General features: G+C 50.1%; 4 protein-coding genes and 1 long non-coding RNA gene across 14 annotated transcripts; 3 read left to right on the forward strand and 2 right to left on the reverse strand.

The window, feature by feature from the left end:
* The first annotated feature begins 11,726 nt into the window (after positions 1-11,726).
* LOC113905801 (FXYD domain-containing ion transport regulator 6) lies at positions 11,727-48,708 on the forward strand. Of its 2 annotated transcripts, none has more exons than XM_027563618.1 (8): positions 11,727-12,121; positions 42,748-42,810; positions 43,419-43,457; positions 43,563-43,637; positions 44,214-44,250; positions 44,976-45,025; positions 45,575-45,625; positions 47,512-48,708. In XM_027563618.1, exons 2-7 carry the CDS (start codon positions 42,753-42,755, stop codon positions 45,601-45,603), a joined length of 288 nt encoding a protein of 95 aa, XP_027419419.1. In that variant the 5' UTR covers positions 11,727-12,121; positions 42,748-42,752; the 3' UTR covers positions 45,604-45,625; positions 47,512-48,708. The 2 variants fall into 2 exon arrangements, with proteins under 2 accessions (XP_027419419.1, XP_027419420.1); XM_027563619.1 differs by lacking the exon at positions 11,727-12,121 and adding an exon at positions 23,887-24,074.
* Positions 48,709-58,551: 9,843 nt separating this feature from the next.
* FXYD2 (FXYD domain containing ion transport regulator 2) lies at positions 58,552-66,176 on the forward strand. 2 transcript variants are annotated; one of them, XM_027563617.1, is made up of 6 exons: positions 58,552-58,699; positions 63,214-63,252; positions 63,447-63,521; positions 65,169-65,205; positions 65,381-65,411; positions 65,988-66,176. In XM_027563617.1, exons 1-5 carry the CDS (start codon positions 58,681-58,683, stop codon positions 65,403-65,405), a joined length of 195 nt encoding a protein of 64 aa, XP_027419418.1. In that variant the 5' UTR covers positions 58,552-58,680; the 3' UTR covers positions 65,406-65,411; positions 65,988-66,176. The 2 variants fall into 2 exon arrangements, with proteins under 2 accessions (XP_027419418.1, XP_027419417.1); XM_027563616.1 differs by lacking the exon at positions 58,552-58,699 and adding an exon at positions 60,909-61,327.
* Positions 66,177-84,902: 18,726 nt separating this feature from the next.
* On the forward strand, positions 84,903-450,620 carry DSCAML1 (DS cell adhesion molecule like 1). Its single transcript, XM_027563620.1, has 33 exons — positions 84,903-85,125; positions 102,075-102,392; positions 106,758-106,904; positions 351,735-351,881; positions 358,502-358,780; positions 362,306-362,581; positions 364,075-364,371; positions 366,053-366,325; positions 375,220-375,498; positions 375,909-376,028; positions 376,948-377,124; positions 399,367-399,566; positions 400,121-400,217; positions 400,834-400,962; positions 407,978-408,145; positions 409,334-409,404; positions 413,798-414,038; positions 417,544-417,690; positions 420,462-420,617; positions 428,154-428,293; positions 434,581-434,734; positions 436,925-437,042; positions 437,418-437,581; positions 438,079-438,177; positions 438,876-439,064; positions 439,448-439,735; positions 441,846-442,001; positions 444,064-444,094; positions 444,243-444,361; positions 444,664-444,816; positions 445,438-445,632; positions 447,437-447,748; positions 449,579-450,620. The coding sequence occupies exons 1-33, from the start codon at positions 84,903-84,905 to the stop codon at positions 450,052-450,054; spliced, it is 6,339 nt and encodes a 2,112-aa protein (XP_027419421.1). The 3' UTR covers positions 450,055-450,620.
* A 10,952-nt stretch (positions 450,621-461,572) lies between these two features.
* Positions 461,573-470,821, reverse strand: LOC113905803. The gene is made up of 3 exons (XR_003514732.1): positions 470,439-470,821; positions 470,100-470,346; positions 461,573-462,507 (listed from the first exon to the last, which is right to left on the reverse strand). It is a non-coding gene; the product is annotated as an uncharacterized LOC113905803 (long non-coding RNA).
* A 239-nt stretch (positions 470,822-471,060) lies between these two features.
* CEP164 (centrosomal protein 164) lies at positions 471,061-542,507 on the reverse strand. 8 transcript variants are annotated; one of them, XM_027563623.1, is made up of 34 exons: positions 542,384-542,507; positions 538,479-538,546; positions 533,802-533,904; positions 529,958-530,069; positions 520,454-520,664; positions 512,188-512,343; positions 511,674-511,808; positions 510,938-511,015; positions 501,146-501,514; positions 500,154-500,234; positions 497,947-498,030; positions 493,545-493,630; positions 492,422-492,589; positions 491,576-491,713; positions 489,717-489,854; positions 486,132-486,341; positions 482,804-482,935; positions 482,470-482,686; positions 481,466-481,543; positions 481,104-481,235; positions 480,679-480,801; positions 479,415-479,558; positions 478,891-478,974; positions 478,711-478,779; positions 478,261-478,436; positions 477,780-477,906; positions 477,367-477,395; positions 476,687-476,894; positions 475,599-475,706; positions 474,889-475,003; positions 474,188-474,532; positions 473,406-473,472; positions 472,606-472,728; positions 472,245-472,439 (listed from the first exon to the last, which is right to left on the reverse strand). In XM_027563623.1, the coding sequence occupies exons 3-34, from the start codon at positions 533,881-533,883 to the stop codon at positions 472,343-472,345; spliced, it is 4,422 nt and encodes a 1,473-aa protein (XP_027419424.1). In that variant the 5' UTR covers positions 533,884-533,904; positions 538,479-538,546; positions 542,384-542,507; the 3' UTR covers positions 472,245-472,342. The 8 variants fall into 8 exon arrangements, 7 of the variants coding, with proteins under 7 accessions (XP_027419423.1, XP_027419427.1, XP_027419424.1 ...); XR_003514733.1 differs by lacking the exon at positions 538,479-538,546 and having other exon boundaries at positions 471,061-472,439; positions 474,188-474,368; XM_027563622.1 differs by lacking the exon at positions 538,479-538,546 and having other exon boundaries at positions 471,061-472,439.
* Positions 542,508-546,552: the final 4,045 nt, after the last annotated feature.

Here is a 546,552-nt window from a genome sequence, read left to right on the forward strand (position 1 = left end):
AGGGGGAGACCCAGCTCTCTTTCTCAGTGCCAGGGAGGGTCTGTAAAGATGTTCAGGTTGCAGCCCTGGAGAATCTGATCCATGGGTTTGGGGTGGGGCCCAGTCATCTTGTTTTAGTCATCTATGGCTGCAAAACAAAATGCTCCCACATTTTCTTGCTTATTTATTATCATTTTAATACCTGGAAGACCCACATTTCCTGGACCGAGAACCAGCATGTTGGGCGTCCGTATTTTCTGCAACGGTTGTGACCTGAAACTTTTTAAAGAACCATCCACCTTTCAGGGAGCATTTCTGAATTGTCCATCACCAACCACTTCTCCTTGGATACCATCATGAAACACCTGTTTGCCAGTTGGAGCTGCCCTTTAATTTGATGCACCTTTGGATCCAGATGAAATATTAAATTGCCTTCCTTTTCCATCAAGGTTATGGTTTTTACACTATCATCGGCATTGCAAGTCTTCTATAAACAACATGGCAGTATGTGCACCAAATTTTCTGTTTAAGACAACAACGATTTCATTGACTCATGATCTGAGGAGCAGGAATTCTGGCAGGGCCCCACTCAGAGGTCTGTGGTCAATGTCACTCAAGGGGCTGCCTTCAGCTGGGAGCTCAGCTAGGCTAGGCATGTCCACGGGGTGTCTCTCTCTCCCTCCTGGGTTGTCTGACTTCTTCCAAGACAGTAGGCTTCCAAGAGGTGGCATTCTAAATATTTAAGGCAGAAGTTGCAGATCTCTTAAGGCCCCGTCTATAAAGTTACACGATGTAGTTCTGCCTCTTCCTGTTGCTCAAACCAAACCACAGAGCCAGCCCAGATTGAAAGCGGGAGAAAAGAGACCCCACTTCTCAGTAGGAGGAGTGAAAAAGTTTACTGCAGATGAGCCTGTGGGAAGGGAGAGGCCATCTTTGGAAACACAATTTACTATAATTTAAAAAATAGTCTCCAGATGAATTTGCTGGGCCAAACATTTGTGAACCATGTCTCAGGGAGCCTGCTTTTGTCTCTCCCTTTCTCCTTGTTGTCAGACAAGAAACAACTTCAGACTGCCGCACAGTGCCTACATGGGGAAAGATATAAGCATCTGAATGCAGAGTTCCAAAGAATAGCAAGAAGAGATAAGAAAGCCTTCTTCAGCGATCAATGCAAAGAAATAGAGGAAAACAACAGAATGGGAAAGACTAGAGATCTCTTCAAGAAAATTAGAGATTCCAAGTGAACATTTCATGCAAAGATGGGCTCAATAAAGGACAGAAATGGTATGGACCTGACAGAAGCAGAAGATATTAACAAGAGGTGGCAAGAATACACAGAAGCACTGTACAAAAAAGATCTTCACGACCCAGATAATCATGATGGTGAGATCACTCACCTAGAGCCAGACATCCTGGAATGTGAAGTCAAGTGGGCCTTAGAAAGCATCACTACAAACAAAGCTAGTGGAGGTGATGGAATTCCAGTGGAGCTATTTCAAATCCTGAAAGGTGATGCTGTGAAAGTGCTGCACTCAATATGCCAGCAAATTTGGGAAACTCAGCAGTGGCCACAGGACTGGAAAAGGTCAGTTTTCATTCCAATCCCAAAGAAAGGCAATGCCAAAGAATGCTCAAACTACCGCACAATTGCACTCATCTCACACGCTAGGAAAGTCATGCTCAAAATTCTCCAAGCCAGGCTTCAGCAATATGTGAACCGTGAACTTCCAGATGTTCAAGCTGGTTTTAGAAAAGGCAGAGGAACCAGAGATCAAATTGCCAACATCCGCTGGATCATGGAAAAAGCAAGAGAGTTCCAGAAAAACATCTATTTCTGCTTTATTGACTATGCCAAAGCCTTTGACTGTGTGGATCACAATAAACTGTGGAAAATTCTGAAAGAGACAGGAATACCAGACCACCTGACCTGCCTCTTGAGAAATCTGTATGCAGGTCAGGAAGCAACAGTTAGAACTGGACATGGAACAACAGACTGGTCCCAAATAGGAAAAGGAGTATGTCAAGGCTGAATATTGTCACCCTGCTTATTTAACTTCTATGCAGAGTACATCATGAGAAATGCTGGACTGGAAGAAACACAAGCTGGAATCAAGATTGCCAGGAGAAATCTCAATAACCTCAGATATGCAGATGACACCACCCTTATGGCAGAAAGTGAAGAGGAACTAAAAAGCCTCTTGATGAAAGTGAAAGAGGAGAATGAAAAAGTTGGCTTAAAGCTCAACATTCAGAAAACGAAGATCAGGGCATCTGGTTCCATCACTTCATGGCAAATAGATGGGGAAACAGTGGAAACAGTGTCAGACTTTATTTTTTGGGCTCCAAAATCACTGCAGATGGTGACTGCAGCCATGAAATTAAAAGACGCTTACTCCTTGGAAGAAAAGTTATGACCAACCTAGATAGCATATTGAAAAGCAGAGACATTACTTTGCCAACAAAGGTCCATCTAGTCAAGGCTATGGTTTTTCCTTTGGTCATGTATGGATGTGAGAGTTGGACTGTGAAGAAGGCTGAGCGCCGAAGAATTGATGCTTTTGAACTGTGGTGTTGGAGAAGACTCTTGAGAGTCCCTTGGACTGCAAGGAGATCCAACCAGTCCATTCTGAAGGAGATCAGCCCTGGGATTTCTTTGGAAGGAATGATGCTAAAGTTGAAACTCCAGTACTTTGGCCACCTCATGCAAAGAGCTGATTCATTGGAAAAGACTCTCATGCTGGGATGGACTGGTGGCAGGAGGAGAAGGGGATGACAGAGGATGAGATGGCTGGATGGCATCACTGACTCGATGGACGTGAGTCTGGGTGAACTCCGGGAGTTGGTGATGGACAGGGAGGCCTGGCGTGTTGCGATTCATGGGGTCGCAAAGAGTCGGACACAACTGAGTGACTGAACTGAACTGAACTGAGTGGTTTTCTCTGTCAATTTCATTCCCGTTTTTTGCATTCAACAAATACCAATTATACAGCAATTATAGGGCTTCTCGGGTGGCAGAGTGGTAAAGAATCCACCTGCCAATGCAGGTGATGCAAGAGATGTGAGTTCAATCCCTGGGTCAGAAAGATCCCCTGGAAAAGGTAATGGCAACAGCCTCCAGTACTCTTGTCTAGGAAATCATATGGACAGAGAAGCCGGGTGGGCTACAGTCCATGGGGCTGCAAAGAGTTGGACACGATTGAACATACACACGCACACACATCCCAGTTATACTGGCTAGTGGGGGAGAAGGTTAGAAACGTAGGCACCACGTAAGAGGAAAGAACTTAGTTTATTCCCTGGGTGAAATCATTGCAGCCCTTCTTCTGATTCTGAAAAAGAAAGTTCCGAGTTAAACTTAGGAAGACAGTTGTGGATTCTCTTTTTAACAAGGAGTTGTGTGCCAAGGGCTATATAAATGTTTACTGTTAGAATAAACGGTCAGAATGGGGAGCATTTTATACCCGTCACCTCCCACTAAGCTTCCATACCAGGCCTGAGAAATGAAAATCAATAGAGATAATGCTTTAAAAGGTAGACATCAAACACACCTCTGGTCTGAGAGGCAATTACATGAACAGCATCATCAAAGAGACGAGTGAATTACAGGAGGGTTCAGAGGGATGGAGCTTTCGATGGATGCAGGAGTCCATCATAAACAAAAAGGCAGCGACTCCATGACCACAAGTGGCCAGGATGCCAGGCCTCTGGCTACTACTGGGTCCACTTTGGGAGAATGTAGGTTGTTGATAGGTACCCGAGTTTGCCCTGTATGGAAGCTCCTCTCCCCGCAAGGCAGTCAATCTGCAGGTTTCACATGAGACTTCCTTATACAGAAGTTCAACAATCTGCCAGCCCTAAATCATTTTTATTTTTTTTCCCCCTAAACTCCAGCTCAGGCTTTGGGGTGGAGGTGATGTTGGGGCTGCACAAAATAATAAGTGGATTCAGAACAGTCTTACTTGCCTGGCAAACGTGTCTGGGCTAGTGGGTAATAGCCTATTTTCAAAGCTGGTTTATAGACTGAGTGGAGATGCCTTCTGGGTCCCTAGAGTTCTTCCTGGCCCCCAAACTCAGCTGCAGCCTCTGTTCCGAGCCCGGATCCAGTGGGTTGGAAGACAGTATATGATGATAAACAGGTGTCTCTCGCCTGAAAGCTGGCTCCAGGCACTCAGGGAGGGGCAGGGAGTTCAGATGCCTGCTTATGCTAACAGGCTGTCAGTTCCTCTGTGCATAGGGAAAACAGAAGCGCGGAGCTATTCTGATCTCGTCTAGGGAGCCATTATGTACTGAATTTCTGACATCATTATATCCAAAGGGCAGCACCACTCAGTTTTCTCCCATTTGTATTCACTAGGAAAAGACAAATGGGTGCATATTTGCAGAGTGGAAAGGCTGGGGGGTGGGAAGGAGTGATCGTGTGCTCCAATCTGAATAACCAGCAGCTCTGGAAGAAGTGTGCTCATAATTAGAGATCAGCACCTTAAGGTGACGTTACATGCTTACAAGACAAGTTTAAGTTAATCAGGCAGCAGTTTAAGTTTTCCAGACTAATGGGATTGGGATGAATTTTTCACTTAGAAACAAATCGCATCCATCCTTTGGCATGCCTTGTTTCCTGACATATGTCATAGTTTTCCTGTGGGAAGATAGGGAGAGATTTTATTTTAGACTTCCCCCGCCCTGACTGCCTTTGCTTTTCTTCCTTTTCCAAAAATCAAGATCTGGATAAAGATACCGAAGAAAGGGACCATGCAGGATCCACTCCAAGAAGAGAGATGCTGAGATGTGTGTTTCTGATATGCTGGCACGTTCATCAGGGTGTGCCCGTGGGGTTGTGAGTGGCAGGGAGAGGTCTTCTAGGGGAGGAAGGCTTGTGCTGAATTTCTGCTCTCATGATTAAAGGCTGCTCTCCCCACTTGTTCCCTTAGGATTGTGTTGGCTGCACGGAACAGAAAACCAGCTACAGTCAATGTGCTGGGGGCAGGGCGAGGGCTGTCAGCCGGTGCCACCTCTAACGGAAGTGAGGAGAGCCGCTGACAGCCTCCAGCAGCCCCACCCTTTGAAGGTTCCAGCCTAGGGCCAGGGAGGGCCAGAGCTTACAGAGGGAGGTGAGGCCTGGCCTGTACAAACATCCCCCCACCCCCATCCTCCTGTCTTCATCTTTTAAAAAAACTCAGTCTGGAAAAAAAAATTTATGTACTAGAAGCTGAATTTTCTCATGTAACAGGAACTTTGGAATTAGGTTATTCAGATGTTGCTGATGGCTCCTTCTAGCTTCCTTTCTTTCTGGTCTGCTATCCTGAGTTTAAGACTTTTTTTCTTCATGGTTGAAAGAGGGCTGCTTCACCTCCAGGCATCACACTCTTGTTTCCGACCAAAAAAGGACAAGATATAGAAAACAAACTTATGGTTACCAAAGGTGAAATTGGGAGAGGGATAAATTAGGAGTTTGAGATTAACAGATACGAATTTTGTTGTTCAGTTGCTCAGTCGTGTCCAACTCTTTGCGACCCCATGGACTGCAGCACGTCAGTCCCTGTCCTTCACCATCTCCTGGAGTTTGCTCAAACTCGTGTCCATTGAGTCGGTGATACCATCCAACCTTCTTGTCTTCTGTTGTCCCCTTCTCCTCCTGCATTCAGTCTTTCCCAGCATCAGGGTCTTTTCTAATGAGTTGGGTCTTCCCATCAGGTGGCCAAAGCATTGGAGCTTCAGTTTCAGCATCAATCCTCTACTATATGTAAAACAGATAAAGAACAAGGTGCTACTGATAGCACAGAGAACTATATTCAATATCTTGTAATAAATTATAATGGACAAGAATCTGAAAAAGAACATGTGTATATACATATATACACACACACACACACTTGCATGCTCAGTTGCTTCAGTCGTGTCCGACTCTTTTTGACCTATGGACTATAGCTCAGCAGGCTCCTCTGTCCACGGGATTCTCCAGGCAAGAAAACTGGAGTGGGTTGCTGTGCCCTCCTCCAGGGGATCTTCCTGACCCAGGAATCGAACCCATATCTCCTGTGGTTCCTGCATTGCAGGCCAGGTTCTTTACCCACTGAGCCACCTGGGAAGCCATATATATATATATATATACACATACATATATATGTATAACTAAATCACTTTGCTGTACGCCAGAAAGTAACACAATATTATGAATCAACTATAGTCTACTTTAGAAAAAAGAAAGACGAGGGGAAGGAGCAGGAAGATGAGGAAGAAGAAAGGGAACAGAAGAAGGAACAAATGGAAAAGAGCAAAGGGCAAATGGGACATATTACTGTGTCTTTCTTAGAATTCTTCCTCAGTATAATTCTGTTCCCATCTCCTTGGCCAAAACTGGATCATATGAATGCCCCTAGTTATTGAAAAATTAGCAGTTTAAACTGAACAAGGACTTTCCTGGTGGTGTAGCCGATTAAGAGTCTGCCTGCCAATGCAGGGGACATGGGTTTGATCCCTGGTCCAGGAGGATTCCATATGCTGTGGAGCAACTAGAGCCGTGTACCACAACTCTACTGAGCCCGTGCTCTAGGGCTGTGAGCCCCAGCTACTGAGCCTGCGTGCTGCAACTGCTGAAGCCCGCCCACCCAGAGCCTGTGCTCTGCAACAAGAGAAGCCACCACAATAGGCTCACACAACACAACAGAGTGGCCCTCACTAGCTACAACTAAAGAAAGCCTGTGTAAAGCAGCAAAGATCCAATACAGCCAAAAATAATAAATAAAGAACAAACCAAACATGTGGCAACTGATTTAGAAAAAAGTTCTGATAGAAGGGAAAAAGAAGACATGGACAGAGGAGCCCGGCAGGCTATAGTCCACAGGGTCACAAGGAGTCGGACACGACGGAAGTGACTCAGCAGCAGCAGCAGCAGACCTGGAAAACCAGCGGTGTCTGCCATCCTCTGCAGTTTCTCCTGCTCCATCCACAGTCACTGAAGTCCTGCTTTTCAACCCCAATGTCATGTCAGGGTTACCTGTTCCTCCTCTCCTGACAGTCTGGCCTCCTCTCCTCTGCCTGGGACCTCACCAGCACTAGCTTCCTTACCCGCTTCATCTTGGGACGAGAGAACAAAGGAAATGCATCTCACAGGTGTGGTCTGGGCCCAGGGGACCAGTGCTCAGGGAACCAGTTCTGAAGACCCTTTGATTAAGCTGAAAGGTTGTTGCCTGGGAGAGAGATCACAGAAGAAAGTGTTCAAAATGCATCTGGAGAGGTGGGCTAGGGTAGGATCTTGTAGGATCTTGTGAGCTGTAATTCACTTAAATTTATTGTAAGTGGGTCACCATGCAAGACAGTGGGGTGTATAAATGGAGTAAGATGGCTGGCTGATCTCAAGGAGTTCCCATTCTACTAGGGCCTCATGTGTGTGTGTTCAGTCGTGTCTGACTCTTTGCGACCCCATGGACTATAGCCTGCCAGGCTCCTCTGTCCATGAGATTTTCCAGCAAGAATACTGGAGTAGGTTGCCACGTCCTCCTCCAGGGGATCTTCCTGACCCAGGGATCAAACTGGAGTCTCCTTATTGGCAGGTGGCACACCTGAAATTAAACACAGAAAAATTCAGATTATGGTATGTACACGCACAGATGCAGAGACAATGCAGTTCATGGCAGCATAGACAAGACAGCTTTAATTTCAGTAAGATGATTTTTGAATTTCACTCTGCATGGTAGATGCGATTCATGTAAGTAGAGAAGGGAGGGACAGGATGTCTTAAGCAGAGAAGATGATATGAACAAAAGTTTAGGGGCTGGCAAGCAGGCAGGGTATTTGAATAATTGTGAATGGCCCTGTTGGTCTGGGGAACAGCATTTGCCAGGATTGAGGTGACCAGAGTGATAAAATGGGGAAGGCAGGGCAGAGAATGGGTCAGGAGATGAAGCTGAAAAGGTAGGTGGGTGTCGGGTGGTAAAGACTGAATGCTGGATTTTAAGCAGCTGGATTTTAACTTGTAGAGAATTGGAGTCTAGGAAGGTTTGAATCACATCAGTGTTGTAGAAACTAATTTCCAAACAAGAGTTAGCATAAGGGTGGGGAGACTGAGGCAGAGGCACCAATGGGAGGCTGGCATCATGGAGCCTGATCTAGAACAGAAGCAGTGGGGGAGAGGCATTAGGATGGAGCACACTTTTCCAGATGAATAACAGTGTTGGAGCAGTGCCATTTCCAAAGTCAAGGAAAAGCAGGGAAGGAGAGTCAGCTCTGGGGCAGGGGGTGGGGGGGAAGTAGGGTCAGATGATGGATCCAGTGTGAGAACCGCTGAGCCCCTGGAGATGATAACTCCTCTGGGTTTCTGGAATAAGGACCAGGCTGAGAGAGTGGGTCATCAGCCCCAGGTGGGCGGCAAAATCATGATCGTGGATTGGACTGTCCAGGAACAATGCAGAGCAGAGGACAAACAGCCCAACACAGCTGCTTGAGGGAAAAGCTGAAGAGTTGGGGGAAGATCAGGAAAGGAGGAAGGGTGCATGACCAAGGAGTGCTTTTGAAGTGAGCAGAACTCTTTCAGCAAGGAGTTAGGAAATAGTTCTGTCTTAGGGTCTGGGGGCTTAGCATTTGGCTGAAGTCTGGGATAGCACGCCTTCGAATTCCTTCAAAGCAGAATGAGTACAAACGGACACAGAGTAAACAACTTGTGGGCGGGGTCTGCTTGGGTCCTGTAGTCTGCACCCCAGGATGAAGCAGCACCCAAAGAGGCCTGCTAGGATGGCTTTTGGTATTGCTCTTTTAATTTTCCCGCAGGCCCTCTCTGCCTCCTGTCCATGGCCGTGTGACCTGGGTTGCTGACATGCTGAAGGTCTGTGTCTGCCGCAGTACAAGGCAACTGGGGGCAAGTGCTATCCACATGGGGTCTTAGCTGCACTATTGCAAGGTATTTTGCTCAGCTTTAAAGCACAGATGAGTCCGTAAGCTTGAAACAGTTACACCAGCCTTCCAAACCTTAGGTCTTGGCGTGGCTCTTATTCTGGAGGGGTGGGGGTGGGGAGGATTTAGAAACAGTTTCTGTCCTTCCTCGTCCTACTGTCGCTGTGGCCAGGACCCCCCCGCTCCCTGGCCTCTGGAGATGCAGGCTCCCTTCATTGGGGTGTAGGCCCATTTCCCAGCTTCACATGAGCCCTGCTCTCCTGACAGTTCCTCACCTTTGACTGTGGGATCCCCCACGCTGCAGAGTCTGCCACTCCCCAACTCTTGCTTGCAACAGCTCTCTTAAGGCCCTTCAGAGGCTTCCCATTCTCCTGAGAATAAGAGTTGAATTCACCCAGGAACCACCAGGCCTGCCTGGACTGGCGTCTGCATCCTTCTCCAACCTGTCTCTTCTGTTCCAGAGCCACAGTGGCTCCTTTCATGCATGCGCCTTCTGCCTCAGGGCCTTTGCACATGTGGCTTCTGTTCCCATGTCAGAATCATCATTTCCCAACCCTTCCTGTCACTCCAATTCTTGGCTCCTTCACCTCCTCTCCATAACACCTCCTGACCCTTCAGCTTGCTTCTCAAATGCTACCTCCTCAGGGCTCAAAACCATTTTAATGACACATTTATCCATGGGATTATTTGATAAATCTCTACCTCACCCATTGATTCTAGTGTGTATTAGTCTCTCAGTTGTGTCTGACTTTTTGTGACCCCATGGATTGTAGCCTGCCAGGCTCTTCTGTCCATGGAATTCTCCAGGCGAGAAGACTGGAGTGGGTAGCCATTGCCTTCTCCAGGGGGATCTCCCTGACCCAAGAATCGAACCCAGGGCTCCTACATTGCAGGCAGATTCTTTACTGGCTGAGCCACCAGAGAAGCCCCATTGGCTCCAAGGGGCCATGACTTTTCTTTCACTGTGCAGCCTGGAGCTTGGCCCGGGGCTCAGTGCCCAGTAGCTCCTCATACCATAAATGTGTGGAAAGAATGAGGCAGCTGGTGACCTTTTTCACTGGCGTCCGCATGTGTCCTAGGGGCTAGATGCATTTCTTCCTCCCCTAAAAGGGAGCCAGGACTCCTGCCAGAACAAGCTTGTGTGTGACTGCATAGCTGTGTCACCCCAAACTCCCTCAGCTGTGGCCCTGGATGGACCGGGGAGAAGCCCATTTTCAGCCCTTCCACACGTGATGCAGCTTTTACTGTTCCCCTGTGGCTCTTTGCTGCCCTGAGGTATCTGAGTAATTTGGCCAAACACCATGGCATTCTCTGGTAAGAAAAGGGCAGGTACTAACAGGTGGCATGGCTTTGGAGTTCTGCTCCCCCGGCCCGTGCTTTCCCAAACAGACTTGCAGAGCCGGGATCTGAAGTGTTCTCACCAGGAGAAACTCTGAAAAATAACACAGCGAGGTGGCAGGTGGTAGCACTCAAGCGCGTGTGTGAAGGACACGGGCCTTGTGAGTGATGTGGCTTCGTCTCTCAGAGCAGAGCAAAAAGAACAGGGAGGAGGGCAGTTGGAACCAAGTGCTCATGTGCAGAGGAAAAGGTTTGCCCCTGCAAATCCATGTAAAGTCACACGGATCTAAGAGATCTGAGCCAGGTTTTGATGAAAGAGCTTTGATTTTCATGGGCACCCAAGGAACTCTGGGGACTGGGCCAGAGTGACAGCATCCACTCTGTCCAAGGTCCGGTGCTCATGGAGGTGTCTTGTCCTCTCAAGCGTTCCCCACTCTTTCTCAGCAGCCACTCATGGTTTCCACATCTGGGCAAAGCCTTCTGGAACCCATGTTTATTTCCTGCCTTGGGGCTTTGAGATTGGACCATTTCTCAAGATAATTTAGTCAGAGGGTCCATCTGGAAGGCGGTTCTGGATTATCGAGTCTCTCTCTTTCACGTCACAAATGAGAAAACTGAGGGCCAGGGCTGGGAGTGTTGAGGTAAGGCTGGCAGTACCCATGGTTCCAGGGTACAGGGTCTGTGAGGAAGTCCCTGTGGCCCCTCTCAGGCTTGGACAGCTTCTCCCAGGAATTCCCGGCTCCATCCTGCCCAGTCCCCCTCCAGGCTCTTCTGGGCAGCTTCATGGCCTGCAGCGTGGCTTCCTGGCTACCAACCGAGTGGCCAGCCCTTGCAGTATCCGTGGTTTCTGCCAGCGCCTGGCCTGGAGCCCTTCCTACAGGCCCTGCTCCTCAGAGCAGCTGCCTGCTCGCTGAGCGCCCACTCTGCTCCCGGGCTCAGCTCCGGGGGTCAGTGTTCTCACCGCCATTTCACGAGGAAAGAAACTGAGGCTCCAGAGCGCCCTTCAGTGCTGGGCTCTAGGGGGCATCACGGGCGGAGTTGCTGAGCTAGGAGTTAAATCTCATTAAGGTTTGTCGTTCTCGAATTTGGACCTGAGAAGTGGACTGGGAGGGGGGCAGTACTGTGACCCTGCGGGGGCAGGACGAGGGCCCCCCATGAGGAGGATTTGGGAGGCAAAGCTGTGGTTCCGGCGAGCCCCCGCCTCCAGCAGCCCACCGGGCTCTCGCTGAAAATGACAACTCCAGCCAGAACGGGCGCGCGCGCCTACGACACAGCCATTCATGCTTTAGGTGCGCATTCCCCTTAATTGCCAAGCCTCCCAGTTAACGTGGGTTGCAGTGTCTGGTGCTGGGTTATTTTCTCGTATTTTTCCGACCCCTCCCCGCCCTCCTCCCCGCTCCCCCCCCACCCCCCCGCGCCGAGTTTACTATTTCGGAGAGACACTAGCTCTGTCATCGTGTTTGTCTTGCTCCCTCCCCACCCTCAGCCGAGGAAAACCAAAAAGCAACAGCTGGCGGCGGATGCGAGCGCCCTGGCCGGTCTCCGCGGCGGCGGTCTCCTGTTGCTTCTCCAAGCGGCCTGCCCCTTGAATCCCGCCCGCACCCAGGAGCAGCGGCGGCGCGCTCGAGGGGCGGGCAGCGCCGGGCGAGGAGAAGGGGGTCCGCGCGACGACGCTACCCGGAGGCCGGCAGACGGTGACACCGCGGTCCCCGGAGCCCAGCCCCGGCCGAGCCCCCGCCCACCACTCCCCACCCCTGCGGGACGCGGCGCTCCAGCCCGCCCCCACCCTTCCCAGCAGGGGAGGCGGGAAAAACAGCGAAAGCCTCGCCCACTGCCCTCCCCCAGCCTCGCCACTCCCAGGCTCCTCCGGACTCCACTCATCCTCCTGGGATTGTCTCGGAGGGGACACGCCGCGCAGGTAAGCGGCTGCAGAGGTGGCGAAGTTGGGTTCCTCTAACGAGGAGGGAGAGGGGCTGGGGTGGGGACCGATCGCGCGGCGCCAGGATGCTGCCAGGGTAGGTTTGTTTCGGTGGGTGTGAGCGGTTCTCGCCAGGCACGCAGCTAGGGCAGCGGAGACCCGGTAGGAGATGGAAACCCAAAGAGGATGTGGGCGTCGGAAGAGAAGAGGGGCCGCCGACGGGGGAGACAGGCCGTGGCGGTGGGGTGAAGCTGTTCGGACAAGGCGTTTGCTGCTACCTGGAGCTTGGGGCTGTGGTTTTGCGAGAGGGGGAAAGGGCTGCTCTCCTCTTACCAGGGCGGTGTAGTTTTCCCTTTGTTACTTGGAAGCTGTGGACACTTGAGTGTGCGGTTGTGAAGACGAGGGGAGGTGGCTGGCTATGAGTGTGCACACATGAGCCATGCAAAATGGGACTTGCTGATTTGGCGCTTGGAGGACGGGGGAGCTGGGGCTGGGCAGTGGGCACCGGGAGGAGGGGCAGGTAAAAAAAAGGGCTGGCGTTCCAGGGCATGGTTCATGAGAGTGCATTAGTGTTCCTCTCCTCTTGTCTAACCCGTCCTGGCTTCTTCCAGCGGGGTGGGGGTTGGGGTGGGCCTGGTCCCCCGGCCCCATCCCCTCCTTTCCTGGTACCCTGCCCTCTTTCCCCAACAGGGCTGGCCTTGGCACAGCCTTCCCCATTGTGTCTCTTGGGCTTCCTTGCCTAGTTGGAAGGGGCTCCTGGCACTTGCTTCTGGGCTCTTACAAGTGGTGGCTGGTAGAGGAAGCACCCGAGGGTGGGAGCAGGGAGCAGGCATGCTGGAGAATGGGCCTGGCCAGGCCCCCGCTGCCCACATCCAGCCTCAGGGGTTGTGGCTTCCAGGGCTTCTCCCCGCCAATGTGGCCTCTTTCTCCACTTCCTTTGTCTTCTTGGCATCGTGCGCTCTGCCTAGGCCCAGATTTCCAGGTTTGGAGATGGATCAGTGGGCAGCCCATGTCTTCCGTGGAAGGGCCCCCACTCTGGGGTCCCAGGGCCCTCATCGTGTGTATGTGCTGATGTCTATATCTGTTTCTGCTTTGGCCTTTTCCACGTGACCTGCCCAGTAGTTGCCATGGAAACCCCTTTTCAATTCTCAGCCTCCCTCCTTTTCTGCCCATTCCTCACCTCCATATCCCCTCCCCTCCCCCCAACATGGTTGCCTAGATACTGATTACCCCTGACTTCTCTGGGTAGGAGACCCTGAAATGCTAGCTCCCACCTCACACTGATGTCGCCCCTAGCCACTCCAGCTCCCCCAACACACAGTACACATCACAAACACACCCCAAACATGCACGCTCACCACACCACCCACATACTCAGACACACACCTGCTTGCCACACACACTGCATAAACACACAGCACACACATATATTATATCACATGTACACCATGTACACACTAAATACACCATGCATGTACCAAACCACCACACACAACCCACAAGGCTACACATACACCCGTCATTGAACTGTGTGCGCTTTCACACAGACCAGCAATAACATATACCATTGCTTCCCTTCTCTCTCTCTCTCTCTCTCTCTCTCTCTCTCTCTCTCTCTCTCACACACACACACACACACACACACACACACACACACGAATACTTCTGAACAGGTCTCCAGCTGGAAGAGAGCGCGATTTCTGCCTCATCCAGCTCCTTGGAGGAGCGTGTAGGGGAAGGCTGAGAAAGGCTAGGAGGAAGCATCTCCCTGAGAACTCTGCAGAAGATGGGGGGAGATGCCCTTCCAGACTCCCTCAGAGGGGAGCCCCTCTCCTGGGTGCTAGATGCAAGAGGCTGGGCATGGACCAGAATGTAAATCTCTCCCCACTGCTTCCTACCTGCCTTTACCCTAAGAAAGCCTGAGGCTCCTGGCCCCTCTTAGGAATCTCAGTTCTGCCCCTGAGCCTTCCTGCCTAACACAGGATCAGGCAGCTCCAAGACCTGCTGAGGCTCTGAACCTCCGCAAAGGAAGGAGGAAAGGTGTGACTGTGTTAGGAGAGCAGGGGAGGGCAGGGAGAGAAGACAAAGCCTTGAGGATTGGGAGGAGGAGGAGCCAGCAAGAGAGAAGCCAGGTGTATTTAGAAAGTATTTAGGGTGTATTTAGGGTGTATTTAGGGTGATGATGGGCGGGGAAGGAGTGTCCAGGCTGCCCTCTATCCCCCAGGGACACTTTCCTGCTTTCTTCTTGGCTCCTCCAAGCACATCTGTGTGTCTTGGGACAGGAAGGCAGTTTGCCAAGGGCTCCTGGATGGCTAGAGCTTGCCCAAGACCTGTAGCTTCTCTCTGGGTCTGGTGATAGGCTCTGGAGGCCAGGGTCTCCTTTCTGGCCACCTCGTGAACTTTGGACTGACTTGGGCCCCACTTCATTCAACTATTCAGTGAATTGCTTTAAGTACCTACTGTGTGTTCATTGCCAGGATCACGAGGAAGACAGAGTCCCTGACCTCAGAATCCTAGATTTCTCAGAGCCAGAAGGGGGACATCCAGTCGGGACATCATGCAAATGGGAAAACTGAGGCTTGGAGGTCACACACTCCACTGTGGCTGAGGCCTCTGACTCTTCAGCCAGGATTTGTGACCCCCCCCCACCGCCCCCCACACACATACACTTCCTGTCGCACATCACTTGCTTCACTTGCCTTTTTTTCTTTGTTGCCACCAATCCTCTGGGGACTACCATGTCCCTTCAAAGTGTGGGTGCCCTAGTGGATGGGGAGCCTGCTTCATTCTGTTTTCTTGGAGAATGTGGCCAGGAGAGGAGGGAGCAGAGGCAGTTCCCTAGACCCTGGAAACTCCCCGCAGCCATAGGGAAGCCAGAGCATTGGATCCTGTAAGTCAGAGCCTGGCCCCTGGCCCCGTTGGGCCTCGCTGGCAGCCATCTGGATGGCAGACTGTGTCAGGCAGCCCCCAGGACTCATTGTCTAACAAATCACTCACCAGCTTCTGCCTGAGCACCTGAGGAGGCAGACCAGTCACGAGAGGCCCTGGCCCTGCCTGCATCATAAAGGAGGAGAGCCTGGGGGTGCAGACCGAGGTGTAGTCCTGGCTGTGCTCCAGGGGGCATTGCATTCATATCCCAGATAGCCCTTCAAACTGGGTTTCTGGTGGTAGTCAGGAATGGCTTAGACTGATCTCCAGCAACTGAAAGCCTCCACGATTTTATCTTTTTTAGTTTTTGGCCACACCACGCAGCATGCTAGATCTCAGTTCCCTGATCACAGATCGAACCCAAAAGCCTCCATGATTTTAGGCCTCTGTTTCCTCATCTGCCTGTAGATGGGTCAGATTTCATGATTTCTAAGGCATTTGTTTTCCTCCCAGTTTTTGTAGCCTGTACAGTCTTGAAAAAGATCCCTTTTCTCTCCAGGTGCCAAACTGTGCTTATAATTTTATAACACAGGGTTGTAGCTGAGTGGAGCAGGGAGGGGGGTGGTCTTTAGTCACCCCTGAGAAGGCTCCCTTTTCAACCTGTGAAGACAGGAGATGCTCAAGAATCCGAGACCAAGTTCTTATCTCCCAGGCTGCAGCCCCTGACCCTCCTGGACACCATGTCCACTTGGTCTGTTTTGCTAGGATAACACCCGGGGCCTGGTGGAGTCTTGGGAGATGTGGTCTCTGGAGGGATGAGCCAGATTGATTTTGAGTCTATGAATCCTCGGACAGAGAGCCTTGGGGCAACTGGAGAGCGTGACAGGAGGCGCTGGTCAGGGCTGTCTGTCTCTGATGAGAAGCAGAATATCTCTGGCCGAAACAAAACCTTGGATCCAATTTGGCAGCATCTTCTCTGCCCTGGAATGGGAAGTGGGAGGGGAGACTCTGACCTGGGAAAGTATGAAGTCAGCCTGGAGCCCACACAGGAACACACTTGTTACAAAGACGCACGGGGGAGCGGGAGGCTCAGGAGGGGCGCTGGGGCCCAGGGGACCAGGCTGGGGCCGTGGGAATGTGGCTGCTCAGCTCAGAAGCTCTGGTTTGGGGCCAGGGATGAGGGAGGATCTATTTAGAATGACAGTGACCCTCACATGGCTGGAGGGCAAAGCCAGTCCTCGGGAGGGGGCCAGAAGCAAGGTCTTAACGTCATACGTACATCCCTTTACCAGTTGTTAAGTGAGTCCCTTCCCTATGCCAGGCTCTGTGGGCTTTCCAGGACCTAGAGCCCTCTGAGATGATGGTTTCATTTCTCTGAGCGCTCCTGCCCGGTTCCTCCGTTTCTCCCCGGCTGACCTTACCCCACCTCCCACCCAGAAGGACCCCCCCAACCTCCATCTTCAACAAGCAGGGCCCCCGCACTCGCTCATGTGTGGCTCACACTTGCACTCTCTCTCCCCTTCTCACTCATACATAATATCCATACCTGACACACAGGCGTGAGCTCACAGGTTCCCTGCACCCTCTCACCTCGCCCAGCTGCAGTCTCTCACCCAGACCATGGTGATGGGCTCTCTCTCCTTCCACTTTCTCAGCCCTCTTGCTTTTATTACCACTGATCTGTGGGCCAGTATTCCAACCTCTCCGTGCCTGTTACTGGGGACAGGTGCCTGGCTCTGGCCCTCGAAGCTCTCTGGGTCCTGGCCGCAGCTATCGCACCAGGCACCTTCTCCATGTGATCATCCCGAGCCTTGGACTTCCTACCCTCTGCCTCTGCTCAGGCCCTAGCAGGAATGAACCCTTACTTCGGCCTGCAGAGCAGGGGATGGTCGCCTTTGGAGATGCACAGACTTGGGGTCTAATCTGGCTGCTGACGCTTCCTAGCTTGCTTAACTCTTCTAAGCCTTAGTTTCCTTATCTGTCAAATGGGCATGAGAATTGAGCAGGGCTAAGTTACGTCAAGTGCTTCTTTGTGCCTAGCATATAGAACACACTTGCTGGATATTAATTGCTATAATAATAATAGTACTAACACATTGTTATTGTTATTAGAATTTCTTTCAATTTTTTAGGACTTCTCAGGTGGCGCTAGTGGTAAAGAACCCATCTGCCAGTGTAGGAGACATAAGAGACGAGGGTTCGATGCCTGGGTCAGGAAGATCCCCTGGAGAAGGGAATGGCTACCCACTCCAGTATTCTTGCCTGGAGAACCCAATGGACAGAGGAGCCTGGTGGGGCTACAGTAGTCCATAGGGTCTCAGAGGGTTGGACACAACTGAAGCGACTTAGCACTCATTATCGTTACAGTGTTCTTTGAGGCCCCTCTCCAGTGCTCATTCTTTAAGATAGCTTTTCCTATTTCTTATCAGAGAAGGCAATGGCACCCCACTCCAGTACTCTTGCCTGGAAAATCCCATGGATGGAGGAGCCTGGTGGGCTGCAGTCCATGGGGTCGCTAAGAGTCGGACACGACTGAGCGACTTCACTTTCACTTTTCACTTGCATGCATTGGAGAAGGAAATGGCAACCCACTCCAGTGTTCTTGCCTGGAGAATCCCAGGGACGGCGGAGCCTGGTGGGCTGCCGTCTGTGGGGTCTGGAAGAGTCGGACGAGACTGAAGCGACTTAGCAGCAGCAGCAGCAGCAGCAGAGAAGGAAATGGCAACCCACTCCTACTCTTGCCTGGAAAATTCCATGGACGGAGGAGCCTGGTAAGCTACAGTCCATGCAATTGCAGAGTCTGCACATTTCTTAGTAAACAGACAAACTTTCCTCTTCCTGGTACCCCTGAAATGCTCTGTTGCTTCTTCCCTTAAAGGCTACTCCCACTGGGCCAGCACTTAGCTACTTATGTCCATGCCTGCTCCCCACACCCTCTCCTGCTTCTTCAAAGGCAAAGTCCGTTTTTTCCCCAGATGGGGGTAGGGGGGGTGGCGGGAGCATGGTGTCAGACATGGAGCAAGCCCAGTGAGCATCTGTGAATTGAACATATGTGGGAAAAAGTCCTCATGCACCAGGGCATGTTGAAATCCCACTTGCCCCTCCAGGCTGTCTCCTGCCTATCACTCGCCCCCCCAGGTGCACACCACACACACCTAAAGTGTACATTCCTTTTTGCCCATGGGTCATCTCAGTTTGTCCTGTTCCTTTGGTAGAGTTTGAAAACTAGGAGTTTGACCTCATTGGAGGTCTGGGGGGGCTTCCCAGGTGGCGCTAGTGGTGAAGAATCCTCTTACCAATTCAAGAGATGTGGGTTCGATCCCTGGGTTGGGAAGATCTCCTGGAGGAGGCTATGGCAACCCACTCCAGTATTCTTGCCTGGAAAATTCCATGTGCAGAGGAGCCTGGCTGGCTACTGTCCATGGGCCCGTAAAGAGCTGGACACAACTGAGTGACTGAGCACAGCTCAGGAGGTCTGGGAAGTGCTTAAGGACTGAAGGCAGTGGAGGGAAGCTGATTCATCATAGTGTTTTGGTGACTGGGATTTGATGGAGACCTGGAGAGTGGGCGGGAGGAAATGAGGGGAAAGGAGCACTGAAAAATTTTAAAAATTCCTTTAAAATTCCACACAGATCCTTGAGTTGTTTTGAGCTTAGGTTGGATTTGACTTAAAAGGATAATGGTGCTGAACGTCTGATCCTTCAGTCATTGGCATTAACTGAGCAGCCACTCTGCAAAGTGTTGGAGATTCAGAGAATGCCTAGAAGGTGCCTCCCTTCTACAGAGCTACAGTGCTCATAGTCTGATGGACGGGACCTGGACAGAAGCGTGGGCCTTGGCTCTGTGGGGATTGGGGCAATGAGGCATGTAACAGGAAGGAGGAGACAGTACTTTCCTGAAGCTGAGACAAACAAGGTCAGGTAAACCTCCATGCAGGCAAGTGACCAGGTTCGGCAGGTTTCCAAGTATACGGGCCCATAGGTCAGGGATCATCCCATGTCATTTCCACCACCAGGCAAGTCAGTGTGAGCACAGACAAAGTGCCCTGTGGGCTCAACTGCCCACCCAGAGCTGTGCTCTCAAGGCAGTGGGCTGTTGGGCAGAGAGAGTGGAAGGAGCCAGTCAAGCGGCCTCATCCTGCGGTCTGCCTGTGAGCAGGTCTCATGGGCCTGGCTCCTGGGCCTCTTGGCCTGGCAGCTGCTCTGAGTTTCTGTTTCTGCTGCTGGGACTGTTTGTCTGGCCTTTCTTGAATGGTCCTTTGTCAGCAGGCGTGGGGATGTGATTCCATGGCTGGCCTGACTCACTCGCTCATGCCCGCCCGGCTTGTCAGGGCCCTGGCCTGGGGCTTCTGTGCACCTCGGCCCACCATCCTGACTCCCTGGAACTGGACTGAGGTCCCCTCAGGGGCAGGGGCGTGGGCCCCTGGGCTGGCAGGCAGCAGTGAGTCCTGCTCCCTGACTCACTCCACACAGCTTGTGTCCTGGGCCTGTGGCAGGGTCAGCCGCACAATGCTGCCCCGTGTTCCTGCCTCTGGGGGCTGTCAGAGGAAGCCACGGGGTGACGGCTGGCCTGGCGCTGCCAAGACTGTCATATCTGGTGGTGACGGGGGGCTGGGGGTAGCAGCAAGGCCTCACGACCCTGCTGGTGGGCCAGCTTGGGGTCTTTCCAAGGGAGTCTTTTTAGAAACCAGGCCTGAGGCTGTGGTTTGTGAGTCCAGTGTGTCGCTTCTAAGAGAGGGCTTTATTTCTTTTCGTGGTTGGCTCTTTTCCTTTTCCTCAGAAGTAATTCCACATTAAAGATAAAGGTGCCTCCTTGTTCAAACAGCTCTCTGTGCTTGATAAAGGGATTCTGTCCCTCCCACTCCCCCTGCGCAACTGGGCTGGATTGGGCCTGGGCTTGAGGACTGGGAAGAGCTCTGCACCATGGGGGCCAGTAGGCCCAACCTGCAGCCTCCCAGCTGTTGGGGGGTGCCCTCCTCCATGACGGAAGGATGGTGGGGCAGACCTAGAGTTGGGGCTTCTCAAGGAGACCCTGTCAGGCCTGAGGGGCTGGGAGGAAGGGGCCACACTGGTGGGTGTCAGCTGCGGCGATTTGGGCCAGAGACCCCTGCCCTGCTTGTCAGCTGTCCATCTGCCTCAGGGTAGTGCAGGAATTCAGTAAAGTGACTACAGCCACCGTGGGCCCCTCAGCCTATTAGAATATTACCACTCTCTGCTCTCTCCTCAGTCCCAGGCTTTGACTTCTCTATGCTCTTCAGCCCTTCTCTGGAATTTTGTAGTTAGGCTATTAAACGGAATACTTGATGTTTAATGCTTGTTTGATGAGCATTTAACATGCAAATCAAGGGAAGATGTTGCATTTTCCTCTGGAGCCCACAGATCCATCCGTGACCTCTAGTTGGACCCAAAGCAGTTGTTTTAAAAGGCAGCTTTAAAAGCCGTTGCTGGGCTTTTGGCTTTGTGGTTCTGAACCATAGAAGCCCAGCCCCTATTACAGAAGCATCGGGCACCACCAGCAGGGCATAGGGCTCCACGCTGCTTGCCAGGAAGGTGACCAGACCTGGGCTTGATGGGGGTTGGGGAGCTGTTTGTTTTTTTTTAACGGAATTAAAAATTTATTAAATTGTTTTTAATAGACTTTTTAAAGAAAAAATTTAGATTTATAGAAAAACTGAACAGCTAGTACAGAGAGTTCCAACACAAGCCGCCTGCACATTTTTCTGATTACTGTCTTACCTTAGTGTGGTATATTTGTTACAATTGATGAAATAATGTTGATATATTGTTATTAGCTAAAGACCATCTTTATTCAGGTTTCTTTAGTTTTCCCCTAATGTCCTTTTTCTATTCCACAATCTCTTCCAGATAGCCACATTCCATTTAGTTGTTATGTCTGCTCAGGCTCTTCTTGGCTGTAACATTTTCTTAGACTTGTCTTGTTTTTGATGACCTTGAGAGTTTTGAGGAGGACTGGTCAGATGTAGATATACCCTTCAATGGGAATTTATCTGATGCTTTTTTTGGCTTACGGGTTTGGTGGAGGGAGATCACAGAGGTAAAGTGTAAGTTTCATCACACCAAATCAAGGGTGTATACCATCAGCATGATTTATCCCTGCTGATACTGACAGGGAGGGCTAGGCTTCCAGTCCCTTTCAGCACCTCCACTTCTGCACAGTTCCAAAGCCTGGTGATGGGAGCTGTGCTCTTTCCCCTCCTCAAGACAAACATCAGTCTGTCAACCAGCACTCGGTGGCTGTCTGCACCACCCCAGCTCTTACAAGTCATGGGGTAACAGAGAGCTTCCAGCCAGGAGAACCTTGTTAAAAAGAGAGCGTAAACCAGAATGTGTTGTGTGGTAAGTCAGTGCTAATGACAGATCACAGGTGCTCTTTGAGTCTGGAGGAAGAAGCCTACAATTCAGTCCATGGGCTGGAGTGGCAGTTGGACAAAGACAGCGTTTCTCAGCCTTGGCTGCATGTTAGAATGAGTGTGTGTGTTGTGTGCTCAGTCGCTTCAGTCATGTCCGACTCCTTGTGACCCTATGGACTGTTGCCTACCAGGCTCCTCAGTCCATGGGATTCTCCAGGCAAGAATACTGGAGTGGGGAGACATGCCCTCCTATGGGGGATCGTCCCGATGCAGGGACCAAACCCAAGTCTCCTGCATTGCAGGTGGATTCTTTACCACTGAGCCACTGGGGAAGCCCTAGAATGAGTGAGGGATTCTAAAAATGACTGATGCCTTGGTCACACCCCCAGAGTTTAGAATTTGGTGGGACTTAGTTGATTCCCTGGAGAAGGCAATGGCAACCCACTCCAGTACTCTTGCCTGGTAAATCCCATGGATGGAGGAGCCTGGTAGGCTGCAGTCCATGGGGTCGCTAGGAGTTGGACATGACTGAGTGACTTCACTTTCACTTTCATGCATTGGAGAAGGAAATGGCAACGCACTCCAGTGTTCTTGCCTGGAGAATCCCAGGGACGGGGGAGCCTGGTGGGCTGCCGTCTCTGGGGTCGCACAGAGTTGGACACCACTGAAGTGACTTAGCAGCAGCAGCAGTTGATCCCCATTATGATTATTATTATTATGCAAAAGCTCTACATGTGATCCTAAGATGCAGGATTGAGAACTGGACTACACAGGGAAAGGAAGGCCGTGCTCAGTGGAGGGAAGAGATACTCAGTGGCTTGGAGCTCGATACAATGTGGTGGGGGATGGGAGTAGATCATCTTAGCTGAAAGTACTGGGAGGAAATACTAGAAGGGTAGAAAAGAGATAGAGGTATTTATATGCCAGGCTAAAAAGTTTTGATTTTTTTAAAAAGTAATTAGGGTATGGAAACACCATGAATATACTGGAGTTTGGTAGAGAAGTGATCAGCATACACATTCGGTGTATTAAATCATACAGTCCAATTAATGTCCAAGACAGATTATAGGGAGAGGGTGAAAGATAGGTGCAGCTACTACAGTGTTAGGCTTCCCAGGTGGCGCTAGTGGTAAAGAATCCTCCTGCCAGCGGAGACCTAAGAGACGTGTGTTCGAAACCTGGGTCAGGAAGATCCCTTGGAGGAGGGCATGGCAACCCACTCCAGTATTCTTGCCTGGAGAATCCCATGGACAGAGGATCCTGGCGGGCTATAGTCCATGGGGTCGCAGAGTCGGACATGACTGAAGCGACTGATCACGCGGGCACTACTGTATTATGCAGGGTACCACAACAGCCCAGGGGAGCAGTGGTGAGGGTCTAAACTACAGCGAGCAGTGGAAGAGAAACTTACAGAGGTCCTGCAGGAGTGAGCATGGCTAGGACTTTGCCACAGATAGGACGTGGTGTTCTGGAGGCGGGGAGCAAACCCTGTGACCTCAGTGAGACTGTAAGCTCGACGAGGCAGGGACTCTGTTGCTGCAGCTCCCCCAGTGATGACTGAGGTCCTTGGCAACAGGAGGCCATCAGTACCTGTTGTTAATTTGGTTTCTGGAAGAATAACGTTACCATTCTTTCCAAAATTACTCCTCATTCCAAAATTAATCTTCTTTTCTCCACCAATTTCTCCACCTAAATGCAGGCAGATCTCAGCTGTTTGGAAATCAACCTAATTCAATAACTTGGGCTGAGATGTAAATAACTGTTAGGATTGAAGTATTTACCTTTCAAACAAAACGTTTGGTGGAATTAAGAACTCTCTTCTTGGGAGAACGTTGCGGGTGTGGATATATTTTTGAGTAGGGACTGTCTTTATTTCAGTTCTACACCTTAATCTAATTTTGAGCCAGACCAGAAAAAAATGGGAGGGGGGTCTGCAGCTTGGCAACCTGCTCTGAAAGGCTGTCAGTTGCTGGGCTGGTAGTTCTGTTGGCATGCCCTGTGAGCCTGGCTCCAATGGCCAGGACCTCCTACAACCCGTCTGGGATCCTGTCTTGCTTCCTGCATAGATGCAGATGTTCTGCTGGGCAGAGAGCAGCAGGGTGCCCAGCAGGTACTGTGGGGAGGCTTGGGAGGGAGAGAAGGCAGCCCGTTCTGGTGTGAAGCTCAGCTGAGAGTGAGTGACAGGAAGACCTGTGAACAGCTGGGGATCCAGTGATGGCTGATGGATGAGCCAGCCCTCCTGCCTCCTAAGGGGCTCTGGGGTCCCAGCCTTCACATCAGTCATAGTGGACAGAACAGAGCCGGGCAGGAAACTGTGAAAGGGGAAGAAAATGACATCATCGGTGTCAACGTTAAAGCTGTTGAATTTTATCTGGGTTATTCTCTTGTCCTCTTTTTTCTCCCCTGGGCTGGGTCAGACCACTTCCATCCAATGAGCCCTGCTTGGTCTCAAGTCAAGGTCAGCATTTTTATTTCCCTTAGCGTCCATGCATTGCTGCACCTGCCAGGGAGGCAGCGAGGAAGAGTGGAAAAAGCCTAGGACGCGGCATCCACAGAATTAGGGGCCGATGCCAGCTGTGCCATTGTTAGCTGCAGGGCCTTGGACAAGTAACGTAACTCTGAGCCTCACCTTCTCGAATCTGTAAAAGGGCCCTGATATCCAACATCTCCTGCAGCTGTGATGTTCCTTTGAGCTGAAGCTTGTGAAGTTGTCTGGTAAGTCAGGCGTCTTACAGATGTTTGATGTTAGGGGCATCACCACCATCACTGTGATCATCCCCTTCAGCCATCATGGGCAGGGAGGAGGGTGGGTGGATCACACACAACACAGTTGGTCCCCCTTTGTCTTACAACTGCCACAGGTACACTCGAGGGTCTGAGGCTGAAGGACAGGAGTCTCTGGTCCGATAGACCTTACTCCAATCTCCCTTAAACCCAGAAGGCAGGAGGACCAGGGTGTCCTGGGCACAGCATCCCAGTCTTGCAGAGGTCTGCCTGGCACCCACCCAACCCCGGGAGTCTCAGGCCCCAGGCCTCCTAGGGAGACACCCTGAAGGGGCCCCTTGTGGGAGGCAGTGGCTTCTGGGAGGCCTCTGGGTTAGGAAGAAGACTAGGCGTGCTGACCGTGGGCTGTGGCACCTGAGGTCCACCAGGGCTAAGCCTCAGGCCCCTGGCCTCGGCCCAGCAGGCTGCTGGGACAGCAGAGGCCCTGTGTCTCCTGTTGGGCAGCCGCCCTGCAGCCAGAGCGGGATGTGAACTGGCTTCTCCCAGGAGCTGCAGCTGCCTGCTGACCCTTCTCTCCACACCCCACCTGGGCACATTTTCCTTCCCCTGCTCTTTGGAGCACTGGTGTGACTGGGACAGGCAGGGCGTGGTGAAGGCTCCGGGGGAGCCAAGGATGGAGGCCCAGCTGGGGGCTCATGGGGAGGAAGACAGTGCGGAGCCTTGTGTGATGTTTCTCCAAAGTAGATTTCTCAGCAGTCTCCAACCTCTCCTTGCTTTGCCACCTTGTCCATCCCTTGTTCAGTCTCTATAAGGAGCGCTGTTTCTTTGTTGTTCAGTCGCTAAGTCGTGTCTGACTCCGTGACCCCATGGACTGTAGCACGCCAGGCTTCCCTGTCCTTCACTATCTCCCGGAGTTTGCTCAAGTTCGTGTCCATTGAGCTGGGGATGCCATCCCACCGTCTTACCTTCTGTTGCTCCTCTCCTTGGGCAGCCTCCATTCTGTCCTGGAGCCTCTTCCTTTTCGCTTTGCCTGCCTCTCTTGCACTTCTCTTTGGGCCCCCTCCCCTGGTCAGCTTCTCTTCTCTGGGATTTCTTTCCTTTTCTGTCTCATGTCCTCTGTCTCGTTTCTGGGTCTCTGGGTGGGGGAGGCTCCCGCACTTGGGACTGGGAGGCTACGTCACCCGCCTCAGCTGCCCCAGGCAGATCTGTGCTCCTCACGCCACCTGTCGGCGGCCCTGGGTAATGCAGCCTGTTTTTCTGGAGGAAGAAGAGGGCAGTGGCCCCCGGAGGCCTTTTGATTCTGTTAAGCGGGGGTCTGCCTGCTTCTGCTGTGGACCGAGGCCTGTCCCCGCCCCTGTTGTGGGGACGCTGGAGACTTCCAGGGGTGGAGGGAAGTGAAAGGAGGCCACTGGGGCCTTTTCCCCAGCTCTGTTCTCTGTTTCTCTTCCCCATTTCCCAAGAGAAGCTAGAAAATCAAGGCGGAAGCTGAGGAAGGAGGTGGGGGAATGATGATATTAATAGTATCAGCAGTTGATACTTTAAAAACACTTGCTATTCACCAGGCAGAGACTTCCTGCTGTGACATGGTATCCCTTCATTGCAAATGATCCAAACCATTGCATCTGGTTGAGACAAGGCAGGGAGCCTGTGGGACCGGCCAGAGCACACCTGGCCGGGACCTCTCCCCATCTCTTCTCCCTGCTTCTCTCTCCTGCCAGCTCTTCCCTGGTGAGTTGCTGCCTGACTTCTCTGCACCGGATTCCCCCACCCCCACATCTCACACCTTGGCTGCTATGAACCCTCCTCTATTGTTTCCAGACTATGTGACAACCCCTGAGGGACACTGAAGTTTCAAACCCAGTCCTTATAGCAACAAGGGAGTGGGTGCGATTGGCAGCCTCCAGTAGACCTTCAAGGTTGGAGTTGGGGAGGAGCTGCTTACTCTCCAAAAGGAGATGCCAAAGGGACGGATGTAGGCGAATGATAACTGCTTATGCACAGAGGCTAGTTCATCTAATCCTCACAGCTCCTGAGATTTCCTGTTTTACAGTTTCAGAAGCAAAGACTCCAAGAGGTAGAGTGACTTGTTCGAGACCCCAAAGCCACTGAGTAGCAGAGAGGCAGGATGGTGGAGAGATTCAGAGCAGGAGCCAGATTGATTGGGTTTAAATCCAGGCTCTGCTACCTTCTGGCTCTAGGACTTTAGACAAGTTGCTTATTCTTTCTGGTCTTAGTTTCTCCTTCGTATAATGAGGATAATCATAAATGGAGCCATTTCCTAGAACTACCATAAGGATTGAATGAGTTAGTACATATAAACCACTTAGAACAGCACTTGGCATGCCATGAATGCCTAATAGCTGTTAGGTATTGTTATCACAGAGCTTTACAGTTTACAAAGGACCTTCACGTATATTACCTCACTTGACTTTTATAATAGCCTTGGAAAGTGGGCAGCGGGGTTGGCTGATCCTCCAGATCCCTCCATGCTATGCTGTCAACTCTGACCTAAACAGCTGCACAAATTCCATACTCTATTACCAAAAAAAACACCCTCTCCAGTGAACAACTCTATCCACAAGGGAATAGAAATTCTCTCTTGGGTGTGAGCTGGCAGACACTGAATTCCACTGTGTCTTTCTGTCAGGGGTGTGTATGAGGCCAGCGATGTTAGGACTTGGTTGGTAAATGTTTACCCAGAGGCGGGAGCCCCCTCTTTGCAGAGTTCATCTGATTCTCTCTGGGCCTGAGCCTTGCAGCCTAAGCCCACTGGATTGGGACAGCAGCAAGGACTAGAGTGGCAGCTGCCAGGGGCGTGAGCCCTCTGGGAGCAGCAGTCCAGGTGACCCGTTGTGGCCTTTGTCCCTGAGTGGGCGTGAACCCTCCCCTGGGGTGTGGGGCTGGGGGCGCTGGAGTCCAGGGCTCACAGCAGGAAGTTTACCCTTCTTCCCTCAGCAGGGAGGCAGACTGAGCTGGGCGGAAGTATGGAATCCAGCTCTCATCCACCAACGGACCATTCTTTCTCTGCCTCAGTTTCTTTCCCTTTAAAATGGGTCTGATGGAAACATAAATTTTCCAGGCTATTTTTAAGATTCAGTGAGAATGAATATTTAAAGTAGTAAGAATAGTACCTGACCAATATTCTGTTTATCACGATTATTATTATCATTTCTTATATCCAATCCTGACCCCAAACTGGGCTGTAACTATGGGCTTCCCATCCCAGCATTCTCCTTTTCTTCTATAGAGTCCATAGAATGATTCCAGTGCTCCCCATAGGGCTCTGTCCCATTGACTCCCAAACTGCCAGTCACCAGCGCCTTACTTATTCCTACAGCCAGGCTCACAGCTGGATGACTCACCCAGAAGACTCACCTGTCTTGGTTCCACATCTGCTTTCACACTGCGGTCCAGGCTTCTGCTCCCAGAAGTGTGCAGTGTGAGTGGGGCGGGCTTGTGTACCTGTGGGAGCTCCAGCCATCAGCGTCCCTGAGGTTCATGCCAGTGGCTCCAGGGTTTTGCCTCACGCGGATTGGCCTGGGGGAAGCATTGTATGGAGGCTTCTCCAGTCAAGGAAGCTGCAGCTGTATCTTGCAGCTATATGAGGAACGGGAGTTTTGAGCCTTCTGTTGCTGTTTAGTTGCTAAGTCACGTCTGGACTCTTTTGTGACCCCATGGAGGTCCTCTGTCCATGGGATTTCCCAGGCAAGAATACTGGAGTAGGTTGCCCCTTCCTTCTCCAGGGGATCTTCTTTTACCACTGAGCCACTAGAGAAGCCCCCTTGAACCTTCCAAAAGGGGCCAAAGATAGAGAAGAATCACCTTGCATTTTACAAAAACAGATGATGAAACTTGGTGATAACTGATCTCTGGGAGCTTCAAGGTCCAAGAGTATAGGGCACACTGTAGGCGTTTGAGGCCACGGTGTGGTCCCTGCTTCCGTTCCAGGCCACTTGTCACATGGACATGAAGTGAGGGACAGACCCTCCCCATCCTGAAAGCAGCTTGGTACAGAGAAGGTGGAGCGGAGTGCTGGGCTCAGTCAGGAAGGACCCCAAAATACCCGCGGGAACAATTCCAGACAGAGCAGCCGTGTAGGTGATGACTGGCCCTTTGTTTGCTTTCTTTTTCTCCTGTACATAAAATCCCAAGAGAGCTTTGAATCAAAGCATCTAAGTTGGGAAGCAAAAGGTGATGAGCAGTTTAGAGAGAAGGGCAGCTGCATGTGACTGGAAGTGGTTTGCTTGAGTGCAGAGGACGCCTGGCTGCCCCTGCGGGGATGGAGAGTGGGAAGACCAGGGGAGCAGAAGGGGTGCCAGAGAAGATCAAAGACAACATTCCAGCCTGTGTGCCCTAGAGGCATTATGTCGCCCACATTCTCGTAAAAGCACAGCGCACCTCAAAGCTGGACCGGGAGTTGGGCCTCACCCACCAGATTATACTGACCATACACCCAAGCCTCATTCCTGAGCACGTATGATTGAGGGCCAAAGCTGCCATTCATGGAGGGCATGCATGACCCTTTCATAGAAACATGCTAAGGAGGCTTGAAAGGACTGCTGGAGCCAGGCCCCTGACTCCAAAGACATCAGACTTCTTGCCTTCTGTAATATTTTCCTCCCAAACAGTAAGACTTTCTAATGTCTTGGGAATGTAAAGCATCCACCTCTTTCCCCATAAATCAGACCAATTTGTCTGTGATAATTTTTAGTCTCTGGTTTTAGCCCTTAGCCCGGCCTTGGACCATTCAGATCTATGCTACAGTGATAAGCGTGTGTGTGTTGCTCAGTCACGTCCAAGTCTTTGTGTCCCCATCCACCATAGCCCGCCAGGCTCCTCTGTCCATGGGATTTTCCCAGGCAAGAATACTGGAGTGGGTTCATCAGGGGATCTTCCTGACTCAGGGATTGAACCCGGGTCTCCTGCATTGCAGGCAGATTCTTTACCAACTCACCCACACAGTACAGCCAGAATAATCAGAAAGGACTCTTCTGATCATCTCTTTGCCTCCTGTTGAGAGAGTGAGGTGTTGGCCTCCAAGCCTTCTGAAGACCCTTTGCGGACATGGTTCTATCAGTCACCTTCCCAGAAGCCAGCACAGCCCCCTTGACATCTGACCAACCAAAGGCAGTCTTTATCTTTTTGGACAAGCCACACAGCATGTGGGATCATAGTTCCCCAAGCAGGAATTGAACCCGTGCCCTCTGCAGTGGAAGTGCAGAGTCCTAACCACTGGACCGCCAAAGAAATCCCTAAAGATAATCTGGATCACCAGGGTCTGTCAGTGCTTCTCTCCCCGCTCCTCACTGCCTTGGTCACTGCATTCCTGTAGGTGCCTTGGCTTCTTTCCTGGCTCCAGCCAGGCTACCGGAGCACCCTCAGGCATTGCCCAGCCTGCTTGTTTCCCTCATGGTACTCCCCTCCTCCAGTCCTGGCCTGCCCAGCGTCCAGTCCCAGCATATCAGAGCCCCAGGCAGGAGCTGGCGGTGTGAGTTCTGGGTAGATGCATTGGCTACATCACTTCTCTGTTGGCACTTCAGACTCCTCAAATAAAGAACTTTCATCTCAATCATTTTAACTCACTGGCATTCAGTGCTTCTAAGTCCATCTGGTATACCTCACATCATGCTTATGTCCTATTTATACACAGCAAAATCTTTTAACAGGCTTCTTTGTTCCAAAGATTTGGATACATCATAGGCTAAATCTTGTTCCTTGGCATGCAATAACAGTCTAGGGTAACCAGTTAGCCTAAACAATAAGGCCCAGGTATTAGGGGTTCCCTGGTGGCTCAGATGGTTAAGAATCCGCCTGCAATGCAGGAGACCCAGGTTCGATCCCTGGGTCAGGAAGCTTCCCTGGAGAAGAAAATGGCAACCCACTCCAGTATTCTGGAAAATCCGAGGGACAGAGGAGCCTGGTGGGCTACAGTCCATAGGGTCACAAAGAGTCGGACTCGACTGAACGACCAACACTTTCACTTTTCCAGGCATTCTGTGACCCCATAAAGGTCCCCTTCTGGTATGTCCTTTCTAGGGAGGGGGCCTTATCTTTCTTTGGGGATCCTGCCAGGACCCAGGCCTTGGTGATCCCTCTGGGCACATTTTTGATGGGCTGAACCCTAAGGAAGGCAAGCAGGTGGGATGCCAGGGAAGGGAAGCGAGGCCTTGGGGGCTGAATGAGACAGAGATGAGGATGAGATGAGGATGTTTCCCTGTAATTTGGAGCTTGTGCCTTTTAAAGGGAGGTTGTTTCTGAGTTATTTTCACAATAGAACTGGGTATTCTGATCTACCTCACTGCTTCGTGGAATCAAAAATAATATAGCGTGATGCTATATCATCAGCTCGTGGCTTCTCTTTCTGAGCAGCTTTTACCCGGCAATTATGTGAAATTATGTGACTCAGTATGGAAAGATAATCACCAGAGAAACTCTTCTGATTGCTGTCTCCTGCACATGCAGAAAAGCAACTGTGCAGACGGCAGAGAGATCAGGGAGGGAAATTAACATGGACAGGCTGTTGCCACCCAAAGTGTCAGCTGTTTATCAGTGTCGAGATAAATGAGAGCATGGAACAGAGCAGGAAAATGAGTGGATTCTGAATTGTTTCTCTGAAGATGCTTCAGAGGAAGCACAAGGTGGCTGGTTCTGTTTTCCAGATGGGAAGGACCGTACCCCATCCCTGTCCAAAAGTTAGGACTTTGCCGGAGCCCCATCCCAGGGGGCCAGGTTCACAGGCTCTCCCAGGCAGGGGGGTCCATGATCTCACATGTGCAGGTGGCTAATGTGATGTTCCTGAACCCCCTCTCCCAGCTCCACCCAACTCTGCCTTGCTTTTCCGTCTTCCAAAAATTCCCGCCCACCCTTCAATCTACTACTTAGCCTCTGTGGCCTGGAAATGGGGTTTACCACGCCTACCACCTCTCAACCTCCCCCACTCCTCGGCCAGCCTCGCCTCCTTTCTGGGAGAAAGGAATGTGAGGGGCAGTTGTGTGGGAGGGAGAGGAGAAAGAGATAGAGGTCCTCAGTGCAGCCATGAGAGAAAGACATTCTGTTTCCCTTCAGAGGCTCTGTCTGCGTCCTTGGCCACTCGACTCAGGGACAGTGCCAGAGGAACCAGCGAGATTTTTTAAAATGGGTGTGGGGGCCAAGAGGCCCCCCAAGGAAGCTTATGTTGAGGTGTGGCTGGCGTAGTCCTGGCCTGGGCAGCAGCTTGAAGGAGGAGAGTTGGTCTCTTTCCAGATCTGTAACAGTATTTCTTTCAGCTCACTGTAACTTGATCAGAAATGTTTTCTTTAGAATACAAAGACAGGTCTTTACTCTTTAGCCTGGCGTGCGAGATCCTCTAGAGGCTGACTCCAGCTCTCTTATCAGAATTCTCACCACCCACACTCTCATGCTTTACACAACTCGATTATTCACTGTTTTGGAAGGTATCTTATTCTCAAAATGGCAAATACTTGGCAGATGGCTGTCACGGCCCCTCCTGCGCTATGCAGACATCACAGATGGATGAAGGCCCTCACATCTACCTGCCCTCATTCAGAAGCCTTCTGAGGAAGCCACTTCAGGTGGCCACTATTGAATGAAGTGCCTTGAGGTGCAACTTGAACTGAACTTGAAATTGAATACTGTTTGTGATCCCCGTTTTCCCTTCTCACAGCCTTTGCTCATGCTGTTTCCTCTGCCAGAATGCCTTTCCTTTTCTCCTTTCTTACCGCTGTCCCTCAGAATCCCATCCTGCTTTTAGGGTTCAGCTGGAATGTCAGCTTCTCCATGGAGGCAGCCCAGGTGCCCTGCTGTATTCCCTGCTCCCTCTTCTCTGCCCTGCCATGCGGGCTACTCCTTGAGTGTAGTCTCTGCCTCTCGTGAAGCTCTCTTCACATTTGCTGAAATATCTTGAGTGCTCTGCTTTCACACACTGCCCCCATCTTGCTTGCCTGTTTATCCCTTGCAGAACCTGGAATTGTATACCTCTGTTTAGGAATTCAGTGCGTATGTGTGTGTCGGGGGTGGGGATTTACTTGAACCTAAGCATCTGTAGAGGTAATTAGGTGGAGCTGTGGAGACGTGTAGTGGTGACTAGTGGCCTGGGACCCTTGACCTGTGTCCTTCCTCCTCCCTGGAGGGGCCTTGCTTGCCTCATAACCCCTCTGCTGGCTAGAAGCAGTCCCAGCTGCTTCCCCTGTTTAGGGGAGGGAATTAGACAAAGGCTTGAATACTAGAAGGTTGGAATTACTGGGGAATGTGAGATCTGCCCCCAGAAGGGTGAACGATAAAGAAAAACTGAGTTTACAGCTAATAGATCTTCATTAAAGAAAATCCTAAGATGTTCTCCAGAAATCAAGAAAAATGGCTTGCTGGATGCCTGAGATTCAAAAGGAATCATAAACAAATGGGTTAGTAGATACACAGCATGAGTTTTCTGTTGCAACATAACAGTAGCTTAAAACAACAAATGTTTATTATCTTGCACAGTTTCTGAGGGTCAGCAGTCAGGGAGGAGAGGAGCTGAGTGGTTATGCTCTGGGCCTTTGATGAGCTTGCAGTCAAACTGGCAGCCAGGGTGACAGTCGGTGAAGGTTGGATGATCAAGCCCGCTTAATGGTTCATGGCAGCCTTACTTCCTAGTGGGCTTTTGAACCGAGCTCCTCGGTTCTTTGCCATGTGGGCCTCTCCATAAGGAAGCCTGAGCATCCTTTAACATGGCAGGTAACTTTCCCTAGAGCAAGCAATCCTTGAGAGAGAAAGCAAGAAAAGAAAGCTGTGGTGCTTATAATCTGATACTGGAAGTAACATATCAATTCTGCCATGTTTTTACTGGTCACCCATACTAGCCCTTGGAAAAGGCAATGGCACCCCACTCCAGACTCTTGCCTGAAAAATCCCATGGACAGAGGAGCCTGGTAGGCTGCAGTCCATGGGGTCACGAAGAGTCGGACACAACTGAGTGACTTCACTTTCACTTTTCACTTGCATGCATTGGAGCAGGAAATGGCAACCCACTCCAGTGTTCTTGCCTGGAGAATCCCAGGGATGGGGGAGCCTGGTGGGCTGCCGTCTATGGGGTCACACAGAGTCAGACATGACTGAAGCGACTTAGCCACGGCAGCAGCAGCATACTAGCCCTGGTGCACTGTGAAAGGAGACTGCACAGAGGTGTGGATGCCAGGAGGTACTGGGGGCTCTCTTAAAGGCTGGCCACTGTACACACAGGTGAATCTATAAAGTGTTTCTTTCCAAGAAATACAAACGCTAATACCTATTTCATAGAACTAAGAACAGAACTGAAATTTTGTACAATAATAGCATATGTATCAGGTAGAGGGTGATTTGTATTTTTCAAGAAGAATATTTTACCTTATAACTATTATACATTTTGGCTTCCCTGATAGCTCAGTTGGTCAAGAATGTGCCTGCAATGCAGGAGACCCCAGTTTGATTCCTGGGTCGGGAAGATCCCCTGGAGAAGGGATAGGCTACCCACTCCAGTATTCTTGGGCTTCCCTTGTGGCTCAGCTGATAAAGAATCTGCCTGCAATGCCGGAGACCAGGGTTTGATCCCTGGGTTAGCCGTAGACATTTAAACTCATTGTTAAGGGAATTCCCTGGATGTCTAGTGGTTAGTGGGGCTTCCCAGATGGCTCGATAGGTAAAGAATCCGCCTGCAGTGCAGGAGACAAGGGGTTGATCCCTGGGTTGGGAAGATCCCCTGGCGGAGGGCATGACAACCCACTCCACTATTCTTGTCTGGAGAATGCCATGGACAGAGGAGCCTGGTGGGCTGCAGTCCATAGGGTCACAAGAAGTCGGACACGACCGAAGCAGCTGCGCGTGCATGCTAGTGGTTGGTCCTCAGTGCTTTCATTGCCAGGAGCCTACATTCGATCCCTGGTTGGGGAACTCAGATCCCACAAGCCATGTGGCACAACCAAAAATATAAATTAAATCTTTGTGAAATTGAATATTGTTTTGGTCTGTTCTGAGGCTGCTATAATAGAATACCATAGGCTAGGTGGCTCATAAACAATAGATGTTTATTTCTCATATATCTGGAGGCTGGGAAGTCCAAGATCCAGGTGCCAGCAGATTCAGTGTCTGATGAGGACTTGCTTCCTGGCTGATAGACAGCCGTCTCCTCACTGAGCCCTCACATGGCAGAGGGGCAAGGGGGTTCTCTGGGGTCTCTTATAAAAGAGCACTAATCTCATCATAAGGGTTCCCCCAACTCATGACCTAATTACCTCCCAAAGGCCTACCTCCAAATATCATCTCATTGAGGATTAGGTTTCAACACATGAATTTTGGGGACACAAACATTCAGTCTATAGAAAATACAAATGATCAAATTCCAAAGGTAACTACTAAAAGACTAGAAATAGCTTGGATAATTTCTTAAGCAGTAGAGGGAGAAAATAAATTAGAAAAAAAAAATTGAAAGAGAAATACACATAAGAAAAGTAGGAGGGAAACAGGTGGTAGAAATCAGACCAAATATGTCAATAGTCACAATAAAGTTAAATGGAGTAAACTTGACCGTTAATAATCAGGTCGAATTTTTAAAATCTAGCTGTTTACTGTAAGATGATAAGATATACACAATGCATAAAGAAAAGTAGAAAGTAAAGTAGAATTTAAGATAGGATTCATATGTAATCGTAAAAGAGTCAGCTCACAGGACAAGGTAACAATTTTAAACTTACTGTTATAATATTGTAAGAAATTTGGGGATAAATTTATAAATTCTTCCTCACAGTGGTAGATTATAAAGCAACTTTTTCAAATTGGTCACACAGTCAAAACATGAGAAAACATATAGAAATTTCAACAATATGGTTAATTTTCTTAATCTAATGGCATACACGGAGAAGGCAATGGCACCCCACTCCAGTACTCTTGCCTGGAAAATCCCATGGGCGGAGGAGCCTGGTGGGCTGCAGTCCATGGGGTCGCTAAGAGTCGGACACGACTGAGCGACTTCACTTTCACTTTTCACTTTCATGCACTGGAGAAGGAAATGGCAACCCACTCCAGTGTTCTTGCTTGGAGAATCCCAGGGACGGGGGAGCCTGGTGGGCTGCCGTCTCTGGGGTCGCACAGAGTCGGACACGACTGAAGCGACTTAGCAGCAGCAATGGCATACAGGGACTTCCCTGGGAGCTCAGACAGTAGAATCTGCCTATAATGCAGGAGACCTGGGTTCAGTTCCTGGGTTGGGAAGATCCCCTGGAGAAGGGAATGGCAACCCACTCCAGTATTCTTGTCTGGATAATCCCATGGACAGAGAAGCTAAGTGGGCTACAGTCCATGGGGTCACAAAGAGTAGGACATGACTGAATCGACTTAGCACACACACACAATGGCATATAGAACTTTTTTCCCAACAATAAAAGAATTTGTAATTTAATACATGGAGTATAGTTTTTGAAGTGAATAACCATATACTAGATCACAAAGCAAGTCTCAATAAATTTCAAGATATCCAAATACTACAGAGCACATTCTCTGACCACAGTGCACTTAAGTTAGAGTGAAGTGAAAGTGAAGTCACTCAGTCGTGTCCGACTCTTAGCGACCCCATGGACTACAGCCCACCAGGCCCTCCGTCCATGGGATTTTCCAGGCAAGAGTTGGAGTGGGGTGCCATTGCCTTCTCCGTTAACAGTGGCTAGGCATATTATATTTACTTGGAGCTGGTACACTTGGTGACAGCCTTAGTGCCCTCGGACACGGCGTGCTTGGCCAGCTCCCCAGGTAGCAGCAAGCGCACGGCGGTCTGGATCTCCTTGAATGTGATAGTCGAGCGCTTGTTGTAATGCGCCAGGCTCGATGCCTCGCCAGCGATGCGCGCTAAGATGTCATTAATGAAGGAGTTCATGATTCCCATGGCCTTGGACGAGATGCCGGTGTCCGGATGGACTTGCTTCAGCACCTGGTACACGTACACGGAGTAGCTCTCCTTGCGGCTGCGCTTGCACTTCTTGCCGTCCTTCTTCTGGGCCTTGGTCACAGCTTTTTTAGAGCCCTTTTTAGGGGCAGGAGCAGACTTCAAGTTAGTAACAAAAGTAAATTTAAAATCACTATATATTTGAACATTTAAAAAGCGTGCTTCTTGATGCACAGGTCAAATAAATTATAGCACAAGTCTAAAATACTAAGAACTAAATAATAATCAAAAAGTCACATTTCAAAGCTTATATTTGGAATGAAAGTGGCACTTAGATGATTATAGTCTTAAGTGCTAAGATTAGAAAACAAGAAATGCTAAATATTAATGAGCTAGATATACAATAAAAGAAGACAAATCTAAAGAGAAAACAATGGAATAAACCCAAAGAATGTTTAAGGGCAGAATTAAGAATAATTTAAAAAACCATAAAGAGGATCAACAAAATTAAGAGTTGGTTCTTTGAGAAGACTATTAAAACAGTTAAATCTCTAGTGAGTCCAATCAAGACAGAAGAGAGTTGTCGCAAATAAACAAAAGTAACAATGTAAAAAAGAACATAATTCAGATCCAACAAAGATTTCTAATGATAGCTAGAAAATACTACAAACAACCTTATGGCAGTAAATTTGAATAGAAAAGGAAACATTTCTGTAAAAATTATAACTCACTAACTATATTCAGGGAAGATCTCGTGGAGGAGGAAATGGCAACCCACTCCGGTATCCTTGCCTGGGAAATTCCATGGACAGAGGAGCCTGGCGGGCTGCAGTCCATCAAGAAAAAGGTAGAAATCTGAAGAATGTCGTGTGTGTGTGTGTGTGTGTGTGTGTGTGTGCGCGCGCGCGCGCGCTCTCAGTCTCTTCAGTTGTGTCTGATTCTTTTGCAATCCCCTGGACTGTAGTCCGCTATCCCCCTCTGTCCATGGAATTCTCCAGGCAAGAATACTGGAGTGGGTTGCCATTTCCTACTCCAGGGGATCTTCCAGACCCACGGACTGAACCTGCTTCTTCTGTGTCCCCGGCATTGGTAGGTAGATTCTTTTACCAGTGCACCATCTGGGAAGCCAGAGTGTCGTAACCATTAACTCATTGAAAAGACAAGTTAAAATTATCCCACAAAGAAAATACTAAGTCAGGTGATTTTATAGTTTAGTTATACCAAATGTTCAAAGAACATACTATTTATTTATACTATATTTATTTCAATCTTCTGCAGTCTCTTCCAGGGAGTAGCAAGAGAGGAAATACTTGTTCTGTGAGGCCAGTACTACCATGATACCAAAAGCAGGCAAGGTTGATACAATAAAATAAAAATTGCAGCCCCATATCACTCATGCACATAAATGCAAAAATCTTAAACAACATATCAGCAAGCCAAATCCATCAGTTTATTTAAAATAATACATTGCTTTCATCCCACAAATGCAAGGATGATTTAACATTAGATAATTTTATATTCACTTTACTTCATTGATATAGGTTAAAAAATATAGATGTAGAGTACTCATTCATAATTAATATAAAAGAGAAACATGTTGGAAAACCAGGATTAGAGGGGAACTTCTAAAATGTTAGAAGAAATCTATTTAAAATCAGTTATCTCCTTTTTTATAACTAAATAATATCCCAACGCAGGAGATGCCTGCCAGTGCAGGAGACGCAGGTTCAAGCCCTGGGTCAGGAAGATGCCCTGGAGAAGGAAATGGCAACCCATTCCAGTATTTGTGCCTGGGAAATTCCATGCACAGAGGAGCCTGGAGGGCTACAGTCCATGGGGTTGCAAAGAGAGGGACATGACCGAGTGTGTAAGTGTGCGCACGTGTGCACACACACACATATAAACACATATACTACATTTTCATTATCCAGTCTCAACACACACAGACAAAAGGTAATTATGTGAGGTGATGGAAGTATTAACAAACTTTATTGTGGTAATTATACACTGTAAACTTACACAATGTTATATCACAGTAAAGCTGGGGGAAAATTAAACATACACACAAATTTAAAAATTAGTAAGACTATATGTGTGTATGTCTTTTATCACTGATTCTATTCTGCATTTTACTATAAGTCCTAGCAGTACAGTGTGACAAGAAATAGAAATAAACACTATATTCTTCTATTAGAATAGAAGAAACAGTCTTGTATCATTTACAGATATGTCCACAGAGAAACCAAAAGAATCTATAGGTAAATTATTATAAATAGTAAGAGAGTTTAGTAAGATGATTGGATTTAAGATCAATGTATACAAATCAATTGCCTTTCTCCATACCAGCAAAAATTAGAAAACACAAGAGACAGTATTTTAAGTAACAATAAAATAATAAGGTACCTAGCAATATATCTAACAGAAGATGTGGAAGACCTATATGAAAGCATTTATAAAACTTTATTGAAATACATTGAGGGACTTCCCTGCCAGTCCAGTGGGCAGTGGTTAAGACTCTGCACTTCCACTGCAGGGGGCACAGGTTCGATCCCTGGTCAGGGAACTAAAATTCCACATGCCCCGTGACAGAGCCAAAAAAAAAACCAAACATTGAAAAGAATATAAGCAAATGAAAAGATTTATTTACAGATAGGAGACTCAATATCACAAAAATGTTAATTGTCCCCATGTTCTATGAAGTGAAGTGAAAGTCACTCTGTTGTGCATCTGACTCTTTGTGACCCCATGGACCATACAGTCCATGGAATTCTCCAGGCCAGAATACTGGAGTGAGTAGCCTTTCCCTTCTCCAGGGGATCTTCCCAACCCAGGGATTGAACCCAGGTCTCCCATATTGGGTGGATTCTTTACCAGTTGAGCCACAAGGGAATAGGTGAATTGTGATTCCAATGAAAATCCCAATCATTTTAGATGAATTTAACAGACTGATTCTAAAATATATATATATAAGAGCAGAAGACCAAGAATAGCTAAGACATTGCTGAAGGAAGAGGTAAGAGAGGCAGAGAAGAGAGGAGAAAAAGAAGAGGAAGCTTCTCCCACCACTTGGGAAGATTACCATAAAGCTGTAGTAACTGAAACAGTGATCTTGATGCAGGAACAGACAAATGGGCGAATAGATCCAAAGAGAAAGGCCAGAAACAGACCCACACCTGAACAGAAACCAGATACATGACATGAGTGGCCCTGCGTGTCGTGAGGGAAGATACCGACAGATGGTGCTGTCCAGGACATCTGACTGTCAGGTGGAAAGAGCAAGAATTGGATCCCAACCTCATGCCTTCCATAGACATTCATTCTGGATGGAATACAGACTTAAATGTAAAAGACAGAACTTTGACATATTTAGAAGAAAAAAAAAATTTTTTTTTAAGTATTTATTTGGCTGTACTGAGGCTTAGTTACGGCATGAAGGGTCTTCAGTTTCAGCATGTGGGGTGGGACCTTTTAGTTGCAGCGTGAAATCTTTAGTTTCAGCCTGCAGGATCTGGTTCTTTGACCAGGATGGAACCTGGCTCTCTGCATTGAGAGTGCAGAGTCTTAACTGCTGGACCACCAGGGAAGTCCTGCAAATTCTTTCTGACTCAGGGTGACACGGAATATCTTTAAACAAGACAGAAAGATCATTGCATTCAGTAACATTAGAAGTAAGAAATTGTACTCATTGAGAAACAGTAAAAATGTAAAAAGGCAAGTATCCTTAATGACAAAACTTTAGTATCCAGAATAATAAGTGAATAATAGTGATGTCAACCCATTGGAAAACTGAGCAGAAGACATGAAAGGGCCATCACTGATGAAGAAACAGGCATGGCAAATAAACAATCAAAAGCTAAACTGCATTTCTAAGGAATCCAATTGAGACCATAGTTTACACTTCTAGATTGGCAGAAATTAAGCAGTCTAGTAATAGCAAGTGATAAGGATGTGGAGTAGTAGGGACAGTCATATGCAATGGTGGGACTTTAAAGTGGGGATGGTCACTTGGGAAATAGTTTGAACATTTTCTATAAAGTTGATAATTTGTACAACCCAATGACTTAACTCCTAAACTTATCTCTTGAATATAATTTTTCAAACTGAAGAGTGACCCACTAATTAATTTATGGGTCTAGCCATTAATTGGCCTAGCTATTTTTTTCTTTTAAAGAAACCGAATGGAAAATATCAGAGGGCATCATCCTTTTAAAGGCTAAGTATTGTTTAGCAATATTGTTATTTCTGGTTTACATGTATGTATGTTTGTACTGGGTTCCAACATAAAAAATATTTCCTGTGAAAGTGGTAGTTAAAAGATTTGAAAAACAGTGCCCTTGTGTGCTAGGCAACAAACTCAAAATATGTTCAAAAACTACACTATAATAGCACATAATTGGGGGGAAAATCTGTTGATAGAACAGACCAATACATGATAATATTTACCTGCACAGTGAAGTATTACATAACACTGAAAAATGAATGAACTGTGTTTATGAATGAGTCTTAGAAGTGTTGAACAACAAAAAAGCCAGTGTCAGATGATGAAACAAAGCGATACATTATAAAGCTCAAAGAAGCTCCACTGATGTATTTTTTAGATACATGTAAGTGATAAATATTCTTTAAAAAGAGCAATATATATATATATATATATATCTCCATACAATGGAATGGAGAAGGCAATGGCACCCCACTCCAGTACTCTTGCCTGGAAAATCCCATGGACAGAGGAGCCTGGTAGGCTGCAGTCCATGGGGTCACGAAGAGTCAGACACGACTGAGCAACTTCACTTTCACTTTTCACTTTCATGCACTGGAGAAGGAAATGGCAACCCGCTCCAGTGTTCTTGCCTGGAGAATCCCAGGGACGGGGGAGCCTGGTGGCTGCTGTCTGTGGGGTCGCACGGAGTCGGACACGACTGAAGCGACTTAGTAGTATACAATGGAATATTATTCAGCCATAAAAAGTACTGATACATGCTACAGTATAGATGAACCTTGAAAGCTTTATGCTAAGTGAAGAAACCAGATGCAAAAGGCTATGTATTTTATGATATGTTTATATAAAGACCCAGAATAGGCAAATCCATAGAGACAGAAAGTAGATAGTAATTGTCAGGGACTGTGAGAAAGGGATAATGAGAAATGACTGCCCGTGGGTACCAGCTTTCTTTTGGGATGATGAATGTTTCTTAAAGATGATAGTGCACAATTTTGTGAATATACTAAACATCATTGAATTGTACGCTTTAAAATGAATTTTGTGGTATATGAATTGTATCTTAATTTTTAAACTTTTTTTTAAAGAAAAGCAAGGAACTTGTTAAACGTCTATATTCAGGGTGCTGTTTACCTCTGGGAGTAGGGCAAGGGGATGGGTTGGAGGAAATAGATAAATGCAGCAGCGTGTACAAAGTGCCAGTTCTTAAGCTGCTTTATGGATGTTTCCTTTTACTGTTTCATTATGTGTGTTACATATGTTTTTATACTTATGAAATATAATGTGAAGTTTAAAAGAAATACAAATATTAAGTGAAGTAGCATTAAAAGCAAATAACTGCCTTACGAGAAATGCTTCTTGAATTCCAAGTGGAGTCCAGGGTCACTGCCGTGGTTTGATTGCGGATGGAGCTATTCTGACCTCTGCTGGCCGGGAGGTGAAGGGCAGCTGGGGGCTGCGGGCTGCTGGGCCAGGAGAGGAATGAACCCTCCCAGCACGTGTGGTCCTGGCTGCTAGAGAATGTGCAGGAGGTCTGACCGCAGCCGGTTTCACCCCACCAAGAAAGAGCAAGCAGCTTTGGTCTTTTCTGGCCTGGGTTTCTTTCCCTTTACCTCTCTGGCTCTCTAGTGCCCTCCTTTAAGCCCATGAGTGAGGCACGTGTAACTGCACCGAAATCCATCCCTGGGAGGGACCAGCTGCCCTGCCCTCGGCCTCCATCCAGATGGCCCATCCAGGGACCACTGACCCGAGACCAGGGGCTTGAGCAGAAGTCTCAGGCACCTGCTGGGGAAGGGGAGGCTGGGCATTGATGCTCTGAGAACCTGTCTCCATGCTCCCTTTGTTTAATCAAACCACCTTTCAGAGGTTTATGAACTAGAGTCTATGAGAGGAGTTGACTTGGGCACTTTGGAGGTGAGAGGGTGCGGGGGCACCTTGAGGGAGAGCTGTCAGCCCTTCAGGGATTATTATACAGAGTCCAGGAAACAGCAAGCCTCCCACCCTCACCCCTGGCTGGACACGAGGGGCATTGGTCTCCCTGCCCCCGTTTAATCTGATAGAAATAACTTCCGCCAGTGGGTCTCAGTTGTAGAGGATGAGGGCACAAGTCCCAGTCATCTTAATGAGCTAGAGATGGCCATGTCTCTGGGTAGTCTGGGGAGGAGGACTCAGGTGAGATGTTCTCCCCAAACCCTTGGGGTTTTGTGACTTTGGCACCGGAGAGGCGGCCTGGTGGAGGCATTCCTGAGCTGGGTTAGGATCCAGGCTCTGCTGCTTGCTTCATAAGTGTTATTCACCTCCTTTAAGCTCAGGCTCTTCACCTGCAAAACGGGTTATTAGTCACAGCGCCTGCTGGTTGAACTGATTCCATTGTAATTGCATTCATGCTTGCAGAGCCCTCTGTAAGGAGTCTGTCAGTGGCTGCTGCTTCGGCTTTCAAACCATCTGAGGGGAGAGCTTGGAGTCAGGGTGGAAGTCCGACTGGGGCCCAGGCCGGGCTGAGGGTTAGAGTGAGGAGTCTCCTACCCAGAAAATCATTTCCCTCCCTCTGTCCCCAGACGCCATGGAAGTGGTGCTGCTCTTCCTGTGTGGCCTCCTGGCCCCAGCGGTCCTGGCCAGTGGTGAGTATCCCTCAGGACCTGGCTCGACAGGGTGGCAGCCACAGCCCTTTCTCATGGAAGGTCCTGGCCCTGTGGGACACTCAGGGTGGGGGGCTCTGAGATTCTACCTGTCTGATCAGCTTCTCTGCCTTTAGTCTGCAAAGAAAATCCTGGAAGGCAGCAGCTAACTCAGCCCCCAATCCAGCCTGCCCACCTCTCCCCACTGGCTCCTGCCATCAAGCCCAGCAGGTCCCTGTAGACTCAGCCTGAATACTGGGAGCCAGACTTGCACATCAGTCTAGACTGCGAGTCACGTGTCCTCCCTTGGTTTCAGCCTCCGCACCTGTAACAAGAAGAAAATCCCCCTGCCTTTTGGGGATGATTTAAGATTCAGAAGGGGCAATATGTGTGTCTCCTGTGAACACAGACTCTGACTCGGGCTCTGAGCTGCACCTGCCTTTGGCCCCCACAGTGACCCTGGCAGGCTGCCCACCCTTCCATGCTTCTGTGAGCGTCTCTGCTTCCTGGGCCCTGCTTTCCAGGGATCCCTGTGTGGGGAGTGGGGCCTGTGAGACAAGGTGGGAGATGTGAGCTGTCTTCTTCTTGACCACATCTGTTTGTTTTTCCAGCCACTGAGCAGGAGAAAGAAAAGGACCCTTTTCATTATGGTGAGTGGTGATGGTGGGGGAGGCACAGCCCCACCCAGGGGCGGGACTGACGTGCTCTCCCTGGCCCTCCCCCTCTTCTGACTCTCACCCTTGTTCCTTTCGCAGACTACCAGACCCTGAGAATTGGGGGATTGGTGTTTGCCGTGGTCCTCTTCTCGGTGGGGATCCTGCTTATCCTCAGTAAGTATATTTGTTCCTCTGCTCACTCTCGAAGGGCAATGTCTGTGGCTGTGAAGCAGGTGGCATGCGGTGTAAAAGCCTGGCAGTTCTCTTTCCTGGAGAGCGAAGGAGCCCGTCTATCTTCCTAGTTATCTCCAGAACCTAATACGCTGCTGGGCACATAATAGGTGCTCAGTGAAACAGTGAAGCATGAACAGAATAAGTTCTCGATGAAAACAAGCACAGATACGAAGGGGCGGGGTGGCTGTATCCATCAGGGCGTGAGTGGGGAAGTCACAGGGGAGAGGAGACGGGGGCTGTCCTTAGAGGGCTCCGAGGCGTATCCCTCTGCATTTGTTTCTCCTCATGAGCCTGGGCTGCTCGCAGCTGTCAGCGCTTACGTGGTCAAGAAGACAGTCGTGTTGAACCTTGACATCAGAAGAGCCCTCCTCCAACCAAGGATCGCCACATACAGCCGTGCAAGTCGTTCACTGCGCAGAATCCCAGGCCACTAGTCACACCGTCCCACAGACTCACAGCGCAGCCCTGCTCTGGCCAAGCCGGACACTAACCCTGGATGGTTTCTTTGTCTTTCAGGCCGCCGATGCAAGTGCAGTTTCAATCAGAAGCCGCGGTAAGGATGCCATTGCTGTGGGCACCTGGGGTGATGCTGGGGGGGCACAGGGAGGGGCCCGTGGTGTGTGACCCCCAAATGAATGTATTTCTGGATTCTTGTCTCGGAGACAGGCCATGTGCCTTGGGGTAGGGGTAGAAGTTTTGAGAGTTGCCAGGCAGCCTTGGGGGCAAAGGAGAGGTCAAAAAGTCAAGGGTCAGCCTGCCCTTCTTTCTTCTGATGTATGTGTGGGGTGGGGGAGGGGGAGGAAGAAGATGCTGGATCCTTGTCTGGAGGCCCTTGAGACAGTTGGGCTTGGCCTCAGGGTCTCTCTTGAGGTCTGTCTCCTCTCTCCAGGACCTGTGATGCTGCTCTGCGGGTCACCTGTTCATGAGGCTCTTTGATTTTTGTGGAAATTTGGGCTTCCTCTCACTCACCCTTCTGCCCCTACATAAGGGCACACTCATTAGTCCCCATGGTAACTCAGGGCAGCCCTGGACCTCAGAAGTCCCAAGTCAGTGACAGAACACACCCCTTCCCAGCACTTATCCCTCTCGGGTGCCAACATCGAAGGGTGCCCGTAAATTCCTCTGACCGCCCCGCATGCCGTGAGCCCCATAATGGAGAATGATCCACCATGACCTGGAGGAGATGAATCCCTGGGCCCTGCCCCAGCAAGGGGAGTGGCGGTGCTCTCTGGGTTTGCCCTGGAGACCTCTGACGGCTTGCATCTTGTCTGCCTGCAGGGCTCCTGGGGATGAGGAAGCTCAGGTGGAGAACCTCGTCACTGCAAATGGTAAGTGTCAAGACCACCTGCCCAGGTGGGACGGAGGAAATGGGCAAGGGTCCTTGTACAGCTTGGGGTGGAGGATGGATGTCAGGTGCGGTGGCTTCTTGAGAGCTGGCCGGCCAGGCATGTTTCCAGGTGCCAGAGAGGGGTCCCGGGTCCTCTTCTGTGTCATCCCCTCACCTCCACTAGACAGGCTGACGACTGCTACTTACAGGGACTCTGCTCAGTGCTGGGCTTGGGACAGAGTGCTTCACTTCTCAGTAGTGGGCACACGGCCCCAGGAGGTAGGCATCACTCTCCACATTTTACAACAGAGGGGCTCAGAAAAGTTCAGGAACATGCCAAGTCCTCTAACAGGTGAATAGCAGATGGGGATCTGCCCGGGTCTGTCTGACTCACAGTCTGCATGAATCACCTCTGCTCTGCGGGTCAGGCTCCCCCCAACCCCCGAGACAGGCATAGCTGCTGTGGGGGGCGGGGGTGGCCCACTGGGGTGAGGAGTTCATTCCCCACCCTCCATACATTCACTGGGCTCCATTCTGGTTCTTTTTCCAGCCACGGAGCCCCAGAAAGCAGAGAACTGAAGTGCAGCCCCCAGGCGCAAAGGTAAGATGCTGTCTGCCCATATCTTCTGTCACCATCACTGTTCTGACCAGAGTCTGGCCGAGGAGTCATCAGGGAAGAATTGGGCTAGCTTTTGCAATGTGCATGGCTTTTATTATGAGCTGTGCTCTGCAGAAACTCAGTCTGAAGTCCATGAGACAGATGGACTAAAACCTCCCAGTACCACACGCACACACACACAAAACATGCAGTTGGGAAATAGAGCTTCCTTACAACCCAGCAGTCAAGTTGCTGGGGCTTCATCCTAGCTGCCATGTGGGCATGGCTTGGGAGGGAATTAGCGTTCGTGAAATGCTCCTGATATCAAAGTCGTATAAAGACAATGGCTTCCAGTGATGATTCAGAAAGTTCCTCAGGCCATCCTTTGAAGTTAACATTTTATTTTGAAACTTTCCAACCTACACAGAAGTAGGAAGAATAGTATATGGCCCCGAACCCCCACCCCCAACACCATACCAGCATTATCAGTTCTTGACATTTAGGGGCACCAGGTTACTGTTCAGTATTCATTTCTGTTGTTCGTTATAGTAATGCAGGAAAGCAATAATCTAAATGCTTTATGGTTTTCAAATTGCTGCCACCTACACAAAGTCACTCAAGCCTGCCAGAAAAAGTGAGTAGGACAGGTGGGGTTTAGCCCCATTTTATAGATGAATAAATTGAGGTCAGAGAGAAGAGCCATACAGATAGTAAGTAACAGACTGGAACTTGAGCTCAGGGACTTTGTATTGATAATTGAGGGCTGCATTTCACCACACCCCTCTGCTCCTGCCTGTCTCCCTTTATGACATACCCTGCGATACACTGGGACACAGCAGCGATCAGTCTTCTATTGCTCACTCTGCCTTTTTTCCATACAAATAAGGGATATGTTGTGGTTTAGTTGCTAAGTAGTGCCAACTCTTCGCGACCCCATGGACTGTAGCCCGCCAGGCTCCTTCTGTCCATGGAGGTTCTTATCCATGGGATACTAGAATTCTTTCCGGTATTCCCAGGCAAGAATACTGGAGCGGGTTGCCATTTCCTTCTTCAGGAGATTGTCCCAACCCTGGGATTGAACCCGCGTCTCCTCATTAACAGGAAGGTTGTTTACCACAGAGCCAGCAGGGAAGCCCCAGATAAGGGATATACTTTATCCTAAATTGTGAGTTGAAAGAAATTTCTGGATGTAGAATGCCAGTACACCAGCTCTTACCGTGATGGTAATAACACGGGGTACCTGTGGAGCACTTGAATTCACTCCTAAGTGCTTTTCTGTTCTCATGACAGCCCCGTGGGTGGGCAGAGTGGGGCTCATTACCTCCATCTTCTAGCTGTGCCCTGGGGAGGTCAGGGATGCCTCAGCTTGACGTGGCTATAGATCCAATCCAGGTGGCAGGTGTCCCAGCTGTGGCTCAGTGATCTGTCCACATCACGGCAGCTCGTGGTTCCGAATCTGGGGAGCTGTGTGGGGAGGCGCCAGGCAGGAGCCTTGAGCCAACAATTGTCTTTTTTTTTTAAACTAGAACTTTCTTGGAAACCGTATTCTCCTGAGTCTCAGGACTGTGAGCAATTCTTGAGAGTGTCCTGAGAAAGAAACCCGGGTTTAACAATCCTTTGCATGTCTTCATCTGCCAGCTTCCATTCCCCTGAGAGAGCCCCGCCCCCCTGAGCTCCATGCCCTCCTCCACCTTCATCTCCTGGTCCTGGTTCTCAGACTCATCCTCTGGTGTACTGAAAACAAGGCTCTTGGAGTGGGTCTCATCTTAGGCGTTCCCATGGGCAGAGGGGCTGCCCTAAGGAATGGCTGGGAGACACATGGATGGAGAGGTTTGAAAGGAAGCCAGAGGTTTGTTTTAATTTGAATTCTCTTCTGCTTCCACCTCCAGAACCTGAAGGCAGCTGCTTGAACCTTTAGATGCAAATGCTGATGCTTAAGAAAACCGGCCACTTCAGCAACAGGTCTTTCCCCAGGAGAAGCCAAGAGCTTATGTGTCCCCAGCCCCTTGACACCTGTCCTCAACTTAATAATGCAACCCCGCCTCCCCCACCTGGAGCCTATGGTCTCGTCCACCTCCTGTGATGTGTATGTCTGTGTGTGTGTGTCTGATGACTGTGATCTTTGTGGTTGCTTGTTCGTGGATGATGTTGTGTTTTAGTGAACCCGAACCCACCTTCCTGGGCCGGAGCTGAGCCATGTGGCTGGCAGCGCCTCTCTGTCTCCGTGGCCCCATCACCTCCCACTCTTGGGAGTCTGCTTTTTCTCTGAGAGACCAGTCCCTTCTCTCGATTTCAGGGTGGCTATGGGGGTCTGGTGGGAATCTCCAGTTGGCTTGGGGCTTGGGAAGGTTTACGTCACCTTCATGACCCTTGTGCATGGCTGCTTTTCACTCCTTTTGTAAGAACCTTGCTTCCATACTTGTCCCTGGACCAAATCTGTGCTGAGGTCTCTTGGCAGTGGGAGGTTCCAGCAAGGAGCTGATGAGCCCACCTTGCCCTCGGGTGGCTGAACCCCTTCCCTGGTGCCCATATGCCCCGCCTTACCCTGCCCCCGGGGAAATGTGCCCCTTGCATATCTTCTCAGCAATAACCCCCTGGGCTCTGGAACCATTCGCCCTTCTCCACCCTTCCCTGCTCCAGAGATTCCCATCTATAGCCAGCTCGCCTGGACCCAGACTCTCATCCCTGAACTGGGGCTCTGGCAGGTCATGGCTGAGTGGCTGCATTTGGCTGGGGCCCGTGCTCTGGGGAGGGGCAGCATGGAGAAAGAGCAGGGGTCCTCTGCTTGGCTGTCTGCGCCCTGCTGGCCAGGCAGCAGTGCCGGCCCCCGCCCCCTCTGCTAGCCTGGCCCCAGGTTAGGGAGCAGGCAGGGCTCCGGGCAGCCCTGCTGCAGGGGGAGCAGCAGGAGGTCCCAGGTGGTGAAGAGAGTGGAAAGTCAGAGCCCGCCCCTCCCGCCCCTCCCGCCCCTCGTGTTCTCGTGGAAACTGACCAGCCGTGCCGCTGTGACCAGGACTGCCATTCTCTGTGTCGTGATCTCTCCTCTCAACAAGGACAAAAAGGAATAAAATACCACTTGTTTCCTAGTGGCTCTGAGGTGCTTTCCTTTTTGTGCAAGAATGTACGTATTTGTAGGACCTGTGTTGCTCGAAGGGCTGAAGGGAGGGTGTCCTTGGTCAGAGGGAGCAAGTGACGGCCGCAGGGCAGCCGGGTGCTCTTTATTTTGGCTGCTTGACCACTTAGCTCCTCCCCGCTTCTCCAGCCACCCTTCCTCTGCCCTCCTTTGCCCACACCCCCACCTCCTCCTGCTTCCACCCCAGGTCACGGGGTTCAGGCTGCACCCCACAGCCTTACCCATGCCTCCTACGTGTCCTGGAGCGAGGGGAGTCCTGAGGGCTTGCTGGCCTGAAATAAAAGGGTCTAACCTGTCCCTCTGGTCAGTTTTGGAGCCAATACCTAAGAATTTGACAAAGAGGGGTATGGGTGAGTTACTTGGGTTATGATCAAAGCCCTTACCCTTTCATCTTTCTCTAAACCCTCATACCCCCTCCTCTGTGAAGCCTTCTCAGACTTAAGGTAGATAAGTCCCTTCTTTTCTGTGCACGTAGTCACACTGGCTCCTGCCTTTATATCTTCGTGTTTAGTACTCTATGCCTTGGACCCATACTGTAGAGACCAGGTGGATAATGTCCATTTTGGCAGTGACACAAGAGATGGGGCACAGGGCCGTGGGGTCACCTAGAGTGTCCTCCCAAAGGCATTCCAATTCAGTTTTGAAAGAAGGACTGTTGGCCAAACAAACACACCTGATGGGGCTGTCTTCCTTGGAGGTCATCCAGGTATGGCCCCCACCTCCAACTGTTTTGTGTGTCTTTTTTGTATGACCTGTTTCCTAGGGGGCAAGGACTATGTCTCCTTCAGACATAAGAATGCCTGAAACACTTTACAGTCTCAGAAAATCTTCACAGAGTCTGTCTAGATTCTATGAGTTGTTTGGAGCTGCAGAATCCCAAGGCACGGGTCCTGAGGGACCGTGGGGTTCAGCCACGCCCTGGTCACCCCTGGGACATGCGTGATGCCTCTTCTGCGCTGCTTGTACCCTCGGTCCCCCAGGTCCTTGAAAAGACCGAGGCTTATAGTTGAGATCACACTCAACGCTGTCAACCCAGAGATCGTGGTGGCTGAAACAGCTCTGGTCACGCTTTGTATATATAAGCTCACAACCACCAATCGTGGAACTCTGACTATGGGTCAGGGAGTTTGTAGGCTTTGCAGCAGTTGCAGAGAAAGGCCGAATGAAGATCCTTAGAGGCCCCAGATGCACAAAAGTTGGTGAGGGACTTCCCAGGTGGTCCAGTGGTTAAGAAGCCATCTGTCAATGCAGGGGACATGGGTTTGATCCCTAGTCCAGGAAGATTCCACATGCTGTGGGGGAACTAAGTCTGTGCGCCAGAACTACTAAAGCCTGCATGCTCTAGAGCCCAAGCTCCGCAACAAGAGAAACCACCGCAGCAAGAGAGGCCACCGCAACGAGAAGCCTGCCCACCGCTGCTGGAGAGGAGCCCCTGCTCACCGCCACTAGAGACAGCCCGTGCGCAGCAACAGAGACCCAGCACCGCCATAAACAAAAATAAATAAGATTAATTTTTTTATAAGTTGGTGGTTTTCTCCACACATTCATTATTGAAAAGAAAACATGAAACAATAAAAACAAGTGTAAGCAAGTCCAATGGGGAGGTTCTGATTTTGCTCATGATAATTACGTTAACAATAGAAAATAGTAGTTCTCATCTCTAGCATAAACCATAACGTGGTTCTCTCTTCTCTGCCAGACTCTGAGCACCGACCTATTTCTCCTCCTGGCGATCTGGCCTGATCTCTGAGCTAGATACTCACATTTTACGGCCTCTCTGATAAATCTTTGACAGGTCTAGGGCCACATGACTGGCAGATGGAGGAGCTAGGCGTTGGGTGCAGGCTGGCTGTCTCCAAAGTTCTTCACAGCACACACATGGCTTGGCTTCTTCAGGAGGCTGGCATCCAGACAGAGGAAGAGGATCGTCTGGGCTGGTGAGACTGCAGCTGGAGCCTGACGATCCCTTTGGGGCATCAACTAGCTGAACTGTCTTCTGAGGAGGGTCCTGTGGGAAGTGAGTGGTCTGGAAGCAAGACACATAAAGAACAAAGAAACTGATGATCAAAATAATAATAATGGATGAATGCATGAAGACAGCTAACATTTACCATGCACTTACTATGTGCCAAACCCTGGGCTGAGGTCTTCATGGGTTCCAACTTGTCTAGAACTCACAGCTATATATGATGGCATCCCTATTTTACAGATGAGGAAACTGAGGCTTGGTGGGACCTGCCTGAGTTTGCACTGCTGCTGGCAAAGCCAAGGTCCGTGCAGGTCTAAGGCAGTGTGACCCTGTGCTTCAGAGGAAGGGACCCAGGGCCATCAGGTGGACATGAGCAGGAAGCAAAACTTGGCCTCATGTGAGTGAGTCCTTAGCTCCCAGGCTATGATGACCCAAGACTGGAGTGAGCTCCCTGTCACTGGAAGTGTTCAAGGTGAAGGAAAAGGACCAGCAGGTAGAATCCTCTAGGCGAGATGGGCTCCAACCTACCCAGTATGACCTAAGTGTCCAGGCCTGAACTGAGGACCCCCTCATGCCCCAACCAATGGATGGATGAGCCAGTCTAGCTGGAGGGCGCGGGCCAGGGGAGAGGAGTCCAGAGTCCAGGCATGTCTTCCTTCTGGACCCGTACTCCATGCAGGGAGGACCTCTTCTGTCCACTCAGCCTCTAGGGCACGTGGCTTATATTTGTGACTTGATTGAATATAACAAGAAATGAACGGGAAAGCTGGACTGAACAGGAAAGCTGCCATGATGTGCAATTTCCCAGAAGGGTCTCAGGCAGAAATCTCAGTTGTCTATACCTTCCACCTCCCAGCCACTCCCCCTGCTCCCCACCTCCCCCTGAATTCCACTCCAACAATTTTCAGGTCTATTTGCATGAGCTGTTTATGCTACTTAGCACCACATAAAAATAGGTCAACCTGCCTGCTTCTTACCCCAACCCTGGGCTGTGGCCCTCCCCTATCACTTTTTTTTTTGCAGGTTGTGGATTGGAAGTTGCCAAATTGTTCTTGGAAGAGAGTGAGAGGCAGAAAGCAAGCAGCAGGGAGAGAGGGGTGGGTGAGGGGGTCTCCAGGCTGAAGCACAACCCAAGGTCACTGGGCACCTTCTCTTCCTGTGGGGCAGAGAGCTCTGCCCTCCCTGGGATCCTAGGTTGGCAGGGGTGGCTGGCGGGACTGAGGGTGAGAGAGCTGTCCAGCTCTGTCTGGTTCACCCCACCTTGTCCCTGGCTATTCTGCCTCACCCTGGGCCTGGAGAGAGCATGAGAGAGACTGGGGGCGGGGGGGGGGGCGGGTGGCACAGGTAGGTCAGGTGTGTTTGCCTGAGCCAGGGGAGGAGCCTTGGAAATACCTGTCTCCAGGCCACAGAGAGGAAGAACGGCCACCTCTCACCATTAGCCTGATTCATTGCTGTCACGGTTGAACTCCAGGGGGGCAGAATCAGCCAGATCAAGCCAACTGGCTGTTGATTTTATGGAGCCAGCCCCAGCCCCGTGCCTGGTTGCACAATAGCGGGGCACCGGCCAAGGCAGTGATGGCAGAGCAGGTGATGCTGCGATCAGGTGTCCTGAAGGACTCACGGTGGTAGGGGCTGCCGGGCAGTTGGCCCTCTGCGCCGTCCAGAGGTGCAGAGGGGGTTCCTGCCTCCCAGCCAGTGCCTGCTGGAACTGAAAAAGGCTCAGGACACCCCTTGTGTTCCTTCCAGCTGTGTGATCTGGGCCAGACCCTAGCATCTTTGTCAGTTTCTGTCTCTGTAAAATGAAGTCTTTCCTAGCCATGGGGTAAGCTGGGCTCCTGTGTAGTCTCGGGAGCTTTGGTTTCCTCAACTGCATAATGGGTCCATCAGTATCTTTCCTGTTCCCTCACAGGGTCAAAGTGAGACTATGGACATAAAAATACTGAAAAATTTACATGTATATATTATGTTATTGTCAACTGAAAAAAAACATACAACCTAAAAGTTGAGGATTATGTTTTATTTGGGGGTATTATTGAGGACTATTAAAAACCCATCATTTTGCCAACAAAGGTCCATATAGTCAAAGCTATGGTTTTTCTAGTAATGTACAGATGTGAGAGTTGGACCGTAAAGAAGGTTGAACACCAAAGAATTGATGCTTTTGAACTGTGGTGCTTCAGAAGACTCTTGAGAGTCCCTTGGACAGCAAGATCAAACCAGTCAATCCTAAAGGAAATCAACTGTGAATATTCATTGGAAGGACTGATGCTAAAGTTGAACCTCCAATCCTTGGACCACCTGATCCGAAGAGCTGACTCATTGGAAAAGACCCTGATGCTGGGAAAGATTGAGGGTAGGAGGAGAAGGGGGAGACAGAGGATGAGATTGTTGGATGGCATCACTGACTCAATGGATATGAATTTGAGCAAGCTCCAGGAGATAGTGAAGGACAGGGAAGCCTGGCATGCTGCAATCCATGGGGTCACGAAGAGTCAGACACAACTTGGCAACTGAACAACAATGAAAAATTACTGAGGACTGTAGTCTGGGAGATGGCCTCTCAAGTAGCTCTGAGAACTGTTGCAAAGAGGTAAGAGAGAAACCAGGATATATAGGAGTTTCTACTGGAAAAAAAAAAAGTAGCTAAACATGGAAAGATCACTGCTTAATCATAAAAACCAGCCATCCCAAGTTAAGGATCTTAGTGCCTTTCTATGTATGGGAAGATGCAAGATTCTGGGCTTATTGAAATCATTCCTTCGATATGCATCTTAGCTATCTAGGGCCAATACGCTGTTTTTCTCTACCCTGAATTCCCTCAGGGTGCACTGTCGTGAGCAGTGGCTGCTGGTTTGATGGAGGGCAGCATTCTTTACTGAAACGGCAGGCAACATTTTTTTTTGGTCCACATTATTAATATTTTATTACCATTCAGGTCCTCTGTGCCCTTTTTTGTGATAGCAGGGTTCCCCTTCTGTCCTGTAGACTGGGGTTCAAGTTCTAACATATCTACATACTGTGAGGGTCTGCTTCTCCATGAGTATCACAAAACCTGCTTGGATGAGTGGGATGAATGAAACAGAGAGACGAGAGTTCTTCAGAACTGTTGAGAATGATAACATGGACGGAACTGCTACCAAGTGAGCAGAGATGGGGGCCAGACTCCAGACCTGGTAATCTGTGCGCTCGAAGAAGCCAGGACAGACTTGGTAGTCTCTGAAGTCAAAGACAAAGATGATTACAAAGCCAGATGTGAGCTATTTGGGCCATGGCAGTGGAATCCAGAAGGTCATGGAGGAAGGGTAGGAACAGCAGAGGGTGGGTCTGCTCCTGGTGGTCTTCCTGGAGGTGGTGAGCTTGGAGCTACTTTTCAGAGATAAGGAGGAATGTGGTTACTGGAAGGAGAATGTCTGCCACTGGAGAGAAACAGCCTCTGTTCTCGTTCAAGCCCAGACGCAAGTTCTTAGAAAAGTCAAGAATGCATTTCTCTCCAGGGTATTCACTGCGGGAGAGGTGGGTCAAACGGGTTTGCCCTTGTCACCAGCTGTAGAACCAGAAGAGGACGTCCCCAGGTCCCACTGCTCAGGGAGCAGGAAGGCCTGGGTGACCTTGACTTTGAGTACATTGCCCCTTGGCAGCTCCCAGGACCTGTGTGCCCCACAGCTCAGGCCATCTTGATGCCAACTGTTAAGGAATGGACCCTCCAGGGCCCACCTCCTCCCAGCCCTGACTTATAAGACCCCAGTCACCCTGGCATCCACAGCCACAGCCAGAGACAGTGTTCCCTGGGGTTTGGGGCCTCTGGCAGCACAGCTGTGGCCTGAGAGTCACCACGTTCCCTGCTAGGTGACCACGCGTGCCACGCAGCTGAGGACGGACCTGAGCCAGGAACCGGACTTTCTAGGGGCTCCTGGCTTCTCTCCAACTGCGAGCCACCACCGGGAGGACTGGTGAGCCAGCCTGGAGTCCAAGGCTGTGGCCGCTGCCATGCAGCTCCCAGGTCCAGGGCTGGTGGATCTGGAGGATCCTATCCCAGGGAGGCTGGCGATGAGGGCCTTTGCCTCGATGCTGGAGACAAGGCTCAGGCGATGTCCCAGCCTCTCAACTCTTCACCCACCAGCCCAACCATGAGCACCCCAGACGGCTGCCCAAGGCTGAGGAGTCGGGGGACGAAGGAGGCCTGCTAGGGAAGATGGGAGGCTGAGGCACGCCAGCTGAGGACACTGTGCCTTTGGACAGGCTAGTGCTGAAGGTGGGGTCTGGGAGTTGGGACCACCTCTCCATGTCGCCCAAAGAGCTCCTTGATTTCTGGGTCTTGGGGAAAACAGCAGAGCGTGCCCCTCTTTGGCTCCAGCCTGGAACAACAGACAAGAGAAGAGCGGTTGGTGGCGTGGGGGTGGGGCGGGGATCTTTGCATTGTAGTCTCTGGATGAAAGAATTGTGTTCCCACCTCGGTTGCCCCCATATCCCAGAAGAGACTGGAAGAATAATAAAAAGGGCCAGACGCCAGCAGGTAACAGCCATGTTGTACAGGGTGTCGGGGGAGGAAGGGAAGTTTCGGGGTGCCGGGTGGGTGGTTGGCTGGCAGAGATCATGCTGAGGGTCATGGGCAGAAATGTGCCCCAAGAGCCCACTTTAAAGATCACCCTGCTGGGGACAGCCTGGGCAAGAGATTAACTTTGAGTGTTCTTGTCTCCTGGAGGCCTGCCTAGGGTGAGGGTCGTGAAGGTGGCACCTATTAGGACCCTCTTGGCCAGGCCTTATCCTACATCACCTCTATTCCTGTGACAGCCCTACAGGGTAGGTGCTATCACCCCATTTTACAGATGGGAGAAGGATGCATAGGATGAAGTGTGGGTGCATGTGCCTGCAGGGACCCCTGACCTTCCTGAAGAGACATATAGGGGGAGAAGCTCCCCTGGGCTTCTCTGGGGGATGGTGGGCCATGGTCCAGGTTGAAGGAGCCAACACTTCCCTGGAAGAATGTAGGATGTCTCAGTGTCAGCTAGGCTGATGAGCTCAGTCAGGACAAGGAAGGGCTGGGTGTGAGTGAGGGGAGAGGGGCAGGACCCCCTTAACTTGTAACATCTGGCTTCCCCTGAATGCACAAGGCAAACACTTTTATGAAAATTTCTGCAGGGCTCCAAGTGAAGCGCTGGAGGGGAGTTGAGGGGCAGGGATGGGGAACTCCCAGGAAGGACTCTAGGGGAGCTGCTGACAGGGGATGGGGGTGGTGCTGGCCACCCACTGCCTCTCTGTAGGGACAAACTAGTTCCTGCTACTTATTAGAGAGCAGGGGAGTCATAAGAAGAGGTTGCATTAGGCACACTGTTAGTCTGCCTGTGCCACTGGCAAAATTATTTCACTTCTGGAACCAACTCATTCATTTAATAAAACCGGGGGTCCACCCAGAGCCAGGCCCTGTTCTGGCACTGGGGATCTAGGAACGAGCACGGCAAACAAAAATCCTTGTTCTCCTGGAATTTAGTTTCAGTTGAGAGAGAAGTGAGAAGCAACTTAAGGAAAATATAGAATTTATCTGCTGTAATAAGTGCTATGAAAATATAATAAGGCTAAGAAGGGATTTGAAATATTACAGAGTAGGTGTGTAAATTATAGGCTAGGATGCAAGGAAGGGACATTGCCTGAGCAAGTTCAGCCAAGGAGTCTTCTGGAAGAAGTGTCTTCAGGAAGAGAATAGCAGGTGCAAAAGTCCTGAGGCAGGAGTGTGTCTGGAGGGTCAGAGGATCATCAAGGAGACCAGCATGGCTGGAATAGAAGGGGCAGGGAAGTCATTAGAGACAAGGTTGGAGGGGTCACTGGGGCCAGATGCAGAAGGGCTTCTAGAATACAAGAACGGTTTTGGCTTTTACTTAAGGCTTCCCCAGTGGCTCAGTGGTAAAGAATCACCTGCAAAGCAGGAGACACAGAAGACGGGTTCAGCCTCTGGGTCAGGAAGATCCCCTGGAGGAGGAAATGGTAACCCACTCCAGTATTCTTGCCTGGAAAATCCCATGGACAGAGAAGCCTGGCAGGCTACAGTCCAGGGGGTCGCAAAGAGTTGGACACGACTGAGTAACTGAGCATGCACGAATGCACAGTCCTCAGAGGGTGTGAGCAGGAGAGTGAATCCTTAGTAAAGTGAGGGAGTTGGGTGGGATGACCTTGGAAGCTCGTTCTAGTTATCAGTGACACAGGGCTCAGGGTCTCCATTTGGGATGGAGATGCCTTTCTTCACAGCGTTCGTGTCTGGGAGTGTGTATATGTGTGTGTGTGTGTGAGAGAGAGTGTGTGTGGGGGGGGTGGGGGTGGGGGTGGTGGGAGTGGTCCTGGCTGACGTCTCTATTTTCTTTCAGGGCCACTGATAAGTCAGCACCAGGCAACCTCTAAAGGCCTATCTGGTCCTGAGATTCAGGAGTTTCTCCAAGTTCCCAGCCTGGGGGATGTCTGTGCTGTGGCTCTGGGCTGTGAGCATGCAGGTTTCCACTGGCAGCATGTGACCGGGGGTGGCGGCGGGGGTGGGGGGCGGCTGTGTGGAGGCGGCGTCTGGTGAGCAGCTGGGCCCCTGGGCAGCCTTCTGGGTGGCGGGAAAAAGAGGAAGGAGCCCAGAGGTAGGGCTGCCTGCTGGGGCGGGTATGGCTCCCCAGGACAGATCTCATACCAGCCAGACAACTCCCCCCAGGTCTGCCTGTCTCCGTTTCCAGTATTTTCCAGCCCGGGTGGCTCTCTGGGGGTACATTAGTCATCCCCTAGGGGCAGGAAGTGTTGATAAGGAGGGACAGAGCGGTGGGTGTCATCTGACCAGAGCCCAGGCCAGACCCGCACCTTGCAGACCCTGCTGTTCACTGTCTGTGTTGGGGCGACCCACGAGGGACCGAGGAGGAGCCTGTAGGAGCCTGTGGTCCCCAGTGAGCCTCACAGACTGCTTGCTGCAGCCTCCCTCCAGGCCCTGACAGGGGCCCCAGTGGCCAGAGAACAGGCCTCGCTGAGCTGGGGGCGGGGGACACTGCTTGCCCTCCGGTTCCCCCGGGTGGCTCCTGGCTCCAGCTGGGAGACGGGCCCTCCCACTAAAAGTGCTGTCTTCCGGCCGCCCCACCCTGCGGCACCAACCAGCATCCCTTGGGGCCTCGTGAAACTGCTGGTGTCTCCAGACAGACAGGCAGGTCTGACCTCACAGCCTGAGCTCAGACCCTGGGGGCCAAGCGAGGAGTCCCAGCTGAGGAAGCCCAGGTTCCGCACCCGCCTCTCCTCGTAGCCCCAGCTGCTCCCCATCTCCGCCCAGCTCCCGGGGGAGACACGGGAGGCTGCAGACGGTGCCCTGGGCCCAGTGCCAGGGCCAGAAAGCACTCCCTCCCCGCCGGGGCAGCTTCCAAGGGGCTGCCCACCATCCTGTCCAGTCTCAGGGATCTCTGGGCTCCAGAACAGGCCCTTGAGGCCGCATACATCGGGGCCAAGGCCAACTGAGCTGGGGGAAGAAGGTGTCACTGGGGAGAGGTTTGGGGGAACCCCTGCGTGCCCCTGAGTGTCTCTCTCAGACGACCCAACTCCAGGGACAGGGGAAGATCGGGGACTCTGATTCCACGGGCTGAGGCCCCGGCCAGGGACTTCTTGGCTGCTGGTGACCTTTGCAGGTGCCCCGGGCTACATGGAGGCATTTCACCCCTGTGTGGGGGCTGTGGTTTGTTTGTGGACACTCACAGCTCCCCTCCTTTCTCAGGTGCTCTTGGAGGTCAGAGAATCTGCCCCCTTCTCACGTGGAGCCCAGCCCAGCCCGCCCCGGCAGGCAGGCACGAGGTGAGGGCTCCGTTGCCAGCCCCTCCTCCCTGCCTTTGTCTCTTCCTGCCCGTGGGCTCAGCTGGTTTGTGGAGAGAGGGAGGGCAGCTCTTCGCATTCAGGCCCTGGGTCACTAGCACCTCACGACTCTCTCTTCTTCTGAAGACACAGCCAGCAGCTCCTGCTATGGACAGGTGGTACCTGGGTGAGTGCCCTGAACCCCGTCCCCCCACCTCACCATCCTGGATTCTGACACAAGTGTCCACCCCATCACTTTCAAGAGCACCCCCCAGCTCCCCAGGAATATAGGGAAAGCAGCAATGGGGAGAGGCACGATTTCTAAATGAGGGCATCTCCTTCTGGGGGCCTGGGCGTGCTGTCATCTCTGCTCCCAGCATCTCTGAGCTGTCAAGAGCTGGGAAGGCAACTTGTCCACAGCCCTCATTCTCTGTCGGTCATCTGTAGGAACTCTGAAGCCAGACTGCTAGGCTCAGAGCTTGGTTCTCCTACTTCCCACCTGCCTGACTTCTGGGAAGTTATTTAACTTCTCTGTGCCTTCATCTACAAAATGGGGATGATAATGATGCCTTCCCTGCCTCATCAAGTTGCTGTGATGATTAAATGAGTTGGTTTTTATAGAGTCTTTAGGACAGTATCATGCACACACAGTTAAAAATGTAACAATTGTAGATGTAGCTATTGATTTGCTGTTGTAGCTATTGATTTGCTCCCTATTTCTCTTTTATCTCCTGCCCATCTCTCTACCTATCATCTAGCATAACCATTGATCTATCTATGTATCTATGAACTTTCCACCTATTTTTATACTCCAGAAAGAATCCACGGTAGCTTACAAAGATAGACAACATGTACTAAGGGAGCAAGATAATGTATAATAAGGGGGGATCAGTGTCTGTGTGGAGAGCCCCAGGAGTTTGGGGAGCACAGTCATGGGGGTCTGGCTTTCTGGCCCTGGATTTGTCTGACTGGGTGTTTCAGGCAAGTCGCCCAGTCTCCCTGCCCTCAGTCTTCCTGGGCTGTCCACTGGGGATCACGGCACTGGCTGGGCCAGCTCCAGGGGTCCTTGTGGGGGCAATGAGCAGCTCAGTTTCTTTACCCGTGGAATGGAGCAAACGTGGAATTAGCAGGACAGTGTGTGCAAGAGCCTGACACATGCTCAGTGCCTGCCAAGTGTCAGCTCGGTTGCGTTTTCATGAATTTCCATCACTTGGCCTTGGAAGCCGAAGAGGTGAATGGGTGCCTCAGCTTCTGGTCTGCAGGCCATGACAGTCTGTCTTTCTATCTCGCCCCCATGTTCATTTTGCTGGAAAGTGGGTGGCTTTCTTGGTGTATAACAGTTAACAATAATGACACCTACTGTGTACCAGGCCCCCCACCATGCCCTTCACTGCATTATCCCACTTTCTCTTCACAGCAACCCATTTTACAGATGAGGAAACTGAGGCACACAGAGATTAAATAACTTGAGAGGGGCCGCATGCTTAGCAAGTGGAGGAGCCAGGAAGTGAACTCAAACCTTGATCCCCTGTCACTACTCCAAGAGGATTAATAGATGGAGTCCTTTTGAAGGGCTAACCTGCCCTTGGTGGACAATGACCTCTGACCTTGGCCTTTTAGCTACAATTGAGCATCAGCCTCTTCTGGAAGCCAATCTGATTGATTAGAACTCAGCCAGGAATATGAGCATCCACGGAGGACCTAGCACCGGGGTCCCCAATGTGAATGGGGCCACAGTAGAGGGAGAAGGAGTCCCTGCCTCCCAAAGCAAGGGCCTGGCTGTCAGTTTTCACCTTGCCTCTCACCAGCTGTGTGCCCTTGAACCACGGCCATACCCTCTCTGTGCCTCAGATGCCTCATATATAAAATGGGGAAATAACACAAAGTACCAGGAAATAACAGTTAGAAACATGTTTTTCATATCATAAAAGCAAGGTGTTCTCTCCATGGTCTGGCTCAGCCCCTTCCCAAAGAAGCCTGTGGTGTAGCCTGGGGACTGGCATGGAAGCTGGGCTTCATGGCTGGAGAAGGACGTGCCAGAGGCTGCGGGGACAGAGGGCTTAGTGAGGGATGATTGGAGCCCTTCTGACCGAGGTGAGAGCTGTTAGATGTGGCCTGGATGGAGGAAAAAGGTACAAAGGAAAGGGCGTTCCCAGGCATGAAGGCCTGGAAACCTGCACAGTGCACCGGGGGAGTGGGGCGGGGGCTCGGGTGGGTTGTGCACTGGGGGGCGGGGCGGGGGCTCGGGTGGGTTGTGCACCGGGGGGCGGGGCGGGGGCTCGGGTGGGTTGAGGGGCCAGGCACCCTGGGATCACCTCAAGAAAGCCCCGAATGCCAGGCGCCAGCCGCACCAGCAGCCTGCACAGTGCTGGGAGATGTGGGCAGCTGCTAGGGTCGAGGGCCTCTGTGGGACCCCCGACCTTGTCCCCCGCAAGCTGTAGTACGTGCTGAATGCATTTCAAACCCCCCGCTTCCCTACTGTCAGGGCCCCAGCTGTGGCTTCTCCACCTGGCGGGTGGACCCCATGGCTCTTCTCTCTGGAAATTTCCTTTGGGAGGGTTTGGAAAGACGGCTAGCTCCTCCCTGCTCCCGCTGCCCCTGCACCTCCTCAGGCCTCAGCGGGAGCCCCACTGTCCACACCCAGGCTTTTCTTGTGACCAGGGTAAATATTACCTGGCACTGTTAATGTTTAATGCCCCCACCCCATCTCTGGCCACCCCACAGCCGGGCAGTCTCCCCAAAGCAGAGGCAGCGGGAAGAGGGCAGCGGGGACGGGCCTGGTCTGTGGGGGAAATGGCAGAGTTGACAGATGACGGTGAGTGCGTGTGTGTGCGTGTGTGTGCGTGCGTGTGCATGCGTGTATGTGAAGCAGGAGGTGCTTGGACCATCTTTGAGGGGTGAATAGGACCCCCTCTTCCATCTCCTGGCACCCCTGCCTTCCAGAGCACCCAGCACCCCTCTCTCGTACCATGCGTGCCAGCCTCCTCTCTAAGAAAATCTGCTTTTAAAAGAGGATCCCACCTTAACACCAAAGCAATCTAGCTTGAATGGTGGAAACATGGGTGCCAAGTAGGAGCTGCTGGGGCATGGGGGGTGGTGAGCATGCATCTTCTGGACTAAACCGAGCGCAGGAGGCAGATGGGGGTGAGGCGGGGCAGCAGTGGGGCCCCGGTCAGCCTTCTCAGCCTGGCTTTAGGATGAGAGCCCCCAGGTTCAGGACACAGGCCTAGAAGGCATCCTGCAAACAAGGGCAGTTGGGTCTGGAATTTAGTGGGCCTTCTGTGGACTGTGGTGGTCTTTGAGCCAGATCTAGAAAAGCTGAGGTCTTTGGGTGGGGTGGGCTCTCCCAGTGGCTCAAGACGAGGTGGTCAGGGAGGATGCAGTTTCCTGGAGCGGCAAGAGGAGTGGTGAGTCCTGTCATGGCTCTGACACTAATGTCCGTGTGACCTTGAACAAGACTTGAACTGAAACTGGGGAGACAACCTCAGAGGCCTTCTGCATGGGGACAGGTGCCTGGGGCCCCCTCAGGCCCTTCAGTGGACCCCTCCTAACCCAAACTCTCCTGGCCCAGGGGGTGAGCTGGGCTCACCGGACCCCACCGCCCAGGGCCCAGTCCAGCACAGCCTGGGAGGTGAGGACTGGCGCATTCCTTTGACCTTGGGCACTGCTTCCCTAGCACCAAGAAGGGGCTCAAGTAGGGCAGAGAAGAGAGGCCACCACAAGACATGACAGAAAAGCTCTGGCCGGGTGCCCTCCAGCTGCCCAATAACAAGTGCGCTCAGTTTACAGGTGGGAGGGCAGAGCCATGACCTCTGCTGGGGGCTGCAGACTGGATGGGACCACCCGTATTGAAACGTCTCCTTCCTCCTGACCATGTGAGAGGCAGCACAGCAAAGGGGTGAAGCACCTCGATTTTTAACAACAAATGGCCTGGGTTCATTCCCAACTCTGCCCTTTTCTAGCTGTGTGACTCTGAGTGAGTTGCTTAACCCTGCTACGCCTCCATTGTCTCATGGATGATATTGGAATAATATTAATGCCTCACAGGATTGTTACGATGGTTAAATGAGCTATTGCTTTGTTAGCCTCCGTCTGCCACATGCCAATATACTGTTTCTGAAATAAATTTGCTTTCCCCTAAGGATAGCAATGTAGGATAGAAGGATCTAGAAACAGAGGTCCAAGACTCATTTCTGCCTCCAACTTTTACTGGAACTTTAGAGAAGTCTTCAGACTGGGCCTTGGTTTCTTCCTGTTCGGTGAACATTAAGGTTCTACTTAATTATTCATTGGTTCTCTTCACAAATATTCGCCAAGTATTGGTTGCCCCAAAAGTTGGTTTGGAATTTTCCATAAGATGTTATGGAAAAACCCAATATGTTGTGGCTGATTAGTCATATGGAGAGAGGTTGCTGCTGAGGCTTATGGAAGATGCTTCTGTGGCCTCCCAGAAGTGCCAGCCCCACCCCACCCCCAGGCACGGTGGGTCCCTGCTTTGGAGGCTCAGTGGTGGGTCCCAAGCCGACCGTCAGGAGCCACGGAGAGCAGATGGTGTCACCCACAGTGGCATGACCACCCCTGCTCCTGGGATGTCCCTCCAGCAGCTTCCCCTGGCCCCCCTGAACCTCTGGGGGTGCTGGGACTGGAAGCACGGGAGTCCCCCTGTTTCTGTGGCTCACCCCACCCCCCACTGGCTCTCAGGTGGCAGCCCCAAGGAGAACGAGGACCCATTCTACTATGGTGAGTCTGGCGGGCCCCCTCCCACCCTTCCTGAGTGATCCGCCCCCCCCACCCCAAATCCACCACCACGCATCCACAGTTCCTGGCCTCTCCCAGCCCTGGGTCATGTGCCCCATCTTCCTGAGTTATTACTGTGGGGCTAGGGGAAGGGTCTGGGGTCACCCATCCCATCTCCCCGCCCTCTCCTTCCCCAGACTATGAGACCGTCCGCAATGGGGGCCTGATCTTCGCCGCCCTGGCCTTCATCGTGGGGCTCGTCATCATCCTCAGTAAGTGGGGCCGTCCTGTATAAGGGGCTGCTGAGGGGGGCACAGCTCCTCAAAGCCGCTGAGCACACTGGCTTCCCGGGTGGGGAGGGGAGAGCCTCTCTCTTACCCCCTTCCCGGGCGCCCTTGCCTCTCCCACAGAGGATGTGAGAACCTGATGCAGAGGGGGCTGTTGGTCCCCAGACCACCCAGGAGATGCCCTTTCTCCCGAGTGCGCCCTCTAGTGGACCAGAGGGGTGCCGCCGAGATGGGGAACTGGCTCCTGCTGGCCCCGGGAGGCTCCAGTGCCCTTGCGGCAGGGGAAGGGAGGGAACCAGCCTCCACTGGACGCTCCCTCCCCCAGAACTGAGCGCTTTCTTGACCCATTAATCCTCTTGGCAAACTGAGGGATGGCCGCCACTGTCGCCACTTTCCAAATGAAAAAACCAGACCCGCAGTGGTAGGTGCAGCAGCCTGCCTGAGGTGCCGCCGCCAGATCGGAAGCAGAGTGGGTTCCGAAGCACCTCACCCCGACCCCGGCCTGCTGCGGGAAGGCAAGCACCCCTGGCAGCCCAAGGTCTTAGGCTCCCTGCTGGTTTACTGTGGATCCCTTACTCCCTGGGCCTTAGTTTGCTCATCTGTTAAATGGGGATGATCCCTCTTGTCTCACAAGGTTAGGGCTGGCAGTCAAAGACGCGACAGCCAAGGGAGTAGTGTAGGTATGGGGTGTTCTAGCGGAGAGAAAGCTCTTTGCCTTACCCGGCCCCAAAAGGCACACAGCAGGGGCTTAATAAATGCTTGCGGACTGGTGCAACCAGAAGAAAAATACTCAGAAACACGCCGGTGAAAAGAAGATGCAGAATGTAGCACATCTCCTTCCAAGTCCTGGGATTCTAATGGGCATGTTAGATGCTGCACCCCCCCCCCCCCCGACCCCGACCCCCGCTGCCTCCACTGATGGCTCCAGTCTACCGACAGGGCCAGCCTGCTCGATTCCCTGGCGGTTCCCTGAGGGCCTGCCTCCCGGATTCCCCTGGCGGTTCCCTGAGGGCCCCGCTGTGTTGTGGCTGAGCTCGCAGTGGCGGAGGCGGACGGGCGTGAGCAAGGGTTTTTGCCCTGGACTTTCTGCGGTTCTTCTCGAGCAGCTTCTACATGCCCAGTGGGGCGTGGGGTGGGGCACGCTGTGATGGCTCAGTCTCAGCACCATTCCTATCCCGCTCATAATCCACCACGGACTTCCCTGTAGCTCAAACGGCAAAGAATCTGCCTGCAATGCAGGAGACTAAGGTTCGATCCCCGGGTTGGGAAGATCCTCTAGAGAAGGAAATGGCAACCCTCTTCAGTACTCTTGCCTGGAGAATTCCACGGACAGAGAAGGCGGCCCACAGTCTGTGGGGTCGCAAAGAGTTGGACACGCCTGAGTGACCAACACAGACACACACACAGTCCACCATGGCGCCGCCGCCACAATGTTTGCGGACTGCCCAGCTGGCTGACTTGGACTTCTGAACGCTTGTGGTCCAGCCATATATAAAGAGAGACAGTCAGCTGTGGTCTCCGAGGCGGACACGAAGCAGCGCTGGCAGGAGGAGGGGAGGAGGGGCTACGGAGCTGAGGCCTCCAAGGTAGAGAGGGTCTCCTTGGCAAACTAACCTCGTTTCTCTCTTTAAGGCAAAAGATTCCGCTGCGGGGCCAAGAGGCAGCACCGGTGAGTGCCGGCCGGCCGGGTGACTGATGGAGGTGGGCGGGGAGGGGTGGGAGGGGTCGGCGGAGGTTTGGCTCTCTCAGGCTGGTGAGGAGGGTCCCCAACCTCAGGGAGCCCTGAATCCCTGCCCCCTCCACCCCACTACCTTTTCTTACCTGTCTGCTTTCCTCCATCCCAGGCAAATTCCTGAAGATGGGCTCTAAGGAGAGGTAGGTTTGCGAGGAGCGGGCAATGGCTCTGGATAATAAGGAAAAGGGTCTTTCATCCATCAGTCAGGTGTCTGTCACCCTCATATGGGTCTTTTCCTTGTTGGTTTTTAAAATTTTTTTATTAGAGTATAATTGCTTTACAATATGTTAGTTTCTGTACACCAACGTGAATCAGCCATAAGTATACATATATCCCGCCCACCTCTTGAGACTCCCTCCCACCCCTCTAGGTCATCGCGGAGCACCGAGCTGAGCTCCCGGTGCTCCCAGCAGCTTCCTGCTATCTATCTGCTTTGCACATGGTCGTGTGTATAGGTCAGTCCTATTCTCTCAGCTCGTCGCCCCCGCTCCGTCCCACTTGTGTCCACACATCTGTTCTCTATGTCTGCGTCTCTATTCCCACCTTTTTAAAATGATGGCCCAAAAAACAGAAAAAAAAAAAAAATGCCATAGTATGTGTGACCAAGGGAGGCTGCAGAGATGCGCCAGAGGAAGGTAAGGTGAAAAAGGGATGAAACGGAAGTCCCAGCCTCTGCAGCCCTGCTCACAGCCCCCATCCTGCCTTTCTGTTTGCAGAGCCAGTCGTGCCCACCTTTGCACCAGGGCTGCTTAGAAGTCTTTCCTGAGCTGTAGACCTCTATCCCAGCACTGCCAAGCCCTCTGCTGAAGGAAGCTTCAGGCTCCACGTGACCCCTGGGTGGGCTTCACCTCCTTCCACCCCGTGTTAATAATAAAGCCGGCCTCAGAGACGGCTCCTTCCCTGGCCTCCTCCCTCGCTCCTTCTCTCCTGTAACTGCCGCCGTCAGCTCCTTCAAGCTGGAGTCAGTACTCCTGGTCTCTGGCTTTTCGCGTATTCGCTCACGTGCCCGCGCCTGTGAAAGTAAGAAGTCCAATGTCATCATCTCCGGGCCTCTCCTCACCCCCCAAATTGCCGAGAGCCCCTGGGACAGAGGACTCAGCCTGCCTTCCGAATGCCAGGCAAAGAGAAAGCCAGACGGCCGAAGGTCACAGGTTCAAAGCCCTTGGGTCGTCCGGGGCCTGGGTGTGGCTCCAGTGGGAGTCGCTGCGGCCCTGCCCTGGGCTGCCCGTGTTTTAGTTGTTTGTGGGCACATTATGTGCTCTGCCCCCATTTCCCCAAGTGCACCGGCGTGCCAGGATGGGTGGGTCTAGGGATCTTGGGCAGGGGGGTCCTCAGCACATGCTGTCTCCTCATCCCTCACCCCCAACTGTGATGCCAAGCTCCAGCCATGCCCTTTCCACTCTTGGGGCCAGGGAGGCCTCAAGTTTGACCTAATCTCATCCACCTCTCAGTACTGGCTTGGTTAATTTCAGGGTCCATTCAGAGAATGGACAGTGAGGGTGGGGCCTCTGTTAACCTTTCCCCCAGCCCCCTGTCCATGCCCTTAGGCCTCCACCCTACTTCAACCAGAGATGGTGTCAGGCTGCCCCTCCCACCAGCCCCTGACTTCCTGATGCCCATGGCCCCCAGACAGCACAGCACGATGCCCGTTTCGGGCACTTTCTGCCCTCTGGTAGGAGCCCATCTCCCCTTTCCCTCCCTTCCCTCTGAGAGGGGAGAGGCGGCTCTGAGGCTGGATGGGGTGGTGGGATCATGGCACCACCCAGTGTCCATTTCCTCATCTGAGTTTTTGAGCATCCAAGGGAAGGCGGAGGGATTGGCCCGAAAAACCAAGACAACAGCAAGTCAGCAGAGTTTGAAATGAACAAGCAGGGCACTGGAGGCGGTGTAGGCCGCACTCAGCTTGAGAATTGAGTTCTTTGTCTTAATCCACTGTCCCCAGGACCACCAACCCTCACAGATTCACAGAAGGCTTGGGCACCGAAGGCCTGTAGGGAGCAAAGTAGACAATCCTTAATTTTCAGGAAGAGAAACTGAGGTCCTGAGAAAGGCAGCGACTTGTCCAGGTGACACAGCCAGCCGGTGTCAGAGCCAGAGCGACACCCCAGGTCTCTGGCTCCATTTCAGAGTCCTTCTCACTGACCCCGTGGGTTGGGAGGAGACACTCCAGTGAGACACAGAGTGGAAACCTTGGCTCTTGCAACTCAGGGCCAAGGTCTTTGTGACATCCTGCTCTGAATGTGGGCTCACGGATGACAAATAAAACCTGACAGGCCAACCCCCTAAATAGAATTCAGGATTTCCAAGACACTGGAGCTGTCCACGATAGTGGGATAAATGAATGGGATGGGGCAGGTCCAGCCATGGGGGATTTCAGGGAGGGGAGCTCCTGAAATTTCTTGGATGTAGCAGCAAGGCAACCAGGAAGAAGGGTATTCCAGGCCTGCGGCTCACCTGAGGAGGAAAGCCGTGGAGAGGAGTCATGTTTCTAGAAGGTTCCGTACACAGGCCCCGAGCCTGCCAACCCAGCTGCCTTGGAGGGGGCTGGTTCTGGGTGAGTCACTTCGGCCTCTGCCCCTGCTGTAAAGCCCTCCATCCTCGTGAACCATGAGGTTTCCCTGGATCCCAGGCTGTTACCCTGGAGCACCCGGGGTGCTGTGCAAACTACCCAGTGTCCCCTCCAGAACTGTCAAATATTAACCTTAGGGTAGGCCCATGCCAGCTGTTTCTTAAGCAGCTCCCAGGAGAGCAGCCGCTGCTGAAAGCCACAGATCCGGGTAACCTTCAGTGTCCTCATGAACACTCTCCCCCTCCCTCTCCATGAAGGTCACAAGGACTGGGAGCTACTGAACTTTCACTTCACTCTGGGATTTTCCACAATTCATACACAAATTAAGTCACGAATAAACACCAAGACTGGGACGTGATTGAATGAATTACTTTTAATCATACAACAGTGACAAAAACAGCTAGTCTGAGGGCATGCAATTCCGTTTGTCACCACCAGAGGGAGGATGTGTCTTACTCCAAATCCTTTTCAAAGGGCGTTTTCAACTCAGTCTAGGGGCTGGGAGAAGAGGGAGACAGAGGATGAGGTGGCTGGATGGCATCACTGACTTGACGGTCGTGAGTTTGAGCAAACTCTGGGAGATGGTGAAGGACAGAGAAGCCTGGCATGCTGCAGTCTATGGGGTCGCAAAGTATAGAACACAACGGAGCGACTGAACAACAAAGGGCTGGGAGTCCTTTGCTGGAAGAAGAGGCCTCCGGGTCTACCCGGTGCCCTGGTTTCCCAGGAACGCCCTGGGCCCTTTCCATTCTGTCTGCACACCCCTCCGGTGTAATTTGCCATGCTCTGGGGTCTTGAGCCTCCATGGAATGTAGAGACCCTCTGTGATCTACATAGATTCCTCGACTTGGGGTAGTTATGTAGCCTCCAACCACATAGTTTGATTTAATCAGTGTCATGAACAGGACCTGGAGAGAGGTGAGCAAGAAAGGAGAGTCCCCAAGAGCCCACCCTGAGCATCCTCCTGGCCCCAACCTGTCCTAGGGAGTGGGTTCCCTGGGCTGATAGGGATAGGGTGGGGTTGGGGTGCTGAGCTGAAGAGAGGTCCAGGGCAGAAGGGACTGTTGAGGCTCCCCCCCACCCAGGCCCTCCTCCCACTCACCCCTGCTGGAGAGATTAATGGCCTCCCTGTTGATCCTCGGCTCCCGGCAGCTGAGGTCTGAACGGCAATTCAGCAGGGCTCTGCCCGGTGGTGACCTGCTCCTTGCCAGGCGCTCATTCTTCATCGTCCGCCTGACAAACACCCGGGGGGGAGAGGGGGGAGGTGGAGATCAGAGGCCAATGCTACAGCCGCCTGGCCTTGTCCTGTCATCACAGTGAGTCTCTGGCTGGGAAGATGGATCGGGCCCAGGCCTTGGAGCCAGGGCCACAGCAGCCACAGGGCCTTGGGAGGGGAATCACGGAGCCAGGGACTGGACTGAAACAGCCAGGGAGGTGGCCAAGTGACCCAGCCTTAGAAGAAACCCTCAACTCGGCCTCGGTGTTCCCCGCCCCCACTGGGGACACTCAATATCCTCTGCAGTTGAGCGGCTGAGGGCGTGGGACGAAAACCTATTTAGAACTTGGGACCTTGGGGTCCATGACCTCAGCTTGACACTGGGGGCCCCGGGGGTGGGGGGCACCTGGGGAGGTCGCCACAGGAAACCAGGTAGGGGCTTTTCTCCAGGGGTGGACGGGCCTCGTGCCTGGACAGCACTGGAACCTGCTGCACCCAGGGTGGTGGCTCCCCAGGGTCTGATTCGGTAACTTATTTAGGGGGGAATTTCAGGCTGCCTGCTCTGACCCTACATGACCTCCCCACTCCCCCGGAGGGCCCGGGGCACTCCTGGCTGCTGTTGGCCTCTGGAGCTCTTAAACTTGGTTCCTGTTTCAAGAAATTCTTGCTGTTGCTTCCCCGAAGGGCTTCCTTGGTATCACCAGGAGGAATTCCCCAGGTGAGGTGGCCGAGGGGAGGTTAGAGGAGGGAAAGTTTCAGGCTGGGGCAGCAGTCTGAGGCCCGGAACTTCATTGGCAGTGCTGTCCATGCTGGGGACGCTGGTCTCCCTGCCAGCTTTGGCCTCTGCCTCCTGTGTGACCCTGAAACACTTTCATCTGTCTCTGGACTTGGCTTTGGAAAAAGCAAACACAAGACCAAAATTGCAGGTGTTGGCTTCAGAGTCAAGGGGCTCTAGGAAGGGGTAAATGGGACCTGTAGCTGGTCCCCTTGTTACCCCCAGCCCCTAGATGAACAGTGCCCAGGGAGGCTGGGGGTATACACACACACACACACACACACACACACACATGTTCACTCCCTCCTAGCAGTTAAAACAGATTTACCCAGCAAGTGATGAAGGCAGACAAAAAAGACACACTTGACAAAGCAAAGGAGATGAGGCTGGCTTGGCCCACAGCCAGGAGCGTGTTGTATTCTCTGTGGTCTTTGTTTCCTGAAAGGCCTATCAATCAGTAACAGAGTCGTGCCAAACCCAGCTGCCTGGAGCCGAGTGGACCCCGCCCTGAAGTAAATAACATTTCAGGTCTCCTGTCCATGGACCATCTGCTCCTGAAGCAGTGAGTCACATCACTGGGGAGTGGCCTCGGCCCTCAGACGCCCGCCCCGAGCAGGACGCGATGGGTCCCGCGGGGTCTCAGCGACTCCTGGACCCTTTCTGAACCCTGCTCCCAGGGGACCTGTTGGAGATGCTGCGTCTCTCGAAACTCTGACCATTTCTTCACATCTGTCTGCCTCACGGTCTGCGAACCACATGAGGGTGGGGGTGGCATCTAATGGTTTACCCACCCGTCCCCAGCGCTGCGCCCATCAGAGGCGTGTAGTATACGCTCAGTAAATGTTTGTTGACTGAGCTCGTGACTGGCTGACCAGAGGAACGAATGAGTGATCACCCGCAGCTGCACCTGCTGTTTCCCAGCTTCTCAGGGGGCAGGGAGAGCTGCTGGGCATTGCAGTCCGGTCAGGTGGCTGGTGGTGTGTCTGTGTGCACCCCTGGAACCTGAGCCAGGAAGGGGCTACTAAGGGCCTGTCCTAGTGACAGCCAGCATTTTGTCCCTGATGAGACAGTTAAGATCACAGGCTCTGGAATCAACCCGCCTGGATGTGAGCCGGGCCTGACCAATTGTGATCTATGGGATGGTGGCTATGTCCCCGCCCACCCCCAATCTCAGTTTCCCCCAGATAGAGAAACAACGTCTGACTTGAGGAGTTCGGGCTCCAGACTGGTCCTCGCTGACCGGCGGCTGCTTTGTTTATACACTCGAAGATTCTCCCAATGTGGACATCTGGTGCTCCTGAACTCTGCAGGCACCCTAGCCCTTGTCCTTAATGCCTGACCGGCCAGTGCAGTCTTCTAGAACACTATTCAGGGCCAGGAGGCAGAGGCCTTGAGTCCACGCTCAGCCCGACACCCATGAGCACGATTTGGGCCACAGTGTGGACGTGGCCTGACCCGTCCTGGGAGGCCCCACCACCTGGACCCTCTGCCAGCTTGGCTGGGCTCACCAGCTCCCCTGAGATCAGTGGAGGGCGGTCTATGGCTGCTGTATGGGGACCAGGGAGGGTTTGTGGAAAAAATTTGTGTGTGTGTTGGGAGTGTGAGTGTGTGTGAGTGTATGTGTACATACATGTGTGCTGTATGTTAGAACTGGGGAGAAGCCAGACAGGCCAGGCGATGGGGGGCCTGCGTGGACCCAAGAGGCTGCGCCCACCATCTGGGGCATGGGGAACAGGCAGCTCCACCTTGCCAGCCACTCTCTGGATCACGACCCCTCAGCTGAGCATGAGGGCTGGGTTCTTAGAGGACACGCACACAGCTAGGCAGGGGGTGAGCGTGGATCCCGGATTCACTGTGAGGCAGGGCTTGGGGTGAGGGGCAGCCGTGTGGTGGAGAACCCGAGCCTGCCCCGTCCCTTCTTACGGCGCTAGGGGGAGGCAGATAACCAGATTCCCCATGCAGTGGCTGGGAATGGAGATGTCCACAGGGAACTGGAGACTGACTGCAGTGCCAAGACAGCGGGATGTGCCCTCCAGAGCCACACAGCCGCCAGGGCCCAGGCAGAGGGACGGGGAGGCGGCTCCTGGGCTTCACACTGCCCTGCCCTCCTCTTGATCTGATGTTTTTCCTCCTCTCAAACCACACAGTGAAAACGATCAGAGCAGGAATACTACAGCAGAAGAGGCGTGGAGGGCGATGGAGCACAGACTTGGGTCTGGAGCCTGGCTCTGCCACTGACTAGCTGGGCAGCACGGGGCCCGCCCCTTAGTGTCTCTGACCCTCAGTTTTCTCATCTGCAAAATGGGGATCACAATGCCCAATGCATTAAAGAGATTGAGCAAGATCTTTTGTGTAAATAAGATTGGGGACTTCACTGGTGGCTCAGTGGTAAAGAATCCACCCGTCAATGCAGGAAACATGAATTCGATCCCTGATCCGGGACGATCCCATGTGCCACAGAGCAACTGAGCCCCTGCACCACAACTATTGAGTCTGTGCTCTAGAGCCTGGGAGGCAGAGCTACTGAAGCCCGTGCACCCTAGAGCCTGCGCTCTGCAACAAGAGAAGCCGCAGCAGTGAGAAGCCCTGGCACCACAACTAGAGAAAGCCTACCTGCAGCAACAAAGTCCCAGGGCAGCCAAAAATAAATACATAAAAATTATATTAAAAAACCAAGATTGGTAAGCCATAAAGCACTACAGAAGTGCAATGTGGGTTTTAATTGCAGTGTGAAGCAATATCAATCAAGGTTTTCACTGGGTTGGGTGATTACATGCATTTCAATATAATTCAGCAAAATATGTATTAGACATTTGAATATCAAGTATGTGCCAGGCACCATGTTAGGTATTTTAATAAGCTTAAGTGGAACTTGTTTATGAAACTGCAGAACACAAACCCATAGATCTGCCTGTCTGGTGTTTCCTAAATGCCAGTCCTAATACCTGTGCTGAGCAGCTGGGATTCAAACCCCTGGGAAATGTAGAATACAGATCCCTGCTTCTGTAGTCTTGGATCTCTCTTTCTCTGTCTCCATGGTCGTGTGTGTGTGTGTGTGTGTGTGTGTGTGTGTGGTTGATTAGTTGAATTTAGGAACCACTAATCTAGTTCAGTCCTTGCTGAGCAGTGAAATCTGAGCCTCAAAGAGGAAGACACTCTCAGAGGACAGCAATCAGAGGCCAGGCCAGTCCCAGGTCCCCTCAAAGGCTTGTCCTCTGAGGAAGTGCCTCAGCAGAACGTCTAGAATAGGGAAGCAGAAGACTTGAGCTGGAGTCTCAGCTCTGTATTTAGTGACTGCTTAACCTTTAGCAGGTCACTTGCTTCTTGCAACCTCAATTTCCTCATCTGTAAAATGTGAGTATTGATACCTGTCTCACTAGTGTCTTCGAGGGAGCATGCTTTAAAGCCTGCAAAGCTCTACTTTTTAATTCTGGATAGAGCCAGACCTGACTTTTCCAAGGAGAAATCCCACAGACCGAACTGTCATCCTCTTCCCGGAAGTTCAACCAGATCTAATATGGAAAAACAATCCCCTCAATGGAGCAGCCCCCACCCCACCTCACCCTGCCCCAGTCCAAGGTTTCGGGTGCTAGTCTTTGGGTGACACCTGCTGGTCATGTCAGGTACTGCACAATCATGTCACCTAACAACCCTGGGGAATGATCGTCTCCTTGGACACTCACTGCCACCCCACGTGATAGGTGTTATGCTCCCATTTTACAGGTGAGGAAAGTGAGTTCCTGCTAGGCATAGTGAATCTCTGATTCCAGGTCCTTTGTTCAGCTCCATCTCTTCCTTACCTCTTGCTCTTGGACTGAGCAGGGTGGGCAGGAGAGCACCTTAAAAACCACCTTGAATAGGAACCGGGATTAGGGGCGTGGCCTGAGTTGGGGGGCCAGGTCCAGGCTGGTCTAGACTGTTGTCTTAGTGGCAACAGCCCCGCCAGGCAGAAGACCTGGTGTTCCCCGTCTCCAGAGAAGCTAGACGGCTGGCAGGGGCTGCAGCTGCAGCGAGACCCTCTGAAGAGGCTCAGGGAGGCTGTTTGCCCAGGCTGTGAGCTGAGGGCTTTGAAACAGACCACTGTGAGCTCAGCTGTTCTGGGCAGTGGCTGGCCTGAAGTCCAGTGCACGTGTGTGTGTGTGTGGTCTAAGCTATTTCTCAGTCAGGACAGCATCAGGTGTAGTGACTGAGAATGAGGATTCAGCCTTATCTCTAAAAGATGCACACTGAAGGATCTGCGGATGAACTTATATAATGCATGAGATTTGCTTAAAAATATCCTTGGTGATGGGAAGTGAGGGTGGAGGGGGAATACAGATAAGGCAAGATTGGCCACGAGTCAACAATTGTTGGCCCTAGAAGATGGGCGCATGGCAGTTCATTATACTCTTCTCTCTACTTGTGATACGTTTGACATTTTCCACATTAAAACCTTTCTGAAAACTTGACAACAGAGATACTACCAACCTCCACGAATGGCAATAAAGAGAACGGAGACTCTGGCCAGTCCTGCTCAAGGCTTGGGCCTCTGACACTAGCTGTGTGAATTTCCCTATGTCTCAGTTTCGCTGTCCGTAAAACGGGGATGATCATAATTATATCAGTCTTATAGGTTGTCTGGAGGGTTAACTGAGATTAAGCACCTAAAGTACTTAGCATAGTGCTGGACCTTAATAGGGTTTAAAGATAATAATCGTTATTAGGAGTCCATCGCTCTGGTTATAATTTGCCAAAAGAAAAAGCTACTTTGGCTGATTCAGACAAACAACTGGCCAATTCAGTTCAGGTTCTGATCAGTGAGTCTTGGAAGGCTCAGCCTTAAACCACCTCGTGCCAGGTGTGTGGGTATCTCACGCACCCGTATCTCAGATGGGCAAACACACCCCACAGAGCCAGGTTCATGAAACCCCCACAGGGAGTTTGCCATGTCCCAACTCCTGGTACATCTATTTCTATCCACCTTTTACTCTCCAGGCTCTTCCCATAACAAAGCCCACTCACATCCTGCCTTGATTTTTCCTAACCACTTCTTTCTCTGAGCTGAAGCATCTGTCTTCACAGTCTCATTGAATCTCAGCCCTAGGTAGAATCTTAAATGTCTTCTAACTGAACACTATGGCTGCGGAGGATAGAGTGGCAGGCAGGGCTACCCAGCTGATGAGTGGGAGACAGAAGACAATACAACCTGGGTCGTGAATACTTCGGTAGATGGAGAGCAGGCCTGGGGGTCAGGAGTCCTGCCTCCAAGCACTGCCACTGACCCTCAGGCCACATGGCCTGGATTTTCTTCACTTGCACGGCCACAGTTTCCTCCTCTGTGACACAAGGTGCTCCCAATAGATGGCCTCCAGACCCCTTCCCACTCTGACCTTTAGGGTCAGTGTGCAGACCTCCACATGCTGACCTCTCTCTGTCTCCTTCCCCACCAAGTGCAAGCTCACCAGGCTACCCTTGGGGTTTTCAGGCCCTTCCTTGCACAAGGGCCAGGCAAAAACTTGCTGAAAGTGCAAATAACCTGACATGTGCTTCCTCTGGGTTGAGTGTGAGCAGTGGCCAGTGAAAGGACAGAGATTTCAGACTAGGAGAAATGGGAAACCTCCCCAAATACATCACACTGTATCCACAACTTGGAGGCTCCCAATAACTCCTACAGTGTTTGAACGGTTCTGGGAAGTCCTTGCAGTAAAAGAAACCTATTTGCCTTGGTTATGCCAATGTTTTCCAAGCCTGTTTGACCAGAACTCAGTTTTTGCATATCACCTGTTCATGAAACTCTTGGGAAATGCAGTATAGGATCATTCTGCCTTGTCAGCTTGGTTTGTTTAAGTACAATCACATGTAGTAGAGATGCTACACTTTCAATGCTATGTGGTCTGAGATTGGGCCTCCCACTCCTCACACCTACATTCTCAGCTGAGCCTGCGACCCACACTAGACTGGGCTGGGCCTTCAGAGGTTGTTCAGAGTCTTACCGGGGCTTCCCAGGTGGCGCTAATGGTAAAGTACCTGCCTACCAATGCAGGAAACTTAAGAGATACTGGTTTGATCCCTGTGTTGGGAAGATCCCCTGGAGGAAGGTATGGCAACCCGCTCCACTATTCTTGCCTGGAGAATCCCATGGACAGAGGAGCCTGGAGGGCTACAGTCTACAGGGTCGCACAGAGTCAGACACGACTGAAGCGACTTGGCACGCACACACGTGAGTCTTACCCGGTGTGTGCAAATGATGCCATTTGACCCAGGCAGTATCTCCTCTCTGAACATTCTGCAAAAAACGTGTCTAGTCATGCCCCCCAACCCCTGATCATCCACACCAGGGTCGCAGGGAAGCAGCAGTTCATGGGAAAGAGGTCCAGCATCATTGGTGTGTCAGCCGCAAGGAGCCAATCAAATCTTGGGCAGCAGAGAAGGTCCGATACCTATCTAGGGAGTGTCAACTTCTGTCCTCAGAACTGCTCAGACCTCATCTGGAGTACTGGGGCCACTCTGCTTTTAAGGGAGATGCAGGGATAGTTAGGGGCTTCCCAGGTGGTGCTAGTGGTAAAGAATCTGCCTACAGTGCAGGAGGCCCAGGAACTCTGGGTTCCATCCCTAGGTCAGAAAGATCCCCTGGAGGAGGGCATGGCAACCATTCCAATATTCTGGCCTGGAGAATCCCATGGGCACAGGAGCCTGGAGGGCTACAGTCCATGGGGTCACAGAGAGTCGGACATGACTGAAATGACTTAGCTCGCATGGAAGGATAGTTAGGGAGTTGGGGATGGACATGCACACACTGCTAATTTGAAGTAGATAACCAGTAAGGACCTATTATAGAGCACAGGGAACTCTGCTAAATGTTACGTGGCAGCCTGGAGGGGAGGGGAGCTTGGGGGAGATGGACACATGCATAAGCAAGGCAGAGGCCCTCTGCTGTCCACCTGGAACTATCACAACACAGTTTGTTAATCGGCTAGACCCCAATACAAAACAAAAAGTTTTTTTTTTTTTTAATGGAGATGTTTTGAAAGTTGAATATGTGCAAAGGGGAAGACCAGGAGAGGGAAAGATCTGGAAATTATGCTGGAACAGGAGAGATGGACAGAACTGCGATATTTAGTCTGGCAAAAGAAAGGCTTGGGGCAAGGAGGGCGCTATGGACGCTCTTCTCAAATATTTGCAAAACTGTCATCTGGCCGATCCTTTGAACTCCAGAGGGCTAAGGCAGAGCGGGCCCCATAAAGAAAAGAGTGAGTGTGTGATCACAGAGGGTAAGGTTAGGATGAACTTCTGTGTGGGTAGGGAGCCCCTTGTCCTGGAAAATTTAATCAGACTGTCAGCACCTGTCTGGTGGTGTAGAGAGAGCATGTGGGTGTGAAGTGGGGCTGCTCAGGGGGGTTCTCAGGCACCACTGGGCCCCTCGCCGAGTCTATGGCTATTGGGCTGGTACCCTCCACCCTTCTCACCGTTCCCACAATGTTGCCGTTTCCCCTGGCAACCCCAAACAGCATTTTACCCACTACTACAGCACTCCAGCTCTGTGACTTTGCCCGCCAGCACGTGGACTTTCTGTGCTCAGCGAGGCTGGAGGGGCTTCCTGGTGTCTTCCATGACCCTTGGGCTTTGAGGGGCACCTCAGTCCTCTATGCTGATGGCCCTACCCCAGGGATGGGAGGGGCATTGTCCCCCAGAGAGGGTGCAGAGGGGACTCTAAGTGGCCTTCTTCCCCTGAGATCCTCCGGTCTGAGAATGAAGTGGCCAGATTTCCTAGGAAGAGGGCTTTGAGCATCTAAGTCAGGGCTAGTTCCACGGCTGGGACCTTGACCTTCCCTGCAGAGTGGAGAATCTCTTCAGGGGCTGTGGCCTTTCAAAGTATCCTCTGTGTGTGTAGCACTGGACAAACATATAAATTACATGGTGTGTGACATCTCTGAGGCAAGGGACTGTGATGGGAATCCAGTCTTGGATTCCTGCGCCAGAATCCAGAAAACCTGTTTCTTGGCTCATCTCAGCCTCCATGGTGTGACCCACCCCCTAGGATGGACTCAGGCTCTGTAGGACCTGAAGCTTAGACCATTCGGAGGACCCTCCTTCGGGAAAACAATACACAGCTATGAATACAAAATGAGAGACAAACATGATTATTTAGGATGCTAAAAAGAAAATTGCTGCAAATTACAAATTCTGAAACAACTGACAAATACCACAGACATCACACAATCTGGGCAAATCACAGTATTTGTGTGAACTCACTACCTGACACACCTCTATAATGCCTTAAAAACATTTTTCTTACACAATTTTTCTGCTCACAATTTCACCAACCAGCTCCTGGCTCCATACATTTCTGACCTGGTTTCTCTTCCATGACACACATCTCTAGTACAGACGTCTTAGGCCATATCATGCTGTGATTCGACTCGGGCCCTGCAACTTTGTGTCACAAAGCCAAGTAAGTTGGTACAATGGGTGGTCGTATTCCTGCTGGGATGGTTGCAAAAAAACATACCTCACCAATCCCAAATCTAATGAGTGAGCTATAGATTCATCTCTCACTTGCTTTGGGGGATCCTGAGTCAGAGCCCCAAATGCACACCAGAACCCCAAATGCACCACAGAAAGAGCAGAAGCGATAATTGATTGCAGATCAACTGTAGTATTCTACCAAATTACCAATACCATCTGACTATGTGAACTCATTGCTGAGACCCTGTGGAACTCTGGGACATCAGTTGTATTAGATTCATGGTAGTTCTGCCTCTGGGCACATCACAAGCCTCTGGAGTTCCCGTTTCTTTATCTGTAAAGTGAACAAGACCTTTCTGGCCTCATCTGGTCTGTTATGGACAAGGATCTGAAATAAAAGAAAATGTGAAGCCTTTGTGATCCCCAAAGTCCCACGCGATGATGAACATGAGAAAGACCACGGTGAGGCTGGCTACACAGGGATCTGCTGAGACCTGGCTTTAGGGTCAGAGTTCCTGAATCTCTGGTGCTCACCTGTCCAGGCCAGAAACTTTCATCTGATAAGGGGAAAGCTTTAAGGCTTTGATTCCAGTTAAAGGACACACTGCTGGAAGGCATGACCCATGAAGTTGTAATTGGGTATTTGCAGCCCTGTAAGAATGAGCTTGTCTGGTCATGAAATTAGCATCGAGTGCCTCCTAATGCAAGGAAGCATCAGGCTCTGCAGGTACAAACCAAACAGGTTTGGAGCCTAGTACTTGGAAGAGGAGACAAGTCAAATGTGTACATAAGTAGTAGCCACAATGAGGGAGGAAGGGGTAAGAGCCACAGGCCAAAGAGATGTCTGGGGCAAGCAGAGTCCAGAGAAGGTCCCTGCAGAGGTGAAAAAACTGGTCTGTGCTGGCTGGGGAAAGCTGGGGGTGCCTGACCAGGCCTTGCTGCTAAGGGAGGCTCACACAGGTGGAGAAGGGGCACTGGGTACCTGAGGAAGAAGGAGTGGAAAATGTCGCACTCAGGCTTTCCAGAGAGAAGATGTTCACGTACAGTTTGATGAGCACATTTGTGAGTGCCTTGTGGGTCAGCAGAACTGTAGAATGACCTGGGAAGCTAGCAAAGTAAGCTCCCACTCGTGGAATTTTCCTGTTTTTCTTTCTCACTTCGTTTGGATTCCTCCCACCTTCCCCTGCCCCCACCCCTCGAGAGAGAGCTTCAGCTGCACAGAATTTGGGCTTCATGGAACCTCTCTGGGTTCACTTCTTAGCCAGTTTCAGAGTGGGGAGCAGAGATAGGACTATGGTGAAGAGGCTGCAGTTATTGAGGGGGTTTCTGCACCCCCTGACCAACCCTCCTGAGACAGTGGCCTGTACAAGGTCTGTGGGCCCCCAGAGGTGCCATCTGTGGGGGAGGTGCCATCTGTGGGGGAGGAGCCTCAAAGATTGGGGCCCTTTGTTCAGAGAGCTTAGGATCATGATACTAGAATCCAAGATGTGGAGAGGGTAAGTGACAAAATGTACCTAGACATCCTCAGCGTTAAGCATACAGAACTTCGGTTTAAGAAACGCCCAGGTAATTTAATGACAGTACAATGGCACCCCACTCCAGTACTCTTGCCTGGAAAATCTCATGGACGGAGAAGCCTGGTGGGCTGCAGTCCATGGGGTCGCTAAGAGTCGGGCACAACTGAGCGACTTCACTTTCACTTTTCACTTTCATGCATTGGAGAAGGAAATGGCAACCCACTCCAGTGTTCTTGCCTGGAGAATCCCAGGGATGGGGGAGCCTGGCGGGCTGCCGTCTATGGGGTCGCACAGAGTCAGACACGACTGAAGCGACTTAGCAGCAGCAGCAGCAGCACTGCCTTTTTGTATAGGCATCATAGCGACTTCACTTTCAATTTTCACTTTCATGCATTACAGAAAGAAATGGCAACCCACTCCAGTGTTTTTGCCTGGAGAATCCCAGGGACGGGGGAGCCTGTTAGGAGGCTGTCTATGGGGTCGCACAGAGAAGTGACTTAGCAGCTGCAGCAGCAGCATAGTCTATGAATTGCAATGATTCACCTTTTTCAAGACCCTGATGCTGGGAAAGATTGAGGGCAAAAAGAGAAGGGGGAGACAGAGGATGAGATGGTTGGATGGCATCATCGAGTCAATGACATGAGTTCGAGCAAACTCTGGGAGATGGTGAAGGACAGGGAAGCCTGGCGTTCATGGAGTTGAAAGGAGTTGGACAGACTTAGCAACTGCACTATAATAACAAGCTTGTCTCAAGAAGACAGAAGTATTCTAGATACACGTGCATGCATTTGCAGCAAAAATGGTTTCCTTTGTGCAGTTTACTTCTGAGTATCTGTGTGAAAATACATATTTCTGTCTCTGCCTACATTAGAGAACGTGCAGAGGTGAAGAAACTGAAGCCCCAGAAAAATAATGACTTGTCCAAGATCACAGCTGACTATAGTGGCAAAAATAAGACTAGAACCCAGAACTCTTCATATAACATTAAAATCAATTACAGATTGGAGAAAAAAGAAAAAAAAAAAGCCAAGGAAATCCTTATTTTTTTCTCCTCCAACCAATGAATAAGTCCTAAGAAGGTCAATCCTGAATTAGCTATATAACCCCAAATGTCAAGTTTGTACCACTGACCTGGTTCAGTATTGATTCCTTTTATGAAAACCATGATCATACTGAGTTGTTAAAGAATTTCAGAGCACATAGGAAGGCTCTACTAAAATAATTATATGTCTTTGTTTTTGAAGAAAAGTATCCAAAGTATATAAGCTGTTGTTTGAGTTAAACAATAAAAACATCTGTGGTTTCTCATGATGGCTCTAGTCCTAATATAACATGGCAAAATAATACCCCCCAAAATATCCATGATTAACCTGAATTGGAAAGGGTTCACCTCCCAGCGTCTTCATATAGCTGCTTCAACTGGCATTGGTAAAACACACACACACACCAGCTACTTCATCACCCACCATTCTAATGCAATAAAACATTGAAAATTAATCACTGGTTTTAAATGAACGGTGTGTCTCTACTGGCAATGAATCCCACAAATTAGGGCATATGCATAGGTGTCAATGCAGGATTTTTGGACTGTATTCAAATTGCATCTGAGCACAGGTGTGCCTGTCATTAAGTGTTTGTTTACCTGTACACATGGATGTTTGCCTGGGCAACTGTGTTTTTTCTCACGTCGGTGAGCATACATTTCTGTGGGGGTGTGAGGGCTCCTTTCCAAGTTGGGACTCTAAAGGAATTGTCCCTCCTATCAAAATTAAAAAAGAGTCCCTCCAAAATGTCAGCTGTGGGAGGAAAGCATCGGGGTTTGGCGTGGGCGGAGGTGAAGCACGCATCCCACTTTCTTTCCTGTCGCTTTTCCCTGGGGGTTCCCTTGCTGGGATTCTTGCTGACTCTGCCAGGCTACTCCCTACCTCCATCTCCTGTTAAGAGGGGACTTCGGAACATCGCGGAGCCAGACTGTCACTTTCAAGGATGTTTTCCTAAATACTAAGGAGGGACAAAACCTAGGAAATGGAAAATACGAAAAGCAGGAGGACTGTCTGTTTTCAGGTCCTTTCCTTGAGGACAATCACACCTTGCTTTTTCAGCCTCAAGTGCACCTTCCTTCCGTGTTTCTGTGGCCGCTTCCTGGATTCCCAATGCCTGAACTCTGGCCTCGCTGCCATATGGACCAAAGAATGTCATCCCAATATCCTCTTCCATCCAGCTCTTTCCTCCCCTCCCCCGCACAGGTCAAGGTCCTCTGAGCAAAGCCAATAACATTAGCGATAGACGTATTTACTGTGCTTGCTACATGCCAGCCACCGGGCTTGTCTTATTTAATCCTCACAATAGCTCTCCGAGGCGGATGCTGTGGCTGTCCCCATGTTACAGGTGAGGGAACAGGGGCTTAGTGCCCATGAATTCCCCAAAGGTGTACAGCTAGTGAGGGCAGAGTTGGGCTGAGATCTTAGCTCTGGCTTCAAAACCACTCTCTTAACCATCACATTATATATAGAGAGAGCTTCCTGTGCTAGAGGGAGTCTGCCCTCCTCACCTGCCCACCCCCGCTCCCCATAGCCTTACAGCTTCTTCAGGAGACAGTCAGCAAATGACTTCACCCTTCAGGTCACACCTGACTCTCTCCACAGGGTGCTGTGGTCCCTGAAAGGCCCTCAGGTGTAACCTGCATAAAAGGGACACTCAGGTTAGAGGAGGTACTTCAGGTAAATGGAGAGAAGGGGGTCCCCCTCTCTCTTTCCAGCATGTGGGGCCTGAGCAGCTGTGCTGACACCCCCAGGCCCCACTCAGAGTCCGCCCCTCCTGACAGACAGCAGCCCCTTTCATCCTATCTGACTTAGCAGTTTATTTTAGGCACGGCCTGACCAGGTGCTCTGGGTCAATAGGCTTAGTTTTAAATAACTGGATTCCTGTCGGCAACGGTCTCCTTCAGAAGGGGAGGAACAGGGCAGACGAACAAGCCCAGCAGGCTGGCAGTGCTGAGGGACACTCTCTGCCAGCAGACTGGAGATGGCTGGGCTCTGTGGCTGCCTGCTTGACCCCTGGCAGGTCCCCCGCTTCCTCCCAGCAGACTGGAGATGGCTGGGCCCTGTGGCTGCCTGCTTGACCCCTGCAGGTCCCCCGCTTCCTCGCTCCAGGCCTCAGCTTCCTCACCTGTCAAGCGGAGGGTGGGCTGTGTCACCTCAAACACCTGTTGCAGTCTGCCCCTCATCTCTGATCTATACCTGTGTGTGTGTTCAGTCACTCAGTTGTGTCCGACTCTTTGTGACCTCATGGACTGTAGCCTGCCATCCTCCTCTGTCCATGGGATTCTCCAGACAAGACTGCTGGAGTGGGTTGCCATTTCCTCCTCTAGGGGATCTTCCCAACCCAGGAATGGAACCTGTGTCTCTTGGGTCTCCTGCATTGGCAGGCAGATTCTTTACCATTAGCATCACCTGGGAAGCCCATACTTGTGTTTCCAGAGGGCAAAACACCTAGAGAAAAAGCATCTTCTGTGGAGTGGTGACTTGGTGTCACGGAGTAGGGCCACCAGAGGAGGCAGCCCCGCGCAGAGCAAGCACTTCTGCCCCAGAATCAGGAGACCTGGGTTCCGGTCTTGCTTTCGATACAAACTGGGTGACCTTGAACAAGCCAAGCCTCATTTTTCTCACCTGTTTTAAAAGGGAGTGATAAAGCTTCAAAGAATATTGTGAGGATGGCACGGAGCAATTGCAGGTGAGAGCCCTTTAAACTCTGAAAGCGCTATAGGACAAAAGTAAATGCACCTGGCAGTTCCTCAAAAAGTTAAAAATAGAATCACCATAGGATCCAGCAATTACCACTCCCCAAAGAGTTGAAAGCAGACTCTCAAAGAGATACTTGTACACCTATGTTCAAGGCAGCATTGTCCATAGCCGCCAAAGGGTGGGGGCAACACAAGCATCCACTGACAAATGAATAGACAAAGTGCGGTCTATATATACTATGGAATATTATTCAGCTATGAAAAGGAACACAATTCTGACGTGTTACAACATGGATGAAACTTAAAGACATTATGCTAAGTGAAAGAAGATACAAAGTTGTACGATTCCACTCATGTGCAAATTCATAGAGACGGAAAAGTAGATTCGTGCTTACCAGGAGCTGGGGAATACAGAGCTATCGTTCAATGGGTACCTTTCCGTCTGGATGGTGAAAAGTTCTGGAAATGAATAGTGTGACAGTGGTACAACACTGCAAATGTACTCAATGCCACGTAGAAAGAAAATGGTAACTTTTATATCATGTAGATGTTAACGTATTTTTAAAAGTAAATGCCTTGGGCCCCAGTGCCTAACCCACTGCCTGGCACACAGCGTGTACTCAACATTCATTTTGTAACTGAGCGGATACCCTCACTCAAGCCCTAGTCAATTCCATGCCAACTTTAGGCAGATTGCTGTAAGGAATAAACCAGTTTCTGCTTAGTGACAAAGCTGTGGGGCAGCGGAGATAGAGGAAGATAAAGGAGGAAGATACAGGAGATGCAGCTGACATGAAAACTATTCATTGCAAATAATGTCTGAGTAATCACAATGTGCGTGGTGGGAGGAAAATTCCCAGAGTGTCTGGGCTCACCTGGGGCTTCCCACGAGGCAGGCTTGCAGAGGGAACTAGGGGTTGGGAGGGCATGCAGGTTTCAGCTCTGAGATGGACAGTCACCCGGGGCGGCACCAAAGGGTCTTCGTCTGGCTTTTACTCCGAGAATCAGGCTCCCCCACCCAGGTGGTAAACTGAGTCGGAAGGAAGCACGAAGCCGTGGCCCCAGGTGACCGAGCTGGGGAGACCCGGGGCGCCCTTGGTCCGGGCAGGGCGGGCTCTTAGCACACGTATGGCACACGCCTGTGCGCGACCGCAGGCTGGGAGCCGGTGGGTGGCAGGGACCCCTCGCCTCTCAGACGGCGAACCCTGGTACGGGTCGTGGGGTCCGGGCCCTCGCCCCTGTGCCTGGGCTTGTGGGGCTGGGTGAGGGGGCGTCTGGGCTCGGGGCTCGCGAGGCGCTCCCCAGCCCGGGTGCCGCGGGGGGGGGGGGGGGGGCGGGGAGAGCGGCCGCCTAGCCCAGCCCCGCGGATGACAGGAGCGAGGGAGCCGAGGAGGGAGGAGCCGCCGCCGCCGAGCGCTGGGCTGAGGAGCGGAGAGAGCGGGGCGCGGAGTGCGGGCGGCTGGGAGCGCGCTGAGCGGGGGAGAGGCGCTGCCGCACGGCCGGCCACAGGACCACCTCCCCGGAGAATAGGGCCTCTTTATGGCATGTGGCTGGTAACTTTCCTCCTGCTCCTGGACTCTTTACACAAAGGTGAGACCCGCGCGGGCTTCAGGGCGGCGGAGGCGGCGGGGCCGGGGTGCGCGAGGCTGGCGGCGAGGCGGGGTGCCCGGCGGTGGGTGGCTGGGTGGGAGGCCTCCAGATACTCGGGGCTGGGGGACGCACCCCGGCCCCGGGTGGGTGGCACCGGGGGCGGGGCAGGCATCCGGAGAGCGGCCAGGTGAGAGTCCGCCCTGGACCGCTCGGCCAGCCACCCGCGCCTGCCGTTTTGGGGGCGCGCCCGGCGGGGTGATGGTGAGAGAGCCCCTCAGCTCCCCGCTTCTTGCTGGGCCGCTGTTCTGCCCGGACCCCTCCCCCAGCCCCCTGCCCGCCGCCTGCGGCTGGGTGGCGCTGGGACCCCGGGGTGCCCTCCGAGTCGAGGGGTCCTCCGGCCGTGACGGTTCACCTGGAAGTCCTGGTGGAACGGGGCCGCGGCTTACTTCCCCTCTGCTGCCGGGTGCCCCTCCGCCGCTCCAGACCCCCTGCATCGCACCGCATGGCGCTTATCCTTGCCCTGGCTGGATGCAGGGCGAGGAGAGCTAGGGGTCCCGAGACTTGAGGTCCCTCGGATACCAAGTTTCTTCTCCAAACCTAGAGGTCGCCTTCTCCCAGCCCCATCTCACCCCCCACCCCTGCCCCAGGGCACTAGCCTCGGCTTCTTCGCTAAGCCACCTGACCACCTCGGGCAGCGCGCCCCAAGGTGCGAGATTCTACGCTTCGGCGCCTGGTCAGCCGACCTGGGACAAGTCTTGGGTTGGGGGGGGGGGGGGGCGTGTCGCTTTCCCTGGAGAGAAGGCGTTGCTAGGGGTGGGTCCAGGTGTCCGGCATGTCCAGACCTGCTGCTGGGGCTCTGCGCACCTGATCCTCGAGGCGGCCGGGGTTGGGGGTTGGAAGTGGTCACACATCTTCGACCAGAGTCACCTGGGCACCAAGTCGGCATCAGGCCGTCCCCGGCGCTCGGACTTCCCAGGCGTTCGCAGAGGACGTGCCCCCAGGCGCGCGGATGGCGGGAGAGGAGGCGGCCGAACTCCGCGCCCTTGCGCGGCGGAGCACACACGCTCGCTCTTCCGAGCTCAGCTTTACCTGTTCAGCCCTCCAACTTTTCTCCTTCGCGCCCTGGGGGACAGCCTCTCCCCTACTTTGCCCAGGCGGCTGCGATGGCCCAGTTGCAACTCTTGACCCCTAGGCGATGGGGGAAGGGCAATCCAGTCCAGGGTTGGCGCTCCCGGAGGGGTCTCTAGTCCTTCGTTGCCCGCGCCCCAGGGGTCTGGAGTCTGCAACCTGCGGGAACTGAGTGCAATATCTTGTGGCTTTGGGGGAGAAAGGTGACCCTTATCTTATTTGTAAATACCGCCGGTCAAAGCCAGATTGAAGGCCGAGATGGTGCTGAGGTTTGCCTGGAGACCGGGGTGCGGGGCGAGGGGCGGCCTCTGAACCGTGGACAAAGTAGTTGAGTTTCTCTGACCCAGTGGGGTCCATGGGGTAACACACCAAGGCTGGTCTAGATTGATTAACCCCTTGACCCCTGCACAGCACCCTCTCACATCACCTCAATGGAGCCAGAAGCCTGCCTGTGGTTCAACCGCGCCCCCCCACTCCCCAGTCTCCCTCTCCCCAGGCTTTTCCTGCCTCCCTCCGCCCCCGCAGGCTGGCTCGGCTCGCAGCTTTAATTACATTAATATTAAAAATACATAAGGTGAAGAGCAGCAGCTTTCTCTCTCTCGGTCTCTCTCCATCCGCCACCCCTTGCGTTTTGTCAGACGAGAAAGCATAGGCCGGAGCCGCTACCACACTGTTGCCCAGCTCGGTCCACACACGCCCCCAGGCCCCCGCCGCTCCTGGAGACCTCTTCCCGCGTAGCCGATCCCCAAAGACGAGGCCCCTTAGCGAATACCTGACGGGCTCTCCCCTCCCCCCTTCAGAAGGCGGGCATTAATAAATGAAGCCCAAGCTATTTGATAGGGAAGGGGAAGATGGGGGTGGGGGCGGAGAAAGGCCCAGGAGGCGGCAGGACAGCCCGAGGGGCAAAATCTTTTCCCAGCAGAGAAGGAAGTCGCTCTGGCCTTGGGCCTGTGGGAGGCTGGAGGTGCCAGGTGAGGCGACACCTACGTGGCCTTTGGATCTGCAGAGCCCCGGGTGCCCCTGCCATTCAGAGGCTCCAGCGTCTGTGTTGGGCGCCAGGGCGACTTGCCAGACAGGCCTTTCTCTTCCTTCGTGCCTTAATTGGATCTTAGGTGCCAGGCTGGTCCCGGGGGCCTGTTCTGCTTGGGGTGGCAAGGTGGTGGGGGTGGCGGAGGCGGCTGGGGGAGATGTTGAGGAGGCGAGAGCAGCGAAGATGGGGTTTGGTGTATTTTTCTCTCCCGTTGCCAGTCACCCCCGCGGCACCAAGGAAAATGTAAATGTGAATGTTCGAGCCTGTTACAGAAAACAATATCCTCTTGCAATAATTTGTACGTCCATCTGTGAGGAGCGGGAGGAGGCAGGGAGAGAGAGGAGAAAACAAGATGAGCTGAAGCGTCCTCTGGATGGAATTAAGCAGTTATTGAATGTGTTTTAAGCTTCTGTTATTTCCATTCCTCTTGAAATACCTTTTTTTTTTTTTTGATGAAGCCTGAGCTTCAGACTGATTCCCCAGAACTAAAGTGGGAAGGTGTTTTAATAATCGGTTATCAAGTCTCCAATAACTACCTTATTATTGCCAAATGCATCCAGGTTTGGGCAGCCAGATGAACCCCAGTGAGACGCTCTCTGTTGTTCCATCCAGCGTGCCAGCATCTGTGTTGCCTGCATTTGCATTTTTACTGTGCAAAAGAACAAGCTTCCCCGGCACTAAAATTCCTGTTTTCTAAAAGCCAAAATAATGGGTTGCATTGATTTTTTTCATTTCCCACCCCAACCTCTTGGATGGGGACTCATGGTTCCTCTCTCTTGAGAAGACCAAATTAAAAGGCTTCGTCAAACCATTAAGAAAAATCTCTAACACTCTGTTCAGAGTCTAATTAAAGGCAGGAGGGGGGGCGCTCAGCGAGTGTGTTTTTAAAATCTCGACCTGGCAGACACAACTTCGGGGAAGCAGGTGAAGGACCCATGGGCATTGGGGAGAGGGTAGGTAGGCAGAGAAGCCCTGGGTGCCTGCATAACATAGGGAGAGAATGGGGTTGTCATGATGCCTGACAAACCTTTCAGATGTTTCGTATTTCTGGGCATCAAAGTCAGCTGCCTTGAATGTATTTCTGCAGCAGACTGGGGAGCTCAATTAGAAACAAAAAGCAAGTAAGCAGTTGACCCAAAGGCAGCGCTTAAGTTGAGCAGATCCCAGGAGACTGGCTGAAGAGGCTTATTTTTCTTAGATTGAGGAATGAAGAGGAGGTGGGCAAGCAAATGGCGGCAGGGGTGGGGGTTGGCCCAGCGATGCTTTGCTAAAGAAGCAAGCCCATCCCCACCAACAGGCTGACTAGGAGTATCCGGACACAGGGTAACTCTGTGGGCTTTTAACAGAGGGGTGCAGACTTCGTGGCCCCCTTACCTGCTCCTGGTCTTCGGAGATTCCATTCTTGTAACTTGCTTGGTCCCCTGCTCAGCCTGATGAAGGATGATTTTATTTATGGATGAGTTGAAGGGAGGGTGGATGTTCAGAGAGCTTTCTTTTCTTTTCTTTTTTTCAGGGGAATGGGTACCAGGCTGGGAGAGACTCTCCCCTCCCACGTGATCCTGGAGGAGGTGTTTCTTGGGGGCACTGGAAGCAGTCAAGAAGAAAAGCCCCCTGCTTCCAAAGTGCTTTCTCAGCCCCTAGCTCAGTAGATTCTAGACAGCACCCAGGTGCCTGAATGGGGTGAGCCACAGGCAGCAGACATGGCAGGGTGCCAGGGACCCAAGGGCAAGCCCTGGATTTGCATGTAATTTGCATACAGATTTGCATGCTCACCTAGCCAGGCCAGGAGCCTCGGGTAGCATCTTGATAGCATCTTGATCTTGGCCTCAGTAAAAGCCAGGCAGTGACTTCTTTCCTTGGGTGGAGTGGGAGTGGGGCAAGAGTGGGAGAAGGAGGATGTTTTCAGGGGTGCTTCTTTCTTCCAAGTTTTAGCCCCCCAGGGGTTTAGCACTGAGTCCTCCTCCTGGCAAGGCAGGCCCTCGAGCTTGCAACGGGGATGGAATGTGTGACAGTGGCAGAGATGCCTAAAGGCGGACCAGACTTGGGGTGTGGGTTGTCCCACCTGTGCTGCAGAAAGGAGAGAGGGGCACACCAGCCATGGGAATCCAGCACCAACATTCACCTTCTGGTGTGTGCACCCTCAGGATGGAGGCAGTTTAGGGCTGTGGTCAGTAGGTGGAGAAGCCGCAGCTGATGGGAAGGGAGTATCAAGTGAGACAAAATGCCCTTACACCCTCTTGGTTCGTCAGTGTCCAGTGTGGGAGGAGGTTGTGGCCTCTGAGAGGAAGAGGCCCCAGCCTCCTCTTCTCCCTTTGTTAAGGTGCCTTCTGTCACATGCAGTGGTTGGAGTGGGGGGCAGTAGGAAGGCAGGCGCTGTGGTCAGAGGACTGATGAATAAAGAGCTGGGAGTAATGCTTGAAGAGCCAACAGTTTGTGGCAGCTACTGTGCTCCTTCCCACAGAGTCAGCTGGGATGTCCGAGGTAGGGAGGCGGCCTCGAGAATGATTCTGTCTGCACTTCCAGGGCCCTGGGCAAATCCCACCCTGGCAAGTGCAGCTCCAAGGCCTCCCAGAGTGCTTTTCTGCACATCTAATAATCTGGGAGGGGCTTCCCCGGTGGCTCAGTGGTAAAGAATGTGCCTGCCATTGCAGGAGATGAGGGTTCAATTCCTGGGTTGGGAAATCGGGAAGATCCCCTGGAGGAGGAAATGGCAACCCACTCCAGTATTCTTGCCTGGAGAATCCCATGGACAGAGGAGCCTGGCAGGCTGCAGTCATGGGATTGCAAAGAGTCAGACGCTGGCAGTGATCTGGGAGGGCTCTGGTCCCACAGACATTTCTGAAGAAGGTGGGGGTGGAGCCCTAAGATGTGGGGTGGAGCCTCAGGGGACAGCTAGAGGGAGAGAAGGCCAGTGGGCAGAGCTTCAAGCTCCCATCCCTCAATTCTTCCAACCAGAGCATTTTGTATATTAAAATTGTAAAGAAAAATGAGATTTCAACTCGATGGTGTAGTGGATATTCTGAGTCAAGGCAAACCCTTCATTCACATCCTTGTTCTGCCCTTAATAGGGGACATTGGGCCTCTGAGCCTCACTTTCTCCGGCTCTGAAATGGGATTAAAGGAGATGATGTATACAGCATAGCTAGAATATAACTGATTCTCAGTAAAGCTTAGACCTCTTCTATTTTTCTGCACTACTTTCACCCCCAGCCCACCATTGCTGCTATTTAGCCACTAAGTCGAGTCTGACTGTTCTGTAGCCCACCAGGCTCCTCTGTCCATGAAATTTCCCAGCTAAGAATACTGGAGTGGGTTGCCATTTCCTTCTCCAGGGGATCTGGGGATCTTTCCCACCCAGGGATTCAAACCCACATCTCCTGCTTGATTATTAGGTTCTGTCAGTTGTACTAATGAGCCACAGTTTTGGCCAAGCCAACTGACTTAGACTTTGTAGCAGTAAGAAGACTGAGTGGTGGCCAGGGCAGGGAACATCACAGCTTCCTTCTACCATCTATCAGTTGGGTAGCCGGCAGGATCCATCCTCAGCCAGGTAGCTGGGGCCATGCAGACACCTGGGTTTCCCTGGGAGCAGGGTGTCCAGCACACTCCCATTCCCCAGCCGCAACTGGTGGCAGCTGTGGAAAGGGTGAGGGCGCAGATGGGCTCCAGATCTGGACTTGAGGGTGAGGCAAAGGCCAGTCTCATACTTGTCTGAGGAAGGTTGGGGTTGGCTGGTAAATCTTGACTGTGATTGGATGGAGTAAGAACTAGCCTGGATTTAATGCCATAAACCTGTGTAAATGTGCTGCTCAGGGTGAGCCGCCCCCCACACCTTGTAGCTGGATGGATTTCACTGTTTTTCAGGTAGTTTCATGTATAGAGGACACACCTGACAGCCCTAGATGTTGGGGATCCCCAGACCACTCCTCTCTCCATCACCCAGACAGTCGCAGGGAAGCAGCCAATGGCCCAGAGGTCACGTGCTGCTCATGGCAGGTTGTGGCCTGCGGTTCCGTGAGTGGGGGGTGGGGCTGTGGCACAGCCGGTTGTGCCCTGTTTAACAGATGTTTGTCCCGCGCTACTTTAGCGTGAATAGCATTGGCCTTGGGCACCACCGCTGCCATTCAGCTGCTCTCCCCTCATCCGTTCAGCCACCTCCCGCCCCACTTCCCCATGCCCTTGCTCTCCTTGATGCTTGTGTTGACGGTTTCCAAGGTCACCATCTTCATTAAGAACAGTTATTCAAAGGCTGGTTGCATCTCCGTTAAACTCTGTGTGTGTCTGTGAAGAAGCGTTATTCATAAACCTAGAAAACTAAGCTCAGCCTAATTTAGGCACGTCACCTAATAGTTCATGTCCCTCTACTTCCTAATCTGTAAAATGGGCAAAATAATCCCGGTCCTGATCATCCCCCCGGGGTTGGTTATTGCCTGGGCACAAGAAGGATGAAAGCCATACAACTGTAGAGCATGCGACAATCCCCTGTAAGCTGACGAGGGCCACATATAAACACACACGTGTGAAAAACCACAGCAGACCAGTTTCAGCCTTATAAATGCTCTGCCGAAACGTGAGGTATAATTACTGTCATCTCATCATACAGGAACAGCAAAGATCTCACAGCTGTGTGTGGCTGTCTCCCCCTTCCTGGGCGCCCCACATATGGAGAATTTTCTAGCCTTTTCATCAGTGTGGGGGACAGCCAATGAGACCCAGCAGGGCTGGCAACTATCTTCATGGAGCAGTCTTGGCAGATTCCCTGTGGCCCCAGTGCCCGGGGGTGTGGAAGGAGCTTACCTCTCCTCCATCCCTAGGTGCTTAGACGTCTGTTTACTCCGTAGTCCTCTGGACGTTCCCTTGAGGGTATTTTCCCTGCTGGGAATCCACACTTTTGTGTGTGTGTGTGTGTGGGAAGGAGAGTAGGCACAGGGTCCCATCTTGTGTGACCTTGTTTGAGGTCACGGCAATTACTGGAATCCAGGCCCTGAGCTGACTCATTGGAAAAGACTCCGGTGCTGGGAAAGATTGAGGGCAGGAGGAGAAAGGGGTGACAGAGGATGAGATGCTTGGATGGCATCACTGACTCAATGGACATGAGTGTGAGCAGACTCTGGGAGACGGACTGGGCCTGGTGTGCTGCAGTCCATGGGGCCTCGAAGCATCGGATACGCCTGAGCAACTGAACAGCAACAGACCCTGAGAACCCAGCTGAGTCAGGGCCATGGTCACCTTGTATCTGGTATCTGGAGTGGCCTCCCAGAGCCATGGGTGAGGAGAAGGACGGGGGACCTGCCTTGAAGGTGTGACTGCCATGGGTCCAAGTCTTCCAGGTTGGAAGTCACGTTCAGGGACACTGAATTCATCCCCTCATCAGCTGCCTGATCCCCTCTGCGCTTTCCCCCCAGCGGTGTTCCTCCTCTGCTCCAGCACTTCCAGTCACAGGAAACTCCTTCCTTTCAAGGCACCCCATTCCCCGCCAGACATCTCTGAGTATACAGAGCTCACCCTTGTGATCAGCCAGTTCTGTCTTGGCCCTGACCTCCTACTCGCTGACTCTTGCTCCTACCTTTTAGGCCACATGGAGGCGGGATCTATGGATCCTCTTCTACATGGGCACACTGACCACTAGTATGCAGATGTCCTGCCCACCTGAGCCCTCTCCTCTAGGCAGCCGACCAGCAGCCCTGGCCCCTCTAACGCTCGCTCCTGTGCTGTGGCTTCCTTTCTCCATGATGCCCTCCATGCCTGGGTTGCTGGAGCAGCCAGAACTGCAAGATCGGTGGAGACAGGGCTTGGGTCCCAGCCAGGACTCTGGCCAGCTGTGTATCTGGGAGTGTATGACTCTCTAGGCCTCACTCTCCCCATCTGTAAATGGAGGAGATTGGACAAAATAATCTCTTAAATCCCTCCAGCGTGAACAGTCTAAATCTAGGAATCTCTGGGGACAACTGTGCTGTCTGAGCTGACTCCTGGGAAAGACCTTTCTGGCCACAAGGGGTCTTCTTTTGACAGGCCCTGTCTAGGAGGGGCTGGAAGATTAGAGTCTGTTTGACTGTCAGCTGTTGCTCATAACTCCTCCTGGAGTTCCATATGGAGCTGATGGTGAGGGGCCTTGTAGGTTGAAGGATCTTTACTGGATCTCAGAGCTTTCTGATTGCTGGTTATAGGACCTATGTTTGTGCTAAGAATCCTAAGGGGGAAAGAAAAAAACCCCATGTTTCTGATGACAGAGGTGGCCACTTGGGCCTTGGGGCATTGCTTCTCATTGGGGTGATACTGCTTTCTTAGGGCTGTTTGGAAGTTGGGGGAGATACTTTGGGGTTGTTATAGTGACGAGGGTAGGGAGTATATAGTGGGGAGTGGGGAGGGATGATTAGGGATGAAATGTCTGATGCCTGGGGCAGCCCCAAATAATTCAGAATTGTCATCCCCCAAATGGCTCTCATTCATCAGAAAACCCCCATGTAAGGATGATCACATCTTGGAGACATTCTGAGAGTAGAATGCAGTGCTCCCATTGAGAAATGCAGCTGGTGTAAGGTAGTTTGAAATGCCGCTCTGCCAGCCCTGGCTGTGCTACTGAGGAAATTACTTGATCTCTCAAAGACCCTGTTGTCTGAGCTGTAAAATGGGGTCTTGGGCAGTAGCCCCATTAGAGGGTGCTTGTAGCGCCATAATGCAAGGAAGGGCCTTCTCACAGCACCTGGCACACAATAAATGCTAAAAAAAAAAAAAAGGCAATGGTGACCATGATGATGGTGAGGATAGAGATGAAGCGGGAATGCCAGGTTTGGGGACAGAGGGTATGGGACTTGGTCCCAGCTGCACCATCCTGTCCCAGAAAAGTATCAGTGCTCAGATGCTGTCTGAGGAGACTGGCCCTTCTCTGCCTCAGGGTCTAAGCTCAGGTTGTCTCCAAGGTGTGAATACAGTATGGGGGGTTTTCTGACGGTGGGCTGGACCTTGTCTCTCTGGTCCTTACCTGAGCTTTGGATAGACATGGTGGTTGAGCTGAAGCCCCACTGGTTGGTCCTCTCTGAGATCTGTTTTTCCAACTATGGAACAAGAACAGAGTGAAGACAAATGATACATCTCTTTTATGAAAACCTTTGTGTGGAGCTGCAGCAGAGTAATCAACCTTGCAAATTAATCCAAGAAACCTCACGGGGCCACATCTGCATTAAAACAACAGCTCTGTGTGAGGGCGGGGGTGGGGGGGTGGGGGGGGCGGGTGTGTGTGCTGTGGTAGATGTGGGTATGGCAGTGGCCTGTCTATCGATCACACCATTATTATTTTATTAACTTGATCGCCAAATTAAGGAAATTAATGCAGGGCTAAGATCCTGTCAGCCAAGCCCAGGAGAACAGCTTGTTGTTGGGAGAGTGGGTAGAAATCCAGTATGGCAGGTCTATGGAGCATTATTGTGAGTGTAGACAGAGGACCACCTGCCTCAGAAATGGAGTTCCCTGGCCCTTTAACAGACATGGTGGATCTGGTATCTAAGGATGCGCATGTGTAACAAGCTCTCCAGGTGGTTCTGACACATAATAATGTTGGAGATACTGTCTGAAGTTGTCATCATCATTGTTGGTGAGAGGTAAGTATTTGCTGAGGGATATTTATTCCACAAATACTTCCTGTCTGCTCACTCTCATGATAATACAACAGCAGTGAACACTTAGGTGGTTACCTATACCACTTACATATTAACTCATCTAATTCTAACAACCCCTGAAGTAGATATGGTCACCCCCATTTTATAGATGAGAAAACCAAGGTGCAGAGAGAGGTGAGGTCATCTTGCCTGAGGTTACAGTGCTTGTCAGGGGGAAGAGCAAAGGGCATCAGAGTCTGGGTGTTTAACCTCTGTGCTACGTGCCTAGTGCTGCGCTCGGCCCAGGGGACAGAGTGGTGAGCAAGGCAGCTCACAGTCCTGCGGAGAAGCCCTGCCCACTCCTCTCCTCCCTACTCCTGTCCAGCCCCACTGCCTGTGCCCAGGTCTGGATACCCCTTGGGGGTTCTTGTCCGTCTCTTGGGGTGGGGGGTGGCAGGTGGCAGGGGCCCCAGAATCAGCAGATGCTCCTGGATGAAATATGCAGTGAAAGAGAAGGGTAAATATTGTAAAGGAAGAGAAAAAAAATAATGACTCACTTCTCCCAGTGGAGGTGGTAGGGCGTTAATATGTCAGTCTCCTCGGGTTGTCATTTACGATGATTGGAGATGATGACATGGGGACCATTCAGTGTGCACCTGGAGGAAGCCTCAGCTGGCCAGACACCTCCATCCCAAGTCAGGCAGGTGGGGTGGGGGCCCCTGGGTGTTGACTGCGCGCGTGTTGAGTTTCCTTCGCCAAACTAATCCCAATGGCCAGACAGCACAGGGCAGGCGGACGAGTTGATACGATGGATATTTAGGTTTCAGGGGTGACCCTGGGGCAGCCCAAATGCCTGGGGGCGATTTCTGGTTTAAAAATATTGCTGTGCTATTTCTACACTTCTAATCTCCCAGCCATTTGGAGCCTGTTTTATGAAACGCGGCATCGGGGTGGTGCTCAATGTTAACCGGCAGAGAAGATTAAATGGGTTTAAGTCTGGGCGTCTGTCACATCACAACCAAGCCCATAACTTCCATTTTCTATTAAAAATCCATTTCCCCCTTTGACCAGAAGAAGCTTTGCTGTTGATCTGATCTCTCTCTCTTTATTTATGAAGTGTTTCCCCCTCCTCTCATTCTCTCTGTAAATCTGCCTGGTTCTGTCTGCAGAGGAAAGAAAGAGCCGGGGGAGATGGCTGAGATTTAAGGGGAAAGTCGGAGTTTCCTGTCCAAGGATTTGCTTTCCAAATTAGGACCGGCTTCCAGAGGAGAAATGAAAGAGAGAATTCTCATAAGGCCTCAAACCTTGAACTCTTCAGCGTCATGTTGGAAAAAGTCTCAGGATTGGGAGCCATGCAGACCTTGACTGAGGGTTGGCTTGGTGGCCTCCTGGCTCTACCATCTTTTTCCTCACTTGTAGGATGAGACTTGGGTTTCCCAGGGGGCTCAGTGGTAAAGAACCCGCCTGCCAGTGCAGGTGATGGGGATTCGATCTCTGGGTCAGGAAGAGCCCCTGGAGGAGGAAATGGCAGCCTGCGCTGGGATTCTTGCCTGGGAAATCCCATGGACAGAGCAGCCTGGCGGGCTCCAGTCTGGGGTTGCAGAGGGTTGGGCACGACCAAGTGACGGTGTGCACATGGGATGAGATCCCCAGGGCCCACCTTGTACCTCTGCGTGGGGATTCCATGAGAGAATGCCCCTGAAGCAAACAGTAGGCACTCAGTCAATGTTAGTCTCCTTTCTTTTGAGAGCTCTGTCCCATCAGCCAGAGGGAGCCTTCGGGGAGTAGGTGTACAGCCAAAATGAAATTAGAGAAAGGCTCTGAGCCCTTCGGCAGACTCTGCCCTGGGCAGTGGGTTAACCCTTTTCCTGCTCCTGTCTCCTCTGCAGGCTTTTGAATGGTGGTGGTGGGGGGGAGGGGGCGGGAACGTTCTCTGGAGTTTGATGCTTTTCACCACACCTAGGGTCCTGTTGAACACATGGCTGGTGCTGGGTAAAGAACTCCTGAAGGAGTAAGTGTCTCCTGGCCCCGAGTCAGGAAGGACCTGGGAGAGGAGATTGTTGGAGGGTGATGGAGTCACCCACAAATGCAGAGCTGCAGAAGGGAGCTGGGCCCCAGCCACCCTTTGCTGTATTTTTCATCTCCCTGGTCTTCTCGGAGAATCTCTGGAACTCAAAGCTAATAACAATCCCATCCCTCCTAGTCCTGCATCCTCATTATGTGGAACCATTACTTTCACGTTCTGTCTCACCTGGAGGACAGGTAAGATAGTACAGTCCTCCCCCTTTTGTGAATGAGGACATTGGAGGGTCAGAAAGGCTAAGTGGTTTACCTGAGGTCACACAGCACTTCAGCAATGAGCCCCAGGAGTGAAGACTTGTCTCAGGTCTCAGACTATTGTCCCACACTTCTGTGCTCCCCAGAGCTGGCTGGGGCTCTTTCACTGCTCTGAAGATTCAAACAGGAGCCTGAGAAGGAGGGAAAGCCACCACCATCAAATCCTCTCCAGATTCTGTGAGGTGGGGTCAAGGCCCCCAGGCCCTCGCTACTGCCCTTCCTATGGATGGTGACTGAGTGTGCTCATTGCTCCTGTGGCTGCTCACTGTCCCATGTGCCCGCCACCATCTGGGTATGTGGTGGAGACTTGAGGGAGTTAGTGCCTCAGTTTCCCCTTTATAGATTTGCTTACTCCTTTCTCTTGGCAGATGGGGTGAGGCTGAATTAATGTTTATTTAAGGGCTTCTGCATTCTGGGCTGACAGGTGCCTTGTGATGGTAAAATATGAACCCGACGTAAGTGCAAAATGCTATTGTTTTACACCTGAGGGTGATGCTTCATAATGGCAATGCACTGTCAGAGCCGTAAGCAGAAATGAATGGTTTGTCTAATCCTCCCCAGCTCCCCCAGACTTGGAAGACAGCGGCTCACATCCCAGGGTGGGAGAAATATGAGGCTACTCACCTTTTGCTATCAATCTGCTGTTTCTTCAGCCCTGACAGGTGGCTGGACAATCCCAGTCCATTCATCAATTACATCCACCCATTTGTAGTCCTGAGAACCCCACGTCCTTGGCTCTGGCAGGATCCAAGGCCCAGAGGGCAGGAAGGCTGTTGCTATTGTGGCTGATGGTCCTTCCAGAAGCCTGGAGCCAAGGGAAGCCTGGGCCAGGGGCTGTCTCTGCAGGCAGGGATGAGGAGACTAGGAATGTGTATTTAGGGTAGGTTTGGGAGGGAAGAAAGGATGGGGAGGGATACCCAGCCTGGAAAACCAGATGCTGTGGCTTGATTCCTCTTGTCTTCAGCATGTTTCCTACAATACAGCAGTTTCCTTCCCAGGCTCTGAAGTCAGGCAAAGTTGGGTCCCAGCCCACCTCCAACACTTACACTCTGGGTTACATTGTGTGAGTTACTTAACTTCTTGGAGTCTTAATTTCCTTATCGGTGCAATGGGAATATTTCTCAGGTGTCACAGTGGTAAAGAATCCACCTGCCAATGTAGGAGATGCAGGTTTGACCCCTGGGTGGGGAGGATCCCCTGGAGAAGGGAATGGGAACCCCCTCCAGTATTCTTGCCTGGGAAATCCCATGGACAGAGGAGACTGGCAGACTACAGTCCATGTGGTCACAAAGAGTCGGACACGACTTAGCAGCTAAACAACAGCAATGGGAATTACAACATCACCTAAGAGAGTCATGAGGTTAAGTGAGAGCACCCAGCCTGGCCCGCAGTTAGTGAAATCCATGGTTGCTAGTATTATTGCAGTTGGTCTTATCACTGAGGGCTGCATCATACAGATCCTTAAATATTTTCTTACCCGGCCCCTTAAATCAGACAGTTCCTGAGTTCCTCTCTGTCAGAGATCTTTCTCAGCTTCCTAAGTCCATTTGTCAGGCATAATGTAGAGTCTTTCTGTTTCTTGATGGATTTTGGCTTCCAAAATCCATAAAGCTGCCATGGTGAGTGTGTCTGATTAACTAGGTTGTCTCAGGAAGTACCCAGAACTCGAGAGTGATGTTCCTGTTCCCACAGGCTGAGCGTTGTCTGAAGTGTTGAGTCTGACAGGGGCCCCTCTCCCAGGATGTGTGTGCGTGTGTGCACATAGGTGTGCAGATGTATAAATCTTGCTCGTGGTCAGCTGAATAGGGAAGTTGGTGGCCGGGTGTTTTTTTTTTTTTCCAGAATGGTATAAGCCCCCTCTTTATTGTTGCACTGGTTACCACCATCTGAGGGTTAAGAAATCAGACTCTGGACTCAGTTGCTTCATCTGCACCCGGAGCCCTTGGTTACCAGTCGTGTGGTCTTGGGAAAGTTGCTTTGATCTCTCAGTGCCTTAGTTTCCTCATCTGTGAACTGGAATAATAACAGTATCTCCCTCATAGGGTTGTTGGGAGGATGAAAAGAGGTCATACAAGTAAAGGGCTTACAACAGGGCCTGGCAGGAAGAAGGTGCTTAGTGAATAATTGTTGATCGAATGTCAGTAAAGAAACCTTTGGAAGGTGAGCAGGCTTCCGGGAATCTGGGGAGAGTGGATCGGAGAAGAAACTTCCCAAGCCTTAGCCTGCTTACTTGCGAATGGAATGATTTCATGGCCTTGGAGAACACCCAAGCCCCTGTGAATTGGACAGGCTTCTGAGAGTCCCTTTCCTCTTGCACAGAGCAGACTTGCTTGGCCACCACCCCCAGGACTGATACAGTGGAGGCAGTGAGAGGACGTGGGTAGGGAAGCTGTGCTTCCCAGTTCCCCCCTCATCCCGTTGCTCCCCTGTAGCCAATAAGGGTGCAGTGCTGGGTGGGGATAGCAAATGCATTTGCTGCTGAGAGGATGCCCCTGACACCACAGCAAGGAGCCCAGGGATGTGTTTTCCAGCTCTGCTGCTAATGGCTTCATCACGGCTTTTTATGAGCTGATGTGAATTGCTCTGACCAATGAGCCTTAATGGCCTTCCTCAATGAGCTGCCCGGTATATTCTCCCTGGAGGCTCGGCTCAGAGTTAAGCTGAGAATATTAATATGGTCTGGATGCAGGCCCTCCCCCTCCTGATAAAGTTGTGGAAATTGAGGTCAAGTTGGGTCCCCTGCAACGTTCTTTAAACAAGCAGCGGAATCGTTTGGTTGCTCCTTGATCTTGCTGGTAGAGAAGGAGTGGCTTCCAGCTGGAGACCTGGGACTGGGCCCCTCTTGCTCTGGGTTTGCCTCCACCTGCTGAGAGGTGGCCCTTCCTAAGGAGGCAGGCTCCTTGGTAGGGAGGGAAGGTCCTGATTCCATCATGCAGGGCTGTTTCCCACAATGGCAGGCAAGACCGAGTCCTGTGCTGGGCTGAGTGTTGCAGACAGCTGTGCTTGCCGGGTGGCCTTGACATTGTCAGGTAGCTGCTGTCGTGAGCATGTTCACCTGTGTGATCGAGTGTTGCAATGGCGATATGTCAGAGACTCATGGGATCTTTGCAGTCTCATGGATCCCCCCTCCATTTTATGAGTGAAGGAATGGATGACCAGAGAGGGGAAGGGAATTCCATAGTCGGTCAGTGTCAGGGATGGTTTTAGAACCTGAGGGAGGCGGTGATATCTCTTATTCCTAAGCTTGGATTGATCTACTCATGGTGACACCAGTCCTCATCCCATCCCTTGGGACAACACATTTTCCAAATTGATCTCCGGAGGGGAAGATGGCTCCCAGGGTCTTCTGCAGCTTCTCTCGTCCAGGCAGCATCCCACTTTGGGAGCCTTTCCTCTTAGAACATGGTCTCAGACCTTTTACCTTTTGGCTCTGGTGTGTTAGAAAGTGTGCTAAGATCCTGTTGAGAGCACTGGGTTCAGATTCCAGTTCTGTAGCTTATTAGCTCTGTCATCTCAGGCAAATCACATAACTGTGCTTAGCCTCCAAAAGGGAATGATAAAAAAGAGGCCATATGTTTTGCCAAAAGTTTTACTTCATTTTAGGTTTGAAGGATTTGTTAACAAAAGAAACTACTCATTACATACAAATACATGACTTCAATATTTAATAGAGAATTATTTAACTTAATTTCAATATACAATCATTAAAAGAAAAGAGAAAGAGAAACAATAGAGAAGAGGAACAGCATGTACAGGCTTCCCTGGTGGCTCAGTGTTAAAGAACCCACCTGCAATCCAGGAGACAGAGGTTCCATCCCTGGGTCAGGAAGACTCCCCTGGAGAAGGAAATGGCCACCCACTCCAGTATTCTTGCCTGGGAAATCCCATGGACAGAGGAGCCTGGTGGGCTGTAGTCCATGAGGTCACAAAGAGTCGACATGATTTAGCAGCTAAACAGTAATAACAGCAGCACACACACCACCATATTGGGCCAACCAACATTCAGACTTAAAACGGCATGCTGGGAAGTCCCAAGTAACAGCAATCTGGAGTCCCAATTAGGAAAAGGTCCTGGGCAATGTGTCCACTCCATAGGTGAGACTGCAAATTGCAGTTTGGGGGTTCCTGCTTATAATCCTGGGCCACAAAGTGATATCATCATCAGTTTGCATAAAAATGCAGCTCTGGGTTTCCTTTAACGTTTTTATAATACCATTTGTTTCACATTGTGAGTCATAAGATTTTGTTAGACCCCAGGGGGTTGGCCTGCCCTCCAAGTGCTCAAGAATTCCAAGACCCACACCCTTTCTTATCTAAAATGTTGCCTGACTAGTTGTGTTTCCAGGCAGGCACAGAATCTGGGCAGTGTCCAGGGAGGTCAGAGGCCTGCTCTCCTGCTTCTCAAGCCTGAACAAGACTTCCTCCATTTTAATTTCTGTAACACCATGGCATCCCCTCTCAGGATTATAAAGATGGACTGGGGGACTGGGTGTGAACATCTTTGCATCTAATAGGTGCTCAATAAACATCCCTTATCTAAGCAATGTCAGTGTCTCTCTTATACTATGGATGCCTGGGAGTGGACCACGGCTTTGGACTTGGCTTGGTGTGGAGAATGAGCCGTTTCAACATTTTGCCGTCCCTGTGCTAGGCTGGAAGCATCTGCAGGGTGGGAACTGTCTCTTACTCATCCTTGCCAGTACCTGGTGTATAGTCAGTGCTCAGCAGTACTTATTGAATGGCTGGTGCTCCAACATCTTATGAATGAGCGCCGGCTTGCAGCCTTTGTGGACCCTGAGGGTATCCTTAGCTTCACTAACTAGCCTCTCTGCTCTCCTCCTCTCTCTCCTCCCCTGCAGCCCGCCTTGAAGATGTCGGCACCAGCCTCTACTTTGTAAATGACTCCTTGCAGCAGGTGACCTTCTCCAGCTCCGTGGGGGTGGTGGTGCCCTGCCCGGCCGCGGGCTCCCCCAGCGCGGCCCTTCGATGGTACCTGGCCACGGGGGACGACATCTATGACGTGCCGCACATCCGGCACGTCCACGCTAACGGGACGCTGCAGCTCTACCCCTTCTCCCCCTCCGCCTTCAATAGCTTTATCCACGACAATGACTACTTCTGCACAGCGGAGAACGCTGCCGGCAAGATCCGGAGCCCCAACATCCGCGTCAAAGCAGGTAGAGGACCAGACACGGGCTCCCCTACAGGGCAGGAATGGGGAGCGGGCAGTACCCATTCTGAGGACGAGTGTAACAGGGAAGAAGGCAGCCCTTCAAGGAAGGTTGTGTTGTTTAGCTCTGCCACTGCTTGTGTGTTCTTAAGGCTTCCCAGGTGGCTCAGGGATAAAGAATCTGCTTGCAGTGCGGGAGCCACAGGAGCCACGGGTTTGATCCCTGAGTCTGGAATATCCCCTGGAGGAGGAAATGACAACCCACTCCAGTTATTCTTGCCTGGAGAATCCCATGGACACAGGAGTCTGGCAGGCTATAGACCGTGGTGTTGCAAACAGTCAGACATGACTGAGCAACTGGGCACTGTGTGTCCTTAGGCAGAGAACACCTTTCTGAGCCTCAGCTTCCTCCCCTGCAAAGCTGATGCAAGCATCCACCCATTCATCACCATGTGTGTTGGTTCAATGAGATAACACCCGTTTAAATTAAGTAATATGTTCATTTTAGTACTTGGTTCATGAAAAACATTCAGTGACTTTCTATTTTTTTTAAAAACTACCCTTTATTGAAATAGAATATATAAAAAGAAATGTGCACCCATGGACGGAGGAGCCTGGTAGGCTGCAGTCCATGGGGTAGTGAAGAGTCGGACACAACTGAGCGACTTCACTTTCACTTTTCACTTTCATGCATTGGAGAAGGAAATGGTAACCCACTCCAGTGTTCTTGCCTGGAGAATCCCAGGGACCGTTGGGCCTGGTGGGTTGCCGTCTACGGGGTCGCACAGAGTCGGACACGAATGAAGTGGCTTAGCAGCAGCAGCAGCATATAGATTGATGAATTTTCACAAAGTTTAATATCCAGATGAAGGTATCAGCATTTCAGAAGCCTGTTCGTGCTTTTTTTCAGTCACTCCACCCTTTGGGGAAACCACGGTCCTGACTTCTAACGAGATGGATGTTTGCTATTGCTGTACTTCATCTAAGTGGAGTCCTACAGCACATATTCTCTTGAGTCTTTTGCTCACTGTTGTTTGTAGGGTTTAGCTCTACTGCTGTGCAAAGATATTGCTTGTTCATTCTCATTGCCATGGAGTCTCGTCTGACCATCCTGCGCTTTATTTATCCATTCCACTGCTGATGGACATCTGAGTATAAGGTATCTCGTGAGGACAGACATTTAGGTAAAACCCATGATGGAAAATTCTTAGCAGTGAAGGATTTTGGTCTTGGGAAGAGTTGACGGAGGCAAGGAAGTGAGGGCTTTTCAACTGGTCTCTTTATAGAAACTAGAAAGTCTCATTTCTCTTTGTTGGGTCTGGAGGCAAGACAGTGGCCTAGATCAGCCAGTCTTTACTAGGATGTCATGATATGCTGCTGCTAAGTCACTTCAGTCGTGTCTGACTCTGTGCGACCCCAGAGTCGGCAGCCCACCAGGCTCCCCCGCCCCTGGGATTCTCCAGGCAAGAACACTGGAGTGGGTTGCCATTTCCTCCTCCAATGCATGAAAGTGAAAAGTGAAAGTGAAGTCGCTCAGTCGTGTCCAATTCCTAGCAACCCCATGGACTGCAGCCTACCGGGCTCCTCAGTCCATGGGATTTGCCAGGCAAGAGTACTGGAGTGGGCTGCCATTGCCTTCTCCGCATGATATGCTGGTGTGTTCTAATCCATTGTGCAGTGTGCCTGAAATAGTAATAAAACACCGAGGTTTGGTGAATGATTCTTAAGCATTTTGGGTGGGAGAGGACAGGTAGTGTTCTAGCTAGCCCACTACGATGGCACCCAACCTTGGGTGCACCATCTTTCCTGGTGATTGTTTTGGGCAGAGGAGAGAGGTTTTCAGGGAAGTCTCCCAGACCTGCCTGCCTAGTGATGGATCCTGCTCTGACTTCCTGGCCTAGCAAAGAGTCAGCCCCTCAAGGAAAGTTGTTTTGTTCTTGGGAATCTTAGTAACTTACCTTAGGTGCAAAACACACCTTTCTGAGCCTTAGCTTTGCCTCTGCAAAGCTGATTGCCGGCACCTACCCCATTCATCACTGTGTGATGGTCCAGTGAGATAATGCTCAGTTGCATTAAGATCCTTCTGCCTTACAGCAGCCTCTCACACGTATGAAGTTCCAAGTAGTAGGGAATGGGTGTATATAGGGGGTGAGCTGGGTTGGCAGTTTTTAAAGAGCTGATTTTTAGCCCATTGGTCTTTCCAAGTGGCTCAATGGTAAAGAATCTGCTTGGCTATACAGGAGATATAAGAGATGTAGGTTCGATTCCTGGATTGGGAAGATGATCCCCTGGAGGAGGAAATGGCAGCCCACACCAGTATTCTTGCCTGGAAAATTCCATGGACAGAGGAGCCTGGAGGGCTACAGTCCATGAGGCCACAAAGAGTCAGATACGACTAAGCAACTGAGCACGGACTTCATCCTGCTGGTTTGTTTAGAGGGCGAGTCTGAGCTCTCAGCATGCCAGGGCCATGCTTAGCTATCTCCTCTGGGGCTCCCCGTGGACCCTCTCTTTGGGAGCAGCACCCTTCCCCTGAGAGGACCCAGGTGCTGGACTGGGAGCCCTGAGCCCATGGTCTGGAGGCCACTTCTGGCCTCCACAGCCTGGAGGATTGAGCTAAGAGCAAGCGAAGCCCTATTTCCTGTTAGCTGCATGTTACTGGGTCAGGTGTCAGTTTTCACAATAATCCTGTCTGGTGTTTCTTACAGTGAAGTGACTAAGACAAAGGTTAAGCCACTTGCCCAAGGTCACCTTGCCAGTTGATCCCAGAGGCGTAGCTGTAATGACAAGCAGCACTGCTGTAGTATTTTCCATGTGCCAGGCCTGCTCCATGCTGCTGGTATTGTTTCCTTTTATGAATGAGGAAACTGAGGCTTCAGTTTCTATTGTCCAGGGTTACAGCGCTGCTCAGAGGAGGTGGCAGGGACAGCTTGTTTGATGCTGCTAGCCGTGGGCCTCTGCTGGCCCTGGGGGACTGCCGCAGCCCTTTTCCCCCTCCTCTCTGCTCCCTCTCTTTAGTCTCCTCTGTGCTCTCCTCGCATCCGCAGGCAGTGCCACGTCCAGCGCACAGAAGGGCGGGGGGACCATAGCCCCACGGAGCTGGGGTTGCCTCCCTCCACGCCTCTCTCCTCCATCTCAACTGTGCGTCTTCCCGTCACAGCCATGGGGAGGGAAAGAATAAAGGCCAGGAGAGGACTGGACGGGGCTGGCCTGATGGGAAAAGCAGCCAATTAAGAAGCTCTTGATGAAGCCACGGGGGCTGCAGGTGCACAGCCGGAGGGGTTGCCGGGCCCTGAGTATCACCCTGGCAACCATGGCAGGGAGAGCAGGAGGGCACGCTGCCCAGGTGCCTGCTGAGGGACAAGGTCGGGAGGCAGTGGGGCTCTGGCTGCACCAGCTCTGCTTGGCAGAGAAGACATGGAAGGATGGAGAATGGCCCTGGGGAGAGGCCAAGCAGGGGAGGATCAGAGAGAGACAGAGGCGGGCCCCTCAGCTCTACCCCAAGGCTGGTCCAGCCTACCCAGGGGCCCGGACAGGCAGAGCATCTGCAGATGGCAGTGCCCCAGAAACCAGCCCTGGGACCGAGGCAGGAGGCCTCCACTGCACACAGTGAAGCAGGGGTCATCTGAAGGCAGGACCAGGATTGGAGGTCAGGCTGTAGGTGGTGTCAGGTCAGGGGAGAGAGCAGCAAGGATGCTTTGGGAGAATCTTGGAGATTGCCCATGTCACTGCCGTTTCGCATTTTCAGAGATCTTCACTGTTTCAAATATTCTCTCTCATTGTTCTTATAAACCCCTGAGCCCTACAGAAAGTTGTGCATGTGAACTATATTTTCCCAGGCTGCCTTTCACTTTGAAGTGGCATACAAAAACGTCTATTGTTAGATTGTGTCCCATGGTTCTTGTTTTGGCATGTGATGGTCACCGGGCCTCAAACCGTTACCACCCTGGGCCCAGGAATAATGTAGGAAGGTGAGGTTTCCTTAGAGGCGTTCTGGTACTTTTCCTTATAAAGCACCCATCCCCTTATTGAAATGATCCCATTGCAGGGTGGAGGTGCTGCCCTCCAGGCCTGTACAACCTAATGCACTTTGTTAAAACTCACCAGAACTGGAAGGGCTAGAAGGTGGAGTTACGGTCTTGTAGAGGGAGGCTGGGTGTTTCTGAGGGAGGGTGGGGAGTGGAGGAGGTTGCTGGACAAGGCAGGAATGAGTTCCCTGGCAGGAGCTTTTGGGTGGGCCAGGTGGGATGTGGGAGAAGAAGTGGTGGTGGGTGAGGCCTGGGGTGCTGAGAAGTGGCTTTCTCAGGCCCCCCACCCTGTCCCAGCCCAGCCTGTGACCCCCTCTTCTTTCCGCCCTGCAACCTGTCTGCAGTTTTCAGGGAACCCTACACCGTCCGGGTGGAGGATCAAAGGTCGATGCGTGGTAGCGTGGCCGTCTTCAAGTGCCTCATCCCCTCTTCAGTGCAGGAATACGTTAGCGTTGTGTCCTGGGAGAAAGACACAGTCGCCATCGTCCCAGGTAAGAAAGGACCGTGGCGCTGCCCAGGCAAGGGCGTGGGGGTGGGGTGCAAAATCGGAGGAGCCGAGTTGGTGGTTGAGCTCACCCAGCTCTCGAGGTTGGTTCTGGCGAGCAGTTTTTATTGTTCTGGTAATGCTTCGGCAAAAAAGTGTCTTCAGTCTTGGCTTGATGCGTCTCCGTGTGAGGTATTGAAAACCCATGTGCCAGCGGCCTGTATGCGCGAAGATCCCATCAGATACAGGTCAGTCCTGCTCCCAGGAAGGAGTGGGCTCACCTTCTTTCCTGACACTTTGATGGGTCCATGATGGCCCATGGCCTTAGGGATGGGAGGCAAGGCTGAAAGACCTTACCTATGAAAGACTGTGGGGAGAGGAGGGATGAGAGGCTGGTACATGGTCCATGTTCCCGGGATTCTCAGGGGACCAGACTTGAGTGAGCATGCGTGTGGGACTCTTATTTCATGAGCTGCCTAGACGTCCCTTCAGAATCCTAGCTGGCCTCATGCTGTGCCAAGAGTTGGAGAAAGAGGTTAATACCATGTTGTAGGCTCTCTTTGTTAGAGGCACTGTGATTGCAGTCCCTTCATTGCTGGTTCCTTTTCCCTATGCAGAGTTGTCCCTTTCACAGGAAAACAGGTCTGGAAACCCCAAGAGAGGACCTCAGATCCTCAGAATACCTCCAGGCCTCCGGTTACAAAACCATGGGGTTTTTCCATCGCTCCAGCATTTCTCCCTGCATTGCTGTACTTTGCAGAGGCCCTGCCACATTTCTTCCTTTCTCCACCAAGGGCCTTGGTTTTCCTTTCCTTTCCTTTCCACTTGACCAGATTGCTCGCTGAGTGCCCCTCCAGCACGATGACCCATCGCTGGGATATAGGAAATGGTTCTAGTTGGCTTGAGTTCTGCAGGTTAGTTGAAGAAGACAGACTTCTGTTCATGACACCTGTAAAGCCGGAGTTCCAAATCTTGCTATACAGCTGAAGTCCAGGGGAGCTCTTTGAAGAAACACCAGTGCCTGGGCCCCATCCCAGATCAGAATCTCTAGGGGCAGAACCTGGACATGAACAGTTTTAAACCTCCTCCTTATAGGGTGGCTCCAAGATGGAGCTGGGAGACCAGTGCTTCAGCATCTTGACAGCCAAGGTGGTGTGATACTTTTTTGAGACATTAATTTTTGTTTTGCCTTTGGAACTTTTTCCTGCTCTCGGTCCCACGCCGATGGCCAGGCCATTATATCTCCTGGTCTCAGATCTTGTACAGGAATGAGAAACTACTTGATACCTGCTCTTCCTGCCTTTTGTAAAACCATAAGCAAACAGCAAAGATGAGGATGGGTGTTCTGGCTGGGGAGGAGAGCCTCCTAGGAGGGCAGTGAACAAGCAGGAGACAAACAGATGCCAGAGGCAGGGTGGTGCTGCGGGCTGCTCAGTGGGTATGGCTGGAGGAAGTGGTCGGACTTCACAGGGTCTGCTGTGGGTAGCTCCATGGGGTCTGGGACTGAGGATAGGGTTCTTATATTCAAATGAAGCATAAAGTACACAGCCTTTGATCCAGAGTGATGATGCAGGTAGGGACAACAGACTGGTGAGCACCAGAAAGACCCTGGACCTTGGTGCCTCCTGGGGGAAGCCCCAGTAAGGATGGAGATTGAATGTCCTGTCTCTCCAGCAGTCACATGGAAAGATGATTTAAAGGATGTAAAGAAATGTGGTATTTTCTCATAGACCTGAATTTATAGACCAATAATTATATTCATTAAAATAATAATAATAATTTTTGAGTGTTTACTATATGCCCAGCACTGGGCTAAGAAACTTTTACATATGACCTCATTTTATCCTCACAAAAAATCTGTAAGTGTATTTTTTTCCCTTCACTTTTCTGAAGAGGAAACTGAGGCTCCAAGAAGTAAAGAGACTTTGGGTCACACATCTTATGCAGAGGGCAGGGCTGAACCCAGGGCTGTTTTTTTTAGCCTGTGCCCTGAACCCCACATGGAACTGCCTCCTGGCACCCATACAAATGTATCCAAGAAGAGTTACTCTGAGTACAACAGAGGCTTGTGTGCCTTAGACAAGGGGGATCCTGGCCTCAGGAAGGTGAAAAAGTCAGTGCTGGTGTTTGGGAAAGGTTCATAGAACTGAGTCAAGTGTAATGACTAAGATCCCAGAATCTAGGATCAGACTGCCAGGGCTTGAAACTCAACCCTCTGGGTAACTTTTACCTCCATGGTGGCTCATTTTCCCCAACAATAATAAAACAGGGTGATGATTGACCTACTTCACAAGGATCAAGTAAGAGTGAAGCTAGTTCATGTGTCAGATGTTTCAAACCCTGCCTGCCACACACTGAGGAAGGGCTGGGACTGTGATGGTAATTATAAGGGGCGAGAGCATTCTGCTCTCTGTCCTGTTGTCTCCTGTTGTGGGGTGTGTGTTTCTGTGTATCAGGGTCTGTGTGCCCCACCGGACTGAGTTTCCTAAGGGTGGAAGCTGGGTTGTTTTCATGTACACACCCCTCTGGCTCCTAATACACCACCTTTTATCACAGGATGAATGCTCACCAAATGTCCCGTGGATATGTGAATGGATGATTGGGAGAGTTAAAGAATGTGGGAACTGCATGCACAGAGGCATTGGGATAGGCTGAGCGTGGGGGGCGTGAAGTGGTTAGAAGCTCATCTCAGACAGGACAGATGAAGGTTAACCTGGTTCCTGTGTAGAGGAGCTGGAGGCAGTGAGCTTCCCCCAGGCTCACTGTTGTTGGTGCTTCAGGGCTGTCTTTGATGTCAAGCCTGGGCTGGTGGCCCCAAAGGGCATAATTATCAGGGAAGTGGGCTAGATGCCAGTCTGCTGGGCTCTGTACACATCGATTCTATAGACCTCTTCCTTGCCTTGAGCCTCAGAGAATTTTCCTCCACTACCCAGTTCTCCAACTCCATCCAGCGTCATTCTAGATCCTCTGTAGCTACGCTTTAGATCCAGGGATGGACTTCCCAAAGCACATGCAGCCAATTATAACAGCCTCGCAGAGGAATTCATGAGAACCAGAAGGAGTAGAGTTTTGCATGCTCCAGGCTCTGTAGATAAAGGGCCAGAACTTGGGTCTAAACACCCCAGGCTTTAATTTTGGAAAATGCAAATTGCTTATTGATTTTTTTCATAAAAACAGGATACTTTGCTATCCATACCACACTGGTGTTTGTGTGTGTGTGTGTGTGTGTGTGTGCATGCACTTCAGCTGGGATGTTGGACAGCGGCTTTTCATGGTGATGCTGCTACTGCTGCTAAGTCGCTTCAGTCGTGTCCGACTCTGTGCAACCCCAGAGACGGCAGCCCACCAGGATCCCCCGTCCCTAGGATTCTCCAGGCAAGAACATTGGAGTGGGTTGCCATTTCCTTCTCCAATGCATGAAAGTGAAAAGTGAAAGTGAAGTAGCTCAGTCGTGTCCGACCCTCAGTGACCCCATGGACTGTAGCCTACCAGGCCCCTCCATCCATGGGATTTTCCAGGCAAGAGTACTGGAGTGGGGTGCCATTGCCTTCTCCATTTCACGGTGATAGGGGGAGATATAATGATGGGGTTGCCTTGAGGTTAAGGAAGTACTTCCTTAGGAGCTCGAGTGACTTTCTTCTGACACTTTGGGGCAGCTTCTGGAGCAGGGAGAATGGTGTTGACTTTGATCTCTGGGTCTGCAGGGCTGGGCTCAGATCCTTCAACCACAGGGCCAGCAGGTACAGGTGAGAGAGCAGGAGGAGGAACAAGAGGCTTGTGTGGGCCATTCAGGGCCCAGGAGACATCTCCCTTAGGAGGATGGGTGCTCTGGGAAGAAGGGGCGGTTGCAGACCCCTATAAATGAGGAGGGGGCCCTCCAATGCCTCTCTGAGGGCAGTTGAAGGAATCAGAGGCCGAGGCCCTAAGCAAGCTCCGTGGGTTGGTATTGGCTCACGGGTTGGCCTTTCCAGTTGTACCCATTGGGAGGGGCAGGTAAGCCTCCTGGAGCTGCTGCTGAAACTCTGAGCCACTTTGGGGCTGTGCTTTGCGCAAATAGGTAGAGGCTAGAGAGACAGCCCAAAGTGCTACCTTCCCCAGCGACCTACCACCCCTGCCCCTCTCTTCCTCCTCCTTCCTGCCCCCCAAGCTAGTCAACTTCCTCCCATTGGGCTCTTCAGTGATGTATGTAAAATAGCACAGAGCCTCTCACCTAGGAGCTGGCAGAGTGCTACCTCTTACTTCTCTCCCGGGAAACTTGGTCTGAAGTAAACTGGCTCTACAGAGTGTGTGGAGTGGGGGGGTAATAGGGCAAAAGGCTGTGTGTAAACATAAATTAAAATTAAGACCTCCAGTGAAGCTGAGATGTGGTTTAATTTCCCATCTGCATGATCACCATTACAATGCATGTTACTGGATATAAAGATAAATCCGGCCCTGTTCCTAATAGCTTTTAATTTCCACCAGACCTGATTATATTGATGCGGGCTCCTTGTGGGAGTTTCCCAGCATGCTCTTCCCCAGCATCCTGACTGGTTGTCTGGGCCCCAGTGGGGAGTTTTGGCCACTGCTCAGATGTGTGGACCAGATGTATCTGCCTGGGTGTGGAAGACAAGCCTGGAGCAGTTCCCTGGTCCAAATGGGCAGGGCTCTTGGCTGCTGGGTCGTCATCGGGGCTTGGCAGAGGTGGGAGTGCACGATGGACCCTGTGTGTTTGGGGAAGGGAGAAGCAGGAGCAAGGAGAAACAGCTAGAGGGTTCTTTTGGAAAATGGGCAGTGTTCCCAGACCACAGGTGGGAGTCAGTGAGCCCACCACCCATTGCCCCCCTTCCTAATTGTCCCCAGTGTTCCAAGTTGCTCATAGGTTTTCATACCTATTTGTGTTTGGTCCCGCACCTCCTCTGCCTGTCTACACCGATCCCCTCTTCTTTATTATTGACCCCGCACTCTTCTTTTGTCCTTTAAACTCGTTCACATGTGTCCCCTTCCACGAACCTTAACATCAGCCTGTAGCAGACCTATGGCTCCTCTAGTTCCATTCCTTGAACACTTAATTCACTGTGTCTCACAGTAGAAGAAATTGTTTCTGTCTGCTGCAGGAGAGTGGACAACTCCATCTTTCCCATCTCTTTATCCCCAGGGCCCTCACAGCACCTGTTACAGTGTAATAATAATAAGATTAATGATCATATTCGTTATGTATTGAGACTTCCTTTGTGTTAGGCATTCTACATATAATACCTCTAATCCACACAATAACCCTTTAAGAAAGATAGTTTTTTGCTTTTCTATTTTTTCCCCCAATTTTGTATAAATGAGGACGATGGAGGCCCAGGGAAGTTAAGCAACTTCCCCAAGACCACACAGCTAATAAGTGGCCTGGGTCTGAGCTGGGCTCCTCCAATTGCTCTCTTTCCTGCTGCCTCTCGGGAGCAGGCTCCTCATTAGGAATGGCCTGTCCTCAGATTCTAGCATAGGAGGAGGGCTCATCCCTGTTTCCTGCACTTGCTTGAGGGCCAAAACATGTCCCCAGCACTTGCCCTGGCTTCTGGCTTTGTGTGCAGTGAGCAGAGGCTTTAGTTTTTCTGAACGGCAACAGCTCTCCAGCTGTAAGATCAGTGAACAACCATTCTAACAAGGAGGCTTTATCAGGCCCTGGCTCTGTTTGGGGCCCAGTGGGAGACACAAAGTTGGTCCTGATCCGGGAACTTAGGATTCTGTTCATGTCATCAGCTCTGATGGACAAGAATGGATAATCCCAGCACAATAACAATCAGATATGATCTTGCTTGGCTTTGGAATGCAGGGTTAGTGTATTAATTGCATTTTGCTCCAGCTGATGCTAAAGCTACTTGGATCCCATGAGTCTCCACCAACTTGGACAGGGGATGGCACAGATGAGAGAGCCCAGGTGGTGCTTGGAAAACTGTTGGGCACATGTAGACTATAAATGAACAGTCACTTACTGTAGGGCCTTTAAGGTCATATGGCCCAGCCTCTTCATTTAGTGATAAAGAAATGGAGGCCCAGACCAATGCCCTCTTCTGTCCCTTCCCTCTTCTTTCTTACTCATTCTCAGAGCATAACATCTTAACTATTCATGGGATGCTTTTCTTTTACTATCAGACTTCTTTCCTTCTTTGTCTGTCTAACCTACCCATCTTTCTAAGTCTGGTTCAAATACCCCTTTTTCCCCCATGATGTCTTTCCCAATTTCTGCTAAGAATGGATTTAAAAATCATCCAGATTAACCTCCTTCCAGGGGATCCTTTTCTGAACTCCATCCGAAATTTATCAGTTCCTTGCTCAAGACGCTAATCGTATTTTGTCCTATAATATTTTAAAATCTGTGTTATCCCCACTATGAGAATGTCTAATCAGCAAGAGCAGGAACTGTGTTTCGTTCAGACCCCTATCCCCTCCAGTATTCAGAGAAGATGATTAAGGATGGTGATGAAATGACAGATTCTCTCTCTCCCCTGCTGGACCACCCTGTGGCAGGCAGGAAGGAAGGAGACCTGCCTAAGGTCACATGGAAAAATGATACTTTACAAAATCTAGGCTTGACAGCATTTGAGCTCTATTACACTGAGCGGCTTCAGAGCTACATTGAGAGAGACCACTTCTGTGGGTTCCTCCTGTGATACTCTGTTGTTTAGTTGCAAAATTGGGGATCTCAGCTCTTGACTACTTAAGGGCTTGGAGAAAATGGGCTGGGATTGTCAGCCTGTACTAATATGAAATAGATGGTGTGCTCAAGGTAATTTAACAAATGGGTGCTAGGCAGAGTCTCATGCCTTACGAAGGAATTAAGCTTAACCATGACCTGTTTCTTGCCTTCAGCAGCTCCTATCTAGGGGTTTTAGTGTCTTCCCAAGAGGAGATGATATATCAGACACTGGGATTCTTTCTGATGATGTCTGCTCAGAAAGGCTCTTGAAGGAGAAGGAGGCCTTGGAGCAGAAATAGCATGTTGGGTGAGGTCACAGTGTGGGGAAAGACAAGGAGAGGATGGGGTTACCTGAGAATGTGGCTGGAGGGTAAATAGAAGCGGTGAGAGAGAAGTCTGGGAAGGACATCTAACACATAAAGGTTCTATCTAGCTCTAGAAAAAAATGGCAACCTGATAATAATGACTAATGTTTATGGAGCACCTACTAAGTTTCCAGGCTCTGTTCTAAACATTTTATATGCTTAGCTCATTTAACCTTCACAGAAATCTGAAGCTGAGTAAATAAGCATTCTCCATATTATAGATGAACACACTAAGGCACAAGGAGGCTAATTGAATTGCCAAGTTAGTCAGCAGTAGAGCCACAATTTAAATTTTTGCATCCAGACTCCATTATTTGTGCTTCTGAACTCCTTACTGTGTTGTCTCATAAAAAATTAATATACAGAATATATATTTTAAAAAATCTGCTGTTGATTTTTAAAAATCAACAAGAAAAAGACAACACACAATAAAAAATAGAGTGACAGATACGAGCAGACAATTTACCGAAGAGGAAGAGCTAGGGGAATGTGGCAGAAAGAAGTCAGGCTGTGGAGTCTGCTAGTTCTAATCTGTGACCTGGAGCAACTTACTTACAAAGCTTCAGTTATTTCACCTACGAAGTGGGGACCATGAAACCTGTATATGGAATCCTTTAGATGAACATTAGGCCTCTGACAAGACTTGGATTCTCAGATGGAAAAAGAGTGGACTAAGTGCAGAAGAGAAATTGCCTACCCAGCTTCATGATGTGATCCAACCATGGGCCATGCTACCTTCTCTGGGTACCGGGCTGGAGACAAGACACAGGTCAGCCAAGGATGCAGCCTCCCAAAGGATCTGTGATACTGGGATCACTGGAGAATGGTTTCCCCTAAGCATGATCTTGAGAAAGCTGTAAATAGCTGGGGCCAGGTGGATGACCACTGCAGTGCTTTTAACTCAAATAGACCATCATGATATCTGGGCAGAATGAGAGAAATAAAACGGCTGTTGTTTTATTAATCTCTGTATTCGCTTATGCCTTGCATGGTGCCGGATCAGAATGATGTTGAAGAAAGAAGGAAGGTGTGTGGTTTGGTATCAGCACAGCAAAGATCAGCTCCACAAACTACCTGGGTCTTATCCACTCAGTCTCAAACCCTGGCTCAGTAATAACACTAAGCAGTTTATGAGGTGCTTTTATACCATCTCATTGACTCCTTAAAGGAACCCCCATTCCTTTCTCCTTTTTACAAATGAGGAAAGAGATGCAGTGAGGTTCTGGAACTTGTATAATTAGAAGAAAAGTCAGAAGGAGGAGATAAACATGTATTAAGATATAGTTTTCTGCAGGGCCCTGTGGCACGCAGAAAGTTGCCTCATTTAATTTTCCTTTTAACCCTTCGAGGGAGGCGTGCTACCCCCATTCTTAAGTACAAAGACATGAGATTCAGAGAGGCCAAGCAGTTTGCTCCAGGGTACACAGCTTCTCAGTGGCAGAGTCTATGCTTGGACCCAGAGCTTTTGTCCCCAAAGCCCAAGCTCCATTTGAGTAACATACTTTAATGACTTCACCCTGAAGGCTGACCCAGGGACTCACGACAATTACTCTTTCTCTCATCAAAGCAGTTGTAGAGGGGAAAAGGCAACTGATCCTTAATTTTGTTGTTGCTTATTGTTTGCATTTATGGGGAAGGGAACATCTGATTCAGACTCCCTCATCTTCCTCTTCTGAGGGCAGACAGAAAAATCCACCTTCAGTGCCTACTGCCGTCCCCAACCTTTTTGGCAACAGGGACCGTTTTTACAGAAGACAGTTTTTCCACAGGCTGGCGGTATAGGGGGCATGGTTTTGGGATGATTCAAGCGTACTGCATTTATTGTGCACTTTATTCCTATTATTATTATGTCAGCTCCACCTTAGATCATCAGGCATTAGATCTCAGAGGTTGGGGGACCCTGCCTTAACAGACCCTTTGAAGGTTAGAGATTACAGGGAACCATTTTGAAGCAGCCAAGGAATTCTCTCTTAAGTCAGATGGCCTAAGGTGAAATGATAATCATAGTGATAATAGCAGTAAGAAAATGAGTGATCAGTGATGGAGATCTTGTGTGATAAGTGCTTTTCATGAGTCATTCATTTCATCTTCGTAAGTCATTCATTTCATCTTCATAAGTGTCCTATGTAGTCGGTGGCATGATTAGCTCCATTTTGCAGATGAGCAGCCGGAGGCAGAGAAGCCAGTCCCCTGCCCAAGGCCATAGAGGGCACGTAGTAGGGCAGGATCTGAGCCCAGATGGTTCAGTTTCAGCTCTTAGAGGTGACCTGGGCCACCTTGCACTGACCCTGACGTCTGTGTCATCTTTCACTTATAAACCTGCTCTCAGGTTTATAAAGCCAGTTCACAGGCAGCATCTTACGGAATCCTTCCAACCCATCTGTGGGAGACACGTTCTTAGCCTCACTTAAGAAATCAGGCTTGGGGAGAGTGGAGGGGCCCCTCCCAAGGTTACACAGCCAGGGATGGGTGTGCCAGATCTCTGGTTTGATGCTCGCATCCCAGGAGCTCTTGAGGCCCCCACCTGGAGCGCATGCCCACAGCTCCCCAGCACCCCTTCCTGTCTCCCTGCAGGCGGGCTGCTCTGCGTTTGCATGCCAGTTGGTTGGTTCCAGAACCATCAGCCGCAGCTCCTCAGTCAAGCAGAAATGTCTGTGTTCACAGGTGCCTCTGGCGGCGTGTGCATGTGTCGTATTTTGCTTTTCCATTTAGTTCATGGCAGGTGCTGCATTTCCTGAGCACCCACTGGGTGAATTTCAGGAGATGTAAGACAATTGCAGATGAATGCTCTGCCCTGGGATCACGCCGTGGCACTGGACACAGAACAAGCGGCATTGTTTGCTTAAGTTGGCACCTCTGTAAGTTACCCTGAAATCAGAGCAGAATTCTTTATAGAAGGTTATCCTACACATAAATCATCATTAGACTACCTCATTTTTGTTTAATGCCTACCTAACTGTGCTGGAGTCTAAAAATGTGTGTTTAGTGAAGTCAAGGGTTGCAGGGAAATTATAGGGTTTTCAAAAACCCATTTGCTTTGCTGGTGCTCACATCAGAATCAATCTTGCCTTTAGTTCTCAATCTCATTGCAAACATGCAGTATGGCTCGCCGAATTCTGGCATTTAATGTAGGGTAGCATTTATTCAGAAGAAGCCAACGGTGCTTACAGAATGGTAGAGCTATGTATAGATGGCACTTCCTGCCAAGCCTGTGATTTTGAACTCTGTTGCGTATCAATGAGACTTCGCCGCCAGAGCTGGAGCCACATGGGATGGGCCAGAGCAGAGGCCGGCAGTGGGAGGGGAGCTGGCATTCATCATCCCACAAGCCTCACTGCACAAGCACATAGTAGGTGCTCAGACAATGACTGTTGAGGGAGAATGTTTAACCAGGAAGGTGACTGACCTTTAGATTAGGTTGTAAATGAAATGGGTTTTTTGGTTTTTTTTTTTGGTCACACTGCATACCATGTGGGATCTCAGTTCCCCAACCCAGAATTGAACCTGTGCCCTCCTGCAGTGGAAGTACAGAGTCTTAACCACTGGACCACCAGGGAAGTCCCTGAAATAGATTTAAATGATGGGAAAGATGTGGTGCTCCTGGGATGCCTGACCTCTGCCAGACTTTGGCAGCCCCTTTGTGTGCAGTGATGCTGTGGAGCAAAGCTGAAAGGGTGTGGGCTCTGGCCTTCGAGGTACTTGGGCTCAGATACCGTCTTGCTCCTTGCTTGCCATGTGACCTTAGTTAAATCCTTTAACCTCTCTGAGCTTCAATGTCCTCACATGAGAGCAACAGAAATTGTGTACTTTTTCTATATAGGGAAAACATATTTTCCATGTATAGTTTATATTTTTCTATTTAGACCTACTTCCTATATATAGATCCTTTCTCTATCTGTAAGTTTTCCATTTTTCCTGGTTCTGAGCAGGCACGTGATTAACTGTACCAGGATTAGTCATCTTCTTGAGACCCGGAAGATCTCTGTGAGGAATGAGATTCCAGGAGTGAGCATCTGGGTGTGAGCATCGTCTCGTGTGTATACAAAAGCGAGCATCCAGGGATGAGCAGCCCGGGGTGAGCAGACAAGGTTGAACAGCCAGGAATAAGTATGCAGAAGGATGGTCTTGGCTCTCATTGCCCTGGAGGTCACTTGGCCTTCAGGGTGAAGGGCACAAGATTAGAAAGGTCAGGAGACAACTCTCATATGGGGGCAGAGGCAGGGTAAGTCCTTCGTGTTACCCCCGCATGGCTGACGCCTGCTCCCTAACATTTAACCTTGGCTTTTGTAGTCTGGGCTTCCCTTGTGGCTCAGCTGGTAAAGAATCTGCCTTCAATGCAGGAGACCTGGGTTGAGAAGATCCCCTGGAGAAGGGAAATGCTACCCACTCCAGTATTCTGGCCTGGAGAATTCCATGGACTGTACAGTCCATGAGGTTGCAAAGAGTCGGTCATGACTACGTGACTTTCACTTTCATTTTGTAGTCTACCTGGCATCTTGCTGTGCGCAGAATCCTCAGGAGTCTAGGCATGTGTCTTTTGGGGCTGCCGAGCCTGCCTTTTGTAATGAAATGCAAAGCCAGTCAGAAGTAGGAACAACCCTCTGCCTTCCAGTACACGGGGCAGGGGGTACTCAGAGGCTTCCTGTAAATTGGGAATGTTTTCCTCTCATACATGGAGATTCCCCTCTTCCATTTCAAGGCCAGGGCTTATCTTTAGGGACCTGGGATCCCCAAGAATCTGGACAGTCAGCCGGGAAACAGATGAGAGTGAGAGACAGAAGCCTGTGATGGCGAGTGGCAGTGTGCAGCCAGGCGTCGGATAACCTCTGTCCTCCGTGCGGTGTTCCATTGGGCCCTAGGACTTTGTGAAGCAAAGGAATCCCTTCTGAGAGCATGTGGCAGGCGTCCCTCTTCGCTGCCTTTCAGAATGGGACACAGAAAAGGAAAGGGCTTCTATCTGGAATATTCCAGAGCCTTCTGTCCTGACACCGGCTGAGGGATGCAGTTGTGAGAAGTTCGAGGGACTAGTTGTCCCCGTCAGGTCTATGCGCAGGAGAGGCACAGACTCCTTTGGACTGCTCCTGGCGGTGTCAGGTCCTACGCTGACTTCATTCCCTGCATCTCTCTAGGTGGCTGTGTTGGCATCAGCAACAGTCAGGTGGTTGAATTTTCAGTTCATTATTTAATCTAGCAAATGTTTTTTGAGCACTTCCTGTGCGCAAGATGCCGTGTTATATAGACAGTGATTCCTGAGGGTCTTTGCTTGAGGATCTCAGGGGATGTGAAGAAATTCCTCTTCCTGCACACCAAAGAAACTCATATTAATTAAAATAAATATTTGTGTGTGTATACAAACAATATGCGTGGTGTAACTTGTACATGTCGACTGTGCACACACATGTGCTCACACACTCATACTCACTTTTCCTTGCCTATGTAAAGGGGTGAGAGATTCACCTATATAGACCAGAAGCACCCCAGAGCAGGGGCCAGGGCAGACATCTTGGCCCACTGTCTATAGGAAAGCGCAGCACCACGGGAGCATAAAGGTCAGAAGTGTGTCTGGGTGAGTGTTTAGGCCTGGGCCTTTTCTCTTGAACAAAGAGAACAAATCCTTAGTCCCTCCTCAACTCCTCATTCAGCGCATAGTCTTCTGGGTTGGGCTGGGGGTGGCCCATGTGTTCTGAATTTCATGGACAATTTTGGATGGATCATGATTTAATGAGGTCTGTTTGGTCCAGGAAGGGTGAACGGAAGCCAGGATGATGTGGGGCATGATCTGCTTATCTGCAGAGGGCTTGCTGTCTAACAGGTGGGATGAACTGGGGACACAGGTGAGCCCACCACGAAACAGAGTGTGATGCGCAGATGCACGGCCTCTGGGGGCTCAGAGGCGGGCGCCCTGCCTTCTGTGATTAGCACAGGCGCCGTGCAGGGCGGCAGTTCCCGTGGGTCGTGGAGGATGGATGTTTTGGCAGGCGGAGCCCCTGCGGGGGAGACTGTTCTAGACCTGTCAGCTCTCAACTTTAGAGTCGCCTGGGGAGATTTAAAAAAAACAAACAAACACCAATGGCCAGCCCAACCCCTAACAATTAAGTCAGGATCCTTGGGGGAAGCCCCTGGCACCTGTATTCATGAAACCCTCTGGGTGAGCAGCTGGGTTGCAAACCCCTGTTTAGGAGACCATAGTTTGGGGGAGCAGATGTAAAATCCAGGAGCACCAAGAACAAGGCTGCACTCTCTCGGGGGGAGAAGCCTAGTTTGGCCAGAGCTTAGGGTCCACGTAAGTGTAGGGTGTGGTTGATGCTGCACTGAGTTGTGTATAATTGAAGGGCAGTGGGGAGCCACTGAAGATTTTGATAAGGAATATTCTGGAAGGACTTTTGGGAGTTAGTCTTCTATGATTAAGGATGTTCCTAGAGACACGGCGGTCATCCTTGCTCCGCCTCCTGGAACCGAGGTCAGCCCTTGAATTTCCTAGGAACAATCATTGGGCCTCCTTCAGGCTGATGGCTGTCCCTCACCCCACACTCTCCCTCTTTTTCCTGCCACTCCCCAGGCGGCTGTCCCATAACCCAGGGCACTGGCAAGGTGGATGTGGGAGCTTGCCAGCGAGGCCTGTGGGAGGAAAGGCCCCGTGATGTCACACCCAGAGTTTAAGCAGGATGGGGATCTGAGGCAAGCTCGACATTCTCTTTATAATATGTGTGAATAAATTTATATTGTGCTTTTAGAGTTTACAGCATACTTTGTGTATGTTCCACTTTGACTCAGCACAGTTCTGTGTAAAACAGATACCCTGACTTACAGATGAGTAAACAGAGGCTCCGAGGCTTTCAGGAACCTTTCTCCGTGGCCTCTCTGATTTCTCCTGTCCTTGGGAGAAGAAAACCTTTGGAACAGAGTAGGGAGCACTTCGGGCCAGCATTTATTCAGCCACTGGCCTGCGGGCCAGACACTGTGCTAGGCACTGTCACAGCAGTGACCTCATGTTTTAAAGACAGAATATCTTTTCTGCTTCCTCATGGTCTGTGGCCCAGGAAGAAGGGGAAGATACTTAGCTTCACCAGCAGTGATACAACTGGATAAATAAAACCACAGGACCACTACTCCAGGTCTGTTTGGGGAGTGTACCTCATCAAGATCCTTTTGTGTTATCTCATTTTATTCTTGGGAGAGATGGTATCACCCCCACTTTCAAACGAGGAAACTGAGGCTCAGAGAGACACCTTTCTCTGGCCAGGTAGCAGAGTCAGATGGCAAGGACGGCCATGCTGTGCGGAGTGCATTGACGCTGCCCTGACTCCTCGAATGGAGTTGTGGGGATAGTAAAACACACAGCATCTGCCCCGCCACTATGAGAGCAGGATGGAGGGTCCTTAAAAAACTAAAAATAGAGTGATCCTGTGATCCAACAATCCACTCCTGGGCATATATCCCGAGAAGATTTAGAGTTCTAATTTGAAAAGATACATGTACCTCAATGGTCATAGCACCACCATCACAATAGTCAAGACAGGGAGACAACCTAGATGCCCATCAAGAGATGATTGTGGATGTATTGCACACACACACAGACACACGCAGACACACACAGACACACACAGACAGACACGCAGACACACACAGACACACACACACACACACACACAGGAATGTTACTCGGCCATAAAAGAGAGTGAAATAATGCTATTTGCAACAACATGGATGGACTAGAGATTATCCTACTAAATGAAGTCAGACAGAGGAAGGCAAGTATTATATGACATCATTTATATGTGGAATCTAAAAAATAATACAAATGAACTTGTATACAAAACATAAATATACTCACAGACATAGAAGACAAACTTAAGGTTACTGAAGGGAGGATAAATTAGTAGTACGGGATTAATAGACACAAACTACCAAATATCAAATAGATAAGCCACAAGGATTTACTGGAAATCATAGGGAACAATATTCAAGATCTTGTAATAACCTACAATGGAAAATAATCTGAAAAATGTATATAACTGAATCACTTTATTGTACACCTGAAACTATTACAATATTAAAAAACAACTATACTTCAATTAAAAAATATCCATATCGCATCTGCTGTGTGCTAGGCACTATTCCAGTTGTGCCTATCCAATTCAAATTATTCCGTTTGTGTAAACTAACTTGTTTAGTCCTCCCAACATCATGTTACAGTAGGTAGAATGATCATTTTAAAGGTGAAGGAGATGAGGCATGTGGAGTTGAAGTAACAGGAGGTAGAATGACAGGAAAGCTACGACAAAGCTAGACAGCGTGCTAAAAAGCAAAGATCACTTTGCCGACAAAGGTCCGTGTAGGCTTTATGTATAGTTGTGTGTGGTTGTGAGAGCTAGACCATAAAGAAGGCAGAGCCCTAAAGGATGGATGCTTTCAAACTGTGGTGCTGGAGAAGGCTCTTGAGAGTCCGTTGGACTGCAAGGAGATCAAACCAGTCCATCCTAAAGGAAATCAACCCTGAATATTCATGGGAAGGACTAATGCTGAAGCTGAAGCTCCAATACTTTGGCTACCTGCTCCAAGCAGCCAACTCATTGGAAAAGACCTTAATGCTGGGAAAGATTGAGGGAAACAGGAGAAGAGGGTGACAGAGGATAAGATGGCATCACCGATACAATGGACATGAACTTGGGCAAACTCTGGGAGATGGTGAGGGACATAGAAGCCTGGCATGCTGCAGTCCTTGGGGTCGCAATGAGTCGGACACGACTAGGCAACTGAACAGCAGCGACTCACCTAAGGCCGCACAACTGGTAAGAAGTGGAGTGGAAACTCCACCCCAAGCCACCTGGCCCCAGAGCCCACTCTTCACTTTTCAACCATGAGATCCAGGTCTCCTGTTTTTCTGTTCCAGGCTGTTCCCCTGGACTGGGTTAGGAGTCGGGAGGGAAAGCACAAAAGGCAAGCTCCAGTCTGGGGCCTGGGTGTGCAGATCCGAGGCAACCTCATCTGGAGGGAGCATGTCCAGGTGTGAGGACCACATCTGGAGGCCAGGTGTCCAGGTGTGACCCCTTTGAGGGCCATTCTGCTCTCTGACTCTTCCCTCTTTCTTTCGGATCATGTGTGTAATGGTCACCAGCTCCCCCAGAGTCTGGTAAGGATCAGGCTGGAAAGATGGGGAGGGGCCTACGGTTTCAGTTCCAGCTCTCTCACAAAATGATTTTATGCCCCCTTCCTGGATGTCAGTTTCCTCACCTATAAGTGAAGGAGCTAAAACGGATGATCCCATAGACCCCTTCCAGGTTGGTTCAATTTAACAAATTCTACTGAGCTCCACGTGCCTTCCATCAAACCGTGACAGGTCTGTGTCCTCCTGGGGAGACAGGCATGTTAAGAAATGAGCTCCAACACATATTCCTTAAAGAAATTCTTACACAGGTGCAAGACAGGAATTGTCACGGCAGCCGTGTTTGTGATAGCAAAACATCGGAAAGCAATATGGATAAATTAAATCTGTTATATTCCAACAATGAAATACTATACTGCAGGGAAACGCATGAACCAGAGCTTTACAAATCAACCTGGACATGTCATTGAAACATGCTGAATGGAAAAAGCACAGTGCAGAAGGATGCGTACATTATGGTACCATTTGCATAAAGTTTGAAAACATGCAGAACAGTATCCTGTGTTGTTTCTGGCTACATGCATATGTAGCAAAAGTACCAAAACACTCAGGAGAATGATAAACACCATATTTAGGGCAGCGCTTACCTCTGACGAAGGAGGCAATGGGCTCACGGAGAGAAACATAACTGCTTTCAGAATGTCTTCGTTCTTAAAATGTTTCTTCTAAAACAGAAACACAAGAAAATATAGTCAAAGTAAGCTTGGATATTTTCATATTATTTTTTTCCTTTTTCTATAGGCATGATATATTTCATTAGAGAAGTACCCATTTCAACATCATAGGCAAAATGCCAGGAGAGGGATGAGGTTACATACAGGCTGGGTGCCTCTGTGATAGTCTAGGTCTGGGGGATTGGGAGCAGAGAGCAGAGGTTGGTGGTGAAAGTGAGGTTTGGGGGCTGATCCTGGGCGGGCCTGAGTTGGTGGGATTGGGGAGGGGCGAGTACACAGCCCGCACCTCAGCTATGCCCTCTGCGACCTAGTTCCTGCCACCTCTGCCTGGGCCACCTTGGCCAGGCTTGGTGCTCAGCAGCTATTAAATAACAACAATGAAACGGTGTAAATATAAGAGGAGGAGAGATGTGTCTGCCTCGGGATCCCACTGTAATCCGTTTCCCGATTTAATGAGAGTCTGGAGACCCAGCATGAGGCCACTAAAAGTTAAGAATGCCAGGAGTATTCATAGGGCTGTGAGACCCCCTTGCTCTCTGAAGCTGGGAACCAAGGAGCATCCTGGCAGTCTTCCCTCTGTCCTTCTGTCCTGAGGGGCAGTTGATCAATGTCAGAGGCCAGCTGGGTAGGGACAAGTGAGTTGCGGGTGGAGGAGGGAAGTGCTCAGATAATTACCCATTTTGAGAAGTTTACTCCCAATTCCAGCTCAAATTACAGAGAAGGCTGGGAGCCCAGGTCATGTCAACAGGGAAACCCGAGAAAGAAAAGTGATCTCCCGGTGCTCCTGAGGCCTGGAGAACACAGGGTGTGCTGGGGAGAGAGCAGGCAGGGATCACCAGATGCTGCCTTCTAGAACACTTAGTTCTATTCCAGTTTGCCTGAAAACAATGATTTCCCCTGTCCTGCCTTTCCTCTGCTTCCCCGACCCTCTTACGTACCCAGGTTCCCAGGTGGCACATGCGGATGGTAGAACTGACATGTCAGGGCTGGAAGGGGCCTTGGAAGCCCCGGAGCCCAGCCCCTGCTCATTATATAGATGCCCTTGGTAGCCTTGAAGGAGCTGGGGCCCAGTACTCAAGAAGCATCCCACTGCAGGATGAGGGCAGATGTCATCCTCAACAAGGTGGCTCTGGGGTGAGATTCCCCAAGGTCTGGAAGGGTTGCGAGACGGTCTAGCGTGTGTGTGTATCAGGGTGTGTGCGCAGGACAGCGTCTGTACCTTGTTTATCATAAGCAGGCAGATAACAGACGTGTTCCTGAAAAGTGAGGTCTCAATTCTCATCTGAATACGGAGGAGTGCTCTTTTTAGGAAAAACCTTGAGGTGATGTTGGCAAGCAAGGGAAGAGTTGGGCAGGCTCTGCTGATAGGAGGAGACACCGGGACAGCCTTTCTGGGAAGCAATTTGGCAGTAGGTAGCTGAAGCCGTAAATGTCCATATCCTTTGGGCTCTATCCTTGAAAAGTAACCAAAGATGGCCATGAAGATTTCTGTTAACTGCTGTGTTATTTACAAAAGTGAAAAAAAAAATCCTACATATCCAGTGATAGGAGAATGATTAAATAATCATACAATAATAGAATTGAAATATTCTAATACATTTTCAATTACATGAAAAAAGATCATAATATGATCTTAAGTTGCAAACACATTATATATGTATGGCAGGATCCCAATTGGTTAAAAAATACACACACACACACACACACACACACATATTCATACTTATATCTTAGACGGATATCTTGACCTACTTCAAAGCTGTTAGTGATTGCTATGGTTCTTTCTGGGTGGTGAGATTAGGAGTGATTTCTGTTTTTTATAGTTTTCTGCACTCTGCAAGTACATTTTGAGAAGATTAAATGTGAAGTGGTTTTGAAAAGCCATATTTAAGTTTTGGTACCTTGCAAAGTAGCTGATGCTCTTGCTACTTTAGGAAGTTCCTTCTTAGGTTGGGCTAAAATCTTCTTTCATGAAATTCATCCCTTAGGTCCTCACCCAGTCCCTTGCCCACCCCCAAACTTCCACAGAATTTCATAGTTTCCTTCTCTCTCTGTAGTACCCTCTGTAACAGGACAGCTGCCATCCTCTCCTGTCCATCCCCCGTTCCCCAATGTCCCATCCCCCTGGCTCATGCAGCCTATTTCTGCAGCAGGCCCTTGTATATTTGATCTGATCTCATCGCATCCCGGGTACCACCTCTGGTCAAACTCCAGTTTTTCAATGTCTTTCTCAAAACCCAGACGCAGAGTGAGTGCCCTGCACCACAGATGGTAGAAACAGAGGGTTCAATGGCACCCTCGCCCCCTCCTTGGTTGGAACATGCTGTCTCCACTAGTACAGCCTGGGATCTGCTTTTTTATTATCCACTCATGATGTTGGCTGCTTCTGAGCCTCCTGGCCCTCAATAGCCCTGGGCCCTTTAACCTGAATTTCTCAACTTCCTCATTTCTAACATTGGAATAATAATATTACTCCATAACCCAGATATCATTCCGATGGTCCCTCCTCCTAAAAGCTCTGAAAGTTGTCTCTAATTTTAATTCCACATCCTTGGGAATGTCCCGTATCCTTCCCAAGATGTCTATAAATTCTGGGAAGGTTTATGGTCTCATAGCATCACTGACTCCTGCTTCCCAACTATTCTGAATCTCCTTTCTTTGCCCTTTGTTTCAGGGCTACGCTGTCCTGCTGCTGACCAGATGTGGCCTCAACTTCCTTCCTAATTTTCACAAAAGTCCCACCCTCACATAGGTCCACATGTATCTTGTAGACCTTTCTGTGAGCTTTCGGGTGACATGGACTGCAGAAATGTGCTGCAGTCCCTAAGGTTCATCGGGAACTGCCATGTTAAGGGGCCTTCCTCCTGTCCCCAGCTCTGAACCTCCAGTTCCATCTCTGAGAGGAGCTCAGCATCACTTTTCCCTTTTAACTTCCTAAGTTAACCTTCTAACAGGGAGGATTCAGAGGGTCACTAGGATCTTTCACACAGGGAGTATGTTGATAGTGATGTATATTAATACCTTTTTATTGTTTTAGTCGCTAATTCATGTCCAACTCTTTGCGACCCCAGAGGAACTCTTTGCATCGGGTTCCTCTGTCCATAGAATTCTCCAGGCAAGAATATTGAAGTGGGTTGGCATTTCCTTCTCCAGGGGATCTTCCTGACCCAGGAATTGAATCCATATCTCCTGCATTTCAGGTGGATTCTTTACCACTGAGCCACCAGGGAAGCCTGTATTAACACCTTTAAAAGTGAGAAAACCCAGGAGAGCTGATTTGCTTCCCCTTCCCTCCTCTGATGCTTTACCGAAGAGCAGGGCACTCCTGCTCCCAGGACAAAGGGCCTTTCCCCCAGGTGGTAGTGGGTGTAACAGAGACTCCAGACATATTGGTGGCTGTGGTTTTGGTGAGAAGCATACAGGTGTGATGTTTCATCTTAATGATGGGTGGCCAACAGGCTGTCAGTCCGTGACCAGATGCTCCTTTGTTACCATGGTTTCAGCCCAACACTCAGAGTCTTCCTACCCTACCTTGGGCAGGGAAAAATTTACAATCTGATTTTGTGACTTAATGAAAAGGGAATGTCAGAATTCCTCAAGAATGTTAAAAAAACAAAATCAAGAACTGTTTAAAATGGCTCATTTTGCGTTTCTGACTTGACTCTACAGTTTGATTGTAGTCAAGAGGAGACTTTGTCTAGTTGGCATTCCTGAGCGAGTGGGACTCTTCCAAAGGCAAGAAGCTCTGATGTAGGGGAGAGAGGATACGTGGGAGGAAGCGGGAGACTGGGCCTGGGTCTCAGATGGGTTTCACTTGGGGTGCTTATTTACCTCTTGGAACTTCCTTGTCTGTTGGGTTGGCCAAAAAGTTCATTCATGTTTTTGTGTAATATTGAATGGAAAAATCCAAATGGACGTTTTGATCAACCCATATTAAATGCTAATGGGAGTTATTACTTTACTGGTGTTATTTCCTTGGCTATACCTACCTGATGCTGGAAAGATTGAAGGCAAAAGGAGAAGGGGACAGCAGAGGATGAGATGGTTAGATAGCCTCACTGGCTCAATGCACATGAATCTGAGCAAATTCTGGGAGATGGTGGAGGACAGAGGAGCCTGGTGTGCTACAGTCTAGGAGGTCACAAAGAGACACATGTGACTTAGTGACTGAATAATACCTGCCTTAGCCAGGAGCCCTAGTCAGCTACTAATACTTCCCTGGGGAATCTGCCTCCTTCCTTTAGGGCAGTTCTTCCTTAAATCTCTCTTCTGTCATTAAATTAGCATTCACATAATCCATGCTCCCTCTCCCTGGTCTTATTTGTGTTATAGTTTTCCTTACCAGCCCTGGACAAATCTTTTGGGACTGCACAGAGAAAGAGGAATTAAACTCAAGTCCTGTCTAGTGACTTACAATAGAAGTTACTGAAGGCTTTTGAGGCTTTGTTTCCTTGGACGGACAGATCACAGAGTTTGGAGCCCTAGGGCAGTGCTTCCCAACTGTTTTCACTTTTCATTGTGAGTAGAACAAAGATAATATCGACCTGGCATATGGGGGGAAAGAATAAGGTTGCCTATAAGGGAAGTGACTGGTTCTCATGGCTAGTGGTGAGACTCTACCTGCCTGGGACCCGCCCTGACTCATCTTGAGCTGAAGGAGCTCTGCACACAGGTTAGCCACCTGTGAAGTCACTTGGGGGAACATAGTGGGTAGGTAGGAAGGTGCCTGTAGGTGGAGGTGGGGGGTCAGTTTGGAAGCTGTGATTTTCAGTGGGCAAGAAAGTGCCATGACAGTGCAGAGCAGCCCTGGTAGCTTCCCCGCCGGCCCCTTCTCTTTTTCTTCCTCCTCTGTCTATACACGACTCCTCCCAAAGGGACTTTAATTATAAAGTCAATGTTTTCAAGAATAGCTAAAAGGAGGTGAGCCAGCAAGCTGTCACTGGCAGCTTTCAAATCCTTGTTTCTTCTGCCAGTGGTGGAAAGGAACCATCCTGGCCCACGGTCCTTCCTTCAGCTACCTTCTAGGAAGGTGTGTGTGTGTTGATCCATCCACCCACCCACCCACCCGTCTCCACTGCACCCTCTGGATCTGGGTCCTGGCCCTCAATATAGTCATAGCTCAGGTGACAGTCAGGGGAAGCTTCCCTTCTCAAGGGGAACTTTCGACATGAAGGTGGGGAAGATCAAGGAGCAGCGGCTGCTGAGGGGAAAGGGTGACGGAGGCAGAGTGACGGCAGCGAGCTGCATTAATTCCCTGGTGTCAGATTTAATGAAGGGCTGCCTTCTGTGCTGCCTCAGAAAGGCACATCATGGAGTGATCGGTGCTGGATGCACGCACAGCTCCAATTAAGACTTTCTGCATCTCTCAGGGCCCGGGGTGCCTTTGAATCTCTAGACTAGGGGGCTTTGGCCCCCTCCCCCTTCCAGGCATGCACAGCCCTCATCCAAAAGTCAGGGATCTTTGCTTCTCTTAAAGGGAAAGGACTCCAGGATCTTTTTAGCTGTGCACGTGTGTCTGTGGTGACCCTTTGCTTCTCTCATCTCTCTTAGTTGTCCTTAGGCAAGGCCCCAGCCTCTCCTTTGCAAACAGTGCCTATTCACTTGGCCTCCAATGATTGAATCCTACAATCACAGAGGCTTGGCACTGGGAGGGGACCTGGCAGAGTCCCATAATCAGTGATAGTTGGGACTTAGAACCAGGCTCTCTGAGGCCGTCTCCCTGGCTTCCATCTCTTCTGGCAGCATGCAGATGAGCCACAGCTGCATCTAAGCCCCACTAAGTCACAGGTCCCAGCTGCCAATTCCAAGCAATGCCCACAACCATGGTAACTTAGCCACATATCACACTTGACAATCAACAAAAGTGTGCGCTCCCCATCTTACGTTGTAAGTGCTGCACTGAAAGCCAGGGAGAGACTCTTACACTTGGGTTTGAGTCCCAACTCAGCCACTAACTAATATGTGACCTTGGGCAACTTCCGGTGCTCATCTTCGCGAAGCCTCCTTGTCTCGTTTGAAAATCAAGAATAACAACACTTATTGCACAAGTTCACAACAGAGTAGACTCTCATTTTGTGGATAAAGAATAAGGATCTGGGATGAAGTGACATGCCCCCAACAGAGTGGCGGTGAGTGGCAAAGTGGGAGCCAGAGCACAGGGCTCCTCTGCACTGTGTGTGCTCCGCCTTTTGCTGCAGTGATGCTGCCATCCTCCCCCTCCTCCCCCTCCTCCCCCTCCTCCCCCTCCTCCCCCTCCTCCTCCCCCTCCTCCCCCTCCTCCTCCCCCTCCTCCTCCTCCTCCTCCCCCTCCTCCTCCTCCTCCTCCTCCTCCTCCTCCTCCTCCTCCTCCTCCTCCTCCTCCTCCTCCTCCTCCTCCTCCTCCTCCTCCTCCTCCTCCTCCTCCTCCTCCTCCAGCACCCTCATCATCATCTCAGCTACCATGTGTTGAGACTTTGCTTTGGTCCAGACCCTCTGCTGAGTGCTTTGTAGATTTCATACCATTCAAATCTGAGAGGGAGATAGGTTTTAAATGTATTCCCATTTCACAGTTGAGGAAACAGAGGCTGGGAGTGGCTGCATGGGGTGAAGAGCTATTGAGTGCTCTCTGCAGTATTTGCAACCAGGCCCCACTGGACTCCCCACCCATGCCATCACTCCTTGTGTCCCCACCCCTCCTGCCACCGTCCTGGGGTCACAGCGCTCCTGGGACAGCTGTGGGCTGAGTGACAGGACAGGCTGAGGGACTGGCTCTCGCTGGCTCATGTATCAGGCTCTGAGCTCGCCCAGGGTGAAGAGGCTGGGAGGGGGCCTGCCCGGTCCTCCCGGTGTCCTTGCTTCTCCACTGGCCCCACATGACAATACCATTCCTGACTTCAGAGCTTGCAGCATTTCCCAATAGGGACAGAAATAGGCATCATCTCCCCTGTTGTCAGAGTAGAAATCTGAGGCCCAGAGAGAAACAGCAGGCTCACACAGAGCCTCTAGCAAACCCCAACCTGTGGGCGGCCAGACCCCGCCATCTCCCCAGGCCTCTCTGCTGGAAAGTCCTGGTCCTGGTGAGCAGCCCCAAAAGACACATTCTCTGCCTAATACTCAAAGAAATCTTTGTTCTAGTGACCTGCCTGTGGTGTACTTCTTCGATGTGTCCTGGCCCCGAGGGGTTGGGATGAAGCCCCCTGAAAGAGCTGGCACCTACCCGCCCCCCACTGCACAACCAGGGTTCACTCTCCTAACACTTCATCAGGTAAAATGCTGCTGTGAGATAACACTCAAAATTATATGTGTCCCAATGCCTTCCTCTTTATCGATGGGACTGCTAATGAGACCCTAACGTGAGCCACTGGAGTAGACGAACACAAATTATTGTCCCGCCCTGTAGGTTTGGACTGATGAAGCTTTCCCCTTCTTGTTCAGCTGCGGTTTTGATGATGAACTTCTCTTAGCTTTTATGGGTGTCAGTTCAGGCCCCTGAGGATTCAGTGAAAGAAGTCTCCAGGAATCAGAGTGCCTATCTCCTCTACCCCAGAACTCAGACTTTTGATCAAAATGAGAAAGCTTATGCTAGAAAGGGAGACTCTGCCTTCAGTAATACATGCTGGATCCTTTAAGTCACACATGCGCGCACACACACACACACACACAGAAGAGGTTCGTGAACTGGTGGTGTTAAATAACAATTAGGTCAATAATGCCCTTTGCAAAAACCTTTTAATAAACTACATCCATTGACAATTAGCCCCTGTGAGAATCTTAGTCTGGGAAAGCCATGATGGAAATTGGATCCAGACGCAGACCCAGTGCTGGGAGTTGAGACTCTGCTTTCCCAGGAAAACCTTTCCCTGTTCAGCTCTACTTGGGAAGGACAGAGTCACAGCCCTGGGTCAATTTCTGCAATTCCTTTTGCCTTGACCTTGAACATGGATGCTATCTTTTCCCTGTCTGGGTCTCCATTTTTCTCCCCAGGTGGCTTCAGGGAGGGTCAGGAAAGCTGTGAATTGAGGACCTGTTTCTGGCTCTGTGGCTAAGGGCAGAGTTTGGCACCAAGAGAATCTCTGAAAGAGGAGTGCTTTCTGCTGCTTGTCCAGGGCTTCCCAGAGAAGTGGTGCCTTCTCTACTTGCTGCTCTTCTGCCCAAGCCCAGAGATGGTGCCCAGGCATGTTACAGAGAGAAGTAGCTTGAGAGGGGTGAGAAACTGTCTGAAATAATTCCATCCTTCCCTGGAGACTTGGCGTGAATTTTATCTAATCACCATGGCAACAGATAAAAAAAAAAAAGAAAAAAGGTGTGAGCATATCGCCTTTGCTGTGATAATTCAGATTTATATATTCAGATCAGATTGGAGTTGGAGATTTTTTTTTTAAGGGAGCAGATGCAGCAGAAGGTGTGACTGCAAATAATGTAGCACAAATGTTTGATGATCCTGCCCTTTAAGAAGTGGAACGCAGTTTCCTGCAGTTTTTCCAGAATATAATTATTCCATCAAACCCATTGCAATGAGGACTCATTACGGGCCTGGATAATGCAGAGTCACGTCCGTGCCAACAACACGCCTGCGCACACACAAACACACACAAACACGCATGCATGGGTAGCCCCAGCCCCCGCCCCCAGCTGCTGGCCTCCCCCAAACAGAAACCTCGGAAGGTGCCCAAAAAAGGCATGAGGTCTCAGTAAGGGAAGGCTGTAACCGAAGGGCCAGGGAGGATGGGTCAGATTCTACCCCGGAAGGGAAGAGTCCCAGCTGATGTGGGGTGAAGGGCCCCCCTTCTCCCATCATCCCACCCATGTGAGCCTCCTGCCATTTTACAGCATGTAAACCCTCGGGGGGCAGGCACTGGAGCTGGATGATCTTGCTGAACAATGTCTGGCCAACCTGGGGGGTTGATTTGGGTATTTTCATAAAGGACATGGTTCTGCACATTTGTTCAGGGTCCCATCTGGTCTGAACGGGTCTGCTGACTCCCGGGCCAGGCACTTTTCTGGCAAAGGCTTCATCTGGGGATTAGAATCATCTCTTGCCTGGGAAATCCCATGGCCAGAGGAGCCTGGCGGGCTGCAGTCCATGGACATGACTGAGTGATTAAACCGCCATCACCACCAAGACCTGCGCCGTTTTCTTTCATCCTCGTCTTGCTCACTCTGGGGAAGACTGGCATGCATGCAGTGGCCCATGTGCTTGGCAGCATAGCCACGCCCAGGAGACGTGTCATCAGTGTTTACTGGGCGTTATCTACCCCTTCTCTGCCTGATGCATGTGCCCGCAGGTACCACCTTTACGCGGCTGACAGTTTCTCTAGGTCTCATGGTCTTGAGCCATTGGAAGTTCCACTAATGGGATCACCTTCATAATCCACTGCCCTGGTGGAGACTCAGTCTTCCTCCCATTCTGCCAAAGGAGTAGAGATACCCTGCTCCCAGCCGTGCCCACCCCAGGCCCCACAAAGACACAGGCATCTACCTGCCCAGGCCGGCCCTTACCAGCTCCCCCCAGGAAAGAATCAGTGCAGTGCCAGGGCAGGCAGCAGGATGGGGGGAGTGGGAGGAGGGAGACGGAGCCCCTTAGAGCTTAGTGGGGGTCCCCCAGCTCTGCTCGCACTTCTTGCTGAGGGATGCATCCTCCATCATTCTCTCCCCTCCCCTGAACTGACATGTCCCAGATGAGAAACCCAGGCTCCAAAGGGTCACGGGCTCTTTGGGTGCAAAGCAAGAATACAAACACAGGTGTTCCAGCCTCTGGGCTGTCACTGCTCAGTGCCTCTTGTCAACCACATCAAGCCCTGATGTGTTAGACAGTGGCCAGACACAGGCTTGCTGCCCTGTGTGCCACGTGCCCCTCAGGGTCCCTACTGGCCTGGTGTCCGCTATTGTGAAACCCACCAGAACTCAAGTTTGCACAGCCCCTTGGGGCTGTCTTTTCTAACACCTCCTGTTCAGCCATCCTTCTCAGGGTGTAGCCTCAAGTCTCTCGGCTGGAAGGTGGGTTCTTTCCATCATCTGCTGCAGGTCACATACCCTTCTTGCCCAGGGAGAGCTCCTGGCAGACCTACCTTTCCTGTGATGCAGCTTAGCCTGAGTTCCGGCCGTTCAGAAGCCCCAGGAGTAGGCTGGGTTCATCTGTGTCTGGGCCTCAGCATCTTGCCAGGAAGGGTCCAGGTCGCCCGCTGCCGCCTCCCCAGCAGATGGGCTGGTTCTTCAGGCTACAGTCTGCTGCCCACCCAGTGCTGTTCTCTGCTGCCCTCTCAGGAGACTACTCAGAAAGTTCCTTTTCCCATAATTTACCTGAGATGTTCAGGTGACAGGGTGCAGAGCGCTCTAGACATGGGGCCAGTCCCTGCCCCCACCCCTCACAAGGAAATAAAGCTGCTTCTCAGGGATGGCTCACTCCCCCCGTGCATGCCACCCTCTGAATAGGAAGAGGCAGGCGGCAGATTGTTTGTGTTCGGTATGTAATTTATTTACCTGGGAAGGCACAGTTCCACGGTAGCATCTGGTTTCCAGCATGTTTCTAGGCTCTCATCCTGGCTCACGCCCCATCTGGCTCAGAGGAGACCAGGGAAATGGGGTGGGGGGTCTGGAGAAGGAACCCTTAGTTCTAGGCTTAATCTTTCCCCCTCCTGCATCCTTGGGCTATGGGTCCCCTCTGGGAATATGCCTGTTCCACCTACCTAGGGCAAGGCTGAGGAAGACCACAGAGCCCTCCCTCGGAGCCCGGCAGAACCCCCCAGGGTGTATGTGAGGGTTGGTCCTGGGCTATGGGAACACAGAGCCAACTGGAGCCAGATCTGATCTGCTCCACCCTGCCAGCGGCTGGGCGTATGCAGTGGCGCCCTGAGAAGTTACCACGCATAGCACCCCTGACTCTCCTGCTGCCCCCCACAGTGGTGGGTGATGGTGATTGAGATGGACTGAAAAGGGGTAGTTGATGCAGGCCTTTCTCAGCCTCCCTATGTGGCTGAGTCTCCCTCAGCGGGGGTTCAGAGGGGAATCCAAGTCTCAGATCCTGGACATAGTTGGGGTGGACTCCAAGCAACACCACCAGCCTGGATGGGGTCCCAGCCCTCCTCTCCTCCAACCCCCATCCATCGACAAAGTGGACTGCAGACCAGAGAGGCCCCGGCCCTGTGTTCTACACCAGCTGGATCCTGTCCTCTGCTCTGAGCTACTCCAGGAGTGTGTTGGTGGCTGGTGACCAGGAAGAGTCAGGTCTTGTGAAAAAGCTGGTGGAATCAGACTGTGTGGGTGGAGACAAGACTTTGAAGGACATGCTTCCAGCCTTCCCTCTAATGGGAGGGGTGATCAGAAGGGTAGGGGACCAGACCTACCTCCCTTGTGTACCAGGCTTCAGGGGGCAGAACCAGTGGGCAGGAATCACGGGGAGGACAGAGGTGCTTCAATACCGACATGGTTTTTCCAACAAAGTGCTCAAGCAGTGGCTCGGATTCCCTGGTAAGTAGTGAGCTCTCCACTGCTGAGTGAGTCTAAAGCAGAGCCAGGTGGTGATGTTAGTTACCATTTACCGAGCGCCTGCTGTGTGCAGGGGTTCTGGTTCTGTATTCACTGTCTCCAGATAACACGCTAGAGGTACCATTGTCCCCATAAGGCACTGGTGGCAGTAAGCTCAGAGAGGTTAGGTAATCTGCCCAAGATCACACAGCTTATAAATAAGCAGAGCAGACTTGTCCTGCTGAGCCTGTGCTCTTCCTGGCACTTTATGGGGCTTGTGGAAGGGAAGCCTCTGGTGTGGGGGGAGGGGTCACCAGATGACCTCTAAGAACCTTCTCACTAAAGATGTGGTGGCTGACTTCACAGGGAAGTCATCTTTGCTTAGCCCTTTGCCTCTGGTCACCTGGCGTTTCAGTCTGACCCCAACACTGAGGCTCTCCTGGACTTTCAGGGCATGGCTACCGCAGCTTATAAGACTCTCTCCCACAGGGCACTGTGTTCCAGACACACAGCAGTGGCGTGAGTCGGGCCTCATCCCTCCCCACGTTACCCGAGGGACCCAAGGTCCGAGGATCTGGGTGGTCTGTCCTAGACCCTGAGGCCCCAGGTTCCATGACTAGGAAGACCCCTGCTTCCTTGAGAGTTCAGCCTGCCCTAGGGTGCCCGGCTCTCCTTCCTCGGGGCAGCTCAGTAGGGAGGGCTGTTTTTATTTGTTCAGGTATTTCTTTCTGATGGGATGGGTTTTTGTGGAGCCATCTGGAACTCCAGCCCTGCCCTTGGTGTTTGTGCCGATGGTGGGCTGAGGAGCGGGGAGAGGGTGGTGAGTGCTTATTGATCGACTGACCCTTGGGCACCCAGGTCACTGAAGTCCCCAGGCTGCTTAGCAGGGGTCTGTAAGTACACCCTGGCCAGGATTACATCAAGAAGTACCTAAAATCTGGAGAAACCCACTCCTGGGGCTGAGGGTTTGAGACTGATGAAAAGAGAAAAACTTTATTGCATCAGTGTTGTTACGGGGAGAAGGACTCTAGGTCGGGAAGGTCGGGGTCTAGAGGCAGGGGCCTCAGGAGGGAATAAGAGCCAACATAGACTGCGGGTGTGGGATGGAGTGGGGTGGGGGAGGAAGGCAGATAGGCAGAGAAGGCAACAGGGCGGCAGGGGCCCTGGCGTTGGTGCCCCGGGTGTGCAATGTCCTGGTGGCCCTCGGATTCGGTTCGTTTGTTCACTCGTCTGTGACTCCCTGTGTGCTCTCGGGAGTCACCACGCAGAGGTGAGATGCACCTAGCAGACCCACGGACTCTAAGCCAGTGTCATGCGTCGAGTTGGAGGCATGTCTGGGGTGCTTAGGGAGCCCCAGTGAGAGAGGATGAGGGGACCAGGCCTGCCCAGGGAGGGGGGTTCCAGGAAAGGCCTGACATTTCTGCTGAGTCCTGAGACAGAAGTAGGAGCTTGTCCGGTGAGGAGGGGACACGACGGGTCCAGGTTGTGGGAACAGCAGTGTGCGAGGGGCTGGAGGCAGAAGAGAGCGCCCTGTGGCCCCAGGCTGCCAACAGCACGCTCAGAGCTGCCCGGGGATCTGAGGAGGAGGCAGCATGATCGGGCGTCTGTTTCAGAAAGACGCCCTGACGGCAGCAGGAGGGTGGCTTGGATCTGAGGAAAATGACCCCACTCTTGCGGGCTCCTGCACCTCCCTGGGTACCACTATGCTTCCCCCAACCTTCCGGCTCCCTGTGACAGGGCCAGGGGCACAGACAGGGAGCCCCAGAGCCCTCTGCCAGGGCACTCCTTCGCAGCCACACCACCAGCATGGGACCCAGGTCCCCCTGGCTGCCTGACCTCTGGCCTGCTCCCCAAGGCCCACATCTGTGGTGCCTAACACGTCTGCAAAATGCTGCAGTATAATAGCACAGATCCACCTCCGTAGTCCTTACTGTGGACCTGGCACTGTTCTAAGCACTTCACATACATTAATTAAATCGTCAGAGTAACGGTATGAGGATGGTGCTCTTTTTTTGGGGGGCTGTGCCATTAAGCTTGCAGGATCTTCCCCAACCAGGGATTGAACTTGTACCCTCTGCGTTAGGCGTGTGGAGTTTTAACCACCAGACCACTAGGAAAGTCTGAAGAAGGTGCTCTTATTATCCTCACCTTACAAATGAAGACCCCTGAGGCACAGAGAAGTTAAAGGGCTGCCTGGGCCGCACACCACTAAGCGGCACAGTGGGGACCTGCCTCTAGGCCGTGGAGCTCAGAGTCTGCTTGCTTGGTTGACTTCGGATCATGAAACAGAAGATAAGCTCTTTAAGAACTAGCCTGTTGAAAGGGGAGGAAGATGCTGGGCGCCTGTCTTGCACTGGTGACGTGAGTCTCTCTGGGGGCGATGTCCGCAGTCACCAGTCCTGGTGAAAGGGATGCCCTCTGGCTCATGGGCGTGAAAAGGATACAGGCTTAGGGCACCCAGGACAGCTCCACCTGGTCGGTGCTGGTCCAAATCCATGTGAAGGACAGAGCGTGGCAGGGTTCCTGCTGCCCCGTCCCTGTTCCCGCATCCCACCCCGCCTTTTCCTCCAGGGAAGGAAGCCTCCCTGGGGTGGAGCAGCCCAGACTCCCTTGGTAGCCTGCCCTGGTTCTGTTTTCTTTTGTTTTTATTTTGCAGCTAGGTTGGGTTTGTTGCTTTTTTAAAAATTGCTTCTTAAATGAAGTATGACATACATACAGAAAAGCACACAGACCTTAAGTGTGCGGTTCAATGAATCCTTACAAAACGAACACACCTGTGTAGCCACCCTCTAGAAGCACCTCCCCAGCACCCCAGAAGCCTCTCGTGTGTCCCTGCAGCTGGTCCCTCCACCCCCAAGGTGACCACCCTCCTGACGCCTGTCACCGTGGACCAGCGTCGCGTGATCTTGAACTTCTACAAAGCGAAGCACGTGTGTTCTCAGCCTAGGCTCCTGGACTCAGCATGCCTTCTGGGAGGGTCACCTGCAAATTGCATTGTCATCCTGGTCTATAATCACTCCGGCTGGCAGGCAGCCCCTGGTCTTGCCCACCTATATCCACTCTGGTTTCTCCACCCTCCGTGGGGTGGGGAGGTGACCTGTTTGTCTCAGAGATGACCCACCTCGATTCTGTGATGTCCTTTATTCTCATCTGTAGTTCTGAGATCTTGGTCTTACTTTTCTAACAGGAAATCACTGTCTAGAATCAAAACCAGGCCTTGGGGGCTGAGGCTCCGTCTCTCAGCTTCGGGCTGAGGCCTGAATGGGAAGCACAGACCAGGCATCAGGTGAGGTCAGTGTGAACTTTGTCCCCCTGGGGCCCTGGTTACCAGGGTGACTCGTGGCTGGATCTTGTTGGAGAGTGGAGGGAATACCCACCAGCCAGAGCCTGGTGGGGTGCTAAGGGGAACTGAGGGATTGCAAAGGTCCCTTCCAGCTCAGAAATCCTAGGGATCCAGGTTTCTTGTAAAGACTGTCTTTCTATGAAAGGAAAGATGGTAGTATGTATCCTGAGGCCTCACCTGGCATCCCTGGGGCTTGTCAAAATGCAGAATCTCAGGCCCCACATGCCCTGCAGCATCTGCATCTGCATCTAACATGACTGGTTGCTTTAGCACATTGCAGTGTGATGAGTCTTGCTTTAAGCAGCGCATTGAGGTGGTCAAGAACTTGGACTCTGGAGCCAGGCTGTCTGGGTTTGCATCCTGGCTCAGCCACTTACTGTGTGACCTTAGAGAAGTTGCTTAACCTCTCTGAGCTTTATAAAATGAGGATAATGATAGTACATACCTCAAGAGGTTGTTGTGAGATTTCATTGAGATAACCCACCTGCAAAACTAAGCCGTATGTAACACATAATTAGCCACACATTATCTAGAGAAGCCAGGGTGCTGTTCACAAATCATTTATTCTAACTCACACAACAGCCTTAGAGTAAGCGGTGTGATTACATTCGTTTTCCAGATGAGGAAACTGAGGCTGAGAAGCTGCCCTGTCCAGGAGGCAGAAGGACCCAAAGTTTGAAAGAGGAGTTCTCTTCTCAGGTAGGGTAGAGTGGAGGGGTGGCCAGTAGACACTTTCTGCTCACATAGGTTAGGGATGGGATTGATACATGGCAGGCCAGGAATGGGCTGCTGGTGTGCTGGTGGGTAGTAAATTCTGCCTGTGAATTGCGAAGGATTAATTGTTAAGAATAAGCACAAGTTTTTTCTCTCCCAACAAGCTCTAACTTATATGAGAAAGAGGGAGGCAGAGGCCTCTTGGAAAAGAAGAGAGAATACTTAGAGGATCTGGGTTTCAGAAAGGACCTGCTCTCCCACGGAACCGGGCCAGGGGTCAAGTGTGTGGTTATGCTGAAGAACAGGAGATGAGGCGGCCCAGGGGTACTGGGCTCCACTCAGCATCATGCATCTCAGGGGACTGGTGGGCCAATGGGCCTGTGAGAAGCTGGCTTCCTGGGGAGCCTGAGATGACTGAGGGCCCTGGTTGCACACAGGTGTGGTTGGAGATGTCCAGGGCTGAGGGATCTCTGTGGGACGTGGGTGCAGACAGGTTACCACCAGGCTCTGTGTCTGTTCCCACAGACACATGTGTGCATATCTATGGTCCTCCTGCCCAGCACCCGGTCTCCTGCCCAGCACCCCTCCTCCTAGCCCCCATCTCTGGGCCTGGCTGTCTCCTGCCGCTCCCTCCCAGCCTCCATCTGCCTTCTGTTCTTTCTCACCACCTTCTCCCAGATCTGCTCCTCGTCTGCAGTACCTGAGGCTGTGTTGTGTTGCCTGTTTGCTTGTCTGTCTCTTCTGCTGACTGTGAGTGCCTTAGGGGCAAGAGCCTGTGTCTTATTTTCCTCTATATTCCCTCATCCTGGCACAAGGCTTGGCACAAGGCAGGCTTTTTGATGCTGGCTGGCTGGATAGAAGGAAGAGTAGAGAGAGCCTTTCCATAGATGCCCTCCCAGAAGGGACCCTCAGAGACTGGGAGAGGCCACCTGCGGCCACAGCTCCCTGGTGTTCATCACTGTCGTCTGAATTGGGTCCCTTGGTGTGCCAAGGGCAGATTCTAGACAGCAGTTCTCAGAGATAAGACCAGACCCTGCCCTCTCCCCAGTGGCCTTCTTCTCTGGATGTACTTCTCTGATCCAAATATATTAACTCTAAAGATAGATTAGTAGCTGAGGGGTAAAACCAGCCCAAATACCATATGCATTTGTTGGTAAATGGAGTCACTGGGAACTCTGTTTACTGGGAGAATACTGGACAGAACTGGATGTGTGCACAGTGCAGGGCCCCGGGGGCTTCCAGCTGCAGGGCCTCCCCTTGGTTCTCAGCATGGAATGGCTCACCCTGGGCACACTCCACCCGGACACCTCTGCTCCCTATAAGCCCAGGGAGTCACCAGGTGGATGGGATCCCATTGCTTTTCAGAGCATTTGAGATTCCGTGTTTGTGAGCAGGAGTGTGCCACAGCCAGACTTGAGGTGGGACCCCCGCCATCCTCAGATGAGCCTCCGCCATGGCCTGGATCCTCAGCTCTATTAGTGAATCAGCTCCTTGTTTATTCCGTCTTCCTCAGATTTGGGGTCAGGAGTTCAGGTTCGAATCTAGGCTTTCCATTGAATGTAGTGTATGACCTTGGGTTAGGGCATTCTGTTACCCACGTGTCTCTGAGACCCGCTTAGATCCCCGGGAACGCAGTATGAGAGGATGCCCTGTTACCTCACAGAGGGCTAGAGGGCCAGAGGACCCTCCAAAGGCCCATTGTCAGGGAGCCAGAGCCCAGGAGAGATGATGCCTTGTTTTGCTTCCTCCAGAGTACCCCTTTGCAGTGTGGAAGCAGATGGTGACCATCTAGTAGGGATAAAACCCAGTGGGTGCCAGCGTGAACCCTGCTTCACCTTTCCACTCTTGTCCCCCTGTCCCTCCATGAAGGTGATACAGGTCAGCCAACTTTGCCTGAGATGTGGAGGCAGGTATCAGCACGCAGCTGGACAGAGGTTTTCAGCATCAGCAATGCGGTCCATTGACTGTGGCTGGAGCTAGAGAACTCTCGGTGTTAGGCAAGGTGACCACTCATCCTGGTTTACCCAATTTCCTGGTTTAGCACTGAAAGCTCTGTGTCCCAGGAGCCATCCCTGAGACAGACCCTAGTGTTGAACAGCCTAAGTCTAAATTCTGACCAGGTATTTAGTGGTTGTACAACCTAGGGCAAGTGCTGTATGCTATCTATACCTCAGTTTCTTTGTGGATTGCACAGATCCATTTCCATGACTGGACTTTTCCTGGTGGCTCAGATGGTAAAGAATCCCCCTAAGATTTAGGAGACTGTGTTTGATTCCCGGGTAGGGAAGATCCCCTGGAGAAAGGAATGGCAACTCACTCCAGGGTTCTTGCCTGGATATCCCATGGACAGAGGAGCCTGGGGGGCGGGGCACAGTCCATGGGGTCACAAAGAGTAGGACATGACTGAGCAACTAACACTTTCACTTTCATTTCCATCATTAGATAAAATAGTCTATGAAAGGAGCCTGATCCTCCCTTGCTATGGGTATTAGTAATTGTCTAGCTTCTTTCTGAATCTTCCCTGTGGCCAGGCAGCCCCTGTCTCCCCAGGTAGCCTGTTTTCTCCTCACTTAGCTCTTTGTTAAAAAAAAAAAAAATCCCTTTCAGGAATCTCTACTCACTGATTCTTCTGAACTGGTCCACATCACATGATCATGTGCCCTATTGTGGGAAAAGACGAATCAGTGTAGGGGTTGAGATGTACCATCTCTCAGGGGACTGGCACTGGGTCTATGGTGAGGGGCCCAGGGGCTCTAGAATTAGAAACAAATGACTGCATATGTGATGACATGGAGTCCCACCTTCTTATCCTGTTTTGGGGCTTCCCTGGTGGCTCAGCTGGTAAAGAATCCACCTGCAACGTGGGAGACCTGGGTTGGGAAGATCCCCTGGAGAATGGAACGGCAACCCACTCCAGTATTCTAGCCTGGAGAATTCCATGGACTATACAGTCCGTGGGGTCGCAAAGAGTCGGACACAACTGAGCGCCTTTCACTTTTCCTCCTGTTTCTGGTCAATCTCTCTTGCTCATTGCCACCACCACGTGAGACCAGCAGTGTGGCCACTGCGCATGGCTGGGCAGTGCATCTCCAAGGGCGCTGTTCCTTTGAGTTGTGCAGTGCACAAGCTGAATAGCCACACACACGGTCCAATACATGCTGGAGGCACAGGGGGAGCTAAGGTTGACTTCAGCGAGAGAACCTTCACTGTGTACAGTTGAACCAATTCCTCCCAGGCATGTCCTATTGACACACAGGCTTTGTGGGCTTAAAATTCTTATGTCTGTGTTATCATGTTATCCATCTCCAGGTCCCAGGAGAGTGTTCTCAAACTTGTGTGTGCATCCCCATTGGCTGGAGAGCTTGTTAAAACAGACTGGTGGATCCCAGCCCCAGAATATCTGATTCAGTGGCTCTGGGGTTACAATTCTATCACTAGCTCAGGGGATGCTGGTGCTGCTGGTTGAGGACCGCCTTTGAGGACCACTGTCCTGGGCTGACATTTCATAATAACCTATGTGATGGGAGACAGGATTCTAGGGTTCATATCTCTTTACTGCCTCTTCTTAGTGGCAGCAGTTTAAGCCTGTCACCTCACCTTGCTGTGCGTTAGTTCTTTGATCAGTTAGGAGTAGAAATGCCTGCCTTCGGTACCCTGTGGTGGCGGTTGGAGGATCAGATGGGACAACATGTGTTCAAGAGCTGCGAGCTGTTTGCTAGCTGTGTAGTGTGGTTTTCAGCTGGGCTGCAGGTGTTTCCCCTCTGTCTTCTGGTGGAATCTTCTTCTAGTTACCTCCTTTTAGGATGTAACTGCGTACCTCTTCATCTCTTATCATAGAAGTTACCAACATGTGGAATAAAGGGCTGGTGGCAAAGGGTGACTGCTGGCTGCATCCCTGGTAGCCATCCAAGTTGCTTTCCCTAAACAGAGATATGATTATGTTGGTGGAAACCCTCAGACGGCACCTGTGTGGGGCTGCTGCAGGTCATGAAGCTTAGTCTGCAGGAGACGTGTCCTAAACTTCTCCTTTGGGGACCTTGAAAATCCTTGTAGAACCAGGGAGAAACGCCCAGGAAACCGAAGCCTTTGGAGCTGGAATCTCAATGGGGAAACCGATAGACCATATTTTTATGAATACGCGTAAAGGTACATTTTGTAGAGAGATTCTGAGGGACTAAATGTGCACAGACACGGGATAGCTGGTGAGGATGAAGTGTGATTGACACTGGCGTGGTAAGACTAATACTGACGTCAGCCAGAGGGCTCTGGCTGCTGCCGGCGTCCAGGGGAAGACTTGAAAAGTAGCGAGGTAGTTACTGCTAGACTCACAAAATTCTTCCTAGGGAGGAAATGACCTGAAATGCAAAATAGGTTTCATCCTGTTTGGAAAACTGGGAAGATTTTAGCGAGAAAAGTACTGACGGGGCAGGAATTGCTGGGCTGCCGGCAGAAGGTGAGGAAGGAGCTCAGAGTGTGTGGGTGGTGAAGAAATGAACAGAAGCTATTTGAAATCATCCTGTTCTAGAACAATGCATAGCACGTCCCTGTATATAGATGTATACTCACACGCAATCATTCACCGTCAACAGCTGTTGAGTAACCTACACTCGGCAGGTTGCAGGCAGCCACCATCTTTCACCCATGCAACCTGCAATCGCTTCCTAACTGATTTCGGTGCCTCCGATTTCGTTCCACCTCTATCTGAAATAGAGATCTGATCATATCGCTGCCTGACTTTAAACCTTTCGTGACTCCTGGCTGTCTAGGTAATATCTCCACCCACCGGACTTCCCCCACTTCCTGGAACTGACCATATCATCTCATGCCTCTCTGGATGCCCTCTAGTTGTTCCTGTTGCCTGGACAGCTTCTTGATGTGAGAAGCCCAAGACATCTTTCATAAATCCTTCTTTGCATGCATCTCTCAATGAAGCCTTCCCAGGGGCCAGCAAATGAATCTGTTGCAGTTACTGGATTGTAAAATGTCATTGATTCTGAGCTGGGCTACCATCCTTTTCATCATAATAAGCAGCACCTTATATGTATCCACCATAGTACCATGTATCCCAGATTCTAGAATTTCCTCATGTGGACTAGCAAGCCTCCTAGAATGGTAGTTTTCTGTGCTGTCGAAGTTGCCTATTCTAGTCCCAGAAAGCATCATCCTGTGATCTGCTTTGGGACTGGCTGACTTGCCTAGTGCCTGGCACATAGTGGGCGCTCAGTGTATCATTGCTGACCCACCTCTATGGGGACATAAAATGAAGCAGACACAGAACTTGGCCATTGTTCCCTACACTCCACCTAGAAATCCTGAAAGGCTTTTTACACCTGTTCTTTCTTTTTTATCATAGCATCACTGGAAAGGAAAAAATAACAGAAAATAATTTTTTTTTTCTAATTTATGACTGGGGGACTTGAGGGCCAGGAAAGTTTAAAGCAACTCATCCAAAACCAAGAGCAGAGGTTGAACTTCCTGATTCAGAAGAGAGTGTTCTTTCTCGGCTCGCCAGGGTCATCCCCTTAAAGCAGTGGATATTGAAGAAACAGCACATCTCTGGCAGGAGTCCAGCAGCTGTGCCATGTGCCGTGGTTTACGGGTTCCTTCTGTGTGCCAGGGGCTCAACGCACAGGATCTCATTCATCCCGCACGACAGCTCTGCAAGCTAGGTCTTTTGCCTCCGTTTCCCAGATCAGGAACCTCAAGGGGAAGGAGACAAATAACTTGCCCACGTTTTCAAAAGCCCAGGGAAGTGGGCTGTGCTCCTGAGGGACCGTGGTTGTGGTTCTGCCCTCTCGTGTTATAGATGTCCTCTGCATTACTGCCAGAGCCAGTCACTCACTGGTAAAATAAAGGGATGAAGCCAGTGGTCCTGTGATGCTTTGGAAGCATGGGAGTTGGGAGAAGTGGGGGAGTAGGGAAGGGAAAAGGGAGATGTTTTAGCTGCAGTATGACTGGCACTGGAGGAAGTTACTGGCATTCTGAGGGCGGGGCCAAGGATGCCCAACCCAGTATAGAATTGACTCAGCCCAAATACTGCAGCCTTCCTATGGTAGCCAGCCTCTGGGATGGCCCCCAAGTTCTTCCCTCCCCATATCCCACGTGGTGAAGAACTGAAGCCTCTAGCCCACAGCCAGAAGGCCTGACCAACCACATGAATAAGCTGGAGATAAAAGGAGCTGAACGTAGAGATGTGGCCATGGCCAGCAACAGCACAACCCTATGAGCCAGAATCACCCAGCCTGGCCACTCCCAATTCCTGGCCTCACAAACTGTGTGTAGTTACAGATGGTTGTTGTCTTAAGCGGCTCAGTCTGGGGGTGGTTTGTTATGCAGCATGCGTGAATGTTCAGTCACTTCAGTTGTGTCCAACTCTTTGTGACCCCATGGATTGTATGTAGCCCGCCAGACTCCTCTGTCCATGGGATTCTTCAGGCAAGAGTACTGGGAGTGGGTTGCCATCCCCTCCTTCAGGGAATCTTCCCAACCCAGGAATCGAACCTGCGTCTCCTGCATCTCCTGCATTGCGAGCAAATTCTTCACCCACTGAGCCACCTAGGAAGCCCTTGTCATGCAGCAGTGGGTACTTAATACAGCCCTGTTAAGAGACACTGCCAGTTTGTGATTTCTGGGAGGGCTCTAAGGAGCCCTACGGTTGGGGTTGGATTCTGAGTAACAATAGCGATATTACTGCAGGAGTGTGGGTCCCTGATTGCTCACAGTAGGAGCTGTGTTTGCTCCTGCATAGCTGGTCTCTGGGCCTCCTGGCTCCTCCCTCGGTCTTGCCCGAGTGTGTCCTTCTGTGTGCCCCTCCCTGGGAGCTCCGGAGTTGGAGAGAAGCCTGGGCGCGGGAACAACCCGGCTGCTGTCTCCTCGGTGGTGACAGTGACAGGGCACGCTGGGCACAGCTCCGTTGCCAACACAGTCTGTGCTTTATTACAGCCCCTCTTGTTTTTCAGAACCTCTTTCATTTTGCATGAGGGGACAGATGTGAGGGCCTTGCAGGCTCACACAGGCTGCCGTTCTGGGAAAAGGAAAAAGAGAGTTTGTGTTCGCCTCTCTTCCTGTGGAGGTCCAGGCTGCTTCTTGCTTTATTTTTTCATGTGTTTTTTAAAGGGGTGATTGTGCCCCTCTTGGACACAGACGTACACACACAGCCACTGCTCTCTCCAGGGACAGGTGTCTTGGATCTGCCCCTTTCACTTGTGTGACCTTGAGTAAATGTTGCATCTTCTTTGAGCTTTAGTTTTTTCATTTATAAAATGAGGATCGTCCTACATGCCCTGTGCACTTCAGAATAAGGTAATGAATGTGAAGGTCTTCTAGAAACTACCATAGTGGCTCTTGGGGCTTCCCCAGTGGCTCAGACAGTAAAGCATCTGCCTGCAATGCAGGAGACCCAGGTTTGACTCCTGGGTTGGGCAGATCCCCTGGAGAAGGAAAAGACAAGCCACTCCAGTACTCTTGCCTGGAAAATCCCATGGACGGAGGAGCCTGGTAGGCTACAGTCTATGGGATTGCAAAGAGTCAGACACAACTGAGTGACTTCCCTTTCTTTCTTTCGTAGTGGTTCTGCTTCTGGTGTTCTCACAACCTGGACACAGTGCTTGGCCCATCCAGGCAGAGTTCTCTTGGATGGCCTCCTTCCTCCTTGGCCTCCGGGTGGGGGCAGTGGGTGGGAGCTCCCAGGAAGGACATGCTGTGGGACCCAGACAGTCCATCTCCCCCACCCTCTGCCTCCCCAGATATAGGGCTCCTCCCTGGACCCTTGGGAGGAGCCCCCTGTGTGGAGTGAGGAGGGGCAGTGAGTGTTTTGGCCACATGACCTGATTCCCATTAAACAGCCAAGGCCCCTGGCTTTCTTACGCAAAGGTGACCAGCCACCCAGAGAGGCCACAGCAGCAGGTCTACCAGGCTTTGAGGATTGTCATGTCTGAGTCCCTGCCCTCCAAAACTCAGTCCCAGCCTTGCCCTCCTCAGACATGTTCTCTCACACACAGATCATTTACTCACAAAAGTTATGGAACAAAACAGTCATTTGCCTGCCCTCACGGAGCTTACAGAAGAGAACAGGAAATGGATGTTAACCAAAGGTGGCTCAAGTGGTAAAGAATCCCCCTGCAATGCTGGAGACCCGGGTCCCAACCCTGGATCTGGAAGATCTCCTGCAGACAGGAATGGCAACCCACTCTAGTATTCTTGCCTGGAGAATTTCACGCACAGAGGAGCCTGGAAGGCTAGAGTCCATAGGGTTGCAGAGTTGGACACATCTTAGCAACTAACTTTTAACTTTCACTTTTTCAAACACAAGTCCTGAGTAGAAAGAGCTCATGGGGAGAGGAGTGGAGGGGTGGGAGTCCCAGGAGACTTTTCTGTAGACCTGCTCTTGAGGCAGAGGTTTCAAAGATGAGTAGGAGTCGGCCAGACAGAATGAGAGGAAGAGTCCAAGGTTGGCCCAGGTCCACTGAGAGCTTGGTGCTGGCTAGGAATGGGCGAGCCAGGGCTGGGGAGGTAAGTTCAGGAGGTGAGAACAACCAGGGTGAGGGGGAGAGGCAAGTAAGACTTTCTGGAGATCTCAGGTATTTCAGAGATTTAGGGGGACCCCACCTGGCCTTTCCTCTCTCCATACTTTTCCCGGCTGTGTTCCCCATGCCTCACATGGTGTTGCTTCTATCGGCTGAAAAAAGATGTACAACTTGGGAGTTGCGAGTTAAGTTTTATTTGGGGCAAAACGAGGACTGCAGCCCAGGAGGCAGCATCTCAGATAGCTCTGAGAGACTGCTCCAAAGCGGCAGTGGGGGAAAGTCCATATATAAGGTTTTGGTGAAGGGGGAGTTCAATACCATGAAGCATTCATTTAACAAAAGGTTTTTTTTTGTTAGTCATGAGGATCTGATGTCACCATGAAGGGATTTAGGGCTTCTCTAGATATGAGGAGATGCAAGGATTGAGATCATAAAATCTGTTCTTAAAAGCATCCAACTATCTAAAGACCCGTCCCACCAATTTCCCTGGAGCACAGAGCGCCTCACTCCACCCTGCATCCCCTCAGGGGTTGTTGAAAGTCAACAGCTATAGCAGCATGGGGTTCAGTCTCCATAAAGGCAGATGGCAAACACCTGTGTTGTTCACTCGTTGGCAATGCTCTTGGTAAGTGCCAATTTTTAGTTGACGCGACCCCCTTGTGGTCATAAATCCGACCATACTTTGGGGGGCATTTCATGACCATTTTGTCCCATGTTGCTGGGAAGGCTCATTCCCAGTTCTGAAGAAGGATTTTGTTGATAGGCCACTCAATGTGCTGTACTGGACTAGGTCTTAATAGTCAAAGATCTCTGGACACCTGTCGTCTAGTTATGGTCCGGGAAAGTATTCCCTTTTGTTGCATCTTCCCATATCTAGAGTTACACTATTGCAATCATTGATTGTATATTGAGCTATACATTTGATCAACTGCTTCAAGTCTATTTTCACTGGAGGCTCAGTCATGCATTTGGTAATACAAGAAGAAATAATCTTGTGAAACAAGCAAAATGCAAATCGTATAGTTAATAACATTAGTGGAATTAAAAGTAAATATTTTAGCCATGAGCCTCCCACACCAAACCAGTTTTTAAAAGATCAGCAAGACTAGGGAATGGGTCACTTAAAGCAGAAGTCTGGTTTTTTATATGGTTCATCAAATGTGTTACATTACAGGATTTATCAGGTATGAAAACATAGCATTCACTTTGAATTATAGCACAGATATTTCCCTGAGATGCTGTAAGGTGTCAAGGGCCTTGCAGTTGTGTAGCACTGCCTTTCTCATCACAGAGATCTCAGAATTCAATAGGCTAAATAGCCCAGTTAATATCATTTAAAGCTTATGAAAGTTGTTAAGGCTTTAATATGGTCAATTATATCCTCTAACCCCATTGAAGGCATGCACACACACACACAAGCTGCTAAATGGTCATACCAGTAGAATACAGATCCTTGACCCACCTCTAATTTGTTAACATGTATGCCCTTAAATTCATGGGAATCACAGGCTACGCCTTTGTATCCATCACTGTAGATGTGAAGGCTATAAATTAGTACCACAAATCCACTGGGTTCCATACCAATCACTCTCTCTAAGGTAATAATAGGCATAGTTCATAAAACATCCAGCCTTGTCTCAGAATGACCAGCTTGATCATTTTTAGTATGATTTAACCCTTCCCAACATAGAGAAGCTTTTAAACTTAAATGACCATAGCCTAGGATGTAGATCCACTCCATAATTGTGGGAGTTTTCCTTTTAATAGATGAGCCATTAATTTCTTTTATTGAGACTTAGGTTGTCACTCTGATTGAGTTTGAGTGACCCTAAGAGAAAACTTAAATCTATGGCCAGCATCAGAGCAGGTATTATTAATTGGCTAGGTGAGAGGATCCCACCTAGTAATATCATGAATAGGTAGAACAGGACTGAACATTCATCTAAAATAAATTTCCTAGGGGGTATCCAATCAGAGCCCTAGAAAACAGAAATCCACCAAGGTAACCCAGAACTACTAGACACAGGTAATTGGCCACAACCCAACGATTGGATTGAAGTTTAAACTAGCATAGAATCATGTCCATGATAGAAAACATTTGATTGGTAGGCATAGGACCAAGGAATCAAGAAAACGTTATGAATGATCATACAGGTCAGATCAGCATCTTGGGCAAGCTGTCTGCTTCTGATGCCTCCTCCTTGTCCTGGTGTAGTTTCCTCTGTTTGAGCATTGTTTTAAGGTGAGTTTGAGGTCAGCAGGCCTCTCTACAGACCAGTCCAGCTTAGGGGTCTTTGGAAGTAGGAGTTAACCCGAGTCAATTTCCCTTCAATTTCACTGGGCATGAGCTAGTGAAGAGTATCTGATAGAAAGGTCTTTCCATCCAGGTTGGAGACAGTTCCTTAAATTACGTCTTCTTCTAGTCTTGGTTACAGGTCATGAGTGAGGCATCTGATCTTCATCCAAAGACAGATTCCTGAGATAAGCTTCAGAAAAAATCCTAGACTGCCCTTTAATAATTCAATTAAATTTTACATTAATATACCCTAACAGCAAAGAACTATCCAGGAAATGAGTCTTAGTAGGTACAGATTTCCATTAACAAACTGGATTTAACATTCATTGAAACATCTTTTTCTCCCTAAAATCACTGTCATTTTTACCAAATATAACCAAATTAAGACTTGTTTGTAATATAGGTTTGGTCTCAATAAACTTGGCCTGATGATTTATATAACCATAGCTGATCATAGACTTTTTTGCTTTGATGAGACTTTTATAGTCTCAGACTGAACTTTTAAAATAAAACCTTTCAGGGCTAGGAAAGTCATCCCAAAGGCTTATCACAGATTTTGCCTAACAGATCTAAGTAAATTTCTCCCTTCTCAGTTCAGTTCAGTTCAGTCGCTCAGTCGTGTCCGACTCTTTGTGACCCCATGAATCACAGCATGCCAGGCCTCCCTGTCCATCACCAACTCCTGGAGTTCACTCAAACTCATGTCCATCAGGTCAGTGATGCCATCCAGCCATCTCATCCACTGTCGTCCCCTTCTCCTCCTGCCCCCAATCCCTCCCAGCATCAGGGTCTTTTCCAATGAGTCAGCTCTTCACATGAGGTGGCCAAAGTATTGGAGTTTCAGCTTTAGCATCAGTCCTTCCAATGAACACCCAAGACTGATCTTCTTTAGGATGGACTGGTTGGATCTCCCTGCAGTCCAAGGGACTCTCAAGAGTCTTCTCCAACACCACAGTTCAAAAGCATCAATTCTTCGGCGCTCAGCTTTCTTCACAGTCCAACTCTCATGTCCCTACATGATCGCTGGAAAAACCATAGCCTTGACTAGATGGACCTTTGTTGGCCAAGTAATGTCTCTGCTTTTGAATATGCTATCTAGTTTGGTCAAAACTTTCCTTCCAAGGAGTAAGCATCTTTTAATTTCATGGCTGCAATCACCATCTGCAGTGATTTTAAGCCCCCCAAAATGAAGTCTGACACTGTTTCCACTGTTTCCCCATCTATTTGCCATGAAGTGATGGGACCAGATGCCATGATCTTCGTTTTCTGAATGTTGAGCTTTAAGCCAACTTTTTCACTCTCCTCTTTCACTTTCATCAAGAGGCTTTTGAGTTCCTCTTCACTTTCTGCCATATGGGTGGTGTTATCTGCATATCTGCGGTTATTGATATTTTTCTCTGCAATCTTGATTCCAGCTTGTGCTTCTTCCAGCCCAGTGTTTCTCATGATGTACTCTGCATAGAAGTTAAATAAGCAGGGTGACAATATACAGCCTTGACAGACTCCTTTTCCTATTTGGAACCAGTCTGTTGTTCCATGTCCAGTTCGAACTGTTGCTTCCTGACATGCATATAGGTTTCTCAAGAGGCAGGTCAGGTGGTCTGGTATTCCCATCTCTTTCAAAATTTTCCAGAGTTTATTGTGATCCAGACAGTCAAAGGCTTTGGCATAGTCAATAAAGCAGAAATAGATGTTTTTCTGGAACTCTCTTGCTTTTTCCATGATCCAGCAGATGTTGGCAATTTGATCTCTGGTTCCTCTGCCTTTTCTAAAACCAGCTTGAACATCTGGAAGTTCACAGTTCACGTATTGCTGAAGCCTGGCTTGGAGAATTTTGAGCATTACTTTGCTAGCATGTGAGATGAGTGCGATTGTGCGGTAGTTTGAACATTCTTTGGCATTGCCTTTCTTTGGGATTGGAATGAAAACGGACCTTTTCCAGTCCCGTGGCCACTGCTAGTTTCCAAATTTGCTGGCATATTGAGTGCAGCACTTTCACAGCATCATCTTTCAGGATTTGATATAGCTCCACTGGAATTCCATCACCTCCACTAGCTTTGTTTGTAGTGATGCTTTCTAAGGCCCACTTGACTTCACATTCCAGGATGTTTGGCTCTAGGTGAGTGATCACACCATCGTGATTATCTTGGTTGTGAAGATCTTTTTTTGTACAGTTCTTCTGTGTATTCTTGCCACCTTTTCTTAATATCTTCTGCTTCTGTTAGGTCCATACCATTTCTGTCCTTTATCGAGCCCATCTTTGCATGAAATGTTCCTAGGTATCTCTAATTTTCTTGAAGAGATCTCTAGTCTTTCCCATTCTATTGTTTTCCTCTATTTCTTTGCATTGATCGCTGAGGAAGGCTTTCTTATCTCTACTTGATATTCTTTGGAACTCAGCATTCAGATGCTTATATCTTTCCTTTTCTCCTTTGCTTTTTCACTTCTCCTTTTCACAGCTATTTGTAAGCCTTCTGCAGACAGCCATTTTGCTTTTTTGCATTTCTTTTCCATGGGCATGGTCTTGATCCCTGTCTCCTGTACAATGTCACGAACCTCATTCCATAGTTCATCAGGCACTCTATCAGATCTAGGCCCTTAAATCTATTTCTCACTTCCACTGTATAATCATAAAGGATTTGATTTAGGTCATACCTGAATGGTCTAGTGGTTTTCCCTACTTTCTTCAATTTAAGTCTGAATCTGGCAATAAGGAGTTCATGATCTGAGCCACAGTCAGCTCCCGGTCTTGTTTTTGCTGGTCATAGCAAACACCCTCTTCCAACAACACAAAAGAAGACTCTACACATGGACATCACCAGATGGTCAACACCGAAATCAGATTGATTATATTCTTTGCAGCCAAAGATGGAGAAGCTCTATACAGTCTCCCTTCTCAGGGTCTCCAAAATTCCTTGAGATTTCTGTACCTGTTAGTGAGATAACCTTTCTAACTTATCTGATAAAGTTACTGGAAACTAAGAGCTTCCAATCTCTGGAGGGTTCAGATAGAAAAGATAAATGTTTCAATTTGTTTATAAAATTTTACTGTCATAATTAGTTTGAGGGAAAGGTTTTTTTTTCTTTCTTACGCCTGGAAAACACAGGTTCAAATCAGTAATTTTTTCAGATAGAAACCATAAACGTTATGAGCATATTCACCTGTTCATTCAGTCCTTTCGTTAACCTTTGTGAAGTCATCAGGTTTTCCATTAGATTGCTTACCCAGCTCAGAAACTGGTGTTTATCCAAAAGTCCTTTTTATAAATCTTCTTGAAGAGGAAGCATTTTTGCAAAACTTGGTTAGTGCTATGACAATATTTTGAGATAGTAACTAGAATTATGCCTGATAACAGTTTACCTGAAAAAGCAACCCACTCCAGTACTCTTGCCTGGAAAATCCCATGGACAGAGGAGCCTGGTAGGCTGCAGTCCACGGGGTCACAAACAGTCGGACACAACTGAGCGACTTCACTACACTACTATCAGAATTTTAGGTACTCCATACAGTTTCTAGGATATCTATATCCTAGGGTAACATTTACCATACAATATAACCCGAGACTTATTACTCACTTGACAATACGCCCCATTTAATTCTGTATACAGAATGAACCTAATTAGTAATATCCCTTTTAGGGATGTTTCAGGGGCCCTCTGAAGCATCCCAAAGTTAGCTAGAAATCGTCTTCATTAGAATGATCTAGGAAGTTTTGTCAACAAATATCAAAAAGGTTTAGGACACTAAATCAGATAGGATTATAGGTTATTGGAAAACAATATTATTCAATATTAGCCAAAGTAACAATAAAGGATTTCAGAACAGATCATTTAAGAAATCAACTTAAATCTATCATCAAAGGCAGTTCAATATCTGAAGAAAAGATGTCCTCTTAACAGAGAGAAAAGGTAAATTCAAGTTTTTGCACCAGCTTACTTTATTCACAAGGTAAACTTAATTAACTTTATTTTAAACTTTTAGTCCTAAGTTTAAACTTTAAACCATGTACAAAACTCTCCCCTTCACTGTTTGGTTCACTTTTCACAAGCCTTTTCACTTTCTGCTCCCATCACTGTGTTCTTCCACCTAAAAACCCACCTGTAAGTCAGGCTTACTTCCTTTTCCCTTCACAAAATGCAATTCCATTCCTCATACCATCTTTACTGAAAACACACTTCCTACTTTCCTTAAGCAACCAAGAACTGACTTTTATTATTAGCATTTTATGGATTGGTGAGCATATGTACCAGTGATAATTTCTAAAACCTTTGCTTTCTTAGAACATTTTAGGATGGCACCAAACATCATTCATTTTTAATCTCAAACCTCTTTAGTTTCTCTGTAAGAGGAAATTAGTGTTCAGTAGTAAATGTTGCAACATGTTATTTTATTTGGCAATGACTTAGCTACTCAGTAGACTTCCAGCACTTAGATTAGTACAACCCTTAGAAATTCAAGTTACCCCAATCTGGAGAGACTATTTTAGACAGACATTCCTAAAGCATAATTATTCTTAATAGTTTATCTAAAAGCTCATATCTCATTTACATTTTTTTAGAAGTTTCTTTACTCGAGGTGATTTCCTTACTGACAAACTTGTAACAGATATAATAATATTTAACTTATATGAAACCTAGGTACAATGAAAATATTCTGCTTAATGTTAATTACTGTTAGACATGTCTACATTAGTTAGATCAACAAACAAACATTAATATCAGGTATTTAATACTGAATATTTCCCAGTTCACGTGAACCTGGAATTCATTTAGGTTAATTTCTTTTGTATTTAGAATTATTTGATTTGTAAGTGCTTAAAATTTTTTTTTTTTTTTTTGAAGACCCACTAGATTAGAGCTCATTTACAAACTGATCTCAGCAATCGGCAATATTATCCAAAAAAAAAAAACAAAGACACACACTGAGACATACATATATCCAAATAGACAGAGATCCTTTAGCTTTGTTTTTCAAACTTAGTTATGAATACTAGTTAAAAATGGTTGGAATAAGATTTTAAAAGGCTTTTTTTCCCCTTTTGGTTTCAGGAATTAGAGAAGGTTTAGATAAGTGATCCAGAGAGCTATGGTCTAAAGTATAGGAGGAGGTATTTCCTCAGGGCAGGAATTCTTAAAGAGATAATTTTTTCCTTCAAGCTTTCTCTGGAGTCTAAAGAATATTGTGACCACATTGTCAAAAAATATTTTTCTGTGACCATAGTTTTATAGCCAAAATTTAGACCAGATAGTGCTCAACTTGGCCCTGATAACAAGGGCAGATTGGTCCCAGCAGGGATTGTTCTTCTGGGGAAGTGGGGGTCATAGTTTGATCAGACCCAGGCTGTTGATTACAGGAGGAAGTGCTGGATGTAAGAGAACTTCAGTACATTCTCCTATCCTGTGTCAGTAAAGACCTAATATTTTTAGGCCATTTTTCTTGTCATTGGGTCATAGCTATAGACTGACCATTAAAAAAAAATTTTTTTTTTCCCTAGGGGTTCCCAAGTGGAGTGTGGAATTAGAGTGAGCAATTCCCATATTACTCGAGCGGTTTGTACCAGATGTCTGTCCACTCAAACCAAACCAACAAACCAAACGGAACCAGAACTTCACCAGCCAGGAGGCACACTCCAAATGAAACAAAAGGCAAAGAGATGCCCAGAAATCAAAAGCCTAGTGCCAAGAATTCCCCCAAAAGATGGTGAAGTGATGCCCAGAAATCAAAAGCCAAATGGCATAAATGCCAAACGTGACTTCCCAGTTCCACTAGGCCTGTGACCTGGCAAAGTCAGTGCTAGCAGCCTTTTTTAGTTCTAATATAGTTTCAAGCAATTTCTTGGTTTCCTGCAAAGAAGTTACTCTATCATTTTGTTTTAGAAGCTTCTAGATGCCAGTCCAAGTAAGCATGGCAGGGCTTTTCTAATTGTGCATGCAAAAATATCAATTTTGGAATATCAAAAGAACCCCAATTTGGCCATTTTAGGTTGAGATCTCTTTTAGTATAATGTCTGTAATTAACTAGGTACTTGCAAGTATGAGCTCCGTACATATTGTACATGAATCTGGCTGGAGTGTTAGTCAGAGGCTGGCTTTCTGACACCCCTTTGTTTCTGTTTTTGAGAGATTCTGCTTCCCATTTTAAGCTGAATTTGTTGGGGATAAAAATCACTAGTGAACTTGTGAAGTGGGCCCATGTGCTGCTTGTGAGCTTAACTCCTCCAGGAGTCACCCCAGAGTCGTTTCAGCTCATCTTATGTGTCTCGGATTCTGCCTCCGGCAATTTAAGACCACTGTGACTGCTCAGGTTGCTGAATGGCCAGTTCTTATGTGCGACCCCCAGATGAGCAAGTATTTAAATTAATAGTGGGTTTCCCTATGGGACCGCTGCATGGTATGAGGACTAGGTCTCCACCACTCCTGTAAATTTCTCAGTCATCTGAGAAAACTGAAATCGGCCAGGAGGAGTCTTATCCCTTTTCTTCAGAACAAAGCTCTCATATATTTTCCTCTCTTTTATCCTGACAAATTCTATAATGGCAGTCAAATTGAGGAAAAGTGTCAGATCAGCCTCTTAACCACTCAGCCAAGACCATTCAGGCCCCTACAATGAAGCAACCACAGCACCGTTCAGCCGAGCCTGGGGTGTTCCTCGATTTTTTTCCCAGTTGAGCCCCCCTACCCAGTTCCTTTCCACAGAGTGGGTAATTCTCCTGGCATCACCTCAGGACCAAGCAAACCTGGGTGACAGCCTGTGCCTTTTGGGGATGTCCCAGCAGCTGCAAGGACTGTCTGGGTAGCAGCTCGAGGAGGCAGGAGAAGAGGTGACTTTTCCAGTTGGTCCCCTGAAAGGGAAGCCTCATAGTCCAGAATCCCGAGACCCAGGGGGGCTCTCTGCCTACCCCCTCCCCAATTCCACATTTCCTTCCGTGACTTGTTGAGGGACCCTGTACCAGACTGCTTTACCCTGAGGATCATTTGACTATAGAATTAGGGCAACAGTCACTGGCAGTTTATCTATAATCCTTTGGTATTGGGATGGCCAAAAAGTTCATTCAGGTTTTTCCACAGGTGCCGTATGGAAAAACCTGAACAAAATTTTGGGCCAACCCTATAGTCAGCCAAACAGCCTGCTGCCACCTGAGTCCACTGCCTGGGTGCTCAGAGGGAGAAGCTGCCAGTGACTGTTGTCCTAATTCTATAGTCAAATGATCCAGCCCCACCCGGGACCTCTAAGCCAGGGCGTGGGGTCCAGACCTCTGCTTCCCTTACCATTCAGCAGTGATTTGTAGGAAGCGTACCGCATGCCGGCACTGCATGGGTCTAGACGGGGAGTATTTTTAAGCATGTTCAACCAGAGTTTCACAACATAGAGCTGGATAAGACTCGATCTGATTGCCTGGACTTTGCAGGGCCAAGGAATTACTCCCGATGCCCCATCCACTCCTTTTGAATTTCCCAGGGGCGTGGCCTTTGAGCCTCCCGGCAAGTCAGCTGCTCCCTCCCCTCCCCAGCCACCTCAGCCTGGCTGTCTCTGGGTCCCTACTCCTCCTTCCTGCCCCCACCTCTGCCACAGCCCTTCCTGACCTCCTCTCTTGCCAGTTCACCCCCAACGATGAGATTCCTACTTAAAAATAAATCTCTGTGATCTTTAATTGCAGACTAAATAATTGCTTCATTTTATTTAAATGTGGCTCTTGGAGGCTCTGGGAACAATTAGAAGAAAACAGAGGGCAGTGCTGGGTGCAGGTTTTCAAGCATATAATTATTTTTTTTATGATTATCATACCAATGTTTGCAGGATCTGGAAAAAGAAAGTGTGCCCCTCCTTCTGAGTTAGTCATGCACAATTTACACGCAATAATAACAACAATAATGATAATAATAATAATTCCTGGCTCTTCCCGGATTTCGTACTTGGCTCCCAAGGAAGCGGAGAAGTCACTGTGCACTTTTCAGAAGGAGAGAGATGAGAGCAGCTCCAGCCGCCTCCCACAGACCCCGAGAAGGAACCCAGGTCCTGGCCCTTTCTGTTGGGGTACTGGGTTTGATGTGGACTGGGCTGACCTAACACATAATGCTCTGAGAAGTTCTGGGCAAGTTCAGTACTCTATCCTCAGGGACCTTCATTGTGTCCAAAATTCTCCCATTCATTCTACATTCAGCGTTAAGAACTGGATGGGGCCCTAGAAGTCGTGTACAGTCCTCTTTTTATAATGGAGGAAACTGGGGCCCTCAGATCACAAAGCTTATTAATAACAGAACCAAAAAGAGGCCTTTGTGTGTGAAATAGGAGAACAGGGTCCTTAGGACCAGGCAGACCTAGAATTGAATTCCTGTCCTGCTTATCACGATATGTACGATCCTGGGCACATTTCTTTTTTTAAGTTAGTTAAGAATGTTGGGTTGGTGTCAAAATGGCTAAAGTTAAAAGAATTTTAATTTATGTTAAAATTCAAATTGGTTCAAGCAGTTTGAGGATTTTTTTTTAAATTTTTTAAATTTATTTTTAAAGTTTTATATAATTTTTAAAGGTTACACTCCATAATATGGAGTGTATAACTCACAAAATGTTGGCTGTATTCCTCATATTGTATAATACATCCTTATGCTGTGCTGTGCTTAGTTGCTCAGTCGTGTCCGACTCTGTAATCCCATGGACTGTAGCCCGTCAGGCTCCTCTATGGGGATTCTCCAGGCAAGAACACTGGAGTGGTTTGCCATGCCCTCCTCCAATAGCCTGTCTTTTACCCAGTAGTCTGTATCTCACACTCCCCCACCCCTAGATTGCCACCCCCACCCCCACTGGCAACTGTGCAGATTTCTTAATCTGGAAAAAATGAGAAATAATAATGCTTGCTTATTTTGAGGAATGAAGAATATAGTCTACATGAAGGTTTCCAGCACAAGCCCTGCACATAGGAAATGCTTGATTGATATTTGCCTTCTTTTCTCTTCTTTGCAGTATTCTTCAGTCTTTGAGTCAGCTGGACCAAGTATGTAGCGATCCCTGGGAGGGTTAGCGGCTTTGACATTGGGGCTAGATGCCAATGAGGAGGAGAAAGAGGCCACTGAGCATGGAGGGTGCCTACTGAGAGGAAGAAGAGGATGGCTCTCCATCCGGGCCTTGTGTGGGCTGTGTGGAGACCCTCCGTGTTCCTCCCCAAGTCCTGATGCTTTACCTTCCTCGCTGCTGTGTGTCCCGGCTGGGTCCTCCCACCTCTAGGCTGGAAAAATGGCCTGTCAGGCTGTTTAATCCACACTACTGAGCACCTACTGTGTGCCAGACACTATAGATACTAATCCTACAAAAGCAAGTAAGAGGTAGCTTTTACTTTCAAGGAGCTTGGAGGCTGCATTGACAGAGACATGGACCGGTTGTCTTTACTGTGATGTTAAATGATCTGAAGAGGATCTCCAAGGAGCTGGGAGCCTGGGCAAACTGCCCAGACTCTGGGGTTCAGAAAAGCCATTTAGGGAAGCCTCACCTGAGTGGGGTCTTGAAGGATGTGCAAGAGTTGGGTAAAGCAGGTTTACAGGGAGAAAGGGCAGGCTGGATGTATAGATGATCTCGATGGTTCAGAATTATGCTTGTGTTCTGTGAGGCTCTTGGTGGCTGGTTTTCCAGTGTCCATGCTGGGGACATTGAGCCATGGGAAGGCAACACCTACCCTTCTCTGGAATCACAACTCAGGTAAAACAGAGGGCTGCATATTGTTCTACTGGATTTGGTTTGCTAACGTGGATATAAGAGGCCTTTAGATAATTAACTACCTCCCTAGGGTAGGACAAGGTAGGCAGTCTTTTTTTTGTTTTTGTTTTTTTTAATGAGAGCTTTATTGAGATGAGGGGTTTCCCTGGTGGGTCAGACAGTAAAGAGTCTGCCTGCAATGCAGGAGTCTCGGGTTCGATCCCTGGGTCGGGAAGGTCCCCTGGAGGAGGAAATGGCAACCCGCTCCACTATTCTTGACTGGAGAATTCCACGGACAGAGAAGCCTGATGGGCTACAGTCCATGGGGTCACAAAGAGTTGGCCACAACTGAGAGGCTAATACTATCACACTTATTGAGATGTAACTCACATATCATGCAATTTACAATTTATGGTTATAAAGTATACAGTTAAATGGTGTTAATATATTCACAGATTTGTACAGTGTCACCATCATCAATTTTAGAACATTTTCATCACCCTAAAAAGAAACACCATCCCTGTTATTAATTATTCCCTATTCTTCCTCCCACCCACACCCTGACTTCAGCACATCCCATTCTGTGCCTGTATAGATTTGCCTCTTCTGGACATTTCGCACCAGTGGAATCATACAGTATGTGGCCTTTTGCGTCTGACTCATTCACTGAGCACTTTTTCGAGGTTCATCTATGATGTAGGTGTTTTCTTGACCCACTCATCCGTAGATGGACGTTTGATCTGTTTCTGCCTTCTGGCTGTCATGAAGAATACTGCTGTGAACGTTTATGTACAAGTTTTTATGTGGGTGTGGTTTTCATTCCTCTTGATAGATACCTGGGAGTGGAATTGCTGGGTCAAACAGTGATTCTTTATTTACCTCTTGAGAAACTACCTTGCCATTCTCCAAAGTAGCCGCACCATTTTACGCTCCCACCGGCAGTGTCTGAAGGTTCCAATTTCTCCATATCCTTGCCAACTCTTGTTATTATCTGACTTTTTTTTTTATTATAGCTGTCTTGGTATCCTGTTGCTGCTGTAGCAAATTACCAGCAACCTAGTGACTTAACACACATTTATTATCTTACAGTTTTGGAGGTCAGAGGTCTGAAATGGATCTCACGGGTCTAAAATCAAGGTGTTGGCAGGGCTGTATTTCTCTCTGGAGACTTTAGGGGAGAATCTGCCTCCTAACCCTTTCCAGCTTCTGGAGACCGACCTATATTTCTGAGTTCACGGCCCTGTCTGACTTCAAAGCCAGCAGTGGTATCACTTTGACCTCTGCTGTTGTTATCACATCTTGTTTTCTGACTCCAGCCCTCTTGCCTCTCTCTCACACTTAAAGGAATTCTTGTGATGGCATTGAGCTCATGTGGATAATCCAAGCTTCTCTCCCATCACAAGATCCTTGAGTTAATTGCATCTGCAATACTCCTATGCCATCTAAGGTGACATATTTACAGGTTGCAGGGATTAAGATGACGGACATCTTTGGAGGACCACTATTCTGTCTAACCCCGATAATGGGTGTGAAGTGGTATCTCATGGTTTTAATTTCTATTTCCTTCCTGGTAAATGATGTTGGGCACCTTTTCACGTGCTTATTGGTCATTTGTATATTTTCTTTGAAGAAATTAGGCACTGGTTTCTTAGATATGACACCCAAAGCACAAACAACAAAAGGAGAAACAGATAAATCAGATTTCATCAGATTAAAATGTTTTATGCTTCAAAGGACACTATCGAAAAGGGATAAGACAACAAATAGAATGGGAGAAAATATTTGCAAATCATGCACTGAAAAGTGACTTATATCTAGCATATATAAAGAATTCTTGCAACTGAATAATAAAAAGATAAATAACCCAATTAAAATAAGGGCAAAGTGTCACGAAGATTTGCTGCTATGTTTCCCTCTAGGAGTTTAATATTTTTAGGTCTTACATTTAGGTCTTTGATCTGAGTCAGTTTTTTTTGCATACGCTGTAAGGTAGGGGTCCAACTCCATTCTTTCACATGTGGATATCCAGTTGGCCTAGTACCATTTGTTGACAAGATTATTCTTTCCCCAAATGGACTGATCTTGACTCCCTTACCAAAAATCAATTGACCCTAATTGTGAGAGATTATAGAGATTATTTTAGAGTCCTGTTTGTTTTCCTCTCATTTAAATATCTATACTTATGCCAGCAATACACTGTCTTGCTTCCTGTAGCTTTTTGTAAATTTTGAAATCAGGAATCATGAATCCTCCAGCCTTGTTCTTTTTCAAGATTGTTTTGGGTAATCTGTGTTCCTCCCAATTCCTTATTAATTCGAAGATCAACTTGTGAATTTCTAAAAAAAAAAAAAGCCAACTGGAATTCTGATATGGACTGTGTTGAGTATATAGAGCAATTTGGGGAATATTGCCATCTTAACAGTATTAAGTATTTCAGTCTATAAACAGGGGTATCTTTCAATTTAGTTAGGTCTTCTGTAATTTCTTTCACTAATGTTTTGTACTTTTCAGAGTATACATTAGGTACATCTTTTGTTAAATTTATTCCTAAGTATTTTATTCTTTCTGATGCTGTTGTTTATAGCTAGTTTGTGGAAATACAATGGGCTTTTGTGTATTGGTCTTTTACCCTGCACCCTTGTTGAATTCATTTATTAGTTCTGATAATATTCAGTAGAAACCTTAGGATTTTCTCTGTATAGAATTATGTCATCTACACATAGAAGGTGTGTTGTGTATTCAGTTGCTCAGTTGTGTCTGACTCTTTATAGCCCCATGAACTGTAGCCCACCAGGCTCCTCTGTCCATGGAATTTTCCAGGCAAGAATACTGGAGCAGGTAGCCATTTCCTACTCCAGGGGATCTTCCCAACCCAGGGATTGAATCTGCATCTCTTATGTCTCATGCATTGGCAGATGGATTCTCTACCACTAGTCCCTGGGAAGCCCTAGAAGCAAATAGAAGGAAGAGAGTTTTATTTCTTCCTTCCCAATATGGACGCTCTTTATCTTTTATCTTGCTTAATTGCCCTGGCTAGAACCTCTAGTACAATGTTGATAGAAGTGAGAGATGACATCCTTGTCTTGTTCCTGATCTTAGGGGGAAACATGTACTCTTTCACCATTAATTATGAGGTTAACTAGATATTTTGTAGATGCTCTTTATCAGACTGAGGAAATTTCCCTTTATTTTTAGTTGGTCGAGTGTTTTAAATTTTGTCAAATGCTTTTTCTGTCAGTTGAGATGATCATGTGAGTTTTGTCCTTTATTTGATTGATGTGGTATACTACATTAGTTGATTTTCTAATGTTAAACCAGCATTGCATTCGTGGGATAAATCCCACCTGGTCATGGTATAGAATCATCTTTTATGTCTTTCTGGACTCAGTTTGCTAGTATTAAGTAACTATTCTGATGTCAAGGTTCTCTGGGAAAGCCCACTGTCTACTCCCTCTTCCAAATCATCATACAAAACCATCCTCAAGAACCCTCTTCCCTTGGCTTCACTGTTGCTGTGTTGGCCCATGGACTGTTAACTGATGACAATGGGAATGATAATCCGCTGAGTCCACCATCTTTAAGTGTTGGCTCAGATGTTACCTTGGGTAGGAAGTCTTCGCAGCAGCTCCCCACCTCCCATCCCAGTGGGACTGCTAGCCCCCCCACCTCACCTGGGCTCTCACCGTTCTTCATTCTTTACACATAACTTGCTGCAGGACAAGCCAGGACCAACTTCTCCAAGTGGACCGGGCTCTGCTTCTGATATGGACCGCGTCTAGACACGCTTGACGGGACTTTTGATCCCTGCCAATGTTTGCCTGGCTGTAATCCCTTACCTCACTGGGTTCTGATGTTCTACCGTTAGAGACAGAATTCCTTTGACTTAAGAATTTATCCCAAGTTAAAATGCAAATGCATCAGGAGAGGTACACTAAGTCCCCCACGTATGAATGAGTTCTGTTCTGAAAGCACATTCCAAAGTCCAATTTGTTTATAAGTCCTACAAAGTTAAGCTGAGTACCCAACTGACACAATCGGCTATATAGTACTGTACTATATAGTACTGTAGGTTTATAATACTTTTTACACAAATAATACATAAAAAACACAAAAATGAACACTTTTAATCTTACAGTACCTTGAAAAGTGGAGCTTCCCTGGTGCCTCGGATGGTAAAGAATCTGCCTGTAATTGCAGGAGACCCGAGTTCAATCCTTGGCTCAGGAAGATCCCCTAGAGAAGGGCACGGCAACCCACTCCAGTATTCTTGCCTGGAGAATTCCATGGACAGAGGAGCCTGGTGGGCTACAGTTCATGGGGTCACAAAGAGTGGGACATGACTGAGCGACTAGCACTTTCACTTTTCACCTCGAAAAGTACAGCAGTACAATACAACAGCTGGCGTACAGGGGTTGGCATCAAGTGAACAGGCAAGAAGAGTTACCAGCTGGAGGAAGAGGAAGAGCTGAGAGATGGTGGAGCTGAAGGACTGTCAGCAACAGGCGGTGCTGACACTGGTGGTTGAATAGGTTACTTTCTCTCCTGCCCTTTTCCCTCCCCGAGTCCTGTGCTGTGGCTAGCGGGGTCCTATCCTCAGCTTTTGCAGTGCTGCCTAGGTTACTTAATAGATGGCTTTCACTTTGGACCTTACAGAGAAAAAGAGCTGAAGTCTGGTCTCCTCCCTCCCAGAAGGCCCCTGAGTTCCTCCTGTGTGTGGCCCACCTTCCCACAGTCTGTACATCTGGAGAGGGCCAGCCATTCTCATACTCAGAGCAAACTTCCCGATGTACCCTTTGCTTGGATCAGGAGCATCCCATGGCCTTATACTTATATCAGTAAATACAAAATATAATATGAAATAAATATAAATAAGCCACCTAAGGGATTTTTCTATCCTAACAACAACAAATTGCCCCCAAGGTAATGCACCTCCTCTCCCTTCCCCAACACAGAAGAACTGGCTTATTGGTTTAAATACCACCTCCTAAAGCACCCAGGGATGCCCGAGTTCATTTAATCCTCCCAACAGTGGTTATTGTTACCCTTCTAACAGATAAGGAGGCCGAGGCCCAAAGAAGCTGAGTAGTTTGCTAGGCTTTTGGCCCCAGAGCCAGAAACTCCACGCTGTCCTACCCTCACGGAGGGCAGTTTGTGGGCTGCAGTTCCTTCCAGGGATGATGCATCCAGGGAGGGTGGCCAGCCTGGCTGCAGGGGCCCAGGCTGAGGATGGGAGCCCTGGCTGGGTTTCTTCTGTTTCCTCTGTGGACCCAGGGGCAGGGCAGCGGAGGTGTGGGATGGTGGGTCAGGCCCAGCAGAGCAGGTCTGGGGATTCAAGGCCCCCTGGGGCAGAGAGAAGCCTGGATGGTGTGAAGCCTGGGAGCTGGGACTGCTTCAAGGTGAGGTCTACTGTCTCCTGCCAGCTACCACCTACCGCCTTGTGTTAACTTTTAGCCTAACTGTGGCCTGTTCCCTCTGCAGAGGCTCCAAAAGCCTTGACATTCCACCTCCCACCCTCTGAAGCTGGGGTCTGGCACCAGCCCACTCTCAGGGAGGGTCTCCCCAACGTCTACGGACCTCTCTGCCCCACGGCAGCAGGAGGGGTACGCTTTTCGACTCTGCTGCCGCTGATTGGAACGCATGATCTGTTTTCCCTCTGGTGTGTGCAACAGTGCGGATCGGACAGAGAGTGGAAACAGGAAAGATAAGTGGGAAATAAATCACCCAACTTGATTTAGTCATAATAGTAAGGAGAGGGTGATTGCCGAGCCGCGATCAGGGCTGCAATCAGCGCTCCAGGGGCCGGAGATGGAGCTCTCTCTTCTCCACACCGACCTTCTGAAGTGCCCCACAGAAGGAGGGGCTGCGGGCTCAGAGGTGGGGCAGGGGGCTGTCCTGGGCCCACTCTGAGCTTGCTGGGAGCCCTGTGGCACAGACAGAGGCCTGCTCTGCCCAATAAGCCTCTGCCCTCCAAGGGGGGAGACAAAGGGAACACAGCCATGTGAGGGCCCAGCCCCAGTCTGCCTCCTGTCCGTGAAGACCCCTGCCCAGTTCTGCTGGGGAAGCACTCTGCGTATTGAACTTCCTGGTGGGAGGCAGTCAGAGTTGGTGGGAGGGCAGGGAAGTGCTGGTGTGGTCTGATTCCTCCTATGTTTAATGCTGTCCAGAACACAGCTAAGCTTCCTATTTTTCCAGGCAGGACTGGGCCAACTCTTCCAGCCTGGTCTTTGAGGCTGTCCAGGAAGGAGAAGTCACCCTATCTCTCTGCCTCTCCACGCCCTCCCACCACCACATCCCCATCCTGGAGTCTCGCCCCTTGGGATGAGCCCAGATCTAACCTGGAGGCCTCCCACTGCATTTCCAGGCCTTGTCCCCTCTGTCTGCATGGCTGCCACATTCCAGGGAGACAAGCCCTGTGTTCTCCCACATTCCCTGCATGGCCCTGGAGGAAACCTGGTATCAAGGGCCTGGGGAGGAGGGCAGTGATTCTAGAGGCCTGGGTGTTAGGAGACAGCCTAGGCGACGCAGGAATATCTATTCCAATTCGCTAAGGGATATCTGCTCTGGCAAGTTATAAAATACCATTTCCACCGAGGCTGTGGAATTACTTACAGGAGCCACAATGAAACCAGACAACCTTTCAATCAAGCTGCCTGTTGTTCCTGCTTCAAGGCTGGCAAAATAAATACTGAGCAAATAAAGTTAGTCGGCATCTGAGCATTTTAATGAATAAAGAGTAGCAGGTGGACCTGGGGAGCAGGGAGCTGCCGCACATTCCCGGGCTGCAGACGGATGAGGCCCAGGTGACAGTGTGGGGCTGCATCCCTCCCACTTCCCGCCCTCAGTGGTGATGCCTGTGGACAGGCCAGTGGGACCAGGGTTCAGATAACCAGCCCCATGACCTCAGCACTGTATATCCAGCCTCTGAGAGATTCATACTCTCAACAGACTGGAAGGAGTCTTTGGAGTCTGCCTGTTGCACTCCATAAGGCAAGGGTCAAGCAGGCTGAACTGTAGGTGAGGTGCAGTGGGAGGGAAAAATAACGGTAGGGCCTTAAGAAGGGACTTTCAAAGTGGCTTTTGTAGCAAGGACGAGGTGCAGGTGTGCAGATGGGGGCAGATGGTGTGGCATTCATGGGGGTCGGAGGGCAGGTAGCCCTGTCTGAGCAGAATGGCTGGGCTGGGAAAGAAGGACCTGGCCTGAGAGAACCCAAGGTGGCACAGAGCCCTGAGCAGGTCACCCAGTGGGCACTGAGGGGAGATGCTCAGGTGAGCTTGCTGAATCACTGCAGGCCTTCCAGGGACCTGCAGAGACCTGGAGAGGACCGTAAGGGGAGAAAGAATAAGGTTTTGCTTTTCAAGGGAGAAGGCAGGAGAGGGTGGCAGATGGTCCACAGAGGGGCTCAACAGCAGCCCCGGGCAAGCTTCTTGCACAGATTGGGTGCGGATGACTGTGGACTCGAAGCAAATGAGGAGTGGTCTGACTGAAGACTGGCTGCGCCAGACAGACAGACCTCTTTCTTTTGAGAAGTATGGGTAGGTCAAAAGAATGTCCTGGACCTAAGATGAGGATTTCAGAGTGGCACTTGTCATATCCTTTCATGGCACCCCCTGTGGACAAGCTGGATGGTATCCAGTGAGGGGCATTCGAACCAGGACCAAGACCGTTGCGGATGGATCCCTAATGGTTGAGATCAATCTGGAGGGAAAGCTCTGAAGATGTGGGGACCAGGGTGTTTTCCACGTCCCCTCTGTCTTTGTGGCTGCCACATTCAGGGAGATAAGCCCTGTGTCCTCCCACATTCCCCGCATGGCTCTGGAGGAGCCCGGTGTTGAAGGGCTGGGGAGGAGGGTAGTGGTTCTAGAGGCCTGGATGTTAGAAGACAGCTGAGGTGATGCAGGAATATCTCTTCCACTTCACTAAGGGATATCAGCTCTGGCAAGTTATAAGATGACATTTCCACTGAGGCTGTGGAATTATTTACAGGAGCCACAGTGAAACCAGACAACCTTTCACGTGCTCCAAAGTGTGTTTTCTGTTATTTTGGTGAAGTTGTGGAGGACATGCTAACTAAGGTTTGTGGGGACATCCTTGGTGGTCAGTGGTTAAGAATCCGCCTTGCAATGCAGGGGACATGGGTTTGATCCCTGGTCAGGGAACGAAGATTCCATATGCTGAGGAACAGCTACAGAGGCACTTTAACCACACACCACAACAAAAGATCCCGCGTGCCGCAATTAAGACCCGAGGCAGCCAAATAAATAAATATTTTTAAGAAATGTTTGTGAATGATATAAAGCTACAAGAGGGTAACAAATACCTTCTATAATAGTAAAAAAATAATAGCTCATACTGTGTAGCACTTCCTATGTGCCAGGCTTTGTTCTAAACAGATTCCATGTGTGAACATTTAATTTTTGCAGCATCCCAGTGAGGTAGGTCATAGCATTATTACCATTTTATAGATAAGCAAACTGAGGATGAAAATTAAGGTAACCGGTTGCAGAACCAGGGTTTATTCCAGGCTGTCTGACCTCAGACCCTATGCTCTTAACTCCTCGCTAAGATAGAAACATGATACAAAGCAATTTCAGTGGACTAAAATTATTGGCAGAACATGAGATGAAATCTAATAGGAAAATATGGGAAGTACTGTTTCTAGAAGCAAAGGGTATTAAGACAGAATAGGGTGTGAGGTTTGTCACCAGCATGTCTCAAAAACTCTTGGGAAGAGCTTTTCTTGGCTGCATCTCAACCTAAATCAACAAGGTGACAAGGCTCCCAAGAGATCCCTGGGCAGTGACAGGCCGGTCAGTCCATAGCTGTGCACTCCAGGCTCGTGTTTGTAAAAGGGCATTGAGAAAATGAAGCAGGTCATGGCACAGACAGGCCCTGGCAGAAAGGTAGGGGGTCAGGAGAGTACAGACAGCTCTGACTATAAGTAACTGAATAAATAATGTCAGACATTGAGGGATGGTTAGAGTAACTGGAGATAGGTTACTCCAGTAACAGGGCTGGACTGGCTGCCCGTCTCCAAAGGGAAGCCCCAGGACCTACAGCAGACAGTAAGGGAGGAGCATTTCAGCTCAGGGCAGAGAAGCACTTGCTAGCTCTTGCATTGTCTGGGGGAATAGCACCCACCTTGCTTGGCACAGTGCTTGATGCACTATACATGTGCAAAAAGTGGTGGTGGTGATTGTGGTTATGATGTTTAACTTCAGCATGAGAATCTAGAACCTACCGCTGGTTGGGTATACGGTTCCAGGCATACCCTTTCACCTCTGAGCCTCAGTCTCCTCATCTGTAAAATGGGGGTGATAAGGCCTTAATCAGACAATTATTGAGGATGAAAATTCAATGAGTCTGTCTGTCTCGGGAGCCTAATTAAAAGTGTAATGTATATAATAGGTGGTCTTCCCTGGTGGCTCAGATGGTAAAGAATCTGCCTGCAATGTGGGAGACCTGGATTTGATCCCTGGGTCGGGATGACCCCCTGGAGGAGGGCATGGCAACCCACTCTAGTATTCTTGCCTGAAGAATCCCCATGGACAGAGGAGCCTGGATGGCTACAGTCCATAGGACTGAAAAGGGTCAGACACAACTGAGAGACTAAGCACAGCACACCTATAATAGGTGCTAGTGACTGTGACTGCAACTCAGCAGTGGCTGCAGGACTGGAAAAGGTCAGTGTTCATTCCAATCCCAGAGAAAGGCAATGCCAAAGGATGCTCAAACTACCGCACAATTGCACTCATCTCACACGCTAGTAAAGTAATGCTCAAAATTCTCCAAGCCAGGCTTCAGCAATACGTGAACCGTGAACTTCCAGATGTTCAAGCTGGTTTTAGAAAAGGCAGAGGAATCAGAAATCAAATTGCCAACATTCCCTGGATCATCGAAAGAGCAAGTGAGTTCCAGAAAAACATCTATTTCTGCTTTATTGACTATGCCAAAGCCTTTGACTGTGTGGATCACGATAAACTGTGGAAAATTCTGAAAGATATGGGAATACCAGACCACCTGACCTGCCTCTTGAGAAATCTGTATGCAGGTCAGGAAGCAACAGTTCGAACTGGACATGGAACAACAGACTGGTTCCAAATAGGAAAAGGAGTACGTCAAGGCTGTATATTGTCACCCTGCTTATTTAACTTCTATGCAGAGTACATCATGAGAAAGGCTGGGCTGGAAGAAACACAAGCTGGAATCAAGATTGCCGGGAGAAATATCAATAACCTCAGATATGCAGATGATACCACCCTATGGCAGAAAGTGAAGAGGAACTCAAAAGCCTCTTGATGAAAGTGAAAGAGGAGAGTGAAAAAGTTGGCTTAATGCTCAACATTCAGAAAACTAAGATCATGGCATCTGGTCCCATCACTTCATGGGAAATAGATGGGGAAACAGTGGAAACAGTGTAAGACTTTATTTTTGGGGGCTCCAAATCACTGCAGATGGTGATTGCAGCCATGAAATTAAAAGATGCTTACTCCTTGGAAGGAAGGCTATGACCAACCTAGACAGCATATTCAAAAGCAGAGACATTACCAACAAAAGTCCATCTAGTCAAGGCTATGGTTTTTCCTGTGGTCATGTATGGATGTGAGAGTTGGACTGTGAAGAAGGCTGAGCGCCGAAGAATTGATGCTTTTGAACTGTGGTGTTGGACAAGACTCTTGAGAGTCCCTTGGACTGCAAGGAGATCCAACCAGTCCATCCTAAAGGAGATCAGTCCTGAGTGTTCATTGGAAGGACTGATGCTGAAGCTGAAACTCCAATACTTTGGTCACCTCATGCGAAGAGTTGACTCATTGGAAAAGACCCTGATGCTGGGAGGGATTGGGAGCAGGAGGAGAAGGGGACGACAGAGGATGAGATGGCTGGATGGCATCACCGACTCAATGCACATGAGTTTGGGTGAACTCCGGAAGTTGGTGATGGACAGGGAGGCCTGGCGTGCTGCGATTCATGGGGTCGCAGAGTCGGACACGACAGCGACTGAACTGAACTGAGTCACTGTGAATTCAAGGAACAGTAACTGTAACAGGGGCCATTTCTTTCTTAAGCGCTTACTCTGTGTCAGGAGCCATGCTAAACGGGTGGAAAGCACTCTCTCCTTTGATCCTCACAACTTAAGTGAGGAAACTGGAATTCAGATGAGAGGAGAGCCTAAGTTTGAATCTAGGTCTGGCCGATTCAAGTGCATGACATCAGCACCACTCTGCTGCCTCCCTGGGACTCAATGAATTACTCGGCACATGAGAAGGAGGCAGAGTGGAGTTTGAAGATTCAGGGGATCTGCTCCAGGTTTCCGTCTTTATTCTAGCACTTTATTGGAGCAGAGCCCTGGCACGGGAAGCTCAGCCCACCTCCTGACTCAGCCCCTGGCTCCCCGCCCCCTCCTCTGTCAGCCCCGCTGTGGGGAGTTCCTCTTTCAGCCTGTCTGACTCCATCTATCCAGGCACTTTGTCCTGCTAATTCCGAGAGTGGAGGGCGTGTGCACTCTTGATGCCGTTCAGCCCTAATTAGAAGTTCCTGACAGCTTGTTTGGGGCCCTGTCAGGCTCTCTGACTGGCCTTGCACCAATAAGTAAAAAGGAAAATTGCTATCTGCCCCGCACCTGGATGCCTGGGTGTCATTCTGAGCAGTGTGTGCAGGCAGCGGGTGCTCACTGGCCGCTCCTGTTCTGTGCTGACTCTGCATCAGCAGCCCAGGCGGGGCCTCTGTCCCTCCAGGGTCCACCCAGGGCTCCAGTGCCTGGACCAGGAGGGACCTATTGACTGAGACTTGATACAGCCTTAAAGGGGAGCATGGCAGACTGCCGGGACTTTTGTATCCAGATTTTAAGTCCTTTCTGCCTTGGAAGCTCCACGTGAGTTCAGGGCCAGAAGGCCACAGAGCCCAGGAGGCCTTTTTTTTTTTTTTAATTTTAATTGGAGTATAAGTGCTGTACAGTGTTGTGCTAGTTTCTGCCCTAGAACATGAATCATCTCTAAGTACACCTATATCCCCTCCCTCTGGAGCTTCTCTTCCACCCCCATATAGATCATCACCCTATCGGTCATCACAGAGCGCTGAGCTGAGCTCTCTGTGCTATATAGCAGCTTCCCACAAGCTGCGTATTTTACACATAGTAATGTACACATATATATATGTATATACTACTCTCTGAATTCGTCCCACCCTCTCCTTCCCCTCTGTGTCCATAAGTTCATTTGTAGTGATGACAAGGAACCTAGTCTGTCATACAGACTGAAGTCAGGTAGAAAGAGAAAAACAAGTATTGTATATTGATGCATATATACAGGATCTAGAAAAATAGTACTGATTAACCAATCTGCAGGGCAGGAATAGAGATGCAGATGTGGAGAATGGATGTGTAGACATTGTAGCAATGGACTTGCAGCACAGGAGGCTTTTTTTCCTCGAGACCTATTATAGGTGGGCACAGTGGAAGGTGGGGTTGGATGTTAAATTTTTTTTCAGCTGTGAGAGAATGATATAGCAGAGGCCTAAACCCCTAGACTTTTCTGCTCATTGACCTGCCTTGAAGAATGCCTTGAGAGTTAAACAGTTATCACACAAGGCTATGAGGCTGGACAGCCTGGCTTCAAATCTCTGTGATTAAGCGTGAGCCTTTGGGCAAGTCATTTCGCCCCTCTGGACTTAGTTTCATCATCTGTAAAATGGGAATAATAATAGAGTTGGAAGGATTAAATTAAACACTTCATAGTAGTATCTGATTCCTAGTAGGCATTCTTCAGATGTCAGCTAGGAGTATTATTATTTTTACAATATAATGAAGTAGTTTGAATTCCAGCCATACTGCATATTAAATTTATGATCTTGGGCAAGAAATCGAACTCTGATCCCGATCCCGAATTTATTTCTAAAAATGAGTATAAAAACAGTACCTATCTCCTAGAGTTATTATGAAGATTAAATGAGATTATGTCCCTAAAACACTTAGCACAGCCCTCAAAATAGGAATCAGCAAACTATAGCCTGTGGACCTAATTAGGCCCATCACCTGACACATAAACCTTTTGTCTGAACACAGCCCTGCTCCTTCCTGTAAGTACTGTCTCTGCTGCTTTGGGGCTGCAATGGTAGAATTGAATCTGGCGGAGAAGGCAATGGCACCCCACTCCAGCACTCTTGCCTGGAAAATCCCATGGATGGAGGAGCCTGATAGGCTGCAGTCCATGGGGTCGTGAAGAATTGGACACGACTGAGCGACTTCACTTTAACTTTCATGCATTGGAGAAGGAAATGGCAACCCACTCCAGTGTTCTTGCCTAGAGAATCCCAGGGACGGGGGAGCCTGGTGGGCTGCCATCTACGGGGTTGCAGAGTCGGACACGGCTAAAGCGACTTAGCAGCAGCAGCAGCACAAAACTGAATATATTTCTTATCCTGCCCCATTATAGAAAAGGTTTACCAATCCCTGGCCTAGAATTTAGTAAGTGCTCATCAGTGCTAGCTGTTGTTATTAACAGGTAATTGTCATTGTAATCCTCGTGTTTACATGAGGATCCTCTTACTCTAAGAGTTTCTAACCAGAGAAAGTTGTTTCTCCCAAAGGTCTTACATAGTAGAGGGGAATTTTTCTTTTTTGGCTGGGCTGGCTCTCTGCTGCTGAGTGCAGGCTTTCTCTACTTGAAATACACGGGCTTCTCTCTCTGCAGTGGCTTCTCTTGTTGCGGAGCATAGGCTCTAGGTGTTCGGGCTTCAGTAGTTGTGGCACACAGGTTTAGTTGCTCAGCGGTACATGAACTCTTCCCAGACCAGGTATTGAACCTGTGTCCCCTGCATTGGCAGGCGGATTCGTAACCACTGGACCACCAGGGAAGTCCTAGGGATTTTTTTTTTAATGTTTATCTGACTTGCATTTTTAGAAAGGAAAGTTGGGTGTGCTATTTAGGGTAGCTATATACCTTCCCCCTGAGTCATGGATTTTCTGTTTTAAGGGATATCAGTAATTTGAGAGTACTTTGACATTAATTGATTAATCTCATTGCTGAATTCTGTCAATGAGGGGGCCCAAGAAAGCACTGGTCCCAAGAAAGCCCATGCTAGATTTCGGATAGCCAAAACTGTCTGGATAATCCAAGGCCACTGCCTCTGGGCTTAGAACTTGGTTCATGGTCCGCGCTACACAATTTGTCCTTCCAGTGTGGGGGCTTGTGAGGGGTCCTGGGAGCTGCCTCAGGGTCATTCAGGCTGGGAGAATCCTGCCCATTCACTGCAGTTCAGCAGACTCCCGGGGGTCCCGGGGGTGTGGGTGTCTAGGAAGAGGCTGGGGCCAGTGCTGACCTCACACACAGCCAGGCTATTATCACTCAATTTTTACACTGTGTTCCGGACACTGTGCTGCCTGCCAGTGGAGTGCAGCCGTTAAAATATTAATGTCTGGCGTGTGGCAAACATTTAAAAAATGCTAAGATGGGAGAGCTGCTGAGCCGGCCTTGTTGACACACTGCCTCACCTGGGTGTTGTTTGCTAGGTAAATACCAAGGATTCCTCCCCAAAGATGGAAACTGCTCTTCTGTCCTGGCCTCTCCCTTCCTCCTCCGACCCGATTGGTGAGGCAGGTTTGTGCCTCCTGGGGGCGGTTCTTTGAGAACAAGCCACATAAGTGTGTTTTAGTGTCAGTTACCAGGAGACTTTTTGGAAGGGCTGGTGTCAGGGTGTTGTTGCTGGCAGCTGCCCGTGGTGGGGTGAGGCAGGGGGGTGCCCTGAGACCAGCTCTGGGCCAGGCACAGTGGGAGGTGGACATGGTCACTGCCAGCCAGGAACTCAGAGTGCATGAAGGGGTTGACCCCATACCCCAGTGCCCAGCCCACAGCAGAGCCAGGAAGGCTAGACGCCCACAGTGGGGTCTGAGCCTCCTGTGCTCAGAGCGGCCATCGCTGGCTCATTGGGACGGTCTGTTTAGCGGATCTCCAAGCAACTCCACATTCCTCCCACAGGAGGCCACCTCCAGTCAGTCGGAAACACCCGACATGAGACTAATTTGCTGTCCTTGGTGGAGGAAAGAAGTGGTAGCAGGGAAGTTCTGATGAGGTGCCGGAGGGCTCCAGGGGGCACAGAGCCCCTGGGAGGGGGAAAGACAAGGCTTCCTGGAGGAGGTGACCTTTGGGGTGGGGAAGAAGGACAGCGCAGGTGGAGGGTGCATTTGGCAAAGGCTCAGAGGCAGGACTGTGCAGCGTGAGAGCAGAATCGGCAAGCAGTGTCCTTGGCTCCACCACAAGGCAGGGGCCGACCTGCCTAACCATCCCGGTGGTGGAAGCTCAGGGCTGTCCCTCATCTCTGGCTTTTCCCAGCAGGGTCTCTTTCACTGATCACAACCTCAGGAGATCTTTCTTCCTGCTTGGAGTTGAGTCTCCATCCAAACTAAACAGAAAAAGCAAATGACACAAACTCAGACTCTGGCATGTCTAGGATGGAGACGTCTGGCCTCGCCAGTCATCTACCCAAGGGTCAGCAGACTTTTTCTCTAAAGGATCAGAGAGTAAATATTTCAGGCTTTGCAGGCCATAAGGTCTCTATCACAACTCTTCATCTCTGCTGTATGGAGTAAAAACAGTTGAAGACAATCTGTGAACCAGCAGGCGTGGCCAGGTGCCCCCAAAAAACTTCATTTATGGACACCAAAATTTAATAATGTAATATTTAGAATTTTGTATGTATTTATTTTTCTGGCTGTGCTGGGTCTTCATTGCTGCGTGTGGGTTTTCTCTAGTTGTGGCGACTGGGGGCTACTCTCTAGCTGTGGAGCCCAGGCTTCTCGTTGTGGCGACTTCTCCTGCTGCAGAGCACAGGCTCTAGGGCAAGTGGGCTTCAGTAGAGGTGCACAGACTTAGCTGCCCCATGGCATGTGGGATCTTCCCAGACCAGGGCTTGAATCTGTGTCTCCTACACTGGCAGGCAGATTCTTAACCGCTGGACCGCAAGGGAAGTCCAATAATGTAATATTTGTGTGTGATGGAATATTATTCTTCTTTTGACTTTTTTTTCAATCATTTGAGCCACATAAAAACCATTTTAGCTCCCAGGTTGCAGCTGGGAGTGGGCAGAACCTGGACTGCTGATGCGGTTGGACCATCTTGTCTGAAACTTGATTGGCACTCTGCCTTCTGGCTCCTCTGGGCTGCCCTCCCCACTCTTGTTCGGTGTGCTCACCTGTTCCCACAGGAGGGCTGGTTTTGCAGAGCTCCTGCCCTAATGTGGGGTAGGGAGGCTAGAGTTGAGCTGGCTGGGTTAGGCGTTTAAAAAGCAAAAGCCAGAGCCCTTGTAGAGGGACAGCTCTCCAAGCTAGCAATGTCCTTTCCTAAGACCTCATTGGTCACAGGAGGGTCAAAGATGAGGAGATGAAGGCCCAGAGAAGGGAAGTGATTTGCTCAAGGTTGCTCAGCTGGCTCACAGCACAGCTGGGACAGGACCCCTCCCCTCCAAGACTGGATTCTTTCCACTTGACATGAGATAAAAGAGTCTCCAGGTTAAGCATCCTCTTGTCCCCCAACTCTAGACTGTCAGGAAGTGGCCCTGGCCTTTGCTCCCATGATCACTCATGCCCGCTGGCTTCATCTTTCTGAGAAAAGAAGGCCACAACCAACGAGCCCCAGTGTCGGTGGTAAAGGGAGAAGTAAACCATGATAAATTGCTACTAATGCTGCCGGGTGACTGAGATAAAGGCTTGATTGTTTGGGCAGCATAAATCAACACCCTGAGCTGGATGGGAAATAAAGCAATAATTTAAATCTATTTTCAGGGTCTTGTAGGCTGAGCGACTGACCAGGAATTGATATCCGAGGATGGAATAATAGATAAGGAAGGGTTATAGATGGTTAAACCACACCAAGTGGATATATGTCCATACTCCCCCAGCTTGTCACAAGCTCTGTGGGTGGGCTCCAGGCAGAACCATAACTTCTGTCCCTGCTCAGTAAAGACATCCCTCTGTAATTAGCCCACCTGCCTTCTTCCCCTGCCAGCCCACCCACAGAAAACCTCTGCTCTTCCTCCAGGCATCCCTTCCTCATTACTCTTCATGCAGGGACTCTTGGTGAGGCCCTGTGCTGGGCACAGATTCAAAGATGCCCAAGATGAAATTAACGTTACAAGATCGTCAGTTCCCTGAGGTCAAGGGCTGTGGATGTCTAGTCTACCACCATATCTGCCCTGCCTAGGACTGTGCCTGGCATGTAGTAGATGCTCAACATTTTTCTTGGTGAATAAGAGAGTGGTCAAGCTGTGCCCCCAAAGTCACAATGAAGTCCATTAACTGCTTTGCAGAGAATGCACTGTGGCAGGGGAGCTGAGAATTGGTGAGGATACTGTTATTTCTGGGAAATCTTGGGAGGGGTGGGAAAGCTGAAAGTGGTGAAACCTGGTTGAGTCTTGAGATAGGAGTGGAGGTGGTCAGGGGGCCAGGGATGGGAGCAGGGCCCTCCAGGTGGAGGGAACAGCCTGTGCAAAGGCCTGGAGAAGATATCATTGCTGATTCTGAAACCAAACAGCATTGGGTTCTTGAAGAAAGGTGATGCTAAGCCAGTGGGTTACAGTTTCCAATTCCAATTCATATTTCCCTACACAACTTTCTTTTCACCAACCACTCGTCATGTGGTTTTCTTAGTTTGCGATAATCCAAGTGGGTGGTGGTGTAATAGAAGGACACTTGGACTGGTCAGGTCCCTAGGGTTCTAGTCCAGAGGCCCTATTATGTAGCTCTTTGGCCTTGGGCATGTCCCTTTGAACCTCTCTGGTTCTTCTTTCCCTCCGTGGAAAATGGTAAGATCTGAAGGGTTCTATTAGATCGCCTTCCAGGTTCCTCCTGATGCTTTAAATCCTTTCTGGGCAGGCACCACCTGCTGAGGCTAAGATGCTCTTTCAGCCCCTAACTAAAGGTTAGGCACTTAGTAGACTTCAATAAATACCCAATGATGGCTTACTTAGGGCAGATTTCCCTGCCTTTCCAAAAAGGTAGAAAGATGAAATTCCCCAGGATATACTGAAGTTATAGATGGTCTCTAGTCTTTATCCAAAGGGCAGTGATAATGAGGCCAAAATAAATACATCCCCTGTAGCTCAGTCGGTAATGGCACCCTGTTCCAGTACTCTTGCCTGGAAAATCCCATGGACGGAGGAGCCTGGTAGGCTGCAGTCCATGGGGTCGCAAAGAGTCAGGCATGACTGAGTGACTTCACTTTCACTTTTCACTTTCATGCATTGGAGAAGGAAATGGCAACCCACTCCAGTGTTGTTGCCTGGAGAATCCCGGGGATGGGGGAGCCTGGTGGGCTGCCGTCTATGGGGTCGCACAGAGTCGGACACGACTGAAGTGACTTAGCAGCAGCAGCAGCAGCTCTGGAGAAAGCAATGGCACTCCCCTCCAGTACTCTTGCCTGGAAAATCCTATAGATGGAGGAGCCTGGAAGGCTGCAGTCCATGGGTTCGCTGAGGGTTGGATACGACTGAGTGTCTTCACTTTCACTTTTCACTTGCATGCATTGGAGAAGGAAATGGCAACTCACTCCAGTGTTCTTGCTTGGAGAATCCCAGGGACAGGGGAGCCTGGTGGGCTGCCATCTGTGGGATCACACAGAGTCAGACACGACTGAAGTGACTTAGCCGTAGCAGCTCAGTTGGTAAAGAATCTGCCTGCAATTCGATTCCTGGGTTGGGAAGATTCCTGGAGAAGGAAGTGGCAGCCCACTCCAGTATTCTTACCTGGACAGGGTAACCTGGAGGGCTATAGTCCATGGGGTCTCAAGAGTTGGACACAACATAGTGACTAAACCACCACCACCAACACTGCAGTGTACCACGCACCAGGCCCTAGTCAAAGACCCGTAGGTGCCTTAGGTCAGTTAGTCCCAGTAAGAACCCTAGGGGATAGGTGCTGTCATTATCATCCCCACTTCACAGCCCCAGAGAGATGGGCTAGCTTGTCCAACACTATATAGTTAGTAAGTGGTGAAGCCAGGTTTGGACCAGGCAGTCAGACCCCAGAGGCTGATCTGCCAAGCTGGTTGCTGTGGCCATGCTAACCTGCCCTGCGACTGAGGGAGTTATTTTTCAGACACTAAGTCATATCCAACTCTTTGCAACCCCATGAACTGCAGCACACAAGGCTTCCCTGTCCTTTACCATCTCCCAGAGTTTGCTCAAACTCCTGTCCATTGAGTCATTGATGCCATCCAACCATCTCATCCTCTGTCACCCCCTTCTCCTCTTGCCCTCAGTCTTTCCCAGCATCAGAGTCTTTTCCAGTGAACAGGATCTTTACATCAGGTGACCAAAGTATTTTGAGCTTCAGCTTCATCATCAGTCTTTCCAGTGAGTATTGAGGGTTGATTTCCTTTAAGGTTGACTGTTTTGATCTCCTTGCTGTCCAGGGGACTGCCAGAGAGACAGATGCAAAGATGAGTGGCCTGGGATGCGGTTCTGGGTACTATAGTCAGCAGCAGAGTCTGAGACACTGGGAGATTCCACCTCCACCACCTCCGTACGGGCATAGGCTGCTGATTCTACAAACAGTGGAGATGGATGGGCTCTACAAGATCTGTCACGGCCCAACAAGGGGACACATCTGAACTGGTGCTGGAGGTCGTAAATTTTTATGTTCATTATGTTTGTTTTGTTTGGTGTAATTAATGGATCTATTAAGCCTAATCAAGATCTGACCTCTTTTATAAGCATTATAAATCACCTCAAATAGCTCTGGGAGGGGAGGTTGGTGTCATTTTGCAGGCCTCCCTGGGCAGGAGTGGCCATTCTCTGGAGTGAGGTCTCAGAAATGGGGTACTGGGCAGGGGGAGGGAGGAGTCTGGCATGGGTCTCCCAGAGACTGATTAGGGATAGGGTCAGACTATCAGCAGAGCATTGGGAGCAGAAGGGAAAGGAACCATGGGGAGACTGAGGCAGGGGGACTTGTGTAAGCCCTGCTCTAGGGAGGCTTCATCAATCATGTTTCTGAGTCTTGGGTCAGGTGTTTGCTGCAGAAAGGCATGTAAGCAACAGAATCTTTCATATTTAACCTCTTCATCCTACAAATGACTCCCTGAGTGATGAACACACTCCACACAGCCCAAGATGGGAGCTGGGTGCAGGGAGGGGTGAGTCAGGGAGAAGACAGGAGGAACCCAAGGATACATTGGAGGTGCTGAGCCGCCAGCCCAGAGCATGGAGCCATGATCACGGTGTCTCTCATTCCATCTCTTCTCTGGTTTGGTGAGCAGTGTGATTGAGCGTGATCGAGCAAGGTGGCAGAAGCTCATTCTTGGCTATTAGGATGAATGGATCCCTGGGATACCAGCAAGGATGCCATGGATCTGCATGTGCTTTAATAATAGTAGTAAAGAAACTAACAAAATACCACTCTCCATCATTAAAATGCAGAAGCAGATAAAGAGCAGCTCCTGTGTAATTACCAAAAATTCTTATTTCCATAAGAAACCAGCACTTCATAAATGTTCCAACCTGAGCCTTTCTCTCCAGGGAAACTGGATTTCTATGAATATAGAAATTTGGTAATTGCCCCTGAAACTGCTTTTCTCTGTTAATGAATAGCAGGAGCTTGCTTTTGCTTACAGCCCCAAACGGACCGGTTTCCTTCCCCGTCACTGGGTCACTGAGCACCCACCTCACCCCCTCCTCCCCCTCCCCCCCACCATCACACTCATCATACCCATTAGGGCCTCAGGGCTTGGGTTTCAGGAGAAGTGATTTTTTTTTTTTTTTCCTCCAGGGTAAGAAGGGAGTGGGAGAGGGCCTGCCAGTCAGGAGCCTAGTTTTGCATTTTCCCAATTGCATCTGTATTTTTCCATACCATAGGTATACATTTTATTTCAGTGCAACATGCTTTCAAAAAATGAAATAAAATAAATGCACTATTAGATTAAAAATGTACAGCATTATATAGCTCATAATGCCATGGTAGATTTTAAACCTCTAAAAGCATATGCATTAAAGCAATTTTCTAAACTAATATAGCAAGAAGTCCACAAAAGCACTACAACATTTGATAATAGTTGCCATCTTCAGTTGAGGATAATGATGTTAACAAATGTAATGGGAGTAATGAGTGGAGATTCAAAAAGCTGCTTTTGTTTAATTTTTTGTAATGCAAATTAGTTTGGAAATGAAAAGGGGGTGATGGGGAGGGAAAAAAACCCTCTTATTTGAAATGAATCTTAATCCTAGCTAATGATAGGCCAGTAGTAAGCAGAAGCGGCTTCACTGTGGAATTGAACAATCCGGAGATGCAATTGTTAAGGTGATGGAGATGAAATAAAAAAAAAAAACCTGCAGAATCGAATCTTCTTTCTTGAGCCTGGAATTGCAGATGTTTGAATTTAGAAGCCTCCAGATAACATGGGTGTTGTCCCTGGAGTTATCTGTGCCAGAGATTAGAGACCTGTTCCTGGTGGATAGAAGGGTGTGTGTGTGTATGTGCTCAGTTGCTAAGTCATTCCTGACTCTTTGCCACCATGTGGACTGTAGCCCATCAGGCTCCTCTGTCCATGGGATTTCCCAGGCAAGAATACTGGAATGGATTGCTGTTTCCTTTTCTCGACCCAGGGATCAAACTCGTGTCTCCTACGTCTCCATTGGCAGGTGGATTCTTTACCACTGTACCACCTGGAAATCTCTGAATAGAAGGAAGGGGACTCCTAAACCTGGTTTTAGGAGAAGCTGGGGCAGGGAGAAAGGGGTGATGAGTACAAGAACTGTCCTGGACCTTCACCCAGGCTGGCTTGCTCTGTGAGATCCTGAGTTATTTTAGCAAGCTGCACACTGGTTCCATGCAGGGACTTCAGTAAGCTATTCTGCCCATCAGTTTTTCTCTTCTGTGAAATGGGTTCATCAATGGGTACTCAGAGCACATTTTTGAGGGTTGTGGGGTTCACATCTTAATTTCAAAAAGAAAGGAGGGTGGCACAAAGCAGAGCAGCCATAACTTGTTCCAAGATCATTTTTCTTTGCTTTTGATTGAGCTCAGCCTGCCCCACAAGGCAGAAATCATAACCACGACTTTGATACACAAAGAAAAAAGTCTGTTCAAGAATGCCATCCTGGAGGGCTCCTCTGCGGTCAGTCAAGGGTGCACTCAATTTTCCTAGTTTTCTCTAGAGAAGGCAGGAGCAGCAAAGCTGGAGGCACTGGATACACTTCTCTAAGAATCTGTGCATCTTGGGAGCAGGGGTGGATGTAGATGGAGAACAGCCCTCACTCACTGAGCTAGTGACAGATACCATGTGGGTCAGAACTTGACACGTTCTTTCTTTTGAGTATGTTCCATTTCCCAACTAGATTGTCGGCTCATAGAGGCCAAGGATGCTACTGTATCGATGGTGTTGTTCACAAGCCCCATCCAGCTAATGGGCTCAGCCGACATTAACAGCGACTATTTACTGAATTTCTAAGTGCTTTACAAAATGCATTTCATAATTATCCCCATTTGACAGGTGGGGAAACTGAGTCATGGAGAGGTTAAGTCTCACAGCTTGGAGAGGGCAGAGCTGGGCTTGAAACCAGGAGTCTGCTTCACTGGTTCTAGTCTCAGGATTGTGCTGGATGCATTTTGGATTGCTAATGTTGGGGGAAGGGGTTCTTTGCCCCAAAAGTATGTCATATCCCACTGTGGATAGCTAAGAAGCCTTGACTGGAGGATCACCAAGTCCAAGGAAGGCTGCTTTCTGGCTAAAGGAAGATTTGGGGGAATAAAATCATTTTTAGGGAGAGTATCATAAAATGATATGATTTTTGAGAGGGTGCAGAGAAGTGGGGAATATGACTTACAGTCACTCGCCCGGTTTACAGCTTTAATTAATCTGAAATTGCAACATAGATTTTTGTGATTCTTTAACGGTGATCCCAAGATGAATCTGGGAGGTGAAATATCCATGTAGTAAACAAGGCAGTGTTAGAGGAAGCAAAGGAAATGCAGATCCCGGGCCATCACAGTAGTCATCTGTCAGAAGGGTGTGGCCTTCTCCACTCTGTCCCTTGTAGGAGGGACAGCCATCCTTGCACCAAGGGCAGAACTGCACCGAGGCTGGGTCAAGTCCAGCGATTTATTCTTTGTGTGTATCACCAAGAAGGCCTGGCCAGGGAGCAGAGGCACGGAGCCAGCTCCCTGCCCCTTTGGTCTGGGTCTGTCCCATTGTCATCGTCACCTTCAGGGATTGACTCATGGGGGTCCCATGCCTGGACCAGCTCACTGGAGGGTCTCACCTTTCTCACAACTGCTGCTGAAGCTGAGGGATCCAGAAACACTTGTTGCTTGAAGATGGTGACCTACTGGCTTCTCCTTTATGAAGCCTTACTCCAGAGCCAGTGAACTGAGAAAGAAGAGGCTAGTGGGAAGGGAGTAGTCACTGTGATCATGCAGCCATCTCCTTCTTCATGAAGTTTGTTGAAATAAATAGCCACTTAAAAACCCCTTCTGATTAGTTTTTTGGACTGAATGTTCCCCTGCCCCTCCCCACCAAATTCATATGTTGAAGCTCTACACACCCACTCCACCTGACTGTATTTGAAGAGGGAACTTCTAAGGAAATAATTAAGGTTAAATGAGGTCATAAGGATGGGACCCTCATTCAATAGGACTAGTGACCTTATAAGAAGAGGCCCAGAAAATTGCTCACTCCTCTCTCTGCCACATGAGGAAGAAAGCAGCCATCTCCTTGATTTCCATCAACCCAGGAAGACCACCCTCACCAGACCCTGAACCTACTGGCACCTAGATCTTGAACTCCAGTCTCCAAAACCATGAGAAAACAAGTTTCTGAGATTTAGACCACCCAGCCTGTGGTATTTTGTTATGGCAGCCCAAGCAGATTAAGACAAGTAGCATCTGTTTTACAATGGTTAATAGCTGACTGGACCACAGATCAATACTAGGCTGTATCTGAAGTCCTTTAGTAAGGTACCAAGTTTGGCATAATTCAAGTACCTCATTTCAGTTTATTCTGGAATTCAGAGTCCATGAGCTGAATTTTATCAATATCCTCATTTCACAGAGGAGGAAACTGAAGCTCAGAGAGTTTAGACTTCCTGCCCATATCAAACAGCTAGTGAGCGCACTTGAAGGAGCGTCTCTGACTCTGATAGGCTGGTTCTGGGCTAGGACTCTGGCTTGAAGGAAATCAGGATGATTTACTGGATGGTGCATTCTAGGAGCCTGCACCCCTACCCACGCCCAGCTCACACTCTGCTAGGTGTCTAGGTCCCTATTGTGAGAAGGAAGAGAAGACCTGGGGGATGGGTAGAGTGGCATGCTCCTTGGGGGCTCTCCAGGCCTCCAGCAGGACTTTGGGGCCCTGATGGACCAGTGTTGCTCTGGCCGATGCCATGTGCCACGTCTGACACACACCCTTCCCATGTCTCCTGAGTGCCTGAGAACACCGACTCTTGAGACAGTGGATATCCCTTCTGAAAATGAAAATATCAGGAATGCCTCAGGTGCAAAGGAACATATCAATTCCTCAAAAACAAAATGTTAACCTCTAACATTTTTTGAAGGTTTACTGTGTGCCAGGCACTGTATATTTACTATTTCATGTGAGTCACACGAAACACTCACCATAGCAGTCCTTTGAATTAAGTATTACTATTATCCCCACTTTACAGAAAGGGATATTGAAGCTGAGAGAAGCTTAAGAAACCTGCCCAAAGTCAAACAGAATTTAATTGGTTTGAGAAGAGCAGGAGAATCTAACCCAACTAAGATAGTTTGAGGTTTGACATCAAGTCCACTTTACTTGGGGAGCAGAGCTCCCCAAAGAGATTTGGTGTCTTTGCAACTGGTGAGTTTCTTGTCCCTACAGGTGGTCAGCAAAGGGAGGCACTTCGCTGATGGGGATGGGGATGGCATGACACAGCTGTAGCGTTATGTGTTGGGATTAAATTGGACAGGTTTGAAGTCCCTTCCAACTGTGAGTCTCATTGATTCTGCACAGTTAGTGTGGAATACTGGGTGTCACGCTGTCCTGTTCATGGGAGCCAGAAGCGGAGGGCATAGAGCAGGGGCAGGATATACAGGAGACGTAGTTTGTCCTGTGCAGCTCACAGTTCTCAAGTTCACCATCACCCTAATCCATCCTGTGTCTTCACCTCTTGGTAAGTCCACTCAAGGTAAGTCTATTCAAGTCTCTGCTTGAACCTCTCAGGGATGGAGAGGGTACTCAAGCCCACTCCTTGAGACTTGAAAGATAGCCTCATGATACTGCTTTAGAAGCATCTGGTCTACCTGCCTTTAGATGGCTCAGACATCTGCTTCCGCCTGCATTTTGATGTGCCTGGAAGTGGCCTAAGTGTGCTGGCTTGGGAAGACAACTGGAAGACTAGCTTGGGAGGCAGTTCCTTTGGGAAGCAGATGGAGGAGCAGAGAGGAGAGATCGCCAAGGTCATTCACTTTCTCCTCTCTTCTTTCCTCTAGAATCCAGGAATCTGGTTCCACCATTTTCCTAGCTTTGAAAAGGTGGTGTTTAATCACTTGAGATTTCAGCTGACTCTAGGCAGGGAAGTGACTGCCCCTAAATAGTGTTCTCCATCACAAGCTTCCACTTGCCTGTTATCACACACCTGCTGCGCTGAGGGTCAATCATGTTGTGGACCTGGAACCTTGACTGTCACAAAGTACAGGCTTTATAGGTAACTTCAGAACCCCCTAGTCACCACTGGAAGCCCATCCAAAGCCAGGCAATACTACATGTTGGAGCAAGAAGACAACTAGATTCTGTTTGCACCCATGAACATGTGCATCCATGCGTACATGAATCCAGGTCTATTTGCAACGATATATTTCCACATGTGACTTGCTCATGATGTTGCTTCAGAAGGCCTTTGATTTCACCCTTTATTTTGAAAAGGAGAAAACAAATGTTAAGAACCAGGACTGTCAGCCTATGGTTTATGAACTCCTTGAGATACTGTGGGATTTGATTCTAATCAGTAATTCTGTGAAGACTCCAAGAATCCACACTTTAAAGTAACAGACCCAAGTGGTATTTATAGTTGAGGGAGTTTGGGAAAGCTGAATTAAGGGATTCCCAGCTTCCCAAGTGGCACAGCAGTAAAGAATCCTCCTGCTAATGCAGGAGATGCAGGAAATGCAGATCCCTGGGCCGGGAAGATCTCCTGGAGAGAATGGCAACCCACTCCAGTATTCTTTCCTGGGAAATCCAGGAAAGACTGTGGCGGGCCACAGTCCATGGGGTTATGAAGAGTTGGATCCAACTGAGCATGCATGCAATGTACTAGTGGTCAAAGTGGGGCCAGACACAAGGCCTCCTGCCTCCGGTCACACTACTCGTGTGTATGCAGATGAGAGAGTTTGCTCAGACACACAAGTATTTGCACAAATGCATCTGCCTCCATGGACAGCTGCCACCCTCCTGGCTCAGTTCACCAGGAAAAGTCAGTCTGGCCCAGAACGTGTGTGATAAAGGGATTCGCCGTGCAGAGGGTCTTTCTGCTTACACCCCTGTTCTAGCCCTTAATCCTGCTGGATTATCTAAACTAAACACTGAGCTCTTATTGCTTTCCTCTCTGGGAATAGGCCCGCACTGAGTTGCAGGAGAGTTAGGAGTGATCTGAACTCTGATCTCTATCTGCCTGTAAGCTTTAGTTTCTCCCTGTGTGAGACAGAGGCTGATTTGAAGCCAACAAATAAAATTAAAACCCAGGCAAACCTCCCACTAGCAGAGGCTGCTCGTGTCAGTTGGAAGATAAAAGGTGAGCCTGCTGGAGAAGGGTGATTTTGGTGTCCATAGCCGGCAGGGAGAAGTCTGGATCCTCATGAGGAAAGGGGGACTCAGTGGTTGACGGAGAATCCTTCATTCCTAGTGGCCTCTCCAAATAATGCCAACTGGGCCAAGACACCCTCATGCTTCCAACTCTATCAGGACCAGTGAGATGGAGGAAGGGGCATACATTCTGAGCTTACTCTGCCTACCCAAGTTCACTAGCAGAGAGTGAGGGTAAGTTGCACTCATAAGCACAACTCTTCCATGCCAGGCAGAGTACTAAGCACATCACCCTGCGTGGGACATATTCCACCCCCATTGTACAGATGAGAAAGTTGAGGCTCAGAGAGATTAAGCACTGAACTAAGGTCATGCTTCCCTTCCTTGCCTGCTTTCCACCTCCCCCACTACTGAACACATGGGAATTTAGAATTCCAAACTTCACTACTAAGGAGACAAAACATTCTGAGACTCTGGGAGGAGGTGGGTGGAAGTAATAAGACATTCACCTGTGTGGGATTATTTAGTTATCATTCTGCTTAAAGACAGGTGGATGGATAAGCCATGTGGTTGAGGTGATCTGGATCCTTGCCCAGCTCTTTGAGTCTCCATTTTTCCACTCCTAACTGGAGATAATTCCAAGCTGCTCCCAGGATTACTTGGAGCCACGAAGAAGTCCCTTGTTTATCACAGAGGGTATCACTGTACAGAACATATGTTAATCATGATAGAGGGTGGCAGTGAGAAGAGGAATTTTTAGCAGAGTAAAAATTTAGCATTCCAAAATTTAGAGGAATTTTAGCATATCTCTGGAGGGTAGAAGTGTCTGCTGCTGCTAAATCGCTCAGTCGTGTCCGACTCTGTGCGACCCCATAGACGGCAGCCCACCAGGCTCCTCTGTTCCTGGGATTCCCCAGGCAAGAATACTGGAGTGGGTTGCCATTTCCTTCTCCAATGCATGAAAGTGAAAGGTGAAAGTGAAGTCGCTCAGTCATGCCTGATTCTTAGCGACCCTATGGACTGCAGCCTACCAGGCTCCTCCGTCCATGGGATTTTCCAGGCAAGAGTACTGGAGTGGGGTGCCATTGCCTTCTCCAGTAGAAGTGTCTGGTTTCTAACAAAACTTAAGTATTTGAAATAATCTTAAAAGGAAAACAACATCGCTACTTAAAGTGAATTGCCTTTGGATTAGGAGTGCCCAAGACAAATTTAGACTCTCAGGTTGGATTTACCTGCATCCCACCCTCTCCCAAACACAAATCTAATCCCTGGTGGCTCAAGAAAGAGTTGGTAAAGAAAGTGCCTGCCAATGCGGGAAACCTGAGTTCAATCCCTGGGTCGGGAAGATCCCCTGGAGAAGGAAATGGTAACCCACTCCAGTATCCTTGCCTGGAGAATTCCAAGGACAGAGGAGCGTGGCGGGCCACAGTCCGTGAGATCGCAAAAAGTTGGACACGACTTAGCCACCAAAAAACAAAAAAACCAGCATAAACCTGGCTTCTGTTGCCATCTTCTCTGAGAATGCAAACTCATTTTAATAACAGCTGAAGCAAAATAAAATGAGAAAGATGATTCTGCTGCGGGGGGAACTCATAGACTGCCAGTCAAAGGCAAGCGCACACTATTTTTAGGTTATGCATTGTAGGGGGTTATCTGCATTCTCCACCTCTCCCCCGCCCCCAGACTTCCCTCCCATGGTGTGGGTACGGAGGTTGGCACGCCGCACACACATCCGGGGCGCACAGACAGACCTTGACAGCGCTCTACTTAGCTCACTGCCTTCACCACCCACCTAATGCACACGGGGAAGCGGAAGCGCTTTTCCAGCGTTCCCCTGAATGAAGAGCTCTCTGTTAGTCACCAGCAGCCTGGCTCGGCCGCCAGTACCATCCCCACAATGAGGTACCAAAATAAATGGCTTTTGAGGCATCACAGAGGAATATGCTGAGACTCGCGTACAATTCAAACCGTTATTAATACTCGCGTTGTTCCTGGGGTGTGGGTGTGCGTGACATCTACCTTTTCCCTTTGGCTGGAGCAAAACAAGAGAACATATGTTCTCATCTCTGGGACTCCCAGCCCAGGCACCAGCAGGAAGAAAAAGTATAAGAAAGTCCAGCCCCTCTTCCAGCTCTCGGGGTCTCCGCCAAGCTGCCTGGCCTGGCCTGTGACGTCTGGGCTGGGGATGTTTGAGTTTTAACCGAAAGACTTTTCCGGACATCAATTTTGCCATCAGTCTAAACAGATTTTTTTTAAGTGTGTGTGTGGTGTGGGAGGGGATGAAGGTAGGGATGGGGGCCGAAGAGGATGAAAGGAGCAGAGAGACTGGCAGATACTCTGACCCACCTTGTTGGGTTGTAGGAAGAAAAAGGAAGAGATGGTGAGGGCGCTTTGAGGTTTTCAGGGAGTAAGTCTGAGGAATGATAATTAAGTCTTTATCTTTTTTTTTTTTTTAGTAAATTTCATTATCATCGTCTTCTTTGGTTTGCTTCAGGTCAGCCTATTTAGAAATCCTTCCTCCCTTCCTCCCCACTTACTCCCTCTGTCACTTCCTTTTTCTATCCTTTCTTTTTTCTCCCTCTTCCTCATTTTTTCTTTCTTTGTAGGAGTGAGGAGCAAGAAGCTTGAGGTCTGCTGTGTGATCCTAGACAAGTTGTTTAACCTCCTAAAGCTTAGTTTCCTCATCTATAAATGGGCATAATAATTCTTGTAAGAATTAACCCAGGTAATACAAGTGAAGAATTTAGCACAGGGGAAGCCTGACCTGCTGCAGTCCGTGCAGTCACAGAGTCCAAAATGACCGAGCTACTGAACTGAACCAGCACCTGACATGTTCTATGACGCGGGGAAGGGATGGGGCGGGGGTAGTGGTAACAGCTGTTGTTATCATCATTGTCATCGTCATCATTTCTCTCTACCCCCATCATTTATTGGGCTGCCTCTAGGTATAGATTCCAGGCCAGGCCTATAGACCATCCAGTAAAGTTACTACCTTCAGGGCACCTACCATCTCCTAGGGTAACAGGTTGGCTTCCACTTCCACTCAGCTGCCTTTAGAGAGAGAAGATTCTGGGTGGAGTAAGGCTGGCGACCGAAGAAGAAACCTTGATTTCCAGGGATTGGAAAAGGTCAGGAGTAGAAGAGAGATTTATATTTTGTGTTTTGGTGGTAGGCTCGCTAATGGGCCTAAAATGTAGTTGTCACTTGGGAACCAAGGTTTCCTGGGACCAGAAAACTAGCAACCACAGAAGCAGAGTTGCTTTCAGTGTCAATATTTGCCACCAGGGGTGAGTAAACAAAGTCTCTCAGGTCAGAATCCAGCGTCTGGGAAGGAGAGACGGCTGCAGGCAGGGATCACAGTGTGGAATAGGTGGTTCTCTGAATTGCAGACGAAACGATCCAATGGGATGGAGAACAAGAAATATCTTTGCAGATCCCCCTTAGAGCATTAAGTGGGTGGTGAAGACAGGCAGGCTCATCTTGAGATGAAATAGCCCTGGGGTGATAGAGAGTTGGAGGCCTGAGCTCCAAGCTATATTCCTTCAAAATTGCTGGTTTGCATAAGGGGGTTGCTGAGCAGCCCTGAATTCTCTGCAGGCTCCCGCCTCCTTTCCCCACACTTTGTGCTCACCACTGGCTGCTGCACTTTCTCTGAGCTCCCTTACCTTCGTCTTTGTGGGATGAGCCACAGATGCAATCACATTTTCCAGGAAACTGCAAGTTGGCTCTGCTAATTTAAGGAAACCTCCGAATTCATATTCACCAGGTAGATAAATTAGGAGGTGGTTATGTGCTGGAGAAGGAAATAGCAACCCACTCCAGTATTCTTGCCTGGAAAATCCCATGGACGGGGGAGCTTGGTAGGCTACAGTCCATGGGGTCGAAAAGAGTCGGACACGACTGAGCGAGATTTACTTACTTATGTGCATTCCAGAAAAATCTATTTTACATTGATGCTTAACTACAAGCATCCTTTAACTATCTACTAGATGGTTCTGGGCTTGAGTTATCCCTGACAGAGATTCTGGGGGACGATACATAAAGAGTTAGAACCACTGTTGGTATCTTAAAAATTGGAAGTGAAAATAAAGCACTTCTGATATTAATAATGAAGCTCAATGGGAAACACCGTTTGAGTCACAAAAACTTGATAATTACACAGTTTTTATAAAGTTGTATTAAATATTTGTTCATCCATTCATGCAATAAACATAAATACTTATGTGCCAGGAAGTATGATGTGAATAAGATATAATCCTTGTTTTTGAGAAAGCTTCAAGGAAGAATAAATCAGTCTTGATGGTGCAGAACGGGAATTTCTGTGAAGAGGACAAGTAAACACAGTGGACTCATGAGGCTCTGAATCAAACTGGAGGAGAAGCAGTCAGGGAAGGCTTCCTGGAGGAGGTGAAGCTTCAGCTATAGAGAGTCGGTGTTTGCTAGCTGAAGAAGAGGGGAAAGGGCAATTCTGGCAGAGGGAAGATCCCACAGGAAGATAGCATGCTCTAGGAGGAGACCCCAGTGGCCAGTACATAGAGGGCAATTAGGTTAAGAAGGAGGGCAGAGGGGCCAGCCAAGGTCAGGAGAGATGTTCCAGGACTGAGCAAAGACTCTGAACTTTTCCTAAAAGCAATGGGGGCTGTTGAATTGTTTCAAATGAGGGCATTAAGATGATCCTGTTGTTATTCTAGAAAGATCATTCTGGCAGCAGCAAGGAGGGTCGACTGGGGAGCCAGACAGACAAGAGGCAAGCTGGCAAAGAAGTGGCAAGGGCCTGCCCCAGGCGGAGAGGCAGGCTCTGGGGCAGAGAAGGTAGCCAAGACCTTGGCACTGTGTCACTGGGGGGTGTGGGCACGAGGGAGGGGAAGACCGGCGCAGGAACCATGGAGCAGTAATCACAGCTGCGAGGCAAGGTATGTTTACCCTGCCCAGTGCCACGCTGTTTGCCTTCCAGACGGTTAGGGTGGGCTGAATGCCCTGGGAGTTAGGAGGCACGTCCTGTGACATCCCTAGGACGTTCAGGCCTCAGAGTAGGGGGTGAAGACCTGAGCCCAGAGCTGAAGCAACAGAGTGATGCCAGAGCGGGATGGCAGAGCTCTGTGTCCAGATGGCAGGACTGGGTGCCTAAGGTGGCATTTTTGTTTAAAGATGCAGGAACAAGCGTTTGGAAGCTAGAAGGATGGAGAAGAAGGCTGCCCATCCCCCACCCCCTCTGGCTTTGCTGACGGGTCCCTTTTTCGACAGTCCCAGGTGGGAGGGGGGTGGCTCTTCCCCAGAGAGCAGCCATCTCTTCCTCCTCCTTGCCTCCCACCTGCCACCGGAGGCACCTCATCTTGAGTTCGGTGGCAAATATTGAACTACTTTTCAGAAGTGTTAATTGGGATTTTTAATTGACCATAAGCAGGTTATCAAAGCCTGTTTGTCTCTGGTGGTGGTTTATTCTCCAGGGGACGATCCCACCCAGAGTGATGTTACCACTTGACAAGCACATGTTCCCCCCCAGTCGCTTCTCTCGTCTTCGTTTTGTCTCACTTAAAAGTAAAACTAAAGCCAATCCTGCTGTGTCTCAGAAGGCAGGACCTGATGTGGTTTAAGTACTGGCGGTGAACGCTGAATGGCTGTGTCCCTAATGGCAATCTGGGGCTGCACCGATGGTGAGAACGTTGTAGGAAGGGCTGCTCTGCTTCTGGCCGGCTGGAGCGGGGGGCCCCGGCATCCGATGTGGCACTGCTCAGGTGGGACCAAGTCTGGCAAGAATTCACCTCGATCACGTGGTCAGCCCTATTGGGGAGTGTGTGCTCCTTGCTTCTCCTCACTTGACCGCTGCCCTTCAGATACGTCCTAGGATATTGCAGATCAGCCAGTTGCCAGTTGGCCTCACACACGCTATTTTGGACCTCATTCTGGCCTTGTGCTCTGAGCCGCTGCTTCTCTGGGTGTGGGCTGGAATTGGCTGGGATGTCACAAGGGGGAAGGGGAGCGAGGGCTATGCATTGCTGTCTGGGGGGTTCTGGACCAAAGTGTTTTTCTGGGCATGAAGGAGGAACAGGAAATAGGGTGGTCTAATCTGATAGAAAGTGCCTCGAGGCTGTGGTCCACTTCTTCAACTTCTCTGGACCTCAGTTTAGCATCTTCAAGACGGTCTTTGCCCAGCGTAGAAAATGAAATGAGAGATTTCATTTGGGGAAGATCTGAGGAAATTTTAGAGCACTATTATGATGAATAAACTCATTCATTCTTTAAATATCTATTGAGCAGAAGCCAGGCACTGTCCAAGGCCCTGTGGATTCAGAGTTGAATACAGTCAGGTTTCTGAATTACCCTCCGCCCAACTCATGAGTTCCCAGCAGGAGAAGGACAGCACCCAAGAGGTAGGTCTCCTTATTCTGTGCCGTCCTGCTCACTGAAGAATGAACGGAATGGTCCGTGCACGCCTTTGCACCTTCTGTTGCTAGCTCTCCGCTGTCTGTAAACTAAGGCCACCTTTGTTTTGACTACCATTCAGCCTCTAGAAGTGAGGGTGAGATCAAGCCCAGAAGGGAAGTGGGTTTTACAGTAAGTCCTCTATATATGAACCTTCAAGTCGGGACCTTTCAGAGATGCAGACGTGCGTTAGCATGTCCAGCTTCGTAAGTTAGTCCACATGTCTGGTGTACATTGTCACGTGTGTGCATCCTCTGCAAGTGTCTGCGCTTATGTGTACTTTGTCCAGTGCTGCATAGAGTACAATAGTACAGTGTCTTTATTTCAAGCCCAGAAGCAAGTGTGAAAGTGGCGGTGATGTAGCTGGTACTATTGCACTTTTCAAGGTACTATACTATAAGAATAAAAATGTTTTCTTCATTTCTTGTGTGCCGAGGTCCAGCCTCGGCTGATCCAGGGAGTTTGAAGCGGGGATGGCGTCGGTGAGGATCAGGATCCAATAGCTTCAATTAGATATTAATTAGACATGTAAAGAGTAATAGAATGAGGATAGCTCAGTAGGAAAATTTCAGTGGAGAAAAGAGGCTGAGTAGCTTGGTTTACGCGGGAGACCAATAAAACTTCAAGACAAGAAGTTTGCACCACTTACGTAGGCCGCAGGCATCCTTCCGTTCTCCTGAAGGAGAGGAGACACTGAGGCCTCCCCAGTCGGATCTTAGAAGCCCAGGCATAATTAGTAAGCTTGGTGGGTTCTGCGCTCCAGATGGAGACTCAGCCAGAGTTTGAGAGAGAGAGCGACATGGGGAGACCAGTATTTCGAGAAACTGATCCCAATTCTTTATTTTCCATGGTCTACTTTTATACACTGAGATGTTATACAAAAGTCACGCGGGGTCAGCAGTCCTGACTTTTATCAAAGTCAGGTGCTTCATACAAATGTATACAGAGGTCTTAGGGGTGTTACATCATCTTCTGGCCAGGGGGCCTGCTGACAATTTATGACTCTCTCCTTGTGACAGTGGTCAGTCAACCAGGACACTTATTTCTCCAGGGGTGATTATTCTTAAAAAAGACTCCACCTTCCGAAGGTACCAGCTAAAGTTACATTCCTATAGGGTGAGGGTGTATTGGGTTTTAATTAAGGAAAGAATTTACTTAGCCTAAGGTCTAACGTGATTAATATCAAAGGTTAATACTTATTTCTTGTATATATTCATGAACGTGTGTAAGGGCAAGGGATGTGGAGACTTAGCAACAAACATTGGCTCAACAAATGAAAAACCCTTCACCAATACAATTTCTAATCAGCCCACTATACTTATACTAATGGTTTTCTAACTTTTCTAGGGAACCTGTTTTTAGAAGGTTTAAAGCATCTCGTGCCTCTCACGGTTGGGAGGCTGTGAGCAATCACATGTGGCCGGACAAGCCTGTCAGGCAGGCTAGAGAACCTTCAGAGGAGTTTGTAGGTTAATTGTCACGCCCAGGAGTTTTTATTAACTGGAGCTCTAAGTTAACTCCTTCTCCAAAAGAGGTGGTGGGGGACAGCCCCCCGTAAAGTCAGAGATGTAGGTGAGAGCACAAAGTAGTAAAGTAGGCAGGCTCTGGTTATGGGGGTAGATGCTCGAGGATTTCCAGGGGGACTCCTGAGGCTCAATCCCGCCTTTGCATATGTCGAGCCTCCTTCCTCATGACCTTTGCCACGGGTGGAGGTCCTCCTGGCGGCTCCCTGCACTTGTGTTTGTTTTTTTATGTGTTATTTGCATGGAAAGTATTATACACCTATTACAGTACAGTATGATATAGCCGATTGTGTTAGTTGGGTTCCTAGGCTAACTTTGTTGGACTTACGAACAAATTGGACTTATACCTGTCCTCAGAACAGAACTCATTTGTATGTAGGGGATTTACTGTTTGGGAAAACCAGGTGGGACGTGTGTGTGTGTGTGTGTGTGTGTAGTGTGGGGGTGGGGAGGGGTGTTTGGTGGCTTCTGTGTCTGTTTGCATCCTCCAAGAAGCAGATGTCAGATGGAATTAGATGTACAGCCAGTGTACTGGGAGAAAGCACTGTGAAATAACAAAAGGAGTGGGAGCAGAGGTCTGTGGTGACAGCCTTCAGTCCAGAAGCAGGTGAGAAGCCAGTGAGAGGAGAGAGGGACAGCGAGGGACATTGAGGGGAGTGGGCAGAAGGGCCCTAGAGGGCACAGCAGCTTGAGAAACCTGCAGCCAGGGAGGGGGGCTGTTTCTCCTTCATGCTCGAGTGAAGCTCCCCTCTTCCAGCCAAGGTCCCCTCTTGCAGCCAGGAGTCCTGTGTTTGGGTGGGAATGGCCCATCTCTAGAAACTGGACTGAGATCCGTTGCTGGTTAACAGTAGCCTGGAGAGAGCCGGTGTTGGTGTCAAAGCAGAGCTGGGTGCGAAGGCGTGGCAGCGGGAGGCTCCTTGGCACTTTTCTTGCAAGGGAGGTCCAAGCAGCATCCTCCAGGGCTGCAACATCCTGTTTTCCCACACCCTCTCCCTTCTGGCTTCTGACTCCTCCCCTTTTACTGCAACTCCCTAACCTGTGCTCCGGGATAAAGACAAAAGCTCCCACAGAGAGGTGGGAGGGACATTCAAGAGGGAGGGGACATATGTATACTTATGGCTGATTCACACCGATGTATGGCAGAAACCAACACAACATTGTAAAGCAATTTTCCTCCAATTAAAAAAAAAAATTCTCATGCACTCACCTGGACCAAGGGCATTAACCCTTAAGCACATCCTTACTTTTGTCTTCCCATTTGAGACAGAGCCTGTGTTCCTGCCCGCTCCCTACATAATAATCCCCCCACACTCTGCACACCAAGGCAGGGGCTGCCGCCCCGCCGCCTTGGCTGACCCCTGCCCTGTTTGCTCAGACACTTTCTGTCTGGTCCCTCTCCTTTATTCATCACTCCTTTCTACCAGGACCTGCCTTCAACCTGTCAGGAGCTGTCTGTCTGGTGGCCCTCTCCTTGATGGATGACGAGGTAGCTACACAGGTTAAAGAATCTAAGCTAGAGTGTTAATGAGTCATCAGATCAGATCAGTCACTCAGTTGTGTCTGACTGTTTGCGACCCCATGAATCGCAGCATGCCAGGCCTCCCTGTCCATCACCAACTCCCGGAGTTCACTCAGACTCACGTCCATCAACTCAGTGATGCCATCCAGCCATCTCATCCTCTGTCATCCCCTTCTCTTCTTGCCCCCAGTCCTTCCCAGCATCAGAGTCTTTTCCAATGACTCAACTCTTCGCATGAAGTGGCCAAAGTACTGGAGTTTCAGCCTTAGCATCATTCCTTCCAAAGAAATCCCAGGGCTGATCTCCTTCAGAATGGACTGGCTGGATCTCCTTGCAGTCCAAGAGACTCTAAAGAGTCTTCTCCAACACCACAGTTCAAAAGCATCAATTCTTCGGTGCTCAGCCCTCTTCACAGTCATAGTGACTTGATAAATTACCTCTTCGGGGTAACATTCACACACTGACGGACCTTTTCAATGCTTTAATCCAAAGGAGTGCGGTGTTGTACATAAATGTTCTGTGCTGGCATATCTAGTCGGATGGGGTGGGGCAGAGATATTCCTTTTTGCTCCCTCAGAGCACTGCCAATGAACTGTCCTGGGAATGTGTGAAGAGATACAGAGGGCAGAGGGTCAGGATTTTTTTTTATGTTATGGTTTAAAGCAACCAGATTAAAAAATGAGTTGAATAGACATATCTCCAGAGGACACATAAAAGTGGTCAGTAAGCAATTGAAAAGACACTCAACATCATTAATCGTTAGGGAAACGCAAATCAAAACCGAGATACCACTTCATACCCATTAGAATGGCGGCTATCAGCAAAAGAGAAAATAAGTATTGGTGAGGAGGCAGAGAATTAAGAACCCTTGTGCATCATTGTTGGGAATATAAACAGTGCGACTGTTGTGAAAAACAGTATGGTGGTTCATCAGAAAGTTAAACATAGAATTACCGTACGATCCAGGAGTTCCACTTTGGGGGATATACCTAGAAGAATTAAAAACAAGGTCTTGAAGAGGTGTTTGTACACCAGTGTTCACAGCAGCATTATTCACTGTAGACATAAGATGACGGCAACTCAAATGTCCAACAACAGATGAATGGATAAAGAAAAAGGTGATGTATCCATGCAGTGGAGTATTATTCAGCCCCCCAAAAGAAGGCAATTCTGACACATACTACAACATGGATGGATCTTGAAGACATCATACCCAGTGAAATAAGCCAGTCACAAAAGGACAAATACAGTGTGATTCCACGTATAAGAGGTTCTTCCAGTAGTCAAGTTCAGGGAGACGGAAAGTAAAATGGTAATCGCCAGAAGTCGGGGAGTGCAGTAGGGAATTATTGTTCCATAAAGTATGGAGTTTCAGTTTGGGAAGATGAGAAGGTTCTAGAGATGGGTGGTGGTAACAGTTGCATAACAATGTAAATGTACCAATACCACTAAACTGTACACTTAAAATAGTTAAGATGGTAAATTTTATGTATATTTTTACCACAATAAAAATTTTTGAAAAAGATGTCGTGATTTATGATAAGAGAAGAAAGATAAATAGATTAACCCAGATTTGGGTGAGGAGCTCTACTCTGTATGTTGCAGTCGGGGTATATGACAAAGCAGGATCAAAGTCCTGACCCCAGGTTGGAAACCAGGAAGGACTGCCAGAGGTGATCCTTGGAGACGATGGGCTGCACCGGGGCAGGCGGCGAGGTATGTGAGGAACAACAGTTAGCCAAACCAGAGTCGGGTCTCTGTGCTGCCAACCCAGTGCTGTGTGACTCTGGACAAGCGATCATACCTCTCTGAGCCTTTGTTTCTGTATGCTGCTGCTGCTGCTAAGTCGTTTCAGTCGTTTCCGACTCTGTGCGACCCCAGAGACAGCAGCCCACCAGGCTCCCCTGTCCCTGGGATTCTCCAGGCAAGAACACTGGAGTGGGTTGCCATTTCCTTCTCCAATGCATGAAAGTGAAAAGTGAAAGTGAAGTCACTCAGTCGTGTCTGACTCCTAGCGACCCCACGGACTGCAGCCCACCAGGCCCCTCCATCCATGGGATTTTCCAGGCAAGAGTACTAGAGTGGGTTGCCATGTTTCTGTATAGCACCGGTAAAATAGGGCAACGATGCTAACAACCCTGGAGCTGATGTCAAGCTAAGTGCAGTCTGTCTGTGGGGTGGGTACATAAGGAGGTCCCTAGCAAATAGAAGGCTCTGGTTAAATGTTAGCTCCCTTATTAGTCCCTGAAGCTTCTGCGGAGGAGGTAGGGTTTTCAGGCTGTTTAAATGCCAGCGGCTGCCTCCGATGACAGGGGAGGTTGTACTATTAATGGGCGAGCATGTGAGATGTCCTTTTCCATGGTGTTGAGCAGAAATCTAACGTGTTGAAAGTGAGCTGAATAGTGAGGATTAAGCTTGTGGCTCTGACTGTAGGAGATGCACACTCTTAGCCGGCATGAGGATCCTGGCGACTTTGAAAGGAAAGGAATTACATAAAGGCTCGGGAGCCTCTGCTCTGTACTGAGGGAGGGGGCACAGATGGGAGGAGATGGGTCCTGCCCCCCCGCCAGCTGCTCCCAGGCTCGGCAGTGGGGGCAGTGTGAGATGGAGTCAACAGCCACCCTGGGGGGCTTTAAGAAAACAGATGTAGCTTCTTCTGCGTCTGGTGTTATTGGTGGGTGATCGAAACCAGAATGGCAGAACTCTCTCACTATTTCTCCTTAGTAAATAATCTTCAGAGAACATGCTATAAATGTATGGTTTACAGTCTGAGCTGTGCCCCCCGTGCTCCTTGAAATTCTTGTCTTCAATCCCTACTTCATTCTTCTCAGCCCCATTCCAGGCCTTTCGCTCTCTCAGTACCCCAAGCCAGCTCTGCATGCATGCGTGCCTGACTCTGCGACCCCATGGACTGTAGTCCACCAGTCTCCTCTGTCCATGGAATTTTCCAGGCAAGAATACTGGAGTGGGTTGCCATTTCTTTCTCCAAGGATCGAACCTGTGTCTCTCGCATCTCATGCATTGGCAGGCAGTTTCTTTACCACTGTGCCACCTGCGAAGCCCTCCAAGCCAGCTGTGCCCTCAGTGAAAACACCCTCACTGACATGAGAAAGCCCCTCAGGTGTGGACCACCTCAACTCTTCTGTCTGTGCTCTCCAAGGAAACCTTCTGTTTTTCTGAAAAAGAGAAATGGTCATACCTTGGGCTAAATTTCCTGCTTGTATCTTTCTGTTTCATCTAGGACCTTCCTTTATTATTACAGATTACCTTGCCAGCCTCACTTTCCCTTTCCCCCTGTTTTCAGCCATGTTTAAAACCTCTCATCGAAAGAAAGATTTTTAGTCTTTTTTTTAAAGCTATTCTTCTATTACCCTTTTAACTAAACCTCCAAATTTCTGAATTTTTGGCTAACACTTATTGAACATCTATTGTATATTCTAAGTGCTTTACCTCTATTATATTTAATCCTAACAACAGCCTACGACATAAATCTTGTTATAATCCCCATTCTATAGTTGATGAAACTGAGGCTTAGTGAGTTCACCGCTTACCCAGGGTGACATGGCTGGTAAGTGGTGAAGCCAGGATTGTAACCCGGGTTCCCTGCAGCTACCCCATCCTCCAGCCATGAAAGAAGTCGGTCAGTCACCCCCACCAGCTCTTCCAGTGCCTCTTCTTGTGGTCCTTGTCCTCTGGAGCTCTGTGCTGCTGTTGCTCCGTCGCCCAGTCATGTCTGACTCTCTGGCCCCATGGACTGCAGCACGCCAGACCTCCCTGTCCCTCACCATCTCCCGAGTCTGCCCCAGTTCATGTTCATTGCATCAGTGATCTGGAGCTCTGTAACCCCTCAGGAAGTAGCCCTGGGGATTTGCTCCTTTGTGTGCCAGATACCACTCTCCTGGCTCCCTCTACACAATGCCTTGTGTATCTGTAGCAGCTCTTCTTCCCTTGTCCCCCACCCCGACCCCCGCAACACACACACATCAGTCTCTGCCCAGGCTCTGTCCTTAGCCTCTTGTCTTGTTCTGCACATGCCCTCTGGGTGATTTTAACCATGGCCTGTATCTGCAGCCCCACTATGCCCAGAGTCTCAAAATGGACTCATGACCTCCCTCATTTGAATCTGTTCTTGCTCCTTTCTTCCTGAGATTGGTGAGCAAAACCATTTAAGCTAGAAATCATGGAAGACATCACCGACGATATCTTGCTCTCGTCTCTAACTCTAATTGGAGAAGGCAATGGCAACTCTCTCCAGTACTCTTGCCTCGAAAATACCATGGACGGAGGAGCCTGGTAGGCTGCAGTCCATGGGGTTGCAGAGAGTCAGACACGACTGAGCGACTTCACTTTCGCTTTTCACTTTCATGCATTGGAGAAGGAAATGGCAACCCACTCCAGTGTCCTTGCCTGGAGAATCCCAGGGACGGGGGAGCCTGGTGGGCTGCCGTCTATGGGGTCACACAGGGTCGGACACTACTGAAGCGACTTAGCAGCAGCAGCAGCAGCAGCAGCTAAGCTTAATTGATAACCAAGTCCTCTTGAGTCTACTGTCTAAGCAACTGTAGGCCCTCTTTCTTTCTCTTTATTCCTGCTGATGTCACCACCCTGGTCTAAGACCTTATACTATTTCCCTTGACCGCTTATTGTCTTGCTTCTGCCATTGTCCCCTCTAGTCCATCCGCCACACAGCTGCCAGGAGCTTTCTAAGATGAGGTCTATCATTCTGCTCTGGACATGCCCTGTCTTCCGATCATCTAGAGGCTCAAGTTCAAGTCCTGACAGGCATTCAAGGCTGCTTACCACCTGGCTCCCGTGTGCTGGTCTCATCTTCCACAACACACCCCACCTGCCACCCACCTGCACCTTTAGCCTTCATTCACATTAACTCCACATAGAAGGAAAACATATATCCATGCCAGCATCACAGAGCAGTCAATTCAAGGTCTCTCTGTTGCAACGTGCTTTCTTCAACAGTAATGGATGGGTCCCTCCTCCTCAAACTTAGTTCAAACCACCACCAAGACACCTCACACACCATTTTTATGGTGAGTTGTTCAAGTGTACCTGTCCTTGGCTACATGGGGCAGGAACCTCCCCAGGGACCAGTTCTGCTGTGAAAGTAGGTGGCATGGGCGTGTAGCACATCTTAGGCACCCTCTAAATGTTAGTTTTCTTTTGTTTTGACACATAAATGGAACAGGTGCCAGGAGACTCTAGATAGAATCATAGAATAATTTTCAAAAACTGGGAAAAGATAGAGACTAAAAATGATGGTGTGGGGGAGGGAAGCCCCTCCCTTCCACACGAAGCCACACTGCCTTTAGAGAAGAACCAGCTTGTGTTCAGTCAAAACAAGTCATGTCAAAAAAAACTCATCTCCTGTTTGCATAAGGAAGCTGGACTGGTAGGAGAAGAAAACTTTGGAACCACAAGATACCTTGGTTTGAATAAGGCTTTTTGCCAGAAGCTTTCACTGCTCCTTGTGGGCAAGGCTGAGAAGCATGGTTGCAGCATAGTCATTGATCCACTAAAGTGTTGCATTGGAATAGAACTTGGAGCCATCCGATCTAACCCACTCACATTGCAGATGAAGAAACTGAGACCCTAAAAGCCTCATTTTTCTAAAGAAAAACAGCTTATTAACAGCAGAATGGGGCCCATGGTCTATTTCTTCCATTTCCAGAGCCTCTGCTGATACTAGACTTTTCCTAGAGTCTGTTGGTTTGTGGCCTTCTGAGCAATCATGCCCAAAGAAAGCTTCCTCATTGGCTGAAGTCTACCTGATGGGAGATGTCAGATGATATGCTGTCTGCCCATTCAGTAATTTATCAGACTTCAGAGTGTAACCCTGAAGGCATATTTTGGAAGTAAGTGAATGAGGGACGTCCCTGGCGGTCCAGTGACTAAGACTCTGCATTCCCAGCACTGGGGGCCTGGGTTCAATCCCTGGTCAGGGAACTAGATCCCACATGCCTCAGGTAAGAGTTTGCATGCCCCAACTAAAAACGATCCCCCGTGCCGCAAGGAAGATCGAAGATTTCGAGGGCCACGACTAAGACCCAGCACAGTCAACTAAACAAGTAAATAAATTTTTTTTTTTTTAAATAAGTGAATGGCACAGATGCAGAAGGGCTGGCTGACATGTGGGACTGCAGAATTGGGATCTGAAATACCTTTCAGACTGGAATGATGGGCCGAAAGTAAGGAGTCGAAATTGAACAGGAATAAATGGGAAGTCTTGCCCTGAGGTTTCCAAAAAAATCAATTCCATAAGTATGGGCTGGGGAAAACTCAACTTGATGTAGGTTCAAAAGTAAAGACCTATGTGTCTGAGTTGAGTACAAGAGGATCTTAGGGCATCTTAACTGCTAAAATAGCCACGGCAGGTGCCGAAGACTATTCTTGTTATGAAATGATGAAAGTGAGATTCCAAAACGGAGGCTGTGGAGCTTCCACCTCAGTTTGTCAAAATTCCTCTGTAAGTGTGATGCTCAGAACTGGAGCCCTGGCTCCGTGAGCTCTAGAGAGCAGAACTTGGGAGCTGGAGGCTCACAGATTTTAGTTCCACTCAGGGAAAACATTTCAACTGGGTTTCCATGTCCAGCAATACATCCATACAAATCATGAGCTCTGTGGGCTGGAGGCATGACCCTCTATCAGGGAAGCAGAGAAGAGTCACCTTCGGGGAAAAAAAAAAAGCTGGATTTGAAAAAACAATTCTTCTCTTTCTCAGCCCAGCACCGTTCTCCAGGATAACTGGTAGTTTTAGTTTCAAATTCCAACCAACATTTAGTCACTGAGCACCTCCTATGAACAGAATCCTAAGTGTCCGCTATGGACAGAGTCCTAGGTGCGTGGGCTTCAGTAGTTTGGGCTTGTGGGCTCAGTAGCTGTAGCTCTCTGGCTTTAGAGCTCAGGCTCAGTAGTCATGCGTGGGCTTAGTTGCTTCCTGGCGTGTGGGATCTTCCCAGACCAGGGATCAAACCCATGTCCCCTGCATCGGCAGGTGAATTCTTAACCACTAGACCACAGGGAAACCCTGAATGAAGTTACTTTAGTAGATGGCTTAGAAATGAGGGAAGGAGACAATGTGTTCTAGGCACACTGCACCACTTATACCTATAGTCTCTTTCCTTCTATTGATCCTTTATTAAAAAAAAAAACACCTTATTGAGATATGATTGACAAAAAGCTGTACATGTTTATAATATGTACAACTTAATGCATTTGGAGATACATATGCTCCTGAGAAACCATCACCACAGTTCATGCCAAACATATCCATCCTCTCTGAAAGTTTCCTCCTCTTAGTGTCCCTCTAAAGAGGGAAATACAGGAGAAACAGCCTGCACCCTCCTGTACCCCAGAATAAGGGATGAGATGGTGGGGGCCGCAGATGCGATGGGCAGAAGCGGGGCAGCGGCAGTCACAGTAAGCATTAGACAGAGGGGGCTGGTTTAGCGAAGGGAAGAGAAGGCTGAGAAAGGGGGTCAGGGAGGTGCCCCAAGCAGCAGGGGCTAGACGGAGGCGAGGCTAAGGGAGTGGCGCCCGAGGACTGTATCGTTAGGAACCTTGCCCCAGGATGGGGAGAGTGTGTGTGTCCCCCTGCAACACAGCTTAAAGACTTAACATGCCCTCAGGCCCGGCTCTCCAGCCGAAATGGACTTATTTATTTTTAATAGAGCCCATTTGAGGTAGTTGTGTTTTCAAAGGCTGATGTCCTCGTAAGTACTTTTCATTCTCACAGGTTGAAAAAAATCCTTTCATGCCGGGCGGGCGGGGGGCGTAGAGGGGCTGGGTGGAGGGAGGTGCCCCGCAGCCCCCTGCAGCCTGACTCACTGAGGGGAGAGTCTCACACCCACCCCAGAGAGCCAGGGATGGTGGAAAGGAAACTTGTGACTAAAGCAGCAGGGAAAGGAGGTGGACGAGGGGAGCGAAGCGGGGAGGTCAGGCCTGGCCACCCCTCCCCCATCCTTTTCCCTGAACATGGAGTGTCGATGTAGTCATGGCTTTTAAACAACATTACACACACTTGTCGTCTGAGATAAAATGTTATTAAGATTAAATGCTGAGCAGGGAACGGAATCCGACTTCCCACTGTCATATTTCAGCTCCGGTGAGTGATTGCCTTTCCGTAGCCCCAGCTCCTAAGCAGGGAAACGGCATTATTATCATTAATAAGCCCATAATGGGGAAGAGAAATTATAAACATTTCTGCAACAAGCGGCCCTCCAGTGTTAATATTTTATGAGCACACAGAGAAGCCGGCAACTGAATGTAAATGGCAGAATTATACGTAACTGTAATGTAAACACGCATAATTAGGTTGGGGTGGTGGGAGGAGGGGAGGCTGGGGGCAGTGGGCGGAGGGTGGCTCTTAGGGTGCTGGGTGGGGCCCCAGAGACAGAGAGTTGGAAGCCCCAGGGCTTCTGTCATCAGTTTCTCCTCTCCCTGCCGCTGTGTGTTTTCAGGCAAGCCTATGTCTCGGGGACCCCCATGGGCAGGAAGGCCACTGTTGACCCCAGACCGTGTACAGCATCCTTTGGTACTGGGCTGCTTTAGACTTTAAGTACTCTGGGGATGGACAATCATGAGACTAAATGCTGCTTTCTGGGGCTTTTGAGTCTGTTCACGTGTGTGTTTCCTCCCACTTAAGGTAGTGTATGTATCTGAAGGACGGAGAGCCTGTCTTCTATGATTTGTGTACTTGCCAAGAGCATGGCATATATGTTGCAGGAACCCTGTGTCAATACACACATATATATGTGTGTGTGTGTGTGTTGTTGTGTAGTCACTAAGTCATGTCCCAACTCCTTGTGACCCCATGGACTGTAGCTACCAGGCTCCTCCGTCCATGGGATTTTTCCAGGCAAGAATACTGGAGTGGATTGCCATTTCCTTCTCCAGGGGATCTTCCCAACCCAGGGATCGAACTCATGTCTCCTGCATTGCAGGTGAATTCTTTACCATATGTATGTATATATATTTGGTTAATTGTTTTGGTTTGGATTTTTAGCCATGGGACCTTTGGTTCAAACCAACCATTTCATGGGAGGCCAGTGGACAAAAGAGTTGTTCTGACTAAAGCAGGGGAGGGGCCGAGAGCCCCCCTAGCCAGCCCCTCCTCTTCCAGGAGCCTCCAGAATCACCTCGGTGGAGCACAGTGCATGGGGACTACTGAAAGATTCCCCCTGTCTGTTTCCAGATGACAGAACTGATTTCCAGAGAGAGGTGACCTTCCTGTCCCTGGACTAGAACCCAGGTTCCCCCATCTTCTAGGGTGGACAGCTTGGTCAAGGAGTGGGAGCCAGGTTCTTCCTCCAGCTCTGCCATTACCTGGCTGGTGGCCTGAACAAATCTCATCGCATCTCTGAACCTCCCTTTCCCATCTGTAGAATGAATAAGACAGTAAGATGACCTCTCATGTTCCTTTTCAGCTCTGAGATTTAAGCAATGTGCAGACTTGCAGGAAATTTATATTTTCCAGGGCAGTATCCAAGGCGACAGGTGTTGAGGCCAGCAAGGGATAACCTGGTGACCTGTTGATACCGCCACACCTTGTGAGGCCATCAGTCACTTGCCCGGGTTCTGCCCTTGGACTTCAAGCCTCCCCGGCTGGGACTTCGATTACCACCCCGACCCCCGCATTGTGGTGTTTGCCCACAGCAGGCTCAGCCCAGGAGGGCAGGGGCCACAGTGCCCAGCATAGTGCCTGGCTGAGAGCAGGTGCCTAATAGAATCTTGCACAAATGATCGGTTGGAGTAATGAATTGGTTAATAGATTAATGAACTGAGCGGCTTTCTCTTTGTTGTTGCTTTCAATATAGTCTGTGATTTCATGAACTATTTATTGAATGCCTACTATGTGCCAGTACTGTGCAACTGACTTTACAAAAAAACAAAAATGCCTCTGGCTGGAAGTGGTCTCTTTTCCTTCCCCTTCCTCCATCCCCTGCCTCCTAGATTTTCCCTTTCCCCCTGCTCCTATTCATTATTTCTCTCTGCAGTTATGTTATTATTGGCCTTGGCAAAGAGTTTCAGGGGTGTCGTTTGTCTGAGCAACATTATGCAGAATTAAGTTCCAGGGTAATTTCAGATGCAAATACCTGTCCTCCAGGAGAGTGTGAATTAAGCCTGCTGGTCTCAGCTCGGCAGAAGCAGCTGCATTTGAATCCAGGTCTCTAGCAGTCAGGAAAGCTGGCTTGAGGGGTGTGTGTGACCCCTCACAGAGCCTCCTCAGGAGTCTCAGATGTGGCTCCCAAGGGTGGGAGGCAGCCTTGAGCAGTCATCACGATCATCCCTCATCGCTCAACTGAGCATCTAGAAAGCTGAGGATCTCTGCCCTGGTCTCTTCCCTCCCCTCCGTAAGCATATTTTATAACCAGCTGGCAGGAAATTTTTCTTTGCAGTTAACCTGATCTTTCTTGCGATGTGCTACCCTCCTTTAAATACAGACTTCTCAGATTGCAATCTGCCTCCAAAGTACTGGAGGATCTCATTTAAAAAACAGATTCTGGGGTAAGGCCTGAGATTCTGCATTTCCAACCAGCTCTGTGGTGATGCTGTTCTGCAAAGCACACTCCAAGTAGCAAGGTTTTAAAAATTAGATGGGCAAAAAAGACAGAAGGCAAAACAAACATAGAAGCAAACAGCCTTGCTGATTTGAGTTTATTTGTATGGTCCCTTAAACATTTCCATTTCTGCTGCAAACTACTGTTTGTCTGCCAATTCCTTAGCCTCTGCAGGTCTTGGTTTCCTCATTAGTGAAACAGTGAAGCAATTCTCTCCAGAGTCGTGATGAGGGTTAAGGCTCGGTACCTGGCCCAGAGGGAGAACTCGGCACCTGCGGACAGTATCTGTTGAAACAGAAGACCCCAGAAGGAGGGAGGAGAGTAGCTATGCCACTTCCTGGGGTTATTAGGTAAGAAAGGGATCCATGCAACCCTGAAGTCTGTCCTTCACATGGACCAGTCCTCAATGATACCTGGTAACCAACCAAGTGCTGAAAACGTTACTCAGCTTCCACAGGGAGTTTGGAGGGTCCCAATCTGCTTAGGTTGGCCTTGATTTAAAAGGAAAAAAAGGACTTTGTGTAGCTTAGAGTATCTTAATAGCACTTAACAGATTTGAAGATGATGCTGACGATTTGATTGGACATTCATTTGGGGTTTTTATTCTTTGCAAAGTTTTTTCCCATGCCTTCTCTTCGCAGCCCTTTAAGGCAGGTAACACAGATGTTAATCGTTCCCACCCTGTGTGTGATACAAGATATGGAAAGGTTCAGGGACATGCCCAAGGTCAGGTGGGTTGTCTCTGATGAAGCCTAGCCTAGACCCCTGCCTCCTGTTCCAGTGTTCTTCCTGCTGCCCTGAAAGACGGGGGCTGCCTGTGTATGATGGGAAGAGGCAAGGAAGAGCGTAGCTCTTTGCTCTGACATTGACCAAGTGCAGCCCCTCCCCTCCCCAGCATTTCCTGACTCTTGTCCAGCTGGGACTCAGGACACTTGTTGGGGTACTCAGGCCTGGCCTGGGCCCAGCTCAGGGAGCAGAGCCCCCACACTCCCCTGCCTGGAGATGAGAAGGGATCATGGGCTGCCAGTTCCTCATGAACCCAGGGGCCATGTGCAGTGGTTCATGAGCACAGTCAGCCATGGTCCTCCCACTCAGCCCCCTGGGGTTGACACCTCCATGGCACGTCTACGCTCCAAACTCTCTGAGTCATTATCTTCCCAGACACCATTCTTTTCTTCCTTGATGTTGCTGCTGCTAAGAATTCATCCTTCCGCTCCCCCTTCTCCCAGCACTGGCCTTCTTTACCCTGGGGGTAGAGGGTGTCCAAATGAGTTTCTCTTTCCTCTGACAGCTGGCAAGGAGAAGGGGCATTGGGTGGCCTGTGCTTCTTCTGGACCTGGGTTCTGACTCAGGGATTCCCTGAAACCCCCTTGTAGCTGGAATGCTGGGGCCTGCCAGGCCACAGGACAGCTCTGGTCAAATCCAAGTCCATGCTACACAGCTGTCTTTTTCCTGAGGTCCCTGGGCACCTTTGTGTGGGAGTGCAGGCCACCTGCCTCTCTAAGCTTCCCTTAACAGTTTTGCTAATTTTTCAGAGCCATGATTCCTTCCCTTGCAACCTAGTGAGACCACTCTTCTAGGCTTTGATTCCTTCACTTTTCAAACCACTTTTCAAAATGGTAATATTAACCTCCCAGGGTCTGAGGAGTGTTCCGTGTACCATACACTGCTAGGCAGACAGTGGATGCTCAGTGAATGGTTATTGGAACAAAATGCTGCAGAAGAATTCAGGATTTAAATTCAGATTGGTTCCCCAGTCCAAGTAGCCCTTGAGCTCTCCCTCCATTCGTGTCTTCAACTGTGAGCTCTATGGTTTCCTCCCCATGTAGTCACTTCTCCTTTCTCCCCACTTCCTGTACATCTTCTTCTACACCCAGTCCTGGGCCTCCCTCTCACTGCTCCGCATTCTGCATGACTTTCTGCTTCCCGGTGCCTGCAGCCTCTGGAGAGATAGGGTCAGTAAGAGACTACCCCCAACCAGCAAGCTCCTCACAGTCACAGACTCTTAAAGAGTGGAAGACACATCTGATGTGTCACTGTCCACTCTTCTACCCTGTGCCTGAATCACATGTTTCTGGAGCCAACTTATGAAGACTTTGAAAAGACAGAGCTAAATCACTGGGGGTCCTCATGACCATGATGTGAATCATCGTTGCCAGGTTGGTGGAGGGTGGTCCTTGCCACTGTGGTTAAATTTCAGAGGTCTTGGGGTCCTGGTGACCACACTGCTTCTTTCTCCATCCCTAGGTATATGCTTGTGGTTGTTTGGTCACTAAGTGATGTCTGACTCTTTTGCAAACCTGCAGACTGTGACCCGCCAGGCTCCTCTGTCCATGGGGTTTTCCAGGCAAGAATGCTGGAGTGGGTTCCCATTTCCTTCTCCAGGGTTGTCTGCCTCATCCTTAAAACTCTGAATTCACTGTGCACCCGTGTGCTCCCAGGAGAGGCTACTGGAAGGCTCTGCGGTCAGTTACCCCTGAGGAATTCTGAACTGGCCACAGGCAGTGGGGGAGAACTTGGCTCAGAAAGGAGACACCAAGTTTCAGAGGAGCTCATAATAGGGCCCCTGCAGAGAGAGGCAGGGACCCCAGGTGCAGAGGCTGGGGAACAGCTCTGAAGTAGGCTCTGTTCTCAGCCCCATCAGCAGCATAATCGTGCCCAGTTACTCTTTTCCCAAAAGGCAGGTCATGAACCCAGTCCATGCCATGCTGTGCTCTATAAGCTGCTCACACCTGATCCTCATGAAGGGCTGTACGAGCCCTTTTACCGCACCTCTGCCAACGTGAGGGGCAGGTCAGTGCGGGGGATTTCCTCCAGCTCCTGGAGTGAGCCAACTGTTCCCTCCCCCACCCCTGCTCTCCCCCATCCCAGGCTGCCTTTCAGAGTCAGGCTCAGTTCTGCCTGCCTTGCAAGCCTCAGGCCAGGAGCTGGCACCCCTGTGGTATGGGAAAGGGGGCCTGGAGCCTCGATTCTGGGTCTCAGCTTCTCCCTAGCCCTGTCTCAGCAAGCTGTTGCCTCTGAGCATGCTCATCGGCCAGCAGGACAGGTACAGCTACAGAAAGAGGATCTGCCAGTGGAAAAATCCCTCCCGGTCTCAAGGGAAGAGGTCACAGCACATCTTCAGGGGATTGGCTCTCCCTAGGTCCTGCTTTCCAAAAGTAAAACTTGAGATGAGGTAGTTTCAAAGGGCTCACTGCCCATGGGGTGCTCGTCATACCACTGCTAGCCATCAGCATCTTCCTTCACCATGACCTGGCTATGCAACTTTCAAGACTATCCCACTCACAGCTACCTTGTCAAAACCTTGGCAGTAGGGCAGATAATGGGAGACTTGGAGAGGTGGAGTTGCTACCCAAGTGGACATGCTTTCTATCTCTTGGGGAACTCAGAGCTCACAACAGCTCCATGAATACTGGAGTAGGTTGCCATTTCCTTGTCCAGAGCATCTGTAGGTGCCTATTCAGAAATCTCACCCCCTCGGCCAGCAGGCCTTGCATCCTACCACAGGCCCTGTAACTGGAGGTAATGGGGCCTCAGACCTGCCCCTGGGGTCATGAATGCCCCATCACTCTGCCTGAACTCAACTCTGCGTGCCTTGCCCATGACACTGGTATTCACTAACCTGACCAGAAAAGGTGGGGATGAGAGAGAGGTGGGGTGATGAAAAGAGCAGCTGCCTGGGCACCAGAAGGCCTGGATTCTACCTTTGGCCATTAATTTCCTGGGTGACCTTGTCTAAGTTATACAACCTCTCTGAGCTTCACTTTCCTCATTAGAAAGGGGCCAGACTGAATGATCCCTAAGTTTCCTTCAAACCCTGAAATCCTGATGCCTACAATTTCTCCCACAGTTATATTGCCTACAGTGTGACCCGACATCAGTTAATGTTGAGAGGTTGAAGGAAGCCTCTTGGAGATCCCTATATACCTCCCTTTTGATGGGGGAACCAGCTCCGTTGCCACATTCCCTGTGATGTACTCTGGGTGCTGGCTGGACTGGTCCTGACCTCCACTGGGAGTGAATATTTGAGCCTTCTTCCCCTCCTAAAGAATTGCAATTAGGCAAGCTAATTCCAACCCCACCCTTTGGCTAAAGATCTGAGCGCTCAGCAAGCCCCAGCAATATATAAAGAGAGGGTTACTCACTCAACACGGAGTTCTGTATTTGTTCTCAAGCTCTCACACAAATACCCTTCAATTTCACATTATTGACTAAAAGTGTTTAACATTCAGTAATACATTTTAAATTACACAGACACATCTTATCAGCGTAGAAAAACCAGCACAAAGACAGAATGGGCCACCCTCTTCCAAACCTGGTCTTTTCTTAATGAAACTCCATCCCTCCCCTCCACCCTGCTCCTGGTTAACGCCGAGTCTCCGTGTATAATTTAGTTAAATGGATTTGATATGCTGGCATTGTCACCCCACACACCCCCTTTCTCTTTTTGTCCGTTAATGAAATGTGTGAACAGTTCGTTCCCAGCTAAAAGCAAGTTCTGATGGGTTTCGTAGCTTTCCATGTAGGAGGGAGAGGAGGATCCTGATGGAGGCACTCACTGGCAGTGGGGGAGACAGGGGAAAGGTCAGGACAGAGCTCCATGTGTGGTGTGTCCACTTGAATGCTCCCCGTGTCCGAGCCCTGCTGTGGGCACAGGGACCGGGAGAGGACCCACCCACTTCAGAAATGAATCGGCACATCCATGACCCAGGAGAAAGGGATTGACGTTGGGATGGCGTTCATGGGAAGAAAAATCCTCCTAAGGGTGTATTCCCTGTTGTCCATTCCTTGGGAGAGAAGGCAAGGATGGATTAGAAAGTTCTTATTGTCTGGCTCGAGGGCACCAGCAGCATATATGTATCTGTGTGCATTGGTGTCCACCCTTCTGTGTCCTTCTTTGAAGCCCCTATTGGGACTTTGGGAGAAGGCAATGGCACCCCACTCCAGTACTCTCGCCTGGAAACTCCCATGGATGGAGGAGCCTGGTAGGCTGCAGTCCATGGGGTCGCTAAGAGTCGGACATGACTGAGCGACTTCACTTTCACTTTTCACTTTCATGCATTGGAGAAGGAAATGGCAACCCACTCCCGTGTTCTTGCCTGGAGAATCCCAGGGACGGGGGAGCCTGGTGGGCTGCCGTCTATGGGGTCGCACAGAGTCGAACACGACTGAAGCAACTTAGCAGCAGCATTGGGACTTTGATAGGGGTAATGGACAGGCGATAGCCAGCTGTGTGATCAGATAAAGAAGCAAACATTTTTCTGATTCCTCATGTCATCCAGGAGTCTTCATAAGTGCAGTGCTCACTTCTGAGAGGTACCTTATTTCCCCTCATTTTCTCTATGGGGAAATAGAGAGGTTGAGTAAATTTCCCAAAGTCACACAGCTTTTAAGTAGTGGATCCAGGACACGAACTTGGGTAGTTTGGCCCTGGTGTCCGCATACTTAACTCCTGTGCTCTACAGGAAAGGGCCTGGCAGCAGATGCCTCTGTAGCCTGTTGGCTGTGTGGCCTCAGGCCGGTCACCTATCTCTCTGACCTTCCATTCCTTACTGGGGTATTAGGAGACTTAAAGACAGAAGTGCACATCAATGTACTTTGCCGATTTTGAAGGGATATTGATGACTTCTGAATAACTGAGCCCAGGCTTTCATCACTATATTCCAAAGGGATCCACATACTTGATGTATGCTTTACACAGTAGGTCTGTCACTTTTTCAGTTAGAAGCAATGCAGTCCAGCTTCTGTTGATCTTTAGGAGTGATCTAGGCCTGGATGTCCTGGGGACCAGCCATGCTCTGGCCCCTGTGCAATTGTCCTGGCCATTCAAAAGGTCAGCATCCCCTCATTTCATACCTCATCCATCGTGTCATCAGAGGTCATGATAGTACAGGTATCTTTGTAAGCTGCTTCTAATTCTTATTGGAGCAGGATATGCTACAAATTGGTCAAACAAATAACATAGCTGGTGGTCAATAAATACGTCTTAACTGATGGAATGAAGGAATAATGGAGGGAGACTGAATGAATGAGTTGGTGAGTGGACCATCCAGAAAAGGGGCACATCCTCTCCAGAGGACAGAGAGTTATTGGGGCATGATGGGGAGTGAGTAAGTATGGGTCTGATTTCCGTTTCAGCCATTTAATAACAATGGGATCTTGGACAAGTTGCCCTCTGCTTTGAGCCTCAGTGTCCTCATCTGAGGAAGGACAGAGAAGCCTGCTCAGGGAGCTGTCTCCCCTCCCGCTTCCCTCCATGGCTACTCCAGGCAGCCTTGAGCCTTCAGACTCTTCCCTGGGGGAGGCACCTGCCTGTTGCAAACCCATCTGTCACCCCTAGTCTCTGGGTCATGGATCAGACTACCTCCAGAACTCTGCAGCGCATGGGGGCTTTCTGGTGTTGGCTAGGGTTAGGGGCTGGGGTAAGGGATGCATTCTCCTTGTTGCCCCCATAGGGAAAGAGGACACTGAAGAACTCATACCAGCCATCACTCTCTTGAAAGAAACCCTTTCCAACCTTGACATGTGAACTGGAGGTGGGCTTTGGGTCAGGGTTACTGTGTACATCCTGCCTGCCTGGTTGCAAGGAGGTCTGCAGAGGAAGGTCTGTCATCTCTCATTAGGATGTGGGAGTTCTTTTCACCTGTTGTGTTCAGAGTTTGGCTTCAGCTGAAATTCACACGCACACTGAAAAGTCCTGCTTAACCAGGGGCATAAGGCGGTGTTTGTGTGGGATCTTGAAGGAGGAAGAAGAGGAACTTTCAAGGCTGTAGGGGGGCAGGGTGGAGACGCTTTCGGGGGAGCGGGAGGGAGGGGTTCCTGTGAGGGAACCTTCAGGTTCAGGCTCACGGCTGGAGCAGGTGGGAAAGCAGGAAGGCAGCAGAGGTGGGGGGCAGACAAAAGTCATGGGGGAACCGGACTAGAAAGACTCAGGACAGGCTGGGTCAGCAACCTCCTCTCACACCTTTCTCCATGGGGCACCGCTAGCATTTGAGGGGTTACCCTTAACACCCAGACACCCCGTCTTTGTGACAACCAAAACACCCCAGTTTCCAAACCCCACCCAAGGGGAAGGGGCTTGCCCTCACTGAGACCCACTCTGTAGGTGATGAGGGGCCCCCAGAGGATGAAGCCTTGGCCTTCAAAAGCTCACAGCGGTGCCCGAGTGGGGATGGTGGAAGCTGGGTGGCCAGTTAGGAGCTTAAATAATTCTATGAATTTGTGGTGATATTAATAGAAGAGGCTCCTGTGAGCCAAAGGGTTTTATGTGGGTGTTTGTGGTTCTGGCTGGTGCCTTAGGAGGATTCCCAAGGAGGCAGTAAAGAAAAAGCCCAAGGATTCATTTATTAAATTAATTAAAGAAACAGTATCCATTCATAAAGTCCTCATGCGGGTTTTCTGTTTTCTTTTTAGAGGGAAAGAGGAGAGGATGCTGGGGGTGGGGTGGAGGAGAAACTGAAGGAGAATGCAGTCTCCGATCAGCCATCACAACTCTGCAAATTAAAAAAAAAAAGAAAAGAAATTCAGTAACAGCCCAGCAAGTCAAGAGATTTCTTTTTTTCCCCCTCAACTTGAAATCCTCTCACACACACATACAGGGGGCCTGGCTTGGTACAGTCTGCGAAGGGAAAGGGATGCTTGCTTTCCTAGGCTCTGCAGGACCTCATTGTCCTGTGGTCCAGCCAGGGGGGTCTTCAAACTGGGGAAGTCTATGTGCCCACATCCCTGAACTTCAGTGCACCTGGGGATCATGCAGATGCTGGTCGTTTGCTTTCTCGGGAGAGGTCTGAGGTTCTATGTTTCTAACAAGCTTCCCAAGTGTGGCAGGTCCAAGGACCACACTTTTGTGTGACAAGACCCAAAAGCCTCGATGATTCCACCAGGCCCATCCATTTGCAGAGGGGTTGCTGGGTGTTAGCAAAGATTGAAGGTCCCGGAGGGAAAGAGAAGGGCAGGTCTGAATCTGTGTGGGTTTTTCGCCTCCGGTCTAGAAAATGTTGAATGACGAACTGGTCTCAGAAGGAGGATGGAAGAGAAAGCAGAGAGCAGAGCCCCCCTGGGACAGTGCCCCCTCCCCATGCCACCCTGAGGGCTTCATCTTCCTCGCCCCTGTGCTCCCGGAGCTGGTCAGTTCCTGAGAAGGAATAAAATCTCCTGACCATTCTCAGGCTGCTACAAGCCCCGCCCATGCTCCTTTGGAGGGGAGGGTTCCCAGAGGACCCACCTGGTGGGCGAGCTGGGCTGTCTGAGCTGTGAGACCCTCTCAAGGTGCCCTGCTTGATCTTCCCCCTTTTCAGGTGGATTTGCAAAGCACGAGGGAGGGACAGAGGGCAGCTCTGGTGATCCCACAGAGAGATGGAGGCGTGTAACCACGGACAGCAGCCTGGCTGCACGGTGAGGCTGGCAGGGTTAAGCACAAGGCAGGGCAGTCAGCTGCTTTGTTACAGACTCTGGCGTGAGTCACCACCCATACATCCCAGACAATTCCCAGCAGTAAACCAGAAAGTCCCTTTCAGCCCCTGGGGTGGGGTCCCACTTCCATGCCTTGGTGGGGAGAACTTTCTAGATCCCTGGGAGGCCTCTGCAGCTCTCTGAGCCCCCCTCCAGGGAGATTTCTGCACTTTGTACTCACTGAGGGGGTCTGAGGGGACCTTGTGTGGGAAGTGGCAGGTGGGGGCTCCCCAGGTGGGGGCCCACCAGGCTCAGGGGTTAGACGCTGGTTCTGGTTCTTGCTGGCGGTGTGGTCTGGGACGAGTCATTTGGGTTTTCTGATTTGGATCTCATTTGCACAATATGCCCTTTTAGTTCAGGAAGATGGTGGGAGAAAGAATGCCAGGTGGTAGAGCTGAGCCAGTGCCCAAGTGCTCACGTGGTCAGACTCCTACCTTCAGCCTTAAGATGGTGGCATGTTCACCTGTGGGATGAGTGAGGGATGTGGGAGGCCCAGACAGGTTAACTGAGATGCTGAGAGTGAAGAGATGGAGTCCAGCACTGAGAGCTCTTGCCGGGTGAGGACTGTCCATATCCAGAGGATTATGAGATGTAACTTGCCAGCCTCACCATCCCCAGCATGTCTGTGTCATGGAGAGGAGGGACTCCGATCCAGCTTCAAAACCCTTTACAACCATCGGTGGGGACAGTCTTCATGGTGAGCACCTGGTAACCATTCTCCCTGGAGAAGTTTGTGAAGCTTGGCTTCCCTCTGCAGAATGAGCTGGCGAGTCCACAGGCCTCCGCTGTTGTCCTCAGATCCAGGAGAACTCGGGCAGGTTTTTGGTAGATTGCATTCAGTAGATTACGGTAGAATGGACTTTGGGCCCAGACAATAGAGAAGGTGAAGGTATCGGGCACAGAGACCCAGGACCCCCACAAGGACAACCAGACAGGGAGGAGTCCCTGGGGTAGACGGGACTTTGGGGGTGAGGGGCATGGCCAAGGTCATGGGGGCATGGCTGCTCATCAAGGTCCAGATAAAGTACCCATCACCCACAGCAACAAGATTTTGGAACAGCTGTTGGGTAGTTATCAGTTTTTTTCTTACCAATATATATATGTTTTAACTGAAGTATAGTTGACTTACAATATTGTATTAATTTCTGCTGTACAGCAAAATGATTTAGTTATATGTACATATCCATACTTTTTTTTTTTTTTTAATGTGGCCCAACCTCAAGGCATTCTCAAGTATTCCCCCTCTTGGAGGTTTTCTCTGATCCTCTCAGGGAGGAAGGTGACTGCCCTTTCCTGCTGCCCACAGCTGAGCCCCCTCCTGCAGCTCTGACCCCTGACACCTTTGCTAGAGGCTGGGGCCTCGTTCGTGAATCCTGGTGCCCGCCAGGGCCCTGTCCCCGCCACCTCAGGTCTAACAACGCCTGGAGCTCTCCCTCTGCTCCTGCCTAGCCTTGAGCACCAAAGAGCAGCCAGACCCCATGTCAGCGGTAGGGTGGCAGTGACCCTGTCTCTACCCTGGTGCAGACCCAGAAGCAGTCCTCCTATCCATCTGAAAATCTTGCAGCCACCGAGACCTGCAGCTCTCCTGTGTATGTTAGCTTTGGCTGCAGGTGACCTTGGCTTGAATCCTGCGCTTTGTGTCTCTGAGTCTCACTCTGCTCATCTGTGAAATGGCGGGGGTCGGGGGGGTGGCATGGGGGTGGGAGCTATCCCCTACTTCTCAGTGTTATAATTCAATGAGACAGGAAGTGTAAATACTCAATACACTGCCTGGTACAAGAAGTGCTCAGTAAAGATTTGCTGAGAAGCCTTCTCAGAACCACATCAATCAGTGCTAACATCTTCACTTTATTGAACAGGCTGGACTCAGAGTGTAGTCAGGAAATCGCTTGATTTTCTTTCCCCACCTCTGCCCTTCCAACCTGCTCTGTTACATTTTCCTTCTCTGCATGACATCTCAGCCGATCCTGCAGCATTTCTGCTCTCTAGGTTTCTAGTATTAAAATCTCCAGTTGCTCCCGCACTTAAAACCCTCCCCTCTCATTCGGAGTCAAAGTTGAAGTCCTTGCCTGCAGACCCCAGCCCCGCTCTGTCTGACCACCTTCATCCGTTCCCACCCTCCCCACACCCTGTCCCAGCACCATAGCCCCTCGCTGTGTCTGACATGGGGTTCGCGCTGGCCTCTGGCCTTCCTTCCGCGGGATATCCCCAAGCCTCACTCCCTCACTGCCTCCGGGACTCTCTAAAATATCAGGAGTTATTAGAAATGCCTTCTCTCACCCCTCTATAAGGTAACAACCCCTCCCCGCCCGCACTTTCCCTGCCCAGCCCTTGCCCCACCCTCGTACTAAACCCCATCTGACACACACAGTGTTTATGCCTTCATTTACTTTTTGCAGTCCCTCCCCTGGACTCTAAGCCCAAAGAGGACCGAGATATTGTCCATTTGCCTTACTGCTGTAGGACCTGAGAGAGTTTCTACACATAGTAGATGCTCAGTGAAGATTTGTTAGTGAGTCTCAGTCAAAACTTCAGTGCGTCATTCATCAAGGCTTCTCCTCTCCTCCTGCCCCGAAGCCTGGGCCCCACCTGGACCAGGCAACCCCCAAGGAAAAGGTGGGATGAATTGTTTTTGCACATTCCTGGCTTCACTGAGGGAGGGAGGCAAGGAATGTGCTGACGGGTCGCGTCACTTACTGGGCTGCTGCTGTAGCCCCTGCAGATGACTCAGTGAATTCTCTGGGGACAGTTCTCTGGGGCCACTGACACTTCACCTTTCCCCCATGCAAGTGGTGACCTTTAAGGCTGATGTCTCCCGCATCCTCTTTAGCACTTGTTCTAGACGTGCTCTGCAGCCTTTTCCTTTGGCCCCAGCTGGCAGTTCTGGGGAGTGGTTTTTTTTAAGCCAGCTCCTCAGGGGAGCAGAGCAGCAGGGAGGGTACCAACAGGGCTCAGGAGCAAGGATGCCTGGGGTCTCATGCCAACCAGATGCTCCGTCCCTCAGTGACCTTAAGCAAGTCCCTGCACTTGTCTGAGCCTCAGTTACTGTATCTGTAAAATGGAGTTAATAGCAGGATCTTCTTAGTGTGATGTTTAAGTGAGTTCTGTGTGTAAGTTTCTTGAAACAAGCCTGACCCATAGGAGGTGCCTAATAAAAATGAGCCCTGGTAATGGTCCCTTGTGCCCTCCATAGTGTCTAAGGACCCCTCAATAAGCAGAAGCCCCGTGCCCCCACGGCAGCCCTCCAGAATCTTCTCTGCTGCCTCTGCCCTGGGCAGGGTCACTACCAGCCCCTGCCTGCAACCCTAGAATTCATGTCTAGTTCGCCTTGAACTCCCCCCACATCCACCCCCAGATTCTCAGGGCTGCATGGATTCACAAACCCTTCCCTCAGACCATGGGTGAGATGTAGTCTTCAGACACATGCAGAGACCCACAGAGTGCTCCACTTTCTTCACAGAGACCCCCATTCTGTCATCTCATCGGAAGTTTGTGCTACTTTCCCAGGCAGGAGCAAGGAGGAGCCCAGAGCCTCAGGGCCAGCTCCCCCCACCCCTAAGCAAGCCCCTCATGGAGAGCCTAGGACCTCTCCTTAGAATGCCCTTGTCCTGCGATGCTCAGCTCTGGGCTTCGCAGGCAATTATGAGACCATGGGAAGCATCCTGTTTTTGTTATCCTGCTCCTGCTCAGTTGCTCTATTGTGTCTAACTCTTTGAGACCCTATGGACTGTAGCTCTCCAGGCTCCTCTGTCCATGGGTTTTTCCAGGCAAGAATTCTGGAGTGGGTTGCCATTTCCTCCTCCAGGGGATCTTCCATACCCAGGGAATCGAACCTGCATCTTCCGTGTCTCCTGCCTTGCAGGCAGACTCTTTACTACTGACCCACTGGAGTATGGTAATGCATTTGGGTTGTTAGAGCAGAAAGGAGACTTGATGTTCAAGTTCAGACCTTCCTGGTAGATGTGAAGAAACCAAGACCTGGAAAGATGAAATGATGGAGCCAAGAGTATTCCACTGGTCAGTGCTTTGCAACCTGCCTCTCAAGTGGAATGGGCCAACCCTGTCTTCACGAATGGCCTTCCTTTAGATAGCAGAGTCCCTGGGGCTTGTCTCCACCCCTCGAGAAGGAACTTTGGCAGGTGACTGGCTGGACTGGGTAGAGCTCACAGCCCACCCACATGCCTCTGCTTCCCAGTGACTATGGCCTTGGGCCTGCTGGAAAGCCTGTGGCCCTGGGTGCTGCCCTGTGGGGAACCTAGTTCTGCCCTGCTCTCTGGCTTTGTGAAGTGAACCCCCAACGTGGGCTGCTCATTTGACATGACGTCTGCTGAGCAGATTCTGGTCCCTCCAGACAGCTCCAGGCCCTCCAGGGCACCCATGATGGAGGCTGCCTGGGGGGAGCAGCAGCTGAGGCCAGCACAGAAGGGCCGTCTTGGGAACGGCCCCCATCTGAACAACTGTGGAAGTGCAGCCCTTGGGCCCTTTGAGGGAGAGGGGCCCAGACTGTGAAAAGTGGTTTGGGGGCATGCTGTGCCGGGGCCATGGGACTAGGAAAAAAGACCCATTTGGTGCCCTACAGTTGTCGGAGGTACTTGCGTTTGAAATGCAGGGTTAAGATATTGACCAGCAGAAGAGTCTTCCTAACCCTGGTCCAACCTCTTTCCTAGCCCCTTTTGTAAGGTTTGATTCATAAAACTCTACCGTCTCGTGGTGTAAGGGTGTCACTTTTTTCTCCCTTCCTCCCTTACGATTGATTTTTTTTTCTCGTAATCAAAACTATTAATAGCAGTGATTTTTTTTTTTTTTTGGCCAACTTGCAATACTATTGCCAGTCCTTCCCTTGGCTCTCTGCTCTATTTTATCGTTTCAATCATCATGAACTTTTTTATGAGAAAATCTGGTGAGTTTGGAACCCATTAGCAGAATCGCAACTCAAAAACCCTATTTCCTCCTCTACTTCCTGGTCCCTCCCTCAGACCCCTAGCCCTCCACTCATAAAGAGATGTCCCTGGAGCGGGGATCACTCAGCATGGAGACAGAATCATAATCAGGAGAGTCAACCGTTCGATGCAGTTTGCATTTTACTGGGAGGAAGTATTGATAAGATAGAGACTGAACTGGGCGACTCAGAGTCTGTGGGTTACTTTCAGGGCTACTGGTTGGGGAGGGATGAGAGCTGATGTTGATAGCTGACCTTTACACCAATCGAGGAGTGATGCCCGGGGTCCTCCAGCTTCTCTGCTGGGGAGTGAGGGGAGACTGGTACTTAGAAAACCAGCCTCACGGCCACGTGCATCTGTTTAGTGATCCCATCCAGGAAAGGTTTCCTCCCACAAGTCTGACTGCAGACGGGGAGCCAGGCTGAACAAAAGAGGCGGCCCCTGCCTGGCCAGGGGTTCAGAGTTCAACTGATATTTTGTGATATGTTTAGAAGTGTCCAGAGCCTTGCCATTCTGTGTATGTGTGCTTTGAGAGCAGCACAGTGAGGAGATGGGCTGTCCACATGGGTAATTACAAAAGCTACTCTGTGTCCTTCATGTCTAACAGCTCATCAAGTCTGCAGCCTTGGGAAGAATGTGGCTCTTATCATCTTCATTGTACAAAAGTGAAGTGTGAGGCACAGAATGGGCAAAAACTTACCTAAGGCCACACAGCTGGGCAATAGCACCATCAGGACCGGAGCCTAGGCATCTGGCTCTGGCATCTGTTCTCTTAACCATTCCGCTGTCCACCCGATGAGATACTTGGCATTCCACAAATCTATACGCTTATCCTCTCCTCTGGTCGTAAATACCCACCTAGGGCAAGCAGCCAGGGCCGATGTACTCCATTTTCCAAGTGTAGAAACACAGGTTCAGCGCGATCATCTAATTTGCCCAAAAGTCACCTGGCAGGGAGCAGCTGAGGAACTCAGAGGACACAGGCAGAAGAGATCTAAAATACCATTTCTTTGTGGACTTTGAGTGTATTGTTTCTCTTGTGCTGTCTGCTCAGCCCTCTATAGGTATAATCACCCCTCTTCAGGGCACTCAGAAGAAAGCGGGGCTTGGCAGGGGGGCCCTGTGGAGGGTGGGGCTCCTGGATCTGGATCGGGGTATCTGGGTTGCAATAACACACACCCGGTAGTGCGGGGACACTCCCTTGCTGAGTATCCCATTAATATCCAAGGGAGGGAGACTTCCCCGGTGGTTCAGTGGCTAAGACTCTGAGCTCCCAATGGAGAGGGTCTGGGGTTTGAGCCCTGGTCGGGGAGCTAGATCCTGCATGCCACAACTAAGAGCTCACATGCCATAACTAAAGATTCTACATGCCACCACTGAACAAAAAAGTGTGTATCCAAGAGAGGCTTAGCACATGGGCCGGGCGGCACAGAGCATGAAGACAAGGTGTGCTTGCCACTGGGGGCCCAGTTCACCGAGACAACCATGTCAGCTGTCTCTGGCCCATCAGAGACACCGGTACCTGTAATCCTCTCACCTTGTCACCAAACGGGGCTACGACTTCCGCCTCCACCTCCACTGAGAACCTGAAATATCCTGTAGTTAGGAATAACTGCACCCGATTGCCAGCCTAGGAGCCCCATCCGTAGAGGCAGGCTTGGCTGGGAGGCCTCAGGAGGGAGCCCCAGCTTTGTGCCAGAGACTGCCCACAGCCTTGCACACACGTGGGCGTGAGTCAGAGTGGATGGGGCAGACTGGCATCCACACAGAAAATTGACAAAGTAAATTGCCCTGGATGGAAGGGCCATCCTTCCTTCTTTCCATGGAGAACCTCCTATTTAGGGCTGGCAAGGTGAGGGGATTGAGGGAAACCCACCACATGGGTGAGACTCAAGGAAAGGAAGGAGTTTAAGGGAAGAAAGTGGAGTATACGCTTCCAGTTGAATCCGTTTCTTGGCACTGCCTTTCCAGTCCCGGTCTAACTTTGTGAAAGTGCACGGAAATAGGAGATAAATAAATGGAAACACCGAGTTCCAGGGCAGCCTAAAAGGTTGGGGAATGGATCGATGCTCTCCCCAGGCAGCTGTCCGAATGAAGTGTAATAGTTAATAAAGGCTGATTGTACACACACAGCTGGGCCAGCAAACGGAGCAAGCCGAGGCCCGGGAGGCTCATCCTTTTCTCCAACCACCCCCTCCCCCCAGTGGTGATCACAGGCTGATTAAATCAGACTTCTTCTCGGCAGCGGATCCAATTAGTGGGGAGCAGGAGCTTGGATGTTACCAATGACTGCACAGGCCACGTCCAGTAATTCTTCATCTCTCTGATTTGTTACCCTGGGCATGGGGACCGGGGGTGGATTTGGTCAGGGCAGGGTGGGACGGAAAGGATGAAGGTAGGGACAGACTCCGGAGGAAAATAGGGCATCTGGCCATCCACACTTGGGGTAAGCCTTGGTGCAAACGCTCTCAAGCACTATGGGGAGAAAGGCAGAGGAAGAGGCAGCATTCCTGCCCAGGGGGAGCCGCCCAGCTTCTGGTCGGAGAATCCTACACGCAGGATGTCTCAGGAAGGTGCTTAACATAAACAGAAACACCAGCACAGATCTTAAAAAAGCAGAGGGTGATTCACAAATCATTGATAGTTGGCTTTGGAACGTATTGATTTTCCTCCCAGAAGATTTACCTACCTAATTCCGCTCGGCTTAAGCAAGTAATAAAAATGTGTTTGCCTTTCTTGATCACATTTAGACTGGCAGCGAGGGGCACGGGGGCTCCGAATCCTGCTGGCTGGCTGGAGAAAGGTACTTTGGGTTTACAGCTTGTCCATCGAGAGCCATAAAAACAGGCAATGAAAACTGCCTGGGGAGATAGACGAGCACAGTGGAGCACAAGTGGTCGGGAGAGATGGGACCCTGGTGGGCAGTCTAGGGCGGCTTCCTGGAGGAGTTTCTACCTGCCTGTGGGAACAAACACAGAAACTCACTGTTCACCCGGATGTCCCCCTCCTCCACTTCCGCTTCCTATCTCTAGATGTAGGTAAACCAAATGGCATTCGACGCCCTGCCTGGCATGCATACTGCCCATCTGGCATGGATGAGCGCCTTTAAGCTTGTCACCTCACACCTTCAAGTCTTTGAATCGGTTCAACAAGTATGCCAGGCCCATAGTGGTACTCACCCTAAGGGCCACAGGGGAAGCATCATGCGGAACCCTGATGGTTAAAGACACAGGCTGCAGGAGAAAATGAGCCGCCTTTGACAACAGAGCAGAGTGCGTCCATCTGTACGTGTTGTCCACCCGTGGGGTTGCCCTGGATGCCCGTGGGCTTGTTCTGAGGTTGTTGCAATTGCTTCCGCAGAAACTGTGTCATGCGCATATGCTTAACTGTTGAATTTCCTGAGTGGCAAACCCTCATTCAGGGAGCATTTTTCCTTCCAACTGTGCCAAAAGAAGGGCCTTGGTATACAAGGTGCCTCCATGAATCTCTGTGCTAATGGACAAGTTATGTGTTTGGGGTGAGGGGAAAATGGCCACTTGGAAATCTCTTGAGTGCCCCCAAGGGAAGAGCTGCTGGCAAGGCACTGATGTTGCTTCCACACTCTGAACTGTACAACGAGGACTGCCTGCCCTTCTCTTAAGTGGCACTTGGCTGGGAGGCAGGAGGTCTGGATCTGGTCCTTGCTTTAACACAAAAGGGCTGGTTCCCTTGGGCACAACCTTGACCTCTGAGAGCCCTGGTTCCTCATCTCCAAAATGAAGGAATCAGATTGGATGATCCTCAAAGTTTCTTTTTGTCTCTGAAGACCTGCGGTGCTGTGAAATAAAGTCCCCCCACCTCCACCCCTCTTCTCTCTGACTTTCTGATACTGTGGCCACAGGCCTTCTATTTTTATTTCCTTTCATGTTCCAGGATCTGAGTATCACTTTTGACTGACTGTAGGTGTAATAGAATTTGTACTTTCTCAAAATTTAATTACTAGCAGTAAACGATCAATCAATCCATTGATTAACTACTTATTGATTTCCCCCCTACGTGGCTCTGAGACAGGCAGGCTGCATTTGGAGCACAATCCTTTGGTAATTGGCTTATCCTGCCGGGTGCACAGCCTCTGTTAAAAGGCATTTGGGTCTTGGTAAATGGCTTTTTATTTAAGTATTTATTTCTCAGATCCCAGGACTGCTGTTGGGAGACATTTTATGTGTGCACTGGGTTTAGCAGGTAAGCCCTGAAATATAAACATAGACTCCACATGACTGCCTGACATTCAGAGCAAGAGAGTCAGACCCTTTTTAACCGAGGGTCTCAGGATAAGTCATTTCAGCTCAGTATGCCTCTGGTTGTTGTTGTTTAGTTGCTAAGCTGTGTCTGACTCTTTTGTGACCCTATGGACTGTAGCCCGCCAGGCTCCTCTGTCCATGGGATTTCCCAGGCAAGAATGGGTTGCCCTTTCCTTCTCCAGGCGATCTTCCTCACACAGGGATTGAACTCATGTCTCTTGCATTGGCAGGTGGATTCTTTAGTGCTGAGCCACCAGGGAAGCCCTTGCCTCTGATAGGTCTATAGCAAGTTTATAAAATGAGTGTGTGGGTGTGTGGGGCGCCGTGATGTCTAAAGGCTCAGATTCCTTAACTCTGATTCTAACTCTCTGTTTCACAAACAACCTAACTTAAAGAGATGGGGATTTGCATATCAAACGCTGCTCCTGGCTTAGGTTACCCAGTCTTTATCCCTCTTGGGGAAGATGTGGACCCAGTTGGTGCTTTGAAGTGTGAGCATTAAGTGCATTCCTTATGCCAGGCACAGGCCACAGGGAACTGGCCCCACAGTTTTCAAGTGTGTACCACTTTCAAGGTACAGCTAGCTCTTAGTTACCACGTAGACACAAGCATGGAGGAAGGAACTGCAGGCAGACTTCCTCTGCCCATGTCCTCTGGGCTCCTTCCCTTCTGCCTAGTCCTTGTGTGCCCAGGAGGACAAATTCATTTCATCGTCAACATTGGCAAAACGACACTACAGGACAAGTCTGTCCCTTCTTCCTCTGTGCCTCTCCCTAAACCTTTGCTGCTGCTAAGTCGCTTCAGTCGTGTCCGACTGTGTGTGACCCCATAGACAGCAGCCCACCAGGCTCCCCCATGCCTGGGATTCTCCAGGCAAGAACACTGGAGTGGGTTGCCATTTCCTTCTCCAATGCATGAAAGTGAAAAGTGAAAGTGAAGTCGCTCAGTCATGCCGACTCTTAGCAACCCCATGGACTGCAGCCTACCAGGCTCCTCCGTCCATGGGCTTTTCCAGGCAAGAGTACTGGAGTGGGGTGGCATTGCCTTCCCTGCCCTAAACCTTTAGTGGATTCTAAAGTCAAGAAAAAAGGCCCTTGGATTATCTGTTGGATTGCAGTATCAGATTAGGGCATATGAGAAACAGGAATACACTAGAAGTTAGGAATAGAACATCAGCCTAGCGCAGAGGTGCAAAGCTTTCTTTCTGTCCTGGGAGTTGGCAAATGCCTCCAGGGGGAATTGCTGCCCATCATCGTGGCCTTTGACTGTAGCCTTTCCCGCTGAAGCCACAGACCTCAGACTAGGACTCGAACCCACAATCTTCTAACCACACTCCTTTGGTTGGGGCTCAAACCCAGGCACATTTCAGATGGGACTTGAACCCATAATCTCTGGCTTTGGAGGGAATGTTAATTCACAACCTCCCAGCTGAGACTGCACACCTGGTCACAGGAATTCAACAAGAGGCAAAAGGATAGGTAAGAAGTAGATTTATTAATATAGGAGTCTTGTAAAGTGTGCAGCAGGCAAGTGGGGTCTGCCCTGAGAATTAGGTGGGAAAACAGGTTTATTTAGGGAGGTACACACTTCATAGACAGAGTGTTGGCCATCTCAGAGGCAAGAGGCTCTGAAAAACAGGATGATTAGTTTTTATGGGCTGGGTAATTTCATATGCTAATAGGTAGAAGGATTATTCCAATTATTTCAAGGAAGAGATGGGGATTTCTAGGAATTGAACCACCACCCGCTTTTTGGCCTTTTATGGTCAGCCTTGGAATTGTCATGGCACCTGTGGGTGTATCATTTGGCATATGCTCATGTATTACAGTGAGCAAATAATGAGGCTCAGAGTCTACTGGAAGTCAAATTTTCAAGCATCTTGGACCTAACAGCTTCTAACCAGTTTTTGTCATATCCTTGATAGCTAATGTCATTCTTTTGAAGGTTGTGCCCTGCCCCTTTCCCTCCTGTGTCACTTCCACACTGCAGCCAGAACCTCCTTGAGGACATCACTTCCCTCATTTTAAAACCTTTGTTCAAAGGATCGCCAGGGTTCAGAATCAAGTCCAGGCTCCCTGACATGACACCCAAGGTCTGTCCTGATCCAGCTGAACTTGCCACTTGCTTCCTGTCCACCTATCTTTCTGCCCTGCACTTAGTAGGTATTCAGTATTTACTGGAGGGAATAAAACAGTGAATGAGAGAGTTTGGTCTTAAATGATAAGGTTAAGGCACATAGAACATACCTAAGATAATGGTGACATGCATCACAACTGCTGTCTTCATTTCCTTTCTGAAAGGTAAGCAAAGGTCCCTGAAGACCTAGGGGCCAGAAAGGTTCCCTCCGCTAAAGCAGGTCTAGCATCACAGGCTTGGTCAGGCCATCAGCCCTAGTTTGACACTTCCATTGTTAAATCCAGATGTCTCTCTGGGGCCCAGGGCCCCCATGGTCTGGCCCGTACCATTCTCTGACCCCATCTTGTGCCACAGTTCTCCTGATTCATTGAGCGATAGCCACACCTATCTCTTAGTTTCTCAGTCAAACCAGGGTGTTTCATCAACCCCAGGGCCTTTGCATAGACTGTTCTGCCTGGAAAGCCCTTCCCCTACACACTTCCCCATTGGCTCCATCTCATCTCTGTCTGTCTTGGGCACTGGTATTTCCCCATGGCACCAAGAATGTCCTTTAAAAAGTTGTTGAATGAGCAAGCAAGCCAACATAGACAGCTTGGACTGGAAGAAGCTACATCAACCCTGGCCTGCCTCCATCTCTCATCCTCACCCAGCTCAGGCAGATGGAGACCCTAAAGTTCTCCCAGGACCAGATGCTGCAGCCAACCACGTGCAGCAGGGTTTTCTCAGAACCTGCCCAGGGGTCCTGCCCAGTCATATGCCCACCCAGGCCAGAACTGCCAGGGCCATTGAGGCTACCCTTCATTGAAGAGGCTTGCTTTGAGGGCTGCTGTCCCTAGTGGGGAACCCTCTGGCTCTCTCCTTTTATGGGGAATCTTTGCCGATGGATTGGCTGTAATTGTCGGATTTGCATTTGGCACACCTGCAGCCAGAGGCCCTGGGGGCACCTAGGCCTTTGGAAATCAATAGGAATAAACAAATAAATATATTCATAGACTGGGACCTGGAGAGGAGGGGTGGCTGGAAAGGAGGAGAGGAAACAAATCAAAGTCCCTGGCTTACCATCTGCAGCAGGGGACCCACTCCCCACCCCCATCCCTACCGCCCCCACCAGACCCAACGCGGAGCTCCTTTCTCAAGTACCCGCCTTCTATCCCCACAGTGAAACTGAGACTGTAATTTCAGTGCTAACCTGAATGGGTTTGTTTCCTTTTATTAACTCCAGCGTTGGGGTTTTAGGCAAGTTGGCTATTGTTCAAGCCACACTCCTCTCCTCTCTACTCCCCACACTTGGAAGCAGTAGGAACAGCCAGAAGGAGATGGCATTAAGCTGCAGAAGTGGCTGGTGTGAGCCCAGGTTGCCCTGCAGTCAAATGGAAGCCAGTAGCAGAGCAATGGAGGGGCGGCCAGGGAGGGCCAGCTCTTTCTGCTTAGAAGCCAGTGTTGTTCAGGGTCCAGCCCAGGTGCCTTCCTGGGTGCACCTGCTGGGGCCCCACATTTAGAAGGGGACTTGGCCAGCCTTGTAAGGACCCACTGGACTCCAGCATCATGAGGCAGGAAACAACAGCACACTGTGCTCTACGTCTTACAAGACGCCTTTACACACCCGTGTGTGTGAGCCAGCTCCTGCTGAGAGCTTGCCCAGACTCCGAGACATCCAGCTGCTGGGGGCTGGGCTGGGGGGCTGGGGGGATGTGCTTTGGCATGAACTGGCCCCATGGGATTTGTAGGCTGTAAAGCACCCTGCGGAGAGGTGCCAGCCTTTCCTCCTGTGGCCTGTGAGCTCCCAGGAGGACAGCTGTCTTATCATCAGTGTACTCCTGCTTCCATTTCCGGCCTGTCATAGACTTTGTAAAGGGATGAATACATGAAAAATGAAGCAAAGAAAATAAGGATAATAATATCCACCTCCCAGGATTGCTGTAGGGATAATAATATCCACCTCCCAGGATTGGTGTAGGAATAAATGAGATAAGGTGTCTAAAGCTTTTCGCACAGAATAAATGCTAATGGTGTTTGGTGGTTAGTTTGTTCCCAGAGGATTAAGTTACTTGTGCCAATGTCGGGTGCCTACTGAATAGTGGATCTTCTGATGCTGGGTCCTGTATCCCTTCTTATCCAGGAAAGCAGTCATAAAAATAAATGTGGCTTTAACTGTGTTTGAATACAGGTGGCTCCTAGACAGGAACAAACACTGGGAAAAGCTTTGGGGGCAAAAAATGGTTGGGAATCGGTATCTCCTCCTTCAAGTGTGAGGAATCAGTCGAGGCAGAAAAGGGCACTGGGCCTGGGAGGGGGGTCCCCAGGGCACTGAGTGACCCATAGAAGCTGTGGCTCTGAAGGTGCCCAGCAAACTGCAGCCAGGAGGGGACGTGTTAAGCTGCTGGCTCAGCTAAAGTGAAGCCAGGATGCGTGGGGATGCAGAGCTCCACTGTCATGGATCTGTGGGCTTACCCTGTTTATGGTTATTGTTATTATTGGAGTATAGACAGTTAACAATGTAGTGATGGTTTCAGATGAACAGCAAAGGGGCAAAGGGACCCAGCCATACATATACATGTATCCATTCTTCCCCAAACTCCCCTTTTTCTTTAAAAGAGAGTGGAAACCTTTGAGAATGTCAGCTGTCCCTCATGGTTCTGTGTATTCTTATTAGCCAGTATACCAAGCCGTGGGGAAGTGGTTCTGCCGAACCTATGAGTATTCACAACGTTTGCCAACCAGAAAGCCACTGGACTATCTTTCTGGCATATCTGCTAGGTGCAGGCATTGTGCCAGGTACTTGGTTTTGTTAATTGAGGTGACATTCACCTAAAGCGCCAGGTACCTTTTAGATATGAACTCAAAGCTCCAAAACAGCAACACCAAGTGGGTATGGGTATCCTTATTTCTGCAGAAATGGAAACTGAACCTCAGAGACATGGTGTGACATGCCCCAAGTCACACAGCAGGGAGGTATCCAGGGAGCATAGATTTGTCCGAGTCCAAAATCCATACCCTTTCCATCCCACCGCAATGTATAAATGTACGGATTTATATAAATTGTGAGATAATTAAATACCTGCCCATGCATGAAGCCAGTGTGCTTTCCCGAGTGTCATTGTTGATTTGGCTACCTGTGTACCACAGGCCCCTCGTGGGTCCAGGTCTCTGGTTCTCTGCAATCCTGGCTTCCTGTGGACCCCTTAGCCATTTGCCTGGAGAAGGCACCATCCCAGCCTCTCTCTTCCCAGGCCCTGCCCCTCTGCCCCTGGTCTCCGGATGCTGTGAGCCACAGCACTTTCCGGGTGCACTGTTGGGTAGCAAATGCTCGCTGTACTTGTTACAGCTCAGTGGAAACACCTTGCTCTTTGGAAGAGCAGGGGAGGAATAAATGTTTCAGTCACGCTATAAATAATGTAGCAAGGAAAGATGTTGTGAAAGTGGTGCTCTGGGTTTTGCCAGGAGGTATGTTTTCCTTCTTTCTTTTTTTTCCCCTTTTACCTTCCTCCCCCAGCCGCCCCCCTCCCCCAACCCCCGCCCCGCCTTTATTCAGTCCGATACAGAATGCCTCCCACCAGGGATCAGAGGAAAACAGCCCTACTCCAGGGGAAGGAGAAGATTAAACTGTTGAAACTAAACAAATCAATCCCTGTAGAGAAAAGGCAGAGGGGAGGGGAGGTCCGGCCCAGCCAGGCCCTTGGCAATGATCTGGGGACTGAAAGAGAGAACCTCCCGGAAGAGGCCGGGTGTCATTCATGCTGGCAGGGGTTGGGAGTAGAGAGGAAGTACCACTGGCAGGGACAGCTGCCTGAAAAAGGAGGGTGGGGATGAGCTTCTAGACCTTTCATCTTTCTTTCTCAGCCCAGCAAGTGGGAGAGCTCTCAGGGAGAGGCTGGCTGGGTTCTGCTTGCAGGACTGGAGCAAAAAATGGCAAAGGAAGTGATGGGGGGCAGCCCCAAAGGTGTAGGGGGCTGGGTAGCCAAGGTGATGGAGCCAGAAATGGAGCCCAGATCATGGGAAAGATGGGAGCCAAAGACAGAACCCCGGTAGGAGAGCCAGGTGGAGCCTTGGATGGGACGGTATGCAAGACCAGAAGCATCCAGGAGACTGGCAAGCTCACAGGACCGAGTCTGTGATGTGGCAGGGTATTGGAGGTCAGCTTTTCTCTGACAGCAGATGTATTGTTTGGGGGCAGATCTTGTGCCGAAAGATGCCTTTATCTTCTGGCTGCTTGGCCTCAGAGTTTCCTGGGGTTCAATCAGATGAGATGGGGATCTCTTCCAGCTTCAGGGACAATTGGATGTGGAAATTCAAAGGCAGTAGTGGCTCTGATGATGTTGATATCAGGGAACCAGAAGGACCCAGGGCTTTTTCGTGTAGGTCTGCATTTCTTAAAGTGCAGGCTGGCAATCCCAGGCATAGAAATCATCTGGAGCTTATTTTAAAATACAGATTTCTTTTTCCCATTTGAGATCTACTGAATCCAAATTTGGGATGGGGCCCAAGAATCTGCACTTTAAATAAATACGTACATAGCTCCTATTTACATGGATTTCAATAACCCTTCTTAGGAGCTACATTCATTTCCTTTGATCAGAAAGTGGTTTGCTGGAGAAGGTCTTTACCCCGTACTTGAAAGCTGATTTCCTGTGAAATATAATACTATCCCTCTGACAGTCTGGAAACATTGAGTACTTACTTGTGTTCAAGGTGCTATGCCAGGGGGTTTGCCTGGGGTCACAGACAGAGTCTTAGGGTGGTTATTGTTGTCTAGTTGCTAAGTCCAGTCTGACTCTTTGCTACCCCTATGGACTACAGCACACCAGGCTTCCCTGTCCTTCACTATCCTGGAATCTGCTCAACTCTTGTCCTTTGAGTAAGTGATGCCATCCTACCATCTCATCCTCTGTTGCCCCCTTCTCCTCCTGCCCTCAATCTTTCCCAGCATCAGGGTCCCTTAGAGTTAAAGAGACCTCAAAAACCATCTGCCACCCAGAGAGAGAGCATCTTCTATGGCATTCCTGAAGATTGGCCATCCATGAACTCACTACTTGGTGAGGCAGCCAAGTCCATGCTTGATTGACTTGCAGGTTTCGAGTCTGCTTCCAGGCCCAGAGGCCAAATCTGCTCCCTCATACACAACAGCTGGCTGTCATGTTCCCCTGGAATCTCTTTTCCAGAAGAGAAACTACCAGTTCCCTTAAAGGAAGAATTTGTCCAGACCTCTGACCTTCTAGCTGCCCTTCTCTGAGTCCTTGGGGTTGTGGCTGACCTTCTCTAAGGGAGGCACCTTGTTCCTGGAAGAAAACTGACCAAGAGAAGGGAAGGACTGAGACAAGTCCCTCTCCCCCTTTTCTGGATACAGATCAGCCTGTCCCTGGAAAGTTGCCCTTAGAAGAGGGAGGCTATTTCTTCCTAGGATGACTTTTGGGGGGGTAGAAGGACTTAGGAGAAAGTGGAACCAGGCCACTCCAAGCCTTCATCTCTCCCAGAAACTCACTGGCCTAGAGTTTCTGTAACAGCATCCAGCCTTTGAGAAGCCGTTTACCTCCTCAAAGGGCTTCCTCAAAGGAGATGGCTTCCCTGGTGGCTCAGACAGGAAAGAATCTGCCTGCAATGGAGGAGACCTGGGTTCAATCCCTGGGTCGGAAGATCCCCTAGAGAAGGGAATGGCAACCCATTCCAGTATTCTTGCCTGGAGAATCCCATGGACAGGGGAATCCAGTGGGCTACAGTCCATGGGGTCACCAAGAGTTGGACACGACTAAGTAATTAACACATGTGTGTGCACATTTCCCAGCTCCAGGCAGCAGGTGGGCTGCACACCCAGGCTGGGCTGGGAGGTGCTGACTCCCGCCCTCTTCTTCACAGACCCAGTCTCCATGGCTCTGTTCATCACCATTTGACGTCCTCAGTTCTTGCCCTCCACAGAGGCTACACCAGGAGAAAGCTGCTCATTAGCCAGGAAAGCAAAAGGGAGAACAGTACCTTTTGATGGAGACAAGCCTCAGAAAGGAGTAGGCCCTGGCTTGTGCTGTCACCTTGGCCTTGGAGAGGGATGCAGGAGAGGAGACCTAGGAAGACCAGGTGGCAGGCGAGGAAAATGATTTGAGCAGTGGCATTTGGGACTGATTGGAGGGGAGAAAGTCTGGGGCTGGGGAAGGCTCATTATAATAATTGTATCCTTCCCCTGTAGTTACGACCTTGCAAAATGTAAGTTGATGTTTGTAATGAGCCATAATTAGACAATCACCAAAAGTTGCAGTGAGTAGAATGAATGGAAAACCCAACCAGCAGTGGAATTCACTGTTCTCAAGCACCTGTTGCGTTCTTGTTTTCCTCCTCCCTGTGGTGGAAGCCTCAGGGGGGAGGACTTCTGTGGCCATGGTCACCTCCTCCTCTGTCTGTTTTTCGCTTGGCCAGGCTCGGCCGTCCTGTGAGGCACCTCTCTTTGGTTTCCAGCCCTTGGGATTTCCTCCTGCCACTTGGGTTAAGTTCCAAAGATCATCAACGAGCAGAAGGCTGAGCACAAGCCTAGGATTCTTGGTCCCAAGAAGGAAAGTCCAGGGACCAGGCCATTATAGCACCCCTCATCCCTAGTGAAAGTGTTAGTCACTCAGTCGTGTCTAACTCTTTGCAACCCCATGGACTGTAGCTCAGTGCCAGGCTTCTCTGTTCATGGGGATTCTCCAAGCAAGAATACTGGAGTGGTTTGCCATTCCCTTCTCCAGGGAATCTTCCCGACCCAAGGATCAAACCTGGGTCTTCCACATTGCAGGCAGATTCTTTACTGACTGAGCCACCTGGAGAAGAGGCCTAAGCATCTTCATCACTTTTTCAAGGAAAATATAGGACCTGTGCCCAAGACTGCCCAGCTAGAAAGTGACCAGTAACAAAACATATTACCTCTTCTGTGCTATTTATCTAACAGGATCACCATCCCTAACTCGAACCCCTAGTGATAAGATTTTATATAAAATGTATACATAAAATATGTACAGATGTGTACATGATGGGATGGAAAGATATTTGGGAACCAAGGCTCTTTCTCAAAATCAAGCTTCAAAATCTAGAGATTCAGCTTACTAGAGGACACCCTGCATTCTTGCATGGGTGTTCCATGCACTCGAGATCCCTAATACAATTTTGCATCATCAACTATACAGGCAACTATATGCTCTGCTTATAGTGGCAAATAATGCCCTGACCCCTCTCAGCAGCTGGGCCCCAGCTCCCAGGGTGGAGTGAGTTTGAATGTTTACAACATTTACATTTTAATTAAAACCCTTCTGGACTCTCCAGAGTTTCCATGAATCTATTAGTCCCTGCTACAGCCTCCCCTTTATAGCAAAGTCATTTCAGAGGATGGAATTTATACTAAGGCTTTCCTCTCACTGCTTGTCAAGTGAGTCCTCACAGAGACTCAGGGAACAGGAAGAAATTCAGAGATTACAGGATCCAATCTGTCAGTTTTAAGACTGAAGCCTGGATGCGTGTGTCTAAGTCACTTCCTTCATGTCCTACTCTTTGCAGCCCCGTGGACTGCAACACACCAGGCTTCCCTGTCCTTCACTGTCTCCCGAAGTTTGCTCAAAATCATGTTCATCAAGTTGGTGATGCCATCCAACTATCTCATCCTCTGTCGTCCCCTTCTGCTCCTAACTTCAGTCTTTCCCAGCATCAGGGTCTTTTCCAATGAGTCACCTCTTCACATCAGGTGGCCAGCGTAATGGAGCTTCAGCTTCAGTGTCAGTCCTGAATAGGGAAAGCCATTTGCCCGAGGACACATAGACTGTGGCTGACCTGGGCTTTCAGTTCAGACCTGGCTCCTCGCTGATGCTTAAACATTTGACTATAACACTGGTTCCTTGCCAAAGTGGAGGGACTGGGAAGGGGCAGGCCCTTGGGGGCTTTAGTCTAAGATTCTTAGAGCTTTGAATTCAGAGCTCCTGCAGGGCTGGAGCCCTGGGAGGGGACTTGGGCTCTGAATCAGGAGACTCTGCTTTTGTAGTGAGGCTGTTTCCTACAGCCTGTATCAGGGAGGAAACACAAAGAGAAGCAGGAGATGAAGATGGGAGCAGAGAGCAGTGGTTCTGGATGGTGAGTAAGGACAAAGGTGTGGGGCAGAAGATGGAGTGTCGGGTGAGAAGGGAGGCTCAGGCGCTGAGATGCTCTGGCCCAGGGCAGAGCCAAACTCAGTGGCCTCCTCGGCCTCTGGCTCCCCGGAGGGTGTGCTTAGGGAAGCTGACTTGTTCTACCAACTGTGGCCTTTGGCCCTCAGAAGGGCTAGTGCTTAAACAATAAAAAGGTCTTGGCAAGAGACTAGGTTGGCCAAGCTGTTCTGAAAGACAGTCTGATTTTGCCCGAGACAGGAAATCAGATTTTTGGTCCCGACTTCGGCCTTTACTAGGTGGCCTCTATCAAGGTCTTTAACCTTTTGTGGCCCTGGATTCCTATGACTAAATGAGAATAGTATTATTGACTTCATATTCTGTGGTCAGATTTATATTAGATACATGTGAGAATGTGTCATAAACTAAAAAGCGACATAATAATATCCAAGGGCTGGGTATAATTATCTTCACCAGTGAGCCTCCCCTGTGACATTTACCTCCAGGTGCCAAGGAGCATAAACTCGGCTCAAAGAAGAAATGATCTTTCAAACACTGGTCCCCTGTTACCGCAGGACTACACTGAACTAAGCTCACCTTAACTCCCAACCACTCACCCCGCCAGGAACTCTGAAATAGCGTCAGTGCTGACCCCAGACTAGGAGGAGAGCACGGTGCCCATCACTTGAGCAGGCTGCCCGAGAGTCAGAAAGGAAGTGTGGGTCGGTGGGCTGCTGTATCTAGAAGCCAGAGCTACACCCAGCCTGCTCCTGGGGACAGACAGGCTGGCTGGAGAAGCTAGAGTTCCCATCTTTGCCTTATGGCCAAGTTAACTTGTTTTTGCTTGAACAACACCAATAAGAAGCAGCAGTACATTGGGATGCTGGGGAAAACATGCAGTTTGTTTCATTGGCACTTTGGTTTATGGGCTTATTAGTTCATGGCCAAGCAATCCAGTTGCCCTAAGGAGAATCTGTGACACTTGAAAATGTGTCTATCCTAAACCTGAACTGTTAATTGTCTCTCCCTCTGGCTGGAATGATTTGTCTGGGCTTCTGTCTCTCTCTTCTGAGATGTTAACCCTTTGTTCAGTCTAGGTCATAGGTGTTGACCTTGGCTTTCATAAGCACGGCCGTGAACTATACCTTCTACCTGCAGTTGCTACCCTAATGATGCCCAGTGTAAGACTCCAGGCAATCTCAGACCTCACTCTGCAGGCATGGGCTTTAGTTCTTTCTGTGGCAGTGAGTTGACCATGTGATCTTGGACAAGTTATAACTTTTCTGGACTTTAGCTTGGTAACCCGTAAAATGAGGGGATTGAACTTCATTGCCCTTCATCCACTTCTCAGTGGATTAGGAAAGCCCCTTTGACACCAGATGGTGACAGAGATGGGGCAGCTGATCACGCAGGCCTGGTCGCCAAACCTCTCAAGCTGAGACCATCATCTGATACTGAGCCTCAGGTGAACATGTGGCATAAGCTCTGAAGACTAAGGCTATTGAAGGGACACCATGGTGGTTTCCATTTATGGTTAAACATGGATCCTAACAGAGCCTGGCTTTCTGTTCTGTGCTCGTTGGAAAGACAGCCTGGTGACTCCACGGTCCCCGTCAAGCCTTTGTTGCCAGTTAGCAGGCAGTTGCATTGTGGAAGGACCATTGTTCTCAAGTAGTCAGCTCGCTGTGCCTCGTGCCAGCTGGCATCCGGTGACCAAGCCCAGCTTCAGGGCCATAAGGTGACGCTGGCAAGAGCAGGTGTGCATTCATTGTGCTGTACCAGCCATGCACCAGAGTCAATCACTCCTTGACATTCCAGAAGCATGCATCCTTTTCCAGGAGGCAAAACAAGAGGTCTGGCTTTTTGTGGGTGTGGAAGACGAGTGTGGCAGACTGTTGAGCCCAGTCCCAGCATCTCAGAGTGAAAACAGGGTCTTAAAAGGCCACCCATCCAGTTCCATTTTGATGCGAAAATCTCCCTCTGTGGTCCAGCGGCCATCTATGATGTGTGTCCTTCCAGTTTCCAGAAAGGAGAAGTGAGACCACTGACAGTTACAAAGAAAGTCAGAAAAGGAGATCCTGCTTCGATGAAAGGTTGGGGTGAGGAGGAGCTTGCGCTGCCAGGGACCTGGGATTAGATGGTTACTGACAGTGAGCACTAAATTCAAATCTGAGCTCTTCTGGCGGCAGGGGCGAAAATGGAAATATGATTGTTATATGGGTGTCTGACAAAAGGACTCGTGGCAGGAGAGACATTCTTTTCCCTGGTACTAAATTTTCAAGCAAGCCACAGTCATTTCCTGGCCAGGGAAGGTGACCCTGGAGGTTGGGATTTAGTTTCTATTTCCCTTTTCCTACTCCTTGCCATATGTTCCAAGATTCTATATGACTTCTCAAGGCTTGCTCTGATCAGTTCGTTTTTCTCCATTTCTTCTTTCAAGAACCCATTGAGTTATGTGTGAACCTGAAGTCCTGGGGAGCCAGGTCCTCTTTGGAAATTCCAAGGGTTTTTGAAGCTCTGGGAGGAAACCACTTGACCTGGGATGTTGGTGCTGATAGACAGGGCGGGCAGGGCGCGTCACCTGCAAGGAGCAGCCGCCCTGAAGCCTGGGAGCCCTGCGAGGCCTGGGTGACATGCAGCGTTCCTGGCAGTGCAGCCCACAGACCCACCAGCTTGGGGGTTCTGCCAGCCTCCAGTGGCTGGTGTAAAGACTCCATGTATGAGTCAATAGTTAAGCTGTTTAATTTTTTTTCTCTTAGAGTAATAAATACATTTCTAGTTCTTCATTTGTCAGTGGCTGCATCCCTGACATGACACTGGCACCTCCTGGTAAGCCTCCAGTTCCTTGGGGTGGCCTGGGATGTTTGAGGACCATGTACTGTCCCTAGTAAGTGTGGCAGTGTCCTGGGCATGCTCTGGGCACCACGGCTAGACCCTCTGTGTATCATCTTCAGAGGCCATACAATGTGGTGATGAAGACCACAGACTATAGTCAGTCTACATAGGGCTCATATCCCAGCACCCCCACTGACTGGGTTCTGTGTCCTGGGTTAACCCTTCTGAGCCTCAATTATTCATCTATAAAAGGGGAAGAATAATAATACTTCACTGGGTGGTTGAGAAGTTAAATTGATAGGTACACAGGCAGATAGATGTTTCGGTAGTTATTTAGAACAGTTGTTGCTGGCACACAGTAAGTGTTATATAAACCTACAATTATCCTCTTCCTCTTCCTCTTCCTCAGAACGTCTCAGAGGCGTTGGCATTATTAGCCCCATTTTACAGCTGAGCAAACTGAGGCCGGGAAGAGCTAAGTTGCTTGTTGAAGGCAACACCACTAAGTGTGGAGCCAGGATTGGGATCTAGCCCTGTCTTACTCTGGACCCCGACCCTGTTCTGAAGAGTGCGATCAGTCTTCTGAGATGGCGGGCACCTCTGCCCTGTACTGTGGTCCCACAGCACACTGCCTGCTCTGACCCAGCGCTTGGACCAGAGCGCAGGTCCACTTAGTGAGGTATTATTTTTCTTCCCCTTTTATAGATTAAAAATTGAGGCTCAGAAGGGTTAACCCAGGACACTGGATTGGGAGAGGCCAAGACGGTCTCAGCAGGTGTGACACAGGGAACTGAGGGACAGGGCTGGGGGGCGGGCCAGCCTCCTGCTGAATCCAGGTTTGCCTTCCAGGCTCAGCCCTGCAAAGTATACCTCCGCTCCCCAGTGTCTGCATCCGTTAAACAAAAATCCCTCTTGGCACTTGACAAATGTGGTTTGAAATTGGACCCAACTCGTGCAGGGGCTGAGACGAGCTGAGATGGCCCTACAGACAGCAATGGCTTTCAGGACCCCTGAGCTTTCTGTCGCTGGAGCTCCTGGTAGAAGACCGGAAGGGCCTAGGGTATGGATTAGACTTTTCTACCAATTTTGCATCAAACAGACCTAGTTTTAAATCCTGTGTTTACTGTTTGCTTGCTGTGTGAGTTTGGGCAAGATTCTTAACCTCTCTGAGCCTCACTTTCCTCATCTATAAAATGAAGATGATAATATGTCCCTCATAGGTTTCTTGTAAGTACTTAATTGTAATACCTGGAAGTCTAAGCCTATAATAAAATAGAAACTATTTATTATTATTTTTTTGTTAGTATGATCATTATCATTATTGTATGCTGCTGCCCTGGAATTCAAACCCTGAAGTAGCCAGCTGTCTTCTGCCTCTACATTGAACCTACCACTGTTCTAAACTAGGGTACACTCAGATCCCTTTGATACACAGGCCCCAGCAGGAGTGGATCCCCACTGCAAACGGACCCCAGTATTAGGATATCAAGATGGCAGCTGGGACTTCAGGCCTGGAGCTGGGTCCAGGGGTGGTAGGAAGGCTCACGTCACAGCTCAGCCCTGGGCTGTGCACTTAGGGTTTGGAGGGAGGGAGCGCTGGCAGCTGTCGCAACATCTGGACACCTGGCACTGGGGCTGGGAGGAAAACATGGGAGGAGGGTTTTCTCTTTCAGGGAGCTTGTTGCTTCTAATTCTATATTTTACATCCTGGGGTTGAAATGGGAAGAAATAGTCTTCCAGGTGGCCCCCCAGAGTACCCTAAGAAAAGCATTGCCATTCCTTCCTGCCGCTTCTCCATTCCCCCCGGGCTTGGTTCCCCCACCACCCCGACCCAAGCTTCAGATAAACATTTGTGGACGGTGATGGTGGGGGGCACGCACACCTGGACAAGAACAGGACGGACCTAGCTGTGTTCCTGATGGCTCTCTAAGGTGCCCTGCAACTTAACGTTCTGCAGGACTCAGAGCTCGTCACTCAAGGACACAGCAGCTTCCTCGGGCAGTGACAGCTCGGCAGTAAATCTTGCCCATTTAAATAATGCCTCTGTTCCTGTTCCACTTGCCTGTATACCTGCCATCCTCTGATTCCTGCCGATGCTCCTCAGAGGTAGGCATTAGTCTCTCCTCTCTCGTGGATGGGCCAGTGGGGCTCAGGGAAGTCAACGGTTTTCCCAGGGTCACAGAGCAAACTGGTGAAGTATGTAGAATGTCAGCCTATGCCTCCTGGTTCCAGTTGGATGTTCTAATTTATTTTTATTTTTTTATACCAGCTTTATTGAGATATGATACACATACTTCACAATTCACCCATACATGATTCAATGAGTGAATTCAATACACGGGCTTTTAGTATATTCACAGATGTGTACAGCTGTGACTAAAATTTGAGAACATTTTCATCACCTTGAAAAGAAAGCCCGGCCACTTTAGACAGCACCCCAACCACCCCCCAGTATCCCCAAGCCCTAAGCAGCAAGAAACCGATTTTCTACCTCTGCGGGTTTGCCTATTTTGGACAGTTCATGTAAATGGAGTCCTGGAATATGTGACCTTTTGTCACTGGGTTCTTTCACTTAGTATAATGCTTTCAAGATTCATCCACATAGTAATATGTGTCAATACTTCATTCCTTTTTATTGCTGAATAATATTCCCTTACGTGGATATACTTCATATTATTTATTCATCAGTTAATGGATATTTGGGCTGTTTCCATCTTTTTGGCTATTATGAATAATGTATCTATAAACATCCCTGTATAGGTTTCTGTGTAGATGTATGTTTTCATTTCTTTTGGGTATCTACCCAGGATCAGAATTGCTAGATCAATGGCAACTTGATGTTTAGCCATTTGAGGAACTGCCGGACTGTTTCCCAAAGTGGCTGGTATTTACATCCCACCAGCAGTGTATGAAGGCTGCAATTTCTCCACATCTGCAACTTCTCTAAATCTTGCCAATATCAATGTTCTCTTAAATCTTTATCTGGCTTACAAGCAAGCCAGGGAATCTTTGGGGAGGTGAGGATGAAATGAGACAAGGCCGATCTAGGCCAAGTGATAGATGAGTGAGCTGGGGGAGAGGGAGTAGGAATCGCTTCTAGAGAGCTTTGTGTCCAGCCTTCCAGAAGGCATTCTCTTATCAGGCTTGACCAAGGATCAGTGATGGTCTCCATGGAGATCATCTCAAGTACCGAAGCCAGAATATTGGATTCACTGAGTGGCTGGGGAAAAATCACAAAAAACGCGACTGTAGTTTCCTGTATAGCTGATGACTTCAGGATTGTAGATTTTGTGTGCGAACTGGCCACTTGTCCCCAGACAGGCCTGGCAGGGGACCTGAGTGAGTGGGGAAAGCCCTGCTTCTAGTTTGGGTAATTCAAAACTTTCCAGCAAGGCCAGGGAGCTGGCTAATTGTTCCAAGCAGTGGTGGAGGTGGGGTGCCATAGGGAAGCAACAGCTCCACCTTTATGCATTTCTTCTCCCATCACCATTTAGATGCCAGGGTCATATGTTACTACCCCCGAGTTAAGCAAAGCTAGACACTGAAGTCTAAAGAACCAGGGTGTAGGCTAGTGTTGGAGAGAGAAAAAGAAAAATCATACTGAATCAAAAAAATGGAGCAAGAAGGAGAAGCATCATGGTAGAAAAAATGGCCCCAAGCTTCCTGTGGCTGTGAAAAGACGTGCTGAATCCGTTCGTGCCTTCAGTGGGGCTGGGGGAATGGTAACACGCGAACACCCTGCTTCCTACCACCTCCCCAGCACACGGGTTATAAACGTGACAGTATTTTATGACTGTCCTAGTCCTTCATCTGCTAATCCAGATGCTTCTGGAGGGGAAAGCAAGGGTCTCGTGGTATTCTGAAGCTGAGCATGTAGGTTCAGACTTGCATGGGTCCCCATCTCTCCACCACCCCGTCTAGCCACCCTAGGTGAGACCAGAGCCATGGCTGCTGTGAGTGTGAGCGTCTCTCCTATCAATGGGAGCACAGTGGAGCTAGAGGAGCCTCAGGGGCCTCCTCGCCCACGCTGTCAGTCACCAGTGGGGAGGGAGGAGCTGGGAGGGGAGGGCAGTGGTGGGACAGGAACTGTGGAGGAGTGGAGGAGTGGGCGTGTGTTCCTGCTCCATCTCCTGGTCCTTTTCTAAGGGGCTCAGCACGGCTACCTTCCATGGCCCAGGAGTGACCTCATGGCAGTCTCTAGTTACATTTCCACAGCCCAGGTGACCTCTGATAACCGAGAGGAAGACCTCAACAGGTAGCACACCTGAGACTAATCCCACCGATGCTGTCTCCCCGAAAACAACACCCTACTGAGTATCTGTTTCAAAGTCGGGGGCTTCCCTTCTGGAGTCCACCCTGGTCCAACGGTTCACGTTCAGCCTTATAATATGAGAGCTCTGGTGAGGAAGGAGATTCAAGGAGGCACCAGAGCCAGAAGCCCAGGTCTTGCTGGTTTAGAGGAACTACTCTGAAGACAGACAGGGGCAAGCCTGGGCTGCCCTGGGCGATAAGAGGTGGTGATAACCACGCTGGCACACCGTGTAGACGCTGGTGTCCCTGATGACTGTCTGGGCCACATGAGGAAATGAGAACATCCGCCTGGAAGGAATGCTGTGACTCTAAAACCAGATCATGTCAAGAAAGTACTTTGAAACTCTGAGGGACAACAACATTTTAAGGGTCCAATTCTTACTTTGCTCAAGTGCAATGCAGGGCTCAGACAGCTGAGCAAAGAATCCATGAGCTTTGGAGCTGGGAGAATGGGGGCCACGGGACAGATGTGCTGCTGCTGCAGCCTCTACCAGGGTCACATCATCCATATCTCTTCCTGGTCCCTTCCCCGGGCTGAGACCAGAGCCGTGGGACACCAGGCCGGCAGCTGTGGACAGTGGCAGCTGGGACAGGCTATAATAGCAAAGCACTTTGGACTGAGGCTTTGATCCAAATGTGGCCTTCATCCGCACCCTGGAATTCTGGGACGTGACCCACTAGGCTGTTTCTATTTGCCCACAGTCATGGGGTTGACCTCCAGGGTCCCTCACCTTCACCCACCCACTGGAGACGTTCCTGCTCGCGCCCTGGAGGCCCCTGGGGACTCCTCACTGCCTGGGCTTTCTTGGGGCCGGTCTGGCTGATGTAGAGAAGCCACTGAGAGCCCAGACTGCAGGTTCCCTTGGGGTTCCAGCCCCTGACTATAGCTGCAATGGGAAGCCAGGCAATTAGCTGCCTCACCTGAGCAGCCCTCTGCCAGTCCCCCTAATCCCGATAATCCTAGCAGGCCATCCACCTGGAACCCCAAGCCTCATCCCCACCACCCACCCCCACCAAAGCCCCCCCACACACACACATACACACACACCACCCACACACACCTATACCACACACACACACATACACCACCCACACACACACACACCACCCACACACACACACATACACCACACACACACACACCACACACACACACCTATACCACACACACACATACACCACACACACACACAAACACCACCACACACACACACATACACCACCCACACATACACACACCACACACACACACCACACACACACACACACACACTGTACTGGGTGACTCAGACCAGCTCTGAGGACAGCCTCTGACGCACAGTTCAGTGCCATGACCTTTCTTTAGGTGTGTGTTCAGGCTGTCAGAGGCCCAGCAGCCCCTTTGCATGAGATTCCGTGTGATCTTTTCTGGCTTTCTACCTAATTATCCTGAAGAAACTGGAGGGGAGGGTTTATGAAGAGTTATAGTCGCTTCTCTTCAGGGCATTATGCATTCGTTCAACTAACATTTATTGAACATCTGAATTCCACAACGAGGCCTTGTGAGCCTGCAGTAAAGACACGGGTCCCATCCTCCTGCATGTGTAATCTGCAAGAGCTCTCGATACTAAACCAATCCACATTTACAGGTTCTCTAGTGCAGGGACTCCCCAAACTGGCTGTGACTCAGAATCACCTGGGAAGTGTTCTCAGATTCCTGGGTCCCACCCTACAGATCCAGACTCTGAAGGCCCAGGGTGGGGCCTGGAAATCTGGGCTTTCTGGAATTTTCCAGATGATGCCAGAGGGAGCTATTGCCAGGGACTCCTGATGTCATCCATTCCCTGATTTCTCAAATCAGGAAACTGAGACACAGAGAGGATTTATTACCTTGCCTGGTTAAAGGCACAAACCTCTCATCAGTGCCATTTCCAGGATGTCCTGCCAACCAAAGGAAGGACAGGATGAGTCAAGCAAGTGACTCTGGCAAGAGACCATCTGAAACAGGGGTCCCCACCCCACTGGCACCACAAACCAGGACCGGCCCATGGCCTGTTAGGAACCAGGCCGCACAGCAGGAGGTAAGCATTGGCAAGCAAAACTGAAACCATCCCCCCATCCGCAGAAAAATTGTCTTCCGTGAAACTGGTCCCTGGTGCCAAAAAGGTCGGGGACCACTGATCTAAAAGGTTTCCCAAGGGACAGCGCTTGGAAGGGCTGTATTTCAGAGGAAGGAGGAAGGACTTTGTAGGCTCAGGGGACATGGAGGGGACAAAAGTCTCAAGGCGAGAATTCCCTGGGACTTTGGGGCAGGGTGAGAGTGTAAGAACTAGGAGATAGGTCCAGAAAAGTAGACTGGGGCACACTTGGGACCAGGAAACTCATCCATTATTCAGGAGGCACTGGGAAGTCTTTTTTTAGCCAACGGTATTTTTGAAACAATTATGCTCACAACACTGTGAGCGCTTAGTTCAAGGGGAGCCAGTTGCGAGCAGGGAGATCGGTGAAGAGGGAACCCAAGTCCGACCTCTGGGTTGGGGGCTGGGGGCTGCAGTGGGCCGGGGAGCCAGGCCCAGAGATTGAAGGTGACGGTGGGTCAAAGATGCAATGGTGTGAACCTTTTGTGTCTGGAAGTATGACAGGTGAAGCTGGGGGGCCTGTCTGGGGCGAGAGATGGACTTTAGGGAAAGACTTCGCCTCTGGGTGTTCAGCTGAGGTGATATAAGTGAAGCACGATCACAATTCCCAGCCCGAGCAAATGCTGAAGAATTTGCTGCTGTTCCTCGTTCTGCCGCCAGCTCAAGTCTGAGCTGTGGACGCTCACGTTCCCCACCTTGGTTGGTTCGCTCTCGCTGGCAGCTCACCTTCCCGGGAACCACCAGGCCTTTGACTTTGCAGGGGTTTTACCCCGTCTCTGGAGGAGGCCGCCTGGAGCCGGGGCCACCCGGGATTGTCCGAGCCTGGAAGGGGCCAGAGAGCAGGGGCGAGACCTTTTTATCGAGCGGCTCCTGGGAGTGAGTCTGCCCTAGGCCTGTGCTGTCATTTCTCTCTCTCATTCCACGCAGCCCCCAGCCAGGGGTCACCATTGTCCCCATCCTGCGGAGACGTGAGTCACACCTGGGTCACGCTGTGACCAGAGATAAGGACACACACCCAGCGTCTGCTGACTCCAGAGCCCATCCCGCCTCCCTCGCTCCCCCCATCGTCCTTCCTTCTCTTCCTTGCCCACATTTGATTTCTTCTGTCACGCCAGGAATTGAGCTCAGCTTCTGAGTGACAGGAGGCCGGCTGAGGTGAGCCACAGGGAGGCCTGTCCTGCTCTGGGCTCTGTCCTCTTCGGGAAGGGCTCTGGGGCTTGGGCCGTGGCTGCCAACTCAGCCTTGAGCCTGCCCCTCGGGGGAGCCCAGGAGCACCCCCTCACACCCCCGCCCCATCCTTCCCCTCAGTTTCCTGTGTGGAACTAATTCACCCCAGGGACACACAGCTGGGCAGAAAAACCAGCCCTCCAGTTTTCCAGGTCACTGCGGCTCCTGCTGCAGAGGGCGAGGGCATGAAGCTGGGCACAGATGGTGCTGGCGGGAGAGGGGTGCAGAGGGCTGGGGATGGGGTGAGGGCTGGGTAGCACCCCCATGCAGGGCTGGGTGGCGTGGCCTTCTGGGATGCTTCTGGGCCCTGGCATCTGTCAGGGCACCTCTCTGAGCTTGTGCGTGGACCGCTGGACTGGAAGCCCCAACAGGCAGGCCACAGGGCACAGGGCCACCCATGCTGCTGCTGGGGGGGGGAACGGCATCCAAGGAGAGGCCAGGTCAAGAAAGCATCTGTGGGTACAAGCCCCCCTTACTCCCTCTTTCTCTCTGGGACTCCCTCGGCCTCTCCCGCTCCATTCTCCTCCACCTTCTCTGCTCTGCTTTGCTCTCTCAGGACCCTGCCTCATCTTTGCTTTCTATGGGATTGGCCACAAAGTTCATTCAGGTTTTTCCCATAATATCATCATCATCTTACGGAAAAACCTGAATGAACTTTGTGGCCAACCCAGTACCAACCAGAGGGCTCTTCTCTCCCTATCTCCCTCCCCTTTTTTCAATTGTCCTCCCTGTCTCGCCTCCTCTCCCCATTCCCTTTCTCTCTCCCCTTCTCTCTCTCTTTATCTAAGCATCTGCCTCTTTCTTAGTCCTGGGCGCCATGCTCACACCCTAATGACATGAAAACCTGGGGTGGCCCTGGTTTGCTTGCTCCTATCTTCCTCATGTCCCTCTACCTCTTGGCTCACACCTCAGTCTGGGGAGCGGACCCCTGCTCGACATTGCCCACCTGCCTTGTTAGCCTCAGTCCATTCGGGAGTTTGCTGAGCACCTACTGGCCCTTTCCTGGGAAAGCAGAGAGAGGCCAAAGGGACAGGAAGCGCTCAATGCCCCATCATTCCTGTCTTGGTGCCTTTGCTGATGCCTCTTGGGCTGTCCCTCAGGGAACTTCATCCTTAGCTCCAGCAGCAGAGCAGGCTAGAGATGAGGCATCGAATGTGGTGTAAAATGTATTTGGAAAGGATGCTGTGCATTGTAAGACCATCTGTGACATTAGTGAGCTTTGTGACCTTGGGCAAGTCACATTGCCTCTCTGGATTTCATTTTGTTTCCTAGCATGAGAGGATTGGACAAGATAACTTCTAGGGACCTGTCTAGCCACAAAATGATAAGCTGTGGATGCTTTGCTGAGGTAAAATGCCTCTGTCTCATATCTGAAATTTGACCATTTGTGATTCATTCCTTTGGCTATGAGATGTTTTTCTTCTCTAGGAGAAACCTTTGAATGCAAGTATTCTTGGACCAGTTAATACCACTGTGTACTGGCAAGTGGTGAACAATCACCTCTTAGGGAGAGAAGCCCCAGTGGGTAGTGTTTCCAGATTGGTTTCACAAGCTAGATACCCCTATGGTGGCCAATTGCAAGCTACCAATATGATATCACTGAATGAGGAGTTGGGAAGAGAGGCACTAAATACTCTCTGAGCCAGTATGAGCAGCACCTGCAGTTAATGATGTGTGGGCACCTTGACAGGTGCACAGAGTAGATGCTAAATAAGAGCTGTAAGGTAAGCAGCTGGCAGTAGCCAGGAGCACAGGCTTCCCAGGTGGTGCTAGTGGTGAAATTAGAACCCGCCTGCCAACGCAGGAGATGTAAGAGACACAGGTTTGATCCCTGGGTTGGGAAGATCCCCTGGAGGACAGCACAGCAACCTGTTCTAGTGTTCTTGCCTGGAGAATCACATGGACAGGGGAGCCTATGGCCCATAGGGTTGCACAGAGTTGGACAAGACTGAAGCGACTTTGCATGCATGCACATAGCCAGGAGCACAGCCTGCGAGAGGGGTTGCAGAGGAATGTAATGCGGGGGCAGTAAGGGAAGAGGAGGGAGTCTGGGCAGGACAGGGAACCTGGCAGAGCTCCCCCGAGATTGGACTTTCTACCCTGTCTCCCTTTCTCTCAAACTCCTCGTTGGTCATCAGTCATGCTGATGGGTGGGGTCCCACCTTGAAAGCTTGAAAGAAAGCATTTCTCTTGGGTTCCACCTCTCCAGAGTCTGGGGAATCTGTTGCAACTTCCCTCCCTTTCAGTCATGCCAGACCACAGCTTCAGAGACTGTCTTTCCAACAACAATAGCAAAAAAAATCAGGACCCTGGTCTGACAGGGAGCTTTCCCCACCCCTGATTTTGACTTTTTAAATGAAGTCTTCCAGGGTCTAAAAATTAAATCCTGGTTATGTATTTAATGAAATGCCTTTATTAAAAAGAATACAATTATTTTACATTTGAATAGGGCTATAAAAATTTAGCTAACCATATAGCAGCTAATACTGTATTTGAAAATGGAAATCGCTCAAGTTATTAGGATTTGTTAATACTGCGTAGTGGGTACACAGATATGGGTTAAATAATTCTTGATGCTCTTCTGTACATTAGAGATAGTTCATAAGCAAAAAGAAATTACTCGAGAAGCTCGACTCTCCTAATTTCAGTCCCAATCCTCCCAGGAATTTCTCTTCCCACCCCCTTTAAATCACATGGTGGGGAGGAAGAGATTAGCCTCAGTTGCCCTGGTCCTCCAATAAAGGGGCACAGAAGGGACCCTGGGTCCCAGTAGGTGGAAGGGTGGGTCCTATTGGGTGGGTAGGTGGGGGACCCCAAGCAAACCCCCCCTCTCTCTGGTACTCATTGTCCCCAGTCATCAAGTTGGGGACGGAGTTTCTAGGGCATCTGGGTCCTTTGAGGTCCTTTGGGGCTGTGGCCACTGTCTCCTAAACTCCTTCCTTGGGCCAGATGAGCCCTGCAGACTTCTGTGAAAAGTGCTTCCATGCTCCAGGGTGAACCACCAAGTGGAGGGATCTCTCAAACCATGTCCCTGTCTGTCTAAGCCAGGACAGCCCGCATGGGGGCATGATGGTCCCCACACCTAGGGCTCCCAGCTCCCGTCTGTGACACCGAGGTGGCTGCTTGGGGTCTGGGACAGGGTGGCAGTGTAATTGCTCTTCACTGTGCCGTTCAAGGTGGGGTCCAGTGCCTAGGAGATGGGTGACCTGCGGGGTGGGCTCCATCCTTGACCAGCCAGCCCTAGCTGAGTTTCCTTAACACCCTCCCCCCACCGTAATCCCCAGCGTCAAGCACATTAGACCTTGCGGTGCCCCTCTAGCTCTGCCTGTTACGGAGAAACATATGTAGGGTGATCCCCGGCCCAGAGGTTGTGATGCCGGCTGCACGGCTGAGAGAGCTCCCAGCCTCCCCCTCGGCTTCCCTGTGACAGCTACAAATAGGCTCTTGAACGGATTTAATAAACCCGGGGAAGGAGTCGTGGCCGTCTCGCCTCTGCTGGGGAAAGTGATGGATGTCTTCAGTGGGGAGAGGAAAGAAAACTTTCTAAATGGGCTCAATTTAAGGAAGGAAAGCGGTCTGGAGGGAGTTTTTTGGGTGTGAGCACGTACGCGTGAATGTGCAGTGAAGGATAAGCATCTCTGGAGCCCTGGCTGGAGCTAGAAACCCTTGGGAGCCATAGTCTACGCTTATCTGTGCTCACCTCCACTCCCAGGATAAGTGAGCAGCACCTGGGGAACGAGGCAGGCCCTGGAAAACTCTTCTCCACACAGGACTTTAAAGTGAGGGTCAGGGGCTCCCTGGTGGTTCAGTCGTTAAGAATCCATCTGCCAATGCAGGGGACACAGGTTTGATCCACATGCATGGGGCAACCAAGCCCATGCGCAGCAACTACTGGAGTCCTTGAGCTGCAACAAGGGAAGGCACCACAGTGAGAAGCCCACGCACCTCAATTAGAGTAGCCCCCACTCGCCACAACCAGAGAAAGCCCTCACACGGCGACAAAGACCTAGTGCAGGCAAAAATTAATTAACTTAAAAAATATAAAGGATGATGCCTGGTACTTTGGGATTCTAAAATCACCTCCTTTTTTCCCAAGAGGAGGCTTTGCATCTTGTACGGGAAGCTTGCAAGATGTAGGAGATGTGACTGCCAAATATATTTCTCTTAGAAGAGAAGAAGCATGCGAGACGAGGGGTCAGAAGGTGACCTGAGCCTAGGATACGACCACGGGCCCCCAGCTAGGTCTGTCTGTGCAGACTTCCTTGAAGAGCTGTGACCCAGAGGAAAGGAACGTTCTTTGGGTAGGAACTGGGAGAACCAGGCAGGTATCCAATCAGCCTCTTTGTTGTTCAGTTGGTAAGTCGTGTCCAACTCGTTGTGATCCCATGGATGGCAGCATGCCAGGCTTCCCTGTCCTCCCTATCTCCTGGAGTATGCTCAAGTTTACGTCCACTGAGTCAGTGATGCTATCCAACCATCTCATTCTCTGTCACCCCCTACTTCTCCTCCCCTTAGTCTTTCCCAGCATCATGGTCTTTTCCAATGAGCTGGTTCTTCACATCAGGTGACCAAAATATTGGAGCTTCAGCCTCAGCATCAGTCCTTCCAATAAATATTCAGGGTTGATTTCTTTAGGATTGACTGGTTTGATCTCCTTGCAAGGGACTCTCAAGAGTCTTCTCCAGCACCACAGTTCAAAAGCTCTACCCCAACATTAGTATCATAGGCCAACTCTCCACACCGCCCACCTACACAGGTTTGTACATAACATTTCACTCTGTCATCTGCCCACCTTCTGCCTGTAGACTAGCCTTGCTACTTTTCAAACCATTTTCCTCACCTGTGGAATGCAAAATACAGTTGTCCATATTACCCCATGGGACAAGGGGAGGATCATAGGAACCAAGGTCTTCAGGGTCTCTGAGCCTACTGCAGGGTGATGAATGTTGGTGTTGGCAGGTGTATGGATGGCCACTCAAGCATTTGTTTCCATGGAGTGGGGACGCCATCAAACAGTGAGCATCTGAGTCAGTCCAGAGGCTTAGGCTGAGCCACCCAACTCACTATAAACTGGGCAGACCTGGGCAGGTGATTCAGCAACTTTTCCTGGATGAGTGAAAGGCTACAGAGAAGAATCCTCACCCTCTGGACAATTAAAAGGAAAACTTGCAGAAGTCTTTAAGGGATCAGCCTTGAATTTTCCTCCCCATACCAGCCTCAAAGAGTAGGAACATGGACCAAGCTAAAGACGTGGGAATATTTACTGGGGGTGATGGGATGTACTCCCCCACCACAGACATGCACAAACTCACAATCAGATACACAGGCATCACTTTGGTCTTCTTCAATTATCCATCATCATCTGACATCCATGAAATAAGCTTAACCATTTCAGAAACTGTATTTTCAGCTTGTCCCACCTCTAGGGGCTAGATGATCCCTAAGTTTACAAGATTCTGTATGAAGTCACCTGTTCTCTCAATCTTAAACTAGCCCCCATAAAATCTTCAAAGGGAACTATGTGGAAACAAGCAGATATAAAGAGAACACAGGGTGGGTACATTTGGACTCAGAAGTAGGCAACAAGCCCACCAGAAGTGAAGTCTGAAATCCCTGCAGGTTGAGGGTTAAGGGTTGAGTGGAGAGTTTAGCACAGGCAAATCAGAGGAGTTTTGTGTTTCTGGAGAGCAAGGCTGGGACAGCCATCCTGCCTTGTCCTCCCATTGCTCCTCAAGGGCATCCTGGAGGAGGCTACACCTCCTAAGCTGCTAGAACACAGGGTGGCTCTGGCAGCTAGGGCCAGGAAGAGCATTCTAGACAGAGAGCTGGAGATGGAAGGAGGAAGATGGAATCCTAGAACAGGAGGGGCATTGCCACGGGCAGGATGGGTATTTCTCGGCTCTTCCACTCTGCCGGCCTCATCCTTGCAGCAGCAAGACCTGGGATCATGATGACCCCTTGGCCCACAAAGGAAGCCCACCTGCAGAACCAGTTCTGGACCACCACAGCGGTGGCCCCTGGCTACTCCCTCCCATGCACAGGGACACAACCCTCCTTGTCTCTGGGCCACTCCTTTCCAAACCACCACCCAGTGCCGTGGTGCTCCTGCTCTCCCAGCAGCTGCCGGTGTGACCTTGTGAACCTGGGGTCCCACCAGACACCTTGGCCTGGGGGCCAGATTGTTCTCGAGTTTGTCCCCCAGACCACACCCAGGGACTGTGGCCGGTGGAGGCAAGGCTTGTGCACAGACCTGTATAAAAATACAGATTCTCGCAGACAGTTCCAGAGCTCAGGAAAGACCAAAGGAGAAAGAGAGCTCAGAGCTGGACAGATGGAGATAGTTATACTGTTCACCTACTGGGGACTGGGGGGATTAAAGAGAGGATGCCCTTTTAGAGCTTAGCACAGGGGCTAGCTTGTAAATAAGTGCCTAGTGAATGGCAGCCAGTAGCTTGGAGCCCTGGAGGAGTCACCTGGCTTCAGTCATGTGACCAACTGAGGCGGGATTTCTGTACTTAACAGAGCTCAGCTACTTCTTGTTTGTTTTCTGCTACTGGGGGCTGTCAAAGGTGGGCTTTCTACTAAGGGAAGGAAGCTCGGTCTCTGGGGAGCATGTAAAAGGAGAAATGAAAAATGGAAAATGATTTAGTGAGTACTTCGTATGTGCCGGGCTTCCTGGGTGGTCAGTTGTAAAGAATCTGCCTGCTGATGCAGGAGATACAGGAGACGCAGGTTTGATCCCTGGGTGGGTAAGATCCTCTGGAGGAGGAAATGGCAACTCACTCCAGTATTCTTGCCTGGAAAATCCCAGGGACAGAGGAGGCTGGTGGGCTACAGTCCATTGTGTCTCAGAGAATCGATCACGAGCACCCAAGCATCATGCATGTGCCAGGACAAAGTCCTCAATGCTTTTAGCATCACCTTTTTTCTTGCATGTATTATTTTTGCCTTTTTGGGGTATTGTAATTATGAAAAATTTTTCAAATATACATAGAAGTATAGAGGTTAGCCTATGAATGCCATTATGCCCATCACCCAGTTTTAACAATTACTGGAATTTTACCATCTGTGTTCATTTCCACCTCTCACTTAGCCCTTGCCATCAAGAAACAGCCCTTGAGCTGTTTCTGGCTTGTAAGCCCCACTCGCAACCCCACTGGATCATAAGCTCCTAAAAGGCAGAAACCATGGACTTGGGATCCTGTCATATCTGAGTCTTAGGTCAGTTCCTGGTCAGCTCCCTGACCAGGGATCGAACTCGGGGCCCCCTGCATTGGGAGCGCAGAGTCTTAGCCACTGGATCACCAGGAAGTCCCCATTCCCCCAACTTTAAGCACACTGCTCTTTATCCTTATCACCTCCTTGTTAAGTCAGGATACTTGCTCCAAGTGAACTGTAAGTCAGAAAGGTTACATGGTGTGCCAGGTCCCCACCCACCAGGAATCAACCAAGCCCTGCCAGTGTGTGCCTTGCCCACGTGCTCTCCTGATGCCAGGCTGGGGGTGGGATGGCCTGGGAAATAAGGGCAGAATCTGGTTGACGTCCCCCCGGCCCCGACACGTGCGTGTACTGGCCCTGGTTCGCTCTGGCAGGCACCATGAGGGTTACCTGATAGCTGTTTATAAAGCCCAGAATCTGCTTAGTGAACAGCACTATGGTGTCCAGAGCATCCTAAGGCTCAGATACGACAGGATCCTGAGTCCATGGTTTCTGCCTTTCAGGAGCTTATGATCCAGTGTGGTTTACAAACCAGAAACAGCTCAAGGGTGATGGCAAGGGCTAAGTGAGAGGTGGAAACGAACACACTGGGAGGTGCAGAGGAGGGACTGGGGGAGTGGGGAAAGCTGCTGGGGAAAGAGACGCAGGCTGGTGTGGCAGGAGAGCACAGGCTGGGTGGCCAAAGACATGAGCTGGAATCCTAGTTCTTCTACTTACCAGCTATGAAACATCAGGCTCTCAAGCCTCAGTTTACCTCATGGGTAAAATGGACACAATTATGCCTCTTCAGGGCACGTGAAAGGCTGAGCTGTGAATGATAAGCGTCACTGCTTGTTTCCTTCTCCTGTGTTCCAGTGGGGGTGGGGTAGCAAGCCCTGGAGTGAGGCAGAGGGCTGATGGCAGTGCAAGGTCACACCCTCGGCCTCAATTCCCTCTGCTTCCTGGGGCAGGAATCAGCAGTCAGTGATGCTGCTGCCATTGCCTCCAGTCTTAGACTCTGCTCTCTCTTCCAAGTCCGTGTCTCTCTTCTGAGTCAGGACCCTCCCATCTGGGAGCTGGAGGAGGTTCTGGACTGTCATTCTGGAGCTGATGCTGACCCGACCCCCTCCTTTCCTCCCTAGACAATTAAAAAGCCTCCACATCGGTCCCCACCAGCCGGGTCGCACGGGAAGGCTGCCGCAGTCGTCACAGACAGCTGTGTGCAGAGGCAGAGTGGGTGTCTGCTCGGGGGGCTGAGTGTACGCGTGCGTGAGACACCAGGGAGGTCATTATAGGCTTGTCTTGGATGCAGACAACTAACCGTAAGAGGCATTCTCGCACTAATGTGCTCGCAGAGGATGCTGAAATTAGACTTGAAAGATAAAGAGCTGAGACTAGGATTGCCCCCTCCCCAGCAGCCCTGCAGCCTTCGGAGTGATCAGCCTCCATTGTTAGGGCTGGGAAAGAAGGTGGCACTTAGCCATCTATGTCACAAGTGATCTCTATTCGGGACCCTTGGGTCAACCAGCTCCCAGTCCTGGCATCCGATCAGACCAGAATTACTTGGCAGGATGGCAGGAGGGACTGAGATGCGGCCTCGCCCCGACTGGAAACACACAATCTCATCTTGCCAGTTGGAGTGGTTCTAACCTGATTAGCTACAGAACGCAATGTGTGTATTCCCCTCTCTCTATTATAAGAAATAAAGTAGGGGTGGAATAAATAAGCTTTTGATAAAAGTATGGCTATGTGCCTGGGTTTTGTATTCTTTTGGTTGAAGCCAGAACACATCTGTGTTCATGGACACACACGTGCGCGCGCGTGCACACACACACACACAGCAGGAAACAGATCTCATTTCAGTTCTTATGTGACACGTCTCAATGAGTTGCAGCTCCCGGGCCGCACTGTGCAGGGGGAAATGGAGGGTGGAGAAGACCCGGAAACAGACACAGAGGAGGAGGCAGGGGCTGGCCTGCTTGCGGAGGCCAGGAAGGGGCGCAGGCAGGCGTGGGGGAGAGGTCTGTGTAAGAGGAAATGAACGTTGGTTTGGGGGATGAGATGTGATCAGATTCAAGAGGTATTTTGAAGGCAGAATGAGGAAGGTTTTCTCATCTCATGGGTGAGATGGGCCAAGGATTAATGCTCAAGTTTTTGGGAAAGTGTATGAACAGACCAGAACCCAGAGGCTGGCTTTGAGCCCTAACCATGGCACTTGCCCTGAAGGATTCGGAGGGAATCATTCCAATAAATTTAAGCCTGTCTGTAAAGTAAGAGCAGCTGCCTTGCATTGCCTTTGGGTGGGAAAGCCATATCTTAATGTGAGATCTCAAAGTAGTCTACATGTGAAACGGTCATTTCCATTGCCACTTTTCCCTCCTCGTTTTTCTCTAATTGTATTTCATTTTCTCCCATTTCTGTCACGGATCTGTTTTTGAGCATCTGCTGTATACAGTGACATGGGCCTGTACTCACGCTCAAGGTCTGGATGCTCTAAGACCTGGACGGTCTCAGAGGTTTCCAGACCCTCACACGGACATTGTGGATGCTCTGAGAGAAACTCTGGAACTGCAGTGACCCAGAAACCTGGGTATAACCACGGCAGGCCTCCACGCCCGACAGGGAAGGCTTCTCTGGGGAAGTGACTTCCAAATCCAGAGTTGATGGATGAGCAGTAGTTAACCAGGCAAAGCAGCAGGGATACAGGGGTAGAAAGTGGGTTCCCAGTCAGGGAGCGTGATGTGCAAAGGCCAGGATGCAAGAGGAAGTATGACCCACCTGCTATAATGGTTCATTGGAGAGACTCCTGTGTTCATGAAACAGGATGTGTTTTATCAGGCATTCCTGGAAGTGGTTCCTCTATCTTGTCTATGAATAAAATAAGAATAGGTCATAGTAACAATGGTAATAGATAACAGCTCCGGTTTGTTTTTTAATATTTTTAAAAGGTTATTATTTGGCCACACTGGGTCTTAGCTGCGGCATGCAGGATCTTTTTCAGTTGTACCATGAAAACTCCTAGTTGTGACATATGGGGGCAGGGATCTAGTTCCCTGAACAGGAATTGAACCCAGGCCCCCTGAGCTGGAAGCGCAGAGTCCTAGCCACTGGACCACCAGGGAAGTCCCAGCTCTGATCCACTTCCTAACTACCACTTAGGCACTGTACTAATTTCTTTTCATGAAGTGAAAGTCGCTTAGTCGTGTCTGACTTTTTGCGACCCCATGGACTATACAGTCCATGGAATTCTCCAGGGATTCTCTGGAGTGGGTTGCCTTTCCCTTCTCCAGGGGATCTTTCCAACTCAGGGATCCAACCCAGATCTCCCACATTGCAGGTGGATTTTTTACCAGCTGAGCCACAATTTCTTTTCATATGTAAGTTCTAATCCTTTCAGCAGCCGTACAGAGAGGATATAAAATTCACATTTAAAGTTAGGAAATTAAAGCTCAGGAAAAACCAAGGAATCGCCTAGAGTCACACATCTAAGAAGTGCGGACGGTGGGTTTTAAGCCCAAAACTACCCCATTCTAACGCCGGTGTCTTGCCAGCCGTGCTTTGAGTAGGAAGTTTTGAGGGTATCAACACATTTTGGGGAGACATGGCTCCTACCGGGTAGTGCTACTGGTAAAGAATGTGCCTGCCGATGCAAGAGGCCTAAGAGACTTGGGTTCAATCCTTGGGTTGGGAAGGTCCCCTGGACGAGGGAACAGCAACCTACTCCAGTATTCTTGCCTGGACAATCCCACTGACAGAGGAGCCTGGTGGGCTACAGTCTATAGGGTCGCAAAGAGTCGGACACGACTGAGCGACTTAGCGTGCACACACACAGAGCTTCCTACCATGTCCCTTAGAGAGAGAGGGAAGCGTGGAACGCCCATCCTGGCCCTCCCCAGATGGACGGACGGAGCCTGCTGGAAGCCGTTTCCTTGGCTGGGAGGGGAGGGGCAGGTGTAGAGACAATTTCTGAGGAAAATATGTCTGGTTAGTGTGTTCCTACTGCTGAGTTACTGGGTCTCAGGTGCTGGTTTTTGCTAATCCCAATACATTGGGAATTGTTTAATAGGATTTTTCCTTTTAATTAAAATATGATAATGAAACCTACTGCTTCACTCTTAAAAAGGAATACTTGAAAATACTCACCTATTCCCCAGATGTCTGGCCAGGAGAAACATGGGTGTAATTTTATTCACTGTAGCCATAATGCCGCCAAAGGGCTCAGCTTTTCCTCAGACACGCTGCCCCCCATCAGTATCTCAGGACCCAGTTCTGGTTCCTCCCCCACCTGCCAGGACAAGACCCCTGGCTTTGGGGAGCAGAGCACTGGCTATGATTTGAGTGTGCGCAGAAGAGAAATTACAAAAGCCCCTGCATTGGAATACAGTTTGGTTGGCTACTCTTTGGAAGGGGTAGGAAGGAAAGAAAGGATGAAAGAAAGGACGGAGGGGGAGCCCAGAGAAGGGGGTCAACCCTCGAACAAGTTGTTTGAATCAGGGGTCCCCAAGCCCCAGGATCTAATGCCTTATGATCTGAGGTACAGCTGATGTGATAATCATAGAAATAAATACACCATAAATGTGATGCCCTTGAATCAACCCAAAACCATTCCCCTCATCCCGGTCCCTGGAAAAACTGTCTTCTATGAAACCCCTCCCTGGTGCCAAAAGGGTCGGGGACCACTGGTTTAAATGATCTGAGCTTCCACTATCTGCCCTGCTCCCCGGAGTAGGTAACCCAGTTTCGGCTAAAGTGACCTTTCTCAGTCAACATCACAACTTTGCTATGTCATCACCTCCTCTCTTGCGTGTCATAAAGGATGGATTCTTCTTTTTCCCATTTCTTCTCTTAGATTCTCTGCTCTTCTCTCCCACCTCCATCCATCTCCTTCGTGCCTTCTCTTTTCCTCCCCATCTTCTTCTGGGCCCCTCTGTCCTCCCTTTTTCCTCTTTTCCTTCCCTTCTCCCAGACACAGCCATTGCAAAGCTCATCCTTGTTCCTTCCCCTGAGCCCCCAGGGCATTCTGGCAAAGGGAAATTGACGAGTGTGTCACAGGATTTTTTTTTTTTTTTTAAAGCTGTTGGGAAGTTCTGCATTTAAAGCCATAAAACCCCACCACCGGCACCACTTCCCTCGTATACCCGTGATTCGGGTGCAGTGGAAAACAACCCACAGCTTGCTGCATTCCTGACTAGCCAGGGATGAAATGGTAAGGCCGAATTTGCCCGGAAAGCATGGGCAGACGGAGCTGGGCTGGCTCTCCCCCTCCCCCAGCCCTCTCCCCGCCCTCCCCCTCCCCTTACTGTGCACCAAACCGAATGTGATTGTTTGCTGCCGCAGAACATCAAAGAGCAGAAGAATTGCTTAAGAAGAAAATATCGGGGTTATGCATTTGAGAGCAGCCTGAGCTTCCAGTAACCTTAGGGACTGCATATCCATCTGTAATCAGCCCCCATAAGGGTGATTTGCTCACTGTTGAACAGCCCGTCGGGGGCTTGGTGGGTGGGAGCCATGGCCTTGCCAGCCAAGGGAGGAGAGGGTTTATGGCTTGGCTACATTGCTGCCTGTACCTAGTTACAGCCCAGACGAAACCCGACTTCAAGGCCCCTTTATAGCCAGAGGCCTTGCTTGGCTCTCCAGAGGTACCCCACTGCAGCTCCCTTGGGGACCAGGAGAGGAAGGCCCTGTTCCTGTGACTAGCCAGGCTCAGGAACCGCCCAACTCTGATCTGTGACAAAGATCAGCCTCGAGGGGCAGGCGGCCACCTTGCAGAGGAGCCCAGATGTTGGTGGGAGTGGAGGTGGTGGGAAGGGCTGGCAAGAGGGAAGAGGATTTGCAAGTGGAGGTGGCTTTGGGGCCCAGCTGATCAGCCACGGTCACCAGAGCATTAAGGAGAAATCACTAATGCAAATTCCAGGCAGCGTAGACTCCGGGCCCTGAGCAACTTGGATGAAGCCTGCAGGCCCGCAGCATCTTATATAGTTTTTTACCTTTTCCTCACCTTCTAAATAAAGCCTCACATAGGAGCTGGAAGGAGCCTTCAAGATGGCCTGTTCTACCAAGCCAGGCAGAAAGGAGTGCCAGGGCAGTGTGATGCCACAGCATGGAAGTGGAGTCTGAGAAGGGTGTAGTGACGCCTGAGTGTCACACTTAGTGACAGTCTGGCCCGGAATGGGTCTGCCTGAGTCCCGCTGGCCCACTTCCTGTTTCGTATGGGACAGCCTTTGAGACCTCCAGGGTGCCAGCCCACAAGAAGCACAACCCCATCCATGTCCCCCCACGCCTCCAGGAAGCCTTGTACAAGAGCAGAACTATCTTCTTTCTCTGTCCCTTGCCGCTCTGTTAGAGCCCTTGTCCTGATCCGTCCCATTTCAGGATTCTCTAGATGTATAACTGCTTTCCCTGCTTGACTGTAATTTCCCCAAGGCAAGGCTCAAATTTTAATCATCATCGCATCACTCAATGCCCAGCACACTGCACGGCACACCATAGGCTACTGGTAGATGTTCACTGAACTTGAATTTGAACCTGTCCCATTGCTTCTCCGCCTTGCTCATGGTACCCCCCTGAGCACAGGTCAGTGTCAACCTATGCCAAAGCATCTGACCCTCCCTCCTATCCACAGAGCCCCACTTAGTGAGCGTGAGAGTCTGGAAGACCAGAAGGGTCAATACCGTTAAACAGCCAGGTGGCTCTGTACCATCCCCTCGCCCTCCAGGAGGACGAGCTTCCGTTTGCCGTGTTGAATTTTGAAGAGACAAGTGTCTTCCCCAACCCTTCAATCCTGAGGAGGGATTTGCACTTTGATTATTTTTGAAAACAGGTTTGTGTAAAATTTGATTTGAGAAAACATTCTTCTCCCACACGCTGAAGGATTGAGGGTCTGTAATCCCTCTCAAATCACCCAGACGAGGTTGGTATTGCAATGTCGGCATCAGAGCTAACAAAGGGGGATTAGCAAGGAAAATTCTACGTGAAAACCTGCCACGTGCTGAAGGCTTTCAGTGCAAAGCAGATAAGATAGGTACAGCCAAGCCATTTTTAACCCAGTTTTTAGAGCACCCAGAGCCCTCCTTCTGCGCTGACAGGGAGAAAGGGCTGGATTTAGTCGCGTCTGTCTCTTCCCTGGCCCTCTGGCCCTCGCAGCTGGGAGAACTGTTTTCATTGGGAGGACAAGGGTCCCCTTCTCTGAAGAGTGGCTGGACCCCGGGCTGGCAGAGGTTTCTCCTGCTGGACCTCTTAGCTGACGGGTACCTGGATTCCCACAGGCCACCAGGTGATACTGACTGTTCCCAGCAGCCTACCCCTCTTGGTACAGTTGTCACCCCAAATGCTAGAGCTTTGTGTTGTCTTTTCTGATCAGGAGGCTGACGAACAAGGTGGTATTGTCCCCGGCAAGGCTAAGATGCTAAGCGCCCACCTGGATCAGCCTGCTCCTGAGCCTGGTAGGAAATCTGGCTTTGAAGTAGACATTCCCTATTAGACTAAACATAGGCAAGTTAATCTGTATAAGCTTCAGCTTCCTTTTTAATTTTTTATTTTATATTGGAGTATAGTCCGTTAACAATATTGTGATCATTTCAGGCGGACAGCAAAGGGATTCAACCATAGGTATACATGCCTCTATTCTCCCCCAAACTACCATCCAGGCTGCCACATAACATTGAGCAGAGTTCCCTGTGCTCTAGAATAGCTCCTTGTCGGGTTTCCATTTTAAATATTTAGCTTCCTTTTCTTTTGTAGACAGTGTCTGCCTCTAGCTTTGTTGGGAGAATTTAATGAGATGATACATGTAGAGCCCTTTTCATGGTGCCTGGCACATAATAAATGCTTATTAAATGGGCAGTAAGTTACTCTGAATTAGTACTGCTCTTACATATGGAGAAATTGAAGGGAGAGAGATTCACATTAGCCTGAATTTTTTGAAAATTCTTGGGTTCATTCCCTTCAACAAAGTCCAACTCCAGGCCACATGCTGGACCTGTGTCATGAAACTCAGTGTAAGTGTTGGCCACCCCCAGAGAGACTTCCTGAGCCCTTGTCTTTTGACCAAATTGCCTGGTGGTATGTCAGCTCTCAGAACCAATCCCTTTGATGACCTGCTCCCTGCTAGGATAAGGGGGAGCTTAGTAAGGGGATGGAAAGGTTTAGAAGAGAAGGCTTTGAGGAAACACAGTGCCTGCCTTCAGCTGGAAAAAGGCCCAGGAGGAAGCAGAACCAGTGCCAAGGGGTGGGAGTGGAGACTTCCGATTGTTTACTATAACCTGACAACTCAAGTGGCCTGAGGGCACAGTGACCTCTCTGGAGAGGTGGTGAGCTTCCCATCCTTGGGAGCATCTCAGACAGCACGTGGCTAGCCTCTGATAACCAGGCTGTAGAAGACGTCACTCTCTGGAACAGAGGCTGCAGCGAGTTTACTTCTAGTGTCCCTCCAACAGTGCATCAGGCCCCAGGGCTGTGCCCTCTCTAGGGTACAAATGAGACACTTCGGTGCCCCCGCACGGCTCCCTCCTGCTCCAGCTGGGATAAGCCTGTGGCTCAGCCAGCTCCTCTGTCTATAGACCCTCCCCTCTGCTTGGGGGCTTCTCCCCAGGGTCAGGGACCAGGTTGCTGTCCTCTGTCACCCCAGAGCTTAGCTCCGGGACTGGCCACAGGAGAAGGCGGAGGAAAAGCCTCAAAAGTGGAGGTTGTTAGTCCAGGTTTGATGCATGAGGCAGGGTGCTCAGGGCTGGTGCACTGGGATGACCTTGAGGGATGGGATGGGGAGGGAGGTAGGAGGGGGGTTCAGGATGGGGAACACATGTACACCCATGGCTGATTCATGTGAATGTCTGGCAAAAACCATCACAATATTGTAAAGTAATTCAGTTCAGTTCAGTCACTCAGTTGTGTCCGACTCTTTGCGACCCCGTGAACCGCAGCACGCCAGGCCTCCCTGTCCATCACCAACTCCCGGAGTCCACCCAAACCCATGTCCATTGAGTTGGTGATGCCATCCAGCCATCTCATCCTCTGTCGTCCCCTTCTCCTTCTGCCTTCAATCTTTCTCAGCATCAGGGTCTTTTCCAATGAGTCAGCTCTTCACATCAGGTGGCCAAAGTATTGGAGTTTCAGCTTTAACATCAGTAATTAGCCTCCAATTAAAATTTTAAAAAATTGTTTTTAAGTGGAGGTTTCTGGAGGTTAGATGGGCAGATATTTGTCTTAAGGACACCTGAACACACAGTCACACACATATATCTGTATACACACACATACACACATATACATGTGCACATATGTGCATACATGTCCACACATGCACACACAGACACAGGCATGCACACACAGAAGCTCACTAAAATAGTTGCCTGCCCCAATGTCTGATATTCTGATATATTCTTTCCTGATAAACAATGTTCTCTTCCTTCGGGCTTCTTTCAACATACAAATGTCCCCAGAGACTGCCCTTTAGGCTGAACTGACTGCCTTTTTCTAGTCTCTGATCATCCTGGAGTCCAGTACTGGGCCATGAAATAATAGCCTGGGCATGATGATTGTTGCTAGTGAACACTGGCTGGGCTGCAGCTCTGGGGGTCTCCTCCTGGGCTTCCTAGGGAGCACAGGGTGTAGAAGCAGGTGAGGTCCTGCTTCCAGAAGCCCTGCTGGAGCCCCTCCCCCAGTCCAGCAGGGCAGGTTTCTGCAGGAGAGCTCTCAGATGGGCCCCGTCCTCTCCGCTGAGTGAGAATGAACGGGGGCAGCAGCAGGAGGCCCAGGAACCCTGCGGGGTGGGCTCCTCCTGGTTGGACCTCCAGCCAGAGGGCTCTGGGGTGGGCAGGGTGTCTTTCCAAGGGCCACTTCCTTGCCTGTCACCCACCCCTGCCCCCACCTCTGACTCCTGTGCTCTCCTGCCTATAAAATATAAATGGCTCTCGTTTACTGAGTGCCTGTGATGTGCCAGCCACCCTTCTGAGCACATTATGTGCCCTGTTTCATTTAGTCATCTCAACCCTGGGACTTCGGTGCTGGTTTCCTAGTTTTATAGTTGAGGAAACAGGCCCACAGTAGTCATATGACCTGCTCAAGGTTGTCCATCTGGGAAGCGGATCAGAGCGGGAATTTGAACCAGACAGTCTTCTCCAATTGTGCTCTCGTCACACCCTAAAGCAGTCAAATATGGACGATGTGTAGGACAAACTCACTCTCTCTCCCAGGGCATAGAATCTGGGGTCCAGATGCCTGTTTTCAGGCCCCGGCTCCACCCTCTGCCCGCTCTCTAAGCTTCAGCAGTGTAGTTGCCCCTCTCTGCCTCAGTCTTCGAACCTGTAAACTGGGGGCAATACCGCTCCTATTTCTCATGGCTGCTGGGAGCCTCGGTGCAGCGGGGCCGCCAGTTTCTGCCAGGCCCACTGAGCATGTGGTCACACGGGTTAGTGGTGGCAGAGATGTAGCCCGGACCTCCCTTAGCCCTTGGGGGAGGCCACTTGGCAGGGTGGGCTGTGTGCCTCCTGCCCCCCAGACCCCCTCACCCCCACCCACCCCAGTGTGTTCTACCAAGCCTCCACCTGGAATGGCAGGACTCGCTGCGGGGTCTTAAAGAGTGGAGACCTGCATGGCTCCGTGGCCTCTGAGCTGAGCAGATGTGTGTTTTGTTTGTTAGGCCAATTAGCAGCAGGCCTATTAAGTGCATTCAATGACCCATCCACAGGCCATGTGGCCGGGCCCCCTTTGGCCTGTCTTGCTGTCTCTTTCTCTCTTTCCAGCAAGCTCGGGGACTGTGAGAAGGAGGACAGAGGGGCCTCAGGGTGGGAGACATCACCCCTGTGCCCTGCCGCAGAGCCGGGAGGGTGGGGGTGCAGCCTGGCCACTGTTCCACCCGACCTGAGTGAGTCTCTGCAGGCGGTTGTCCCCCGCCTCAATTTGCCGGCCCGGGTCCTGTGAGGCTGCACTGGGCTCTCTCCTTCTCTTTCTCGCTTCCTCCCCTCCCCCACGTTTCAGAGCCGCTGCTCTGTCTTCCCGACTGTCGCTGTCTCTTCCATTGTCTGTCACTTCCCGTTTCCGCGGCTCCCTCTGCCTGTCTAGGCCCCTCTGGCTGCTGCCTCCTGGGTGGGGAGAGCACTGTCTTCTGTCCCCAGGGCTCCCTGGGGGCTGTCCCAGATCCCAGAGCTGGCCTCCTGCTGGCACGTGGCCACCCACACGGCCAGCCTGGAGCTCAGCCTGGCAGCCGTCAGCTCTGCGGTCCCCTGGCTCAGGGAGGAGTAACCTTGGAGCTTCCTGGCCCAGTCTGCCTGGCAGTCATGCAGACCTCTTAGAAAAGACCCAGAGGGATAACTGGGGGCGCTGGGGTCTTGGCACCAGGGAAGCTGCCTGGCCAGAGGCACTTGCCTATCAGCATCGCTGAGCCTCCAAACCAGACCTCACACCCCTGGCACAGACACATCCCCCTCCCCACTTCCAGAGTATGACCTATATCAGTGAAAACCCCTAGACCTCCTCTCTGTGGAGCAGATTTACACTTGAAGTAGAGCTGATTCTTCTTCATCTTTTTTTTTTTTTAATCTCTAGGTCTATTTTTTTTTGTTTGTTTGTTTTTTAAGCCTCATTAGCACTGATCAATCTGCCATTTCTAATTTCCATCTGAGTCTGGAAAGTGCATGTTCCATGTGGGTTTGCCACGCTCAGGGCCAGGCTGGGGCCACTCTGGAGGGACCTGGAGGGACTTTAGCAGATGGAGCAGGAGCAGGAATGATGTGATAGCCACACACACAGGTATATGCGACCGAAGGGAAGAGGCAGAGGCACTGCCTGGGAAACCAAGTAGTGACCTAGCTAGGCGTGGTGAAGACACACCAGACCTAAACTCAGAAAGCGGAAGAAAAGAAAGGGGGATGGATGGATGGGCGAGGCTTTGTGGAGGTATGTGCATCCTGGGAAGGCCAGGTGAGCAGGCTAGGAGAACCTCTGCAAGGAGGTGGCCTGGGGGGATGCCAGACTGGGTAGGCAGCCAGGTCCTGTCTGGGAGCAGGAGACCTGGGAGACGTAAGCCTGGAACCAAGGAGAGAGGACTAAATGGTCAAAGAAAGGAAGAAGTGTGTGGAAGAGGGTCCGTGCAGGGCACAAGTGGGGTCTCGTGTCAGGAGCCTAGCTGTTCTTCCAGGAATCTGGCCCCGGTGCTGGAGATACATAGCCATGTGAGGAGCCCCTCCAGGCTAGCTGAGGTGTGCTTGGAAGTTGGCAACTGATCAGCTTTTGAGGGCAAGAGAGAGGAAAAATCAAAGCAAGCCAGAATAATAAAAGCTGACATGAATTGAGTGCTTGAAGGACATGAAGGACACCAACACGATCTTGGTATCATCATCCCCATTTTACAGATGAGGAAAATAACCCTGAGATGGTCAGTGTGTTGCTCAAGGATTTGCACCTGGGAAGCAGGGGCTGGAATGTGAACAGGAAGACTGACCTCAGAGTCCAGGCTCTTAGTCATGACATCTAAGTTAGTCTGGGGTCTGAAATCCAAGAAACACGATAAGAAGTTTATGCTGATGAAATGCAAAGTCTGGCCTACAAGCGTTGTAGGATCTAGCCACCGTGCCCCTCCCCCCCACCCCATCCTGGCTCACTCTGCTCCAGTCTCGCTGGCCGCAGCCTCAGGGCCCTTGAACTTGCTGGTTTTCCATCAGGAACACCTTCCTCCCAGCCATCCACGTGGCTCACTCCAAACTGCCTTCCAGTGTATGTTCCAGCATCACCTTAGAACAGAGGCTGATCCTTACCCCCTGTATGAAATAACAGCCCCTCCCCATCATTCTCCTTCTCTCTTTGCTCCCTTTATTTCTCTTCATAGCACTTATCAACTGCTTGACCTACAGCGTCAATTTCCTTATGTGTTGATTCTCTCTCTTCTCCAACTAGAATGAGTCCTTGGCACATAATAGGCACACAATAAAGCTTTTTAAAAATAGTGTTATTTGTTGTTTTTCCCTTGCTGCTTTTAATATTTGTTCTTTGTGTTTGATCTTTGTTAATTTGATTAATATGTGTCTTGGGGCGTTTCGCCTTGGGTTTATCCTATTTGGGACTCTCTGGGTTTCTTGGACTTGGGTGATTATTTCCTTCCCCATTTTAGGGAAGTTTTCAACTATTATCTTCTCAAGTATTTTCTCATGGTCTTTCTTTTTGTCTTCTTCTTCTGGGACTCCTATGATTCGAATGTTGGAAAGATGGTAATGATAACCCTGTGTGCGAGACAGCAAAAGAGACACAGAGTTTAGAACATTCTTTTGGACTCTGTGGGAGAGCGAGGGGGGGATGATTTGGGAGAATGGCATTGAAACATGTATAATATCATATAAGAAACGAATCGCCAGTCCAGGTTCAATGAAGGATACAGGATGCTTGGGGCTGGTGCACTGGGATGACCCAGAGGGATGGTATAGGGAGGGAGGAGGGTGGGGGGTTCAGGATGGGGAACACGTGTACACCCGTGGCGGATTCATGTTGATGTATGGCAAAACCAATACAATATTGTAAAGTAATTGGCCTCTAATTAAAATAAATAAATTTAAATTTTAAAAAAATAGTGGTAAAATATACACAACATAGAATTTACCATTTTAACCATCTTAAGGGTACAGTTCCGTGGCATTAAGTACATTTGCCTTGTTGTACAACCATCACCACCACCATCTCCAGAACTTTCCCATCATCCCGAAGTGAAACTCTGAACTTTTTATTCAGTAACTCCCCTTTCCCTGCTCCGCCAGCACCTGGCAACCACCATTCTTCTTCCCGTGGCTATGAATTTGACTACTCTCAGCGTCTTATGTGAGTGGCATCATATAATAGACATTCTTTCGCGTTCAGCCTATTTCACTTAACATAGTGCTTCGAGGTGCATCCGTGTCGTAGCGTGCAGTCAGAACTTTTTCCTTTTTAAGGCTGAATAACATTCCTTTGTATTAATACTCCGTATTCGGCTTATCTATGTGTCAGTGGACACTTGAGTTGCTTCCACCTTTTGGCCATTGCAAATAGTGCTGCTGTGAACATGAGTGTACAAGTATCTGCTTGAGTCAATGAGGACTTTTTTGAATGAATGAGCAAATGAATGAATGAAAGCTCAAGGAGGAGCTATCAGGAGTAGGGAGAGAGATATTTGAGGGACGGGCTGAAGCTCTGGGGAGAGGCTGGGGCTAGACTCAGGCTGAGGGCCCGACCGTGCAGTGGTGATAACTGAAGTGGGTGAGTGCGTGCTCAGATGGGGAGGCTTGTCCTGCTCTGAAACCAGTGGTTCTAACTATACCAGGAAGGTGGACAGGACACGCAAGGCCCCCAGGGACTCAGGCTCCTGCTGCTCCCTCCTGAACTCAGAGGAGACGGGGAACTCATGCTCTCATGCCCCAGGAAAGGCCCTGAGCAGAGGCTGCCCCTGTGGGTTCTTTCATGCCATCCTGTCCTCAGTTCCACAAGCTGGCACTGTGGCTGCAATATCTCGGGACAGGGTGCAGATCTGATTCTAGTTCTGTCTGTATGTCCACCCAGCTGTGTCCTCCTGGGTGCCTCTGTCTCTTATCCTTAGAATTGGAATAACGATGTAAGGATGTCTCCCTTGTGTTGTAAGGTTCAAATACAATATGGGGTGGTCGTGGTTTAGTCGCTGAGTCGTGTCCGACTCTTGCAACCACAGGGACTGTAGCCTGCCAAGCTCCTCTGTCCATGGGATTCTCCAGGCAAGAATACTGGAATGGGTTGCATTTCATTCTCCAGGGAATCTTCCCAACCCAGGAATCGAACCTGGGTCTCCTGCATTGCAGGCAGATTCTTTACCGACTGAGCTACGAGGGAAGCCCCCATATGGAGTGGACAGGCTTTATATTATAAAACATGTGTTTGTGTTCTTGATCATGTTCGATTCTTTGTGAACTTATGGACTGTAGCCCACCAGGTTCCTCTGTCCATGGAATTTTCCAGGCAAGAATACTGGAGTGCATTGCTGTTTCCTCCTCCAGGGTACCTTCCTGACCCAGGGATTCAACTTTTGCGTCTCTTGCATTGGCAGGCAGATTCTTTACCACTGTGCTGCCTGGGAAGCCTTTATAAAACATAAATCCCTTTAAAATGTCAGGATAACAAGTATACTCCAATAAAAATTAATTTAAAAAATATTTCAGGATAACAACTGAGAAGTCCCAGGTGTCCAGACCATGATGGTCTCTGTGGAAATGTGGGACAATGGAGTATACAGAGGCGGCACTTACGATCCCCTTGGAGAAAAAGAGTGGTCCTGACGGGAGCTGAGGGAGTTTGGAAAATGAAGCACTCAGGTGTGAGAGGGACGTGCATGCATGTTCAGCTGTGTTCGACTCTGCAACCCTATGGACTGTAGCCCACCAGGCTCCTCTGCCCATACAGTTCTCCAGGCAAGAATACTAGAGTGGGTTGCCATTTTCTCCTGCAGGGGATCTTTCTGACCCAGGGATCAAACCCATGTCTTCTCCGTCTGCTGCATTGGCAGGCGGATTCTTTACCGCTGCACAACCCAGAGGAACACAAGGAGCCTAATTCCTGATAAAAAAGAGAGGAATGTCAACCATGGGGTCAAGGGAGCAAGAGAAAGTGCATGGGCTCTAAGCCAGATGCCTGTCCAACTTAGCCGCATCCCCAGGTGCTTGATCCTGGACAAGGCACTTAACTTCATTGAGCCTTAGTTTTCTCAGCCCCAAAATAAGGATATGGCAACCTCCTTCAAAAATTTAATGAGGTAACATGTGCGGTGTGCCTGGTGCTGGAGTTGCCCACGTTCCCTGTTGGGTGCCACATGGGCACACTCATGCACAGAGTTATGGTTACTGAGCTGAAAGCCAAGAGGAGCCATGGTCCCAGACGGGCTTTAACAGAATGGGGTGCCTGAGCATCCAGATGGTAGGGAACATGCGTGCCGTGGCTCAGAGGTGGGAGTGTGTGTGTGGTGATGGGGGCCTGGCTGGCTGTAGCCGATTCTCCCCCATGAAGGGCATGAGACAGGCCTCCAGTCAAAGCTTTGAAGATCAACACCAGCCAATGTGCCCGAGGCCTCAAGGAAACTGGGCAGATCTAAGGGAAATCATCCCCAGATGGTGGCAAGGAAAGAGCTTTTGCATGAGAACAAAGTTTCATTGGGAGAGGAGGGCTAGGAGGCCCTGGGCCCCCGGGGAGCCTCTTGGTGGAACAGGGGCTGAAGGAAAGCTTGTCTTCCTATCTCAGGATGACGAGACAAGCCCTGTCATATCTGCCCAGGAAGAAAAGGGATAAATTATGTTTCTCCTGTAATATGTGGCCACCTGAAAAAAAAAAAAAAAGAATTAGAAAATTAATTATCTGCTGTAATTAGTGTAATGACCTACACCATTAGAGGTTATTTACCACAGAAATAAAACTTCCCACCGTAAATGTCAGCTCATCTTCCTACGTACAAAGTCTCACAGGAACCATTGCTGACAGGCCTGGCTGATATCTTTTGCAGATTTTTTTCCCCTCTATCTTTCTTCCTAGGAAATGAAGGTGTTCTCATGGGCAGGCAGCAGGCACCATGGAGTACAAATGAGATTTGCCCTACTGTGTGTCTGCTGCTTATTGCCAGGCCTTCTGGACCCTGCCTCAGATGGCAAAGTGTGGGAGACAGTCCTTGGGACAGCAGGCCAGGGGAGCTAGGACCTGCCAGGCCCAAGGTGTGCAGGCATGGGCCCTGGAAACAGAGGGGCATTGAGTGCCTAGAAAGGTGGTGTGAAAATGAGTACCCTCAGTATGCAGGCATGCATGCTAAGTCACTCCACTATGTCTGACTCTTTGCGACCCCATGGACTGTAGTCTGCCAGGCCCCTCTGTCCGTAGGATTCTCCAGGCAAGAATACTGGAGTGGGTCGCCATGCTCTCCTCCAGGTACCCCTGCACCGAGGGACTTTTTCGCATAGAGCTTTAGAGTCTGCCGCGAACTTTCACATGCTCTGCCTCATTTGATGCTCACTGTGATGGGGTAAGCAGCTGGTGGTGGTTGTTTAGTCGCTAAGTTACGTCCAACTCTTTGCGACCCCATAGACAGTAAGTAGCCCACCAGGCTCCTCTGTCCATGGGAATACTACTGGAGTGGGTTGCCATTTCTTCCTCCAGGAGATCTTCCTGACCCAGGGATTGAACCCACATCTCCTGTGTCTCCTGCTTGGCAGGTGGGTTCTTAACCACTGAGCCATCAGGGAAGGAGCTGGACCACCCCCTTTATGGATGAGGAAACTGAGGCTCAAGAGGATACAGGAAGCCCAGTGAGTAAATAAAATGGCCCTGGACGCTTTACCTGGTAATGGCCTGTCAATCTAACCTCACCTAGCTGTCAAATCAAGAAATCTTGATTTGAAGGAGAGGGATAAGCACCCTAGATTAAGGGGCGAGTGGTACCCACAGTAGGCAGCCAGGCAGCAGCATGAGTACCCAAATTCACTGCTCAGTGTCCTCTCTGATCAAGAAAAGGCAGCCCTCCCAGCAAGCCCTTGGCTCTGTGTGGCACCCACAGGGGACCAGGGCTGCTTGGGCTGAGCAGGGGGCAGATGGTTATTTGGTCTGACTCTTTGTCTAGGTCTATGGACAGAGAAACCTGGCAGGTTACAGTCCATAGGGTCACGGAGAGTTGGACACGACTGAAGCAACTTAGCAAGCAAGCAAGCAAAGCCAGAAGCGCAGAGGGTCCCAGCAGGAGCAGGCTGTGTTGAACGCCATGCAGGGGGCATTTTTACCCTCTGACCGGAAGCTGCTGTTGGGGGCATCTCCAGCCTCCCTTGTACCCAGGGCTTAACTCCAGATAACAGGGCAGAGTGGCAGCTGTGGGAAACCCCACTGCTCAGGCATGGGGCACACAGTGCCTATGGAGCCTCCCTGGGGGTAGTTGCTTCCTGCGCCAATGTCATGGCCAAGCTTGCAATGTGGGACCAGTGTTGCTATAATGGGTTTGGGGGAAGAAGGGCCTCAGAAACCACTGCAGCCCAGGGGTTAATAATGTTTCTCGGGATTTCCCTGGTGGTCTGGTGGTTAAGATACTGTGCTTCCACTGCAGGGGACATGGGTTCGATACCTGGTTGGGGAACTAAGATCCCGTATGCCACGTGGCATGGCAAAAAATAGAAAAAAGGAAAAATAGTATCTCCAAGGGGACACTGATGGCCCTTGGGGCTGGACCATTCTTCCTTGGGCAGCACTGGCCCATGCATCAAGGGTATTTAGTGTCTCTGGACCCCACTCATCAATGCCAGCAACACCCATAGACATTGTCGTGCTGTGTGCTGTGCTAAGTCACTTCAGTCGTATCCGACTCTTTGCGACCCTGTGGACCATAGCCTGCCAGGCTCCTCTGTCCATGGGGTTCTTTGTCTATGGGATTCTCCAGGCAAGAATACTAGAGTGTATCCAGGGTATCTTCCTAACCCAGGGATCAAACCTGTGTCTCTTAAATCTTCTCTTACGTCCCCTGCATTGGCAGGAGCATTCTTTACCACTAGCGCCATCTGGGAAGCACATTGCTGACAATCAAAAAATGCCCCTATATACTTCCAAACAGTTTTGGGGGCAGCACAGTGTCTCATACAAAGATCCGCTATGGACACCTACGGGATGTGCCTTCATTCTTCACAGTCAGCGCCAGCCCCTCACCAAGTTGGGTCGAGAGTGAAAAGGGTCTCCTCTGCCCCCAGGCTCTATGGCCTACCTGCTGGACAGATGGCTTTGGCGGGATCACAGCACACCCCTAGGACCCCCCTTCCTCATTTCTAAAATAGGGGACCCCCTCCAGCTTTCCTGTTTTCACAGGCAGGTGGCATGGCTGAGCCTCCCCCTCGCTCCTCATCAGGCCTGTAGAGCTTAGCGTGAATTGGAGTCACTCTCTTCTCCCAGGGGCGTTGCTGTTCTAAGCCTTCACTCTCACTGTGGAATAAAGAGCTTTGTCGCAGCGAAGGGAGCTGCAGGTGTCAGGGAGTAGGTGGAAGAGGTATTTTAAAAGCCAGAGGGCACTTTGCCAGGGCCCTGAAATCCCTTTCTTAGATACTGCCTTCTCAGAAAGCGGTCATGCTGAGCCGGACGCCCCCAGCCTAGCAACCTGCGAGACCCCCGCAGAGATGAGGCGTGTGCTTGCGGTGGGAAAGGTGGAGTCTGGGAGTGCATAGAGCTCCTTCTCCCAGGGATTCCTGGATCGACTGCATGTTGGAATCCCCCAGGGGAGTGGTTTAAAACATCCAAAGCCCGAGCTGCAAGGAGACTAATGACAATACAGGGTGTGGGGTAAGTCTGGATGCCAGGGGGGTGATTCCAATTGCAGACAAGTTTGGAAACCACTGACCTTGACCCAAAAGCCAAAGCTGCCTCCCAAACTTTCTCTCTGTCATCTGCCAGGCCACACATTCATCCGTGCCCCTGCCAGAGCAAGCCTTCCTAGGTTTCTCTGCCCCACGAGCTGGCTCCCAAAGCTGTGATTCCAGCCAAGGTTTGCATTAGAACCTGAGGGTTATGATGTTTCTCCATGAGAAGTGGATGCGGGTGCCCCCTGGACCCACCTGGGGAGTGAAGGAGTTAAAGGGCTGAGGAGGGGCTGCAGGCTGTATTCTGGGCCACCAGAGTACCTGCAGATGTCTATCACGATAAAGGATTATCTCATCCAGATATGAACAAACCATGAATAAAAAGCCCAGAATATAGAACAAAAAGGGCAAAGCCCAGGTGCCCCTGATGCATTCTTTTGATCTCATAATGGACTTACTTTCTACTGTCTCTCTCGAAGCCCATTTACAGATCAGCTTGGAACCTCCAGATCCCCTTTGATTTGCAGGTTAAGATCACCTTACTATTCATCCTCCTGTCAAGGGCCACAAGGTCAAGAATGGCTGCGGTCATCCTCTGGGTGTTCAGGCAGAGGCACCTCCTCTTCCCAGGCCTTGCTCAAGGGCCCCCCTCTGGCTCTTTGTCGCTCACTAAGCCTCTGCTCCTGACCTTTCTCAGCCTTCTCTGTGAGCACCCGTGAGGCTGTCACTCCAATCCAGCTCACTTCAATCAAGCCGAAGCTGGTGGGTGGCTCTGCAAGTTGGCTAGACTTGCTTTAATTTAGAATCAACAAACGGTAAAAAGTTCATCATTTAATAAGCTGCTCTGTCTCCTCACTCTGCCTTCTGTCCAGAGAGCTCTCTCCCCCTGTCCTTGATGGTACCTGAATGCCCACCATCCTGCTCTTTGGTGGACACTGGAGCTATGGCTTCATGCCTGGGGACAGTGACCCATCGTCACTAGTGTGCCCAAACTGGTCTCCATGCCAGAGACCTGGATTCAGATCCCAGGCCTGTATCTTGGCAAGATACTTAACTTCTTTTTTTTGAATTGAAGTATAGTTGATTTACAGTGTTGTTAGTTTCTGGTATACAATATAAATACATGCACATACGTATTTATCAGATTATTTTCCCTTGTAGATTATTACAAAATATGGGGTGTAGTTCCCTGTGCTGTACAGTAGGTTGTTACTGGTTACCTTCTTTTTTCATTTTTATTGGAATATACTTGTTTACAATGTTGTGTTACTTTCTACTGTACAGCAAAGTAAATCAGCTATATGTATACACATATCCCCCTTTTTTTGGATTTCCTTCCCATTTAAGTCACCACAGAGCATTGGGTAGCTTTTTTGAGTTATAACAGTGGGTTCTCAGTAGTTGTCTATTTTATACATAGTAGTGTGTATATGGAGAAGGCAATGGCACCCCACTCCAGTGTTCTTGCCTGGAAAATCCCATGGACGGAGGAGCCTGGGTAGGCTGCAGTCCATGGGGTCGCTAAGAGTCACACACGACTGAGCGACTTCACTTTCACTTTTCACTTTCATGCATTGGAGAAGGAAATGGCAACCCACTCCAGTGTTCTTGCCTGGAGAATCCCAGGGACGGGGGAGCCTGGTGGGCTGGCGTCTATGGGGTTGCACAGAGTCGGACACGACTGAAGCGACTTAGCAGCAGCAGCAGTGTATATATGTCAATCCCAATATCCCAATCCAGCCTACACCCCTCTTTCTCCTTTGCTATTATCTATTTTATATATAGTATTGTGTATATGTTAGCCTCAAACTTCTAATTTGTCCCTCCTCAAATCACTTAACTTCTTGAGCCTCTGCTTCCTCTTCTGTTAGGAGTTTAATTAACAACAACTGAGATTTGTCAAACATTTATCGTGTTCCAGGCACCGAGTTAAGTGTTTTTGAGGTATTTGTCTTATTTAATCTTCACAACAATACAGTGAGATTGGTGTTAAGATTATCCCCATTTTAGAGGCGAAGAAACTGACTCTCAGATTATTTAACTTCAAGGCTCCAAAACTGATGAGTGATGGAGCTGAGATGAACTGACTCAGGTCCCATGCTAAGGCATCTTTCACGGACAGAGTTTAGCATTTTAGACGAGCAGATACACTTCAACATCCTGAGGGTTTCCAACTGTTGTTAGCTGATGAAAAGCAGGGTTCTCGTGTTCTTTAAGGAAGGGTGGAACTAGAGCTTCAAGATATTGAATGACATGCCTGAGGCCACATGGCTAGTAAGGGTAGAACCAGGATGTAAGCTCAGACTAGCCTACAGTCAAGTCAGTGCTCACGATGGCTACACTGTTTTGCCCAGCAGTAGAGCTTATGTGTGTTGGTGTGTGTGTGTGTGTGTGTGTGTGTGTGTGCCCAGCTTTCAATGGACTCTGAATATTATTATTTCTCTGAATATTAATATATAAATAATTATAGATTATTTACTGACTCTGTTACCCATAGGATCCTATAGAATTAGCCTAGAAGCATCATGTGTGCTGAGTGCCTTTAGGAGTATGAGGAGCACCAAAGTATGTGTCATTAAGATGAACTTGATTTTGCTAAAAGCCCTGGGCCCGAGTGTCACCATGGAGATACATGCCCTCTTTGGCGTGAGACAATGAAGCGGAGAAGCCACCATCTATAAGATGTGGATTTTGATTTGTCTTCCAGGAGCAGGGACAGGTTATACAAAGTTGCTCTCCCTTATTTCTTGTTTTCTCCTGTGATGGATGGGGCGCCGGTAGGAGGGAGCTGGCTGGCAGTGGTGGTGAGCCTGACAAACTAATAGGTCATGTGTAGATTAGACATGCAGTCAGATCAGGTTTGGGGGAACACTGTCCTAACCAACCCAGCCACTCTTCCCTCCATCCTTACCTGGAATATTTTCATGTGTGTGTTCTGGAATTTCACTCCACTGCTCAGTCCTGGATGAAGCTTCCTATTTCATGTCTGGTTCATCCTACTATATTCAGTTCTGAATGACCAGAGTCCTAACCTACAAGGGATGAGGGGATGCCAGGACCCAGGGCTTTTAGAAAAATCAAGTTCATCTTGTCTACAGAGCTTCCAGGCTGTTGGCCCTCTGGCTTAAGCAAAGCTGAACATGGATCTAATGGGAAAAACCAGTCTGGTAGTAGCTGGTCAAACCTCTTCTCTTTCTAAGGAAGTCCTCATTTGGGCAAACATCAGAGCCTAAACTAGGCAAATGAGCTCTCAATCTGCTATTCATTCATCTAGCAGGAATGGAATGAGGGTCAGGACTTCCCTGGTGATCCAGTGGTTGAGAATCTGCCTTCCAATGCAAGGGACATGGGTTCGATCCCTGGTCAGGGAGCTAGGATCCCACAGGCTGTGGGGCAGCTAGGCTGGTGTGCTGCAACTGCTGAGCCCACCGCCACAGCTAGAAGGATCCCCCAAAGTCACCACAATGCGCACCACAATGGGAGATCCCCCAAAGTCACACAGCTAACAAGCAGTGGAGATGGAATTGTAACTCAGTCTATCCAACTCCAAGTCCACTCCATCTAGCTTCCACACTGACTCCTAATTCTGTATATTTGGTCTGCACTTATCCCTGTGGGGGTGGGTACCCCATCCTGCCCGTCTGGACCTAAGATGGATTTACAGAAGCAAGGGTGTTTCCTCTGTGGCATGGGGGAGGGAAAGGACGAGGTGTGGCCAAGTGGGGGCCGCCTAGTCCACACTGCTGGCAAGCAGACAAGCCTGTCTGCGCAATGGCTTGGAAATCTCCCCCTCTGGAGTTAATTTCAGTCACAGTGTCTTTCCTATTAAATGGAGCAGTTGGTTGGCTGGAGGTGTCAGAATGGACTTATAAAACTGGAATCCAACCTAATCTTAGGGGGAGGGGAGCATGTGTGTGTGAGAGAGAGAGAAGAGGTGGGAAGGAGAGGGGAGGGAAAGGGAAAGGGGAGGGAGCTGGCAGGGTGTGCATGTACCGGTGGGGTAAAAGAGCAGTTTGTTAGTTCTCCGCTGTTGGTGGCTGATGAAATTCAGACCTAGTTCTGGTGTGTGCAGGGAAGCTGGATCATGTCCCCACATCTGCTGGTATGAGCTGCTTCCTCATCTACTTTCAGAGCTGTTGCCAGGCTCTACCTGCTGTTCAGGGGAAGCTGGGACACTGTTTTGGGACCTTTGACATTTGGGACCTCAGAGTCACGTGGCTGTCATTGACCAGGCTGGTCTTCATTCAAGCAGTGATTTATTGTTTCCAGTGAGTTAAGCACTGTGCTGAGTGTGTGACCAAATTGGTTTTAACTTATTCTGTCGCTGAATTTATAGGGGATTGAAATTATTATCCCTATTTTACAGCTGGGAAACTGAGGCTCTGAGAAGTTGCCCAGGAGCACAAAGATAATAAATACTCAGGTTCTGAAAATTATTTCCCCTGCATCATGCTATTTAGTATCCTGCCAAAGGAATTTTCTAAGGGAGGGGCAAGAAAATTAGAAGCCCTGTGACCTGCGGTGGATGTGTGAAAACATATGAAGATGTATCTATAAACTACTTCACTAGCAAAAAAAAAAAAGTAAGATAAAATAAGGGAAACTTTGCATTTCCCAAAATGTAGCCATGTTTTTCAAATCTTCATTTATACCCTGTAAGTATACCAACATGAACATTTTGGAATCAAAATATGTTATCCATAATCCACTTTTAAGTTCTTTAGCTAAAAAGGAACTACAGATTTGCAAAGGGCACAAAAAAAGATTAAACATCTTTTCCCTTATCCTCCAAATCTAAATTTTTCTGGAAAGGATCTCTACCCTATGGTCTATAAATTCACAATGAGTGAGACTCTCCAGCCCTGGAAGGTCTTAATCTTCTGTGCTTCTCCAAGAACCTGGGTCCTGACCAGGGTCAGTTCCTGAAGAAATCTGGCCTGGATGCCCATCTGGTGTCCTCAGCCAATGGCCATGGCCCTGCCACACCACCATCGCATCGAGGCCCGGCCCCAGCGCTGCAGCCAGGCTGTTTCCTAGCGACCAGGTTGGGCAGAGAAGGCCTCAGACCCGCTGCCCAGGCTGGAGTAGAGTCACTGAGCGCTGGGCCTGACTTGGCAACCCTTGCGGGCAGCATATGGGGCTGAACAGATGGGATGGCATGGGCACCCCCAAGCCAGAAACATGAAGGCAGGAGTGGAGCTGGGGAGGGGACAGAGAGAAAGGCAAAGACGACGGGTCAGGAGCTGGGTCCCTGGGCCAGCCTGGGCGAGCCACTTTGGGGCAGGTTTGATGCTAGGATGGTGCAGACGGAAGACACAGCCTCTGCATTATTCAACAGTCCTGTATTGGAGAGTCCTGCTTTCCGAGGGACACCCTCCCCAGCAAGTGGTAATGACACTCAAGGCGATCCCAAGTGAGGGACATTCCTGCAGATACCAGGCAGTCTTGGGCTGCGTATAGCAGCCTTAGTAGCAAGAGGTCCCATTTCTCAATCCGATGCTCTCCTTTGCTCCATTGATATGTCTCTCTGCTCCCTGCTGTTCACTTTCTCCAGCCCAAATGCAAGCATCTCTGCTTGCAAAGACCGGGTCATTTTTTTTTTTTTTTTTTGGTTACTCCACACAGCATGTGGGATCTTCGTTCCCTGACCAGGGATCAAACCCACACACACCCCCCTCCCTGCCCACCCTGTGCTGGAAGTGCAGAGTCTTAACCACTGGACCACCAGGGAAGTTTACTTTTTTAAGCAAACAAAACCTATAAAAGAGAGGTTGACAGTCACATGAACATTTTAAAACTAGGGACCTATTTTGCTTTTGAGCTAGACTTTGTTTCTGTTTAGATGGATGAGTTTCTGAAGTTGGCTTGGAATGGGAGAAAAGGTTATAAGAATAGGGGATCACCAGACTGCAGGAGGGAAGACTTGGGGTGTTTGGGGGGAAATAGGACTCATAGGTAATGAAAAACTGAAGAAGTTTAGTGTGAAAAAATGAATTCACTTAGAGGAGAGCCACCAGGTGGAAGTTCCAGGGAGATAAATTTAAGTTCCATTATGTGGAATTTTGTTCTTATAATTAAAGCTACCTTAAGATGGAATGATGCCTTTAGAAGGTAGTAAACTCCCCATCACTGGAGGTACTCTAGCAAAGACTGAGCAACCACCTGCTAGAATGTTGGAGAAGCCATCCAACCACTGAATGAGATTAAGACCCTTCCAACCCTGCATGTTTTTAATGGTATGAAAGGAGCTATATTGAATAGCTCAAAAATATGATTCAAGAAGTGTTGAATGCTACATACGTTGGCAATTGTCCTTTTTGAATGAGACATCATCCTGGGAAAGGTATTGTAGAGATCAAAGCTAACATGAGAGAGAGCGAGAGAAGAGGGGGAGAAAGAGAGAGGGAGAGGCAGAGGCTATTATACTATGATAGACCTAGTTTAGTAAGAGTCCTTGCCAGTCACCCGGGGGGCATTGTCCTGTGTGGTCGCCTGGGCGTGGATAGACAGTGTGTCCTTCAACAAGTGCCAGCACGACCTGGCCTTGCAACCCCTCTGCCTAGCTAGGTGGGGGGAGGGAGGTGCAGGGAGTATGCTGAAATGTGGCAGGGCCGTTTCTTTTCTAGTATCTCAGAGAATCCCCACCATCCTGTATGCTGGAAATGGGGACTGCTTCCAGGTCACAGGGCTGCAGGGAGCATGTGAGTGTGTGTGTATGCCTGTATCTTGTCTTGTGACAGTGTGTGGTAGGTTGTTTTTTTTTTTCCCCCAAAGGGCTTAATACGCCAATGTTTGTGGAGCATCCTTGGAATCAAAGTGTCTTTGGCGTAATTATTGTTAATTGCTTAGACTATTCTATAAACTCATCCAATTAAGAGAAAGTTATTAACTTTATAAAATATCGCAGGCATCCCACAGTGCCATGTGTAGATGGAATAACAGTTTGAGAGGCAGAGTCAGTGTGAAATATCATGCAAATGAGGAGGCTTATTTACTTCTTTTAAAAAATACAGCAACATCTACACTGTGGGGGTGTTTCCTCTCAGTTGACCAGAAACACTTGGGCCAGTGGCTGAGCCTGGAGGGCTTCCCAACCTGACCCAGCTTCCCCAGAACTTACCTGAGGGTGTTTTCACTTGAGGCATCCAGGAGCTCAGACAGGGTTCCCAGCAGACTTACCGGCTCCACTTATCAGCTCCACCACGCATCAGCTGTGTGACCTTTTAGTGCCTACCTAACCTCTCTGAGGAGAAGGCAATGGCACCCCACTCCAGTACTCTTGCCTGGAAAGTCCCATGGATGGAGGAGCCTGGTGGGCTGCAGTCCATGGGGTTGAGAAGAGTCGAACACGACTGAGCGACTTCACTTTCACCTTTCACTTTCATGCATTGGAGAAGGAAATGGCAACCCACTCCAGTGTTCTTGCCTGGAGAATCCCAGGGACGGGGGAGCCTGGTGGGCTGCCATCCATTGGGTCGCACAGAGTCGGACACGACTGAAGTGACTTAGCAGTAACCTCTCTGAGCCTCCATTTCTTTCTTTGCAAGATGGGAATACTGACTTCCTAGTGTTATCTGAAGGACTCAATGAATTAATACACAGAACACCTTTGGAGTAATACCTGACATGTGGTAGTAGTAGTAGTGATAGTCACTCAGTCGTGTCCGACTCTTTGTGACCCCACAGACTGTAGCCCGCCAGGGTCCTCTGTCCATGGAATTCTCCAGGCAAGAATACTGGGGTGGGTTGCCATTCCCTTCTCCAGAGGATCTTTCCAACCCAGGAATCGAAACCGGGTCTCCTGCATTGCAGGCTGATTCTTTACCATCTGAGTCAACAAATTTCGGTGAATAAGGGTATCTTTATAATTGCTAGACTTTTCACTATAATTCTGTGAAAGGGTCAGTGTTTCCCATAAAGTTCTTCTCATCTGTTGTACCACAGTAAGAAATTGTAAAGTTCCATTATACTAGTCATTATAGTATTATTATTGTAAGATCAATCATGGTTGGGCTGAATTTTTTTTTAAGTCTTTTTTCCAGGTTTATTGAGATGTATTTAACACCTAAGATTGAATGAGTTTAAGATGTACAATCAAGGTAGTTAACACATCCTTCACCTCACATAAATACCATTTTTTGTTGTTATGGCGAGAACATTTAAGATCTACCATATACAATACAGTGTTTTTAGCTATGCTGCTGCTAAGTCGCTTCAGTCGTGTCAGCTCTGTGCGACCCAAGGGATGGCAGCCCACCAGGCTCCCCTGTCCCTGGGATTCTCCAGGCAAGAACACTGGAGTGGGTTGCCATTTCCTTCTCCAATGCATGAAAGTGAAAAGTGAAAGTGAAGTCGCTCAATCATGTCCGACTCTTAGCGACCCCATGGACTGCAGCCCACCAGGCTCCTCCATCCATGGGATTTTTCAGGCAAGAGTACTGGAGTGGGGTGCCATTGCCTTCTCCATTTTTTTTTTTTTTTTAGTCTTCAGTTTATGTGTTAGATTCCCAAATTTTATAATCTTTTAACTGGAAGTTTGTAACCTTTAGCCAGTATCTCCTCATTTTCCTCACTGTCTAAGCTCTAGCAACCACAAATCTATTTCTATGATTGTGACTTTTTTAGATTCCACATATAAGTCAGATCATACAATATTTTTCTCTCTCTTATGTTAAGTAGCATAAGTCTGTCAAGGTCATCTTTGTCACAAAAAGCAGCGTGTTATTCTCTCTGATGGCTGAAGAGTATTCCATTCATCTTTTATCCATGCATGGGCATTTAGATTGTTTCCATGTTTTGGCTGTTGTTGCTAATGCTGCAATGAACACAGAGGTGCAGATACGAATGTGAGATGGTGATTTCAATTCCTTCAGATAAATACCCAGCAGTGATATTGCTGGATCATACTGTCATTCTATTATGAATAGTTTGAGGAACTTGCATAGTGTTTTCCAAAGCGTCTGCACCAATTTACATTCCCACCAACAGCGCACAGGGTTCCCCTTTCTCCACATCCTCCAGAGCAGTTGTTATCTCTTGTCTTTTTCAGGGTAGCCATTCTACTGGGTGTGAGGTGGAGGTGCTCGCTCAACGTAGTTTTATTTTGTTTATTTTGGCCCTGAGACATGTGGGATCTTAGTTCTCCCATCAGGGATCGAAACTGCACCCCCAACATTGGAGGCACAGAGTCTTAATCACTGGACCCAGGGAAGTTCCCCCTAAATGTGGTTTTGATGTGTGATTCCCTGATTAGTGATGTTGAGGATCTTTTCATGTGCCTGTTGACTACTTCTCCTTTGAAAAAATGTCTGTTCAGTTCCTTTGCCCATTTTGTAATTAGATTATCTGTGGTTTTGCTGTTGAGTTCTCTGAGTTTCTTGTATTATGGAATATTAATCCCCTATCAGTATGTAGTTTGCAAATATTTTCTTCCATTTGTAGGTTTCCTTTTCATTTTGTTGACTATTCCTTTTGCTGTGCAGAAGCTTTTTAGTTTGATGTACTTGTACTGGTGTAACATACATGTCTCAAAGGACATAGGTTGTAGATGTATGGCTTGATGGTTTTTCACAAAGTAAACATATCTGTATAATCACTGTTACTCAAGACATAGAACATCACCAGCAGCCCAGATGCCCTTTGTGTTCTCCTTCCAGTCACTAACTTCCCCCTTCCTGAAAAAAAAGTACACACATTATGCAAAGTATATTCTTTTGAGGGGTCTGACTTCCTTTGCTCAAACTTATATTTGTGATTTACGTTCATATGAGATTCATTCATTCAGACTGGAACAAACTCCAGTATCCATCAGCAATGGAATAAACTGTTCTATATTGATGCAATGAAATACTGCACGACAATGGAAAGCAATAAACTTATGTACACCAGCAGCAGTGCAGCCTTCCCACTGAGGACTTGAGGCTATTTTTCAGCCCTGAGACTGACGGGAGATCGCTGAAGTTCTTGGACCACCAACTGTGGCCACCCTCCTGAGCCCCAGTGGCAGCTCCAGCAGCAGAGTCAGCTTCTCAAGTTTTGTCTGTCCTGGCAACCTTTCAAACCGCTGAGAGTGCCACACCATGCTCCAATCCAATAAGACAATCAGTAGTGAATTGGAGTGGAAAACTTGGTAGGTGATGAGCACCCCATCACCAGAGGCCTGAAGGAGATGCTAGAAACCTGCTTGTAAAGGGACATTCAAGCCCCAAAGGGCTAAAAAGGGGTCTTCAGGCACAAAGCCTAGCAGTGAGACAATCTCAGGCCTACTTGGATTAGATACAAGGGATATTTGCTAGCTGGCTGCCAGGCCCAGCTGCATCCAAGTGACCATAGCTTTCTAGCAAGAATCTGCATGTCCCTCCTCTGCTGGGACTCTCCATGCTGCCCCCACCCCTGGTCGTGGGAGCAATGCTCAGTGAAAGAACACTCAGCAATGAATGACCTGAGGGTCATGGATGAGGACCTTTATCCAGTAGCCACTTGGTCAGCTGGCCCAGTCACATGCGGGAAGTTGCATTTGTGAGGATTTCCTTCCCAGGAAGAAGATGCTGCCTTCCCACCCACCAACAGCGCCTGCTTGGGACTTAATGAGGTCCGCTGCCCAGGTGTACTTCCTTCTCTATCACCCGGCCAGCTACATGGCCTCAGTGAGGATGGAGAACATCTGGGGAGCTGCCACCCTGACAGTGAGAGACATGCCTGCACCTCTTGCCCGCACCTCTCCCCAAAACTGACCTTGGAGACCAACAGGTTCAGGTCATTGGACTTCACCCCACCCACTCCACTATATCCATGACTGTTTCTGTGAGATCTTCCCCAGCTTTGAGAAAGCAAACTCATGCTGGTCCAGAGTTCACACATGGTGTGAATAGGTTGCAAATAGGATTAGCTGGCTCCTCTGGCAGGCCTGGCCTCCCAGACTACAGGGCATGATAAGGGTGCAGGAAAAGGAGGCGGAGGCCAAGCCTCCTTTGATCTCCAATGAGGCGGAGCTTCATCCTGGAGCTCTTCCGCAGGATGAAGGGCACAGAGGAGCGTCTTCTTTCCATGTCAGTATCTTTGTCCCTGTTTTCTGATTTCGCCATTGCAGTGGCCCATCCAGAGGGCATTTTTGTCCACATTCCCCAGAGCAGGAAATCAGTGCTGCTGGGGACCTGTTACTTCCCCTTGATGGACAGATCGCCCTGCCATGTAAACCAGAGGCAGCCTGGGATGGGCTGTTCCACTGTTGGTTCTTTGCCAGCTTTCTCCCGGGCACGGTTATGTGACCACAAACTGCTCCCTCTGTCTGTCGGCCCCAGACCCACGCTTTTGCCCCAGGCTGGCCTCCAGCCTGATGCTGCCCCGGGCCAGGCTCCCTGCTGAGCCAGTGCCCGCCATGCTATAAAGGGACAGATGCTGAGTTTTGTGTGACTTCTCCTTGGCCACCTAGGTGTCTCTTTCCCTGACTCTAAGAAATGAGCTGCACTCTGTTGCGGGTCAACTCCCTGAGTGTCCTGACCCCTCTTGCAATTTCCACTGGAAGAGCAGCCTGGGCTGGGCACTGCCAGGCCCCAGGCCTCTGTCCCAGCATCATCATCCATCTACTGTGCAAACTTGACCAAGTCACTCAGTTCTTTGGAGCCTGGGTTCCCCTTAAGTCCCACAGGAATAATGATCCCTGCCCTGCCTACCTCAGGAGACTGTTTTAAGACTCAACAAGAGGGCATTAAAGCAGGGAGGAGGAGGAACCCAGAATCAGCTGAGAGAAGGAAAGCTTTTTGGTTAGGTAACGTGGCTTTGCTTTAGAATCGCCTGGGGAGCTTTTTAAACTCTGGATGCTCATGTTGCACCCCAGACCAGTCAGAATCCAGGCATCCAGGTGGTTCCATTGAGCACCAGGGAGTTGAGAACCAGTGGTGGCAAGTCTTCTGCCCATCTGAGTGATGTTGGCAAGACTGGCATTTCATCTGTTAATCTGCTCACCAAGGACCTCCCCACACCTGGCACTGGGCTAGATGCTGGGGGTGCAAAAAGGAAGCAGGCACAGGGCTCTTGTTCTTAAAGAGCCCTTGTGTGGAGAAAGCAGACATCAGATGGATAACCATCCACATGGGTGCAGGGTGCCCAATGGGGAGCAGGCTCTGTGGGAAAGGCATGCAGAGACCTACAAATATTGGGGGTCTTTTCTTCCCTGTGGCATCTTCCCTTTGCTCTTTCCAGGGAAGCATGCAGGAAAAGTGACCCTAAATATCCAGAGAGCCCCTAAACTTCCCCAAAGCCCTGCCCACCCCCAGCATCCAGATCAAGACGAAGCCGATAGAACTCAGTGGGCCCCCCTCTCGACTCCCTGTATTTGGATAAGGGAAGGGGTGGCCAGGGGGCTGCCTGCAGCCCAAACCTCGGTACTCTGCCAGGCCTGCTCCCACCCTCCCCTGGTCCCCTCCCCTGGCTCCTGCAGGAGGCAGCTGGGGAAAGCAGCCTGAGTCCCAGACCCCCTGGGGCCAGTTATATTTGGATGTTAAAGTAATGACACATCTCCACAAAGTCCTCCCTCCTTCCTGCCTAACACGGTGAAGTCTCCTGGCAGGGAGGGGGCTGGCTTATATTTAGGTCTGGCATTCCCTGGTAGGCATCCTGTTCTGAAATGGAAATTCTTTTAATAGCCAGCCAGCCCTGAGCATTTAATGAGCTGGTGTTTGACTTTTTGATTTCTTGTTCTTGGTGGAGGACTGTGAGCTGCCTCAGCTAATTAGGCACCCCCCCCCCCCCACTTTACAAAGCATCCTATTTTTTGAACATGGGGAAGAGGAGAGAGTATTATTTCTCAATGTCGCCTTTTCCTTTTAGATTTCAGCCTCACCTGACAACTTTGCTTTCTGGGGGAAATTCACCTCTTCCAAGAAGTATTCCCAGATATACCCACTTACCTCCAGCCATCTCCTTACTGTGATTCCAAAAGTGCCCTTGAGTCTTTTGCTAAGGTGCCTGCCACGTGTCCCCAGCAGCATCAGCAGCAGCACAAGAATGCCTGTCTCCTCTTTGGAATCAAAGCATGTTAGGGCTGACTTGACCATCTAGGGTCAAGGATCCTTTTAAAGGCTGGTGTGTGGAGTGGTGGGGGTCAGGGTGTTGATGACAGGGAACATGGACCCTGTACCCAGAAAAAAAATATGCATATGCATAAAATGTGAATACAATTTCAGGGGTACTTGGACCCTCAAAACCCCATCCATGGACTCTAGGTGATCTAGTCCAACCTCCTTGACTCATGGTAGAAGGTATGACCAAATTAGAGATGGAGAGTAATTTGCTCAAGGTCACACAGCCAGTGGGTGGCAGAACTGAGACTTGAACTCTGGCTTGTTCTCTTTGCCCCTCAGCCCACTGGGCTGCTTCTATCAGGACCATCCAGCAGTGCCTTTTCGTGGGTTCCTAAACCCCATCCCCCAGAACATCAACCCACAAGGCCCAGGGCAGCAGGCTGTGCATTCAAAGGGTGCTCGCCTCTTGACGAAGACAATGAGGAGAGACAAGCTGGCTTGGTCCTGGGCTCACTGAGCCTCTGCAGATGCCCAGGGCATGGAAGAAGGGAGGCATGGCATTTTGGACAGGGCAGGCTGCGCAGTGTGGTTCTGGTGGTGGACACTGGCCCGCTCATTCCTGGGCAGTCCAGAATAACAAGTATTGATCTTTCTATTACCTCCTGGGAGGGCAGCTTCATTTGTCAAGCAAACTACCTTTGTATCTGCAACACAGAAATTGATCCACAGCGGGGCTAGAGGTTGGCATGTTAGGGGTGGGAGTGGGGAGGCAGGAGAAGGAAGCAAGCTGGAGAAGAGATTGATAGCATGATGCTGATGTGGAAAATGAAAATAGAAACCTTCCAGACTTGATGGGAAACATCTGCCTTGTCTGATGATATTTCCTGAGTTCTGGGATGGGGATAATGCAGTTTGAAAGTTGGCGAGCCGTGGGGTTTGGCATGCCTGTGCTGAGGAACAGGGAAAGGAGGAAAGAGGCTCTCTCACCCTGGCCTGGGAGCTCTGTCTGGAAAACCTCCCCAAACACGCAAGAAGCCAAGATTGGCCCTTGTTGTTTAAGCATCACTCCTTTTGAGTCAATCCAGAGTTTATTGAACACCTACTGTGTACAGAGTGCTTGCTGTACCTGGGGATGAAGGGCATTTGGAAATGAAGAAGGATGGCTCCTGGCTCCCCAAGACCCCACACCCAGTGGAGGGATAGGGAAATTCATAAACCACTTCAAAATTCAGCCAAGGGAAAGGTCTTTCAGAGAGACAGTGTTGTGGGATCGTGTGATGTGTGCTACGTCGCTTCAGTTGTATCTGACTGTTTGTGACCCTATAGACTGCTGACCGCCAGGCTCCTCTGTCTATGGATTCTCCAGGCAGGAATACTGGGTTTCCATTCCCTTCTCTGGATCAAACCAGGGTCTCCTGCATTGCATTCTTTACCATCTGAGCCACTATGGGGCTGTGGGCGAGGTTAAATTCAACTTAGCAATTTCTTAGAAAAGCTGCAGTGTGTTTCCAAGACTGAATAGGACTTCATGAGGCAAAAGGGAGGAGGAGAGGGCACTTCAGGGAAGGAAATGACTTAAGTAAAAGCTTAGAAAGGAAAGAGGAGTTTCGATAGCCATGTGAAACGATTTGACAAAGAAAAAGATAGCGTGTCTCACCAAGGAACTGATGAGTCTCATCAAGAGTACTGATCCTCACCCAGAAAATGAGCACAGGATGAGAAATGTAGCAGAGGGAAAAGAGGAGCTAGTTTGACTTCTGTTCAGTCATCCAGTAAACATGTCGGTCTCTCCTGTAGACCAGTTACTGCATCCTGCTCACGGAGTACTATGGTGATCAGACATGGTGCCTGTCCTCATGGAGTTTAGAGTCCAGCTGAGGTACAGACATTTATCAAATACTCCCTCAAACCTCAGTATGAGGCACTATGCTCCAAGAGCTCAGGGGTTCAAGAACTCGCTAAGGAAATGATGGGTGGCTGAGATCTGAAGGATTCATAAAAGACAGAGAGGAGCATTCCAGGGAAGCGGATAGTGTATGCAAAGACCATGGCCAGCAAGGAAGGAGGGAAGGGAGAGGGGTCACCTTGTGGATATTGAGAAGAGGCAGGTGGGGGCCAGACCTGGGAGACGTTTCATGGGCCACGTTGAGGGTTGTGTCTTTTTCTGATTGTGCTGGCTGGTGTGGGCAGAAGGTCTCTAGGAAAGAGGGGTAAACAGACACATCCTCCCGGCAGGGGGGTGGGCTGTGTAACTTGCCAGGAGACAGAAATATTGGGAATGTGCCCTTTGACTCAGCCATTCTGCTTCTAGAAATCCCCCCTACAGAGATGTTAAGTATCCATTAGCACATGTGCAAAGAGAGCCATAAGTCTTCCCAGGTGGCTACAGTGGTAAAGAATCTGGCTGCCAGTGGAGGAGACAGGGGTTCGATCCCTGGGTCAGGAAGATCCCCTAGAGAAGGGCATAGCAACCCACTCCAGTGTTCTTGCCTGGAAAATCCCATGGACAGAGGAGCCTGGTGGACTACAGTCCATGAGGTCACAAAGAGTGGGACACGACTGAGCACAACACACGGCTCAAAAGAGAGTTATGTACGTTGGTTTGGGTTTGGGGTTTTGTTTTGTTTTGTTTCGTTTGCAGTATTATTTGTAGTTGCAGAAACCTAGAAGAAACTTCAATTCTCCAGAATAGAGAACTGGTTAAATAAATGGACATAACTGTGTGTCATTAAATACTGGGCAACCATTACAAAGAATAGAGCGACTCACTGCATGCCTATAAGAAATAACTCCCCCAAGATGTTTTACTTGGGAAAAGAAAGGCAGAATAGAGGAGGCAAAAGGTACATTGGACTCGTCTGGGAGGTTCAGGCGAAGACCACACCTCCATCACCGCTTCCTTCCGAGTCTGTCCTTCCTGCTGGCCCCGGCAGCCCTGGCTCCTGCTCACTGATGCCTGTTGCTGTTCAGTGGCTCAGTCGTGTCTGACTCTTTGTGACCCCATGGACTGCAGCACGCCAGGCTTCCCTGTCCTTCACCATCTCCTGGAGTTTGCTCAAAACTCATGTCCATTGAGTTGATGATGCCATCCAACCATTTCATCCTCTGTCACCCTCTTCTCCTCCTGCTCTCAATCTTTCCCAGCATCAAGGTCTTTTCCAGTGAGTTGGCTCTTTGCATCAAGTGGCCACAGTATTGGAGCTTCGGCTTCAGCGTCAGTCCTTCCAATGAATATTCAGGGTTGGTTTCCTTTAGGACTGACTGGTTTGATCTCCTTGCAGTCCAAGGAAGTCTCAAGAGTCTCCTCTAGCACCACAATTCAAAAGCATCAATTCTTTGGCACTTCCTCATGGTGTCACTACATTTAGGGCTGGGGAGAGGAGAGGTCACCCACAGAAACTAACTAGAGATGCTTGTTGACAAGTTCTCTGTTGACTCATCAATCCCTTAGAGGGTCAGGAAAGAGCTTCTACCACCTGCCCAACACTTCACATTTTTGGGGTGAGGTGTGCATGTAATATGTAGCTGGCAGGAGAAAGAAGAAGGTGTGACCAGAAAATACAGTTGTAGCAACAAAAAGGGGTGGGGGCATTCTCTGTGGACTCCACAGGAAAGGAGCACAGTGATCAGGTGTCCTGTTGGCATGAAGAATGTGGAACTAGCCACAGTTTCAGTCCCCAAGCCATTGGCTGGGAACTGTTTGACAGTCCAGTTACAAACTGGTGCCTCTTTGAGTGAGCAGGATGCACTGTTGGGTGTGTTGAGGGTTCATTCCTCTTTTAGAGGAAGGTGGGAATGGCATGGTTTTCAGGTCAAGACTGATCACTGGGGCTCCCTTAGAAATTCTTAAAGAGAAGTTCATTAGGGCTTGAGGATCACAAGGCCACCAGGTCAGATCCATACAGCTCTCTCTGCACTGTCCCATGACCGCCACAGGAGAAGGTCAGAGTACAAAGACAGTCTTCCAGACTCTTAAACATTATATCTACCACTTCATTTCATCCAACATGTACTGTATATGAAGTCAAAAGGCAAACTACAAGTCAAAAAATTATCTGGAACAAATACAGCAATGGTAAAAATTGTTGTTCAGTTGGTAAGTTGTGTCCGACTCTTTGCGACCCCATGAAATCCTTCAGATATTGTACTCTTCTAGATCATTAAGGAAACACTAACATCTGAGAAGAAAAAGGAGCAAAGAGCATGACAGAGATTCACAAAGAAATAAAAACATTTGATACAAATATATTTAAGAATCAACCTCACTAGTAATCAAAAATGCAAATTAAAGCAAGCTGCCATTTTTGCCCTTTCAGTGTGGCACATCTTTTTACATACATAATGCTCAGTGTTGGCAAAGGTCAGAAGGACTCTTCAGGAAACTGCAGATGATAACAAAAATTGGTACAATATTTACATGATACGTGTCAACACTTATGGCAATATTTGTCAAAGAGCCTTAAAAATAATGTCTCCTGTAGATCTAATAATAATTTCATTTCTGGGAATTTATCCTAAGAAAATAAACAGAAAAATATAGATAAGCATTTTTAATAATGAAAAATCAGAAATGGTCTAAATATCAACAGGGATTGTTTAAATATATCACAGTTTAAATATATCATTGTTTTAATATATCGTAGTTAAATATATCATCAGTATAATGGGAGGTCACCTGGACATGAAACATACTATTAATAGTTTATAAAGACTCTTTAAAGCTATTAAAGTGAAGAAAAAAATAATGATAAAATGTTCTCAGTTGAATCTGAAGAAAAATGAGCAGGAAATATGACTATGTACAATCTGATCTCAGCTATACTGAAATGTGTGTATAGGTGGGTATGTGTTTGTTTAAAACATATATAAAAGTTTAAAATGATAGTAAGGAAATTCACCAAACCATTAATAGGGAAAGTTGGATTGTGGATTTCAATTCTTTTTTTTATATTTTTCAATATGTTTCAATTTTTTATAATAAGCATACTTTCTTTTTATGATCAGAAAAAAATGACTCAATAAAAGTTACATCTATTTGCAAGGCTGTGTTAACCATACCAGACCATTAAGTATTGACATCATCCCTTCATTGTGGAATTGCTATATTCCACAATCGCACTGCTGCTAAACTTTTCGTTTGTTCATGCATATTTCCCTCCCAGATTTCCCCTGAGGTCTCATCCACCTGCCTCACCCACAGTCTTGGCTCGATGTCCTTACACAGGAGGTCTCAAAGCACACATCGTGGGGTCAAGTGTATGCACCATGATGCTGATGAAACTTCTGTTAGTTTCCACGAGTGACCTCATTTCTCAAGATCTGCTCTCCTTCTAATGTAAACGGAGAGAGGAAGTTTTTTTTTTTTTAATTTCAGTTATTTTTATTGAAGTATAGTTAACTAGGAATGTTGTGTTAGTTTCAAGTGTACAGTAAAGTGATTCCATGTACATATATATATTCTTTTTCAGATTTCTTCTTCATTATAGGTTTTTAAAAGATACTGAGTATAGTTCCTTGTGCTATACTGTAGGTTCTTGTTGTTTATGTTAATCCCAAACTCATTATCTGGGAGTTTCCTGCCCCCCTTTCCCCTTTGGTAACCATCAGTTTGTTTTCCATGTCTGTGAGTGTGTTTCTGTCTGTAAATAAGTTCATTTGTATCCAATGAACTCATTGGAGCTTTTAGATTCCACATATGGTAAGTAATATCATATATTTGTCTCTGTCTGATTTACTTCACTTAATATGATCATCTCCAGGTCCATTCATGTTGCTGCATATGACATTATTTCATTCTTTTTTATGGCTGAGTATCATTCCATCCTGTAAATATTGCAGCTGTGAAGAATCCGCCTGCAATGCAGGAGTCGCAGGAGATGCAGGTTCCATCCCTGGGTTGGGAAGATCCTCTGGAGAAGGGCATGGCAATCCACTCCAGTATTCTTGCTTGGAGAATCCCATGGACAGAGGAGCCTGGCGGGCTATCATCCATAGTGTCACACAGAGCAGGACACGACTGAAGCAACTTAGCACGGACGTACGGCATTCCGTTCCGTAAATTTACCACGTCTTATTTATCCATTCATATATTGACGGATGTTTAGGTTGCTTCCAGAGAGGAAGTTTTAAACTCACCACTTAAAAGAGACTGCAGCCTCTTCCAGTTTAAAATAGTCTGTTGGGACTTCATGAGTAAATCCTCTTGTGAGTTCCCATGCTTTGTTGGGAATCTTTCCTCCCCACTGATGTGGCCTCTGGATTCATCCTCTCCAGGATGGCTTCTGGGTGCAGGGAAACGTGCACCTTCTGGCATTTGGAATTGATCCCTCTGGGTCCTGCGCTGCCCTCTTGCTGCAAAGTCCCGTCCTCGCCACCTGTCCTGCTAAGGTCTTCACAGCTGGTGTGACCCAAAGTGTATTCTCTCAGCAAAGACAAGGCATGGGAGGACTCCCCTGGGGGTCCAGAGAAAGGGGGGATCTGCCGTACAGATTATCTATGGAACCAGAGTGGGGTTGGGATGGGTGGGATGAATGGAACCTGTGTTAATTAAGAATGACTTCGTGTAAGAGTATATTTGACTTCCCTGGTGGTTCAGCAGTAACGAGTCTGCCTGCCAATGCAGGAGATGCAGGAGGTGGGTCAGGAAGGTCCCCTGGGGGAAGAGATGGCAACCCACTCCAGTATACTTGCCTGAAAAATCCCATGGACACAGGAGCCTGGTGGACCACAATTCATAGGGTCACAAAAGAGTTGGACACGACTTAGCAACTGAACAACAAGTACGTTATATCTAAGGGTGGAAAGACTATAGCTGTCTCCAACACTTGAGGGGTATCGTATGGAAAACAGATTACACTTATTTCAAGTTATAGCTACTAGCAGTGGATAAACATTTAGGGAAGGGGAGTTGTTTGATTCCCAGAGCTGTTCTCAAGTGGAACAGGCAGGCTGGAGGCAGGATTTAAACAAAGGCTGAGTGATGTTCTCCAGGAATACTGAAGACTCCTGGAGGCCACAGAGGTCCAGAAAGGAAGAGAAGGTACTCCTATCTCCTGGTTTCCTCTCTGCTCCTCATTATCCACTCATGGGGGAACCTCAGGAGGAAGGAAAGAGGAGCCCCCAGCAGACCTAGAGTTCAATGAAGACAGGTTATCACTGCTCCAACAGTGATTCCCCACATCACCCACAGAAGAGCCCCGCCTTGCTCTCCCCAATACACAGAAGGGAAGACTGAGACTAGAGAGTGGAAAGGATAATAAACCATTGCTGTATTCTGAGCACTCACAGGCCCTGGGCCAGGCATTGTGTATGTACAGCTACTGACCCATATAACTGCCTACAGGGAGGCCCGCATTTGCCCTGTTGACAGATGAGGAAACTAAGGCTCGAGGAGATTAGATGACTGCCCCACCCTGATGGCACAGCAGGAGAGAACCCACGCCAGGGCTCCAATCCAGGTCTGCCTGGTTCCAGCCCATCACAATTCTCCCTGGGGCAGGAGAGCCTCACCTAGACAGCTTGAACTAAAGCCAGACCCTCCTTCCACACCCTCTCATCTCTCCCCATCACCCCAACCTCCCTGCCATTTGTCCAGCCCTCTCTCCCAAGCACCTTCCTCCTGCAGGCCACCCTGACCTACCGCAGAAATCTAGTCCAACAAAGACAGACTCCGTGTGCCCAGAACTAAAAGAAGCCAGGTGGCAGAGTAAGTGAAAGTTGGCTGAGGGCCTCTGCTTAAGTGCTTTTCCATTCTGCCTTGTCTCAGCATTCTGGGCTGTGCTGGGTTGCATGTGACTCCACGGGCAGGGAGAGAGCGCCGTGCTTGTCGCAGAGGGAAGCTCTCTGAGTTGTGATGGGGAATTGGTACAAGGATGTAGGAGGCCTGAGCTGAGCTCCGGGAGACAAGGGCAAGGTCAGCCCCAGCTTTCCCAGCCTAATTAGTGTCCCTGGGAAGTGTTGGTCAGAGCAGCTCTGCCCTGGGGTAGGGTAGGGAATACAGACATGGAGAAAGGTCATGCTGATCTAAAATCCAGGAGGGTGAGTGAGGCAGAGCAGAAGGAAGAGGATGCTCTTCAGCTGCCTTGGTCCCCAGAGCACCTGCCTCGTGTCCCCGTGGCAGGGCGCCCTGGATCCCAGACAGGCCTGCTTGTCAGAAAGGCAGGGCAGGCAGACTGGCATGGGAAGAGATCTCCTTCCATTTCCATCTCTGGTTCCTCCACCCTGGGCTCCGAGGACGATAAACTCCATGGCTCCCCACCCAATCCTCCACTGGAGCCCTCAGAGAGAAGCTAGAAGTAGAAGGAAAGAGGGTGGAGAGCAGGATTCGATGAGGGGAAAGCTGTCTGTGAACGGGCTTGGCCCACCCCGTTTGAGCATGAATAAATAAACAACTGCAATAATGAGGCAGCCGCCTTGCCACGCAGCTCCACAGCCAAGAGAGAATTCCTTCAAAAGAACGGAGCCGGTGCGGGTTCATTATTCATGAGCAGCGCCCTCCAAGGTGGGGGCCTCTGTTGTTTGTTGCAATTTAACACAGGCCTTGGTGGAGAGGGAGGGCGGGGGAACGCAGGCAGGGAGGTAGATCTCTGTGCATCAGCCAAATGCGTTAAGGGGCCAAGTTCACAGAAGCAGCCCCATAGTCAAGTTCACGGTCAGTGCAGTTTGCCCTCCTCTCTGACAACAGCAGGGGAGCTGTGGCCCTGTTGGATCACGCACAGTACCTCGCTCTCCACCACCCGGTACATGAACTAGTTTATGCCACCAAATGTTCAATTCATTGTCACGTACTGAACGCCTGCCATGGCCAGACACTGTGCAAACATGCAGGGCTCCTGAAGATGCCTGAGACGCCTGCATTACCTGCAAGGAGCTTATGCTCTAGGGCTACCAGGGTGTGGAAGGCAGTCTGCTTAGGAGAAAGACCAAGCTTTGATTCAGGCGGGCTTGGGTTTGAACACCAGCTCTACCAGTGTACCAGCCATGGTACCTGCTCATCAATTGTCAATTAAATGGGGATGAGCCTGCCTCCTTTGAAATATCATTTTAAGGATTATATTAATAAATAATGTTTTGGCACAATTCCTGACACATGATAGATGCTCAGTATATTAGAGCTGCTGATGATAGTAAAAGAATTTGACCTTCCCACAAATATCTCTTTTTTTTTTTTTTGGCTGTGCCACACAGCATCTTAGTTCTCTGATCAGGGATCAAACTGGCACCCGTGGCAATGAAAGTGTGGAGTCCTAACCACTAGACTGCCAGGGGATTCCCCCAATATCTCGATCTTCAAGATCATTCAGGAAATTGTCTAAATGCTTTCTGTTTCTATCCGAAGGTTTGACATTTCTCAGAGTAGCCCTCCTTACCCCAAACAATTCCACTCTTGTACCTCGCCGGAAGAAAGGAGTGCATCTGACTTCTTTGAGTGTGAAAGTCTTCCTGCAGGATGGATCCTGCTGCATGAGCTTACAACATGCGCCTTAGGCTTTAGGAAATGATACAAGTAAATCGCTAACATTTACTGAGTGCTCTCTATGTGTCAGGCGCTAGGCTAAGTCTCTTATGTCCTTTATCTTATTTAATCTTTATGGCAAGCTCTGACACAGGTAGTGCTCTGGCGCCATTTTACAGATGATGAAACTGAGGCCCAGAGAGGTTCACTTGCCCACAGTCACACGGCAAGTGACAAAGTGAAGGTTTGGATAGGCCTGACCCTGAGCACTCAGCCACCGGCCTGTTGACACGTGGGTTTCCTTCAGCTCGGAAGCCATGTGAATAGCATGTGATGCAGGATTGGGACACCACTGATGGACAAAATTCGGACCAAGTTTGGTAGCAGTTTTAGGGTGAGCATTATAGCACGCTGAGAATTCCCAGGCCAGGAGCTGGAAGATTCCCCCTCCATAGGCAGGCCGGTAGACTGTCTGCTCCCTCTCCGGTGGGGCTTCACTGCTCTCTTTGTCTTAGCTGTGTGTGACATACTTGCCTTGCTGAAGACTATGAATTACTCAAACTCAGGGACAGACAACCAACAACCAGCATTTATTTATTTTATTTGGCCTTGCCGGGTTTTAGTTGCAGCGTGTGGGATCGTGGGAACTCTTCATTTTGGTGTGTGGGATCTAGTTCCCTGACCAGGGATTGAACCTGGGGCCCCTGCAGGGGGCATGGAGTCTTAGCCACTGGACCACCAGGGAAGTCCCACAACTGGCACTTATTAGGCACCAGCTATGTGCCTTGCCTTAGGCTGAGTGCTGCAGAGTTTAAAGAGAGGGACCTTGCCTTCGAGGAATCACAGGCAGAGAAAGAACAGACATATGTGCACATGTGCCGAGACACCAGGCCACCTATGCCCAGGGCCTGATGTGGAGCAGAGGGAGCACTCTAGTCCCAACACCAGATTAACCATCTGCCTGTATCTGGGGGCACAAAGTGAAGTTCCTGTGTTTGGACATCACCTAAAGGCAGCACCTCTGGGCATACCCCCAACAGAGATGCCAGTTGTGAGATGGGAACAGACACAGGAAATGCAGTGGTCCTTTCGATAAATCTGTGCCTTTAAAAGAGAAATGAGCTGGGGCTTTGTTGGTGGGTGGCCTCATCACAGAAGCAGGAAATGCAGTGAGACTAAAAAGCAGTCCTTCCAGCGCTTGTCTGTCCAGGGATTGAACCCAGGGCCCCACTGTCCTGGGAAACCTAAATTCAGAGAGAGGACATTCAGCTGAGATGGCCTGAACCCCAGTGTGCCCAGGTCTCTCCACCCAGGAACCAATGAATCAGAACTGGCTCTGAGAAAAAATATGAGGGCCTTCCGTACACAGATTCCTTGCTCTTCATTTTCCCTTTGGCTGGTGAAAGCTGTTTCCACCCATTCAAGGGAATAAGACTCTTGTGTCCTTCCTTCCTTTATAATTGGTTCCTACTCTCAGAAAAGGCTGGAGGAATTTATCCTTCCTAAAGAGTAAATAACTGAATACATTTTATCATGTTGTCTCTCTTGGGGGTATTTGCATTGAAACCAGGATCAAGGGTTTAAGTGAAAGGAATAAAACACAGACGGTGGGATTTTACATCGTAGTGGATACTGAACAGTGTTTTGGATGGTGGAGTGCTTCTGGATCTTTCCTAATGGTCCCACCTGCTCTAGGCATCTCAGCTTGGCCTCTGAAGGTTAAAGTAGGTCTCCTTGCCAAAGTGTTTCTGTCTCCTCCCCGCACCAGCCATAGGAATCTGACCTTTGGACCTCAGTCTCCTGTTCTGCTGTGAAGGGTTTATGATCAGGGTTGGGGCATCAATGTGAGAGTCTCAGCCTTTAAGTCTTTTTTGTTTCTATGTTTCCTAAACCAGAAATGCTGGACCAGCATAACTAGTAGACATCGTAGCCTGGATCACACTGTGGTTTATTTAGAGCTGGAGATGGGGGAGGGACAGAGGGGAGAATTAGTGGGTGGGAGGGGTGGGGGAAGGGAACAGCTGCTACAGAGCCTACTCTCTGGATATACAGCAAAATTGTGGCTTTTAATACTTTTCAAGGAATAATCGCGTTCAATAAATTCCAGCTGAGGGGGTGGGGACTACCCTCAGATGATTCCTACCCTCCCTCCATCCCCCCAACCGTGGCCTGCCAAGACCCCCACTGGCCCCCAAGCAGTTGGGTCTATGGGGACCTATCACTTCATCTCTGCCCCCTCCTCCTCCTCTAGCCCTGGCTCCCAGCCTCCTTCGGAGGCCACCTAAGGTGGGAGGAAAGGTCCTTGATCCTTCATCAATCACCTCTCCCTGGCTGGCAGTACCCAGGGAAAGGAGTCGCCATCTCCACCGCCACGTTGCACAGTTACCAGCAATGCCAGGAGATAATGACAGGTTGAGTGTTCTCCGCCTGGTGAGGAGTTGCATGCAAATGACTCGGCTCTGAATGAATTTAATTGTCACTGCCTAATGTGGTGGCTCAGACCACCCCTCCTCCCTCCCCTGGTTGGGGGGAGGAGACAGCGGGGAGCAAAGGGGATCCTGTGGTTTGGAGAGGGAGGGCTCAGAATGATCAGTGGGACCCAGAGCCCGAGGGCAAGAGAAGCTGGCATTTCCCCTCTGTGGGGCCAGCCTGCTAGTGCACAGCTGTGAGCAGGGAGCAGGGATTCACCCCCAGACACGATCCAGAGTGAGATGTAGCTCTACAACCGTAAATCCCTTTACGCATCGCAGCTCAGCCGCGAGAGGCTGTCATGTGCCTGCAAGACGTTCCCGCTTAGCCAGCCAAGCCCCGGAAGAAAGGGGAGGGGCTGCAAAGAACAGGCAATAAACGCTCTCCCTGTGTACCGCACGCAGCCCTGCCCCAGCCCACCCTCTGGGACTCTGGCGCGGGTGCTGGCAGAACGGGCACAAAGACTAGACAGGGAAAATGTGAGGGTGATCAGCAGTAGAGACAGCCGATGCATATGGGCTGCTTCCTTCATTTTAGGCATTTTCCTAAACCAACGCTTATTCTCAGAATAAACTCATCCCCTTCTCACCATATTTCTATAATGTTGGATGTGTCACTAGCACCCACCGTGTTTGCAGGTAAGTAAAATGAGGCATAGAGAAGTCAAGTACAGTCATCCCTCGGTATCTCTGGGATAGCTTCAGGGGTCCCACTCCAAAATCTATGGATACAGAGGACCAAGTGTAACTTGCTTCAGATCACACACTGTGGCAGAGCCGATTCAAATACAGAACCTGGCCCTACACTTGGCACCCTGCCATTCCCCTCCATACAGTAAAGCCCCACCGCCAGACCCCAGTTCTCCTAGAGTTACTGATCAGTCCTGGATGCTACTGTGGTTTCTGTCTCTGAGGACACATCATTGTTGGTCTGATGTTTGTACCCATCTTCTGACCCAGCTAAAAGTTATCTGACCCAACCTCGAGCCAGGGTCCTGCAGCCTTTACTCTGTTGGCTCCTGAATTGGAGTCCGGAATATATCTTGATAAAGAAGCACGGGGTGGTAGCAGTTGCCTAGTGTTCAGGGGAGAAGTCTGGAGAAGTCAGTGAACAGGTTCACACGGTATGGAGGGGTTAGGGGTGCTGCTAAGCAGAGAGAGCTCTGAACCCCTAACAGGGGCCTTATCTAGAGCATCACCGTTTTCACTCATGCTATACCTTGGGGTTCTATGTAGAATTTCATTTGGAGAAAAGCATCCATACCCCCAAAGAAAAGTTTCCAACGCTAGAGGGTTTCTAAGAACCTATTCCTTAATTCTAGAGCCTAAGTAATAAGGAATCACTGAAGACTTTTGATTAGGGAAAATCATTTGGAAATCTCCTTCCAGTCACTAGTATCCCAAGGTTAGGAAAGAGTATGGACCAGAACTAAAGTTGGACATCCAGTGGCCAAGGGCTGGAAACCTGCAAAACCAGAAACCACCCCCAAAGTTTACCCCAAACTGCAACAAAATATTTCACGTTAGATAGTCAGAAGTTCCCTCACCACCGAAAGGAAACTGGTGACGAGATCCACAGCACTGTGATCATTCTGTGACTCCACCATGTTAGTGTTATTTGAGGTCACTGAGTGATTACTCCCCAGGTATCTAAATTCTTAATGTACTTATCCTTTCAAAACTTTGGGCACCAATGTCAAATAAGAAAGACAGTACCAGAGACCCTACTCCAAAAATGGGATAGTCAGAAGCCTTCCTCCGAACTCTCAGAGCTCTTGATCAGTTTAAACCAAAGCAGTTCAGCCCTGATTTTGAGACGATGACAAACATATCTTGGGTTCTGTGTAATTGCACCCCCAGGATGCTGTAATGAAAGTTGGCCCTGCTCCCTCTCACCAAGCAAAGTGCTCCCCTCGCCCCTTCTTCAAGCCCTACCCCTCACCCCTACCCCCAAACCCTGAAATGATAGAGACAGGACAAAGAAACATTTGGAGCTTACATTTGGGGAGTAAGAGACCATGGGTTTTTATGATCCTGAATGTAAACAGAGATGAAAAGCCTGAGTTTCTTTAGAGTCAAGAGCTTCTAAAGTGAGCAGAAAGCATAACGGAGCCCAAACCGAGTTCAACCTAGTTTTCAGTGCTGCACGTTGACTAGCTGCCATCTCCTAAGTCACCCTGTAAAGTGAAGTCGCTCAGTCGTGTCTGACTCCTAGCGACCCCATGGACGGCAGCCCACCAGGCCCCTCCGTCCATGGGATTTTCCAGGCAAGAGTACTGGAGTGGGGTGCCACTGTCTTCTCCTGAGTCACCCTAGACACCCATGACATAGCAGGATGTATCTGGGATTGGGATAATCGGAAACCTGAGTTCTGTTCCTTCCTTTGCTCTTCAGTCTGGGGCAAATTGCTGAACTAATTCCTACTCTTCAGCTAAATGGGGTAATAAGTTCTACCTTTAGGATATGGGGAAACATTAAGGTTCTATGAAGGCTATTATTGTTTTTTATTTTTGTGTTGTAAACATGCATTACACCAAAAGGTAACTGTCGCTCCAGATCTCTTTTACATAGACAGTGAGAGAAAGGAGAGATGGAGAGAATGTTTGAAAGTGTTATATTCTACTTTCTGTCATAAGCAGCAACCATCCACCCTGTTAAGAGAATATTTTTTTAACAACTAAATGACCAAGAAACTTATCAAGTATATATTAATTGTATTCCTCCTGCAGCACCCAACCTAAGTTTGTGGACAGGGCTCAATGTGCCCATACACTCAACAGACTTAATGTATCTTTGGTTGAACTTTTTTTCTTCTTACTTTAAATAATGATGATATTCCCAAAGGTGAAAAAAAAAAGTGAGTTTATGGATGATGATTCTGGGGTTGGCAGTTTTCTTTTCAAATTAGAGAAGGCACATTTAAGCTGCTAAAAGAGGAGGTCAGGAGAAGGCAACACCCTAATGAAAATTCAGAAGTAATCCATGGCAGTTCCTTCTCCCAAGCTGACAAAAGCCCTGGCCTTGAACTCAGCATGGGTCTTAACTGTTCAGGGCACTGTTGCCATATACCTGCCTTTCAGTTTCCTCTTGCAGAGGTCTCTCTGGCAAGTAAGGTGCCCATGGCCCTTCTGGTGCTGTCCCAGGTCCTGAAATGTCACGGGTTCTCGGCTTGGTGATTAAAGTGGCTCCAAAGCGCTCCCCTCTAGTCAGCTGTTGTGTGGAAACTAATTTCCATATAATAACATTTTGTTATTTGTAATAAATCATACCCACAGTAAGGTGACTGGGTTATGTCATTATTTGCAAACCTACAGAATGTAATTATAATATGTCTGAAAACCTCCATGCAGAACAGTGCAGTTGCAGCCACAGCGCCATCCAATAATAATAAAAATTTATACTGTGCTTTATGTGACCGCTCATCACATAACCGTTCTAGGCCAGGGGAAAAGAAAGCCCACAGCAGCAACAAATTCACGGATGTGGAAACCTTGCAAATGCCAAACTAGTTGATTCCAAAGTGAAAGCTTGCTCCTGGGTTTCCTCCTCTTTTTTCCTAGGAACCTTTTACAGTGACAGACTGGGAGCCCAGGTTTGCCTCTGCATTCCAAACAAGGAGCTCCTTTTGGAGTTTCCTCTTTATGTGTTAAGTGCACGCGCACCACCTCGGCTGAGGCTGGTTCATAGGGATTAGCTTTTTGAAGAGTGTGCCTGTGTGTTCCCCTTTCACGTCTTTCTCCCTGTGTCCTTGTCTCTCATGCCTCATCTTACTTTTCTAGAATGCACTGTTCCGTTGCTTTCTGTGAGCATAGTAAAGCGTGTTCCAGGGGCAGTAACTGAGACACATCCTGTTATTCATCTTGCATGTTTCCAGCATTTTCTCTTGTTGAATTTCACTCAAGCATAAAAATACATTATTGCACATGCAGTGGGCTCTCCCATACCACTCTCTCTCCTCACAATCTGCCGTTTCCCAGGCCTTTGGCACATCCTGAGATTTTTTTTTTTTTTTTCTGAGAAGAATTGCAAATCTGACTGATCAGAAGATACTCTGAGCTTCCAGAGAGGTTGTGTCTCCTGGTAGCAATCCTCTTTAGCATAGAGCTTATATTGAGTTGACCAAAAGGTTTGTTCAGATTTGTCCATAAGATGGTATGAAAAACCCAAACTTTTGGGTCAACCAATAGTTTTTAAAAATCTGGACTAAAGAGTGGCACTCTTCACCATCTAGTACCTTGAGATCTTTTATAATGTCCCCCCGTTTTAGCTGAGGTGGTCTTACTTTTAGTACATGTGTGGTGGTAGCAGGTCACTAGAGTAATTTTGCTTAGGGCTGTGAAATTTACCTTCAAGTTGAAAATTGAATTCAATCTACTGTTTTCGGCAGGAGCTATGGGCTTGTATATACATCTCTTTTCCAGGTATGTCTGCACTTATTGATGCTGAGTGTGCTCATTTATCACAGACAATACAGAACCAAAAAGAATTTATTGTTAAGTTTCTTGCTCCCATGTGATTTGTCTTAGCGCTTAAGATGTGACATTTTGTTCCTTCAGTTCAGTTCAGTCGCTCAGTCATGTCTGACTCTGAATCACAGCACGCCAGGCCTCTCTGTCCATCACCAACTCAAGTAGTTCACTGAGACTCATGTCCATCGAGTCAGTGATGCCATCCAGCCATCTCATCCTCTGTCATCCCCTTCTCCTCCTGCCCCCAATCCCTCCCAGCATCAGAGTCTTTTCCAATGAGTCAACTCTTCGCATGAGGTGGCCAAAGTACTGGAGTTTCAGCTTTAGCATCATTCCTTCCCAGGGCTGTTCTCCTTCAGAATGGACTGGTTGGATCTCCTTGCAGTCCAAGGGACTCTCAAGAGTCTTCTCCAACACCACAGTTCAAAGCATCAATTCTTCGGCACTCAGCTTTCTTCACAGTCCAACTCTCACATCCATACATGACCACTGGAAAAACCATAGCCTTGACTATACGGACCTTTGTTGGCAAAGTAATGTCTCTGCTTTTCATTATGCTATCTAGGTTGGTCATAACTTTTCTTCCAAGGAGTAAGCGTCTTTTACTTTCATGGCTGCAGTCACCATCTGCAGTGATTTTGGAGCCCAAAAAAATAAAGTCTGACACTGTTTCCACTGTTTCCCCATCTATTTCCCATGAAGTGATGGGACCAGATGCCATGATCTTCGTTTTCTGAATGTTGAGCTTTAAGCCAACTTTTTCACGCTCCACTTTCACTTTCATCAAGAGGCTTTTTAGCTCCTCTTCACTTTCTGCCATAAGGGTGGTGTCATCTGCGTATCTGAGGTTATTGATATTTCTCCCAGCAATCTTGATTCCAGCTTGTGCTTCTTCTAGCCCAGTATTTCTCATGATGTACTCTGCAAATAATTTTTATTTTTTTATTTCTGCTTTTCTAAATTTTCCAGATGTCTTACACTGAATTTGTATATTTTAATCAGGGGGGGAAAGTAGATATTTTTTAAAGTACTTTAGAGACATCGGCTCCACTGACTTCCTTGATTCGTATTCTAATGAGTTGCTCCCCAATCCTCCCCCAGCCCCACTTGGAAGAAAGCCTTTCTCATTAAAGCCCCCCTACAGCCTTCCCTGGGGGCTTCCCTGGTGGCTCAGAGGGTTAAGTGTCTGCCTGCAATGCGGGAGACCTGGGTTCGATCCCTGGGTCAGGAAGATCCCCTGGAGAAGGAAAAGGCACCCCACTCTGGTACTCTTGCCTGGAAAATCCCATGGATGGAGGAGCCTGGTAGGCTACAGTCCATAGAGTCGCAAAGAGTCATACACGACTGAGCGACTGAGCGAGCGACAGCCTTCCCTTGCCCTCATGTCTGCAGAGAAGTATCTTAAGGAAATAGCAAAGGATGTGTGTGTGCATTGTGTGCGTGTGTGTTGTATATATGCATGTGCATGTCTGTGTGAGTGAAAGAGAAAGACAGAGTAATCATTATATAAGGAAGGAAGAAACTTACCATAGAAATGCAAAACAGGGCAATTGAAGAGAAAGGCTATGGGTGAACTCCAGAGGAGTCCCACCTTGACAAGGATAACAATGAGGAGTCAAAATCCCGCCAGAGAAACTGTCAGAAGGCAAGGGATGACAGGAGAACTGGATAATAGAGAAGGTCTATCCAGAGGGGAGAGGACACGCCCTCTACCCTTCCCTGGCCCGCTTCCTTCTTTAGGCTCCAACTGCATAGGACTAAGGGTAAGAGAGTCTAAGGAGGATGCCACAATCCAAGGAGGGGCCTGGGAAAGCCAGCCAGAGAGAGAGGACCAAAAAGCTGGAGTCAGAGAAGGAGCTGGGGCTGCTTCAGGATCTTAGGTGGCAGTCGTCTGACCCGCTGGGGACCCCTAGAGTTAGGGTGAGGGTTAGACAGATGTCAAAGCCACAGCACAGCCCCCTGTTTAGTGAAAGAGGCTGATGCTTAGAGGGAAAATGTGACTATTCCTGGAGCCTTAGGACAGGAGGCCCAAGCAGATGTGCCCGCTCTGCTAAGAGCACTGCGAGTCGGATGGCCTTCTCCACCAGGGGTAGCATCACTCACCCCCACTCCCCCAACTCACGTGGGTGTTTGAACAGGGTGGGGGTGAAACAGGCAGCACATCTTATTGTCCCAAATGACTGAAGGTGCTCCCCACGTTCAGTGCGTGAAGATGGGGTAGACTCACGAGGGAAGGAGCCTGCCCCAAATGCCAACGTTGCCCCATATTGAGAATGGGAAATTTAGTGCTGAAATGGAGGGCCCAGTATCTGTGCACCTCTTCTGCAGTTCCTTGAGGTTTACCTTTAGAGCCTCTTGTTCCTTTTCTCTCCTGTGGCAAGGATGAGGAAGGCTGGAGTCTCACCTCCCTAGATAACCATACCAGGGGAGGCTGGGCTGCCTGTTTAAAGGGCACTTAGAAATACAGCTGATACAATACAGTGCTGTGAGGAGTATGGGAGCCCCACGTCTTTGTGATGAGCAAAAAGAGGCTCCCCACTTTGCTTCTGTGAGGACCTCAAATCCAACCCTGGCCTTTACCTAATAAACGAGGTTCTAGTGCTGGCCTGGCACGAGACCTCTGGGATTAGGGGTGGTAAGAAGCCTGTGAACCAACCAGGGTGATAGTCAGCCTGACGCTCCCACTGCAGGGAGCCTGGGAGCCTCTTCCACTCTCCCCTTTCGTCTGTCAGATTCTAATTAAGGGACCCGCACAGCAGCCCTGGGGTGCCGCCTGAGTGACCTGGGCCCACAGCCTCAGTGAGGCACGTGGAGAGGCAGCTTCGTGGCTGCCAGGGGGGAAATCTGCCTTTTTAGGGAAAGTGTGCAAGAGACAGGTGTTGGGGTGGAGCAGACAGCTGTGCTGGAGGGCAGAGGATGGCTGTTTTACTTGGTTCTGAGGCCAGAGTTTGCCCACCACCGAGCATCTCCTCTGTGTAGAACAGTTTGGCCAGATACTGCCAAGGGCAGGACAGACAAACACATGACCTTTGACCCTCTGTCAATGGATTGGGAAGCTGGGCTCCTCCCACCACTGTCTTTTCTCCCCTCAGAAGTGACTCAGGAGTGCCAGGTCCTGTGCTGGACACTTTGGACACCTAAGTTCATGTCAGCTTCATGCATCCCCTGAGGTGGGCGCTCTCGGCCATTTGTAGGAGAGAACACTGAGCCTGGAGGAAGTGACCACACAAGGTGACCATGTCAGAGTTCATGCCCAGAGCTGCCGGATGCCTGAGCCCTTCCTCCTGAGCCTTGTCAGGTTGCCGCAGCAGCCGGAGCTTGGGCTCTGGGACCAGGCTGCCTGGATTCAAATCCTGCTTCTCCATTTGCTAGCTGTGTGACCCCGAGGCGTGAAATCAACCTCTTTATACCTCAGTTTCCCCATCTGAAAAATGGGCTAATAATAGTACCTACCTCATAGGGTTATTGAAGGGACTGTATCATTGAATACTGTAAAGCACTTAGAATACTGCTCAGCACACAGTGGGTGCTGCATAACTATTAGCTATTAATTCAGTGACTGCAGTCCATAAGGGAGCCCAGGCTTCCTTATCCAGTCTCCGAGAGTGAGAGACCTTCACAGTTAGGTGTCAGGGTGGAGGGATTTTTGTAGACCTGTGACAGACTTAGGGAAGATATAGGGAAGGAAAAGACATAGGCCCAGCTCTCAGGGGGCTTTCAGGAAAATGAAAGACCCTGGACATGCATGGCAGGACACACACACACACACCCCCACCCACCCTGAATGATGATAGTGTGAGCTCTGGGTGTGCCTGCCGGACGACTTCACTCCAGGAGCCATGGAACCATGGCTCCATCCAGGCTGGCTGGTGTTCTCATCTGACTCGGCGTCCAGGAGGAGGTACACTGTGAGTTAGGGAGCAGAGGGATGATAGGCTAGGGCTTAGGAGAGAATGTGAGATGGCAAAACCAGCAGCCCAGAGCTGTGGAGAACCTGGTTGGGTATGCTGGGCCCCTGATGACTGGTGTCTGAGGCCCCGGCCCTCACAATCAGCGCAGTTCCCACCCTGGCCCAGGGGTCCTCCTCCTGCCCCCCTGGTGGAGAGGACCAGCTCAGATCAGGAGCCTGGGCCCAACCTGGCCCAGGGTATCTGAGCCGGGGCCTGTGGCCCAACCCCCAAGCTGTGGCCTCTCCTGCCAGGTCCTTGTGGGATGCCTCCTTGACCCAGGCCTGCCTCCCCTCTGTCCAAACCTAGAGAAACCCACTTGGAACCGAGGTCAAAGACCTAAGAGCCCGTAGTCTCTGATTAGGAGCGTTCAGAATGGAGGTGGACCCCAGGAACAGGCTACACCAGGAGGCAGAGTCCTAGGGAAAGAAGAAATTCCCGGAGCCACCTCCCTGGCAAGCGCGCCTCCCTCTTTCCAGAATGTGCAGTGAGCAGGGCTCCCCGAGGCTTCAGTGACACAGGAACCTGAAGGAGAGAAGTTAGACGCCAGCACCAGAATCCACTGAAAGCCCGTCAGAAAGCAGAGGTAATTTACGAGGAGGACGCTGAAGCAATGCAGGCAGAGCAGGGGAAGGAGAAGGAGCGCAGCCCAGACACATAAATATCAAAAACAGAAGCGTGGGTTCCTACCTCTGCACGTCCCCAGACATATAATATTACCGATCGCGGCTTGCATGGCGCTCGCATATTCCTGCCGCTCGGATACGATACAGTAAATGCATTGTGACAGTAGCTGAGTGGATTCTACGTGCTGAACAGATGTCTTCTAGCAGACGAGGTTTCTGTGACTGTATCACATTGTGCTTTCATCAATTATACATCACTCCTCATTACAGAGGCAGGCGCTCATGACGGCGTGCATGGCTAGGTAAGACACCCGGCCAGACTGAGGAGTGGAGGGCAAACTCTGGGGGAGCTGGGATGCCCACTGGGTCCTGGGGATGCTGGGACCACCTCCTCTCCCCAGAGACCCCACATCACTCCTCCTCCCTGCTGCCTCTTTCTAAGTCTTAAAACCCTGTTTCCTACACTAGCTGAGCTAGGGTCATTTTTTTACCCCCTTCAAAAAATAATAATTATAAAGCATTTCAAAGGGTGTAAAAAAATGAATTGCAGATGCCCATCACCCCATCACTCAGATTCAACAACTATTAAGATGTGTCTACCTTGGCTTCTTGCCTCTCCCCAACTTCATGCTCAAGTGTTTGAAAGTTACCCCCAGGCCTCTTGTGATTTTGCTTCTAACTTGAGTCTTTCAAATATGGCCATTTCCCACAGAACCATGGGCTTCCCATGCAAAGAATCCACCCGCAATGCAGGAGATGCAGGAGACACAGGTTCAATCCCTGGGTCAGGAAGATCCCTGGAGGAGGGCATAGCAACCCACTCCAGTATTCTTGCCTGGAGAATCCCATGGACAGAGGAGCCTGGTGGGCTACGGTCCGTAGGGTCACAGAGAGTCGAACACAACTGAAGTGACTGAGCACACACGCATAGAACCATGTGGTCATTATCACTGCTTATAAAATCAACAGTACTTTGTTGTCTTCATGCAGTAGTCAGTCTGAAATTGAGGGCCACACGTCTCTTAACCATTGCTCTGTGACTTCCCCAACCTTGGCCCCCCACCCCGCCAACTGCACTCTTCTATGAGAGTGTGCTCTTTCTACAGCAGCTCTTTACTCTCTGATCCCCAGACCCACCAGGAACTCAGGTAGTATTCTGCCTTCAGCCTCATGCCCTTCCTCTAGGCTATGGCAGGGTCATAGGTGTGAAGAGGACCTATTGCTAACCCCTGGGAACACTTCTGTGGGAGGAATGATCCTTCCTGGCAGGTGTTGGGGCAGAAAAGTCAGTTAATGACAGCTGAGACATGCCAGGCTACTGCTTTGGGGTATAAGTCAGTGCTTTCCAAAATGTGGTGCACAAGGGCAATTCTATGGGATAGATAAGCATTAACAACAACAACAAAAAGAACTAATGTATTTATTCTAATCTTCATTTTGAAATGTCAGAATTGTACATCAAGCCCATGATTTCATAAATATCATTACAGTGAATGAGGCCAGGCAAAAATGTTTGGCAATTTTAAGGTCGATTTGGAAAAATATGTTAAATAAATAATCATACAGAGGTATTTGGATAAGGCAAAAAAATTCCTAGTGTGACCCAGTCCCTGAAGTCTAAGAGCCCTGGTACAATGGAAGGAGAGGAGGTTTAGACTAAGGTCATGTTAGTCCAGGCTTTACTAAGACCCCTGCTTAGTTATTAGCCAGCAAGCAAATCACTTCTCTTGTGGCCTCGCTCTTTCACCTGTACAATGGGGCTATGCCTGTGTACCTTGTTGATGTCAAGCTCAAAAAGGACAACTAAGACAAAGACAAGTTTTAAAAATATTCTAGGAACGCCCCTGATTTAAGCCGTCTGTACCTCCTGTCACTCACCCCACTCCCAAGGGTCTGTGCAACACGAAACCTGGATCCATCCACTCCCATCAGCTCTAAGTGCTTCAGGTCGTTAAGCCTGGCCATTGTAATAAGCATCGATTACCATTAGCAACATTATTATATTTACCCAAGATCCCTGGTGCGTACGGAAATGCAGAGGGCTCTCCCGCATCTTCTGCTTTACAAGAACGATTTGCCGTGTCTAAAAACCATTTCTAGAATTAATTTGCCTACTGCAAACAATTTATATTAATGAAAACACATTGAGTTGGGGGAGGTTGGCGGGGGGTGTTCTGCCTGCAGAATATGTTTGCTTTGTTCACCTAGAATAAAAAGAGTTTGTGTGCGTGTTTGTTTTGAATAAATGAATAGTTGGGTGACAGGAGGAAGGTCTGCCCGTGCATCTGATCCAACTCGGTCTAGCATTCCTCTCCAGGGCGGATGGGGACATGGGCAGGAGACAGGGCCGGGTGCTTACGTTTTAATACGCTATGATGTCTGTCATCTGCTTCTCTGTATTTACGACCCCCTCACGCTCGCATTTGATCGTGGTGGAGGAGGAAGCTGCCACCCCCTTCCCAAGTCACACCCAAGGCTTGGAGTCAGCCCAAGTGGGGGCCTCTGAGTCCACAACCCCAGCCCTCCCTGCATGAATCTCTGAAAACCGTGCCCTGTTCTTTGCAGCAGCCACTCTCCCCCTGTGTGTGCTTAGTTTATTTATTTGGGTCAATGAGGCTCATTTTCCTCTCTACAGATGGCAGCAGGGTCCCCTGATCCTGCATGATGTTCCCCAATTGTCAGAGCAGGAGGGAGATGGGAGGAAGAAGAAGGGGAGAAGGATCCAAGGGGGTTGGGGGCTGTGAGAATGGGGACAAGAACCCCAAGCCAACCTCACGCATCCGCTTCCCTTCCTGGGCATTGATGTCAACATTTGGGTCGCAATCTCCCCCACCCCGCCCCACTGGATCCTTCCGTTTGGATACAAGCATCTCAGATGTTTCGTGCTCGACAATCCCTTGACGACAATGTACTTCAGAGCTTTCTCCAGCAGCCGAGCTGAGGCTGTGGGGTGTGAAGGCTCTGGCTCTGCCTCGCCAGCATCCAGGGTACATGTGTGTTTGCATAATAACCTACAAAATGCTTCTTGCCCCTCGATGTGCCTGCTCAGGGGCCTCAAGGAGGAGGGCTTTGTCATCACGGCTTTGTGTGGGAACTGCAGCCCATGTTAGCCTGGATTAATTTGCCCCTGCAGTTTGCACGGGCTACCTAAGGTCAGAAAGGAAACCAGAAGTGATGAGAATGGGCCCTCCCATGAACAGGGGGGCACTTGGACCTCAGTGAATGCACCCCTTTGTCCACAGAAGGGAAGGCTGCAATACCAGCACACAGTACCCTCCCAGGAGGAGCCGCTGACAAAGACAGCAGCCTCCGGGGTGTGTAAGATCCAGACCCTGGTGCCAGACAGCCTGGGCCACTCCCAGACCTGCCAGCTTCAAGCTATGTCCCCTTAGTGCCTCAGCTTCCTCACTCTCGAAATGAGGGTAACAGTGGGAACCTGGCCCAGAGGGTTGTCGTGGGATTAAATGAGTTCATGTCACCAGTGTGCTTAGAATGGCACCCGCCACGCTGAAGTGCAATGTCAGTGTTTGTGAAGTAAATACAATGCACTGTGTCACCCCAGTGGTGAAAGGCTTCCTGGAGGTTTAGAACGATAGTGTCACCAGGTCCCAGAGGTCAGACCTCAAGATCTGAATCCTGGATAAAGAAGCACAGGGACCTTCAGGCCCAGGGAGGCTTCGCACGGCCCTCCCACTGACCCCTACCCCACCGAGGAGGGAGCCCTCGAAAGGCCTGCATTGGTGCCGGCTTGCTCTGCCTCTGCCTCTCGGTCAGGTGGGAATAAGGGACACAGAGGTGGTGTGAAGAGCAGTAAGGGCTCTAATCCTGAAAACCAAGGGAGGCTTTTTTTAAACTTTGCAATTCCTTCCCTTTCAATCTCCACTCCCAGAAGAGTAACTGCTCCGATTCTGTCCCCTGCCCCGTTCGCTCATCATCTTGGTGACGGCTCTGCGGGACAGCCAGGGCTCCAGGCTGCAGAGAGACTTGGAGAACGTTGGTCTGACTCAGCTCTGACAGGCAGCTCCTCCATCTGGGGTCCCAGGTTCCCTGGAGGAGGCGGGGGTAGGGGGGATGACAGGGAGATGTCATCAACACTCAGAGCCGGGACCAGGCTGACGGCACTTTTTACATCCCTCAGACCTGCAGCGGGGCTGGGGAGCAGAGCAGGTGCTGGGAGGCAAATCGCAGGGTCGCAAAGAAGCGAGGTGGTGGCAGGGGAAAGGAGAGTGGAGGGTGGCAGCATGATGGGGAGGTTGGAAGGGGCATGGATCTGGGTGTCAAGAGCCTGCCTCACGGGAACCCAGGCTTCAGCATCTCCTAACTGGCTGACTTTGAGCAAGTTACTCACCTCCTTTCACTCTCAATTTCTTCAACTATTAAATAGAGATAATAATAGTGTCTGTATCACAGGATTTTTTTTTTGAGAGAGAGAATTAAATGAGATGCTCGTAGCACTGATTCATTGCCTGGCACGTCAGCTATCTCGGTTACCCAGACAAGTGAAGGCAGTGGTGACAAGTCTTGGCCTCAGGAGGCATCCCCAGGGGTGGCAGAAATAGGAATGACTCCTGGAAAAAGTTGGGTGGATGCCACGGCATGTGGCCACCTGCCCAAAGAACTTGTCCAGGAAAGGGCCACCCTGACTGTATGTCTGTCCTGGAGGATGAGATCAGATAGGACTGTAGGAGGCTATTGGCTAGTACCCCCAAGGGGCCTCACACCTTGTGATAATCACTGTGCTCCAGAAAGGTGAGCTTGGCCTTGGCACTGGGTGGTCTTTACCCCCAAAAACCAAGGTGCCAGATGCCAGATCACTGAAACCCTGGGAGATGTCATCCTAGGTCCAGAAAATGGTTTCTCCTCCAGGAATCAACCTCAGTCAATGTCCTTTAGTGGATAAGAAAGCACTGTATCGCCCAGCTCATGGAAACGCTGGGTTCTGAAGCCTCTTTCCTGCCCTTAGAAACCCATCACAGAAGCATGGGCTGGACAGAGAGAGGAAAGCCTTCCTCTCTGGAAAGTTCCGGCTGGCTCCCTAGATCCAAACAGCCTTGCAAGAGACCTTCCTCCAATTGTCTTGATTGAGCACATTGGGCCCCTTCCCTCCAGCATTTCCCCTCTAGCCAAAGAGAAGTGAGGCCAAAGACTGGGGAGCTGGAAAGGGCAGGCGTCAGGGGTAAGTCCCTCTGCAGTTGCCAGGACATCCCTGGAAGAGGAGAGAAGCAGGAAGGCCTGTCAGGAAAGAACCCTGGGGAGAGTTCTGCCTACCCTGTGGCATTAGCCCCCTTCCCAGCACCACTGAGACCCCAGCTGTTGCTTCAGGAAGGGAAATGGGAACTGGAGAAAACAGGGTTCAATCCAGCGCTGCTGTGGACTCTCTGATCTCCTGAAAAGGTTCAAGATTTAGATTTTGTGTCTCATGGTAAGCTTCAGTCTGCCCAAAGGGCCAGTGGGATGTGTATTTGGAGCATAGGCAATAGGGTGTCTGGAAAGAGAACACTGGAAAAAAAGAGAGTGTCTTTGCCAGGACTGACCTGGGGGGAGGAGAAGGGTGAGATGCATCCTTAGCCCAGCGTGAGCTTTATTATAAGTGGTACCCTACTTTGGTGGGGCTTAAAGGGCAGGCTGCCCTAAACCTAGGGGCTGGGAAGTTAAGGACAAATGTTGATCTTCCCACGGGGATGTTGCAAGGGGGTAGGGGGCCCTCCTTCACTCAGATGGCTACCTTGTGGGGTCACAATGGGAGATATGAAGGAATGCCTGTGTCCTGTACCTTGGGGGTGGGGTCCGCAGTTTCCCCATCCATCCTCCCATGGAGCCCAGATCGTGCTCTCATGTCCACAGATGGAAGAGTGGGTAAGGTGGGAAGCAGGCAGCTGCGAGGTGCAGAGAACAGAGCTCCGGGTCCAGAGTCGAGAGCCCTGCATTCTCATCCTAGCTCTGCCACCAACTGTGTAACCTTGGGCATGTCCCTTCCCCTCCCTAGTTTCTGTAAAAGGAGGAGGTTGGTTCAACTGGCTCTCAGGTCTCTCCTCCTGGATTCTAAGCTTCTAAAAGTGGCCAGTCACACCAAAGGCATTCATTCCGTTATCAGCAAACATTTACTAAGAGGCTCCCCTGCTCCAGGCATGGTGCTTAATAGTCAGAACACCTGGATAAATCAGGGAGCATCCTGCCCTCAGGGTGCTCGAGGGGACAGACCCATGGTATAAACGCAAATGCTATGAGAACATGGAAAGGTGTGATTCATTCTGACAGGAAATTGGCCAAGAAGGTTTCACAGAGGAAGTGACATTTCAGCTCAGCCTCCAGGAATGAATGGGGGTCCCCTGCCCTGGCGACTCGCACTCCCTGAGCTCCTCAACAGAATGCACCAGCTTTGCCACCAGTCTTGTCCTGCTGCCGCCTCCTCCGACGCAGCTCGGTGAAGACCAGCAGGGGGTGCTCTTGGAAGTCAGCTGTGCGACCCCAGAGCCCCATGACATCCCCCAAATACCAGTGCCACTCTGTTTATGCATTCGTACAGATGGATTTGGAGAAACTATGAAACCACTCACTTGAGACAACAGATGACTCCCCCAAAATCATCTCCATTTGATTTGAAATGCACTTTAAGGGGTCAAAAATACAAATTCCTAATTCTGCTTTTCTGAGCATCAGGATGAGATGAGTCACATGGAAACATTGAATGACTGTGAAGAGAGGAAGCCCAGAATAACCCCAGGGTAGAATATTGGCAGAAATTATCTGGAGGGTATCATCAAAATGAAACAGTAGCAAATAGTCAGGCCATCCATTACTAACTCATCATCTTTGCTCTGGCTCTAAGTCACGTTATAATAACAAGAGGTAACATTTTCCTCGGACCAGCCCTGTGCATCATCCTCCCAACAACTCAGTGAGGTCGGTCCTGCTGTCAAACCAGTCTACAGAGGAGGAGACCGAGTACCTTGGCCTGAGCCCGCGCTCTTTTCCTCTGTGCCACACGTGAATGTGCCATACCCTCTCTGTTCAGTGGGGACGATGTGCATATTGATTTTTCCTGACTTAGAACACGGGACAAATAGTAGACATGCCAGGAGCCACCCAGACCCTGAGAATGTTGCTCTGAGGACCCTGAAAGGTGGAGACAGAAGCAATCTAGTTTCACCCTAAACAAGTCTTATTAATTCACCAGGTGTCCAAGGGGCGCTCCCTGGATCTGGGCAAACCTGGTCCCAGGTGATAACTTGACACAAGTCCAATGGCAGACAGATACCTTGCTTTCCAGCTCAGCTTTGAGATTGGTTAGTGAAAAGGAAAGTGAAAATATTAGGTGCTCAGTCCTGTCCAACTCTTTGTGACACAATGGACTGTAGCCCACAGGCTTCTCTGTCCATGAAATTCTCCAGGCAAGAATACTAGAGTGGGTAGCCATTCCCTTCTCCAGGGGATCTTTCTGACCCAGGGATCAAACCTGGATCTTCTGCTTTGCAGGCAGATTCTTTACCATCTGAGCCACCAAATGCCCCATCTCAGGATTGAGTTTGCCTCTCTTCCCCCTGTTCCAAACCCTCCAGGAGTTGGTAGGACTCTTTACCTGGTGGGGTGGGAGTGGGGGTGTAGGGCAAGTGGTGAATTAGACTGAGATCCTGGCATCTGAGTCTCCATGTAGAAATGGAGCTAGAACAAAGCCAGGATCCCTGCCCCTCAGGGTTACAGCCCAAAGTTAGAGACGAGGGAGATGAGGCCGGCATGAGTCAGTCATCTGAATGCAAGAGGACAGAAGCGGAAAAGAATTTAAATGTGTTTCTATTTTCTTAGTTCCCTGAGGGTCCCTTAATGTTGCATGGGGAGGTAGGGGAAAGGCAGTGGGGAGTAGAATAATCTCCACAAAGCAGGCTTGGCCCTTGGCCATGAGAAGATGACCCCCCACAGGGCACCAGGAAGCCCCCATCCCCACCCCCAAACGTCAGAATTTCTTTCCTTTCCTGAAAGCGTCACGCCTGTTAAAATGCAAATTCCTGGAGAAGAGCCATGCTAGGCCATCAGTCCTTTTTGCCCACTGTCTGATGGGGCCCAGCATCCCTCACCAATCATAGGGAACGTGGGGTGGAAGGGCCTCTAAGATCTCTGGGTTCAGCCGCCTCCTATGTAGTGGAGGAAGATGTGGAGAGGGCATGACCTGTCACAAGGAAGTGGGGTTAAGCAGGGGTCTGGGGCTATGCTGTCAGATGCTTCCCGAAGGACTCACAGGCCAATCGGGGGGCAGAAGCAGACAGGGACTTGGAGCGGGGTGGCTAACAATGCAAGGCTAAGGGTAATGGCTCTGTGACAGGGGATAAGGGAGAGAGCAGTGTGGGCTGGGACCATCAGGAAAGTCACCCAAAGAGCTAGGGCTGCAGCTGAGCCTTGCAGGGTGGCAGGTATTTGGATTGAGATGGGTAAGGGATTCACATAGGGGTGAGATGGATCAGGCCGTGGAGGCTGAACAAGCAGGCTTACATTTTGGAGAGCATCCATTAGAGAAAGGGGAGCAGAGGACTCTTGAGTAGAGGGTTGCTGAGGTGGGAGCAGTGTTGAGAAGATATGCATGACAGAAGGGTAAGCAGAAGGAACTGGAAAGGGACAGACATAGAGGCAAGGAGACTCAGATATGAACGGTCTGGTGATGGAAGAGGCATTGATAGAAAAGAAGAAATGAGGGGCAAGGATCCCAAGACTGTCCAGAGCCCCCAGAGCAACGTGGGGAAGGAAAAGGCCATGGTTTCATGAATCAGAAAACCACCTCGTCACTGCGTGACCATGAATCACTCGCTTCATCTTTCTAGGCCTCAGCGTTCTCATCTGTAAAATGGGAATGGCTGTATTAATAATATCCCTGCCTCCTGTGCAAAGTTGTTGTAAGAACGAAATGAGATCACGATGTGAATGGATTCTGGGAAGAGTGAAGGGCCGGGAACATCTTCTGGTCCCCTTTCCCTCTTGAAAATCAGTACTGAAAAGCCACGCTCACACCCTAAGCTTCAGCACATTCAACCTTATTCATTTCAAAGCACAAATAGAACCTCTTTCTTTCCAGCACACTGGGATAAACTAACCAGACTCCTGGTGGCCAGAAGTTGCTATTTGGGGCTTTTAGGGGCCCAATCCACTGTGAGGGCCCCACTCAGCAGCACTGGGGCCCATGGGAATCCACATCCAGGCACAGACATGATCCACTAGCCAGGGCACCAAGCTCAGCCAGCCCCAGAAATGGAGGATTCTGGCACTGAGGCTGGGCCCTGTGGCTTCCTTCCTCTCCCTTAGAGTCTGGTCCTCTCTGGTTTTCACTCAGTAGGCTTGCGGGCCCCTCATTCTCCATCCAACCATGAGCAACCCTCCCCCTTCCTCCCCACATGCTTCCCCAGGCATCCTTAGGCATAACCATTTAATTTATTTATATTTATGAAACCTCCAACTAGGTCAATGCACTTTCATGCACATCTTAATAATTGTTGATATAGTGGGAGGGGTGGGTAGAGAAAAGGGTCACATGGGCTGTGGAAACTGGCTCATCCCTCTCTCCACCAGCGAGGTCATCAGGGACCCAGTGCAAGGAAAATGCCTTTGTTGGTGTGCTAATTGCTGAGTCCGTATCAATGCTGCCTTCCACAGCCCCCGTCAGCACTTCTCCAAAGAAATGGAGAAGGGTTTTGTGGTTTCAAACCACATTGCACCCCCAGATCCCATTGGACTTGTAAATGGATGCAGAGCCCCAAATCAACAAAGCAGCAGCTGAGATGAATTTAGACACTGAGTCCAAAAGAAAGCAGGCTGTGATTCTCCCAAGAAAGGGAACTTAACCTTTCTCTTCTGCAAGTCCTTGACGCCTTTCTTGTCCCCTGCACTCACCCTGTCTTCTCAAAATGAGCTTGCTCTTACTTGATCCAGAGACCTCCTTGAGAACTGTGCTGTGTCTTACAGGAAGTTGTAACCTAGGGATCAGCTGTGGGTCTCTAATTCATACACAAGAAGTGAATTTTGAGGCAATAGGAATGAACTCAGAGAACAAGAAGGGCCTCTGGAAAAAAAAAGCAGGATCAATTCAAACCATGAATCAAGTCTGCTGTGTTGGTTTCTAGAAAGACTATAATACCCTGCTCTGCTGAGGGAGTGTCACAGTGATTAAATCCATGGGCTTTGAGATCAAAAATCTGAGTTGAAATCTTGGTTCCAATTAACTTACCAGCTGAGTGACCTTCATCAAGTTAACATTTCTAAGCCTCAATTTCCTCGTCTATAAAATGGGGATAAGAATAGCATGTAATTCAGAATTGTCTTGAGGATGAAAAGAGATAACATGTGCATGTAAAATTCTCAGTGTGTGGAATTTACATGCATTAATCTCAATGCATTATGCTCAGATGCATTGTACTCGGTGAAAGAAGCCGGTCTCGAAAGGCTACCTGCTGTATAATTCCGTTTATATGACATTCCAGAAAGGGCAAGACTACAAGGGCAGAAAACAGATCAGCGGCTCCCGGGAGCTGGGGGTGGGGATGACCACAAAGGGATTGAAGGAGTTTGGCAGGTGACGACATTCTTCTGTATCTTGATTAAGGTGGTGTTTACAAGACTATCGGTGTTAGTCCAGATTTTTAGAACTGCGCACTGAAAGAGTGGGTTATACCGAATGCAGATTGTACCTCATTAAACCTGACTCCTCCAAAAAAAGAGAGGATGCATTCATGTAAAATCCTAAATGTATGCTGTTTACTAGAAAACTACGCTTTCATGGGTAGTAGGCAATATATGGTGACTCCTCTTATGATCACTCTGGTGGGGAGTCCCTGCCTGCCTCAAAGCCCACAGGCACCACACATTCTTCAAAGGGGCGGAAGGGCTGAGTTCCCCGAGGAGACAACCTTGATTAGCCTCCTTCGATGGTCCCTTCCAGTCTGTGACATTTGCTAAAGGTACCCCACCTCCTTGGCTCACCACGGAATTTTGCGTGCGAATGACTGCGAGTTTTTTGTTCTGGTTTGAAGACCTTGGCAGGCTGGCAGACCTGGGGCCCCAGCCTCAGAGCTTAATAGCCACTTTCTCAACTCCTGTCATTGTTCTGTAATCTGTATAATTTTAGGACCCTGTACGGCGCCTTCTCTAGGCTCATGGTTCCCATTAATAATCATGATCAGCACTTACCTAGGTGCTTTTCATTTTCAAAGCCCATTAATTAACACTAATTAATCCACACAGCAGTGCTGGAAGGAAGGGGAGCTATCATTATCCTGGTTGTAAAAAAAAAAAAAAGAAGCAGAGACGAGGAAGGCTCCAGGTGACTTGCCTGTGGCTGCAAAGGGTAGGAAGGGATGGGGAAATTCTAGGCAGAGGATCCCGGGACCCAGGTCCCAGTTCAAGGCTGCAACTCTCAGTAATGATTCAAATGACCAACATTTATTGGGCAACTACTGTGTGCAGGGTACCCCACAGAGATCTTTCCTAGCATTTTCTCAGTTCATCATCACAGCAATCCTGTGAGCACCTCTGACTATGAATCATTCCTTTTTATGAAGAAAGAAATGGAGAAACAGAGAGATGAGCACCTGCCCAAGGTCACAGAGTGCGCACACAGTCCAGACTTAACCACTCATTGCTCTCACTCTACCTCCTGACCAGACCGCCCCTTAGAGTGAACGTGACCTCAAGTTCCTGGAGGTGGCACCCAAGTGGGACAGGTGCTGGGGACTTTGTATTGTTCTCAGTATGTACAAGGAAGGATGGAAAGGAGCTTTGGAGGCAGCCAACCCAAAAAGTAGAGAACAAAGCTAACCCAGAGCCAACCCAGTGCACATAGCATCCCCCCACCTCCTGATCACACTCTCTCCCCCTTCTCCTCCAGTTCCTTCCTTAGCCCAGGAGAAGACTATCTGTTCATGCTCTTCACCAACATCTGTGGAGCTCAGCACAACCCTGAGCTCTGGGAGCATCTAAAGATGAGTCAGGCCTGGTCCCTGTTTCCATGGAATTCACCGTGTCTCCTAGAAGCAGAGCTTTGAAGCCGGAAACATCCAGAAAGCTCAGGGGCTACAGGAAGCAGTGAAACTCTTCCCTAGTTACTCTATATTCAAAGCTATCTTCTTGTGCTCCACAAAATTTGTACACGGAATAACATAATTAATTATTCAATATTCTTTTTTTGGATAGAGAATGTTCATTTTTAATTTTTTTAACTTCTTACACAATTTGAAAAAATATTTTTAGTGGGGTTTTGGGTATTTTTTTAATATTCATTTATTTATTTGACTCAATTTTGAAATTTATTTGGCTGTGCTGGGTCTTACAGCACACAAAATCTTTCATTGTTGCAGCATGAAGCGATACACTTGGAGAGAAGTAGGTGGATCTGGGATACATTTGTTGATCAAGTCAACAAGACTTGCCAATGACTGGATAAGGGCAGAAAGAAAAAAGGCTAATGCATGTATTTTGGGATTAGCATCTGACTAGATTAAAATGGGAATAGAGTAGATTTATGGAGACTAGGAAGGCTGGAAGAAACAGGTTGGAATGCTAGGTTCTGCTGTGGACATGTTACCTTGAAATGACTGTTAGACATCCAGGTAGAGGGGAAAAGTTGGCAGTTCTTTTCTTACTGTGGGACGATTAGGGCTACAGATTCAGACCTGGGAAGTCGTTGGCAGATGAGTAGGATTTTAAGCCATGAAAGTAGATACAGAAACCAAGGGAGAGAGTCTAGATAGAGAAGGAGGTTTAGGACATTGCTGTGTACCCCTATTTAGATGTAGAACAGAAGAAAGGAATCAGGAAAGGAGAGGGAGAGTGTGTGGCAATGGGGAGGGGGTTCGGAATCAGGATAAAATGCCATCACGGAAGCCAAGAGAAGTAAGGGTCTCAGTAAGGAGGGGTAAAGGCCTCCAATGCGACAAGTAGGGCAAGAAGATCTTCCATGGCCCCACAGTTCCCAAGCATGGAACTCACTGTGGGTTTTTTTTTAACATATTGATGCTCAGGCCCTACCAAGAGCTATTGAATTAGGCAATCTAAAGGCAGGACCGGAATATCAGTACTTTGTAAAACATCCTCCAGGTGATTTTGGTCCAGCCAGGCCATGGACCAGGACCAGAGAACACTACTCCAGGCCCAGCTCCTGGGCCAGAGACCAGAGAAACTCAGTAACCTTGGGTGATACCTGTACTAGGAGACCCTAGGATTAGACCACACTGCCTATTATGTAATTTGGTGCTCTGTCCATTTCACAGCATTGATACTGTGGATTTGAGGGGGTGGGGAATAGAGTTTACTGTATAGAAATAAGTTGTAAGATACATTAAATCAGGGACTCAATTTCGAAATGAAGTCCCAGCCATGTGTAAAGTGTATTGCCTCTGCGTAAGATGCCTAGAATATTCAAGTCAACGGTAATTAGCCTTTGAAGGCGATCGTTGCTGTGCCTGCAACCCAGTTCTCAATTACCTGCATTTGGATTATCCACTTGCAGTGATGAAAATGTTGACTCTGCAGCTGATTGTTTCCTGACACTCAGGACGCAGCGGGATCCTTCTCTCCATTAGCTCCTGCCTGATCAGGAACTGAAAGCAAGAAGGGTTTAGGGTACAGAGAGAAAAGAGCTCACTGAGAACAGTCAGGCTTCACTTGTGTTGTATGAGGCTTTGGGAAGGGGTGGGGGGGAGGTTTCCTTCTCTAACCATGTCTCACGTGCCAGGCGCTGTGTTACAAGCTTCCTGGGTACTCTCTTCCTTAATAAGCACCGTATCTTAGCTCTCTAATTCATTTCTATTGACTAAAAAGACACTAGAAGCTGGAGAGTGATAAAAAATGTTGGCAGTAAAATGAGGGAGGATGAAGTAGAAAGCATCCAAGTAAATGTGAGTAGGGTCCAGTGCTGAGAAAGTCACCTGCTCGCTCCTAGCCGGGGAAGAGGAAGGCCGCACCCGCTGGGTAAGCCAGGTCAGTGATTGCTCCATGGTGGCAGCCCCCTCACACCCTGGAAAGATGGTTGACCCTTCTCCTTGGATGAAAACCCCCTCATGGACCAATGTGGAGTTAGCAAAGCTGAGAATGAGGCCCTCGCCCCTAGCAGGCCAACAGCCCTCCCACGGCAACTTGCTCGCAGATGCTATTGTTAAGTGGAAGCAGGTGGTCCCGGAGGATTTGGGTGAGGGGCCCAGATGCCTCATCACGGGAGTCATCACAGGGAGCTGGTGGGATCCAGCTCAGAGCCAGGCTCTGCTGATGAAGGACAGGACAGGAGCATCACTGGAGACAGGCTGGCCTTCACAGAGGCAGAGTCTGAGAATTCCAGACCTCTGTGCATCCTACCCAGAGCCCAGGCAAGGACTCAGGGACCAGACAAGAACCCCGGGACCAGCCACCCTCTCTCTGTTCTACAGTTCAGACAGGCCTCTCTCCCTAGCCATGTGGACACAGACTTGACTTTCTGAAAGCCACCCTACAGCACACCACGGTGTGTGGAGAGAAGAGCCCTGCCTGCTATAGAGACCACGAATCACAGCGCCTTAATTAGGCGGGAGGGAGGCCAGGGACAAGCCCTTTAGCCCCAGCTGTGCACCAGGATCTCCAGCAAAAGCAGATGCCAGGACCCCATCCCAGCCTACAAACTCAAACTTCACAGGTAGAGCCGAGGCTTCCGAACTTTGAAAAGTGACCCTAATATGCAAAGATTGAGAACCATTAGATCTATTATTTTAAAACTATGTATTTATTTTTGGCTGTGCTGGCTCTTTGTTGCTGCGAGGGCATGTCGCTAGTTGTGGCAAGCAGGGCTGTTATCTGCTTGTGGTCGCAGGCTTCTCACCATGGTGGCTTCTCCGGCTGTGGAGCACAGGCTCTGAGGCACACAGGCTTCCGTGCTTGCAGCACGTGGGCTCAGCAGTTACGGTCCCAGGACTCTGGAGCACAGGCTCAATAGCTGTGGTGCACAGACCTGGTTGCTCCCCGACGTGTGGGATCTTCTCGGACCAGGGATCGAACCCGTGTCTCCTACCTTGGCAGATGGATTCACCACTGGACCACCAGGGAAGCCCCAAGAACTACTGATTTAAAGTTGATCATCAGGTCCCCTGGAAGCCTTTCCCCTTCCAGGCAACTCATCATAACCGAGCTTCCCTTGAAACCCCATTGGCTCACACGGACCCGGGCCCCTGCGGTTTCACGTGGCCAGGTCTGCCGGGCCAGGCCTCCCCTTCCAGGCCTGTGCAGTGGACTCCATTTTTCTTCACGTGGTGCGGTTGGTGCTGGTGCCCACGGGGTTCCCGGGTTTGCCGTGGGCCCGAAGGCAGGTGAGAGAGCCAGAGGACCTGATGCCCTAGAGCTCACCTGGTCTGGGGCCTCGACCTCTGTCCTTGGGGGGTGGGAGGGAGCCAGGCTCAGGGGCCCGCATGCCTGGAACGGTCCTCAGAGGAGAGATGACAGCAGAGGCACAGCAGAGAGGATGCGAGTTCCTGGGGTTCACATCTGAGGGCTGATGCTAAAGGGCCTGCGGGTCGGAGGAGAGGCCACCCCATAGCTGTCTGGCAGAGGCTTGTCTGAGACAGAGGGCAGGGAACAAGCAGACCACAAGAGCTCAGCTTCCAGGTAATAACAGCAGGCAGCCCCGTCCTGAGCCCACCACCAGCTGCACCCCACCTCGTCTTCTCCTCACAGTGGAGGGGTCTCTAGGATCTTCTGAGAGCAGCACAGACACCCCTGGGCACAGGCCTCTGGGGACCAGCCAGGGACTCAGAACGTGCTCTTCCTTCCTCCACTAATGACACCGTGCCCGCTGGTCCTGCTGTGGACCTGGATGCCACGGGGGATAACTGAGACCCAAGGGCCAGAAAGAGGCCTGCCCAGGGTGGCCTGGGAGTCGAGGTCAGAGGTCAGGTGGGTGCTCTAAACCTCCCTCCCATCCACCCAACTCCTGGAACAGGAGTTTTGGCCCTCCTTCCTAGTTCCAGAAAACCCTGGGATTTTAGAGCTGGAGGGACCCAGGAGGGAGGAGGGGACCAACACAAGCCCGCCTTAGAGCAGCTTTGGAGCCAGCCCTCCACTCCAGGGACGGGGGGTCCCCCAGAAGGCCTTAGAGGGAGCCGACTCCTCACTGAGCTTGTGCCACTGCAGTCCTGGGCACCCAGGGGAATGGCTGTCCTGGAGGGATGGGAAGGACCCAGGACCCCAAGAGGTGTGTGAGGTCGAAGCCCAAGACACCCTGGCTCCCCAGATTCCAGCCGCAGAAGCCTCGCCCTCAAGGCATGTCCTGCATGAAGGCCAGAAGGAGGACCTAGAGCAATAGCATGGGGGATTCAGCTCACCCAGAGAAGCCCCGGCATGCACGTGTCTGCAGACAAGCCTTTATTCCACTGTCCTTCCTTCCGGGAAGGCCCAGCCCCTCCACTCTGTTAACCAAATCCTCCCTGTCCTTAAAGCGTGAGCACCTGATATTCAGCAGAATCAGAGATGCCTTCCCTAAGTCAGAAGACTTACTCGTTTCAATCACGCTTAGTGGAGCCTGGCTAAACACTTGTCGCCCATGTCAGCCTCATCTCTGCAACTATATTGTATCCTCCTTGAGGGCAGGGACTGTTAAATAGGCAGCTTTTCATCATTTTCTCCCCCTTGCCCTGAATGCACAAAACATACAAGATTAAATACATCGTGTGTATATGTGTGTGTCTGTGTGTGTGTACACACACAAGCACGCACAACAGGGTGGGCCAGGCTATGGATCTTCAAAGTTATATTGGCTCAAACACAGTAGAGGTTTATGTCCAACGTGATGGCCTGGTCTGTAGGTGACTCTAGGCACCCAGGCTCTCTCCCATCTTATGGTTCCCCCACCCCTAGGGTCTCACGTTGGCTGCATCCCACCACAGAAGGGGAACTAGAACTTGGATATCCACTGCTTTGGAGAAGTCTTGGTCCCAGAACAGCTCAGAGAGGGCTGGGAAGTGAGTTCTATCTAATGCCCAGGAAGCAGGGAGGATGCTACTGAGGGTATACCCATACCTTCCCCACCAGGGCTCGGGTCGCTGGACCCTGCCTCTTCCCCTGATGAAGCTTGGATTCCATTATCTCATTTGCCTGAGCTCCTGGTGCCCAGCTGAAGATCATTTGACTCGGGAGCTGGGTCCTGCCCAAGGCTGGCATTAATCCTCAGAGCTTAGCCTCTCCCCTCAGCTGCCACATGTGGAAATCTGGCCTTGCAGCTGGCGTGGAGCCAGGCTGGCGGGGAGCAGACCTAATCCCACTTTGAGCTCTTCAGGGAGCAAGGCCCCAGCCTCAGCACCAGCTTCCAGCTGCCTTGGCCGGGGGCATCCCTGTATTTTAGCTGAACTTCCCCACCCCCAACACATGCAGGGTTGTGGCCCTCAGTGGTCCCTGGGGTCGGTAGGCATAGTCAGCAAAGAACTCCACCATCTGCCACTGGGCACTAGAACAGCATTTCCACAGTGTGATAGTCAGGGAAATTGTAATTGGTCTCACACACACAGTGAACCCATTCTTTACACAGGACTTCTCAGAGCCTTTAATTGCTCAGTCGCCAAAAATATAACGAGCACCTGCCAAGTGCCGGGTATGCGACTAGCTACTGGGAATGGGTGGTAAATAAGACAGACAAGTTTTGGGCTCTCACGGGGCTTGTATTCTAGTGGAAGGAGATAGAAGATAAGCAAATGAGAGCTTTAAATAGTGGCAAGTGCTACGAAGCAGGTAAACCAGTAAAGGCTAGAAACTGATTGATGTGTTAGTATGTGTTGTGAATCCCCAGGGGCAGGCAGGACCAAATTTTCTATGACCAGTTCTCAAGACCAGGATTCCTTGGAAAGGTCTTGAGGAAACAAGCACTAGAATGATCTTTCTAAAACTCAGATTAAACATGTCGGTCTTTAGCGTTAAGCCCCCTGAGTTCCCCCATCATCTCCAAAACAGCTTTCAAGGTCTTCTCTTGGCTGGCCCCCACCATTCGAGCTCATTTGTCTTCTTCCCTCTCTAAAGGTTGCTGGTTTGACATGCTCCCTCACATTCCCAAGTTTGCCCAGGGTGGTCTCACTTCTCAGAAAGTCCTCTCCACTTTCTTTGTCTTTGCAAACACATCCTTCAGGGCTCTAACAGAAGGTAAGCAATCTGCTGTAATAAACAGCTCCAAGATCTCAATGACTTAGTACCTTACAAGTTTATTTCTCACATCACATCCCTATGAGTCAGCCAGGTTCTTCTCCTGAGGTCTCAGAGTCTTCCACTGAAATCCAGGTATGTGGCCAATAAGTGGAGAAGAGGAGGTGAGTGTGGAGGAACATGCGGCAGCTCTTGGGAGCCAGGTCTGGAGTGAGTGCACCGTTTCAGCCTGCACCCCATTGTTCAGTCATATAGGCCTACCTGGCTGCAGGGAAAGCTGGGAAATGTAGTTTTCTCTTGGCCTACAAGGAAAGGAAACTTGACCAGTAACAGTTATCTGAGCCACCAAGACCCAGTTCAAATGTCACCACCTCCCTGAAGACTTTCTGACTTCTCCTTAGCAAAAATTAGTACAGAAAAAACTAAAGGTGGTAGTTTGGTGTGATGGGAGGCAGGATGGGAATTAAGGGGACTGAGATCATGTTCTGTCTCTGCAATTTGCGAGCAGGGGTAGAGGGTAACCTACCTTCTGACTCCTTCACTTGACCAGCTCTCTAACCTTGCACAAGTTATTCTGTAGGTCTCCATTCCCTAAAACAAATATCGTATAAAATAGATGATGATAATGATGATGATGATGATAAAAATTACCTGGAAGGATAGAGTAACTCAATCCACATGAAGTGCCTGAGCCATAGTGAGCATTCAAAAATATTATCTGTGACTAGCATAAACACTGAAAACTAGGTCAGGTCATCAGACCCTGGGGTCAGGGAGACAGTTATCCAAGAGACGTCTGCCCATCTCACAGATGAACTGACTCTTCTGCAGCTCTGAGCTCCTGTACATGGGGTGGGTGGGGTGGGGCGTCCCACCCCCAACTCAGTCTGCCGGCTGCCTTTCTCACATCTTGCGTGGTTTACTCTCTGCCCTCGGCGTGGTCCTCTCTGTCACACAGTTCATCCCGTGGGGAAGCAGGGCAACATTTGTCGTTTTCTCTCGGCTTCTCACTTTTCGGATTCTCCCCACGTCAGTACCCATGCTAATAGTTTTCCTCTTCTGCCCAGCACTTAATAACACTTGCTGCCTTTACATTTTCCAAACAAGAAGGAGTTAACGTAATGGTGGTGAAATGCCTCAAAACTAAGCACGAACAGCAAACGTGAGAGGCATGCACACGGTGACAGAGGCAGCCCAGATGACACAGGAGGGCGTTAAGGACCTCAGGGCAGCTGATGAGACTCAATTTCCCTCTGGCGTGTAGCTTTGTTCACATCTGTGAAAGTTTGGAGGTAGAAAGTTCACAAGGAGAGGAGCTTTTATCAGTTGTTTTTAAAATGCAGCTGGCCCTCGAACCCTCCTTCCCAGCCCTGCCTGGTTTCCACCACAGTCGGGGTTCAGTATTTAACAAGCTTCCAGAGCTGGAGGCTTGGGGGTGAGGGCTAAGCTGGGCTGCCTGCACCGTGGATCCTGCAGCGCTGTCTACCTTGTATGATGCTGGTTTGTTCTTTGGGTGTGCTTTTTCCTCTCTTTCCTTTATCCTCATTTTCCTGAATCTCTTTTAACTTTCCTTCTATGTGCAAGAAATAAGCACACTATAATAAAGCAGCCAATTGCCCCCCAGGACTGGCATTGGGGCAGATGACACACCAACCAGGAATTGGGTTTGGTGTGGTTTTTGACATTCATCTCATGTCAGTAAGCAGTTGTCTGGGATGGGAGGTGTGGGTGGGGCACGCTGATGAATAGCAATAATTGTACCTATTTATTTTGGGCTGCACTGGGTCTTCATTGCTGCATGCAGCTTCTCACTGCAGTGGCTTTTGTTGTGAGTGTAGACTCTAGAGTGCAGGCTCAGTAGTTGTGGCGCATGGATTTAGCTGCCCATGGCATGTGGGATCTTCCTGGACCAGGGATCAAACCTGTGTCCCCTGCATTGGCAGGCAGATTCTTAACCACTGGACCATCAGGGAAGTCCCGTTGAGTAGCAATAATAGTAGCCCTTTATTTTCTACATTGGAGCTTTCTATGCAGGGTCTATCAGCCTTACAACATTCCTATAATATGGGAAAGAAGGAACTTGAGTCCTGAAAAGTGAAGCACCTTCACTCATTCATTCATTCATTTATTCACAAAGTGCCTACTCTGTGTCAGCTACTGGCAGAGAACTAACATTCAGCCCAACTCTTTTGGTTTCCACTAATTGATGCTTCCTTGACATTGGGCCTCCAAGAACTTACCTTCCACCAAGGACACCCACATGTCAACATTTCAGTGCAACTCACAATAGCATTAAACACACGCCATGAGGTATGAGGGTTCAGAGCAAGAAACAGTTCTAAGGAGATCTGAGAAGCACACAGAGGAGGCGGCATTCCCACAGAGGGTTGCATGGAGTCCAGGCGCAAGGGGAGAAGGGCTGTGATGTGTTCAGGAAGAGGCGTGCTCTAGGTGGGGAGCATTTGTGGGGCTCAAGGGGCTGCCTGGGAACTCATGATGTATTACTAATGGGAGGTTGAGCTCTTCAGCCCCTCCTGGAAGGATGGCACCTTAGAGGGCCACGTCCATACTCTGTCAAACCCACAGACCCAGAACGCCTGCCCCTCTGAACCAAGGCTGAAGGCAGAAGGGCTTGCATCATCAGCCATCTATAATAGCCCATTCTCTCCCGCACTCTCTCTCCAGCAGAGGCTGTGAGGCTATTTTGGCTGCTTACCCACCCCCTTCCTTCCCTCATCCCCCATCCTTGCCCTGAAAAGTGTTCCACCTGGGCTTCTACACCCATGGAATCATTGCATGCAATCATCTATTCATTCCACATCCACCAAGCCATGCTGTGCAGGGCACTGGGGATAAGCTGGTGCTTATCCCATCCTCAGGGAGCACATGCTTGAACAGGGGAACGTGTCAAAGGCAAATGCATACGGTGGTGTGCAAGGAGCCCAGGGGCTCTGCCGTGTGTACAAGGGGCGTCCAGCCCGTCCCAAGTGGTTCCTGCAGAGTGTTCAGTGGAAGTGAAAGCTGAGCTACAACTGAAGACAGGATGTTAGTGGAGGGGGCAGATGGGGTGGGAATCATCCCTGGCGGGTGGGGGGAGGGGGCTTCCTGGGCAGAGACCCCAAGGAGAAGGAGAGAACTGGGGAAGGCTATGTGGTTCTGAGCAGATGGACTAAGGTGAGCGGCAGGGGACAGCTGGACACGTGGGCAGTACCCTCATCAGGAAAAGGCTCATGGAAGTTACAAAGGAGTTCGGCTTTCATCCCCACGGCAGCACAAAGCCACAGTGGGGGTTTAAGAGAAGGAGTGGTGACATCAGAGTGCCCCTACTGTGCGAGGTCTAAAAAGTCATCTGGCCAAGTCCTCATTCTGCACAAAGAAGCCAGAGCTGGGAGATGGGAAACAAGGGTCCAGGATCTCTTGGCTGAAGTGGTCAGGACACAGCCTCCTGATGCAGAGCTCAGCGCTCACTACTCTGGGTGCAGTCTAACTGCATGTTAAGGGGTGATCTGAAGGCGCACAAGGAAAAGGGCATTTGCCCACCTTGCATTGCTCGGGTGAGAGGAGGGCCTTGTTCCCCGGGGTAGAGGGGTGCCATCCCACACAGCACACATACCCAGTGTGCTACATGTTCCCTAGTGATCCCTGTGCCCCAATCGCCTGGAGCATCTGCTTCTGCAGCCTGAGCTGTTCTGCTCACCTGTGGCTGTGCCCAGGAGCCCTGGTACCCACCCCCCAATCTCTGTCCCTGGGCAGCCCCGGAGCCCAGGCTTCGGGACAGCTCATGGTCCAGGCCGGCCAGGACTGGGGAGTTCACGCTTTGTTAAGCATTTCCTGTCACTGCCTCATGAATTATTTAGTAAATGAAGATTAATTTTGCAATAATAAGGAAAGCCTCGAGGGGATGGGCAGTGGGGAAGAAACAGTGCTGGCATGCCCAAGATGAAAGCCCAGGCCCCGGAGGCCAGGATGGCTGGGCGGGATCTTACGCCAATGTGCTCTGAGCCCATGGGCCTCTCCCAGGCCTGGTCCAGGGAGCTGGTGGGGTGGCTCCGGCAAGCAGCACAGGAGCTGGATGCAATACCCCCATTATGAAGAGGCAGAGGCAGAAGCGGGGCAGGAATGCTTGCCCTCTCCAAGTTCTAGAGAGTTCTGGAAATAGCCTCAGCTAGGAGTCAACAGGCTGAGTTCTAATTCTGGCTTTCCCACTAGTAAACTGGGTGTCCTCAATTTTCTTCAACGTAAAGAGGATTAGTGGTCCTTGCCCTGTCCGCTTCATGGGGCCGTGTGCGTATCAGATGAGAGGACCAATAGAAGGTATTGAGAGGATGTGACAGTGGAGACAGGGACGACAAGGCTGCTTCTCACCAGCTTGGACCATCACTTCACCCCTCTGGGCTTCTTTGTGTACTGCACAGAGTTATCATGTTGATTAAATGAGATACTCTATTAAAACATCTACCACTGTGCCTGGCATGAAGCAGATGCTCAGCAGCCAGCAGCTGTGTTAGAACTATTAGAATTTCCATCATCAGCGTCATCCTCATCGCTAATAGAATGCAGTCTTCTCCAGCCCCTGACTTCTTCAATATGTCCCTGGTCAGAGTGGTCCCTCCTCCCTTCCAAGAAGAGGCCAACTTCAGCCCCTCCTCTGCTCATTCTGCCTGCCCGCCCCACCCTGCTCCCAACAGCCAGACCTATTCACTTGGGGAACTGGCCTCAGGAGCTCTGACCTGGGCTGCAGCTTCCTTGAGCTTAGGGCAGACCCTTCCCCTATCCCAACCCTACTAACCTGGCTCTGCTAACCTGGCTCTGACTCACCCCAGCCAACCCGCGCATCTCTGCACCTGAACAGCACCCTCATGTGGCCTTTGACCTTGCTCAGGTCTGTAGGCTGGTCCTATCTCTCTCTGCCCCTCTTCAGCCCGGCCTCCTCCTTACCTTGCATTTCTCCAGGGCACCTGGACCTGGTGTAGTGGGTCCTGATGGCAGCTTCTCAGCTTGTTCACAGCTGAATGGCCACCGCTCCTTCTGTTGACCCCACAGCACCCAGTGCTGCCCTGAGCCTGAGACACTGATCAGAGCTGACTCCCCATTCCCCTCCTCCCTGCCTTTTTTCCCCCTCTCTCCTCTGATTCCACCCAACCAGGACTTCTCAAGCTCGTCACTGTTGACATCTTGGACCTGATCACCTTTTGTTGAGGGGCTGCCCTGTGCTTGTGGGGTGTTTAGTAGCATCCCTGGCCTCTACCTACCAGATGCCAATGACAACTCCCCCTACCCAGTTGTGACAACCAAAACGTCTCCAAACACTGCTCCTGTCCCCTGAGGGGCAGTCACCCCTGCCCCACCACGGGAACCACCGTCCTAGGCCTTTCCCCCCTTAGTCCCTAATGCTGTCTCCCTGGGGATTGTCCCCTCTGGCCTTCTCCTCACCTCAGAGCCACGCCCCCTCCCCTCCCACTGCCACCACCACCACTTTACACCCCGGACTGGACTAAACTCCTTCTCTAGCTAGAGCCACTGCTCTTTCCTCCAGTTGCCTAAAACCAGGCCACCCCAGATGGAGACAGCAGATGCAGATTGCACATAGGAAAATGCTTTGTTGGAGCCTGGGGCCTATCCCTTGTTTTCTGCTCAGACGAAAGAGAGGAAGATGGACTGGGGCTCTGGGAAGCTGAAGCTCCACTCCCCCTTGACTTCTGCTGCACCCAACCCCTCTGTTGACACTGGGGCCTGGAATTGAGGGGAGGGGTGGCAGGGGGGAGCAGGGAGTGGGACTGGGACTACGGGCCCAGAGGGGCCTGGTTTCCTCCAGGACAGGAAGCCTGAGCCAGTTCCGTGCTCTGCAAAGGTACAGAAGGGAGCAAGGTCAAGCCTTTTCCCCGGAAGCCAGGGATCCCGAGTCCATGTCTGTCCCAGGGAAGCAGCCTGCAATGGCAGGAGCACTTGCAGCCTCACCCAGGAGGTCCCTTCTGTCTCCTTTCAGAGCCTCCTCTGCCAAACTCAGTCTCTGCACTTGCTTCCCCAGGTCCCCATGGCACTTGACCTCCCATCCGTGACACTTGACCCTAACTAGAGTCTCTAGGGAACATTTTCACTTCTTTTAGTATTACCACGAAGGCCTCCAAAGAAATCCTCATGCCTGTTTTAAAGGATCCCTCATCCAAGGTCTAGTCCAGCTTCTAGCCCACCTGGTCCTGTCTAGACTGGCCCTTCCCTGCATCCATGTGCAGGAAAGACAATGCTCCCCTCTTACTGGGGACATGCCAACATGTCACCTCTTTATCAGCACTCTCTTCCCCACAAAACCAATTTAACCCAACAAAAGTGGATCAGCATCACAGCTAAGAAGATGCAGGTAAATGGACTGTTAAGTTCTAGGTGGATGGCTGCAAAATGATGCCAACACTTCCTCCAGTGCATGTAAATCCTGCTGGACAAGTTTATTTCTCAGAGCACTTGACCTTCCCTTGGAGGCAGAGGACATGAGCACATCCATCTCTTCAGCTCCCGTCCTTCATGCGGGCACACAGGTGGTGTGGCTGCAGTGCCAGGCAGAGTCCCTGCTACATGGGCTCTGGAGTCAAGCAGGGTCTCATGTAGGGCATGTTGATAGGATCTTGTTGTCTCTAGCTTTTCTCCATGTCCCCTCTACCTACTTCCTCTTGGACCCACTAGTAGGGCCAAGTTGGAGGATGGGAGAGACTGGGCAGAGACTGGACTTTGATGACTGTGAGCTTGGAAAGGAAAAAGTCTGGTTCTCTCTCGCTCACCTCCCAGTCCCTAGCCTCTCTCTCTCTCCCCTTCCCTCTCCCTCCCTCTCCTTCTCCCTCCCCTTCTCTCCTCTGTAGACACAGCCCAATTCATCCTTCTAAAGCACTTTTCCCATCCTACACACCACCACCCAGAAACCTTCAGATGAGCCCAGACTCCTTGCCCTGGCCTTCAAAGGCTCTGCCTTCCAGCCCTCCCCTGTCAACCCCCTGGACCTCCTGTAGCCCCCAGTTTACCCCTCAGCTCCATGCACAGGTTTTTTGTCCATAAACCTCCCATGGAAGCGAAGGACAATCCTGCTCCCCCAGCTTCCTTCAAGGGTCACAGAGCACCTGTGAGCCCGGCCTCGTGCTTATCACTTGTAACTTTTAGTCTCGTGTAACTGACATGACATGCCTGAGTTGGGTCCCACGATGAACCCTCTTTGGCTCATTGGAAACTAGCACAAAGGCCTTGGAAACTGGCCTAAGTGACATCAGTAAGGGACAGAGTCAGGTCTTGGCCCCAGACTGCAGTCTCCTCGCTCCCTCCTCCCCTTCATCCCCCTTCCCCTCCCCCTTTCCTGCAAAGGCTTGAGCCGGCTTCCTGCTGCTGCCCTCTCCGGGTTCCCTGCTGCCGTCCTCCACACTTTTGCCAGAGAGCTTTTCATGAATCAGAGTGGATCATGGTGGTTCAGCTGACAGGTGTGCAGCACTGACTGTGTGCCTGGCTCCTGAGCCCCCAACCACGACGACACTCTCTCCTCAGCAGCCCCTCCATGCAGAGGCTACAAGGCAAGCTCTTGACACTCTGGCCCCATCATGTCATCACCCCCTGCTCTGCCCTGATTCCCAGAGGCCCCCAGCCCTGTCATGCCTTATGCCTTCACCCCCACACTGGGAAGCAGGACCCCCCACACCAGGAGACAGACATCCCACACCCCTCTGAAGAGGTGTCCTTCAGACCCCAGCTCAATGGTGACCTTGCCTCTGACAGAGCGGTCACGTGGTCCTCTGGGTTCCCTAGAGCCTCAGGCCACCCCTCTCAGGGAACCGTTTCTATGGGTCTGAATCCTCCTCATCCAGTTGTGAGCCCCTGGAAATCACGAAGGTGCTGGTCCACACATCTTAGCCATCACCTGCCTTGAAATACTAAGGGTCCAGACCTGAATAGATCTTGCCCTTCAAGGAGCTCACTATCTATCTAAAGGGGAGAGAACACGAAAATAGCCCCTCTTGAGAAAAGTGATGAATCCCATGAGAGAGCCGGGCATGGAGTGCTAGCGCAGTCTGGACAAAAGGTAACTCACCCATCCAGGGCAGTGCCCAACCTGAATGCAGAAGGCCATGGAGGATGCCTTTGGGCCAATAAAGGAGGCCATTCGGAAGGAAGGGCTTGCAGAGGGCCTGAGGGGCACAAAGGCACAGGGCCAGACGTTTCCAGGAGATATAGAGTCCCATCATGTCAGAGTAGCTGGAGCAGGAAGACGATAGTACAAGAGGCTGGAGGGGTGGAAGCAGCCAGAGGCAATGAGCTTCAGAAACTGCCTCCGTTAGGATGGCATTTGGCTGCATGTAACAAGAAGTCATCAGCAATGGCTCAGCCAAGTTGGAGAGCTGTTTTTCTCATCTACCAGAGTCTGGGAGTAGGCAGCTCAGGGCTGGCCCAGTTGCTAAGAAACCAGACTTCTTTTCCCTTCCTGCTTTGCCACCCTCATGACTACCAGACAGCCTCTGTGCTTCTGAGCCACATATCCATTTTTTTAGCAAGAAAAAAAACGAGGAAGGGCAAAGGCTGAAAGGTGTGTGCCAGCAGAATCCGTCCTTTTGTTATTATTTTTCATTACACTAGAATGCGCATAACATAAAATCTGCCATCTGCATCATTTGTAAGTGCGGTGGTATTAAGTGCATTCACATTGTTGTGCTTCCATCTTCTAAACAGTAATGTTTAAGTTCCGTTTCAGTTTGCCAAACTGAAATTCTGCATTAAGCAACAACTCCCCATTTTCCTCTGCCCTTGCAGTCCAAGGGACTCTCAAGGGTCTTCTCCAAAACCACAGTTCAAAAGCATCACTTCTTCAGCGCTCAGCTTTCTTTATCATCCAACTCTCACATCCATACGTGACCACTGGAAAAACCATAGCTTTGACTATAAGGACCTTTGTCAGCGTCTTTGTATCTGTCCCTAATTCATCACAGCACCAGGTATATAATAAGTGCTCCGTAAATGTTGAATGTTCCCCTGACTTCTGTATATCTATCTACACTCCACACATCCTTTAGCACCTACTGAGAGTCCTGAGTCCTCCAGGAAGCCCTCCATCCTCCATGGCTTTTTGTCAGGCCCTTCTTGCTGTGCCCTTGGGTCTTTGTGGGAATGAGGGAGACACCCTGACTTGAATTGTTTTCATTGCTCCACGGATGTGACGTCTCCTTCTCACCTGGATGCCAAGCTTCTTAAGGATCAGGACTCCGTCCTTGACCTCACTCTTTGTTTCCCCAGGCCAGCCCGGGAGAATTCTGAGTGCGTCATGGGCCCTTAATACACAGATACTAAGTTTGTGCCAAATGAAGTCCCTTGTGAGTGTCTAGTCAAAGACAAGGCCATGGAGGGATCTCCTGGCAGCAGAAATGACTGGATTTGAAACTAAAGGTTCAAGCCCTGGCTTCCTACTTGCACCTCCTTACCTCCAGTAAGACACTTAACCTTGTTATCTCGACTTCAGAATGACCCTAACAGTCACCTCTCTTCATGTAAATCGTTCACAGATTGCAAGGTCCTCTTGTCCACGTTGTCCTCTTAATCCTGACAAGGACCCTGTGAAGTAGGTAGGGCAGGGTTTAGGCTTCCCTGGTGGCTCAGACGGTAAAACGTCTGTCTGCAATGCAGGAGACCCAGGTTCGATCACTGGGTCGGGAAGATCCCCTGGAGAAGGAAATGGCAGCCCACTCCAATATTCTTGCCTGGAAAATCCCATGGACGGCGGGGCCTGGTAGGCTACTGTCCATGGGGTCGCAAAGAGTCGGACACAACTGAGCGACTTCACTTCACTTCATACTCAAGATGAGAAAATGATTGTTCAGAGAGGTTAAGTGATTTGCCCCAAAGCGTAAGCTATTAAGTGCCAGCAAGGACCCACTGAGCTCTGAGCCCTGTAGTTCCCTCTCTGCCTCTCTCACGGAGGCAGAATGGGGGGAGAGAAGTGAGAAGCTGGACAGAAACATGCTTGGCAAACCCAAGGTGTTCTTTGCTTGATCAGCAGCTTCATAGACGGGGATGGTCCTCTTTGACCCACGGGAGATGCAGCAAGATGGAGATTTGGTCAAAGAAAGAGGATTGAGAGGCTGCTTTTCTCCAGGCAACTGTTGTTGTTTGGTCACTCAGTTGTGTCCAGCTCTTTGCAACCCCATGGACTGCAGCACGCCAGGCTTCCCTGTCCTTCACTCTTTCCCGCAGTTTGCTCAAACCCATGTCCATTCAATCAGTGATGCCATCCAACCATCTCGTCCTCTGTTGTCCCCTTCTCCTCCTGCCCTCAATCTTTCCTAGCATCAGGGTCTTTTCCAGTGAGTCAGCTCTTCGTATCAGATGGCCAAACTATTGGGCACTTATGGGTTCAGACAACTGGCAGGGCAGGGAGGGTATTCCCAGCAGGGACTTAGCTGTCAGGGAGGGGGCTTCCCCTGGCCCCCAGGGCAGGGATGGAGCAGAGTTCTCTTTCCCCAGATGCCTGCCTCTCACAGGCCTTCTTCCCTGGAACCTGCGTCTCTATAACCACAGCTCTCCTTCCTTCTCCAGGGCTCAGCCCCCATCACACTCTCCCTACCTCGCATTCCCCTTCTTGCTCCCTCCTTTTGAAAAGCATAATGAGTTTGATAAGAAATTGTCTTGTTAACAGGATTAGCCACGGAAATCTCTCGTCCCCTCCCATTCATTCTGTAATGCTCCTGTCTCATGTCCTGTAATTTTCTGCTGGTATCAGAGGCCCCGGACCACCTCAGGAATATTCATTTCTACTTGTTCTTTGATCGTGTGACTGCTGATATGCCAGGACACCCCCCACAGCCGCTGGGCCTCCGAGGCCTTGTGAAATTACACCGAGGCCCTCACTGGCTCACTCCCTCCAGAGCCAGCGGCTTTCAGATTTTCTGCTGCTGTGACCCACCCCCTCCCACCCCAACTCCTTCCCACATCAGCTGCCAGATCTGGGGTCGGGATTACCTTTAGCTTAAAGACCAAGGAGGCAGATGTTTCTGAAGCTTTGTTTTAGTTGCCAAGTCGTGTCCTACTTTTTTGCAACCTTGTGGACTATAGCCTGCCAGGCTCCTCTGTCCATGGGATTTCTCAGGCAAGAATACGGGATTCCATTCCCTTCTCCAGGGGATCTTCCTGACCTAGAGATCGAACCCAGTCTCCTGCATTGGCAGGCGGGTTCTTTACCACTGAGCCAACAGCCCATGCTGGAGCTTACCTGGCAGAAGAGTGCGAGATGAGTGCCCCAGCCCACTGCCTTCTTTCTACCCCTCCCCCACACGCATCCCTCAGAAGATCCTAGAAAAGGAGAATACAGAAGTGTTCAGTACAGTGGATGACAGTATCAAGCTTTGAACCTGGGTTCACCTCCTGGGTCTGTGGCACAATTTCCCCAGCCTCTCTGAGCCTCAGTTTTCTCATCTGTACATTGGGAATGACGATGCTTGTCTGTAACACACGGAGTATAGTACCTGATACACAGTAGGAACTCAATTCATGCTCTTCTCCTTCTCTGCTCTTTCAAGACAGGAATGCTACTGAGGGTGGGGCATACTTGGGATTGACCAAGAAATTATTGTTTCGGCTTTGACTCACATCCCCAGACTCTTTCCTAGTACCAATTCCTTCTGACCTTTGTCCTCCCAAATTTCTTTCTCTTTACACACTTTCAGGGACATGTGCAGAGGAATCTTGATGGCCCCTTCAACATTAATTAAAAGAAAGTGCAGCATGTATGGAGAAGGTGATGGCACCCCACTCCAGTACTCTTGCCTGGCAAATCCCATGGACAGAGGAGCCTGGTAGGCTGCAGTCCATGGGGTTGCTAAGAGTTGGACACAACTGAGCGACTTCACTTTCACTTTTCACTTTCATGCATTGGAGAAGGAAATGGCAACCCACTCCAGTGTTCTTGCCTGGAGAATCCCAGGGACGGGGGAGCCTGGTGGGCTGCCGTCTATGGGGTCGCACAGAGTCGGACACGACTGAAGCAACTTAGCAGCAGCAGTAGCAGCATATAAGGTGAATCCGAAGGAAAGATAGCGGGAGAAGAAAGGAATTGCCTGTCCTGTGCCCCTAAACCATGGTTGAGAGCAAAGCAGAGGGTCAGGCTAGGCAGAAAGCCCGCCTCTGCATCAGTAAGCGATTTTCAGGGAGAGGCAGAGGCACAGGGGGGCGGTGCCAGGAGGATGTAACCTACCCAGGAGGTAGAGAGGAAATCACTGGAGTTGGAAGAGGGGTGACTAGAGCTAAATCTAGGTTAATTCGGAAACAATTTTGTGATCGATTACACAGAAAGTGCCAGAGAGCGAGAGGTGGGAAATTGCACCTATGTGGGGAATGAGCTCAGAATTCCGATTGTGTGGGGAAGCCAAGCAGTTGGCACCACTCTGAGCAAGGTGGGTGTAGCAGTGCGTGCCCAGGGGAGCTGGCAGGGCCAGAGCTGTGCTGAGAGGCCTTGGGTGTAGCCAGAGCCAGTGTCACACTCAGAAGATACACACACCAGGAGCGTAGCCCTCCCTGTGTGCCTGGCCAAGGGGGAAGTGTTCACCTTGTTTATTTCTCATTTCTCGTTCAATGTTTGTATGTCCCTGAAAGATGGTTGTGGTCAGCAGCTCATGTCAGTAACAGACCTACCCCCCCGATGGAAATCCCATAGCAGGGTCTGAGGTGTCTGTCCTCAAGGAGCTGTGGAGTCAGACCAGCTGGGTTCAAATCCCAGTTATGTTGTTTTCCAGCTGAGTGACTTGGGCAAGTTTCTGCATCTCTATGAGCCCACTCTCCTCATCTGTAAAATGGGAATGCTACTGCTGCTCTTGGGATTAAACTGGAGCCAGGCATGTGAACCATCTAACACCCTGACTTGGCACGCAATGAAAGTCCTTAAATGAGAAGTACCTCCCGACCACCCTCCCCTTTTCCTCCCCCCATGTGTTGCCACCAAGGAAGATGCCACTGATGCATTATTTAAATCAACAACAAAAAGCAAGTGTCTGGTGGAAGCTGGGTAAGGGGTACAGACCTTACAAATTAGGGGAGGAAGAGATGAGAGAGGGCTAGATGGGGGAGAGGAGGTTCCTAGGTACATAGGATGTAATTTAGAGCCCAGAGGTGCTGAGATTGCATGGCTCTGGGGGAAAGTGAATGCGCCGGAAGAGTTGGGGCAAGTGCTTCTGTGTTAACATCACTTCTTTGAGACAGACTTGTTTTGAGAACTGATGAGATACAAATGTGGATGGGACTGTGAGCATTTCTACCTTTCCTGATAAGCTGGCATCACTGGTGTGTCAGAGTCACGTTGATTAGCCTGTAAATAATAAAAACAGATGTTCAAAATAGCAAAACTGCCTAGGGAACAATCTAGAACCACCAACATGAGTGGTCACTCCAAGCTCCCAAGTGGGTTGAAGTAGACGTTAGATGGATCTCCCTTCCCTGGAAGCTGGGTAGTCATAGCAATGAGAGCTATTGCTTATTTGAACTTTCACCATGCAGGCACCAGTCAGGTGCTTTAATCCTTGCAACAGCTCCAACTCTGTGTGACTGGAACTATCACTGGCAGAATTTTAGAGAAGAATAAATGGAATCAGAGGGGTCAGGTATGTTGTGAAGATCACATGGATGGAGCCAAAGTTTGGCTGACTTCAGAGCCTAAGTACTTACCATGGGGAAAAGAAGGCTGAGACTCATGTGCTCGCCCCATTCATCATTCATTCACTCAACAGATATTTTTTTGAGCATCGCCACGTGCAGGTTGTTGTCCACAAAACTGAGCAGTCCCTGCCTTCATGGAGGTCATGGTCTCATTCACGAACACACCCTGGGCCAGGCCTGGGCAGTGCCAGGGACTGGAAGGCAGAGGTGAACAACCTACCAGCCGCTCTCAGCCCTTGGGGGCTCTGACCGCTCATCGTGGGAGCATTGTCTCTGCAGCGTGTGACACTGAAGGCCTCTGAAGCAGGCCTGGGGGCGGGAAGGTGGTGAGTCTGGAGGCAAAGACAGGAAGGACAGAAGGATGGTCTCCACTGCTGTGCAGGGCCCCTGGAGCCACATAAGATGACTTCGAGAGGCCATGGTACTGTGTCCCTTTTAGCCACACCCCCTTCTGGGACACTGTCAGATCAGCTTTCTCATCCCCATCGTCACCAAACAGAGCCCCAGGGAAGGAACAGGACAAGGGGAAGCGTGAGCTTCTGTGGGGCACTGTCTCTGCTGCAGACCAGAGGCCTCACAGGCCCCAGTGTCCTCAGCACCACCTTGTGGACAAGGGGCTGAGGCTGAGGGTCCCTCTCTGGGCCCTGCAGGTACTAAGTGGCAGGGCGGCTCTCCCACCTGCAGGTCTGTGCTCTGTCAGGTGTGTATTTGCAGCCCTAGCCCAGAGGTACTGGGGGTTCAGAAGAGTGATGCATGCGCTCTTTAAGGCACCTGCAATCTACTGGGGGTACAAGAATGATCCCGCGGAGCAGGTGGGAACATCCAAATGGGAAACTAGAGGCCCTTCTGGGTCCCAGGGTGCAGCCCCAGAATCTGAGTCTGCAGAAGGGGAGACGGTCTGCACTAGCTGGACTCTCTAGGGGCCTTCTAGAAGAAGGAGGGCTTGAGAAGGACCTCGCTGAGTGCAGGGGAGTGGATGGCCCTCAATGCAGAAAGGGACCAGTGGGAATGCCCGTGGTGCCAGGATGCATCAGAGCAAAAGCACAGCTTTGGGTTCAGATAGCTCTGCTTTGTGATTTGGGGCTGGTTGCTTTGAACCCTCTGATTCTCAGTGTCTTCATCTTTTTGAGAAGAAAAATCCTCTGCCACAGTAAGGCGAGATGAAAGGAGAAAGCCCCCAGCACAGTGCGTTTTCCTTCCCATTGTGTTGAGCCTTTACCCCAGAGCCGGGATGGAATCACAGCAGCAGCCAGGACCCACCCTGCCCTGCCCTCAACCAGCTTGCAGTCTTGGGACAGTGCCAGGTCTTGAGCGACAAGTGTTTAGAGAAGAGGACAGGAGACGGAAGACAGGTGGGAGCATCTTCTTGCAGAAGGGAGTGTGAGCTGAGCTCTGGGGGATGGGGGCAGCGGGAACTTTGGGAAGGAGGTGAGAGAAGTGTTCTGAGCAGCAGCAAAGCACGGGGAGGAGGCGGAAGCCGGGCACTGTGGAGGACAGAGGAAGGCCGTGGTGGCTGGAGCTGGGGCCAGGGCCAGAGGTGGAACGAAGGAGGGCCAGAGGAAGGATGGCAGGCCTCTGCCGCCCTGTTAAGCATTTGGGTCTTCATCCTAAGAAAAATGGGAAGCCACAGGATGATTTTCAGTGAGATCAGATGCTATAGTGAAGGGGAATAAATTAGGTGAGACCACCAGTGGGTATGGACACATAGTAGGCAGGCCCTTGATCCATAGTAGGGCATTTATGGTACACCCAGTGTGTGTGCTATGGGGCAAGCCCGAGCTCTGGGGAGGCAGTGGGGAGCAGAGAGCAAGGCCCTGGGGTCAGAATGGATCTCCTGTGTCTGACGCTTCAGAGCCAACCAGGGTGAAAGAAAAATGCCAGCTACTCTGCAGCTCATGGGGATTCTGGGTGTGGGTGGCCATTCAGAGGGAGGGACAGCGGGGTGAGGGTCTTGAAGACGAGCATGGAGGTTGATGGAGGCAGGGAGACGGTGACCATCCCTCCCCGCTCCTGCAGGCGACAGCCTGGCTACTGGGGTTCTGTCGAAGCAAGGCAGCCTTCCCAAATTGTAATAACAGTTATTTCTATTACACCATGAGCATCTGCCACAGGGCGCAAGGAGCTGCGTAACCCCCGCAGTGGGCACCATAAAAGTGGGGGTGGGGGCTCCAGGGGGAGGGTTGGAGGCCACTGCTCCCCGGCTGGGCTCCACCATGTGCGGCAGGAGGAGGGCTGAGAAGAAAGAGGCTTATTTCAGCACCCTGTTATTATGGCATCTTGTTTCCATAGTTTGTTCAACAAACCTCTCTCCCTCTCCGTCTCCCCCCACCGCTCGCCTCTTTTTTTTTCATCTTCCTCTCTCAGCAAATCCATTTAAATGCAATTCTATTCTTAAAGCGCCCCTCTCATGCATGTCTAATGAATGTCAGGGAAATGCTATTACAATGGGGCCGAGGAGGATCCGATCGGCAGTGTGTGTACAAGTCATTTGAAAGGAAGCCTGGGAGCGCTCCAGTTTTATTACAGCATAATTAGAAATAAAATCTTGTTGCAATAGGAGAATGAGAGATGTGTGCTAATCCTGTGGTGCAGGGAGATAGAGCTGTGTTTAGAGGAAAGGACTCAGGCAGAGAGAGAAGCTAGCCCCTGGCCCTCTCCAGTTTCCCCTCCCCGAGACTCTCCATCCGCGCTCCCACTGTGGTAACTCCAGCTCCCTGGGCGCTGCTCCAGACACAGCACAGACCCCCTTCTAGATCTCCGCTGCCCAGAGAGGTCAGTCAGCAGGCTCCTGGGGAGCTGAGCCTGGTCTTCCTGGAAATTTACATTCTCCCAGCTATGAGAGGCCAGTTGTGGGCAGTTGGGAGGTGCTAGGAATGGTTGGCTTGGGGTCTGAGACCTCAATCAAGTTCTGAGCTTGCTCACCTTATGAGAGTTATACATTCATTTATTCATTCAATCGTTCAGACCTTCAGTAACCACTGACCTTTTGTGTGCCAGGTACTGTGCTGGACATGTTCATTGACGTTTTTCACTCTCCTAGGAAACAGGTTCAGAGAGATTCTGTGACTCATCCAGCATCATTCAGCTTGAGAGAGGAGCACAGTTCCAACCCTGCATCTCACTCAGGCCAGACTTTCTCTGCTCCATCATGCTGTCAGCTTGCCGGGTCCTCCCGAGACTTCAGACACCTGTCCCTGCAGGAACCCCATCTCCTATAGAGCCCCGAAGGCAGAGCTGAAGATGGGGATCTGGCTGATCCCTCTTCCTCCTCCTCCTCGTTTCGCTCAGTCGTGTCTGACTCTTTGTGACCCCGTGGACTGTAGCCCGCCAGGCTCCTCTGTCCATGGGATTCTCCAGGCAAAAATAACAGAGTGGGTTGCGGTTTCCTTCTCCAGCTGATCCCTCCTATGGGGCAGAAACAGGCATCGCCCCTTAGTTCCACATCTTCTTCCCTGACCACTCGCCATCTCTTCTCAGAGGTGGCGGTGGTAGAGGAGGGGCAGAGGCTGTTTCCACAGGCCCCTGGGGACACATGTGGGAGGTGGTGCCACTTGGAACCTGTCATGCTAGCCCCCTGCCCAGCCTGGCATCATGGCTTTGGAGATGAATACAAGATCATGGTGTCTTCCCAAGCACCTGAGAGCCCCTGTGCCAGAAAGCAGTCACCTGTCACCTGTCCCTCAGAGGTTGTTAAGTTGCATACCAAAGGCCCCACCCTCCGTCCATCCAGGCTCCCTACAACCCAGATATGTTCAGTCTGCCTGATTTCAGTTCTGTGGGGAAAGAGCAGTGGGTCTGGAGACAGGAGACCTCTTCCGACAGCTCTACTCTGACCCAGACTGGCTGTGTGACCCTCTCTCAGCTCCCTCGGATGCCCCATGCAGCCGCAGGTCAGGCTGAATGGTTGATGCCGAGTGTGGACAAGGCTCCCTGAGTGATCGCAGCCCCATTCCCTACTCTGGTGCCCTGCCCACCTCATCCCTCCCTCTGCTCTCGGCGCCCTGAGGGGTCTGGGGACCAGTCTCTCCCCACCTCTCACGCTCTCACTCTCTGACCCAGCCTGTGAGATCCACCTGATGCCCGTCAGGACCAGCTCGTCCCTGTCCTCCTCCCCATTCCTGCCCTCCAGTCCTCACCCTGGTGTCGTATGGAGCACGACCCAACTCCAGAATCTTAGCACTGAGGGTCCTCAGGGAATAGCATGTCAGGAGGAGGAGTACATTCATCTTCTAGGGCTTCCATGACAAAATACCAGACCAGGTGGCTGAAGCAACAGAAATGTAGTTCTCATAGCTCTGGATGCTGGAAGCCCAAGTTCACAATACTGGGCCCTCTCTCCTTGGCTTTGAGACGGTCGCCCTCCCCAACATGGTCCGCCCTCTGTGCCCTCACATCCCTGGCATCTCTTCTTCCTATCAGGACGCCTGTCATATTGTATTAGGGACCCTTATGACAGCATTTAAACTCAGTTACCTCTTTAAAGGCCTAATGTCCCAAAACAGTCCCACTGTGGGGTAAGGCTTCAACAGGGGAATTTTGCGGGGACACAAATCAGTCCATAACTGGGCGGATCTAGGACTTAAAGCAGGCCAGCCAGAGCCAGGACTTGACTCCAGACTCCCCCGTAGCATCTCCACTATGCTGTAGCTCTCTTCCTGGGGTCTCGGGGATGGGATTACATCCTGGGGTCCAAGTGTGCAAGGAAAGCAGAGGAGGCAGAACCGGGCCTTGGCTTCCTTTGGGCTTTCCAAACCCAGGCTGGCAGGTTCCCCCAGGGCCCTCACCATCAGCAGGAATCACAAAGGAATGAGAGGAGGGTGCTTCGCAGAGTCAGCCTCAAATAGGTGCCCGTAGGCTGCCCTGGTGCCGGGCCCCCAACAGGGCTAACCCTGCCAGCCCTGAAGAACTGATCACCCCCACCCACCTGCCCTGGGAGGAGAGAGCAGTCCTGCGACTGGGGTGAGTCATCTCCTTAGTCTCAAGAACCACCCACAGGCTCCAAGCAGCAGGAGGACCCCTCTGTTTTGTAAATCTCTATTGGATAGAGCAGGAACTGGTAACCTGTATTGACTGCAGGTTTTTTTTGGGGGGGGGGAGTGGGAGTTCCCTGGGGGCCAAATGAGGCATCCTGAGGCCACCCTGGGAAACTCTGGGCTTGACAGATTGTCTCTTCTCACACAAGAGAACCAAAGAGACCAAAGCCTGATCTCAGAGAAAAGCTTCATACATCCCTCCTGCCTCTCTCCCCCTACTCCACACCTCCCGTTGCTTCCTGGGACCTTCCTTGTCAGGGTCGCCCACCCCCAGCTTCTCTCTACTGCCAGGACTTATTCATTCAACACAATGCCTGCACAAATACCTACACCCCACAGACGTGTCATGGACACGTATGCCCTGTGCTTTTACATGCTTCATATTATGCAACAACATGAAGTATGTTATTACTTCTTATGGTAATAGCCTCTCCTTACATGTGTACAGTGCAGTACAGGTCACAAAGCCCTTTCATGGCCATCATCACATGGACACTACAAAAGAACCCTGTGAGCCCAGAGACACCAGGGGTGAGGGTCCCCAGTTTGGAGATGAGAGATCAGAATCCCAGAAACATTAAGGGGTTTTCCTAAATCCACACACCGGTAGGTTGGTAGGTCTCAAATCTCCCATTTCTGGCTCCAAATACAGTGCTCCATACACCCACTGTAGCACAGGCCCCTCCTGAGCTGCTGCGTGGGGCTTCCCTGGTGGCTCCCACCTGCAGATGCTGAAGACGTGGAGTCGATCCCTGGGGAAGATCCCCTGAAGGAGGAAATGGCAACCCACTCCAGTACTCTTGCCTGGAGAATCCCCATGGACAGAGGAGCCTGGCGGACTACAGTCCACGGGGTCACAAAGAGTCAGACACGACTGAGCGACAACAAGCTGCTACAGGTCCCTGGACACAAGGTTCCTTTCTCAAAGGCCCAGCTCTGGAAGCCTCTAAGATGCAGCAGACTGAACTCACCCCAAGGCAGGAGAGACGGAGTCACTCAGGGCAGTTCAGTTCTTGAGCCCACCTGTTTGCAGAGGGGCGGGGTGCCACGCTGCCACCATGGCTGTATTACGTTACCTCGTCTGACTGTCGGCCCCTGGGACTCTCATGTGGTTCCATCCTGGAACAGCGAGCTCTGTTAGTGGGCGAGGGCAGCGTTTCTGCTCCAGTCTCCTAAGGAGGAGGCAGGTCTTGATCAGGGACGGATAATGGGGGTTGAGCTTCAGGCCAGCTAGAGAGGAGGTGTCCTTGTCCCTCCCTCTCCCTGGGCCTAGCCTCCGTGTGTCCCCACGTGTTTTAGGAGCTCCTAGGCAGTGTAGAGTCACCCCCTGGGTTGGGGGCTGACCCTGAAGATGAGTCAGCCAAGGTGTACACTCCAGATTGCCCAGCTCTGGTCACTGTTTATCTCCTTTTTTTTTTTTTTTTTTTTTTAGCTCAGTCTGGTTTTAGTGTCTCAGCTTGGAGCTAGGGGACTGAGACAAGGATCAGTGGCCTCACGGGGGAGCAGCGGCCCAAATCATTGCAGTGTGGCAGCAGGGGTTAGAGGGGGAAGAGACCCCAGGGTGGGAGGGACCTCGGCGCAGGACCCAGGCCTGAGGTGCAGCAGTCTCAGCCCATTGGGCGTGCCTGCTCTGCTGCAGGATTCATTCAGTCAGCACGTGCTAACTGAGCATCTAGTGAGCCAGGCACATTCTGGAGTTGGATGCTAAAATAACTCCTTCTCTCAACACCATGTGCTCTGAAGACAAGAATTTTGATAAAGGGGTCAGGCAAGGCCTCTCCAAGGAGCTGGCATTTCAGCTGAGACTGAATGGGACGGGGTGTGAGTCAAGGAAAGAGCATGCCATTTCTACCCCAAAAGGCCTGGGGGTAGAAATGAGCACATGCACACTGATTTGACTTGAAAAACCACTGTAACAGATGATGTTCAAGAGGTCTCGCCACTCAGCTTTCTTTAAGCTAAGAATTTTTAAATTGCTAGGAGGAAGGAAACTTAAAGAGTATCAGTTTATTTCCCTCACTTAATACTTACATCTTCTTTGCAGTATCTCAGTGCTTCTTCAGCCTCTACTGAATTACCTCTGGTGACAAGACACTCACTACCTATCAAACACACTCATTCCAGTTCTTCATAATCTTGACTTTTAACATGTTAATTGTGGTAAAATACATGTAAAATTTTACATCTTAACCATTTTAAGTGTTCAGTAGCGTTTCAGCTTAAAGTTCACTAATGTTTAACATCACCGATGAGAGGGTTGGATGGTAACACTGATTCAATGGACATGGACTTGGGCAAACTCCAGGAGTTAGTGAGGGACAGGGAGGCCTGGCTTGCTGCAATCCATGGGGTTCCAAAGAGTTGGACACGACTTGGTGGCTGAACAACAGCAAGAAACACGTTAAACAACTCATTCCACCCTCTGTCTAGCCCTTGGCAACCACCATTCTCTCTGTGTCGGGGAATCTCACTATTGTAGGTACCTCTTATAAGTAGGGTCGTACTGTATTTGTCCCTTTGTGTCTGGCTTATTTCACTTACATGATGTCCTCAAGGTTCGTCCGTGTTACAGCAATGTGACAGAATTTCCTTCCTTTTAAAGGCTGAGTAATATTCCATTGTATGTATAGACCTCATTTTCTTTATCCATTCACCCATCAATGGACACTTGTCTTGCTTCCTTCTCTTGGCTATTGTGAGTAATGCTGCTATAAACAGGGGTAAACAGGTATCTTTTCAACACCCTGCTTTCAATTCTTTTGGATATATTCCCAGAAGTGGAGTTGCTGGATCATATAGTAATTCTATTTTTAATTTTTTTAAGGAATTACCATACCATTAAATCTTGACTTTTGAATGTTCACAAATAGTTATTTTTGAAGGTCTAATTGAGTAGAGGAAATGATTAGCAGTGGCAAGAGGTTTGCCAGACATAGAAACACTCAGAAATGGGAGTGGGCTAGTCTGGGAAGGCTTCCTGGAGGAGGCAAATTTAGAGCTGGGAGCTGGTTTTTCTGAGTCGCACATGAGGATTAAACAACGGTAGAATTTGGGGAAGTTTCTTTCATTTATTCATTCATGTATTTATTCATTGCATTCTGGGGATATTTATCAAGGGTCTATTTTGCAACCAACACTGCTTTCGCACTGAATGAAATGGGAAACTATTGGAGGGCTTTAAGCAAAGGAGCTGCGTGAATCTGACTGAGGCTTTAAAGCATCACTCTGGCGGCCTGCTGGGAACAGATGGAGTGGGAGCAGAAGCAGGGAGGCCAGTAAAGAAGCTGCTGTCCTGCTCCATTTCCTCCTTTGCTCTAGAGGCTGGGTGGGATCTGTCCAGTTCACACCTTCCAGCAAACCCTCACCACCCCCGCTCCTCTGCCTAGGACCCTCTCCCTACCAACTCACGCCTTCCGAGAGCAGGGAGAGAGAGGGGCCCACCATTGCAGAGGGCAGATTTTTCTCCCCCAGCCTTCAAGGGCCGCCAGGAGCCCTGAGGTTTCTGAGCATTACCTCTCTGTGATTACTACAGCTCCAGGGAGTCTCCAAGGCCCAGCTCTCTGACCTCTTGGAAAAAGACAGAAAAGTTGCTGTCAGCTCAGTTATCACTTGTGTCCAGGGCCTCTGAATGGCCAAGAAGGGCCTCCTTTAGTTCCAGGTTCCTGAGAGGAAGGGGGAGACTGCAAGAAACCTGGCCATGGGAGGGGGCAGAGAGCCCCCAACAGTGGCCAGCCCTCCATCTCTTGAGATGGAGCCACTTGTGCTGACATTTAACGAGTACCACCCAAGTGCTGGAGACGGTCCCATGCAGTAACTCATCTTTCATCTAGTTCTTCCAATACTTCCAACAACTGTGTGACCTAAGTCCTATTATTTATTATCTGCATTTTCCTGAAGCAGAAATGGGACTCAGAGAAGTCTGGTGTGATATAGAGACATCCACTGTCAGAGTGAAGGGCCTTACAGTTTAGTTAATCCAGTGGTTCTCCACCCTGGCTTCACATTACATCACCCAGAAAGCTTTTTAAAAATACCAATTTCCAGGCCACACCCCTAGAGATTCTGAGTTTAATTTTAAAAGCTCCTTAGATGATTCTAATATACAAACATAGTTAAAAACACATATCTCCTCCACCTTTTCCCTCTTTGTACGGGTGGGGAAGCTGAGGGCCTGAGAGAGGACTGGACTTCCCTCGGGTCACCCTGCATCCATTTCCCAGGGCTGCCTAAACAAATGACCACAAAGGGGTGGCTTAAAGCCACAGAGATTCACTGTGTCACGATTCTGGAGGCCAAAAGTCCAAGATCAAGGTGTGGGCAGGGCCCTGCTCCCTCTGCAGGCTCACAGAGGTGGGGGTGGTGGGGGGGCGGGCAGTGAGGAATCTTTTCTTGCCTCTTGTCTGGTTTCTGGGGTCACTGGCAATCCTTGGCTTTTTTTTTTTTTTTTTTGACCATGCCACCCAACATATGGGATCTTAGTTCCCCAACCAGATATCAAACCCATACATTGGAAGCATGGAGGCTTAACCACTGGACCACCAGGGAAGTCCGGTCCTTGGTTTTCTCTGCTCATAGTTACATCACTGCAATCTCCACCTCCATCTTCACAGGCCTTCTCCCTGTATGTCCCTGCCTGTGTCCAAATTTCCCTCTTCTTATAAGGACATCAGTCATACTGGATTTGGGATTGACCTTATTCCATTATGATCTCATTTTAACTTGATTCTGTTTGCATTCACAAGCTCTGTATGGACACTTTTGTGGGGGACACTATTCCACCCAGGATATGCCTCCTCATTAGTGGCGGAGCTAGGGTGCAAATTCAGTCTCCTAAGTCTCAGTCCTGGGCTTGTCCCCAATGCTGGGTGTCTTGGCCCCTCTTTATCTTCCTCTTCTCACTAATGGCTTCCATTGAGCCCCCTCCACACCCTTTACCAGCCCCCATTACTAAAGGCTCAAGCTTCCCTGGTAGAAGAACATTCTTCTAACTGTGGAATCCCAGAGGGCAGAAGCCAGATTCAGGACTTCCCCATGGAACCCAGTTGAGCACACAGGGATGCTCCATGGAGACTTGATAAATGGAGCCAAACTATCGAATGGATGAGTGTGCCTTTGTGAGGAAGTGAAGACCCCTCCGATAGAAGCAATCAAGCAGAGGCTGGCTAAATGTATGTCTCTATAAGAGGTGCTGTTATTCTGGGAGAGTCAGCGTAGCACAGAGCTTTAGAGGAATGTAAAAAGTAGACTAATGGTCTAGGCGCTACACCTTATTTGCTGTGTGACTGTGGGTGGTTTATTTAACCTCTCTGTGCTTTGGTTAGTAACAACAATAATATCCATTCCAAAGGAGTGTGGGGATTAAATGAGATAATGTTCATAAAGTCCTTGGCCTAACATGTAATGGGTGCTCCATAAACCAGATCACCAGGAGAAAGGATAGTAGAGTATTCAAGTAATAATAGAAAGAAAAGGATTCATTAACCACGCACAGCACTCCCCGGTCTTGGGTGTGTTCACAGACGATACTGCAGACTTTGAGATGTGACAGACAGGCATCGCCAAAGGCAGAGTCCACACTGCAGCACAGTTCCATGCCCTCATCCTAGAGCCTAAGGGAAAATGACCCTCCGTGAGCACACTCTTGACATTTAGAGTACAACAGTTGTTGTCACTCTGACTTGACCACTAAATGTCATTAGCACACCCCTAAGTTTTGGTAACAACCAAAAATGCTCCCAGACACACATGTCCAAGTGGCCTCAGGGTGGAGGCCAGACATGGTGGTCCTGCCTACTACTCCATCTTTCCTCCAGCTGGACGCAGCCTACCCCAAGGAGGAGAAACCAAGACATTGGGATGATAATGGCTCCTCTCCCCAATCCAAGGACAGGTGGTCCCACTGGGCTGCAGAGGATGAGCTGCCAGACTGCCAGGGCAGCCCCCTGGAGCCAGCCTCGGAGGCTAGCTGTGTTTGGAGTCCCGGACCCTCTGAACCCCCCACCAGCAGACTGTGCCTCCTCCCCCTCCACACCGAATGCCTCTCACTCCACAGGCCCCCTTCTCCATCCTTCCCCAGCAGGGCCCATCATCTGATTCTCATCAAACATGCAGAACTGATGTCGCACACGTCCCCCCAGTGGGGATTAACATAATACCCCTGATTTCTCCCTCCCCTCTTACTCGCCATGCATCCCCCTGACTGCAGCCTGCCTTTGTTTCAGGAGGAGCGATACACTGTATCTGGAAATGTTACTGCAATTAAATATGCACAAGAAGGGGGGAAGGGAGGGGGAAAATGAGGACAATGAAGGATGTGAAACATCAGATGCAGCAGCTGCTTGTTGCTATAGAAACCTCAGATCCCCACCACCATCACCACAGCACCCCTCCCCAACTTAAAATTCCTCAGGGCCAAGTGCACCATTGCTGGTGTCGATCTGAGGATAACAGGGTCCTGGCTATCCAGGCTGGAGCACCTGTGGGCCACTAGGGCTGATTTTCGGGCGTTTCCTGTTTTTCCTCATCCCACCACCTCCAACCCTCGTACTTCTGATTGGCAGCAACACCCTCCAGTCGTCCTGCATTCCAGCCGCAGTTACATAATAAATTACAAGAGCGCTTCCACGTTTGACTTTGGGATGTCACAACATGGAGACAAAGCAGCAGGTGCAGAGTCTGGGTGGGGAGCCTGGCTTCCTCCATGCTTCCTGCAGGTCCTCTGACTGCTGGCAGCAGAGCCGGCTCCTTCCTGCCTCCTTTTCTTTTTTTACCCACAGTGCTGAGTGGGGGTCTACACGGCATGGTCTTCGTGTTGGAGGGGGCAGGGCGGGGGTCCACAAGCTCCAGGCAGCCTTCCAGCTGGCCAAGTGTTCCTCTAAGGAAATCCAACAAGATGCTACTCGGTGGGGATCTGCATGAAGTCCCAGACCCAGACCCACTTAGCCAAGAGTGTCCAAGAGTGGAGAGAAGGAAGGTAGCCTAGGTATAGCTTGTGGACACATGACAAGGACCTTTAAATCAGAGTATGAAGCAGTAGTAAAATTGATCTTTCCCCTCATCCCTACTCAATTCCCCCTGAAAAGTTAATGCAGCTTAGGTGGGTAGTTGGTAGCCCTGCTCTATTCTGCCCTGCTCAGATAAGCTGTTTGTTAGACCCCACCCTCAGCAAAATGCCTGGCACCTAGCAGGTCTGCTGTTCAGTCTCTAAATCGTGTCTGACTCTTTGTGACCCCTTGGACTGTAGCTCGCCAGGCTCTTCTGTCCATGGTATTTCCCAGCAAGCATACTGGGGTGGGCTGCCATTTCCTTCTCCAGGAGACCTGGTCATGTACAAAGGTATATGGAAGGGAGAGAAGAGAAGGGGGGTGGGGGAAGTGGGAAAGAGGGAGGAAAAATTAAGAAATTTGTAGATAAACCAAAGTTTATTAAGAAGCCAGAGATCAACTAGATTGAAGAAGCTGTTTGAAACCCTACTATATAACAATTAAAAAAATATAATCCTTAAGACTCATGAAAAGTCAAACAGCCTGATTGCTGCCTTCCAGTGTGTGAGGGAGTGTATCAGTCACATGAGTTTAGGCTGCTCTGTAGGGCTCCAATGAGTAGAAACCAGGACCCATGGAGACCAGTTGTGACCAAGGAAGATCTTTCTCCAAGTCAGCACCGTCAACTTTGCAGTGGGTCACTGAATGAGGTAGTGAGTTCCCCAGCCCTGGAGGTATTCACATGAAAGCCAGAGAAGCTTTGTCAAAGATGCAGTCAAATGCATTCAGCTTTTCAACCCTGCAGATCTACAGGTTTCATTGTTGGAAAATGTCCTTTCAGGAGGTCCCTGTCCATGGTGCTGAGATCTTGGGCTTTTGCTTGGCAGGATGAGACACCACAGAATACTAACGGGAGAGTGTCAGAGCTCTTGACTGAGAAGGTTCACTCAGCCCCCAGGTGGGAGGAAGCAGACCTCAAATAACAGGATTTGAAGTGGATGGGGCTCCCCAAAATGTTTCCTTGTGAAAGCCTGGCAGTCTGGTGTTAGCAAGTCCTTTGTCTGAGGTCAGCATTACCCTCTCTCCAGCAGCTTTCTTGTAAGTCATCATCACTGTCCTGATTCTGATGCCCCCTCTGGTGGAAATGGCAGCCTGGGCTCTTCTGTGTCTGCCTGGGGAAGCAGCTATGCCCTCAGAGAGCAAGGCTGAGGGACCCTAGGTTAGCCTCTCCATCTCAATCTGGCTGGATCTTGGGTGGGAGACCGCAAGCTTAGAGAGTCCCAAAGCCAAATACAAGCCTTTCCCCAACCTTGAGTCCATATTCTCCCCATTTTAAAATCAGCCCTAAAAAAAAAGCAAAAAACAAAAAACAAAAAAAAACCAGCCATAACTAGCTCAAGTTCAGGGTTTGCCTTAGGATCTTGGATGAGGAAATCCACTCTACCTCGCAGTAGAGTCTTATAATCAGCCAGATGGGTGAAACTACTCTGTCCTTTCCACTTCCCAGCCAAGTCACGGCAGTGAGACTACAGAGAGGACAGGGAAAGTAAAACAGCGCAAGCGCCTTTGCCTTGAATGATGGGGACTTCCCTAGTGGTCCACTGGCTAAGACTCTGTGTTCCCAATGCAAGGGGCCTGGGTTTGATCCTTGGTTAGGGAACTGGATCCCCCATGCCACAACTAAGGATCCTGCATGCCACAGCTAAGACCTGGCACAGCCAAATAAGCAAAATAAATAAATAAATAATTTTTTTAAAAAAAGAACTGCATGATGAATTAGCATCGTAGATCTGCATCTCCACACCCCCTCTCTTAGTATAACTTAGTCTCAGTAATTGTTTCTTGAGTGAATAAATAACTGACATTGAAGGAAAAGGATTTAGGCTTGTTTGGCTCAGTGCAGAGGGAGAGCTAGGAGCTGGCGAAAGGCCTGAGTTCTGATCCACTTACTGCCTGTGTGATTTTAAAATGGGGATGACACCTCAAACAGTTGTAAGAAGAAACAAGCAATGATTGTTAAAGCTTTGCAAACTCTCGCCAAGAGATAGGAAAGAGGAGGACTGTTGCTCCATAATTGAGCACTTGCTGAGTGCCAGACACTTTATTGTTTTTGTCATCATTATATCCACTCCATGAAGTAGTGTTTACACTCTGTTGTGCAGATAAGACTCAGAGAGGTTAATTAACTTTCCCACAGGCACACAGCTAATAAGTGGAAGAGTCAGATTGGAACCCAGATCTTGACTCCAAAGCCCAGCATCTTCCTGTGAAAAGCTGAAGCATCTACACTTAAAGGAATAATTATCGTGATTTCTCTTTGTTTACACATGGAAAATGCTCATCTGTGAGAGATGCTCTCCTCACAGCTTCAGCCCCCTTTCCCCATCATCTCCCATCCCCCGGGGAACAGGGCAACCTGGCTGAGCAGAAGTCCAGCTCCAGGCCCGAGTTGCTTCTGGGGGCAGGTCCCGCCAGAGAAGTAATCAACTGTGTCCTGATTATGTCTCCAGAGAACAGGTTTCTTATCACTTCCCACGGCGGGCTGTACATCTCTGACGTGCAGAAGGAGGACGCCCTCTCCACCTACCGCTGCATCACCAAGCACAAGTATAGCGGGGAGACCCGGCAGAGCAACGGGGCCCGCCTCTCTGTGACAGGTAGGCCAGAGGGCTGGAGAGGAAGGGCGGGCACCGGCCTGCCCCTGAGACCGGGTGGGCGTGCTGACACCATGGAGCAGGGAGTCTGCCGTGTAATCAGGGTATTCAGGAGGAGCAGATTCAGGAACACAGGCACAGAAAGCACCGAGCAGACCTTATCTGGTTTGATCTGGGATATGTCTCATATAAAGAACTCTGCACTTCAGTTCTTTTCAGGCGTCTACCTGAGAAAGCTGAATGCCCCTGAAGAACTGTTGGTTGATTTTGTTTAGTCACTAGGTCATGTCCATTTCTTTGTAACCCCATGGACTGTAGCCTCCAGCCTCCTCTGTCCATGGGATATTCCAGGCAAGAATACTGAAGTGGGTAGCCATTTCCTTCTCCAGGGGATCTTTCTGACCCAGGGATCAAACCCACGTCTCCTGCGTTGGCAGGCAGATTCTTTACCACTGTACCATTTATCAAATACTGGGGGATATGGAGCCCATCCCCTCTCCTTTTTTTGCCTTTGACGCCTGGAAGCTCATAGATATAATCTACTGCTCCAACGCAATAATGATTGGATTTGATTGGATTAGGGAGACTTTGTATTTCCTTGTGTCTCTATTTTTTTTAAGATTCTATTAGTTTATTTATTTTTGAATACATATATATCTTTCATTAGGGGCTTCCCCAGTGGCTTAGCAGTTAAGAATCAGTCTGCAATGTAGTGGCTTCAGGAGACACAGGTTTGACCCCTGGGTGGAGGATATCCACTGGAGAAGGGCATGGCAACCCACTCCAGTATTCTTGCCTGGAGAATCCCATAGACAGAGGAGCCTGGCAGGCTACAGTCCATAGCGTCGCGGAGTCGGATACGACTGAAGTGACTGAGCACACGTGCTCGTATCTTTTATTATAGCCTACCTCACAACATTTGAAAGTAGGCAAACACAGGTAAAAAAAAATCTCTAAATTAAGTAAAGGATCTTTTTTCTGGAATGATTATAGCTTCTTACAGAAGGATGGAAGCTGCTATTTCCTGAATCTCCATGTGCCAGAAATTTAGTTTATGTACTGTCTCTTAGGCACTATCATAGCCGGGTGAGGTGTGCACTGTGCTCCGTACTTCTATAGGTAAGAAAATCAGACCTTAGGGAAGCCAAGCCACTTATCCCAACTGTTTAACCAGTGGGAGGCACAGCCAGAATTCACATCCTCCAGCCACAGACCCCCATGGAAGGGGCTAACTGAACACCATGCAGATGCCCCAGTTACAGAGGAAAGGTCACCTGGCGCTCTTCAGGGGAGGCCTCCTGGAGTAGCGCTTTTCAGACTCTTGACAGTGATCCTCAGACATCATCACCGGTGCCATGCATGCTGGTGTTTCCTACCAGACGCACTGTGACGCACTCTGATATTTCCTATTCTACTCTATCCTGTCTCGGTTTATCTAAATGCTGGTCACCACTCACCACATGGATTCCATCACTTCCTAACCGTGTGTGACCTGCAATTTGAAGATCCCTGCTCTTATGGAAGCGGGGTCAGAGTAGCTTCTGGAAGGAAGATGAACTGATTGTCAGAACACCTGGTTTGGAGACTAGTACCACCAAATCACTCAACCCCTTTGGGTCTCTGTAAAAACAAGCTAGATTAGGTGACTTCTCAAATTCCATTTTTTGTGTGTGTGTGTGTGGAGTATAGTTGCTTTGGGCTTCCCTGGTGGCTCAGAATATGCCTGCTATGGAGGAGACCTGGGTTCAATCCCTGGGTCTGGAAGATCCCCTGCAGGAGAAAATGGCAACCCACTCCAGTATTCTTGCCTGGAGAATTCCATGGACAGAGGAGCCTGGCAGTCTACAGTCGATGGGGTTGCAGAGAGTTAGACATGACTGAGCAACTAACATATGGCTTATATAGCTGCTTTCCAATGTTGTATTCGTTTCTACTGTACAGCAAAGTGAATCAGCTCTATGTATACACATATCTCAGCTTTTTTTGGATTTCTTTCCCATTAAGGTGACCACCAAGCACTGAGTAGTTTCCTGTGCTACACAGTCGGTTCTCATTAGTTATCTGTTTTATACACAGTGGTGTATATATGCCGACCCCAATCTCCCAGTCCATCCCACCCTCCTCCCCCTCTTGGTGTCCATATGTTTGTTCTCTCTGTCTGTGAGGTGACTTCTCAGATTCTGTCTATCTCTCTCCTGTGATTTGGGGAGGATTACCCTGACCAGCCAGAGAAGGCGATGGCACCCCACTCCAGTACTCTTGCCTGGAAAATCCCATGGGCGGAGGAGCCTGGTAGGCTGTAATCCATGGGGTCACTAAGAGTCGGACACGACTGAGCGACTTCACTTTCACTTTTCACTTTCACGCATTGGAGAAGGAAATGGCAACCCACTCCAGTGTTTTTGCCTGGAGAATCCCAGGAACGGGGGAGCCTGGTGGGCTGCCGTCTATGGGGTTGCACAGAGTCGGACGCAACTGAAGCGACTTAGCAGCAGCAGCAGCACCCTGACCAGCAGGTGACTGTATCAAGGGCCCCCTCTTATTTGCCTGGTACATTTGGGGGGCAAGACCAGAAGCCAGGAGAGCAAGGATCGGGCTCTCTTTTTCTCTTGTGTGTCTCCAAAGCTTGGGCCTGTGCCTGGCACATAGTAGGTGCTAAGTCAATATTTGTGGTTAAAACTAGCCAATGCCAAGTGAAACTGCGCTGTTGCTTGGGGAGGAGATGGGACCGCACAGTGTGGCCCCACCTTTGTGGCTAGACCTTGCCATCTGCAGCCCAGTTCCCAAACGTGCCGGTGGCTCCCTTCCGAATTACAGGGACTTTTGGGTATGGTGTTTTGCATCTCATTTGCATGCCTCTCACACGGCACCAAGTCCCCCATCCTGCTGGGCTGCTGCTTGCCCTTGCATGAATATTTAGCCCCTTCATCCTACTGATCTTACTTCTGCTTTTGTCCCTCCAAAAAGACACCCTTTAAACTAGAAGAGGGCCTTCCCTGGTGGTCCAGTGGTTAAGACTCTGCACTTCCAGCATAGGGGGTGCAGGTTCCATCCCTGGTAGGGGAATGAAGATGCCACATGCCACATGGTGCAGCCAAAAAATGGGGGTGGGCGGAACTGGAGGATATGCCAACCCTTCTCCCTCTGGGGGGCTGTGGCGAATGCCTGCCAGCTGGGGCTGGGGGGCGTGGAGAATGGGAGATGCCACTCAGAGACTCAGAGATAAAGCCCAGATAAACAGAGAAGCAAAGACAGGGAGGCACCCGGATGACAAAAGAGGAGAGACATGGGCACAGAGGGAGCAAGACAGGGGACAGAGGAAAACAGAAACCTACCAGAGAGGTGAGGGTGGACAAGACGACAGCGGCAGGGAGACAGAGACCCAGAGGAGGCCGCTGGGAGTGCAGAGGCGCCCCGGGGAAGGGGCCCCAGGACTGACTCGGGCCCTGATGTGATGCGACGTGACGAGGAAGTCTATGCGCTGCTTGTCTTGGCAGAAATGCGACTGATACCCAGGCAAGGCAGTGCAGAGGGGAATTCGTGCCAGGGGGGTGCTCAGGCCGCAGCCCCCCGACCTCAAATCTCAGATCCATTCCCTGAGTCGAGGGTAGGGATCAGCTTTCACCTGAGCAGAGGCAGATGCAAGGAAAGTCTGAGCCCCCTCAAAAAAGGCCTAATAACCATTCGACACATTGAGGTGCTTTTTAGACTTTATTACCCAGTGCTGTCCTGAGCATCTTCTCTGTGGAGTAGGCACCTTCATCTGCATTCATAAAGGAGGGGACCTCCATTCATAAAGAGTGACCAGAGAGGCTGAGAGGCTACACCCGGGTTCCCCAGCTCACGGGCTGCCAAGCCGGGTGCAGAAGCCATGTTCCAGGGTGGCATTGTTCAGCCAGCTGGGGGAGGTCCCAGCAGCATCCCCCCAACTCCAGGGCACCCTGACCCCCTCACAGCAGCCCCGCCTCGGCCCTAGAGATTTCTCAGGGCCGGGCCATCTGTCTCCCCCAGCCCTGCACCAGCCCTGGCAGCACCCGATCCCCCCAGGCTGTCACCGTACACGCCACGGCATTTTACTTCTGCTCCCGAGTAATGAAAGAGGTTTCTTTCCTTCAGAATTTAATTTCACGCCTGAGACTCGGTGATTAATTCCCTCCCACCGCCCCCCACCACCCCCGCCCCTTCCTCCACCGCCCCGTCGGCCCCTCTGCTTGTAAATTCTGCGGTGTGCCACGGAATTTGTGTATTTTGCATCAATTAAGTGTCACGTTGAGTAATTCTTCCCTGGCACCGGGTTTGTTTATCCCAACCGTTCCCACAGGGTTGTAGGGGAAGAGGCCGCAGAAGCTGGCGGGGCAGGCGGGCGGGCACGGAATAGTAATCGCCCGGCACGTCTGCGTGGCGGTTCGGCGTCAGCCTGGCTCTTTGACATACGTTGTGCTTTGTTACCCACCACAGCCTGGGGAGATCTGGAGATGGCAGTGTCACCTCTGCGTGCAGGAAACTCAGACTCTGGGAGGTCATAAGACACCCCTACCCACCCACCCAAGGTCACCCAGCTCAGCAGTGACCCCGGCCACTGGCATCAGGGTCGCCTGATTCCCACTCCCCGGCTGCTTGTGAGAAGCCTTGGAGGGTGGGAAAAGAGCAGAGAGCCTTCTGCAGGGAGGAGCCTTCCAAGCACAGCCCCTCTCCAAGGGGGCGGGTGGGGGGCAGTCACAGGGTGAGCCGAGAACAGAGGACATTTCCCGGTTCGTCAAGGAGGGGCCAGCAGGGTGTCAGCACTCACCACTCACCCTGGAGCCAGATCCAGTGTTAGATTGTTCCGTCTCAGACCGCATTTACTGAACAAGCATGGGGAGACCTGGTTTTAGATCCTGGCTCTGCAGTGGGATCCTGGGCAGGTCACTGCACCTCTCTGGTCTCAGGGTCCCCATCTGTGTGTGCCCTCCAAGTCCCTAAGGACCTCCCCCTAGTGGCTCAGAGGGTAAAGAATCCTCCTGCAATGCGGGAAACCCAGGTTCGATCCCTGGGTTGGGAAAATCCCCTGGAGAAGGAAATGGCAATCCACATCAGTATTCTTGCCTGGAGAATCCCATGGACAGCAGAGCCTGGCGGGCTACAGTCCATGGGGTCACAAAGAGTCAGACACAACTGAGCAACTTCACTTTCACTTTCCAAGTCCATAAGTCAGCTCTACTGTTCCATGAGCCTATGAAGTTCCGCAATGTGGAAAAGGCAGACCGCTGGCCCACCCCCTGCCCACGTGCCCCCATTCACCCTCCCTCGGATGTCTATGGCTCAGGCAGCCCTGCTCTGCGCCAGGCACGTGGGGATGCCACAGGGGATCAGCACTGCCTCAAGGAGCTTCCAGGGAAACCGGATACATGGCCTGGTGCAGACGGCTGCTGGCAAGAGCTGTTGGGGTTGGGGTGGGGGGGCCCGAGGGCGGCAACGGTGGTTGCCTCTGGGAGGGAAATGGGGAACTGGAGGCGGAGCGAGGGGACTCCCTTTTCACTCTATGATCTTGTCTACTTTCAGAAGTTTTGCCATGTGTGCGTATGGTGCCTTTTTTTTTTTTTAATCTTTTAAAAAGAAAAGTTTGCTTGAAAATAAAATGAAAGAAAAAGAAAACCCTATGGGCGTCCAGTGAGGGTGGCCTGGGGGAGATGTCCAGAAAGGGTGAGACTGAAGCTGCTTTCTGAAAGATCAGTAGGAGTTGGCCAAGCAGAGCGGGCTGGTGGGGCACCCAGGTGGCAGGCAGTGTGCTGACAACATGCCCGGTGCGGGGAAGTGGTGACATCAGAAGGTCGGGGGGGGCGGGCCGGGCCAGGGGACCTGGTTGGGGTGAGATCACAGATCATAGAGGCCTAACTCAGGATAGGAAGTGGGGATTGTAATATGTAGGTAAAGGGAGCCTGTGGGGTTTACATCAGGGGAAGGTCCCCAGTGGGCAGAACACCCAGACAGGCCTTTCAGGGTGAGAACTAGACTGAGGTAGCAGCCAGAATGCTGCTCAGATGGCAGGGATGTCGCACACAGAACCCCATCGATGAGGGCCTGGTCTGGTTTGGGAACGCAAAAGAGGGGAGCATTGCTGGATGGCAGGTGTATTTTATAGAAGGCTTAACTTCTGAATCCTTCTGGGCTTGGAGAGAAAAACACTGCCTCCTCTGAGCCCACCCAGATTGCAGGTGGGAGCAGGCAGGACAGAACCGAGGTGCCCATCCTTGACAGACCCAGACCAAAATGGACCAGAATTATAGTCCCAAGAGGTCATGATTTTCATGCCATGGGGACTGTCTGTATGAACATCTCTCCCTGCCTCTTGTGGTTTTGCTTTCTCCCTCTGTTTGTCTGTCATTCTAACCTAGTCTGCCCACCACATCCTTACCTCCCTCAGCCCCTGCTCCCAGCCATGCTTCCCAGGGCCTCCATCTGGCTGAGCAGGAGAGTTTGGGCCAGAGTCTGGAGCACCAGGGGATCCAGTGAGCCATCCCACTGGGTATCACTCACTCCAGGCACCAGTGGGCAGCAAGTTCTGGGTGCCTGCCTTCCCACCCCGACCCCCACCCCACCCTTCCCAAGACTGGCCAGGACCACTCATGCTCTCTGCCTTCCAGACCCTGCTGAGTCGATCCCCACCATCCTGGACGGCTTCCATTCCCAGGAAGTGTGGGCCGGCCACACCATGGAGCTGCCCTGCACCGCCTCCGGTTACCCCATCCCTGCCATCCGCTGGCTCAAGGATGGCCGACCCCTCCCAGCCGACAGCCGCTGGACCAAGCGCATCACGGGGCTGACCATCAGTGACCTGCGGACCGAGGACAGCGGCACCTACATTTGTGAGGTCACCAACACCTTCGGCTCGGCAGAGGTCACAGGCACCCTCACGGTCATTGGTGAGTAGGGGAGCGCCTCTTCCAGCCCCAGTAAGCTTTGAGAACGCTGCCTCTGGTGGGGAGGGACATGAGGGCAGCCCAATGCTTCTGGCTGGCCCCAGAGATGATCCCCTTGTTGGGGAAGGCAGGTTGGTGCCCTGAGAAAAGTACTGGGTTTGAAATCAGAAGACCTGCCTTTTAGTTCTGATGTCATCAGATAATAAGTGACCTGGGGGAAATCAGATAACCATGAGCATCACCTCTGTGCCCTTTTCTGTCGAACAGGATAATAACCCTGCCCCTCCTACCTCCTAGAGGTCACGAGGGTCACAGGGAACAATGACAGTGACGTGACAAGCTCATGGGGTTTCTCAGCTTCTTGGGAGGAGGCAGTGTCTATACTAAAGGGAACGATGCTGATGTGAATCTAGTAGGGGACATATGAGTCCATCAGAGGCGACATTCAGAGTATTTAGGGATAACTTCTAGGGAGACACTGGGGGTAAACACCCAGGGCAGCCTTTCCAGGAACTGTCAGTTGGGCATGAACTCTGGTCCTTCCTGTTCCTCCTCACATTCCAGAGTCCCAGGGTCCAGGGAGCACACATGGAGAGCAGGAGGCCTTCACAGACCCCTGCTGTTGCTGAGCCCCTGGAAGGGCAGAGGAGCTGAGGTCAGGCGGGAAAACCTCTGGAGGGGAAGTGGTGAGACCTGGAGCTTTCTTCCCCCACCCCACCTCATCTCTCTCTAGGGTTCCCTGCTCTTGGGGCTTCAGGGAAGGTGTTGGCAGAGAGGGGCTGAGACTTGGAGACCCTGTGGGATCTCAGTCTTGTGGGGCAGCAAGAGCCTGAGTCCACGAACTCTGAACCTGATGACATCCTGGGGGATTCAACCTGGTCAGTGGAAAGAGGCTGTCCAGAGGTGGCCCCGTCCCCATCCCCCACCTCTGCCGTTGAGATTGACCAAAGAGGCTCTCTGCCCAGCTCACCCCCTGTCTCATGAGCACAGAGCTGCAGGTCTCCAGACCCTCGGCTGGACCAGAGGACCACACAGAGCCCACCTCCTCTGGGCTGACCTTCTGGGTGACATTCTGTCACCCTCAGCCCAGATATGGGCCCAGTCTCCTCCCCATAACCACAGGGATCTTGACAGTTGGGGCATGTTTATCTGCAGTGCAGGGAGGAGACCCTCCCCGTGTGAATTCACTGTGAAGCTGGAAGAGCAGAAAGAGCCCCCAAGAAATGCTCTGGGAGCAACAGTTTGTGATACAAACGCTTAGGTTAAAATGCTGGAAGCTTAGGGGCGGGGGAAGGTCCTCTCGTACAGACAAGACATGGACCACAGAGTAGGCAGATAGGAGGACCAGGGTCTGTACCCTCTTCTAAGCTCCATCCAAAATTGTTTGGCCTGCAATGCGGGAGACCTGGGTTTGATCCCCGGGTTGGGAAGATCCCCTGGAGGAGGGCATGGCAACCTACTCCAGTATTCTTGCCTGGAGAATCCCCTTGGACAGAAGAGTCTGGTGGGCTACAGTTCATGGGGTCGTAAAGAGGCAGACATAACTGAGCAACTAAGCACACAGTATTACCTTCACCCCCTTCAACCTCTTCTGCTACACACAAACACACACTCACACTCATACACGCACACTATCTCAGGGAACAGGTCAGGAGGGCTGCATACCCCCATCCTTGGAAAATTAGCACACCTCACTCTGAGTTAATTTGGTGTTCCAAGCTCCAGCTTCAGTACAGACAGGCAAGCAAGTACTTACACACACATGTCCAGGCAGATGTGTTGAAAGTTCACATGCCCACTTCCCTGTACACACATGCGGACATACATGGTGTCTGTGTACACCCACAGGTACACACTCTCATCCTAGACCACATGGACACACAATAAGTAACTGCCTAGAGCTGTGTGCACATGCTCTGCCCCTGCGGGCATGGATACTCCTGACTCTCTGAGATGCAGAGCTCCCCACAGTCCCCCTCACTGGGCTGGACTGGATAACCAGGTTCAGGGGGAAGTGACATGGCTTTTCTCTGTCTTCCTTCCCCTCTGATAGCCCCTCTTTGCCAGGTTCATGGAGAGGAAAGCAATGTTTTCATATCCCCCTCATTCTGCCACCCAACCTCCCACCCATCCTCCGTGAGGCCCTGTGCAGAGGCAATGAGGAGAGAGCTGCTGGCTGGCAGGTCCTGGGAGCCCTGGCTGGTACCTGGGGCAAGTGGAATGCCACCTGCGTCATGGCACACTGATGTTCCCTGGGTAGCAGGCAGAGGATCTGGGAGTGAACAGGCTAAGCAGAGTGTGAGCAGACTCCTGCCTGCTTTGACTGTGCCCACCCAGGCAGGCCTGCCATACGCCCCTCTCCTGCAGGCTCCATTATTGGGGGTCTAAGGCTCCTGCAGGTCTCTGGCTCCTGAAATCCCCAAGCCCATGGAGATCAAGGGAGAGAGGCCAGCTTGGGGCTGGTAACCAGCCAGCCAGTCAATCAATAAACACAAATCAGACAGCAGTTGTGATATAAAGATGAGAGACACCGCCCTTCTTTCAAGTGGCTCACAGTCCAGGGGGAGAGAGAAAAACAAAGTGGTGATCGGAAGACGGTGAGCTTGGTGTTCTGTTAGTTACACACAGGGAGCCTCAGAAGAGGAATCCTTAACCCAGTCTGGGAGGGGAATAGTATCCAGGAAGGCTTCTTGGAAGGGGTGAGTTTGGTGTGAAGGATGAGTAGGAAACAGGCAAAGGGGGCCAAGGGTGCCCTGGGTGTGCAGGAACCACAGGCAGGATGCTGCTCTAGAGACTGCAGAGCTGAGGAGGGGGCCAGGTCTCAAGGGCCTCCATGGCCTTGGATGCCAAGCTGAAAGTTGTTGGGTGCCACGCAAGTTATGAGCAGGGCAGTGGCTGGCTGCAGTGAGGTGGACCGATGGAAGGTCATGAGGAAAAAGGAGGAATGGAGAAAAAGTTCCGCATGGGTCCAGGCCTGGAGCTCTAGGCCTGCAGCCTGACAGGGGCAGTGGAGGTGAAGAGTAGGGAGTCGACTGATGCGTATAAAAGAAGTCAGACCAGCAGAAGGTAGTGATTGGTTATCTGGATAAGCACGGGAGACAGGTGGCAGGCCATGGGTGCCTCTCTGGTTTCTAGGGTGGGTGACAGTGAAAACGATGAGCCAGCCAAGCTTCCATCCTCCTCATGAGCCAAAGGGCGCTTTCCAACCCCGCCCGGGCCAGGACCCCACATCAGGACAACACAAGCCATCAGAACAACAGGTGCCAAGACATCCTTTGGCCTGACCCTGCCATTTCACAGATGGGTAAACTGAGCCCTAGAGAGAGGAATTCACTCAGTCTGGTTCCCACCCACAGCCCCCACCCTGACACACACACAAGACATCTTGGAGACAAAATCAGGGTCTCCTGACTCCCAGGGCCTTTTATGATCGCCACCCACCCACAACCACACTCCACTCACAGTGAGTCCTTTGCTTTCTTTTCCTCCCCATTTCCCCTCGCCTTTCCCCTGCCTGGTCTGGCCCAGACCCCCTTCACGTGACCCTGACACCAAAGAACCTGAAGACTGGCATCGGCAGCACGGTCATCCTCTCCTGTGCCCTCCTGGGCTCCCCGGAGTTCACCATCCGCTGGTACCGCAACACCGAGCTGGTGCTGCCCAGTGAGGCCATTTCCATCCGCGGGCTCAGCAACGAGACACTGCTCATCACCTCGGCTCAGAAGAGCCACTCAGGAGCCTACCAGTGCTTCGCCACGCGCAAGACCCAGACTGCCCAGGACTTCGCCATCATTGTGCTGGAAGGTGAGTCGGGGCTGAGGGGCAGCTGGGCGGGTGCCAGATTCCCACAGCCAGGCCAGGAGGTACCCCCCCTCCCAACAGGAAGCATTCATCCAGCGCTCACTACACACCAAGGAGATGCACTGCCTCATTTCATCCTCCCACGGGCCCTGCTTGGAGGTATTTTTTAAAAATAATATCTATTTTGCAATTGAGGAAACTGAGGCTTTGGTCACTTGCCCAAGGTCACACAGTTCTGCCAAGGAGCTGGGTTTGAACTCAGGTCTCTTAAACAATAACTCCATTGCCTCTACAAAATTACTGCTGCTAAGCCGCTTCAGTCGTGTCCGACTTTGTGCGACCCCATAGACGGCAGCCCACCAGGCTCCCCCGACCTGGGATTCTCCAGGCAAAAACACTGGAGTGGGTTGCCATTTCCTTCTCCAATGCATGAAAGTGAAAAGTGAAATTGAAGTCGCTCAGTCGTGTCCAACTCTTCGCAACCCCATGGACTGCAGCCTACCAGGCTCCTCCACCCATGGGATTTTCCAGGCAAGACTACTGGAGTGGGGTGCCATCGCCTTCTCCGACAAAATTCCTAGAACTGCACTATTAGAGGGTTTCCCAGGTACGCTACTGGCAAAGAATCCACCTGACAATGCAGGAGACCGGGTTTGATTCCTGGGTTGGGAAGATCCCCTGGAGAAGGAAATGGCAACCCACTCCAGGGTTCTTGCCTGGAGAATCCCATGAACAGAGTAGCCTGGCAGGCTATAATCCATGGGGTCACAGAGAGTCGGACACGACTTAGCGACTAAACCACTACAAATCCTTTATAGCATTCCTGCATGGAAGGATGGCCAGCATTAATGATTACATACCCATGATCCATGGAGCAAGTGGGGGCCTGGGGGTCCAGTCTTCCGTTCACTAAGATTTAAGCCCCGTCACAGACATCTCCCCCCACCACAACGGCCTCTGGGGAGCTTGCATCTTAAGCCTCAAACTTTCAGCTTTTTGATGCCACCCCTCCCACTGAAATGAGCTGGAATTAGATTCTTCAGATCCAGTCCCTTCAAGTCCTGGTTCCACACATAGTTAACCTCTGAGCCTGTGTGTCTTTATTAATAAAGTTAGAAGAAAGAGGTGGAAAAGGAAAAGTTGAGAGGATCTAACATTTATGAAGCACTTACAAAGTGCTGTGTAAGCGTCTTTAAAGCATTAATTCATTTATTCCTCACATCCGTACAAGGAGGATATAATTGTTGCTCCCATGATCTCCATCGTCCACAGGGGGATGCTGACAAAACTCAGACATGTTGAGTAACTTGCCCAAAGACACAGAGCTAACAAAGTGACTGAGACTGGATTCAAATCCCAGGGTCTTCATTCATATGCGATAGTAATAGGGCACCCAACAGGGTTTTATGGATAGCACGTGATGAGGTGGGGTGGCCTGGTGGGGACAGTCTCTCCAGGACTCAGTGACCCTGAAGGGGGCTCCTTGCACCCTGCAGATGGCACTCCCCGCATCGTCTCATCCTTCAGCGAGAAGGTGGTCAACCCTGGGGAGCAGTTCTCACTGATGTGCGCGGCCAAGGGTGCCCCACCCCCCACCATCACCTGGGCCCTGGACGACGAGCCCATCGTGAGGGACGGGAGCCACCGCACCAACCAGTACACCATGTCCGATGGCACCACCATCAGCCACATGAACGTCACGGGGCCCCAGATCCGTGACGGGGGCGTGTACCGGTGTACGGCACGGAACTCGGTGGGCAGTGCTGAATATCAGGCGCGAATAAACGTAAGAGGTGCCTGTCTACATTTAAATATCAGAATAGGCTTTTAAGTTCCTTTGCCATCTCTGTGGTTACCATTATTCTTGTGGTGATTAGTACTTATTATTAATCGTCATTTTGATTTTAGTAGAGGTCTCTCTCCTGTCCCCCTCTCCCTGCCCCCCGCAAATCCCATCATCCATTCTTGTGTGTGTGTGTGTGTCTGGTACAGTTCACCCTCTTTGCATTCCCATTCTCCTCCTCCCTGCACCCCTCCCACAATCCTGCCCCCTACCCCATCCCTCCCCATCAATCTCTCTGGCTCCAGGTACATTGAGCACTCCACTGGCATCTGCGTCCCACCCAGGCCTTGCAAGGACAGGCACAGGGCAGGGGGCAGTGGTCCAGGCATGCCCTTTGGTAGAGATGTCCACCAAAGCTTTATCCCCATGTGCCCCCACAGAGCCACCCCTGAGATGCTCCAGGAGCTGTGAGCAGCCAGGAGCCAGGGAACCATCTTCTCTCAATCCACCATCTCCTGGCTAGCCTCTAAGACCCCAGCCATGAAGACTAGGGGGTTCTGGCTGGGTGAGGGTGCCCCAAGGCAGGCACCTCCATGAGTGGAGGAAGGAGTCCTCATAGTGACCTTCCCCATGCCTCAGGTCTCCAACTTGCTTTGGTGAGAACAGAGGCTCCTCTGAAGCACTCTGTAGCCAAGTGGGGTCAGACTAGTCCTCATCTGACCCTACCAGTGAGCCCTGACCCAAGAGCAGAAGAGGCTCAGGGGAGTGGGAGGGCCCTGGTCCGGGGCCGCTGGTGGCTGCCATGGAAACAGGGAAGGGGAGAGGCGAGGTCATGCTGAATTCATCTGTGCCAGGTCTCTGACCCCCACATGAGAAACGTGGTCTCCCTTTGACCACCCTCCTGCCCTCTCTGAATTGGAAGGGGACAGAGCTGCCCAGTCATGGGAGATGCCTTGGCCCAGCCCCTCATCTGCTGGGTGAGGGGGGAGCTGGAAGCCCAGAGTTTCATATACCTGCTCCAGCACTAACCCTGCTTGGTAGCCTCTGAGCCTCCTTTGCAATTCCCATGTAACCATCTGCCCACTAACGCAGCCTACGACCCTCCCCACTTCCGCCAGGGTAATCAGAGCCCCTCTTTGTAGCCCCTTCCCAGGGGCGCAGAGAACACATTTATTGTTGAAAGAAGTGCATCCAAGGAAGACCTTCCTATTGTCCTTTAAGTAGTTAATATACGTGAGATCGTTTTTGGTCTAAGACCATTGTGAGCAAATCGAATGAAAGTAACAGCATCTCGACATTTCCATTTTAACCCCCAGATCTTAATCTCCTCCTAAATGAGGACTTACCCTCCCAGATCCCCATCACTTCTTGGTGAGGCATCGGTTTGCTCATCTAGCCCATCCCAGTAGGGGAATGGATTCTCGCCCCAGGGCATGAATGAACCGTCTCTGTTTGCAACTGTTTGAAGCTAGTAACAGTGAATCCTGGAGAGACCCCGGGTGCCCCCAGTTCCAGCCTCTGCCTCATAAAAAAAAAAAAAAAAGGTCTCCCTTTCCCCCTGCCGAATTTCCATCCCCTAAGAGTTTCTGAGGCCAAACGACTGAGAAGAGCATCCCAGGGCGACGCCTGGCTGTCCCTGGCTAACCGCACCATCACCCATCCTCTCCTCCTCCCTCCCGACTCCTGCCCAGGCCCCCCCAGCATCCGGGCGATGAGGAACATCACGGCCGTGGCTGGGCGGGACACCCTTGTCAACTGCAGGGTCATCGGCTACCCCTACTACTCCATCAAGTGGTATAAAGACGCCCTCCTGCTGCCCGACAACCACCGGCAGGTGGTGTTCGAGAACGGGACCCTCAAGCTGACGGATGTGCAGAAGGGCATGGACGAGGGAGAGTACCTGTGCAGTGTCCTCATCCAGCCGCAGCTCTCCATCAGCCAGAGCGTCCACGTGGCCGTCAAAGGTAGGCTCCCCCCGCTTCCACCCTGAACCGGAGCACCCCCCTGGTCACCCAGGACTGCAGGCTCCTCTCCGCAGCTGCTCAGCTGGCAGCAGGCAGTCCTGAGTGGAAAGCCAAGAAGAGAAGGCTCTGGCCTGGAGTTTGGAAAAAGTGGAGCAGGGAGATTGCACGGGGGCAGGGGGCACAAGAAGGCCATGGGTACCTCTATGTCCAGTTCTGGCTGTGGGCTGCAGGTCAAGGCAGCGCTGGCCCCAGGGGCATGAGGGGTCAGTGACACACAAGAGGAGTCAGGTCACCTGGTCAGAGGTGATCGGCTATATTGTTCCCGTGTCAGCATGGAGCCACCCAGAACTCAGCAGGGCCCATCAGAGACCAGCAGGCACGCAAGGGGCAGGACTCAGAATGGAAGCAGCAGGAGGGAGGGTGGAAGGCGCAGGCACTGGGTGACCTGACTCCCTTCCGGGGTTCAGACAGGCAAGGCTGCTTTTCCATAATTGACAAGGACCTTTCAACTGCTAAGGGCTTCACTGGTGACTCATATGGTAAAGAATCTGCCTGCAGTGCAAGAGACACAAATTCAATCTCTAGGTCAGAGATCCCCAGGAGAAGGAAATGGCAACCCACTCCAACATTCTTGCCTGGGAAATCCCATGGACAGAGGAGCCTGGGGGGCTAGAAGTCCATGAGGTCACTAGGAGTCAGACACAACTGAGCAACTAACACTTTCAGCTGCTAATGCTGCTGGAGGCCTGGAACCTAAAACCCTCATCCCTCCCAGGCCCTCCACGCTCACCTGGGCGAGGTCTGTGTTCTGTTCAGACACCTGACACTGTGCTTGGTACATGGTAGCCATTCAGTAAATGTTTGTGGATTGAAGGAATGAAGGCGCATCAACGAGCAAATAAATGAATGCCTGACTGAGTGACAGAGGTCCCCTGGGGTCAGGGGCTGTGTGGCGCTTGAAGCTCCCTCTCAAACACATTCTTTGAAACTGACAGGCCTGGAGATTGGATGGTGGGTGAGAGCTGGGTGGCCTGGTTTCCCAGGGGGCAGGGTGGAGAGGTGGGGCCTACCTCCTGGCTGAGGAGAGGTCCCTGAAAGCCAGGCAGCTGGGGTGCAGGGTCATTGGGCCAGTGGTGGCCGTGGTGGATAAGGGCTCCTGTCCCTTTCTGAAGAGCCAGGGCAGGCTCCAGCATATCCCCAAATGGGAAACATGAACACAGAGAGGAAGCCAGCCTGGGCCCTCGAACTCACAGGAAGGAGAAAGCTGGGGGCTCCGGGCTTGGAAAGGGCTCTAACATTGGGGGAGGGTCCAGGGGGCCCAGACTCCTGAAGCAAGACAGAGTGGAGGCCTTGTAGACAGGAAGAGGGGGTCTCGGGGGCATCTGGGCCTCGTGGACAGGAAGGGGGGGACTTGGGGGTGTCTGGGCCTCGTGGACAGGAAGAGGGGTCTCGGGGGTGTCTGGGCCTCGTGGACAGGAAGGGGGGTCTCACGGGTGTCTGGGCCTCATGGACAGGAAGGGGGGTCTCGGGGGTGTCTGGACCTTGTGGACAGGAAGTGGGGGACTCAGGGGTACCTGGGCCTCGTGGACAGGAAGGGAGGTCTCGGGGGCGTCTGGGCCTCGTGGACAGAAAGTGGGGGACTCGGGGGAGTCTGGGCCTCGTGGACAGGAAGAGGGGGACTCTGGGGAGTCTGGGCCTTGCGGACAAGAAGAGAGGAGTCTAGGGGAAGGACTGGTTTGGGGAGACAGATGCTGCCTCTGGTTTGGACCCCTTCAAGCGTGCGGTGAAGATGGGCCACCCAGGGGGAAATGTCAGGACAGCTGGGGAAACGGAAGGTACAGCAAAGGGCGCGGTCAGGGCTTCGCTGCACCGCTGCCTGTCACCCGGGCTCTCTCGTCGGTGCACCGGGGCCGAGTCACATGCCCCTCGTGCACCCACCACCTGTCGCAGTGCCAGACAGCGTGTGCTGCTCGAGCCGAAACTGAGACTTGAGTCTGGGCTGCGGTGACTTTCTGGGAAGCCTGGCTCTGAGCCCGAGAACTGGGGGAGGGGCCGTCCTGGTGGCCCTCTCAGGCTTGGAGACAAGAGACGAGACCTTAGCAGCATCTGCCTCCTGCCTCCTCTCTGCTGCACCCCAGGCAGGCAGAGGGTCGTTCTGGCCCCTTTCAGCCTGAAACCTCTGCCCAGCCCAGCGTCCTCATGCCAGCAGGAACCTCCCAACCCCCGGGCCCACCCAGCCTGGCTCCCGGCATCACAGGACGACCTGCCTGTATCCATTTCTGTTACACGCAGTGGACTCAGAGTTCACAGTGTAAACATCACATATTAAAACATCTAACCTTTGCTCTATTCCCTTCGCCCAGCCGCACCAGCGAGCATTCGGCCGGATTTGTTGACTTAAAAAAAAATAATAACAGGGCTCCAGTGAGCCTGGTAGTACGCAGAACATCCTGAAAGCTGCTTCTGCTCATCAATTATTCAACCCCATTCAGGGAGCGATCAGCCCTAATGAATTGAATCTGATGCATTCCGTCTCGGCGACTCGCTGGGCCTGTTGTGATTGTGCTGAGCGACAGTGTCTCCGGGCCCAGGGCGAGGGAAGGGGCGTGCGTGTATGTGTGTGTGTGTGTAATCCCAGAGCGCAGAGCCCCTGCACTGGGCATGTGTGGCTCCCAGCATGCAGCATGAGCTTGGCGTTCACAAGCAGAGATGTGATGTGTGTGTATAGTGCACAGGGGCGTGTGCACACGCAGCCCCTTCCCTGCCCGCAGGGTCTGCAAATCCAGCCGTAGAAGGGGTACAGTCCTCCGTTTTCTCTCCAGATCAGTGCAGGTGCTCTGTGACCCTGTGCCCCTGCCCATCTGAAAGCTTAAATCCATCCTCCCCAATCCTCCCCAGACTCCCTCTCCCCACCTCATTAGAATGCGCTTTTGCAGAAGAATCCATCAGAGCTGATTATGAGCACGCTGCTTGATTAGCTGATGTGCTGTTCGAAGAGCTACTCGAGGAGGAGGAGGGTGGAGGAGGCGCCTCTGGGCGTGGAAAGGGGACCCAACTCTGGGGGAGGGAGGGGACTCAAGGGCAGACCTCTAGACCCACTCCTGCCTGTCTGCCTGGGACATGTGTCCCACCCAGAGGATCAGAGCAGAGACCTAGAGTGTAGGGACGGATGCATGGGGGTGAGATGGGGCACTGGAAGCTTAGGATCAGTTGGAAGTCCTACACCCTCATCTCTCTGTAGGGCCAAGTGCCACAGGCAGGTCAGGGCAGAGCAAACACCCACACTACTCCATGAGCTGGTAAAAACCCTGCTGACTCTATTCCTTCTGGGACTGCTTGTCTTCTGATGAATTTTCCAAACACTGAGATGAGGCAAGCAGAACACACCAGACACACATGCATGCACACGCATGTGCAGAGGCCTGTGTGCATGGATGCACACGCATGGACATACTGTATGTTTGTATGTATATGCCTGCAACAGACAGACACAAGTCAGCCTGTCCGCACTTCACACATACCACACGCAGTGGTATACACCCTCAAGGTTTCCTCTGTCCACATCCTCCTGTGAAGTGACATTCCTGAGCCACAGACGGTAGCTGCAGGCGCTACCATAGAGGAGATCCCCCAAGTGAGCCTGCTGTGACCAGCAAGGCAGAGAGGGCGAGGGTGCTTCCACGGCTGCCTGGACTCGGGTGTGTGTGACCCTGACTGGCAGGGGAGAGCCAGGCTGTGAGAAAGGCAAGGTTTGTCTCTGGGCATCCAGAGAGAGTCTTAGTAGGATGCTGAGAGGAAGGCATGGAGATTCAACCTAGATTTGGTGTCTTTAGGGCCCCCCGTAGCTGAAAAATAATGTAGCATAAAAGCATCTCTGGGCACGCAGGCTGAATGTTTAATTAACTAAGAAAGCAGGGCTGTAACAGGAGCTCCTTGGCCTTGGCCCAGCAAAGGAACATCTCCATCCCCACATCTGAGCCTCCGGAGGCCCTTCAAAGCAAGGGCCCCACGGCCCTGTTCCTCAGCAGAGGAAGCCAGGGGCACCGGAGCAAGCCTCCTCCTTACTGAACAGACAGGGCTCAGGCAAGGGCAGTGCTGAGGATGAAGCAGCATCTATCTGTCCATTTGGAGACATTGACTGTGCCCCCACTCTCTTCCAAGCACTGTTCTTTGAACACCGCTGTGCTCAAGACAGGCAAAATTCCTGCCCTTGGGGAACCTACATTCTAGTGGGGGAAATGGTTAATGCGTGCAATAGGTAAAAGATGTTTCATGTCAAACAGGGAGTGGTGAGCAGAGTGCCAAGGGACGTGGAGAGTGGTTTGCAGTTTTAAATAGGGCGGTCAGGGAAGGCCTTCTGGAAAAGAGGGGGCTGTGTTTAAAAAAAAAAAAAAAAAACTGAAGTGACAATATTCCTAAAATATGAGGCTTGTTACAACTGGATGTGTCAGGCTTTAATGACTGTTGGGTCCAACTGCCCCATTTTGCAGATGAGGAAACTGAGGCTCAGGGGCAGAGCAGGGTGGTGGCTAGAGGGTAGCCTGCCCACATTGCTCTTGGATAACAGTCTTTCCCCATCTCCATGCTGCATAAGCATGGGAGCTCCAACTTTGTACGGTGCCCATTCTCTGCCAAATAGTGTTATAAATAAAAAGATTCAGTCTTGAAGAGAGCTCATGAGAGACGCCATAAAGTGTTTATGGGCTGGGCTGGTGGTCAGCATGACCTCCTCTGTACAACGCCCCCAAACAAGCTGCCGTAACAGCTTTATGGTGGCCGGGGGCCACAGGGACTGCCACGACTGCTCTGTCGTCTCAGCCACTCGAGCCTCTGACTTCTTCGCCATCACAACAGCTTGCTTAGACCCTGCCTCCCACACAGCTGAGAGTTGCCCTCTCACCAGAGATGACTGCAGCCAGAGCAGGGCTTCCAGAGAGAAATCCCGTCATTACATGGCATTCATGCCCCCTACTTTCAGACTGTGTGCTGGGGAGATGCTGGGAGTCAGGGCAGGAGGGTCCCTGTGGCCTGCTGGTAACCCTGAAGAAATTCCTGGGCATCACTGCCATGGAGGTGGTCCAACCCTCAACTTCTTTCTCAGATGGGGGGATAGACACACACACAGACTCAAGGAGCCCGTGTCCGCCTCTGAGTGCTGAGAAGACACCACGGCCTCCTCCCAGTTTACAAAGTAGCCCCCTGTCCACACTGCAGGGCCCCTGCCCTGATTCTCGGAGCCTCCTGCTCACAGCCTCCTCTCGGTGTTCGGCGAGCTCGTGACGGAGCCAGGGTCCCTAGGCTTTCTTCTCCTCCAGGCAGTCCTCGTGTGCCTGGACTTATGGGGTTGTGGAAATGCCATCCTGGAGCCGAGGAATTCTGTGAGCAGCTCTGGCCTCTACCACCCTGTCCAAGGAGCTTCTAAGGGGACATTTATCCCCAATACCATACCTGCCCATCCTGCAGCAGGAGACAGTGGGGAGGGGAGTAAGGAACCTTACTCTTTGGACCCCCCCAGGGTTGTCTGGTCATCTGCCTCCTGCAGGACAGCAGTGCAGGAGATCTGGCCATCCCAGCTGACTGTCTAACCCCCAGGATGGATGTTGACTGCTGTCTCCTTCAGTGGACGCTCATACTGCCGTCAATATTATTCTGGGAGACCAGAAGGGAATGACAGCCTGTGATTGGCCCCTGCCTCTCCGCTCAGCCTTCTCCTGCATTCTCACTCATATATTTTGTAGAGCACATGTGTCCTTTAGCTCTGTCCAAATGCCACCTCCTCCATGCAGCTGCAGATGGAACCAGGTGACACGCTCTCTGCTCTGAGTTCAGCATCTGTGTTTTCGGGTGGAGCTTGTTCAGTAACCACCAAGGGAGATGTCTTACCTTCCCGAGCAAATGCTAAGCTTCCGGAGGTTCTATCCACAATTCAAAGCATGTTCCTACTTTCCCCAGCCCACAAGGAGCATAATGCCTTCACAGTGCAGGCATTTCATAAATATTCGATGAATTAGTTAATGAATGAATTAACCTGCCTTAGTTACTTGTTCCGTTATCTAAATCCCTTCTTACTGAGAGAGACGATCTTCCCCTTGCCTGAGCTAAATCTGCCTGCCTCACCGCACTCTCCACTTGCTCTGCTCTCGATGGAAATGGAGTGCTTGGCCATCCATCCCTGAGGCACGGCCTTCTGCTCCTAGGTAGAGCCACCTGCCCCATGCCTTGCTTGCCCCACAGACTCCTCTCATGACTGTCTGACTCTCCTCTCGTCCATGGAGCCGGCTCTTGTTCTAGGACAGCAGGGGCCTGACCCCCGGGGAAGAACTAAGGGAGAAGCTCCTAGCTCCCAAATTATGTCACATAAACACAGCATCTTGAAACACACGGTAGAGCTCCCTCTTTTCTGGACCAACCCCCATCCTGTGCTTTCCCACCCCTGCTCACCTCTAAGGTCCACGCAGGAAATGATAGCCAGACATATATTTACTCATCTGACAAGCACTTATTGGGCTCTTTCAATTTGCCAGGTATAATAAATACTGCCCTGTAGGGGCTCCCAGACCTCCCAGGGAGGGTGGTACTGCGAACAGTTACCTCACTGGCGTGTGATCAGGGCCATGATCAAGTGTGGACGAAGTGCTGCAGGGCTGTGCAGGAGGAGAGCAGGCTTCACAGAGGAGGTGGTACTGGAGCCAGGTCTGAAACGATGAAGAGGAGTTTCCCATGAGGCCTCCTCGACTCTAGCTTTGAGCCTTTGTGGGAAGGAAGGCTGGACCAGAACTGGTTCTGCTAAGCCAAAGGAGATACACTGGCTGGCAGATCTGGGTCTGTGCAACAATTCCATCAAAAAGTCCATGGTGGCCAGAGGACTCAATCTGATCTAAGTTCCCAGCGAAGGGAGGATGGAACCTCCCAGGAAGGTCAGCAGAACCCAACAAGGAATCTCTGGAAAACTTCAGCAATGAGCACTGGGCCATTTCACGAGTCAGGGATTCAGAGACATCTCATTGGATATATGCAAGACCCAAACCACTCAGAATATGGGGATAAGACCCCAACCCAGAGAGCAGCTGCAGCCAGAGTTTGGGATGCAGAGATCCGAACCATGACCAGAGTCCCAGAAAAGCTGGCTAGACTGAGGACCTGGATTGGGGCTCATGGTGGAGCCCACATGGTAGTTATTTCCACCCAGTGCCCAGCCGTGTTCACTAGACCTGGGATGATATTTTGGAGCTGTGGGTGTTCCTGGTGAGCTGATGGAGCCCTCATGGCCAGAGTGAAGGGTATGGTGGGAGGTGGCGTTGAGAAGGTCAGGTCAGTTAAGGCCCCTGCTTCACCCCGTAGGCCTTGGGGATAATGTCTCTCCTCGGTGTCACTTCCTCTAGACCTAGAACTCTTGACCAGGATCTTTCCCAAAGGTCCAAAGGGCTGCCAAGGGTTTTGCCACACCTGGCCGCTACTCAGGGCCTGCTCCCTACTGAACCCTGAAAATCCTCGGGGTGCAGGGAGAGCCTGGGACATGCATATGATGTCACCCATCCCTTTCCCCTCTAGGTTCATCACCCAACCCTCACCGGCTGTGTCCACTCTGGGTGGGGAGAATAGCAGGCTTCCAGGAGGGATGGGGCTGGTGCCTGGGAGGAGGCTGGAGGACTGTGGATGGCTTGGTAATTTAATTATTTGACTGCAGAAGGAGATCTCATCTACTGGGTGCTCATCCTTGTTAAGCTAATTGTCTGTCTCCTTCTTTCTCTTCTCCCCCCACTTGCTGGGGAAGTCGCTGTGGCCTAATTGAGTTATCATAAAGATAATGGCTGATGCTCTAGCCAGGGCTGAGAAAGGAGGATCCCTCTTACAGCGGCTCAGGCTCCAGACAGGCCCCCACCCCCACCCAGGAGCTGAGATGTGGGCAGTAGGAGGAGGAGGGGGTGGGGAGGCTGTGTGGGTGATGCTTAGCCAGGTGAGTCTACTCACAGACAACAGGGCTCCCCCTCTGCTCTTTCCTGCCACCCAAGGAGAGCTTGTGTATGAGACAAAAGAGTCTCTGATCTGGGCATGTTTGGGGCTTTCTCAACAAGGCAACAATGTAGTATAAAGAAGAGGTTTCGGACTTGGAGAATAGAGAGATCAGGTTTTAAATCCCACAGTCCCCTCTTATAAGCTGGGTGATGGAAGGCAAATGATTGCTCTGAACTCAGTTCTCTCATCTGTGAAATGGAGACAGCTCAGCTCACATCACATTCTTGGTGGGAGGATTCAACAAATCCTTTATGTGGATAAAGCAGCTGAAACAACCAGTGACGGGAGCTGCCATCCACCTGTTCTAACGTGATGATAATGGAAAGGGCTGGGCTAGGTGACAGGGCCTCCGCAGGAGGAGGCGAGGATACAGCAGCCTGGCTGGGGGACAGCCCGAGCATCTGGGGCACGTCATCTTTATTCATGCCAGGCCCCCAGACAGCTGGAGATGCAGTTCTGGGATACCACAGTGATCACAGGGGCACTGAGGGATGGCAGGGAAGTCAGGGTAGAAGCTGAGCAGTGTGTCAGCAAGCAGACAGGAGTCAAGAAGCACACGAGTCGTCACCATTCAAGTTCCAGGACAAATCTGAAGGTGGTGATGAATGCAGGCCAGCCCAGGCCCTGGAGAGAGAGCAGATCCCAGGCCCGGGTAGGCAAGGGGATGGAAGCCAGGGGATGATGTCAGGGCACCCAAGAGATTCTGCATATATATATATATATATATATATATACAGGAGAACAGGCACCAGCACCCAGGGGACTCTGTTTGCAGTCCACACAGTTGGGAGGAGCCAGAAGGCCAGGCAGGGGCGGATGTGCTGCCAGCCAGGCTGGGGCACATGGGGGCCTGACCGCAGCACCCCCTGCCTTTCCAGTGCCCCCTCTCATCCAGCCCTTCGAGTTCCCGCCTGCCTCCATCGGCCAGCTGCTCTACATCCCCTGTGTGGTGTCCTCGGGGGACATGCCCATCCGCATCACGTGGAGGAAAGACGGGCAGGTGATCATCTCGGGCTCGGGCGTGACCATCGAGAGCAAGGAGTTCATGAGCTCCCTGCAGATCTCCAGCGTCTCCCTCAAGCACAACGGCAACTATACGTGCATAGCCAGCAACGCAGCGGCCACTGTGAGCAGGGAGCGCCAGCTCATTGTGCGTGGTGAGTGGGACAGGCCGGCCCCGTCGGGGGAGCGGGGCCCCAGCTCTGCTGTGGCTGGACACAGGCTCTCTAGATTCCCAGTCTGAATCACAGGCTCAGAGAAAGTTGACTCCAGCAGGGACCTTAAGGATCAAGAGGCTCAAACCTCTTACTCTCTGGGAAACTGAGGCCTTATGAGAGGAAGACTCGGTTGGTCACTGGTGATGTCAGAATTGGCACTCAGAATTCCCAATGTCCAACCTAATATGACTGGCAAAAGCTCTCAACATCTTGGGTTTCAGAGATGCCTGCTCCCCAATTTTGTAATGGTCCAGGCAGGGCTGACATTACCTAGAAGGTGCCTAGAGCCCCAGGAAACCTATCAGAGACCAAGCTGATCTGTTCCTCCCCCACCCCCCCTCTTTCTGCAGTGCCCCCTCGATTCGTGGTGCAGCCCAACAACCAGGATGGCATCTATGGCAAGGCTGGTGTGCTCAACTGCTCGGTGGATGGCTACCCCCCACCCAAGGTCATGTGGAAGCATGCCAAAGGTAAGTCCCTGGCCAGCCAGCATCTCTGACACAGCCGGGTGGGGAGGGGAGGATGCTAATGCAACTGAAGCCTAGTCCCTACGCAGGACTCCTGGTCCTAGGTTCTGAGCTCTCAGGGACCCCAGGCTATACCTGAACAGGAGGTCCTCCTCAGCCCCCCACAAGGGTCTATGGATGAGGAACAGCTGGGGTCGTGCTAGTTCTAAATTTCCTCTTGTCCCTGTAGATTGACCTCTGCTGTCTTCTCTCCAGCTCTAGAACTCAATCCAATCCACTTTCCCTATCCCTCCCCAAGTCTCCCCAGCCCGCCCTGGGGTCCCAGAGCCTCATCGACCCCTGATCCTTACTTGTCAAACCTATTCTTGGATCTCTGCCCTTCTTGGAACCCAACTTCATCCCAAGGATGCATTTGGTATCTGACTAAGTCCCACACCAACCTCTTATCCTTACTGTGTCCATGGCTGACTCTGGGGGAAGGGGAAGAGAGATTTGAAGCCCTACCCACCCCCAACCTTGGAGGATGGCTGGCCTCTTTCCCAGGCCTGACTGCCTAAGACCAGGCAAGTACCACACAAGGGTTCAGTCTTCCCTTTGCCGATTGCCAAGTGGCCCAAAAATAACTCTTTCTTCCTCTCCAAGAAATTCAGCCCAAAGGAAGCTCAGTGCCAAGGCGGGCATCGAGCTGAGGCCCCGAGTCCATCTCCATTCCTCAGATCTGGGGCAGGCTCAGACCTCTGTGAGGGTCTTTCCTGTTTCCCAGGAAACAGGAACTGTGTGAGCTCCCAGCCCTTTGGGGATGCTTCAGAATGGCCCTAAAGCAGCAAAAGAAAGGTGCCGGGCCATTCCTTGAGGCACTGTGATCCTCCCAGCTCACTCCCCGACCCGGCCACCGGCCCTCCTCTCTTCTGCCTCCTTGCAGGGAGCGGGAACCCCCAGCAATACCACCCAGTGCCCCTCACCGGCCGCATCCAGATCCTGCCCAACAGCTCGCTGCTGATCCGCCACGTCCTGGAAGAGGACATCGGCTACTACCTCTGCCAGGCCAGCAACGGCGTGGGCACCGACATTAGCAAGTCCATGTTCCTCACCGTGAAGAGTGAGTTTCGCCCCCATGAGCCCCTCCCAGCACTCCCTGATCGCAGGCCAAGACCCATCTCTGCACTCACCCTGCCTCCCCACCTGGTTTCCCTTGCTCCTTCTCGGAGAGGGAGGCAGGAAGGATTCCTAGGCAGAGGTGGGCTTAGGAACTCTGAGGAGGGATTCAAAATCACTCTCATCTGAGACAATGGCCTCACTGTGAATGGCCCCAGCTCACTCTGCTCTTATCATGATAAATAGGTGAAGTCACTAAGTCATGTCTGACTCTTTGTGACCCCAAGAACTGTAGCCCACCAGGCTCCTCTGTCCATGGAATTTCCCAGGCATGAATAGTGAAGTGGGCTGCCATGTCCTTCTCCAGGGGATCTTCCCAACCTAGGGATCAAATTCGGGTCTCCTGCATTGCAGGCAGACTCTCTACTGACTGAGCCAGTAGGGAAGCATTTACTATACCAAAGTATCATGTGACAGCCTATTTATTTTGCTCTGTAGGTTGGCAATTCCATCTGAATAGTCATATCGAACAATTTTTTCTTCTGTTATTTAATGTATGCCTGCTTGTGTATAACCTGTTAGTGGCTTAGAAAAGAAGAGATCATATACACAGTATAGGAGAAAGGCCTGTGGGATCTGGGTTCTGATTCCAGGTCCACCTTTTGATCTTCCTGGCTTTGGGCAAGTGACTTCACATCTTTAGGTTCCTTTACTCACCTGTGCTAGGTTCGTTCCCAGCCCACTAGGCTCACAAAATCATTGTGCTTAGCCCAGGAAATGATCGTGGAAAAGGGAAGACAATTCAGAAAGGGCAAAAGAGCAATACAACTCACCTTAGCTCGGTGCCATACCTCTGGCTTCTAAATCCCCAGACCTAGAGTCGGAATCAATCGCCTTGAAGTCTGGAATAGCCTTGAGTTCTGTTAAGTCACCCACAGACATTCCTACTGGGCAAACCTATCCCTTCATGCTGTTAGGGGTCTATGTAGTAGGCCCCTAAGAGTCATGTCAGGACAGTGTCTGAAACAGACCACAGGCCACAGAGAAGAGCAGTTAAACCCTGAGTTTTAGCATCTGACCAAGCCAGCTGTGACTCTGGGCATAATCACTGTGACCTCTCTGGGTTTTCCTGGCCTCTGTATCTCATGTTCCTGCTGTACAAAAATGAGAGTCATGAGAGCACCTTACCTGTTATGTTTTATATCAAAAGCAAGTCAGATGGCGTGTGTAATGCAACCAGTATGGTACCTGGCACCCAGTAGGCCATCGGAGAGTCAGCCACCAGTTTTGGTTTTAATGGGAGACCCTCCAGGGTACATGTAGGAAAGGCTGATGAGAGCAGTGCCCAGAGTGCGGTCTGCATCTCCCTGGAGGCCCCGCCTTTAAGAGTCATAGTTTCTTTATCGTTTGCCGAACCCATGTTCAGCTCAGCACAAGACGGGGAAACCCCGGCCATCGATCGATGCTCAGGGAGCTCCAGGCGCCGGAATCCCCGCCCTGGGGAGCTGCTTCCCTCACACTATCAAAAAGCACTTTGTCCTTAATAAAACCAGGCAATCAATCTACATCCCTCAGCCAGGGAGAGGAGAACACTGCTAATTCTGTCTGCGTGAGGCAAGAGGAATAGTAGGCACCTCGTGGAACTAGCCTGGCTGTTTGATCCTTATCTCCCCACTGTCAGCAGGAAAAAAAGAGCTCAAACTCTCAGCCCCCTTTTTTTTTTTTTTTTGGTTTTTGCTCTTTTCCTCTAAGTTAAAGGATTACACTTGGCAAGCGTGGCTGTATCTTTGGGCCCATGGTTCCTCTGTGTCAATGAGTCAGACATGGGTGATGGGGGATGTGGTGATCAGGAGGTGGGAGGTGTGTGAGGAGAACCAGTTCACATCAGGCTGTTCCTGATGTCCTGGGGGTCCTGGGCAAGTCACCTCCCCCCGCCCCCCAGACCTGAATTTGTCTGGGCCGTCCGTCCTCACTTCAGAGCCCAGGCAGGAGCTACAAGAGCATGTTTTGTAAATCCAGGGCAGCCTCATGAGCACGTGCGTGCAGCAGCAGATCACACGCTCAGCCACCCACATTCACAGGAGTGTCCACCTCTGGCCCCTCTTCTCAAGGGATGACGGCAGCTCTGCACTCCTTGTCACTGGTGGGCAGAATCTGGCCCTTGATCCTCCCGCCACCCCCCCACCCTTGTCCTGTTTCAGCCGCTTTGTCACTTGGCTCCGCCTCCTTCCACAGTAAGGCGCACTCACAAGGGCTTTCCCTAGGTTTGCATCTGCACCGTCCCACAAACTCCTCCAGGTTTTTCCCACTCACTGCGCCTCCCTCATCTGCCACCTGTGACACAGTCTCTCTGCTCTGCTCATCCAGCCCTCTGCCCTCTCCTCCTCCAACCTCCCCACAGGCTGCCGTCCAGCTGTGCCCCCACACCGTCTGCACACCCGGGGTCCCCCAAACCATCACCCACAGGTGCTGCCTCGGATGGCCCTTTCTTCACAGCCTTTCTCCATCACAATGCCTCCTCCTGTTTCCACCCTACTCTCCCCAGTGACCCGCCAGCCACACTAAAGGCCCCCACGCCTCGGATGGCCCTTTCTTCACAGCCTTTCTCCATCACAATGCCTCCTCCTGTTTCCACCCTACTCTCCCCAGTGACCCGCCAGCCACACTAAAGGCCCCCACACCACCCCAAAAGCCAGCAGGAGAGCGGGAAGCAGGAGCTGGGGCATTTGAGGTCCAAGGGCAGTCAGTGTGGAGGCTGAGTGAGGCCGGGGCCTCTGCTGGGGGCTGGAGGTCTGACTGCTTTTCAGTGGTGGCCTGAATCATTCACACAGCACCTGGCTGCCAGAAGAGTCTCCTGTGACCATGGGATACTTCCGGGGGCGGGAGGGGGACGGGGAAGGGGCCAGGGGCTCCCAACCTCCTTTGGGAGCTTCTGCTGTGCGTCCTGCTGCTTTTCTGTGGGCACACTGCTCCAGGCAACCTACGCTCAGCTCCTCCCCAAGAACATCCTTCCCGCCAACCCCCACCTCCACCTCCCCTGCCCTCTTCCTCCTTCATTGTCCCTCAACCTCTCCCACCTCCCCACAGGCCACAGGTAGATGGGGAAAAACCCACAGGATCCGAGTGCGTGAGTCACACAAGGGATTGCCAGGGCAAAGCCCTTCCTGGTCATCCCTCAGTCCATCTCAGACAGCCCACACCAACGCTCCCCCGCTCACCTGCAGGCCAGCTACGGAAAAACCTGCCGTTTGCAAAGTCAACGGCACAGCTTTCCTTGATGCGTCTAACACTCTCAGGAAAATGTTGCCCCTATACGGCTCCTCACTGTCAGACCTCACACTCATGTGACCTGTCGGAGGGCAAACTGAACTTCATCCCCACATTAGCCAAGTAGAAGTAAGAACGTAATATAACAAAGAGACATACACCATAAAAAGCATTCACGGGTCAAACTGGACATTTGTGGTTGACCTCTGTTGGAAAGTGTCCTCACCATTGACCCCGATGGTTTCCAATGATAACAGAGGCTCTCTGGGCCCTCACTAAATAATCCATAAAACTCTGTGGATTAGAGCACAGACTTTAGAACCAGACAAACTGGGGTTCAAACTTCAACTCTGCCACTTGATAGCTGTGGGATCTTGGACAAGAAATGGTCTCTGTAAGCCCCAGTTTCCTCCTCGGTAAGTTTGAAGCTATAATGACATTTACTCATTGGTGAAATTCAAGTGAGACACGCACTTACGTCATTAACACAGTACCTGGCTCAAAACTCACATCCGATAATCATTAGCAATCATTAGTTTTAGGTGCTGAAAATCTAGTGACGGATAAAATGGAGTTGCTATCCTCAGGGAATTTAGTATCTTGAAGAGGACATAGACATACACCCAAAATAGCTACGGTACATGAAGCGATAGGAAAGTGTTAGTCACTCAGTCATGTCTGACTCTTTGTGACCCCTTGGACTGTAGTCCACCAGGCTCCTTTGTCCATGGAATTCTCCAGGCAAGATCACTGTAGTGGGTACCCATTCCCTTCACCAGGAGGTCTTCCCAACCAGGATCGAACCCAGGTCTCCAGCATTGCAGGCAGATTCTTTACCATCTGAGCCACCAGGAAAGCCCATAAGTGCCTTAAAAAGCTACAAACAAGGGGATACAAAGAGAATCAGGATCGATTTTAATTTGGGTAGCCATCAAGGGAATATTAAGAGAAGTTCCACAACAGGAGTAGTTGCTAAGTAGGACTTGAATGATGAGAAGGATGCCGACAAGAAGCAATGGAAGCAAAGGTCATTCCATTCCAGGATGAGGACAAAGTATTGCGAGACTGTGGAGGCAGGCAAGTCCATGCATTCCAGGTGGAACTTAGGGTTTCTGGTGGAGAGTGAAGGGAGGATACTGCTACTGCTAAGTCGCTTCAGTCGTGTCTGACTCTGTGCAACCCCATAGACGGCAGCCCACTAGGCTCCTCTGTCCCTGGGATTCTCCAGGCAAGAACACTGGAGTGGGTTGCCATTTCCTTCTCCAATGCATGAAAGTGAACAGTGAAAGTGAAGTCGCTTAGTCGTGCCTGACTCTTAGCGACCCCATGGACTGCAGCCCACCAGGCTCCTCCGTCCATGGGATTTTCCAGGCAAGAGTACTGGAGTGGGGTGCCATTGCCTTCTCCATAGGCAGGGAGGATACACATGAGGTGCTTGTGGGTTTTGGAAGCAAAATGCTTTCTTTCTATGCAGTGTTGACTCTTAATATCAGGCACCAAATAAGAGTTGCAGGAGCCCAGGAGTCTAGTGCAGGTTGGGATTCCAGAGCTGGTTCTTGGGGTATTTCTTTCCTCAAGGCCTGAAATTTCTAAGAGTTTGTTAGAGGGAGCAAACAGCTTTCCTAGTCCCTGGACACGCTTGTTGGCAACCATCCAGGCCCAGCTGGTCCCCAGTCCTCCCTGACCCCCAGGATGTGGGTGCTGCTGAGGCCATGCATACCTAAGCGGACAGCCCAGCCTCAGCACTGTCACAGCACAGCATTTGACAGTTTACAAAGCCCATACCCAGCCTGTGGTGTTGGCGCACGGTAGTTCCTTCTTGGGGAAGGAAAGATCCTGGATCAAGGTGACTGAGTGATAGAATCCCAGCTGAGACAGGTGCTTGCCTCTGTGGACTCACATTTTGATAGAGAGAGCACAGACCAAGAGATGGAAGACTGGCTGCTGGTCCCAGCTCTGTGACTCACTGGCTCTGTATCCACGAGCCATCCTTTCCCTGCTCTGGGCGTCAGTTTCCTCATCTGTACAGTGAGGCCTGCACTAGAATTTAGTGCATAGCTGATCCCAGGGTCCCCATCGGCTCAGACAGTCTATGATTCTCGCTATGCACATCGCCCTTTCAGGGCACCAGGCCACCTCCCAGAACTGGGTTGAAAAACAAATGTAATTAACAGATGAAAACACTGCGTCCACGGGGCTACCTTTTATCTCCCTGTTAAAATGTAAAATGAAACAAGAAAGATAATGACCAAAAGGAGGAGGAGGCAGTCCCTCCTCCATCTGACAGTGGGGCAAAAGTAAAGCATCTTCAGGGAGAATGCTTCACCAAGAGTCAGGTACAAAGAAATGCCGCTTAGTCTGAGGTGCAAGAGCCAGCTGTGTTCTGATGCCACTGCTGCATAGGACTCAGTCGTCCCTTTGTGCCACAGGTTACCTGACTAGACAGGCTCTGTTTCACCCCCAGACTCCCCTCCACTCTTTGAAGGCTCCAGTGATGGGCCCAAGGCAAAGCCCATGGCCGATTAAACCTATAAGGGCTCTTTGTTTGGTCTGGGTTTTGATTTGTTTGTTTAGCAAAATGTCAGACCAATTAAAGCCAGATCCAAGAGCCCTCCAGAGCTCACAGGCAGCTGCAGAACCACAGAATTCAGGAGGGAGGAGAGGAGGAGCCAAATGGGGAGTAGGGGGAGTGGAGGGAGTGGGGCTCACCCTGGTGGAAGGAAGTCCGGGGCCTGGGTAGACCAGGTCACCTACCAGCGGTTGACCATTGGTGCAGAGACTGGGATGCGAAACCTTGGAAAGACAACTGTGTATCCAATGACCTGAGATGGTCCTAATTTCACACTTGCTCAAAGGAAACTCCTTCTGCTGGGCAGAAGCAGCCCCTCCCTTGGACCTGGTGGCCAGGGCTCCTGCTCTAGAGCTTCTTCTGCCCTCCTCAGCCCCCACCCTTCCCACAGGGCAAGGAACCTATAACCAAAGGACACGGCTGCCCAGAACCCACTCCTCCCTTTCTCGACCATGCTCCAGGCACCCAGGCTGGAGACATCCTGTCACCAGGCCAGGCTCCCTCCTGCGGCCCCCACTGAACCCTGGTCAGGAGGTCCCAGTCTGAGCCCACCCACCCTATGCAGGACCCAGGGAGGCCAAAATGAGTAGCTGTAGCTTAGCAGACAGGAAGATCCTGACCAGGGAGACAAGAGTCCTGATTTCCTGTCCCCATGTGCCCCTACTGCTTCTGGATAAACCGGGGTCAGTCCCTCTCTCTCCCTGAGGCTCAGATTGCTCCTCTGTTCAGAGAAGTCATGACCTTTTTCTCCCTTTGCCTCCGCCCCTGAGGCATAAACAGAGCTCAACGAGTGAGTGATACTTGCTGTGCCAGTGGAGGCCTGGTGGGGCATGTGAGCACAGTTCCAGAACCTACCTTGCAGAAGCCCTTGGTGTTTCAGGGCAGCAGTCACCAACTTTTTTGGCCCCAGGAACCGCTTTCATGGAAGACAGTTTTTCCATGGCCTGGGGCGGGGGGTGGTTTCAGAATGATTCAAGTATATTACATTTATTGTACACGTTATTTCCGTCATTATTACATCAGCTCCACCTCAGGTCAGCTGGTCTTAGATCCCAGGGGTTGCGTGCTCCGTCGTGTCCTACAACCCTTGCAGCCCCGTGGACTGTCCTCAGAACGCCATCAGGCTCCCATCTGGGCCTCTCAGGTCGACGGAGACTTGAGACCTGCAAAGTCAAGATTCTGAGAAAACTTCCTCCTGCTCGTGTGATTCATGCCCAGGTCTGCCACTTCCACGGGCAGCGGGTGCCCACCCCAGGGCCAGGTGCTGTCCACAGCGCTGAGGGTGTGATAGGGGTGAGCTCCCCGCAGAGCAAGGGCAGTGAAGCCCACAACCTCCTACCTCAGGCAGCCCCTCCAGCTCCACGGGGACTGGCTGTGACTGTCCTCTTGGAAACTCGGCGTGGGGAATTTCTATCACACACTGGAACCTTGTGTTTGCTCCCTAGAGCCACTGTAACAGAGTTCCACAAACCAGGTAGCTTAAAAGAACAGAATTATATTCTCCCACAGTTTTAGAAGCCTCGAAATTCCAGGTGCCAGCAGGGCTGTGCTGTCTCTGCAGGCTCTAAGGGAACCTGTTTTTCTTGCCTCTGCCGGTGGTTGCCAGCCATCCTTGGCATCCCTCCCTCGGATTGGAGTCTCTGCCTGCATCTCCCTGGGTGTCTTCACACCAGCTTCCCTCTGTGTGTGTCTCCCCTCTCCTTATAAGGACACCAGTCATAGTGGACTAAGGGCCCTTCCTACTCCAGGAAGACATCTCTTTAAAAATTATCTCTTTATGTGTATTTATTTGGCTGCGCGGGGTCTTAGCTGTGGCACTCAGGGTCTTCCATCTTTGTTGTGGCACACGGGATCTTTAGTTGCAGCATGTGGGATCTAGTTCCCTGACCAGGGATCGAACCTGGGGCCCCCTGCAGTGTGGGAGCCTGGAGTCTTAGCCACTGGACCACCAGGGAAGTCCCCAGACATTACTAATAGTTGATATCTACAAAGATCCTATTTCCAAATAAGACCATGTTCACAGGTACCAAAATCTAGGACTTGAGATATCTCTGGGGGGAACACGACTCAAACCACAAGAATCCCCAGGCCCAGTGGTTTAGTGTTCACAGCTGCATGCTTCCCAGAACTCTGGGAGCAGAAGTGCCCTCCTTTTCAGGATGCCACCACTGCCCTTGTCTGAATACCCAGCCTCCTCACCAAAACTCTTTCTTGGTCAAGAGCTGACGAGCCCAGCCTCCCCTGTGCATTAGCCCTAGAGCAGGGGTCAGCAAACGGCCGATGGCCATATCTGGCCAGCTACCCCTTTTGCAGGAGCACGGCCATGCCCATCCTTCATACCCTATTACCTGTGGCTGCTTTCAGAGCTACAGCCACTGAATTGAGTCACTGAAACACAGAACTGTGGCCTGCAAAGCTTAGCATATGTGTATGTACTGTGGGTCTTTTGCAGGAAAGTTTAGGGCATTTGCAGCGATGACCCCGAAATACTACCTTCCGAGTAATTAAAGATGGGCAATGTCTCCTTTTGCCTCTGAAAGGATTCTGATGTTCAGGCTCATTTCAGACTTGAGTGTTTTCTCATCTCTAAGGTGGGGATAAAAGTACTACCCACCCCCTTGGGTTGGAGCAGGTGGATTTAATGAAATAATTCAAATAGAGCATTAACCAGGGTGCATGGCACATAATGAACATTCAATAAACATCAGCTATTTTCATTATTGCTATCATTTTCCTGTTATTCTGGGGAGTGTAGAAGACCAGAGGCGAGGGAAAACGAGGTCTCACCTTCATGTGAGAAAACTGGACCCCACCTCCCGACCCCTGACCCTGTGCTTCTGCTTCTCAGCAAGCAGCCAAGAGAGGGACTGACTGATCCATTTTCAGGCTGGAGAAAGTGAGGCCTGGTGAGTTTGAAGGCCTCGGCCGGCCCACCAGGCAGCAGAAACAGGGCTGCGGTCCAAATGTCAAAGGCTCCACGGTTCTCCATGACCCGCACCCCACCCCCTTCAGCACACGCTGTTTGTCAGTTCTGTGCCCCATGCACACGGGCAGTGGATGGCTAGGGTTCCCCCGGCACCTCCCCACCAGCTCTTGGAGCCAAGGCTGATTGCTTCCATGCAATTTGAATTAATCTCATGCTTCAGGTGGAGCTCGGCTAATCAGGGGAGACAAGAAGCCGAAGTGGGTGCAATCAAATTAACAACGCTAGGCCCTGGCTCTTTAAGAAGGAAAAAACAAAGCAGGCACCAGAAGGCACCTCCCCCCACCCCAACCAGCCCTTCCCTGGGGAAGCCTGGCACGGCTGCCAGGGCTGAGCGCAGAGCTTCTCCCGCCCTACCCCACCCTGGGCCGACCACCCCACGCGCCAACAATGCCCCTTTGTGGCAGCTTATCTCACACCGCCAAACAGCCTGTGGTTCTTGTCGGGATCTTGTTAACAAGGAGCAGAGACACAAGCTTTCGCGGGGAGGGGGGGAAGTGGGCTGAGTTGGGGGGAAGGAGGGGCCGACTCACCTCAAATGGGTGAATGGGTGCCTGTAATCCTTTCAGAAACAAAAGGAGATGCGAGCCTCCCAGCTGGGCAGCTCCCTTCTCCCCTGGGGAGGAGGGCCTGCAGAACTCTCTTGAGCCTTCAGGGCATGTGCTGTCCCCTGGAGAAGAAGGAGTCCATCCAGAAAAGCATTTCAACTTGCCAGAGAGTGCATCCTTGTTAGCAAAAAAAAAAAAAAAAAAACCCAAACAAAACAAAACAAAAAAACTATGGGACTCCTGGAGAGATTTCGGTTAGACTCTCAGAAGGACTTCCTGAGACAGTCAAGTCGGGTCCTTGGGGTCGGGGAAGAATACCGTGACTTTGCTGCTCTTCCAACCTTCCTGGCCTTGAGGTCGTCCTCCCTGAGGAGAGGAAGGACCAGAGGGGCATCCACTTGAATGGGGAGGGGAGAACCATCCAGCCCTGTGGTTCTTCCCTCAGACCTTGTGAGGAGGAGCTCCTGAAGCCCCTCTCCCAGGCCATCCACATGGAAAAACAGAACAGCCTAACCCCTGGGTGTCCCGGCTCCCAGACCCTTCTGCTTCACCCACAGTGTGGCTGCACTTCTCTGCAGGGACACGGGGGTCTTTGCATGCCCCTTCTGCTCCCCCACCTCCTGCCCTTCTTCGACCAGCGTCACATCAGCGGTAAAATCACAGGTGCCCTGAATCCTGGCTCTGCTGCTCTCTAGCTGTGTGACCTTGGGCGATTTACTTCTCTAAGCCTTAGTTTGCCCATCTGTAAGTGAAAGTGTTAGTCGCTCAGCCGTGTCCAGCTCTTTGAGACCCCCGCCAGGCTCTTCTGTCCATGGAGTTCTCCAGGCAAGAATACTGAAGGGCATTGCCATTCCCTTCTCCAGGGGATCTTCCCAACCCAGTGATGGAGTCGGGGTCTCCTGCATTGTGAGCAGATTCTTTACCATCTGAGTAAAGTGGGAGTAAAAACAGGGTTGTTGTTGTGAGGATTAAATGAGTTAATGCATTTAAAGGAATGCAGAATAGTGTCTAGCAAATAGTAAGGCCTCAATAACATAAACGTCTAGGATTATCCTGTACTGGTGCCCCAAGCTTCCTTTGTTTGTTTTTTTTTAAATACGTATTTATTTTATTTATTATTAAATATGTATTTATTTTATTTATTATTGGCTGCACCGGGTCTTAGTTGCACCATGCGGGATCTAATTCCCCCACCAGGGATCAAACCCGGGCCCCCTGCATTGGGAGTGTGGAGTCTTAGCCACTGGACCGCCAGGGAAGTCCCCCAAGCTTCCTTTTGAAGCGTAGCATTCCACACCTCTTTCCCATTTTATCAGGCCTCTCCCAACAGCTGGTGGCATTCACGCCCTTTTTCTTCCACATCCTCCTTCCCACACGCGCTGCTCTTCTCCTCTGGGTATTAGGAACTGAATCTTCCCTCTCTGGTGATTCGGGGACTGTCAGAAACACCAGCTGAGCTCCAATCACCAGCGGAAGAGAGGGAGGGGCACAGAGACAGAGGCCAACTCATCGCCTCCCTAACTCCTGCCCCCAGGCCCGGCCAGCCCTGGCCTGGCCCCCTGGCCCCCTGGCCCAGCCCTCCTCCAGTTCTCAGCTTCCTGCTCTCCCTTTAGAATTCCTCCCTGTCATGTCACTCCCACCCAGCTTCCCACTTCTGGGACAAAGCCCAGGATGGGCGAACAGCCCACCAGGGCAGAAGGAGAAAAGTCTGGATGGAACCAGAGGAAGGGATGCTGGTGAGCTGTCAGGGGGCTTGGGGCGTCTCCTTGGCACTCCCCAGCTGTGTGACTATTTAGACAGACCACGTAGCCTCTCTGAGCTTCCATTGCCTCACTAGTACTCTTGGTGCTAAAAGCCCCCGGGCCACCTTCTTAACAGGAACGTCCTGATAAGGATGTTCCCGCGCTCTTAAACTGCAAAGATCAGCCCAACCCAGCTTATGCATGGGGCCCCAGAGAAGGGGGAAGCTGGAGGGGCCAGGGAGAGTCCAAGTAGGTGCAGAGTTTATAATCCTCATAGCAGGGTCCAGGGGCCCTAGGTCTCCATCCCCAAGCCTGAGGGGCTGGTCAGAAAGTCTGTGGATGCTTGGGGGTGAGAGGAAGCAGAGCTGTCTCCTGGTGTTTTAAAAATCTATCAGCCTCTCACATCAAATTAAAATGTAAATAGCAGCTGGTCTGGGCAGGACCTGGGGGTGACAGGAGCCAGCCTGCGAGTAATTTCACAGACGGGAAGCGGTTACATCAGATTCTGACAACTGTCTTGTTTCTGAAATTGATTTCCTCTCCCCTAGCCTTGCTGCCCCAGGAGAGCCCTGGAGCGCGGGGAGGGGGTTGAGTCCGCTGTGGCAGGGGCAGGGCCAGGCGGCCAGTGCCTTTCTCCTTTCTGTGGCTCCTGCCAGTAAAGCCCCATCAGGCCCGGGAGGAGGAAATCTGAGAGTTCTGCAAGGCTCTAAGGCCACAGGAGAGGCGCCCAGAGCCTGGGATCCTGCATCCTTCCCACAAATACATGCTAGGTCCTGAGCAGGGTGCTTGTACCCCAGAGAGTCTCACAATCAGAGATAAGGACATGGCAGTATGACATGCACCATGCCAGGAACGCTTGATGCCCACAGGAGGGGTATCTGCAGTGACATGGGGTGTCAGGAGAGGGCCTTGGGAGTCATCAGGAAGCCCCTTTGGGTTCTACCAGGGTTTGCCCCAGTCTGGCCATGCGCAGTGCTGGAGGTTGGCGCCAGGGTTGTAAAGCTCTAATCAGACTGGCCCAGCTCCCCCAGGACCTCCCACAGGACCCCAGGAAAGAACCCACCCTCCCCACCTACAGGGGTTGTGTATTCAGGGGCAGCTCACCCACTTGGTCTCCCTGATGCCCTCAAGCCCGGCCTTTCCCTGTTGCCCAGTCCCCAGAGAATCTCTCACCGCACCCTTCTTTGTAAAAAGAAATTAGGTTTCCTTGGCTGTTAATTGAATTACACTGCAGGAAAGCAGAGAAGTTGTATCTCATTAAAGCCTCCTGTGTCCTACTGGGGCTCTGTGTTGCCTCTGTGGCTGCTATTAGCGCTTGTCATGTAGAACTCAGCCCTGTGTGTACAGCCCTCCCCTCCCCCCACTCTCCTGCCCATCTCTCGCTTGGAAAGTGAGGCTGGTAAGTCTTACTTCTCATGGTCATTGGTGGTGGTGGCCAGTGAGCAATGAACCAAGAGGCCAGAGCATCCATCAGATAGCCTGCTCCATCAGGGGTACTGTGGGCATAGGGAGGCTGTGGCGCTTGGTCAAGAAATACATTGGGACCCAGGCTTTGGAGCTGGGGAATAATAACAGTACCTACCCCAGATGACTTAATTCATGTAAAGTACTAGAATACTGCCAGCACGTAGTACAAGGACGTTCTCAGTAAAAGGCAGCCATAAAAATGTGTGTGTGTGTGTGTGTGTGTGTGTGTGTGTAGAGGAAGGGTATGCTTTTGTAATGCAGGGCTGTGGGTAGATACGTGTTAGACAATTACATCAGACTGTTGACATGCAACTGACAACTACATCAGGTTACATGTGTGTCACACAACCTGTGAGTTTGCAGTAAAACCATCGAGAGTAGGCTGTGAGGGTGACTGTGTTTGTGACGGTCCGATGGGGGCGGTTTTGACATTGTGTGCAATGCACACATTGCATATATGTGCCCCTCCACGTGACTACACGTGAACCTCTCTCTCGGGAATTCTCCGGGTCTGCTTTCAACCCAGAAAGCACTCTGGGGCACAGCAGGGTCTCGGTGCAGTGAGGGTTCAATTGTGTTTATCAGTGTGATTCAGTGGAGCAGAGAGACCTTCTGATCCCGAGCAAGAAGCAAGGGGGAGACCAGGGGACTGGAGAGCAGATGGGGCGGGGCAACTGTTGCCCTGGGCTCCCCTCTGTTAGGGGGCTGCCTCTTTAAGTGCAGCAGCCACAAAGGCGGAGGCCCCCAGTGTGTGGCTCAGGAGGGCACCCAGGACCTGGGAGACCTGGACAGGGTCTGGGAGGAGAGCGCAGCAGCAGAGTCCTGTCTGTGGTTGACAGGCAGGCTGCGGAGGACAGGAAGGAAAGAGGAGGCAGGTCCCCTGCTTCTTGCCCAGAACGAGGGGCTGCAAACCCCTATAAGCAAGAAGAGCTTGCCCAGCGAGCCGGATTGCCCACCACCTTTCATCTCTCCTGAGACCCGGACATCCACAGGGGCCCAAAGCATGAGCATCTCTCCAGGCCTCGCTGGAATCTTCTTTGTGCTGCCCAGGTTGTCTAATGTGGGGCGCTCACTGCCTCTGCTGCAGCCCTTTCCCTAAACAGCAAACACCCCTGGAAAACTGTTTCTCAGGCCAAACAAGAGGCCTGCCTTCTCCCTGTGTAAAGAGCTGTTGTTTTCAGCCTCCCTTCAAACTGCATGAAGTCTGTCCATCTTCCTGATCACAGTGCAGCTTGTCAATGTCCTCCGTCAAGTAGAGAGCCCAGAACGAGGCATGATGCTTCACACGTGATCTGGAGCTTGTCATTCAATGTTCTGAAGACCTGAGCACTAGTTTTCATGGCATCAGCTCACCTTCCACCATTAGTATTAGAGCTTCATGTGTTAAGAATCATCTCTTCCCTAATATCTCTAATAGTAGAGATTGAAAGTGAAAGTTGCTCAGTCGTTTCTGACTCTTTGTGACCCCATGGACTACACAGTCCATGGAATTCTCCAGGCCAGAATACTGGAGTGGGTAGCCTTTCCCTTCTCCAGGTGATCTTCCCAACCCAGGGATCGAACCCAGGTCTCCCACATTGCAGGCAGATTCTTTACCAGCTGAGCCAGAAGGGAAGCCCAAGAATACTGGAGTGGGTAGCCTATCCCTTCTCCAGCAGATCTTCCCAACCCAGGAATCAAACTGGGGTCTCTGGGGACTCTGGTATTGCAGGCAAATTCTTTACCAACTGAGCTATGAGGGAAGCCCTGTATAGTAGAGATTATATCCTACTAATCTACTATACCAATATATATACTAATATACAATATATATACTAATATACTATACTATACTACTACTAATTCTATGCCAAAGCCTTTGACTGTGTGGATCACAATAAACTGTGGAAAATTCTGAAAGAGATGGGAATACCAGACCACCTGACCTGCCTCTTGAGAAATCTGTATGCAAGTCAGGAAGCAACAGTTCGAACTGGACATGGAACAACAGACTGGTTCCAAATAGGAAAAGGAGTACATCAAGGCTGTATATTGTCACCCTGCTTATTTAACTTATATGCAGAGTACATCATGAGAAACGCTGGACTGGAAGAAGCACAAGCTGGAATCAAGATTGCCGGGAGAAATATCAATAACCTCAGACATGCAGATGATACCACTCTTATGGCAGAAAGTGAAGAGGAACTAAAAAGCGTCTTGATGAAAGTGAAAGTGGAGAGTGAAAAAGTTGGCTTAAACCTCAACATTCAGAAAACGATGATCAGGGCATCCGGTCCCATCACTTCATGGGAAATAGATGGGGAAACTGTGGAAACAGTGTCAGACTTTATTTTGGGGGGCTCCAAAGTCACTGCAGATGGTGACTGCAGCCATGAAATTAAAAGACGCTTACTCCTTGGAAGGAAAGTTATGACCAACCTAGATAGCATATTCAAAAGCAGAGACATTACTTTGCCAACAAAGGTCCATCTAGTCAAGGCTATGGTTTTTCCTGTGGTCATGTATGGATGTGAGAGTTGGACTGTGAAGAAGGCTGAGCACTGAAGAATTGATGCTTTTGAACTGCGGTGTTGGAGAAGACTCTTGAGAGTCCCTTGGACTGCAAGGAGATCCAACCAGTCCATTCTGAAGGAGATCAGCCCTGGGATTTCTTTGGAAGGAATGATGCTAAAGCTGAAACTCCAGTACTTTGGCCACCTCATGTGAAGAGTTGACTCATTGGAAAAGACTCTGATGCTGGGAGGGATTGGGGTCAAGAGGAGAAGGGGATGACAGAGGATGAGATGGCTGGATGGTATCACTGACTTGATGCTGGGAGGGATTGGGGTCAGGAGGAGAAGGGGATGACAGAGGATGAGATGGCTGGATGGTATCACTGACTTGATGGACGTGAGTCTGAGTGAACTCCGGAAGTTGGTGATGGAGGCCTGGCGTGCTGCGATTCATGGGGTTGCAAAGAGTCAGACATGACTGAGCGACTGAACTGAACTGAATCTACTATACAAATGAGTAGACTATAATAACTAATACTGTTTATTAGTATGACCAGGGGCAAACTGCTTCCCTGTGCAACCTCAAGTTTCCTCATTTGTAAAAGGAAAGGTCCATGTTCAGTTCAGTTGCTCAGTCGTGTCCGACTCTTTGCGACCCAATGGACTGCACCACGCCAGGCTTCCCTGTCCATCACCAACTCCTGGAGCTTACTCAAACTCATGTCCATCGCGTCAGTGATGCCATTCAACCATCTCATCCTCTGTCGGCCCCTTCTCCTGCCGCTTTCAGTCTTTCCCAGCATCAGGGTCTTTCCAATGAGTCAGTTCTTCGCATCAGGTGGCCAAAGTATTGGAGTTTCAACATCCGTCCTTTCAATGAATATTGAAAACTTTAGGATTTCCTTTAGGATTAACAGGTTGGATCTCCTTGCAATCCAAGGGACTCTCAAGAGTCTTCTCCAGCACCACAGTTCAAAAGCATCAGTTCTTTGGCACTCAGCTTTCTTTATAGTTCAACTCTAACATCCATACGTTACTACTGGAAAAACCATAGCTTTGACTAGACAGACCTATGTTGGTAAAGTAATGTCTCTGCTTTTTAATATGCTGTCTAGGTTGGTCATAGCTTTTCTTCCAAAGAGCAAGTGTCTTTTAATTTCATGGCTGCAGTCACCATCTGCAGTGATTTTGGAGCCCAAGAAAATAAAATCTCTCACTGTTTCCATTGTTTCCCCATCTATTTCCCATGAAGTGATGGGACCAGATGCCATGATCTTAGTTTTCTGAATGTTGAGTTTTAAGCCAACTTTTTCACTCTGCTCTTTCATCAAGAGGCTCTTTAGTTCTTCACTTTCTGCCATAAGTGTGATGTCATCTGCATATCTGAGGTTATTGATATTTCTCCTGGCAACCTTGATTCCAGCTTGTGCTTCATCCAGCCCAGTGTTTCTCATGATGTACTCTGCATATAAGTTAAATAAGCAGGGTGACAATATATAGCCTTGACGTACTCCTTTTCCTATTTGGAAGCAGTCTGTTGTTCCATGTCCAGTTCTAACTCTTGCTTCCTGACCTGCACACAGGTTTCTCAAGAGGCAGGTCAGGTGGTCTGATATTCCCATCTCTTTCAGAATTTTCCAGTTTATTGTGATCCACACAGTCAAAGGCTTTGGCATAGTCAATAAAGCAGAAATAGATATTTTTCCAGAACTCTCTTGCTTTTTCAATGATCCAGTGGATGTTGGCAATTTGATCTTGGTTCCTCTGCCTTTTCTAAATCCAGCTTGCAATCTGGAAGTTCACAGTTCACGTATTGCTGAAGCCTGGCTTGAATTTTGAGCATTACTTTACTAGCATGTGAGATGAGTGCAATTGTGCGGTAGTTTGAGCATTCTTTGGCATTGCCTTTCTTTAGGATTGGAATAGAAACTGACCTTTTCCGGTCCTGTGGCCACTGCTGAGTTTTCCAAATTTGCTGGCATATTGAGTGCACCACGTTCACAGCATCATCTTTCAGGATTTGAAACAGCTCAACTGGAATTCCGTCACCTCCACTAGCTTTGTTGTGATGCTTCCTAAGGCCCACTTGACTTCACATTCCAGGATGTCTGGCTCTAGGTGGTTATGTAAAGCATCCATCATGGTTATCTGGGTCATGAAGATCTTTTTTTACAGTTCTGTGTATTCTTGCCACCTCTTCTTAATATCTTCTGCTTCTGTTAGGTCCATACCATTTCTGTCCTTTATTGAGCCCATCTTTGCATGACATGTTCCCTTGGTATCTCTAATTTTCTTGAAGAGATCTGTAGTCTTTCCCATTCTGTTGTTTTCCTCTATTTCTTTGCATTGATCACTAAGGAAGGCTTTCTTATCTCTCCTTGCTATTCTTTGGAACTCTGCATTCAGATGGGTATATCTTTCCTTTCCTCCTTTGCCTTTAGCTCAGTTTCTTCATTTGTAAAAGGAAGGGTCTGTGTAGATCATCTATGTGCTTAGTCACTCAGTCGTGTCCAACTCTGCAACCCCAGGGACTGTAGCCCACCAGGCTCCTCTGTGCATGGGAATTCTCCAGACAAGAATACTGGAGTGGGTTGCCATTCCCTTCTCAAGGGGATCACCCAACCCAGGGATCGAATCCACATCTCCCACATTGCAGGGTCATTCTTTACCATCTGAGCCACCAGGGAAGCCCATGGATCATCTATACCCATGCCTTTCAAGAGAAACAAAATGAAAGCTGGCTATATAATTTAAAATCTTCTAGTTGTCACATGTTCAAAAAAGTAAAAAGAAAGAGGTAAGATTCACTGTGATAGTATATTTTATGTAACCCAGTATATCTAAAATATTAACATGTGATCAACATAAAATTATTAAGGAGCTGTTTTACATTCTTTTTCTTTTCCTCCTGTGTTTTTGAAATCCAGGATACACTTTACATCACAGCACAACCTACTTTGGACCAGCCATGTTTCTAATGGCCAAGAGCCACGTGGCTAGTGGCTGCTATAATGACTGCTATCTGGGTTCTGCAATTCTAAGACTTTGTGATTCTGTAAAATAGCTGGCAAGTGACATCTTAAGGTATGCATGTATTTATCTGATGCCTTTCTCAGAACAGGAGAGGGACATGAGACCCTTAGGGTAGGAACAGTATCCAGGTTTCTTGAGGAGTTGCTACATGGCAAGCACTTCATATATACAGACCCTGATTGCCCCCATAACAGCTCTGTGGGATTAACACCCATGTCTTCACATCACAGATGGTGAGTCTGAGGCTTGGAGAACTCAAGTTGCCTGCGTTAAAGACCTCATAGCTGGGTAGAAATACATGCACTTGGCCCCCAAGCTCTTCAAGCTGGGGGAGCCCACAGAAGCAGTCTCTTCTTCTTGACAGATGGGCTCCCCTGAACCTGCCCTGAGCTGTGGGGCTATGAGAACACTGGGTCTGCTGTGTGCTGCTGTTTGCCGTAACAATGGTGAAGAGAGCCCACCCCTGACCCCAGGTGCGGTTAATGCTCAGGACTGAAGGACCAGTTAGGCTCTTGAGGTCTTGTTGTCTCTGATTGTCTCTATGTCTGTCTCTTTTAACAAGCCTGCATGGGAAGACTCTGTGAGGCAGGACTGGCGTGTATGGATGCACAGGCTGTGCACGCTCAAAGGTGCATAGACTAAGGGGCAGGTGGAGTCTGGAACCCAGTTCCTACTCTACTGGCCAAGCTGTGGCTCCCGGCACCGTGGGGCAGCCAGCCAGAGGAATGCCTTTGTAATTCACACACAGGCCCAGGACAGGTGGGTGCAGCCCTACCTGGAGAGCAGAACAGGGATGAACTGCCAGCTTCTCACCCTGGTACAGAGCCTTGAAGTCCTCCTACCAAAGAAAGACTCATCCTTTCCCCTTCTGCCTTGGGCCTCTGGCCTATGCTGGGGCTTGACTGTGCCCCCACCCCCTTCACACACACACACACACACACACACACCCACCCACACCCCTTGTCATGAAAACCCCCTGGCCTCTTCTTCAGCTTCAGCAGCAGCCTCTTAATAGCAGGGACTCCCCTTGCCTAGGGGCTAGGCCCTCTTGCCTAAGGGGCTGAGCCTCTCAGGGCTCAGGCCTCCCAGGGCCACAGGCTCTGACCATTCACGTCTGAGAAGCAGAAACAGCCCTAAGGCCCCTCCCCACCCCCACATCCCAGCATTTCAGTGCTTCAGGAAAAATGGAGGCTTCTGCAATGCAAGGCCCGACTTGTTGATGTAAAATCTTACTCTATATTCCACCCAGGTTTATACAAGTGAATTATGCAAATCTTTGATGGAGAAATATTCCTCTGCACATCCTTGAGAGTGTAAAACCTTAGTCAATAATTCATACTCTCATGTCTCTGACTGCAGGCTTTTTCTTCATTATAACTTGCACCTCGTTATTTGTCTTCCGAGTTTTATTGTATATCTTGGTGTAATGCCGTGCATTATAAAATTTATCTGCTTCATTATTTGATGAGCCAGGGCTGAGGATTGTGCTAAGATGTTGGTGTAGGGGCCAGGGGACCAGGACTGCCTTCAGGATCCAGCCCCATGTGAGAGAAGGTAGAGGAGGCGGCTGGCTGCATGGTGACTTCAGGGGACACCAGAAACCACCCTTCACCTCCCACACTGGTTCCAGATGTCCCCTCATGCACTGACTGGCATCCCAGGTCACACCATTACAGCGCTTTGCCTTCACACCTTTTTCCAAAGGCTTATTTGTCCTTAGAAGTCAGATGACCCTGGAGAGTATGCTGGGAAGAATGTTGTCTGAGTAGGTGTTTAAAACTGGAGAGAAAGGAATTCCCTGATGGTCCAGTGGTTAGGACTCTGAGCTTCCACTGCAGGGGTCCTGGGTTCCATCCCTGGTCAGAGAACTAAGATCCTGCATGCCCAGCCAAAAAAAACTGGAGGGCAGAGAATTCCTGAGGATGCTAGGAGGGAAAGGAAAGGGCAGCCACTGAAGTGGATCAGGGGTGCGGTACCCAGAGGGGAGTCCACAGGGTGGGGAGCATAAAGAGAGAGAAGACAGAGTTTCCTCTTGTGCCATAACCCAAGCAGGCCAGTGAGGAGAGGATGCTCAGTGTGAGCAGAGGTCCTCCCCTAATGGCAGGGGTGGAGAATGCTGTCTGATTCTTGCAGTCAACCGCAGCGCCCCCTAATGTGTCTACTCTAGCATGGCTCATGGGTCCTCCTAAGAAGAGAGTCCTGGGGATCTGTACTCTAAGAGGCAAGGTTTCCTGGGAAGTGGGTGAGGAAATGGCAAGGACAAGGACGGTCCTCCAGCTGTATTGGATCTCTTACCTCTCTGGGAACTGCCCTGCACATCGCTGCCTCTGGGCCTTTGTTCCAGCAGTTTCCACCCGCAAGGGTTCCGTTGCCTCTGCTCTCCCCATTTGTATCACTCCACGTCGGATGGTGAGCAGTTCTCCTAGCACAGTGCTTAGCAATCTTTCCTGGAACTGCTGTTGTGCTGTCTGTTCTCACCCCTGCAGCGAAACTCCCAGAGGTCAGGTTTGTCCTGCTCACTCATAGCTCCAAAACCCAGTGTGGCCCTGGCACCTAGTAGGAGCACCATCATTGTTTGTTGAATGGCTGGGTAATGCCCTTGCAGATGTTCCTTCGCCAAAATCAATTTCTCCTAATACCTCCCTGAAAAACTCAGATTTTCTTCATGTTCATGTTGCTTAAGCAGGTCTCTACCTCCGCCTCCCCTTACCCTCTCCTCCCAGGAGACAAGGACCCTGGGGCTGAGACCATCTTTCCCTCTGCCCCACCTTCCTCCTGCTGCTGGCTGTGGTGCTCAGGCCCAGAGGGGGTCAAGAATGAGAGGCCTCTGCTCACGGCAGTGGGAGGCTCTCCTGATGGCCAGCCAGGGCCTCGGTTGTTTCATGACTGTTTTTTTCAGGTCAGTGGTGAGGGGTGGAGTGGGGGAACCTATTAATGCACTTGTAGGAGTTAATTATGATGCTGCTGGCCAGGGTTTTCTGTTGCATTTTGTTGGGAAGAACTGGGGAGTTTCTCAGCTGCCTGGGAGGGCCCTGCTGTCTAGAAGCAAGGGCTAAACCAGCTGACCTCTGTAAGCCATGGACACAAGGCAGAGACCTCAGGCATGTCATCTGGGGTCCACAGGCCTCCCTGTCGAAGGTGCATGGATCCAGTTCAAGGGACTCATGAATTGGGGCTGGGGTAAAACGGCATCTTTTTTTTTTTTTTGCTAACTTCTAACTGAAATTTTGTACTTCCATTCTGAACCATAAGCAACAAACCACAGTGGTAGCGGCACCTGTGACTGTGACCAATAGGTATTTTTGCATCACAGCTGTGGCAGTATCTGAAAATATCATTTATACTATCACTATTATGAAATTGTTCTAATGTAACTCAGCACTAGATCTTATTTCATAGAGAATAGTGAAGAATATATATTATGTGATGAACTATATCAAAAGTTTGCTTTTGAATGTTATTTGTATAACCATACTTTGGTATATCTGGTTTCCTTTGTCATTTTATGTATGATATGCATTTCAAAGGATTCAAAGGATTCTGTTTATTGCCTTAAAGTGAATGAATGAATAGATAGACTGATTCTGAAAAGGGGCCCATGGACTATCAGAACCCCTGATAAAGGCAGAGGCTGCCCAGGTCATGGGTGTGCGGGGAAAAGGGGACAGGCAGTGAGGTTTTCTGTACCCACCTCCAACCATTATTAGACCCTCTCCCTAAGGGCAGATGGGGCTTCTCTAGTGGCTCTGTGGTAAAGAATCCAGCTGCCAACGCAGGAGACTCTGGTTCCATCTCTGGGCTGGGAAGGTCCCCTGGAGAAGGAAATGGCAACCCACTCCAGTATTCTTGCCTGGGAAATCTCATGGACAGATGAGCCTGGAGGGCTACAGTTTGTGGGGTCGCAAAACAGTCAGATACCACTGAGCAACTAAACAGGAACCCTTGGACGGAGGTGCTCCTGGGAGAGGGGCAGCCACGAAGCAGGGGCAGCCACGGGGTGGGGTCATCCAGGGGACGGGTTATCCAGGGGGCGGGGCACCCAGGGGCGGGGCCGCCAGAGGCGGGGCCTCTGAGCTGGGCAAGTGCCCTCCCAGGGCTGGTTTTCCCCACTCATTGGGACCTCCTACACCTCCTCCCTTCTCCAGTCCCAGCCATGATCACCTCCCACCCCAACACCACCATCGCCATCAAGGGCCACGCCAAGGAGCTCAACTGCACAGCACGAGGCGAGCGACCCATCATTATACGCTGGGAGAAAGGGGACACGGTCATCGACCCCGACCGCGTCATGCGGTATGCCATCGCCACCAAGGACAACGGCGATGAGGTTGTCTCCACGCTGAAGGTAAGCACCCATGCCCGTCTCAGGGGGAACCCGACTCTCAGAAAGTGGGGAGCCCACAGCTATTGCATCTGAATCCAAAAGAAGTGAACAGGAGTCTGGGAGCCCCACCCCGAAAAATACCTCTCCTTTCCTACCTATTTCCCTCCTTCACCCACCAACCTATGCCTTGAGCCTCATTCTCTCTCCTTTCTGACAACTCTACACTTTAAATGTATGGGATCCTCAGCCACGCCCTCCCTCTCCCCTCCCTCCTGGACCCCTCAGATCCTCCCTCCATCCTGGGACCCCCTCAGCGCCCCCTCTCTCGTGGACCCCCAGCCCCTCCCTCCCTCCTAAAACCCCTTGACCTTTCCCTGCACAGACTCTTCCACACTTCCATCCATTGAACTTTCTGGGAAGAGGAACTCTTGACAAACCCTGGGTGGGTTCCCTCCGAGAAGAAGGTAGTCTTGCTGATCCCCAACTAGATGGGCCCCCTTCAGCAGATGGGCTCTAAAAGACTCTCCCCATTCCTTCCTCTCTCCGCACCCTCTGCCCCTCGGACTGCCTCCCAGCTCAAGCCCGCTGACCGTGGGGACTCTGTGTTCTTCAGCTGCCATGCCATCAACTCATATGGGGAGGACCGGGGCCTGATCCAGCTCACGGTACAAGGTACCTCACCTGCTCCACGTCCCCAGCCCCTTCCTCTGGGCCCTGGTGCTCACTGCCAACTCCCCTCAAGAGTGGGGGACACTCCACACCCAGGGGCAGTGACAGGAAACAGCTCTGGGGAAAAGCCTCAGTCCACTCTCCCTCCTGCCCAGAGTGGTGCCATAGGGTCCTTCCAGGACACTGCAGACAGTGAGGTCTGTGATGGCAGAAGGCCCTGTGGAGCACACTGTTGCCCCCAGAAGTGGGAGACCTGGATTTGTAGGCCCAGACCTTGGGGGAGGTGTGCGGAGGGAAAGTCAAGATGGAAAACCTGGGAGCTCTGCATGGTGGGAAGCAGGCCATCAGCTGTGAGGGGTCCCTCCAAAAGGGGCTGAGGAAGAGAGGGGAACAGAGCAGGGACCCAGCATGCCCACTTCTGCCTCTGAGCCTTTAGATCTAAGTTTCTCCTCCATCCCTATGCTGCCTTGCCCAAACTCCAGGGCTCAGGACCCTCAGATAGACCGTTGTGTCTCCAATCCTCCCAGCACAGATCCCTTGATCTCTGCAGAGGGTCGGCAGGAGGCTAAGCTCTCTGCTGCCATCCTCACCCCTGCCCCCTTCCCTTGCCACTCCCCAGAGCCCCCTGACCCCCCAGAGCTGGAAATCCGAGAGGTGAAGGCCCGGAGCATGAACCTGCGCTGGACCCAGAGATTCGATGGGAACAGCATCATCACGGGCTTTGACATTGAGTACAAGAACAAAACAGGTAGGTGAGGGCTCGGCCCACCATAGCGCCTTGCACCACCTGCCTGGACGGTGTCCCTCCAGTGTGACGGCCCCTGGCTGTCAGGGCTGCCCATCTCAGACAGACACACAAGCCCTTGTGTCTTCCAAAGGAAGGGACATTGGTCAGGTTAGGAAACCAGGGGGCAGGTAGAAGGACCTCTACAGTTGATAGGGAGGAAATGTCAGTCCGTCCTTCCCAGGACTGACCCTGGGCAGATCCATAGGGTGGTCTGATTTAAAGCAACTTAAAAGTCACTGAGCCAGGAGCTACTGGCTGTATATGTGGGGTCAGAGACATCACAGTTTCACTGGGTCATCTAGGCACTCCAGGTTTGGGATGATGGGGTTGCTTGGGAGTCAGAGAAGCTGGTCTTTCCCAAGAATGAGTCACTGGGGAGGTAGGAGTCCCTGGAAAGTTTAGATCTAAGTTTCTTCTTCTTAGAAGCCCTCTAAAACCCCTCCCTTGGGACTCTATTAATAGCTTCTAAGAGATTGCCTTCCACTGTGAAGCCGCTTAGAGCAAAGTGAACAATGGACTCCTGTGTCTCTGGGGAAACCAGGGACCCACAATCAAGTGGCAGGAATGGCAAGGAGGGGACAGATGACCTGAACAAGAGGTCAAGCCAAGAAAGAGCCATAGGTGATCACGTTTGTATCTGCGTGACTATTTCTAAAAGGTACAGGCGACAGGGGGGCTGCCCCGGAGAGGCCCTGGGGTGACTTCAGTGCAGGTGAGAGAAGGAGAAACATACCTCTCCTCTAGGGTCCTTTCATACTTTCAGAATTCAAGACCATAAGCCCATATAAGCCTTTCAAAGTAATTTTAAGGTAAAATACGGAAAGCAAATCTGGAAAACTGAAGCCTCCCCAACCGTCCTTCTCCCACCAACTCCAACTCATCTTCCAGGACTCAGCATAGATCCAAGGTTTTGTTTCCTCAGAAGCCTTCCAGACCCTTCCTCTCTTCCTTAGCACAGCACACAGTCATTGGCTGACTGACTATCCGCTCCCCCAAAGGGTTAGCCCCAGGATAGCATCCACAGCTGTGTTTACCTCTTGAGAAGCAGCCCTGTCCAGGGCACTGGGTGCATCATTCTTGAGGCTGGTTTCTACAGGAAGGAACCCTGCCCTCAGAAGCTTACAGTCTAATTGGGGAGAAAAGTCAGCTCAGAGCCAGACCTCCCGAGGTCACTGTCAGTGCAGAAGGAGAGCCATAGAGAGAAGGGGGCGCTGCACAGACAGGGGTCATCAGAGCAGCACATCTCCTGTCCTTGCAGATGCTGCTTTGAGTTGGGAGAAGATGGGGAGCTAACGGGGCCTAGATTCAGGGAGAGGGACAGGGCCGAACCCCAGCACGGTGCAGTGCGCTCCGGGGAGTGGCATGTCTAGCAGAGGGTTCACAGACCCAGTGGTGCTAATGGTAAGGAATCCGCCTGCCAATGCAGGAGACGTGGGTTCAATCCCTGGGTCAGGAGGATCCCCTGGAGGAGGAAATGGCAACCCACTCTAGTATTCTTGCCTGGAGAATCCTATGGACAGAAGAGCCCGGCAGGCTACAGTCCGAGGGGGCACAGAGAGTTGGACATGCCTGAATGACTAAGCACACAGACCCAGTTTCTGGGTTTTTAGTCTTATTAGACTAAAAAGTGCTTTGGGCTCCAGGTTGGGAGGGGGCCTCTGAACTGAGCTTTTATTTCCTTGGGGAAGGTCATTGAAAGCCACTAGCCATGTCTGAGATCCTAGTGAGAGATTTAAGCAACATGGCACCTTGGCAGGGGTCGTCAGGCGGGAGGAGGGGTGTCCAAGAAGTGAGTGAGCAGGCTGCCGCCGTCCTGTAGCTGGGACAGGTGATGAGCAGGGGCCGGGCAGCAGTGGAGGCAGAGGGCACAGAGAGGAGAGGAAGCCCACTGGGTTCATCTCACATCTCAGGGCTTCCCAAGGCTGGACACAAGCTTCCCAGGAGCCAGACAAGAAGGGGCGGGTCTGTCCACAGCCAGCATCTCCCTGCCTGGTTGATGTAGCTGGCAGGGCTCCATTCCTGTTGGGGGAGTGGATGCCCAGGCTGTCACTTGGGGCCCTCCCCTACTGCTCATTGGGACTGCTTCCCTGCCCTCCTCCCCCATGCTGCCCCATTGCCCACCATCACCCTCCTCCACTGACCACCTTCTAATGTGTGGAAACCTTTCCTGGGGCGCTGCTCAGCCAGGCGAAGCTGAGAACATCACACATCTGGAGAGCTGTGCAGAAGGAGAGATGGGCAGGGAAGATTCTATTTTCAGAGCTCATCCACGTCTTCCCCCAACCCTGTCTGGCTCTCATGAAAAAGGAGGAACCATCATACCCACCCCAGCACCAGGGTACCAGGATGGATGGAATGGAGAGGGGAGGATAATGAAACTCAACCTCAGATTCTCCCATCCACAGGAGCTTTGCACCTGTAAAAAAAAAAAAAAAATCACAGGATCAAGAGCCCAGAGAAGCTGGGCTGGTCCTTTCTCCAGTCTTCAGGTAGGCCTACTCTGGGCCATGCCACTCAGACAGGCATCTATGCTGGCATTTAGGAAAAGGAGTCCCGTGGGAACTGGGGAGCATTACCATTGGAGTCAGGCAGAGGCTGTGAACACAGCATCGCTTCCTCATCTGTGAGGTGGAAATAGTAATGCCTGTCTTGTGGGATTGTTTTGAGGACTGAAGAGAAAGCAGCTAACATGGGGCCGTAGTTCCTCTCCTCCTTCTAACTGAAATAGCTCGTGTGGCAGTTTATAGTCCTGTGGGACTTGCAGGCTGAAATGTGTGTCTGTCAGTCAGCAGCATGTATTGAGTGCCAGTAATTTTGTTGCAGAGTCATGCATCAGCCATGTGGTAGAAAAGAGAAAGAACGAGGAGACAGAGCATTGCCCTTGGAGCTGATAATGAAGTTGCAGAGGGAATATACAGAGATGTACACATACTTGAGCACACACACACACACACACACACACACTCACAGGTACTTTCAGGACCATTACAAAGCACTCTCCAATCACATGTAATATACCACAAACTAAATTACGTGACAACTGAAAAAGGTATCCTAGGGAACGGATGGGTGACTCAAAGAAAGGAGGGGCATGTGTGTGCATGCGTGTGCGCGTGTGTGTGTGTGTCTAAGTAGATCTTCTGCCTGCATGCAGAATAGTAGAACAAGAACAAGTTTCAAAGCAGAAGACTGGGGTTGACCAAGTGTCAGGGTTGTGTGATCTTTAGCAAGCTACTTAAGGTCTTTGTGCATCTCTGTCAGTACAGACAGTGGCACATACTCCAAGGTGGCTTCGAGGAATACGTGAGCATGAAGATTTATGTGCCCATGCCTAACACAGAGCCTGGCGCATGGGTCCCCATGCTGTGGCTCCTGTCCCTTCCCTCTCGCCCCAGACCACACCCTCCTATGGCTGGAACATCTGTCCCTGACCCCCCTTCTTGGTCACAACTGTGCCTTTGCCAGGTTTTCTGCCATGTTGCTCATCATGCTAATTTTCCCAGGGAAATTACCACGTCTGCCCTTTCTAAGCCATCGTGCTCACGCTGACTTCTCCTGGCCCTAGGCAGCAGAGTAATAATACATGAATGCTGAATGATAAATAGCACCGTCCACACAAATCTATCAGACAGCGCTGCGCAGATTTAAAAATGCAGACACCACATTTCGCCCCTGTTTTCCAAGCAAGGAGCAGGGATGGGTTCTTTGAGGATGGCCCAGAAGGCAGCCTCATGGTGGGAGCCATCAGCCATCGTGGGCTGAGCCAGAGGGTCTGGTGTTGGGACGTGGTGAGTGGTCGCGGTGATCCAGGAAACCCCTTCTCGGTGCAGTGGAGATCACTGTGGTGGGCTCAGAGCCGTGATGCAAGGAGGAAATCAGAGATGCAGGATGGACTTGTTTCCCCAGCACAGGCAGCTGAATGCTCCAGATGTAGCTTTTGTCCAAACGCTCCCCCTTCTACAGTGAATATGTCTCCTGAAATACCAAAGCCCCCAGGTCCCCTCCCAGCAAGCAGCCCACTAAGTAGAAGACACTGACATCTCCCCAGCCGCTTCCTTATTTTTTAAGAAGAATATTTTGCATCATAAACCCTTTGATGAAGAAAGGGAGTGAGAGCCCTTAATGAAATATGTTAATCTGGATAAGCCAGGCTCATATGAAAGGGAATATTAAAAGAGACAATATTCACCAAAGCCAGCTCAGTACTCTGAGAGCTGAAAAGGAAAGGGGAGAAAATAGGGCCACTGATTTCAGCTATTCAGGTCAGAGAGATGGCAGTGATCAAGTTTGGAAAATCAGCGAGAGACCTCCAAATTTGACTCTGATGCATGAGCCTGCAGGGGCTGTGGGGAGAGAGCTGTTTTGTGCCAACATCAAAGGTGATTTGGGAACACAAGGACAAATCCACCTGCAAATGACTGGCAATAGCAGAAAAAAGGGGGCCACTCTCTGGGATCCCCCAGTCTTCCTATGATTGGCAGCTAGGGAGGAGGCAAGCAAGGGAAAAGCAAAGGGTATTTACTATGACTGCAGAATGTGGAGGAACCACAGGTCCAACATCCAGGACCACAAAGTGGGCTCTGATCTAAAACCAAGAGTGGGTTTTAAGTGCCCAGCGTGTGCCAAGTGGGTGAGATGGGCAAAGTTGTAGATATGGTTCCTGCCTTCAGGGAGCTTCTCTGTGTATAAATGGAAATAGAATCCAGGGGTGGGAAAAATGTATGGAGTGAGAGGAGAGCCTAGGATGGAGCCTTGAAGAACTTGAACCATAACGTAAGAAAGATGTACCTGCAAAGTGAAGAGATAACCCAAGAGATTAGGAAAAGCTGGAAAGTGAAAGTCACTCAGTCGTGTATGATTCTTTGTGACCCCATGGACTGCGCAGTCCATGGCGTTCTCCAGGCCAGAATACTGGAGTGGGTAGCCATTCTCTTCTCCAGAAGATCTTCCCAACCCAGGAATCGAACCAGGGTCTCCTGCATTTCAGGTGGATTCTTTACCAGCTGAGCTACCAGGGACTCCCTAGGAAAAGCTAGAGACTGTTTTAATAGACACCCAAGAGAAGAGTGTTTTGGGAAGGGACAGGTTTAAGTGTTGAACACACCTGGAAGGCCAAGTGAGAAATCGCACTTGATGACATGAGCGTCACCTGTACAGTGGAGATATGGTGCTGACGTCATAGAAAGGTATGAGGAGTGAATGGTGTCCGGCACTGCACCTGGCACATCACAAGTGCCTGGTAAATATTAGCACCTCTCTTTTTTAGCCCCTTAGTTTTCAGACACATCATTTGGGTCTCCTTCCTCTGCCTGCACTCATCAAAAATGAATGCACTGACTCATGATCGCTGTCCCTCTCCTATAAACATGGGCAAATCAAATATGATGTGTGAGCTGGCACCAGTTCCCAGATGCCACAGAGAGAAGTGAACACCTGCCTCCGCATTACTAGCCCATTTCCTCCTGAGCCAAAGTGGTACCCTCGGCAGGAAGGAGCCTGCATGTTTGAGACTCTGGCTTAACCTCTCACCCCAGTGACTTTTGGGCAGTTGGGGTGTTTTGAAAAGACAAGGAGAATATACAGTTTTTCTGAGCATCTACAGTCTGCCATTTGTGACTTTGGCTCATGAAACCAAAGAATTAAATGCGAAACTGCAGATGGGGAACTGGGCCAGTGCCCTTCAACAGATGCCAAGCTGGTGTGGCTAAAAGAGGTGTTTTGAAATGCATCAAGACCTCAATTAGCCAGAACCTGGGGGATGGGATAGTCTCTTTGGGTGAACTGATCCTCCTGGTTTACCAGGCATTAGCTTAAAAAAGAGTCTTCCTAAAAAATTCTAGAATATGCCATCTTCCCTCCCTGATTCAGGGATTAGACTGTAGTGAATATAATTTAATCTTTTCTACTGACAGTTTTCAGAATCCTCTACTGTGGATTTAAAAGACATGGAAAATTAGACTGAATAGTCGCATCAGGACGTGCCCCGGGAAGATTCTTAAGCTCCACTATCAGCTAGTTTCCTTGTGCTTTGCCTTTTTTTGTCTTTTCAAAGCAAAGTGCCAATAATGTAATCTGGTTATGAATTCTGGGTTTGGACAGTACTAGCTGAGACATTGCTGTAACTGCAGGCCCTTCCATTTCTCTCTGGAATCCCCTGGTAGGTGCACAGGAAAAAATGCATTGAATGAATGACTGGGTTCCTCTGGAGATGCAGAATGTTTACTGTCCCAGTATCCCTGAGTGGTATTTATCGGGTATCTTTCACATTCTACAATTTCACTAAACATTAGCCCTGGAATGGGCTGCCAGTCCCCCTGGATAAATTGGGAACATGCTCATTGCTTTGTTGGCTTCTGACTCTCGAGATTCAGAGACCATTCTCTTGCTGATGAGAGAGGAAGGGGTTTGCCTAGGGACTCTGCCACTTGGTTTATTCCCCTCATCAGCCTAGGAAACATTCAAGACCATCACCACACATATCCACAGGAAAAAGAAATACAGAAGCACACACAGAGGAGGAGAAAGGGGGATAAGACTTGGCTTCCCCGTTTGCACTGGAATCTTGGGTGGAGGGGGTATCTCACAGTTACAACACATCACTGATGTGGTGTGAGAGACCAGGAAAGGGGCACTGGCCAATGAGACCCTAAGAGATAGCAAGCATTGGTGATCTTGGAAGGGGCCATAGGAAACATCTCACCTGAGGTTTGAGTTTACCAGGTGGCCCTGGGTAGAGAAGGGTTAAGCTTCCTGATTCCCCAAGCAATGGACTTGCTGTTCCCATCCTCAGGCATCCCTTGATCTCTTGAACTTCATGGAACAGAACAGTTCTCTCTGAAATTCTCTTGCTGCAGTCTCTGTAAACAGGACCTCTCTGGGCATCTAGGTTGAGATTGGGATGTTGCTGCTGCTTGAGGCTGGAGAGGGGTCCTGGAGTTTGTCTGGCTGAGGTTAGAAGTGGGTGTCCTCTCTCCAGATTCCTGGGACTTCAAGCAGTCCACACGCAACATCTCCCCGACCATCAACCAGGCCAACATCGTGGACTTGCACCCGGCCTCCGTGTACAGCATCCGCATGTACTCCTTCAACAAGATTGGCCGCAGCGAGCCGAGCAAGGAGCTCACCATCAGCACTGAGGAGGCTGGTGAGCACCTCGCCCTGTCACCCCTGCCCATGGGCTCGGAGATCAGGGACATCTGGGGCCCTTACCCACCCTGTCCATTGGCAGTGGGTTTGCAATTAGAAGAGTGGGGGGTGGAGATTCCAAGGTGTGTGTGTGTGTGTCTCCCTCTGGATCATTGGAGACCCTTATCCCTGACCTTTGCCAAATGGGTTCTAGATGCAATGCTTTCAGGAGCTGTCCGAGGTTCTGCTCCCACTCCACTGGCCCCAGCCTGTCTGGCAAGGACAGATCTGCAAAGGATGGGGGTACTAGTGCCCTGGATTATCTCCTGTGACTTTTGCCATGAAGTTTTCCTGAAAATTTAAGCAAGATTTCCCTTATTGTATTTTCTCTTACCTGTCATTGCAAAATAGAAGTTAATACCAAAAAGTACATATACATGTGCAGTTTTACACATAATAATAATAATAATAAAGCAAAAACTAGTATAACCAACACTCATTATCACTTCCCAGAGGCCCTCTATATACCCCTTCTCAACCATAACCCCATCCCTCCCCCTGAAGTAACAAGTATCCCAGCTTCCTTGTTTCCTTTTTCATACATGTCACTAGTATATGTACATATAAACATACAGTTTAGTTTTGCCTGTTCTAATAGAATGTATGCATGAATTAATACTTCATATATTCTCTGTGTTTTCCTTGTTGTAGTCTAGATTCTTTTTGTGAGCTTCAGTACAGCTGTATGATTTGTCTATTTTCATTCCCCATCCAAGGAATATAAAATATAAAAGTTGCAGAATTACAGACTCACCAGATGGACAAACTTCTCCCTTTAACTGAAAGAAAAAAAAAAAAAGCCAAAATGTTTTCCAAAGTGCTTTCTCTCCCATGGTTAGTGTATAAAAGTTCCTGCTACTTCATATTTTGGTCTGCACTTTGTACTATCAAACTTTAAAAAAATTTTGCCAACCTGCTGGATGTGGAGTCATACTTAATAGTCGTTATTTGCTATGTTTTCAGCAAATTATGGAGAATGAATAGGAAATTTAAACCCTATGATCATTTCAAGAGGGACTCAAACAGAAGTCCTCTGCTGCTTTAGACAAGCTTTTCCTTTCTCCAGCTCAAGGATGGGACTGAGGGCATAGGGCTCTTTTCTTCCAAGACGTGACTCATAAGGTTGTTTCTCCCAACCCCACCCCAGCTCCTGATGGGCCTCCCATGGATGTAACCTTGCAGCCAGTGACCTCACAGAGCATCCAAGTGACCTGGAAGGTAAGCAAAGTCAAAAGCATTTCCCCTGAAATGCCTCCCTCCCTTCCCCATCCTTAATCTTCAAATGAAGCCCCAACAGACTTGCTAGTGTCTGGTGTCTTGCAATGCCCACGTCTGTTTGTTGCTAAATACTGAGGTTGAAGGAGTGGAAAGAGAGGAGGATAGAGGAACTGGTCCCCCCACCAATCCCCACTCCCTTCTCCACCATGGCTTTCTGATGGAGGCCTGTGCTTGGAGTCGGATGAAGAATTTGTCAGTGCCAAGGAGAGAAGATGATTCTTTTACCATGCTGGTTTGTCCTACAAACTCCACAGGTTGTAATATATCTAGAGCTGGAATTGATTTTGTGTACATTTCAAAGGGGCTCTATGGATAACAGGAGATGAAATGACAGGGTCTCACCCTTGTCTTGGCCCTGTGACTAGAGCTGGGAAGTAGGGTGAAACCATACCCTATGTTCTCACGGTCAAGACTTCAGCAGGGAGCTGAAGTCTTTTCTTGATTTCCTCCTGTGTAAAATCAGGATGAAAAAATAACTGCCCTCCCTAGCTCTGGGGGACAGGGAGCTGTAGAGAAAACAAACCAGTATGTGCCGCAGCCATTTCTAAGGGGAAGAAACTTGTAGATCTAGAAGGTATCCAAAGACTCTGTCACTGATGGGAAATCTTGGAGGCAATTCCACAGCAGGGCAGAGAACCAGCATAACCTTGAGCATGACCAAGGAATGCTTTCCTGGGAAACTCTGGCCTCATCGCCACATCCCTGGCATGGGCACAGAAGGGCTGCCCATTCTGATGGCTTCCAGCTGCATTTTCCAGTGTTTGAGTGTTTTCTTGCACTAACTTATCTGTTCCTGTGGAATGGACAGAAGAGATATTTCTCCTTCCTATCAGAGGAGGCCACGGTATAGAAATGCAAGGTGACTTCCGTGGTCATTCAAGTCATGACAGGTGCAGAACTTCACTGCACATAGTCTGGAGCCATATCACCCACAGAAGCCCACTGTCCAGAGGTCAGGAACAGAGAGTTTCCTAGAGCCCATTCATGTTCTTCTTCTTGAACATTAGGGTTTAGGGGGTTACCTCATCTACATCTGGGCTCTGAGTCCAAGGTCATTTTCTGACTCTAACTCCTGGTAGAAAAATTCCAGGTACTTTAGTCCTCCTCCTAGTCCCTTCATAAAGGTAGACTTGAGAATCAGAGAGATTCAAAAGGGTCTAGTAATATTTTCCCTAAAAAAGACCACATATTTGGGACCTCCTTGGTGGTCCAGTGGTTAAGACTTCACACTTCCACTGCAAGGGATCCAGGTTCAATCCGTGATCAAGGAACTAAGATCCCACATGCTGTGTGATGTGGCCAAAAAATTAAACAATTCTTTAAAAAACCAAGGGAAAAAAGACTATATGTCTTGGCGTGCGCGCGCGCGCGCACACACACACACACACACAAACACACACACACACACACGGCAGCAGAGCCTGGTTCCTTCCCGCTCACACACACACACACACACACACACACACACACACACACACGGCAGCAGAGCCTGGTTCCTTCCCGCTCACACACACACACACACACACACACACACACACACACACACACGGCAGCAGAGCCTGGTTCCTTCCCGCTCCAGAGAAATAACCAGGACAAAAGTGGGACAGAGGCTGGGCAGTTGGCCCTCCCTGGGTACCAGCGCTCCTAGTAGATAGATACCTGGAGCCCTGGTTCCCTCCAGGTTCAGATCTGGTTGCCAGAGCTTCCCTCAGAAACTGGGAGTGAAGCCTGGAGTCTAGATCCCAAGTCTTATCTGCATCCTGATTCTGCATCCATTTCCTAAGAATACTCCAAGGAAGCCTGGAGGAGGGGACGGGAATGAATAAGTATGTAAACCTCTGAGACATTTGGCTACAAAGCTCCAACCCGGAGGTCGATAAAAATTTAGAATCAGATTTATTTCTCCAAAGTCTCATAATGAAAAATAAAATTGATTAGAAAGTTAGAACTTCAGAATGAACCAGCCTATCAATAAATTTTGGGGCTGACTTCTCAAGGGAATTTTTTTTAACACCAAGAAACAGATTAATGAAAAATAAAGATTCACTTGAAAGATAAGTCACTTCATTTTAAGACTCTTTCCTTGAGATGGATCACCACTGCTTTATGACATAAATTTGCAATCAGCTCTATTGATTTCTTAATGCTTCAGAGAAATATTGTTAAGATTGATTTAAATCCTGAGTGTGCCTGGTTAAGGGGGTGGTGCCATACAAGGAGAAGGGAGAGAGAGGGAGGGAGGGAAGATATGTCAAGATTTGTAAAAATGTGTGAATATCTATATGTATGTAGCAAGGTATGCTTGAATGCCTACCCAAGGCCTCTGCCAGTATACATTGGTGTGAATGACGGTGGCGTGGTGCTCTGTGTATCACACATAGACAAGTGTATACTGTGTGCAGGCGGCTCTAGGTACGTAGGTGTGTGTCATTGTGTAATGATGTATATATCAGTGTATTTCAACGTGGGCACAGATATGTAATAGAGTGTATGTCAGTGTGAGGACAAGGGCACCCTGAAGATATGTTTGTGTCTATAATAAGTGCCTGAATGTGTGAGTGTGTAGATTATTTGTTGTTTAGTCACTAAATCGTGTCTGACTTTGTGAACCAATGGACTGTAGCCTGCCAGGCTCTTCTGTCCATGGGCTCTCCCGGGCAAGAATACTGGAGGGGGTTGCCATTTCCTTCTCCAGGGGATCTTCCCCACCCAGGGATTGAACCCTCCTCACCTGCATTGGCAAGCGGATTCTTTACCACTTAGCTACTTGGGAAGCCTGATTGTGTAGATACAACACCCACATTCAAAAATTCCCCCTCTTACCAACTATCAAACAGGACTGTCCAAGTGCAGAGAGAAGCATTATTCAGGCAGCAACGAAAAGTCGAGTCAATTAAATACACACACACCTAGTTAGTGAATTCAAAACAATTATGTGAAATTTAAAACTTCATTATATTGAGTTAACGGTGAGCTGAAAAATGCAGTTCATTTAAAACACTCATTGAATTTAAAAAAATGAGCTGTTTTACTAACTTAATTGTTTTTGATCACACTATTTTTTAGTACAGTAAAAGGTGGGCTTTTAAATTAACTGCATCATCTTTACAACCCTGATTCAAGCTGTTTTTCTATGTACTGGTGTGTGTGCTGTCTCAATATATAGATGGGCATGTCCCCTCTTTAAAGGAGCCAGTTTCTATTTGTGAGTCTGTATGTTTCTGGCCATGGGTAGGTATGTATTGGGATGTTTGTTTTGATGGGTCTGGATTGTGTGTGTTCGTGGTTCCAGATGTAAGGGGACGTATCAAGATCCTGTGTATGTGAGTGTGTGTGTATATGTGAGTGTGTGTGTGTATGTGCGTGTGTGTGTGTGCGTGTGTGTGTGATCATATTCAAGAATGTCCGTGTCAGTGTTTCCCTGTTGATGTTTTCTCTCTCAGAACACCTGTGTGTGCGGCTGGTTGTGTATCAGGGTTTTTGCTGGGGGTGAGAGTGTATTTTCCACCCCAAGACTGACGCCAGTGGAGTCTTCTCCCTTGGCCTGCCCACCTGGGATCAGCCCTTCATTCCCGCCAGCCCAGGCAGAGCTCCGAGGTCCCCCCTGTCACCCCCTTGTCACCCCATCTCTGTCCCTCCGTCCAGAAGCCGGCTTCAGGCCTGGGCTCTCCACGCACCCCAGCCGCTGGCCAGGATGTCAAGGGCGGTCCAGCTCCAAGAGGGGCTGGGCTCGCATCAAAGTCAAGGACTCTTTTTTTTTTTCAACTTGTGGTACCATACCATTTTATGTACACAAAACAGATCGTTTTAACCATGTTCATAGGTAGAGGTCAGCGGCATTGTACAATTACAGTGTTGAGCAGCTGTCACCACTGTCCATCTCTAGAACTTTCTCATGATCCCAAACAGAAACTCTGCTGGCCCAGCCATCCTAGCCCCCAGTAACCTCTGTCCTACTTTCTGTTTCTGTAAATTTGGGAATTGTACGCACCTCGGAGAAGCACCATGCAGTATTGCTCCTTTTGTGTCTGGTTTATCTCACTTAATGTATTTTCTAGGTTCATTGATGCTGTTCAGTTTATCAAAGTTTCATTCCTTTTTAAGGCTGAATAATATTCCATTGCATGTATGGACCACATCGTCTTTATGCATTCACCTGTCTGTGCACACTTGGGTTGCTTTTACTTTGGCCTTGACTCTGGGTGGAATGGGAGCCTTGGGAGGCTTGGGAGCAAGGGAGTAACATGACCTGCCTTTGGGTGTAAGAGCATCCTCTCGGAATGTCACTGAGTCTTTGTCCCCCTCCACCACCCTCCCACTCCTACACTCACAGGCGCCCAAGAAGGAGCTGCAGAACGGTGTCATCCGTGGCTACCAGATCGGCTACAGAGAGAACAGCCCGGGTAGCAACGGGCAGTACAGCATCGTGGAGATGAAGGCCACTGGGGACAGCGAGGTCTACACCCTGGACAACCTCAAGAAGTTCGCCCAATATGGCGTGGTGGTCCAGGCCTTCAATCGGGCAGGCACGGGGCCCTCATCCAGCGAGATCAATGCCACCACCCTGGAGGACGGTGAGGGCACCAGTAGAGGGTAATGGGTACAGATGTCGGCTGCGGGCAGAGCCGCAGGGCTTCCAGGGAGGGCTGGGGGCCCTTCCCTGCTCCTGGGCCCCATCATCCTGTGGTACACACAGCCTCCCTGGATCCCTCCATCCCCTCTCACCCATTGGCTTCTCAAGGGATGCTTGGTCCATTTAGGCCTCTGGGTCTCTCCATCCATTGGCTGGCTCTCTATCCATCACTTTCTAATGCTCTGCCCATCGGTCTCTCTATTGAGCTACTGGTCTGTCTGAGTGCCTGTCTGTGCATCTCTCTGACTCTCCATCCATCTTCTCCCTCTGCCTTTTCCTCCTCCCTCATCCTGGCCCCTCACCCATCTCTTTCCCCAAGCTCTTTCCTCTACACTCTGGGTCCTATTTCTCCTCATTTAGGCCCTCCAGGTTGGAAAAAGGGCAGAAGCCAAGTTACCTATGTACTTCTGAGCTAGAAGCTGTCCACCATCTGTTTTAGAGACTGTGGAGTTACAAAACACCAAGGTCCGTGGACAGAAGATTTGGAGCCCAGTTTTTAAAACTGAATTCTTTGAGGGTTGGAGAGGACTCCAACTTTGAGTGAATGATGGGGCCTGGTTTCTCAGGAGGAGAGGGTTAAGAGGCAGCAGGAGCATGCCTGCTCTCCAAGCGCAGAGAAGACCCCACTGTTACCTGAGCTTGTGCTAGGAAACGAAAGGAGACGTGACCCTTGATACCCACCCCAAGAGACGTAGCCAGGCTGGACACAGCCCCCAAAGAGCAGAGTAATAGGGCTTCCTTAGTTTGGCACCCCACTCCAGTACTCTTGTCTGGAAAATCTCATGGACGGAGGAGCCTGGTAGGCTGCAGTCCATGGGGTCGCTGAGGGTAGGACACAACTGAGCGACTTCAGTTTCACTTTTCATTTTCATGCATTGGAGAAGGAAATGGCAACCCACTCCAGTGTTCTTGCCTGGAGAATCCCAGGGACGGGGGAGCCTGGTGGGCTGCCGTCTATGGGGTCTCACAGAGTTGGACACGACTGAAGTGACTTAGCAGTGATACCCCAGCCTAAGACCAAGATATGAGATTAAAACCTGTCACTGAGTCTGAGCCTTCCCCCAGCAAAGGGAGGGAACTGACTGCCCTGGAAACATAATGCCATTGCCCCGTGGCCACCCAGATACCCAGCATTCTACCATTAGAGAGTCATTCCTTTTGCTAAGCAATGTCCTCTCCCTACCTCATTCTCTCTGGAAACGCAGACACCTTTGGGAGGGAGGACACATCAGGTCAGAAACACCAGAAAGTAGATTAACTCATATCAGTTGTTCTTAATTTTTGCTACAAGTTGGAATTATCTGCGGAGTTTAAAAATCCTGATGCCTGGCCTCATCCCCAGAGATTCCCATTTAATTGCTCTGGGGCTCAAGCTAGGCTGTGAGAGGGAGCAGATGTCAGTGCACTGAGCCCCTGGGAGAAAGGGAGAACACAAAAGTGGGGAAAGGTGCATAGAATGCAGAGAGGTCCAGAGAAGCACCTGAGCGACATACCATCCGCTCCCTCACCCCCTCCACCACCCCACATCCTCACCAGCCCATCCCCCCACAACCCACTGCTGGCCACAGGGCTGGCTGGATAGAGGAAGACCAGCTTGTCACCATTAAGTACCAGCGATGCCATCCCAAGCAGTACTCTGACACAGTGCTTCTCAAACCTGAGTGCACATCAGAGGGTTGTAAACAGATTGCTGGGCCCTCCCCCAGAGTTCTGCTTGAGCAGGTCTGGGGTGGGAGCCAAATATGTGCGTGTCTAATAAATCCCCAGGTGATGCTGATGCTGCTGGTGCAGGGAGCACCTGTGAGAACCCGAGCACTAACAGCCAGGTCATTGCCCATAAAAGGACCCAAGACTCACGGAGGCTAAGAACCTGTCCAGATTGCCCATCTGATGAAGAAGAGCCCAGGTCAAAATCCAGACCTGACCCTGAATCCCATACTCTTTCTACTTCACCCCGTTGTTACCCTCTTGCTTGGGAGCGAGGCTGGATGCAGGACCAAATGACATGGATGCAGGATGCTCAGGGAAGTCACCCCCAGGGGGAAGAGCTGCCCCAAGTCCATATCAGCACTCCTGACCAAACACTAAACTCCATCCTCCAGGGCCATCCCAGAAAACAACCTGGCCAGGCCCACCCTTGGCTTCCATGAGGGCCCCACATCCCTTGCTTTTGAGAGGGATACAGGGGGGCTGAGATTACCAACAGGGAGAGATCAGCATGGGCCGTGGAGACATTTTCCAAACAAAGGAGGAGAGGGGGAAGAAAGTTTCCAGCAGCATTTGCTCAGCAGTTTTTCATACTTAATTAAGGCCCTCGTTAGCCTGTCAGATCCTGATCGTTTCCTGGCAATATTAGCACTCCTCCTGGGGTATTCAAGGGCCCCTGCCTTAGCAATAGTGTCTTTTCCATAATTATATTACCTTCATTTTGTTCGAACGGGCGATCTGTATTAGTTTATTACACTGGGTCCCTAATTACATGGTGCTTATATTTTTACACCTAAGTAATATGAAACAATAATCATTCTCAGAGAGGATCGTTAGGATGATGTATTATCATTTAAATGCTCATAAAAATTAGAGTTGCCTCTTGTGGGGCAATGGGATCTAATTACCTTCCATCCAGCCTGTGCCTCCTTTCTCCCACTCAGAGCGAAGCAGACGTGGCCTTGCCCTTTGCCCCCAGCTCCTCGGAAACCAGCGGAAGTGCCAGCAAAGTTGCCCCTGGCCCAGGTGGCTCCTTGGGGCCTCGTGTCGCCCCTGTCTCTCGTCTCAGACGGGCGAGCTGCAGCTGGGCCACCCCCAGAGGCTGGGACTTAGGTTAAGTTCTCAGATGGAGAGGGTTAAAGGCAGGGTGGGCCACCCAGGCTGGTGTGTTGGGTGCAGGGACAAGGGACAGAAGTGCAGTGATTCCAGAAGTCCTAAAGGTGTCTGAGGGACCTCTCCTCTCCTGCCCCAGGGTTATTTGAGAGCCTCTTTCCTTCTTTTCCTTCCCTTCAGTTTGGCACAGGGGCGGGGACACACATGGCTGGCAGCCATCAGATAAGAGCATCAGTTACAGACTCCCCCCGGGGCTGGCTTGGTCTTCCACATTCTGTTACGTTCAGCGGAGGTGGACTCCCTGGGCTGTGGTGCCCACTGGTGAACCCCCAGGAGCTCATGCCCGGACTGCATCACCTTCTTCCCTGAGCACTTACCCAGAATCAGGAACATGCCAGCCAGAGCCCAGGAACCAAGCTGGAAAGACCTCTATTCACCCAAATTTTCAGGGAAGGAGACTGGTTTCCCTTCCCAGCCACCAGCCCAAACTCTCGAGGCTCATTGAGTCAGGAGGGCCTCCCACTTGTGTGACCCGAGGTTCCTCTGGCCGGGCAGCAGGGTCCTGCCTGCACATGCGTGTTGTCCTGTACCTCCCTAACCAGGCCCTTTGGCTCTCCCCTCCGCAGTGCCCAGCCAGCCCCCCGAGAACGTCCGGGCCCTGTCCATCACTTCCGACGTGGCCGTCATCTCCTGGTCGGAGCCCCCGCGCAGCACCCTCAACGGCGTCCTCAAAGGCTATCGGGTCATCTTCTGGTCCCTCTACGTTGACGGGGGTGAGTCTGCTGGGGGTGGTGGCCGGCTCGCGGGGTGAGAGGCCAGGGGTTGCTGGAGGCCCACACTTAGAGCTGAGCATCTTCCCGTGGGATGTCGAGCGGAAGTCCAGCCTCTCCCCTGCACCCGTTATTCCCATGCCAGAGCCAGGGGCCATAGTGAGAGGTGGTGTGCACGGTCACCTTTCTGCTGGGGACAGACACCAGCTGCCCTGTTCAGCTGTATGTTGGGCAGTGGCTTAAGGGGTGAGATGGACACACTGGCTTTTCTGATGGAATGTGTTGGTATGAGGACTTTGTGGCCATGTCAGTCAGGAAACAGGTGGTATACTCAAACGGGACAATTGAAACTTTAATGAAGGCTCTGCGTTCAGAGGAGTGTGGCGGGAAGTTGGGGTCCCAGGGACTAGCACCAGCAGGAAGCTGTCACCGCCTAGGACTGAGGGGCAAGAGGAGGAAGCAGGGTCCCTTGGCCAGATGGATGGCGAGACCTGTATTCTGTGCAGCTGAGCTACCCAGGACCTGGAGACGAGCGGGGAAGGGTGCACAGTGGAGCTGCGGGTAGGAACAGCAGAGGGAGGAGAGCCAAGACAGTGGCCCAGCCCTTTGGGCGCCTTCCCACAGGATGAGCTAGTGCAGCCCCGCAAACACAGCAGCCCCTGCCCACTGGTGCAGCAGAGCCCTGGACCAGGAAGTCACGCAAGCCAGGGGCCCAGCATCCCAAACTGTGGACGTGAGTTTGCCTCGCCATATCCTGAGCCTCCTGCCACTGGTCACCTGGCCCGTTCCTTCTCTCCTGGAGGACCTGGGACTCCAGCTCACCCCCAGCCCCCTGGGCCAGCTGCCCTCCCCGTCCCCCACCCGGGTACTGGTCTGCCCAGAGGCACTGCTGACAGGAATTCTCTCTCCCTGCCACGCCTCCACCTTCTCCCCCAGGAGTGCGGAGCCCTGCAGGTCTTCTGGGGCCTTATATGGTGAGATGGCCTCATCTCATCTGTGCTGAGTCACAAAAGGCTCATTTTCCAGAACTCGCTCCCCCTTTTCGAACCCTGTGGCTCCCCAATTCAGCCCTCAGGTGAGAAAGGCATCAGCTTCACTAGTCTCCAAAGGCCACAGAATTGATGGCCAGGCTGCCCTCCTCCTGGGTCTTTCTCTGGCTTTAGTCCTAGACAGGTCCACTCTGGTTTCTGACCTCCTGGGAAAGGAAAGTCCCACTTCTCAGGCCTCTGAGGCCCCCCTCCACTGACCCAGAGTCCCCTCAGGCTGGGCCTGGAGTCCTCACCCTCTGGACCCTGGCAGACTGTGGCCAGTCTGCGGCTAGGCCCGAGACCAGGCCTCTGCCTGCGCCAGGTCCCTCGTGAGGCGCCAGGGTGGGTTTGCTGGCACTTGTCTTCCGCACAGCCTGTCCTCAGCTGTTGTCTGGGGCTGTTTTCTAAAAAATCCCAGTAGCCTCAGGGGGAAGGTTGTCAGCTCAGAAGCCTCTTTCCTCCTCTTGAGACCCTGGCTGTCCCACGGGACGCTTTCCCTAAGCTCTTCTTCAGCATCTACAGCAAGTTCTTGGCAGATCCAGGGTGACGGGTCCTCGCTGAGCCTGAGGAAGGCCTGGCCCTCCCGGCCATGGCTGTCACTCCAGCAGCCTCGCCCATGTTCTCTCTGCAGGTTCTTTGCAGACAAGATGTCCTTGATGTGGGGGGAAGGTAATGGGGACTTAACCCCTTATCCTCTCGAGAGTTCAGGGTGCCGGTCCAGAAGCAGTCAGGTGCAGGGCAGTCATCCCCAGCCTGTCACAGGTCATGCCACCTGGCTCCATTGCCTATGAGAGCCGAGAGCCCAAGGAGGTGTCGACTTCAAGAGCAGTCACCACCTGAAAGTTGAGAGTTATTAATATTTGGGGTGGGAATTTCTAGGACTTCAAGCCTGGGAGATAGCATCTCAAGTATCCCTGAGAGAACTGCTCCAAGGAGGTGGGGAGAGGTTACATAGAAGTTTTGCCACCAAAGCCAAGTAGTCTGAAGGTCAAAAGTATTTTTGTGAATGAAAGAAAGCCAGATATTCCAAGTTAAGGAATTTAGCCCTTTTCTGTGTATGGGAAGATGTAAGAGTCTGGACTCACGGAAATCATTCCTTTCATAAGCAGCTCACTATCCTGCATTTTTTTACATCCTGAGTTCCTCAGTGTTTACTGTAGGGAGTGGCTGCAACCTGAGATCTGCCAAATCACCCAGGTATTCTTCTCTTTCCTGAGTGCCCCTAGGGCTCAGGGATTCAAGGATTTAGAGGGCTAGAATGATGATTGTGACATCCTTGTTTACTGATATGGCAGGAAATACTCCATTTCTCAGAGGTGCTGGGCAGCCAAGAGAAACAGCTGCCACTGCCCACCTGGCCAAGGCTCCTTCTGGGTTCAGGTCACTCCTGGGGTCCCTCACATGGAGAGAGGGGTGGGTGGAGGACAGGGAAGTGAGATTCAGGGGGAGAGAGAGGTAGAACTATTTTATAGAGAGAGTATTAAGTTGAATTTGGTACAGGGTTGACTAGGGGCTGAGGCCCAGCTGGCATTTGTGGGTCACCCTGGTTGGGCCACTTGGGGAGAGATATGGCCTGGGAGCAGTGTTGCAAGTCTGCAACCATGACCTTGAGGTGAAAGGTCCCCCTCGTTGCCACCACCATGGAGTCAAGGTCCAAGCCCAGGCTGGTGGAGGGGCAGTGGCTGAGGGACCATGGCCTGGCCTGGCCGGCCTGGGCCGCACTCAGAGGATGCTCATGTCCGGCAGAGTGGGGCGAGATGCAGAACATCACCACGACGCGGGAGCGGGTGGAGCTGCGAGGCATGGAGAAGTTCACCAACTACAGCGTGCAGGTGCTGGCCTACACCCAGGCCGGGGATGGTGTGCGCAGCAGCGTGCTCTACATCCAGACCAAGGAGGACGGTGAGTGCGCTCCTCCCACCCAGCCCGGCCTCGGCACTCGGGGCCAGCTCCCAGGACTTGTTGCTCCAGCCTTCCACTGCTCACCCCACCCACAGTTAAGGGGGAGAGCAAAGCCCCGTCCTTTCTCCTATCCCTTAATTCTCTGTAGAGTGACTCATTGGAAAAGCCCATGATGCTGGGAAAGACTGAAGGCAAAAGGAGAAGAGGGTGGCAGAGGATGAGATGGTTAGATAGCATCACTGACTCAGTGGATATGAACTTGAGCAAACTCTGGCAGATAGTGAAAGACAGGGGAGCCTGGCGTGCTATAGTCCATGGTGTTTCAAAGCGTCAGACACGACTTATCAACTGATCAACAAGGGTGACTGAGAATTCTGGGAGCGCTGCTTTGGGAGAATACAGCTTACCGCGGGTGGTGGTGAAGCGCCCCAGGACTCATGCCTAAACCTACAAGCCACCATAACCCCTTCCCCTGCAGCACTGGATTCAGAGGCCAGATACAGCCTCTCCTCCCACCCCATCCCAAGAGCATCCTCTCTGTGGCATCTGCTCCCCTGCAGGGTTCAGGCTGGTCTTCTCTGGATACAGAAGGTTGGGGATGCCGGGAACGGGAACATCACCCGGGTTAGTGACTTGGTGATCATGCTGCAGAGGCCCCAAAGTGAATGGGCCAGGCCCTAGACTCTGATGGGTGTGTGGTGGGGGGGACACTCTCAGGACTGGGATGTGCCTGCATTTGGATCTGTGATCTCAAAGCCCCACGCCCTGAGGGCAGAACGGGAAGAAAAGGGAGATAAGGACCCAAACCCCCAGGGTAGAGAGATGCAGTCAGATGGGAGAGGCTGGGGGCTGAGTCAGCCCAGGAGGGATCAGGTCCAGACAAGGGTCAGACTTCCCACCCAGGTCAGAGTTGTACCCCTCAAGGGGCCTCACTGGGGACAGGAGGTACCATATGTGACCCTTTGCAGCTCTGGGCTCCTCTTCCACTTCCTTCCTCACCCCGCCAACCCCAACACTTAGTTGATTCTAATTCTCCTTAGCCAGGTGCAATGTGGTTAAAGAGTCAATTGATATGACATGACTTGCATCCAGTGGGTGCTTCATAAACAGTAACCAAGGTTGGCATTTTGGCCTCTTTGCAACTCAGCCTTGGTTTTTTCCAAAGGATACAGAGACCCCTGGTCTAGGTCCTATCCAGACAATTTGGCAGAAGGAGCTGGAGGGGTGACAGGAGGTACAGAGGGGCAGCTCAGGCTGGGAGTGATAGTGGACCTCTCCCAGTGCAGACCAGCTTGGTGACTAACTGTGATTAATGCTCCCCACTCTCCCTAAGCCCCTCCCTTTCCATCAGATCAGCCCCCTCCCCCCACTTAAGCTCTTAGCAATTAAATATTTACCAACCTGCCTGCCCTACTTTTCCTGTCATTAATCCCCACATCAAGGTTTCCTGGGACAGCTCCAGGCAGAGCCACCTGCTCTCGTGTGGAGACCTACCGGGGATAGTGCTCGGAGCCTGGCCCCTTTCAGGGCCTCAGGGACACACATACACACTGGCACCTTCCTGGCCTCTAGAAATTAACCACCCAGACCTCCAGACTCTCTTGCATCTTATTTTGATGCAAGGGGCTGCCCAGGAGGCTCAGTGGAAAAAGAATCCACCTGCCAATCAAGAGACTTGGGTTCAATCCCTGGGTCAGGAAGATCCCCTGGAGAAGGAAATAACAACCCACTCTGCTATTCTTACTTGGGAGATTCCATGGACAGAGGACCCTGGTGGGCTGTGGTTCGTGGAGTCGCAGAAGAGTTGGACATGACTTAGTGACTAAACAACCATGACAATTCCAAAGGCCTGAGTTATAAGCATCTCCACATGTTTGACTGACCAAGGTGAGACCTATGAGGGAACCCAAAGTCGAGGAGCACAACCCTCCCTCCAACAAGCTCTCCCCACCCTAGAGCTGCCTATGGAGTCACAGGGGCACACAGCAGGGGCCAGGATCCTACGGTGGCAGCTTCACGGGGTGGGAGGAGCAGATATGGGTGCCCCAGCCCTGCCACTTGTTGGCAAGTCACTAACCTCTCTGCCCCTCAGTTTCCTCATGATAAAACCTGTCAGCTGGTTCGCCTCATCTAGATGTTGTAAGAAACAGCCTAACCACAGAATCCTTTCTAAAATGTCAAGGGCTGGCAAATGGTAGTTGGTTTACCCAGAGCTGGCAATGAAATGACTGCTTCCGGTGGACCCAGGTGCCCTTGGGGGAAACCTAAGCCGAAAGGAACCCACTGTCAGATGAGATCTCATCCAGAACAATGGTCATAACTTGACGTGTGTGTGATGTGCCATCATAAGCGTGATTTAACCTTCCAGTACCTGGCTTCCCAGGTGGTAAAGAGTGGTAATGGTAAAGAATTTGCCTCCCAGTGCACAAGACGCAGGTTTGATTCCTGGGTTGGGAAGATCCCCCAGAGGAGGAAGTAGCATGCCACTCCAGTATTCTTACCAGGAGAATCCCATGGACAGAGGAGCCTGGCAGGCTACAGTCCATGGAGTCGGAAAGAGTCAGACACGACTCGCATCTGAGCAGCAGCAGCAGCCTTCCAATAGCCCTTTGGGGAGGGTATTATTTCCATTTTAGAGATGAGAAAACGGAGGCCTCGAGAGCTAAAACAATTTGCTGCAGGTTACAAAACTGATGGGTGGCAAATGAGAGCTTTCCTGCCTCCCCAACCTCTATGCTTTCCATCACACCATTTGTGTCAGTTAGGAAGCTTTTGGTTGTGCGTAATGCAACTAAAAAAAGATTGAAGCAATAAGCACATTTATTATCACACAAAACAAGAAGTCTTGAGTAGGGCAGCTCCGGGGTTGGGTAACTCACTGGTTCCCATCTTTTCTGCTCTGCCATCCTCAGCCTGTCAGCTGTTCCTCCCATGATTTCAAGATGCCTGCAGCTCCAGGCATCACGCCAGACAAGACAGAGTTCAGAGTGAGAGAAGCAGTCTCTTCCTATGGGCGTGCGTCTCTTGGGAGTAAAAGAAACCTTTCCCAGAAACCCCCTCAGCAGACGTATGCTCATTTCCCATCAACAACAGCAGGGCAATATGCCTCTCGCAAAGCCAGTCACTGAGAGGAGAATGGAATTATCATGGCTGACTTACTCTAAGCATGATAAATCCTCTGGTGTAGGTGATGGAGACAGATTTCTCTGAAGGGTGGAGGAGCACGGGTTACCCACGCAAGCAAGGAATAGGGAGGAATGATGGCAGAGGGGTAGGCAGGCAAGCAAGCCCGCCCCACCCTACTGCTCCACGCCACCGGGGTCTGCAATTTGTAGGTGGCAGTCATTACAGGTATTACTCAGCTGACTTGGAAAGCACACAGATCCACATTCTAGTCCCAGCTCTGCCACGGCACCTTGGACAAATATCCTAATCGGAAGACACTGCAACTTCCTACACACCACCCCCACCAGGCCCCCGCAGGATTTTGCCAAAGGAAATAAAATTGACAGAGAATTTAGAGAAAAGCAAGATAAAATGCAAGCATATCAATTCAAGCTCACTTCTTAAGTCCAGATCTCTCAGTCTGAGCTTGGTTCCAGGCTGGCTTGGCTATACTTAGTTCTTTAGCTCGAAACCTCTTGCCTGCTGCTCATCTGCCCTGTGAATACCAGACCTATCTATATAGCCTCAGAGTGCAAAGTTGGGTTGGACTTAGGACCACTTTAAAGGTTTTTAACTGAGAAAGAGGCATGACCTAGGTGATAACTCTTGTAGAAGCATGGAGGATTGGTCACAGGAAGCGAATAGGGGATAAGGACTAGGGTGGGAAAGGCCTCTTAGAACCTGTGGGCCTCTAGGCAAAGAAAAGGAAGGTGTGTGTAAGGGCAGCAGCAATGAGGATGAAGGAAGGAGGAGGGACAGGTTTAGGGAAACATATCAAAGGGGTTCCACTTCCAGGAATGGTAGAGAGTGTGACTCCAATCCACTCTCCTCCTTGTTGGACACTAGGAAATCTGAATAAAATATTTTTAAATACTTGCTTGAAGGTAATTAGAGAGCTGGCAGGAAAGTGAAGAGTTACTGGGCCAGGATCCAAGGGAGAATAGAGGCCCAGGAGGTGATCTTGGTATTTGGGACAGCTCTTCCCCCGAGGGATGTTTGCTGAGTCTAGAGGCAGTGACTGAGATACTGAGCAGTGCCAGAAAGACATGAATTGGAGGCCAGGGCCTGCTACAGAGTGAACCCTCCTCTGCTCCCCACTCCAGCCTACTTTGAGTTGAGAGCATGAAGGGCAGAACTCTAAAAGTGGACCAAAAGTAAACAGCTCAGCCTCAGATCATCTCAGTCCTAGAAATTAGATTGAGGTGACCTCAGGTTGCTAGTGTCCCAGATTGCAGGTGCCTGCTGGACGCAAACATGAGTTCTCTCTTTAGGATGATTATATCATCTGAGACCTCAAATTATTTCCACAAACAACTTTGCGAATAGTGTGTCTGGCATACAATAAAAACAATGGGGACAGTGTGAATAAAAGCCCGCAGAAAAAGACAAAAGAAGCAGCTCTGCAAGAATTCCAAATGGGTTTCATTAAATTTTAAGAGCATTGGAAGCTATGAAATAAAAAATCTAGAAACAAAAACTACTAATATCTGAAATTAAGAACTCACTAGATAGGCTTAATAACAAATTAGACACAGCTGAAGAGATACTTAGTGAATTAGAAGATAGGTCAGAAGATAATATCAAATGAAGCACAAAAAGACAAAAGAATGGAAAATAAAAGAGCAAATAAGACATAGAGCGATGCTTTCCAAACTTTACTGTGCATACAAATCACTTGAGGAATCATGTTAAAATTGAGATTCTGATTTAGTAGGTCTAGGGTACAACCTGAGATTTTGCATTTCTAACATGCTCCCAGGCGACACTGCTGCTAATCCATGGACTACGTTCTGAATATCAAGGACATAGAAGTTGTGAGAAGATATCCAAAAAAGAGGATAAAGAGAATGGAGCAGAAGATAAAATGTCTGAAAACTTTTCAAAGCTGTGAAAGATATCAAGCCCAAACGCAAGAAGCTCTACAGCCTTCACAAGGAATAACTTAAAGTCCACACCTAGGCTTATCATAATAAAGCTACTGAAACATAAACAAATAGAGAAAAGTCTTAAAAGCAACCAGAGGACAGAAAAACCAGTTACCTTCAAAGGAGCAAAAATAAGACTGTCAGCTCACTTATCAGAAACAGTGGAAGCCAGAAAACAACTCAATGAGATATTTAAAGTATGTATGAAAAAAAAAAGTAGTTATCAACCTGTGACTTTATACCTTTTAAAAATATTTTTCAAGATTAAGGTGAAATCAAGACGTTTTCAGACAAACAAAAACTGAGAGAACTTATCACCAACATAGCTGCCCTGAAAGAAATACTAAAGGGTGTTCTTTAACTAGAAGGAAAAGGATCCCAGATAGAAGCTCAGTGATGTGGGAAGAAAGGAAAGCAGAGCAATTAATGGTGAATATGTGGGTAAATTGAAATCAATATTGACTGCATAAAATGATGATGTAATCACCTTGAAAGGGGTGTCCAGATATTACAGAGTTAAAATATATAACAATGGCATGTAAATGGAGAGATAGTAAATGGAAATTCCAAGTCCTCGCATTATCTGAGAAGAAAAGCGGCAGTTACTAGACTTTGGTAAGTCAGAGACTCACACAATCTAAAGGTTATGAAAGACTGCGTAATAGCAAAACTAATAGAAGGGGGAAACAGAGTTTCTCTTAATGCACAATCCAAAGGAGGGCACAGAGGACAGTAGAAAGGAAAGCAATAGGTGGGACAAATAGAAAATAGGAAGGTGGGACAGTTAGACCCAAATGTATCAGTGGTAAGATAAATTGGCTAAATTCTCCAGTTAAAAGATAAATACTGCCAGACCGGCTAGCAGTGAAGCAAAACTCAAATATGTGCTGTGTTTAGGAGACATCAAAACATAAAGGTGTAGAAAAGTTAAGCATGGAAAAAGGTAAAAGATGTACCATACAAAACTAGAGAAAACTGGAATATTAATATCAGACCTTGTATGCTTTAAGGCAAAAATCATTCTTAGAAGGACACTTTTGTTATGATAAAAGACTTAATTTACCAGGCAAATAAAACAGTGCTAAATTTTTAGGAACCTAATAATATAACCTCAAACTACACAGAAATAAAAACCAACAGAACAACAAGGATAAATAGATACGTCTACAATCACACATATTTCTCTTAATAACTGGTAAGAAAGAAGTGTGCAAGGCCAGAGAAGACTTGAACTCTGCAGTTGCCCCCGTGGCCATCCGTAAACACCCACCCCCTGCATCCCAGAACAGCAGAGACCTCTAGCAGAAATAAATGGCAAGGCTGTAGTAGTGAGGAAGGGCAGAGTCAAGGATGACTGCCAGCTTCTGGGCTCAGGCCCCTGGATGGATGATACTGTTTCTAAGTATTTTATTTAACCTAGAATTGTTGACCACTTGTTAGATTTTTAAAAAATTGCAGTAGGTGCTAAAAACTGAGAGCGCAGGAAGGGAGTGCAAAAGTACTAACTGTTACAATTTATTGAGTCTCTTCTGTGTTAGGCACCATGTCAGGTGCTTTATCTTAATTAGCACTGATTCTCACTACAAACCTTTAATGTGGTTGTTATGTCCATATAGATGGAGAAACTGAGGCTTAGAGAGATAACATAAGTTGAATAGGATACCATCACAACGTTCAAAGGAGCATAAAAGCTCCCAGGAGAGAAGACAAGTTACAGCAATACAAGGAAAAAATGAAGGAGAGTATGGGCTGGAAACAGGATGCTGCTAGGCTCCAGGCCCTGGGGTCCCAGGCAGGCCCAGACATGGGAGCAAGGGGAGGTCACAGTCCATAGGCTCAGATCCACTCGGGATGGGTTTCTCAGCCAATTCTAAGATTTTTCCCTCCTGGAAAGAGAAAGAGCCTAGCCAGCACCCTAAGGGCAGTACCCTGAGTACACGGCAGGAAGCACAGTCACCCACTGGCTGACCACTGACCTTTGACCCTCAGGAGGAGGCCTGCTCTGTGAGTCTCTAGAGTCCTCAGCCTCAAGGAGCTCACAGGCCAAAAAGAGCAAAGTGACCAGTATATTTGGCCTACATACAAGCTTAGTTAGTAGAGCATTGGCTAGCGGATCAGGTTAGGACCACTGGGATCAAGATGAATTCCTTATGGGTTCTGTTTCTTTCCTGTGTCTCTTAAGTTCTTGGTTCTGGCCAAAGAGTTCTGTAGCTGGCCATTCCCAATGCCTCCATCTCAGAGATTTTGTTCCAAGCCCCTAATGATCACCTTTATCCTCTCAACTGTTTGCCATGCTAGAACCTCCTCCTTTAAACCAGAGCTTCAAAGATGCCTCCTTCAGGAAGCTCTCCCAGATTAATCTGCCTTAATCTCTCCAACCTGTCATTGTTTCCTAAAGGCTTTGTTCCTCCATTCTCTAAACGGACCCCACCTTCCCCCTGCTTAGTTCCAGGTCCCCCTGCGGGCATCAAAGCTGTTCCTTCATCCGCCAGCAGTGTGGTCGTGTCATGGCTCCCCCCAACCAAGCCCAACGGGGTGATCCGCAAGTACACCATCTTCTGTTCCAGCCCCGGGTCTGGCCAGCCGGTAAGTGGGCCCAGGGCTGAATGTTGGGCAGGACAGGGGAAAAGGAAAGTACCCTATAGATCAGCTGCTTCTGGGCCAAATCCTGGGGCTGGTTATATCTGTGTTTCGACTTGATTCATGGATGAGTTTGGGCACCGGTCACCCAAGAGTGGTTGAAGCCTTACCCAAGTCCATCTTGGGTCAGTCCTCCATTCCAAGGACTACAAGATTATCACAAGCCCTGGAGGCTTATTTGAGTAGGGGTCTCCTTCAAGCAGGTGGGAGAGGGAGGACAGGGCCTCAGCTCTTCTGGTCGGGCTGACCAAGGAAGCTCCTAGCAGATCCCAGAGCTCTGGACTGAGCACTCGCTAGCCCATGGCTTTTGGAAGTGAATCAGCTTTTCAGCATGGTCAGTCTGGGCTTAGAGGGCTGCTGGAGCTCTGCCCCAAGTGGCCCCCTCAGCATGGATCCAGTTGAAGAGGGGAAAAGATGGGGGCAGCTGGGGGAAGACCAGGGCATCTCTCTCTGGGCGCTGCCTGCCCAAACCTGGGAGTATAAAGTAAGGAGGCCCCTGGCACTGGGGCACAGTGTGGGGGGCTGGCCCCTGCCCTCCATCAAGGGCTGCTAAGAGGGAGGAGAGGATGAGGGCAGGTTCTCATCTCATGCAGGTGGCTATGCACCCACATCCCGTAACAGGCATCCTCCCCTCTGCCCCTTTCCTTATCTCCAGCCACTCAGTCACAGAGTTCTGCTGGGTGGCTGATCTGTAGTATACCTGTTCTAATTGTGAGAGCAAGTGCAAAGAAACACGTGCCCTTGGGATGCTTCCAGGCTAGTGAGGGGAGCAGAGGGGGTGCTCCCGGGGGCGGGGGCGTGAGTACTGTTGAGAGATGTGCTCAGGATGGGGGAGATCAGGGAGCAGGAGAAGGCCGGCTTCTCCCTCCCTCAGCAACTAGTGATGTGACGGCAGCCCCAGCACCTGCAGATGAGCTTCTGACAGCCCAGAAAGCTGCCCTGAAATTGCTCGGTAATTGTGTCATCATCTCGTCCCCCGCTCTCCGCTTTCCTGTGGTCTTTCTGAATTACCCTCTGAGCCATAGGCAGCCCCGCTCCTCGCCAGTGAGGCCATAGCTCTATTCCCAGAGGAGAAGCCCAGGAATGTCTTTTCAGTGACTCCGCCCCCTCCTCTCCATCCTCACCGTCACTATTTCACATGCAGGAAAGTACACATATGATGACTGTACAGCCCCATGAACTTTCATAGCACTTCCAGGCACTGAGTGGGGGGATTCCCAGAGCAGGAAATAGGGCAACACCCCAGAAGGTCACCACCCTCCCCCTACAGGTATAACCATCATCCTGACTTCAGATTAATACTATATCAAGTACAAATACACAATATATATGGGCTTCCCAGTTGGCTTAGTGGGTAAAGAATCTGCCTGCAATGCAGGAGATTTGGTTTCGATCCCTGGGTCGGGAATATCCCCTGGAGCAGGACATGGAAACCCACTCCAATACTCTTGCCTTGAGAATCCCATGGACAGAGGAGCCTGGCAGGCTACAGTCCATGGGTAGTCCGTGGGGTCTCAAAGTGTTGGACATGACTGAAGTGACTGAGCACACATGGATGCATGCATTATATATATATACATGCATGCATTTTATGTATGTATACATGCATGCATTTTATATATATACATGCTGCTGCTGCTAAGTCGCTTCAGTCATGTCCGACTCTGTGCAACCCAATAGACGGCCTCCCACCAGGCTCCCCGTCCCTGGGATTATATATATATATAAAATATATATATATAAAATCTGCCTGGCTTCTTCGACCCAACATTAGTTTGAATTTGTGAATTTCATCCATATTGTTGTGTGTGGTTAGAGATTATTCACTCTCACTTCTGTATAGTTTTCAATTACATGTATATATCTCAGTTTATTTATAATTATCCATTGACAGGCATTTGAATAGTTTTCCGTTTGGGGCTATTGCAGTTGGTGCTATTGTGAACTCCGTGTCTCTTGGTGCTCTTGTGTATATATTCCTGTTGGGCCTGTGAAAGGAACTGCTGGGTCATGGGGTCTGCAGATGTTAGGTTGAGAACTCTGTCATTGTCGGGGGGGTGTGTGCCAATTTTCCAGTTAACATGTTCAGCTGTGTTTTCTGCCCCTTTGCCCCTCTCCTCCTGCCCCTCCCCCCAGTACACACATACCTTCCAGGCTCTTTTTACACTAGGCTGGTCACCATTCTGGACACCTGCTCTGCCTTTCACACCCCTGCACCTCTGCCCCTACTGATCCTACCATCCACGGCACGTTCTTCATCCTCTAGCACACACTGCATGTGTTAAATGGCAGTTACCTGCTCACTCACCTGTCTCCCGCACTGGTCTGTGGGGCCCTGTGAGGACAAGGGCGGCATCTTTTCATCTTCAGGTCCCGAGCCATAGAACACTGTGCCTGGAACATCCTTGTCCAGGACATACATTTGATGAATGAATTGCTAGCAGCCTAGCAATTGTGAAGTCTTAGACATTGGGCAAATTTTCCTTCATAAAGTGATGAGAGGGTGGGAACTCCTTCTCCAGCTTGGGTCTGTACGCGCAGTACCTCCTCTCATAATGAAGTCTTTCAAAGGGATTGGTGTCTGGGAGCAGAGTGTCCTCGTTAACTCAGTCTCCAAGAGCCCCAATCCACTGGTGGGGGACACTTCTAGGCTCCAGAGCAGAGCCCCTGGTTCCCATGCCCTCCTCCTGCTACTGCAGACCCGGAGACCCTCCCTCCTTCCCCTTCATGTCCCGAGCGTGAAGGAACCACCTCTCTCCTGTGGGTGGGGGGCAGATGTGCTGGCGTGATGAGAACTCAGTTCAGCCATGTTGCAAAGCAGGGACTGGGCTGAACAAGGGGCCAGGGGACCTGACCACCACCTGTGGTTATGGGTGGTGGGCGATCGTTTTGTAGAAATATACTCCAGGTTCCAAGCAACTGCATCACAAATTCATTTATGAAAGAGCTCCAGGATTGAGGGCACACTCATGTACATGGAATGAAGCAAGACCGCGGGAATGAGAGGCTGAGAGGCAGATGCACGTGTGTCTGAGTCTGAGTGTGTGCATACATACTGGAGTGCGTGACCTTGTGTGTGCAGAATTCTCAGAATAGATGTGGGAAACTGCATGAGGTGCAGGATACCAGGAATTACACCCTGGGGCTGGCCAAGGCTAGCCAGAGCTGCACTGAGTCCTGTTAGAAATGTTTCCAGTTTAATACATTTGCTGTTTGTCAAAATAATACAATTTTATTGTAGAAAATTCTATAAACATATAGAAGAATAGAGAAGAAAGTAAAAATTACTTGCATTCTCACTCTCTAAAGATAACCACTGGCAATGTGTTGGGGTATAATTTTCCAATCCTTGACCTGCACATACACTATGGTTTTGTTTTGGTTTTTTATAAAATTAAAAATAAAATTTATAAAATATTATATAATCTCCATTTTTCATGTAGTATATGTAGGCACTTTTCTACACCATTAAATATTCTTTTTATTGAAATAGAGTTGACATCAAATATTCTTTTAAAATATTATCTTGAGTGCCTGTATATATATAATCTACTTAACCAGTCCCTGAATTGCTCTATATTTAATCTATTTTCAGTTTTTTACCATTATAAATAATTTTTCATGGAGAATTCTTCATAAAAGTCTTTATACTTATTGTTTTATTATTTTCTTAGTATAAATTTTTATAGGAATCCATGGATCACAAAAAGTATAAATATTTTTGAGGTTTGCATGCACATTTGCAAACTACTTTTCAGAAAGTTTGTACCAACTTACACTTCCACCAGCATTATGAGTAGCATGTATTTTTCCCTTGTGCACATGCTAATCTAAGATTATATATTTTTCATTTTCTGTCAGTTGGATTCTAAACTAAGTTGATTATTTTATTGTGTGTTATGTGATTTTTGGCTTTTTTCATCTTTGGATCATTGTCAATTCATGTCCTTTCTACATTTTATATTTGGGTAGATCATGGTTTTCTTCTTGTTTATTTTTAAGTGCTCTTTACATATTAAAGATAATAACCATTTTTGCTCATATAGGTTGCAGGTGTTTGCCAGTTCATTGCTTCCCTTTTTATTCTAGTTTTCATTATACCATAGGTTTTCTTTTCATATAATTCAAATTTATAAATCATTTCTAGTTATGACTTTTCTATTTGTGATTTTCTATTTTTTATTTTTTGATTAGAAAAATAGGTAAGTAATTAACCTATAGTTTCTCCTTGCATAGTTTTACCTTTTTTTAACCTTTGATTACTGTGATTTTATTTTGGAGTGTAGTTGTATGTTTTTGAAAGTGATTTCAGGAGATTAGGGGGAAGTCCAGGTTAAAAGGAAGGCACCCAGGACCTGGGTAAGATGCTAATGCCTTCCAGGGGAAGCCAAAGCCTTCCTGCCCTGTGTGGACACAATGCACAGTCAGGTACACACTGACAGACACAGGCAAGGATACTTAACTTTTCTCTACACACGCACACACACACTTCCACCCTCACAGAAACACATGCCCCCATTTACAAAAGAGAAGAACATGTCCCCACACACGCACACACACACTTCCACCCTCACAGAAACACATGCCCCCGTTTACAAAAGAGAAGAACATGTCCCCACTTACAAAGGACTGGCACACTCCTTGCCTCAGGAATCCTCACTGTGACCAGTCAGGGCAGGCGGAGCTGCATTGCTTTCTTAGTTTGCAGGAGAGAAAACTGAGGCCCCAGGAACCATGAGAGACACTGTGGTCCATACGGTAAGAAAGGCAGGCAGGTGTCAAAGCTACTTTATTGCCCTGCCTCGTGCTCAGATATGACCTGCAGATACCCACACGGTCCCCGAGCGCTGCACCCTGAAAGGACTTCCCAGCTACCAGGGCTCAAGGTGGCTTTCCGGGAGCTCCTGGGCCCAAGGCCAGCTCCCCACGAGAGAGGCAGCAGGGGGGATCTGCCAGGGAGCTCTGTGTGTGTGTGGTGGGGATGCCTGTACCCTCTCCTGAGCATCTTCTTACAGATGGTCTGGAACCAGAAAGGATGTTTTCTCCTGTTACAAGTCACTGGGCCCCTCAGCCCTCCCATGGGTGGCAAAGAATGTCCCTCTGTGACCCCATGTCTATCTGGAGATCTGTCCCTCAGCATGTGCTTGAATGTGTCTACACATCGTGTGCATGAGAGCGTGTGCATGGGGGCATGCGTGTGCAACATCCCCTGACTGCAAAAATAACTAATTACTAGCTCCCTCTGGCCTCGGGGCCCCCCATCTGTTCCAGGGGCTGCTCCCCCTCCCTAGACTTCCGCCCTGATTTCAAAGAGGCCCTGGTGCTGTCCTGCTTTCCCTTCCCCGCGGCTGACCAAAAAATAAAATGAAATGAAAGTCAGCCCCATCCCGCCTGCACCAGGGAAGGGGCTGACAGGAGGTCTGCAAACTAGCGCTTATCAAAAGCTCCTTCTCAAATTCATTTCAATATCTGAGCCTCTGGTTTCCAAGGCAACATAATCTTTTCATCAAAGCAACTGGTAAAACCACTGGGATCCGATATTGTTTTGTTGGCAACTTGTCAAAACTGTCATTTGGTTAAAAAAATTTTTATAGATTTATATAACCTACAAATATATACGGTGATCTATACCACTAATAATCATTAATAAAGTGCTGCCCCGTGAAGCTCTCGTAGTTCTCTCTCCCTCCCCTTCCTCCCCAAGAATGGGGGGGGGGAGGGGCAGCGGGAACAGGTGGTAGGAATGAAGGAGACATTAGGCAGTAGGGCTGGCAGGTGACTCTGAGTGGGGACAGGCTGGGGGAGCCTGTCTACAACCCTAATAAGGCAAACGCAGTCATTTAGCTTCTTAGAGACTCCCTTTTCTCAGGGTTTTCCTGGGATCCCCCCCAACCTCCATTCTCCCTTCTCCTGTCTCCCGCCATCTCTCACCCACCCGAAACACTCACATTTCTTGGCCTGAAGCCATCACAGCCAGCGACTAGATCAGTCCAAGAGGTGAACTGAAACTGACCCAGCAAACCGCCAGAGCCGGCCCATCAGTGCCCAGGGCCAAGTCCAGGGCAAGCTGTTCAGTGTTGCTCCAAAACCAGAAAGGGCCAACTAGGCAGGATCCTGTCTCCACCACCCATCGCCCTGGCCATTGCCCCCACTGAGCCTAGGGCCCCCAGGAAGAGTGGAGGTGGAGACCCAGGGGCCTTGGCTCTTAGAACGCGTTCGCCTCTGCCCCGCAGGCACCCAGCGAGTATGAGACAAGTCCGGAGCAGCTCTTCTACAGGATCGCCCACCTAAACCGTGGGCAGCAGTACCTGCTGTGGGTGGCCGCCGTCACCTCCGCCGGCCGGGGCAACAGCAGTGAGAAGGTGACCATCGAGCCTGCTGGCAAGGGTGAGCAGCCTGGGGCGGGGGCTGAGGGCAGAAACTGCCAGAAGGCCCCTTCTAGAATGACGGTTCTCCCCAACACGAGTTGTCTCCCTCCACCCTGTCTGTGGCCTGGCTGTAAGGAGCTGGCCGGCCGCTTGCCTCCCTCCTGCACCCACCAAGACTGGGCCTCTGCTGCCCCCTGACTCCCAGAAAGGCTCACAACAGGCTCAAGGCCATGCCACTAGTCGGGGCACCCAGCAGAATGCACCTTGGTCCCCCACTCCAGACTCTTCTCTGGGGGTGAAAGAAAGGGGTGTTAGCCCCACCCCCAGCTCAGCTCCTCCAGAGGGGATGGAGTTGGGATATGCTGCTTCCATGGAGCAGAGGGCTGCAAAGACAGCTCCCTCGTTCCAAAGCCTGGTCATCTCAGGCTGACATGATCCCACTGGTCACAGACGTTACAGAGGGCATGCCTCGAAGGAGGCTGTGGGCTGGGTGGGGTGCACGGGGTGAATAAGAACATAACTGCTCTCAAGGGTGCCCCACTGAACCCCTGACCTGGGCATAAGTGTGGCATGGGGGCATGTGTACCCCTACTCTACAGGCAGTGATAGTTCTGAGGCCTCAACCCAAGACCAAGACTGAGGCCACCTCACAGAGCTGCCAGGCTCCCCCATGCCAACCCTGTGGCACGGGATTTAGCCACACAAGCCTGAGACTTCGAGCTTCTACCTTGACTCTGGGCCTCCCTGGGCCCTCCCTCCTGGCCCCGCCTCCTCCCACAGCCACAAGTGTCTATAACCCTGAGGCCCCAAGCCCTGAAGCAGCTGCCTCAGCCTAACCCCACTCCAGGGTTAACCAGCTTCCTTTGGATGAGATACAAGAGGCGTCAGCCCTCCCCGCCTCAGGCTCGGAGTCAGCGGGCACTGAATGGAGGGCCTGCAGCTGCCCTGCCGCGAGGGTTGTCATCCCATTTTCCAGGGGACACTCTGAGGCAGGGTAGCACAGCCCTCAAACACAGCAGAGTGGTGGGCCAGCCCTTCTGGCTCCAATTTGGGGGCTCTTTCTACAAAGCCTCAAGTTTCTTCCCTCCCCTGACCCCTCCTCCCAGTGGTGCTGCCAACCCCTTCTCCTGAACTTATCTCCTTCCAGGAAGGAAAGGACCCAGGACCCCCACCCCCCGACAGACAGACAGACAGACACACACACACACACACACACACACACACAAACACATCCCCACACACACACCCACTAAGAGGTCCCAGGAGCCAACCCCAGCCACAGGGCAGAACTGGCTCTAGAACAGTGTCTCTAGAGCTCCATCAAACATCCTTGGCAGGCAGCCGGGGGTTCCTCTAAAACTCCACTTTGAACATGTCACTACTTCCTTGTGAGCCTCCTCGTGAGGTCAGGAGGAAGCCCAGCCTCCTCGAGGTGCCAGCAGAGCCTTGGAAGCTTCTCCTCCCGCTCACTGCTCTGACCCTTACTCTGCTGCCCTCTCTTCAGTCACCCTGGGCTTGGGTCACTCATCCCGGAGGCTGAAGGCCCTCCCGCTCACCATGGGTTTCAGGCCCCCGTGCCTCTCTCAGTTCTATTCCCCCTTCCGACACACCTTCCTTCTCTGCTTACAGTCCATTAACAATGATGTGATAGGTTCTGGTGGACAGCAAAGTGACCCAGCCAAATATATACATGTATCCATTCTCCACCAAACTCCCTTCCCATCCAGGCTGCTACATAACATTGACCAGAGTTCCCTGTGCTATACAGTAGGTCCTTGTTGGTTATCCATTTTAAATATAGCAGTGTGTACATGTTGATCCCAAATTCCCTGACTATCCCTTCCCCCCATTCTTATCCCCTGGGAGCTAATGAATTCCTTCTTTGACTTCAAGATTCAAGTCCAAGCTTCCAATTGCAGAAGTCGCCCCAGGCCTTCACCTCCTCCACGCCTCCTTCCTGCTCCCAGGGCTATGGTACCTACCCCCACCATAGTATTTTTCACTCAAATGATCTGAAGTGTCTGTCTCCCTCTTAGATGGTAAGCAACTCGAAGACAGGGACTAGACTGTACTCATTCTGTGGCTCCTTAGAGCCTCCTATGATACCTGGTCCAAACAGGTATCTGATAAATGTCTGCTGAATGAACGATTTCCCCTCTGAAAATGAAAACGAACACATGGGGTCCTTTTCATCCTCTCTTCCCTCTAGCCCCAGCAAAGATCATTTCTTTCGGGGGCACCGTGACAACACCCTGGATGAGAGATGTGCGGCTGCCTTGCAATTCAGTGGGAGACCCAGCCCCTGCGGTGAAGTGGACCAAGGACAGGTGTGTGCGGGACCCTTTAGGGATGGTGACCCCCAGAGATGGGCGTTGCAGAAGAGCCATGAAGAGAACTGATGTCCTTCCCTTCCGGCTGACTCAGTCATCTCCAGCCCTGGGGAGGCCCTTGCTGGGTACATGGCTACACCCTCACGTGCTAGCCTGGCCTCCCTGGCTGCCCCTGTCGGCTGCCATGGATCTCCCTTCCCTGGGTGGTTGAAGAGGCCATGGTTACTAGATATCCCCAGGAAGCGCTGAGTGAAAACCAAGAATCTAGGGTCCCGGAGCCAGTGCCTTACTGCTCCCAGCTCTAACTGCCTGCAGACCTGGGGGAGGCTCCGGGAGGGGATGCCTGCCATAAGCCGCCCCCACCCCCCGCAGTGAGGACTCAGCCATCCCCGTGTCCATGGACGGGCACCGGCTCATCCACACCAATGGCACGTTGCTGCTGCGCGCGGTGAAGGCTGAGGACTCAGGCTACTACACCTGCACGGCCACCAACACTGGCGGCTTCGACACCATCATTGTCAACCTTCTAGTGCAAGGTGAGACCCTGCGCAGTGGGCGGTGCTTGAGAGATGAGACCCTGTGAGGTGGGCGGGGCTCTGAGTGGTGAGACCCTTCGAGGTGGGCGGGGCTCTGAGAGGTGGGACCCTTCGAGGTGGGCGGGACTTGAGAGATGAGACCCTGGGAGGTGGGCGGGGCTCTGAGAGGTGGGACCCTTCGAGGTGGGCGGGACTTGAGAGATGAGCCCCTGGGAGGTGGGCGGGGCTCTGGTGGGGACAGGGATGGCTAAGCGGGAGGAATTCCATCTAGAGAGAAACAGAGAGAGAAAGAAAGACAGAGACAGAGGGGTTGTCAAATAAAAAAGACCAGCCACCAGGGAGACAGACCCTCGGTGGATCAGAGGGGACACGTGGGAGAGGAGGCAGGAGGGGTAGAGAGGAGAATGAGCAGGAGTGGGGGAGGAAGAGGGCACCCCTGTCCCCCATCATCAGAGGTTAACCCTTTGTGGTGTGGGCTCCTGACTCTCCCCTCACAGTTCCCCCGGACCAGCCCCGTCTGACTGTCTCCAAAACCTCGGCTTCATCCATCACTCTGACCTGGATTCCGGGTGACAATGGGGGCAGCTCCATCCGAGGTGAGGGGGCCTGGATGAGGAGTGCGGAGAATTCTGGGCCGGGGCAGAGGAAGCGCTTCACTTACTCCCACTGCTTGTCCTCATAAGGCTTTGGAAGTGATGGGAAGAGGGGTGGTTTGGACCACAGGGGAGTTACCCAAGCGCCATGGAAAATATACCAGCCTAGACGTCTGAACTTTAGAACACCCACCCCCGCATTGCCAGTGGTGAGCTGTGTGAACCTGAGGAAGTCTGTTTTCTTCTCTGGGTCTTAGTTTCCAAATCTATAAAATCAACAAATGTTCTAGATACTTGAACTTAAATATGCATATGAATCACCAGGGGATCTTGTAAGAACACAGATTCTGATTCGGGGAGCTGAGAATCTGCATGTCTAACAAGCTCCCAAGTGATGCTTTGGGGCTAGGGGACTGTACACGGAGTAGCAAGGTCTCAATAGGACCCCTTTGAAGTCTCACAGCTCCAGTTTCTGCTCCCCTCCCCACCCTGGCTTCTAAACCCTAACACAAGAGCCGATGGGAGAGAGTCCTACAACTCACCCCAGATCCTTCCAGTTTTGCATCTAATTGGCGTCCACGCCATCCTAACGGCCAAAAGTTCCCCCTGCTGGCCCCCTGCGGAGCCCAGTCCCATGACAGCTGTTGGGGGACCCCAGGCCCCGCCCTGCCCCTCCTGAGCCAGGCAAACCTCCCGGCCAGGCTTCGTGCTGCAGTACTCGGTGGACAACAGTGAGGAGTGGAAGGATGTGTTCGTCAGCTCGAGCGAGCGGTCCTTCAGGCTGGACAGCCTCAAGTGCGGCACGTGGTACAAGGTGAAGCTGGCGGCCAAGAACAGCGTAGGCTCTGGGCGCATCAGTGAGATCATTGAGGCCAAGACCCACGGGCGGGGTAAGGCCGGGGACAGGGTGGCAGGTGCTGGGATGGGGTAGAAGGGCACAGGGAAGCACAGAGACTCCAGGGAGACCCCACCTAGTTCCATCGCTGCAGCATCTGGACAAATCATAGTAGGAAAAACTGGCCCCACTTCCCTGCAAGGAGTGGCAGACAGATGGCTCACCTCTTCCTTTTTCCTGCCTCTGTCTTCCTCCTGGACCAGGCCTTGCTCTCCTTGTCCATCTCCCTCTCCTCTTCTTCCTCCTCCTCTGTCCCCTGGAGCATCCCTACTCCCATCCACACCTCCCACTGATCCCCCGGAACCACTGCAGTCCCAGCCGCCCCAGGGAAATCCTTCCCAGTCTCTCTAACCTCTGTCTCTCCCTCTGGCCCCCCAGAGCCCTCCTTCAGCAAAGACCAGCACCTCTTCACCCACATCAACTCCACGCATGCTCGGCTTAACCTGCAGGGCTGGAACAACGGGGGCTGCCCCATCACCGCCATCATGCTGGAGTACCGGCCCAAGGGCACCTGGGCCTGGCAGGGCCTGCGCGCCAACAGCTCCGGGGAGGTGTTTCTGACCGAGCTGCGGGAGGCCACGTGGTACGAGCTGCGCATGAGGGCTTGCAACAGCGCTGGCTGCGGCAACGAGACCGCCCAGTTTGCCACCCTGGACTACGATGGCAGTGAGTCGGCAAGGGCGGGCGGGGGCTGCTGCCGGGGAAGCTGGCCGAGAGGCAGACACATAAAGAGATAGACAAGCAAATTGAAAAGAGGTATGACTCTAGTCAGGGACAAAGGCGGATGGGTGAGTAAGCAAGCAAAGGACAGGCAAAAGGAGCAGCAGACAAGTAGGCAGATAAGTGGGATGCACCTGTGACCACACAGATGGATAGGCAGGCAGGCAGGTCAGTAACACTGAAGACAGAGGATCTTTGGGACTTCCCTGGTGGTCCAGTGGCTAAGACTCCACGCTCCCAATGCAGGGAGATGGGGCCAGCTTCTATCCTGGTCAGAGAACTAGATCCCACATGCCACACCTAAGAGTTCACATACCACAACTAAGACCCAGCAAGCCAAATAAATAATAAAATTGAAAAAAAAAAAAAATAGAGGGTCTTTGAAGGTGCAACCCTTGCTCTCCATTGCTTTAAAGAGATGAGAGGAGGCAGAGATGTAGTTGATGTCCTGCTCTATAAGAACACTCTGTTAAGATGGTCCATTAGCCAGGATGGGGTAACCTATGCTGCAGTAACAAACACTAAAAGCTTCATGGCTTGATCCAATAAAGATTTCTTACTCTCATAATGTGAGGGCTGGCTAGCCACCATTGTTTCGCCATGTTAGCTAGGCCATCTTGAACATGCAGCTTCCAAGGTCACCAACGAGAGAGAGACAGAAAAGACACAGCAGTTCCTAACTGCCCTGGCCAGGGGGTGCTGGACACTCATCGTTTCTATTTGCATTCTGTTGTACGTAACTAATAACATGGCTCTAACCTAACTGCCAGGAAATCTGGGGAATGTAGCTGAGCCCATGGGTGTTTTGGTGAGCACCAGCTGGTATCTGCCACATGTGGATACCTCACACTCATGCACACACATGTTTAAGGCACATAGAAGGCTGAATTCATAGGGACCAGCTGTCACAAGCGTAACTGAATCTACCTGTGTGTTAAGGAAACAGAATAAAAGTGGCATCTCAGGGTATTTGCTCAAAGAAGGAAGACTTCATGAAGATGACTCTTAGCTGAGGTTTTGAAACAAGTAAACATCAGGGCTTGGCAGAAGGCTCTGTCAGCGGGAGAACTCACTCATCACATCTCCTAGCAGCCCCCAGGGTTAGCAGATATCACCCATGGGGGAGAGGGCAGGGAGAGACTGCAGGGTGTTGAGTGGCTTTTGCCCCCATTTGGGGAAGAGAACACAGGATCCCACTGCCCTGACTTCTGTCTCCTGTGATTGTCATCATCACCATCCCTCAACCTTACCAGCTGGATGTGGGAATCTAAGCCTATCAGCTACTCTCTGGAAATGAACACTGAACTCCAACAGGCAGGAGACTATCTCTGAAAGGGTTCAGGATGATTCTAAAACAGGCCTCAGTTCAGTTCAGTTGCTCAGGCATGTCCGACTCTTTGCGACCCCATGAATTGCAGCACACCAGGCCTCCCTGTCCATCACCAACTCCCAGAGTTCACTCAAACTCACGTCCATTGAGTCGGTGATGCCATCCAGCTATCTCATCCTCTGTCGTCCCCTTCTCCTCCTGCCCCCAGTCCCTCCCAGCATCAGAGTCTTTTCCAATGAGTCAGCTCTTCGCATGAGATGGCCAAAGTACTAGAGTTTCAGCTTTAGCATCATTCCTTCCAAAGAACACCCAGGACTGATCTCCTTTAGGATGGACTGGTTGGATCTCCTTGCAGTCCAAGGGACTCTCAAGAGTCTTCTCCAACACCACAGTTCAAAAGCATCAATTCTTCGGCGCTCAGCCTTCTTTACAGTCCAACTCTCACATCCATACATGACTACTGGAAAAACCATAGCCTTGACTAGATGGACCTTTAGGAGTCTTTAATATCATATGCAGTATAAAAACTACACAACCATTCATGGCTGTCCTGATGGGACCAGAACTTGGGGAGAGCAGAGGAGAGAGTTGGGGCTCTGACCTGGGAAGTAGAGATTGGAGTAAGACCAAAGGCAGCAAGAGAGGTCCAAGGGCTATGTTGCCCATGAGACTCTGCATAACGCTCGATTCCTAGGGCATCTGACTCCCTTCCTCACCCCTGTTCAGGCACCATCCCGCCCATCAAGTCTGCACAAGGCGAGGGGGACGACGTGAAGAAGCTGTTCACCATCGGCTGCCCGGTCATCCTGGCCACACTGGGGGTGGCGCTGCTCTTCATCGTTCGCAAGAAGAGGAAAGAGAAGCGGCTGAAGCGGCTCCGAGGTAGGCGAGTTTCTTTGTGCTTCCTCAGCTGCGCTGGCCACTCTCCACTGGCCTGGAGCACTGTCTGGATGAGAGAGGGTGTCCATGTCCCCTTGAAGGGAGCACTCACTCCAGCCTTCTGAAACCTCCTTAGTTGTTCACTGCTGCTTCCTCTGTGTCCCTAAGACTTTGTGCCTGCCCTCACCAGGTTGACTTTTAGTGGTCCACACTGGTAAAACCATGTTGCTGGTTAAGACAGTTGAACAATTCCATAGTTGGTTGGTAAATACATGTTCCCTTCCACCCTGGATGCTCCATTCTCTCATATAGGACCTCTGCAACTTTCCTAGGGCCCAGCCACTAAAGACATGCAAGTGGTCTCTAGGATCTTGCTCAGCTTTGACTGAGCTGTTTCCATGCCTTGTCAGGTGTTAAATATTTTTAGTATCCTCCCCTGTCCCAACACCTGATACCCTGGTCTGGCATGAATGGGCTTGATTTACCCAAGACCAACTAGTTTCTAAATAAATGTCTGTTTATTTATATTTATTTATAAATATAAATTTATAAATATAAAATTATATTTATAAATATATTTGGAATATATTTACTGAGTATGTGCTATATTGTAGATACTGCCAGACATTGGAGATATAAAAATGAATGAGAAAGAGCAACCCATGCCCTTACAGAGTTCAGAGCCAAGGCACAATAAGAGCACAAAAGAGGGGATAACTAAGGCTGCCTAGGGTATTTAGGAGTTGGGTGGATAAAAGGTTGGTTCAGTGGGTGGTTGATAGTTGTTAAGTGGTTGGATGGATGGATGATTGGATGTCTGATGGATTGATAGTTGAATCACTAGATGGTTGGCTCCATGGAGGATGGATGTATATTTGAAGAACAGATGGATGATAAAATGGATAGATGATTGTATGGTTGTATAAATGGATGGTTGGCTGAATGATTGAATAGATGAATGGATAATTAGGTGAATGGTTGAATAGATGCTTGGATGGGTTGATAGCTGAATGGATGAATGGTTGGCATTCATTGGGAAGCCCATCAAACATCCAGTCATCCATCCATCCAACCATTTAAAAACCATCAACCACCCACTGAACCATCCATTTATCTACCCAACTCCTGGTGGGTAGATCACTGGATGAATGGATCAACAGTGGATAGATCAATAATAAATGGATGGATGGGTGGCTAGATAGATGGTTGAATGTATTCATAAAGCTAGATTCCCTCTAACCAGTCATTCTCAGTTATCAGAAGTCTAGTGGATTACCCATGTTCTTTGTTTCTCCTCTCTTGTCGACTCCTAACCTTAGAGTCCTAAATCTATTCAGGGTCCCTATGAGATAAAACAGGCTCCCTGAGTGGCTCAGTGATAAAGAACCCACCTGCCAGTGTAGGAGACATAAGAGATACCAGTTCGATCCCTGGGTCAGGAAAATCCCCTGGATAAGGGCATGGCAACCCACTCCAATATTCTTGCCTGGAGAATCCCATGGACTGAGGAGCCTGGTGGGCTGTGGTTCATAGGGTTGCAGAGTCCAACACAACTGAAGCAATTAGCACATGCATGCATGAGATAAAACAGTGACCTTCAAATCCATCCATGGACTTTTGGGGACAGATGCCCTAGAGAAGGAAATAAAACTTTGGCTGATGTCATCTGGAGGTGCCCACTGACCACCTGTACTTCATCCTCGACTCTCTCCTCTCTCCAACAGATAACTGAGGATAGATCTACCACTGATGCCTATTTCCAACCTGCTGTGATGTCTTGTTTGATTAGAGTCAGTTCAGGAAGCAGATGGAATACTTTATATACTGTCTCCCTGTTAGATAAAAGTCTGAGGAAAGGAAAACAGGCCTGAGTCAAATCCTGAATTGGGAGCAGTGAGACCTTACCATGTTTTGGATTGTCTCCAAGGTCCTTACATTTCTTCCCAGGAGACCAGCCCTGGCCCCATTTTAGGGAATTCTCTCTCCTTGCTCCCCATGCCTCTTCCAATTCTGATCCTGCTCAGACCCCATTCTCACTCAGTCCCCTCTCTCTACTGTTTTGCAGATGCAAAGAGTTTGGCAGAAATGTTGATAAGGTGGGTGTCACATCGCTACTTCCTCTCTCCTCCCATTTCCGTCCCCTCACCCAGGGTAGAGGCTTCTGAGACCCCACTATCCTGCAAAACCTCTCCCCCAATCCCTTGTGGCTGCCTTGTCACCCACCTCCAGCCCTTCTCCCCACAGCAAGAACAACCGAAGCTTTGACACCCCTGTGAAGGGGCCACCCCAGGGCCCACGGCTACACATTGACATCCCCAGGGTCCAGCTGCTCATCGAGGACAAGGAGGGCATCAAGCAGCTGGGTGAGTGACAGGTGCCACGAGCTCTGTGTCCTGCTGAGGGGGCTTCCCCAGGCCACATCCCATGAAGGGCAACCACCAGTCCTCAGACAGTGCCTGGGGTTCTGGAAGCAGCCCCATCAACAACTCCACAACCTCAGAACTCACTGCAGCTTCTCTCAAGGACTGGGTTGCCTCCTCTGTTAATGGGGAGACCTTACCTGACCTTTCTTAGGTTCAATGTCAGATAAAGACAAAGAGAAATTTGGGAAGCAAAGATGGTGCCCAAAGGGAAGGATTCCTGCTGATTGTGTTTTCTCCTCCAGGAGATGACAAGGCCACCATCCCTGTGACTGATGCTGAGTTCAGCCAGGCTGTCAATCCTCAGAGTTTCTGCACCGGAGTCTCCTTGCACCACCCAGCCCTCATCCAGAGCTCAGGACCCTTGATCGACATGTCTGACATCCGGCCTGGCACTAGTAAGCACCATCCCCAGGAAGACAGCCCACCTCCCAGATGAGGTTTCTTGGGCACAGCATAATGCAGAGGTGACTTTTTTTTTAAAGAAGGGAGGAGCAGCATGGAAGAATGGAAAGAGCACTGGAAATAGAGTCTAGAGACCTTGATTACAGACCCACTAGCTGTGGCCTTGGGCATATCACTCACCTTATCTCTCTGGGCCTCACTTTCTTTCCCTAGAAATTTTGAGAGGGTTAGTTGTTCTTTCTCTCCAAGGGCCTCTGCATCTTCCGCTGAGACGCTGGACATAAGGACAGAATACATACAGGCCTGTAGGGAATGAATGGACAGTCATGAGGCAGGAGGAGAGGAGGTTACATTCTTCCCAGGCTGTAGAAAAGGTGGGGTGGCCAGGGAGGACTAGGATGCTGCCCACTGCCCGTATCCCTGACACTGCAGCCCCCCTCCTCCGTGGATAGCTCTGTGTTCAGGAAAGGCAGCATGCTCAGCTTTCCCAAGGGAGCTTCTGTGGCTGCTCCTGCCTCCTCCCTTGCTCCCCGCCGCCCTTTCTGGTAAATGCCAGCTGCCCAAGCCTGAGTGGCCGCAGCTGGAGGGTGATAGCTCTTGCTTCCTCTCTGCAGATCCAGTCTCCAGAAAGAATGTGAAGTCAGCCCACAGCACCCGGAACCGGTACTCAAGCCAGTGGACTCTGACCAAGTGTCAGGCCTCCACCCCCGCCCGTACCCTCACCTCCGACTGGCGCACTGTGGGCTCCCAGCATGGTGTTACTGTCACCGAGAGTGACAGCTACAGTGCCAGCCTCTCCCAGGACACAGGTAAGCCCAGGGACCTGGTTCCTGCTCACTCTCCTCAGTCTCCCCCATTCCCCATCTTCTATTTTCCCCACTCCTACCCACCAGCATGGAGTCCAAGGCACCAGTCAGTTTCATTTCCAGCTGGTCACTGACTTACCCTGTGGCTGTAACAAAAATGCTTGACCTAACCGAGCTCTGCTTGTCAAGGATGTCATTTTGCTCTCCCAAAATATGATGGAGAAAATGGTACACATGATGTTTGTTGGAGAAGAGGTTAAGGCTTGCTCAGAGGGTGATGCTTATTATCAAGAACAAAAGCTGTGGGCTTCCCTGGTGGCTCAGTCATAAAGAATCTACCTGCCAATGCAGGAGACATGAGTTCCATCCCTGATCTGGGAAGATCCCACATGCTGCAGAGCAACAAAGCCCATGTGCCGCAACTACTGAGCCTGTCTTCTAGACCCCAGGAGCCACAACCGCTGAGCCCATGTGTTGCAGCTACTGAAGCCTGAGCATCCTAGAGCCTGTGCTCCACAAGAGAAGCCAGCACAGTGAGAAGTGCACGCCTCGCCACGAGAGAATAGCCCCCACTTGCCTGCACAGCAACAAAGACCCGGCACAGCCATAAACAAACAGATTTCAGAAAGAATGAAAGTTGTTTTGCATTTTGTTAGTCAACGATCCCACTTTTTTAATTAATTAATTAATTTTAATTGGAGGCTAATTACTTGACAATATTGTGGTGGGTTTTGCCATATACTGACATGAATTGGCCACGGGTGCATATGTGTCCCCCATCCTGAAACCACCCTCCCATCTCCCTTTGTCCCTCTGGGTTGTCCCAGAGCACCGGCTTTGAGTGCCCTGCTGCATGCATCGAACTTGCATGGTCATCTATTCTACATATGGTAATGTACATGTCTCAGTGCTGTTCTCTCAAATCATCCCACCCTCGCCTTCTCCCACAGAGTCCAAAAGTCTATTCTTTATTATCCCACTTTTGCCACCACCACTACCTTCACAGGAAGAGAGCAGGGTCATGTGAGCCTCATCCACTCCGTAGTCAGGCTTTCAGATGGCTACTGGGGTTATGGTTAAGGTAACTGCTCAATCTGGTCTCATTTTCACCCTCTCCCCATAAGCCCACTTTATTTTTTATTGAGCTATAACTTATATATAACATTTCGTTTCAGGTGTACAACATAATGATCGGATATTTGTATACACTGCAAAATGATCGCCACAATAAGTGTAGTTAACATCCTTCACCACATACAGTTTTTTTTCTTATATTGAGAACTTTAAAGAACTACTCTCTTAGTAACTTTCAGATATTCAATGCAGTGTTACTAACTGTAGTTATCATGCTGTGCCTTATGTTCCCACGACTTACTTATTGTATAACTGGACGTCTGTACCTCTTGACCACTTTCACCCATTTCGCCCAACTCCCGCCCCCACCACCACCTCTGGCAACCACTAATCTATTCTCTGTAACTGTGCAGGGGTTTTGTTTGTTGTTGTTTTGGGGTGTTTTTAGAATCCATACATAAGTGATATCATGCTGTATTTGTCCTTGGTTTATTTCACTGAGCATGATGCCCTTGAGGTCCATGCATATCTTCCCAAATGGCAAGATTGCCTTTTTAATGACTGAACACTATCTCACTGTGTGTGATTGTGTTTGTGTGTGTCTTTTTAGTCTATTCACCCACTCACGGACACACAGGTGCCTCTGTATCTTGGCTCTTGTAAATAATGCTGCAGTGAATATGGGGGTGCCACTCATTCCCTTTTAACTTTGTGCCCCCCCCCATCTCCCAAGACAAAGGACGGAACAGCATGGTGTCCACTGAGAGCGCCTCTTCCACCTACGAGGAGCTGGCCCGGGCCTACGAGCACGCCAAGCTGGAGGAGCAACTGCAGCACGCCAAGTTTGAGATCACCGAATGCTTCATCTCCGACAGCTCCTCTGACCAGATGACCACGGGCACCAACGAGAATGCGGACAGCATGACGTCCATGAGCACACCCTCAGAGCCCGGCATCTGCCGCTTCACCGCCTCCCCACCCAAGCCCCAGGACGCTGACCGGGGGAAGAACGTGGCTGTGCCCATCCCTCACCGGGCCAACAAGAGTGAGTGTTCAGACCACCTCCCTTGCTGTGTCCCTGCCTTCCAACCCCCTGAGCCTAGGCTAGAACCTAGCCCTGCCTGCACCCTACCCGCCCGCCCAGCACGGCTCCTTGGCAGTGGGGTATAGTGCAGAGAGCAAGGACTTGGGAGCAAGCAGATCGGGGTTCACGTCCTGTCTCAAATGCTTAATACCTCTGTGACCTCGAGCAAGTCATGGAACCTCTCTGGCCTTAATTTTCTTGTTTTTGAAATGCAAACGAGAGCATATACTTTGCATTGTTATAATGAGCATTAAAAATGTTGTCCAGGCCTGGCACAGAGTTAAGGGGCAATCCTGGCAGCTATGTCCATGGTGGTCAAACCTCATGGTGGGCAGTGACCCAGACTGACAGGGAACATCTGATTCCAGGGCCCTGGCCAGAGTATATGCCCTTTGAGGTCAGCAGGGCAGGTCTAGGATAACCAGGGGGAGGGAAGCAAGGGTGCCCACAAGTAGACATCAGGGTCACCATGTGCAAGGCACAGGCTGTCAAACCAGGCAGTCTGGTCTGCTCGGCAGCGTCCTTGCTAAGGGGCCACGCTGAACTAGGGGTTCAGGGTCATCTAGAAAAGAGCACAGGTTAACAGAAAGAACAGAGACCTAGGAGTCCAGCAGCCCTTTACGACTCCCCCTCCCCATCCAGCTCTGTGAATTTGGGTAAGTTACTTAATCTCTCTGAACCTCAGTTTCCTCATTTGCAAAATCCAAGCAGGTATTAATGTATCCAGGGGTCTGCGGGGTCTAAATGAGATGACCTAAAGAGTGGCTGGCATAGTGGACAGGAGAAGGGCCTGTGCACAGGGTGCTCACAGGGCGGAGGGATCAGGATGTGGGGTCCTGGAAGCGTGTCCTGTGGAGGCACTGAGAGAAAGGAGGAACATTCTGCCTGGAGAAGACAGGATGGAGGAGAGGGATGCGGAAACGAAGCGGAGTCAGACGTCTGAACGGAGGCTTGGGAAAGGGAGGAGGCCGGCTCTGGTGGCCTTCAGAGGACAGAATCAGGTTGAATGTGGCGAATTGACAAGGATTGACATTCCTTTCCTTCTCAGGGTATAGAAAAGCTTTCTAACAGCCAGAGCTTTTGGATGACCATGTTTGGAAAATGAGCCCACCCACAGCTGAAGCTGATCAGTTATAGTGAACAATTAACAATAGGGATCAATCTATTGAGCAACACCGTGCCGCTGTATTGCAGCCTTTTCCCTGTGTGTGTTAGTCGCTCAGTCATGTCCAACTCTTTGCGATCCCCATGGACTGACTATAGCTCTCCAGGCTCCTCTGTCCATGGAATTCTCCAGGCAAGAATACTGGAATGGGTTGCCCATTTCCTTCTCCAGGGGATCCTCCCGACCCAGGAATTGAACCTGGGTCTTCCGCACTGCAGGCAGATTCTTTACGCCTGAGCCACCAGGGAAGCCCAACACAGGAAATTTGACTCAACACAGGAAACCTCACCCCGCCCCAACATGGGCAGGATTGACTGACTGACAGCTCTTTCTGGATTCCGTGGGTGGTGGTGCATGGCCTTCTTGGAGCAATTTTTCTGGTTAATTCTGATAAGGAGCCTTTTCCCTACTTTGTCTCATTCCCTCCTCACAAAATTACTGTAGGGAGATGAGGTTATCCCTATTTCATAGATGAGGAAACCAAGGCTCAGAGAGGCCAAGTGACTGATCTTTCCTTGACTGGTTACTGCCTATGGGTGGAGGGACTGGCTGAGGGCTGGGGGCGGGGGAACAGGCTGCTTCCAAGGGGCGTCTGCCGCTGACACCACGCACTTCCTCCCTTCCAGGTGACTACTGTAACCTGCCCCTGTACGCCAAGTCAGAGGCCTTCTTCCGAAAGGCAGAGGGGCGTGAGCCCTGCCCCGTGGTCCCGCCCCGCGAGGCCTCCATCAGGAACGTGACTCGAACCTACCACCCCCAGGCTCGCCACCTGACCCTGGACCCTGCCAGCAAGCCCCTGGGCCTTCCGCACCCCGGGGCCCCCACGGCCGCCTCCACCGCCACCTTACCTCAGAGGACTCTGGCCATGCCGGCACCCCCCGCCGGCCCGGCCCCCGCAGCCCCCGGTCCCGCCCCCGCCGAGCCCCCGGCGGCCCCCAGCACCGCCCCTCCGGCCCCCAGCACCGAGCCTCCGCGGGCCGGGGGCCCACACACCAAAATGGGGGGCTCCAGGGACTCACTTCTCGAGATGAGCACGTCGGGGGTGGGCAGGTCTCAGAAGCAGGGGGCCGGGGCCTACTCCAAGTCCTACACCCTGGTGTAAGGGCGCAGCCGGAGGGCGGCCGCGAGCCTGGACCTGTCTGCACCTCCAGCCCTCACACACCAACTTGGCTGGTTTCCTGCATTATTTATATCAAACTGACAAAAACCCACCAACAAGGAAAAAACAACCCCCTGAGTCATGAACGCCTGTACATAGAACTCTTTTGTACAAATGAAACTATTTTCTTCTTCTCCATGAAGCCAGGGCACAAAGAATTTGACAGTACACGTCAAATCCCCCCACCCCACAAAATCTGCGGGGAGAGATATATACCTATATAGAGGGATAGGAGCACAGCGATGAGCTATATATCTATATATTTCTCCCACCTTATTTTGAGACAGAGGCACAAAGACTCAGCAATTTTTCCCTCCTACTCACCCTCCCTCCGATCTAGGTGGTTTTGACAAAGACCAAGATCCCAACTCAGAGACACTGCATGCGATTTTACTGTTCCAAAAAAAAAACAAAACCAGGAGTTGCTTCAATTTGCAGATGCTTATGTGTTAATACCTTTTTCTATGAAAAAAGACCCAGCGCCGTGTGCAATAAAGGTTATGTTTCTATGTGGTCGCTTTTTTCCCATCTGGCAAGGGTCAGTGAGGACGCAGGGACAAGAGGCCCCTCTACCAGGCCGTTGGTCTTCAAGGGGAGAGACTTTGAGAAGCCCAGCTTAAGCTCAGCACGTTAATCTTTTTAAAAGGTTTTCCATTAGCCAAGCTGCCCCCTTGGGCACCTGTTCCATTCTCTGTTCTATGCTGGGCCCTACAAGGGACCAGCTGTGTGTCTTTGGTTTCCTAAACCTCTCTGAACCACAGTTCACTTGTTGGTAAAATGAGGCAACCTCGGTGAGAGCACTGGGAAGCCGATATGGGGATGGGGGCTGTGTTTACTGGCTTCTGTCTGCCCTTTGGGAGAATGCAGTGTAGCCAGGTGAACAAAGCTACTCTAACAGCTAGTGGGCTGTTAAGTCGTGTAAACGGTGCCTCTAAACTGGGAGGAAGAGATTGTGTTATCCTGGCGGGGACCAGCCAAAGCTTGAAGTTCTCAGCTAACTCTTGTTACAGCAAGATGAACCCAAAGGGAGAAGGAGTGAGGTCATCAGAGGTCCGAGAGGTGAAAAGGGCTCACAAGGAGGGGAACAGCGTTCCACCAGAGAGAATGAGGCCAGTGAGCACACCAGGTGCCACACCTAGTGTCAGAGGCGCTACATAGAGTTAGATTCAGGTGGAAGCAATCTCGCCCACGTGCAGACGCGCAGAGAAGCCAGTTCTCATGGGAGGGTCAAAAAGCATGTAAGCTGGGCCAGAGGACATAAGAGTTTGGATAGGCGGAGAGGAGGGGATAGACCCAGGAGACGCCAAAGCCTCCGGAAGTCTCCTTCTATGGTGGCCCGGCCCCCTGGTTGAGAAAGAAGGGCCCCTCGGAAGTGCACAGGGAGGTCCTGCACTCAGCACCCCAAGTCAAGGCCGACTTGTGGACCCCGAATCTGGAAGGAAGGTAAGTCTGGGCCCTGCTGGTCCCACTGCCCCTCCCTCGAGAGGAGGAAGTGGGAAGGGGACTCCAGGGGTGGGGAGGGAGGAAGTGAAGGTTTGTGCAGGGTAGGAGTAGTACCCATCAGTCTGGGCCACCAGAGAGCTTTCCCTGGGATGCACGACCTTGAATAGAAGCGCTTTCCAAAAAACAGCTCATTCCTCAAACATTTCCTGAGCCCTTGCAAGTGCGGACACTGGAACTCCGGCCCTGGGTAACTACATGTTGGGTAGTTCATGCCGTTGGCATGAAAGAGGGGAGGAGGCAAAGGTTATGTGTTCCTGGGTGGCTTCTAGACCCTTAGGGAGACTCTGTTTCAGGCCTGCAGGATCCACCCAGGGGGTGGGGGAACCAACTGATGACAGCATTTGTGAGAAAAGGCCCTCCAGGCTCCTTGCGTGACTGGAGGACAGGCTGCCTCCCAGGGCTGCACATGCCATCTGCAGGTCACCTCCCAAAGTGTAGGCACAATGATCAAGCCCCAAATTCTTGCTGAGGACTGGCTAATATAAATTCACGACAGGTTAGGGAAGTAGGCATCACGATCTCCATCAGGCAGGCAAGAAAGCTGGAGCCCTGGAGGGCTGAGTAAGTTATCCAAAGTCAGAGGAGCAGGAAAAGATGATGAGGTTCAAACTCAAGAGTATCTGAATCCTTAACCAGTGAGCCACCCTGCCCTCTGTTCCACTGTTCAGAGGCTGAGTTTCAGTTCTACCCTGAGGATGATGCCAGGTGAACAGTCTGCCAGGTCCAGGGGACCCAGCTGGACTTAGTGGCAGGAAAATGGCCAGTGTGGAATTATTCATGAGCCATTCAGAGAAGAGAACCAATACAACACACTGAGTGGGCCGGAGTGAAGGAGCACCTCTGATGGACTGACTCTGGCAGGGGACAGTAATAGGAGGGGAGAGATTTGGCTCTGGGGGGTCTGTTGGAGAAGGCCTGGGACCAGAGGTGAGCCATGTAGGAGGAAAAGGACTTGAAGAGGCAGGAGACAATGAGGCACGAGCCAGCTTCACTTGTGCTCAGTGGAGTTGGGCCCCTTACTAAGAAACACAAGTCCTGGAAATTCAGACAGACTTGGGAAAATCCACACAATTTTGTATGCTGATGGTTTCTAACTTTGATGGGTTTTTCAGCTAAACCACAAGGTTGCCTGTTAGGATGGGTACGCAGGAGCTAGTTCATTCATCAGCTCACCTCCTGCTCACACATCCCCAGCTCAGCATCACTGAACTCTGTCTGGAGCAGCTGTCTTAAATATTTCTAGTTCCATGATGTCTACCACAGACAAGGCCACCATGTGTCTCTAGAATCTAGATACTCAAGTTGTGGTCCACGGACCAGCAGCATCACCTAAGAGCTTGTTAGAAATGTGACATCTCAGGCCCCACCCTTGAACCACTGGATCAGGATGCAGTTTAGCAAAAATCCCTAGAGGATTCACACGTGCCCTAAAATTCGGGAAGCCGCCCTCTAGAAGGGCTTCTGAGACAGCATGCCCCTGCTCTCTCCCTTCTGCTAAAAACCAGAGCGAGACCTGCGGGTCTTAGTTGCACATCAGATTCACCTGAGAAGCTTGTTAAAAAGAAAAAACAAGCGACCCAGAACTCACCAATTCCAAGTGAATCACAAATTGTGGACCTGCAACCCAGGCATTTGTATTTGTTGTATGTGTGGAAAAAGACACAACCTAACATTTACCATTTTAACCATTTTAAATTTTTTAAAGTTTTATTTAATATTAGAGTATAGTTGATTTACAAAGTTGTGTTTCAGGTGAACAGCAAAGTGATTCAGATGTACACATATTCATCCTTTTTTTCCCATATGCTGCTGCTACCAAGTCACTTCAGTCGTGTCTGACTCTGTGCAACCCCAGAGACGGCAGCCCACCAGGCTCCCCCGTCCATGGGATTTGCCAGGCAAGAGTACTGGAGTGGGTTGCCATTGCCTTCTCCATTTTCCCATATAGGTTATCATAAAATATTGAGCAGAGTGCCTTTTGCTATACAGTGGTTTAGTCATTTAATCGTGTCCGACTCTTGCGACTCCAAGGACTGTAGCCTGCTAGGCTCCTTTGTCAATGGGATTCTCCAGGCAAGAATACTGGAGTGGGTTGCCATTTCCTTCTCCAGGGGATCTTCCCATCCCAGGAATCGAACCCAGGTGTCCTGCATTGCAGGCATATTCTTTACTAACTGAGCTATGAGGGAAGTGTTCTACAGTAGGTCCTCGTTGGTTGTTTTACATATGCTGCTAAGTCGCTTCAGTCGTGTCCGACTCTGTGCGACCCCAGAGACAGCAGCCCACCAGGCTCCCCCAACCCTGGGATTCTCCAGGCAAGAACACTGGAGTGGGTTGCCATTTCCTTCTCCAATGTGTGAAAGTGAAAATAGTGGTGTGCATATTTTAATCCCAAACTCCTAATTTATCCCTCCACCCACCTTTTCTCTTTGGTAACCATAAGTTTGTTTTTAAAGTCTGTGAATCTGTTCCTGTTTTGTAAATAAGGTCACTTGTATCATTTTTTTAATTCCACATATAGGTGATATCATATTTGTTTTGGGTGTCACTTAGTATAATAACCTCTAGGTCCACCCATGTTTCTGCAAATGGCATTATTTCCTTCTTATGACTGGGTAATATTCCATTGCATATATGTGCCGCATCTTCTTTATTCCTCTGACGATGGACATTTAGGTTGCTTCTATGTCTTGGCTTTTGTCAATAGTGCTGCAATGAACACTGGGGTGCATGTATCCTTTCAGATTTTGGTTTTCTCTGGATATATGCCCAAGAGTGGGATTGCTGGATCGCATGGTAGCTCTATTTTTTAAGGAACCTCCATACGGTTCTCCATAGTGACTATCAATTTATATTCCCACCAACAGTGTGGGTGGGCTCCCCTTTCTCCACACCCGCTCCAGCATTTATTGTACCTTGACTTTCTGATGACCATTCTGATCAGTGTGACGTGATAACCTTATTGTGGTTTTAATTTGTGTTTCTCTAATATTTAGTGATGTTGAGCATCTTTTCATGTGTTTTTTGACCATGTATATGTCGTCGTTGGAGAAATGTCTACATAGGTCTTCTGCCCATTTTTGATTGGGTTGTTTTTTTTTATATTGAGCTACATGAACTGTTCGTATATTTTGGAGATCAACCCTTTGTCGGTCATTTCATTTGCAAGTATTTTCTCCTATTCTATGGGTTGTCTTTTTGTTTATGGTTTCCTTTGTTGTGCAGAAGCTTCTAAGTTTAATTAGGTCCTGTTTGTTTATTTTTGTTTTTATTTTCATTACTCTAGAAGGTGGATCTGAAGATTTTGCTATGATTTAGTCAGAAGTGTTCTTCCTATGTTTTCCTCTAAGAGTTTTATAGTATCCAATCTTACATTTAAGTCTTTAATCCATTTTGGGTTTATTTTTGTGTATGGTGTTAGAGGGTATTCTAATTTTCATTCTTTTACATGTAATTTTTCAGTTTTCCCAGCACCACTTATTGAAGAGATTGCCTTTTCTCCAGAGAAAAGATTGCCTCTTGCCTCCTATGTCATAGATTAATTAACCATAGATGTGTGGGCTTATTTCTGGACTTTCTACCTTGTTCCATTGATCTATATTTCTGTTTTTATGCCAATATCATACTGTTTTGATTACTGTAGCTTTGTAATATAGCCTGATGTCAGGGAGCCTGATTCCCCCAGCTCCATTTTTCTTTCTCAGAATTGGTTTGGCTATTCAGGGTCTTTTGAGTTTCCATACAAATTTTAAAATGTTTTATTCTAGTTCTGTGGAAAATGCCATTGGTAATTGGGTAGGAATTTCATTGAATACACGTAGATTGCTTTGGGTAGTATATTTTGACAATATTTTTTCTTCCAGTCCAAGAACATGGTATATGTTGTCTTCTGTTTCTGTTTTCTTCTAGTTCCTTTATCAGCGTCTTATACTTTTTCAGACTACAGGTCTTTTGCCTCCTTAGGTAGATTCGTTTGTAGATATTTTATTCTTTTTGATGCAATGGTAAATGAGATTGTTTCCTTAACATTTTAAACCATTTTTAAGTTCACAATTCAGTAGCATTAAGTATATTCACCTTGTGGTATAACCATCACCATTACTCATTTCCAGAACTTTTTTAATCTTCCCAAAAACTCTGTACCTATTACACGCTAATTCCTCATTTTCCCCTCCCCCAGCCTCTGGCAACCACCATTCTACTTTCTAATATTAATAACTTGACTACTCTGGATACCTCATGTCAGCGGCATCCCACAGTATTTGTCCTTTCAACTGGCTTATCTCAATCCTCACATTTTCAAGATTCATCCATGTTGTAACATGTATCACAATCTCATTCCTTTTGGACTTCCTTGGCAGCATAGTGGTTAAGACTCCACGCTTCCACTGCAGAGGAGCACAGGTTTGATCCCTAGTTGGGGAAGTTCTTTGTGCCATAAAGAGTGGCCAAAAAGAAAAAAAAAAAAAAGTCACTCATTTTTAAGACTGAATAATATGTCATTGCATGTATATATCACATTTTTATACCATTCACTTCTTGATGGACAGTTGGGTTGTTTCCTTTTGTTTGTGAATACCGCTGCTGTAAGCACTGGTATATAAGTACTTGTTTGGCTCCCTGCTTTCAATTCTTGTAGGCGTATAACTAGGAGTGGAACTGCTGGATCAAATGGTAATTCCATGCTTAACTTTTTAAAATGAAGAATATATTTATTTTTATTGTGGTATAGTTGATATATAATATTGTATGTATATGATTTGATATTTGTATGCTCTGAAATGATCACCACAATAAGTCTAGTTAATATCTGTCTCAATACAGAGTTACCAAATTTTTTTCTTGTGACTTTCAAGATCTACTCTTTCAGCTTTCAATACAGTATTATTAGCTATAGTTACTGTGCTGTATGTTATATCCCCATGACTTACTTATTTTGTAACTGAAGTTTATACCTTTTTGACCCCCTTTCATCCGTTTAGCCCACTCCACCACCCACCTCCCCAAGCCGCACCTCTGGCAGCCATTATTCTGTTGTCTGTGTCTATGAGCTTAGAAGTTTAGGGGTTTGTTGTTGTTGCTTTAATATTCCATGTATAAGTGAAATCATACAGTATTTGTCTTTCTCTGACTTACTTCACTTAATGTCCTCAAGATCCATGCATATCATCACAAATGGCAAGATTCTATGCTTTTTATGATATTGAATAGTATTCCATTGTGTATATGTTGCATCTTCTTTATTTAGCATTAGTGGACACTTAGGTTGCTTCCATATCCTGGCTACTGTAAATAATGCTACAATGAGCATGGGGATGTAGATAGATTTTCAAATTAGTGTTTTCCATTTTCTTTGGATAAATACATAGAGGTAGACTTGTTGGATTGTGTGATAGTTCAATTTTTAATTTTTTTGAGGAAACTCTGTACTGTTTTCCATAGTGGCTACACCAATTTAGAGTCCCATTAACAGTGTACAAGAGTATACTTTTCTCCATGTCCTTACCAACATTTGTTATTTCTTTTTGATAATAGCCATTCTGACAGGTGTGCTGTGCTATCTTATTGCGAGTTTGATTTTTAATTGTCTCATTAATGATGCTGAGCATATTTTCATGTACCTGTTGGCCATCGATGTGTGTTCTTTAGAAAAATATTCAGATTTTCCTGCCCATTTTTTAAAACTTTATTTTATATTATAGATGATTAACAATGTTGTGATAGTTTCAAGTGGACATCAAAGTGACTCAGCCATGCATATACATGTATCCATTCTCCTTCAAACTCGCATCCTGTCCAGACTGCCATATAACATTGAATCCAACCCATTTTAAATCAGATTTTTTCATTTAATGTGTATGAGTTCTGTATTTTGGATATTAACCCCTTATCAGATATATGATTTGCAAATATTTTCTCCCATTTAGTAGGTTGCCTTTTCATTCTGTTAAGGTTCCCTTTGCTGCGTAGCAACATTTTACTTTGATGTAATCCCACTTTTTAGTTTGATGTAATCAGAAAAGCCCTGAAGTTGGAAAAAATTGAAGAAAGGAGGAGAAGGGGACAACGACAGAGGATGAGATGGTTGGAAGGCATTACGGACTCAAGGGACATAAGTTTGAGCAAGCTCCAGGAGATGGTGAAAGAGAGGGAACCCTGGCGTGCTGCAGTCCATGGGGTTGCAAAGAGTTGGACATGACTGAGCGACTGAACAACACAATCCCATTTTTTCATTTTTGCTTTTATTGCCTTCCCTTTGAAGTCAGATTCAAAAAAATTATCACCAAAATATTAAATCAAAGGGCTTGCTGCCTATGCTTTCTTGCAGGAGTTTTATGATTTCAAGTCTTCCATTCAAGTCTTTAATCCATTTTGAGTTAATTTTTTGTGTATGGTGTAAGACAGTGGTCAAGGTTCATTCTGTTGCATATGGCTGTCCAGTTTTTCCAACATTTATTCATGAGACTGCCGTTTCCCCATCATATGTTCTTGGTGCCACTGTCATAAATTAATTGAGCATGTCTGTGTGGGTATATTTCTGGGCTCGCTCTCCTGGGCCAGTGATCCATGTGTCTATTTTTATGCCATTGTCTTTTTATTACTATAGCTTTGAAATATAGCTTGACATCAGGGAGGGTGTTGTCTCCAGCTTTGTCCTTATTTTTCAAGATTGATTTGACTCTTTGGTATCTTCTGTGATTCTACACAAATTTTAGGGTTGGTTGGTCTATTTCTGTGAAAAAAATGCTACTGGGATTTTGATAGGCATTATGTTAAATCTTTAAGTCTCTTTGGATAGTATTAACATTTTAACAATATTCTTCCAATCCATATTCCAAATAGAATATCTTTCCATTTATGTCTTCAATTTCTTTCATCAGTGTCTTGTAGTTTCCAGAGTACAAGTCTTTCACCTCCTTGGTTTAATTTATTCCTAGGTATTTTATTCTTTTTGATGCAATTGTAAATGAGGTTGTCTTCTAATTTCTCTGGTAGTTTGTTAATAGTGTATGTAAACATAATAGATTTTGTATATTGATTATATCCTAAAACTTGACTGAATTGTTTGTTCTCACAGGTTTATTTTGGTAGAGTCTTTAGGGTTTTCTATTATGATATGTCATCTACAAAGAAGGACAGTTTTACTTCTTCCTTTCCAATTTGGGTGACTTTTATTTCTTTTTCTTGCCTAATTGCTCTGCCTAGGACTTCCACACTATATTGAATAAAAGTGGAGAGAATGGGCATCCTCGTCTTGTTCCTCATCTTAGAGGAAAAGCTTTCAACTTATCACCATTTGATGTTAATTGTGGGTTTGTCATATATGGCCTTTACTGTGTTGCGGTATATTCCCTGCATACCCACATTATTGAGAATTTTTATCATAAATGAATGTTGGATTTTGTCAAATGCTTTTCCTGCATCTATTGATGATCATATGATTCTTATCCTTTAATGTGTTAAAGTGAAAGTCACTCAGTCATGTCTGACTCTCTGCAGCCCCATGGACTATATAGTCCATGGAATTCTCCAGGTCAGAATACTGGAGTGGGTAGCCTTTCCCTTCTCCAGGGGATCTTCCCAACCCAGGGATAGAGCCCAGGTCTCCCGCATCTCAGGCAGATTCTTTACCAGCTGAGCCACAAGGGAAGCCCAAGAATTCATTGTGTTAATGTGGTGTATAATGTTGACTGATTTGCAGATGTTGAACCATCCTTGAATCCCTGGAATAAATCTCACTTGATCGTGATATAGGATTCTTTTAATGTACTGTTGAATTCTTTTGCTAATACTTTGTTGAATTGTTGCATCTATATTCATCAGGAGTTTTGGCCTGTAATTTTCTTGTGGCGTACTCACCTGGTTTTGGTAGTGGGGTAAAGCTGGCCTAACAATGAGTTTGGAATTGTTCCTTTTCTATTTTTTGGAAGATTTTGAGAAGTATTGGTGTTAATTATTATTAGAATGTTCAGTAGAATTCACCAGTGAACCATCTGGTCCTGGACTTTAGTTTGTTGTTATTGTTCAGTCATGGACTGCATCATGCCAGGCTTCCCTGTCCTTCAGTATCTCCTAGAGTTTGCTCAAACTCATGTCCATTGAGTTGGTGATGCCATCCAACCTCTGTCATTTTCTGTCACCCTCTGTTCACCACCTTCATCCTCTGTCACCCCCTTCTCTTGCCCTCAATCTTTCCCAGCATCAGGGGCTTTTCCAATGAGTCAGCTCTTTGCATCAGGTGGTCAAAGTATTGGAGCTTCAGCATCAGTCCTTCCAATAAATATTTATGGTTGATTTCCTTTAGGATTGACTGGTTTGATCTCCTTGCTGTCCAACACCACAGTTTGAAAGCATCAATTCTTCGGCACTCAGCCTTCTTTAGCATTCAGCTCTCATATCTGTACACATCTACTGGAAAAATCCTAGCTTTGACTGTACAGACCATTGTCATTCAAGTGATATCTCTGCTTTTTAATACGCTGTCTAGGTTTGTCACAGCTTTTTTCCAAGAGGCAAGTGTCTTTTAATTTCATGGCTGCAGTCACCATCTGCAATGATTTTGGAGCCCAGGAAAATAAAATCTGCCACTGTTTTCATTTTTTCCCCACCTATATGCCTTGAAGTGATGGGACCAGATGCCATGATCTTAGTTTTTTGAATGTTGAGTTTTAAGCCAGCTTTTTCACTCACCTACATCACCTTCATCAGGAGGCTATTTAGTTTCTCTTTGCTTTCTACCATTAGCGTGGTATCATTTAATTCCTGATTCAATTTCCTTTCTAGTAATTCGTCTATTCAAATTTTGTTTCTTCATGATTCAGCCTTGAAAGTTTGTATTTGTTTCTAGGAATGTATCCATTTTGTCTTGGTTGTCCAATTTGGCATGTATGTGTTCATATTGGTCTCTTAAGATCCTTTGTATTCTGTGGCATCAGTTGTAATGCCTCCTCATTCATTCCTGATTGTATTTATTTGAGCCCTTCCTTGCTTTCTAAATGAGTCTAGTTAGTCAATTTTCTTTTCAGGGAACCAGGTCTTTTCTGTTGTCTTTTTTGTCTCTATTTTATTTCCTTCTACTTTGATCTTTATTTCCTTCCTTCCACTAACTTTGGTCTTCATTTGTTCATTTTCTAGTTCCTTTGGGTGTAAATTAGGTTGTATTGAAGTTTTTCTTGTTTGCTGAGGTAGGCATTTGTCTCTATGAACTTCCCTCTTACAACTGCTTTGGCTGCATTTCTATAAATTTGGGCATATTTCATTTGCCTCAAGGCATTTTTTAATTTCTCATTTGACTTCTTCATTGACCCATTCGTTGCTCAGCATGTTGTTTAATCTCCACGTATCTGTGAATTGTCCAGTTTTCTTCTTGTAACTGATCATTTTAACCGTGTACAATTCAATGGCATTAAATACACTTACAATGTTGTGCATCACCACTCTCCATTTCCAGAACTTTTTCGTCTTCCCAAAGAAAAACTCCAACCTGTTAAGTGCTACTTCTCCTTTTCCCTTCACCCAGCCTCTGGTAACCACCATTCTACGTTCATTTCTGCTAATGTGACTAATATAGAAAACACATGTAAGTGGAATCGAGAGTGTCTTTTTGTCTGTTTTTTTTTTCTTGGCATAATGTTCACATGGTTCCCCCATGTTGAAGCAAGTATCAAAATGTCATTCCTTTTTAAGGCCAAATAACATTCCATTGTGTGTGTGTATTACACTTTTTGTCCCGTTCACTTCTTGATGGACACTTGAGTTGTTTCCTTTTGTAAACTGTGAATACTGCTGCTATGAACATTGGTGTATACGTGATTATTTAAATCCCTGCTTTCAATTCTTTTGGGCATACAACTAAGAGTAGAACTGCCGATCAAATGATAATTCTATGTTTAATTTTTGAAGAACTGCCCAATGGTTTTCTGCCAGACATCTGATTAAGTATTTGTAGCCAGAAAAATGATACTCAAACATTTATTTACTCACCAAATACCCTGAAACCCTTCTTATGCCCTACCGCTGAGCTAAGCACTGGGGGTGCAAAGGGCCAGTGGATCTGTTCTAATGTTCAAAAGGCTCTCTGTCTGCTGTGTGTCCAAACTGTCAGAGTCTTGAAAACGGAAGCCTGGGGGAAGAGAATATATCATAGACAGCTAGCTGTCTGCCAAAGCCTCATGCTTGCCTGACTATACACACACACACACACACACACACACAAACACACACTCACACATACACTCACTCACTCACACACACACACACACACTCGCACTCTACATAGGTGCTGGGAAGTGGCTGCCCTGCTGGTGACTACAGTTCCTAGTTCCCCGACTTCTGGGCAGGGCCCTAAGACTAAGTTCTGTCCAGTAGAATGTGGTAGAAGTGATGCATGCTATTTTCAGGCCTGACTTAGCCACCCATCACGTTCTCCAACTGGATGTCAAGGTGAGCTCAGAAGCCACTTACTATGGATGGCAGTGCCTCGGTCAGCCTGGGTTCCTATATATCTCTGCAGGTCTGTGCACCCCCACCCCCACCCCCACCCCCACCAGTGCTAACCGGACTTCCTATGAGCAAGACAACTGACTTGTGTTAAGTCACTGAGATCTCAGAGCTTACCTTTACAACAGCTAGCACCATCTTAACCTATGCAGAAGATGAGGAGGAACTTGACCCCCCATAGAAACTTTCCTTCCATAACTCAGATTAAGGACATCTCCACAAAAGCCGTCTCTGCTTCACCCACACCTATGCAGGCGAAGTGTTGGGGAACAGCAGCTGATGACTTCAGAAAGGGGAGGGTAACTGTATTTGTAGGATGAGGGTGAGAGAACCAATCAGGGCTCTGTCCTTCCTCCTGGAATCCATATCTTCTGGGCAGTGGCAGCAATACTCCTAGGAAGAAAGGGCAACAGCTGTCAGATGTGTGTTACCCTGGAGGGGATCCATGTTTGGTTTTAGTGTCTCTAAGAATCAGTGACTCTCAGGATTCAAAAATGCCTTCCAGGTTATCTAGTTCAGACTTCCACCCAAATCTTGAATCTCTTCTGCAATAAGTCAGGATTACCTGGCCTTCACATGCTTTACCTCCTGATAGACAATGTATTGCTTCCCAAGCCAGCACATTTCACCTTTGGACAGCTCTGCTAGCAATGCCCCCTTTACAGTAAGCATAAAGTTGTTTCTTTGGGCTCTTTTTTTTTTCATCTTAATGTAGGCATTTATTGTTATGAATTTCCTCCTTAGAATTTCTTTTGTTGCATTGCATAAGTTTTGATACATTGCATTTCTATTTCCATTTGTCTCAAGGTACTTATTTCCCTTTTAATTTCTTCTTTGACCCATAGTTGTTCAGAAGAGTGTTGGCAAATTTCCATGTATTTGTGAATTTTCCGTTTTCCTCCTCTTACTGATTTCTAGTTTCATACCATTGTGGTCAGTGAAGATACTTGGTATGATTTCAGTCTTCACGAATTTTCTGAGACTTGTTTTGTGACCTAATACGTGGTCTATCCTAGAAAATTTTCATGTGCACTTGAGAAGGCTGTATATTCTATTGTCCAATAGAACATCTATATATGTCTGTTAGGTTCACTTGGTCTAGTCTTATTCAAATTCACTGTTATTAATTCTCTGTCTAGATGATCTATCCATTGTTGAGAGTGGGGTATTAAAGACCCCAACTATTACTGTACTGCTGTTTATGTCTCCTTTTAGCTCTTAACTTTTGCTTTATGTGTTTATGTGCTCCAATGTTGGGCACATAAATATTTACAATTACTTGATCTTCTTGATATATTGGCCCCCTGATCATTATATAATGATTTTGTCTCTTTATCACTTTTAAAGTCTGTTTTGTCTGATGTAAGTATAGTTACCCTACTTTGGTGGTGTTCTTACAATCTGTTTGAAACATTTTTCCATCTCTTTACCCTTAGTCTATATGGCTTTAAGGCTAAAATGATTCTCCTGAAGGCAGCACATCTTTGGATCTTTTTTTCCCCAGTCAGTCATTCTATGTCTTCTAATTGAAGAGTTTAATCTGTTTACATTTAAAGTAGTTGATGATAAATAAGGACTACTGCTGCCATTTCATTTTCTAGATCTATTGTTCATTGTTTCTTATCCTGCTGTCTTTTTTTGTGTTTTGATGTCTTCTGGTATCAAAATGTTTTGACTTCTTTATCACATTCTTGTGTATAACTACTACAGGTTTTTCCCTGTGGTTACCATGAGGCTTAAATAAAATATCTTAAAATTGTAATTCCCTATTTCTTTAAATTTTTATATTAAAGTATAGATGACTAACAATGTTTTAATTTCAGGTATACAACAAGGTGATTCAGTGATACATATACACGTATCCATTTTTCAAATTCTTTTCCCATTTAGATTATTCAAGTGTATTGAGCAGCATTCCCTGTGCTATAGTAGGTCCTTGTTGGTTATCGATGTTAAATATAGCAGTAGTAACATTCTGTTTTAAACTGATAACTTCAATAGAATTTCAAAGCTTGACATTTTTACTTCTCCTCACATTTTAGAGTATTGATGTTGCAATTTACATGTTTCTATATTGTATAACTAAAAGAATATTGGTAAAATGGTTATTTTTACTACATTTGCCTTCTAACTTTTAAACTAGAGTTGTGAATTACACACTACTATTACTGAACCTGACTGTGTATTTACTATTTATGATGTTAACTAGAGTCCTTTTATTTACACTCAAAGAATTCCTTCTTATCAGTTCAGTACAGTCGCTCAGTCATGTCCAACTCTTTGCAACCCCATGAATCACAGCACACCAGGCCTCCCTGTCCATCACCAACTCCCAGAGTTCACTGAGACTCACGTCCATTGAGTCAGTGATGCCATCCAGCCATCTCATCCTCTGTTGTCCCCTTCTCCTCTTGCCCCCAATCCCTCCCAGCATCAGAGTCTTTTCCAATGAGTCGACTCTTTGCATGAGGTGGCCAAAGTACTGGAGTTTCAGCTTCAGCATCAGTCCTTCCAATGAACACTCAGGACTGATCTCCTTTAGGATGGACTGGTTGGATCTCCTTGCAGTCCAAGGGACTCTCAAGAGTCTTCTCCAACACTACAGTTAAAAAGCATCAATTCTTCGGTGCTCAGCCTTCTTCACAGTCCAACTCTCACATCCATACATGACCACAGGAAAAACTATAGCCTTGACTAGACGGACCTTTGCTGGCAAAGTGATGTCTCTGCTTTTGAATATGCTATCTAGGTTGGTCATAACTTTCCTTCCAAGGAGTAAGCGTCTTTTAATTTCATGGCTGCAGTCACCATCTGCACTGATTTTGGAGCCCCAAAAAAATAAAGTCTGACACTGTTTCCACTGTTTCCCCATCTATTTCCCATGAAGTGATGGGACCAGATGCCATGATCTTCGTTTTCTGAATGTTGAGCTTTAAGCCAACTTTTTCACTCTCCACTTTCACTTTTATCAAGAGGCTTTTGAGTTCCTCTTCACTTTCTGCCATAAGGGTGGTGTCATCTGCATATCTGAGATTATTAATATTTCTCCAGGCAATCTTGATTCCAGCTTGTGTTACTGGAAAAGGTCAGTTTTCATTCCAATGCCAAAGAATTGCACTCATCTCACATGCTAGTAAAGTAATGCTCAAAATTCTCCAAGCCAGGCTTCAGCAATACGTGAACCGTGAACTTCCAAATGTTCAAGCTGGATTTAGAAAAGGCAGAGGAACCAGAGATCAAATTGCCAACATCCGCTGGATCATGGAAAAAGCAAGAGAGTTCCAGAAAAGCATCTATTTCTGCTTTATTGACTATGCCAAAGCCTCTGACTATGTGGATCACAATAAACTGTGGAAAATTCTGAAAGAGATGGGAATACCAGACCACCTGACCTGCCTCTTGAGAAATCTGTATGCAGGTCAGGAAGCAACAGTTCGAACTGGACATGGAACAACAGACTGGTTCCAAATAGGAAAAGGAGTACGTCAAGGCTGTATATTGTCACCCTGCTTATTTAACTTATATGCAGAGAACATCATAAGAAACGCGGGGCTGGAAGAAACTTTTCTTATAGGGCAGGGCTAATGGTGAATTCCCTCAGCTTTTGTTCAGGAAAGTCTTTATCCCTCCATTTCTGCAGGACAGTTTCATCTAATATAGTACTCTTGGTTGACAGGTGTTTTTTTTTTGTTTTTTTTTTTTTAATTTTAAATATATTATCTCATTCCCTTCTGACCTAAAAAAATGTATGTTGAGAAATTTGCAAACAGTCTCCCCTTCTACATAACTTTTCTCTTGCTGCTTTAAAAATTCTTTGACTTTTGACAATTTAATTACAATGTGTCTCACTGCAGCCCTATTCAGGTTCAACCTATTTGAGGTTCTCTTGGATCTGGATAAAGTTTTCAGCCATTATTGCTTTAAATATACCTTCTATCCATTTCTTTTTATCATTCCAGAATTCCCGTAATGTGAATATTGTTTCTTTTTATTGTGTCCCATAAGTTCCATAGGCTTTCTTCACTTTCTTTTTCCTTTCTTTTTGCTTCTCTGACTGTACAGTTTCAAATTTCTTATCGTCCAGGTTACTGATTCTTCTGAATGCTGAGTCTGCTTTTTTTTTTTTTTACTCTACATTGAATTCTTCCATTATATTTTTTCAGCTCTATGATTCCTTTGTTTTTGATGGTTTCTATTTCTTTGCTGAACTTGTTGGGCTCATGCATTGTTTCCCTAATTCCATTTAGTCATCTTGTATTCTTGTAGCTCACTAAACTCCTTTAAGAACATTATTCTGAATTCTTTGTCTGACAGAATATAGATCTCCATTTCTCTAAAGTTGGTTTTTAGAACTTTATTAGTTTCCTTTGGTCTCATATTTATCTATTCATGATCCTTTATTATTTATGTTGGTATCTTCCGACATGAGTAAGGTCTCCCAGTCTTTGCAGGTTTGCTTTGGCAGAGACAATTCACCTGTCAGCTCAGTTTAGCTCTGGACATACCTGCTGGTAATGTCCTTGGGCAGGTGGGCCTACTAATAGGATCTATTCCTGTTTGAGGCAACTGTTTAAGCTCTGAAGTTGGGGGAGGAGGTGCCACTGGCTAAGAACAGTTGGATAAGACTGCTGGCATGGTTCTCTAGCCAAAGGAGGCTGTAGGATAGGCTCTGTGGTTGTCTGAATTCTCTGGTCAGGCTTCCTACACAGTGGGGCTGGGTACTATACTTAGCAGTTGGTGGGGCTATGGCTTAGCTTCCCTTGCCCTCATGGGACAGAGGAATGGGACCCAGGGCCTGCATGGCTCCTCATTTGGGGACTCAAATCAGGCAAAAGTTGTGCACTGGATATCCTCATCAGGTAAGGCCAGCAGCCTTGCTCCGAAGACAGGGAAAGCCTCGGGCTGTGCTCTTTGTCCAAGTGACACTGTAAGCAGGACTGTTGGATGGGTTATATGCAGCCTCTCTCTGGGAGGATTCCCTGGCCAGGTGGGCCAATGGCTGGGTTTAGCAATAAGTGGAGCTATGAATTAGTTTCTCCGCCCAGCTGTTCTTGGGAGGACAGCTCCAAGGCCAGTAAGGCTCTTTGTGGTCCTGACTGAAACCAACGTGTGCCCCAAGTTCCCTGGCCTGACCAGGGCTACTACCCTTGCTAGGGGTGATCAGCTCTGCCCACCTGCCTCTGGGCTCAAGCATTGATGGATTACATAGCAGTTTTCAGGTGTTCTCAAGCAGCCCTTCCTCTTAATGGGCAAAAAGCAAATTGGCAGGAGGTAAGGCTATGTCTGTTCTCCCGCCTGGGTGGGACTGGGAGGCCCATTTCAGACAACTCCCAGATTTTTCCTGAGTAGGCTTTCCAGCTGGGAGAGGCTGAGAGGCACACCAGAGCTGGCAGGACTGTATAACTCAACTCTTCCACCTTGGAATGAGCTGACCAGGCTCCGGTGCTGGTGGAACTCCTCATCTAAGGGCTTGAGTCTCGCAGACCTGCATGCACTCTGCCAAGTTTCCTGGCCATGTGGCACCGTTGATTTGCTCTGCAGATGAGCAAAGCCACAGACTGGGACTATAATTGGTCTCTGCAGGTACAAATTTGGTCTGCCAAGACCCAGTGCTGGAAGCCCCTCCACCTTCTCCATGATTCCCAATGGCTGAGCCTCGCAGTCTCCTGTGATCCCAGTGGGGTGAAACCAGAGCAAGGACTCCCATGAACTGACCCACAATGCTGGGGGTGCTGGATGTCACTCCCAGGCTCTTTCCCTCTGGAAGAACCATAGTCTCAGGGGAGACCTCTCCGTGTGGGGCTGTGCCAGCTCGGGGGAGAGGCAATGTGGTCAGTGTGTAGCTGTTCCTCTTACCCCCTCTAAGGCAATATGCCTGGGTCTTTGTGGTACAGAGGGTGCTTCAGCCTTGCTCCCAGGTTCTAGGGTTCTCTCAGCAGTGCCTTATCCATGAATAGTTGATAGTTGCTATTGGGAATGGGGGAAAATCAGGAATACCCATCATTCCCCTTACTATGTGTTGAACACTGTTCTGAGAACTTTGCATGGATTAACTTCTTTAATCCCCGTAACAACTTTATGGGCTAGATACTCCTATTTTTAAATCTTTTTTATTTTTAAATTTTAATAGTTGATTTACAATGTTATGGTGATTTCTGCTATCCAGCAAAGTGACTGAGCTATATATTTCTCAAATTCTTTTCTGTTATGGTTTAAAACAGAATATTGAACATAGTTCCCTGTGCTATATAGTAGGACCCTGCTATTTATCCATCGTATATATACTCATTTGCATCTGTAACCCCAAACTCCCAATCCCACAGATCTGTTCTCTATATCTGTCTGTTTCATAGGTAAGTTCATCTGTGTCATATTTTAGATTCTACATATAAGTGATATCAGATGGTATTTGTCTTTCTCTTACTGACTTCATTTAGTATGACAATCTCTAGACATATTCATGTTGCTGCAAATGGCATTATTTCACTGTTTTTATGGCTGAGTAGTATTACATTGTATACATGTACCACATCTTCTTTATCCATTCATCTGTTGATGGATATTAGGTTGTTTCCATCTCTTGGCTATTGTGAATAGGGCTGCTATGAACATAAGGGTGCGTGTATCTTTTTGAATTATAGTTTTGTCTGGATATATGCCCAGGAGGGGGATTGCTGGATCATACAGCAACTCTATTTTTAGTTTTTTGAGGAACCTCCGTACTATTTTCCATACTGACTGCACCAGTTTACATTCCCACCAACAGTGTAGGAGGGTTCCTTTTTCTCCACATCCCCTCCAGCATTTGTTATTTGTAGACTTTTTAGTGATGGCCGTTCTGACTGATGTGAGGTGGTACCTCAATGTAGATTTGTATTTCTGGTAATACTTAGTGATAATGAGCATCTCTGTTTGTCGTTGTAGAAATGTCTATTTAGGTCTTCTGCCCATTTTTCAGTTGGGTTGTTTAGTGTTTTGTTCAGTTTGGCTAGATTTTGCTATTAACCCCATTTTAAAGAGATGAGACTCAAGGCACAGAGAGGATAAAGTGAACCTTTGATTCACACTTCCACTGCATTTAAACCTGAGCAGGACCCCTCAAGAGCAGATGCCCCTCTCCTCCATGATGAAAAATGGCGTTACACTGCCCTTCCCTGGGCCCTCTGTATGTACCTGCTGGAGGTGGCAAAGCCAATCAGGGAGGCAGGAGAGGAAGACTGGAGATGCGGGAGGAAAGGAGGAACGAGATGTTCCAGCTCATCGACACTGCTGAGGGCAGGTGCTATTTTTTTTAAACCATCACTTCCCTGCCTTCCCCAAAGAAGCTGCTGGAGGAACAGGCGGCAAGAGCTGCCAGCACCCCTCCCCATCCAAGCCCTGTGTTAAGCCACTGGATGAGGCAGCTCCCCACCCAGGGCAGACCTCTCAGTCACCAAATCTGAGACAGCCACCCTGCTTCATCCCTGGACTGTGCATTCGGGCTTCAAGCTTTTGACCAGGGAAGACATGGGCCCAGAAAGGACCTATTGAGGTCACAGAGCTTGTAAATGTCAGAGCGAAAAGTAAACCCAGGTGTCCTAAGGCCAGGGTTATTTCCCCACTCCCCATACAGCCATTCTGTGTGGAAGCTTCCATGGTAGAGGGGCTATAATCATGCCCAATGGGTCTCCCTTAAGAAAAAGAGGAAATAAACATATCACAGAAGAGCTCTGGGAAACTGTCCGATCCCCACAGTAGGAAAGACCTTTATCCCACCTGTAAAAGGGAAGTGAGTCAGAACAGTTTCCTTTTTTTTTTTTGTATTTGTATAAAATCCCCAGAAAGAACTGGTATATTTGTTACCTTCAAGATGGCCCATGGATGAACTGACTTTTGTACCAGTTAAATACAAAGCCATGTGAATGCAGAGGCTGTTCAAAATAAATATCCTTTTTAAAACCCTCTTTCCTGAAGCCCCAGTCAGGACTGCTCAGGTCTGGTCTCACCTCTGCTGCACCGACTGTACTTCTGGCCTCTCCCGGAATCTCTTTTGGGCCACCTCCTCCACGGTGAGATCCGAGTGGGCTGAACAAGTCATCTGCAGGCTCCTCTCAGCACCTTTCTCCCTCCCATCCTCAGAGCGGCTCAGACTCAAAAGGCTAGGTACCTTTGTATGTTTGTCTTTACGTTGGTCTTCTTTTGCAAGTCCATGAAATGCAAATTTCTCAGCTGGTTCTTCTGGCAATTTTGCTGCTACAAATCCAAGACCACACAGGCTATTCACACCACTGGAGCAGGAAAAAAACCCACCTGACTTTGCCAGCTTAGAACTTCAGAGAGCTCACCTTTGCGTGAAGAAACAGGGTCGAGTAGCCCCTGGGAAGTGGCATGGTGAGTCTCCGGCTGGTAGGTGGAGCTGGGGCATGATGAGGGAGAACTCAGCTGGGGGCTAAGTGCCCCCAGCACTACTCCAAAGGGCAGAGTGCTCTGAGGACACAGCCACGAGGTGTGAGGCTCCGTGCTTGTAGGGAGCTTCAGGCATTTAAACTCCAGGAGTTCAACTCCAGGACTTCAGGCCCTGGTTTTCTCACTCACAGAAATGGAGCTGAAACTAACTACATAACAGGTTTGTTGGGATTAGATTCAACAGTGCGGTATTCTTTTTGAAAAATATTTTATGCGTGGCTTTGCTGGGTCTTCGTTGCTGCGGGTGGGCTTTCTCTAGTTGCAAGGCATGGGCTCTAGAGCACAGGCTCGGTAGCTGTGGCTCACAGGCTTAGCTGCTCCACAACATGTGGGGTCTTCCTAGACCAGGGATCCAACCTGTGTCTCCTGCACTGGCAGGCAGATTCTTTATCACTGAGCCACCAGGGGAGCCCTAGGTGTTCTGTGAATGTTCATTTCCTTCCCTTTATTCTTAAGCAGAAGGAAGCAAAGGCCTTCAAAAAGGAGACACATTCACACAGCTACTGTGTAGCAAATGGACCTGCAGAGGTTTAATTGATGTATAAAACACAGGATTGTCACCAAAGTTGGTTGCAGCACATGAGCTATTCCCGAAGCACACAGAATGAACAAAAATGGACATCCTATGTGGTAGACCAATGCCAAAAAAGTACCTGGGGGTAAACAAGCCAATGGGATCTCAGTTCCTTATCCAAAGAAATGAGGGGTGGAGAGGTGGTTTCTATGCACTGGAGAGGCAGGGGAACCCCCACCACTTTCAAGACAAGAAAAGGGGGCGCATTTTATTTAAACGATGGGGCAGATGTTAAGCACTGCCTGCATGTCCCCTCAAGGAGCCTGCTGATGTGGGAAGGGTGGCAGGGTGCTGTGCTAGACGGCAGGCATGGGCCCAGCCCCTCACCTCCTTCAGAACAAGTCTCCAGGCTCTGAGAAGGGGTGGCAGGGACGGCACAGGTGGAAAAGACAGACGGAAACAACGCACATATATACCCGAGGTGATCCAGGAAGAGGAAACCATGGTGAGCCCTCCCAGTCTCTTCCCGTGGCTCACTGGCTTCCTGTAAGCTGGGTGCCCGAGACCTGAGAATGTAGCTAGGATGCTCTGGGGAGGAGCCCCAGGACAGGGGGAAGGAAGTGCTCCTGAGGAAAGCCCCTGAGGAAAGCCCAGGACGAGCAGAGAGAAGACAGCTGGCAAAACTTCTGGGGCCAGCCTCCAGCCACCGCCCACAGGGCTCTGGGCCCAATCCTGAGATAAGTCAAAAGGTGAGACAGAGTGCTCAGGAAAGGGGACATTAAAAAAAAAAAAAAAAAGGCTTGATGTCTACAGGGCTGAGGTATTAGAGAGGCGGGCCCTGGTCCCAGAGTACAAACATGCCGGGGGGACTTTGTTCTGGGGAGTGAGGGACCACATATGTGACCCTGGGAGCTCCCAGCGGGCCCCACAGGTCCAACAGACTGACTCTACTCCAAAGGAGTCCCCTGGCCTCTGAAGCAGGAGCTCCTCCACCGCCAACTCTGCCCCCGCTGCCCTACATCAGTGTTGCCAGGTTCATGCAGAAGTCACACAGGGCAGCCTGAGATGCTACAGGCTAGGGGTGGCTTACTGTTCCCGGTGACACCATCCATTTCCCCTGGTGCCCCGGGGCTCCTCTAAGTTCCCAGTGAGGCAAGCAGCACAGAGCGGGGCCGGGAGGATGCTTTATCAGGGGAGTAACGTGCAGGCAGCAAGTAGGGCACATAGTCTGGGTGCAGAAGAGGCCAGGCTGCCCCCCGGCTCAGCGCCTCAGTAGTGATAGATTTTCAGTCTGTTGTTCTCATCCAGGTCCAGCTGCAGAAAGCTGGAACCAGCCGCTGGCTTGGGCACCGAGGAGAAGAGAGGTCTGGCCACAAGGTGAAGGAGAACTCCGCAGTCAGCTGAGCATGGTTGGGGAGGAGTCACGGGCCAGACGGGACCCTCCTGGGACGCCCCCACCCTGCCTAGGGCCCACCTGCCCTGGCAGTTAGAGCGGGAAGGGATCAGGGTTTGGGAGGCAGCTAAAAGGATACAACTTGGGGTCATTCTTGTAATGTTCTAGCCATTTTCGGTTAGCCGCGATCATGTCCTGCAAGTTGGAGGTGCCCACCTGCGGGACTCGGGAAGAGGGATGCTGCAGGCGGCGGAGCTGCTCACTGCAGGGAGGGGAGAGGAGGCAGGAGCACAGCAAGAGTGCCCCTCTGGGGTGAGGAGCATCCATTTCCAAAAGGGAAGAGGGTGGAGCCCCCATCCTGGATGAATGCGCCCGACTTCAAGGCTCCCACGTCTGCCTGTGCCCAGCCAATCTCATCAGCAAACACTTTCCTCTCTATCAACTCAAATACCTTCCCAGCATCAGCTCCCAAGCTGGCTAAAGGGTGAGAGGGGCTGTGTTTATGGTTGGGGGCCTGCAGGGACACATCAAGGGGGGGGGGGTACATTTGGCACGGAATAAGATGAAGGGGAAATTAATAACAAGTTTCAATAATTGCCCATCTGTCTCCCCCACAGGGAGCCCCCACTCCCTCCAGATGTTGCTCAGCAGGTCTGGGGGAAGAACGGAGCCGTGTGCAGCAGACAAACAGCTCAGGGCAGAGACAAAGGTCTCACTCCACGGCCAGATCCCATCTCTTCCCAGGGTGCCATTGGGCAGCTTCCTCATGGGGCTGGCTCAGGTAAGGCCAGCCTGCCCCCACTGGCTTCATGGCCTGGGGGACCTGCCTAACGTCTGGGTGATGTGACAGGGCCTTCTGGTCCCGTCACCAGGTCCCACCTGCCCTGGGAGCTGCAGCTGAACGGAGTGGCTCCATCCTGAGCCCACAGGGAGGCTTACCTGGCAGACACATAGCCCAGCCTGTTTTCCAAGGGGGCAGGGCCACTGCTGAGGAACGGGATGCCAGCTGGAAAAGTATGAGGGAAGCAGTCAGAAATGAGCAGCAGTTTAGCCAAGCCAGCCCCTTCTCGCCTCCCAAACCAAAAACAGGAAAAGCTTCTGAGGGTGAGAGAAAGAGTACCCAGGAACTGTCCTACTTATTTCTAAAACTGAAATTACTTTTCAGTTTCGGTAGGGACAAGAAGGTAGAAGCTTTTCCTTCAAATAACTGTTTTTATGGATTTTCACATTCCTCAGCAGGGCCATGAGACCAGAGGAAGCCACATACAGCCAAAGAGCTACAAACCCCAGAGTCACAGACATGGGGTCAAAATCCAGTCTGTGGTACCATGGAGGATATTACTTAACCTCTGAGTCTGCTTCCCCATCTGTAAAATGGGGATTAAAGTGTGGAATAACCTCAGAGGGTTATTATAAGGACTCAGTGAAAAACCATATATAAAATGCCTGGCCCATAATATATAACACTCAAGATGGCAGCAATCACAACTCTGACAAGTGACCTCCTCAGGTTCAGCTGAGCTCTAGAATCCATCATAAAGGCCCCATCAGGTAACCCGTCCTTGACCCAGAGGGCCTCCAGCCACAGGGAGAGCAGCAAGGTCCTCCCAGGGACCCTGAGAGTCTGGGGGCCATGCCAAAGCTGGGCGTGAGGGGCAGGCATCGAGGAGGGAGGCGGGGAGGCTGAGCCAGAATTGTGCACAGCCCAGAGGGAGGCTTACTTGGAAAATACTTGCGCCATTTCTCCACCAGGAAGTCGTCCACGGTCTGAGCTGCAGAGGAAGAGAGCCTGGGGCCCAGCCCCGGGTCCCAGGTCCACTGGGCAGACGTGGGCCGAGCTGGGGACGAGGCTGAGCCCCGGGTCAGGGACGGGTGGGGGGGAGCCAGGGTGCTCCTGGAGGCCTGGGTGGGGAGCGGCACAGGCGTGGAGGTGAAGAGCGGTGGCGGCTGGGCGTTGAGGCTGCCCACAACACCGAGCACCCCGTTGAGCTGGCTGCTGATGCTCTGCAGGGAGCTGCTCAGGTAGTGGATCTTGTTGGGGAAGGTGGGGCTTGGGGTCAGGTTGACTGCAAAGGGAAGAGGCGGAGGGTGGAGAACGGCCTGGCAGGTACTGCACCCTACTGGCCCACATTCCTACCCCTTTCCCTGTTCCTCTCAACAAAAGCCCCACGGCTTCAGTGTTTCAAAAGCGTCTATAGGGAAAGGCTCTCCAGGAAAGGCCAAGAGGGACGCATCTCTTGCTGAGAGACCCCTGTGCGCTCAGAAGGTCTCCCCGGAGCCTCTGGGCCCTGCAAACCCAGCCAGCTCGCTTCTGCCAGGGCATTTGCTGACCACTTGCTCTGGACACCGGCACGGCAGGGGGGCCCTCTCTTGCAGGGCTGTGGGGAGGGGCTGCATCACTATCCTCCCCCCGCCCACTCACAGCGAGGCAGGGGGCAAGAGTCAGAACTGTCACTGCTCCCATCTTCCAGGTCGCTGAGGTCAAAGGTCACCACCTTCTTGGTCGGGGGTCCTCTCAGCATGTCCTCATCTGAAGCCTGGTGGGAAGATGCAGCAGTTGAGGATGGCACCTGCCCTGTGCTTCCTGCTCTCGTGACAGCTGAGGACTTGGTGGGTAGGCTCTTTGGGTCCCAAGTTCTGGGGGAGGCACAGGCTGCCTTGCAAGTGAGGCTGAGAGAACTCAGCCACTGGAGATATAGGCAGTAAGACCACCAGGGTCAGGCAGGCCCCCACCCTCACCCCGGTAAACACTCCCACGGTGTCTTTCCAGCTCCTTCTGCACCCACATCTCAGGCATCCAGAGAAAAGCCTATGAGGCCCAGGGGTAGCGAAACCGAGGAGCCTCTATTCCTGGCCCTCAAGGCACACCTCTTCTCGGGCACCAGGGCAGGGCCAGTCCTCTCCCGAGAACCTTCAGCAAGAGGATCCAAGTCTGCTCAGGACGTCTCAGCACAGATACCCAAACCCCCAAATGTGCTCGACAGTCAGAGCTGAAGTCACAGCCACTTTCAGCAGCTCAGAAGCCCCAAGCCTACTGCCAATCCTGGGCCTAAGCTGCCCCAACATGGGACCCAAGAACCCCCACCGAATCCCAGAACAGAAGAGGGAGGCTGGGGCCAGGCTGGGCTGCACCTCTTCCCGGAGAGAGGACTCCAGCTGATGCAGCTTCTCCTCCTTCTTCTTCAGCAGGTCGTGGCCTTTCCACAGGGCTGACTTCATCTCATCCAGGTGCCTGGTCTCCTGCAGCCAGGGAGGAAGGGGAGGAGGAAGATGGTGACTAACCACACAGGCACATGCAGGAGTCCCCCCACTCTGCTGTTTGTTGGCTGGGTGATCTGGGTGAGCTTAAATTACTGAACTCTGGATATGCATCCAAAAAAAAAAAAAAAACTTTTCATAGGGTCTTGAAGATTAGAAGAGAGAACATATGATACGTGCCCTCCACTATGCCTACATCTAATAAATTCTCAAAACAGTTACTATTAAACAAATGGTTATTCTTATCATCACTGTTCCAACTACCATTACTACCCCCATCCTCAAGAGCAGGGATTCAGCAGAGCAATTCCAGGCCCTGGGGGTGGAATGCAGATGACCCTGGAAGGCTGCCCTTCCAGAGGTACTGACCTCTGACCCTCTGCTGCCCCACTGCCAGACTTAGGGGCCACAGGGCCCACAATCCCTCACCAGCTCTGAGCATCATTAGAACTCTAACAGACCAGACATAATCTTCTGCCAAGATCCTCACATGGCAAAGAAGAGTGTGATCACACTAATAATAACCATGAAGACATCTCCTTTTCATTACAAATTAGAGTCTCAGAGAAGGAAAACAGGGAATTCGGCTTATGCTGAGTGTGCTCAAAAGATTTTCACTTATGAGTAAAGTCTTGAGTGTGATGGAATGGCCAAGCAATGTGGAACTTCTAGAAAATGGGAACACCACTACAACCCTGTACATCGTCTCTGGTTACTGTGAGGCCCAAATGACTTCCTAACAGAGAGAGCATTCTGCGAGTGTAAGGAGCTTCCATCCTTGTGGTGATCCATAACCTCCGTCTCCTGTCTGGTCTCCCTAGACTTGTCCAATGACCCTGTGCCTACCTGACCACTCACAGGGAGCCCTGGGCATGATCTGAGGGCAAGCCCAAAGGGAGGGCCAGCTTCCTGCCCCCGGCCCCCCACCCCCAACGTGGCTGAGTGCCCCCGGGGCTCCTGACCTCCTCCAGGTCCTTGCACACGTCCTCCAGGGCCTTGGTGCCTGGTGGGTCTTTGTCCGCCTCCTGAGCACTGGCCAGCTCCTGGCGCCAGTGCTGCTGGGCGGCCTTCAGAGCTGTCTGCCGCCTCCGCATGGAGCGCGACTGTTGCATGAGGAACTCTTTGGCATTGCGGAGAGCCACCCCTTCAGCAGAGAGGTAGTGCCGAGCGCTGCAGAAGGGCAGGGCAGGGGGTGGAGCGGGGACACACGCACTGTGGACTCCTGCTGTGGGTCACGAGCACTGCCCCAGCAGATGTCCAGCTTGAGCACAGACCGCAGGGCTAGGAGAGGGTGGGGACGCCGCTGCTCGAGACCCACGGCGTGGGGCACGCACGCTGTGCACTCCAGTCCTCCCACCCCGACCCTGACAGGAGCCGCACCTGAGGCCTCCAGAGACGGCCAGACTCTCCCATCAGCCTGACCCTCATGCAAGGGTCAGTCCATGCCAGCGTGCTGTGTCAGTGATCACCCTGGGCACCTTCCTGGCTTGTCACAGAAGACTCCTCAGGGCCCCAGCCCCTATCCTCAAACCAAGCCCCACTGGAGACCATGGGCCCAGATCAGTCCCCAGCCCTGACGCACGTCCTCACTCAACCATTCCTGGATCCTCAACCCAAAACAGGACAGGTTATTGGAACGCACCTGTCCAAGGATAGGTCAGTCTCCTTGCTCTGGGAAGAGAGAGAAGGATACCTCTTTAGTCTGGTTCTTAAGACACACGCAGTAGAAAACACCCACTGAATATAACAACATCAGGTAACTACAGGCTCAATGGACCCTGAAGTCCCTCCTAGGGGCCCAGACGATGGTTCTGCCAGCCACCGAGCACCACTTACAGATATATAATTTGACTGATGGAGAAGTAGGGCCAGGAATGATAAGAATAGGAGACTAAAAAGTCCTAGGCAGAACAGTCAGGACCCTTCCTGGAGCCCCACCCCCCGGGGCCCCTCCTACCCACTTCCCCCTGCTGAAGACCCATCCCTCCTGGACCTCAACCCCTCCTAGAGCCCCGCCCAACTCCAGCCACCCTGACCCTTCCAAGAGCAGCTCACCGTCCGGGGGGATCTCCTCAGGTCCTCAAGGAGGAGGTCGGGCTCCAAATGTGGGGAAGTGTTACTGTCCTTTACCTCCAGCTCTTTCAACAAGTCCTGCTTCTTCTGAGCTTGGACCTCCAGGTCGCTGTGATGGGAAATTGCGGAGTGGGGGGAGTTGGTGAGGCAGGGTCACATGCTGAAGCAGGCCTTGCAGCACCTTTCAGGACTCCTAGCAGGGAAGGGGCAGAGCCACCTCCATCCTTTCAATCCTGCCGAAGATGCTGAGGCAGGGCTGGGGCAGGGACAGTAGACCCGGGGGGCCCGGGCTAGTCACAGCCTCTTAACGCCCCCCCCCCCAAGTCCCTACAAAACGCAGCCCCTCTGCCTGGCTCCACCTCTGCCTGCTAACTGGGCCACGAAGAGACAGAGCCCCCAAGTGGCAGAGGTCAGAAGGCAGGCGGGAGGCACAGGGGTGGCGGAGCGCAGGGGGCCAGACCACCTGACATGCTTCTGCAGCCTCTGACTCTGGGCCTGCAGCAGCTCCACCTGGGACTCCAGCTCCAACTTGCGGGCCTGAAGCTCCTCTAGGATTCTTCGGAGCTGCTGGTTTGATTCCAGCAGGTGGGTGTGCTCCTTCTTTGCCTCCTCCAGGTGCTGATGAGTGGCTGTGGCTTCCTGGGAGGCAGAAGGAAAGACAGAAGGACCTGAAGACGTGGGAGGGAGTCGATGGGGGAGTCAGAGCAGACAGCGGGGTTGCACTGGGGGAGAGGCTGGGCCAGGCCCCACCCCTCCGTGGCCCCGCCCCCCAGGGTTGCCTGAGCTGGTCTCCCACAGAGAAGCTATCTGTGGGGTGCTAGCCAACAGAGTTTGGTACGTTCCCCAGGGGAATGAAGGGGCTGGGGGAGGAAGGAAGTCTAACAAGGGAGGACAGGAGAAGCAGCAGACGAACCTCGCTCTCCAGCACGACCTGCCTCTGCACGTCGAGGAGCTGCTGCTTCTCTTTTCTGGCCGCTTCCTTCTGCGGAGCACAGAAGGTCTGGCCATCTGGCTGACTCCGGGCCTCTCCTGGGGGAGCGGACTTCCGGGTCAAGGGTACCTGAGAGCCTGTCCTCCGCCCCTACTCCCGCACCTGGACATCCAGCTGAGCCAATCGGGCCTTGACATCCTTGGTTCTGGTTTCAAGTTCCACCTCTAAATCTTGGAGCTTCCTTTCCTGCACAGAGTGTAGGTAGAGAGAAAGATGGGAGTGCAGCCAGTGCCCAGGCCCGAGCTGAGGGCCAGGAGGAGTTCGCGACCACGTGCCCCACACCATGTGCTCCAAGCTGGGCTGGGCTCCCCCAGCAGAGCATCACCCTTTACTTATTTCAGGGGGAATGGTGAGCAGAGGCAAAGACACCAACCCCAAGGCCTGAGGTGCACTGACCTCTGCTTCTAGTCCTGGGGTGCTCCTTGGCCCAGAAAACAAAAGAGCAAGGATGCCCCGGCTTGGGGATGGCCAGCAAGAGACCTCCCCACCCCCGAAGCCGGCAGGCCCCACCCCCCACCCCTGAAGCCGGCAGGCTCCACCCCGCCGCCGTGGCCCCCAGCACTCTTCTACCCTGGGTGGAGGGGTCGGGGAGGGCAGGCCCCAAGCACCATCAGCCCGGCGCCCACCTGCTCCCGGTGCCGCCTCCGCAGGTCCTCCAGCTGCCGGTCCTGCTCCTGCCTCACCGACTCCAGCTCTCGCTCATGGGCCCTGCGCAGGCGCTCCAGCTCTCCCGTCAGGTGCCCTAGGAGCTCAGCCCGCTGCTTCCTCTCCTGACAGAGGGTGGGGCCGTTGGTGGGAAACCACCGCGGCCCTTCTCAACCCTTTGACCAGAGCCGCCCCCTACCCCCTGCCCTGCCGCCTCAGGTCAGTAAGATCAGGGACCCCAGCAGGCCTCTAAGGCCGGCTCCTGAAGAGAGTGCCCAGGACCACGTGGTCTCAACCCCAGAAAGCCTGCAACCCCTGTCTGCTGCTGAAACAACACTGGACAGATGTCCTGAGAAATCCCTGGTGTGGACACCTGCCTCTCCTACCACTCCTCGCACACACAGCCTTCCTTCCTTAAGGGAAGGGGTCATTACTAAAATGTCACTATTTTTCAACAAGGGCAGAACTGGTTTAGAAAAGGAGTCAACTACATTTTCCTCTGGGCCACTATTTCTGCCCTGGTGCAGAGTCTGGGATACTGGTTCAAGTTTCTGGAGGTGAAGCCTCCAGCTCTGGGCTAAAGTCAGCCACCAGCCCTCGCAGTCGTTCACCCCAACGTGAGCGTGCCACTGGGTCCACTTAGTCACTGAACTTTCCCCTCCAAGCCAGAGGCTGAAGATGGGTATGTAATATCTACATATTGGTTGGCTCTTGGCAATCTATTTCCGGGAGTCCTGGAATTTCTGTAGGCCTGGAGGCACAGGGTTGGTGGTTAAAAATCGAAGGCTCTGGAGTCAGATAGTCTTGGCTTGAATCCTAGCTCCTTTACTTATCAGCCAGGGAGGCTTAAGGGAGTTGCTTATGCTCAAGTCTCAGTTTCCTCTTTTTCAAATGGAGAGAAGGATAGTACGGACGCCCCCACCCAAGGGTATTGTGAAGACTAAATGAGGTTAATGCGCAAAGAGCTCAGGATGCACCTGGCACACGGTACAGGCTCAGTACACCTCGGCTGTTATAAACAGGAGAGCAAAGTGCAGCCTGGCGGCGGGGAGGAGCAGCCCTCCCGCAATGCTCTAGTACAAAGGCAAAACTGGGTTTCACCACTGCTGGGGGCCCGGGAAGGACGCTTCCCACCAGCCCTGACTCCCAAGGCCCTGCGGACATCCGGGAAGGACCCCAAGCAGTGGGAGTGAGTTTCGTGTGCGCGCGCACACACACGTGCGCCAGGGGCTGCGGCCCAGTCACCTCGGCCTCGTACTGCTGCCTGGCCTCAGCCACCACCTGCTGGTGCTCCTCCTTCATCCTGTCCATCTTCCGCTCGTGCTCCCGCTCCACCTCCTGGCGCTTCTCTCTCAGGAGGCCACTGAGCTGCCGGGCAGGAGGCAGGGATGCAACATGCAGGGCTGAGGCACTTGAAGGACTCACACACGTGTGCGACACGCGCCCACCTCCCCCAGCGTCCCTACATACACACGCGGCCACACCCAGCTGCTCCACTCACGTACAGGGCACGGGGTGGAGAAGGACTTGGCCTCCAGGGAACTAAGGCATAAAAACTGAGCCCCAGCCGAGCCGTCCAAGGCAAAGCAGAGGCCCTTCGGGCCAGGACGGCTTGGCCGGCTGTCCAAGTCGCCGGGCCCCCAGGGCGAAAGGAGCAGACCGGCACTCACCTCCTGTTCGTACTCCAGCACCTGGTACACCCTGTGATGGGCTCGCTGCTCCGCCCGCCCAAGGCTCTCCTGCAGCTGGGCCTCCTCTTTCTGGTGAGCTTCCTGCATCTTCTTCTGGAGGCTGGAGACCACCTGAGGAGGCGCCCGCACCGGGGAGCGTGACCCTCAGAGGGCCCTACAGAGGCCGCGGGCGACTCGCTTCCCAGGGACCCAGCCCCCATCCCCCGGGGCTGCAGGAGAGGGAAGCTAGTGGCAGGGCTGGGGTTGGGGTGGAGTTCTGCCGACCAGCCAGCCATGAAGGCTCAGAGCCCGGGGCCCAGCACACCAGGCTCTGCCTGTCAGGCAGGGCTGCCACCTCTCACCTCCCTGTGCTTGGCCTCCAGTGAGGAGGAGAGCCGCTCCAGCTCCTCTCTGTGCTCCCTCTCCAGCGCTGCTGCCGCCTGGGGTGCAACACAGGGCCTGTGAGGACCAGGGCAGGCTGGCCGGGCTCTGACTCTGGGGAGAGGAAGAGCCAGAGAGACCATCCCCAAGGCCCCTCGAGCTAAGGAGCCAAGGGGAACCACAGGCGCGTCTGTATTCCTCCAAAACAGCTGTCCCTCAAGCCTGCAAGCCATGGAGGCCAGCGTGGAGGGAAACTTTCAGTGAGGCTCGGTCATGGCCCTTCCACCCTCGGGCCTCTGGGCCAAACCACCGTACACAGGCCACACTCCTGCCTGTGAATACAGGCCAGGAGGCCTGGCGGCTCAGCACCTTCTTCCTGAGCACGTGCAGCGCAGTGACCTCCCCCGTAGGTCCCCTTGGTCTGGGAACTGACACTCCACCCAGAACCAAAACAAAACACCAGTTCCACCTGACCTACTACCTACTTCTGCCTCTTACCTAGAGACAGACCACTGGATGGGAGGGATAGGGAGTAAGGATAAAGGAGAACAAACTCCCCTGAGTGAGCCAGCCTCTTGCTCTGAGGCAGGGGAGGGAAGGAGAGAGACGAGAGGTCATCACAGCTGCCCTCAGGGACAAGGACGGGGACACTGCACCTTCGTCTCAAGACCTCTGGTCTGGTTTCAGTTCTTTCAGTCATGGAGTCTTCCCAAACCCCCGGGTCCTTTGCCTTCAAACTTCTCTGCTGCTGACAACTCCCAACAGGCCCTGGAGGGGGCCTCTGGACCCCACCGTGGAGACCAGGGCAGCACCTGCTCTGAGTCGAGCGGGCTCCACATGGGCCCAGAAGGCCGGCCCAACATCTCCACGCCCTTCCTCGAAGACCCCTGTGCTGCCGGCTCCCCTGGGCGCCAAGGCTGGCTCTTGTTCTTCCTCAGCAGCCAGCCCTCCCCAGGGACACACGGGGGTGAAGGGGGGCACTCACTTCTCTCCTCTCCCCTTCCAGCTGCTCCCTCAACTGCTGCAAGGCCCTCTCCTTCTCCACCTTCAGGGCAGCCTGCTCTCTCTTCTCCGAAGCCTCCATCTCTTCCCTGAGCTGCTCCAGGGTCTGCCTGCTTCTCTCTTCCAAGCTGGCCCTCTCGGCCTTCTGCAGAGACTCCAGCTCTTCTCGCAGCCTCTGCAGGGAAGCCTCTTGCTCGGCCCTGGGCAGAAAAGGAGGTAGGGGTGGGTCTGGGCACTTGTGTTGGTCGGGGTGCGGGAGGGGGTGCCGAGAGGGGCGAGCCTCCGGGAAGGCCAGGCCGCCCACAGTCCACACTCACCTGATTTGGTCCTCATCGGCCTCTGAGCTGGACTGCACCTGGGCGCGGAGCCGGGACAGCCTCTGGCGCTCCTGCTCTCTCATCTGGGTCTCCTCCTCCTCGGTGGCTCTCTGCAGCTGCTCCTTCAGGGAACTGCAAAGCAAAGGCAAGTTTGCTGGCGGGACCACAGGCCTTCCCCTTTCTACACCTAACCCCTGGCTCTCAGCCTCCAAAAGCCTGGAGCCTGCTTGTGAAGCTTCCTATGTCTTAAGGACAAGCCTAACCTCAGCTTCTGGGTCCTGCTGCCTTTAATACCTCCCAGGGCGAGAGGGGCTATGAACTCCACCTGCCCTTTGCCACAGGAAGCAGATCATGAGCTCCATGATCCCAAAATAGCATTTCTGCAAAAGGGTCTCCTCTGCAACCAGGTGGGAGGGCATTTACTCAAGGTTGGATCCAGTCTGACCCCAACCCAGCTCTGGCCACATCACATGAGCCAGCACCTCCAAACCCCACCACACTCCTCCCTGCCTCCTGGCCTTTGTTCAAGCCAGCTCTCCCATCGAGAATCCCCTTTCCTACCTGACGAACCCATGTTCCGTGTTCAACACCCAATTCCCTTCTCTCAGAGAAGCCTTCCCAACTCTCTCCAAGCTCACCAATCCCCTTTCAGCTCCCATCACGCTTTATATGAGGACCTTTCTTATCCATGCCGCTCTCAGCTCCCATCACGCTTTATATGAGGACCTTTCTTATCCATGCCGCTCTCAGCTCCCATCACGCTTTATATGAGGGCCTTTCTCATCCATGCCGCTCTCTGCCACGCATAACATCACACCATAATTCAGCCTCTGTATGTGTGTTTTCCATACAAGTATGGGAGCGTCTCCAGAGAAGCAATCTTGTCTTAAAATCTGCTATCTCCCAAGTGCCAAGCACAGTAACAGAAATGGAAGTAGGGACTCCATGAATGCTGGTTGAATTTGGGCAGTATCACCCAGGCCCAAACTACAAGCAAGTTATCTCTAAGGGGCCCCTTATTCACAGACCGAGATGGTGACCATCTCATCCCAAGCAGACAACCCTCGCGGCCCCCACGTGACCAGGGGCTGTCATATGACCAGTGCTGCGCACTCGGGGAGTTCAAAGCCTGAGAAAAACATGATTCAGAAGACAATCTCTCGGAAAAGCTTCTGCAGTGAATTCCAGAGCCAGAAAAGACTTTGGATCATTTTCTATTTTCAGCTGTCAACACCACTGCTTTCTTCCGTAATGACAGAAAATTTAAAGATTCTTCCTGCTAGATTCCCCCAGAAACCCTTCCTCTTTGTCCCAAGGCTAAATTTTACACATACCACCACAGAATGGAAGGGTCTTTAGCAGTTAAGTCCTGCATTTTACAATGCTCTCCTCTCTTCATCTTACAACTAAACTCAGTCTCTCTGTTTTGTAACTAAAGAAACTTAAGCATCAGCCCGCCTGCCTGCCTTCTCATTCAAGAAATATTTGCTACAAGGTCAGTTGTGGCTTCCAGAAATTTCTACCAAGTGGTAATTTCCCAGCAGAGAGGAGACCCTACCTCTCAGAAAGGCTCATGTATAAATAGAAACAGGGTTCTCATGACAAACTACTTTGAAGAGAGCCAGGCAAGGCACTGCCCACAGAGAAATCACTTAGTCAAGACCACAAACACTGTACTGATTTTAGTTGAAAATACAACCAAGAACCAGCTTTTATTGAGCAACTATCGTGTTTCAGGCCCTGAATCAGATACTTTCAACAGGCTGGTTTTCACTACAACTTAGGAGGGCTCTGGGAGGCCCCTCTGAAGTTGGGGGGTTCGGGAAGGGACAGGAAGCTGTCAGCACAGCCCAGGGTGGCCAGGGAGAGAGAGGAGCCTGGTAGGGAGACATCACCAGGATTTCTTCCTAGGCACTGCCTCTCAAGGTAAGCTGAGTTGCACTCTGTTTGGGAGGCCCCCTACCCCAAGTTCCAGGCAGCTGGAAGAGGAGGATGCCTGGGACCATCTATTCTTTGGGATGCTCTCTGGCAGGGGGATCCAGGAGGGCTGACATAGGATGAACCCTGGTCAGCAGAGCCTGTGTTGGGCTAATGAGGGAGACTGTCCCCAAACCTCTGGGCAGTTGGGTGCTGGTTTTCTCTTAGTTTCTCTAAATTAACCATAAATATTTTATACAGTCTTTGCCATGTATGATATAAAAATAGTAAGTCTACAGCACTTTGGGATCTTCTGTCCAAGAGGACAAGATTTAACCTTTAGCTTAACTGCCAAGTAAGTGAAACATATTAACGTCTTTTTGTAGCACTTTCCCCAACCTGGGACTGTGACAGAGATGGTTTATTACCCTCTCAATATCCATTCTCCCACTTTTCTTTACTAAAAGAACCCTAATTTTATTTTCTCAGGCCCAAAGACCAGCTAAAGGACTACATTCCTCAGTCAACTTTGCACCCTTTGCAAGCAGGAGTGGCCAGTGAGATATAAACAGAAATTATTGGGTAAAGTTCCCATCAAAGTGCCTTTGAAGGGACTGAATGAGCTAGAAGGTGCCCCTATACTTCCTGCCTGGAACACAAATACGATGGCTGGAAATCCAGCAGCTACACTGGACTGTAAAGAGAGCCTGAGAGTAAAACTCAGCGCTGAAGATGACAGAAGGATCAAAGGACCCCTGGTGATGCTTTACTGTGGAGCCATCATGCCAGCCCTCACCTGCCTTTTCCTATAAAAACCATAACTCCAGCACAGGAGCACACAATCCTACACACACAGGCCCAGCCTAAGCCTATGTGCTGCATTTGTTGAGGGCCTGCCTGTCATGTACTTAAAGAGTAGGAACCCAAACAGAAACTTCTGGGTCCTGGGTAAGAGCACCTCACACCCTATCACATGCTGCATGGTGCAGCCAAAGTAAAAAAATAAAGAATAGTGTTTAAAAAAAAAAAAGAAACAGGTTCTGGAGACAAACTGCCCAGACTGTTAATCCAGGCTCTGCTGTTTATGAGGCTCCACACCTTGGACAAGCTACTTAACCTTCCTGTGCCTCAGCTCCCTCATCTATATTATAAATTCCACAAAACAGACTTGATGACAGAAACTCATAAGGGCCATTCCCAAGGACTCAACGAATTAGCAGACACAAAGCACGTGGATCAGAGTAATCTCTCAAAAAATACCGGCCATCCCCATTACTATCATGCCTCTCAAGTCCCTTCCCAAGAGAGGAAAGGCATGGGTCTTGACCACGGAGCCCACCCCTCCTCCACCCGGGCCACAGAGGAGTCATCCTGGAGGGGCAGCCAGGGTGACTGGGCCCGGCGGCAGGACCTGAGCGCCTTCTCTTTCTGCTGGTGAAGTTGCAGGGCCTCCGCCTCCTCCTCCCGACACAGCTTCTCCCGCAGCCGCTGCATCTTCTCTTGTTTGGACTCCAGGAGCCGTGTCTGTTCTTGCTCGAGTTCTCGGGTCACCGCCTCGTCCGTGGCCTCCAGCGCGGCCTCTGAGAGCTGCTCCCGGAGAGCTGCGGGCTCTGCAGATCGCCTGCCAAGGGCAGGAGCAGCGTTTCACTCAGTTTACTGCTCACCCACCTTCTGGCACCAGGGTTTATACAGATACTGAACACCCCACATGGAGCCCTAACGGAGGGCCCCTGGTCAGGAGTCACACGTGCATGTCAGGTCGCCCGAGGGCGAGCAGCAAGGCTACCCTCTCGAACACAGGGGCAGCATCTGTTCCACAGCAGCGGCCCCCAACCTTTTTGGCACCAGGAACTGGTTTCATGCAAGACAATTTTTCCACAAACCAGGGGTGCGCGGATGGTCTGGGGATGATTCACATGCTTTACATTTACTGTGCACTTTATTTCTATTATTACTGTATCAGCTCTGGCTCAGGTCCTCGGGCATTAGATCCTGGAGGTTGGAGACCCCTGCTCTATACAATAAGCCCCACTGTGGCTGTGTGAGGGAGGGCCTGAGTGTCTAAGGAGCGGGGTGACACATAGGAGGCCCTCAGGGGACTGGGTAGGTTGTGGCCCGAGTGAACACCCCAAGACATGGCTCAGGAGCTGGCGGCAAGAGAAGAGGGCAAACTTCTGTCCCTCATGGACTCCTCCCGAGTGGGTTCATGGCCCTGGTTCCGTCTCCTACCAGGGATCTCCCTATTACTTGAGGCTCATGCCGGCAGTTTGGGAAGTCCCCAGAGGCTACGCCCTGACTCTCAAAACTGAACAGAGGTCAATGCTTATGAGCCGGCAGGAGAAGCAGCAGCATGTCTCCTAGCCCTGGGGCCCAGAATAGTCCTTGGAAGCCCAGGAATGCGCAACCTCTTTCCACAATGCCAAGGGAGCCAGGCAGGAGACCCTTCCCTAAGCCAGAGTAGCAGGGGCACATCTGAAATGCCAGACTCTGTATCTCCTCAACAGTGCCACAACTTCATCTGCTTAGAGTGAACTCACCATGTGGAAATGGGTAAAAGGAATTCTAACTGGGATGCAAAAGGGAGGTGGTTAGATAAGAACAATGGGATTGGTCAAAGAGATGTCTACAAAGTCATGAAGGCTGTTCTGTTGAGCATATTTTAGCTCTTGAAGGAAATAGCCAAAGAGAAACCCCAAGAACATTTTAAGCAATGGAAACATAAGTGGGATAAAGTATTTTGCTTCCCAGAGTGGCTTTCCTAAAGCCAAGGATGCGTGTGCAGGCCCAGGTCCTTAAATCTTACATTAGAAATTGGTCTGGCCACCCAAGCACCACCTTCTCCTGCGATGCTCAGCCTGTGGCAGGCCTGGCCCCACGGCCGAGTGGACCACAGCAGCATGCAGGCAGGGGGTGAATCAAGGAGGGGTGGGGCCAGAGTCCGAGAAGGGGAGCCAGCCTGCAGGGGATGCAGAACCCCCTCCGCCCTCAGCCCCCGCTCTGCAGCAGATGGAAGGCGGCGGGTGGGATCAGACTAGCAAAGCAGAAGGAAATGAGGGCTCTGGAATTCCCTTCCAGCCCCTTGAGGCCAGAGACTGAGGAAACAGACAAAAGGCTACCAAAGTGTCTGAAATACCATTAAGATCCTTCCTAAAATCGTGACTCAAACCAGAAACGGTCCTGACCTCTGTCTTCAGCCCCCTTCCGCTCCCAAGCCCATCTCCCTCCTTCCAATTCCTGCTTTCTCTCAGTCCCCTGACGCAGCCCAGACTGATGCAGATGTAAGATGTAGCCACCACCTCCTCTGAGAATCCTGCCTGGCAAAGAGCCTCCTCCCAACCCTGCCACCGCCGCAGCTCTCCGCCTCATCAACCCTCCAACTCATTTCCAACCTGAGCTGAAAACATCTTTTTTTCCCTGAGATGGTACCTTTTAATGTCTCCCTCCCCTGTGGGCTGCAGAGCTATGTGGGGCCCTAGGGACCGATGCTGCGGAGAGATGCAGCACCAGCCGGCGTGACAGCACGCACCCAGGCTGCACGCACCGCTGAGCCTGCCTGCATGCCTGGCATGCAGGCAGATCGGGGCTGCTTTTCAGCAGGCCTCTTCACCGTGTCCCTGTTTTCAAGACTGAGTATCCCAAACTCCCAGCTTAGGTCCAACGCAGTCAACAGTGAGCCTGAAAGATCTATGACACGCCTGGGAGGTTAAAGCCTCCAGGGGAAGAGGCAGGTCTGATTTCTAGGCCACTCCTCAGGTATCACCATCAGTGAGACCCAGTTTCCAACAGCGAGTGGCCTAGACGAGGCTCAGCAGAACATGTTTCAGGCTGCCTGCCGAGTTACTCTGAGACCTATATGAGGGAAAGCGAGGAGGGACAGGCAAGGAGGGAGGAGAGGGAAGAGGGCTGTGGTATCCACAGTCCTGACATGGCCGTGCCACCACTAAAACTCAGATCACTATCAGGGATTCTGTCTCCACTAATTTTCAACCCAGTGGTTTTTTTTTTTTTTTTTTTACCTTTTATTTTACACTGAAGTGTTAGTTAGCCCCTCAATTGTGTCCGACTCTTTGCAACCCCATAGACTGTGCCGACCAGGTTCTTCTATTCTCCAGGCAAGAATACTGGAGTGGGTAGCCATTCCCTTCTCCAGAGGATCTTCCTGACCCAGGGATCAAACCCAGGTCTCCTGCATTGCAGGCAGATTCTTCACCGTCTGAGCCACAAGGGAAGCCCATTTTATATTGGTAATCAATTAACAGTGCTGTGACAGTTTCAAGTGGATAGCAAAAAGACTCGGCCATACTCCCCTAAACTCCCCTCCCATCCAGGCTGCCACATAACACTGAGCAGAGTTTCATGTGCTATACAGTAGGTCCTTGTTGGTTATCCATTGTAAATATAGCAGCATGTACCTGTCCATCCCAAACTCTCTTAACTATCCCTTCCCCACAACCATAAGTTCATTCTCTAAGTCTGCGAGTGTCTTTCTTCAGCGTGGTGGTTTTAATACATTTGCCTTCTCTCTCTACAAATACCTCAAGAAGGATGCTGGGAAGACAGAGGGAAGGATACGCTTATTTCCCAGACCCAGGCCTTCCAGCCATACAGCACACACAGCAGTGGCTGCTTGCTGGACCTGCCTGCACTCTGACCTCCCTGTGCTCCTAACTCCTCCTGATTCAGCTTGACAACATCCGTGCAGGTGACAGACCCTCCTAATCATGTTTTTTATTCTCTATATTTTACAGTGTTACAATATGTGAAGAAGTTGGCTGGTCAAGGAGAGGGTGCCCCTCCCCGGACCAGGCAATCCTTATAGACAGCAAAGGGAATATGTCTTTCCTAAGCAAACCCACCCTACCATCTCCTAATCTATTTCTCATGCCCTAGATCACCCAGGGCCGGGCCCCAGGCAACCAGAGACCATGCCCAGAGCCCAAAGCCGTCGAAAATTATCCAAACTGCACCCCCCACACACACTCGCTCGAGTACTCACCCCACCTCACCCATTGCATCCCACGAAAACCCCAATAACAACTCCGGGTCATGCTCTTCCTTCTCGCTTCTTTCCCCTCCTGACCAGCTCTGGTCCTTCCCCACGTGGCTCCACCTGGCATGGCATGCCCTCTTCTCTCTGGAAATATAAGGAATAAATTCTTCTTTCAGTGGCATCGGCCTCTCGGTGTTGTCACTCAGTCACCTCTGCAAATTAAAATTCCATGGATACAAATGAGGCACAGAGTCACTCCCCCGCGAAACCCAGAGAACAAATCCATTCCTAAGGCAGCTGTAAAGGTCAATAGCAAGGAAGTTCTAGAGCCTGAGAAGAGTCCAGGAAAGGAGCAGAAGACATCTCCTAAGAGCACCATGTGAACTGAAACTGTGGGGTCAAGGAGAGGCCGGCCCAGCGGGGACAGCCTCGCAGGGACGGGAGGAGACACACAGAGAGGAGGGCTTGTCAGCCTGGGTGGCCAGGAGGAGCCTCACTGCCCAACTTCTCTCCCAGAAGCCCTGGGAAAACGCCCTCTGACCCCTGACCTCTGCCCAGAGGGTCCTGTTTCTGAAGCCCGGTCACCTCCTGTCCTCATCATAAGCACCCTGATCCGGCTGTCCACAGCCACCAAGGGTCCCTCCCCTACATCACTCCTTCAGCACCACACAGCGCTACAGGAGAGCATGCGTTCCTGGGTCCCTCCAGCCCTTGGTGACACTTGCTGTGAGTAATTAGCGCATGAACCTGTCTCTGCTCAACAATCAGCCCCAATCCTGAAGACTCTTAATCCTTCTGTACTGCTCAGCTCACAAGCAGGAAAAACTGTATCACCCTGAAACCCTGACACCACGCAGGGAAAAGACACAGTGGCTGCAGACCAGGAGACAGAAGTCAAGGGCTCCAGAGACTAGAATCTAGATCTAATTCTGCAATCAACTAGCAATGTGACCTTGGGCAAATCCCTTTGCCCCTCTGAACCTCAGTTTCCTCATCTGTAAAAGAGGTGAGGGGGGAGAAGAGCTAAAAGGTTTCTAAGTTTTAGAAGTGTAACAATGTAGGTGTGCTGTGAACCCAGGCACAAAAGAGCTATATTGTGTACTGGATAATTCCATTCAAATGAAGTTGGGAACAGGAAAAATGAATCTATGTGACAAGCCAGAAGAGTGGTGACCTGGGGCAGGTGGACTAAGAGGAAAGGAGCCCAAGGAAGCTTACAGGATGGGTGGAAATGTTCTCAAAGATCTGGGAGGTTATGATACGGTGTGTGAAAAGTGTTAGTCACTCAGTCATGTCCGGCTCTTTGCAACCCATGGACTGAAGCCCACCAAGCTCCTCTGTCCATGGAATTTACAGGCAAGGATACGGGAGTGGGTAGCCGTTCTCTTCCCCAGGGGATCTGCCTGACCCAGGGGTGGAACCCAGGTCTCCTGCATTGTAGGCAGATTATTTACTGTCTTGAGCCACCAGGGAAGACTGTGACATGGTGCATATGTATATAAACATTCATTGACTTGTACAATTCACGTGTACATACAACCAGGTACATAAATACCTTAATAATTTTTTAAAGGAAAACAGGGCTTGACAGAGCAGAAAACGCGGTTGACCAGGTTTCTGCTAAGGACCCAGAAGGTACTCTGCCCCCTCGCTTCCAGCCTCATACCCTAGGTGTTGACAAGGGGAGCCCTGGGGGCTGCTTAGGGGTCAAGGCTGCACACAGAACCAAGGGTACACTCACTTTCCCCCCACTCCACTCCTTGAGCCAGGGCCAGAGCACCCTCTCCCCACCACCCAAGACGGGATGGACACTAAAGCAATCCACACAACGGAGGACAGGGACAGACATGGAAACTGGCCCTTACACCTCTGGAGAGCCTGGCGGGGTGGGGCTGACCGCCACCTTCTCCTTGGGCTCTTCCTGCCCAGGGCCCGGCCCCTCGGCCTGGGGACGCCATTCTTGGCCCCTCTCGTGGGCAGCAGGTGGGCTTGGGAGCGCCTCCCTTGACAACAACAAGGAAGGAACTGCGTTAAAGCCAGAGGAAGGTGAGAGGCTCCAGGTGTACCCCGCTTGGGGCCCAAGAGCTCTGATGGGGACAAGGGAGGAGGCAGCCCCAGCAACATGTGCCATCTCAGGCCTCGGGTCTCAGCTCCGCTCCCCACCTCCCCACACAGCAGGGGCTGCGTGGGTGCTGCTGCTCTGCCTCCCCAGTGACTCATTTCAGTCAGGTGAGCTCTAAGGCCGGCGTCTTTCTCTTCCTGGGGGAAGCCCGGGGCACTGCACCTCCCTGACCTGGGGCCCAGCACTAGCAGGGCTCCCTCCACCCCCAGGGCTTGCTGAATGACCAGCGGTGGGATGATCATGGGGAAGAAGGGGGCTGGCAGGTGGGGACCAGGAGACATGGCCACCCCCCGGCCGGAACGGCTCAGCCCGGGTGACAGCAGACTCTGCCCTAGCCCCTGCCAGGGGGTGGCTGGGTCAGAAGAGACACTTCCTTGTGCCAGAGTTTCTAAGCTCCCCTAACCAGCCTGTGCACCCCGACTGTAGCTGCAGGCTGCAGACTAGGAAGAGGCAGATTTCCTCAGTTCATATGAAGCACTAACCAGAGACCTCCATTGCTGCTGCTTAGGCTGCAAACCCGCCCCCTGCTCTCCCCACCTCTCCAGACCCACTGCCCCCCAACCCTGGGAGGCTTCCAGCCGGACCTTACCTCTGCAGGGAAACAGAGGGTGGGGGGCTGCCCAGAGAGCCCTCCTCAGGCTCCGCTGCCTCCTTCCACTCAGGCTGCCCCTCTGGGGCCTGTGGAGGCCCTTCGTCGGTGGCCTGGCTGTGAAGGAGACTCTGGAGCCGCTCCTCACGCAAAAGAGGGGGAGATAACCTGAGCAGAGAGCAGAGTCATTGCCTCCACTCAGACAGCAGCAGAACTGCAGAGTGGAGTACGTGGACCCAGGTCCATGCCTCCTCCGGGCTGGACCCCAGTCCTGGCCCCACCTCCATGGAGGGCAACACGGCCAGAAAAGCAGGACAGAGAAGCTCCCTACTGAGCTCGCCCTCTGCCTGGACTGGACTCAGCCCTCCCAGGTCATGGGCTGCATTTGCGTGGCCCAGGAGTGACATCTGGGCACACTCACAGGTGTATCTATCCCCATCTCTGGGGTCTGGGAGTTGGCGAAGTGATGGAAGAATTGAGCAGAAAGAGGGAGAAAGATAGAAGCCAGCCTCAAATGATCACTCTATAGAAAATGCATGAAGCTGTAGCTTTGAGGAAGTAAAAATGCTGATAGCTTTTAAAGGTTCAAAAAGTAGAATGACCACCCCCTTCCCTTGCCAGGGTGGCAACCCTTCTCTTTCATGGGCCCAGGCCTGAGAAGCTGGAAGCCCCTGTCTCTCAATCACACAGACATACACACACAGACACATATACACACACAGACACAGCTGCAGCCATTTCTGGTGTGGCGAGGCGTGGCTCAAAGCTCTGAGCTGCAGCACCGATCCTCTAGCGTGGTCCCCCAGACCTCTAGCAGACTATCCAGCCCTGACCCATGACCAAGGACACACGAGGTTGACCCAATCGGGTGAAGAGGACAGAGCCCTGGCCCCACAACGGTGCTGTGGGCACAAAGTCCCACCAAACGCTGCAGCAGTACCTCCCACTTCTGTCTTGGTTTGCGTGACGCGCACACACACACAAACTCTGCAAGGCCATCCAGTCAGTTCATCACCTGCCTTCAGACAGGAGCACACTGAGACACGCAGACCAAAGGCAGGAATTCTGGCCCCAAGTCCACGGCATCCCAAAGTCCCCAAGGGCCGCCTCCCACACACGGTACCTCTCCGAGCCTCCAGACTGCTTGCTCTGCAGCTCCTCTTGGCTGGACTGGCTGGCATCCTTGTCTTCTCTTCCCAACCTCTGGGCCTGCAGACAAGTAGCAGTGGAAAGTGCACACTGGGGTGGGGGTCTGTACTGACGCCCATGCCAGGAGGGGGTGCTGAGAGGTGGCTCTTGGTGAGGGAGGGCCACTTGGGATGCAGAAGAGAAGGCCTGTCTGCTGTACAATGAAGCCCCTGCGGCCCTGGCTAAGCCCCCAGGCTCACAGCTGCTCCCAGAGCCGGCCTTGCTGCCCTGGGGAGGATGAGTCAGACAACACAGCCACTGCAGGCAGAGTCAGAAGCCACAGGCTGAAGGAGGACACACAAGAAAAAGAAAATCCTGCTTCCTGCAGGTGGAAACATTCACTGCCAGCTGCAGAGAGAAAGCAGACACGTCTGTGAACACCCCAAATCCACGGGCTCCCAACCGCCAGAGCCACCGATCATCGGGAATGCTGAAATTCAGTGAGCAGGACTGGGGACGGCAGACAAAGTGCATCAAAGAGGGAGGATCCTGGAAAGATGGAGATGTGGTGAAACGAGAGACAGCTATACTCCAGATGAGAAGGGCACTGCGAGGGCAACCTGAAGGGAGGAAGATGGAGCGCTCCTTTGCACCATTCTGAGATCCCCCGACACCCAGGTGCCATCAGTACACAATGATGTCCCCTTCCTAATCAGGAATTATACCTGCCAGACAGTGCAAAGAAGAAACGAAGAGAGTCAGCCCCAAACCTCATTTTAAAGTTTGGGTGTCGGGGCAAAGTTAGCAAGCTGGTGAAAAGGACTATTCTTAATACATTCACCAAATTTCTGCAGGGGTAAGGTTACAGGGGTGGAGCACTGCTGTCAGCCTGGACTTAACCCTTAGTTCCAGCACCTCCTCCACTGCAAAATGGGATCACAGGGCTTCCCTTGGATTTCCTCGGTGGCTCCATGGTAAAGAATTCGCCTGCAGTGGAGGAGACGCAAGAGGCATGGGTTCGATCCCCAGGTCGGGTGGCTCAGTGGTAAAGAATTCGTCTGCCAGTGCAGGAGACACAGGTTCCGTCCCTGAACCGGGAAGATCCCACACACCCAGAGTAACTAAGCCTGCGCGCCACAACAATTGAGACTGTGCTCTCGGGCCCAGGAGCCACCACTACTGAAGCCCCCGCACCCTAGAGCCCGTGCTACCTGCAACAGGAGAAGTCACCGCAATGAGAAGCCCACACGCTGCAGCTAGAGAGGGGCCCCTCTCGCCGCAACGAGAGAAAAGCCCACACAGCAACGAAGACCCAGCACAGCCAAAGATAAATAAATAAAATTATCTTTTAAAAAATGCGATAGCGAACCACAGTGTACAGGGCTTCTAGTGGGGCCCAACTCCGGCCCAAAAAAGGCAGGCCACAAACACAGCTCTCCTCACACTCCTCCTCTTCTCCCCCAGCCTGGGGGTAAAAAAAAAAAAAAGACACCCAGCTTCGCCAGTGCCAGTCCCCATCCTAGGACCTGCACTCCTTCCGTCACATTCACAGGGGCCCCGTCTGTCCCGGACCACGAGGGTTAACAGGAGAGGTGGGGCTGGAGACAGCCCACTCCATCTTCCCCGGTGGGGTTCCGGCCGGGCTGGCACACCTCCGTGTCCCCAGCCCCGTACCCGCAGCCCCCCACGCCTCTCCACTGGCAGCCTGAGCCCCGGCAGCTGTGGCCGACTCTGCCATCTGGATGGGTGAGGAAGGGCAGGGTCTGAACTAAAAGCCAGCTCCCCCAAATTACATTAAAAATAGAAACGCTCCCTGGGAGTGCCTCCCGGTGCCCGCAGCAGAAGGGCTCCCTGCCAGCGCTGCCATTCCTGATCGCATCAGCCGGGCAGAGCCCACAGACAATGGCGGGGCGGGCGTCCTTCTCCTGCCCTGCCTCCTCCCCTTCCAGGACTCAACTTGCAACTTGTCTTCCCTACAGATCACACCACACTCAGCAGAGAGCACCCGCCTCCCACAGGCCAATCTATTTCACAAACTAAAATATAAGATGGGTAACAAAGTACAGTGGTCGTAATAAACATTGAGGGGCTGAGCCCTGAATCAGAAAGGATGAGCTGCAGACAATGTCTGTTTCCTTCTTGATTCACCTTTCTGCTAGAAACTCAACCAGTCCTGAGCCAGAGAAAAGGGGATACCTTGGGCAAGTACCCACACAGAGGCCCTTTGAGCAGAGTTCTACTTGCTCCCTAGAACTTTCTGCCCCAGAAAGGGAGTCAAAGGAACCAGACAAGGCCATCAGGCACGTCGGCACTCTTCAGAACGAGGAGACACATGCCTGTTCTAAGCCTCTGGCTTAAGACTGCTCAAGATACCCCTTCCCTAACCTAAACTCAGCTCTGGGGTTTTGCTTTTGTTCACGATTCAGTCTTCACTTAAGGAAATCACAGGAACTTCCCTGGTGGTCCACTCTTTTCAAAAGCCTCCCAAGGAAATCTGTCTTTTTAAAAGCCCCCCAAGTGCTTCCCTTGTAGCTCAGCTGGTAAAGAATCCGCCTGCAATGCGGGACACCTAGGTTTGATCCCTGGGTTGGGAAGATACCCTGAAGAAGGGAAAGGCTACCCACTCCAGTATTCTGGACTAGAGAATTCCATGGACTGTATAGTCCATGGGGTCGCAAAGAGTCGGACATGACTGAGTCGGACACGGCTGAGTGACTTTCACTTTCTTTCACTTAAGGATTCTAATATTGGCCAGATTTTAGAGTCAGAGCAATGGAAAATCACCTTGCCTGGCCAACTCGGTAACTTTCCCACTTACCTGCTGCCAAAGGTACCTCACCAAAAACTGCTCCAAACCCTTCCTGACGAACACCACCTGGCCTTGTCTATGCCTTTACAGACCTCCAATGCTGCAAACGGAGGGCAGGCAGTGATGGGGAGAGATCCAGTGTCCAGCAGGGACCCGGTGGCTAGGCAGTGGCCCAGGAAGGCTTATCAGCCAGAGCTGAGAGGAACATGTCAGGCTCTAATCAACCAGACTCACAACTCTACCCTGACTCAGGACCAGCTTCACTAAGGGCTCCCAGGCTTGATTCACATTAAATACCTTGTTTGTTTCACCCAAATCAAATGCCCCCTCAAACCTGCAGAGACTGCATGTCAGAACCTCTCTCCTCTCAATAATCCCACAGAGGAGGCAAAAATGATGTTGGCATTTATGTTTTAGACTTTTTTTAAGGATGGACATTCCAGCCGGTCTAAAGTGATACCTCATTGTAGTTTTGATTTGCATTTCTCTAATAATTAATGATACCGAGTACCTTTTCATGTATTTGTTGACCATCTGTCTGTCTTCTTTGAAGAAATGTCTGTTTAGGTCTTCTGCCTATTTTTTGATTGGGTTGTTTGATTTTTTGGTTATTGAGCTACATGAGCTGTTTGTATATTTTAGAGATTAATCCCTTGTCAGTTTTGTTTGCAAATATTTGCTAGTGTTTCACCATGATATTGGTGCTTGTTTTGAGAAAAAAAAAATCATTTTAGTCATGTTAAATAAATGGCTTCCTTAATGCTATTATTTTTAGAAATTAATATTAAATTTATCAAATACCTTTTGATCTCAAAGTGATCAGAAGGTTTTATCCTCTGATTCACAGATATCATGAAATATATTTAGAAGATTCATAATATTAAACCATCCTTCAATACTAAAAAAAAATTAAAAAATGACCTTGGCTTCAAGCTCCTTGCACATAGGACCTGTGTCTGAGTCATCTTTATCTCCTACTCTGGGTTCAACGACACCCATGCCTGCCCAGCGCTTACATCTGGCAGGGGAGACAGAGAACCAGAAAACAAAAGCAGGAGCACTCAGGGAAGCAGAGGGAAGGGCCGATTCAGCCTGCATGGAGGAGGTGACATCAGAGGTGGGCCTCCGAGACCAAGAAAGAGCTCTCAGGGCACAAGGGGAGGCAGCTGGCAGGGGGGTGGTAAAGCGGTGGACGGTGTTGCCCCAGGGAATGGTGAGCGGTGGGCACAGCCAGGGCATGGCAAGTGGGCTGAGGACATGACTGCAGAGGTTGAATGGGCCAGGTTAGGAAGTGCCCTGAAATCCACAAGCTGCACAGTGCTTTTTTGCACAGGCGCAAATGGTCGGCCCTCAGGTGCTAAATGAATAGATGAAGAGACAAAAACAGGGAGAGAGGGTGCAGGGAATGCCCTTAATTCACAGCAGCAACAGACCACGAACGCCAGAAGCCCCATCGCAGGCAACGTCAGGGCCTTGCCTTGATGAACCAGAAGGGAGAGAACTCTCAGAAATGCACCCTGGGATGGGCAGGCCTCAGCTCTTGATCATCCCCAAAATGAGGCCCCAGCCCAGCCCCAGAGAGACTCACCTCCCACCGGGCTCCATCCAGGACGGAGGAGTGCACGTCCATATCCAGCAGGCGCTCTGAGATCTGGCTGCGGAAACCGAAGCCCTGGAGATGGCGGAGACAGAGAGGTCAGCTCTCCCCCAATCACGGTCAGTGCCCACCAGAGATGAGGGCCTCTCCTCCACCCCCACCTTCCAGAAAGATGCTACTATGTGCCAGACACTGTGCCAAGCATTCCAATACCTACTCACTAACCTCATCTTTAAAATAACATTGGGCTTCCCTGGTGGCTCAGACAGTAAAGAATCTGCCTACAATGCAGGAGACCCGGGTTCGATCCCTGGGTCAGGAAGATCCCCTGGAGTAGAAAATGACAACCCATTCTTGCCTGGAGAATCTTATGGACAGAGGAGCCTGGCGGGGCTACAGCCCATGGAGTCACAAAGAGTAGGACATGACGGAGCGACTAACACTTTTGCTTTTCTTCCAAATAATTCTGTTACTAGATGGAAAGGTATGTGGTAAAGCAACTACGGTATACTGCTCACTGCAGACTCTAGGGAGTGAGTATGTAGGTATTTGCTATAAAATTCTTTTAATTTTTCCATACAGTTGAAATTTTTCATAATCGAATTACAGGGGAAGAAAGTAACCCAATGAGACTGTCCTCTTATTTTTATCTCGCAGAGTAGGAAGCCGTTTGAGAGCCCATGTAACTTGCCCAAGGTCACGCATCTGTTAAGCAGCAGGGCTGGGGGTCAGATGTGCCCTGGGCCAACTCCAGAGCCCAAGCTTTTTGTCTGACACGTGCTGCAAAGCATGTCACTTTCCAGCTGTCTCTCCCTCCTGGCGTCCGACAGGAGGCCTAAGTGCCCAGGTCTGTGGGCAGGCAGGAAACAGGGCCTGCCAGGCCCCTCCCAGCGCGTTCTTTCCCCTTCCCATACAGGTGCCCCTCTGGACAATGGGGATGGATCAGCACCACTTTCTCCACTGGCTTCTCTTTGGGATGGACAGCAAGGGCCCACACAAGTGCCAGCTCCCCACTGCCCTCTGGCTGCCGTAGAGCCAGGACCCCTCCCCCTCCGAAGCCAGGAGCCCCACTGGGCTAGGTGATGGATTGCTACCCGACAGCATGCTAACAGGGACAGTTCTGTCATCAGCCCTGATGAATGGCAGGACGCCCAGCCAAGGTCTGGTCCTGCTGGCCGTGGCTTCCTCCACCCACTCCCGTAAAGAAGAAAAATGCTGACGGACACGCTCCTCCACAGGGCGACTCCCTGAGAAGGGCCAGGGCCCTTGCTTCAGAGAGCTCTGTGGCACAGTGACTCCTCATGATGGTTTCTGCCAACAGTGACTTTGCCTCCTCTCCCTGGCTTGTGGGTTTTCTTTGTGGATGACATTTGCCTTTCAGCGTGAGTTCTACTCCACTCAATGCAGCTGCCATCTGGCTCCTTAAGCCCATGGCTCAGCGAGGGGCTTGAGCGCACACAGCCTCCTAATTCCTCTGCAGCCCCTCGTATCACTACTGCTCATCCCTGACCCTCTCCCACTAATCCCTTCCCTTTGATCTGTCTCCTCCAAACAGATGGAGCATGGTTTCTAAAGAAACACTCTGCCAAAAAGCACCCCAGACTACTCCCCTTAGATACAAACCCGGCAAGTGAAGCCAGGATTCGGGAGGCTCAGTGGAAGGTGGAAGGGCTGGAACAAAGACACTACGGATGCTGGCATTCCAGAGCAGTCTTCACTTTGGAAATGGCCACACCACAACACACGTCTTGGTCAGAGCCTGAGGACTGGTCCTTCCCTGCCACAGTTCAGTGATCCCATAAACACATGTACACACAGTCTCTAATCTCCTACACTCATACAATGCTCCTGTTAGGAGCCCAGAGGCCATGATTTCATATGATCTCACAGGCAGTTCATGCAGCAGTAGTAATAACAGCTATGCTTGTTTAATATTCATATGCTAATGATGTACATACACTTTACCCCACTTTCTTCTTGCAACAAACCTAAAAAGTAGGTACTGTTACCCTTGGTAAGGCAAGCTGAGGAAATGGAGTTAGACAAGACCCAAGTTTGAGTCCTAACTTCCTCACTTACAAGCTGTGAGATGCTCGGCAAATTATTTAACCACAGTGACTCGCATATCCATGTTCTTGATCACTACTCTGCTGCCCACCGCCCCACCCCCCCAACTCCTATCTCAGACTCAGACTCACCAAGCCAAGGAAGGACTTGGGGTCAGAAGCAGCAGAGTCTGAGAGCTGTAGCTGCTCCCCGTGTTCACTGATCTCCGACTCCTGGGGAGACAGACACAGAGAAGTCACCGGAGCAGAAGACAGAGGGTCGTTATCAGCCTCCATGGCGCCCACACAGGGCTGAACCCAAACCAAAATCCACCTCCTCTGGAAAACCTGAAAGAGGCCTGTGGACCCTCCCATTCCCAGCCCCCAGCCCACTCAGGCTGGGCAGCCCAGTAGAGGCAACACTCTACACGTGGAGGGACAGCCAAGTGAAGCGGAGTGGGAGGTGGCTAGAAAGTCAGCAGTGGAGAAGTCTGATGCTCTCCTAGAAAAATATGACAAGAGCATCTTTTCCAGAAAGCAGTGAAAAGGTCTTTAATGAATTCCCTCACCACCCCCCTGGAGGAGGAGCAGGACTAAGGGCTGGAAAATGAAGACACCAAATGCTCTCGCCCCTGGCTCCTACGTCTGTTCATCTGGGTCACTGGCCTCATCTTGCCAAGACTTCCTGTAACCCTGACTAACTGGTGCTGGGGCAGGACACTCCCACATGTGGCCCCCCCACCTCCCTCAATGCCTCCTCTCTTTATAGGAATATAAGATGCAACCAGGAATAACCCAAAACTGATGTCAAGAAGTAGGAGGGGGAGGTGGGAAATGGCGAGAGGAAGTAAGTGGGAGCCCAGAAGAGCATGAATATCCCAGGAGGGTGCCCGTGGAAAAGCAAATGTCTGCTCTGAACTTCTAGTGCCAGCAGGTATGGAGTTTCATTCAGGATTTTACTGCCTGCTGGGTCTGGGCATATTTGTCACAATTAAGGGTTCTGGCTTATGTTGACAGCCCATTGCAGGGTCTACAAATGAAGCTTCTGACTCAGTAATAAAGATGAAAAGAGAGAAACGTGCTCCCGGCTCAAGAGAGCAGAGAGGGCTGGAGCCAGCAACTGCCCACAGGACCAAGTGACTTACTTCACTCACCTCCGATCTGCTCTCCTTCGGGACAGAGGCCTCCTCCTTTGGATCCTCTGCTGCCTCTTCCTTCCTGGAACCCTGCTCTCCTGCGTCCACCGGGTCCTCTGGTGCCTCTTTTTCAGTGGTGTTGGCAGGCTGATCACCTCCGGGGTCCATCCCACTTCTGGACGTCCCAGGATCATTCTTCTCAGTCTTTCCTTTTCCTGGGAGCCAACTTGCCTCTCTTCGCTGTCGCTCTTTGTCATCAGCACTGCTCAGGCTGCTGTCTGCACCTTGGCTGAAGGGCTTGCCAGAAGTAAGGGGGCCAGCAGCATCGGAATCAAGAGAAACGTCCTTCTCCTCTGGCTGGCTTGCTCTTGGAGACTCCTAGGGAGCAGCCAACCGCGTCAGAAGGGAAGACATCAGGAATTAATGCAAAGAGTTTGGAGACTTGATAAGACAGAACTGCCATTGTTCCTTGATGCCTGCAGTTCTGAAACCAATGGTTATCCCATACCTCAAAAGCTTTTAAAAACAGACTCCTGGCTCCAGCCCAGATCCACTGACTCTGAACTTCCACGTTGACCTGGATACACCCAACGTGACGCCCCTCCACTGAAGGGCTTGGAATCCAGGGCCCTGGACAGTGCCCGACTCTGTGACCACCCATCACATCCTCAAGTAATAAATCTGTCTTGTTCCAGTCCCACTGGCCAAACCGTAAGATTGCAGGCTCAGAAGTCAATATTTGTTTCCGATAATGATGACAGAGAACCTCATAAGAGAAAGGTCCAGAGCTTCTGTTTTTCATTTTTAAAAGGCAGCAGGGAAGAAATATGGAAAGGGTGCCCCTTCTCCATAGCAATGAGGGTAGCTCTCTCCCTAAAGCACCGCCCCCCACCCGCCACCAGGAGGCTACACAAGCAGCCCAGGAGCCAGGCTCCTCTGTCCGAGGACTGTCAAGTGAGTCCTCTGGGCACGAGGTGCCAGATGGGGTGAGGTGTGTAGGAGACTGACGGGGGGGAAAGGCCCATAGAGGACACGGAAGGTGGGGAGAGGCCTGGGAACACAGGTCTGAGACCTGTGGCGGGAGAGAGGGAAGGAGAGCGCCCGAGGAGGAGAGCCTCGGGCCACAGCCCAGGTCTGAGAGGGCCTCTAGCCCTGTGGAGAGTCCCGCAGTCATCAGGCAGAAATGGCCCTGCTCTGGGGCCTGCTGCACCACCACCGACTCCTTCAACAAGCCGAGCCTTGGCACAAGCTGGGGCAGATCAAAGGTTCAGGAGCTTCAGGCCGTTAATCCACCAAGGTCCCCTCTGCAGGGTCTCTTCAAAGCAGATGGGAGCACCACCCCTCTACAGCTCCCCACTCTGCTTCTCACTCACAAAGCCCATGGGAAAGACCTAGAGAAGAGACCTAGGAAAACGCTTAGAGCTGCCACAAAAAGAAAAGGAACCCCCACCCTTGGAAATACAGCCAGTGATCTCTCCTGAGCTCAGGCAGAGAAGACCTCCTCCCAGAAAACATTTGGCCTGACACTTGGGCCGTCAGTGTGAACAGCTTATGGGCAGGGACTTTTGAAACCTCCTGACCCCTGACTCTGGACACTCCAACAAGAAGCCCGATGACCAGAGTCCAGAGGGCCAAGGAGAAGCCCCAAATCCAGCATCCACCCATGCCGTCTGTTAAAGGATCCACTGAACCCAAAGCTGTGACCACCCACTGTGGGTCTGGCAGCTGACCAACAGGCCCACCCAAACTTTCCAAGGATGGTTAAGAGAAAGAAGCAGCAGAGTGCCTTCAGAGCCCAGCTTCGGAGACAGAACACCCAGGTTTCAAATCCTGGCTCCATGCTTCCAGGGACCTCGTGCAAACTAAATTTTCTGTGCCTCAATTTCTTCCCCTAAAATGAGGGGGTATCATAAGGCCTATCTCATGGGACTGTTGGGAAGATTAAATGAGTTAATGCTCATTAAGTGAGTAAAGAGCAGAGAACTGTACCTGGACACTGCAAGCACTCCGTAAACGCTAACTCATTTTTTTGTGTGCTTATTTGGCTGTACCAGTCTTATTGTGGCAGGCAGGATCTTGGATCTTTATTGCGGCATGCAAGATCTTTTTCAATCTTTTTTAGTTGCAGCATGTGAACTCTTAGTTGTGGCAAGTGGGATCTTAGTTCCATGACCAGGGATCAAACGCAGGCCCCCTGCATTGGGAGCATGTGGAGTCATAGCCACTAGACCACCAGGGAGCTCCGGATAACTCATGTTTTATGATGAGACCCACACGTTCACTGACTGAGCACCTTCTCAACCCTGCCGTGGGGACCCAAGTATGAACACCGACCTTGCCCTCAAGGAATTCAGCTGGGTCTGGAGAAAAGTGAAATGTCCCCGGTGGCCCTGGCTATGAGCCTTAACTGCCAGAAGCAAAGGGCACGGGACACGGTGCTGATGCTGTCATGAGCCTGTGCCCCGGGGAAGGAAGCGGAGGCTGAACAGAGAAGGGGTGAGCTTCCCTCGTGCTCTGGCAGCACCAAAGCACGGTACCCTCCAGTGCTGCCCGCCCTCCCGACACCCCAACTGCAGCGTGGGGGAATTCCGCAGTCAGCTCCTCCCTCCTCTTTGAGAGGCATCTCCAGGGCAAGGCCAGGCCTCCTCACCTCAGTGTCCCCACAGTGGCCAGCTCTCAGCAGTGGCCAGTACGCAGTGACTGGTTGCGGGCTCACGGAGGATGTGGGTAAAGAAGATGTGGCACATGTATACAATGGACTCTTTATTACTCAGCCATAAAAAGGAATGAAACTGCGCCATTTGCAGAGATGTGGATGGACCCAGAGACTGTTATACAGAGTGAAGTTAAGTCAGAAAGAAAAACAAATAGTGTATATTAACGCATATATGTATAATCTAGAAAAAGGGTACAGGTAATCTTTGCAAAGCAGAGAGAGAGACAGAGAACAAACCTATGGATACCAAGCAGGGAGTGGGGACTGGGACTGACATATATACTCTATTGATACTATGTAAAAATCAGGTAACTAACGAGAACCCACTGTACAGCGCAGGGAACAGTGGCGAGCTGCACAGCACAGCTCAGTGCTCCATGTTGACCTAAATGGGAGGCAAAGCCAAAGGGAGGGAGTCCATGTAAACACAGAGCTGGTTCACTTTGCCATACGGTGGAAACGAACACAACATCGTAAAGCAACTATAATCCAACAAAAATTAATGAAAAATCTTATGGAGAAGAAGAATGTGGGGGTGTCTTGCGGGGAGTGAAAGGTGTCTGACCCAGCGAGCAGGACCAATCCGCCCTGGCCATGCTCATCTCCTGATGAAAGACGGGCACAGACATCTGATTGGAGGACAGAGAGCGTATCGGACCACAAGTTCACGTCTCCTTGCACGGCTCACGGCCTTTCTCACCCAGCCCTGCCTGCTCCTCTGAGGTCATCTCCAGCCACACACATCCTGCCTGCAAACAAACATCACGCTATTTCCCTGCTCTGTCGTGCATATCCTTAATATACACACAGAATCTACCCTGAGAAGCTCCCACTGGTCCTGACAGCATCACCTCTTCCAGGAAGCCTTCCTGAGATCAGCCTGCCCCACCTTTTGCACAACTGCTACTGTACTATAACAGCTGGCTTCCTTGCCTGTCGCCCCCACCACATCAGCTCCCTAATATCCGCAGTGCCCTCTGGCACATACAAGCTGCTCAGTCAGTGTTTGGGACGCAATTTTTAAAAATGATTAAGTGCGTCAACACAGAGAAGAAGTCCTACTCTGTAAAGTGGTATCTAGTTTACAAAGCTATACAGAGGTCAGATTATATTTGTCATGGTGGTTATGAGATGGAAAATAGCTAAACAAAAGTCAACTATGGATATTCAGGATGATGGAAAAACAAGTACGCTATCAAGAATCAGAGGACACCAGATCCACGTGGAGATTCCCATTCTTACACATGAGAGAATACTGCCAGACGGCAAGAATGTCAGGCCCAGGCTATGCCACTCTCAAGCCTTCAAAAGAAGAGCATTTCGTGACAGAGCTGAACCTATTCTGTCTATCTAAATAGTAAAATATTAAAACGTGGCGAACATTAAAATAAATGAACTTGCATTCCCCGTGCCCACGTCAACTGCAGTGACAGTGCGGGCACAGGGACATCTTGTGGGGAAGATGGTAGAGGCACAGGCATCTGTTGTGGATCATCCACAAATGGATGACGGGAGCTGAGTGTCTGGAAAACCCAGCCGCCTCCATGCTCCTCTCCACCCCTGCTCCTCATGCCATCTCGGGGCCCACGGCCTGAGGCCCCGCCCAGGCCCCTGCACATGGCCCCCTGCACCAGCGTCCTATGAGTGAGAACGGGGACACACCCCCAGCGCGGCCCTACTCCCAGTTCAACCATGCTCACGCTCCTTCTGTCTCCTCCTGTCACAGCCCCTGGTCCTTGAGTATCTCAAGGCACATTCCTGCTGTTTACTCCAAAAAGATCTTGCCATCTGCATGAAGGGGGGTGGGGGAGGGTGCAGGAGAGTGCCTGTAAGAATCGGTTCATGAATATTGAATGTACCCCCCCAAAAGCTCTGAGGTCTCCTACACCACAGTCCCCCTCCTGTAGCCCAGAACACAAAGGCAGGGGCCCTACGATCTACAGGGGGGCTCAGGGTGGGGAACAGGGGAGCTGAACAAGACGTCCTTGCACTGATCCCATGCTAGGGAGACCCCCACCAAGCCAAACGTCAGTCTGGTTTCTTTCCCACGTCTCATTCCCACCCAGGCAATCTCAGCTCTTTGCACCGCTCCCCAGTGGTGTGGTTAGCGCTTTCCAATCACACTGACATCATCCTGTTATTTCTAAGCGCAGCTCCCTCCCTCCCCTTTGATCTGCTGATGGGCTTTTCACCAGCTCCACAAGGCCACCTGCTGCCTGCTCGCCTACCCTTCAGCCTCCCCTCTTTCACTCCCTTCCATTCTTAGTGTCTGTTCCAGGAACTGAGCGCTTTTGATTCTGTAATAGACTAGAAATGGGTTTAAGCTGAAGGCAGGAGAGGAGGGGGAAGGGGAGAGAGAGGCATTCTCGCCATCCTGCTGCCCTCTCATGGAATCATGAGCACAGTGACTGTTCACCGCGAGACAGGGTAGAACAAACCATCGGATAAGCTCTCCATCTCGGGCAGCCTGAGATGCCCAACAGCCGGAAGAGGTAGGCAGCTCAGAGGACCCACAGTCTACACTACTGCTGTTCGGTCACCAAGTCGTGTCTGACTCTCTACAACCCCATGGAGCATAGCCTGCCCAGCTCCTCTGTCCGTGGGATTCTCCAGGTAAGAATACTGGAGTGGGTTGCCATTTCGTTCTCAAGGGGATCTTCCTGACCCAGGGATCAAACCTGGGTCTCCTGCACTGCAGGCAGATTCTTTACCGTCTGAGCCCTACCAATAAACTGGGACAAAAGCCATTTTATAGGGTATGGCAATCAGAGACAGCTTTGTCTATCCTGAAACTCCCGTTCATCCCCAACACGAACTTCCCCCACCACCAAAAGCCCCAGTTCCTGCCTGAGGCTAGAACACAGGACTCCAACACTCCATGTGGCAAAAAGAAGGAAATCTGCTGGGACGCTAGAGACAGTGGTGGGGAGTGTATGTAACACCTCCCACTCCAGACATTTTCCCCCCATCACACTGAGTTGCCTATTTATATTAAAGAGGTTATAAAAAAATGCACTTAAAAACTCCCACTCCTTCAAAGAAGCACATAAAGATCAGAAGGGAAGCGTCTGAAAATCCAGGACATGTCAAAGAAGAAAATCCCTTTTTTTGTTGACATTTATATTATAAAGTAAAAATTAACTCTTCCAAGTCATAGTACATTATGATTGGTCCATATGGGGATTTTCAGTTCACCAGCTGAAGCAGGGACCAAGTATCCACTCTAGCCAGGACCTGGGAAAACCCAGGGAAGAAAGAAGCACAACGAGACCTGCCAGCACATCCTCCGGTCCCAGCGTGGCTCAGTCACTCACTCACCTATTCATCCTCTCAAGAGAAAGTGAAAGTCACTCAGTTGTGTCCGACTCTTCGTGACCCCATGGACTTAGCCACAAGGCTCTTCTGTCCTCGGAATTCTCCAGGCCAGAATACTGGAGTGGGTAGCCGTTTCCTTCTCCAAGGGATCTTCCTAACCCAGGGATCAAACCCAAGTCTCCTGCATTGCAGGTGGATTCTTTACCATCTGAGCCACCAGGAAAGCCCAAGAATGCCAGAGTGGGTAGCCTATCCCTTCTCCAGTGGATCTTCCCAACCCCAGAATCGAACTGGGGTCTCCAGCATTGCAGTGGATTCTTCACCAGCTCAGCCACCAGGGAAGCCCATCATCCTCTCAACTGCTCAGCAAAATACACCCAATGCACTTCCTAATTTCCACAGTAAGGCCGGTGATGGACACACAGACATGAACAGGCCAGAATCTTTACTCTCAATTTGCTCGGTCTCGGGGAGACTGCCCTTTCTCCAAAAGCCAGTGAATCCTCCTGACACCATATTCCTACTCATGGTCATCCTTCCAGGCTCAGAACCTGAGCTACTGACTCCAACAGCATCTTAACATCTTAATGGCAGATGAGAACAAAAAAAAGTTATCATTTCAAAAGCATCAAAGAGACAGAAGGCTATGGATTTAATGCCAACAGACCATGCCACACTTGAAAGGAAGAGTTTCAAAGTACACCCAAATTAGGTTGATGACACTCAGAAAAAAGTGTCACACATGGCAGAAAGTGTCAAAGTCATAATCAAAGCATACATGATTGAGCAGAGCCAAAAACGGAGACAGTTTCTGAGGCAACAGAGACAGCTCGGGGACTCCCCAGGTGGTCCAGTGGTTAAGAATCCGCCTTCCAATGCAAGGGACATGGGTTCGAACCCTGGTTGGGGAACTAAGATCCCACATGTTGTGGGGCAACTATAAGCCTGCATGCCACACCCCTGCACACTGCATAGAAGACCCAGCACAGCCAAAAAGTAACCTTAAAAAATAAAACCAGACAGCCTAAGTATAAAATGGGACCCACCTAATGGCTAGAGTGAAGTCAGCTGAAAAAGCCCACCTACATCTCAGGACATAAGTTTGAGCAACCTCTGGAAGATGGTGAAGGACAGCGAAGCGTGGCATGCTGCAGTCCATGGGGGCAAAGAGTCAAACACAACTGAGCTACTAAACAACACCTCAGGGGTCAGCGAGCATCCTCAACCTCAGCCAGCCTGGGACCTTCTCCAGGCTCTCGAGGAGAGCTGAAGATCACAAAGCAAAAGTCAGAAACGATAAGGACGTGAAAAGGGATGATAAGGATATAATACTAAAAGATAATAAGGAAACGGTGAAATCCATGATACACACCCTATTGTTTCATTGGTCAGTTTTATGACCATTCTAATAAATGTGAGTGATCTCTTCATTTGAAAGTGTTCAAAGTCTTTAAGAGAATTTTCTACTTTATGGAAAGTTTAACTGACCTGGCAATCAATATTTCAATGTTTGGGGAAATCTGAGTTGCTGACTTCATGATGTATTGGTTGTTTGAATACTTTGGGCACCCTTCAGTTCAGTTCAGTTGCCCAGTCATGTCCAACTCTTTGCCACCCCATGAATTGCAGCACGCCAGGCCTCCCTGTCCATCATCAACTCCCGGAGTTCACTCAAACTCATGTCCATCAAGTTGGTGATGCCATCCAGCCATCTCATCCTCTATCGTCCCCTTCTCCTCCTGCCCCCAATCCCTCCCAGCATCAGGGTCTTTTCCAATGAGTCAACTCTTCGCATGAGGTGGCCGAAGTATTGGAGTTTCAGCTTTAGCATCAGTCCTTCCAATGAACACCCAGGACGGATCTCCTTTAGGATGGACTGGCTGGATCTCCTTGCAGTCTAGGGGACTCTCAAGAGTCTTCTCCAACACCACAGTTCAAAACCATCAATTCTTCGGTGCTCAGCTTTCTTCACAGTGCAACTCTCACATCCATACATGACCACTGGAAAAACCATAGCTTTGACTAGACATTCCTTTAGAGAAAGCTTAATTGTCAAAAAATTACTAAATTAGACACTAGGCCAAGAACAAACAGTAGGCAATGTGCCTTTTTCAGTAGAAAAAATGCGTTGGAGACTTTAGCTATTACAATGACATGATGAGTTTTAGGTTTTGTCTGTTCGTTTTAAAGAACATTCTGGTGGGAGTGGAGGACAGACCGGGGAAAGTGATGAGAAGCAACACAGCTGCTGGGGGCACAGTCTGGAAGCTCTTCCGTCCACATTCTGTGGTTCCCAGGCCTTGTGTCTTTGTCCAAGCTGTTCACTTGCCTAAAACATCCCTTCCACTCCCACGTCTAAAACTTAACTATTTCTCTTCAAGATCCAGGTCAAATGTCATCTCTTCCAAGTTCTCCCTGATCTCTCAGCAGGTAATTTCTCTCCCCTCTAAGGACTTCCCTGGTGGTCTGGTGGCTAAGACTCTGCTCCCCCAGTGCAGGGGTCCCCATTCAATCTCTGGTCAGGGAACTAGATTCCACATGCCTCAACCAAAAGATTCCCTGTGCCACAACCAAGACCTGATGCAACCAAATAAATCAATTCTGAACAGTGTAGCTGTGCTCGAGCTCTTTACACACTCTCCCTTGCTTTAACACTTCCTAAATATTCACTTATTCATCATATACTGAGGGCTCACCAGAGTACCCAGCAGCCTTCCTCTCTGACCGCACAGTCCTGGAGCCCACCCTGGACCACACCTTACCAGTGTTCGGGTCGCCCACAGGGTCCAGCACACGGCTGCCCCACAGCCAGCACTCAAAAGACATTAAGAATCCGGATGGGGAGACTTCCCTGGCAGTCCAGTGGCTAAGACTCCGCACTCCCAATTCAGGGAGCCCGGGTTTGATCCCTGGTTGGAACTACATCCCACGTGCTGAAACTAAAGAGCCCGCATACCACAGTGAAGACTGAAGATCCTGAGTGCTACAACTAAGCTCCAACACAGCCAAATAAAAAAATTTTTTTAATTAAAAAAAAAAAAAAGAACGAACCCAGATGGCATTACACTTCCATTTATACCCTCCGATGGCTCCCAACACCTATGTAATTCAGTCCCAACTTCTCAGCCGGCACTCAGGCCTTCCATGACCCAGCCCAACCCACCTCCACAGCCCCGCCTCCCGATCCTCTGCCACACACGCCCCGAGCTCCGGGTGAAAGGATGGCCCTCGCCCTCCCCTCCTGCCTCTGCCCATTCAGCGCCCTGCAGCGGGCTCTCTCCCTCGCGGCTCGCCTCTGCGCCTCTGGCCATGCTACCGTTCTTCCCGGCTCACCTCAGGTGTCAGATTCTCACTAAAGCCTTTCCAAACAGACGGGACACCCCCGAATTCTGCTCCCCACAGCACTGCGGCTTACTGCCCGGATGGCCTCCCTCCCTGCATTCTACTCTTGTGTTCTGGTTACACGGGTCTCTCTTTTATAAGAATATAAACTCTTCGAGGGCAGGAATCGCAGCTAACTGAGGCTTGTATGGCTGACAGTGAAGTGCCACACACAGAAAGAGCTGATAAATGGCAGTTACTTGATAAATGAGTGAATGGATGAATTCCTTTCCCTGCTTGTACTTCCCTCACCCCAGGAACCCCATCTGGACAGGACCGGGACTAAAGAGTTCTCTTTCCAAATATATCTCCCTGAGAAGAAAGGCTTAGGAAGGAAGGGGGAACCTGCCGGGCTGAGACGTCTGTCTGCAGGCGCTTCGGGCTCTTACCTCATACTCAAAGTCACCCCCCAGCGCCCCGATGTCCAGGTGCAGGTTCCTAAGAAGCTCACTTGAGCTGCGGACGCTCTGAAAATGAAAACGATGGCAAGGAAACTGGTCAGCCCCGGGTGCAGGACCAGAAGCTCCTCACAGGTCCGAGAGCTCCACTCCTGGGTCAGACCCAGCAGTGATACAGACTGGGCAAACAAGGAAGCTATGGGCTGGAAAACCGCTTTCACTGATTTTCAAAGTAGCACAGAGGTTAAACCAGAAGGTTAAAGCAGCTCAAGTACCCACCAACAGATGAACGGCTGAATGGAATGTGGTAATTTCATACAATGAAATACCATCCAATCACACATGCTACAAAACACTATGCTATATGAAAGAAGCCAGACACACAAGAGGACAAAGACAGCATGATTCCAAGTCTATGAAATATCTAGAACAGGCAAATTCACAGAGACAGAGTAGATCAGGGACTGCGGAGAGGGGAGGATGCAGAGTTATTGTTTAATGGGTACACAGTGTTTCTGGGATTATGAACAAGCTTTGGAGACAGGTGATGATGAAGACTGTATAACACTGCGAGGGTAGTTAAGGCCACTGAATTGTACACTTAAAAGTGGTTTAAATGTAACTTTCAAGGTGTATATATTTGACCACAATTTAAAAAAAAATTTTCGTTGTTGTTTTTTTTAATGGCCCAGAGGATTTTCAGGCCAAGAAAAGGATTCATTCTTACCTGGTTGTCACTCTCTGCCTCATCCTCCTCGTTGGTCTCCTCCCCTAAAGCCAAGAGGCTGAGAGCATTCTTGTCCTCATGGATGGAGCCCAGGAGACCTTTTGTAGCAGCAGAAGGCTTGAGACCCTGTGATGGCTCCAAAAAGAAGGAAGGTCAGGGCACTCCGTGGGAAGACCCTCAGCATGCTTCCACATCTGTAAAGATGGCACCTAGAGCGAGGCCACCACGTCTGAGAAGCTGACCCAGCAGCTCCAGCTCACACTGGTCCCTCCCTGTCCAACTCCTACTGCCCTGGCCGCAGGGACCGGGAAATGAGCCCTGAGTCTCTCTGACCGTCCTCCACGGCCCACCCACGTTCAGCATCACCCAGGTGTGACTCACCTTCTTCCACACCATATGAGTGTTGAGGACTCAGCCTGTGCCCTCTATTTCTCGATGGGCCACGGCTCTTAGCAAGGAACACGGAGGCCCCACGGTAACTAACTACACTGTACACAGAAAAAAAAGCATTTACCAGCAAGAGTTCGCCGAGCTGACCAGACTCCACCGAGCTCCCCAGGCTCACACTCTGAGGTCCATGAAGAGCAGAAGGCGGGGCATCCACCAGGCCCCTTAATGGAGCCAGGCCCCCGAGAGGAACATGGACGGGGGCTAACGAGGAGCCCAGGGCCTGGGCAACAGAAAACATCCTGTTAGAAACCCAAGTAATCACAGGGCTCTAAGAGTGTGGAGATGGATGTAAAAATAAAACATCTAAATCCTGCCCGCTCAAGTTTAAACCACCTCCGTTCAGAGGCTGCTAAAGAAACACAACATCCAGAAGTCAGCATTGTGCCAACCACGTGAGAATCACGGGCTGGTTTCCCGATTCTCGTAACTCTGCGGCTATCTCCCAGTAAGCAGCTCTTCCACGTCTGGAAAAGCTGCAGAGGGCCCTGCTCTTCCCTTCTGAAGCCACAGAGGAAGCTGGGGAGGGGGTGGGGAGCAGAGACAAAAGCCTCATCTCCCAGCATGAGAAGACTCAATACATAAAGCTGAAAACTGATGAATCAAGAAAAAGCAGCCTAAGCATATTATTTACAAATATGGAAGCAGACACCAGAACAAAGGAATTGCCATGGTAGAGATGGGAGGGGTACCCACACCGTAGAACTGCTATATTTTGTTTTGCACCTTTTGGCTTGTCTTGGCATTGTTTAATATGGGCATGTATTACTTTGATTAAAATGAATATTCACTTTGAAACACACCCATGAGGGTAATTCCCTGGTGGTCAAGTGGTTAGGGCCCCATGCTTCCACTGCAGGGGGCATGGGTTCAATTCCTGCTCAGGAAACTAAGGTCCCACATGCCACACTGCATGGCCAGAAATAAGTTAAAAAAAAAAAAAAAAAACACATGAGAAACAGAAGAATTCTCTCTCTGCTCTCCTGAGGAGCAAAGAGGCTGGAGAGAGCTCAGCCAGAGGATTACTGCGGCCGCTCCTCTATCTATTCTCAGGATGGTGGGCTTCATGCCCATGAGGACTGGGGAGAGACACCAGAGAGATGGCAGAATTTGTGAGACTTGGGCCACTCATAGGATCTTGGATTCTCGGTTTACTCATCTGCAAGTCACAGATGATATGTGCATGCTACTTAAGGTCTGCTGAGAACTTCAAATGAGATACTGAATGTAAGAAGCACGTGTGCATGGCCCAGACTACCCCAGTGCATGTGTGCGTGGCCCGGGCTACCCCAGCGCATGTGTGCGTGGCCCGGGCTACCCCAGCACGTGTGTGCGTGATCCAGGCTACCCCAGCACGTGTGTGCGTGATCCAGGCTACCCCAGCGCGTGTGTGCGTGGCCCGGGCTACCCCAGCGCGTGTGTGCGTGGCCCGGGCTACCCCAGCGCGTGTGTGCGTGGCCCGGGCTACCCCAGCGCGTGTGTGCGTGATCCAGGCTACCCCAGCGCGTGTGTGTGTGATCCGGGCTACCCCAGCGCGTGTGTGCGTGATCCAGTCTACCCCAGCGCGTGTGTGCGTGATCCGGGCTACCCCAGCGCGTGTGTGCGTGATCCAGGCTACCCCAGCACGTGTGTGCGTGATCCAGGCTACCCCAGCGGGTGTGTGCGTGGCCAGGACTACCCCAGCGCATGTGTGCATGATCCAGGCTACCCCAGCGCGTGTGTGCGTGGCCAGGGCTACCCCAGAGCATGTGTGCGTGATCCAGGCTACCCCAGCATGTGTGTGCGTGGCCCAGGCTACCCCAGCACGTGTGTGCATGGCCCGGGCTACCCCAGCCACGTGTGTGCGTGGCCCGGGCTACCCCAGCGTGTGTGTGCGTGGCCCGGGCTACCCCAGCGCGTGTGTGTGTAGCCTGGGCTACCCCAGTGCTATGGAACTGCTATCATAACAGATTAGTGTCACAATGGTCTGGGCTTAGAAACTTAGAGGCAGGAGAGCATTTTGGTGACGGTTTATAATGAGCTCCTCAAAATCCATTTCTTAAACTTAAAATGTGTATAAAACAAAAATTCCATTCCACTCTAATCCCACAGTGACTGAAGAGAGAAAGGGGAACCTAAGGGGGTCAAGATGAGAGGTTCAGGTGGCCTATCTTCTTACCTGCGGCCAGGCCTGAGGCCAGACCATTGGGTGGGTTCCAAACACAACCTGTTTCTGCCCGGGAAAGGCATTAGACTCTCAGTTGAAAGGTGACATGAGACCACCCACTGCCACCCTCCACCCCCGAAATCTTTGTATTGGGTTGGCTAAAAGTTCGTTTGGGGTTTTCTGTATCATTTTATGGAAAAAGCCCAACTTTTTGGCCAACCCAAAGAGATTCCCAGTCATCTAGCCTGTTGCAGGGTATCTTCTCAAGGCAGAAAAGGAGCTGAAAATAATAAAACTGGCCAACACTGCCTGAGCCCTGGGCTCCTGGGTAAAAGCACCTGTCTCATTCCACTCTCAAAACCATCTGAAGTCCCAGTCCCCACAAGAGCAAATGGAGAATGGTGAGGTCAAGACCTCTGCCTGCCCCAAATCATGGGGCTAGCAACCACAGGAGTAGATATGAGAAGCAGGGCAGTGTCTAAGCCAGTATCTCACACTGCCTCCTGGCTGTGGCAGAAAAGGAGCCCAGGAGAGCTGCTCTGCGGTGCACCATGAGCAAACCTGACTGGCTCCTCCCAGCTGCCCAGCCCACCCAGCAGATCAGTGAGCAAAATTCTTCCCACACTGTATTAAGGGAAAATTACAGACTCCTGACATGGCTAATTTGCTGACGTGCAGGGGGCCTGAGGGAGGGAGACGTGCCCGCTGAGGGCTTTGTTCTCCCAGGCCTTTACCACATCAGCAGTTAGTAGGGAAATTATACATCCCTGGCTCCTAGCTGATCAGCTTCTATAGATGGCCATTAACTTTGGCTAAGAGCTGTGCATGGCGTTGTCCTTCAGAGCGGATAAACTTGCCGCCATTGAGCTAATTAAAACTTTGCAAGATAATCTGCAGCTTATCTGATGTTTATAGTGCTACAGGGGTTATTAGAGCTAACGGAGAACCCAGGCATGTCAGCAGTTAGGAACTGAGGTAGGAACTGAGTAAAGCCACAGCTGGGCAACAGCAAAAGAAGCCAGGGAAATGCAGATAAACCCCATGGTCTGTGTCTTATTTGACTTCTGAATGAAGACGGTGGTGACTCTTTAAAGGGACAAAGGGCCCCGAATGACAGGGCAAGCCCACTCTTTGGTAGATCCCACTAGGGGAAGAAGTGGTCTGTGCAAATTTGACACAGGCTATTCACATGGTTCTGGAAACCCTGGGAAGGAAGGAGCAGCAGCAGCCACTGAGCAGAAGAGAGCCCAGGTTTCGGTCTCTCCTCTCAGCTGGCGCTAGTGGTAAAGAACCTGCATGTCAGTGCAGGAGACGTGAGAAGCTCAAGTTCGATTCCTGGGTCAGGAGAAGGGAATGGCAACCCACTCCAACATTCTTGCCAGGAAAATTCCATGGACAGAGGAGTCTGGTGGGCTACAGCCTATGGGATCACCAAGAGTCAGACACAACTGAGCAACTGAGCACATCATAGCCTCAGGACAGTATTAACTCTCTGTGCTAAGTCACTTCAGTCGGGTCTGAGTCTCTGTGACCCTAGGCACTGTAACTCACTAATTCTGTGTGATTCTGAGAAGGGACTAAGTTCAGAGGCTGGGGGCAGGGTGTCTACTTGGGAGGACCTCTCTATACTATCAGCTGATGGGGAAGGCTCCCAAATCCTGGAACAGTTCCTACATCTTGCATGAACACCATGATCTGTGCCACCTTACTCACCCTCAAAACAGATCATCTTCAGAGCATGTAAAGCACCCGTGAAGTACAGTCAGATCAAGGGAAGGGAAGCCCAGACACCCTCCGCCCCCATCTTGTAGGTGATGGGGTAGAAGAAACAGGAAATGCATGTCATCCCACAAGATGGCCATCCCGGGTGGCTAAGGGCTCCCTGGTCACCGAGGAAGGACAGACAAAAGGAAAGCTGACCTGATGGCTGGGTTAAGATTGTCAGCACAACCTGCTCCCTCCCTGCCAAGTTCACTGGGCCTGATGGCCGTGATGCTCTCTGAGAAGCCTACCTGGTCGAGAAGCTGCATCTTGCCTGGCTCTGCCGCAAGCCCTCTGCTGGAACTCAGCTCGACCAGCCCCTGCCTGAGGGGGCTGCTGCCTGGCAGGAGACGACAGGCTTCCTGCGCGGCCGGGGCAACGTCCACTTCTGGAGGATGCTCCTGCGGCTCCGGCCCCCAAGGCAGAAGCCCAGAGTCCATGGCTCTGATGGCCTCGTGCTCACCCTCGCTAGACAGCCTGGAAGACTCGGCGGCCAGGCAGCAGATCACGCTGGCCAGGTCTTGGCCTGGCATTTCCTGCGTACTCTCGGGCAACCCCAGACCCTCTAGCCGCCGGGAGATCTTGACCATCTGCAGGATGTGCTGGTAGAACCTCTGGTCCTCAGAGTAGTCTTCGCTCTCTGACTGCTCCTCAGTGGAGCTCTGCATGGGGAGCAGCTGGGGCGCCAGGAAGGCGCTGGGGTGCCGCTCTGTGGGCCCAGGGCCTGACTCACCCACGGCCCACTCAGATCCCCGCGGGCTCTGTAGGTCCCACGGAAAGTTGGTCACCTGCCCCAGGACCTCTGAGCCAAGGCGAGAGGCCAGGCTGCTGCTGCTGCTGCTGCCGCTGCTCTCCAAGTCAGGCTCACACCCACTTGGCCTCCTGTCCTCTTGGGGGGGCTCTGGAGAGCCTGGGGATGGGCTCTCCTCAATGGCAGGAGGCCCCCCAGGAGCAATCCCTGCAGGGGTGCTTTGGACCAGTTCTGAGGCTAGGGTATCAGGGGGTATTAGCAACAGCCCCTGGGGTGGACCTCCAGCTGAGGCCCCCGGAGCCTCAGGGTCATCAGGCTCGGTTTCCTTGCCGCCCCTGGAGGCGTCCTTATGGACAAGCTTAGAGACCTGCCCCATCCACAGTCCTGGGGCCTCTCTTCTCCTCCTGTCTCTGCCCACGCTCCCCACTTCTCCAGAAACACCCTGCCAGCTCTGGTCTTCAGCTGGGCTGCTGTCTAACAAGAACTTGCCCTTCCCCGTGAGCAGCATGGGGTCAGAACAAGGGGACGGCGAGGGGGCCTCCTCGGGGGATGGTGAGGGAACGGGGCTCTGGCCCTTGTCCCCCCCAGGGCCAGTGGAGCTCCGTTTGGCCACGTCATGCCTGTGCTCCTCCCTTCTCAGCTGCGGGCCCTTGAGGGTCTCAGAAAGCTTTGCGTGGACAGAGGCCTGCGTCTTGCTCTCTAACGCATCCTGCCTGTTCTGGAAGGGCCCGGTGTTGTCAGGGCCCAGAGTGCCAGGTTTCAGCTGTCTGCTCCTCATCTCCAGCTCTTCTATTTCGGGGTCTGGAAACCCCAGGTAGATTTTCTCTGTCAGCGGCTGGGGTTTCTCCAGACCCTGCTGGTCACCTAATTCTGTCCTGCAGTGGGCTGGGGCCCTGCCTAAGATTTTCTCCACATCGGCAAAGATCTGGTGGGTTCGGGAAGCTTGGCCTTTGAAGAGTGGCTGCAGCTTGCTGGGCAGGGAGCCCGTGAGAGGCCTGGGGGTGTCACCCAGCACGCACGGGCTCTTCCCTTTCTTAAAGGAGCCCTCAGTTCTAGCCTGCGTCTCTCGGTCTAGGTCCAGATCAGCCAGCCCAGGTGCTGGGAGAGGGGATGGGCCACGGAGAAAGGAGGAAGAAGGCAGAAGGCCCTGCTCAGGCTGTGTTTCCTAGACGGGTATATAAAGAGGCAGAGAAAATGAAGACAAAGCACTGCTGACTTCTACTGGCTACCATACCTGCTGGCAAACCCTTAGCAGAAACCCACCCTCCAGTCAAAGTAAAAACACAAACCAAAGAGGGAAGAAAAGCTAAAAACTCCCTTGGGCTTTGTTGTTTTCTAGGCTCTAGTTTCCTTATCTACAAAGAGACTTGACTAGATCCATGGCTCAGGAACCTTGCTCCCATGGCACCCTGGGGCCACCATAGTGGGTATGTGGTGGGGAAGGAGCATCGCCTAGACCCCCACTCCCAGGTTCAACCAGAGCAGCTCCGCTTCTTTAGACACTGGCCCTCCACAGAGGAACTGATGTGAAGATGGCGTCACTACTAACAAAAAGTCTGAAAATGTCCAACTAGGTTATCCTGGAGGTACCATCAAGCTCTCAATTCTGTGACTGGTTAACTTCATAAAAATCCACCATTCTTATCAAGGACTATCAGAAATAATCTAAGAAGGGAAGGAAGAGGGGAAACATGAGCAGTGAGCTGAGCCTTGAACACTCAGACTAGGTCTTCTACCAGATGAGCTGGTGCAGCTCAAGAGAGGTCCACACAGTCAGGGAATCTTGGGGTAGGGAAAAAAAACCCCAAGGACTTCCCTAATGGTCCAGTGGTTAAGAAGCTGCCTGCCAGTGCAGGGACATGGGTTCAATCCCTGGTCCAGGAAGATCCCACATGGCACAGAGCAACTAAGCCGATGCATCGCCAACTACAGAGCCTGCACGCCACAACTAGAGAAGCCACGGCAAAGAGAAGCTTATACACTGTGACGAAGGTGGCCTCCAAAAATGCCCACGTGCAGCAAAGAAGACCTAGTGCAGCCGTAAAGAAAGAAAAAAGGAAAAATTCCTATAAGATCAACCACATTCTTCAAATATGCACACTAAACTCCACCCGGCTCTCCTCCAGGAAGCCCAAAACACCTGAGCCCAGATCACCCACCTGGTCAGGTCTGCCTCCAAACAAACTCAAGTTTCAGGCACCTGTCCTGAGCCCTAAGATCCAGACTGGCAGCCCAGGCCTGTCCACTTGCCCTAAGCTCCTGAACCACAGGAGGAATCCTTTGTAACAGGGAGCTCCAGGAACTCAGTCAAATACCCAGAACCTAGGTCTATTACCCAACTCTCCAACACAGAACCCTCACTTCATTTCCTCTCTCACCTGCAGTCATGTCAGAGACTACCCAGATGCCGACTGTCATCTAAAATAGGCCCCGGCAGGAATTCCCCAATGGTCCAGTGGTTAAGACCACTTGCACACTTTCAGTGCAAGGGGAGTGGGTTCCATCCCTGGTCAGGGAACTAAGATCCCACACACCTCGTGATCAAAAATAAGAAACTAAAATAGTCTGGGATTAGTGAAAAGCCCATTATCCATCTTTGACCTTGCAAATACTTGCCATTAGAAAATTCAACCTCTTTGGAAATGACGTGTCCTCTTTTCTCCACCAGAAGAAATGGGTTTGCTATCTTATTTCTTAGAACCACGACTAGTAATGTGGGGTAGGGGTGGGGGTATGGAGGAGGCCTATCGGTAGAGCTTGGAAATGATAAAAAGGGTAAATTTATCAGCAACCATCCAGCACCAGAACTGACACCTTGGGAAGGAAGGCAAATGGGGGAATTTTTGCTGAGAAGTAAGCACAGGCGCCGGTGGGAAATAAAGGCCATAAATAAGAGAGCAAATCAACCCGACCACTGAGAAGGTATTCCCAGTGCTTCCCGCCTGGCTGAACTGGGTTCCCAAGCCCCTCCCTCTCCTCAGCGTGGCCCACCTGCCTCACACCTGGAGGAGGGACACAGGACAGTAATGGGAAAGAGCACTTTCAAGTCTTGAGTGAAAAAGCTGCTTGGGGAATAAGGTAAGGGCATGCAATCAAACGTCGGTGTCTACCGCGAACCAAGGACGCCGGCTGCAAAGACCATCCACGGGGGCAGGTAAAGCCTCAGACATTTCTCTTTGGATCCTGAGGCCACTGGTGGTCTGACAACCGAATTATGGCCCATCAGACATCCAGGAATTTGCACCACTAAGACGCACGATGAATCCACCCGGGGCAGGCCTGGCTTGGAAAGGAGAGGGGACGCACTTGCTCCTCCAGGCTCTCTGGCCTCCGCCAACTGCTCTCTGTGACCCGACTCTCCATAGAGGCAGACAGCATCAATTCTCGGACAACTGCAAAACCCTGTCCCCAGTCGGGCCCTCGCTCACTGACACTATTATGTTATATATGCCTCCCAATAGGGAGGGGGGCAGAAACTGCTTAGCAATAGTAAGCACTAGTTCTAGAAGCTAAAAGGAAAATCTGCCAGAAAACAGATACAATTCAGATGATGTACTATCACAAAATTACTACTGTTGTTGGTCTTAATCTCCCAGCTGTAAACAGCCAGAGGTTCCCAATGCCCCCTCAGGTTTCAGGCCTGGTCTCTCTGGGAGCTGGCACCCACTAACTCACCAGGGGACTCTTGGAGGTCTCTTTATCCTTCTTGTCTTTCTTTTCCTTTTCCTTTTTCTTTTTCTTTTCTTTCTTCTTAGTGGCCCCAGGAGTTGACAGCTTGCCCCGCTCTTGGATCACCAGGTTCCGATAGTGTTCATCACAGGGGTGGTCCCATGTGGACTGCCCGTTGGCAAAGTTGAAATAGTAAATATCACCTGTGATGTCCTGGCTGGGGGATGAGCAGAGGTCACAAGTTAGTCCCTGCTCAGGTCCAAAGCTACCCAGCAAAAAAGAAAAACAACAAGGAAGCAGAGAAGAGGGAAGAATTGTGGGGAGAGGGAACGAGGGAGAGAGGAAAAAGAAGAGAAGAATTAACACAAAATTGGCTAGATTTGGCTAAGAATAAGGAGTTAGGTTAGAAACAACCAATTAGGATATTAAGGACTTCTCACATGGAGATATTTAATCATTAGGTTTCCTGAGAATTCATGCTAGACTAAAGAAGGGAAACTTGATTCAGATGGATAAATACAAACACTATGATGTCTTGGAGATAAATTCTAGGATAGATGTTGCTTGATATTTTCATAAATGATCTAAAGAAAAAAGATATGTTGTGAAAGTTCTGATTTTCAGAAATACATAAGAGACAACAATCCAAGTTAGTGCAGTCAATCAACAATAAAAGAAAATAATGTAGGTGGGCCTCAAGAATCTGTTTCAGTATGGCGAAAATAAGTCTAAAATAAGTCATTCATCCCATCCACCATTATCAGTAATCCATTAGGACAGCTAATAGGAAAAAACCCATCACAATAGCAATCAATGTGAAAGATAAAATACCCAGGAATAAACAGTGTGTGCAAGACCTTCATAAAGTTCCACTGAAAATTCGGGGCAGGGGGGAACAACTGGTAAGACACCCCGTGTTCCTGAATAGGATTCAAATCTGTAAACATGACAATAATCCTCAAATTAATATATAAATCCAATACAATTCTAATCAGGCTCGTTATGAAACTGGACCTTGTCTTGGCCAAGAAGCACACGAGAAGATGTTCAACATCACTCAACATTAAGGAAAAGAAAATTAAAACCACCATGAAGTGCCACTTCACACCCATTAACACAACTATTATCAAAAGAGCAGAAAATGACAAGCGCTGGCGAGGATGCAGAGAAACTGGAACTCCTGTACACTCCTGGTGGGAACGTACAACAGTATAGCCAAAGTGAGCAACAGTGCGACAGGTCCTCAAAAAGTTAGAATTGTGGTCCAGTGGTTAAGAATCGGCCTGCCAATGCAGGGGACACGGGTTCAATCCCTGGTCCAGGAAGATCGCACACGCCACAGAACAACTAAGCCCGTGTGCCACACCTACTGAAGCCCCGCACCCTAACGCCCGTGCTCCGCAGCAAGAGACGCCACCGCAACGCGAAGCCTGCGCGCCACAGCTCGAGTGGCCCCTGCTCTCTGCAACCAAATGCCTGTGCCCAGCAACGAAGACCCAGTGCAGTCAGAAATAAAGATAAAGTTTAAAGATATAGCATGATATTAGAAATCTGAATTACCATATAAACCAGCAATTCTACCCCTGGGTGTACACTCAAAAAAATTGAAAGCAGAAATTCAAACAGGTTATTTGTACACCGATGTTCACAGCAGCATTATTCACATAGCCAACAGAAAGAGAAATTCTCAGAGGCCAGAAACAGAAAGAAAGCATGAAATCTGAGTAATAAGTGCATGAACTGACAGGATCTGACCTGGATATAGGCCCAGGGAACTTGAGTTTAAATGCCAATCTAGAACAAAATGTGGCCTTAGGGCGTCGTAAGTTTGGAAACTAAAACTTAGACCCTAGATATTTCTGGGGCTCTTCAGGCTGTTCTCACCATGAATGGAAAGCCCTAGTGGGCCACGAGGAAGCACATTGACCACTCCAGGTTCTAGGGGGCAAAATAAAATTTAATGAAAAACTGAAACCCCAAGACATATGTAGATAGAGTCCAAAATGTGGTAAGAAAATGCCAGGTCCAGGAAATTAATGTAAAAATTTAGTCCTAAAGCACTAAAGAATCCTTGGCAGAAACCCCTATAAGGCTACTCAACAACCCAGGAATGAGACACTCACAGAAAATAAACTTCTGCAGAAAGTGAATTCACAAAATGCACAATAAATAATTACACACCATGTGAGGAAACACTTCACCTTGAGGGAGAATCAGTAACACAATGAAAAGAAGGACTGGGAGTAGACAACAAAAAGAAGACTGAAAAACAACAATATTTAAAATTACTGGAGGGAGAAAAGGAAGAGAATCCATAATGAAAGAACAGAACTCTCTAAAAATAAATAAATAAACCTACACATATCGTAAAGAACGTAAGAGGACTTCCCTGGTGGTCCAGTGGTTAAGACTCCACACTCCTAATGCCGGGGGCCCGGGCTCAATCCCTGGCCAGGGAACTAAGATCCCACACGCCCCAACTAAACTCACACACCACAACTAGAGAAGCGGACATGCCACAGCAAAGACCCACTGCAGCCAAAATGAAAAATAAAATTAAAAAAAAAAGAAAAGAAAATAAGAGAACTTGTAGGAATTCGTAGTCATTAAATTCAAAACAAACAAACAAAAAATAACACGTTGATTAAGCAGCAGATTTGCTATAGAAGAAACAAATAGTGAATTGGGAAATATATATGCTAAAAAAAATATAAAGTCATTTTTAAAATATGAAACAGAAGTTAAGAGACATAGTGGATAAAAATAACTAGGTCTAATATATTTATAGTAAGAGTTCTAGAAAAGAAAGTGATAATGGTTGAGAAGTTTTCAAAATTAAAGAGAGACATGAGTCCTCAGAGCAAGAAAGCATTCCAATTCCTGTACACAGTAAATAAAAGTGAATCCACACCTAGATATACTGTAGTGAAATTACAGGACACCAAAGATTAAAAACAAAATAATGAAAACAACCAGAGGGGGGAAAAATTGATTACCTACAGAGGAGCAACTAATAAAGCCAAAAAACATGTCTTATTAGCAAACCCAGCAGACAGAAGATAATGGTACACAACATACAATATTGTCAAAGGGCTGTTTGACAGATCTGCATGCAACTAAACCATTATTCAGGAGTGAGACCAGGAAATTCCCTTGTGGTCCAGTGGGTGGAACTCGGCACTTTCACAGTCAGGGCCCTGGATCAACCCCTGGGTGGGGAACAGCGAGACCAGACAACAATTACTCAGGACACGGGAAGATCAACACATTTAGCATGCTTGATAAAAAGGACATTTAAGAAAAAAACAGACTCACAGACAGGAAACAAGCTTATGGTTACCAAAGGGGATGGGGAAGAACAAATTAGTTTGGTATTAACAGATACAACAAGGTCCTACTGTTTAGCTCAAGGAACTGTATTCAATATGCTGTAGTAAACCATAATGGAAAAGGACATAAAAAAATATTTCTTATATATATAAATACACACACACACATATACATATATACATAACTGAATCATTTTGCTGTATACCAGAAATTAACACAAAAATGTAAATCACTATACTTCATTCTAAAAAACGAGAGACCACATTCTTATCAAGCACACATAAAACATTTAGGTAAGCAGGATCAATTACTGAACCAGAAAAGAATTCTGTAACAGCATGTAACAGAGAATAGATATAATGAACAAATAAAATTGGAAATCAATAATTCAAAAAATACCCATCTCCATCTCATCTCCTTCAAGCTATTATTTTGGAGAAAAGATACTTAACAAAATTTTAATAAATGAAATCCAATAATATGTAACCATTATCAAGCAGTTTACCCCAAGAAAGTAAGGTCAGTTTAACAACTGAAAGTCAATCAATATAATTGACCGTATTAACAGACCAATATAGAAAAATCATGATTCTTCTGTATATGCAGATGCATATATAGATGCAGAAAAAAACATTTGACAAAATTCAATATCCATTTTGGATTTAAACTCTCAACAAGCTAGGAATGCAAGGGAACTTCTTATCCTGACACAGGACATTTAGAAAACCCTACAGTTAACACTGGCTAACATCACACTCAGTGGTGAAAGACTTATGGGAAATTCTTCCCCTTAAGATCAGAAATAAGCCTAAAATGTTCATCGTCACCATTTCTATTCAACTGTATTAAAGGTTCCAGGCAGTGTAATAAGGCAAGAAATAGAAATATAAGATATCCAGGTTAGAAAAGAAGATGAAAAAACATCTTCCCAGAAGACATACTATCTATGTAGAAAATTCTATAGAATCTACAAAAAAAGCTACTAGAACTAACATAAGTTTAGCAAGGTTGCAGGCTAGAAGATCAGTATACAAAAATCAATTCTATTTTATACGAATGCAACCAACACTTGGAAATTGACATTTTAAAAGATAACATTTATAAACATAATGGAAAAGAATATTAAAAAGAATGGATGTATATTTATAACTGAATCACTTTGCTGTACAGAATTAATACATCATAAATCAACTATACTTCGATAACAAAAATAAATACAAGATACCATTTACAGAAGCATCAAAAAAGGAGATAAATCTGACAAAATATGGGCAAGATGTATAAACTAGAAACTAGAAAAGATTTCTTAGCAATATTAAAGAAAGCCTAAATAAATGGAAACAGACTGTGTTCATGGGTTGGAAAACTCAATATTGTTTAAGATGTCAGTCCTCTCAAACTGATTTATAGACTCAGTGCAATTTCAGTCAAAACCCTAAACAGGATTTTTTATAGAAATTGACAAGCTGATTCTAAAATTCATACAGAAATGCAAGGGACCTAGAATACAACTTTGAAAATGGAGAACAAAGTTGCAGAATTTACTCTAAATGACATTGCTGCTGCTGCTGCTGCTAAGTCGCTTCAGTCGTGTCCGACTCTGTGCGACCCCATAGACGGCAGCCCACCAGGCTCCCCCGTCCCTGGGATTCTCCAGGCAAGAACACTGGAGTGGGTTGCCATTTCCTTCTCCAATGCATGAAAGTGAAAAGTGAAAGTGAAGTCATTCAGTCGTGTCCGACTCCTAGCGACCCCATGGACTGCAGCCTACCAGGCTCCTCTGTCCATGGGATTCTCCAGGCAAGAGTACTGGAGTGGGGTGCCATTGCCTTCTCTGCTAAATGACATTAAGATGTATAATAAAGCTACAGTAACCCAGACAGCATGGTATCTGTGTAAAGGTAGACAAACAGACCAATGGAAAACAACAGAGAATCCAGACCCGGAAGGAACTCCCCAAGTGACAGCAATTACTCACGGGATTGGGGAGTGTAAGGGTGAAAGCGGACACATATACATAAGTTTCTTTTTTTTTTTTAAGTAGGAAGTAGAAATAAGTTTATAGAAATGAGATAATTTTTTCAGTATATAGCATGATGATTTGATAAACTTCTTTACTATGAAATGACCACCACAGCAGGGTTAGTTAACACCTCTACTACCTCCATAGTCACCATTTTTCTTTTGTGGTGAGAATATTTCAGATCTGGGACTTCCCTGGTGGTCCACTGGCTAAGACTCCATGCTCCCAGTGCAGGGGGCCTGGGTTCAATTCCTGGTCAGGGAACTAGACCCCACATGCCACAGCTAAGAGTTCGCATGTAGCAATAAAGATCCCACGTGCCCCAACGAAGACTAAAGATTCTATGTGCCACAACTAAGACCCAGCACAGCCAAATAAATACATTTTAAAAAAAAAGAAAGAAAAAGAATAAAGAGATTAATGATGAGGCAAATGTGGCTAACACAATGGATACTGGAGACCAACAGAAACCACTACCCTACAAACACAACCATGAAGCCCCAGCACCTGGAATACCATGCACAGCGCTGATGGCTTTCCTACAAGAAAGATGTCATGAACTGGAGAAGGTCCAAGGAAAAGCAGCTAAAAAGGTCCAGAGAACAGGGAACCTGCCACGCAAGAAGAAGCTGGAAGGATTAGGCCTCTGAGGCGGCGATGAGTGAGGCTACAATTGCAGTCATTTTGAAGCATAGCCAATGCATTCAGTGGTTCAGGAAAGAAGAGAATCATCACACCCTGTACACACGACTGCACAATCCCAGCAGAAGACACGACCCCTCCGGGACATCTGAAGGCTAGTGTGGGACAAAGGAAATCCTACTCTTTGGTACAAAACTCAGGTCACTTACTGTAGGGAGGCAGCGTGGAGAGAGCTCTGTGTACACGAGGAAGACAGAGCTGGGTCTCCAAGAGTGAAAATCCTGGTTTGTGGGGAGGCGGGGGGGAGACAGAGGTGGATGGCAGCGGCTGCGCCACCTCAGCCAGTCTGATCCTCACCGTCAACCTCTGTTCACCCGAGATGACCTAAGTGAATGCCTGTTCCTCACAATTCAGAGCTCAAACTGAAACTGCAAACATGGACCCGCTCATGAACAGGTCACACAAGTTCAGGGCTGGGCAGTCCAGGGAGACAGAAACCGCTGCCAGTCTGTGTCGCCGCACGCAAACCTCTCCAACGCCAGCATCCACTCTGGACACGCTGACGAGGTCCCAGTATTGTCACTCTCCATCTCAGTCAGCAAAGAATAACAGTGACACCTCCTCCGTGTGCTGAAACAGATGATGGCGCTCGAAAGCTTGATGCAGGGCAGCAGCTGAGATCCTGGGACCCTGGAAGTCTGTGCTGAGACCCTCCGGGACCAGAAAGGTAACCTGGCTGCTGTTGTTCAGTCGCTCGGTCGTGTCCAACTCTGCAACTCCATGGACTGCAGCACACCAGGCTTCCCTGTCCACCATCTCTCGGAGTTTGCTGAAACTCATGTCCATTGAGTCGGTGATGCCATCCAGCCATCCAGCCATATTGCCCCTTCTCCTCCTGCCTTCAATCTTTCCCAGCATCAGGGTCTTTTCTAATGAGTCAGTTCCCCACATCAGGTGGCCAGAGTACAGGAGCTTCAGCATCAGTCCTTCCAGTGAATATTCAGGGTTGATTTCCTTTAGGATTGACTGGTTTGATCTCCTTGCAGTCCACAGGACTCTCCAACATCACAGTTCTTCTCCAATGTCACAGTTCGAAAGCATCAATTCTTCAGTGCTCAGCCTTCTTTATGGTCCAACTCTCACATCTGTACATGACTACTGGAAAAACCATAGCTTTGACTATACAGACCTTTGTCAGCAAAGTAATGTCTCTTCTTTTTAACACACTGTTGAGATTTGGCATAGCTTTTCTTCCAAGGAGCAAGCATCTTTTAATTTCATGGCTGCAGTCACCATCTGCAGTGATTTTGGAACCCAAGAAAATAAAGTCTCTCACTGTTCCCATTGTTTCCTCATCTATTTACCATGAAATGATGGGACCGACATCTGCTGGATCATCGAAAAAATGAGTGAGTTCCAAAAAAAATCTACTTTTGCTTTATTGACCATGCCAAAGCCTTTGACTGTGTGGATCACAATAAACTGTGGAAAATTCTTAGAGAGATGGGAATGCCAGACCACCTGACCTGCCTCTTGAGAAATCTGTATGCAGGTCAAAAAGCAACAGTTAGAATTGTACATGGAACAACAGACTGGTTCCAAATTGGGAAAGGAGTACGTCAAGGCTGTATATTGTCACCCTGCTTATTTAACTTGTATGCAGAGTACATCATTTGAAATGCCAAGCTGGATGAAGCACAAGCTGGAATCAAGATTGCCGGGAGAAATATCAATAACCTCAGATATGCAGATGACATCACACTTATGGCAGAAAGCGAAGAACTAAAGAGCCTCTTGATGAGAGAGAAAGAGGAGAGTGAAAAAGTTGGCTTAAAACTCAACATTCAGAAAAATAAGATCATGGCATCTGGTCCCATCACTTCATGGCAAACAGATAGGGAAACAATGGAAACTGTGAGAGACTGTTTTCTGGGGCTCCAAAATCACTGCAGATGGTGATTGCAGCCATGAAATTAAAAGACGCTTGCTCCTTGGAAGAAAAGCTATGACCAACCTACACAGCATATTAAAAAGCAGAGACATTACATTGCCAACAGAAGTCCATCTAGTCAAAGCTATGGTTTTTCCAGTGGTCATGTATGGATGTGAGAGTTGGACTATAAAGAAAGCTGAGTGTCGAAGAATTGATGCTCCTGAACTGTGGTGTTGAGAGTCCCTTGGACTGGAAGGAGATCAAACCAGTCAATTCTAAAGGAAATCAGTCCTGAATATTCACTGGAAGGACTGACGCTGAAGCTCCAATACTTTGGTCAGCTGATGCGAAGAAGTGACTCATTGGAAAAGACCCTGATGCTGGGAAAGATTGAAGGCGGGAGGAGAAGGGGTCGACAGGATGAGATGGTTGGATGGCATTACCAACGTGATGGACATGAATTTGAGTAAGCGCTGGGAGTTGGTGATGCGCAGGGAGGACTGGCGTGCTGTAGTCCATGGGGTCGCAAAGAGTCGGACACGACTGAGCGACTGGACTGAACTGATGGGACTGGATGCCATGATCTTCTTTTTTTGAATGCTGAATTTCAAACCAGGTTTTTCACTCTCCTCTTTCACTTTCATCAAGAGGCTCTTTAGTTCCTCTTTGCTTTCTGCCATAAGAGTGGTGTCATCTGCATATCTGAGGTTATTGATATTTCTCCCAGCAACCTTGATTACAGCTTGTGCTTCATCCAGCCCGGCGTTTCGCATGATGTACTCTGCAGGGAAGTTGAACAAGCAGGGTGACAATATACAGCCTTGACGCACTCCTTTTCCAATTTGGGACCAGTCCATAGTCCCATGTCCAGTTCTAATTGTTGCTTCTTGAACTGCACACAGGTTTCTCAGGAGGCAGGTGAGGCGGTCTGGTATTCCCATCTCTAAGAATTTTCCACAGTTTTTTGTGATCCACACAGTCAAAGATTTTAGTGTAGTCAAGGAAGCAGTTTTTTTTTTTCTGAATTCCCTTACCTTTTCTATGATCCAACAGATGTTGGCAATTTGATCTCTGGTTCCTCTGCCTTTTCTAAATCCAGTTTGAACATGTGGAAGTTCTTGGTTCATGTACTGTTGAAGCCTAGCTTGGAGAATTTTGAGCATTACTTTGCTAGCATATGAAATGAGTGTAATTATGCAGTAGTTTGAACATTCTTTGGGAAAAAAAAGAAAGGTGATCTGGGCTCCAGCCCAAAGCATCAGGCAGCCCAGCAGAGGGATGGCCCACTGCTGTTTCCAATTCTATGCAGGACAGGCTTCAAAAGGTGGCCAAAGGATTTCCCTGGTAGTCCAGTGGCTAAGACTCCATGCTCCCAATGCGAGGAGCCCAGGTTCAATCCCTGGTCAAGGAACCAGATCCCACATGCCACAACTAAGATTAAAGACTCACAACTGAGACCTGATACAGCCAAATAAATGAATAAAAATGAACATTTAAAAAAAAAAAAGGTAGCCAGTTAAAGCTGATCTCCTCCCTCTGCCACACAGGTCAAGCCAGAGGGCCACACCCACGCTGCACTCACCATGGTTTCCACTCCACAGGCAGTGGGGCCACAATGCCCTCCCGCGCCAGCCACATCAGCTGTGGTTCCTTTATCGGATCAATGCCAATCTCTCTGGCAAATTCAAGAATTTCTGCAAGGAAGGGCAGGGAGGTGTCAAGGTAAGAGAGGTGGGAGTGGGAGGGCGTGGGTACAAAGAAGGAAAAATCACAGTCAGTCTTGGGAGATAATGAGAGAGATATATTGGTCTCTGCCCCTGTTCCAGCTAATATTTGGTCTCTGGCCCCAGTTCCTGACTCTGAGCTCCTACATCTTGTGCAATTTCCTGAGTGATGGGAGGGTCTTCCGTCCCAATGAGGCAACTCTGGGTGGGCTCCTGGGTGCAACCTGGTCACCAGGAAGACCAGTCATGATTAGAAGCTTGGAACTTTCAGTCTCATTGCCTCCATTCTCTAGGGAGGGGCTATAAAATGAGTTAGTAGGCGATCATACCTACATGATGAAGCCGCCATAAAAATCCCTAAACTTGGGTTCAGAGAGCTCCCAACACTTCCACGTGCCAGTAGAGTGTCACATCCCAGCTCCACCAGGACAGGAGCTCCAGTAATTGGAACCCTCTCAGGTCTTGCCCTATGTACCTCTTCATCTGGCTGCTCACCTCTACCCTTTATCCTGTCCTTTTTGGGCTTCCCTGGTAGCTCAGCTGGTAAAGAATCTGCCTGCAATGCAGGAGACCCGTTTGATTCCTGGGTCAGGAAGATCCACTGGAGAAGGGATAGGCTACCCACTCCAGTATTCCTGGGCTTCCCTTGTGGCTCAAATGGTAAAGAATCCGCCTGCAATGCAGGAGACCTGGGTTCAATCCCTGGTTTGGGAAGATTCCCCGGAGAAGGGAAAAGCTATCCACTCCAGTATTCTGGCTTGGAGAATTCCATGGACTCTGTAGTCCATGGGGTTGCAAAAAGTCAGACACAGCTGAGTGACTTTCACTTTGTGGGTCATTTCAGTGGAGAATTTTGGACGCTGACATACCCAGGGACTAGGAAAGGCAAAAAGGACCAGCTGAAATGTAGCTAGCCAAGGACTGTGTGTTCTTTAATTTCACAAATATCTTCTGAGTGCCTTCTATGTGCCAGTCACCATGTGCCAAGACTACAAGAGAAATGGAGCTGACATGCTGGTAGAAGAAACAGCCAGTAATGACATAAACAGAAAAATAGACAAGGAATTAAAGCTTCTGATAAACATAATGAAGGCAGTGAGTGAGGTATGAGACAGAGTGTCGAGGTAGAGGGGCACTCCTTTAGAATGAGTGGTCCAAAAATCTCTCAGAATGGTGACGCTTAACCAATTCTGTGGGAAACAAAGAAGCCAGGCGTGCAAAACACCGAGAAAAGAGCTCTTGGGCAGAAGAGCAGATGCAAAGGGCCTGCAACACGTAGCAGCCTGACTTGTCTGGGGATGGTCAGAAAGGCCATGTGACCAGTAAACGGAGGGAAAGGCAGGCACTGAGTCAGCCTGGCCAGGAGGCAGGGCCGGGTCATACAGAGTCCTGCACATCCCACTAAGGGCACTGAGTACAATGCAAGATTACATGGAAGATTATGAAAAGCAGAGCCCTGATAGGATCCGCTTCACACTACGAGTTCACTCTGGCGCTAAGTGGAGCACAGACTGGAGGTGGAGGAGGAGAAGCAGGGAGGCAGACTAGGAAGCGGCTGCAAGCCCAAGAACAGAAAATGGGGGCTCCAACTCAGGATGTCTGCACGTGACTGAGCAGAAGAGAGGTTTTTTAATAAAAATCCTGAAAAAAAGTTAGACCCCTTTCACAATAGCAAACCAAAAAGAATAAAATATTTAAGAAATGAACTGAGGGGACTTCCTTGATGATCAGTGGTTAAGACTCCATACTTTCAAAGCAGGAGATGTGGGTTCAATCCCTGGTTGAGGAACTAAGATCCCACATGCCACATAGCACAGCCAAAAAACAAACAAACAAACAAACAAACTGAGCAAGAAGTGTGCAAAATCAAAATGAAGAAAACTTCCAGTTACCCATGAAGAAAACAAAAAAAGATGCAAACGGAAAGGAATAGATGTTCTTTGATAGGAACCGCCAGGTTGACCTGGATGCATAACTTAACTGCACAGAGATGGCAATCCTCTGCAGTCTCATTAATAAATTTAACACAATTTTCTCTAATTTTTTTCTACTAACAGTTCCCCAATACACAGCCCTCCCCAGAAAGACAGGGTGATTATAGAGTCCATGGGGAGATAAAGCAGACAAGATAACCAAAAAAACTTTAAAAAAAAAAGAAGAAGGGCACTTCGGCCTTACTAGACACTGGAAGGCTTATAACCGAGCCTCAGTAATTCAGAGCACAGCTCTGTAAGAACAGACAGCCTCAAAGAACAGGAGAGAAAGTAGACCCTCATACACACACGTGGCACTCAACCAGCGGGCAAAGGATGAGCTCTTCAGTGAACAGTGTGAACGAACCCGAGGAAAACCTGAGAGCAGGGGAGCTTTTCTAACTATGATCAAAATTCAGGGGCCATATGAGAACTGACTTATAAATGTAACACAAAGATTAAAAATCTCTACATGGCGGGACTCCCCTGGTGATCCTGCGGTTAAGACCTCATGCTTCCATTGCAGGGGGTGCAGGTTCAGTCCTTGGTTGGGAACTAAGATGCCATGTGCCACACAGAGTGGCCAAAAAAAAAATATTTTTTTAATTGAAATTTCTACATGGCAAGCAAACAATAATCCTATGCTATAACAAATCCTATCCTATCCTAATGTGGGATCCACAGATCCAACAGTTCTTCCCCCAAACTGGCTCACAAACCATCTGCACTATAAGCAAAATCTGTGTGTCCAGGTCTGCAACTCAGGAGAAATGCAAAGAAATCTTCACCCATCAAAATAGTCTAGTGTTTCACAGTGAGGGCCCTGGAACTAGAAGACCTGGTTATGGAACCTCACTGCCCTATAGTACTGTGTGACTACTGGGAAGTAACTTAACCTTTTGGTGCCTTGGTTTCCTCATCTGTAAAATGGGATAATAATAGTGCCTCAATCATGGAGTTGCTATGAGGGTTGAAAAGGAAATAACACGTAAAGTTCTTTTGCAGAGAGACTGGCACATGGTAGCACTCAATAAATTTTGTTGTTATTGTTACTAATAATGCTATTGTTGTTTTAAAAAACACAACCACTTCCTGATGGCTCAGACTGTAAAGAGTCCGCCTGCAGTGCAGGAGATCCGGGTTCAATCCCTGGGTTGGGAAGATCCCCTGGAGGAGGGCATGGCAACCCACTCCAATATTCTTGCCTGGAAAATTTCAGGACAGAGGAGCCCCGAGGGCTACAGTCCATGGGTTGCAAAGAGTTAGACAGACTGAGCAACTAACACACTTTAAGAAACTGAGTTTCCCCTAGCCTCAGGACATACTGTATTATATGGTATCTTCTTAACCATATTTTCATTTAAAATTAATCACTGATCTGACCCGAGGTCACCAAATTTTTTCCACAAAAGACCAAACAGTAAATATTTTAGGCTCTGTGGGCTGTACAGTCTCTTGTCACAACAACTCAATACTGCCCCTACAGTGTGAAAGCAGCCATATACAACACATAAACAAGTAAGTGTGGCCGTTTTCTAATAAAACGTTATTTACAAAAGCAAGCTACAGGCCAGGTGAGGCCCATGGGCTATAGTTTGCCAACCCCGGATCTAACTCAAATATACTGAGCAGCCCTGTGCACATTCCCTCCTCTGCACTAGAAGGACGAAAATTAAATCAGAAGCAACTGCCCTCACAGAACTATCACAACACCTCCGGGGCCTCTTACCATGCTCACTGGGGATGTAGTTCTCATCATAGTCTTCCTCCAGAACCAGCTGGTCTCCTATGCGGATGGGTCGGCCGGCCATGATCAGTCTGGGCTCCAACGCCTAGATCCCCCAACCCAAAGAGAAAAATCAGTGTCCCAGCTTAGACGGGGAAAAGTTGAAGCTGGTCTTGGGGCACCTGGGCAGCCCAGCCCCTGCAGGCAGCTGGGCCAGATAGGAGGTTTTTCCAGAGACTGGGGAGAGTGGAGTGGGGAACCAACAGCTCAGAACTTACAAGCCTTATAGGCTCTGTACCCGGGAAAGTTCCTGGAGACACACCTCCCCAAAAGCCTTGCTGAAGACTCCATGGACCACAAAAGTTCTGGAAACCCAACTCTCTCAAGGGTTTGACTTCATACATTTGCCCACAAAGACGAGTAACAACTAACAGTCTACGACCCCTGCTAGAAAACCCTAAACACCAAAATAGCTAGCAGCACACACACCCCCATACACCAGTGTCCCCCAGTGCGCTCAGGCTGTCTCAACACGTGGCCCTGTTTGCACATTCCTACTGACACTCAGCGAAGCCCTCAGGGGGCTTACAGTGTAGTGGAGGCAGGCACACAGTTTCACCAGAAGTAGCAGGCAGAAGAGAAAAAAAAAAATCCTGCTCTGGGGAGTATTAAGAAAGAAGTCACACACTCCCAGTGCAGGGATGAAGGAAGACTTTGTTAAGGAACTGGGTACAGAAGGCTGACAAGAGTTCTGAGGGCAGAGAGAAGAACCCAAGCAGAGGAAACAGCCTTTGAGGCAAGGCATTATGCAGTGCCAATGCCAGCGTGCATGGCAGGGACGGAGGGGAAGCCAGGCCTGGTCATGGTCGTGGAGAGCTTGGTGGATGATGCTGAAGGGCCTCGACTCTGCCCTGTAGCACAGGGGAGTCACTGAGGGCTCTGGTGGGAGAAAGTGACACAGAGTGGTTTTTTTTTTTTTCAAGATGAGAACTTTGGCAGGAGTGCCCTGGCCAGATTGGAGAGATGAGAGACTGCTGCTGCTGCTGCTAAATTGCTCAGTCATGTCCGACTCTGTGCGACCCCATAGATGGCAGCCCACCAGGCTCCCCCGTCCCTGGGATTCTCCAGGCAAGAACACTGGAGTGGGTTGCCATTTCCTTCTCCAATGCATGAAAGTGAAAAGTGAAAGTGAAGTTGCTCAGCCGTGTCCGACTCTTCACGACCCCATGGACTGCAGCCTACCAGGCTCCTCGGTCCATGGGATTCTCCAGGCAAGAGTACTGGAGTGGGGTGCCATTGCCTTCTCCGGATGAGAGACTAGTGTCAGGAAAATCACTAAAGAGGCTACAGTCCCTGGGAAAGATGATGAGGCCTTAACTGGGGCAGAAGCAGTGGGAGTGGAGAAAAAGGGACAGACACAAGGGACGATGTGATGTTAGGTTTAACGTAAGAGAGTCAACTCCTAGGCAGGTTGATAGGAAGCCCGGGGTTCCTGAGGAGGAGAGGGGGGTCTGGGGCTCTAGAAGAGGAGATAGGGGTCTGGAATTCTCAAGGAGGAAGAAAGGACAAACACCTTTTTTTCTCTACATTCCTTAGTCTTAGGCACCTGAAACACTTTTTTTTCTTTAAGCCTGGAACTGATGATTACACAACAAACAACTCAGTTTAAACTCTGTAACTAAGAATTATATATCCATGTATCCTGCTTGAGGACAGTTTCTCCTTCCTGAAAACCTTCTGGCTCATCCTGTTATTTTAAAATGTAAATTATGGGAGTGAGTCTAGTAAGATCTTTACAACCTTGAGACATTCTTTTGATTTATTGCAGTTAACTAATTTAAAAAACTATATAATCCCCTTGCATAGACTAGCAAGGTGGGGGCATTCTCCATCCCCCTTCTGATGTCTATGTCAGAAGCTTTCGAAGTCCCTTTTCACTTCAGTAAAACTCTGCTACACAAAAGTTCCTGGTCCCCGGTCCCCAGGTTAAATCTTCTTCAGAGATCATGAATCCAACACCTAAGCTGTCAACAGGACCAGGATGGGGGCGGGGCGGGGGCAGAAGAGTGGAAAGGAACCCAACCTGAATGCAAGGTTTCTAGCTCAGGGACGGTGATCACATTCTTCAACTGACAGGCTGGTGCGGTTCCACACCTGTTCCTCCCTTCGAATCCCAGCTCCTTCATCCACCTCAGGACCCCAGGTCACAGCATCAGTCCCCTGTGGGAGCTCACACACTGAAGCCTGACGACGCGTGGACAAGTCAGCCTGTAGGCGCGTGCAGACAGCCCTTCAGAGGGCCTCCCCCACTGAGGCAGCATCAGCTGCTCCGCTGTGACCAAAGGGAGGAGCCTGAAGGAACTTTCTGACGTCTCCTGCAGCCACCTCTTCAGAAACGGGCACTGTTCACCTGGGGCAGAGCATGACACGGCCCTCACAGCAGGGGAGTGAGCAGAAAGACCTGGTCAACAGAAAGGAGGCTGGGATACAGCTCGTAAAGAATGCTCAGGAAACAGCCAGGTCGGTGACTCTGAATCTGCTCCAAGATCCCTGGAGAGGGGGCCCTGATAAACGCAAAGGATCTCTGAAGGACCATTCCATGGCCCTCGCTGCACCCTGGCAGGTGAGAGATGGACAAGGAAGGTGTCTTGCCTTAGGACTCACAAAAGATGGTTCCCAGACTTCCCTGGTGGTACAGTGGAGAAGAATCCACCTCCCAATGCCGGGGACACAGGTTCGACCCCCTGGTCTGGCAAGATCCCACATGCCGCGGGGCAGCTAAGCCCAAGTGCCACAACCACTGAAGACCACGTGCCCTAGAGCCCATGCCTCACAACAGAAGCCACCGCAAAGAGAAGCCCCATGCACTGTAACTGCAGAGTAGCCCCTGTTCATCACAACTAGAGAAAGCCCAGGTGCAGCAACGAAGACTCAGCACAGCCAAAAATAAATTAAAATGCCTTTTAAAAAAGATATTTCCCTTTGTCCATCACTGGACCCAACGAAGCCAGCCTTCTGCCACCCCTCATTCCCACCACGACACCTCTAAGCAGTAACTTAGTGCCTCAGGAAGAAAGGCTAAAGAAAGCAGCATTCTTCCCCGCAGTACTTAAGCCCAAGTGAGACGCTCTCTCTCTCCCCTAAGAACATGTAACACCTGTGGATGTAATGCTTGTAATGCCCCCGCGTGCACAGTCTGCCATAAGTAGGGCCCCGACGTGGAAAAAGCAAAGCAGGAAAGTACCAAGAACCAGGGCAGTAGAACGTGGTCCACAGGCTGGGGGCTTAAAGAGATCTCAGAATCTTTAATCCTCTGAGTCAGGGAGGAGAGGGAAAGAAAAGGGGAAAGGATCTCTGGGGGTGGAGGATCACAGTGGCCTGAACGTCAGGCCGTGCCTTATTCAATTCAACAGGCAGTGATCTATACAAGGCGCTACAGCAACTAACTCAGGGAATCTGAGAAGTTCTGCCTTTAACAGACTTCCCTATCCCTAGACACGTGCCATCTCCAGAAAGAGGGGGCAGGTAAAATCTCTTGTCTTCCTGGCAAAATGCCTCATTAGCTACTTACAAAACTGTCTGTGTTTAACTATTTATAAAGTTCGGGAAGAATGTGGAAAATCTACATTCCTGAATCACTCAAATGTCAAACAAATCTTATGCCGGAAAAAAAAAATTAAAATGTGGGTGTTCTATTTCCTGGCTTCAGGAAAGAGGTAGGCAAGGACAGGGCAAAAAGAACAGGAATTGCGGGATTGAGGAAGGTAGTGGAAGAGAAACCATATTCATTCAACAGCAGCTGGAGATCATTTATTCATTCAAGAAATACTGGGTTGGCCCAAAATGTGTGTTTGGATTTTCCCTTAATATCCTACAGAAAAACCCAAATGAACTTTTTGGCCAATCCAATATTTACTTATTGCTGGGCACTGGAGAGGCAATTAAAAACAGATTCAGCTGCTACTCCCCTGGAACTGGTCTAGTGAGACAAGGAGACAAACCAGTCATAGGAAAGTGTGTAATTTTAACTGGGGAAGAGCTCTGAAGGAAATGTGCCTGATTTAGATGAAGCCCCTGCTGAGAAGTGAAGAATGAATAGGTAGTCACCAGACAGAGAGAGGAGGAAAAGGTGTTCTAACAAAAGCAGCAGCAGGTGCAAAGGCCCTCCCACAGGAAAGAACACTAAGCGAGGAGAAGGGTGGTCGGAGACGATGCTGGGCAGGTGGGTGGCAGCCAGACCACCCCAGGAACTTGGCCTGGAAGGTCCAGAGAGCTGGAAGTGAGGAAAGGTTTTTCCAGATACACATTTTGAAAGAGGTTACTCCAGGAGCCAATGGAAACAGACAGGAACGGAGGCCAGGTTGGAAAGAAGAAAATCAGAGTAGCTGTAGAGAGATTAGGGAGGAAACCATGAGCCAATCTAGATGAGAGCTGATCGTAACCTGGGCGAGAGGGGGTAAGATGAGAGGTCTAAGAAAGCAGCCCTGAGGTCAGCTTCGGCAAACACACGACACGTGTCCTAACATTTCCCACCAGGCCCGAGACCCTGAGGGACAGTGCTGTCAACCTTGGCGCCCTCGACGAGGCTTCAGGACCATCAACACCGCGCTCCATGCAGCACTTAACAACAGAGCAGATGAAACCTGATGACAAGGGCGTGCCACCAAGCCTGGCACTCACCGTGAGCCACAGAGCTTTGGGGGAGGCTCACCCAACTGTCCTCATCCATCTCCTGCCAATCCCAGAATCTAGCAAAAAAAAAAAAAAAAGGAATGGCTCATATACCTCCTCCAGGAAGCCCTCCCTGACTAACCTCAGCCTCTCCCATCAACTTACAACCACTTCAGCACAGAGCACACAGGTTTTCTTGTGTTCACAGGCATATTATTTTCCACATGACCTTTTTCATGGGAATGAGTTCTACCTCTCCTGTTAAACCAAAGACTTCTGAGGCCATGCCTCTGCCTCCTTCTGCATTTTGCAACCAAGCCTAAAATAAGCTATGTAAAGGTAGAAGCCCGATCACTGCTCTAAACCACTGACAGACAATGGAGGAAGCTCAAAAGCCAGAAGAAAACCACACAAGCTTTGGTCCAACTGCCCTTCCCATGCCAAATTTTTCCTCTGTGCTTTGCGTCAGCCAGCATTAATGGTCGAAGCACCAGTTTGGGGGCCAGAAATAGGCAAATTAAATCCCATCTCCCTTGCTTACCAGCTGTTTGACCTTAGGCCAGGTACTTCCCCTTCTCTAAGCCTCAACAACCTCATGTGTGTAACTCAAACAGCCATGATAATCTACTTCAAAAGGCTGAAGATGAAACAATACTTGTACCAAGCACAGTCCCTGATACACAAAATATGTTAAATAAATTTAGCAGTATTACTGATATTACTGCCAATTCCACAGTTGGATCATTCTTAACTAGTAAACGGTCTTTCTCACGTTAAGCCAAAATCTGTTTCTAAGAAACTTCCTCCGATTTGTCCTGTTCCACCCTCTGGACCCACAGAGAGAACCCAAGGCGTCTCTACTCCAAGTCAAGTTTTCCCAGCTCCCTTCCCTTCAGCACATGCCATCGGTTCCCAGTCTCCCCACATCATGGTTACCTTCCCATGCATGTGGTCTAATTTAACAGGCAAAGCCAAAAAGTTCTGCATACCTGCATACTCACCAAGCATACAAACACATATGCATACTTCGGGTTCCCTGAGTATCATTTCTTCCACTCTGCTTGAACAATTATAAGGAAAGTTCACTATCAGAAAAGAGAAGAGTTATTGGAGAAGGCATTGGGGAGAACGCTGAAGCCATTAGAGTTGATTAGGCAGTGGTATGAGCACAGGCTTGGGAATATTCTTGGCTTTGAATCCCAGCTCTATCACTTACCACCTGGGCAAGTTGCCTCAGTTTCCTCACCTGTAAAACGGGGATAATAACAATGCCTATCCAGAAGGGTTATGAGGATTAATGTAAAATACTCAAAACATAGTAAAATCTCAATAAACGTTAGTTATTATTGTTGTTCAGTCAGTCGTGTCCGACTCTTTGCAACCCTATGAACTGCAGCACGCCAGGCTGCCCTGTCCTTCCCCACCTCCTGGAGTTTCCTCAAACTTACGTCCATTGAGTCGGTGATGCCATCCAACCATCTCACCATTCACTTATTTAAAGGGCATAGTCTACATTGCTCCAGAGGATAGATCTAGCACTGGGGAATATAAATTAAGGCCATTCAGACATCCAATAACCACTTATCGATTGATTGGTCAGGCACTGTGCTGTCAGGGCTACAAAGCTCGTAACACTTCAGCTCAAGCTAGCTGCGAAGCCAAATATGTAAACACACGATTATGCAGTGTGTTAAGTGCATTAAGGGAAGTAACAGAAAAGGCAACAGGACTCAAAGGCAAGGGCAACCTATCCTACTTTGGGAGATCAGGAAAAATACTGCAGAGGACCATCGAGACAGCTTTTGAAAGTTAAGCAGGAGCTCATCAGGATGAGGGAGTAAGGTTATCTGGAGACAAAAGACACAGCTTGTACAAAGGCAAAGAGGCAGGAGAGAGTATATGGCAGTAAGACAACAAAAGCTTATATTCACTGAATACTTTCTATGTTCCAAGAACTGTACTAGTGCTGTATATACATCATCTCACCACATCCTCTCTGCTAAATAGAGATTTTTATAATCTTTTATTTTACAAAAAAGTAATCTGAGGATAAGCAAATTTAAAAAAACTCTAACCTGCTCAAGGTTTCACACCTAGTAAGTGGCACAGCAGAACATGCATGCATCCATGTCTATCTGACTCCAAAGCCTTGAGCTCTTAAAAAACACCCTTTTAGACATAGTTATTACCCCCATTTTACAGATGAAGGAACTGAGGCAACTTGCCCAGTTGGTAAGTGGCAGGGCTGGGATTCAAAGCCAAAGATGTTCCCCAATCTGTGCTCATTTGTTGTTTTTGTTTAGTCACTAAGTCGTGTCGGACTGTTTTGTGACCGCATAGACTGTAGCCCGTCGGGTTCCCCTCTCCATGGTATTTCCCAGGCAAGAAAACTGGAGTGGGTTGCCATTTCCTTGTCCAGGGAATCTTCCGGACCCAGGGATCAAACCCACGTCTCCTACATCAGCAGACAGATTCTTTACCACTGAGGCACTAGGGAAGCCTCTGTGCTTATCATCACTGCATAATCAACTCTACTGTCTTCCAGGCTTTCCTCAGGGCCTTCTCCAGGAAATGTTTTCTTTTCCGGTGGTGAACTTTCTTTATAATAGTTCAAGCAGGGTGACCAGCGCACAAGGGACAATGGCAGGAGAAAGACGTACAATGGAAGGCAAGGGACACAAGATAAATGGCTTGGGAGGATTGTGGCTGCATCTTGACATAACAAGGAGCCATCACAGGATTTCACAAAGGAAACAGGCCTGATCAGATCTGTAGTTTAGAGATGATTCTGACAGCTGTGTAAAACTAACTGGAGAAGGGCAAGAACAGAAGCAGAGAGAGCACTTAGAAAGTTATCCTGAAAACACAGGCAAGAAATGATAAACGAAGTCAGTAGCTGTGAGAATGAAAAGGGCCAGATTCTAGGTGTTGTAGGAGGCAGAATAATAGTATCTGATGTCTGCAGTAAGTGAGGGAGAAACAAGAGGACAATCAGCACTTAGGCCAGTACATTGTGATCATCTGTTCACTGCTATGCCTTGCCCAATAGCCCCACCTAGCATACTGCCTAGATATAGGAAATGTCCAACAAATGTCTGCAGCATATTCTAGATGAATGAATTACAAGTGCAGATGTGGCTGAGTGAGTGAAGGGGTGAAGTCCTTCACTGTGACAGGAGCTACAAAGGAGGAACAGATCTGAGGGACCAGGAAGGCTGGGTCAGCATTCAGCTAGGGATGATCAGTAAGCAAGTGGACCTCAAGAAAAGAGGTCTGATGGGAGCCAATTGGGGAGTAACCGTTAAATAGACGGTAACTGAAACTCTGGGTGAAATAGCCCTAAGACGGAGTGTAGTGGGTAGAAAGAAGGGGCTCGCGAAAGCTGATGGGGGCGGGGGAGGGCTGGGGCTTGGAAACCAGAGAGAAAGGAGTCGTAGAAGGCAAGTGAGGAGGGCAGTTCCAGAGGGAGAAGGTGGATTTTTAAATTAATGCAAGGAAAGAAAAAAGCAAAAAACTTACTATCTTCCCCAGCTGACCAAAAGACTGCAGAAATTTGGGCCTGCCCGGATTCGGACATGGGGGAAGCTTCCCCAAGAGAGAAGTATTCAAGCAGGGTTTAGAAGGCCGGCCTTACACACTTAACTGTGACCAGGACAAACAAGCTAGAGCCCCCGCCAGCTGACACTCGTGGCCCAGGGCCCGCTTTCACTGCCCCGCCAGGACTCCAGCCCAGGCCCTTCCGCCACTCAGATTTTGGATACAGCCGCACTGATCAGGCCCGCTCCATCCTCACTTTTCCTTCAGTTCCCGCCCACACTCGTGCACATCCCGCTGGGTGGCACATGAATGTGCCTCGATTCTCCCGCTTCCCTCCGTTCCCCGCCACCCAACCTGTCCCTCGAGGGCGTCCTCACCTGTCCCCCACCCCGGGAGGCCCAGGGCGCTAGCTCCCGGCTCTACGCGGCTTCCCCAGCACCACCCCGGCTCCCGCTTCCAGGGACGCCGGGGTGTTGCCCTGCAGCGGCCAACAACCACTTCCGGAAAGGGTACCAGCCTAGCAACTGAGGGTACCGCCTCTACCTGGAGTCAATAGGTCGCTGAATGAGAGCCTGGCATCAGATTGGTTAAAGGTCCCGTCGAATCACGGCGGCGTTCTGAACGTTTCCCGTTGTACGATGGGAGATGTAGTCCAATATACTAGACGGGGTTCCGCGTGAGTTTAAAAGAGGATTCTGAGTTTAGACATGAGGGGAATTTCTTCCTGAGCAGGAAAGGATCATTCACAGTATCGACAGTAACATGTATTAACTAAGGTAATTTTTTGTCATAATTTTTAGTAGTATAATTAACATCAGGTGAATAATACTCTGATCCTCAATAATCAACCTACAGGCTTTAATAAACAAAAGACTCTCTCGTGCTACTTATGAATTAAGAGACCACTACCAATCGTTTTACTGGAGCTCAGGGCTCAGTTTGCATGTCTGCAAGAAGAGGATAATAATATGTCTTAACTATTTAAAATAGCCTGTTTAAGAAGAAGTAACAATGTGTAGCCCCTCCACACACGCTGCCTAGCAGAAGGGTTACCACTAATATAATTTCAAAGGCTTTAGTTTTGTTTTCACAAGGGCAAATCTTCCTTTCTCTTACATGTCCTTAACCTCCTGAGGAAGTTTAAGACAGTCCCAGCTCTGGCCACTACATCAGTGGTGTAGGGAAAGAACAATTGGCCGGGTAGCGGTGGTCAGCTTCTCTCATCCTACTCCACTCATGTCCTACAGCTGAAGTCATGTGTGGCAATGCGAGCGCCCACCAAGCACATTGTGGTGTGCTTGCTTGGCTGTCCTATATAAGCACCACCTGAAAAGCTCTTGCGGGTGAGTTGAGTTCTTGCTGCTGAATCAGCCATTAGAGAGCAAAGCATGTCTGCCTTGCCACTGTGAATAAAGAATGTCTGCGGTTCCTATGGCTCCTTATATCTTCTTTCAGCTTTGCCTTGGCTACCCTGGGTTCAATGATCTGCAAGACAAATGCGAAAACCAGGGAGCGAAAAAAGTGAAGTTACTTGTTTGGTGAGAAAGATGGATCACCTGGAGCAAATCCTCACAGCCTTCCTAGGGGAGATGCATCTGGCTCCTGTTAAGCCCAGAATCTAGTCCCAGCACCACTCAGGGCCTGATCCCAGAAGGAGGAACTCAGACCAGTGTTCCTGTGGATACCAAAGCAGATATCCAGAATGTATTCCTCATGTTTAACTTCAAGTCTTTCCTGTGGCAGTGCTGCCTATGCTCCTTATTTTTCTGACTGTAGATGACAGATCATGACTCCCTCTTCTTTTCCACACTCCTTAAAATTCTCACAACCACTGAAGCCCACTCTAGAGCCCAGCGCTCTGCAACAAGAGAAGTTGCCACAATGAGAAGCCCCTATACACAACTAGAGAATAGCCTCTGCTCACTGAAATTAGAGAAGGCCTGAGCACTGCAGTGAAGACCCAGCACAGTCCAAAAAATAAGTCTCATAGAGAGGCCAAGGGACGGACTGGGAAGAGACTCTGAGAACTCACCAGTTCATCCACCACGGTCCTTGCACAAAACTGGGGTTCAATAAATCATTCATAGATTTGGTCCCTCCATCCAAGAACTCACAATTAATCTAGCTGATATTAATTGCCATCAAAATTCTTAACTTTTATTCCTTAGCTTGTGTCACTTGCTCTCTCATGGGGAAGGCTAATAAAATAAGGGTTACTATAGAATTAATGAGGTTACCCCACACAGATAAGCAATTTGCATTCTATCAGGTTTCCCTGTAGATTTGTACTCAGAAATGCAAACTAATTTCTAAATGCCCTTAGGCAAACACAATTAACAAAACAAGTCTTTGGGGGAAAATAACAAAAATGACACATCAATTGCTATGCCAGTACAGTAAGTCCCCTACATATGAATGAGTTCTGAGAGCCCATTAGTAAGTCCAATTTGTTCTGAAGTCCAACAAAATTAGCCTAGGTACCTAACTAACACAATCAGCTATATAGTACTGTAATACAGTATTGTAATGGGTTCATAATACTTTTCACACAAATAATATGCACATAAAAAGACAAACAAAAAATAAAACATTTTTAGTGTCATAGCACCTTGAAAAAGTACAGTAGTAAAACACAACAGCTGGCATAGAGGAGCTGGCATTGAGTGAACTAGCAAGAAGAGTTACTGACTGGAGGAGAGAGAAGAGGTGGGAGATGGTAGAGCTAAAGGATCGTCAGCAGTAGGAGACAGAGGGCAAGCTGCAATTTGATTCACACCTGACATTGATGGCACCAGTTCTGGTTCTTTGTTGAATTCAATTCTATCTACTCTCTTGAAAAAACAATCCAGTAATGTCTAGGTAGTGGTTTTTCAGTCATTCAGTCGTGTCCCACTTTTTGTGACCCCACGGACTGCAGCACACCAGGCTTCCCTGTCCTTCACCATCTCCCACTGTTCACTCAAACTCATGTCCATTGAGTTGGTGATGCCATCCAACCATCTCATCCTCTGTCGTCCCCCTCTCCTCCCGCCTTCAATCTTTCCCAGCATCAGGGCCTTTTCTAATGAGTTGGCTCTTCACATCAGGTGGCCAGAGTACTGGAGCTTCAGCTTCAGCATCAGTCCTTCCAGTGAATATTCAGGGTTGATTTCCTTTAGGATTGACTGGTTTGATCTCCCTGCTGTCCAAGGGACTCTTGAGAGTCTTTTCCAACACCACAGTTCGAAAGCATCAGTTCTTTGGTGCTCAGCCTTCTTTATGGTCCAACTCTCACATCTGTACATGACTACTGGAAAAACCATAGCTGTGACCATACAGTCCTTTGTCGGCAAAGTAATGTCTCTGCTTTTTAATACACTGTCTAGGTTTGTTGTAGCTTTTCTTCTGAGCAGCAAGCATCTGGGTAGTAGCTCTTTTTTTTCTCGTCACAGATAACATGGTGGCACCAGATTGCATTCTGAATGACTGCAATAAACTCTGTGTACCATTCTACGTTTAGATCTGATGCCTCAAAAAACAAGTGCCTCCTCAAATAAACAAAATTCTCTTACCATTCCCTGTGTTATGAATCTCTTTGGTTCTTCTTCTTCCTCTTGTCTCTCCTCCTGTCCTTTCTCCTGGCCTCCAATTCCATCAGGTCTTCACATTCTCATCTTTGTAAGTTCACAACTTGGAGGTTCACATGTAGGGGACTTACTACAATATATCCAATGAGTGAGGAAGCGAAACAGAATTTCACACATTGTAAATTATCCTTTGCAGTCAGGAATAAACATTTAGGAGTGATTTTTTTAAATAGATGGGGGAGGAAAAAAAAAATTATTCTCAAGTGTTATGCCACACTCCCAAGTCAGAAACTCCACTGTTAGAACTTTTTCTTTTCTTTTCATCCTGTTTACTGTAATATACAGAAAACCATCTTTATAATAAGAAAAACATTCAATCCTACCTTTCTCTTTTCAAAAAGTATGTAGAGATGTGAAAAGTTTCCTCTACACTTGATCCACCTTATTGGGGGGGACTTTCCTGGTGGCCTAGTGGCTAAGATTCCATCCTCCCAGTGCAGGGGGCTTGGGTTCAATCCCTGGTCAGGGAACTAGATCCCATATACCCCTACCAAAGATCCTTCCTGCTGCAACTAAGATGGTGCCACCAAATAAATAAATATTTTTTAAAGAAATAAATAACATGACAAACTGGAGACTTCCCTGGTGATCCAGTAGTTAAGACTCCATGCTTCCACTGTGGGGGGTGTGAGTTCAATCCCTGCTCAAGGAAGTAAGATCCTGCATGCTGTGGGGCCAATAAATAAAGTAATAACCTTAAAAAAAATAAAATTTCAAACTGTCTTTCCATCTTCCTTCTCTGCTTTATCTTCAAAGCACATATCACCATCTGAAATGCTATAATTTTTATTTCTTATCTGTCTTCCTACCTTAGAATCCATAAGCTACATGAGGAGAGGGATTCCGTCCATTTTATTTATTGTGTCCACAGCGCCAAAACAGTGCTTAGCATGTAGTAGGCATTAAACAGATTTGCTGAA

The sequence above is a fragment of the Bos indicus x Bos taurus genome, chromosome 15 (genome assembly GCF_003369695.1).
Source record: "Bos indicus x Bos taurus breed Angus x Brahman F1 hybrid chromosome 15, Bos_hybrid_MaternalHap_v2.0, whole genome shotgun sequence".
Taxonomy (NCBI): domain Eukaryota; kingdom Metazoa; phylum Chordata; class Mammalia; order Artiodactyla; family Bovidae; genus Bos; species Bos indicus x Bos taurus.

What these genes read in the sequence shown, in the direction of transcription:
- FXYD2 (XM_027563616.1), top strand. Translation starts at nt 60,964, where the DNA reads ATGCATTTCAAACCCCCCGCTTCCCTACTGTCAGGGCCCCAGCTGTGG. An exon ending in CGAGGACCCATTCTACTATG is followed by an intron (nt 63,253 to 63,446) that starts GTGAGTCTGGCG and finishes CTCCTTCCCCAG; the next exon opens with ACTATGAGACCGTCCGCAAT. An exon ending in GGGGCTCGTCATCATCCTCA is followed by an intron (nt 63,522 to 65,168) that starts GTAAGTGGGGCC and finishes TCTCTCTTTAAG; the next exon opens with GCAAAAGATTCCGCTGCGGG.
- LOC113905801 (XM_027563618.1), top strand. Translation starts at nt 42,753, where the DNA reads ATGGAAGTGGTGCTGCTCTTCCTGTGTGGCCTCCTGGCCCCAGCGGTC. An exon ending in GGGGATCCTGCTTATCCTCA is followed by an intron (nt 43,638 to 44,213) that starts GTAAGTATATTT and finishes TTTGTCTTTCAG; the next exon opens with GCCGCCGATGCAAGTGCAGT. An exon ending in GAACCTCGTCACTGCAAATG is followed by an intron (nt 45,026 to 45,574) that starts GTAAGTGTCAAG and finishes TTCTTTTTCCAG; the next exon opens with CCACGGAGCCCCAGAAAGCA.
- CEP164 (XM_027563622.1), bottom strand. Translation starts at nt 533,883, where the DNA reads ATGGCCGGCCGACCCATCCGCATAGGAGACCAGCTGGTTCTGGAGGAA. An exon ending in CCTGTGGAGTGGAAACCATG is followed by an intron (nt 520,665 to 529,957) that starts GTGAGTGCAGCG and finishes CTCATCCCCCAG; the next exon opens with CCAGGACATCACAGGTGATA. An exon ending in GGAGGCGGCACCGGGAGCAG is followed by an intron (nt 478,975 to 479,414) that starts GTGGGCGCCGGG and finishes CACTCTGTGCAG; the next exon opens with GAAAGGAAGCTCCAAGATTT.
- DSCAML1 (XM_027563620.1), top strand. Translation starts at nt 84,903, where the DNA reads ATGACAGGAGCGAGGGAGCCGAGGAGGGAGGAGCCGCCGCCGCCGAGC. An exon ending in AGGCACCCTCACGGTCATTG is followed by an intron (nt 358,781 to 362,305) that starts GTGAGTAGGGGA and finishes GGTCTGGCCCAG; the next exon opens with ACCCCCTTCACGTGACCCTG. An exon ending in CAGCCTCTCCCAGGACACAG is followed by an intron (nt 445,633 to 447,436) that starts GTAAGCCCAGGG and finishes CCATCTCCCAAG; the next exon opens with ACAAAGGACGGAACAGCATG.